Source organism: Bombus affinis, chromosome 5 (assembly GCF_024516045.1).
Source record: "Bombus affinis isolate iyBomAffi1 chromosome 5, iyBomAffi1.2, whole genome shotgun sequence".
Lineage (NCBI taxonomy): Eukaryota > Metazoa > Arthropoda > Insecta > Hymenoptera > Apidae > Bombus > Bombus affinis.
The window spans coordinates 6,294,065-6,870,780 of record NC_066348.1 but is presented as its reverse complement, the minus strand read 5'-3'; the positions used below and the strand labels follow the sequence as shown (position 1 = coordinate 6,870,780).

The window sequence follows — 576,716 nt, the reverse complement described above, 5'->3', positions numbered from 1 at the left end:
AAATAAAAGGAAGAGAATAGAGTCAATCTTTGAAGAAGTTTAACGACATTAATTAATTACATTGTTTGGATAGAAGATCGTTAGAATTTGGTTGTACTCGATTCTCTGTTCAAGATGACCGTTTTCGAGGTAGGAACATTCCTATTTGGTGAATACACGTCGACAACCCATCTTAAAAAAATAAAATGGCCCTCTCTCAAGGATATGCATAAATATTTCTCGAAATACATATTCGTAAGTATATATATATATCGTTGGAATTAAATGTCGCGTGTATGAAAACGTATAATACGCAGTCAGTCCTTAAATTCAAATGGAAAAAAAGGGAAATGAAAGAAAAGATACCTTTGGAGATATAAAAAAAATGCAACATCTAACACGTTTAAACAATACTTAATCGATTCGTAACAAAAACACCGACAACCGATATAAAACATGTTATATAGATTACAAAGTTATCATGTACTATGTTGTTGATAACGTACATCGTTTTGCTTCCCTTTTTCAGCTTGTTTGTCACTGTGCATTGAACTGTATGTGTATGTATGTAGGTCTGTTTGTGTAAGTGTGATGCTATAACAACTTGAAAAAAAAATCAATAATGCGTTCGTGCCTCTAAACAAATCTAAAATCTACGAACGAATAATACACCTCTTTTCTTTTCTTTTCTTTTTGTGACAAAATATTACTCGCTAAGAAAAAGAGAAAAAAATGAGAGTGATATTCATCAGTTAAATACAATATAATATCATAATGCTGAGAAATACGTCATCAAGATAACATTAGTTCCATTTTTGTTATTTTTGTTTCTATATACTCGAAAATTCATTTTTTTAGTATTTTCTTAAAACGCTTCTACGAAGCTGCTTTGATTATTCTAAAAATGAATTAGAAAAATATTTCTTTCCAGATCTGTACTATTTTACCATAGTAAAATTTGAAATTAACTAATTTACAATGGTATTCCACCATTCTTTATCTTTTTTTTTTCTGCAGAATTCTAATACAAGCGGAAATGCAATCAATTGAGAAAATGTTATTTATCCTCTAAAATGTTTCTTTCAGATCTTTTTGCATTTTCTTTTTGTCTGATTTTGGTACAGAGAGTTTACGGTCTATCAAGCGTCTTTAAAATGTACAAGTGTATATCACGATGTGACAGCGACTCATGTACCGTTGTTCTTTCGCGTTTACTTGTCGCATAACGATAGTCTTATTATCTTTTATCCGCTGACTTACACGATAATTTTCTATTCGACACGTCGGAACTGACCGTTCGAATTTTTGTCCCCAATCAAATCCACGTTCAATTTTAGGTTCACGTAACATCTTGTTCTAGCAAACTGTGAGTTGAACAATTTCTTTGTAATTACACATAACCTCGATCATCCTCTTCGCAATCACCAAAAAAGAGTCCGTTTTACTTTTTTAGAAAAAGTCTTTATATATATATGTATGTATATATAGCTTGATGTCAATACATACATATCAATGTATGTATGTATATACATATATATATATACGTATATGTGTGTGTATATATATATGTTCAGCATTTTCGACTCTACACTTCAACGTGTGAAAATAATTTATATTTACAAGCTGGTTCAGTATTAGAAATTCGCATTAAAGCGTCCTTATTTAAAGATCGTTAATAGATATCGCTCTTTGGATCCCTTTCCCGGAAGAATCCTTTTTCAGTCTTGCACTCCCTGATGGTAACGGTCTTCAAATTTACCGTCACGTCTGTAATGAACACCTGATCGGCAACTGGATTCCGCGCGTGCCAGTAATCCGTACCAGGACTTGAAAGAGGGACATACATGTCGGACTTCGAGATTTCCGTCTGCTTCACGCTCGATGTATTGCTATTGTTGCTATTACTGTTGTTGTTATGATTGTTGCTATTGTTATGACTATGATGCCCATTGACGACGGTTGGTAACCTGTTGTTGTTTGTATATGAATCAGTAGGGCTAGGTGACTTGTGACCGTTCGCGTCTACTGTCACAGCTCCGTTCGACTTCTCTTGTTTTTGTTCAGACAAGTGCCTCTTTTTGGTAGGCTGTTCCAGAGGCGTGTCTATCTGGGGGGAGAGAGGTGCTGGTGGTGCACGCGGCAGCGAGGGTGGAGGACCGTGAGGCACGTCAGCTTCGGCACGCTTTTTCTCTTGCACCGCTGGAGCTGGTGTCGTCGGCACTGCTGGCAGCGGTTCCTCCGGTGTCGACTTCACGCTTGACGATGACGGCCTCCTGCCGTTTACTTTGTGACTCTGCAACATATTTACAATTATATGTTTGTTATTTTAGAATTTATTTCAATTTATTCTTTATTTAGTTTATTATTTTTTGTCTTTATTATAATATGTGCTACAAATTTTTGATAGATTTCGAAATTATGGACACTTTTAAGATTCGTTGTATATAATTGATCACTTTGTTAATTATCTATAAATCCAAAATATAGATTAGCTCTGATTAAACTCTATAGATAAACTCTATAAGACGAAGAGAAGAAGAGGAATGAATGAATACTTACGTGATAAGAGGGAGACGTTGGGTTAGTCTTCAGGGGCAATAGCCGAGGTATTTTGTTTGGAGGAGGACTTCCACTACCGCTGCTTGGACTGCTCGTAGTAATGGTAACACCAATTTTTCCTGATTCTTTGCTGAGAACCTCGGCCTTTCTTTTCGTGCCAGTCGGTTCTCTCCTAGGCAGTAGAGGACTGTCTATACTACTATTGGAACAATCTGAATCAACACTGAACGCGGATGCAGATAATTCTGGGGCTGTTGGCGATTCGTGCCCATCGACGGAACTCGGAAGCGTGTCTTCGTCAGGTGCAACGGGATTTAGGCGAGGCGCGGAGGTGCTACCGATAGTTGATTCGTCTTGACTATCTTCTCCGACTCTTTCGTCTCCGCCGGGCTCTTCCTCGACGACCAAGTTTGCCAGAACGTGTTCCTGTGAATTATAAAAATAGTTTAGTTTATTGAAATATTTATATAATTTTACATTAAAAATTATAGAAAAAAATACAATAATTATCTTACTATTAAGAATGGAAAAGGTTTCAATATAATTGAATGAAAGATTAATTTTTAATAATTTCCATTTCCACACATTTAATTAGAAACACATTTAAATGTAATGTCAATAATTTAAATTTGAAAATTTGAATTAGAAAATATGCAGTATGTACTACAGTACACAATAATATATTATTATATTACATATATATAATTTTGCGAACATGAATTGCGAATATGAATAAATTATTTACGCTATATCTAGTATCCCTCCGCCTAGGTCTCCTTGCAGTCACATCTCCACCTTTTTGACTTTCTTCGTATAATTCAATTAACCTGACGTCTAAAATGTTTTCTTCGGGTTCCCATGTGTTGTGTCTGTAAAAAATGAAAATGCTTACATTCATAATCTATTTTAATGAACCTGTAAACAATTTTATCAATTGTACTTTTAACTTACTTTTTGCTCCATCCTTTCCATTTTACGAAATACTCTACTTTGCCCTACAGGAAACAGAAATCATTCACATATAAAAGATAATTCATACCAATAAGAATAAAATATGGAAGTGAATCCGACAATTATACACCTCACGAAGATACAGATTCGATATTTTTAATTACTAAATAATTTTATACAGTTCAAAAATGAAGTATCTTTATTAGCGTGTTATTATTTTTGTCATATTTTTAATAATAATTAAAATTTGTTAGAAGCTCATCTATATCAATGCTACGTCGAAGTACTTCTAATAAATCAGTATTTTTAGTGTAATATTTTGTAGCTATATTACATGTGCAAGTATAAACAATGGAAATTTAACTATTGTAAAATAAATGTTTATAAGAAACTCCAAGGAGTACTAATATGCACAAATTATTACTCCCTTTATGTTAAGATCGTGAATGTAGAGTAACAAAGAGTAGTATCCTAAACTTGATTTATCATCTATAAAATTATCTGATTAGTTTGCATTCAATGAATTACTATAATATATATCACTTATGTTATTTATACAAGAGGAACGATATTAATATAACAAGTACTTAAATCAGATCAAAATACCCAATATCATACTCATAATTACTCATAAACCCAACGAATTATGTATTGAAAGATAACCAAAATGCGGTAATTGTATCGTTTCTCCATCTAAAAGTAGCCTAACGAAACATCATCCCTTAAATCGTCCCTCCATTCCCGGTACGATGCTCTTACCAAAAGAAAAAAGAGAGAAACGTTTTAATAGAAACCAAAAGATTTTTACAATCTCTACTGAATTGTGCAATGCACATTGCACTCTTCCAAATCTTGCAGATTTGTGACATAGACGCAATGAGAAATCGAGATAAGTCTATGACTACGATGTATGACTTTATCCTTTTCATATTAACATACGTACTATATGCAGATGACAATTTGTCACGAGGGCATTTAATACACAATTTTTCTAATAAGAATAATCATAAAATTTCAATACGCGATAAGAGCCAATTATATCCTCTTTCTTTTAACTCATTAAAAATCAACGTAGTGTTAACACCATATTTATCATATTTTCATAAAACGATAATCTTTATAATTTATTTAACTTATTTTTTCAATAATATTGTGTTTACGCAATTTTCCTACATTATCTCGCTACTTTATTCTTAATGGATTAATACACTATATGCAAATATCATTTTGCAAGAGGATATTTGATATATGATTAAATTTTTAATTTTTACGTAATTTTAACAATTGTACAATTCCGATATCACATAAAACGATAAAAGATCTACAATGACTACGACTTTATCCTTTTTGTTTTATTATATACAGGCATAATTTATGACAAACACATTTGATACATAATTTAATTTCTTATTTTTATAGAATTTTTATATAACAAACATAATAGTTATGTATTATGTATGAGTGGTTGTTTGAATTCGTCGACCGATAAAAAGACCCTTGGCGCCAGTCATCGTTGATCACGATGTCAGAATGTGGCCGATTGCAAAGATCCGTTTCGCGCGTCTGCGTCGGAACGACGGATTTTCGAATCCATCTCCGTAGGAGCGTACGGTCGATAAAACGGGCGGCGTTGACTTCCACGAGAACCGCTGATACGGCTCACCTATTGGCCGTCGGCCAACGAACGAAAGCATGCCGACCGCTCTAGGTGCGCAGCTAGTCTGACAGTTGGAAAACAATGACATAACTGTGCAGGTATAGGACACGTTGCTTTATCGCGCATGAGCCGCTCGCAGCTGAGAAATCTCGCGTGTTTTATGTCGATTTACAACGTTGCCAGCCGAGACCATGTCGTTACTCCGAAGATCACCGCCACGGTAAAAACGCATAAATTCTTGCATAAATCGCGACCGTTTTCAAACAACCATATCACAGATAATGGTGCAATAATAAATCAATCAATAATATTGTAAGTTTAATGGGAGATCATTTGGAGGATTCTTCACTTGAAACATGAATGTCAGCGCGTCTTTAATTGAAATATTGAATTTGTAAGTTTGGACGAGAATAATAGACTGTTGTGTATTCACCTTCATATGGTGTGAATATGATTACGAACATGTTATAATATCTCTGGCGCGAATTTTGAATGTTACGAAATTCTGATATTTTAGTTTGTGCCATCATAAGTCGTGATATAAGGAAATGAAACGATTGTCAAATAAAAATTAAAAAATTTTTGTAAAATTAAGTTAATCAGAATTCTAAGTATATTTGTACACTTCCAATTACTATCACGTGTTATACGTTATATATATAGTTATAACCCATTTATCTTTCAGAAGAAAACATTGTTTGGGTTAATTAGCAAGCAATAAGTTTCATAAATTGACTAGAAATTTAGTAATCCTTTCATTTATTACAAAGTTTCATTAAGTGTTTCAATAAATTGTAGTAAATTGTAATAAAAGTATCAATTAATAGAATTCGAATAAATTAAATGAATAATGAGTTTGAAAATTAAAAACTAAAAAGAAATTAAAAATTATCTATTTGCAGCGTCAAGAAGTATAACATTTATTTTTCCCGAAAAGGCACGCGGTAATGCATAGATATTTAAAGGCATATTTACAATGCAACGAAATAAATAAACTTAGTATTTCCTATAAAACGTTAATGTACCAATAAAACGTGTCTGTTCGAGTTCGATGAGAGATATCGAGAGCATCGTACATGATAGAAATCGCAACGGGAGGGGCAGAATTGTCGAAACGATAGAGGTGGGAAAGAGAAAGATCACGAAGAGGGGAGGAGGAACCGGCAACGACGCATAGACAAACAGATTCCATGTAGTGGCGCTATCTGCCGGTGACGGTTCGCATTTCTCTTACTTACCCGCTTTTCCCTCTTCTTTATAATCCGTTCCGCGGCGTAAACTCTGTCACCTAGATCCATGTTTCTAATCCTTGTTCGTTAGATCCGTAATAAAAGCTGTTAATATATCCAATAAAAGAGTGGAGGGTGTCACTAAAAAACCACACTGAGTAACGTAACACCATATGTACCTATACCGTAATCTGACCACGATGCTCTAATTTAATCGAGATGACACACCGTGTAAACACAATAAACACGTGTTGTCTCGTATACGAGAAGACTCGGCATTGCTCGATGTTTTTCGCACTGATTGGGACTGAGTCGACCGACTGGTGATTAGAGTGGCTGCTATTTCAGCAGCGAGGCGGCAATGCGACCGATGTTTTTTGAAAGGCCAGTAGTCGCGGCAAGACCGGCGAACACGAGCGAAGTCGGCGTACACGCACGTCCCATCGGGAAGGGAATTTCAAGCGGCACAGTTTGCGCGCCGCGAGTTTCTTCTACGTGTGTTCACCTTACGGATAAATCTGCGTACGATATTTGTCGAGGAATACGAGTACGCTCGACTTGTGTGTCTCGTCTCCGAATTGGTATCGAGACTTATAGTGGTGCCTGGTGTTGGCCGGCAACACACGTTTTCTGCTTCTGCTGGTGCTGCTACTCCCTTCGTGCAAGATCGGGGTTCGTGACGTCAGCAATTCCCCCTCACCTCGTAAACACCAAACATGGCCGTCGTACGGATATACGCTGATCGAGTGCGTCCGAAACTGATGGTGAAAACTAACGTCGATATAGGCACTGGAAACTCGTGGATACGTGTACGAAGTGCAGTAGGACGTTTTAAAGCCTCGTGAACGGCGTTGAGTCTGTCTATATACGAATATGTAAAAACTGGAGCGATCGACTCACAGCGTCTAGCACATTCTGCGGATCGAGGCCGACTAGAGCCGAGGTCTGCCGAACTCCCCTCGCAAGCTTAGTGGACTCGCCCGACCCGCTCGAGGTTAGGAGGGGAGGGGGTAACGGTAGAGAAAGAGTATCAGAAGGGGAAGGGAGAAACTCTCAACGGTACGTGCGCCGCGCGTACAACGGAGAGAGAAAGATAGAGAAAGCAAAAGAAGGAGAGTGTGATTGAGTGACCGAGGACGAGAAGGGTGGGGAGAAGAGGGAGAGAAGAGCAAGCGCAATGGAGGTAGAAAAGAGAGACGGCGCGACCAGGAGCGCCGTCCTCGGAACAAGAAAGCTGCCTGCCTGCTTGCCTGCCTGCCGCCTGCCTGCTAGCCAGCCACCCCAAGTTCCCTTCTAGGTACGTGTATGCGTATATTTGTGTGAGAGACCAGTCGATGCAACGTTGCCAACTCTATTTCGTCGATAGCACCGCACCAAATGTCACTGGCGTATTACCCGATCAACTCGAGAATCGACTATGCCGTCGTTACGTTTATCACTTGTTATCACAAACAAAACGAGTCGATCGATGTGTCCTTCTAGAAACACACACGTGATTTAATCACGATGTTTCAAGCGATCAAGGTACCGCTTTTGCCGTGTCGATTCGCGCCTACGATCTGGCAACACTGTATCCTCTTGCGACGTACTGTCACACACTACATAACACTACCGCACGGCATCGCATACGATGCTTTTATAATAAACAGACGTTTTCGAACGGACTATTCGTAAAAATCGGAAACTCGCCGGAATGATAACGCACGGTATCGAGTACGATCAACGTAGAATAGAGCGCGTCGCAGTAAAACCGGCGGCACTGTTCGTGAAAACGTGTGCAACCTCAACGGATCCCGAAACGAGAGTGTCCTCTCCGTGCCGACGAACACATAGGGAGAGCGGTTCAGCAAAGGAAAAGGAGAGGGATACAAAAGGAGTGAGAGAGCCAGATGGGGGAACCTCTGCTCTTCTCCGTCCTTCGGCGCAAATAGCAGGATAAAAAAGCTACGACAGTGGCGCTCGATTGGTGGGATTCTCGAGGCGCTACCAACGCTTCTAACCCCGCTGAGCACGGCGACCAATCGACGAGTGGCACAGCCCACGTCCGTTCCCCTCGACTCGTCGAGAAGGCGGGCTCACGGACGATCGTCGGTCGACGGTTCAGTTCGAGGTCCCCATCGCCGTGCCGCGCGCGTCCCTGTATTCCCCTTCGACAACAGCCTTTCCGTTTTGCCGCAACTTTCCCCCTCTGTGTATGTTCAAACAGAGACAGCAAATTCTCTCCCTCCCCATCACACTCTTCCCCTCGTGTAGGAAACCCGAATAGCGGAGCGCGCTACCGTGCCACCGGTCATATCTCGCTCTCTCTCTTTCTCTTTAACGCCCACGGGTGTGTAAAGCCGTATATACCGCGTATGTGCCGTCGCGTAGGGCGGGCACGTGGGTGAGGGGCACAAGGGGAAGTACATATATACACCATTTACATATATACATTTATATATATATGTACAAGCGCACATCGTCACAAGCATTTCCCCTCTTCGTAGCCACGTCGGCGGTGGCCGACCACCGTCGGTATTGAAATATCCTGGCCCTGGAGAGCCAAGTAGCCGTGCAGCGATGCCGCTTCTCTTTATAACCACTACGCTCTGCACCAAGAGACCGATCTTCCTTTCCTTTCCTCTTCCCCACCCTTTCTCGTCGCATGCACCTTTCCTCTTTCTTCGTCTCTTTGTCTGCGTCTTCCGTCCTCCCTCCATTCTCTCTTTACACCCTTCCCCCTTTGTTCTTCGTCTGACTGTAATGTTGGTAATCCGTCTCTCTTGCCTTCTGTGCCCTTGTTCGGTACGGTTTGTCGCGGGATGGGTGTTGCGTACCCTCTTTTACGACTTCACTTTTCCCCTTCTTCCTTTTCGCCGTCCGATTCGAGTTTCGCCTCCCTTTGAAGCGCAATCAATTGTTGGACGAAGTGTTGTGCGCAACCCTATGACCGACGTACAAAAGCAAAAATGCCAGCGTGCGTCGCGCGCTCGGCTTTCTCGAGTCGCGCGCTATTGCGCAACCATGAAATACACAAAGCCGATGTAGATGGCGTGCCGCGGGTACGCAGCTTATGGCATGTCCCCTCCTTTTCCTTCTTTCCCCTGCATAAGCAATGCTCTCCTTTGTTCTTCGTCGTCGTTGTCGCTGCTGTAGTGCACGCTTTTAAAGTAACCTCCTTAATCTCCTTAACACTGCCATCAGGATTTTGTTTAAAGTAATCTTTGGTTATTTCAAATTTCCAAATGATTCAAACGCGACATATTTAACTTTGTTACTTCGGTTTACACGACAATCTACACGTGACAAATCTGGGATGAGAGCTGATTTAATTTTAGAATCCGATACTGATTGTGTAATAACAGTATTACGAAATGACGAAACCTGTGTGTATGTCTTTTAACTGCGTTGGTATCTTAACAAGCACATTCTATGGTCCATCTAATTCGCACGTGTTTTGTTGATATATGCCTTGAAGCGTCGCCGTACCATCTTTATGGTTATGAGCGAAGATATATGACTGCAAAAGAAATAAAAGGAACAAGCAAGCACGTAGAAGTAGCATAGCGACCAAGAGATGGCGGCTAGCTAATTAAAGCTGCGCAAGAAAGCGATAAGCAAAGGCAAACGCGCACGGAGTCGCAGCGCACGCGACTAAAGATACGGGAGAACGATGAGGCCACTGATTCGTGTTTCTCATTATGCGGGCCGTCCATCGTGGACACGGCAACGTCGAAAGCAGGGCGTGGCGCGTTCTTCGTGGATCTAATGGTACGTCAGGATCCGCTTCAAAATCTTCTATCAAATGTTGAAATCGTTTCTATGATGAGTCACTTTTGAAGATTAACAAAAACGTCACGCGTTTATTCTCTGTCCAACGAGTCGAGCCGGAAACTGTAAATAAAACCACGTGATCTAAATCTAGAGAAAAATAATCTAGCGTACAATATTTGGAATTTTGAGATACTAAAAAATAGAAAGTTACACTAACTTGTTAAATGAGAAAATTGAGTGTATCTACTAAGTTAGATTGACCAACATTGTCGCTAAAAAACAATTACATTAAATTTATCAACTCAGTTTAAAAATATACCTTATTATACTTATAATAATTTACCTTCCCTTATTCAACTCAGTGAATCATTGCTGTATCATATTTATGATCTATACCATCCTTTCTGCTCGTAAATCATGTTTGAGGTTACGAAGAAATGGTGGATAGGTTAAGAGACAGTTTACACGTATTTATGCAGGAATAATGGCTAATGTAGCCGAGTAAACAACATAAAGAGAGATAAAGAGAAACGTTTGGTGTTATACATACCGTATGTTATTGCTGAAAACATCACATCGAAGATTATCGATCGTGAATATTATAAAATCGATGGAAACTCGCCGGATTCTGCAACTACGAAACAATAAGCTTGACAACGTTGCATGGAATTGTTGGTATTGTTTCACACGTAAGATCGAATAATATTCAATATTCACGACAATTCTTTTTTATTATTCCAATATCGTATAAGCTATCTGTCAAAAGCAATCAGTGTTGCAAGCCGCTCTGTATTGCATATGGTATTGCATGAATACGAGAATCGATACATCTCGCACATCGACTTTACATCCTTTGCTAGTTAATAGCAGTGGGAAATCGAATATCGAGTAACTTACAGGAGCATCATACAATAGCCATCTTAACTTTTTCGATCTAGTTTATCGTGTAGTTTCTAGATTACGACTAGTTGGGTTTAGTTAATCGATAGATAACTAATAGGTATTGATAAGTGATAAAGGGAAATGTAAAAAGTGACATTTTGTAGTGAATTACTTGTACATAAAGCTATAATAGAATATGCGTTCGAGTAGTTTTGACGTGCGCGCGCGTTCCCTCGAGAGAGACCAGGAGAACTGAGTTCGAGCAGTCGTCTCGTGGAAAAAGTGACCATTTAATAACTCAGGATCGAATTATGATATCAAGGTAACGTTTTCTACGTAACATTCTCTACCATTTGTCATGTTTATTTATATAAGGGTCATCTTCATCCGATAAGTAGTTTTTTAAATAATCGATGTTTTAGGTTAGCGTACTTGGAGACATTTTCAAGTCCATTTCAGAGATTCGGAACTCGTTTACTATATTCCTCTTCTTCATTATCCGCCATTTTTGTTACCATTATTCTCTTCTAAGACTCTATTGGTGGAAATCTAACACAATTTTTAAACCTAACCAATTACGAAACGAGAAGCGAAATGAATTCAAACTATTAACTACTCGTAAATCTTGACGAATCATATCGTTCTGTACGAGTGCTATGTTTTCGTATATGTACTTACATATCATTATGTGTAAATGTATTAATTATATGTAAATGAATTATCGGTTTTCCAAGACAGTATATGCATTTTATAATGCGCAGTAGATGCCTGTGTACGTAAAAGATTAATCGCGTGTCAATCGCATATAATAGTGATGCCTCGATTACGTATGAAAGGAATATCCATACCTATATGTTTCCTTTTCGACCTTTCGAAAATCGACTCTACTATTTTTTTCTGTCTTTTTTATTTATCTCCATTTGATTTTCATTTGGGTCGTTCGAAAGCGAGAACTCGATGAATCTTTCATACGATATGGCGTTTGATATGTATTGTTCGGAATCCATTCGTGTAACCGACACTACGGATTTGTAAATTTTTCACGTTGCTCGTGTATTCTCGACCGATATCGTACTCTTTTACCGCCCCGCTGGATCAACCGGCTGAATTTGTAACGTGAATCTTAACAGTGAGTTGTAGACAAACTATGCGTTCTTCGAGTGCTTAATATCCATTCATGTCATGGAAGAAGCGTCACTTATACGTAGTAATTTTATTACTGTTCGCGCGTGAAGCAGACAATCCTTGTTTGACAATTAGCGTGGTTTCAAGATTTTCGACACATAATCCATGTATAAATGTTGTTAATTTAGAATTTGGTTAGGATGTTTTCTTATTCTTATTCGTAGATAGTATATTTGATAGCATGATTTAGAATTGTTTACTACTCGTATTAGATATATAGGAATTATTTCATTTCGCTCCTTTATATTAGCGAAATGTCTTTTGATGTTCGATATCAATTTCAATTGAGAAATTTCGATCAATTATGTTATAATTATATTATCAATTAAATTATCAATATCAGTAGAGTACAATCCTTTTAGAACTAGATATTCTAATGTGTCTAATTTATTCATATTTAAGTTTCTACCTAAGACGTTCTTACTCTTTCCTAGAAAAGATACGATCTATTTTTCGCATGTGTCGCTTAATGTTCATACTAATTACTCAAATTACACATAAGTATTTAGTACTGTAAGAAACATAGGTACTTCCAACTATATTATACGCTTCAGCTGTTGCTTATTCATTCAAGACAATAGAGTACGAGTAAGATTAAAGTGAATAACAAATTCACTTTTTCCACACTTGCTATTTAAGCGACTTTCACAATTACCTGCACATAACGCGTCAATTTATCAGCCCTTGCTTATCATCCTTGGCTACCTAAGTACCTGAGAAAGGTGCCAGCGATACAGTTTTTACCTCGTTTCTTATCACGATCAATTCATCATCGTCTAGGCTTAACACTGCCGCCATCAAGTTAACACGGCTTTCTTCTATTTTTAGGCGGTGTTTTAATGGCCGAGTGGCGCTTACCATCGTCGGTGATTCGTCAAGCATGCATTCGCCTTGTAGACACCCGGTAGACGAGCAACTACCCACGTAAGTTCGATTATTAATTCAGCGGCGGGAGCGCGCGGCGCATAGGCTTGGCGCAATGTGCCGCTCTTTATACGGACCGACGCATAACGCGTTGTATTAACAGCGTGACAACGAGCTTGCGAACATCCCTTAACACTTTCGAGGTGGATTTTTCTTGCAACAATGGTGACAAGCATTAGACTGCGGATGTTTATGCAAATTAATGGAACCTAAGCAAAGACTTGTTTTACACGATAAATATTACAATAGGTATATAGTATGCGATAATAAATATTATAATACCGTACTTTGGATATTTTATACATTTCTTTATATTATGAGCATTCTGCACATTTTTCTAAATTTTCCATCAGTTTATTTTCTTATAAATAAATGCGCAGTTGGATCATGATACAATAGCATGGTCTGTAATAGTTAAAAATTTTAAAGACGTATGTTATGTATATGGTCCCATACTTATATGTATAATCTAATTCTAGGTTCTAGTAGACATCAGAGATGTTAGAAAAACTATAGATAATAATCCAGAGTAGATTATGGTCTCGAAAGGTCTTAAATAACATGTTTAAAATTAATAGAAAATTAAAATAGTGTAGAATTTAAATAAAAGTAAGTATGTTATGGCATTGAGAAAACGATGAAATAGAATTATATGCAGGTATATCTATAATCTATAACATGAAGATGGAAAGAAGTCTCGTGGGAGGATACAGTGGCAAGGGACGTACTGCCTTCCATTGCTCAGTGTCACGCGTTGCTACATTGCTTTGTCTGTGTATGTGACACCTTCGGCCAATATTCGTGCTTAACTTTACGATTGTGTTGAGTCTGTCAAAAACGACCAATCACATCCGCATTCCTTCCAAAAGACCTTTTTCCAACTCTGATTTGATTTCATTACCTATTATATACTACTATATATATAATAATTACATATATAATACATAAAAAATACTAGCATGTCTTCTTCGAAATCATTTGTGAAAGGAAAACTCATTACACGTATGATAGAATTGTTTGAAAAAGTCATTTAAATGTAATATTTATACCTACATACAGTGCGGTAGTCTTATTAAACTGATTCATGGCTCACAGCGCCTGCAAATCTTAGGATCGTAAAGGGAACGATATAAATTGGGTGACTTTGTTACTTGATCCTCCGTGCAGTTCAAGTGTTATCCAAGGGATTTCCGTGTACAGACTGAATGAAGATAGGTAGTATGGTGGTTGGAATATGTCGCTGGAAGAAATATAGCGAGCTGCTGAACTAGAACATTAAATAAATAGCATAATCTGGATCACACGTGATATTGTAGCTAGGTTTTTCAATGGAAACTATTAGATCTAAAGCAAAACAGTACTTAATGAAATTGCAACTGCGGTTTTAGATACTTATTTTCTTCCTCTTTGCTTAATTCGCTCGAGTATTCTCAAGCATTACAAACTTTAGCCTCTGATCGATTTTACAATCTCGCTATATTTCTTTCATCAAGTACACAATCGGCTATAGGATAATTTCTTGTGCCTCGCATTTCTGATCAACTTGCAAAATTCGATAAACATTCTTCTTTTTCTTATAGGAGTATCGCGCGATAGGCATTTTACTTTTACAGAAATGCTTTATACATTATAGTTAACAGTTCCTTCGTATTTCTTATATTCTTTATAAATATATGGATTACATCTAATTAAGAAATCAAAGCAAGCACAAATGTAACAAAGTAGGAATTCGGATACTCGCGAGTAATAGCGTACACAGTATCTTTGTACTTCACATAGCCAATTACCGAGGAAAGTGAACGAATCGACTCAGACAGATACATTTTCAGATTCGTGTCAAATTTTGCCAATGCGTTGGCGATAGTTGAGTCCTCTGGGGATGTCAATAAAATTTTTAAACCTTTCGCACAAGACACACGATATATTCATAGAAGGTACCTCTACAAGCGTTGGACAAATTTTCGTGAGCAACAATAGCTGTAATATTATACTAATCTTATAATATCAGAATCTCGTTGTTCGCCTTAAGAAAAGTGAATGGGGATAGTAACGGCCAGTTAGCAAGGTATATGTATCCTATCGCGAATAGCCACGACACGACGTAACGTGCAACGTGAATGTACCTACGTCGTGGTGTTGTTATCAGCGCCGTGTTATCGCGCGAACTCGTCTCACGGCGCTTAAGTGCGTTCTGTTGGCTTGCGAGTAGCGTCGCGACTCCCACGTGTACGTGTATGCGCGCGCGCGCGCGCGCTCGCTCGTAATCGCGCGAGTACCAGTGAAAAACCTCTCGACGCTCGAGAGCCTCCGCTGATTAGGTAACGGCGAACGAGTATCTTTTTTGCTTGGTCGTTCGCCTGGAAACGAACGATGTTCGAGTCTCGGTACGTTCGTTTCGATCGTCTGCGAAAATCCCTTCTTTCCATCTTTCGTGTATCTTTTCTAAAGTTTGTAAGCGCACCGAATCGGCGTTTAGCTTTTGAAAATTATAATCCGAACACATCGAGGACCAATAAGGTAGTCTCTGATAATTGACAACTTCGATATTTTGTTCCGCTGTAGCTGAATGATATTATAATACATTAAATACATTATGTAAATTCTTCATAAATAATACATTTGTGGTAATGGTCCTTATATGCGAAAATAACGAGGATTATTAGGATCACAATAACGATGAACTATATGAGATTTGGTTTGTTACGACGTTAGATCGATGAATTTTCCGGCCAAGTTTCACTCCAATAAAATGTAAGAACGCGTTTGATAACGTCTTTGTGGCTATATAATTACACGGGTATATAATTCCGCGTTTTCACGCTTTAGAAGAGAAATTAGTGATACGAGCGTGATGGAAATATTAACCGTTTGGGGAAAATTCGCACTGGATGTATGTTTAGTCTTTGTTTCATTCAAGTGTGATTTCGATAGAAAATATTTTCTGATACAATGAAGTTGTTACTAGAGCGTGGATTTTTATGCATTTATGCAAGAATGTAGAAAATATTCAAGATATACGATATTTGTTATTATATTTAGTGAAATATAGAGTGATATAGAGTGAATTATATTGGTTAGATATTAGCTTAGTATAGATATTTAGTGATATAGAGTGACAGATGCAACTCTATGTAGATTTCGTTTTCTTAATTGTTTCCATAAATATACGAATTTATAGAAATATTCATAGTTCAACACCTGTGTTACCCGATTCGTCGGTTTGTTACGTATTGAGTTGAATTACCGATATATTGTAAGGTTTACGATCCAGTGATATAGCGCGTATGAAATATTCCGAATCGAGCGGCTAAAAGGTTAAACGGGAAGCTATTTTTCTCTGATCGTTACAGTATCGTTTCATCTAATAACGCGAGGATGTAATAAAGATAAGCTGGCCACTCAGAAATTACGCAATACCGGCAATAATGGCGCATAAACTGCATATACAACTTCGTTCATCGTTATATAGCATCGATGTTACAGACAGATCAAAATTCTCCACTCTAAGATTTTCCATCCTTAAATAAATAAACAACAAACGAACGTAATCGCAACTTCTCCGCTCTGTATTTAGCGTAAATTGAAAGTTAATTTTCCTACAAACTTTCATCTTACGATCGTTATTCTTTTCCTAAAGAACTAATCGAAGGATTCCTAGAAGAAATCAAACTTATCCATTGATTTTCCTACTTTGCACGAATTTTTGTTTCTTTTAAATCCTTCATTACGATATGTTTCTTCGGCACATCATCATACGAGCGTCAGATATATCTGACTATCACAAGTATTCACTCGTTTCGTCATTTAAATCAACACGTTTAATATTCACCACAGACCAAACATTAAGAAATTTGTTATTTCATTAAGAATACCAAGTTCGCAATATCTTTATTTGATCTTTGGAACACACGACTCGTATCAATTTCATGATTAATTGTCTTAATCGTTACACCGTGTTATTAATCTCTTCAACTATGTATTCTCGAGAAACGTTGTTAGTTTTAGAAGGAATTAATTCTTTAATCTTCATATCCTCTTACTAATATATATATATAGATGTACATATATCTATCGTTATTGATTTAAATATGTTCGTAATAGAGATGAATGAATTGTAATGACGCTTGGACTAAAGTCGATTCTCGTAATGAATGGCTATACGGTTATTCGACTGTAGTTGAATGTCACAGCGTAAAAGATAATTATGTATATTCAAGCTCATAAAATATGATTAATGATATTAGGTTACGGCAAGAAATGGGTGAATTTGGAGAACGATATGTACGGAAAACCTCTAAAAATGATTAGAAAATCTGTAGTAAATAGTTTGCACTTTCAATGGATCTCATTTAAAATTCTATATCTATACCGTTTTTAATTTCGTTATCTTAATACTCGTTGTATTATGACGTCGTTTGGTTGTAGGTTTTCAGTAATGAACGTGGCACGACAGGATTATCTTTTTAACGATATGATGCACGATCACGCTATAGCAGATTCTAGATGGATGCGAAAGTTCAATCAAGTTCTGACGCGATAAAAGTATAACAAATATTTGCAATGTTTCTATCCAGTTTCTATGCGTCTACGTATCCGCTTGAATGCTAATAAATCGCGATTGCTATGTTCTCTCATATTAAAATTTTCTAGACTAATCACCGTATCTTCTACAAATATTCTTGCGAGCTTGTACTGTGTTTCTGAAATGTCGTATATAGATAACATAACGTGCAATGACGTATATAGACTGTAATTAGGAGAATGAAATATAAACGAGAATGCGGCTTTTTTACTGAAATAAATCATTCATAGTTATAACGTAGAATCAGTTTCCCTATTTTGCGTTTATAATTTATTCAAGAAAATCGTTCGCAGTTATAATACTAATTTCTATTTACATCTACGATTTACTTAGAAGAATCGTCTGTAGTTACTATTTACGCGCAACTAGCTTCTATTTAAGTGCACTGTAATTTATTTAAACAAAAATAACGACGGATAATATCACAGAAACGTTGAGTTAAAATTTTGCATCCATGTAATACAAAGATCGAGATCAAACAATATAAAGGCGGAGTCGTAGAGAGTCAGAATCGAGCAACGAGATCGCAACGACGACGTTTATGTTCGGCCGTCTGCATCGGTTGTAACCGCTTTTGTCACTATGCAAGCGCTACCAAATGGTTTCCGTTTGGCAACCAGCGCTCCGAGCGAAATTCAGCGGCGCGGCGTCGAAAACGGTCGTTGGCTCGCTGCTAGCGTCGCACGATAACGCGTGGGAAGACGCCGAGGACGTTCCTTTTTGTCGCGCGAGCAGCGGCGCGTGTTGGTCGACGATAAATAGAGACAATGTGCGCGACACGCGATAGATATCGTATCTCGATCGAAGCCTCGACACTCGTTCGATTATCACGCGCGCTTTCTCCGACCAGATCGAGTAGCATTCTCCAAGATAAACTTTAGACTTTAGACATCAAACAATTTCTCGGATCGTCCTTCGTCGATGTACCTAAAACAAATCGTCGATCGATTTTCTTAACATTTTATCGACCGGCTACTTTTCGTTAAATATCAAACGATCCGAAGTAGAACCAAATCGCGGAATTTTATGTAAATCCATCTCAATCAAACATCGTTTTCGATTGATTTTAGAAAACAGAATGGATAACGTTTTAGGAAGATTTTTCCTATGGAATTGAAATGAAAAATCATCTACTTAAATATATACTGATGATAATCATGTACTTTGTGCAAACTCAAGATACTCTTTATCATTAGAAGGCTACGTAGAGTTGGGTTGAAAATGACGATAGAACGCGGCGGGGTTAATAAGAGAAAAAATTCCGCTGTTTCGTAGTCCTCGTAAAACAGGAAAAATTTGATTATATCGATATTTATGGGAAGGATATGGGACTCGGTGATCGCGCTTCGGTATATTCAGCGAGCGTGCCGCTAATTGGCACGATCATTATTCAATTACGAAATAGATTTTCGCACGCGACGGCGAACACCAGCTGATACTGTTTCCACGTGTTTTCCATCGATATCGTCCATTAATTCTATTCACGTACGATCGACAGATGATGTTGGTAATTAGATAGACGACGAAACGTTACGGTTGGTCGCGATAGTCGAATTGGACGACCCACTTTGTATCCAATACGCTCCGGTATACTGCGTATACGTACGTAGTTGTTCACTCGATCAAACGATTTAATTTGATCAATGAAAGCCGTGATTTCGGTGATCTTCGTGGCTGTAATTGGACCTGTTATTTTGAAAGATTATTACGTGTATGAAACACGATGCTTTCTGTGCGTAGGTATTAGATCATCCAGGAAGTTTCGAGTTACTTTGTATGTTTAACATTAGGCGTAGAAGTTGCACGTCTTTCCTAGATAAATGCATCATTTATTTATCAATTTGGCTTTTCGATCAATGTTAGTTTATTCAAACGATAGAAGATTGTTTTCGCTGCAAGTTAAAGCAAATTTCTACTCAGTTTGAGCCGGGTTTCTTTTTTAAAATCTCCAGGATGTCAAAGGAAAGATCAAAATTATCCTTTGCCAAACCCCCGATACCATTTTCTGCAAGTTAATCTACTTTTAACAAAGAATCGTACAAAATCTCGTAATTTGTATACCTGATCTGATATTACATATATTTTACCATTTTCTGCAAGAAATTATCCTTCCAATACCATTTCCTGTAAGTAAATTTAACTTCGACAAACAATTGTACATAATCTCTTCATAATTTCTGTAGCTAATGTGATACATATTATATTCGATGATTTTCTGCGGGAAATTATCCTTCGCAGAATCTTCAATGGCATTTCGTACAGTTTAATCTAACTTCATAAAAGAATCGTACAAAATCTCATAATTTTTATACCTGATCTGATACTACGTATATCTAACGATCTTCTGCAAGAAATTGTTCTTTGGAAAAATTCCAATAGCATTTCCCGCAATTGAATTTAACTTCAACAAACAATTGTACATAATCTCTTCGTAATTTTGATATGTAATCTACATACACACATTTAACGATATTCGACAGAAGGAACAACGAAGGTACATAAAAGATTCCATGGAAACGGACAAGAAAGATGTTAGTACATGTGTATTCTATTTCGTTAGAAGGCTTCCCCGTTCGTTTCATAGGAACGTGGTCGCCCTCGGTTTATTTTTAGTACACCCTATAGGAGTTAGAGGCGGCCAGCAACTTGTTGCTCGATTTTGAGCCAGGCCTGTTGGGTCCTACCATTTTGTTAGCCTGGCAGGTTACGGGGCCTTCCCTCGAAACTCGTCCCAGCACGAATGCGGTAGTCCGGCCGAGGCTGCTTTCTCTATCGTCACAATATGCTCTAACCTCCACCCCCATTTTCTCTCTTTCTTTCTTTTCCCTTTTCCTTCTTCGGACATGTTGAAACGCGTTCTTGCCGTTTTCGTTTTGCGGATTAAAACTTGTATGCTCTAACCTTTATCCCCATTTTCTCTCTTTCTCTCTTTTCCCTTTTCCTTCTTCGGACATGTTGAAACTCGCTCTTGCTGTTTTCGCTTTGCGGATTAAAACTTGCGAGAAGCAGGTCGAAAGATCGCCTTTTCAACTTAGCTTCGTGCGCAGTTGTGACAATGGTAGATCGAGTGATGATTTTAAACCGAAAACAGGAGAAACGATCGGAATCAGTCGTATTTCCTTGACGAAGTTAACGTTTGTCGGATCATCAATTACACTTGCCGTCTGGATTTTTCTGAAAATTTCGAATTTTGGTCATTTTTTATGCGATCCTTCTTTCGGTTACGCGATAGACGAATTAACGTTGCGTTAGAATTTATTCTATTTTCTTGGGACACGTAAAAGTTGAGATAACGAAGTTGATAAATAAGTGTTTCAATTAAGGCAGCGTGCCACTTGTACGCGAGGAAAGGAGAGCAAACGTGGAAGAATTTCACCAAGCGTGGAACCGCGTGTGATTGACAAACCCCTGTACTTTCTATGTCTTCGGGTTTCACGTATTCTAGTTAGCACGAAGCATGCCGGTCTTTATGGTCCGTTCTATTTTCGATTTCGAGCCGTAAACTCGCGTAAATCCGCCACACCCTCCTTTTGTTCCCGGACAGAATTCGCGTTGCGCCTTGATTTACATCCTCCTTAAATATAAACAGGCTCTTGTTAAACATGGTTAATCGTCCAGCGACCGATCGAATCTCGTCAGGTTTCACTTTCCATCTGACCAATCATATTCCAGAACGGTACTTGCTAATTGTAAGCAAATTGCGTAATGAAACATTACAAGATCCTAGACACGTTCATCTAAGAGACCACAGGGAAGAAAATGTAATAAAACCAAGTACATCTGAACGCAATATCCCGCAGTACGTAAATTAAGGATTGTTACCAAAGCGATTACGCGTTACACGTAAGACCGATCGTTCGATTTCCGAACTAAGTATCTGTCTATGTACACGCTTTTGGCAGCCTTTGTATTTCATCGTTGATTTTACAAAATTCGTATTGTGCAGATAATCTTAAAATGTAAATTACAGGCGACTGAAAGTTAGGAGTCGCGTACGGGATGACGTCAAGTTTGAAAAGTATCTTGAAATTGCCTAGAAATGCAGAAACATCCACCGTCTGATCTCCAGTTTATCTTCCTGAAACTTAATACCATTGGTGCTACTGCAAATACGTTTAGTGCACGCTGTCGCTAATAATTGTAAAGACACGTGGAACGCGCAAGAACCGACGTTTCTTACGAGAATGGACATGAGAGCGGCTATTCAGAGGAACTGGAGGAAATATCGATTTCCTAATGTCAAACTTTTCATTCTGAATCTATAGTCTTGCAAATATATTTAACGCGCGATGTTGTCGACGACGAAAAAGTTACACAGAACACGTCGGAATCGATGTTTTCCGCGAAATATCGATATCCCTTAGGAGAATGGACATCAAAGCGGCTTTCCAGAAAATCGCTGTAACTCCTCGAATTTTCAACGGATTTCGATGAAATTTGAAATATAAGACGGCGAAATGGTCTAGAGAATGCTGACGAAAGAATCGTCTCGATATGTTGTACCCAAGTCGAGATATAAATTAGAGGTTTTCGGCGTGCGCGCGGACATACGAAATCACGTACCGCGTCTGCGCAGGTTTCCTGCCTCTCTCGAGCCAAGTGGAACTTTCCACGGCACGAGACCCGACGACCTCGACGTCCGTATCGATATCTCGAGGTGAGATCATCGGTTTCGACCGTGTTTCCAGACCACCCGTTGTCCGCAAATTCGATCGGATTATTTTCCCGGGAACTCGATTGGTCGGGCCGATTGCCGATTGGCCGAACTGCACGATCCTCCTTTTTCTTCTCGATCGCGCTACTTTTTCGAATCTCCTTTTTCTCGCGTTTCCAACTTATTTCAATCTTTGGGAAGTGGAGCTTTTAAAATGGATATACGTAGACACTGATTCTTTCGTATCGACGTTGTTCAAATAATGTGATCATTTTTTGCTCTGCTACTCTGTATGCTAATTGGTTTATCGGTGGTTTTGTACAGCTTTTGTATAGCTACGTATATCGAATAGGGCTGTTTCTAGGTTTGGTTTGGTAAATCAGCTCGATTTTTGATAATTACTATCTTAAATATATTTGTAACATAGTGATGTTGGTGTATTCATGGGAAATCTGAAGATGCAAAAGTACGCATAATATAAAATTATGTAAAATATCCTAAGTATCTACACGTTGTAACGTTTAGCGTGTGAGCAATTGTTCGGCTAGATTCTCATTAATTGCGTTCGCAAAAATGTGAATTTGCGGTGAAATATTGGTTTAATGAGTCATGGTTTGTACATTTTATGTAATTCTAACATATTGTTGATTTATCTTATGTAGGAAGTAACACGTGGCACTAGCTGTTCCCTTAAATGAATTGATTTAGATAACTTATCGTAGTAAACGCTGTCCAACGCAATAAAGAATGCTACAGAACCAACACACGATTCTATAGATATTTTAACAATTGCATTAGTTAGCAGGTCCGAATCTTGTAATTTTCATTTATTCAAATATACAAGCTTTCTTATATATTTCGTTTACGTAACAATTTATTTTCTCCTAACGAGGATCTTCAGTTGTACGTTCGCAGCTGGTGTTTCATTGTGCGATGTACCCGATGGAAGATCGAAAACACGATCGTTTAGAAAATGAGTGAAACGAAAGGCAGCTACGATCTTTCATTTCACCTGGAATGTTTAACGAAAGAGACGCGATTAAGTGAAAATATAAGAAGGATATTCGGCTATGCGTTCGTAGTCAGCGTCTTCTATTTAGATGCATCCAGTGAAAGATAAGGTCGGAAAAACACGATCGTTTAAAAAATGAGTCAAAGGAAAGGCAGCTTCTATCTTTGCTTTCACCTGGAATATTTAGCGAAAGAAAGAAACTGGCGATCTAAATCGAGTATTCGCCAGTAACCACATAGATGTTATACGTTCATCGTGAGTGTTTCACGGCGCAATGCTTCCAGTGGAAGATACATCAAGCCCCGATCCTCGTTGCCCCTCTCTCTTTCTTCCGTTTCGCGGATGCGTTTACGAGACCGCCGATGATTCCGTCGTGGTCGTTTCTTTGGTCGTGCCACGGTAGAACCTGTTTCCAACAAATTACCAGCACCGAATTCGCGCTTCCAAAAAACCCTTTCGTATTCTTCGTCTACCCATGGCTACCACCATATGCGTATACCGCCGGTATAGTAAGTAAACCACCGATTCTCTATATTTATTACAAGACTCTGACTAACTTTGAACACTTACTTTTTATTATTCGCTCCAGTAGAATCTCATTTATCAGCACTGTATCGTATGGTAGCTGAGATACGAAGCATTAACAAGGATTATAGTAAATGTATCGTAGTATGTTAGAAATGAGCGAAGGAAGGAATATTTGGACCGTAGCAGAGAAAGTTGTACAATACAACGTATATACGGATATATAGAATTGTTTGTATCTTCTACAATGATAGGTTAATGACGGAAACAGGTAAGAGTGGCTGGTGAACCTCTATGTTCTCCGATCTGTAAACCAAGGGTCTATTGTATTTTACGTTATAAAGCGATTTTTACGCCATAAATCCTACGCTATATGAGGTAACAGGTTTATGATAAGGTAACCGCAAAATATAAAAGCAGTGAAATGTGTTCAACGTTTGCAGACACCACGGTGGAGCTTCAATTAACCGCAGTCTTGATTATTCGGGCTCTTGGGTATTCAGACCCTGATTATCTGATGCAAAAATCGTACGTTATACCCTTCCTTTTTCAGTGATGTAGTTCGTCGTTCTCCGAGAATACTCGTGGTTGGTACAGTATCGTCTCGTTATTTTTAATATTTGTTTCGTTTCTGTGTTGAGTTCGAAAGGCGCGGAATAAGAAGAAGATAGCGATGTACCTATTATAAATTTCAATCGAAATTTCACGATTTATCCTGTGTTTCGATTGTCTAGTGAACCTCGATTTATCCAGACGACTCGGATGCCGATGAATCTCATTAATCTGAAGGTCTCGTTAAATATGTTCGCATCCTGTCCAAAGTTTACTCAAAGATCTATCGCTTTCGATACCGCGATCGGGTACAGAAATAAGTAGACAGTGTAGTGGATATGAATGAAATTTAATTGAACTGTACGCCAGTGTTACATAGTTAAGTTTCGCTTATCGTACAACCACATACAAATTAATATTTTTGTGCCAGCCGTATTTCACGAAACTTCGCTACATACATACACAAACCTATACACGTTATCTCCAAATTATATATTCAAATTTCCAAATTCTAGCCCATCCTTTCCAAAATTCCACGAGGAATAATATCCTGTGCACCTGTTCACCTGTTACTCCAACCTTCCTCTGCCTCTTCCTTCTCTGCCACCTCCTTGAGCAGCAGCTCCGTGCAGAGAGAAGAGGCATCGTTAGAAAATCACAAGTTCAGACTGGAAGAAGGAGAAAAAGGGCACGTACGTAGGAAGAGAGTGAGGGGGTGAGAGAGAGGGCGAGAGAGAGAGAAAGAGAGAGAGAGGGTTAGAGAGCAACAGAGAGAGAGAAGACCCTACACCCACCCCGGACGATAATTCCCGTCACCATGGAAACACCCCCGAGGCGTCCCTGTGTCAGTCCACCCCCGCACCCCACAAACACCACTGACTGTCCCTCCCCGCGTCCGCTGCCTCTTCTACCACCCCAGCCCCCTCCTGAAGCCCCCCTTTCGCGAGTCCACCAGGAACTCGTATCGATCCGCAGACGAGTTCGAGGTCCTACGTATTCTACGGGGAGTGTTACTGACAACAGATCGCCTCTCTTTCTCCCTCCCGTTCTCTGTATCTCTCTCTCTCTCTCTTTCTCTTTCTCTTTCTCTGTGGCCGTGTTTCCTCGACGTTTGCAACCGAGCGTTCTACCTCGCGATCTCTCGCCGCGAGAGATCCACGCGATCCTCCTCTCGAAGACGAGAGCCAATGTATAGAACTACGAACAGAGCGTTACTTTGGTTCGATCGAACGCGACACAGGCTTATACGGCGGCGTGTATTTTTAGCGAAGGCACTGCTGTAACGCAAGGGTTACTAATTAGAGAACGAAGGAAGTTGTGCGCGTGTAGGTAGCTATATTATTCGGCACAGTAATTTGTTCTTTCTGCGTCATCGTATCGAGGTACCTCTACCGAGGTTTTGTTCGACAGTCGCGTTTGTTAAATTAGTCGAAGCATCGACGAGGCTCTTAATTTTAATTTTGCTGCGATCGCGTATTACGTTCGATTGTTTCTCGCATTATTTGGCGCGCGGCAATGCGATTATTTTGCCTGCAATTCTAATCGATGTGCCCCCCCCCCGTTAATTGTTAATTATCTGATGCTATATGGCTTCTAACGTTTGATCTCTTTTCCCTGCGTGTTATGTGATTTCTATTTTTCATTTTATCCTTGCAACTTCATTTAATTATCCGCGTTCTTCTATTTAGGATAGGTCTCGAAGGCAAGAGGAGAGGTAATAATAAATTAAAAAAATTCTTGCAAACCGATATCGTGGAATTAATGTTGTAAAGTCACGAAAGACACTTGTGGACATTCGAACCTGAGAACGATAGCGATGTCCTGAGTTTTATGAGTTCGCCGATTAGTTAAATTCGGGGGTGCGCTTGATTTAACTGTCCGCGCCAACTAAATGAGCTAAGGGATTACGGTTTATTGCTCGTTAGTACGATTAGATGGACAAGGTGAAGCAGTAAAATAATACTGTAGTGTAATATTATTTGGATACAACGTTATTGCATATCGTAAACAGATTATCATATACAATAAAAACACAAATATTGGCATATGTTTCTTTCTAAAAAGGAGTCTATGTAAACGCGTCTCCAGAAACTTTCAAGCATTGAAAATAGTTTTAATATTTATTTCTGTTCTTAAGACAGTTATCTATATATAGAATCGTTATTTTGTAAAGGTAACCAGTAACTATTACCTATAAGGATTCTGTCTCGGTTACGATTGCTATATCAGATTTATATCGCTTCGAAGTCCATTTAGATTGTTATGTTTGGCTATATAAAAACGTATTTATTTATTGTTACGTATTATTTTCCTCTTTAATTGCCATCTTAAAATCGATCTTTATCATAGTATCACGCGAATAATACACTGTTCAGTTATGGAGAAGGGTACTGCAAGAAAATATAGAACGATTTACTATAAGGAATACACTCATAGTGTCTACCAATTAGTTTGACCAGTGTAAATAGTATCTATATCAAAGGCCATACTAATTACTAATTATACCAATAATAGATCGTGTATTAAATATAACGTTAAAGGGACGAAACAACTGAAATATTGTAAATGATTATCGTTCAAATAAAATGCCTATTAAAATTCTCCATTGGTTAGATTCTGAATCAAAATTCTCGACTGCGTTGCACTGTCATCGTCGATGGGATCTCCCTTGGATTTTCAGCCCCGCGTGGTTCCCGCCCTATCCGTTCCAGTCACGTAGAACAGCGGCTCGAAGGAATTCGTGGACGCGCGCTATATCCAACTATCGAACCTACTACTCGAGAATCTGTGTATCGATGTCTCGTAGCCGTGGCACGGGGAATTAGGTGTCCTCGAGAACCGACCGCGTTTCGACCGGTAGCTTAGCTCCGGATCACCCGCCGCGTAACAAGATCTAACCCCTACCTCTTAATCGCCCTCCTCCCCGCTGGAGTTTGCTTGGCTGGTGCCCCCTACTGATTACTCTCTTTTCGTTCCTCTTTCTATCTTTACTTCGCGTAGCGGCATTTTAATACGTACGCTCGTTTCTCCACGCTGCTCGACCGGATATGGAGGTATCCATTCTCGCTACCGGTTACATTTTACGCGTGGATACACTAACCGGTGCATAAGTATTTTCACAGTTCCAAATTGTCGCTGATACATATAAAATATACGAGTAGAATGGCTACGAAAAGTATTAGCACGTGGTTGTATTCGTTGTAACATTTGCATGTTAATTGATTAAATCCAGGTGTATTAAGTTTTGTATAAAATTTGATACCATGAAAACGAAGCGTACAACTTTGATAAAAGAGTATTAGCTATGTGGCAATAGGTTTCCTGGCTACTGTACTTCGAATAAAGCTGTTTAATTTAATTCTCCACTCTGGTCTTATCTCAGGCAAGCATGTAGCTACCTACGGTAAATATGGAGTAGTAGCAGTGGTAGATGTTGAATAATGATATTAACGATAAAAATAGTAATAAAAACGATAGTTGATACTAATGGGTATAAATAAAAGAGCAATAACCGAAGGTGGATGAAAATTGTTTGTACGAGAACACCAAAAGAGTTCCAATCTTAGTCCAATCTTAGAACGAGTGGAATATTTGTTTTCAACCACGTTCTAAAAGTTAGTACAAATTTTATGAAGCTTCAGCTATTTATTAGAGACAAGCTTGATCGATGCAGGTGTGTATTGTGTTAGTTTCAATTTAGCAGAAGCTTTGTGAAGCCAGTTGTGGCAAGAAGCAAAGAATCGACAGCAGAGAGACGTTCTTCCATCGTAATCTTGAGAATACGATACAAATATCAATCTTTCGATGAGATTGTATCAAGTGCCCATATTTATGCACAATAGTGTACATACTAAAGTTAAAAAGATTATTAGCGGAGCGATATAGGAGCAAGGGAAGCGTTGCTCATTATCACTGACCGTCACACGTTGCTGTATACCAGCGATTGCTAGCGCTTTTCATTTCATACTATACGTAAATCAATTAATAAAATTCTGCGGCATATAAAAAGAAATATATCGTATTTGCTTCAAGATGGTACATTCACGACGAACTATTATTTTTATTTGACAATCCAAAGAAAGAAAAGAGCTTACTTTCCTTCACTGAATGGTCGAGTGTTGCATGTTTTAAAGATTCTCGCGGCACAATGGTTGATAATCACGTTTATGTAGTGTTACTTGTATATGTGACACTTTTGGACAATCCTTGGCGCGTTTATCTTTATGATTCTGTTGGATCTGTCAAAAAATAACGAATCAGTTAAAATGTATCCTACACATCCACCCTACACTTTACAAAATCTAAATCCATTAAAGTGGATACTATTTGCGAGAAAGAATCTATCTATACCATGGGATAATAAAATTAAAAAGAATATCCTTTACGCAACTTTAAAAAGCCTACGTAAATATAAGAAACGAACCTACGTACGCATTAAAGTACTAAACATACTAAATAAACATATAAATAAAAAACTATACTGTGCAAAATCTTCCGGAACTTATAATTTGGTCTAAAAATCCATCAGACAGCCATTTGCCAGCTATCGACCTTCCAATCGAAAGATATAAATAATACAACATTATCAAAAATCTTCCAAAATCCACGACTTAATCTAAAAATCCATCGAATTCCGTCATTTGCCTATTATCAAATTTCCCTGTTTGAAAATTGCCCACTTTAAATCGAGAAACGTGGCTACGAGGATCGTCCCGTTCGTTAGATCCAGATCCCGGTCGCGTGTAACCGGCGTCGTCCGGTTTTCCAGCCGGTCGTATCGTTTCCAGCGTACCGAGAGCCGCTAGAAAGTTTAGGAAACGGAGTAGCATATACTCGTCGGTGCATCGCGGCGCGGTGCGCGCGTCTGCTGTTTTACAAAAACAGGAAAAAGAACAAACCACACTCTACTACTCTGCCTCTCTCTCTCTCTCATCTCTCTTCCTCTTATCCTCTGTTTCTCTTTTTTTGTGAAGCGCTAAGCCATCCGCGGATACGCCACCACTGTTCGCTGGTGCGCGCGTGCACGTGCAAGAGAACGCGCCGCTGTGCGCGAGCGTATTATCCGTCTACGGTGAGAGAGCGCGAGACCTTCGGCTCTTTTGCCAGCCCTCGCGGCTCTCTCGCGTTACCTTCTCTCCTCCGTTTCACTTCCAGCCTCTACCAGTTTGTTCAGTGCTCGTTCTATCTCTGTTTGTTACACGCACCGTCGCGAGCATATCGTAACGCGCGTCTCACTCTGGCGCGAGCGTCTCGATGTTCCCGTCTTCGTCGCACTTACGCTACTCCGACCGTGATAAAGTATCCGTCTGTTCTTGTCACGCGCACACACCGTCTCGTAGCCCGTCTCCGTCGCTTTCACCGGGCGATCGACGTTCCGCCGCGGGATCCACGGCGCCGACGTGCAACAACGTGATTATTGCACGTATGCACGTAACAACGAGTCGAATTTAGGGTGGAAGGGTGAGAGGATGTTTTGGAAAAACAGCGAGAGATTGTACGTTGCAGCGATTCGCGTATCCATCGTCTCTTTTACGACAACGTCGCGAATGCGCGATTCGCTGGATCATAGAAATTCGCGTGTGAGTGTAAAACTGTTAGATAACTCGGAAGACGATGAACCAACCTTAGTATACAATCGTTACGTCGTTAATCCTGTAATTGTTCTAACACTCGTCCTCTACGTATGTATAGTCTGTATAGGCTGGAAACGAGAAAAAGAATTTTTTTCATGAGAAATTTGTACGTCCATGGTTTTGACGTAAAAGGGACGATATATCCTCTGGGCAAAAGAGCACGTACGTCGGAATTATTAGCTTTGAGGAGAAGCATTTGCAACATAAGCGCCAGGTAAGATCAGGTATTAGATTTGAGTATTAGAATCTCAGGCAAAAGATTGGCGACAAAGTGGAGGTGACCTGTATTCTGAGAACCATGAGCAAAAGGATATACTAACGTATTCTCTTTTGTCCAGAATTTCAGTTTACCGGTTAATGTACCCGATGTTTGAAGTTAGAGAAGTTGTTTTGAGTTTGAGGGCTGAGCGGTTGGTCTTTAGGACACAGCAAATTTTGTTCATCCACGGGCTTTGTTTCGGGTGACTATCTTTTTGCCAAGGGATTGGCTCGTAGTACGTAAGTAGGGAATATGTAAAGTGGTAGTTTGACGGGGTTGTGTAAAAGGAAATTGAAGTGCTCGAGCAAGATCGATGCACCGATATTAACCCGTTGCGGTGGAATGGCTGAATATTTAACATTTTAAGGGTTTTCATTAGACGAGTTGGAAGATTCTTAACGAAGCGAATGAATTTTTCAGATTTTAAGATTTTTGTCGCTCTATTTATAGTTTCGTTGAAAATAATAGCGAGCTGTCGGCTGAGTAAATCGCAATCCTTCCGAGGTTACACTTTTGCTCAGAAACGACAGAAATCCCATACGAATGAAATAATGACATTATCCAACGGATGACTGAAGATTATCGAACAGAATGATGAACATTTGCTTTAATTGTATTACTGCAAGGTATTGGAATAAAAGTTATACGAGAGACTTATCCGACAAGCAAATAATTGAAATAGCACGCACCAGATTCGGTACAATTCGACCATCTTCAAATAGCATCCTAATCGTTGAGTACATTTACAATCTTCGGTTGATCATTGCGATAACTTGTTGGTTTATTTTGAAGGCCCGCGTTTCTTCATGAAAATTTCTTACAATATTCAATATTCCTCCAACGTAGTCCGTAAAATTGACAACTTTTGGCGACGATACGATATTGCGTATTTCGTCTTTGGCTCATAATTTTATGTTATTATTTAGTGAACAATTCGCAAGAAAAAGTATCTTCGACACAATGAATGGATGATGTTCTGGGCGACATTTTTAGGCAAAAATCATTAGATAATTATAGATCGAAGAGGCTTAAAATTTGTCATAATGTTAGGTCAGATTTCGAGAAAATACAGCGTAGTTTTCATGCAATTATCTTTATCATCGCTCAAGTTATTCCCATAGCCAGATATTCTGAACGTCCGTCACTATTCATGTTGTTGTATTTCAACCAGAAAAATCAATGGTAATCTTGATCTACGTATAGAAACGTGACTATTGTTGCTTAGAATAAAACAAAGATGATGTGACCAGCAGTTTCTAGCAAATTGAAACTCATTTAAGGAAAGTAATTATCACGCGAATGCCGATCTACGATTTTAATAGACGATTTGGTATATTATAATGAAACGAACGATACGCCGATCATGTCGTATTTGACATGAATTCAATTCTCAGCTTTGAATCGACGTGTATCCACACACCTAAAGACGTTTGGCAATTAAATTTTGAGAGATAAATAGGATTTGCTTCTAAATAATTCTAAATAAACCGACACTTGGTCGATGAATTAATTTTCCAATATTGGAACGCGATTTTATCCGTCAGTTTCTAGACGTTAAAGTGGAATTTAAGTATTTTTAAGTATTAGAACGCGGCTCTACCATTTATAGAATAAATTCATTTAATTCTTTAATGTTAAAACACGGCTAATGAATTTCATATTTCCATATACCGTTAACGCATGAATTTATTTTTACATCTCAAAATACAATTCTATCAAATTTATTGTCGGATACGAATAGAAAAATTGCAATTTGTTAAATATTTTTTCGTTCAATTATTTAGCACGTATACTCGAGATTCTCTAACATTTTTCTTTGAGGTTTCGGTGTAACGTTTGGAGATTTCTATGCAATAGGTTATGCATGCGGCGTGCTAGATAAGTATGTAAATTTCGAGGTGATGCAATAGAACAAGGATTCTAGATTCTAGGAAGTTTGTCTGTGCGCTGATATAACGCGAAACGTAGCTTTTATATGACGCACAGGCCCACCTTTATTATACTATTGCATAGTTGGGAAATGCTGGGCGGAGCTTCCACTTCCCTGATTACTATACCCATATTCTGTAGCTCTAATTTATAATTGGTAGTTTAGCCGAGTCGCAAAATGAAGCCAATGCAACTGTATCTCCTTCATTTAGAAAGCATTTTTTCCTCAGTTCTGTTTCAATTTCTCGAGGATTTCTTGTTTGCCCGAAATGTCGTAAGGTAAAGTTCGATCAAACGGTTCTTCCTTCGCGTAGCTCTATTGATCTGGAATTATGCGAATTAGAGATAGTGGTAATTGTGAAAATATATTCGATCGAGGCTTAAACGAGGAAAATTCCTAACTGCTGATGAAACTTGAAGAGAAAGAAAAGGAGAGGCAAAATTGTCAGCAGAGAAGATATAAAACAACGGGTACGTTTTAAACACACACGAACGGCAGTCCTTTATCGTTAGAAAAAGGAAGAATGAAATAAAAACAATTGCAAGTGTATGTTCAAAGCGAAAGTTAAAACGAAACGAAGAAATAGCGAGATTTCAAGCAGATAGGATGGAAAAATAATAATTTCAAATGTCAACGACAATCCTTCATTTTTAAGCGATCGTCCAAATGTACTGCGCCCTCGTTTTCCACTCGCGTCTCGAATTTTTCCAGGGGACTATCGCCATATCGAATGTTTTTCACTGCTTTTGGCCAACCATTTTCCACTACTCCGCTGTTCCTCCCTTTTTAGCCACCAGTTATTCTTGCAAAAAGAGGGGAAAATAAAAAACATCGTTTTCAATTTCGCCTCGATTCACAGTGCTTCATAAACGAAGTTCAGTGGCGCAATCTTCAAAAAACATTTTTGTTATGTTTTTCAAGTATTCCTCTTCTTTTTCACGATAACATATATCTTAATAATTTCAACAATTTATAAGAAATTGCATATTTGTGAGAAATTCTTATTGAACTCATCGAAGTTATCGAGGATACAGAAATGTACAGTGTGCATGTAAATACGTATATATATATATATAAAAAATAGTAAAATATCCAAAGTATAGTATATATGTGAATATTAAAAATATTCAAACTATTTTAATTAAATATCAATAAACAAACGTATTATAGTATTCTACACTACTACTCCAAAAATATAATCCAATAAATAATTAATACTACTATACACATTCCTCTTATATAATATAAAATACTTTTAAATTAATACAAAAACATATCACAATATTATTATTCTGTACAACCCCTCAAAAATACAGTACAATAATTGTATATTTCAACAAAATTAAATACAATTTTTTACAAATATTAAAAATATTCAAGATATTTTAATTAAATAAAATAAATCATATCTAAATGTCAATGAACAAATGTATTATAGTATTTTACACTGCTATTCCAAAAATATAATTCAATAAATATTTCATACTACTATACATATACATATTATGTATATATATAGTAAAGTATAGTTATAATATTTAGCAGGTAGAACGATACTCTAGCCATACGATACTCTATACTCTACTTCCATTTTCTTCGCTGTCCGCATAAAAATTTAAATTTGTATAAATAATGATAATCAAACAATAATCTTACCTCGATTACCTCGCCGCTGAATTTCGACTACGGACAAGTTCGCGATTTTTCATTTTATTTACGTCTCTCTTCACCGACTCGTTGCATATTTAAAGGAGTTGGAGATAAGAGAGTGGAATAGGTTGCTGGTGCAACGTGTTGTCGTTGTTAACGAGTAACTTTATATCGGATGTTTTTTTAATAATATTCGTCGATGTGACAAGGGCTGTGATCAGCACGGGGGTAAAAGGCCTTTGAACAGCAGCTGTCCGAATGCTAATAAAATGGAAATCGTCAGAACGACGATGGCTCATGTAAATATCGTGTTTTAATCAGCGGAGCATCGTTCGTTCGAGTTTTTAACCGTTTGAAGTGTAACGAAGCTCGCGGATAATTTATTCTCCGGGCTAGTGATATAAATACGCGTGTTGGAAATGAGGAAACGAAAATGAAATCGACAAGGTGTGCGCATTTTAGAGCGTAAATCGTTTCAAGAATATGAATTTACAGCCTCGTACAAAGCGATTTGTGTTTGGCTAATTCATTTTGAAAATGGATTTTTCAACTAACGAATACCAAGTATCCAAGTAATTTTGTTTCTTTATTTCTTCGTTGACGAAGCTCTTCGCTTTGCATTGTTTCATTATCTACAGAATTTGCTATTGATTCATTCCACACATATATACTAATACGAAATTCTACAAACATATTTGTAATATATTTCCAGAGGACAGATTAATTTTATCTTCTTTTATCTTGCGCAATTTCACACACACTAGATACGATGGTTCATCGACCGTAAAATTGGTGACTTTTAGACTTTTTTTTTTTAGGAGAAAGTATCGAACGTATCGACTTAGAGGCTTTTAAATAGCTTCTTTTTAACGATCCCGCAGAAATCGTTGATGTTCCAGGTAAAACTAATGGGTTCGTTAAAAGTTGTAGGTACATATTCTGCTTGCAAGAGTTGCTCTTCGAATCGTCTTTGAACGACGTTAGATGAATTTTCAAAGGAATATCTATCTCGAAAAAGTTTCTCGTCATAAACTTTAACCGCAGTATCAATTGCGCAAAACGTGCGCAACTTCTTCCGTATTTATTTCAACGATGCTTGATCACGAGCAATTTTCTAAGAACGAAATATATTCCGGTTAAAGAGTGAGTTGATCGATAATCTAATTTCTTTTTGTGAACGTAAAATAAAATCTGTGGCAATTAAATTTTATCAGGAATTATCGATAAAGTACGATGCAGGTGAATCTATACGTTTGAATTTGTCATTTAGTCTGGAAAAATGAAATCGCTGGGTATATAAATTAAATGATACCTACGATTAATCGTTTAATTTCGAATCCATTAGAACCGATAATCGCATCAAATCTTCTAAGTGGAACATGTAACGAAGTAATTTCGGCGCGGAATACCATTAAACGGGAGCATTTACTATCGAAAGAGCGGACGTCACGCGCAAAACGCGTTCTCAATTCCAATTACATTTTCAAAGCGGCAAAGTGTGCAGATCCTGCAGGCACACGACTACGAAAATCGTTTAATCCGTTCAGGAAATTTCGCACAGAATTTTCGTGTTAATTAAAGCGCGGCTTGTCGCGTGTACCGCCGAATCCAGTGTTCGCGCGTATCTCTTCTTTTCCCTTTATTTTTTTTTATTCTTTTTTCCTTTTACTATTCGTGAAAAAATTCCCTAATATTTCTATAGAGCTGTGATTTCCAGTTTTATCCAGTTTGCCATAGTAGCTACGCTTGTTATACGACGAATCGTTAATTGTCCGCGTGATCCCAGAAAACGGTTGACAAATTGGCAAATAGCGAGCAAACTAACTATCGATTAGGCATCTCGAGAGAATTCGCTGAAAATACGGGAAAGGACGAAGGAACGTTAAATCGGAACAATTAGTCGCCAAATTTTGCATCTACAAATTTTGGAATTTCTGCTCCTCTGTTTTATAAGTTGAACGTCGAACATTAACGTTATTTAAAAGGGAATTTTCTACAAATTATAAGAAACATTGTTCTTTAAAACTGGTTATTAACAATAAATCGTGGCAATTATTAATAGAGGTACATTTTGCACGATCTTTTTAAAGACAGGAATTTTTCCACGTGTCTGTAAGGAAGAGACAACGCACCAATTTCACCAAAAACAAATACATTCATCATTTAGTTAGCTAATAACGTAAATTACGCTATATCGTCAAGTATTTTCTCTTGATCGATTATTAATAATAGAAACACACTTTGTAGGAACAGCAGAGACAAGTATATCCATCGTTTACTTTGGTACTTGATAATGCATCGAATTATAATGTTGCACGTACACAATGTGAAACATCAAACAATTAACATCCATATACTGAAAACATTCAAGAAATCGTTCTCTTTCCTTCGCTACAGCTAATTTCATCGGACAAGACATGTTCCATTCGCCATTAACTTTGCTACGTTTATCAAGTAGCTGCTTTATTACATTTGTCTATTACCAGCCGTTATTATCGAGGTAAAATACGGCTTCCTCTTTCGTTCGAGGTGGCTTCATTCGCGAAAGGTGAGCATCTGGTCGCGAGGCTTCCACGGCCACATTTTTTCCTCGGTTCTCCTTCATTTCTGCCTCTTGTTATTCATTTTTCTGCTTCCTTTGTCGATTATTTTAATGTGTATCGTTGCTTTCAACCGGTATCCATGATATTCGATGCGCGATTAAAATGTAGTCATCGTGTTGCGCGATAAACATCGAACGTTACAGCTTCGTAACGACATTATAACGCGAGCAACAACGTCTGCCTAGTTGCCATTAACGATTGTATCATAGTGGATTTTTCAGCGTCGATTTTTCACCGTCAACCCGCTCATATTTCTCTTCAACCCTTTATTATTTGCTCGCTGTGTGTCGTTTCGCTTCTTTTTCCTTCGTTCGTTCGTTTTCATTTTTCATTCGCCGTGATTCGTAATGGATGTTAGAGCGATGCGTAAAACTGGTTTTGTAGTCGATAATTACAGATTAGAATTTAAGTTGGTGTGCCGTAAGGATTAGTATTAGTGTCTCGCTTCGATCGATTATTGGTTTGAGATAATTGAAAAGCGCCATGGCACGTTCAACGAATTTAGTATGTGCAGGCCTGCAATTACCTGTTTTAAGAGCGGGAAATTATTATGCTGTGTATTTTAATAAGAATGCATATCGTAAGTTGGTTATTTATTTCCCTGGTGGGCGGGCACAGCAGTATAAGTCAGAGTTAATTAGCTTCGCAAAGAAGAAGCACTTAGGTATATTTAAAGCGTAATACAAGATCAACCGTTCAATTTTGGACATTATCATTTTTATTTTACGATCTCAGGTAGAAGAGCGGGAAACGAGTGAAGTCGATTTCTCGCGATTAAAAACAAAAGCGGCAATAATTAACTCAATGGAACGAATTATCACATCTTGCCTGTTATACGAACATGAAAGAAGATTGTAGCTAATCAACGAAAATCCTAAAGGAGCGACTGGGATTGCAAAGTCGTGTTCAAACGTATTGAAACCTTCGGAACGCATCGGTACATTTCGCATCGATATATAATCTAACCCTTAACCATTTGTATTTCACGTTATGTAATCACTCGTTCGATTGATCCAACTTAAATAAACAAATATAAGAAAAATAAATAAATTTAGAAGGTGTTTTAGTTGTGTGTTAGATGTGTTAAAATTTGACTCGTACTCTTTTCCGCGTTTATCATTTATTGTTTTTACCCCTTTTGGATTTTTCCAATATCAATATCATTAATATCTCTGCCCATACAACTTGATAGCCTCGCTCGTCGTGACAATTTAACGTTAAACTCTTACACCACAAACGACGAATCTGACTGTAATACTCACAGCGTATACAAATAACAGCAATAACATCGTGTACGAAGCATGTATACAACGATGAGCCAATCTCAATTAGGTCGTCAAGATGTTAACGATTTAGGGGATAATTAGTGCGCGAGGTTTAAAGGACGAGACTGCTCGTTGTTGAAGCCGTCGAAAATATTTAAAAAAATAAATTAATGTACAGCCGTATACGTGAGTCGTTGATACAAAGTATAAATCGCAAAATAAAATCGCGGAATAAATACTCGTTAACCCCTTAACCTACGATTTACCTACGTTCGAGAATATTGGGCCGAAAACGTAAACAAGCTCGCGCAACCTTCGAGCCATTCGCACGACTTGTGTAGTACGTACTACGCGTAATATTTACGTTTGGTCCGATCATCGTACTACGGGCTATGCCCGTAGTTGTAGGTTAAGGGGTTAATGCTCATCGCGTAACTCGATAAATACTCGTAAGATACTCGGAGATACTCTGTTAGATATGTACTACGTCCGTTTATTTATACTGGTCGGGGAGAAGTCGGAAAATTTGAATTCGTCTTCATTCGACGGTTGCATGTAGCGGCGACATTGTTTTGCCCGGAGTTTGTTTATCGTCACATTTCTGCGTCAAGGCTGAGTCAATGTTCTGCGGCAAAACAACAGCATGAGTCGCTTTCGGCTCGCGTCGTCCTTTGACTCCTGTGTCGCTACAATGTTAATTAGCGTTATGAACGACACGACGAACTACGGTTCCTAGTTTAATGTCTATGCGATTGTTCAACGTTAATCTGCAATTCGTCAAACTCTTCGATCGAGTGTTAAAATCCGCGTGTCATAGCGTAATCTCTGATAGTTTCCACCGATCTTCGGTAGATCTTCGGAAACTAAGTTAATGACTCAAACTTTTAGCGCAAACGCCGACTTACTTTCCCAAGCGACCGTGTACAAATGTACGTACGGATGTCGGTAGATCTTCCGAAGATCGGTAGAAAACTATCAGAGATTACGCTATGAGACGCGGATTTTAAGAGACATTCGTACGTACATTTGTATACGGTCGCTTGGGAAAGTAAGTCGGCGCTCGCGCTAAAAGTTTAAGTCATTAACTTACTTTCCGAAGCGAACACTGTATATATTCGTAGCTCGATCGGTGTATCTTTCGGTACACACGAACTGTTTCCAGCGTATTTGAATACACGCGTCGTTATTTGCCACACTGTTGCAACATTTCCATACACCGAAATAGTACAAGCCCTTTGTTAATATCGTTTATTCTTGCAGATTGTAAATCTTTCACTTTCCTCGGATACTCATAAAAGGCCGTACGAATTAAAGTATCAAGATTCGTGCGAATTTAAATATTCGTAAATAATGTAAAGGTACCAAAGTTGTTACTACAGGTACCAAAAGTATTACTACAGATGTACAACTAGTGTACCGAAAGATTACAAATGGGATCGAGGTGTATTCGATGTACGTGATGTATTGACACGGATGTATTTGATGTACGTGAAAGATAATTACGGCAATATTTCTTACAGAGTATACGACAACTACGAGTTAATCTGAATGAAATCATCAACCAAGGGCTTAGTAATAAACGTAATGGTCGATGCAAAAATTTTACGGCTGCAATTCCTCTTTCGGTATGCGATAGGTTTAGCCTTAATCCTCAATTCGGTTAACTTTTCGGTCAATGGACGTGGACGGTAGAACTCTAGCGAGCAACCCCCAGGGTAGTGGCCGGTTTCCGGTAATCCCACGGGGAACGATTCGTCATGATCGTCAGTCGGTCGTCTGGTTGGTTGAGCCGGCATGGAAAGCCATTGTTACGCTCCTATGAGTGCCACTCGGCGTCTCTCTCTTCCGCTTGTGGCGCCCCCATCAGCCAACCATTAGTTCGACCGAGACACCACTATACCTATACAATACAAGCGGAACAAGGAAGAGTTACTTGAAGAGGAAGAAGAAGCGCGAACAGGCACGATTATAATTACCCTTTCGTGTACGCGACCGGAGCCTGGTGTCTTCTTCTCTTTTCTTCGATCTCCTTTTATCGCCGTTCCGTCCTCTTGCTTCCATTGGGTCGCAGGCTCATTGATTTCTTTTCCTTTTTGCGCTCGTCGCCTTTAATAAACGTCTCCTCGAGTACTTTCCTCGCTCAGCGTTTAACAACCTGCTCTGTCCTGCTTCGGTTAGTTCACCGGCTATTTCGCACATTGTTCTTGTTCACTCTTTTGTTCTACACTCTTCTTGCTTCTTCATTTATATACGTTTCCATAAATCATCGGACGTTTGCCTACTCTCGAGTAAGATCAACGTTGCACGTATTTTGGAACCCGTTGTTTGAGTAACGTATGGGTATAGAATAAAATTAGAAGAAAGTCTAAACCGGTATTTGTGTTCTAAAATTCATGTTGCACAAAATAAGCGAGTCGTGGAAGATTTATGGGCGAGGATTTAAGTAGACGATAGAATTTCGTCTATTCAAACAGATTAGGGGCACAAATTCCAGTAACAGAGATTCGCCAAATGCCTCTGTCGTCTTTGGGTCATCTTGTTCACCGAGATATTAGGATTTTGTTGTTAAAGTTTTAACTGTACACTCTCTGACACGTTGAATTTCTTTCGAATAAAAAATACATACCTACGCATTCGTACGCATTATACGTGTATCGAGATATGTTCACGCGTATTACAAAATTGACCGCAGTTCGGCTCATCGTCAGCCTGTTCGCTGAAAAAAACCGCGTAACTTAACGCGCAGGTTTATAACGCAATTAATTCATGCAACAAATTGCCACACGGATTTGTGTTACGGCTGTGAAACGAATGACACGCAATGACGATTTATGGGTTTTCCGTATTCCTCTGTTTTGCAACACAGCGTTCTTCTCGTCGGATCTCGTACTTGGCTTTTCTTTTCGTAATTTGGAGGTTGTTCGTATGTGTCGTTGGTCGGATGAGAAGCGTAGAGAGAAAGAGAACGAGCAAGAACGCTTGGTCGCATACCGAAAACCCGAAACGAGGTGCGCACGCGAGAGAACCGGAGTTAAGTGACCCGACGCTCACGTGACTACCTCGTACAATCAGACGCGGAGCTCTAACATGCGTAACTTGGAAACGTGCTTCAACATTTTTCGCATTATACTTCTCTTGCAATTGGTTTCGTCGCATCAAAATTTCCTCCGAGGATGTTGTTGAGTTTCTATGTTTCTGTTTCGTAATCGTCGAATCACAGTCGCCACAGATAGATCGCGTACCTGGATTTATCCAAAGCTCGATTTTTGCTCTCGTCGACGTTCAATTTGTATTCCGATTTTGCTACGAAATCATAAGATTGCAAGTTGCCGAATGCAATTTTCGTGTGATATTTCAGCGTTTTGGTTATTTGGAGGGCGTACGTACTGCACCTTCGACATTAGGAAGAAATATACATTTCATTGCAGCGTTTCTTGCGAATGCACGTGTGCGATGCGAGTTGAAACGAGCATGATACAATGCAGAATAATCGTGTAACTCGTAAAGATAACTCGAGGGAACTGTGGATAAGCGAAAGCTTGAAATTTATGCTACGATAAGAAACGAGCCGCGTATCGCCGTTCTATTGTGCTGGCCGCGATTAATTGCATTTACGTGTCTCCGAGTTTAAACGTTCTTTGCATGAAAATCGATAGTTATCCGAGTATTCACGATCGAAGGTCTTAAGAAATGTCACGAACGCTTGACAAACGTTTCAAGTATTTTCGGGACGAAAGAAAGACGCTATGGAACGTGCGATGGTATTGAAAACACGTTTGCTGAAATTCTCTACGTCCTTTCGATTTCATACAGTTACCATAATCAAAAATGAAAAATACTTATTAATTCCAAGTTAAGAATTCGAGAAATCACGCAGACGTACCGGAGTGCGTAGAAATCCCACGCGCTAATTATCCTCAATTAAATGTAAAAATACAGCCCCAGTTTTACAGATACAAGCAATCGTGTTAAATTTCGACCCATTTATCGTATAAGAAGCACCGCTTGCAATCATTGCGAAACGTATTTTCATTCGTTTACCATTTTTCAGGGAACCTGACTGCAAATTAAAGATTCCAAAAATCCGCTCACACCATTCGCAGCGACCCTACGCGCTAATTATATTCGATTAAATCTACAATAATAGCTTCAACTTTAAAAACATAAAGAATAACATGCGTGTGTGTTAAAAAATCATGACCCATCACTGCTAGGAATCATTGGAATAAATTCACTCGTTTACTACTGTTCAGGCAACTGAATCCCAAATTAAAAATTCCAAAAATCCGCTCGCACCATCCGCTGCGACCCTACGCGCTGATTATGCTCGATTAAGTACAAAAACACATTTGTATACAATTTTATTATTATTATTATTAAATTTATTATTATTATTACTATTTATTATTATTTATTTAACTACAAAATATACATAAATATAGGCAAGCTAATACTAGCGATCGTTGCGTTATTTTCACTCGTTTATCAATTTCTAAAAACCCTAATCCCAAAGCTCCAAAATCCGATCACACGGTTCGTATCGATTTCGCGCGTTAATTAAAGCCAGTTAAACGCGATCACCACGTTGCGTCCCACGGGGGGTGTTGGGTCTCTACGTATCGGTACCGACGTGACACCCATGCGAGCACGGTGACCGTTTAATGAGATGATGAGACAGACGGTCTGTCTGCGGTTTCGCCGACAGACAAGAGAGACTGTGCACCGTGATCACAGTCCGACTGACTTGGCATATGAGGCGTGTACGGGGACCACCGGAAGTGGCCCATCACCGCCCCACATTCCCAACTTCCGGTCTCGCGCTCTCGTACGTTCCGCGGAGCCTTTTCGTCGTTCCGTGCTCTCTCGTCAGGATTCTCCGCGTTTTCTCTTTTTCTCCCATGCAAGCGCTGATTAAGGGAAGGGGCATACAGTTGCGGACGCTGTCTTTGAAGAAAAACACATTTTATTTTACGAATACGACCAGTCAATTTTCCCATGAAAAATGAGAGATAAGAAACTGTATTTTTAAAAATCGGATTTGTCGAAAATGTTTTGTCGTTGATCGTTGTTGCTTAAAGTCTCGTCAATGGCAAGATTGTTAGCGACTGATTAGGTTAAACAACGCGTGTACGTTATCGTGTTATTCGCATAATCAGTAAGTACTCTAAGATGCAACAATCTCTGTTTTCGCCACTCTAAGACGGCCAGTACTCTGATGGCTCAGCGCGTACATGCACAGTGAGCGACAATGATCTTTCGAACGTTACGAGGCACGTGTGACCAAAAGTTTTACACGGACTTGGAATCATCAGAGACCATGTTGCAAAAATTCTTAAACATCGCTCATTTTCACTCTGTTTGCTTCTCTCCTCACTTTTCTATGAAACGGGGCCCCCACGATAGTCTTAAGCCTCGAAAGGTTTAATGCGGCCCTGCTGCCTGTATCGTTGACAGGATATGGCCGAAAAAATACGCTCGTGACACGGGAATGAAAATTACCACGGGCCCTCCTCTACCACCGGATGACAATTTTCGCGGACAAAGGAGAACGCTTGCCGAACTCGCGGCGCCGAATTACCGGCTTTGTCGGCTGTTCCTTGTATTTATTGTATCATACATATTGCCGGCGCAAGCATGTTTTTCTGGCTACGTTGATGATAGGGGTTGTAAGAATGGTTCGTGGATGATGGTTTAAATGACCGAGGGCCAGGCAGTTTGGGGAGGTTGGTTGGCCTGATCCGGTTATCGGTTGATCGTAACGGCTGGCGTGGCGATTGTTGTACACCGAGAGTTGATGCCAACGATATCGTAGCATAGGAGTGTCGAAGATCATTAGATCGAAGATCATAACATAACAAAGTTGATCTAGAGTATGGTAAAATAATTTGAGTATCGGGTATACAATTAATACTTAATCGCGTCTAAGAGAATATTGTCGAGAATTTTAGTGTTGATATGAATTATCTATAGTACAACGATAGTGCGGATTACTATACGTTCCAGGGAACATTGCAGTAACGTCGTTGCGGATCTTGTTGCATTTAGAGTCGATGTGAACCATGGTACAGCAGTGAACGATATTATAGTAGAGGAGATGTTGGAGATTATTAAATGTATAGAATCGATGAGAATTATAGCAGAATGATTCGAGGATTAGGTACTGTACATTCAAAAAAATATTGATTCATAAATATATCTATGTTACGAAAACAGTGAAGATTATTATACTTCAAGGAAATATCGTAGTATAATGCAGTGATGGTTTGCGGATTCTGTGCATTTAGAGTCGGTGTGAACCATGGTACAGCAGTGAACGATATTATAGTAGAGGAGATATTGGAGATTATCAAACGTATAGGTATTCCACATTTAAAAAATATTGTAGAGGATTTTGTGCATTAGCAGCTGATACGAACTATCTATGGTACAAGAACAGTGAAGATTACTATACTTCAAGGAAATATTGTAGTATAGTGCAGTGATGGTTTGCGGATCCTGTGCATTTAGAGTCGATATGAACCATGGTACAGTAATGAACGATATTATATTGTAGTAAAGGAGTGTTGAGGATTATTAAACGTATAGAATCGATGAGAATTATAGCAGAATGATTCGAGGATTAGGTACTGTACATTCAAAAAAATATTGATTCATAAATATATCTATGTTACGAAAACAGTGAAGATTACTACACATCCAAGGAAATATTGCAGTATAGTGCAGTGATGTTAATGGATTCCGTGCATCTAGGGTCGATACTAATAGCGAGGATTATTGTTCATTCGAGAGAATATTTGTGCATTTACAGTTACAGTTAGAATAGAACTGTAGTATAATAACAATAAACGAGGAGACTGTTAGTCGTGTTGAATGCGGATTATTTTTGGAGTCACACGATGGTAATAATTTTAATCTTCGTAGAAAGTTATCGTATTAACACGACGTATAATCTGATAAGATTTTAGAAATTTTTCTTTTGCAATTTTCACCATCATCGTGTGTATATAATAATTACAAGGTACGATATAAAGATTTACGACAGATTAATTCGGATCGTTGACGCAACTGAATTTACCGTTTTACGCGGTAAAGTGACGCGTGAAAAGCTTCTTTGAATCAGCTTACTCACACACGCTCTGTAGGTTTCATCCTATCTCCATTCAAACACTTCTTCGTTCAGTCTCATAAATCAGTACGATCCCCGTGTACAGGTTTATCAGCCAACCGTAATGCGTTAATGTGTTAATGTCCTACCTGTTCTCGAGTGAATCAAATCTGCTCTGTTGCACTATCACCGTTTATAGGTGTTTAACGCATCCGCTGCCACTGAAACATAGTAGCTTCACCGTATCTTCTTATTGACAGGATTAACGTAGGTGTTGCACTTGTTTTTATGGCAAAATGGTCAACAACCGCCAGACGGGAATTTCCGTGAATTTATCTGTTGAAATATTTGTAAATAAACGCGGAGAGCTTCTCTCTTCGCTGAAAAATATATTCAATATTTTTACGAGTTTTGTAATAAAATGTACGTGATTGCATCGTTGATCGAACAAACAGTGTCTCTTGTGAATTCCTACAATTGTGGTTAATATATAAAAAAGAAGGGAAAATCGCCTTGAATCAGACGAGGACTGTCTTTCGCGCTATTATCCATCGTCGATCGACTATTATTTAATCGCGTGAACGTTATCTTTCGTTTGCGATCGAGAATCTTAAATCATTTATTTACTTCGTTAACTGTTTCGCTACCACGCGTTACATAGACAAGCGTGACGCACATTTTGTTTCAATTTTCCTTAGGATAAACACGTGATAATTCATTTATCTTCATTAGAGATACTAGTATGCACCACAGGCAACGACAAATTGTCACTGATCTGGCATCGTAACACATTTTAAAACCTTCCTCTCGATTGATCAACAATTCTATGCGCTCTCCTTTTCTCAATGCGATTCATCGTTTAGTAAGTTGGTAAAACATCGCATTCGCAGATCATCCGGACGTAAGAAATAAATATAAACGTGGACGTTCTCCTTCTTGTTGATTTCGTCGTCGAAAGTCTTATGATAACGTTATAAGTCGAATAGACGACGATACGATACAATAAATCGCATTATGCGCGACCTGCAGCAAAAAGCGATCACACGTGTAACGTACTCTAAACGCCGCTTGGATCGTTTACTTAGCACTTTTCTATTATTACGTATGCAGAAGCACATAGCGTATCGTGTAAAGTCTTAAAAATGTAAAACTTGGATCGTGAGCAGCGACTTTGCCTTTACACGGCGGTAGCGTACAAGCTAGTTAAGTAACCTTACTTATTTATTATATTCCTTACAAAAGGAAAGTGACAGAATTGCAAATATCAATTTCCCTGGTGTGAAAATTTACCTCGACGAAAGAAACCGCAAAGAAGCTTGAATAAACTGAACAGAGGTGACTGGAATGCGGTTTCCTCTGCAACGCAGGCAGCGTGCGTTTATCTTTATCGAAGGCATGGGAAGTGTGTGATAGGCAACGGATGTCAGTTACGACATCGTCGAGATAATGCTGCAAGAACAATTAAAACGTTTCGTGTCACCATTACGATGTCGAACAGACTTCAAGAATATTCTATTCGACTTCTTACAACCAACCATTATCTGCTACAGGTAACATTCAAACACCAGCCAACGTCTCAGTAATAACGGTGCTAATTTATTTTTATTTCCACCTGCACGGTTTAGGAATCGATTTGGCTTACAATTCTTTACACTCGTTTCACCGAGTATACTTTTCACATTTACAACGATTATACCCTAACTCAATTGTAAATTTATTTGACCTGTTCGTCCCTTAAATCTACTGAAACCTACCCTTTTAATTCTTTAATCCTAACTTTGCTATTACTTTCACTATTAATATCTCATTATTAACTTGGAAAATCATTAGCTGGTTCGTTTCACAACAGTTCGAATGTCTCTGGAACGTTTGTTTCGAGTCACAAAGATTTAAAGGCTCCCTGGAATTGTGTTTCTGACACGATTTCACCAGCTCCTTTGTCTCGTTCTGTTAGACGACACTCGTGGTTAGCGGATCAAAGCATCGGTAACCGCAATTACGGGAAAAATAGTGAGGACAAGCAGCGCGTTAATTAAAAAGCGGCGTTTTCGCCAGCAGAGGAGGGGGGACAAATAACTTGTACGCGAATGCCGGCGCGCCGGTTCGATTAATAATTACCACGACCGGGTTTTCTTCGACGAGTACGCCCGACACTTTTATCCAGACCTGACCGAAATAAAAAGCCGATCAAACGAACCACCAATCGTCTCATGTTTTCCCTCTTTAATCGGCCTTTAACTGTACACGCAGATTTCCCTAGTTTTATCGGGAGAAAATTATAAGTAATCGTTTCGCAAGCGAATTAGTTCTTAGCCTTTCATCTTTTATTCCGCGAAGTAGACATGGTTTATCAAAATTTAAAACAAGTTTCACGCGATACGCGATACTACAATATATTTATGATAATGGATTTATCGTTCAGATAATTAATAGCTTATACGAGTGCAATGTAAAGTGTATTAATTGAGATTTTGTTCTTAGTTCGATGAAAGCGATTGAGATTTATTTGGAGCGCGAGGTTTATAGATATTACGAAATAGATTTACTTTCTGTAAAGGAATCATCTTCACGGAACAAAAGAGATATCGGGAGATGGTTTTCTAGGAATTATAAAAGAATTCGATGGTATTTTTCGACCTTCTTTCTAGTCTTCTGCACATTATATAGACTTTTCTTCGTTTGAAATTAGAATCAACTGTATTTCTCTTTATTTTGATGGAAGAAATTGGAATTAATATTGGCAGGTATATTTATGGCGTAGTGGTAACTAATAAATAAATAAATAAATAACAAATAATAATACATTAAGTGAAATCATCCAGACGTACGTAACCACATCGCATATTACGTATCTATCATATAAAATTGCGTATATCTATAAATATCAAGCAAACGAGTACGATAATTTATTCCATAGCAGTGACAGATTAACGATTAAATGACTAATGATACCAACGTCATGATTGCCAATTTGATTTTCTACGCTTCGATGCAAATGAATAACATATAGGTCTCTAGAAAACACTGTAAGCGTTCAAATTGGAAAATTTCGACTTTTTATCGGGAAACGTTCTTCTACGCATCGACGAGAATACCGCAATACAGAATTTAAATCCAATTTCTCTTTCTAAATAATTATTAATAACGCTATAAATAAGATGTCTAGTAGAAAGTAGAAGATCACTGAATTGTTTCGTAGTTTTTATCTATGCTGCATCTAAACGAATGCAACATTCAGTTTTCTTCACAACTAAGAGCTGCCACGTACACACCTTTCTACATAGATACACGTTTCTTTTTCATGAGTTTCGACTACATTAACGCGTAAGTTCTCTTTCCCACCTGCAAAACTTGTTTCTTACCACTTACGGTCTTTTCTACTACAAACATTCTTCAACCGGTGTTTTAAGGAAAAGTAGTTCTATTCGATGATGTGATTTGGAACGTGGATTCTCGACTGTGAACCGTCAGCGATGATGATATTATATACGTAATATACGCAATGGCGTGCAAATAATTTTCGTTGCAACTGTACATCGATCAATTGGAAACAATTAGCACGCATCAGCTGCGCAAAGGATTTCAGATCTAATCTCGTGACACGAACGCTTTGTCTCGCTTCCAAGAAAGTTAGAATCGCGAAGGTGATTCGCGAGCATAAAATCGAGCAAGGCGTTTCCATGGTAAATTACAGCCGTCCATTCCACGGACGTTTTTCCATGGAAAACGATGATCGAGATCGACGATTTCGAATCGTCGTGACGCTAAGCGATCGGCATCCACTTTGGAAGAAACGATGATTTCACTCCAATACCATTCCGGTCAGCGTGTCGTCAACTTTCTGACTCAATCGACGTAGAATTAACCGAGATGCGCCGTAAAAAAGCCAACATGTAATGACCATTCGCGATCATCCTGTTCTTCTAAGTAGAACATCGTCGGATTCAATCATTCGATGAGAACACTCCTTTGTTTTTCTTAACAATAGCGATCTAATGAAACTTTGAACTTTTGCCACTTCGCTTACTTTTGCTCGTAGTCAGTTTTATATCGAACGATTCAATTTTTAGTTTAAAAGATGTTGACCTTTGGGAAGAGAATTCTCGAAAGAAGAGAACTGCTGTTTCATGGTTTTAGAGATCGTCAGATTGCGAGGTAAAACGGGGCTTGTTCTTGATCCAGCCGCCACTTTTTATGTTACAATCCCGCTGTCACTGCGACAAACAGAAAGCAACTCGATTGCCTAATGTTTTAAGATGTTCAAGATTATTCAAGTTGATACGAGAGATTGTACCTACGTACGGGTACGATGTTCTCGCGTTTGAACGTTCGAGCAACGTTACGATCGGGAAGAAGTTTCGAGAGACCGTGGCAAAGTTAGGTTGAATTCGTGAAGCTGATCGACTGGCAGCCGACGCTTGCAACTAAAAGTGACGTTTGCACGATCAGATTAAAAGTAAAAATGAACGCTGCTGACATTCCTGGTCGCAATTTCACGTGTGGTGAACTCGTTTCGGGCATTCGTTAAGGGAGTAGCAAATAAAAGGTGGTCGCGCCACGCTCGCAGCGTTGGCTGCGCGATTTTTTTCATTTCAACCTTGGCGTTGACAGCGTCAGGCGATTTTGGCGCGCAAACGAATGTCTTTTGGAACGTCTCCAGGTGCGGCCAGCAACGGGTTCCCCGCCGCTTAGGCCTGCGTCGGGTTCAGGCGGATAAAAAACCGACTCTAATTCGGGAACGCCACGTTCCGCGCGCCACACGCACCGCCTCCGAGAATAATAAAGTATTCTCGTACAGGAACGTAATGTTGATCGCCGACCCGTTTTCCCTCCGAACGCCAATTTACAGCGATCGTTGTTTCGTTGGTACCACGGAACCTCGTGAACGATACGTCGATTGTGTTTTTCTCTACGATCGTGAATTTTTCAAGTATGTAACTATAGTACACTTTCGTACACGTCAGTAAGTCATCGGACAGCTGCTTATTTTGGGTGAAATGATTGAATTAGAATATACGTACGATCTTCTGCATTGATTTCACTGTTCGCACGTGAGTTAGGGTAGATGTGGTAGGAAAGGGACAGCTTTTGAATGGAACGAATCCTGTTGCCAAAATTTTAAACGTATTATAACGTATTATTGCGTGCAGATTATCTTTCTGTTCACTGCAACACACTGGTGCCTTGTCATTTGATCTGAACGTACCCACGTACTGTCACTCGCAATGAAATATTATTGGCTTGACGACTAAGTGATTGCGGATTTTGTCATTAGATGGTATTGACAAATTCGGGAATCACTTAGTTGCCAAAGCAATAATAATCTGTTTCTTTGAACGCAAAAGTAAAATTTTCTTTGCTTTACCGTGTCGTTTTATGAGATAACGTTATATACTAAGTGTTACGGTTAGTATCAATGCGTTAAAATTAAAATGTTACACAGCAAGTGCTTATATTCGACTGGAGCGAGAATATTTAACGGGCAAGCTTGATCGATTATTTCCATTGTTTTTAGATTATTTTATAATACGCTCGCTCGTGGTTTGGAATTGACGACGCGACGAGTTCTGAATGGAACTGTAGGGAATTATTTTGTTACTTAAATGTCCCGTAGATTTCTTATATTCTTATATTTACCACTCGTGGATATTCCTACGTTAAACTTAATTTGTAAGGCAGGGGTTTCGTAAAAATATTTACCTTATAATCAGAGAAGCTGTTAAAGTATTAAGGATAAGTCACACTCTCTAAAGATAGTGAATCATATTAATGATTCATCCACGAAGAATTGGTTTTGTCATAGATTCTATCGTTTCGTAGTATTAAGGTTTAGGATTGTAATCGTAACACCTGATAACTTTATTTTCATTAACGTGTTCTCTTCGTAACGTATAATTCGAAACCATCTAGCGTGAAACAGACATTGTTCACTTGCTTAAGACTCTGACATTTTCTTACTTCTTATTACTATCGACGAGTGTTTCATACATATTTATCGAAATCCAATAAACATACTTATGTTTTAAATATCTATAATTGTTAGGAATTTATAAGAAAAATTATATCGTTAGAAATGGACCTGCTCTCTACTTAGACCGATTGAAATATACACGATTTTACGCTATAAAATAATCTATGTTATGAAATAAAGTTAGCGTGTAATATCACAGGTGTACATTCTACCGATCATTTAAATTCGCTGGAATTTTAACTGAAAGTCGATGGATATCGGGTGACTTAAGAATAAGAGTTTACATACTAACCGTGGGAAATCTTTGGATAGCTTCGAGGATAGTTGTTCCAAATTAGGGAAAAACTAGGTTAATGTTGGAAGCTACGAGAGAAATTGAATTGCTACTTTCTTTCTTACGTCGTCCGACCGCATCGACTTCTTGGTCATTAGCGATGGAATTGTCACTGTTTTGAATTAAGTTTAAGTTTTCTACCATACGTATCGAAGTCTCTGAGCAATTTCATTGTTCTCCACGTAGTCGTTGGATGTTAGTTGCCTGTCTGTTTGTTGTTCGAGTTTGAAGCCCGAGATAGCTGTATTTGTCTGAGAAAAGGAAATGACTTGACTAGCGTTCGAAGATTTGTAAACTGTGGATGGGTCGTGTTTTTTCTCATCGATTCTCAGCGTGTATTTACTAACAAATCTTCAGATACACAGTCTTTTGGAATATTTGTCCTAAATCAGCGGGAATTTTAATCTGCTCCAAACTATGTTTAATTGCAAGTTAAATTCTTTGAATTCTCCACGGTAATTAAGAAGGGAACGAGAGGAAGAATATGTCGAGTATGCTAAATCTGTGTTTACTGGAAATAGCGGAAGAGAATTTATCAGTCGTATTCTAATTTTGCCTCGTTATATCTTCCTGACGAGGTGTCGCTATTTCGTTTGGTTTCGTTTCGTGTTCAATGACGCAGCTACGTGGAAGAGACTAGATTTGTGTTTTACCGAATTAAAACAGGCAATTTCTATTATGTTTAGCTACGCTAAATACACGCGCTAAGTATCAGATAATTCAATTACCATTTCAATTATCCAGTGATCCGCCAATTTTATTGATCAATTCCAATCCTTTTTACGAACACATACCTATGTTTTCTATTTTGCCGTCACGGGTTTGTCTAAGTATTAGGTCGTCCGAAAAGTCTTTTTCGTTTTATAAGGAGATAATGGATGCACAACATTTTCCATTTTATATTATTTTATCATCATGATATTTAAAATAACAACGTTCGACAGATTAGGTTTCATATTTGTATAAAGATACAAACAAATTGTATTGATCAATTCCAATCCTTTTTACGAACACATACCTATGTTTTCTACTTTGCTGTCACGGGTTTGTCTAAGTATTAGGTCGTCCGAAAAGTCTTTTTCGTTTTATAAGGAGATAATGGATGCACAACATTTTCCGTTTTATATTATTTTATCATCATCATATTTAAAATAATAACGTTCGACAGATTAGGTTTCATGTTTGTATAAAGATACAAACAAATTGTATTGATCAATTCCAATCCTTTTTACGAACACATACCTATGTTTTCTATTTTGCTGTCACGGGTTTGTCTAAGTATTAGGTCGTCCGAAAAGTCTTTTTCGTTTTATAAGGAGATAATGGATGCACAACATTTTCCGTTTTATATTATTTTATCATCATGATATTTAAAATAACAACGTTCGACAGATTAGGTTTCATATTTGTATAAAGATACAAACAAATTGTATTGATCAATTCCAATCCTTTTTACGAACACCATACCTATGTTTTCTACTTTGCTGTCACGGGTTTGTCTAAGTATTAGGTTGTCCGAAAAGTCTTTTTCGTTTTATAAGGAGATAATAGATGCACAAAATTTTCCATTTTATATTATTTTATCATCATCATATTTAAAATAACAACATTCGACAGATTAGGTTTCATGTTTGTATAAATATACGTTGTTGTAAAAGACATGTGAGAAAGACACTTTTCCGACAACCTAATAGAATTCTACTATCGGTTACTCTATTTTCAATACAATTTTCAGTCACAGTTGCGATCACATTAATCGTTCATTAACGCGCTAACCGACAGAAGTAGAACTTTCATTGGATAAAGATATTTTTTATCAAAAGATGGAAACGTCAGGAATTCCACGCAGTTACTATCTTCCTTCGATCATCGTACAGGATCGTTTTCTCCCGTAGAATATCACGCTGGCACGGGACCAATTTTACAACAGCTTATATTCTTTCTTCTTTCATCGTTCACGTGATTATTCCTTGGTGGAGTATCGAACTTGAACGTATTCTATCTCAGATCGAATTGATCGCGTAATTCCTTGTATTTCCTTCTTCTCTGTTCAACATTGTTCCTTCGTAGAACAGAGTATTCTTTCATAGATTCATTCGTAATTTAACTATTACACATATTGCTCGCTTCAGCTCGCAAGATTATCGTCTTGTGGAATATTATCTACGTTTAATTCTGCAATTATCTTCATTTACTTCTTCTTTCCTCGTTAGGATCGCTCTTTCTTAGAGCAACACGTTTAATTTTACAATTTCATACAATATGCTGTATAAGGTAACGCGTCCAAATGTCGCTCTTTTTCAACGTTTAAATCAATTATTTAATCCGGAAAAATTTGTATAGTTAGGTTGAAAGCCTGGTAACAAAGATCTGTAATCAAAGTGTTGCAAAAGCTCGCACAAACAGAGTAAAAAATATATATGTAGAATGACGTGTTTTTCAGTCGTTAAAAACAATATTCCTAATTTAGTCCCTTTACTTTTAACGAGAAGATGTTTATATTATACTATTCGCCTTTTACGTGCTTGAAATATGTTTTACCGCGAAACCATATATAAATGTATAATGTAACATGCACGAATAATGTAAACGTTTTCTCGTTAAAAGTAAGACGAAGACGAAGTTAGGAACACCTTTTGCAACAAGTGAAAAACGCGTTCTTTTACATATATACTTTTTACATTTGTTTGTACGAACTTTTATAACTTTTTAGATAAATCCTAGATACGTTCGAAAATCGCAAATAAATATCTAAATGTGGAGAGCTCGTTGTTCGAGGATCAATCGCCACATATGAAACAGGCCGCATCTTGGTCGCATCCTGATTTGAATTCTGTCGAATTAGTCGAATTCTGGATGCTGATTGAATTATTTTTTATAAAATACTTCAATCTAGCTCGCAGAAAGATATCCGAAGATGGGGGAAATTTAAAACGACGTTAGGTTCTCTGCGCGTAACTTAAATTTCCTTTTTTTTAATATTAAAGATAGAAAATAAATCAATTTTCTTTTCTCTATGTTACACCGATATCTTAAACTCGTCGATTTCCAAAATTGTAATATTCATTTGGTATCGTTAATATAAAATATACAAGTGTGATGCGTGCAAGGAACAGCTATGCTCTGCGCCAATCAAAGGCGATCACGAGAAACCACAAATCACTGTGAAAGATCACAGTGATTGGCAACGAACGTATCATTTTATACATACCAATTTAGCATACGCTAAGTGATACGCAATTTTCCAATTTCGCATCTCCTGCTCCAGCCACGCCATCGTTCAAAACCATCTTCCCACAAAATATCCTCCTAACAAACCTTCAGATCGTTCAAAAAATTCATCAACGATAGTTCCATAGGCACACGCATGTGCCAAGGTGCTTCGATTTGAAATCCACACGGGAATGTCGTTGATGGCAACGCATTGCCGCGAATATGAAGAAAGAATCTGCTAATAACGAGTTCTCGAATAATCCTAATTCGAAAGCCGCAAGGCAGCGTGGTCGTTGATAACGCACTATCGTAAGTATACGAAAAGGAATGTGGTAGCAAGGAATGCTAAAAGACTGCCAAAGCTTCGTCATGTTTCTCACGCGGCCTAATTTCGAGCCCACAACGAGGTGTGTTATCGATGATAGCGCGTTACCGCAAATGCGAAAGAAAATCTCCCAGCAAGGAATGCCGAAACGCTTGCAGAACTTCGTCATCTTCTCAGCGAAGCCTAATCTCGAGCGCACAACGAGGTGCGTGGCCGATGGTACCTCGTCATCGCAATTATTCGAGAAAAATCTGGCAACGACGAACGTCGAAACACTCCCAAAATTTGGTCATTTTGTTCGCGTAGCCTAATCTCGGGCCCACAATGAGATGTGTTATCGATGATAGCGCGTTACCGCAAATGCGAAAGAAAATCTCCCAGCAAGGGATGCCGAAACGCTCGCAGAACTTCGTCATCTTCTCAGCGAAGCCTAATCTCGAGCCCACAACGAGGTGTATCGTCGATCCTACAGCTCATTATCGGAAATACGAGAAGAAATCTCGTCAGAAGGAATGCCGAGACGCTCGCAAAATTCCCTCATCTGCTTCGCGTAGCCTAATCTCGAGGCCACAACGAGGTGCGTGGCCGATGGTACCCCGTCATCGCAATTATTCGAGAAAAAATTTGGCAACGACGAACATCGGAAGGCTCCCAAAATTTGGTCATTTTGTTCGCGTAGCCTAATCTCGGGCCCACAACAAGGTGTCGCCGATGATAGTGCATTATCGCGGGTTTCCCGCTATCGACCACGATCTCGCCGGCTGGCGCCGTAAAGATGGCGATGTCGGCGGCCGAGATTAACAAGGTAGCCCTGGGTGAAATTCCTGAAAGGGAACGAGAGAGACAGACGTTGCCAAAGCGACAGAGGGAGACGTGGAATGGGATGAGAGAGAGTAAGAGAGCGTGTTGAAGGAAGAGATGAAGAGGGGAAGTGAAGAGAGTGAGAGAGAGGAGGCCACGAGCTTTGCACACGAGCAGGTGTATCCGCTGCTAACCGATCGATACTCCGCTCCGATTATAGAGGAGCGGCCGACACTGAATTCTGCATGAAGCTTTTGTTCCGCTCTCTTTCGCACCGGCCAATCGGATTTTCTATTTTCGCACCCTGCCAACGAGAGAGACGATCATTTATCCGTCAAGCATTTCGTTGTTCCTTCGACTCCAGCTACTCACTGTTTGCGTGACCGATCTTATTTCTCCATCGGTTTACGTAGATGATTTTTTCCACTTTCTCGAATTTCTTGGTTAACGGACAACGGCGAACTATCTTCCAACTCAGGTTTTTTTAAAGTGCCTTTTTTTTTTTTATTAGAAATTGCCGGAATTTTGAGATCGATTCAGACGAATGTCGGACGATCGTTGCTTTCTCGCTTCGAGAATGTTGGTATTTTTAGGATTTTCACCGCATTTTAGGTAAAACGATCGACATCAACGACATTTAACATAGAAATATTTATACGGTTCATGGTTCGTCGATTATTTTCAACTAATATTCGCATATATGGTACAGTGAAAAAAAAGAGAAAATTTACATAATGTGAAAAATGAGACGGACAGAGTCCTTACAGTTAATCGACGAATCCAAACTTGTTATCCTGTAAACATAGAATCTGAAGAATAATATTAGTCGCATTAAACGAAAACCGAGAAGCTCAGAAATGATGTTCGCATCGAATGAAACAATTTCCCGCGGGACAAAGGATGATCAGTCGCGGATGATCGGACGTCACGATACCCAGGTACTGGACTTTGGCGAGCAAACACTTTCGAATACCGGCAATCAGTGACGTAATCAGATAGCGCGATGAATATTCATGAGCGGAGCGCATGCGTTCTGGCGAAGCCTTTGCACACTTATTAGCATAACTCGTCTGCTTTATCCATTAGCCATTGGGCCATGCACTGGCGAAGCGAACGAGTGCTACTACTCGCTTGGTTAAACGCGCCGTCCAATTAATATTAACCAACAGGGACGGGAAGGGAACCGGAGGAAAAGAAAAAAGAAGGTCGCCGGGTTTAATCGTATCGGGTTCTCTCTGGCGAGTGGATGTATCGTGCAATGAGAAACAATTTTTTCTCGTAATGTTTCACAGATAGAAAACGCGGATTCATTCTCTTTCGTATAATTGACGTTATTGTTTGTTCGCGAAGAACAAAGAGTTTGCCTCTTTCTCTGCCTCTCGTAAGGCAAACCGATCAACTTCGCTCCTCGTTCAATTTCTTCGTTTTCTCACGCAACTAGCCACACGATTAATATTCAGTTTCGAAAAAAAAATTCATCGTTCGTTTCAGTAGGATCATTTATGGCAATAGAACATTCTCAGGATTTATAACATCGTTGCTTTTTCTTACATTTTCTTTTATACGGTTGAAACAGCCTTTCATTAATCGCGCTAATTGATTTTCACTTTTTTCTGAATTATTACGTCGCCTAACGTGCATTTATCGCGTTTCAATGTTCGTTTTGGCGAATTCGTTGGCAGGAAAACATAGTACCAAGGAAATTTCTTTTACTTTGTGATGTGTTTGAAACTTCGAAATGTACCAAGACTCGTCGATTACGATAAGCTTTTGTCCAAATGATCGCCGAAATGTAACTTTTAAAATGACACGTAAATTATTGAGCGTGATAAAGGATCGAAAGAAAAGATGTTCCCCTGTCAAATGGAGGAAACGGAACGAACACGTGTCGTAATATTTCGATTACTATACTCATTTACAGTAACACGCTGTACGACTATAGGACAATAATACGATGATAAATAAAATCCAATGAAATTATACGATCGCTATTTCTAAATCAGAATATTTTTTATTTGAGCCGACATGATCTTGCATGTTACATTTGTATGAATAAATGCTCAGTAACAATAAAAATGCAGAAATAAAATAGAAACGTTTTATTTGCATAAAATATCGAGTTTGTTTGGAAGTTTAATGCTTCTAATGGATATTGACGATTCTTTCGTAGATACTTCTATCTACCAAGCGTAACCTAAAACCTGGCCAAGTATTTTTGGCATCGCGCCAGTGGACGATTGCCGGGAAAACTAGCAAAGTATCTTTTTATCAAGACGGCCGGCAACGAGTAGCAGCCACTGATACCAAGCATTGTCACCGAAATTGATAATTCCAATTTTTTCCTTTCAATTGAAAATTTCTAGTTTTTCAACTTTCACGATCACTAGACGACGTATACTGTTAACCATAACCGTTAGAAAGCTTTCTGAACTTACACTTGCTGAAAAATCACGACACAGTTTATTTTATTTGCTATTTTACATTACAGAACACGCGCGTATGACGCGATTAAATTAACGGATTAATCAAATATTATCCTATACACTATACATCAGTAAAACATGTACATCGTATTGGTACATATATATTAATAAAATAACTAAACAACAGTAATAGAAGAAAATTATTCAATTTATACTTCAAATATCAATAGACATCCCAATACTCGCGCCCTGCAACGCACATGCGATTCTTCCAGTTTCGATCGTATTTTTATTACAATTTTACGTTTTGTTCCGTCATCTGCATTCGACGATACAATAGGTTGCGACGCGTCGATTTCTTTCTTTCTTATTTCCTTTTTCTGTACGTTGAAGCGCGCGTGTACTCGACCGACGCAGATCTCGAAGATCGGACGAATAACGAGAAGGCAGAACGTGTTTTCGCAGCGTAACATTATCTCGCATCGACTCGCGTAATTATGTAATTACAATCTTAGGCCTTGCCGACGTGGTTTGATTAATAAGAAAACGAAACTGCGTTTAGCGACTGACTTCTTGTTTTCTTATTTCCCATCCCCACCGCCGTCCTTTCTTTCTTCGTCTTCTTCTTCTTCTTCTCTCGTCCGATTCTTTTCTTTCTCCACCCTTTTGCGGTTCGGCTGAGCGCGCGCTTAATGAAGGGCCCCGAATGGAAGCAGTTATATCTCAATCATCTTAATGACGACTCCATCGTATTTAATCGCCGGCCTCTTCGTGGCTATCGATCGTATCAACGTTACAGAGGAACGTGTCGTGCTTGCTGGAAAAACAGATCCACGCCGTTCTAGTTTCTCCATTTACTCGATGGTTCAGTGTTTCTTTGTATTTCCACGATTTTTGACGTTTTGCCTCTTTTTCGTTCGGTCGAAGTTTTCGGATGTTACGATGACTGTACTTTCTCGCGATCTATCTTCCGAACGAATACATTAGAATAATGAAATTTATAGATTCTTAGAAACGTTTATTTCGTATTTAAACGTTAGAAATATTATTTTATATATTTTTTTTTGACGAAATTATTTTCTTATATAATTTTTGTAAAACAAAATGAATTTTTTCAACAAATTCTTCGCACAGGTTTATAGGACTCAAAACACGGCATAACTCTTATTTCAATTTTAATATTAATTACCAAATATTAATAAATGATAATTAATATTAATTAATGTTAACTTTTTCAAATCTTTTGTCGTTTACGATTTATAAGCACTGACATAGAAACCTTTTCTTTCTTTTCTCATTCTTCCTTAAAGTTAAACCCGGCTAAATTCTTATATACATCTAATGAAGACCTGTGCAAAGTGTCGTCAAATCGGCGCGTATCAGTCGCCGGGATTCGCTTGTTAGTCTTAGTGTTTTCTTTCTGTTCCTTTTTCTGGTTTAAGCAAACAGGATAATTTTAGTATCAAGTACAATCTTTTAAGGTATTTACATTCGTGTAATAGTCGTCGCATATTATTAAGCAAATTACCAGGACTTCGAATTTCAAATGTACGTATGCGATAACTCTATGATTAGGTGTAGGTAACTTAGAAGTTATCAGAGTGTAACCGTGGCGTTCCGAGTATCGAGAAAGTTTAATCTAAAACGGCGGATACAACCGCGTTAACGCTGCATGAGAAACTGATAATGTAGCCAACAAGAGTTTAAGTACAGTTAATCCCCTGAATCCGGTGAATGATAAATCAACTTGTTTCGTGTGACAAAGGTTTTCGCGTAACACTCGTACGTAGATGAAGTCTTTCTTAATGATAATTCGTTTCCTCGCGTTATTTCCAATCAACGCGAAAATTCCAATTCAATCGAATAATTTCCAAGACTCGAATATTAAGTCTCGTACAAATATCGAGAACGTCTTTATTTTAAGCAGTGGCTATACATAATGAACGAGACGCTAAGATCATAGCTGTATCATCATTTTAAACGTTTCGAAGCTAACTTCTTTTTTTTACAAAAATGTCTCGTAGATTCTATAAAGATTTTCAGGTTGCTTTCATTTTTAAGTGTTACTGAAATTTCAAAAGATTTCGTACACGGTGTATAACAACGTACTGATAAAAATGATTCTTCATGTAAGTGTTGGAATATTTTCGCCTGTCACCGTATGCGATTCTACAGTCGTTGAATTTATGCGCCATTGGATGTATAGATAGATTTCGGTATTCTAAATTTACGATTTATCGTGTCAAACATGCGCGAGTGTTTGATAAATAATCGTTGCACGCTTGCGACGAAAGTGACGTGGAAAAAAGACGTGATTTTCAAGTTATCAGTATGAAAATGTTGCGGAAACCCGCCTTGACCGATTATGAAAATCTCGCTCATTTATCTTTATAAATTGACTCGCGAAGCACAGTTATCTCGCTCTTGCTCATTCGTGTAACGCTGTACCGTGTTCTATAAATACGACTTATCGTGAATTGTGTCTTGACCAAGAAGGGTAGTTTTCCAGGATTGAAAACTAGAAATGAGGGGAAAATATAGCCGAACCTGTTTCACGAACGTTACTCCAGCTGTTTATAAATTCCATGTCTAAAAGTAATTTTTCGCTTTTTTTCTGTGGAACGTAAATACTTTTTTGAGTTGAGTGACTTTGCAGTTGCATGTGTGTTATCTGAGATTAGGTTCTTTTACGCTTCAACGTTCGTATTTTGGGAAGATGAATTTATTATAGAGGCGACCAATTTATCATCGAGGTAACTCGATTCTTGAATGGTGAAATATTATCAAATTTTAGGAAAATCAGTGTCAAACGAACGAGGGGTTGAAACGACAAGCACCAACGGCGACCCCAAGATATTCGCCCTTCGACACTCGTCGATATTTAATGAGACAATCAAGATAAGGGGAAACCGTAGCAAACCGATGGAAAATTCAGTTTGCTCCCGTGAATCCTGCCGAGATTTTCTTTCGTCGCGAAACTAATAGATTTCGCTATTAATAGGATGTTCTAAATTTGTGGAATAATGTTCTGTACGTTGATCGATAGATAGGTACATTGGTCGTTTTAAAATAGGGAAGATTATGCTTATTTTGGTTAAGGCGTGCTCGTAAAAATGTAGATTCCAAAAATCTTCATTGCATTTGTAAACCTCGTTAGGATCTTTAACGACGGACAGGCTGGAAACTTTTAATTTTCTTCTCAAACAAAGATTTCCATTTACTTGCCATCGAAACTTTTAAACGATCCCAAAAACTGCTTCCTCTCTTATGAAACACTTGCAAATCTTGGTAAACACATAATCATGAATATCGAGAAGCGCCAAAACGTTCGAACAAAAACCTGTCTTTAATATTCATTTCAAACCATGATTTTCACTTACTGATGAAAATTTAAATCTTATCAAACCCAGCATCGTCAACATCCAAACCTGTCGAAACACTGCAACTGAAAATTATCGCTAATTCTAATTTCAAACTAGGATTTCTGCTTACCAACAAGGCTCCAAAACGACACCGAAAATTACTTTTGAAGCATTCTTAAGTCTTATCAACCCCATAAACGTTAATATCCAAACCTGTTGAAACACAGGAATCGAAGACTATCGCTAATTCTAATTTCAAGCTAAGATTTCTGCTTACCAACAAGGCTCCAAAACGACATCAAAAGTTACTTTCTTAAGTGTTGTCAACCCCATAAACGTTAACATCCAAACCTGTCGAAACACAGAAATCGAAGACTATCGCTAATTCTAATTTCAAGCTAAGATTTCTGCTTACCAACAAGGCTCCAAAACGACACCAAAAGTTACTTTCTTAAGTGTTGTCAACCCCATAAACGTTAACATCCAAACCTGTCGAAACACAGGAATCGAAGACTATCGCTAATTCTAATTTCAAGCTAAGATTTCTGCTTACCAACAAGGCTCCAAAACGACACCAAAAATTACTTTTGAAGCATTCTTAAGCCTTGTCAACCCCATAAACGTTAACATCCAAACCTGTCGAAACACAGGAATCGAAGACTATCGCTAATTCTAATTTCAAGCTAAGATTTCTGCTTACCAACAAGGCTCCAAAACGACACCAAAAATTACTTTTGAAGCATTCTTAAGCCTTGTCAACCCCATAAACGTTAACATCCAAACCTGTCGAAACACAGGAATCGAAGACTATCGCTAATTCTAATTTCAAACTAAGATTTCTACTTACCGACCAGCGAAACTTTCGATCTGAAACATTTCCAAGTCTTATGAAACGCGTGTCAGTAGCCAAAGGTGCCCAAACGTTCGAACCGAAACCGACGTCTAATATTAACGTCAAAGCAAGATTTCTAGCTACTTAGCGGCGAAACTTCAGAACCACTTCAAGATCCTTCGATCTGAAATATTTCCAACTGTTATCAAGCCCTTAATCCTCAATATCCAGAACTGTCAAAACATTGGCACTGAAACCAATTCCTAATATTATTGTCAAACTAGAGTTTCCATTTGCTTACTAGCAGATCTTGAAAACTACCACAAGGTCAACTGTTAAACATCGTTGTGTCTTTGCTCGAGACGAGATTGTCTCTGTATCTAATGTACGTCGAGGCATTGGAAGAAGTCAGGAAAATTGAAATGCGCGGCTTTTCAACACGTTGGCCGTGGAAGGAAACGCGGAACCGTGAAAACGAGTCCCATGGGGGAGTACATAGTGGCAGTCGTTATCGAGCCGCGTTATACGCCGAATTAAAGGGGTATGGTGAAATACTATGGGGTCGCGGTCGAAGCCACGCCTCGTTCTCTGCTGCCTCTCTCCCTCTCTCTCTGTCTCTCCTGGCCCGAACAAAAAAAAAAAAAAAAACACACAACTCCAAACGATTTATCTTTGACCAACTTGTTCCTCGCCAACTTCCTCGACGTATTTTCACTTTTCAACCGCCTCGCCAGAAAATTTCTTCCATGGGACACCTGTTTAGCTTATACTCGTGTGTCTTGAATTTCCTTTACGCTATTTGAAAAATGATTTTTTATTTTAATCCGGTTGATACTTGGAAGCTTCTATGCTATTCGACGATCGAGAATTCTGATAGAACGAAGAGATATTTGTGTCACCGGTTAAATATTATAACGAGTATTTCATTCTAAAAGATCTTTTCCCATATTACGTACATTCTGTGTTAGAATGAATGAAAAATACAATTTTTTTTTTTAACTGCAAGCTCGAAGTATCTCGTTTCGTGGCACAGATATGTAAATCGAAGCCGTGTTAAGTCCGCTGTGTTATTCCATTTTCAAAACAAGGCTTGCTGATTCAAAGTTTCCAATATTTCGCAAATGTTCGCGTTTTTGAGTTTCCTATAATAAATGTATGTACGTTCCTAGTCTCATTATATTAAATGCTGGCACGTGGTCCTAGCGTTAACCTTCGTGTTTCATCATTTCCGAAGGTCGTTCGATTTTAATGACGACGAAGCAGCCAGACAGCCACTCCAAAGTCACGATTTCTAAGGTGAGGTTTGCGGAGCACGTGTTTCCCACATGCTACGCCGACGCGACGCGACGACCCGTTCGCTTGTGTTTTTCCATCTTCGTTGCTTCACATCTATTAGGCGGCCGTTTCTCCGAAATAGAACCATTTATTAACGCGTCTCTTTGTACGGAAAGCGAAACTCACCAGGCTTTCCAACGACGAACAGGAATTCGATAATGGGGATCGCGAGAACGACGTGTCCCTTATCGTCTAGCTTCCAAGGTGATAAGCTGGAAACTTGTCCGGCAATCTGCTCCTGACACCACTATAGTCGAAACGACTAAAGTTGAAATGCGAGTTGAAATTTCGTCTCGACTACTTGCTTGTACTCTCTATGTTACACTCGTTTTCTTCATTATGGAATATAATATCAAAGTAAACGAGCGAGAAGATAGCACGAGAGTAAGATCATTCGCCTGTATCTACTCGTTTAGTGGAAACTTATCGTCGAGTAATGATGTTCGCAAATTTAACCAAGGTACCTTTAAACGAACATTCTTTCGCAGTTTGGCGATTGCTCAATCGAATATGGAACATCCGAAAGGTCTAAAAATTCTCTAAGATCGTACTATTTTCGTCTGTTCAGGGAATTTGCCGCTCGCAGATGCTCTTTCTCTGTTTTATTTTTTTGTTACAAAGTGACGCAGTCTTTTCAATCGTAACTTTTTAGACGCGTTGTTGTCACGGATCTGAGTGATGATTGAACCAGAAATAACTACATATTGAACATTCCTGATTGATTTTATGATTCAGTATGTCGTAGCCTGCAATGTGCAAAGTTCATTTCTCTCGCTGTGGATGCGGAGTACAGCAAAGAGATGCGGTAAATTCACGTATTATCTCTCGTTACTTTGGCTTTGATTTCACCCGTGTTTTACCATTAAACAGTTTGTTTAATCGTCCATTTTTACAACAATCTTCCCGGAAACTCACCGAGTCTCGATCGAGAAATTTATTTTTCCTGCACAAGTGTTTATTGGTTTTAATCTTCTTGGAAAATAGAGATGAAGGTTCAAGGTCTGTTCGGTCATCACGGGATTCGTTCACTTCGCGATTTCATATTGAAATTGAAGGAGGAAAATGTTAAAGAATAACAGCGTTACGAAAGACGAGAATTTGTTTATAATTAATGAATTGCAGCGTGTCCGTGTGTAGGTTAAGGAAACATTTACAGCCAAGAATAATTTGTACAAACGTCCATCGATTCTACTCTTTATCGCCTTTCAATATCGAACTGAGGAGACGACGCGCAATATTTTCAAACGAGAAGTTCTACCGTGTGTATCAAATATTTAAAACGTGTCGAAATGTCATAAACCAGGAAGTTAACTGTCAGATGATCTCTTCATACACAGCGGTGGATGATTATCCACCTATCTAATTATCCTAACCTAACTCTGCATGCCTATCTCAATTATCGCGCGACTTATAGGACGCTGCCAAACGCGAATCAAACGAAACGCTAAACTTAGAAATAACCCATGTTCCAATAAATAAACTTTTGCTCTGCACATAAAGCGCGAAATATCCATAGGTCTGTGGATTCTACGTTGCGAAGCGAAGCGTCTTATCTTCGAATAAACAATCTTATGCAACAACATTATATATGCAACAATTACGATTAGAAAAGTCATAAGCCAAGATATTGCCCATCGAATAATTCTTTGATCCAAATCGTGACATCCTAACCTCTTAACTCTGTATGTATATACATCGCAATCATCGGATCGCCTAAATTTGTTAAATGCGAATGGAAAAAGAGCTACAGATAGAGGCGCTGTATGTTGGAATAAATACAGTTTTAGTTTATACACGTAATAAGCATCAAAGAAGTCAGAGGTCAAGACATTACCTATCAAATAATTTTGATTCAAATCATAATTGATCCTAACCTCTCAATTCTGTAATTTACGCCGCAGTCGCACAACTTGCGCGATGTTGCTAAACGCGAATAGAACGAGACGCTATTCTATAATTGGAAAAAGAACCACTAAAAAACCATATGTCAAGACATTAAACGTCAACTGCCATTTCTTCATTCATCCTAACCTCACAACTTTATGTCACAATGATCGCGTGATTTACAGAACGCAGTAAAAAGCGAACGTAACGGAACGCCGCGTAGATAAAAGAGCGCTTCGTCTTCGAATAAGCGCGCTTGTACTGCAATTACGATTATCGCTAGAAAAGTCATAAGCCAAGATATTACTTATCAAAAGATCTTTTCATTCGTTCTAACCTCTTACCGCTGTATGTAATATTTACATCGGTAATCATCGCGTTACGAAGCGCGGAAAAACGAGAACATAACGAAAACATTACAAAGGCATTGAAGCGTCCCATCCTCGAACGAACTTGTACTCTACACGATCAAACAATTATCGCTAGAAAAGTCACAAGCCAAGATATTATATTATATCTTACGTACAGATACATGCACTGACAAAGCATAGAAGGGCCTCTTTTACTTCGTGCATACAACAATTAACGTTTCTTTTACTTTCTGCGCGCCAATACAATATCGCGCTTCTTTTACTTCATACATACGTCAATATCGTCGAAAATAGTCGTAAGCCAATTAATTACCAAAAGATCTTCCCTCTAAGATATCTATCCTAAGCTCTTAACGCTATATGCGAGTATATATATATTTCCATCGCAATGATCGCGCAACTTACGACTTACGGGACACGGCAGAACGCGGCCGTAACGAAAACGTTATATAGGCATAGAAGCGCCGCGCCGCGCGGCGTCGTAACGACCGATCGAAGAACCGAGGCCTCGCTCCCGTGGCCCGTGACAGTTACTTAACTCCGTGCACCATCTGTACCGGAGTCGTGCCATTACGGTAATTAGGGTGTAATTGGGCATAAATTGTCCGCTGCCTTCGGGACCGTCGAGCCAGACGAGAGTGAGCTGAGAGGAGGCGGAGACAAGAGGGGGTAACCGGCTAGGCTCGGGGGTGGGGGGCGTCAGGCGGACGATGCACAGGCGGGGGAGAGAGAGAGGGGGCGACAAGAACGCTGCGGTGGAGGGAGGAGAGGGGAGGGGTGGGTAGCGCAGTGGACGCAGGGGAGGGGAGGAAGCGTAGCGTGAACGTAGCGAGCGCGAGGATACGCGGCCGTGCGTGCCTCACGATGCGTATACATGTCGGGACACGCGCGTGCACGCGTACCCTCTCACGTGACTATTCCTTTCCCTTTTCCTTCCTCGTTTTTCCTCGTTGTTTTTTTCATCGTTGTTTGCTCTTTCCAATAGGTTCAGCTGGACTTACGCGGATTTCCGAGTTTCTGGTTCGGTGACTAGGTTCTTCGAGTTTCTCTTGATTTTTGTGGCTTTTGTAAATAATTTCGGAACAAGGATCTTTTCATAGACTTTGGAAAGTTTCGCTCGATCTTTGACATTTTCGCCAAGATTTACGAGCGGTTTTAATTTTCACGATCGGTTTAGGTTAGGTTTGGGTTTCCTCAGGTTGGCCTTCCTTAGTTCTGCAGTAAATGTTCTTTCTGTACACTATTGAGTTCCGCTATATTCTTGCTGTTTGCATTGAGATTTTGGTGTGCCGCTTCTTTCGATGATGGAGTTACGTTAGGTTCGAGTCTCTTTAAATTCTCCGGGATATTTCAGCTCGTTTTTGGAAACTTCTTTTCGTCCTTATATTACTTGCGTTAGATTTTTTCGTTCTCGTATATACTTGTTTCGGGCTATGTGTTCTTTGGCTCATCTTCGGATTACTTTCGAATCTTCTGTATTCTATTGGGTAACTTGAAAACCCGGTGAGTGGATTCGTCACGTGATAATCAAATTTCGTCTCGTACTTCGGCGATCGTTTTCAGCATACTTTTTCGAGCCAACAAATTTCCTTTAAACGAAGTAAACATACGGCTCCATATGCAGTGGCGCGATATCGTTAAATTGGAGCGCTTCGTTAAACGAATATCTCTTCATAAGTCTCAAATGAATTTAATTAAATTTCCCCGACCATCCCCGTGAACGGCCAGCTAATAACCCATTACCTGATAATTTAAATTAACAACGATATGAATCACTAAATGTACCTATAATTCGCAACGCGTCCCGCTTACTGCTCGTTCTATTTTTGTTCATCGATCGATTTCTACTTGTTGCTGGACGTCCTATGCATGGAACGCAATTTGATTTTGTCGAAATGAAAATATCTAGCAATCTAAGTCTTCCTAATTTTTATAGATATTATAGGTAAATAATTTCTGACTTTGTTTATAACTTCTATATATATATAAATTGATTATAATGTTATTCTGTGTTTAAAAGTAATTTAGACATGGTCCTTGTGCTTTAAAATAACGAAATAGATGGTTTTGTATAGAATAAACTTAATACCAGTACACAGCTATATTACGATTTTCTTGATCACTTTTTATATAGCTAATCTTTGTCTTCTTTGTTGTCATAAAAAATATTAAGTTTCTTTCATTGTTATAAATTTTAAAACTCTCTTGCTATTTTCTCCTTATTTTTGTCCTCATTATTATTAGTACTTTATTAGTTACACATGTGATATATGTGATAATATTAATAGCGTTTCATCTTATAGTAATTATTTTGTGTAGTTTCCTAAGAATAACTAGCAAAATTATAAATCGTTATTTTGTACGGCGGTGTTTGATGGAAATCGTTCCATCCGATCGAAACTGTCATTAAGGAGCTGTAAAGGCTGGCGATCATTGTTGTCGACCCATTGGTTTCCCTTTCGATGCTCTGTCCGTTCTTTCCATTCTGACAACATGCAATTTCCAGGGAAACAGGCGGTCCGTGTTTCGCGTTGCGGCTGGATTCAACAGGTGACACCTCGTCGGGACGCCAGCGTGCGCCTAGACGCTCTGGAATTTCCACGTTTTTCTCTGGAATCGCGTTATACCGATCGATGTTCGACGTAAAAGGTCGAGGAACTTTTAACTGTGATTGTTCTCTCGATGAGATTCTTTGCAACATTATTTCTTCGTCATTCAAAATGAGACGTTAGAAGTTTTCGTGTTTCGAATATTCTAACGAAACAAGTTCAACTTATTTGTTGCTTTTACAACCTTAAATCGTTGCCTGTATTCCATGCTTTTTCTAATTAAATTTCTCTCTTACTGTGAAATCGAGACGATGCCCTAGCGAAGTTACAATTGAAGAAGCTTGGATCGTGTAGAGTTTAGCAACTTAATAATAATACAATAATGTAGTATTTATTGCAGATTAGTTGAAACGGTATATTTCGCAGAGTAATATATTGTTCGCAGCTGTGCAAACACGTGGTTGATTCAATGCAGCACCACGGCAAATAATAGAGTCGCAAGAATAAAGATCTTAATCAGCGACGAAGGATCGTACGATTGAGATCCGTCTAGTCGTATCGCTAATGAATTCGAATTGAATATCATAAATACATTTTGAATGAGCACACTGTGAATGTAATTTAACATCCGAAATTAATAACTATAGGTAATTTCTGAAAGCCTATCGTAGCCACGATTTAGACAAAGCGCGTTATTAAATCATTAACGCAACTATATGTCTTTACATCTTTCTTCGATCGACAGTCGTTAACCGCTAATTTGGCAAACTTAAATTTACATAGATACATATTTTGAAACCAATAGATAGAAGTCAATGTATAATTGTTCATTCATTCTTTTTCTATATATGTTATAACTTCTGCAAAAGTTTCTTGGATACCTGATCGTTCAACCAGAATTTTCTATGCGTATGAAATAACAATTTAATCACTTTTAACAATCTGTGTTAATTGTCGCGTTTTGTATGAGACTGGAACATGTCCCAATATGTAACGCGTAATACGTAATTAATGTGCGATAAAAATGGAGAATAAAAATGGAAGAAAACCAAAGAGAAGAAATCTGAAACCCGTCGTTTTGACGCGTTTGGTAGTTCAAAATTATCGCAAAACGAAAGGCGAACATGGAGAAATCGCAAAAACCATGGATAGCACTTTCGGTCGTGAAAACAGCGATATTTTCCACTCGTGACAAGTTTTTCGTCGCTTCGCCAGCGGCAGCAGGGAATTTAAACGAGCGAAATAAATCTCGCGGCCCCTTTCGCGGCGTGGCTCTTACGAGCCTGTATACGATCGTTGTTACTATGATAATGAGCACTATCAATTTGCATCTGGGTTATTAGCGCTTGCCCCGTGGCTCTGTTTCTCCACGTCAACGACGATTCCTCCCGTAATTTAAGCCGCCTTATTGATTGCTTCCGTCCATGGTAGTAGCGCAGGTACGTGCCCGCTACCGGTGAATTTACGTTCCGCTCGGATCATCTTTTCTCCTCGCGACGACGTTCGTCGCGATCGTCCGCCTTTACGTCAGGTTTACCATCTATGTATTTATGTGCATACATACAACTGCATCGTGCTGCATATAGTTAGATTGAGCGTGAAAGGTAGAAGCTGGTGGAATATACAATGGCTAGGAAATGTATCTGTACACACCATTGTATTTATTACAGAATTTAGATACTAATTAATTAAGCGTCGTATCATTCGCTAATAGATAGCTATTTTCACATAACTGTACAAATTTGTCTATAATCAAAGTGAAATATAGAACCTAGTAAGAGACATACTGCTTTGGGAAATACAAGCGTGTACAAACACGTTTTTGCTAGGATATTTTCAGCTTTACGCGGTCGATCGAAAATCTCTGGCTGTATGTAGATATAAGAAGATCGAAAAGAAAACACTGACCGCACTGACCCCAGTAAAGAGATAAAATAAACAAACTGGAAGATGGTATTTCGCGCTGGGGGTAGCCATCCACGTGTTATTTAGCAATAAAGTTAGACAAATTTACCAAATGTCCAGCTGGATAAATTGTAAAGTACGAATTAAACGAATAAAAAATATCTATTTTCCAACGAAGCCTTTTTTTCATCAGGTCTTACATTTCATTTTCAAAGTATCAAATTGTAGTCGTATGAAAGTACACTACCGATACGAAATTTAATATATTTTAATTCAATCCTTTTGCTACCGCCGTTTGAAGAAACAGTCGCTGTTCATAGTCCAAGTTTCAAACTTCCAGAATATCTATGTATTAAGACATACATCTTTACGTGCGTATATCATAATGCAAAACGTTAAGTAGAAAGATGCAAGCGGCTTTTAGGACGCGTCGCGTATGATATATGCGACGCTGTGTTATGACTAGATCGCTTTTTGCTGCGAATCATTCGTCACACATGTATGACGTATTGTAACGTTACCTGTTTGACGTAATTCACGTTTCGTGTTTAGAAGACGATAGTCGTGTGGAATTTTTCTCAATCGAAAAGTTAAAACAACCAAAGACAATGTGCTACGATTCCAGACTGGTGATAATTTGCTGTTGTCCGTAATATCTAAAAGTATCTCCAGTGAAAATAAATAAGATATCGTGCATTTATCTTAAAGAAAATTGAAACACAATATGTTTCACGTATGTATGACGCTTGGCTCTGGAAAGCAACTATTAGGTTGTCCGAAAAGTTCCTTTCGTTTTATAAGGAAATAATAAACGCACAATGTTTTTTCTTTTACATTAGCTCATCGAATTATGCACGAACATAATAATGGAAATATAACGAAATGGATCATACCTAAAAATAAAATACCTAAAAATCATACCTTCAATAAAATAATATAAAACAGAAATTGTTGTTCATCTATTATTACCTTATGAAACGAAAGAAACTTTTCCGACGACCTAATCCATACGTAGTGCCTGGCATATGCGTGACGCGTGGTAGCGAACGAGTTAACAAACTGCTATATACACGTTACAATAAATAAAACGGTGTGCCAATATTTTCTCTTGCCATTGCAAGCGTATTCGTTTAGTTGTTTTATTTAGATAAGAAGAATTTTGTTTTTATCGATCGAAACGAATATTTGTAACGTTTTAGAACGAGACAGCTTATATTAGTCCCTTTATTTGATTAATCCGTTCGTTTATGAAGAAAAATATTTTCTCAAGCTGATATTAAACTTTTAACAATCGCCTTCGAATTTAGCGTAACGTTAACACCAACGGAATAACATTTAGAAGATACAGACGTATAGGTAGCTGTTTGTGTAACTTTCAAGTGAAATAGCACCGAAGTGAGACTCTTAATGGTATCCGAAAGGGAAATACCATGTGCAATGTGTCCACGATCTTTCAAAGTAAAACCCATTTAGCTTTCTGAGAATGCCTCCATATTTACGTTACGCTTCGTCCATTAAATAGTTCATCCCCTAATAAACGAGGCGCAAGAATTCGTGCTGGACGCCTTCCAGTGATGTTCGCCGCGGTACTCGCAATTTCGTGTTTCACTCGTCGCCGAGTTGTTGCACATGCTACGTCCCTTCGTAGATATTCACACTCTAGTTATTAGAGGCTAGTAGAACTCGCACACATTCTCGAAACCGGTGAGATTCACCTATGTTTCACTGCGCTTTGCAACTACTGTAACAACTACACGTGACGTAGTATTAGCTGTGTTAACGATCGTGATAAAGAGTAAATAAGTAGGTAGTAAAAATAGAAAATGTTCAAATACTTCTATCTTCTTTTGTTATCTTCCGCAAGTGTTTAAAGTAACTTAGCTATCTTATTATCTCAGAACTTCCTATCTTCTCACCGAACTCAACCGAACGTTCATAGATATTCGTGAGCGAATACCATCGAAACCGATTTCTTCTCCGTTAGATACGTTCAATTGCACCCTTCGTTAGAAAAAGCAACGATCATAAACGTTCTCAAGCATCGATGCAAATCTGAGATTCCGAAACCTAAAGAAAGAAAGAAACGCTAGAAGCGAAGAATTTCTCTGCAGAAAATTCACGAGTCGAAATCCTTCAAGGCAAGTCTTTTGATTACATGTACATCGCGAAAAGAATCTGGTCAAAAATCAATACCTAAGACACGCATACCTAAGATTTCGAAGTTTAAATGATGGAAAAGCATGAAAAAGAGAAACAAAACGGAGGAGGCAGAAAACTTTCCCACAGAACGTAGAACGAGCACAAATCGTTGAAGGAAAGTTCTTTCACCATAAATTATCGTGGCAGTCCTGATTTAGGGCGAACGGAGTTCGTATAGAGGAGAAAAGGGAGACAATCGAAGCAAAAGGATTTCCAGACGAGCCTGTTCCTCTTACCTGGGTGAACCGGGGCGACAAGGGTGGTCATAATAAATATATTTACACCGACGTCGTCGCCGTAATACCGCAACTTGGTCCGACCCACGTGGCCGCCCACACGGGGGTCTTGGCCGGAAGTTTATTACCCGATTATCCGGCCTGTAACTCATTTTACGCAGTGCCATAAAGCTACGACCATGGGTGAACGTCCATTGAAACCTCGTCTAAGAACGTGTAGTGACTAGGCTTCGTGTTCATTTTTCCGTTTTCATTTTAATTTCAATTGCTGTTGTTGCATTCGAATATTTCTTTCTGGGCTATTTTATTTCGTTCGGTGTGTCTGACATTTTTTTTTTATATTTGGAAGTATTTTACAATCGATTCTCATTGAGAATTATAAGTAAATTATTCTGACGTGGTACTGTAACGTGAATAATAAGTGATTATCGTATCTTTGGTTCTAGCTGAATCTAATGTTTAAATCTAGAGAGTAATGTCTTTTTAGCCTGCGGATCTGATCCGTCGTGTCAAGTAATTGAGTAACTAGTGGGTTTTGGTGGTTGTTAATTCTTATGTTATATCTATTACTGAATTTGAATATTTCTTCTTTAACTGTAGGTATCTTAAGATCACGATGTATTGTATCGTTGGTAACATACCAAGATGCATTTTTAAGGATCGTAGAGTTTTTGATTGGAATCGTTGAAGAATTTCTATGTTGGAATTACTCGCTGTTCCCCATAGTTGGGTCCCATAGGTCCAAACAGGAATGTCTGATATTTGGCACGACGGAAACGATTATTGACCTTTATCGATATATTATATAAAATATTATGTTCATATTATATATAAATCTGTGACTTAACGATATCATATAAAAGTTGATAAATATCAGGGCGGTTTTAAGTATCAGAGTAAACGAAATATTTCTTTTGCTAATAATATTTAACGTTTATTGGCAACGAGTGTTACGTAACACGAACAATGAAAATATGCAACGACGAAATATACGATAATTGGGTTTATGATAGACGCAAACCATGCAGGTATTCCATAGAAACTCAAATTCTTCTATCATCTACTTAAATCTTCTGTTTACTTGAATCGTTAAGTCGCGAAAAGGCGCGCGATATTCGAAGAATTTGCTAGAACGATGCGACGTATGAAATTGTTTTGTCATGTGGATGTAGTTGACGCCATGGAAAATGAAAAGCAAGGCACACTGTTGGTGAAACGATGGCAAACATCGATAAGAAATATCATCCCACTGCTGGTATTCGAGTCAATATTTAGTTGTCGTTTCAATGCACAAATGGATATTGCAATTTGAATACAATGCTACCATAAGTAGTACACTATCATTCATAACCTTGATTGTTAGATCACGTTAACACTTTAATCGCTATGTCATTCGCGCGCCCATTAATTCCATTCGAACGCTAGTATATCTGAACGTACTTAATTATAATATTCAATGGAACTCTATTTAAATTAATATTTCTAAATATATTTATAATGAATCGTGTTACGATAAAATTACCGTAACGTGGCTAATAACCGGTTTTAAATAATTAATATACTCAATAAGAAATGACCTAAAAATACCTAATCTTTACGTATGCCTGATACCTGATACAAAATCTTCCTACGATCCTTTAATAACAACAATACTCTCGGAAACCTGTACGAAACGTATTCTTGCATTTTTGTTGAATCGAAGCCTTTATAAACGCGAGCTTTCATTCGAGATTACCTTCTCCTTTGGATTTACTTCCGGCGAGGTAAAAAGGCATAAGAAAAGCCTACGAGACGCTATGCAATTGCAGCGAACGTCGCGGTAAAAATACATCTGCATTTCCTTGTCACGATTTTTTTTCTTATCGTCGATTCATCTTGGAATTCACCCCGTGTGCTCCGAGCCAGACAGGAACAAGCAACTAATAACCGCGGTCGAACGGAAGCGATTCGAGAAGTCTATTGTGCTGTGCTTTCTACGTACGACGACGACCAGTGGAATCGCGTGGCGAAGAAAAACGGGACCGTGCACGGCGTTTTAGAAAGCACTGCCCTGCTAGTTTCTTTCACAATGCCATCCTAACCTGCGCGTCATAGGTGCAGATATTTACATACGCGATAATAGCCAGGTGAATAATACGTGTTCGTCACGGAGGACGACTAAGAAGGGACAGGTAATTCGTTCATCGTTGGTGTTCTGGTCTTGTTTAAAAGATGATTTTCTACGTTAGAAGTATGCGAGTTAAACGACAAGTGCCTTGCAACCTTGTTCATAACTAGACTGTAGGTTTTTTATGTAAATTCCTTCTTTTTATAGATACAACTAAAGAAATAGAATTTAAGCGTAGTCTAGTTCGCAAGTAGACCGCAGATTTTTATGCAAATCCATACTTTAATAGACACAACTGAAGAAGTAGAAGTTGCAACGCTCTGCTTTATATATTTTACATATTTTTTTATATAATATACCCGCAACTTTGCATACAAATTCGCAATCTATGAGCAGCGTATTAGGATTCAGGCCTAGTTCTCTTTTTTTTCTTCTGTGTGAAGCGCAATGTTTGATCTGGGTCAGAGTTTTTTCAACTTTTTTCATTCGCGATCCCATTCTCCTCGGGTGAAATTTTACGCGAATGCTCGGTTATATCAAATAAATATGCAAAGAAAACATTGATCGGTAATAAATGGAACAAGTTCGGTTTTAAACGGTTCTTTGTTGTATTCATAATTGATGTTCACGACTTATTATCGTCAGACGAATATGCTTGTTTATTTATGCACGAAGAATCAAATCTTCTGAATACTTGATATAACAGAGCATCTTCAACGTTTTTCACAGTTAACCGATATCTTCACTTTACGATCGTCAATGACGAAGATGTCGTTTTGCAATAAAAATCTAGTACGAAACGTCATAAGCGTGTTTAAGGTCATTTTAGAGATTGCTGGAAATTATGTCCTGATTCCAAGCACAAACCGATGTAAAGATTTTTTAAGAAGCTGGCGTCTCTTCCCTTTGTCGATTGCTAACTCGATGAATTCCTCGTCATCGTTTAATGGCAGACGATTGATATTTTTCTTGTATTTCACAGGTGCGCGATAGTCGGAAAAATGTTCACGATCTCGTGATTCTAACCGCGTATCGGGTCGCGACCCATAGTTTAAGAAGCTCTGATTTAGATCATCGATATCCAGAGGGGAAGCCACGTTAAATACTAAATGAGTATAATTTACTTGCCCGTTAGCAGTGTTTTAATCATTGAGAATCGTCGGATGAATAATTCGATTCAGTCGAAGTTAAGACGAGAGTTACCGGGTATCTAATTTCTCTTAGGTCGCAGATTCGTATCTGGTCGATCTTAAATCGCTTATCAATCAAATCGGTACTGTTCGCCCGGGTCTTGAAGAATTATATACTGTTTCCGGAAGTGGATTTCGGATCACGAAAGTTCAGTAAACTTTGATATAGATTATCAGCAGAATGATTATTTCGGTCGTAATTTCCTCATTTTAGACTTGTTATTCGCTTCGTGTGAAAATTTGGCAAAGCTTGAGGAACGTTGGAACGAACGATCAAATTCTGATTTAAGAGAAACTCTGGATTTAACCCTTTGAGTGCTGTGGGCGCATATAGGTGTCTGGCGAAAGCTATCGGTGTGGACTGGGGACATATACATGCGTTTTCTGTAAGTGCCCGGCATGGACTAAGGACGCATGTATGGGTTTATCAATTTTTCCCAACACCTACGCAGAAGTAATACTATTACGTTTGTGTGAAATAAATATAAATGCATTCCTTACGGCAGTGAACAAATGCCAATAGTGGTTCGTTATTGTTGAAGTGGTCACCACTTGTAAGAAAACTCTACATCTGGTTTTTTTAGTTTTCTCAAGCACTGAATTTTTCACACACAGCTAAATTATTAACTTGTGTTAATATTTACTAAATTTAGTTTTCTAGTTTATTGTTTTCTAGTTTATTACCCAAATTCTAGTTAACTGTAAATTTCAATGTTTATAATAAATAATTAAAAATAACTAAATAATAACGCTCTTGAATAATTTAATCTCGTGCAAAAGAATTATTATAACTTATTACGATTTGCGCTTTCAATAGTCAATCAACAGTGTTCAGTCTAACGAAAAAGTATTCCGTCCACAGCGATCGTCAGCGCTAGACGCGCGCCGTCCGTACGGACGGCATAGGCCGCGAGTATTTAGCACTTAAAGGGTTTTAAGAGAATTTTAACACTGGAATTATCACACCAGTCAAATTGACTGGTTTTACAAATTTATTTTTAAATTCCTACTTCATGTTATATTTTTTTCCGCAATGATGTAATGACTTTTGCAACGATAACTAAAAGAATAATATAATGAATTTCATTTTGTTTTTATGTATTCAAAATGAAAATAACTTTGTATCAAGGCTACTTATACCAATACCAGTCAAAATGACTGGTACCAGTCAAATTGTAAAAGGATCGAACCCTAATTTCCAGTTTCCTCGTTTTGTACAACTTCCCACACGTTTTTCAAATTTTTCTGCGTATCATTCAATATGATGATATCACTTATCAGGAAAATTCCGGACCGATCGCTAGATCGCTAGATGCCAACACTAGAAATACCACAGCAGTCAAAATGAATGGTTCTACCATTTTATAAATGTGTCGACCGTCGTTTAGGGATCATGGTGGATTAATACTACCAAAAATATATTGCATAACATGGAATTGCTTCTGTAAGAAAGTAATAAATCAATAAATATAAAAATATTCTATTATTACGTATTTTTTAAAGACCAGTCATTTTGGCTGTTTTTGGTAGAAATAGCTTCGCGTTAACTATCGGTAGTTCTAGTGTTAAAAAAGCTTAGAGAAAGGTGTCAGATACGACATGAACTTAAAATACGCTGGAAATCCGCGACTCTGTATTTGCCGCGCACATATAACGCGGTAACGTAATGTACGATGCAAGTCTGGGAATATGTATTTTCCATATGCAAGTACCAGCTTATTGCGATAATATAGCGCGCAATACCCATTTAGGAATAAATACACGTACTTGTACGCCATGCGCAACTATAAGTTTCTCATTTATCCCTAATTTTTCCATTTACTCTTTCGCTCGATCCCAACTTCCTAATCCACTACCCGATCCATCAAATATTTGCATGCTGCCTTCGCAATTTCCATCGGGTTCCACGTTATTCGCCTTTTTTCCAACGGCGAATAGGTAAACTGGAACATCGATACAGTCACTGTGCGCGCCGGCTTCGCAAACAAACGAGCTCGTCGATGCTCGAAGGAGGAGAGTGGAAGTAGAAGAAGAAGAAGAAAAAGGGAATGAAGAGCGAAAGGAAAAAAAAGACACGGCATATGCATCGTAAATATTCATTTCGCGTTCGTTCAGAGGAATTTGTTTCCGATGATTCCGTTGGTATCAGACGTTTTCCCTTGGCGTCGCTGATCCTAGCGAGCCTCGCGATTACGCAAATCCGCGCAATATTCGCGAGAGCCGGCGGCGGCTCGATGAAAGCGCGATTCGATGCACAATCGCTGTATGAGACGTCCCTTTGAAAATAAAATTCCGTCACCGGCGGAATCTGGGCCACCGTGTTCATCGGAAATTCATATATTTTCTTTATTCATTCATATTAATGCGACCACGTCGATAGTGTGTGTTGTATGGGGTCCATCGATGGTAGAAAATAATGTACGTGGTGTTTTCGCAGCTGTATAATTCGGCTAGAAGATGGCTTATCAGTTTTTCAATAATTAGTTTCGTACGTGCAGTGTGTTTTATTTTAGCAGAAGAATTTTTTTTTTGTTGTAATCAGAGCTGTTTGTATGGTTGAATATCGGAAGAAAGCTTTCGGTTGATCATCTCGATGGTACGAACCTTTCAGACTATCTTTCGTGGAAGAATTGATCGAAATTAAAAGAAACGAAGCTATATCGTCGATATGTTGCGCATAACTTCAAGAACTCTAAAGTTAGATTTGCTTTTAGATTATGTTGAACGTGTTATGATCGAATAGATATATAGAACGTTTAACTAGAAATTTAGTTCTTTTATTTTTTAATTCGCGACAAGATTTTATTTACTTTTTTCACTTTAACAGCTTCCAGGCTATTCAATTAATTCTTGAATGAATTTTTCAAATTTTATCTAAAACATTGTATGTAAAATCCTAAGTACGATAACGCGCTTTTTATACACTGAAACCTCGGTATTCCGGAAATCAACACGTCCATTGGAAGAAACAAAAACCCCGATGAACCCATGCAAAGAGTAAAAATCCCAATATTTATCGTGCAAACGAATAAACTTACGGGTAGCAATATGCAGAAAATCTCGGTCGAAATAACATCTTCCATACTTCAGAACCAAAATACACATTAAAAGACCCTAAAGTGTCTTAAAAACCTTCAACAATCATATTCATCGTACAAAGTAATAAACTAAAGAATAATAGTTTGCATAAATCCCAGGTACAATTTTCACACTTCAAACACCTGATATAGTTAAAAGGCTCTAAAACCTGTCGAAAAGGAGCCGTGCGCAACCTTCAACGATTATACTCATCGTACGAAGCAAAAGCATAAAACTTAATATTTTGCATAAATCCCAGCCTTGTTGACGCTCTTCGTGTCTCAATATCTACGTTAAAAGAACCCAAAAATACCTGAAAAAGGAAACAAACCCATTGAAAGCCTTAAACGGTTGCGTATATTCGTCGTACGAAGCAAAAACGTAGAAGCCAATAGTTGGCGAAAATCGCAATGAATCGCAATGAACACTGTTCACGCCTCGTCAACGAACCACCGTATTAAGAAACTGTGGAACAAGTTTCCCGCAAAGAAGCCACGCGAAACGTCTAAATGATGTTTGCCTTGTAACGTCAACCGGGTCACCGTAACCACCCTGTTGTACGCTCTCAACCCTGTACATCGTCGGAAACGACCGGATGAAAATAAAATCGTGCGCCAGCCGTGTTCTCGAGGTCTCTCGTATAACCGCTTATCTTGGAGGCAACCAGGTCACCGATTGTGTCGGTTTCATCGGTCACGGGGGGGCCAGCGTTCGACGAACGAGGAAAAGCGAGATCGGCGAGATCGCGGACGATCGTCGGCCAGAGATCAACGAACACAGTTCGCTGCGCGCAACGTAAAGGACGAAGAAAGACAGAAAATATGGCAGAGGAACGAGTGTAGGTTGGTTAGAGAGAGACGGAGAAGGGGTCTGTAGTTATGGGAGTTGCTGTGGAGAGGAGCAAGCATTGTAAATCAATACCCTGACGGCTGCCGGCGCTTCGAACGCGCCCCGTATTTCAGCATGCCAATACACTGGAACTATCCTCCATCGCTGCTGGATAGCGGAATATAACGCTTAATAGAGGTCGCGGATGGAAGGGATCGAGGGGCTGAGCGGGGGTGGTTCAGGGGGTTGGGGATATAGTAGAGGGAGAATCGGGACTGTTAACCGGCCAAGGATCATCATTCTTTCGCGCTTGAGGCTGGTCAAACGCGAATTAGTGTCACGGTGAACGTTTTCCAGTTGTTATGTCGATCCATAGGTTTCGTACATTTTATTTTTGTCTGTATTATGCGTCGATTTTATTCTTATCACATCTGTGTATGTCGTTTTTCTATCGCTGTTTCCTTTTACCTCTACGTGTCTTTGTCATTTATCTACTATGTACCGATTAATTTACTTATTTATTTATGCGATTTCTGCTTGTAATTCTGCTTGAAATTTCTGCTTATAATTTGTTTTTATCGTTTTTGTTTTATTCCTTGCTGTTTCCTTTTTTTGCTTACACACCTGCGCTATGGTTACTCAAGCAGGAACAGGATAAGTTTCTAAGCTTCTAACAAGGTTCCGATGTATCAGTTGCGTATGTTCATGAGTGATGTAACGTTATCGGGCTCAGTTATCCGCACGTACGATACCGGACACGTACTCCTTCGTTCTATTGGAAGGCTAAATTCCGTGTAGCGTAAAGTGGTAGTGGGTTTATACGTATGTATTAGGTTGTCCGAAAAGTTTCTTTCGTTTTATGAGGAAATGATAAACGCACAAGGTTTCTCGTTTTATATTATTTTGTCGAATTACACACGATCCATTTTGTTCTGTGGAGATAAACACCGTGACATTTCACAGACTTGCTTTCACATTTGTATGAAGGTGCACTGTTGTAAACAACTCGTTTGCGATAGAAAGACATCTTTCGGGCAACCTAATACAGTAACAGAGGGAGACTTAGCACTAGAACTACCACATCAGTTAAATTGTCCGGTTTTACAATTTTATTTTAAAATTCCTATTTCATGGTATATTTTTTCCGCAATGATGTAATGACTTTCGCAACGATAACTAAAAGAATAATATAATGAATTTCATTTTGTTTTATATGCATTCAAACTGAAAATAACTTTATATCAAGACTATTTATACCAATACCAGTCAAAATGACTGGTACTTGTCAAAGTGTAAAAGGCTGCTGCAGTCTGTTTATCGAACCCCAATTAACCAGTTTCCTCGTTTTGCACAACTTCCCACACGTTCTTCAAATTTTTACTGCCTATCATTCGATATGATGATATCAGTTATCAGGAAAATTCCGGATCGATCGCTAGATCGCTAGATGCCAACACTAGAAAAACCACAGCAGTCAAAATGAATGGTTCTACAATTTTATAAATGTGTCGACCCTCGTTTAGGGATCATGGTAGATTAATAATACCAAAAATGTACTACATAACATGGAATTCCTTATGTAAGAAAGTAGTAAATTAATAAATATAAAAATATTCTATTATTACGTACTTTTTAAAGACCAGTCATTTTGCCTGGCTTTGGTAGAAATAGCTTCGGTTAACTATCGGTAGTCCTAATGTTAATCGATCAAGGATCGTGGTTCCTCTGCATTCGATACTGGCTTGATGGGAATTAATGTCCGGTTCATTAATATAACGGGTAATTGACCTTTCAGATGCTTTCGTGATTCTGCAATGTATATGCATAATATATAAACTAAATAGTTTTTGTGTAACCTTTTGTGTAATCTATCGTAGATCGTCTATATTTTGTAAGGCATGATTAATATTATTATTGTTGTCTTAGTTTATGTTTATATATAGAATGGATTTTGGCATAGTCTGAGAAGGTATGACATTCTATTGTATATATCTGTATTGTTCTTATCGTATAGTTTTTATAGCTTTTTATTTATTTGGTTTTTATTTATGACGACGAATGGGTTGAAGATGTACAGACAGCAAGAGGAAACTTTCTAACCCCATAGGGGGATATCGATAAAGATCTGTTGAAAATGACAACGTGAGTTCGCGCTCGCCATCCATTTGCAGATGTGCTAGTTACAATAAATAGTAACTAGAAGATAGTTCTAGACATAATCGATTTAAGATACTCTAGTCAATGTAAGAAAGTGCAATAAAGGTCTTTCTGCTCAGAACGGCGTGATAGATTTATCCAAAGAATAAAATAATAGCTATTGTGATCCTACCTCTAAATACAGAGATAACAACAGGTTATGGGCCCAGGTTCAATAATTAATTATCATTTTATTGGAAATATTATTAATAGTAATAATATTGAGGAGCCCAGAAGATAACTTAAAAAAACAAAAAGAAGCGTGATCGATGATTCAGTGTTGAATATTATAAAGGTGCTTTATCGAATATATAATAAACGCTTACGTGATAATACAGTTATCAAAGAATATAATAATAGCTATGATGGTGATCCTATCTCTAAATATAGAAATAACAACAAGATCCATCTTGTACTAAATATCCTGTAATTTTCACGTATATTTTCAGATTTCTTTGAAGCTTCATCGATGTAGTCGTGGTAGTCGAGTCTTGTACGACAGAGCTAATGAAATTTCAAAATGTTTCCTATAGGACACGGTAATATGCTGTATAATAAAAGATGCCTGCGAGCGGTCGAATGCTTTCACGAGCCTGCGGAACATTTTACATTGAATCTCTTCGGTAAAAAGATGTCACTGGAACGAAGTTGCATGAATTTCATACGACCTACTTTATCCGAGTAGAATTCGCAGTGCGATCCATCCTCGTCCTATCATTCGAATAGCATATTTTTGGTTGTTTTGCAACGTATTACGCTTATTATCAAGATGTCCTCGGTCGAGAGAATCCTAGCTTGCTTGGGTATTACGAGATTGCGACGAGAGCTTGGCGTGATTTATTAATTCATCGCGAAACTCGACGTAGGATTGAAGGCATAATGAAAAAAGAAAACGCGGCACAATGAAACGGGTAATTCTGGCTGTCCTAGAAAAGCCGGAGGAGCGCGATGAACTCGACGATACGTAAGTACGTGTCGACCGACCAGGATTTTCAACCTTTTAGCTTTCCTATCGTGAAAAGACCGGTCCTGTTCCAGATACGCTTGTTACCCCTGAAAATCTAAAGCTGCGCGAATTTTTCTACGAGAAGTTTGAATTACGGAATGATTGTCAAGATGAAGAGCTCTTGGAACGAGAGGGTTAATAGCGAATTAAATTAAAATGATATTACAGCATGGTAAAACGATCGACTTTCTTTAGTTTGTCAAGCGAAGTCCCTAAAAGATCCCACGGTTCTTTTATCTTTCTTTTAATTCCATTTATATCGTTTTATATATCATATATATTATTCTATATTATTATATTATTATTAGGTCGTCCGAAAAGTTTCTTTCATTTTATAAGAAAATAATGGACGCACAATATTTTCCGTTTTATATTATTGCATCGAATTACCTATGATCCATTTTGTTCTATCAAAATGAAGATCACAACGTTCGACAGATTAGGTTTCGTGTTTGTATAAAAGATATGTCTGTAAAAGAAAGACACTTTCCGGACAATCTAACATTTTATACATTTTCCTTTGCGTTATATTATTTTTCAAAAATCTTCAGTTTTACTCGTTGGCAAAACATTTATTCATCTGCAATTTCTTGTCTATTGGGATCCCCAGAGAACTCAGTGAATCAATGATCTCGCTTCGTATGCCGAGGTTAATGATGTAAGTCAGTGCAGCACTGTTGGTTTTCGTGAAACAGTGTTCTGAGTTTATCGACGTAAAAGGTTGTTTACGTGGTTCCAAATGTATCGTGGTTGCATTAATTATGAAACTAAAGGAACGGTACGTTTGAAAGTTCAAATACATGGCTGAACCGATGTTCTCGAAGTTTCAACTTACTTGGACAAGTTTGAGCTCCATATCAATCTCAGTCATATTAATGCATAATAACATATTCATTTTCTAACATTGCGGTAATAATAATGAAACAATTCTTGCTTATCTTGATACCATTCTGTACCATTTTATTTTCATCAAAATGCTCTTTTTAAGAAATGTGCGAAGATTTTCGTCGATAACTGTGTCGTATTCGTTGAAAGTGTTTGATGACAGGATTGTAATTACCTGTGTTGCGGAATTACTTATTGCAACTACAGAATTACGGAACTAAATATTGGCTATTCGTGGTGTTTGATTTTCGAGAATGACAGTTCAGTTTGTTAAGTGTATTCTATTTAAATGCCATGAAAACGTATTTTGTTAGCATATATGCAATTTTATTATACTTTCTATTATTATTCTAGTGGTATTATTCTCGCATAGAATTAACTACTTATGGAGACAAGTATATGTATATGTACAGCTTTCTTTGTACACTTTGTCCTGGTAGCTGTGATAGATCGAAATATGCTACATGGCAACATTGAATTTTTCCCAAAACATTATATCGCATTCACTTTCTCTCGACAATGTTATGTACGTGAGTCGTGCATACTGTTGAGAATTTCCTAATCCATCAAAATCTTATTTCAGTCTTTCTAAAAGGTTTAGTAACGCGGATCACCGATGATCATCATGACAGTCAACATGGTAATTAACAATCCGACTCAAATATATATTAGGATAGTTCAAATAGATCGTTTCTTTACGATCTAAAAATCAAATTTCCATCTGCTTCATAAATTCGTCAGATATAATATTTTCCTTTATGCTTAGCGCATAGATATTTTCAAGAACCGCGACACGCACTTTTTACGTTTCCAAAAATCAACGTGCAATTTCCGACCAATTTCAGAATATCATCGATACAGATAAACGCAACGTGTGCAAGATGTACGCTTCGTCGTAAATTACCATGGAATCCATAAAAGCTGTCTGTTTGGAAAACTGGCTAAAAGTGGACACACGATCTTTGCACAGTAAATGATCGATTTATTGCTTCGAAATTACCAAATCTACTCTTATCCTTTTCCTCTTTCTCCTTCGCTTTGTCCATCCTTCTTAACCCAGCAGCGTCTGAGGAATAATCCGCTTCCGGGGCCAGGTGCGAGGCCCGGGTAGAATCCCTGCGTGGCTTTAGCTTGCCCTTTGGACGATCACGTCGCGATCATTACTCGTGAACCACGGGTCAAAAAGCGGCCGCATAATCGGTAGTTCGGGGATGAGCAAGAGAAGCAGAGCGTGTTGGCATCGTGAGGGCAGGTGGAGCTATTTGGAGAACAGCCCACTCGAGAGGCCACCGTGTTCCTCTCCCTCGCCGTCACGGTGAAGCTCTCCCTTCTTCCATCGTCTTCCTCTTCCTCTTCTCGCGCTCTTCTCGCTCCTCGATTCTCTCCCTTTCTCTCCCTTACGGTCTAGTTGCTTCGCCGCTGCGTTCGAACCCGCAAGGTTGGCGATGTTGCGACCGTGCAACAGCCAGATGCTCCTATATATCCTTGCGGCAGCTGCGATCATCCCGTCGACGTCTCCCGAAGCTGCACGAAACCACATCGCCGGATTACCGAATTGAAGAAAGGGACTGCAACCGCCGACGTTCCGTCACCCGATATTTCCCGACGAGATGCCTTTTTTCGTGTATTTAGCTTCGTTCGTTTTGCGTTTTCTGACGCTTTACGATCGTGGAAAAATGACGAACAGAGAGCTACGCTGTTGCTGAAATATGTGTATAATATATAGGAAATTTATATTTATATACTTGTACATATATACTTATATTATGATTTTACATATATAATATAATAAATATAATATATACTACATATATGTAAATTCTATAGAATTCAAACTACTCGTTAATCGATATTTTTTAATTTTGTTTTGTTTTACCGGCAGTCATTTGCTGAATAGAATAGATCACGAGAGAAGAACGGTAATTTGGTACTTGGAAAATCGAGAATCGATTTTCCCAGCTAAAATTTGTAGTAGATTTCTTATTAACTGTTATTGTATTTAATTTAATTGTTCCCAAAATAAACTCGATTTTGCACAATCGATCGTCTGATTTACTCGAAGGATTTACGTTATTACATATATATAGTATACGTATATTATAAATATAATACGTAATATATATATGTAAATTCTATAGAATTCAAACTACTTATTAATCGACATTTTTAAATTTTGTTTTGTTTTACCGGCAGTTATTTGCTGAATAGAATAGATCACGAGAGAAGAACGGTAATTTGGTACATGGAAAATCGATTCTCGATTTTCCCAGCTAAAATTTGTAGTAGATTTCTTATTGACTGTTATTGTATTTAATTTAATTATTCCTAAAATAAACTCGATTTTGCACAATCGATAGTCTGATTTACTCGAAGGATTTACGTTATTACATATATATAGAATACGTATAAGTATAGTATACAATAGTATAATAAGTACATAATAATAAGCTATTGCTACATTCTGTATCTGTCAATAATCTACATTAATAGAAATATATATATTAGGTTGTCGGAAAAGCGTCTTTCTTTCACAGACACGTCTTTTACAACGACGCATCTTTATACAAACATGAAACAAAATCTGTCGAACGTTGTGATCTTTATTTTGATAGAACAAAATGGATCGATTTCCTTATAAAACGAAAGAAACTTTTCGGACGACCTAATATATATATATATATATATATATATATGGAGACTTACATTTTTTAACAGCATGTAAATCAGTTGGTAGATTACAAATAAGGAGAGAGGACAATTTTATCCTTTATGAGGATGCTCTCGTGGCATATCACGGCACGTAAAATTGGTCTTTAAAAGCCAACACGCAATGAAACGAGTGGTACAAGCGTCCGGTATTATGGGGCAGTTCTTCTATTTAAGGAATTCTTTATACTCAGTTCGCCATTATACTCGGTTGTTAAGGTGTAGTTAAGAAAGGAAAGGATTTTCTAAATTGACCGGAAGGCCGTCACGAATGACATCGATTCCAACAATAATATTTAAGACTCTGAAGAAACGATTTAAATTTCATACGAAACATCTAATAATAAAATAAGTCCAATAAAATCTAATAATAAATAATGATACTAAACATGTAATAAAATTTCTACAAACATCTAATTCCACATGAAGATACCAAACATTGCCTTTTTGCTACGTATCCTTCGTCTGCCATTAATTCGTATATCCTCGATAACAGTCAGGTGTTGATAATAGAAATCGATCATAATGTTCACATATTTATGAACGTCGGCTGTTGTTCGTCGTAATGTTCACATATTTATGAACACAGCCACGGAATTATTTCTCTGAACATACTACGTGCACTATATGTACGAAACTTTTCGAAATTTCGTTAGCACCGACCAATGAGATACGACACAATTATTACCGCGATTATGATAGAGAAATTTTAAACCAGCTGGAACATATACATGAAATTACAAGACATTTGTTGCAAACTTATATTTAGAGAAAAATGACTACACGGTAGAAACAGCGATCTTAAACATATAATTAGTGGTACAGATGCGTTTTTCAAATTTTACTAACATAACCGCGATAGTGTCGTGCTAATGAGATTTCAACATCTTTTGTATAAGATACGTATAAAAAGTTTCAAAGTGCGTTTGAACACCTTCTGTAATTAAGCTTCCGTTATAAAGAATTTTATACGGAATTATTTTTTACACAGAGTCTTCTACGAAGAAATTTCCCGATATTTTCTGCTTCGGTAATCGAATTTAACAGGGTATACCAACGGTTTAGGAACACAGCTTTGAAACTTCCAACGAAGAAAATGGTTCATTCTGACGCTACAAATTTTATGGCTTAATTTCGCGCTCAAAGGTACGTTTCTCCTGCGAAGAAACCAATTCTTCCAAATCTACAATAATATAATATAAAATATTTTTCCAAATTTGTTGGCCGGAACTTGTTAACCGGCTCGCTGTTCGATGAAAATCTTCTATAATTACCAAACTGTAAATTAATCGAGACAGGTGAATTTCAGTGAATTAAACGTACGATACAGTTTATTCTTAACGGAAACGAAACGACGCGTAAGAAGACGGTAGGCTTTTAATTGCTTTTGAATAAAGAAATTATTCTATCCACGAAACTGGCGGCTCGAATAAAGAGTTAACTCGTATCCCTCGGTTAACAGGTCGAACGTAACGCGAAAGGTGAAACGCGGCACAAAGAAAGTCGGCGAAACAGTGAAAATAAATTGGATCGAGCTGAAGCGACTCTCTTTTTTCGGCTAATTACGAATTCGCCGGTTAATGAATTGAGTGTTAAACAAGTGGCGAAAGCCGGTAATTACACGGTCTGTCGCTGTCGAATTTCATTAAGCGGCCAGACGAGAGTCGACACGGCACGGAAAAAGAAAAAGAAAAAGGGAGGAAACGACAACCGTGGAAAGGAACTGCGGAATAAGTGAAAAAAGGCAAGTAAAGGCGATGGTAGGTATCTCGTGGTCCAAAAGCTGCCTTCGTAAAAACAAGAATTTTGTTACATTCCGTTTTACGAATAAAGCTTCAGATGCAGTTCTTGGCAGCTGCTGTGAGAAAATCGACGAAACGCGGAAATTACGTTACGCCGCAACTGCAATTGCTTTTTGAACTCGGTAGCAGGTAAAATGTTTATGAAAAGTAGTTCCTTATGGTGGTTAGCGATGTCTGATAAAGAGGATCACGCGTAGAAAGTGAGATTTCACTTTGTACTGCAGGACCTTATATTCGATGGTATAATTTTTTTTGAATTTCAATAAAATTAAAGTTCGTCGAATAGTGAGATAACTTTCAGTATTCGTAACGGTGTTTGTTAATTCATTAATTCTAACTGTTATCGTGGAAACTCCCTTGCGTAGTCACCTGGGCGTGGTGAGACTTGATAATTGACAATCATTTTCCTAAGAATAATATTTGTGAAAGGGTAACAAGCCGAGGACAGAACACTTTACTTTAGATTCTGCAAATACTTCTGGAAGATGTTTGGCCATCTATGCTGCACTGAGTATCACGCAATCGTTTGCTTGATATTGTTTTTCATCGCACAATGTGCTAGGTTATAAAAAAGTTTGCATTCCAAGTTTCGAAATGTCTTTTTAAGTAAAAAGAAAAGGACAATTCTCAGGTCGATTTAAGGTTTCAGCATTGTTAGTTGTAGAAGCATCTATAACTCCCATTGCAAGATATTTGACAAAATCAATAAATTTCCATGTAGTCGGACAAATTTAAACTTTTCGTTCACGATATGATTCCCTGTTAAACATCGACAAACAGCAATATGCTGGAAACGCACGGAAGCACGAATTCCCATATCGTTTTTCCATTTGCCTTCCAAACAATCCAAACTTTGGTAAATATCCTAGTTGACGTAACAATAAATAACACAAATAAAGCACATTTACACGAAAAAAAAAAAAAACACGAAAACAGGCGACTTTTAACGAACCTTTTTTTAAATGAAATACCGCAACGAGCACGTCTCGCCAGTTCGTATTGACCCATTTTTCAACTCGCCTGTTTTCTGGTCGCATATCCAAAATTGTCTCGCGACCGGTTGCATAATGAAAAAAACATTTGTCGTGGAAAGGAAAGGAAAGCAGCTGTGGCTGGGCAGTGAAGCAATGGTACAGTAATGGCAGAGAAGCGATACGTATCGACCGGCTGTTTCGGTGATCCATTCGCGAGGACATGACCCGGCTGATCGTCCATTTTGAAAGACATGCACCTTATCTGCGGACTCGTGTCACCATCGCCCCGTATTTTGTCACTGATAAGACCAGTTCTTGCTACTATGCTTACAGTGTCGCGCAAATATGGTGTTCCGTGAGAATTTTTAACATACGTTTGATTGTTCGTCGGTGTAACGAAGAGGCGAAGAATTCAGAACGAACGATTTACAAAATTCTTGTCTCTTTATTTACTCGACTTTATCAGTATCCTTTCTTTAAGCAAACGTTCGAAATTTTATTATTATCACGCAATGGCTACAACAAGTATCGCCACGTATTTTTAATTTTCAAGCGCTTTTTTCTTCTTTATCAGCTTCCATACATTTTATTTATAATACCACCGGATTCTACAAATTCTGACAGTAACGAAATTTCTATAGTATTTTCTATAGTAACGTGATAGTAGATAGTACTAAATGATATACCTACAAAATTGAATACACTTGAATATAATTAATTAGTACGTAGATGTTATAATAGTGTAAATGGTATAACAGTGTAATGTAAAATGGAATAAGTGTGGAATATACGTGTAGATAGAATCGTATAATCTGCAACACACGGTATAGTACATGATCGCAAAGAAATTATTATATAAATTCTGTTCCATTAGACAGGAGTTCTGTTCCCCGAGTTCCACTGAATTCCTACACGTACACATTTCTCTTAATTTACAAGCCAATATCGAAATTAAAAATACAATGTAAAATTCAAATTAAAGTCACCCATAATTACAAACATCTTTTCCTGAGGAAAAACTCGGAATTTTGCGATATATAATCTACGATATACGTATAATGATAATCCATGGCAAAGAAATCCTATTGAGCGTTCCAGCGAATCCACATATCGCTACTTGGTAGTGATAGTGGGTCAATTGAAAAAATTACAAATTTCCTACTATTCAGTGCAGAGTGCAAATTATTTCCAATTTTGATTACGTAAAACGGCATATTTATAGTAATTATAATCCCATTAGTTCTTCGTCAGAGGGCAATTATATTAATAAGGCACGTATTTAGTATTTTTCAGACAGTTTTTTTTTAGTTTAAACAATTTTTAAAAGCGTCTCTAAAATGTACATTTTTAAAATTACGCCACTATCAATGCCAAAACAACGATATCCACTTACACGTTTATCTCTTCCTTCTAATTAGGAGCCGATATTAAAATAAAAAATACCACCCGAAGGTCAACTAATAATCGTGAAAATTACAAAAATTTTCTCTTTTTAAGTAAAAATTCGAAATTTCACTATTATGCGATAATCCATGGCGAAGAAGATCCTGCGACAAATCACAATCCGTTTCATTGTAGATTCGTCGAGGTTCCTCAGGTTCCATTGCTCCAGGTTCCTTCCTATTCAGCGTTTCGCTGGATTTGTACACGCGTTCCTTTCTCCTGGCGCATCCTTCTCTCCTTTCACTTTCTACCTGTTCCTACCTCTTTTCCGGAGTTGCGATAAGGCCGAACGGTCGGTCGATGGATAAGAGAAAATTGTCGGTAACTTATGGCGGCACTGCAAAGACATTTTGTCTGACCGCGGCTGGAATTGTCAGTAACTTATGATGTCCTTTCGAAACGTCACTGACGTCCCATCGTTTCATAGCTGCGACTCACGGTGAATTATGAATGATAAGACTTATGAACGTAAGAATTCTTTTCTCCCTTTGCTCCGTGTCTTTCTTTTTTCTTTTTTTTCGATCCTGACACGATAATTTATCGTTTTACATTCTTTTGTCGTTTACACTTGCAACGTCTTGTTGCCCGGTGTATCAAACGCAATTTGTAATGTTTTCTTTCTTCTTCTTTTTTCTTAATGAGAATTGGAGGTTGTGAGGACTTCTGAGTCATTGAAAGCATAGTATATGAAAAGAGAAAAAGTGGAAATCTATTTAAAGTTATTATCTAATGGTAGATCTGTATGTTCTCAATTTTGATCGCCTAATAACGAGATCGCCAGTTTTGCAGCTGTAGCTTAGGAAACCCTATCCGCGTAATTTGCAATCTTGGAATGCGATGATAAAACTATTATTTTTGCCAAATTTCGGTAATACGTTTCCAATGTTCTGTGAATCGCTAAGCTACTGCGATAGAGCATCTAAATACGAACAGATTGAAATTCATATTTGCCTACTTTGATTTATAAAAAAGGAAACTTATATTTCCAGTTGGAATATCTACAATCGCTATAATTATAATATCACTTCACGATAATCCAATATTAAAATAAAAAATATAGATATAGATTGGGTTGGCAACTAAATGATTGCGGATTTTGTCAATATCACCATAATCATATCATATCATCATAATCATTATGATCATGATTATGATCATTAGGTGATATTGATAAAATCCGTAATCACTTAGTTGCCAGGCCAATACATTTAAATTTCACTTTCGATCACTTCGATATTGGTCGCAGGTGTCGCCGTATCGAATTCAAATTGATTTTTCATAATCGATAAATAAATCCTGCGATAATGGATTCACCACCTTTGGACCTCGTTGTCGATAACGATAACGTCTTCATCGATTCATCGAATCTACGAGGATTTCGAGCGACGATCGTATCTTAGTGAATCGCGGCAATAAATCATAGTACGCCGTTGCGATAAATAATGATGGATCGTTCGATGAATTTCCTGGCCGCATTCCTTTGCCTCTGCAGTGGATTCAAGTCGAAGATAAATTGATAAAGATCGTCGACCATCTTCTCGCACTTTACACCTGTCATTTGCTAATCCCAATCAATAAGAAACTGTATTATAGCGCAGACAGTTGAAACTGCTTTTCGTAGAAATTTTCCTACTGCGTTCTGTAAATGGAAATTCGTAGTACGAAAGTGTCTACAAAAGACGAGTATTAGAGATAAGGAAAAGACGAAGGGGAGCTTCATTTTAAGAGCTAAACAACATAGAAAATTTAAAGGAAGCAAAGAGTGCCTCGAATGAATAATAAAAGTACGTAAACTCGTGAGAAAATTTAACAATAATCCAAAGATGAAATACAATGGCAGTGGCCTTGTTTTTTTAAATATATTGTAATACAGAGCGAAAATTTCTATTTAAAAGAGAAAAATAAGAATCGAGTAATATCGAATATTCTGTATAATACGCGTTAATTATGTAATTTTCTGAAGTAAATAACCGATCGATCAATTGGCACACGATAAAGTCGACAGTCGTACCTCTACCTTTCTCTCAGCTTCTTTTAACCGCGTTCTGCGCTAATTACTGTTCCTAGAAATTGGCTTCAAGAGTTCTCGAGGATAGCCTTATTTCCAACAGGCACGCAACTGCAACGTCAGCTTTCGGATACGACATAGAAACGATTATCCGAAGCTCAGGATTGAAGTAGGGGTGAGCTGTACATCTGCTTATTTTAAAGATCGATTTCATCTTCAAGAGAAACAAGAAAATTATTCTTCTTTCAATACTTCGCTAATATCCACTGTGTTTTCGCTCGATGTAATATTGTAGGTACGTTTCTATTTTAATAAAATAGGACTTTTAGTGTAATTGGATTCGGAAGTCGGTTCGCTTTATATCTTCCTTGTTATCGTCCTCGAATATTTCATCTTCTTGAGCAACGATTATCTTCGTCCGGTTGTTTTCACCGATTTAATCAACTTAGACCGAAGGAGAGTTTCGAGCGATAGAAGTTGCATTATTTTCAACAGCATGACAGATATTTCTATTAGAAATCTTCGCGGATGTGAAAATTCTCCGATCATTCGGTCGAGTCTCAGGCTTCATCGATTTAGAATCTCGAAATGATATTTAATTCTTCCATTATATTTTGTTACATGCCAGTTCGTAAATGTTAAAATTATATTTTGTTTTTAGAACTACAAGGCCCTTCTACCGTCGATCAGACGTCGCATCTTTTTAATCGTTTTTATCTTTACGATAATTTCTAAGCGTTTGAATATATCGCGAATATATCAAGTTGTAACGTACATAGGAAACGTTTGAAAACTTCGATTATATCTATGAATAATATATTGTTACGTACGTAGAATACATAGAAGATTATAATAGAAGATATTTCTCTTTTTAAAATACGTAGAAAGTGTTGCTCTTTTCATTTCTGCACTTCAACCGAACGAATATTTCTCCTTCTCGCTGTAAGTCGTTTTTATCATAACGAACGTATTACGTGCGTTACGTGAAACGTTTTTAAATCTCATCAGCGCCCACATGGGATTCGCTCATCGTTGCTGAAGTTTCGAGGCAATTTGAAAATGTGTATAAAAAATTACAAGATACCTAAGTGCAAGCAGTATGATTATCCATACCATGTATTTCACGAGAAGAATATTTAAACAGTAAATTATTCATTATATTAACCCTTTGCACTCCTATGTCGAGTGTGACTCGACATCAGTTTTTATCTCAGGAGCTCCTTTGTCGAGTCCCACCATTTTTTGTGAAATGTGCGAAAGAAAAGCTGGATTGCACCCTGAGGATTGTTTCAAGATATATAATACACGGTTGTATTACAAAATACAATTATAGTGCGAATAAAACCGGTATTAGATTGTCCGGAAAGTTTCTTTCGTTTTATGAGGAAATAATAGACGCACGAGGATTTTTGTTTTATATTATTTTTTTCTAATTACGTACGATCCATTTTGTTCTGTTGAGATAAACACCACGATATTTCACAATCTTGCTTTCACATTTGTATGAAGGTGCGCTGTTGTAAAAAACACGTTTGCGAAGGAAAGACACAGACAACTTAATATTTAAGTGAATTTGTCTCTTCCTTTATTTATTTAAATTGTCTTATTCTTTACTTAAAGTAAATATCAAATAAAACATTTAAAAACGTTGGCAGCTGCTGGTAAGAAAATTGAAATAAAATTCAGAGTGCAAAGGGTTAACCATCAAAGGTGTTATAGTAACCATCTTTTCATCGACGTCGCTGGTATACTGGCTCGTTTACCACGTTTTCTTTCGTGCTTTTAAACAATAATTCATATAATAAAATAATAATAAAATGAAAAAAAAAAAGAATTCGTTAATACCGTGAAATAAAAATGCAGAAATAAACGCGAACGATTGTTATCGCTATATCTATGAATAATACATTATTACGTACGTAGAATACATAGAAGATTACAATAGAAGATATTTCTCTCTCTAAAATACGCTGGATTGCGTAGAAAGTGTTGCTCTTTTCATTTCTGTATTTCAACCGAACGAATATTTCTCCTTCTCGCTGTAAGTAAACGGTAGCAGCTTCTGTACAGCAATTGGTGCCGTGGTCGCGAACACAGAAACAGAGAGAGGCAGACTTGGCGAGCAATTAAGTCGCGACACGAATCCATTAACATGCGGGGACAATCGTGCGATAGTCACGGGCCGACGATCTCGACCGCGGACGAAACAATTACACCGCGAATCGGCGCGCACCAGGGAAAAGGAGAGACCTCCCTTAATCTCCTTTCATGCGTGACTTTTGGTCGATTGTGCAACAGGTGGCGGGCTCGACCTTCGGCCTCCTCTTCTACGTTTCTAACGCTCGTTCGATACCACCCGTTTCCTTTTCCTGCTCGCTGTTACTCCTCCGTATCTCACTGAAGGCGATCTCTTTCCATTTCCACGCGTTTCGCGTGCTTTGCTTCCACACTGTTCTTGCACTTTCGTTTCTTTTACTCTGGTTTATGTTGGTTTATATTGGTTTATGTTAGAAGCGTTCGTGTATTTCAATTCGTAAATATTTATCTATGATATTTGAAGAATTTATCCATCGATCTATGGTCGATATTAGTTGTAACTGGCTTTTGCAAATTGTGCAGGTGTTTTCGTTTATCGTCTTACGTATTTCTTTTAGTTTCTTCTTGTGCTACTAGTTTTTAAATTATGTCTTATTACTGTTGTTTGTATGTGTATTGTGTAGTATTGTATGCTTGTATTGGTATAAATGAATTATTCTTTCAGTTGGATACAATTGGTTCTCAAAGGGTGTAATAATTTGAAGAGCGAACTGAAATTATTTTCACTGATATACGTAAATCGTTACGTTTATCGTAGAAGTAATAACGTAAATTCCTAGGATAAATCAGACGATCGATTCTGGAAAATTGAGTTTATTTTGGGAATAATTAACACTTTGACTGCCGCTCCGAAATCACATGTTTCGCTCAGGACGTCACAGTGTTTTAACACAGTGCACCGTTAGATGCAAGATTTGTTCTCTTCTTTTTTTTTAATTGATGTTCTAATAAAAATGATTAATTGATCAATGGGACACTTTTTATTTCAAAGTATCTTCTATTTATCGGTTATATTCAAAATGCCCCATTATCAATTTTCATTCAATTTTACAATGATTACCATGGCGTCACAGGAGAAACTGTGGCGGGTCATATATGACCAACGTGGCAGTCAAAGTTAAAAGAAATAAAATAATAATAAAATAATGAAATAAATAAATAAAAAAGGTAAAATAACAAATTAAATGCAATAACAGTTAATAACAAATCTACTGCAAATTTTAGCTAGAAAATCGAGAATCGATTTTCCAAGTACTAAATTACCGTTCTTCTCTCGTGATCTATTCTATTCAGCAAATGACTGCCGGTAAAACAAAACAAAATTAAGAAATGTTGGTTGACAAGTAGTTCGAATTCTATAGAATTTACATATATATATTATGTATTATGTTTATTATATTCTGTATACAGATCATATGTAAAATCATAGTATACATATTTTTATTAATGTAGATCATTGACAGATACAGAATGTAGCAATAGCTTATTATTATGTACTTATCGTAATATTGAATACTGTACTTACAGATATGCTATATATATGTAATAACATAAATCCTTCGAGTAAATCAAACGATCGATTGTGCAAAATCGAGTTTATTTTAGGAATAATTAAATTAAATACAATAACAGTCAATAAGAAATCTACTACAAATTTTAGCTGGGAAAATCGAGAATCGATTTTCCAAGTACTAAATTACCGTTCTTCTCTCGTGATCTATTCTATTCAGCAAATGACTGTAAAACAAAGCAAAAGTAAAAATAGTTTGAATTCTATAGAATTCACATGTATATATATATGTTGTTGGTAAAGCGAATTAGACGACGAAACAAAATTACAATAGTTGAAAATCGTACAGGAGTTTCTGTTCGTTGTATTCACGCGATCTATCTCAGTAAACAGAATCAAAATATCGTCCTAATATCTTTGACTAGCTTCAAGTAATGTGTAACTACCTTAAAATCTGTTAAACGTACTAAAATCCTCAACTCTATGGATCCGTCTTATTAATCATTTTCCAAACTATTCGTGTTACGTGCTAATCAATCATTCTGAAATATTCCAAAGCATTTTCTTCAAAACGATTCCAATCCGCCTTAATCTAATCCATCCTTCAAGCTACAAGTTCTGCCGTTAAATGTTTCCTCAAACAAATTCTCCGATCCGATCTCTTCTTTAGAATATTATTATTATATATCAGACTAACTACGTTCCCGACTAATCGAGTAACTTTGTTTCCACACGAGGCAAGACCATCTGTTTCAAACCATTTTATAAATATCATAATATGAAACAAAAACGTTCGAATAAGAGTCCAGCAACTTTCATCGATCTTTTTTCTCATTTTGTCAATGTTTCCTCAAACAAATTCTCCGATCCGATCTCTTCTTTAGAGTATTATTATTATATATCAGACTAACCACGTTCCCGACTAATCGAGTAACTTTGTTTCCACACGAGGCAAGACCATCCGTTTCAAACCTTTTCATAAATATCATAATATGAAACAAAAGCAATTTTATCATTTTGTCAATGTTTCTTCGCATAGAACCATCTACGAATCTTCCATTATATAATATCTCAATTTTTATTTTCATATTGTATCATTACATTGTATATTACACGTTTATATTCGCATTTGGATAATCGATCGTTCCATTTAATGAATTTAAAATCAAACGTATCGATATATAAGTGAAATTCCGTGTCGTATCGATTCAGCGTCAAAATTCACGCGTCCAAGTGATCGTCGCAATCCAGCAGACCGTATTCTTTTTTAAACGTGTCGCAATCGAGCATCGTTGCGTCATCGCGCATAATGATCGCTCGCAAGGAGGGTATTATCCGCTGCTTTAACCGCGTGGCCAATAATCACGGGCCTCGGCCGCCAACATCGTAGACGTAGTTTTCCAGGAAACCATTACTATACTATACGAGGCAGCTTCGCGTAAATTGCCGGTGTTCCTGTGGTTCTCCAACAACCGATCGATCGTATCTGTAACCACGCCAGCCAGCGTTGCCTTGCTCCAGCGTATTGCTCGCACTCGTATCTTCTTAGAATGAAACGATAGATCCAAGAGAGACAAGGATGAGACGAGCATAGTTAATTTATGGGCATCTGGTTCACCGATCGAATACCTAGAAGAGAAAATCGGGAGAGGGTTGTTGCAGTTAAGACGGCCAGAGCATTGATATGTGGTCTGGTTTAGTAAGAGGCGATACTCTATTTATGTAAAGGAACTTCTACGTTAGAATCACTCGCAAACTGTATGAAGTTCACTATTCGCGACAATTATATATCGATATATGTTTTTTCATAGCTTGAAATTTTCGAAAATTTCAAAAGTAAATATCTAAATCCACGTATTTTATGGAAAACGGTTTCGTTTCGACGAGAAAATTTCCAAAATTTTCAACCTGAGATTCGGGGACCTATGGTTCATTGTCATATGTTTTTAAATGTACCTGTTATTTGTATTGGAGTGGCAACTAAGAGATTGCGGATTTTGTCATTAGGTGTTATTGACAAAATCCGCAATCACTTAGTTGCCAACCCAATATATTGCTTGATACTGCTCAATTCTTAACTATCATTTTCCACGCGGATTTTCAATTTAATAATCCAATTTCCATAATTTCCTTTAAATTCAAATCTAAATGTTCAAGTCTAAGTCTCTGATCGTAAACATTTTCCTACCTACGATACGATTTCCAAAGTTTGCTCCGAAGATCGCAAAACTTACGTTTCTATACTTTGATATCGTTTTCGACGTATCGTTGCTTAAGATCGCTCAATTCTTGACCATCTCGTTCCACGTGTATTCACATTCTAACGATGATGCAATTTCCAAAATTTGCTCCGAAAATCCCCAAATCTACGTTTCTCTATTTTCATATGATTGCTAATATAATACACATTGCAATTGAGCAAAATGTCACTCAATTTTTAATCGTCATATTCCACGAAAATTGCCATTTCGGCGATAAATACAATTCCCAAAATTTCTTTTAAATTCGAATCGAAATACCCAAATAACCGTCGACGTGCTTAGAAAAATTTCTTCAAATTTTCCTGCGAAACATTTTTTTCGATTACCAGTGACTCGTCATTCGCAAGAATCTTCGTTTTGCGCGCTGAAATTTATGAAACTTGCACAGTGAAATTTAAATAGCCAGAAGTCTCGGCATTTCCGTATCATTCTCGTCGTGTCGTGGTGTTCGTTCATAGTCGTGGATGGACTAGCACGGACCCAACCACGGGTATCGACGCGTTGAATCGGTCAGATTCCTCGAGGCAGTTCGCAACGTATCTCCTAGTCGAAGAGAGGAACGGCGCGCAAAGGAGCAGCTCGAGCGGGACAGAAGCGGAAGAAAGATCGCGTACAGTTAAAAGACAGCGAGACAGAGAAGAAAGAAGCAGAGGTTGGTAAGCCACGATACGGCCACGGCTGTTAGTCAAAGAGGCGACTCGCGTTGATTTACAGCTTACTAAATAGACGGGGCTCTTACGGGCCCTGATATTCTCTCGCCACGGAATGCGGCAGAGGACGAGGTGGAAAGAGTCGAGCGAAAAGTCGACGAATGCGAGACTTTGCGAGCAACTCGCAGAAATAAAGGTTCGTTCGTACTGCGTGCTCTTTTCCACGGGAATGATTCTCCTCGGATGAAGACGTTTCAAGTTATGTTTGTAATATGACGTTTAAGATCACGTTATAATAGGAAACTTAAAATTATGTCCATAATAACGTAGATACAGTTACGTTTAGAACAAAACTGAAAGACCGAAAGACGTAGTTTCGTTCGGTCGACGACATTCAAAATAAGATTATGTTCATAATAAGGCATTTAAAATTGTAATTTTAATAACGCAATTATAGTTATGTTTGTGCTAAGACTAAAAGACTGGAAGACGTAGTTTCGTTCGGGCGACGACATCTAAAATTCTGCTTGTAACAAGTCGTTTAAGATTATGTTTGTTAAAACAAGACAAGCTTTAAATAATGTCCATAGTAGCGCAGATACTGTTACGTTTATAGCAAGACTAAAAAGCTAAAATACGGCTAGTTCTGGCCAAATGGAGACGTTTCAAGTTGCGTTTATAACGAGACATTTAAGATTGCGTTTATAAGAAGACGTTTAAAATTATGTTTATCGTAATACAATCACAGGTATGTTTATGATAAAGCTAAAACGCTAAAAGCCAAGTAGTTCCCTTTAAACGAAGACATTTAAACTTATGCTTGTAAGAAGATATTTAAGAGATTACGTCTACGATAAAGAGACCACGGATCTTTACATTTTATTTGAAATTTATATCCTTATGAACGCGACTAAACAAACATAAACTTAATTGAACATTCCCTTTATCTGTTAAAAATGCAAACAAGTAGTCCACGTTCCATGTTTCGTATATCCTTGCGCGTTGCATTTTTGTATTTCTAAATTTTGCATTTTAAAGATATAAAAATCCGCAATCGAACAGTAAGCCGTCTAAAATATTTAATATTCAAAATTATGCTCATAACAACGTGGTTAAAGCCGTGTTCGTAATTAGACGCTTAACGTTATATCCGTAACAGGACGTTTATGATACAAACCGTAATGGAACTTTCGTAACAAGAACCGTAACGAGACAAACGCTTTTTCGCTCACTACGAATTTACAAAAGTCACGATCAACGGTGATTTATAATAAAAGGATTATAACCGGTGTTATTTGCATTTGGAAGTAGCTGGTGACTTTTGGAATTCCGTCGCCGCATAGAAAATTCACTGCGACCTCAGGCAGAGGCTGTTTATTCTGGCTACGATGTGCGGCGCAATTCAGCGAACACGGAGAGACACGCAATCGTCACGGTTCTTCTGATACCGGATTTAAAGGCCTTATGCTCGGTTTTCACGAGTCTCCGGTGTCGCTGAGTAATCCTATCCTCGGACACATCTAGCCAGCATAATGTCGCTTGACCGGTAGCACAAGCAGTGGCTACTTTACCTCGCTATATTTTCATATACCTTAACGTATATGCTATTATACTAGTGCGCCACTTTAAACATCGATCTTTGCTTGTCATTCGTCAACTTTCCATTAGTAACGTTAGGTAGGTAGATAATTTAAGGAATCGAGAAATTGCGAAGAGATACGAGATTTTCTATGTGCTTGCTCACGCGTGGCGCGTCCAATTTTCTAACTTCAAACTTTCGTTTCGACGATTAATCAGCGGTTGTCTTTAGCGCGCCAGTTTGCCTCTCGCGATTTCGACGTATACCTGTTACAGAGATCGACCCGCGGATTTGTAATTTTCTTCAGATTCTTGTCCGAGTTTTTGAATATTTTCTGAATACTTGGAAACAAATCTTTCACTTTCTCTGTTCTTCGAACGGTAAAGAGTACACCTACCACTGGCAAATATCAATCAAACGCTGTGCAAATAAGGGCAGCGTAAAATAAATTCGAACGAAGCCTATTTCCTTAAAAACCCTGGAAATTTCAACTCGAACTGCCCTCATTTCGCCCGCATTAACGTGCTTTTCCCAACGGTGCTCCCATGATACTCCAACGGCGTAATTAACTTCCGAACGGCGAGTCAATATACTATCTACCGATGTAATTGATACAATTTTACCGATTAATACTTATGATTGCCTAGAAAACAGCTCGGAACCAATGAAGTGTCTGTATGATCGATATTATACGTCCAATGATATACAACGCTAACCGATCGTAAGATCCACGGTTTTTCCCAAGTTCGATTAAAACCCGTTCTATGCCACGTATCTGTGGCAGAAGGTTAAGCTCGATCGGAACACGGCATTTTCGTCGTTTCTCATGGAACAACGCGAAACATTTCGACTTCCACGAAACGAAACGGCCGGCTGGAACAATTATTTACGGCACCCAGGCACCCAGCAACGAGGCATCTCTCTCTCTGTTTCTTCTGCTTTCCTTATTTTTCTCTGACGCGCGGATCGCGAACAGAAAGAAAGAACGAAAGGGATTTCTCTGTCTCGTTCTCTCTTTCTTTCTTTCCGCCGGTCGAGAAGCGGGCCGGTGGATTCATTCGGTCGGTTTTTGCGCAACTCGTCGCTTCAGTAACCCTCTTCTTCTCTTTCTTCAGACCCTCTTCCTGAGACAAGCCTCTCAGCCGGTCATTGATTCGACGTAGATCTCGAGATCGGATCCTCTCGTGCGAAGCATCCTTTGAGTCTTCATTGAATTGCCTTCTGTCTCTTTCTTTCCTTCTTCTTTTCCTTCAGCTCTGACTCTCCTAGCTCTTTCTCCGCGTTTCTTTTCCTTTTTACTACTCTCTTCGCCTCTCTCTTTCTCTCTCTCTGGTCTTTTTTTATCTTCTTCTCGATAATTCTCGTCTAACCGTGCACGCTCCAGGATGACCAGGCTGCCTGGAAAAACGCGATAATTGCGCTCGCGTATAATAAGCGTTTTGATGCTGTTGTTTCTTTTTTCTTCTTTTTTTTTTTTGGTGCCGATCAGAGGATTCTTCGGGAGCGGAGAAACATCCGAAGGGTTTTTTCTCGGTTTAAATGGTTTTTCCTGGGTTTCGATAGCAGTTTCCGAGATTTAGTATCCTCGTCGCTTCGATTGTCAGTTGGAACAGCGCAGCGAGCCAAAAATTTGGATTTTGGAAATGTGGAAAGAGCAGACTCTACAGCGGAATATATTAAATTGTCCGAAAAATTTCTTTCGTTTCATAAGGCGATAATAAATGAACAACAATTTTTGTTTTATATTATTTTATTGAATTACGTGTGATCCATATCCTTCTATTTCTATTATTATGTTCTTGCATAATACGATAAACTAATATAAAACAAAAAACATTGCGCGTCCATTATTTCCTTATAAAACGAAAGAAACTTATCGGACAACCTAATACATCAACATTCATGATACATTCTGTGATTACTACAAATTCTACTATCAACGTTATCCTTAGGATCGTAGGACGAAGGATGGAAAAACTCAAAATCTATTGTGTTGGCAACTAAGTGATTGCGGATTTGTCGATACCACCCAATGGCAAAATCCGCAATGACTTAGTTGCCAACTCGATACTATTCTCCACGAAATTCGTAATAAAATAGATATTTCTTGCTGACGTAGATCGTTGTCAAAATAATAACAAAAAACATGCCATTATCGATTAATACCGCGTTAAGTTTCGTTGGAACGCGTCGATTGTCCCTTTTACTTTAAAAGCCGCTTTAAAACGACAAATTATTTTTACAAAGGCCGATTCAATCGATTTGAAACGAACGCGCGCTTTCGATCGATAGATTTTAATTTTAAATCCTTGGAGTTTGTCGTGCAAGGCAATCCGCTCGCGTCAATCGTTTTACGCTTTTTAAAGGTTTGCCGTGGCTGCGTGGAAACGCAAATATCGCGTTATTTTTAATCTGGCCACCTATTATTGGCTCTTAAACGGCGGCCATTTTTACCAGGCTACTTAGAAATCGGACTCTTTCTCCAGTCTAAATTTACGCGGCATGCAGTTTCCGCTCGATTTCAACTCTCTCGATCGTGTCCCTTTTTATTTCCCCTCGTTCTCCGCCGCTACGCACGCTTCGTCCTTTTTCACTCTCTTTTTCCCCGATATCAATCATCCTTTTGATTCTGCAAATGTAATACCGTCACTGATGCAACTTCTCGCGAGAAGTTACCATTTTTTATTTTATCCAACCTAATCGAGGTCTCTCTAAAATCTTCATTGGAGGAGTATCGAGATCGTCGATCGAACACGTAAATAAACGCGCAAGTAGAAATAGAAAATTCGCAGATACAGCGGATCGAAGGTTCGGTTCAACCTCGGCGTCGAGGTGCAAAAATGTACGAAATTTGCCACGTCTACGAATTTATTTTCAAACGATGTAACTTTCTCGTCGATGTCCGCCACACTTTTATCGGCTATCCCGCAGGCTAGACGAGATTATAAGAGATTTCTCGAGATTAGTGAAGTTCTAACAAGGACTAGCTCTAGAAATGGAACGAACCGTAAGAAGAAAGCGTAATGAAACGACGGCGATTGCGGGCCAAGATAATTACGAGAAGAAAAACATCGCAGAGAGATGCTTGTGAATTCTGTTTAAAATTCGATTTAACCGCGGCTCGATTTACCTATTTCTAGTATTATTATATTTGTTATAAATTTAGTATTGCAGTATCTTATACTACAATTGGTTTATTTTCAATAAATGAATTAAACAGATGTTGACCAAACAGGAAACGATGGTTGTTTAACGTGAACTAATCACAATAACGTATTATAATTAAGACAACTAGATAATTAATTTGCAACTCTCGTCATCACGGATTCTTTCGACAACGCTAGCAACACTATCTCGACAATGCAATTCGCACTCTCTGGCTTCTTAACTCATAGTGCTGTTAATTCGTTTATCGTACCTTAGCAACTCCTTGTCTTTTGTCTTAGTTTCATATCTTTTGTCTTAGCCCCACCATGCACATACTCCGCAACTGCTTGTTTATAATTTATATTTATTATTATTATTATATATTATTATATGTATTATATATTTATTAGAAATTAGTAAGCTATGGCTGAAAACTGGAATTTTCGTCGCACCTCGTTATTCGCCTAAATCTAAAAATCCATTCAAGGTTTCGACGTGAAAGCCGAACCATCGACGTCCAGTTCCCTCGAAGCTAATCCCTCTACCGTGCAACATCCACGTCAAAATAACGTACGCGTGCCACTGTTGTTATCCTGACAGGCCCAATACGTACACGCGTTATACCTAAAATATCGCGTAGAAATTGGACGAAGGAAAGACACGAAGAACAAGCTGCAGCATCGGCGCGTGTCGCTCGCGAGAACCAGCTGTCTGCCTCTTGTGAAAGGAAAAAGGAGGGAAAACGGTTGCTCAGGAGGGTGGCTTGGGCCGGATATATCGCGTATAATGGCCCGAAATGGTCAAATTATAGAGAGACCCGAGAGTACGCCGACCCTATGCCGTGAAACCGAGCGAGCACGGGTTAGGTGAAAAGCGAAGGCTGATGCGGATAGGCACGTGGATAGGCCAGTTACAATGCTTCTTGTTATATCATCGTGTTCTCGTGTTCTTTTTCTATACAGGTATGCGAGCGAGGGATTAAGAAACGGGAATGCTTATATGGATCGACATTTTTTGAAATATTCCAGCTATGAAGAATATTTCAAGTTTCGAAAATATTTGAAATATGTAAGATAGGTAAGTTTTAATAATGAAGTAGATATTGAAAAAAATCGTAGAAATTGAAAGAGGAGATTGAAAAAAGTTTCGTGGAATATTAAAGGTACGCGAAACATCCAAGGTATGTAAAATATTCAAAATACCTGTGCTGAATACGTAGAATCTGTAAAATATTCGAAATATTTGAGACGTTTGAATTTATATCATGATATTTAAGGTACTTGAGATTTTTAAAACACTCGAGCCATCTAAAATGGTTAAAGTTTCTAAGATTTTTAAGACACCTGAATTATCTAAGATACCTAAAGTTGCTAAAATTTTTAAAACACGAACTATTTAAAATGCCTAAAATTGCTAAAATTTTTAAAACACCTGAACTATCTAAAATGTCCAAAGTTTCTACGATGTTTAAAACACTTGAACTATTTAAAATACCTAAAATTGCGAAAATTTTTAAAACACCTGAACTATCTAAAATGTCCAAAGTTTCTACGATGTTTAAAACACTTGAACTATTTAAAATACCTAAAATTGCGAAAATTTTTAAAACACCTGAACTATCTAAAATGTCCAAAGTTTCTACGATTTTTAAAACACTTGAACTATTTAAAATGCCCAAAGTTTCTAAGATTTTTAAAACACCTGAACTATTTAAAATGCCTAAAGTTTCTAAGATTTCTAAAACACCTGAACTATCTAAAATGCTCAAAGTTTCTAAGATGTTTAAAACACCTGAACTATCTAAAATGTCCAAAGTTTCTACGATGTTTAAAACACTTGAATTATTTAAAATACCTAAAATTGCGAAAATTTTTAAAACACCTGCTCAAAGTTTCTAAGATTTTTAAAACACCTGAACTATCTAAAATGCTCAAAGTTTCTAAGATGTTTAAAACACCTGAACTATCTAAAATGCTCAAAGTTTCTAAGATGTTTAAAACACCTGAACTATCTAAAATGCTCAAAGTTTCTACGATGTTTAAAACACTTGAACTATTTAAAATACCTAAAATTGCTAAAATTTTTAAAACACCTGAACTATTTAAAATACCCACAGTTTCTAAGATTTTTAAAGCACCTGAACTACCTAAAAGTAGTCTTGAAGTTTCTAAGATTTGTAAAACGTCTGAACCATTTAAGATATACATAGTTTCTGAAATACCTAAAATTCCAAAATTGTAAAGGATCATCGTACGCCACTTAACCTGCGCAATCCTCGTTAAAGAAAAACGCGAAAAGGAGAGAAATCATGCGCCAATACCCGCAACAATCTCACGATCTCGTACGTCATTCTCCTGAATGATCAACATTCAATTTTCCTGCAAGATAACGTCATCGTGGAAAAGGCACGTAAAGTTTCGTATCTGCATCGTAGTCGAAGTTCTCGCGGAAGGCAAACAGGTTGTAGGGGGACATACATCAGGTAGGCAGAAATTTACGTGCAGACTTTTAACGATACAACGTTACCACGGTGTTGAAGAATTACAGGTTCGATACCTTTGGTGTCACTTCATTTTCATTATCGTTCATTATCGTTCGGTAATCCCCCTCTTATTATCGTTATCGCGTTCCTCGACCCGAGTCATTTGCGCCAGGCGATACTGAATCGATTACGAGGACAGGTGCGAACCACGTTCGCCACGCTTCTTCCACAAAGAAACAGGCAGGTATCCTTAATTGGTAGCTAATTGGTCGAGGGACGGTATTTTGCTTAGGAACTGACGATTTGCGGTCATTCGAGAATTTACGCCTGGCAACGTTTGCAAAAAGATAGGTCGTTTTAATAGTAGGTATAGGTCAGTGCTCCTTTCATTTGTTTATCGATCTGGTTTTTATCGGTTTCTTTCCAATTTGGAAATATAGTGAGTGGATAATACGCGTCACGTTCGCTTAAGTTTTGTGGCAAATATTGAATAAACAATTGTGGTCTGTTTTGGGCTTTCGTTAGAATTTTTTAATCTTCTTTGAATTATGGTACTTTGAAATTTAATAAATTGGCCGTATATACTCTGGTTGGTTAAATTTTGTAAAATGGATTGAAGAAATGTTTTTTCTTCGGGAACTGGTTTTTATCGGGTTCCTTTTCTTTGGAAATATAATAATTCTTAAATATTATTATAAAATTATTAAATATTATATAATAATATTATATTAAATATAATAAGTATAACTTTGTTCCAATTTTTTGATCGCCTTTATTTTCGATTATGGGTACTTTGAAATTTGATAAATCGACAATACGTAGACGATTTGATCAAATTTTGGATTATTTAGAGTAGATCGAAGAAATGTTATGAACTAGTTCTTTTTACACTTTTTTATTTGGAAGTATACCAAGTGAATAATATGTAACAGGTTCGGTTCAATTTTATAGAACATATCGAAGGATCGAAGAAACGAAAATTTTCGAGGGTTGCTGTTTGAATTTTTTAATATTTTTTAATATTTTGAAATTCAATAAATTGATTGAATAAAGCGTAGATTGGCTCAAATTTCGTAGAATAAATGGAAAAGATGTGTCTTTTGCGATTTCACTGTACTTTTTGATCAGAATTTTCCGATTGTGTTAGATTTCTCTTTTGGGTAAACCGATCGTTCGATCGTTCGAAAGATCGAAGAATCTTCATCTGTTGGTTTCTGATTAAAATCTTTGTATCGTGCTCAGATTTTACCTTAAAATGTAAACTTTTTGTTGTATAAATTACTGTACTCGAAATTATATTAAATATAAATTACGTTATTTAGAAGGTTTTATGATGAAAGTGGATTAAAGTGGTTATCGTGTAAACGATATAGAAGCCAAATCAAGTATCTTCATCGAGGTTAATCGTCCGGTTTCAGAATAAGCAAAGGATGAATTCGATCGATAAATTACGTACCTGACGTTAAAATTGGGAGATTTTCAAGATGGGATGTATCTTTGAAACAATCGATTCTTTTATTTCTGCGTATAGTCTGAGAACATAGATCTGACAAAGTATATTTTTAAACCGTTTTGTTCTTAATCTGTATAATTTAACATAAATACAGCAGAATAAAAATATGAAACAAATATAAGAGAAGGGAAAGCTAATTTTATAATTCTATTTCAAGTGAAAATAGAAAAGAAAAAAAAAAAATAGAAATTATGACACAAGAAAAATCACTTCCTCATTTTTAATATAACTTCCTATCCTTTCAGATATTTTACCTATATATTTTTATAACCTTCTATTTTAAAAATACCTGAAAACCGATTTCTTCTCTTATCTATAATTACCTACTTCCATAAACCCATCTAAAAATACGTAAATAAATTTTATACTCTTTACACCGATGAGGAAAATATGCAAATATGATGTATAACGTTCTGATGAGTACGATAGAACAATTAAAAACTTTCTCGCCAATTTACCTGCCTATATGAAGAACTTGATGAAAAATCTGAAAAATCATCTTATTCAACGCCTTATTTATCTCGGATTGTGCTATTGATAATATTGCGCAGCCACGTGCTCTAACATTTGCATTGCGAAAGCGCCACTTTTTCTTCGAAATTTACGTACCTGAAGAACTTGACTAAAAATCTGAAAAATAATTTTATTCCATAACTTTTATATTTTAGATTGTATTATTGAGAATATTACGGGGCAACTTGACGTGGCTCGTAAACGTTCGCATTGCGAATGCGCCACTTTTTCCTCGAAATTTACGTACCTGAAGAACTTGATGAAAAATCTGAAAAATGATCTTATTCAACGCCTTATTTATCTCGCACTTTACTATTGAGAATATTGCGCAGCCACGTGCTCTAACATTGCATTGCGAACGCGCCACTTTTTCCTCGAAATTTACGTACCTGAAGAACTTGACTAAAAATCTAAAAAATAATTTTATTCCATAGCTTATATTTTTTAAACGGAATTATTGAAAATTGCGGAGCAACTTGACGTGGCTCGTAAACGTTTGCATTGCGAACGCGCCACTTTTTCCTCGAAATTTACGTACCTGAAGAACTTGAGTAAAAATCTGAAAAATAATTTTATTCCACAGCTTATATATTTTGGACTGTACTATTGAGAATATTACGGGGCAACTTGATGTGGCTCGTAAGCGTTTGCGTTGGGACTATGGCACACCTTGAAGAGGCACATCGATACACCTGAATGAATCACTGACCATCCATGCAGCACGGAATCGAGAAGCCTCGATCCCCTTATCCGCTCATCTGGGGTGGAACCGTCACCCCCTTCTTCCAGAGTTTCTGCTCGACCAACGAACAGAAACTTCAAACTCACTATTTTTTATATTAGCCATATAATAGCCGGTATTAAATTATAATATTACAGTTTTAGATAAAGTATAACAATTTGAATTATTTTTTAAGAAGCAGTAGAGAGCGATGAATCGATACGAAGTAAATTTCTTTTATGTTAATGTTTTAACGATTTGTAGAATTTTATGTGCCTTGGTCGCTTACAGAAATGTTTATCTCTCGATCTGTGGATTATACGTCATGATTTATTTTTGCAATTGCAAGGATCGTTAATATAATTCTAATAAAATCAACTTGTCATCGAAATATCCTGAAAGAAATGTTTTCCTCATTCTTCGTACAACACAACGATGAGATTCTTCTAAAATGAATGGAATTAAAAAATCGAATAAAATAATCCACTTGATAATTCTTTCAATTTAACCTATGAACTTTCGCAATTAGAAATCTCCTTTGGATAATACAAATTTATCAAGCGACGACTAAATCCTGCAAAATCGATCCAGTCGTAAAGAAAAAAGAAAGAAGCGAATGAAACGATTTATTTAAATAATTCCTTAACTTTAGTCTTGTTAGTTTACTCTCAAGTTAGTTGTTCAGTAAGTTGCACAACGAAAACACTTTCATCCTTCCAATGAAACTTCACCAACGACCCGCTAACAAGTCTTACCTGCTCCAAAATCAATTCGAACAAAAGAATCGAACACGACGTCTGTACGTAATTCGAATTCCAATCTCAAATACTACGACTTCTCAGACGTAACCTGTTCGATAGTTGTTTCAATCGATATACATATTTTGAAGCTGGCTCGCCAACAATTGAACAAAACGATCGAATAAATCAGAAGAAACTGGAAAGATGGTTTCACGCGTCTGAATAATTCCCATTGCACGGCTGTCGTGTAATTCGATTGCAAGGTGCGTACCGTCAAACGAAATAAAGCAACGATGCTCACATTCTGCTCTCTGAATAACAATGCACGGATGAGCGGTCGTCTATGAAAGAGAGAGGAAGAGAAAGGGATAGAGAAGCACGTATCGTCGAGGTCGGTTTTGCCGCGACACGCTCGGAAAAGCGATAAGACCAGGGCCAGGCACAATGGCCCCGATGACGTAGCACAAAACGATTTCACCCGGTTCGGATTCTTAATCTCGATCGAAGGAGCTTTTCCGCCACCGAGCAACTACCAGCTTGCATTCTCTCTCTCTCTCTCTCTCTCTCTTTCTCTTTCTGTCTCTGTCTCTCGCCCTTTCTTCTCCCTTAGATAGATTTCCATCGCGAGTGCCGCTGGCAACCGCTAATTAGACACACGCCCGTCCATTGTCAACTATGAGAACGACAACGCGATGACGCGGCTGTATTCGGTTAACAAAAAAAGATAGAAAGATAGAAACGAGAATGTCTGTCTCATCTCTTATTTGAGTCGATGCATGTACAGAGCACGCTGTTGGTAAAAAAATATGCAATTAGGAATTTTCGTTTCGTCGTTTGAAGGAAGATATTCGCAGCAAGTGTGGGATTAACTTTGAATGAAAAAAGCGAATTTTTATACATTTTGCTCTCGCCGTTCTTTATATTCTGTTAAACGGGAGACTTTTGATTTTATTGTTTTATAAAGAAGAAAAGAAAGAAGAAATGAGCGAAAGGAGAATGACGAGATACATCGTAGATATATTTTTTTTATTTGAGAGCTGTTTATAATGAATTCTCATTGTGAATTATAAGTAAATTATTCTGGCGTGGTACTATAACTCGAATAATAAATGATTATCGTATGTTTGATTCTAGCTGAATCTAATGACGTTTTGAAGGTAGTGTGAGTCCTTTCTTTCGTTCAAGATATCCAAGTGATCGCGTTTCCTGCCAATAATAATCCTGCCAAGGTTTGCTTAGTTTGTCCACGTCTCTGTGTGTGTTTAAGTAGATGCAAATTCGTTACACCGAATTATTTTAGAATTAAGCAGACCGATATCTTTTCTCAGGGTGATGAATGGACTAGCATACTATTTTCAAAATTAGTGAATTGCGCAATTCATTGAAGTCTAATTGCTTCAAATCTGTGTTTTACGTTTTCGTCCACGTTTGTATACAGATAAGAGGAGGAAAAAGAAAACACTGTTGCTTAATTTCGATATCGTTTGATTTTGATTATCGGTGTGTCGATCGTCTGGTCAGGATACAGCAAAGCAACTTGCATCTCATTTCGAAGTAGGTGATTATGCAATTTCCATCATCGTCGAAATTTCCATTGATCGAAGCAAACGAATATTCTTGTAATTTAAATTACAAAGTGTTTCTAAGTAAAACGTTCGCGTTGAAGCATATGCAAATTTCTCGTTATTGGCAAAAAATGTTCAATCAGTATCGATGGTCGTCTAATAAAAAGGAGATACTCGGAAGCAATGTTTAACTTCAATTCTACTACGATTCTTGAATTTTGATATTCGGATTTTGCATTTAATTCAGTAAACAGAGGAAGATTTTCTAATGTCCTAAGGATTTATTATTATTTAACACAGAATTTAATCACATTTATTTTAATTAAATTTATTTAAACACACAATAACATTTCTTTTATTCGCTACTATTTACATGTAATTTCGTCAATTATTTTCCTCAAACTCGAACTCCAGACACGTTCTAACAATATAAAAATAGAACTGGGTCGATAATAACCAAAAGAACGCAGCAGGGTCGATTGAGTTTTCCCGGCTCATTTACCTTGTAATCTTAATTATACGTAGATTTCGCTGGAAAAAAAATTACAGAAGATTCTCTAACCAAATATTTTATCGAATTCTGCTGCCATAGAACAGAACGTTATCTACGTGTTTAAAAAACATACAACATAAAATGGAAAAAAATTCCATCGTCCTGCTGATCTCTATCGATGATTACTTCTCGTGAATAATTGAACTTTGCCTTGCTATGGAGCTACGTGTCTCGTCTTACAAACGAAGACACACGTAATAAACGCGTTATAATCGATTTTCATGAGACGAGCAGCCATATCATGCGATCTGATGGCGACAGCGGATCTTCAAGGATTCAGCGGCGTCTTCAACGCGTTTTGGTCGCGCCTCGACCGTGTTCGTCCGTCACGTTTCAACCGGTGCACAGCAGCCGACGAAGAAGGAAGGTTGATCGACGATGACGACGAAGTCAACGAAGACGCTTGATGGCGCGTGACGAAATGACGTCACGATCCTAGTCGCGACTGCAGGCGTCGTGCGATCTATGTTCCGTGCAGTTCGCCTCTGCAGATGGAATATAACGGTTCAGCGTTCCCGTTTCCTCGTTCTCGCACTTCTCGCCATTTTCTCTTTTTTGCCGTCATTTCCTTCCTTCTTCTCCGAAATTTCTTCTTCGGTTCTTTCCAACTTGGCCGGATAATACGTCTGAAACGCTATAGAAACGGTTTATATATAATTCCTCATCGATATAATTCTTCTGGATGATTAGACTATGTGCCTCGTTGGGACGCGCTTAAGATTTTACAAGACTTTGCATTTATTAATTAATTCGTAATTGTCAACGAGTTGTTGGCTGAATTTTCTGCATCTTTCGCTCTTTTTTTACGCATTTATGTCACATTTGTAGATGCAGAAACGCGCAGGCGTCCATAAACTGTCTGCCAAGAGTAGAGTACTCGATATGAAATGAAACAAATTTCTGCTTATATTTCGTTTCTTCTAACAATGTAAAAATATCAACAGGTATAAATATCGCATAAATATTCCTAACACTTCCTAACACTTCCTTGTCGCAAAATATCCACTTTATTCCGACAATGTTATCGAAATCATCCGCGTCGTGGAAGGTTTCTGCTAGTCCATGAAATTTATCTTGCTTTTAACCTGCCTGAAAAATTTAATAACGTGGCTCGTTACCAACGACCACCGTGACAGTAAACGTGTTATATATATTCATATCCCATTTTCTAAATTACCCGAGTTAAGCGAAATGAATCGAAGTAGAAGATGAGCCGAGCTTCTGCGCTTCAAAGAAAAATTCAAAAAGTGAACGTCTTCGAGAAGATCATCTTTTGAAAGATACTCCATGTTGCACGAATTTGTCTCGACGAATTTGACTGCGAGAAGACGAACCGTGGCGAACCGAATTTGTCGTTCGATCGAGAATACTCGTTTTAGAGTTGCAGCAGTGTAGTGTACGTTGCTTACGTTTGCTTTAGGCGAATTTCCTACAAGTGACGATGCAGATAATCGGGTTGTTCGAGTACCTGGAAAAGTGATTTGTTTGGTTAACTGTAGTCAGTGAACAAGGTAAGAGCTGTGTATAACAGGAAGCAGGCAACGGGATCGTTGTGTTTGGCGCAGGAGAAAATGATTTTTCTGACGCTACCTAAGTTGCTTTGTGGTTCTTCGCGTCTTGTAGCACGCCTTTACCGATTGTTTTCTTGGACAAATGAAGGAAAGGTAGTAGGATCAGAGAAGGAAATTTCGTTCTCCATTAGACACTGTCGAAGAAAGTTTCTTCGTTATCAAAGGATGACAAATTAAATCATCGTATGTTATATCTTCTTCGATCTTTGTATTATATCTTTTTCGAAATTTCTTTCTTCAGAGAGTAAAAAGATAGGCAAATACGTAAGAACAAAATGTTTTATTACTAAATAGGAGAAACAATTAATGAATTTACAAGTTTCTAATAATTAAACAAATCGAAGTAATTATTCGTATTATTATATCTTAAATAGCTTCTGATTCTTCACTAATTTAACGACGACTGTGATTAATCAACATTAACAGCTAATGACAAAATCCGCAATCACTTAGTTGCCAACCCAATATTTGTTGATTTAATTAACATTAACAACTAATGACAAAATCTGCAATCACTTAGTTGCCAACCCAATATTTGTTGATTAATCACAGTTGTCGTTAAATTAGTGAAGAATCAGAAGCTATTTAACATATAATAATACGAATAATTACTTCGATTTGTTTAATTATTAGGGACTTGTAAATTCATTAATTGTTTCTCCTATTTAATAAGAAAAAATTTTGTCCTTACGTCATTACCAGCTAATGACAAAATCCGCAATCACTTGGTTGCCAACCAAATAGATCTACGTACGAAACGAATAGAAAATTCCGTAAAAATTGCCGAACGTTATATCTTTCTAACTTTTAAGAATAACGAAATGGAGCACGTGTTTTTTTTTCCTTTTTCATTTTGTGAACAAACGTATGCGTTACAGCCGTTGTAAAAGTGGTACGGCGATTCGTGGTCATAAAATCAGAAGTTCGGAATTCATGGCAGTACCTATGTAAATGGCGCAGTGTACGAGAGACACGTAGGACACTTACATCGGGTTACTGGCTGCAATTGTCGAGGTTAATGGCGCTACGAGTGGAAGAACACGTGCAATATTGTGAACGGCTTGACTTCCGTCAAGCGTTTCAGGAAATTTAAAACGTTCGCGTAGCACGTTCGTAAAAGTTCGATGCGATGCCTTCGCTTGATTTGCATTTATACTTCTCACTCTGTTCTGTTTTTCATTGTTAACATTAACGTTCGTTATAGTAAAACCCGATATTCTACGAAATTGCTATTAAAAATGTGAACCAATTAAAATGATATTAATCTTCTAAACGTTCGAAGCTGAAGTAATTTGTTTCGAGATGCCATTTGACTGCTTACTTTCCAATTTTCTCATTTTATAGAATTTCTACAGTTATTTCTCTGTATAATTCGACTGTATTGTAACAACGTGTAAAAGAAATACACAGAATAAGAACAACGCGTTGTTTCACGTTAATAACATTTAACGAAATTAAATTTCCGCATTGGAGTCGATCACCTTCTATTCTTAAAAACTCGATCGCCTTTGCTCGTCGTTTGATCGCGAACAATCCTAAATTCTTATCCTCTGTATTTTTAAATAATTTTGCATTTTTTACTCTGTATTTTTTTGTAACTTAACCGCGCTACGACGAGCAGAAGAAGCAGTTGGCTCGCGTTAATAATAAATCGATCAAGTTAAAACCACCAAGTAAAATTAATCGCTTGGCGTTTGATAAAACCCAATTGCCTGAACTGAAAATCTTAACCAATACCTTGGTCCTTGGAAAAAATCCTTAGAGAAGTGTAACGGTTCCAAGCGAAAGTTGATTCGATGCTAACATTAATTATCGTAGGATTTGCGCAAAAACTATGGTCGATGTGTTAAATGGAAAGAAAGACGTTCTTCGAGAATCGTTCTTACTCCTTCCCTTTGCCCCGATCGTTTTCATGCGTCGATCTCGAATGGAACGCGAAGACAGAGAGGGAACGTGGTGGCCATCGCGAGGAAGAAACTGACGGCATCGGCTTCTTTCTAAAAGGACGAGGGCCAAGGACAAGGAGCCAACGGGAGAGCATTTAGCTAAGCATGCGACTAGTTTTTGTCGCGTAACTGCGAAAGGAAGCAAGCAACAGCAGCAGGAATGATGGAGGAAGGAAAGGGGAGGAAGGCGAAGATGCTTGGCCGCCAGGTGGCAAGTATGCTCTTGAAACCTGCCGTACGTGCTGAAGATCTTCCCGAGATACGACTTTAACAAGGTCAGGAGGACCACGGATTTATAGCACGAAAGGTCTTTTTCGAACGTATTTACGTACGCTTTCTTTCTCGCCATTTTCATGGATTATTATTCTTCTTTACCATTCTATGCCACTCATTATCCCAGAAATTAAACTCAACATTTTTGGATCGCTGCTTCTGTCCACTTTTCGAACTGTAAGTTCGGCAAGATTCGCTTTCCAACGTTGGAGGATTCGTATCTTTACGTTGTATCTTGAATGAATCACAGTGTTTCTTTGAAATTGATAGTAAACTGATTTTAAGAAAGAGTAGGTTGATGTGAAAGTGTTGACGAAACATCATCGCCAATTTTTATAGATAAAATGTCCATAAATGTTTTGTCAAATAGTTACAACAAACGTATGAAGACGCAAAGTTAAACATACTTATCGTTCGCCCTTATCAATGCAAATTTGATATCGATATGCCATTGAATTTATCAGACGGAATTTCACGGCGATTTTCATTCTGATTCTTGCGACTAACTTAGAAACCAGAACGAAATCGAAACAAAACCGTAGTACAGTAGAATCATGCAAACAGATACTAAACATACGAACGTGTCAATTTCTCATGTCAACAAAAGTCAATTTTAACGAATTCAGTGGAACTAAATTGCGAATTAAAATTTTCTCAGTTTCACAGTGGCTATGACACAGATGATAAACCAACGCAATTAAAAAGCAATAAGAAATTAGATTGTACAACGAAAAAACGAGCAATGTCAAAGGAGAACAAAGGATACAAGAAACGGGAATATCTCGGGGCTCGCAAAAATTGAAAATGATACGGAATAAAATGAAGATTTCAAATGATCTTCTATTTTGATCCATGAGAAAATACCAAGTTGTGACATTGGCGAAAAGCAAATTTTCTTTTCTGAAAAATACTAAAACTTGTCCTTCCTCCTTTTCCCGTGGACCCTTCGTTTCCTATCAACGCGTACCACGAACGTTACGTATCCTGTCTTATCCTGTGTTAAACTAAGACAAAGAATATCGACGTACATATATTTTTGTTATAACTTTGTCACGATACGGTTATGGTCTTTTTGCTACATGACATTTCAGTTCTATTTTTACGTGTAGAATAACCGTACACCAAACTGCACGAGTATCCTGTATATATTTGTATTCGTAAAAACGTAAATTTGCATAGAAATTCGTAGAACAATCGTCGCTGACTAAACGTGGAAGCGATTTGTTATTGAACCAGCAGCTTTACCACCTGATGACTCGTTTATCTGGCGTCTAAATACTCGAGATTCGATTATTCGAGCGATCGCGCGAGTCCCATAGCGTTGTGAGGCGAACAGAGAAAGAATAAACGTGGCTATGGCCTATGAAATTACGCGTGGTCGAACAACTTGTTTCACGAGATAACAGCCGACGACGAAACCGACATTGCACCGGTCTCTGCCCGTAAATTCGCATGGTCCGTCGTTACAATTTCGCGGGAACGTTAAGCGTCGCTGCCACACCGCCGTCGTGGAAATATCGTGAGCCGCGTGAACGGGGACACGACTGCACGCTCGTGCTGTGTTTCCATAGCGATCTAACTCTTAGCGCCGCGACTTTTAATTGTGAATATCGACCGGCAACTGCAATTTATTCTCATCATACTTCGACTTGCAAGTTTTTAAGTGTCAGATTTTAAATGTTACAATGATGTGTAAATAGTAATATTAACGCTAGAACTACCGATAGTTAACACGAAGCTATTTCTACCAAAACCAGTCAAAGTGAGTGGTCTTTAAAAAATACCTAACAATAGAATATTTTTATATTTATTGATTCATTACATTCTTACAGAAGGAATTCCATGTTATGTAGTACATTTTTGGTATTATTAATCTACCATGATTCCTAAACGGGGGTTGACACATTTATAGAATTGTAGAACCAGTCGTTTTGACTGCTGTGGTATTTCTAGTGTTGGCATCTAGCGATCTAGCGATCGATCCGGAATTTTCCTGATAACTGATATCATCATATCGAATGATAGGCAGTAAAAATTTGAAAAACGTGTGCGAAGTTGTACAAAACGAGGAAACTGGTTAATTGAGGTTCGATAAACAGACTGCAGCAGCCTTTTACAATTTGATAGGTACCAGTCATTTTGACTGATATTGGTATAAGTAGTCTTGATACAAAGTTATTTTCATTTTGAATACATAAAAACAAAATAAAATTCATTATATTATTCTTTTAGTTATCGTTGCGAAAGTCATTACATCATTGCGGAAAAAAATATAACGTGAAGTAGGAATTTAAAAATAAAATTGTAAACCAGTCAATTTGACTGGTGTGGTAGCTTCAGTGTTAAAGTCATTCAAAACAATTTTTATTCATCTCAGAAGTAATATAATTTTGATTACAATATTTATATTAATTATAATTGAGTAATGCATGGAATTTTTTAAAAAATTCATTGGGATACAAACCCGGTACAAACAGTAGAAAACTGTGTTTTTATCGCATTACTTCCTTTTGGTGAACAAGACACTTTTTCTTTTTCCCTTTCGGCAACTGATTTATTATATGCAGTTTCCCATCTAAACATTCTTTCTTATCTGTTGCGGATGGCTTGTCATACACATTGTTATTCCGAAAGTTACTTACGAGCTGACTTACTAATAATTTAACAAACTTATAGTGTGACAAAACGCTTTCTTCTTTCCTTTTCTGAGAAATCTTCTAAAGTATATAAGCATTTATTACGCTTGTTTCTAATCCCCAAAAGAACAATTTCCGCCATCATTTCAACGATTTCCTCAGGGAACAATATGTTGATGCATATTGATTGGCTTTATCTACACTATCCATATTATTCGTATAATCTATTTTAAAATTTCTTCAATAGTACAATTTCGTGAAAATCGGTGGTGCTTGAGAGGCAAATTTGGAGCGTTAAGGGCTAACTATATAGCGAGATCTTCCATCGAGGACTATCATGATCCGTGTTTTTTATTATCCTTTTTATTATCTTCACCGCTGCATAATCAAGATATTAGAATTGTATCTCACGTAATTGTTTTGCCGCAAAGGATTAACACTGTACGACGAACATAATGTAACGAACAAACTCTGGACAAAGCAATTTCGCTGCTACGTGCAACCAACAACCGGCGACAAGTTCAAACCTTTCGGTACTCCCCTCGATCAGTATAAATAGACGATCATGTTCTCCAGACATAGTCAGTTGCGCGAATTAATATCAGTATCGAATCATCGAGATCATCAGTCGAACGAATAAGTATAACGAATCAGTCTAGCGAATCAGCATAACAATTAGTATCAGTAGCGCAGTAGCGCGCAATCTTATAACGAATATCATAGAGCGAGCAACGCTTGCGATTAATTTTGTATTCTACATTTTAAAATATCTGTAACTTTGTATTCTACATTTTAAAATATCTGTAACTTTGTATTCTACATTTTAAAATATTTGTAACTTTGTATTCTACATTTTAAAATATTTGTAACTTTGTGTTCTACATTTTAAAATATTTGTAACTTTGTATTCTACATTTTAAAATATCTGTAACTTTGTATTTTACATTTTAAAATATCTGTAACTTTATATTCTACATTTTAAAATATCTGTAACTTTGTATTCTACATCTTAAAATATCTGTAATTTTGTATTCTACATTTTAAAATATCTGTAACTTTGTATTCTACATTTTAAAATATCTGTGATTTTGTATTCTATATTTTAAAATATCTGTGATTTTGTGTTTTACATTTTAAATATCTGTAACTTTATATTCTACATTTCAAAATATCTGTAACTTTGTATTCTACATTTTAAAATATCTGTGATTTTGTATTCTATATTTTAAAATATCTGTGATTTTGTATTTTACATTTTAAATATCTGTAACTTTATATTCTACATTTCAAAATATCTGTAACTTTGTATTCTACATTTTTAAATATTTGTAACATTGTATTCTACATTTTAAAATATTTGTAACTTTCTATTCTACATTTTAAAATATCTGTAAATAGAGTTAACGAAATTAACTCGTCTCGTTATTAATTTAACCAACAACACGTCTCACCATTCACCACAGAATCATATAGATACCGAGTTATAATCATGTTGCTAGTACGTGATCGACTAACGATTAGAATTTCCTGAAACGTTGTGTGAATTCGCTGGTTTTTAACTCTTTGTGTATAGTAAATTGGTATAAAATAGCAACGAATTGCAGCAAAATTATTGTAATTTTACTATAGAAAATTATTATAGAATAATGAAAAATTGTATTAAAATATCTAAACTTTACTATAGAAAATTCTACAAATTTTTTTTAATTAAAATATACAAAATATGATATTTTTATTAAAAATCGACTCTTTAAGCTCAAACTTTGGCCAGCGTTTCCTTAATCTTATCATATTCTCTTTGTGTAATTGCAATTAACAAAGTGTCAAGACAGACGTGTAATTTAACGATTAAAAAGGAATTTTTTCGACTATTATTGGACAGACGATTAAAATTGAAATTGTGGACTAAGCCGTAATGAACTTCTGATATTTAATTGATCTCTGGTGAAGCGACTAATGGTTAGAATTTCTTGAAACGTTGTGTGAATTCCATGATTTTTAACTCTTTGTGATCTGAACGAATCTCTAGGATCCTATTAGATATCAACCTACAATGGCATTTTTAGTAGTCGAATAGATATTCGAATTTCGCTGGTCGATTTTGGATTGGGCATGAAGCGTTTGTTGGTTTCTAATCGTTCGCGAAAGATGAAACATTGCGGGACAAATTACAGAAATGAAAATTTCAAACGGATTATCCTAGCAGATTGTTTAATTCCGCTATTAAACAGCTTTTTGCTATAATTGGATAGTTGTGAAAGTCGAAGATTTTACGTTCATAGTTGGAGAAACCAAAGCGAAAACTCACCTAGAATCCCAACTAATCGCTGGATTCTCGTTTACGGTTGAAAAAAACATTGGAAATTCTCGAACAAATTACGGGGACAAAAATCTAAGACACATTGCGTTAAGGAATTTTTTAATTCCACTGTTAAATAACGCTAACTTCTGTAGTTACTCGTACGAACCACCAGAATTAATTACTCGATTCCCATCGTTGCGTAGATAAGGAAATTGCAGTGTTTAATTACGCGTAAGTCCCTTTGTTAATCGTCTTGCAAGCTATGGTGTGACTCGTGCGCATGCCGATGCGGGAATGTCGAGAAAAACGAAAAGGAGGCGGTTCTCGTTTCCCGGTACGATCGTCTCTTACTATCAGACAGCGTGTTTTGTGGGAAAATTAAAAGCGTAAAAACGCAGAGAATGCGCGCGATGTGCGAAAGTAAATCAAACATCCGACGTAAAGTATTCGTTGTGATATCTAGTAAGTGAAATAAATTTCTGCCTTTGCTCTGTCTTTTTAATATCGCTTATAAAAATAGAATTCTTTACGAACGACAACGTTCGTTATAACGTTGAACATTTTCGGATCCGTTACCATTCGCCTACAACATCATCGACAGATTGAGAATTGCGAAAGAAAAAGGACACTCTGACGCAGAGTAAAATTCCATCTTGTTATCTCGTAGGCAACGTTCTGCAAATAGGCGAATATTATATCTTCGTAATTTTTGAGAATAACGCGAATGGACAATTTTTTTTTTTCATTTGAAAGTAGTTTACAATCAATTCTCGTTGAGAATTATAAGTAAATTATTCTGGCGTGGTACTACAACACGAATAATAAATGATTATCGTATGTTTGATTCTGCGAATGGAAAATGAACACGCGAATGGTGAAAATCGCAGACTGTCGAACTCGGCAAAGGTATCCTCTAACTGATCTATCTATACGACGTATGAAAATGAGAATTGCAGAACAAGGAGTATAGCGCAAGACGGAGTAAAATCCTTGCGGAAAACGGCGAGTCGTTATGTTGCAAGAAATTTTGTAAAAATAGGCAAATATTACATCGTCGTAATTTTTCAAGCCAACAAAATGGAACGCGTGTCTTTCGCGAAGAACATGTTTCCTTCTCGAGTTCCTCGTTCTCTTTAACGCCCATATCTGTCCAAAAAGTTTGGAAATTCCAGACCAAGAAGGTCGCTCTAGGACAGAACGAAATTCTCGCGGCAGACTGCGAGTCGCAATGGTTACAAACCCGAACACGAGTCGAGACAGAGATTAGGTGAAATGGACGCGTAGGAAGCCGAAGGTATCTCAGCGTGAGGATCCACTGGACAATCGGTGGACGAGCGAGAGGATGAAAAGGAAGAAGAGAAATGAAAGCGAGAGAGAGGGAGAGAGAGAGAAAAAGAAGGATCGGTAGGCGCCTGGTCGTTTCGCTTCATAACGACCTTCGAGCGTTGTCGGTGTTGCTTTTCCCGACCCTTCGAGGCGAAAGAGAGTCGTCGACTACTTGTCCTACAATGAGGACCGCCGCCACGCCAGGAGGTGGTCCCTGACCGGAATAACGAGCCGAGAAAGACGGAGGCACGGGGCCCGCGGTGTCCTTCGGGCCGTTTGGCTTTCGTCGCGGACTTTGAGGGGCCGGTAACGACCCTTGAAATCGTTTGCACCCCGGCAAGGGAGGAATTTAGGGTTGCGGCTCTTTCTAATTCTCTTTTCGCGCAATTTACATCTACTCGTTGTCGACTTTCTCTTCTTATTTCGTTTCTTTCTGTTTTGTCTTTCGGACAGTTTTGCTGTCGTTCTCTGCGAAGTCTGATTTTTCTGAAGTATCTTTAGTACGCGTGATACTTTAGTAGTTACTTGAGATAGTAGCTACAGTAGATACTTATACTGTGTAGTATAAGATACAGCACTGCGATGTAAATTAGAGACTCGAACACATTTCCTGTATTATTTCTTCGATACTTGCGAGAAACCACTGATCGTATTTGAACGTGTTCAACGAAATTCCGATCGTAAAAGACAAATCGAACGCTATAGAATACCTGACGTTCGCTGACGACAATGCTGCTGTTCGTACAGCCGCCGCTATGAAAAAATGGGTTCAAGATTTCGTAGTAGAATTATTACCATGGCCAGTATCGATACGAACCCGATCGAGAACGTGTGGAAAGTTTCAGCGAGCGAAGTTTACGATCGCCAGGAGCCACCTGTAGAAAATATTATTAAACTTCGAAGATAAATAAAATCGTGGGCGGATATTTACAATGAAACTTTAAATAAGTTAGGGTACAGTATACCTAACAAGTTAATTTCAAAGAAGAAAATTTGTCGCATCTTCAGTCTTGTTTCGTATTATAATATGAAATGATACAAGTTATATTCTCAATTTTTGTTTTATTAATATTATCTAAATTTATCTAAAATCTCTTTATTCTAAAATTAGAATTATTATTAAAATATAGAAATTCATTATCTAAAATTAGGATTGTTTTTATAACTATTCACGGCACCGTGTAATGCATACGTGTGATTGGTAACGTATATTATCGTACACAACGTACACGACGCTGTTTCTTATAGCACGGAATGTACCCTCCACGTTATACGTAGGTCCATTGTACGCTCATACTATGAAATTCATACATTTCCATAGGTTTTAGCTTTCTTTTCCTCGCCATTATCAGAATTGGTTGGTTCCGTACGTCAGAATAACGTACATAAAGTCTTACGGAAACGTGGACTGGCTTTGTAAAAGAGAAAAGCGAATTGTCGTAGCATGCCTTTTAAATGGCATCTATTTCAATGGAAGGTCGTGGCCCTTCGCGCAGGTAGATCGAGGGTCGAGGCCAGACTACATCATCGAAATTAACAGCAATTAGTGGCTGCGTGCACCTATTTACAGTTTTGCATTATCGATTTATTCGAAGTTCATTTTAATCGTATTGTGAATTGTACACATTGTAAAAGTTGAAGGTTTTCAAATTGTTTAATCGTAGTCGTCATACAACTGTAATTAATACGAAAAATACATATAGAACCTCGATTATCCGATGTGGTGACCGGACCGGATCCACTTCGAATAATACGGAAAGTTGTATCGGTGTCCTTAAATCGTAGAATAAAATCGTAGAGAAGGTTTAATTAATTATTTGATCGGTCGGAAGTTTGATTAACTTTCCTGTTGCTTTCGTACTCGTGGTGTTGAAATTTCGAAGGAAAAAGTTGAAAGCGTCTCGGATGATACGAAACTTCGGTTAAACGGGTCTCGGATAACCGACACTACGACGCTGTGCTATTATCTGTTCGAAAATTCCATTCGTAGTACGTATGCCTAAATAAACTGAAATTTTCTCGAAAAGCTGTTGTCGCGGTATTTCTAAAGAAAGAAAAGAAGAAGAAGAAGAAGAAGAAGAAGAAAAAGAAGAGTCGCTACGAAGTCCATGATTACTCAACCCCCGACTCTAATTATGACAGCAAAGGGACCGTGCAATGGAAAGGTTGCTCGTGACTCGTGGCCTTACTACCTTCTCGTTCGCTAGCACCACCTCCTCTTTTATCTTTTTCCTACCGCTTCTCGCTCATCTTTCATCTTCGTCGGTTCTTAAGTTGCCCTTCGACTTGGCTGTAGTGGCCACCGAGAAAGACTAGCAGAGATTTATGTTCCCCGCCATGTTGACCCTTTCCTCGCTCGACTTTACGAGTCTTTAACCCCTTTGGGTGTTGCCCTCTTCCATCACGAGCAGGGAAGTCGGCTTCACGCTGTTTCCAAGCAATTTCTTGGGAATACTACACGCATACATCGATGATATCGATGTTCAAGCAGGTTTTATTACGGACGATGTTTAGAGAACGAATTCTTGAAAATTACTATACGCTAGCCTTGTTCTACTTTTACGCTTGACGTCTTCGAACACTTCGTTAACAGCTTCGATATCGACGTCGATATCGATTGGAAAATCAATAGTTTTTCAGTTTGAAATTTTCCTTCGGTCATTTCAAGCTGAAAGTTGTAGGAAATATCGATATACTTATTGAAGATTGGTAATACGTATTAATGAAGTATCATGGTCTTAATGTGTTCATATTCTCCAGCAAACATAGTATGGCTTCTCTTATACGCGACTTATTTTTGTAAAGCGAATGTCTTCTAAACATTTCTACAAGTAGAATCTGCTAAATTCGATAGAGATACATATTTACGAATACAAATGTTCAAAAAGGAACAAATAATCTTGTAATCTGGAAATCCTAAACGATTACGTTTAACTAGATAGTTTTCTGTATTGAAATTTCAGACTTGGTAGGTTTCAATCTCCTAAAATATTAATTTTAAAATAGGAACACTCGTTCCAGAAGAATTTTATAGCAGGAAAAACATTAATTTCTTCCTAAGAATATAAAATGTCACATCGATCTCTCCCGAAAAACATCGAACAAAATAATGCTCGATCTTTAAACTACATTCGCGTTTCCATGAAACTTCTTCGACGTTGAAAGAACACACGAAATACTTTCTCCGGACAGGAACTAACGGTTAAAAGATATAACCTTTTGCTTGTTACCAATAACGAGACAAGAATGGACCTCTAATTAACTCGTATAATAGTCGCACAAGTAACTTAACCGTTCCATTCGATTCTCCTTGATAAATTCTCTCGTTCGATGCAAGTTGGCAGAAAAATCCTGGCAAAGCTCTTCGCGAGGGATGCATACCTATCCCTTGTTCGTGCGTTTAGATGACACTATCAGGCCGATTCGCACGAGTGCGCGCGCGCACGAAGATGTTTCACGTGCTGGAACATGCGGCGCGCTGTTCATCCTCTTATCTGGAATCTTTCGTGAACAAAACGGCTGGCTACGGTAACCAGCTAACATTTTGCATGCACGTGCATTCTTACGCGATTGCAGAAATTTTTAACTCCAGCCTTTCGCTGTGCTCACTTTTAAATCGTTCGTTGTACGTGCGCTATGGTAGTCGCCGGGTAATTCTCGAAGCGTGCAAACTTTTTTCATTGTAGGTTCGACCAAACTAACGAATTTTTTAGAATAATTGCGATCTTTAGACAGATTTTAAGAAGAATCGCTGTATACATAGAGACGAGCGTATAAACAGGTTCGACTAATTTTGTATTGTTCGCATTTTGTCAAGTACCATAACCGTGCAATTGGAAATCTTCACATCGAACAATAGTTGGAAATTAAGCAAACTCGAACTTCGTATAAGTAACTTTCCTATTTATACGCTTGTCATTGTACTTGATTACTGTGATACATGATTTAATCATTGATTGGTATTGCTAGATTATTCAGTCAGTTAGAAGCGGATTAAATTTTGGGAAAATAGACGTTGTCATAGACCGAGACTGAAAGTAAAATGAAGTTCTTCGGGCGATACTTCTATGTCTGCTCTATTCTTGTTCTATACGTAAGAAACGATTGAAGATATAAAATTCAGGCACGCGTGTTAGCTTATGTAACGCTATGAAAATAAAATTTGAAGTTAGTACGTGACGTACATAATAATTTCGGACGTGGACATTAAGGATATTTCATTCGCGATTTTCGCTATTCATTTTTCTCGTACGGTCGTCCCGTACGCCTCTATCTCATGACTAACAAGCAGAATGGTCATGCTTGTCCCGTAGAATGTGGTTCTCGCGAGAGAGCAAGTGTCGGCGACAGCATGGCAAGCAACAGTTTGCAGACGATAAATCACAATCCCCGAGCGTGTCGAACGAACTATCGGTTCTAGAAACGGTACTTCGATCGATCCGTGCGTCGCGAATTCAGTGTCATCGACTCGACGTGGCGGGCTGCGAAATCGTGCGTTCGAACCACATGACTTCGTACACGAGAACACGATTCTAGTGCAATTGACACGCTCTGGGAATTTTGTTCGCGGACAGTACCGATCGTACAATTTCATAAAATTCTATCTTGCAAAATTAAAATTTCTAATTTAAATAGATTCTTCTATCGTCCACGAACTTTTCGAATTAAACCTTTCAACGATAAAATTCTTTCTACGGTACTTGCAAGCAGATAAACTTCCGAAAACCATTAAACTTCTCTCACAGCATAAAAATTAGTTCTTTCGAAGTTAATATCTCCAATCTAAGTAAATCTTTCTAGTTTCCGTAAACTTTTGAAAATAGTTCTTTCAGCGCTAAAATTCTTTCTGTAGTATTTATAAGCAGATCAACTTTCAAAAACCACCAAACTTCCCTTAAATTTGTCTACTTACCACGAACTTCTGAACATTCATTCGAACAGTAAAATCCTTTCTACGGTATTTACAAGCAGACGAACTTACATGGTAAAGATCGCAGAAATTAGTTCTTTCGAAGTTAAGACTTGCAAATTAAATAAATTTCTCTACCGTCGACGAAATTCTAAAATTGCTCTTTTCAACGCTAAGATCTTTTCTCTGATATTCACCGGCAGATAAATTTCCAAAAGCCGCAATTTATACATCGTAAAAATCCTTCGAAAATTACTTCTGTGATTCGCCTAAAATCTCTAACTAATTACTTCTCTTCACTTTTCTAATTCAAAAGAAACTTTTTACCCGCGAAATTCTAAAATTGCTCTTTTCAACGCTAAGATCTTTTCTCCGATATTCACCGGCAGATAAATTTCCAAAAGCCGCAAAATTTCTCTTATACATAAAAATCCTTCGAAAATTACATCTTTGATTCGCCTAAAATCTCTAACTAATTACTTCTCCTCACTTTTCTAATTCAGAAGAAACTTTTTACCCGCGAAATTCTAAGATTATTCTTATCATCGTTAAAGCACTATCCTGCAAATTGATAAAATAGAAGAGCAATTCTCAAAAAATCCTACTGTTTTCCCAATTAATCCTTAAAATTACTCCTTTTAAAATGAACATTTCCGACGAAACAAAAGTTCTGCTTTCTTCAAAGCTGTGAAATTACTCTCCTCCACATTAAAATACGTACTTTCCGCAATATTCGCAAGCAGGTTTGGGGTCGCGGCGGCGAAAGCGCGCGTCCCGAAAATACGAGTCGGCCGCGCTTTTTATTATTCATAAACCCATCGGGTCCCGCCGGTGAGAGAACATTTTCGACTCGGTGTACGAGTCGGCTATCGTCACGTACACGCGTCCATACACTGTCGAGGTGATCGCGAGCATTGCTCGTGGAGACACGCGTGCGTGCTCGCGTGCACAAACGGGACAACGGTGTTCAATTGCAATACGTACAGTGGCTGGCGAAAGTATTCGCACACTTGTCGTCGTCGACATTTTTTTATGTACATGTTACGTGTGTTACTCTAAACGTTTTCAAGATTCGTTGATACGCTAACGACATTCAACTATCACGGTTATATTGATAAAACTTCGAACGATTCTGGAAATATGTACGAGATGTTTAAAAAATGTTGCGAGATATTTAAACAGGCCATTGTCTACGATATTAGCCAGTTAATTGTTGCAAAAATTCTGAAAAATGTGTACTTAAAAAAATATGTTGGAAAAAGAAAAAAGAACGAGTATACTCGTCAAATGCAGAGTGTGTGTGGCTGTTATAATGTAGAATTAAGTTGCGATGTAATGACTGTTTTGTTTTTTATTTTTATTACTGACAGGTCTCGTCGTAACGCAAAATATTGTCATTTCTTCATGACGAGTATACTCGTCAGAAACAGCTAACTGGTTGATAAGTTTCAATGTTTAGTGGGACCATATTTAATATGTACCTATTATGTATATGCACAAGATGAGTATTCGTACTGTATATAGTGATATACTAGGAAATATAAGTTTGCAGTAAATATTTTGCAACTTCTATACGATTCGTTGATATTTATTTAATTTTTGTCTTTCGGTTTTCAGTGACTTCCGGTTATCGAGCTTACAAATTTTTGTAAGGCCGACTATTCAGTCAGTCTTCACGATATTTATTTCTATCTATCATTCATTTATCTAATTGTTAATTATAATTATCTTAAATCTATCTTATTCTACTGCTATCGTCTCTTCCTTTGGAGCCGTGCAATTTCTATATGTGTTTCTATATTAATTAGATTAGATTGAAATTTTGTCAGCGTCTCGTTACAGTGTTAATGAAGTATTAAAATGTTTTATATAACACGCACGATATCCAGGTAAACATTTTCTGTGGTAAGAAGTGTGCGAATACTTTTTGCCAGCTACTGTAAGTATGCCTTTCAGATGGAAAATGAGATAAGTGCATGTGCAATGCGCATACGAAATGCGATATTAATTGGTAGTTTATGGTATGATCGATCGAGGTGAAAAAGTACGAATGGTGATAATTGATGAATTATGACATAATTGATTAATACGACTCGGTAAATGCGAAAGTTTGGATTAACTCTTTGAGCGACCGTCAATTGGAGAAACTGTTTTTGTTTGACGTTTTACGTAGTTGTTATAAATACTACACGTTACGAATAAATAGATGTTATAAATAATTCTAGCCGATATTTACCATGCGATATTTAACTACGCATAATTCTTCAAAAAAAGCAATAAAAGTGAAAAATAGCAATTTATATCTGCATTTATCACAGTACTATAACATAACTTTGTTCAACTGTAATTCCTCTGAAAAACGATAAAATAGAAAGGGAGCAAAGTGTTCAAAATTCATTCGTTTACTCCTGATGTTCGCTTCGGCACTATATAAGTAACTCATCTCTTAAAATGAAATGCTCGGCAACGAACGAATCTTCAAAATTCACTCATTCGTACCTACCATGATCTAATTACAATTTCTCAAGGGAACAATGCCAGAGAAAAGTAGCGAGACCTGCAAAGTTTATTCATTCATGCGTCCATTTCCTCACAGTCGCTACCTCCGACACCGCAAACCTCATCGTACGCACATCGGTGAAAAAAACTTGCTACAAAAAAAAAAAAAGAAAAAAAAGAAAGGGAAAAAGAACACTGCATCCCATTTCATTGGTGCAAACAAGGCAGCCTATTTCATCGCAAAAAAGCAGGCGAAAAGGTAGTACTACCAAGGGATGTAACCGACAAAAACCGCGTCGAACCTCGTGTACATGCTCGCGAGGCAAAGGAGCAAGAAGACACGGTTGAAAAAAAAGACCAGGAACACTTTCATAGACCCGCGAGGAAACGCGAACGAGTCGTGAAAAAAGGTAGCAAAAAACGAGCGAACCTCGCGATGTAGTTGGCTGTGTGTATGACGAGGACAGATATACTCGCGAGCCTCGTCTAGAGACAGTGCTACTCGGGATTATGGTTGAAGAAGGACGGAGCTAGTATCTCGGATCTCTTCGAAAGGAGGGAACCGGCTGGACGGGAGTGGAACACCACGGGTACGACCCTCGTTCCCGAACGAGCACGCTGGAACGAGGATAGAGCGGTTCCACGAGGGTGTCGTGGAGATGTTGGAGAGAGAAGAAATTTGCTAATGGAAGAGGATAGACGAATAGATACTATATCTTGGCGCGGAGCTTTGCTTGGTAGTACAGAGAATTGGTTCTATTGGCGTGTTCTATTTTCTGTTTGAAGTTTATGATGATTGGCAAAAATACAGTAGTACTGTAATGTAAGTGTTAATTATTTGTTAGGGCACAGTATAAATGTATATTTATTTATTTATTTATTTATGTACCTTTATCTCTTTATTAAGTCGGTGCATGTGGAACGTATCCATCAGATGAAATTTAATCGCATAGTTTCTTCCAAAGATTATGCGCAGTGGACCCTCGTACAATGCGTTCCCCTATAACGCGGATTTAATGTGTATAACGTCACATTCACAGCCGATATAGAATACATACAGGAGGTTCGTATATTATCGTACACAGTGTATATGACACAGCTGTTTCCTATAACGCGAAATGAATAGCCCGCGTAACGCGGGGTTCCGTTGTACTTAATCAGTGTAGTTCGCACATAATCAATTGATTTCGTTATTCCAAATATGCGAGAGTTATCAGTTCTTTTATGCCAATGGACTAATCTACGAATGGGATCCCTTACTTTACACTCACTTCTGGTTCTACGGTTCTATTACAACTTTCCCCTCTTTTCCTTCTCCTATCTTATCCCTTTAAATGTTTAACGTTCTGCCATAAAGCTAGAAACGGGGTCACGCTTTTTCAAACGTCGCGCTGGCAATCTAAGATTTCCTTCACGATGATCGAAAGATTTGCAGTAATAACATACTTCAAATATCTAAGTCGTATTTATTGGAAAATGAAGGAAGATACGCGTAGAATTTTTTCTAAAAAAAAAAAAAAAAAAAGAAAACTGTCAAATTACTGCGAAAAGCATCCCTTTCGATCAACTCACTTCACCGTAGCTTCGGATAGAGCCGGTGTAACATATTCAAGGAATACATTAAAATTCGATTAATTCAATAATTCAACAACGACATCTTAAAAGTGGGGGAAGGGAATTTTACTCGTAAGGAAGGCTCGGACAGCGCTGTCTTATTCGACGTTACGTGCGAGAGAAAGAAAGCGAAAGGTGAACAAGAAAGAGAAAGACAGATAGAGTGGAACTCGAGGTTGGAACTCAAGCGCGAAACGGAGGTGGCGGACGATGTTGTTGGATGAAGCGAGAAGGTAAAAGACGAGAGTAGGATGGAAACGGAGGTCGGAGCGTTTTATGGGTGTGCGGTGAGGTCGAGAAGGAGGCACGACGAGCGCGTGAGGGATCGTTCAGCTCGGGAGGGGCCTGGAAGAGGGGCCAGGGGATCCTTATCGGGTTCTAGGATCGCGAGGCTCGCACGTACGGCAACCGCAACCACCGGGGAACGATGAGGAGAGACGGAGCAGAATTTTTGAACACCAGTACCCGCTCGTTTTTGTCCTCGATTGGAACTTTCTACAGCCAATTTTAGCCCTTTCAGCGTTTATAGCTCATATGGGCCACTCTAGAATCGCGAAAGCGATTCTTTCATCGAACTCTTTTGCATAATGATTTTTAGTAACTAATAATTAAACTGCGGATTTTTTTGGATCTTTTAGAAGCAATTTGGACACGCGAAAGCGCGAAAAATACACATAATATGGGAAGGTATATTCAGAGTATAATATCGATTCTTTACGATGTTTAAAATATATAATACAATTTTTAATGCAAGTTCAATTTTGTTAAAATTGTAAAATTTTGCACAAATATCTGTAGGCTACTAAAAGATATTTATGCATCGACAAATGATAGGTTTCGAACAACTACAGTCGACATTTAGAAGCGATTTACGTCGCAAAATTCGGGTGTCCTTGTTATTTTGATTTTTTGGAAGATTTAAGTAGATATAATAGAGATTTACTTATTGGAATGAAATATTACTTTTGACTATATTTTTGAATAGAGTAAGAAGATTGGATAGAGAAATATGTATTTGTGAACGACGGTGTATATTTGCTTTTCCTTTTACTGTTTGCGTTCGAGCTATTGGAAGCATTCGAATAAGTGGAGTGGCGCCAGATAGTAGCTTAAATAATAGGAGCTCCGCAGCGGTTCAGTAAATCGAATGTCGAATGAAATTTCATTCACGATGAATGGAGTACGGATCTGCTATAATTCTCCTATAAAAGTTTTCAGTACCATTCGATACATTTCAATACGATCCAATATAGTTTTCTATAGTAGATAGCTATAAAATAGCAAATAATTGCAACAAAATTGTTGTAATCTTACTATAGAAAATTATTATAGAATAATGAAAAATTGTAGTAAAATGTTTAAATTTTACTATAGAAAATTCTGCAAATTTTGTTTAATTTTAAAATATACAAAATATGACATTTTTATTAAAAATCGATTCTTCAAGCTTCTTGGCCAGCGTTTCCTTAATCTTATCATATTCTCTTTACGTAATTGCAATTAACAAAGTGTCAAGACAGACGTGCAGTTTAACGATTAAAAAGGAATTTTACGTCGACTGTTATTGGACAGACGATTGAAATTGAAATTGTGAACTAAGCCGTAATGAACTTCTGATATTTAATTGATCTCTGGTGAAGCGTATAGGTTAGATTATTGGTTGCTCGCGCGTCTAATTAGGGCTATAGTGAATTTGGATTAATTAGAACACGAGTCGAGCTAAGGTATGTCCAATCCACACTGTGGTTATGTAATCGCGGTGAGCGGCCGAGGAGTGGTTGCGTGGATGGTGAGAGGCGATCGCGTTTGTCGAGGAATTATGCGATTGATTTTATTCTTCCCGAATTCAGTTCCATTACTTCCAAATTTCTTGTCAAAATTATATTTTCCAACTATTTTCAACCGTGCTATGCTCTTCGAATTTGTTACTCTCACTTCTTTGCTTTACCTGATAGAAGAAGAAATTTATAAAAAGGTTTGTATTTTCATAAATTAAATTTTAAAATAAACAACAGCAAATCCCAAGATACATTATATAAACTCAAAAAAGTAGTATACACGTTTTTAGTACTAACATCGTTTCGATCTTTCGTCTTATATGATCGATCGATGCAACTCCTCAACAAGCCATTTAATCCGAAAAATTCTTCATTGCAAATATGAGTTTCTTAGAAATGAAATTGTTCAACTCTATTTTTCATCATACAGAATTTTCAGTTTTATTACACATCGATTAATGAATCAACTGGCTTACTTGTAGCGGTTCATTTACCCCGAGAAGATGACACAAATAATAATAAATTTTAAAGTAAATTTCAAAATAGTTTTTGTAGTATCACCACGGTCTCCCGATTCTCGTTGTATAAAGTTGATCAACGTAGTTTTTGAATGGCTCGTATATCAACATACGATCAATGTTCAATTCTTACGAAATGATTGACTTACATCCATCAGTTCCTTTATGCCAAGAAGTTGACATAAATACTAATAAATACTAAGGCACATTTAACATATAGTCTTTGCAACAACGTCGCTTTCTCCTGATTCTCACTGTATTAAGTTGATCAATGTGGCTTCTGAATGGCTCGTATATCAATCAGATAACACTGTCCGTGCTAAAACATCAGTTGCATTATGCCAAGAAGTTGATATAAATATTATTAAATTTCAAGATAATTGAAAATGTATAGAGTTGATCAGTATGACTCTTGAATGGCTCGTATATCGATATACGATCAATGTTTTTCATTCTTACGAAACGATTGATTTACTTCCATCAGTTCCTTTATGCCAAGAAGTTGACATAAATACTAATAAATACTAAGGCACATTTAACATATAGTCTTTGCAACATCGTCGCTTTCTCCTGATTCTCACTGTATTAAGTTGATCAATGTGGCTTCTGAATGGCCTGTATATCAATCAGATAACACTGTCCGTGCTAAAACATCAGTTGCGTTATGCCAAGAAGTTGATATAAATATTATTAAATTTCAAGATAATTGAAAATGTATAGAGTTGATCAGTGTGACTTTTGAATGGCTCGTATATCAACATACGATCAATGTTCAATTCTTACGAAACGATTGACTTCCTTCCATCAGTTTCTTCATGCCAAGAAATTGACATAAATAATAATAAATTCTAAAGCACATTTAACATATAGTCTTCGCAACAACGTCGCTTTCTCCTGATTCTCACTGTATTATTTTGATCAATGTGGCTTCTGAATGGCTCGTATATCAATCAAATAACACTGTCCGTGCTAAAGCGTGATGATCATATAAAACTTGCTCCCACTCTGCATGTGTCTTCTTCCTCGTGAAGTCCGCAAGAAGAATCCGAAACTGGACGAGGCACACGCACCTCGTTGTCCCGTTATTTCCGCGTGGCGGTGTAAGCCGGCTGTCGCGGGTGTAGCAGTCGATAAATCAACAAGTATACGCTAGGCTGTTCGCGGGTCTGTCAGACTCGCGTTGCACGCGTGTACACGCGCGGACACGTGGACAGAAACGATGGCTGAAAGAGAGCTGAAAAGGGAGGCAGCCGACTGGTGATTTATCTCGTAGACGGCTCCGGGTTCCTTTGGAATTCTGCTGCCGGCGACCGTGGACGATCTCGACGAAGGGAAGTCGATCGACCGGAATACGTCGACGTAACGAACCGATTCTCGACGCTTTCTTCCTCCTACTCTGACCGTTTATCGCGCTGACAGATGTTTTCGGTGAGTGCCGTGTAAAGCTTCGCGTTACGGTTTGCTTGGTGTCGATGGCTCGAGGCGTATGTGCTGGAGACTGTGGCTTGTAATGCTGCGATCATTCGATTGTTCGTAAGACGATTATGGTTCTAGCGATTTTCAGTCGTGACAGACTGATGAGGCGAGGATCCATTGTTCCGCCGATTCTTGCCCAATGTTCCGAACTTGATAACGGTTCAATAAATTTTTTCATGTTGCGTTTAGGTGATTTTATCTTATTTGAAAGTAGGTAAGAATATATATGTAACGATGATCCGAGATAACGTGGCAGTGTCGTAGAAGGGTTGATCGTAAAACTTAGTTTTCATCGTATTTGAAATACACGACGTTAAGTCGTAAGACGTAAGAAATCCGATGATCGCGATTTTTTCGTTTGAGGAAACGTTTTAGATTGAAGATCGATATTAATTGTATGAAAATTTGTCTGAATTATCTGAGGGAGTAATTAGACATTTTTGTCGCGAAAATTGAAAAAGATGAATCAGACTTTCTACCTATGTATGTATATGTATATCGCTGATTCTTGCAAAGATTACAAAGTGAGTAGTTTTACTTGAAATCGTATTTAAAGATGAAAATAATCAGAAATCCTAGAGGATTTAATTCGCTATCCTTTAGAGAACGATAAACACGTTGTGTATGTAATGAACTTTTTGATATCGATCGAACGAGTAAATTGAACTGCAAAGATACATGCGGTTGTAGCCAGTTAAAGGCTACTACTGATTACTCGCTACTGCCTCTCTAACTGCTGGTAATTACTGGTAACAATCGTTCTGTGTTCTACTGTGAAAGCTGTTAAACGTATCTAACTTAACCCAACCTTCGTCACAGTATGAAACACATTACGGTTGAAACGTTGGGAATATCTCAAGTGAAAAAGTGAAACGTTCTACCATCTGCTTTATAATAACATCGAATACTTCTCCTCATTCATAGAACAATATCTTCAAAATAATCAGAACAATTTTTAAAGCGATATGAATAATATTAGGTTGTTGGAAAAGTGTCTTTCCTATACAGACACGTCTTTTACAACGATGCATTTTTATACAAACATGAAACCTAATCTGTTGAACGTTATGATCTTTATTTTGATAGAACAAAATGGATCGATTTCCTTATAAAACGAAAGAAACTTTTCGGACGACCTAATATTTGATATATCGAACGAATTATATGATTAGTATACGATGATTATTATCATGTATATTTTGTTATATACATTATATTGAATAATATGTTGAATAAATATTTCCAAAAATATTTTCGTAAATAGATAGCAAAGTATAAAATCACCAGACATTAATAATCAAATGAAAAATATGAAAACAACGATTATCCTTTTAGTTGGAAACAATTTTTTAATGATAACATGTTTTCAAATCCTATTATGATTTAATGTGTTTCATAAATTTCAAAAATCTAATTGAAATGGAACATTGGATGCAATTCGACATAAACGCGTAAAGGTTTAAGATTCATCGACCAATCTATCGAATTCACGTTCTCGATTCGTGTTTCACATTCTACTATTATTGTTTCTCTGCATAGCTCGTCGAAACGTCGTTTCCACTGATGTTCAACTGGTCACCTGTTGATCGTGGCTGTACCGACTTTGTAACACACCGGAAACAAAAACATATTCGAAGCTTCCGGCCGTAGTAGGACCGGTTCAAACGAGAGCTTCGTCCCTTTCCCTTTTCGACATACGATTCGTTGCGCTAATTGGACGATTATTATGCAAATACGTCTCTGATCATCGGATTGCTTGTATACATCGCCGAAATACGTAAATGGGAAGCCGGGAAGAAGCGTCGCGAAACGAGTCTGAAGTTGAAATCGAGTAGAGTCGTATCGAAAGAAAGTGGAAGGTTCTATCTGGGAAAATTTATTTTAGTTTAAGTTACATTCGTTCGAAATATCGTGAGAAAAACTCAGGACCACGGACTCGCTACAGTTTTCAAATATCCGCGAATCACAGAATTTGAATGTACGAATTTCGAAGTTAAATTTCCAGTATCGAAGTGTGCAATTTTTAGATTTTCCAAAACTTTCAAATTCTCCAGCCTTAAAGCTTGAAAATTCCCGAAGCTGTGAAATTCCGGAGTTTTCAAATTCCGCAGCTGCAAGCTTCGAAAGTTTCCAACTTTCCAATTTACTAACTTCTTAATTCTTCACGTTTGAAATTTCCAACTTTCGCAACTTTCGAAGAACCTTCGAAATTCTCGAACTCCGAAACTTCGGAAGCCCGGGACTCTGCAACTTCGAAACTTTAAACCTTCTCCATTTCGTAAATCTAAATGTTTAGCTTCTGAAATTCCTAAATACTACGCACACTTCGCCAAACATTTCCAAACCCAGCCGAAGCAAGAAAAACCTTCTCTAAACATCCAATTACCAACCAACTCACCGCACGCCGGGTATCGTCCAGACGAAAAATCGTATAGACTCAACCAACTTACACCTTTCTTCGCACACGTACGTACATCCTACGTTGATACGTAGCTGTGGCATTGGTGTGGTGTGCAGCGGTCGTAATATAAAACGTACATCGTTCGTTTTTCTCGTTTTCTACCATTGCAGAAGCGTGGATCGCGAATTCGTGGACGAATCGGCGAGCTTCCCCATCGCTGCCGGGAATTAAGAGCGTCGTAAGAAAGTCTCGCACGGTTTAATTACCATTCAAGCCGGAGGGCCAGAGGGAGGCCTGGCCTCATGCAAGTATAATTCTCTGCTCCGGTCTCTCCTCTCCTCTCCTCTCTTTATTGCTTTCTCTCTTTCCCTTGGACAGCCTTCTACACGATTCTACGGTATACGGTACCCGACGAAAGTATTCGTACACCTTTGAAAACGGAATAATCTTTCTCAAACTCGACCAAACCGGCTCGAGCTTTTATGAGAAATTACGTGTATTAGTTTGTTGGATGATGCGTTGAAAAAAAAAATATGTCGAAAAAATTACAATTGGTTGGAACCGAGGAGAAGAAGGTAAAGGTCGCTTCTTATAACATTTTTGTCTGGTAATTATAATTGAAACAAAACAGTTTGAACTGATATGTCGGTTATTATATACACGTTGATAATTTCATCGAAATCGGTTGATCCTAAAACTAACGCCAATGCGATTTTTGTCATTTTTCAGCGCTCGTAGCTTGTAGTGACATTAACCGATCTCGATGAAAGTTTCGATCTTTTAAATTTTCATTACAGATAAAAAGAAGATAGTAAAAAGCGAGCTTTACTTTTTTCGTCGCATTTCCGACCGATTGCAATTCTTTCTCAATTTTTTGTACGCGTTGTTTAATAAACTAATGCTTTTAACTTGTCGCAAAAGCTTAAGCGATTTCAAAAAGTTGTTCTCTTTTCAAAGGCGTACGAATACTTTCGTCCGGTACTGTACATACATATACACAGGCCACGATCTCGAATACTGGACTGGCGTGATACGCAGGCGAAAACAGAGGAAAAGTCACTGGAGAAATGCGTTTCTTGTTCGATATTCCTCGTTTGTCTTCTATTTTCATGTGATTTCTATCATTTGCAGTGTCGCGATTGCTGCTATTTAATTCAAAGCTGGTGTGAATATTATGTAGGTTTTATTGGAAATTTTGAAACATAGTTTCTAATTGCAATTTTGAAATTTTCATTGGTTTCATTGGATTAAAGTTTGGATATTCTTCGTTCATCGTTTTCTCCTCTTATTTTCGCCTGATTTATTTTTTGCCCTTCCGAGTCTCGTAATTTATATTCTTTCTCATATAAACATTACATAGGTTTTACAGGGAATTTTAGAAAACAGTTTCTATTTGCAAGTTTGGAACTTTCAGCCTGGCTTCCTGCAGATTATCGATTTACGAAGTTGAAATTTTCCTCGACATCTGCCACCTTCCCAGTACATTCAGCCATATACCCAAGTTAATTAACAGCGTATTTATTATTGTCATCGTATATATACATATTTTTATCATTCAGTCAGACTCGACCAGTTCACAAATTAAGCTTACACTTGCATCGAAAATTCCCATAATCAAGCAGCAAGACCATCCATCCTTTGGATGGATCCCATCAAGTTTGGAACCTTCAGCCTGGCTTCCTATAGATTATCGATTTACAAAGTTGAAATTTTCCTCGACATCTGCCCCCTTTCCAGTACATTCAGCCATATACCCAAGTTAATTAACAGCGTATTTATTATTGTCATCGTATATATACATATTTTTATCATTCAGTCAGACTCGACCAATTCACAAATTAAGCTTACACTTACATCGAAGATTCCCATAATCAAGCACCAAGACCATCCATTCGATGGTTAAAAATTTGCATCCTTAACGAGGCAGATACTATAATATTTCATTAACCACATTTTTTCAAGAGACACTGTATAAGCAGAAAGAAAGATAAATTTAGACGACACCCGACGCAGATTACGAGCAGCTCGATGATGAATCTTCCCTTTCATTCTCCAACCGATCTCACCTGCGTACCGAGATCCTGTGTTCGTTAACGATGGAAAGTAATTTGCGGCGTACGAGCGACCACGGTACAATGCGTGTTTTCTTCGATAAACCACGACCGGAAGTAGGTATTCGTGATCGCGCGTGTCGTTACCTCGCGATTTACAATCGACCGATGAAATGAGTTTGCTCGGGGCCAATAAAACGATATGCTCGATAACGAACGAATGCCGTGTCTTTAAATATAATCGAGCCCACCGTCATGATATCTTCTGTTACATGGCGTGGTATTAGAAAGATAATTGATTATCCGGGAAATTGATTGACTTTCTAAGGCTGGAATTTTTTGGCCAATTGCCAGCTTCATAATTGATGTGCACGAGTGGATGCATGAAATATTTTATGGCAGACGCGATTAATGTGAAAATTGGCTAATATTCTGAGAATACCATTTTTTTGGTAAGTGTTCTTTTTTTTGTGAGTTGGTGATTGGACGACGAGAGATCGATGAATCGGGAAATTAACTGATATTTTGTATAATTTGTTTGGAATTTTGGAAATGTAGAAACGATTAGTTGGAGAACTGATAAATTTCCTGTGCTTGGAATTCTTCATATTTGTTTTTGCAAAATGACTGACACATGTAGATGGAGGAATATACAAGGCATTAAATGAGAGATTGATTAATTGGGAAATTGATTAATATCGCGAGACTACTAGTAGATTCTTTGGAGAAACATTTTTAATAATCTTGTTTCATGGAGAGATTGATGTCGAGGAAAATTGGATATCGATGTTAGCTAAATCGATAAGTTGATTAATATTCCAAGGATTTTATCATGAATTTTTAACAATTATATTTGTAGAGTGATTGATAAACATGAGTGGACAGATGAAGTCACTTACCTAACAGGTAGGAAATTAGTTTTAAGATTACTTGAAAAACTGACTAACATGCTACAGGAGAATGGAATCTCTCGAAACTTTCTAATTTCAATCAAATCTTTTTCAATACAAAAAAAAAACATCCCATAATTGATCAATCGTAAAATCATCGATATATCCTCAAAATGACTAAAATTCATTATTTCCATTATTTCGAAATTATACATACATATTTAGAAATTCATTATTTCATCCAAGTACTTACATATGTATTTGACATTTAAATAAATCGAGAATACTTCGATAATTCTTCGAATCTCTTAATGCACATTTAATGAAATCAAGTTCAGTTCAACTAAGGACTTGAATTCGGAAAATGTGAACGTATTTTAAACGACCAACTATAATTTTGTTTCTCAGAACCGATGATTCCACGATGAGGAATTAATTAATTAATTGGAAAGTTAATCAATATGCTGTGGATCGTGAAGTCTTAGAATTTTGGCTAAATAAGAGTGGTTAATTAGAAAATTAATTCTTTGGTAACTAATTTCCATCAACTGGAACTGGCAGCGATCGTTCCAGGAAGGCTAAATACCGGCATTAGAAGCACTTTTGTCGCGATAACGAGTCGGTTATGCGGATGTCCGTGAAGCAGATTGTTGGCCGACGTACTCGCGGCTACGACACGCGAATCTGCGCATGCGACACGGTCCGGTGTTGCAGTGAACGCGGACGACCCATTTAACCCATTCGCGGCCGTACTGTATACTGTATACTGTATACTAATACCGCATGCATTCGATGCCGAAGAAGGTTCTTCACTTGACCTCGTTACCCCTATCTTCTTACATCTTTTCTCTTGGTGTATCGAAATTTGAAAACTACATCGTTTGGTGAGACTTTTAGAGAAATAAAAAATTGACCAAATATTCGAAATATCGGACGTGGCAGCGACGTTTCGCTTCGTTATATTTTAAAGTCTAGAAATTGTATGCTTTGAATTTTGATAAAAGTAAGGTTAGTAATGTTGAAAATTGTGGATCGTAATCGCCGAAATAAATATGTAGTAACATTTTCATTACATGTAGGAATGATGATAAAATGGTTTTGTATTTATTTAATATGCGATTTACAAGATGTTCATGGATACCCATTACACGTGTCTCACTTTTACCTTGCGTACGGAGCAGTGACATTCTTTTGTTCTACGAGACGCTGTGCACGAGCATACGCACATACTTACACACATATTTACGGTGATTCGGTGTAGTACACAAAATTACATATATCTCGATAAGTGAAACTGATAAAATGTTGTAAATATACCGCGTGGTGATATTATACTTCTTTTTCTTATGTACCAATTACATTCGGAGATCGTATGCTTCGTATGGTGGCAAAAGTAAGATCAGTAGAATTGGTAAAGTGAGTTAAATATTGGACGTAGGAGTTACGCTTCTTATCTTTATTATTTACAAATTTGGAAATAGTAGGTGTGTGTGTGCTTTGAACCTTGACAAAAGTAAAATTAGTAAAATGATGTAAATAACGAGTACATTAGTGTCATTCATTTTTACTATTATTAAAAATTTGCAAATTACCTGTTTCGAATCTTGGTGAAAGTAAAATTCACGAGATATAAATATTGAGCAGGTATATTATTATAGTTGTGTCTACATATATTTCTTAGTAAAATTGGACGAATATAAATAGTAAATTAGATATTGTAAACATTGAACATGGTACTTATATATTATTTATATCACTTTTGAAAAAACATGATACCACGTCGAGTAATTGCGAGACTGATAATTTATTGTTAAGCCGCAGATATTTATGCATTTGTGGAAAATCCAAACGTGTAATCATGGATATAATATGCAAATGTGTATAAGATATTCAAAGCAAAGTGTTCATTATAATATCTAGCGAGTCTCATTTACTATGCACGTTTCATTTTTCGAATGTTCTTCATAAAAATATGGATTTGCATAAACATTCACAGCCTCGGTATATTATTAATAAATTAGGTCTACGATTCATAATTTGTCACGCGGCTGTATAATTTATTATATAGAATATTGTGAATTTCAAATTGTCAAAGAAATTGATTTACAATATATCGCAATAGTCAAAGTAATTATAATCGCAATATCTTGTTGCACAAAGTTCAACCATAATCCATTACAACGACGATTATTACTGTCTAGGTTGTGCAATTACCTATTAACAAAAACATTTAATTAAGTTCTATCGAAGGGTGTAATTTTGAACAGTTCGCAAAACGACATAGACATCTTTCAAACCAAATCTATAAATTTATAGTCGTGAAGGGATTAAAAGAATTAATACGTGTAAATTTGAAATTTCTTATAGAAAATTCGAAACACCTAATTGTCTTCAAGTAGAAATTTAGATTTGTTCTCGTTTGATGTCAGACCAAGAAGTGACTGAATTGAACAATTTCACGAATTGCAGAGTGTGTGTAGGAGAGAAACAAAGTTGTTAGAACCGAAGAATATTACTCTTTGATAAATTATCAAGGATCTTTTCAAATTTCACGTAAATATTTTGCAACGAGTATTTTGTTAATAGCTGTTTGACAAAGTCGTAGTTTCAAGATTTCTGAAACTAATTTTCTTTGAAACATCTGAATATGAAACGGATCCTTTCAGAAGGATGCTTATACGTTTCGGTATTGCAGCCTGTCTCATCAGGGATCTGGGTTAGGTTAGTACCATATGTGGTATCAGTGCGTCATCGGATCCCTAATGAAGCTAACTGCAATGCAGACGAAGCTCTCTTAGATTCCCGAAGGTATAACAGTTTCTACTCGCATAGCAAGTAAGCCTCCTCTAGGTTGTACTTCAACGATTATACACTGTAATCTGTGAGATACTCTTAGAACAAACAGTTGTAACCACACGGATACAGTAAGCAAAAATAAGTTTCGATATATGGAAAATATAAAAAGTTTCAATTGTTAAACTTTTAAAAAATCCGAAAATTCTAATTATTTTTCAAGTTTTAAAAATTCGGGGAGTTCGCGATAAATCTAAGTATAAAGAAACGTTAAAAATTGGAAAAATTTCGATTATTCCAAAAGTTCAAAAAAAAAAAAAAAAAAAATCCCCCAAATCTTCGAATTTCAGGAATTTACGTTACATATATCAGACATGAGCAAATATTCGAAAAATTCCAATAATTAAAGATAAATTTCGAAAGTTTCAAAAATCTCACGATAAATATATCAGAAATAGCGAGATAATAGAAAATTCCGATAATATCGAAAGATCATAAAATTCTTGAAAAATTCCACGGCTACGAAGGCTTCGATAATCCCAGAAATTCGAAAAAATCCACTTCTCATTTTACACGTTCCACGGGGAGAAAAAAAGAAGAAAAAAGGACAGAAAAAGTAACTTACGTACGTCTGTGATTTACCCCACGCTTACTATCGCATTACGCTGGTCAGTAATTTCTCGCAATCATTCACTTGGCATTATACCACGCGGAACAAAGATAGTCCCGTTTAAAGCGATTTTCTGCGTTCATTCGCGCAAATGAACGCGGATACATTCGACGAGGATACAATTATCCGGTCATCATGCTCTTTAATTCTCTCCGGGCGCTTCTAAATCCTACTCTCCGTTGCACAGGGAATGATGTTGACTCCGTTGATCGTTCTCGTCGTTCGATGACCCGATTTTGCGGTCCGCTCGACATGTTTGCGGAGAAATTGAAAATACGTCGCCATACCGGTGATTGGAATTTTCGTTGCGGTGGATCGATCGCTATATCGAAAATTTCATCTTCCACAAAGGGTTCGTTTGTCAGAAAGGAGGCCGTGCATCTACTTTTTTTTTTTCATCGTCGCAACTTTATTGAAAATTTCACGTTTGTATTTTCTGGTTATTGGTAAACGGTTTTTTTGTTTTTAAATATTCCGGAATATAATTTGTTTACGTAGCTCGATTTTACCACAGAATCTCTTCATGGGAACGGTAAAAAATATTATTATTATATCACGTTATAAACGATTCTCCCTGGTAGAGACATTCGTTTTGCCTCTTTTATTAGTTTCAAATTGAAATGTACGAATAAGCTGTTCAATTTGTAATGTATTTAAATAGTAACGATTTCAATAAGCACTACAATTCCCAATATTCGTCAGAAATTCATTTCAGAGTCGCATAAACTGTCGGCATTTCCTATTAATAACAGATTCTCTATAGAAAAATCTATTTTTTCATTTCGTCAAACATTTTCCACGATCAAGCTATAAATAAAATTATTATCACGTTTACCATATTTGAAATTGTACAAAAGATTGGCATTTCCATTATGTTTGTACTTTCATAAAGCTTGCTCCATATTCAAACCACGCACGAAAATATTTATTACATTTACTTTATCAAATTTGTAATATCGCAATAAACTACAATAAATTAGAATTCGTTAATTATTCGATTAATGTCGACCTACTGAATTATTTAAAAAAGAATATATATATATACACACATACAGTATCAATATCTTTCATCAAATTTGCCACTAGTTCATGAAGTTCGTTCACCTTTATAAAAGAAGGAAAATGCGATAGAGTTTTACGTATTCGAACGGAATTTCAATTACGTATACACTGTTCGATGAAACGAACTTTCATGCGCATAATCCTAACTCAAAATTGCGGCTGGTATCAGCACGAACTCCAGTCACGACTATTTAGTTCGCGGCTCGACAGTCTGGTCTAGAAATCCGGAATCGAGATAGCGATTTCGAGCGGCAAGACGATCTTTATTACGCGTGCACGAGGAAAGTACACGATGACGATGCGGACGGTAGCTGGCTCGGTGCCAAAGAGAGATCTCGCAGGGCTCAGCCTCTTCATCCTCTTCCTCTTCGTCCGTATTCAACGTCCATCCTCTACCAACCCTCTGTTCGTTCACTTCTTTTCCGCTTTTTCCTTTTTTTTTTTTTTTTCGGAGTCGATATCGAGAAGTTGCAAGAGCTCGTTTTGGCTGAACTGGCGTTCTCTTTTTCTCTCTTATTTTTCCTCGCAATTTTCAGTGATTTTCTTTTATTAATTGTAAGTTTCTAGGCACCTAGATATTTTTCACGATTTACAAAGTGAAGCGAATTTAATTATTACATTATGTGGTTACGATTGTTACGCTTCTAGAAGTATGGACGACAGCGAGATAATTTGTATATTTATCTTGTGTATATTTTTGGTAGTGTTATTTAACATAATATTTAACATACTAATAATTTAACATAATAAACATTGCGTGTATAATATAAGAATTTAATATATTTAATTAAAATCGTGAATATAACTTTCTAAAGATCTTGAACATCGTTTTGGAGTAAAGTTCGGGAACATGTGAGTTAAGGTCCTCGAATAAGAAAATACAGATAATAAATAAATAATAAATAAATAATATTTAACATACTAATAATTTAACATAATACACATTGCGTGTATAATATAAGAATTTAATATATTTAATTAAAATCGTGAATATAACTTTCTAAAGATCTTGAACATCGTTTTGGAGTAAAGTTCGAGAACATGTGAGTTAAGATCTTTGAATAAGAAATTACAGATAGCAAAATCTGTGCTAATTGGAGTAATTGTTGAAGCTCTTTGAGAGAAGAAATTAGAACTATTATCTCAATGATTGATTGTAAATTAATTCTAGAAATTATTTAGTTTTGTAAAAGAAGACAGATATAATCGAGCAAATTAGCATATAAAGCGAATAATAATTTTTTGTCACACGTTTGATTACAAACAGTTGTAATAATTGAAGGAATAATGTAAACAGCGTACTGTGACGAAGACAAGTATTTACGTAGACTCGTTAGTAGCTGGTAAAATCTCACGTAAATTTACAAAAACTAAAATCCATTATTTAATCTACATATTATACTTTCTATCGTAGCAATTCAAATATCAAAACCAACAATTGTATTAAACTCTCGATATCAAGACTCTGATCAACAATCCCAAACAATTTTAACATTACAATAGTCGACAAATTTTTTTAAAACTCAAAACTGTCTGTCTTTGTAATTGCGCAAAGCAATTAAACTTTAATCGATTAATCTTCAAGTAGCAAAAATTCCAACTCTCGTCTCTAAGATTTAGACGATCAGTTGCAAACGGTTTCAACGCTACGTTTCTTAACGACTTCTTTAAAACCCAAAATCTACTTCAAAACGCTTTGAAACAATTCGCTGAATCGAAGCTTCAATCGGATACGTTCAATCGACTAATTTTCCAGTAGCAAAACTCCCAACTCTCGTCTCTAAAATTTACACCGACGATTCCAAACATTTTCAAAATTACGATCCTTAACAATTTCTTTAAAAGTCAAAATTATCCTCCTGTGCAACGCTTTAAAACAACTAGAATTTGATTAAATAGTAATTTTCAAGTAGCAATAGAAGTTGGAGTAAACTTGAAGGAAGGTGGAGACTCGGCTTGAAAAAAACAAGAGAGAAAAAGCGGAAGCGGAGGATTCAAAGCGATGCCGGGTGGATCGAATCGGACTGCACGGAATTGGCGGTGATTTAAATTGGCTGCCCTCTCGACCTGCCGTTTAACCTATTTACCACCGAGGCTCCTGAATACGCCTGCTCCTCCTCTTCTTCTTTTTTCTCTTTTTATTTTTTCCCCTCCCCTTCTTTTCGTCCTATTCCTCCATCCACTGAATTTCGTAGCCTGTCAGTCGCATTTATCCTCTTTGTGGCACGACCCCGAAGCTTTTTAAGCTCCTGACGGGAAACACGATCGTCGGGCCCGCGTATCTACAACTCGTGTTCGAGGAGCCTTCAAAGGGAAACCTGCGCTCTCACTCTGATCGAAGTTTATGAACGTTTCGTGGCCATGTGTTTTCGTTTTATCCGCTGGTTCGATTTGAATTCGCTGGTGGGCGGGCAGAAGTCATTATCATAGAAGTCAGAGTATAAATCGGAATGATTAACTTTGCAGAGAAGCATTCCGATTTATACTAATAGAATGGTCATGTAAAAGCGCGGAAAAAGAAGAAAGAGAAATCGAATAATTAAAAATGATTATTAATTAAAAATAATCGAGTGAAATTGTATTGTTAAAACGACATAAGCGACAGATAGCATTGTAAAAAATATTAACGCGCTTATCAAAGTTTGTTTGTTAATCGAAATTTAACTTATACTCTTTCGGTGTAAGTGTACACTTATTCTCAGAATTATAAGATTTATTTATTCAGAAATATTAGAAATTGGGGTTTCCAATGATTTATTGATAGATGGATCTATTTATAATTGATTAAACAATGGATTAAATTAAATACAGTAATGTGCTATAACTAAGCAACTAAATAGATAATTCGCAACTCACAACTAATAGTTTACAACTCATAACAACTTGGCAACTCAACTCTCAGCTCCTCACAACTCGACTCTCAGTTTACGACTCCTCCCAACTCGAGTCTCAACTAACAACTCAAATGTTAAGAAGCATTGGATTGGCAACTAAGTGATTGCGGATTTTGTTAATACCACCTAATGACAAAATCCGCAATCACCTAGTTTCCAACCCAATAGTTCTTAACATTTGAATTGTTAATTAATATGATACGTGAATGGATGTACGAATACTTATGCGAATCCATACTTTCGTGAAGATAAACGAAAGAATGGGACCTAAGCAGGTATTTGCATTTCCCATCAAATATTATTATAATAATCGTCAAAGTTTGTATACTTTTTCATAGATTTTCCATAAATGCACAAATATCTGTAATCTGTAATCATGAATTATATTCCGAGATTGTATCGCACACGTTTCTTTGCTCAAATCTACCAGGTATGTAAATATGAAACCGGAATTTTTGTATAGAAAATACACGTTTATTGTATGAAAATGATTAAAAATATTTTATTCGAAGTATTGCCCATCGCTAGCTATACATTTTTCCTATCTTTCTGGCAATTGGTGGATGCCACGCCAAAAAGACTGTCGCTCTTTTGAGGCAAACCAGTCATCGAGGCATTTTCGTAGATTTTCGTAAGAAGTGAAGTGCTGGTCAGAAAGTGCGTGTCCCATCGATGCAAATAAATAGTAATCGGACGGAGCCAAATCTGGTGAGTAAACCGCGTGCGAAAGTATTTCCCAACTGAACGCTTCAATCGTTTCCTTGACCGGTTTTGCTGTATGTGATGGTGCATTATCATAAAGCAAAATTACTTTGTGTTGCGTTTTTTGATATTCTGGTCGTTTTTCACGCAAAGCTTGATTCAAATCGATCATTTGTTGTCGGTGGCGCTCAGTATTAACGGTTTCGCCAGGTTTTAACAGCTCATAATAGATCACGTTCCACGTTCCACGTTCTTCGTTCCTCACGTCAAAATTGCCACTTCTGAATTTTTTAAACCACTCAAAGCACTGTGATTTACCAAGAGCATGCTCACCGTAAGCTTCGACAAGCATTCGATGCGCTTCTGCAGCGGTTTTCTTCAAATGGTAACAGAAAATCAATGCTGTCCGCAAATCGTAGTTTCCAGGCACAAAATTCGACATGTTCAACGCTATTACAAACTATGCTGTTGTATAAAAGTTGTATTGTTCTGAGTCGAAAATGTTTGTGAGATGTCAACAAAGACTTTTGGCATCAATGACGCAGTTTAGTGATAACTACATTATCAGCTAGGGCCATTTATAGGCAAATTCCGGTTTCATATTTGCAGACCTGATAAGTCTGGCAACTTAAATGTTCCATCTCCACCGAGTTTGTTAACTGAGAGAAACCTTATCGCCGGGAAATAGGACTTGAAAAGGACTGAATATCTGTCTCCTACCAAGTAGAATTTTCATCAGATTATCACGAACTTGCATTCTTTGTACCAACGAGACGTATGTGAATCGAACAATTACATTTTTTTGAAAAATAGACTTCGAACTGTTAAGGAACAGAGCGACAACGTGTAGGTAGATTTTCGCTCGAAAATCTTGCAATTCTTAGGACGATTATTGTGTTTGCTTTAAAAGTGCAAGATGCTCGAAGCTTACGAATGAATGTAATTTAATTTGCCACTTTATGCGATAAGGAAACTAATTTATGTGCCTCTCAGAAGCCTTTTGATCGACGAATCTGCGATAGAAAATCAATTTGCCGCGGTTGGAATACAGTTTGTCGTAAACAGAATGGGATTTAAGGTATGTATTTTGGAAAAAAATTAATTGCAATAGTTTGAAGAGGGACGTGAATTTTGGAATTGGATCGTTGGTATAAATGTGAGAACACCGAGAAAATCGTTCAAGTTTCGAAGCTTTGTTTGCATTATAATACGATCCGTTGTTTCTCGAGACGCGTGTAAGTCTGTGTGACGATCGTCTGTGACTTTAAATTTTACATGCGTGTACGACAAAGAAAAAGATCTGAATTGTTGAGTGGAAATTCCGCAAAGATGGTCACGTGTAATTAAATCGATCTATACTTCGCGGTTTCCAATATGAATAAACAGGGAAACGGATCTTAAAGGTAAAGAAATGAACGTGCACGTACGTGAGACGTGAATTAATTGGAATTTTTAAAAGAAAGATGGGGTTAACAATGAACGAAGAGAAAAACAAGATAAATTGCGCTTTTTGATACGGAGGATACGAATATTAGAGGCGAAGAGGTAGAAAAACGAAAACCTGGAACTTTCTACGCTATAAAAAATTTGTAGATACACTGAGGCTAAAGAAACTTTAAACCAAGAAACAAATTTTTAATGGGAAAATATTCAGCGACGTGAACAGGTTATCTAAAGCTTGACAAGTTGAATTGCTAATTTAATGTTGCGCAACGCGATCAAAATATCTTCGTTACTATTCTTGCACCAACATCGTTATACCATAAATATTAAATGAAATCGAGACAGCAGCATAGCGAGATTGTATCATAATTATTGCGTGGTTTGTTAAAATGGATATTAACGCTAGAACTAGCAAAAATCAAATTGACTGGTTTTACAATTTTATTGTAAAATTCCTATTTCATATTTTTTCCGCAATGATGTAATGACTTTCGCAACGATAACTAAAAAAATAATATAATGAATTTTATTTTGTTTTTATGTATTCAAAATGAAAATAACTTTATATCAAGGCTACTTATACCAATACCAGCCAAAATAACTGGTACTTATCGAAGTGTAAAAGAGTCCTGCAATCTGTTTATCGAACCCCAATTAACCAGTTTCCTCGTTTTGCACAACTTGCCACACGTTTTTCAAATTTTTACTGCGTATCATTCGATATGACGATATCAGTTATCAGGAAAATTCCGGATCCATCGCTAGATCGCTAGATACCAACGCTAGAAATACCACAGCAGTCAAAATGACTGGTTCTACAATTTTATCAATGTGTCAATCCTCGTTTAGGGATCATGGTGGATTAATAATACCAAAAATGTACTACATAACATGGAATTCCTTCTGTAAAAAAGTAATAAATCAATAAATATAAAAATATTCTATTATTACTTTTATATTTTATTCTTTCATTCTATTATTATTTTTGAAAGAGCAGTCATTTTGACCGGTTTTGATAGAAATAGCTTTGTGTTAACTATCGATATTTCTAGTGTTAAAAACATACGAAAGATATAACTTAGGAAAAGGAATTAGAAAAATGAAGAAACACCATTCTCGTGACAATTAACTCTTTCGTGCGTATCTACATGAGCAGCTGGCTTTCAAGTTTCCATACGATTTTTCCGCGTCTCACGCGAATTCCAACCACGTGCCGTTTCGTCGCGGTAAATTCAGCTTGTCCTGTGAGGGTGGCAGCCGTTGAATTAACGACAGTACAAATTTAACTCGGTCGCGTGCAACAAATAAACGAACGCCGCTGCAGGCTAAATAATTATTGCCGAGCAAAATGGCGTGCTCAGCGGCCAGCCAGCGTAGCGGCCATTTGTACGTGGCCAACTCATAAACGCGGCCCAACTCTGCTCTGCCACGGTCCTCTCTGTGTTGCACGAGACGGGTTTTCTACAGAAAACAGCTGCTCGAACCTTTCAGTGTCCCTACAATGGCAACAAAATATGCTACAGTTGCGATTTCATTTATTTGAAATTCACGAGATTTTTAAAACTCTTTGTCCGTGCAGTGCGCACATTGTAATAGAAGACGAATTGCCAGACGAATTACACTGTTAACACATTGTTGACCGGCAATTTTACTGAGAATTTATCTCATGTCACCGGCTATTATTTCGTAATTGGATGTGGAAATAGAGCAATAAGAATAAACTTTAATAAATTTTATTTATTATTCAACTTTTAATATTTCTTTTGCGAATAAAAGCGCACCGCGAGTTTACTCGTGGCAACGATTGACCATGGAAACACGAGTTAACTCGTGATTGGTCAACAATGTGTTAAGACTCGTGTCGTTACAAGGACAATTACGAGTAATTACGTATTTTATATTTTATCTACCGCGTGAGAAGCGTATGTTAACCGTTTGATTGCTAAACGCGTATAAACAGGGCGTCTGCGAAATCACGGTACGAGTTGGCTGATGATTCTACGCGTGGAAATAAATCGAAAGAGGAGAGCAACGTTTCTTCGTTCAAGGCTTCGTTTTCGAGAGAAACGAGTTTGGAAACCCAGCAGGTAGCCGCGTACGTAAATGTAAATTATGAAACTTTCGTTTCTTTACTATTGTTACTGATTATTATTACTTTCTTTGCTCTCTGTTTAATTTCAATGGTTTCATAATCAAGGATAAGGCTAGTACTTTTTAACGATCGTTTTATTAATCAGGAAGCAAATAGCGACACTGTTGAAAATGACTGATCGTCATTCATATGCAAATGCGCTAGTTACAGTAAAATAGTAACTAGAAGATAGTTTTAGATATAATCGATAGATTTAATCGATAGGTTTAAGAAGGTGTCCTGAATTAGAATGTTCTAAAACAGCATCTTTTTGTGATTTTTTTTAGAAGGGAAAAAAAGAAATGAAGTTATTGAATTTTGAGGTATGGTTTTATATATATTTAACGAATACAAAAAAATTTTTTTAATGTAAAAAAATAAAATTATAACAGATTTCTAAGCCTATTTCATGGACTGCAGTTTTCAATCGGCGTGAAAGATCCAGCTCGTAATTCTTGACTAAAACGAAAAACCAAAAAAGGATTAAATTATCATATATTTTTCTTCTCGATGAACTAAAACAGTTCATCAAAAAGTTTATTTCAATAATTGTTATAGCACCTTAAAAATTTTTAATTTCATACTATTTTCCGCCTTTTTTTCATTTCATCGAGAAGAAAAATATATGATAATTTAATCCTTTTTTGATTTTTCGTTTCAATCAAGAATTACGAGCTGGATCTTTCACGCCGATTGAAAACTGCAGTCCATGAAATAGGCTTAGAAATCTGTTATAATTTTATTTTTTTACATTAAAAAAATTTTTTTGTATTCGTTAAATATATATAAAACCATACCTCAAAATTCAATAACTTCATTTCTTTCTTTCCCTTCTAAAAAAAATCACAAAAAGACGCGGTTTTAGAACATTCTAATTCAGGACACCCCCTTAAGATATTCTTTTGTTTTTTGTCCCTAGTCCATGTAAGAAAATTCAATAAAGTTTTTTCGGCTCAGAATGGTGTGATAGATTTATCCAAAGAATAAAATAATAGCTATTGTGATCCTACCTCTAAATACAGAAATAACAACAGACACTGTCCACGTTTAACAAAATACAGACACGAGCAGAAACAACAGTTTCATAATTCGAAACTACCAGGCGACAGACGGCTACCTGATGGATTTTCAAACTAATTTTTCTTGTAAACTTTTTCTTTCCTCTTCTCCACTTATTTTTCCATCTGGAATCATCAGCCGACCGTTTGTACCATAATTTCAGAGGCACCGTGTACATGTACTTTCACGTTCATTAATATATAGAAAATATTAATTTACATTAATATATAGGAAAGTATATATATACGTTTGGTAAATTTTACTCAGAAAAACATATTTACTGTCTTAATAAATTGATAAAAACTGAGAAAAATTTCCCAGTTAAAGAATTAGGTGAAAAAGGTGAGTTAATTAGTTAGGAAGAAGAAAGCTGGCTATGAGTTAAAATAAATAAGTATTATACCGTCAGCAATTCTTATTTTGTCCTATCAAAAGTTCAATTAGTGTTCTATTAAAAGTTTGTTGTTGTCTGAGAATAAGCAAAATAGAAATAGTTATGTACATCAAAAATCTACATAAAAAAACGTTTTTTCTAAATAGTGCAACATTTCTGTTTGCAGCACATCGCCAGTTTAATCGACAACGAGGGAGTTAATTCACGTCTGGTTCGATGAACTTCTGTCAATCGAACGCTGTCATCTGAATACTCGGAATGCGAAGTCCTGGTTTTGTGGAATTTCACGGTGAATATCGAACGAACCATTCGTAATATTTGGATTATGTATAAAACTTCATAGACTGAACATTTGATTTTGATGATGCGAGAACAAAGTATTGCATAATTCAATATTTTTAACAAATAGTAGTAAATAAATTAGAAATGTTCATTTAATACCACGTCTGATATTTTTCTATATTACCATTATTTCCTATATCACTTTACGACTATTTTACAACTTAGTCTCTTTAAAATTATATTTTATTCCGGTTTCATCATTGTTTTACAGTTTCGTCTTTCTTTAGATCACCGCTTCGTTCGTCTCTTCGATGTAGAAAATATCTGTCTATTCGAGAAACTGTGCTAATTTTCAGATCTCGCTAGCGTCTTTATTCTGATCGTAGAACGAGTTCATCCTTACAATGAAATATTTGAAGCTGAAATGCATCGAAAGAAACTTTTACAAGACTGTACTGTCTACGTTTTTTAACGTTGATCGTATGCAGATTTCGTTGGATGAAAACGATAAACTTGTGGAACACGAATGAAAGAGAAATTGCTTTGGTTAGCCATTACCATTACTACGCGTAAACCACTCAAAAATCATACTAATCCAGTCCATTTTCTGAAACTGTTATAATTTTAATATACCGAAATATAATAAATCTACTGCTTCATTTCGGTCTTTTCCGACTCAAATATGCTTTCTCTAACATTGAAAATAAATGTCCAGCAAATCCTTGAGGATACAGATGATTTCCCGCTTCAATTTTACGTGATACGTTTTGTTAGAATTCTACAAATCATTTTTGTCTGCTGAAATAATAACAATAAACATGAAAATATAAAAATATGAATATAAAGATACAGAAGCTAAAGGTTTATTCGCTAAACCTGATTAGATTTCTGTGTGGTTAAATATATATGGAAATGTTTGTAAATGAATTTTCAAATGTAGTGTAATAAATGAATTGAACAATTTCGAAAGAGGCAAAGATTTTAATAAAATCGAATACACCTGCGGTGTATCATTGCTAGCCAGGAATCACGTTTTTAATTTAGCGCTTTTTAACAGATTCAATTTCATTATTCGCTCGAAACAACTTTGTTTACGGAGCCCTTCGTTCGATATTTTTCTTACCTTTATGAAACGAGGATTTTCAATTTTCTGCGAAGCGATACGATTTTGTATTTCATATTGCCGCAACCCGGGAAATAAACTATTAAATTTAACCTACATTTACGAGATTGGTACAGGTAAATCGTACTTTATCTCTTCGATACATTCTGCGATTGAAATTTTTCTAAAATTTCTTCCACCGTTTAAATTACAACCACGTCTGCGGATAAAAACAACTAGTAACGTGTTAAACAAATAGACGAAATAAATAACGGAAGCTCTAAATCGACCATACAATTAAAACATTTAAAACAGAGATATTACAAAATTCTATTTAAATTCCACTATCAAAAGGCTAAATTTTTTAAAAAGTCTGCTCCATTTACTCGAATTATAATTCGCTCTGCGATACACATTATGTAAATTCTAATATAAAAATAAGTATTACATGTACATTAACATTAATAATAATGGAAAATAATTATTATTAAAATAATATTAAAAAATTCTACTTATCTAAATTTTGCTAAAATTCCCCCTCTTATTTAAATTCTGATTACTTGTATAATCTATATTATATAAATTATCGCATAAAAATACATTCATACGCATTAACGGTAACAATAATAATAAAAAAGATAGCGAGAAAGATAGCGTTTAAAATATTAAAAAATTCTATTTGAAAGTTGCTATAAGTTCGTGAAAAAATAGATCTTGCGGGAAACTTTGGCAATCTACGGTGTCTCTGTTTAAACTGAAAATTTCCAATTTTTCGAAGCAAACAAAGAGAAGCACAAAGAGTGCAGTGACGAACGAGGCCAGAGGCCTGTAAGCGCGCGAATCGAGAAGGAAGGGAGAAACGGAGCTGAGAGAACGAGAGAACAGAGGAACGTCTGTTCAGAGGCACGCGCTGCCATATCGTTGCGCAACAGCTTGACCGATCCATCGACTCGAAACACGCGTCGACGATTAACCGCGTTATCCCTATTTGCATGCGGCATTTATACGCCACGTTAATTAGAAGCTACGTATTGTCTATCTATTAACTTGCTCGTTTTTCCGGTTTCTTCTTATCGTCAGATCGTAAGATGTGTTTCGCACGACTTTGTTAGCAAAAGATGAATTCCAATGAGAAATGTTACAAACGTTAGATAAACTTGTTTCACAGTAGTTCTATTACGGAGCTGTTGCTTTCTAAGTGTTAAATAGTCTGTGGTTAAATATTCTTAAGTATAATCACACAAATTGAAGTAATTCAACGAAACTTTTTGCCGTTTGTTCTCCTGAAACTGGTAAACGTTAAAACCATAGCCTTTTCCTCGGTTTTACTTCGATCGCTTTTAAACTGTTTCAATCGTTCGATCGTTTGATCGAGAGCGATCTCAATTACGTAATATAGATAATTTTATTCGCGATATTCTGTGTACGATCTAAATAATTTTCCAACTATTCCAAGAGTAAAAATTTCTTCCATTCTATGTTTTCAGTTGCTTGATAATCGTAAACTGCATTTATAGTTTCTTCGTTGCGCGTTAATTTAATCTTCAGAATGTGCGCGCCATACAAGTTCCAACGTATATGGATATTTCGAAAAATATTGAATTAATTAATTGAATAATTATTTCAATAATAAAAATCGAATAAATCTTCTTTCATTTTTCATTACCCTTGAATTGCCTAAATTGAAGAAAACAGATTGAGATTCGTTTTAACGGTTATACGGAATACGTGTACGTGTTGGAATAAAAACTGATTCGGAGCGTTTAAACTGGAACGCAGACGAAATACGGACGCGTGAAACATTACCTGGGAGTTACACCGGGTTATACAGGGTTAACTGGTAAAGTGGTTATAATGCGCCAGTGCGTCATGCAGCGTCCTTGGTGCAGTGCACATGACGCACGGATGCATCGTGTGCGAAAACTTTTCCATGTTTGATTGTCACAAGTCTGCTCGTTTAAAATCCACACGTTTCGTGCGTTTCTTTCTTTTCTGCGTCTCGTTTGAATTATTTAAATCAATTAATTCGAGCTTGCTCGATCTCGCGTTTCTTTAAATATTCGATTCGAACAATTTCTAAATAAATAAACGATAACGCGAAAACTTAATTAATATATCCGATTTAATTTTGGAGGAAATGATATTATTTTCGAGATATATTAAAAAGATTCAAGTTCATGCTGTCCATTGCTCGGAAGTTTCACCATTTACATATTTAGGTATTTAATAATAATTACGTATTCAATAGAAAGAAAACCAATGAAAAATTGTTACTCAGAAGAATAAGATACAAAGCCAACAGGAACCTTCGATTTATTACGAAACAGCCAAAAAACCGTATTATATCTTCAATTCCTTTTCTTTCACAAATTACCCGATATCAGATACTAGAACCGATCTCAAACTTTTGACCTGTGCTGTGTCCTAGGCTAATAATAAAACTAAAAATCCTCGCACACTCATTTCCATCGAGCGTTCTACCTGACAGGCTTTGCACGTGATTTTTCCACGAAAATTTCCCTGTCACTGGGATTAGAGACGCGTTTTGTCCATGTTGGTGGACAAGCGCGTCGGTCAGCGACGGTCGATTAAAAAATATCGAGAGGCGCGGAGAAAAAGAAAAGAGGATAGAGAAAGAGAGAAGAGGGAACGGAACGAGGTCGAAGTCGAACGGAAGACAAGATTGATTACTAAGCGGAACGTATGGAGGGTCGGGGACAAAGCAGAGACAAAACAGATCGAAACACCATCCACGCTTGGGGCGGGTTTCTATTTGAGCACCCTCGGCCACGCTCGAGTGCCTTACTAATTCGATTAAACGTCGCTCCCGACCTTCCGTACCTTCGACACGTGACAGTCTAATTAGCGTGCGATTATTTCTGTAATGCCAAACAGGCCACCCGTACGTTATTTGTGCCGTGAAATAATATTGGGGAAGGTATCGATGGTGTTTTTAGAAGATCTGCTACGGGGAAGCGGCAAACCACACGATTGCAATGAATTTCAGTTTGATTAATACTAGAACTACCACACCAGTCAAATTGACTGGTTTTACAATTTTGCTTTAAAATTCTTACTTTGTGTTATATTTTTTCGTGCAATGATGTAATGACTCTTTTGTAACGGTAATTAAAGGAATAATATAATGAATTTTATTTTGTTTTTTATGTATTCAAACTGAAAATAATTTTGTATCAAGGCTACTTATACAATACCAGTCAAAATGTAAAAGGGTTCTGCAATCTGTTTATCAAACCCCAATTAACTAATTTCCTCATTTTGTACAACTTCCCACACGTTTTTAAAATTTTTACCGCGTGTCATTCGATATGATGATATCAGTTATCAGGAAAATTCCTGATCGCTAGATGTCAACACTAGAAATACCACAGCAGTCAAAATGACTGGTTCTACAATTTTATAAATGTGTTAACCCCCGTTTAGGGATCATGGTGAATTAATAATACCAAAAGTGTACTACATAACATGGAATTGCTTCTGTAAGAAAGTAATAAATTAATAAATATAAAATTATTCTATTATTACGTATTTTTTAAACACCGCTCATTTTGACTGGTTTTGGTAGAAATAGCTTTGTGTTAACAATCGGTAGTTCTACTGTTAAGTATTTGCGTTTTAACTTACTTGAATGCGAGTAAATGTCTTGTGGTCAAGATGAAATCGCAATGGAGCTGCTTTTTGAGATATGTATTAGATTGTCCGAAAAGTTTCTTTCGTTTTATAAGAAAATAATAGACGCACAATGTTGTTTCTTTTATATTAGTTTATCGGATTATGCACGAACATAATAATAGAAATAGAACGAAATGGATCACACGTAATTCAATAAAATAATATAAAACGGAAATTCTTGTTCATCTATTATCACCTTATGAAACGAAAGAAACTTTTCGGACAACCTAATACAATGGCTGGAACAAATATTTGTACATACTCTTGCTTTCTATTGAAGCGTATTTTTTCTTTGTAGCAGATCCATTTCATTTTCACGGTATCGATCGTACTATCGATGACACGAAATTCAATGTACCTGAATGTACTAATTAATTGCTATGTATATGACGCGATAAATGCAATGGTGTGTAAATGCTTTTTGGTAATTGGGAATTTCGTAGATATATGAATATCGTAGAAGAAAGAGTGTATTGATAACTATTTCCTTTTAGTAAATATTTTAACGTTCCTTCACATAAAATTTCTACGTGATAAGCAAATTCGCGAGACATTTCTTCTTTTTTATTCGCATTATAAACACTAATTTGAAAAATTGAATGATTCTATAAAAACTTGCATCTCGTTTAATAGAATCATTCGTAGAGCGCAATGAACTATAGAGTAACAAATACAATAAAAAATTTAGTAATCGAAATATTGCAGATTGGTTAAGACAATGAACGAATAAAAACTGTCCACTAAATATTTATTGTTTATGAAATTTTTATTTGATAACATAAAATATTTCTATAGATTGTAATTCACGGCTCCCAAAAGAAGCTTTTAACAAGCTCCTAATCATTTCTCGGGTTTATCTCGTTCCCTGTTAAATATTCTAATACTTATGCACTGATATGTATTTTCTTACGTACACAGAGCGTCATGAAGGTGCGTTTACGCGAAGCGAGCTTGCTCTTGCGCCGCTTCGTGGTGGGTTTAGACCAACGGAGAGTATATTCGTTGTCCGCTCGGTAAAATTAAAAGATGATATCGCAATCGAGCATTCGTCCATCGATCGGACAAAGAATGATCTCACTTTCTTCGCGTTTCTGTACACTTCTGGTTAACTGTAAATTGTTTAAATTTCGTTCAGCGTGAGAGCACAGCCGATCGAATGCTCGTTTGCGCTTCCATTTCACGAAATTTTACCAGAGCGATAAAAGAGCTAAACGCACCATTAAACGTAATTAGAGCGAAAAATCGATAGCGTAAACGAGCGTTCGACGATTGTTCGTGAAATAAAAAAATGGAACGTTATGAAAGATCCTAAGAACGTTTGAAAAATCTTCATTTCTTCGTTGGTTATGGTTGCCACGAGTCTAATCGAAGATCAAACTGGAAATAACTATCGAGCATTCCAGATGCTCGGTCTAATCTCTACAAACGTTCGTACACAAAATTGTAAATGAGTTTACGAAGCTATCGGTCGATGGTGGCTTACAGAAAACGAGCAGTAAAACGCTGCTGCTCTCGTTCTATATTCTTGCTGGTTCGTTCTAAACGCGGCTAGAGGTGTTGCAGCGAGTCGAATCGGCTCTTGAATCGCATCGAATCGGCCGAATCGATCGATTTACGATCACCAACGCACACCTGACCGACCATAGAGTGGCGCCGATCGAAACGCGGGTATGCACGCGCTCATTCCCGCATTATTCGTCGCGTATAAGTGGGAACGTACACACATGGGTGCAAGTTAGGTCGCACGGCTGACCCAGATATGCGCGCAGCGTCGCGTCGTCGCGCGAAGCGAAACGCGATTGAAACAGCCCGCTCTAGATTTCGCCGCCGTTTGTCGTATCATCGGCCATCGTATCGCGCGAAATATCGTCACGCGACGTCTTCTACTGCGATCCTGATCTATACAGAACTGTACGATCGATCTACTAACTATGCTAATAGACGTAGCTACGTGCAAGTTGCTACGAAGTCGCTCGACAGTACAAACTTTATGGCGTCTATTCAGGTAGTTTTGTTCTTAATGCTGTTGTCAATTGCCGCGGTTGTTCATGGTTGTGCGGTTTCTGGGTAAATGGAACGGAAACGTTGGATAGATTCTGGTTGGACGAGACGAGTTGTTTAGGTGAATCGAGTTTACATGTTCCGAGGAAAGTGAATGCAAAAGGAAATATTTTCGTATTGGCGGATTGCGAATGTTTAGGGAAATTCAGGTTTTTGTATAATCATTATTTTATACCCTTGGAAATAGAATAGTATAAATATGAAGTAACGTGCAACATAAATAGAGATTTGTTTCATCCTTGAAATGCTGTAACGAATACTGTACACGCCTTGGATATTTTGTATATTTTTCCAGATCACGTGCAATGCGCATTCGAATTTCTCATAAACGTAGAAACATTGGCAGTGGGTAAGCAAATAAAAGGATAACTTTGATAATATGCAATCGATCATTGAATTTTTCAATTCCTCCTTATGTTTCTTTTCTGTAACCTTCAAAATTATCACATTTATCCTGTCAAGTTCTTAAATTGTATCTCATTGTTGTACGTTATTTAATGCTAATAAACCTGAAAGCCAAGTTGGAGAAGAGTTCGAACTCTTCGCTGTCGCGGTTGAGGCATATTAAAATTTCGATATTTCTTTTATCCGCCATTGGGCTTCGATTTTAAGGCAACCCCGTTGCAAATATACGAAACAGAAGGCACAGAGTTTTGTCGTATCTTCGATGAAAAGTCTGCTCTTGAAAGTAGCTAGGAAATGGTTTTAATAAACCTGAAAGCCAGAAACCCGGTTGTAGTTGAAGGAGAACCTTCTGCTGTCGCGACTAAGCTGCATTAACATTTTTTTATCCTCCACGATATCTAAATTTAAGATGATCCCATAGATACGCAGAAGACGTAGAATTCTTTTGCCGTTGATAAAAATTCTACTCTTGTAAAATAACTGGAGAACAGTTCTAATAAACCTGAAAGCCGGAAACGTAGTCGGAGAAGAACCTAAACTCGAAACCCTTGGCTGTGGCGAATAAGGCGTCGTAACCATAACGCAGCCTCGAGTTCCAGCCGTCTGGCAGACGAGGCGCACAAGCTGAGCGTATCCGGCACGAACGTGCGCATAAGTGCACACCGGAATGCCCGACGTAGCAGCGGTGCATACTTAGCGGTGCATACGCGCCGCACACGCATACACTCGGTCACGCGATCCTGTATGCGCATACACTGTCTCTCAAAAGTATACGGACGCTTGGTTACGTTTGACAGAATGTGATGTAAAATCGTGGGTAGGTAGCAGCAGCTGATTTTTATTATTTTGTCGTTGTTACGTTATGGTTGTATGTATATAGGTATACGCATATGTCGTCTCTGAATTGGAGATGTAATTTAAGAAATTGTGCAAGAACGAGTGGAAGATGTGAGATCTCGTCTTAAGTTTGAGATAATGTGACTTGAATCTCGGCTACGAGCAATCATGCAACTATCTTGTTATTTATTCGTTGTTCATGTACGTTGTATATGTTGCAGAGTGTTTTTAAAGCGAAAAATGTCACATAGGGCTTAGAAGGTTAGTTAAACGCGCCAAGTAACATCGTTTAGGTTTGATAGAGGAAATATAACGTGAGTTCTAGAAAAGAATAGCTGCGACGATCGTAGTACAGGACGCCTCTAAATTGGAGATACAATAGAGAAAGGGGTGGAGAAAATCAATTGGATATCGTAAAGTAAGGTTTTTCACTGAGAATCTGATCCACATTGTTGTTATAAAAATATTACAATGATTTTGTTATTTAATCGTTATTATTAAAATTACGGTAACCTTTATCTCGACAGGCCACAATGTGAAAATTGTTAGATTGCCAATTTCTGAAACGTAACAATTTCTTCGCCCGTGAATCCCTATTTTCTAATATTATAAATCTCACATTGATTTATTAATATTTTTCCAAATTTCTAAAGACCTTCGGTAACCCGATTAACAATCTAACTTACAATCTGTAAATCCATTTATATATTTTACAAATTGGTCAAATCTGTAGATATTAGGTTGTCCGAAAAGTTTCTTTCGTTTCATAAGGTGATAATAGATGAACAACAATTTCTGTTTTATATTATTTTATTGAATTAGGTGTAATCCATTTCCTTCTATTCCTATTATTATGTTCGTGCATAATTCAATAAACTAATATAAAACAAAAAACATTGTGCGTCTATTATTTCCTTATAAAACGAAAGAAACTTTTCGGACAACCTAATACTTACGAGTAACTGCATGTACGCGTCAGAGACACTCCGAGTGCTGTCAGAGCTAAAGAGAAAGAGAGAAAGAGAGAAAGAGAGAGAGAGAACAGTCAAGAGCGGGTTCCGCTGGTGCGTGCGGGCATGTGCAAGCGCAAGGTCGTGTCGGGGTTGGGAATTCCGACTGCCAAGGGTTCCCACCCCTTCGTATTGCACTAGAATTCTGACACTACTACCTGGACGACCGACTGCTGCTAGACGAAGATGGAGAACAACAGAGAAAAGAGTGGGAGGCAGATAGAGAAGGGCCACTCCGTCTCGTTTCCTTTCCGAAGCGTATCCTTCGGGAATACGTACCGGGTGAACCCACAGGATTCCATGCATCGGGTTGGTTCGCAAACCTGTTTAACAGGGGAAATTTGACACGTTCCCTCCTAATCCGATTTTTACGAGCCATACGTTATCATGGTAATAATTTTCCTGTAAAATTAGTTTTTTTTTTTTTTTTTATTTATTAGAATATTTACAATCAATTCTCGTTGAGAATTTTCAGTAACTTAGTTTGGCGTGATACAATGACATGGATTATAATAGTTTTATATTGTTGGTTCTAGTAGAAACTAAGGATTTAATCTAGAGGGTATTTTCTTTTGTAAAATTAGTAACACTGATTTTTACGCATTTTATTTACCAATTATTCTGAAATTCTATGTGTAAATAATATTGATGATTTTTACAGTTATCCTTCTATTGTATTTGCATACTGTGTGTGGCTTATCGACCAACGATTTTAAGTTATCTTTCATCTTTTTTATATTTTCGTTTAAATCTAACTTTGCTTAGAAAGATTAAGGTAACGCGTTGCAATGAAAGCTGTTGGACGATATTCTAGAAACTTGGAAGAATTTTCAAGAATTTTGGGCGATTTTTTTAAAAAAAGGATGGATCGCATGGATGTAAAGGACTCAGTATGCAGTCGACGCCAGTAAAAATAAGGTTGCAAACGAAGGATTATGAATTATTGCGTGAAATCGGTTTCTGCGTTGTGAAAATTTCTATTTTATTTAAAAGTTACCGCAATATTCCGTACGTTTATATTATAAATGTGTGTATAATTTTTTAAACTACGAATTTTATCAAATTTTATTTAATCAGATTAGTTATTAAAATACTACATGATTATTAAAGTACGTACGCTGCAAGCTAAAGTACCATTGGAAATTATACAAGGAACAATATAATTCATTATGTTCCATTCAATTTTCCGATAGTTAATATTAAATCGGATCAATAATTTTAATATTGCTTAATTGTTTATAAATATTCTCAGTACATATCTAATAAACATTTTGTTTTATTCATTTGAAAAATATACCAATTAGTATGGGAACCAGCAAAAAGTTGTGATCATGCTCTTCTAAGTGACGATCGAAATAATCGATAGCGTCTCGACTGAGATCGGTATAAAATATTACAAATAATATAATAGTAAAGTATTAATTATAAATTAGTTTATAAATGACTGGTTTCAATGCTGTTAACCCTTAACGTGTTTTTCTATTACGTAACAATTATTCTGTACCTTATTATTATATAACAATGTTCGTCGCAAAATCGTTTTCGTTTACTTCATATCGTTGCGTTTCATGACGTGCATCGTTGTTTGACGTATACTTACACGTCGTTTCGTTTATACGTCATTTCCGTTTATAACTGGCGTACGATGAACGTGTCGAGATTGTACAATACGTCATTACATACATTTGCAAGATTATGAGTTGCGAAATGGATAGTAATAGAAGCCTAATAATAAGATTGGCTAAGCTTAATGATAAAAGAATATGAAACACGTAACATAATCGATAAAATATATTATACTTCGTGAGCAGGGAATATAGTTTGAGAATATAATTTTTCATTATAAACTTCGATTCGTTTTTAAATCATTAGACTCTGTATTAGTATTTGCCAAATTATAAATTTCAAATTATATCTTCCTATGTCGATTTATATAATTTCGCGAAAAATGAACAAAATTTGTTTCAGTTTTGTATAAAATTTTGTAAAAAGCTACGAAGAATATTTATTTCGTCCTTAAGGGAATTTTAACAATGTTCTTTCGATATTTGATTGAATCAATGATTGAAACGTTACGAATGAATTTCTGTAACCGTAAAAAATTCCCCGATGGAATTGTCAGCAAGAGCCGTAAACCAGGCCTTTTTTCATCGGTAGGAAGATAATTCAGGAAGGAAGAAGAATCTTTTGATGAACAGAAATGCCGGGAAAGGATTGAAGTTCCTTTTCCAAGTGGATGAAGTACGTAGTTGGAGTGATAATTGACTGGGCGATGATGAAACTGGCTGACTCGCGATCTTCCTAGAGGTAGCTAATATTTACGTTGAACTAACAGGAAAGGGAAGTTCTTCGTGAAGTAGGAAAAAGCTTCTCTTAATGCGAAATAGCCACTCGTTTTTTCAAAATAACGGCTGAACGAGTCCCTAGTAGAAAATTAATGAACAAGCGATTAAGAATTCGAAATCTTTTTTCTAAATAATTCCAGAAACGGAAAGAGTTCCTATATTGTTTAAAACATCTTCAGAATTGATTAAATAAACGTAGCGATATTTCTTACAATAATTATTAATTATGTTTCGATAATTTTTTATTAGAAAAATACTGCGATAAAAAGGAAAAATATTTCTTGGTACTAAAGTTTCTTGAAAATTCTCGAACCTGATGAAAAGCATTGCTATCGAATATGAAAAAAAGAATTAAATAATTTTATTAAGAATAATCGTTTTCAACCAACTAAATGTATTTTTTATTGTACCATTGTAGCCTGTATACCGTAAATAAATAAAAATCACGTGGAGGTTAAAGAGGAACAGTTGCGCGATAATTTCGCAACGATCACCCGTTATACAGGCAGACCGATCTGTTCGCGTAATATTATAGTTCGGTGAACAGTAATCTGGGTTACGCCCTCCGCTCGATTCATAAGAACCGCGCGTTAAAGTAGGAGAGAACGTGATTTCTCTCGTACCTTCGTTCTTTCTCCCTCCCCCTGTCACCCTTCTCTTTTCTAGCGACACCCTTTTCCTCTCTTTTCCTTTTTCATGCTTTCTCCAAACGCTCTCTTTCCTTTAACCCCTTTCCCAATCTCTGTTTCTAATACTTTAGTTCTTTTCTTCTTTTTCTGTGCTTCCCTGCTCCTCTTTTCACTTTCACCCTTTCTTCTTTTTATCCTTTTTACCTTTTATCTGCTCTTTTAATTAGTACACTTGCAATTTGATCTTACGTTGTCTTCATCTCCAGTAACCATCTTATTTTCTTCAGGATACTGTAAACGTTGAAGTTGTGAAGTCTACAGAAAACGATTGGCATTGATATTCAAGTATAGAATTATCGTTGATAGTTTTAGTGCTAATTATTATTTATATTACTTTTTACTAGTTCAGTTTTACCAGTCTGTAGGTGTGTAAGAGAAGGTGTTGACTGTCTAACCATTTAACACCGAATGTTGCACTGCTTTTCAAAATCACTTTTGATCAATTTCAAAAAAACGCTACTTTTCAAAATTCGTCAAACTTTGTCCCTGATTAATGTACTTAATCTTTCTTGGTCAGGCTCCACTGGCAAAACAGCGAATAATTTACAGATCGGATTAATATTTCTAATAAATCTTTGATCTGAAAATAACAAAACACCTATGTATAATATATAAATAAATATTACATCTTTTACACAATTTGGATTTAATGTGCCAGATGTTGAACGATTAAACAGAGAATTTACCCAATATTTCATTTCTTTCTTCCCATTTTTCTCCTAAAATTAATATTAAAATTTCTATCGATACTTATTTTCCTGTTCTATTGAAAAATACTTTCAATATTCCATCATATTCGTAACGTATATTTGTATCATCCTCAATAATAGAACAATTAAGGTCCTAAGAGAGAATGACGAGAAGAAAATTGAAGGAAATGGTCCAAACTTGTTGCATGCCATCCGGACGCCTCTTTCACCCTCTCACCCTTATCTTCTCATTTCTCTTACATTTCTCCACGGATATTTCTTGGTCTCGTCATACTAACCAGGAATTTCCAAATGGACCTTCATTTTTTAGATGGCCATTTTTCTCACGTCCATTTTCACGCGTCTTTTTGTTCCTACGTTGCAAGATCCGGCTATGGCGAACGGCTGCTTTGCATTTATACGTCTACTTCCTCGAGAAGCGAATTTTTTATCCTACTACGTTCTATTTTGCTCTACTCTACTTTTTTCTTCTTCTTCGTAATCTCGCCGCGTTCTACTTTCTCGCGTTAATTCTGGATTTACGAGCGTTCGTGCGTCGTGTTGCAAATAGTTGCGAATATTCCGATTCTTTCATCTCGATGCAATATCGATCTTGCAAAACTTGCGATTCGCTGACTGAAGGATTACCGATAACGTTAGTTACATTTCTTTCCATATAAAATATCCGAGATTTGCAGTGTTAAATAGAAGATCGAATAAAAATTGTTGTATAAGGTATGAGATTTTTCTAATTTCCTTACCGAGAAAAACGTCGTTAATTACCTTTTTCTAATTGATTCTTTACACCTGCACCGATAATCAATATGGGTTAATAGGTTATTCGCTGATAATAAATTATTAGTAAGTTAGAATCGGTTTAAATTATAGGTCTTGTATCTTATAATTTCTTTTAAAAGATCGGCATGTTTTTGAATATATTAAATATAAATTGAATGGATGATTAAAGAGTGATATATCGTCGAGATATTACCACCTGTATTTATATATTATTCTACCTTTCATAAGTGATCGTATACTTTTTCTACCTATAATTACTATTATACCAATTGCTATAATTACCTCATATGTTACTAAATAAATAAACATCTTATTATAATAGGAAGATATGATTTATTTCAATAGAAACAGGTTCTTTTATAACGTTAAATCATGTAGCAGGATTTTCATGAACCACTATATCTCTTTCTTTTACCATTATTATGTTAATAATATGTACCTATTATTATTTTGGTAATTTATATATAATTACTTGGTAGAATAGCAAATAGATAAATAATCATGCTGTTATACGAAGATATAATTTGTTTTAATAAAACAAGTTCTTCTGTAAGATTAGTTTAGGTACAGAAACTATCATGAATGACAGAAATGTTTTTCTTTTTATTTGCAGGGCTGAAACTCGCAGAGGACCAGAGCAGTTTATTGAATAAATCAAGGTCAAGCGAATGAAAGAGCGACGAGGAGGGCCGAGGCATCGGCCGGGATTCTGTCGTGGCGCAGAAAAATCAAATTAAACAGCCGCTTTTAAGTCGAATTAAAACGAATGCGCTTAATTAAAGCGGCCTGTGCCGCTCAACTAAAGGAGTTTTATTGACGGCGACCGAGTCTCCTTTGTCGGTGCCACCGTGTACCCTTTCATTATTACGTTAAAAGATGCCCGCGACTTTTTGGTTTTGCAGCAAATAACGCTCTATTTTTCTCTCCGTTAAAGACAGCCTGGTTTTTTTCCGATTTTTCAACCCGACTCCTCTGTTTTTCAATGTTTCCTTTCTTTGTGATTTCGAAACGCGTTTCAGGATCCAGCTTCTTCGTAGCCGCGCTTTTTGCTCCTTTCATTCTTACGGCTACGTGAATCGGAGATTTTTTGGAAGCGGCAGCATGGTGAAAAAGAAACGAGCGTGCGAAATTAATTTACTGTCTTTATTGCTTCTCTTTGTTAATTGGATTAGAGTGAAAAAAACGATAGCCCTTTAATATATCTGCTGGCGTTCGCGTATACGTTAGGTCTGTGTAGTTTTATGGAAATTCATATTTTCATAGACCCAATGAAAAATCCGCAATCTAATGGTAGGTAGGATGTTATGTCAATGTTATATAAGTAGCTACTGTATCTTCGTTATTTTCTATATTTTCACTTGTCGTGTGCATTTTCCAATTTTTTATCTCCTATAAACGAGTAAACCTCAGCCATACGCAGCAATTATTGAAGGTGAAGAAGAAATGTTTGTACTATCGTAATGCATAAAAATCGGCGAAGCAAATGTTTAAATAAAGCAGCTAACACAGTTTGTGCATTCTAGTTTTCCATATAGTGGAGCGCAGTTTCTGAACGATTTATTTTAAATTCTACCTTATTTTATTACACTACAAAAGGGTTAGATGGTAAAATAAATCGTTTCATCGTGGCTGTAACGATGCTCGTGGCCCATGGTTTATCGGTCAGAAAAATGTGCAGACCCGTGACAAAAGGAGTCATAACGGAACCGCGTTCGCAAGCCAAAGACGAGCACGTTAACGGTGTCTGAGGTTTCACCGCGCTAAATACACACTTTTTCCCTCTCACTCGTCGCGTTAACGTCGAACCAACCGCGGACGACGACTCTTTTCCTTTTCTCTTACTCGACGATGCTGTCCGCCGTGAAAAGAAGCAGCTACTCCAACGTAGGGATAAAGACGAGAAAGCAAAGAAAAAGCCACGGTTCTCGTTGCAGAGAAAATCGGAAGAGGATCGACGTGGAAGATGAATAGAAGGCGAGAAGCAGAGATTCTCCCTTGAAACAGGGGGACAATCTTCCCCTGTTCATTGTGAGAATTTCTAATTGTTCGCCAATGTTCCGGATATGGTAAGGGAATTTTTCTCTGGGAAAATGGTACGTGGGATTATCTCTTACCATATAGCGTATGGATTATCGAGAAATTATAATTTTTTCAAGAAATTTAACAGTTGAAAAGCAATGCGTAAGTGTCTAGTGTTTTTATTGTAGTTGGCAACTAAATGATTGCGGATTTTGTCATTAGTTGGTATTGACAAAATCCGCAATCACTTAGTTGCCAATAGAAATGAAATTATGTAAATCATTGGCGATATCATGTAATGTTATAGGTTTGATAATATTAGCATCAGTATTAGTAATATTAATAGCTGTAAATAATAGGATGATGTATTTTAATGATAGGATGATGTTTTTATTGTAGTTGGCAACTAAATGATTGCGGATTTTGTCATTAATTGGTATTGACAAAATCCGCAATCACTTAGTTGTCAATAGAAATGAAATTATGTAAATCATTGGCGGTATCATGTAATGTTATAGGTTTGATAATATTAGCATCAGTATTAGTAATATTAATAGCTGTAAATAATAGGATGATGTATTTTAACAGTATAATTGATATTAAAAGTAGGGTAAGGGCATTTTTCTTTCGGCAGGGTGGATGCGATTAATTAAGAAATTTAACAGTCGAAGAACAATGCGTAAGTGTCTGGTGTTTTTATTGTGGTTGGCCAATAGAAATGAAATTATGTAAATCATTGGCGATATTATGTAATGTTATAGGTTTGATATATTAGCATCAGTATTAGTAATATTAATAGCTGTAAATAATAGGATGATGTATTTTAACAGTATAATTAATATTAAAAGTAGGGTAAGAGGATTTTTCTTTCGATATGGAGGATGTGACTTTCTGTTAGAAAATTGTGTACGTATTGTGAAAAAATTACAAGTTCTCTAGGAAATTAGGCGATTTAATCGTAACGTACAAATCATGCTTTTAGAAATGAAATTATGTAATTATTATTAATTGTGTAATTATTGCAGGTAATCGTGTAATTATTAGTAATTATTAGTAATTATATAATTACACAGGTAATTACATAATTAGTAGCGTCATATCATCGTGATATTTCAATGATGTACTATTAAAACGATGCCTGTAAATTAAAAAGAACTAAATATTAGGAAAAACATAAGAAGCCACTTCTCAATTTGTTCATTTCCTTTCATCTTCCTCTTCTTCCTTGCGACTCCTAAAAGATCCTGAAAAGTCACAAGCTTCGAACTTCGATCTTATCGAAATCCCTGAAATCAGCGAACTCTGAAAATCGATAGTTGCCGAGCGAAAAATCCTAACGGTATGTAAAAGTTACTATTGTGAAAATTTCATTTCAGTTACGTAATTCAACTCTTACAGGTCTCCTTAGTTTTACTGCAAATAAAAATTATATTTCACTACTAAAAATGTAAAAAACCATTTCACAAATGATCGCCATAATTCTCATCTAGCCAATTATCACAAACACAAAACGGTGATAGTTTCTCACAGATACGAGCAACAAATGAATAACAAAAAAAAACGAAACAAAAAGAAAAAGAAACTCTGAATCGGACATAGAACGAGCGCAAACGAGGGAAGAACAATTCTCGCGCCCTTCGTGTGCGGCGAGGTCCGTCCTGCTCGTTTCTTTCTCCTCCGGCTCCTCTTTGCTCGTTTTCTCGCGGCGTCGTCGTCGTCGTCGTCGTCCCTTCTTCCCATTCCATCGTCCTCTTTCTCTTCTCTGCCGGCCGTGATCTCACGAGATTTATTAACACGCGTCGCGCCTCGCGGGGATACGCCGCGCGTTGCGAATTACGGATGGAGCTCGGTCGCGCGCGTTCACGCGCATCACACCGCTCGCCTATATACTTACTTATGTACTTCGCCAGTATTATTTGCACACAATGCGACTTATGAAAAATATCTGTATTAAAGAACCGCGTTTTCGACGTGGACGTCTCATTGTTCAGCGTGGGACGAAGTTAAATCACAGACCAGCAAGCTTTCTTCTTCGATAATGGTTGGGGGGACGATGAGGTGGAGGGTGGGGGGATATATAGAAAATTTTTGATGGATTCGCGTGTTCGTGTTAAAGCAACTTTCTTGCGTCAAATTTCGCTCAGACTAAGCTTTTTTAATTTCTTTCTTTATTTCTCTGTGTATTTTTGAAGGCATCGATGAATGTATCATTTATGAGATTTATCAAACAGACAGACTATCGTAACTACGGTAAAACTCTGTTTATCTGAATTTGTAGTGGAACAAACAGTTTAGGTGTAGATATAATGGAAGTTGGTATACAGTAGGAGCTCGCTAAATTTCTCCCTGCTATCCATTATTTTTCGTTCATACAGGTAATAGGAGTTGGCGCTCGGTTAGTGGGTCAGTGAATTCAACCAGCAAAAGTTCAGTTAATCGGGCATTCACTAAAATTTCCCTCCAATAAATCCAGTTCCACTGTATTGAATAATTAGCGCGAGCTTTGGCGAACGAAATAGGAAAATCCAATGAAAATTGCATTTAACGAGGAAGTCAATAATCGTATATCGTAACTAGACTGCGGATTTTTATGCGTTTACAGGAAATTTGAAAGTGCAAAATTCAGCAGAATGCACGTGATATGAAAAAGTATGTGAAATATCCAAAGCAAAATGCTTCGTGTGTTATTTGCGAAAATTTCCCATCTTTTATTGGAGAATAAATAATAATAATAAGCACAATGCAAAATTTCAGTATAAACAAAAATATAATCGTCAATGAATGTTAGTCAATTGTTTCTTCGCTCTTATCTGTGCCGTCTATCTAAATGAACGCAACATTGAGTTTTGTTTACAATTAAAAAACATGGCACGCGCATGGTTTTTTTACGGACACATTTTCCTTTTCCATGAATTTGCACTTCGTTAACGCATAAATTTTCTTCTCCTCGTAGAAATCTCGTCTCTTGGCACTCGCAGTGTTTTCTGCGAACACTGTTCGACGTTTCAGCGAGACAAATTTTCTACTTCTTTGAATCATTTTTCCCAAAGATAAGAATCTGCGTAAACAATCCGCAATGTAATCGTAACAGATTCTGATTTAAAATTATAGTTAACTAGAAACGGTAAAGAAATTCTGACGATTCGCGAGTCAAGCTCGATAAATTCACGAATCATGGGAAACGACCAATTCTCAGCATCCGGTGACTTCCAATTACGTCGCATTGTGTTCGGGAATCCTCTATGTTCCCGCTTCTGTACGTCAAAGAAGCAGAGGAAAGAAGAAAAAAAAAATAGGAAAGAAAAGAAAAGAGAAAGAGAAAAAAGAGTCGATCGTGGTATTAGGCTGACAATGAAGAGAGGGGCCAGGCGTTGTGACTGTGTGCGTGTATGCGACTGGAAGTGGGCTAACTTTTGATGCGTTTCTAAATAAGGGTTCGACATACCTTGTGACACATGTCACTCACGCGGGAATCTGCGAATCATCCCAGGACGGGTTTAAAGACAATTCCCTCAGTTTCTCACGCGGAAGAAACTTCACTTGATCCTGTCTTCTTTTTTTTTTTCTTCCATTTTTTTTCCATTAAAAACTTGTTATTTCATTATACAGGTTGTTTCACGGTTTAACAGCCAAACTTTGTGCGTACACTTTACAGCTATAATGAAACAAAAACGTTTACGAACACGAATATAGATCGTTTAGGACTTTGTTAGAAAGTTACGATAAAAATATGAGATACAAGAGGAACAACAAAAAAGAAATAAAGGACGATATTTTAAGAAAAGGCAATTACGAAACGTCTCAAAATGTTCACTGCTCCTGTGATACTAACAGCGAAATTTGTTACTCTATGAAGCTCATTTTGATTTCGTTGTATCCGAACGAAACGACCTAATACTCGATATATATATCCCTTTGATATATCTTTCCCTTTTAATTTTATCCAAACGTAAAGGCTCGATGACGTGAAATTGCAGGCTATATCGTGGACTAAAGTATTCCTTTGGTATTCTTATGGTTGTTACTTTTATTACAACCTTTTAACACAGCCTTCGACAAACACGTAATTTTATATGACATTTTTCTCTTGATTATATATATTTACATCTGAACACGATAGGATCGTTAATCACGTGGAATTTTAATCATATTTTTCATGAATTAAACAAGGTGAATGCACTTTTTAATTTGTTAATTCTATATTTATATTTCTTTCGTTCGGTTTGCTTCAGTATTTTGTGAATTTATAATTCGTGAATTTTTAACGTATATATAAATATTTGTCTATTAAATTTATCAATTTAATAGCACAACTTTCTTACCTCAAATGTCAATTTTAAATTTTAAGTATACTAAATATACTTTCTTATTCGGTATATCCGTGATATAATTAATCTAACTCGACTAAAATAATAATGTGATAACGTATCATCGTTGTAATAATCTAGTCTGCACGTAACAACCGTTAATGGCCCCAAACGAGAAGCACCTCTCGAAGTGGCGTCATAAATCCCTGCATCCCTCACGGAAACCTCGATGGCGACAAATAAATACGCGTAAAACGGGGAGACCAGTCCCTCCTAGTTGTTATACAAACATAAAGGGCGGCTGGAAAGCCGATTCATCAAGAGGAAAACGGAAGTTATTATTAGCCCTGAGTTTCCTGCCGTGAAAATGGTCCTTCTCTTAAATTTTAAGAAACGACTCGAGAACCATAAACGCTCTGATTCTGAGTAATTTAAGAACATTCAAGCCATAGAGTCTTGTTGACGTTGAGTGTGATTTATTGAGGAACAAGTGCATGAATTTGTAATAGAAAAGTATATTGAAATAATTAAAAGTATAAGTACAAGTATAAGTTTATGCTGATTCAGATCTTTACTCTCTTAGTGTTACTAGACAATGGAATGATAGGAAGCAGGTTCATATATTTATAGCAAAAGAACATTACCAAAAGAGTTAACCTTATAGCTTTGGTTAGAGGCTACATAAATAGAACATAAATAGAAATCTTTTTATTAGTTGCTTTGTTCCTAGACCTTGCAACCTAAAACATAATGTATGTTCAAGGGTACAATAATATGCACTTCTCCTTATTTAGAATATTTCTGTGTAATAGCAGTTTCTAGACCAGGGATATACATAAATGAAGATGTAGAGTTTTTTTCTTGAAGTAGTTACTTCAACAAGTATGAACAGATACGAGAACACGCTATCCAGACTAATAGATAGAATTTGACCAAATCAAAAAGAACTTTTGTACAAAGAGTTAAGCTTAGTATTTAATACCAAACATTTTGTTATAAGATATGAAGTAAAAATATTGATATATTTACGGGAAATTTAAAAAAGGAAAAGTATGTGAGAAGCACACAATGTGTACGAATACATAAATAAAATAAATGAATTTATTTGTTACAATATTTAGGCTAAGAAAAAAAAGGCAAATCCATATTCCTTAAGTCGTATTCGTAAAAAAATAAATTTGCATAATACACGATATGACAGTCACGATATGAGAGGATAGTAAAAGGAAGGTATAATGGAAAATACAGAGAAATAAGAGAAGAAAACAGTACAGAGTATCCAAAGTATATGAGATATAACAAGGATGTTTATGTACATTAATATTGTACGCGAAACCATGTGCCAACCCCATTTTCAAGACCGAATAGGCAGAAAAATAAAGTTAACTATCTCTCTATTTATCTATAAATTTGCATAAAGATATGCAATTTAAATGTAGCTAATTAACTAGATGTATTTGGTACAAAACTATAATATAATATCTACGTGATACAAAGTTTATAAAGTAAAGAAATTACAATAATGTATTGTACACTGTAATAGAATATTGCAATAGTATATTGATTTTATTAGGATCGATAGGGAGCATTGCCTCCTTTAGCGATTTCGTGAAGAACCTTTTGATCTTCTACGGGGCATCGTTGCACTTTTTTGTGTCAAGCTTGAGACCAAGATCGTGCTTATCTTTTATCTTAATACACTTAAAGTTATGATATCGTGATAGATTGCAGTGTTTATTTAAATTTACTCTCTTGTCGTATAGAAGCTTGCAGTCTACGTAGTTCTTGTTTGTTAGCCTTTGTTTAGCTCGAACGTTATAATACAAAAATTACTTAGAGTTAGTCGAAGTAATTATGAATAACAATGGATTGAAGTTTCTTGTTCATTCGTCACGGAAATATGTTAAATAAAATATTCTTTAATCATTACTTGTACGTTAAAACGTAACTTCGCCTCTGTATCTGTGTTTAATGAAATTTAGTTAATTTTAAAAATTGACTTTGTTTATGAACTGTACACAGTTTCCTTTATCACGTAAAATTTTATTCAGGTTTCAAAACCTGCCTTTATACTCTACGTTAGGTAAAATTTCTTTAGTCCTTTCTTTCGAAAGAAAACGCACCAATTTATTATTTCTCCTCGCCATTATACCATAGATCAATGATTTTCAGTCTTTCTCATCCCACGGAATTAAACCAATTATTGCTAATATTCTATCAAAATAATATATAAACTGCAAATAAAATATTTACTAAGATTCCGCACCACCAACGAATATATTTTTTATTTGGTTCGAGACAGGGCATTCACACCGGACGATTATCGTTCCAATTTTTTAATTTGACAAATCTAAGAAAGAAGAGGTCAGTACCCCTGAATAAATGCGAGATACAAGTAGTTAAGCAATGCAATTAGTAATGCAAATAAACGTTTTAAAAATTCCCATAGCACCGGCATCAGACGTCTCTAAAAGGAAGATAAAAACCCTACCGGAAGTAGCAGCCTCTAGCTTGACCTTCCGATTATTATCACCAGGAGAAACAGTCATATTTCGTTCCATCCCATCGAAAACCGACAAAACCGCCGACCGAACAGATGATATCGGTAATCTGGAACAGACCTCGCGCAATCGTCTCGCGTTTCGTTTTGCTGTCGATTTCCAAACGCCTGATAGTCTGTCGAATGATCTGGTCTTTTCCACGGAGGAATTTTAATTTTTCTACGATCGTATTTCGCAAATCGTCGGGTCTAAATGTTTCAACGATTCCTGTTCTTCCGGCTCCATTATAATCAAATGGAGAGATCTGTCCATCTCTTTGACTAGCTCGATATTTTCCTTGTTGTCTTCATCCTTCTTTATCAAACATAACCGACAGCGATCCATATTCGATCGAGTAAGAGTAGACGTAGACGGTGTAGATGACATGCTGCATTTTTCTTGTTGCCGCCGTCATCGTCATCGCTGCTAGGTTCCTCGTTCCCACCACCTACTTGCATATAATTCTTCCCGGTATTTATAGACACAGCTAGCTTCCGATTCGTTTCCAATTTCCTTGCAGCCGAATCAATTCCACGCGTTTCTTTTCTCCATTGCAGATAAAATCTTCGGAAATCGGAGCAGCGAGCTAGCAAGTTCTGCATCGTCGTTTTTGTTTCTTCGGCGATCTTCCAGGTTTCCCAAGCAACGCTCCCGACGTTCTCCACGTGCCCAATCTTTCCCTCCTCTTAGCGATCGAACGAGATTGTTCTTCTCTTCGGTATCTTCTTCGGTATCCTGTGGTTCCTGCTGCGACAGCACTGGCACCAGCACCAGGGATCGTATTAATCCTATCCGAAATACTCTCGTTACCAACATCTCCGCCATTGGAGCTTGGTAGCTCCGATGTACTTCACCAGTGTGAATCAGTTACGGCGACAGAGACAGCGGCAGCTTCTTCTGGCCAATTGCGAGTTATTACATTCATCACCATCGTATCGTCGAAGCGGCGGATTCTTCGGCTCTTCTCAACGCGTTTTGCGAATCGAATCGATTGCAATGAACCGTTTCGATGCTTTTCGTGATAACAGGCACCACTTTGGTCTCAACGATCCTACTTCTTGCGCTAACTCCACCTTCTCCATCGGCAATCGAGAAAATCATCTTGTCTGTATCTTGATTCTGTGTCACTGGTACCTGCTGTAACTGCTATTTGCACTTCCCGAAGCGCTGATATCGGTGACTTAAGAAAGCTTATGACCCGATAAGATCGCCGGTTGCGATAACTTCTGATCCGATAAAACCATCAGTTACGCGTAGTTTGCCCGACATCGCCGTCTCCGTCATCGAAAAGGACGATTGATCCTGCTTCAACCGATACAGGATCTAATCTAACGGTTGCAAATTCGCGACTGACGCCATTGTCGAGGTTGCCCCTAACCGGTCAGCTATAGAAGAAACGATCGAAGATAAGAACATTGCCGTTTCAATGGAATGTTAGCAACGGCGTGGAAAAACGCGCTAATGCAATCGTTTCTGCCGTCGTTGTCGTCTTTGCGACTTTGCTCCGACACCGCGTGAACCAAAAGGTCGACAGTGTCGGTGCTTGTCTCCACCTGAAGCAGCGAAGTAGTAGCCGTGGCCGACTGATTCAAGTTCCGTAACTGCTTGATGCGTAGACTGGAAACAGCATGGACTCGTCGTGACAGCTGCCGCTACCGCACTGTAGCCACTGGTGTCGGTACTGATGTCGGTATGTTGAAGACTGTCCGCGATGTTACAGGTTTCTAACAACTTGTTCAACGTCTCGTCGAACTGTCTTTCCGTGCAAGGATCCCACTGTAGCGACTTAACGTCGATAGATTTAAACGATTGCTTAATATCTAAAAGCGTGTAACGTTCTTTTGTACATAGGTTTACCTGTTCTTTTTACATCGTTTGGAACTTCCCGGTGACTTTTTGGAAGATTCGAAGGTTTTCCTACGAATTTTTGATTTTTCTTTCTTCATAAAGCACACTTGCGAGGTTTGGAACTGTTTCAATGTTAATAGATATTAGGAATTTATATTATGATACGGATAAAACAAGATTTAATTTTCTAGAAACCAATTAATTAATTTTAATTTTCTAGAATGCCCCATCGTTTAAATGGTATAATCGTACCTTATTTATGTAGATACTTGGTATTTCTTTCAGGACACAACCATTTGATAATATTCCAAATTTCAGTGATATCAGGGTCATCGCAATTAGCTAAACGATTAACATCTCAAACATTATCCTCCTCATCCGCCGTAATCATTCTTTCTTTAGGCAAAGAGTCTTCAGACAGAGAATTGTACGACTCCGAATCTAATTTACTGTGATAAGTCACGTTGAATCTGTCATTGTGTAATTTGCAAATATCGATTAAAAATTCCCACGCATATTCGATTGCTCTTATTCTTCAAATAATCAGTAAACGACCAGTTTAACCAGCGTTTCAAAATATGTGTGACGATATGTATCTTTATACACGTCGCGTCGTCCAAGTCATTGTGTTTCGCCGGCACGTATGAGCACATCTTTCAACCGAACATGCTGTTTTCAAATTGCTAGATTCTCCTTGTAAACTGTTTTTTCGAAATTGGCACATCCCACTGTCTGGCAAGAGTAACATTGTGTGGAACAACGGGACTGAGGACTCACACCTGAAACATTTTATAGTCTTCGTTTCTCTGGACTAATCACTCACGTCTCCAAGTATTTGAAAAATTAGATTTGGCCTGAAAAACGCCTCGACCAACCGATGCTTTGAAGTCGAGCTTTTTACGCAATTTAGAAAAATCAGCAGGTATATCAGCGAGATATTTACGTGCAGAAGCGATGCAAAAACATACTATTACATTGTAGTGAGTAACTAAAAATTATAAAATAAATCCAACGGGTCTCTGTTGTATTTTTTTTCCATGATCGTCTTCGGTAATCGTCATCGCTCGAAGCGTGAACCAAATGGTTCTATAAATGCGTAAGAGAACATTGGCTGTGCCACGTGAGCCATTATTTCGCTCGAGACGATGGTTCATTGCGTTTCATGCGCGTCACATGGGTGGCGTGGGTCACCCGGTAGATCCTCGTTCTCATGTCGATACTGTTATCGGCTACTAAAAGATAATCAGCCGACTCGATGCGTCGTACTCGAGAGTGGGCGTGCGACCGGCTGCATCGTCGCGGAATTTATTCAGCTGTCCTCAATACCGATGGAATTCAGACTTCATCGACTGAATTGCACGTCGAACGATTTCTCGTTATAAATATCATCGATGTGCCGGTAAGTTCGTTTTAGAGTTAGTTCGTTTTCGCGTGTTTTATGAGTACATAAATCTGTATGATTTTGCCGGAGGAATTGTCGAAACGAATTGAAGAGTACAGGAAAGAGATGATTAATGATCCATTGGAAATTGAAATTGATATTTTAGTATCGTGCGTCACAGCATGAGGAAAGCTATCAAACTGTAGCATGATAAAATCAAAGAACCGTAGAAGGATTAAAGACGAAAGATTTTGAATTTAAAGCTGAATGATCAAAGTCAGGTTTTTTTCTAAATGGACAAGCGATTAAAGCATCAAACGGATTTCACTTTCTTACGAAATTACGAAGTATAGGATTATCGGATGGATCCTAAGCCATTTCCAGTATAAATTGCATAAATTGTATTCCGACATCGTGCAATGGCAACGATTAAACCAAACATCCACCATTCTGTTCGATAATTCTCTGCCATCTATTTGATTGTTCAATGCCATCCCTGCTTTTCAGCAAAACAAAATTCGAAAAAAACGAAACTTCACAAAGGTTAAGATTTCTATCCGATAACAATAATTTCTCACGTACAATCTTACGGAATTTAATTTAAGAAAAATTGTCATTAACGAACAATTAATGTTCTCAGGAAACTTCAGAAATCTTAGAGAATATTTATACTTGTTGTGGGTAAAAGTTAATTTTTCCATACGATCCGCTTGTTATCAACCTAACAACAATCTCGTAAGCTTATTAAACAATTTATACTAGTTGATTGTTCGATTTGTTGGAATAAATTTCGTGTTGTTCGACAGAGATTCCGGGCTCGTTTTCCAAACATATTTCGATATGACGAGGCGACGTTTGCGTTCTGTTAAACGTTGTCCAAGTGCGATTCGCAGTCGAGCGGACCGCCGTTTTACGTAATCGCGATTAAGCGCGTCCTTGCGGACGTATTTGTCCGGCTCGTCACGCGACACGCGCCATTGCTTCGAGAATTTTCAACGCGCGTCCCGCAGCGGCGCGTCGAGCGTAAAAAAAACCGGTTCCGGCGGCGGCTCGCCTCGAAAGTCCAAGCCACGCCGTGAAATATATCGCCGATTCGAGATTCCGGCCTTCCTCCCGTCTAGGAATATTAATTCCTCCTCTTTTATTCCCTTCTTCCGCCTGTTTCTTACCTTCCCTTTTTTTCTCTCTTTATGCGTTTCATTCCTCCGGTTACGGAAGTCGGATTATCGGGAACTTGATGATGAAGATTAATCGTTATTGACTTTGCAAGATGAAAAGTTGATCATTGTGAATGAGACAGCGAACTATCGACCTCGTCAGATGAATAATTAACGCTAGGAGTATTGGAATTTCTACTTGCTTTTCTTAGAAATATCCTGTCTCGTAGCTGAAAAAAAGTAGTCTGCTCATTAATTTGAGGAAACGCGGTGTTGTTTTTAATATACCGACGGGTTTCCTCGATCTTTTGAAGCTGTAAAGTAGTGAACGGTAGTAGCAAAATAGTATTTTTTTCGATATTTGTTCGTTGATTACCTTTGCACGATTAATGTTTCCGTATGCGTTAAGTTAGTCGACGTATAAATTTTAATTTCTAAAATTTGTCAATTGCGTCACCGAGGTAGATATATACGTATTTGTTCAAAAGAAACAGCAGTGAAAGAAATATTTGAGAATTAAGAATTTAGATATTTCTTTCGGAAATTGTAAGCAACTTGTAGAAATTAAAAAATATCCCAATGACTTCAACGATTCATCTAGTACGTTTTGGGATCGAGCAGGGTTCCCTTAGCTAACCGCTAAAAATTTCTTTTATTTTTCGTATCTTCGGCATTGTTTAATATCTATTTGCTACGTTATTCATTGATAGTACGTGAAATAACGATGTACGCGAATAACTTAGCGATTACGGGTACGATTACGTATAACAGATATTTATTAACTTATCAAAATTTCAGAACACGAGTTCGTCAGACGTATAAAAAGTTTTCCAAGAAAGGATGATAAAGCTAAGCTACGGGGAAACACTCGTAAAACTCGTGTTATAATTCCAATCAGCTTCAAACACACTTTTACAAGACCTATCCGTTTCAACGTATGTATAGATATCTACATTGAAAGCTGCTTGCTTTACACGTTTTCTTCATTCGCTAAACAGATTACAGCCAAAGTTTTGATGTTTTTTCTTTCATTGTAACTTGGTACGATAACATTAAGAAAACTGGCGGCTATTAATTGCTATAGTGTCTGTATGGAAACCTCGTGGGTCACTAAAGTAAAGGGTGTTTGGAAATTTATGCAGGAATCTCGACCGCATTCCGTCAACATGGCGAGCGTAGAACGTGATCTAGCGAAGTTCCGTCTTGATTCTTCGATTCTTCGTACGATCGATATTAAACAAAATCGAGAATCTTCGTTTCCTTAATTAGAACGCGTTTTCAAGGTAAATTCTTATACTTAACAGATTGGATATTCTATATTTAAATAAGTATTCTTAGGTGTAATCTCTTCGTGATACAGATTTGAAGATATATTATAGATCAACTTTTTGAAGAAGAAGAAATTGGTGTTCGTTTTTAGAAAATTAATTTTACGATTCTTACGATTATTAGATTATTTTTCCGGAAGATATATCATGCGACGTTGTTCGATTTATCGCTCTGAGAATCGGTAAATTGCATTTTTAAGAGATATATTGCTTAGTTTGAGAGATAAATATTTGAAAAACCAGGTGCCTGATCTATGTGGCCAATAAAATGGAAATTTAGTTTTTACACGTTTCGCATAAACTGTGAAAACCTACGTATCTGAAAATATAAAACAGTTGTGAAGCTTTCCAGTTCTGTCGCCGTTATAAACGCATTTTCAACGTTCAACTTGCACATGTGAAATTTTATGAAATATTTCGCACCGTAGCAACGAATAAATTCAACGCACCATTAATATTTCACGCACTGAGAGCGAACAATATTGAGCGCAACGCGCGCACTGTAACTGCAATAAATATCCATCGCGTTGTATTACCATACACGAACGACCGAATTTTTTCAGTCATAAAATAACCGATAAAAGATCGAAACTTAACAAAAATTAAATCTACTGTAGGACATCGGTAACTCGAACCTCTATGACTTGGAAGCAAAGCTCTCTAGGTCGAAATATAAACTTTTTATATGTCGAATTATTTTCTTCACGTTTAAATGCGTTATTTTATTCGTCGAATTTAGCGAAGCTCAAGCTTTTGTAAATTAACGTGTACCATGTCCCCCCTTTTTTGCACGAAGACTATGTACATATTGTCTTTCGTCGCGTCTTTGCTCTTGCTGCTGATCAAACCGATCGCCTTTTGTCAGTCGAGTCAAAAGCGTAATCGTTTGATTTGTTACGCGCCTCTACGTCTTTGAATATTTATAGACCGGGAAACCTAATCTATCTATGAAGCCTCTGTAAGTTGAATTTGAATACGAATAGCTTCGATAGGTCGAAAGCAATCCATAACTCGAAGATGTCAATTCTTTCCTTGAGATTCGAATTATCGAGGTTCCATTGTATTAATTATATTATTCTCTGATATTATCACATGTTCTTCAAATTTATATATAAGTCGTTCACAATTAGAATTCGAGCTGATCAACTGCAATTTTTATGGAACTATCAGTTTCAAAATATAATTGAGGCATATAAACGTTAATTGGCGTATGTAAATTTTTCATTAAAAATCTCTTACGACGTGTGAATAAATTTTCCTTGTTAAAATTTCCAGTTCATGGAACTGTTCGGTTATTATAACTTAGGATCCTCATACGAAATGTAATAATTAACCAAGATTATCAGGAAAAGGATTAATTCATCAGAATTTTATATTCATCTAAAATTAGGATTTCAAAAATTTGTGGAATCTACTTGCCGGAATTACAGAAGTATAATAAATTGATGATATCTATGTCGATATTCATACAGTTTCCTTATTTAAATTCCACTGACAAACTTGCGATGAATTAAATAAACAATTCCGAGAATCTAAATTAGAAAGACGGTTACAACGTTACAACAACGAAATACAATATTCGCATGAATACTAAGATTAACCGGAGCAGTGATCGAAAGATGCAACGGATATAGACGTGAAAAACAAAAGATCGCGAATATGATATTGAACGTATGAGTTCAATATATCAAACGTATGTAATTCGTTCGTATGAAATAACAATTTCTTTCGATAACTTTCTAATGATTTTTCACAAGTATCAGAGCAGTGATCGAAAGATGCAACGGATATAGACGTGAAAAACAAAAGATCGCGAATATGATACTGAACGTATGAGTTCAATATATCAAACGTATGTAATTCGTTCGTATGAAATAACAATTTTTTTCGATAATTTTCTAATGATTTTTCACAAGTATAATACTAATAAAATTAAAATTGAGGATGCGGAACTATAATCAAAAAATCGTTATAAAAATTGCAAAATTTGCGCATGAAATACCAGAAATTGTAACCAACATAAACTTATTCACACGCTACGTATATACCTACAAAAATGTTTCAATTTGCAGCAAACACATGAAAAATTATTGCCAATACAAGCGTGAAATCGTTCTCTTCGCACACGTAACCAACCTTCGTTTCATCGATCACGCTTCCAATTACTCGAGATTAAAAATCACACGGCAAAAAAGAAAAAAAAATAAATGAAATACGCGGGGAGAAACGGTTTTAGGGGGATCGAGACGAAGTGAAGAAGGCGAGAAACGTTGCAGGGGGCGCGATCGATATCCCGACATCCTGGCCCACGCGTGAAATCAATGCCTGTTGGCGTCGCTGAGGGCTGGTCACCATATTGCGGCCGATGGAATCACGGATGAGCTTGGAAAAGATTCGATTACGTCTCTGTGATAGAATATATAATGCCATAAGTGACTAAGTAATTATTAGACTGCGGACATTTATGCAAACTTGTATTTTTATAAATATGACTAAAAAAAGATGGTACCTGAGTAGAAAGAAGCTTTACCTGTTAAATATTAGATATACAGTGTAGATATTTGGAAAGGTATGATGAATATCGCAGACTTTATATATTTTTATAGATCGTGCGCGTTCTCAATGTATCTGAGCCTTTAAGTTTCGTAAAAATGCAAGAAAATTCGCAGTCTACTAATTATAATCATTAATTTGTCAACTATAGTCCAGAAATTCTATCGTTTCTCTGCAACTATGAGAACAACGCAGCTTTCGCTTCTTTTCAATATTTCAACAAATCTTCATTCCAGTATAAAGAATACTATTTATCTTCTACGATAAATTCGGATAAATTAAAATTCCGATATAGTACCATGTTAAATTCTTTTCTTTTTTTTCGGATGTTTCAACCATATTAAACGTAACAAAGTGGAGAACGGTACCTCGAAATTGCATTACACGTACAACTGCAAAAGAAACACGATCGAGAGGTTCGCGTAGAGGCGCAAGTTCGTAAATTCCCGCTTTATCGTAACAAGGCGGAAAAATGAATCGATGAATCGTCGTGGGCTCACGTATTTCGTCGTATCGGCTTCCACAAATCGCCGGGCGCGTCGTTCGATTGATAAAAGCAGGAACGGTTCCCCGGGCTGGTTTATTAAGATCGCGGTACGATATTTACGGGGTGACTCAAGGCGATCGAGGAGGCGTAATCGAGGCCTCGAAGACTCGTCGAACGCGTTACTTTCCGATAAGCTGGCGAACCGTTTCACGAGGTCGTGAATCTGTGATCATCGATAACCGGCTGATACGCCGTAATTTCTTTCCAGTTCTAATAATAACACGAAGTTGATGCAGCCGAAATGTCGCTTTTTAACGTCTCAAATTATCATGCTGATGCCACGCCTTAAATTTCATTCGATGCTCAATTTGTGTCAGTCATGGTAATCATTCTTCAAGGATGAATTCATTAAGCTCGAATAATATATATTTTCTTCTTTTTATTTTTCTTCTATTTCTTTTCAGTACTTTTGTTATATTTTTTTTTCTTTTGGTAGATATTTCTTACTTTTTTTTATTGTATTTAAACGTGACAGGTAATATTGAGAAATATTTTGGGAAAATAATGTATAAGTACCTGTACTATATATGTTATAAGCGTTTTTCCATAATAATAAAATCTTAACGAATAGAACTATACCAATTATACTTACGTGTTTTGCTACCATATTTATTGTTATTATACAGAAATAACATTTGACTGTTTTATGCTAACCGATAGTTTCTGAATAAATTATTGGAATTATAATATCGAATTATTTTCAATGTTCAAATTTACCAAATTACCGCATTAATATCCTGTAATATCGATGAATAATTCTTGTCCGAATCAACAAATGAAACGATTGTTCTTCGATTATTGAAACGCCGAAGTAATAAAATGAAACTAATTGTCGCATTAAATAACAGTTTCAGGTAAATTCACCAATTCACATTCTCTTATTCGTTCACTCGATTACATATCGTCGATTTTCTACTTCCTACTGTTTTTAACATTCGCGTGAACAATATCTTTATCTGGAGCCTCTACGTTAAAAAAATAAAAATGCTTCCAAAGATTAATGATTTTAAATCTCGAATCGATTTTCCGAAAAATATAATTTTTATTCAATTTTTCATTTTCGTTGTGAAATTTATTTATTAAACCAGTGCTTTATTGTGGATATTTCCCCGACCCATTTATAAATGCATGAAAATCCGCAATCTAATCATTGCGCAATAACTGGCAAAAGTATTCGTACACTTGTTTGCATCTTTTATGAACACGTTATCTGTATTATACTAAACATTTTGAAATGTTATTAGCACTGTATTGACATCCAATTATCAGGACTTTATTGGTAAAATGTTTGACGATTCTAAAAGTATATGCAAAGGTTACAAGATGTTTAGTACACGTAACATAAATATATTTTGCAGAGATTGTAAAAATATTTGAACAGGCAATCATGCACGATATTAATAAGTCTCAGTCTGTTCAGTGGAACATCTTTAAACAACTGTTATATGCTGAAGGTGAAAATCCCTACTGTATATACTAATATTAATTATTAGCACACTAATTTTTTATTAAATACAAGCTTGCAATAAATACAAAAACTCCTGCACAATATTTTTATATCGCATTCAAATTTTGCCTATATAATGATAGTAGTTGCGTCCCATTATAGTGATAGGTAATCAAAGTTCAGAATATTTTAACTAACGTTACAAGATACGCATTTCTTGCACGAATCGTACTATTTCAACGTATTCTAGTCGAATGTAACGTTTATTTAATCGCTTTTCGGTTTTGAGAAAGTCGCACACTTCGGACCGACACGACCGGACCGTAAGGACTCGAAAAAATTTTCCACCAGCTCGAGGAGACCGAGAACTTTTCTTGAAATATCTGCTTAATTAACGTACATGACAAAATAATAAAATACGCACGAAAAAGTTTTCTATGACAGGTGAACAAATACTTTTCGAGCCACTGTAGATACTTTTACGTATAGATACTCATTTCCATTTTTCTTTTTTTTTTTTTTTAATTTAATTCTCCTATAAATCGAGAGTATTTAATGCCTTCACATTCTTCAACTTGTCTATCTAGTACTGTGATAAGTGACGTCGATTTGTTTCCAACCTTTCTCTTCATTACTCGCTTCCGGTTTACCAGCATTTTCCTTGATCACAGTTAATCATCGCGGGGCTCTTTCATCGTAGCCAGCACCGACGCGAAAGAGGTCTCGAAATAACGTGTCGTGACCTCGATACGCTGAACGGCCTCCAGATTCGCTGGTTGGCTCATGGCCCGATTTTCCTTCCGATATCTTTCCGCTGCACCCTCGAAAACCACCCCCGCGCTGTTCTTCGTTATACGTTCGCTGGGACGATGCTTTTATTCTGAATAATTCGCGGGCTTGAATTTTGTCGATGATTTCGAGCGCTTCTTAAGACGTAGGCTGGTTGTTAGGAATTTTCCTTAAGAGTTGGAAAGGCTCCAATATTAATTGTCAATAAAGTTTTGGCTGAAACGGTTATGAATGAACTGCGAATGTTTATACATTTATGAGAAATTTAAAAATACAATAATATGCAGAATGCATATAATAAGCAAAAGCAACTAAAGTAAAGTATCTATTGGAATATTTAAAAGACGAAACAAGTGTCTATTCGGGTTCTAGGATATTTCTTCAAAATAGGAATTTGGCAAACTGAGTTTGCATAAATATGCTCGATCTAATTATAAGATAAGAAATAATTATAGTATATTGAAATGATTCTAGAATATATCGATTAAAAATATGTGAATACTAATTATAGCATCTAAGAGGAGACCAAGAGGATGAAAAATCACTTGTAAATGTAAAAATTTAATATACATGCTATGACTAATGTATTAAGAAAGAGATGGTTGACAGACCATTGCCATATTTTTGATTTCTTATTTTTCGTTTCACCAGTTATTTGATATCTGTTCTGTTCTACTTCTATAAGGATTCTATATAGATTTTATACCGGTTCAAAACTGTTAAGTTGGTTTTATACTCGTGTCGATATTAGGATACTCGTTGTTTTCGATAAAACATAATTTTCTGTTAGTAAAGGTTAGGGAGAAATATATTTATTTTCAGAAATGATGCCAATATTAGTGGTATTAAATGAATTAAATGCACTAATAAATGCTAGCAAAATATAGTTAATATACTAAATGTATTAAGGAAGAGATTAAGTAGCTCACAGAATTATTTCTTTGAATTTAAAGCTTCATGCGTCGAGTAATCGGAAAGAGTTTGCATTAAACGGAACTTTCTTCTCCAAAATATTTTTTAAAATAAACTGTTTTTCTGTAAATGTTCAAGGAAAAATATTAAATAGGACACCTAATCCCTTTAACATCGGATTCTATGTAGTTACGAACGGTTTAATGGTTTAATTTCGCGTAGTCACGTCGCGATATGTCGGACATTAAAATCTTCTTCACAGAAAATTTGGAACAAGTGCCGGCGAAATGGATAAATGAAGCTTTCAGTGCTACAGATTTATATGCCGCCGGTGAAACATCATTAATGTGAAGTATGAGGCATGGACGTGCGTTTTTAAAACGCTGGAAAGTATTTTGTCTGCTTTACCTTTGCACCTCGCTGTTTTTAATGAAATTTTCGAATTTGGTGTAAGCTATAACTTTTTAATAAATTCGTCAATATATTAGCATCGTACGGGTAATAAATTAAGGTCGAGGAAATTTTCTTATATGTTGTAAAAAGTCTGAGAGGAGTTCTAAGTTGTATCGCTTTGATACTGAAAATTCTAAAAAATAACCCAAGAAATATCGAAAAGTCTAGAGAATAGCGGTTGTATGTCCAAAGTATCGAAGTTCGTAGATATTTTGTTAATGAAATATTTCTAAACATATTAAGATTCTTAAAAATTTCATTTTACCACAATTATCTCACGACACACATCAACGATAAACTACGTTACACGGGTACTGTTTTTAAATACTTCCGCTTTAATTTTGTTATTTCTATTTTCAATTAAAAGTAACTTGTACACTGTGCAAAATTTTTCTACAAAAGATTTAATGCAAAAAAAGGAGTATCTGTTTCCGCCCGGGATCGAACCGGGGACCTTCCGCGTGTTAGGCGGATGTGATAACCACTACACCACGGAAACGCGCTTGTGCATCAATTTCTCAACATCACCCTTAAGGAGAATATTAAATTTTCATTTAAAAAATTTTTTAAATCTCTTTATTGCTTGACCGTATATGATTCTAACCTTAATTTAATAATTAAAACTACATTATACTATGAAATATAGGCTGCAAATTTTTAAAGCGTGTGAGTGAATATGCATGAATATCATATTAAAAATCAGATATGAACAAATAATGGTAAATATTTACTGAAATTACTTTTAATGCAATAAATGAATACGAAGAAATATCGATAAAATAGTGATTTAAACTAAAATTTTAGACGGCCGTGGTAAATATAGTAGACAATGATGTTGATCGTATTTTAAAATTACATTACAATCAGCTGATATTTTTAAACGTAGGTACGTAGATACTAAAAAAATAAAAAAAATGTTTCCGCCCGGGATCGAACCGGGGACCTTCCGCGTGTTAGGCGGATGTGATAACCACTACACCACGGAAACCAGATGTTGGCTGTTCACTAGAGATAGTCCAGGATTTTGCATTTATTTAAATTTATTTATCAATCATTTATTTTTCATTTTCTTTTTATAGCTAAAATTTAATGAAGTAAATATAAAGACGCTTCCGGTATATATAAAATAATTGTAAGAAACTACTAATCACGATCAATTAATTCCCTAGTTTCTTTTTAGTGATTTTTTTTCTTAAATGAAGTAAAGTACAACGCTATTGTAAAATATGTGCAGTGTCCTTTTTTAATGTAGAGATAGATATTTATCTGAACGCGTGAAATTCATAACATGCACTATTGGTTTTTATGTATAAAAGATTGATATGGATTTATGTATAAAAGATTAGATTAAAATTCTTTTTCATATATCATGAAATAATCTTTAATATCCTTTGAAACCGTATTTGTAAGCTTCCGTCAACGAATGTGTGCAGTGTAGTATAAAATTGAATTACAAATTCTAACGCGTTTATAGTACAGACATAACCTCCAAATTCTACAAGGATCCTGTAACTAAACTTTGTGGATATTTATGACATAAAGTACCAATTGTTGTACCAATTGTACCAAATCATGAAATGCATATGTATCATTTTCAGAAAATCAAGCAGTTAGAACTTTAATAATTTCGCAATTCTTTCTTTCGCTTCAATCTTTCCTGTGTAGTCATCTGATTGAATTCTATGTACCGGCATGTTAAGTATATTTTTACCAAAATTTGTACGTACATATAGCGGTAGCGAATATAATATAGTTATAAAATAATTACTAAATAATATCCTTCTTTCCTTTCTTCTTTCCCAACAATTTGACAGAGCATTGCTTCTGTATTATAAAAGTCTATGAGTGAATATGATTCATAACATCTTCTCGTCTTTTAATATTTATTTTCAATGCGTCAACTTAAAAATTATAAGCAGGGTTGTACAAGAAAATGACATACTTTTTATCAAGAAATTCGGATACCACTAAGCAACATACGTTGTGATATACTAAATTCGTAATACTCTAACATAATCTGTCCGCTTTTTACATGTAATTTATATGTAATTTATATGTAATATAACAAATTTATATCAATTATATGTAATAAGCCAAATAAAATGAAAATAAATAAATAAATATACTATACTATCTGTAGTATAGTAATTCTACTACAAGAGTACTATATTTAAATTCCTAATACAACCAATACGTTTTTACCCAATTCTTACATATAATTCTCCTCTTCACAGTCTCATTCCCACGCGTTAGGACAGTCCCATATAGCACAGTTTTCGAGTAGCTACCTGCGAATAGCGAAAGGGTTAATCGAAATCGGCGCTGGAAGGAAGCCGCGTGTCATTCGACGCACAGCAGCATCGTAAATCGAAGATCCACCCGGCGGCCGACCAATCAGCGCCGCGCACCAAATCACCGACACACACGTCGGTGGACCAGCACCGCGTCCTGTTCCTCTGATCCTTTCACGGGCCTTCTATTGTCCTTGACGAGCCTCCACTCCCACGCGTTCTTCGCGCTCTCGTCCCGAAAACCTGGCGTATCCTGTCCCCACCCCATCCTCCTGCCTATCCATGGGAGCCATCGCGATCCTTCGACTCGCTGTACAAGGATCTTACCAGCGGAAGGACGAAAATCTGCCACGTCTCTGGTCTCCTGGTAAATATTGACTCGCGCTCCACCGACTTGCTCGATTTTCCTCGTATTACGTGCTGTATGTATACGTACGTGGAAACGATACAATGGCACACGAAAATATTTGAGCATTTGTTATAGGACAATTTTATGTATAATAACAGCATGCGTGTTATATAAAGTAATTAGAAATTTCGTTAGTATTGTAACGTAACACGATTATTACGACTGGATTGTTACGGTGGATTTTTGTGCAATTAATATCTTTGAAAATATAATTTAAAAAGTAGAATCTCGGTAGGTAATTGTTTTAACTACCAAGCATTATGAAGAACGCTATACTTTGGATGGTCTAGGTATTCTTTTACATGTACAATTTTGCACTTTTAAATTTTCTATAAATGCAGGAAGATCTGTGGTTTAATCAAGGTTGCGTTAGTCAGATTTAAAACCAATCTGAAGTTCCAAGATATTTATAACAAATATTTAGTAAAGGGTTAATAACGTAAATAGCTGTTGAAGATGGCCTCATCGAATGTTAAGGTTTACTAATTGACTGGTTGAATACTTTTGTGAGCTCTGCAAAGCGTATATAAATACCTGCACTGAATATCATGTAGCTCAAAAAAGTACATATTTTCAGATTATTTTCTAATTTGATCAAATCATGATAGTCAGATCTCATTACAGTACCAATGAGATTTCAAATTATTTCGTAAAACACACATAATATATTCGTAAAAAGTTTGTATAAGAATTTTTCGCAGTATCTATGATCTAAAATAGTCTAAAACAGAACTCTACATCTCACAGTGTATTCAAGTTTCACCTTTTCATATTAAATCATTTCATGCCAATCATCGTCAAATAGCAGCCCGCATCATCCCTTAACAAATCTTCTGAAGTATAAATCTTCCAATACTTTGAAACAATTCAACTCAACGCGTCTCAACCATTCAACATCAAAAGAGGCTTAAAATTTCGTATGAAGAATCAACAACTCGTGCGAATGAAAAGGGTGTAAAGGAGATAAAAAGGTTGTGCGAGGGTGATATAAGCGCCGGTGCCAAACGACTCGCAACAGTCGATAAACAGGAGAGCTCGGACCACTGTTGAAGAGTGTCGGACCACCCTCCTGGCTAGCATGAAAGCTCCGTAAAGCCCAATGACATAAAACGTAACAGGACTGACGGGCCAAGCCGCCTTTGGGGTTGGATCACGAGGAATTCACGGTGAAGCAGACCGCGTTATTAACCAACCACGGCGAGGCTAACTCCCGGTTACGTTATTCGACGATCGATGCCTTCGCACTATAGTGATTAGTGACCCAAAACTGACTCATTTTGAGTTCAGAAACTATGTAATTGGTATTCTGGGCAGGTAGCTATACCGATTTAATGGTAAATTGTTGATTTCGAATTTCTGCTAGTGAATATGAATCAGAAAAGACTATTATTACTTTCTGGTACTATATATTTATTTATTTATTACCAGTGTCACTGTTTTAGATTAATTATTAATAGAAGGATTATTCGGAAGACTTGCACAATTTTTGTATAGATGCTTGTTTGGAAATAGTATCTTGTAATTGTTGCAGATTGTATCTGTTTTAAAAAAAACTGAACAGAATTTTAATTGAAAATCATTTATCACCTGGTTAATTTAATTATCGATTTCGATGAATATTTATATAAACAACTGTTGGTTAAAATATTAAATTTCATTAGTGAGTACATTGTCTTCTGCTACTTTTCCATGAATAATTCTTCAGTTTCTCAGTCGATTTACGAACCTATCGATTCCGGGCGAGGAAGGATTTTCGATCACAGGAAAGTAAAACGAATCTCGAGCCTCCCCTCAAACATTCTCAACAAAGAACTTACATCAACTTACGTCAACTTACATCACGCTAAAATAAATCACATCAATGATTCTAATATTTTCTGCTGTATTTCACATGGAATTTACATTCCTTTCTATTAAATCACTTCTAATTTTTCGGACATTTAAATCATTAACTGCCTCAACTCTCCAAATAATTTTATTTCGTTTTCACGGCAATATTACTCCATGAAGCTATTCCATTCGGATATTTACGTGGCAGTTCGTTTTGGATGGCCGGGTGTCGGGGAAGAAAAGCCACGTCGCGCGAGAACAAAGTGGCTTCGTTAGATGCAAATCACTTTTGGAGCCGTTCCAAGTAACGAACGAGGGAGAAAAAGAGACAGAGACAGAGGAGCAACCGGGATAAAAGGCGGTATTTCCGCTCGACAAATTCGTGTGGCGACTCGCGGAGCAGAATCGTAGGATGCCGCGGACGCCTTCGATCCACGAGATCCGAAACGCTGGATCCCCGGCGTCCATTTGGAAATTGATTTCGAGGCTGTCAGCCGGCCTGGAATCCCATCGTTTCGTCGTCGACGGAATTCGACCGCTCTGGGATGCTTGAATTCGAACTCTGTCGAGTATGATACGCGAAGCTTGCCGAGCTAATCGTTCAACGTTGTATTTAACGTGATTATTTGAGAAATGGGTTAGGATTTTATGGAAATATTTAATCTTTTCAATGGTACGAAAGTACATTTAGATCATATCTTACTGTTTGTTGGTTACAATCTTTTTTCCAATTGTATCTCCGTTGATATACGTGTTAGTTTCATTATTAATTCGAAATTAATGCTACAGATATCGATCGATAGACTGCAGAAGCTTATGTATTTCTGGAGAATTTCAATGTACAGAGATCTATAGAATACACGCGATGTGCAAGAATATGTAAAATACCCAAAATAGAGAGTTTATTGTAATATCCAGTAGGTGAAACAAATTTTGATTTACCTTCCATTTCTCTAGTAATATTCATAAAGATATAAAATTACAACAGTTTGCAATCTGTTAATGATAATATCCTTTACTTCGATACAATTTTTTACTAAAAAGTTGTCTGAGATAGCGAAATTCTAAATTGATCTCTTCCCGAATTTTTGGACTACATAAAATATAAAATACCCAGCGATCTCAAACTTTCGCTGGTCGTGTATCCTTTTAATTTTGCATTGAGACAATGCTCTTCTTTTATAGATGCTTTTGTACTTTACGACATTACTTAGACAGTTGCATTTTAAAGACCATCACAATTACGAATATGCAAACAAATTCGTACAAACTTGAGAAGAAAATTACTGCTTGAACGTGCAGGTTAATTCGGAAACACTGGAATTTGTGCAAGAATCAGGAAAATGATGGATATCGGCATATTCTATAATAAAAGTTGAAAGAAATGGGGTACGATACCTAGGTTCGTAAATGTTTTATCAACAAGTTACATATAACAAAAATATATACATAATACATAAATGAAATTATTAGATAACATTATCTTATCTATAGAACAGTCGTACATGTCTAATAGAGATAATATACGACGATTTCTACAATGAGATTTTAAAATCAACAAACCTACCAAATAATAACACATTTTTAATATCTTCCTGTTTTATAATTACTGAAAATATTTTAACAAAATTATTTCTCGATTCTTTTATTCAGATATAGACACAACTGCATAGAGTTATTATTTTCGGTGTATCATTTTAATTGTAACTTATATTCTATAGATATATAAGTCGAGAGTTTTACAATTTAATTATCATTAGAATATCAATGAATTATAAATTTCAAATACTTCAAACTATTTCCGTACACTTTCCGCTTCTCTTTGTTGAAAACGGTATATGATCTAGAAAAATGGTGGAATGGCGTAGATGTTTCTACGAAAGAGTGGTTCTCGAGCAACCACGTGAATATTGAAAGACCCAAGAAGGTTGTAGCGGACTGCGGAGGCGGATCATGGAAAAAAGACGCGAGGAACAGAGAAGAGGTAACCAAGAGTCGCGACAGTGTCGTAGCATGTGGTGAAAGACTCGATAGAAATCAGCTACGATCAAATATGGAATACTATTTTAAATTGTATCAGCCTCTTTTTTTATTACCTCAACAGTTATTTGCGAATTTCAATATTGGAGTCAATCGATCTTCTGTGAAGTCTGAACTATCTTTCGAAATATACTTCGACAGTTCTATCTAAATTAGTATCTAAGAATTTCTAATCTCTTTAAACTGTGATGAATTAATTAATTCTTGCCATTCATACAAAATATAATGTAAACGCCATATATTGGAATAAAGAAAAACCTCAAACACTGTGAATATTTATGTATTTATGGCAAATATAAACGTGAACAAATATACAAAACGTTTAAAATAAAGTACTCATGTTACAATCTTTAGAAGGCGAAACAAATTTCTATTTATATTCCATTTCCTTAATCGTGTCCATAAAACTATAAATCCTTATAAATCGGTAATCTAATCGTCATAATCTACCGCAATAATCATCGTGATTTAAGCACTGTGATCGTAACAACCATCATAATTCATCTAAATCCATAGGCTAATCATCACACATCTCAAAAATCTATATTTCATTCGTTAGTCAAAATCCCATAAACAATTATTCGTATTTCTGTTCAAAATTACAAAACCATTCAAGAGAGCTCGACAACAAGCTGATAAAGTGCGAATCGAGCACGGAAAGGCCACCGGAAGTGTTACGCCACTGGCAGAAGAGCGGCCGGCTTCAAGGAGACTCATTAAAACCGTGCACCACCGGCAGATTTTTCCTCGAGGAAATGAGAGACAGAAAAAGAGGAAGGGAGCAAGAGAAAACAGGCAAGGTGAAGGGTGCAGTCGGTGGACCACGAAAGATCGCCGGCAAAGGAGCCAACCCGGAACGAAAAGAGAAACCTCGATGAAACAAAGAGAGAAAGATAGAAGTTGTCGCGAATAAACCGGCTTCGGTAATCCTAGATTAAGATCAGTGACGTTCGCGACACTTTCCATCGACTTAACCACACTTCGACTAGTTTTCTCGACTGGTTGACGATGGTTCACGATTCTTTGGGATCGATGTGCTTCGCGAGCGATAGTCCGGCTTCGATTATGATGAGCGTAGCTGCTCGTTAGCAGCTCGTTAGCTTCGCTTCCCACCGGAAAATCCTTAATTACTGCGATCGAAAGCGACTAGCGCTGATTCTTCTCATCTTTGGATACCGCGACCCCGTTTTAATGACAAGATTCCGGTTTGAAGTGCCTCTTTGGGAACAATTGGTAATATATTAAGGGAATGTATGTTCTGAAGATATCTAATTGTAAGAATTAGTTGAGATTGACGTGTCAAATTGACATGTGATGTATGCAAATGTTGCTTTTTACGCGATGTATAATGAAGAGTTTTGGGATAACAGAAATGACTATTTTTTATTTTATTTTAATAGGTACTTATTAATTGACGTATTGTTTATTCGAAAGCTATGAATTTTTAGCCGTTGGATACAATTTTTATTCGTTTTCGATGCCTGGCGCGGAAAGTATTTATTACGTGACATTTAACTATGCAAGACTTCTGGTAGCATTAAAATTCAACGCAAGAACGTCAATAAAAATAAAAATACCTTGAAATCATACACATTCGAACACAATAGAAGTATTCATATATAGCGTGCTCGAGTCTGAAGTATAAATGCGAATTAGTCGTAAACTATCTGTTATATGGAAAAAATATCCAAATAGGAACCGAATGGTTACAGCAATGAATTAGTTTAAATTGAAATAATTGTTCTATATATATACACGTATAGATTATATGAAAATAAGATAAGTTTTCGCAAATCTTAATTTTCCTAATCATATACATACGTATACTTGGCAAACCTATTAAATAATTCATTCGCACATTCCAAAACATTCATAATAATAAATAAAATTAAAAATCCTAATACGAAAATCTCTTCTACCAATATAAAATGTTACATTAACCTTACAAACAAACAAATACCTTGTAATAACACACACTCGATCATAATAACAGCATTCACGCAATCTTCAATTCACCAAATTTTCTGCGATACACAAAATTCTTCAAAATCACTATCCATCTTGTTATACAAATTTCACCGAACGTATCGACTAACAGTATGCATGCAATTCGTGTTCGCGATTTTGTCACGTTGAATATGATTCACGGCTATAACCTAACCTATAATTCGGAAGAGAAACGCAGGCTATTGAGCTAACGGGGGAATTTATGCGAGTTTCCCTAAGCAGAGTGCGACGAGGCCGGAGAGCAGCGGCGATCCACGACCGAAATAACCGAGATTTATTTCGCGAGGGTCCGCTAAATCCTGTTAAGCGGCGAAAGTGTAAACGCGCCTACGACTTAACAGCGTTTCGCGCGTTACCGTTCACGGTTCGCGAGACCTCGCTCGCCGCGCTGCGAGTCTCATCGATTATCGAGACTAACGAGTCCAATTAAAGTGCCCTCGTGATGCTACCAACTGATCTATTGCGTATCCTGGCTTCGTTCGTTTTATTAGAGGTGAAATAAATATGTACAAGGTGTCAGTGAACTGCTGATATTATGTAGAAGAGGATTGTTTTTCATTTTTTTTTTTTTTTTTTTGATTCTGGACGAAGGTATTAAACGTGTATAAAAGTAATACTTGTTATTATTTGGATTAATCTATATTTTGTTATTTCTTCATTAGGAATAAATGCAAGGTGTCTCTGAATTGCTGGTATTATTCGAAGGAAGATTCTTTTATATTTCTTTTGATTCTTCATGAAGATTTAAGGTGTAAAGAAAGGTAATTGTTTTTATTGTTTAGGTTAAACATTTTAAAGTTGAATTTGTTGAGATTGGAAGAAAATGATCAGTTCCTTATCTATCTGCAGTAGTGTGATTATATGAATCATTTTTAGAGATGAATTTGTTAAGACTAGAACAAATAATTAGCTTTTTATTTTTCTGGAAAATGCCAATATAATATTTATATCTAAGTGTAGATATTATAGGTTAAAACCTTACATTAGTCAAGTTACTTGATATATAATTTGATTTCAAGTTTTTATACATAAAAAGATAGGTTATCTGAATTGAAATTGTTTGAATATAAATAATCTGGCTTCAAAAAATAATATTAATAATATGTATATATCTAATAAAATATGGATTGCTATATATAAAGTTAGTGAACCAATTAATAGACCAATATCAGTAATCATAGGATTAGACATAACATTACTTCAGCTAACAATCATTATTTCTTTCAAATTAAAAAATAATTAAGAGACCACCAACTTTATTTGAAATGTGAAAAGATATTTCAAGTTAATATATTAGTATACGCTTTCAAATTACTTGAAGTAACTTGATTAATGAGGATAACTCTTCATTACAATTATTCATTATTTATATGTACATGTTACAATGTATGTATTTATTATTTATGAAGTATAAACTTCTGATATATATATATATATATTTAAGGATATCCTAAATAGTCGAAAAATTTAATTAATATCTTGAATTAAAAGCTTCCAATTAAACTGGTTTTTTCACACATGTATGATGTTTCACGCGCTAATATGGCAAGTCTATTTACCCGTGTACCTGTCGCATAGTGCAAATGCACCTTTAACCGCACGCGTTCCGCGTATGGAACTGATTTATCGATTGGTCGAAAGGCTTTGAATGCCACAGTGTTTTGCGATCGGCCCTGTAATTTCCTGCTTATTCGAACGAATAAAAGAAGACTGAATCGTAAATTCTACCGCAATTCATGAGGTTCTTTTATCACAGATGGAAAATACTACGGACGAAACATTTTATCGGTCCGTATATTGGAAGAATGGGAACTTAACGATCCCGGAAAAATAGAATTCCATTGGTGATTTCAACACAATGAATATACAAAAATACGATATGGGTGGAGCAATACAAAATATACATGAATATAGAAAATATATGAATATTCTTTCGAAATTAATTTAACATTAAAATACAAAAAATTTTATATCAAATTTCGTATATGGAAATTTTACACAAAGGCGTTTTATAGTTTTGCCATGGAATACTTTATAATTTGTCATGGATTTAAAAAATATACAATCCTCCTTAAAATCATGTAATGTCGCAGAGAATATTATTAGAATTGTGTTATCAATTTAGCGAGTATAATCAGTTTCTGGTATTAACTCAGCGTTGATTGCTTCCAGAATGAATTTAAAGTAATAAACGCGTATCCGATATTATTTTTGGAGAATATAAGATTAGAGTGTCTACAATTTTAGAAAATAGAATTTTTGAAAATTTATAACAGGATATTGTTCTCTTATTAGGAAATCAGATTCATAGACAATCTGAGAATATATACATGCCATACATAATACAAGAGATGCAGTTTTCTTGGACTTCTACATTTTAGATCGCAGAATTCTAGTTTTCTTAGAGAACCTGGGACAAGAAAGTTGTAGCTTTCTCAAGACGGCCTAAGACAAGAATATTCCAGTTCTTTTTAGCAATCTTGTATTAGAAAGTTTCGGCTTTCTCGGAAATATTCTGCAATTTCATATTAAACAATTCTATATTTTCGCTTTAAGCCCACGTTTTCAAAGTTTAAGCCAAATTTAAGGTATGCAAATTCAAAGTAGTTTTCAAACTGAAGTAAAAATAATCCCTTTGCTGTTAGTTTCAACTAATCTTCAAATGCAACCTATTAAAATCAAAATTACCTTCGCTCTACTCGACTATTGTTTTCTAATAGAATCAAACTTTAATTTTCACGTAAGGTTTCATTTAAATTCTCTGTTTTATTTATTTATCTTTACATCTTATTTACATATCTTTACGAAGACAAATTAAGAAATGAGACGTAGATGGAAAATTGTACTACCTACTAAATATTTACTCAAGTAGATACTATATTTGACTATATTATATATATTTTTGCCCGATACTATACATTTTTGCATGATTAAATTGCACGTAAGTACATAAAAATCCGTAATCTACTTGTACGTAACGTGTTTATTGTTACAAACGCAGGAGAACAAAGAAACGATAACGATGTTTTCGTAGAGCGTGAAAACTGATCGAGTTGAACGCAAAAGTCGGCGAAGGGTCGTTCGTTCTCCGTTGCCCACGTGCATTCCCCATATGGGATTGATTTATCGATCGGTCGGATCCCATAATTCTATGATCGAGCGCATAATTTCGCGGCACCGCGAAGAAACGATCGCAATACTATTGAGACCATCTAACGCGTTCAATGTGTATTGTATTGTCACGTGAATGAGTGGAAATAGCTGCACTTTTTGCTCTTGTTATGTAGGATTGTTTAACGATTTTAAACGATGTTATAATAGATCCGATGCGATGTTATCGGGCTTGAATGGCGGTAGAAACGTCGAGAAGTTGGTATTCTTGCGACAAATCAATGTATTATTGATGAATTGTCGATCAGTAGGCATATCCACAAACGATCAATTGGTATCGTTACATTGCAAGTAACTTATATTATTTTAGATTAAGTTATATGATTTTATATAAATATTCTACTTTCTCGCAGACATCTATAAATCGAGTTTTAATTCATATGTATGTTTCAATCCTCAAAACATGACGTATAAAAGAGTTGTATAACATATTGGTGGAGAAATTATCTGTTGAAAAATTGAAGAGATTGTTCTATTTCAAAGCTTATCTTAAATATTGCATGTGTTTTGACGTTTCAAACATACATATGTATATCTTCATTTGTGAAAATCTTGAAACAAAATTATAAATATACAAACGATGTGATGACAGAACTTTCCAATCGATCCACTAATACGATCAGGAAAATACAACATATTTTGTTTAATATGAATTACAAGAACGAGAACAGTAATATTCGAAATATTTTCCACTATTTTTTATCGAATGCCTACGAGTAAAATGTAAAAGGTATGCATCGAAAAATAGCAGGAATACCGTGACATATACCTATGAAAAAAAGCAACGAACAAAGGCATGAAAAAAGGTTCTTTCACATGGCCGTGTGTCCTGTTATCGAGGATGTACCTAACCCGTACTTTTTTCGACGTCCGTTACACGTCGCAGCGATTCACGTCGGATAAGCTTCTGAATGGCGGGACGGCGAGTCGATGAATCGATTTTCACCGGAGAGGCATCGACGTGGCCACGATGTGGCATGCGATGCGGCTCAATAATTTATTATTTGAGCAGTCGCCGGAGACGATGCTCCGAAACCATCGCGACGTAGAATTATTTCGGTCGCCGCACGATACACACGTCTCATCAACTTCCAGCTTACATACTTGCGCTGTGCTCATAAATATGCTTGCGAAAGTTTCGGTCGATTTGTACTAATAACACACAGAAAGCTATAATAATAATCGAAAGCAACGTTTACTATCTTTTATCTGGAATCAACGTGTATAAGAGAAAGCATTGATTTTATGTGCAAGAGTCTACATATTTTTGAGCGACAATGTGTCAACATCCAATCGCGTTTTCGCACCTCGATTAGATCATTTAACGGCCCTTAAGATATTAAAGTTTAATACAGAAAAGAAATGTTCGGGTACTAAAGTACTGAGAATTTCATTTGCTCAGGTATTCCGTGATTATTTTGAGTCGAATGACAGAAATTAGTATTTCTTGCGTTAAACGATATCGTGAGTTGTATGTAGTAGGTACATTAAGATTTAGAAAATATCAGGACGAAAGGATTTAATTGAATAGGAATTAATTGCTATAATATGGAAATTGAGGAAAATCATCTTTATGAAAGTTGAAGTATAATAAATATTAAAGTATAATTATCAGATGAACGAAAGACGTAATTGATGAGTCTGACGTCTGAGAGGAAGAATTAAAATGTGAAATATTGTAAAATGTGACCCTTGAAGAATTAAAAAAACCTTGATGCTTCATCATCTGCCGCAACTTCTCAGGACACAGAATTGCGCAATATGTATCGATCATTTCCCTTAACGTAACCAATCAATCCCAGCACGGTGATTCAACATCAACAACGATTCGAACAACAAGCAAAAGAAGCAACGAAGAGATTAAAATAGCGTTCACGGATAACGCGTGTCACGAGTTATTTTTAAACGCGACAGGCGCATTCTTTTCGCGGCTGGTCTATCAATAGTCGGCCCCGGTAATATCTGCTACGAGCATAATAACGATATTTCAGGCTGCGACTTTGACTTTTAACGCCTCGTGGGACGAGCAAAACCAACGAAGCTCCTGTTGCGTCAGCTCATACGTGAAATTCTTTTCCTTGCACTGATCGACGATAGTTTATATTTCGATATTGTAATTCGACAAACTAGAATTCAGGTTTTAACAAATAAGGTTCAAAACTTTCTCTGCCTTTATCGTAATGTTAGAAGGAATTAAGTTTAAATTAAATTAAACTCATTTGAAGCGAAGTTCTGTCAATGTTAGCGTGTGCAAACGCAAGTATGAAACTTACATTGTAATTAATAGACCGTGGATTTCTGTGCAAATTCATATACGGAATAATATTAATATTAATTAGTACTAATAATAATAATTTCGAATATTCGAAATTCGAAAATTCATTCTAACGAGCACGTGTCCCGCTTTGAATATCTTACATATTCAGCATATATAACATTCTGTGGATTTTTGCATCTTTAGATTTATTACAAATACGTGAAAATCTACAGTTCAATGTCAACAATGAAATTTAAACTACACATGATACACAAAAATGGAGCGAAAGTGTAATAAAGTTAGAGAAAATTGTTGAATAAATAAATAGATTGAAATTAACTTCAGTTTAGTAACAGCCTGTATCTACGTGTATGCATAATATCTAAGAAACATACAACATCTCGTTTTAGCTTAATTTAGATTATAGTACGTTATTATAATAATTCAGTCTTATTAAACGTCAATTATTGTCATTTACCTGGGACAACATACAAATTAGCTTGAACTGTTTGAAAGTTGATCGGTCGATGGTTGAAAATCAATTTCCGCTGGCATATGTAATCGAGCGATCGAGCTCGTGTACTGGCGTGTTTATTGCTAATTAATCGAGCATGCTCGACTGGAGGAGAGCCGGTCGGATTGATGCCTACGATTAACTATTCAGAAACGATGCGCTTGCTGCGTTAAGACATCGTTTCGTCTTTGCCACCGTGGGATGTAATTGACCAACATGATGTGTACACGCTATTAATATATATTGTATCTTCCGATACATAACGTGCATCCTGATTTTAAAACGATATTTTATAGTAAAACGACAATTGCAAATATTCGTAACAAACAATTAAACGATTTAGCGGTTACATTGTACGTAACCAATTACCGCAATTTAGGATAACTATGTACATCTTATGTGAGGAAATTAGTGTTGAAATTATGGGTAATATACTGTAATCTCTATTACAATATAATTTACTATATAACATAATACGCCGGTGATTTGCTGTTATATATATATATATTACTCGATTATTAATATTATATAATTGAGAGATTATTCGTTATTATAGGATATTATTATTATTATGTACATTGGTAGAAATTGCTATCTGCGTTTAAAACTACTATACATATAGGGTGTTCGTTCCATTCATCGACCGTTTACTTTCTGAATATCCTTTGATTTTCTTAATCCTTCCTATTCCGGCCATTTTTCTATACAATCGATACAATCAAAATAAAACTTCTTGAAATCAAAGGTTTTATTTTGAAGAAAAAGATGTTATACAGTTTACAAATCTTCCTGATCGGATAGATAGGTATAGATACTTTACTATATATCCTAAAGATGATATTTAAAGAAATGTTAAGTAATATTCCATATAAGAGGATGTAAAGGAACAAGTAAAATATGACAGTGCGACAAATAAACATCGTTATATGGTCATATCAATCCAAGTATGCACAGAGCTTAATATCAACAAGTGGAACAACGTCAAAGAGAATCGAATCGAAACGGGACGAGCGGCACTACTATTGTACGTGCCTTTAATTTTGGCGTATTCATTGGCAGCTATTGCATTCACGTTTCTGCGAATACCTTTTTTCCCATCTGGTTTGTTAACGTATCATGAGGCCGTGGTGAGATCGTAGTCGTGTGAACAACTTTTGTAAAATAGAAGAATGAAAATGTGAAATGTTAAATTGATAAAAATATATTTTTACACAGCGATATTATTTTAACAAAAACTACAGTGCGTGTTTGTGTTGGAAGAAAATGATTGCAGATTTCTTTTGGCGAATAGCAATGGAATTACAATCTAAAGTATCCTCCATCGACCAAAAAGGTTATATAAAAAAGAAAGCTTTGCCACTTTATTGTTTAAACAATTCATTGAACGTTAAGCGCCATGTCAGTAGCCGGTGACTGACGGTATACTCTTCGTTCAGGCCGCGTTAGTCACTGTTGGCATACAGTTAAAAACTTATATTTTCGTATAAATTGCACTGGGACACGAACCACAGACAATTAACCGAAGAGAAAGCATTTCTAACAGAATGCAGAGTACAGATTGCGATAAATTCATAGAAGAAATATATCCGAAGATATACACGCAACCTTGCACAGATCTCTGACCGCCAACAGATCGATGAAATCGAATATCCCGAGCTAAACGGAAAGGAAGACAAAACAGGCTTGGCGCTTGACGTGTTAACTACGTCTATCTAACGTTGCACGAATATCACCTTATAGTACGGATGAAATCAAATCAGAATTTACGAAACTTCTAGCCAAATTCTCAATCAAATACTCAATCACACTCTTTCAAGATACATCTGTCTCTTCATAGTAATGAGAGTAATGAAATAACGTGAACTATAAATGAACTTCCATCACAAGAAAGCAATGTTCCTGGATCACCTCGATGTTGAACATTAAATTTTCAGATCTAACCTTAATAGATACTCGTTAACTCAACTATATTTAAATTTTGCTCGAAAAACAAATTTGCTACGAAAACACGCGAATGAGAATGTTCTTCGCGAGTTGTCGATCAACGATTGGAACGATCTATCGTTCCAGGTGCGCGAAGGAGTTTGTCAGGCGAAAAAGGAGGTCGCGAGAGAACAGGAAGGACGGTGAGAAGGCGAAGCGACAGGAAGAGAACCTTTCCTCCCATGATAGCCGCGAATTTGCATGTGAGCCGCCTTGGACCGACCGGTCGAGATATCGATTCGCAGGTGGCTAGCCGAGGGGATCGCTTACAATACGATTTATTACGGGGGACCACCTGCTTGCAGAAATCTCAATCGTGCCGACTCGATGCCGGCACAAACGGGAATGATGGAAACGCGGAGGAACCGCTTCCTACGGGATCTTCATTAGGGTGTCTAGATTTCTCTTTTTAAATGGTGATTGTTCGGTTCAAATTCGGACTGGTGTTGAGTTTCGTTGATTTTTTTAGATTGAAATGAAATTTGAGGGAAATTTAAGTTACAATTAGATATTAATTTGAGATCGTCTAAATTCGTCGATGGAAATATTATTATTCGTGTTATGAAATGTTTATCTTAAAGTATTTGAGTGTTTCATTGCAATCATCAGGCTCTATATGGTCATAATTCATTCTTCGATAATTATTATATCTAAAGGAAGTAGATACTTAGCGAAAGTTGTTCGTATTATGAGATTTTTATCTTAAAATATTTGAGTGCTTTATTCCATTAATTAGGCTCTATATTGACATAATTTATTCTTCGATAATTATTAGGTATATCCGAAGGAAGTATATATTTAGTGAAAATTATTCGTATTATGAAATGTTCACCTTAAAATATTTGAATGTTCCATTCAAATTATCAGGCTCTATGTAGTGGATAATATATATCTATTATTCGATATTATATTTATATATGTATTTATTAGTTTGTACTTTTTGACCTCGCGGTCAAGAAATGGACTTGGCTTACATTCAATTACCTATAATATACATATAGATATCATACTTATGGTACCTATATAATCATATATTTGAGTTAAGTCTGAGTCACATAGACAGTTTGAAAAATTAATATCTTGATTATGAAAATAACTACCAAATTTAAGAAAAAGAAATGTTTTATAAGGTTGAAACAAGAAAACATAATATATTAATTACCATTTCCTATATCTATTTGAATAGATATTTAAAAACATTTAGGAGAAAAAGAAATATCATTAAATTGAACATGATCTGAGGATAGCACCTCTAAGATGGAATTTTCTAAAAACTAATTATTTACTACATCAAATTTATACTTCATCCTAGACATGCGGATTACGTACGTAATCACATTACCGTCAATTTAGAAAACTAATTGTAGCGACTACTTTTAGAAGAATGAAACTGATGCAAAATGCGTAATGACAGAATTTTTTAAATTAAAGTCATGTTTGTGTTATAATCGTCCTCTTGAAAGTATTTCTTTTCAACTAACAAATAGTATGCAAAAATGTAATTAATTTGGAAGTTACCGCCGTGTAATATATAAATCGAAGCTTTACCAAAGAAATCAGAATGGAAGCGAACATCTACATAACACCAGGAGAAAAATAAGCTTTTATTCTCATACTTTACAAAATCATGTTAAGTCATTCGCATCCGCTAAAGTGCGTTCCGAGTCTATCGAATTTGTACAAAAAGTCACAAATGCATCACTCTGACCATTCTTATAATTTTGTTGTCGATACGTTTAACCTGTAATCGACATAAAATAAAAAGTACCGTTATTTCTAAAAACTATCTGCCAAAATTTCAACCAGGTCTATGAAACAAAGTACCAAGTGTTCGTATATTTACATACAAAATCGCAGCGCCCACAAGCGTCCCACGGCTGCTTGGTCGAAAGGGTCGAAATGAATGAGAGGTGGACGCGAGAGCGTTGCGAAAGAACTAAAAAAGAAAAAAGAACAACAAAAAAGGAAAGAGGGAAAAAAAGGTAAAAAGAGCCCTCGGTGGCAGCCGGTCCAGCGAGTTTTTGACCGTCTGGCGCTAACTGTTGGCCCCCGTACTACCTTCTCAGGTACTATGGTGCCGTCCCACACGTGGTCCCACTCCAACCGCATGCTCTTTCCGACAGAGAAACCCTTCCTCCTATCCTGGCCGCCCACAACTCGCTACACCGCGGCTCCCGGGTGATTTATGGGACATGCCGGAAACACAAAAGGGGGAGAACGGTTTCCAGCGGAAAAGAGCCAGGCAAAGGGTGGAACTGTTTTTGCTAGCCTGCGCCCAGGGTGCCACGTGCCGCATGGTCAGGTGAATGGGAGAAGACCTTGTTGTTGTTAATTAGCTTAGGAGAATTTAGGGACGATTTTGATTATGCTTGATAGTAGTTGTTATGGAGGAGGGATTTGTGAGTGGTTTATAAGACGAAGTTATATGGAAGAGTGGTAGAAGAAGGTTTATAATTTTGTGAGTAGATTGTAGAACATAAACATGTAATGACTTTAGAATGTATTTTATGTCATTTTCTTGGGAGAATTTGGAGATGATTTTGGTGATGGTTGATAGGTGGTTGTTATGGGGAACGGTTTTGTGAATAGTTTAGCAGGTGAAATTATAAAAAATGTTGGGAAAGGTTTAGGATTTTATAGACAGATCATATCGATATTATAAATATACAGTGGCTGGAAAAGGTCTTGGCACATCATTGTATTTGTTATAGCATCTACACAGGTATTAATTAATTTGGTCCAAGCTTATTAAATTTCATGTCATTTGATAGTACTGGCATGTGACTAAAGAAATTCGATACTTTAAAAATGAAATGTAGAACTTGATAAAAAAAGAATCTGCTTCAAGGTCAACACTTTTTGTAGTACTAAATGCCAATTTGTATTGCGTGGACTAAAGCTTCATTCAGATAACTTAATCTACTACAATTCAATCTACTATCTGGTCGTTTTGTTATTTACATTCAAGCAAGTTAAAATTACAATCATTTTATCGGTGTAAACTTGCTATTTGGCTTGAAATATCTTTCCAAGTTTCAGCATACGCTTGTTCTCATTGGCGATGACTTCAAATCGATTGAATCCAAGTGACTAAAATTAAATCTACGCTAATTTCGAAGCATTAAAAATACATACATACATATCGTTGGTAGCAAACGTGTTAAGCCTCGTTTTCATTGAAACAACATCAAGCAACTTCTTGCTGTTCCATGTTTATTGAAAACTTGCACCAGTGTACAGAAATTATTTCTGTAAGTTACTGTTCGTTGGAAATGTTCTGAAACACGTAACAACAGAAAGCGACAAAAAATTCCTCGCTTGTCGCTTCAGTGCGAATCCAGCTGCAGATTACATTGTTTCAGTGTGGACAAAATGTTTCTATAAGCTGCTGTTTGTTGGAAATCCTTTTTTTATTTATTTAATTTGTACTTTACAATTCGTCCAGCTGGACATTTGGTAAATTTTTCTAACTTGTTGGAAATGTCGTAGAAAAGGCAACAAACAGGTTGCTCGTTTTACTTCGATGGAGACGAGACTTCACTATTTTTCGATCTTGTGTTTACAAATGGTGGGACTCTTGAGAATTGCATTTACAATTATTACGTCATTGCCATACTCCAATGTATCAGCGTAATTATCGCACAATGGGCAATTTTTGTCCGCGTTTAAGAAAAGAAGACATTCTTGTAGTTACGCCTTTTCCTTTCCTATCCAAGCGTTGTTCTCTCAAACAAAGATCATACTCATGCATGCGCCAAAGAGTTAAGTTTCGTCTTAAGTCAGAAGATTCCAATATTTCTCTTCTCGTATTCCTGTATTCCCATTAAAAGGACAAAAATCTTGCTGGAACGTTCTGCTATATTTAATCAGTCTCGATATTATCTTTCATCCTGAGCTTCCTCGATAAAACGAACGATAGTGGAACGCTGATGAGGAGGTGGAACGGCAGGAGGTAGAACGAACGGCCGTGAGGAGGTCGTTCGAGTGAGTAAATGGCACGTCAGCGTGAACTGCGGGCAATATCAGCGGCGAACGTCAGAAGGCCGGCCAACTTTTTTCCTAGCGAACACAGACAAATCGATATCTACCCGCGCGGCGGTTTCGCGTTTTCCTGCTGCAGCAGCCTCGACCGCAGGGTCACTGACACACCGTGCCACTGTCTCCGATGGAACCGGCTACGTTTTTAGTTTCGCCTAGCCACGATTTTCCACTGATCAACGGAAAAGTAGATATGTAAGCATTAGGTCGTATGAATATGCATATGTACATGAAATGTTTCTTTTCTTCGGTTAAAATAAATAAAAGAATATACCTTTGATTTTCCCATCGAAACTGAGTTTACTAATTCAAATAAGTCAGCCAAGTAAAATGTTATTGGCTTTTGGTTAACAAGTTTTTTGACTATCTTTTCGTTAAAGAAGTATGACAACTATACTACAGGTATGGTACCTGTTCCAAGCGTCCAGAGGCACACGTTTCCCAAATGCCACGCTGAAAATAATTTATCCTGGTAAAGAAACATTCCATGGATTCATCTTAATGTGTCAGAAATGTTAGATTGTGAAAAACTATGAATGTTCAATTATCATAGTGAAAAAAGTGCAAAATTTTTGAAAATAATGAGTGAAGCTTGGTATTATTTAATTAACAACAATTAACAGACGTATACAAGCAAAATAGCTGCAAGATTTTCCTTTAATTTAATTCTTTTTAGCTTCGATTTTTAAGAGCTGTGTTTTAGACGGAAAAGGTGTAGCATAATAGTTTTACGTTTAGAAGTGGTGGAAAATGATCATTGCTGATATCTATAATTCTTATAATTAAAATATAATAATTCTTATAATTATAATTAAAATAAAAATATCGAATAACAAGAATCGATTGTGCTGTTAATTGAACATAATGAAGTGTTTTTACTTTGTTGTTTCATGTAGTGTCGTTTCAAGTTATTTGTCAAGTTTGTTGTTTCCAGTGTTTTCATATAGGAGAACGTAATATAACAACTTTATGTTCAAACATGATTGGTAACAGATAAAACTAAGGATTTTTCAAAAAGTGGAATCGTCTAATTTGGCTTCTTAATTTCGAAAATGTTTAATTGTGTGTGATACACGAAGGAAATATTTCCAAGGAACTTATTTTCAGTTCACAAACTATCGGTTCTTCTTAAATAACTGAATGATGGAGCGTAATAAGTTCCATCTTATTTGAAACACAAACTTTCTCCGTTTCATGTCACGAACCTAACAGTAGCATTGAAGTTGGAATCCTTAGAATTATCGTTTTCTTCATCGTCAATTATCGATAATAAGGTGAGATAAAATTAGAATATCTGAAGGAGTGAAAGACAAACCATAGATTCTTGCGACGATAGTACCTGTCCCCATTAAACTAGGATCAATCCACGAGACGCCATTCAATCCAATCGTGTACAAGGAAAGCAAGGGAAACTGGGTCAGCGCAATTTCATAAAACCTCTTCCTGCAACAGCAAACAACGCGATGTACTCGCTTTTATAACGTTGCATCGACCCACATTCCACCAGCCGCGTTTAATGCAGTTTTGGACGAACGAGCGGAACGTGTAAACTCGTGTCCATCGAACAATATACATATTTTCTCTAAGATATTTTAACATAGATAGAAGTCTAAAATATATCCTTATAAAATTCCAGATTTCAGTGAAATGCCAGAAAAAAAAATAGATTGTTAGACGAATATAAGTTCGGTACGTCTAAATAAATCTGGTAAACGGTATAAGAATTAGTCAGAAGTTATGACTGATCAATTTCATAAATGGAAAAGTGAAAGAAAGATACTTAATGCAAATGTTATTTCTTTTTAAATTTATCGTGGAATTTACCACTACCTACTTACGATATCATAATTTTCATGTGAGTTCACGAGAGATGTTCATATGGAAATATTGATATTTGAAGGTCCAAAGGAGATAATCTGTAGTAATTTTGAATCACAATATCCTGTATGCTGTTCGTTTATAGTAATCGAAATGTAATTGTAAAACTTGCCGAAAACCTCTCAGAAAATCCCTTTCCAGTCTTCCCAGTATACTTTTAATCCTGCAAAAACCAACACATTTAAAAGATTACCATCACAACTTCAACTCAATATGATCCTCATCCTTGCAACTACACTAACCTCCACCACCTTCGCTTCGATCCAGACTCTCCAACGCCACCTCCTATTGCCGAACAACGAGACAGACTCGCGTTTCTCCTAATAATCCCAGCATCAAGGCAAAAAGAGCCGCCAAAGTGGTACTGGTTGCTCACAATAGCAAGCGTGTTACTTCCTGGCGTTCCTGTCGCCTTGCTCGAAGCGCGACCCTCTCCTCGTTTCTTCCACGCACAGCAGAGAGAGCGTGACACTCTCCTCGTTGCGACAGCACTGGCAGCACCGGTTTGGTTCCACCAAATCATCACTCCCCTCGACTCATTCTCTGTCCGCTTACCCCTTCGTTCGTCGCCTGTGAATATTCGTGATTAGGAGAACGAGAGACTGACCTTTCTCTCTCTGCTTAATATCTTCATCTTTATTGGACGTTCCAGCATACCTCCTTTCTTGTTCCTGAACAGAGAACACCTCCTTCGTCGTTTCACGTTCCTTGTTTGGCTTCTTCGGTCGTGAATGTTCGGCCTGTGTTCATCCAACTGCGAAACTCCTGTTACTTATCGGGTTTTGTTGGCTTGTCTCTTGGTTCGTTAGAGGGAGTTAAGTAGCTTCTTAGCTAGCGTGGCACCCTGATACCATGGGCAGACGGACGCAGACGTGCAAGATGGCACGCCCAGCTGACGCCACGCAGACGCCGTCGTCGCCCGCTGCCGCCGTGGAAACAGGATCGCATACCCGGCAATTGTTATGGGTTGTGGAGAGTCGAGAGATTGTGGTCGGCAGATCGAGTCGAGCTTTTGCTGGGTTCGCTGAAGCTTAGTTCATACCGACAGACAATTGTCCACAGCCAATCGGCATACGTTGTCCGTGAAAAAGCTATGGATGTATGTACTAACACAGCTGGAAAAATAATTAGCGGGACAGCACAATGGCACTGAAAGTACTGCATTCCTATATAGCTTTGTTTGTATACGTCACATTTTTGGCTAATATGCATGCTTATCTTTATGATTGCGTTGGACCTAACAGAAACAACCAATCAGCCCCGCGTTTATTTCGACGATCATATTTTCAGCTCTCTATCGCACATTGTCTAGCAATGTCGTGTCCGATTGATAATGTCACCGACGAATAATCTATTTACTTACTTATGAAAACTGTTAGTTCGAATTAGGTTTAAGTTCACCTAATGTGAATGGGAATTTGGATCTTTTTGGATATTTTTGTCAATTCTTTCGACTTTTGTTCAGATATTGAGCCTTTGGTGAATTCGGAAGGATCGAGTTTGCAGTTGCGAGTTCGGCGTGGATATTTGTAGGGAATGTCGGAAACTTCTTGAGTATCGTTTAGCTTCTGAGACGATGACTCTTTAGTGGTTTAGTTTTCATTACGATTTAATATTTTTGATGAGAAGAACAGAGAAGAGGTTTGCGAAGATTTACTTTGATAATTCGAGGAGTTTATTCGGCGTGACTGGGACGTATGACTCGAGATATTCACAAAGAAACGTAGAATTTTTAAATATCCAGTTGTTCCGTTGATGATGATTTTGCAATACTTTTACGGCGTTATACTGCGATTTAGTAGTTTTCATAGATTCGGAAGGTTCTATTCGCTGGGTCTAAAAGAGCGTTAGTTAAAAACATCGAGTGGATGTATAAAGCGGCGTGTTATCGCTGATGATAATGACGCAGCGCTGATATCGCTGATTGTTCGTTGCAGCTGAATCGTCGCGTGATTAAGGGAACGGATTAGCGCAACTGCAAAGCTGATTTGCTGGCGATTCATGTTTTGTCGAATGCGAATTCGGCCTCCATTCGTTTCTCGGTATCTAAAGAAATGTGTACATAAATTCCAATTATCGCTATAATTTAACTTTTACGGAATTTCATGTAATATATTATCTTTATCTTTATCTTCCTCTGTCGTTTTCGTTTACGCGAACGAAGATAATTGTATCAGTCCACATACATACAGAATATTTTCAATATTTTTACACAAATTGCATAATCTATCTTAAACGAGGATAAGAGAAAATGTTATATAAAATTTTACCGCAAACTTTATTATAGCTTTATATTAGGTCGTCCGAAAAGTTCCTTTCGTTTTACAAGGAAATAATGAACGCACAATATTTTCCGTTCTATATTATTTTATCGAATTACGTATGTTCCATTTTGTTCTATCAAAGTAAAGATCCCAACGTTCGACAGATTAGGTTTCATGTTTGTATAAAGACGCATTGTTGCAAAAGAATAATCTGTAAAAGAAAGACACTTTTCGGATAACCTAATATTTTAGTTATTTTTTAGTTATTCACACCTTTACTATAAAGCTGTAAACAAATATTGAACGCAGAGCGAAACACAGACTTGGCGAAGGATTTGCATCGTAGAATACGAAAAGTCGATCGTATTTATTTTATTTAAAAATTCAGGAAGTGAAGCCTATTTCCACTTGTTGATCGCTGTTCTGCATTTTGATCGGTAATATTGCAAACGCTCTTTATATTTCAGCATTTAGGTAACAGCATTGAACTTCGAACGCTGCAGATTCAGGAAGTAAATGTTTTAAATTACACTGGTTCTTGTAAGGTTGCTTATCGTATAACATATCAATTAACCATAAGCGCACGACGAATATATTAAGCTGCTACGCGTTGCACCGCATCAGGCTCTTCCAGTGATTAATTATATACAAATTTTAAGGACACTGCCTAACACTGTAGAATTTTTGTCGAACGAGCGGAGAAATTGATGGGGAATGTTGCGTGTTCGAGGAAATTTTACGACGAAAACGTTGTCGAAATGTTGCGTACAGGTGCTGTAATACCGGTGATTCCGCGGTAATTCGACTTTTCGATGAAAGGTGGATGCGATGGTGCGTTCGGTGAAAGGCAAATTGAGGAAGTGTCGACGAGGTGTGTGCTTCGAATGAAACGAACAGGATGGTGAGATTGTATAACAGAAATTTTCGACGAGACGAATTTCGGGGAAGATTGTCTCGACGACAGGCTATGATTGGAAAGATGATCCGATGGCTTGAAGACTTCAATTTCCAGAGCCTGTAAAACTGATGAGGCAAGATGATTTTAAACAGAAGAGTTTTATTTCATAAGGAAATACTTTCCATAATCGCATGTTATTATTTTCATGTCGTATTATTCAATTACACAAAATTGAAGGTTTTCATTTTTCATTTACTTTTATCAATGAGTTCCTTCCTTCTTTTTACGAAAATATATCTAGTCGCATGTTCAAATTAAATTCTACTTATCTATGAATTAAACCGAGTCTACGAATATTGTCAATTTTTTCTCTCGAATTCAGAAAGATAGGGCATTTATCAAATTTCCAAATTACATTTCTAATAAATGTATTTAGTCGGCAATAAACAATTGAGAAAGGTAATTGATCGTAGTAAACCACGAGATTATTAAACTGAATATACAAACAAGTGTTCAAACGGTAAAACATACAACTTACACTATATCGAGCATCCAGATATTATCTTGGAAAAATTCACCTAGTTATTGAACGAATTTCTTAGAAAAAGGAAAATGGTACCTGCACAATTTCGAAGGATATCGTACCACAATTTTTCAAACCGAATTCTTCTAATCATTGACAACTATTCCAACCATGAATATAATTCAAAGAATCTATAGAATCTACGTCAGATCATGTACCTTTTTAACATATTGTTGACGGTATACTGTGAAATTGATCGGGTCTCAGTCTTCCCACATTTCTGCAAAATATGTGTATTCCCGTCCATAAATCTCCGAGACTTGTCTACTTTAATTGGAATAATTATTAGAATTACGTACTTTTGACATTGCGTAATTTCAATATTTGATGTTAATATCAACCTTATTTCACGATACAGATTACTTCATAGTATAAAATCGTGCACATTATAATTCGCCTGAGTAACATAAACAATAAAATGGCAAATAAAACGATAAGGTATCAATACGGAAAACAAGCAAGTATCCGATGACCTACGGATGGAGTGTACATGACATATGCAAGAAAACAATGTAAATATGTTTGTCGGGGTATAAATATATTACAAACATTTTACCCTTAATTTTCACGACAAACAATGGACACAATAACAATGCAATCATACAATAACGCTCGGTCATTCTCAACGTTGGAAAAATGAAAAACGGCGAGTCTCGTCTGGCGTGAAAAATATTAAGCACACACATCTTATTTCTAAAACGATCTTACCAAAACCACCCATTGAAACGTCATCAACGAGCCAAGCCCCAGAACCACAGAACCTACATCGACTACCCACATCGTATCCCCGAAACGAACCGCGCCAACAATCAATGAATCTCCCCCAAAAAGTCTCCCATCTCGGACGAACCACTCTTTACTGCTCCCTTCATCAACCCCCTACAACGATCGTCTCGCGATCTCGCGACGAAGAGTGATCAAAGGCAGGCAAGGTTTGGGTCATTAATCATCCGCGGACAGTGAAGCGAGCAATAGAGGGCCGGCCGAAAATGGCGGTCGACACGCATCGAATTGCTGAAACTGCGTTCTGGCTGCTTCCCCGATTGGCCGATTCGCCCTTGGCTGTCGCAGGGGTCGAACATCGTCCGTTTCCTCAAGAAGCGTCGCCATCCTGCGGCGAGCTTTCGAAGCTCGGCTGGATGCTTTGCACGCACGCGTTCCGCGCAAATCAGTTCGCGCGCGCGACCAGCCACCCCTTTTCGAACACGTTCACCCTTGGATCAAGTTAGGTTCAAGTTAGGTTAGGTTCTCTGGGAGCATTGCGATACAGGGTTGGTACAGCAGTGATCGTTTAACCCTTTCACTCCTTGATTTTGCGTTACTTGTCTTATTTGTATTTATTCTATGTTTACACATAGTTACAATTATATCGTATTTTCGTAGGTAAAGTGCGCATGCGTATGGAATTTTATATTCTTCGTGAACATAGCTAGATAGGATTTTGAATTGTTCGAATATCTTGATAATTTGACTATTGAGTTATCGGTGGAACACGGACGATGTGGATTCGTTGGAATTTAACACTGCCGCGGTTCTTAATTATTTTATCGGAATTTCGCTTTAGTTTTAGCTGAGAAAGGGGCTTTTAACTTTTCGAGAAAATTACACATGCGAATACGATTAGAGCGATAGAACCTAAGTAGAGATTCGATTCTCTTATTAAATATTGTAACGAGTATGTTATATTTCAAATATTTTATATGTGCTTACCTATTATGTGTATTTTCGTATTCTTCAATTTCCTATAAATTGATAAATATCCGTGGCCTGATCTATTTTTTGGTATCAGTAAGCATTTGAAACGAAAAATATGATTATCGTATGTGATCGAAACGATAAACGTTCGAGCGATAGAAAAATACGATTCGAAACGAATCGGTGATGATTCAGGGGATGAAATTACTGTAATTTTGGGAATGTGGAGCTGCGATTTTATCGACAGGGAGAAATTATTCGAGGGGGTTGAAGTAAATCTCGCGGCGGAAAGCGAGGGCTCTGCTTGCGAACACGAGAAGAGGTGGTTTTGACGAAAGGTTAGGTTGGTTTGAATTGTTGCTATAGGGTGGCTGCGAGAAGTTACAGTATTAGATCTTGAAAGATGGGGTGTCTTGTGATGCGTGTAAAAGAAGTTGAGAGAATTGGCTTCGAAGGGTGAATACTACGATATTGTAATGGTGAGGTAATTTGGCTGTTGAGGAATTTAATGCATTGAAGGATGAAAAGATTTGAGGATGAATTTGGGAATAAGACTGAGATTCGATTTCATATAGTTTGAATTTGAAATTTAAAAAGTTGAATTATGAATTTCGCTATTTGAATTTAAATTGTGAATTTTCTAGTTTAAGTTTGAATTTAAAAATTTATATTGCGAATTTGACAGTCTGAATTTGAATTAATAGACTTGAACTGTGATTTTGACTATTTGAATTTGAATTGTGAAATTGGCTATCTGAACTTAAATTGTGAATTTGACAGTTTGAATTTGAATAAAAAGATTTGAATTATGAATTTGACTATTTGAATTTAAATTGCGAATTTGGCAGTCTAAGTTTGAATTTAAAAATTTGAATTGCGAATTTGACAGTCTTGAATTTGAATTAATGGTTTGAACTGTGAATTTGACTATTTGAATTTAAATTGTGAATTTGGCACTCTAAGTTTGAATTTAAAAATTTGAATTGTGAATTTGCTTATCTGAACTTAAATTGTGAATTTGACAGTCTAAATTTGAATTACAAAATTTGAATTGTGAATTTGACTACTTGAATATAAATTGTGAATTTGGCAGTCCAAGTTTGAATTTAAAATTTGAGTTGTAGATTTGAAAATCCTCATTCGATCTCGAATCTGCGAGTTTCTAATTTGTATTTTAAAAAATTCAGATGCAGAATTAGCAAGGTTATTAAATGTTTTATTTGTTTGTTCACTAAAAGAATATATATACATAGGTAGTATATACAATATACATGATTTGTTTCAATTATACCTAAATTCACTTTCACTCTTCATTCAATCATTATACTTTTCATCATCACCTGAAACTCAAAATCATTCCACACGAGATTATATTATCTTAACCAATTTTTGAATAAATAACTATTATTTAATAATATAACGTTTTATCGTTAAATATGTTATCATTCTCAGACCCAACCAACTCATATCACGAATTAATCCTTTCACGCGTGTGTGTTCCATCACACTTATATCGTCATCGTAACATACGCTAATAAAACAACTCATAAGTAAACGTAATTTCTCTTCGATTATAATTCATCCCAAAGTCTTTCAGCAGTCTATCTGCATAAAACTTGGTCGTGCAATCACCGAAAGCAATCTCCAGCACGCCGAGCGTACTTCCGTCGTCTCAAACGGCGCTCTTCCCCCCACTTCCGGTATCCGTTCGTAGAAACTTCTCTCGTATGGATTCGATCGTCATTTCCATATCAGCCACGACGATCGATCGCAAACACGTGGTACATCCCTCTTGGTCCTCGGGGTGCGTTTCACACACTGGGTGGTCGAAAAGTCACGCAATCCGTATCCTAATAGTCGTTTCAATACAGTTTGCGCGACATTTCAACCACCCGGTATCGTAGGTAGAGAATCCTCGTTGTTTCTTCAGGTTTGTCATATCCTTACCAATTAATCGTGTGTTTTGGAGCTTCTTCGATTGAAACGTTGCACTTGTACAATCGAGTACACCAAACATTTACGTGTAAATCTGTTGATACGATTCATATTTCCTGGAAGGTTACGTTGATGATTTGTTTAGACGATAGATAGAAGAATCTTTTTCTTGTAACCGTATTCAAAATATTTGTGGCTTTTTCATTTTGTCAGTAAACTTTTTCGATTTTTAAATATCTCAAGATATTTATTGTTAACTATGCTCAACCCTTCTCTATGAATAAATCATTAACAATTAGAACTGGTTTCGTGTAAAAGATAAAATTCAGCACTAAGTCTATCGACTTAGATGTTGTATATATTAATCAGTGTAATTCAAATGATATTAATTAAGTAAATAAATCTATATACTCATGTCTGTGTCTAGATTAAAGGCAATATTAATTTTTGCAAAAACAACTGTATGTTCCAGCTGTGAGGAAATAAAATTTGAAATCCGTCATTCTGACGGATTTGGTAGATCCATTGTTAAATAAACAGTTTCCTACATTGATATCTAACAATTTTCAAATACGTGTCTACTTTTCAACTAACTAATTTCCAAATAAAAGTGATAAATGTAAAGGGAAGTGAGAAGTAAAGAATACGATTAAGAGAAAGAATCGTTAATTCTCAAAGCAGGCTTGGAATAAATGCCAAGGAATAAATTATGCGGTAATTTTCTGAATCAGAATCCGGAGTTTGGTCAATCGTTAGCGCGAGCTTTCATTCATAAAATTCTCGAACATTCTGCGCAAGTTCGACCGACATACAGCGGACTCTCTTTCAACCGAGGGTGGCTTGTCCGCGTTGCATATTTAGGCTCTTTCCCTTTCACTGGATCATTTCCCGTCCTTTATGAAGCAAACTACTTTTGAATAATGTATAATCGTTTTACGATGAATTATTCACTTCTGTTACATCTACGTCTAACTCTTTGAATCCATTCTTAATCAGCACATAACAATCTGAATTGTCGTTTTTAGAAATACCATTTCAAATGTTTAATCACAGTTTAAATCACGCTATTTTACAATAAATCTTCTCGATGTTGATGTTCGAAGTATCAATTTTAATTCTTCCAATCTATTTCTCATTAAATCATCTGAATCCTTTCAAAAATCTATCAAATTCAATCATACTATTTTCTAATCAATTTCTCGAATTTTATTTTCATCTTTTTATATTTTTATTATTACGAATATTGAAAGTTTGTTCTAACTACTACATAGACAGTGAAATACGTAGCACCATTCATCGATTGTTTGAACCTTTCCTGGCAACCTTCGCCGACTTGCTGTTATGTGTATTTCGTGGTTGTTAGGAATTCTGACGCCAAACGAAAGGTTTAATCGATTGTGCGGACGAGACGTTTCGCCGACGTAGCTGGCGTATTAAATAATTGCGTATTAAATCATTTGTTTAACCTCCTGGCACAATGTAATACCATTGTTCATCGGCCATTCTTACGAGATTTCTATAACGATAACACCTGTACAAATTCGCTTACTATTATCCACATCACTTGAACGATTCTCGAGCTACTATCCACAAATACAAGAAAGGAAAAACTGACAAAACAAGATACAAAGACACTTTTTTATCTTAAGATAAGATTAGAACACAATTTCTATCGCATGACGAACGATCCTTTCGTAAAATCGTTGCCACGTCTCTGGCACCCTTCCACTAACCCCATTCCACCCTTCGATCCTGCCAGGCTGCCAAACAGCAGTTCACTCACGCCATTATCAAACCGCCAAACTCGATTCACAAAGCCCAACCACCGTAACTAATCACAAAATCCAATGTGGACAATTCCAAACGCAACGATCATCTTGACTCGTCAGCGACCAACAAACTGCCAAATTGCCTAAATTCACCGTTGTTCTCACTGTTCCTTGGAACAAAGAGAAAGGGATGCAGAGAAAGTTGGTCGAAGGGATACGTCGAAGCGAACACAGCCACAGCTCGCGAAAATTCCGAACGAAAACGAAAGCAGAACGTACGAACAGCCCCTTCCACCCCCGCGAGAGAGGTGCACGCAGCGCGACCGTTCCATCTCCCATAGACCGGCCGAACGCACCGCAGATTCCCGGCACCACCGTCGACCACCCCTTTCCTTCTCCACCCTCATCCCCAACACACCATCTTCCATCCCTCTTCTGTTCGAAATACTAGCAAACAGCTTTGTGCGTGCACGCAAAACCAGCGTATCCGATGGTTATGCCCATGGTGAGCCACCACGTGCGCGCACGCGTCCCCGCTGACGCAACACGTACGCTGACGTAACGAGAAACCGACAGAACCGAGGACGTTTTATCGAGTGGAGGTTAGGACGACGGTCGGTTGCGCTTGCGTGCGCCCTCCTTTCCTTCCGATACACGCTTTCCGTGCACACCGGGCGAGACCGCGTCAGACTTTTCCCCGGTCGCGAGCCAAACGCGTATCATTCGTGTATTTCGGTTTTTCCTTTTGCTCTCTGTCTGTCTGTCTGTCTCTGTCTTTCAAAAGTTCTCCTGGAGCAACGATCGTCCGATAACACTGAACCCACGAATCTTCGGTAGATACGGCCGGTTGTGAACGATAGCGACGTCGAGGACACTGTGAAAGGAACCGTGTCAGTCGGTGCACCCTGTGCGTCACGTGACGACCGAGACCGCGACCTATCGCAAGCAGAGGAGCAGAGACTTGGAGGCTGTACGCGGCACGACGCCGCTCTCCACGCCGCTTGCAGGGGTTTTCGTGGGTGGAGCGTGTGATCGATAGCGCACCAAACGGACTAAGGGGGTCGTCGCCAAGGTGAGAAACGCTGCAGATACACCATGAACAGGATGAACCACCTGCGAGCCGAGACACACACGCGCGCACGGGGTTTGGCGCATGGGGTTCGACAGACTGTAACGATGATCGTTCGGGGATGCGCGTTGCTATGCTTTCGAACGGGGGTACAACGTGGATTCGATGGGGCGGTGGTGGGGGGCAGATGTGGATTTTTGTCAAATTACAATCGCGTGAATCGGCGAATGGATTGGAGGAAAGTGATGCAAACGGGGATGAATGTTGATGTTTTTGAGGCTGGTTCGGTATGTGGGTCAGTGGTCGACGCCTCGGGCGCTGCCTGGTTCAATCTTTCGAAGGGTGGATAATGCTTGGGGCGCTTCGAGTGCCGACGTGGATGAAAATGGAATTAAATGAATTTTTTCTCCTCTTTTCGAGGTTTTCCTTTGGTTTTGTTGGAACGTGGGTAATGCCAAGTATTTTAACCCTGCTACTTTCCTCGGATTTATATAGGTTAATGAAGGTATTCGAACACTTGCGGATACTTTTTATGAATACACCGAGTAGAATTAAAATTTCATTGGCACTGCAACGAGACGCGAGTACTATGATCAAGTTTGATAAGAAGCTTTGGTTAGCTAATAAGACATCGGTAAAGTTTGAAATAACTCTGAAAATAGAAATTATAAGAGTACAAGTATACCTATGTTCTGGATAAATCAGAAAACTATTTCAGTAGTCAATTATCCAATATAATGATAGATCTCAATACAATCAATCGTTATATGTTGTATACCAATTTTTTTTATTAAATATACATTTGCAATAAATATCCTGTAATTTCTATATATCTCAGATTGATTTCAAATTTTATTATCGTTATTGATACGCGCGATTTTTCGTTTCAATTGTTGATGGTCGTTTTAAAACCTGACAAGTCCTTGAAACTATAGCGAGATTGAAACATAAAAGATTCAGACACCGCAGCAGGGTTAAGTTGTTGAAGGTGAGATCGAGTGGATTGAAAGTTCACGTCGCGATACAAGTTGGTAGAAAAAACTTTTATCAAGTCGAATGCCTCGGTGGTGTATTCAAAAGTTCAAGTACTGTTACGTGCCTATATTTCTCCTCTTTTGTCCTTTATTCTCTTTATTTCTTCTACGTTCTTTCCCCTGCATTTAATCGATATTTCTCTCTAGAAACCGGCTGACAGGTTTTTGCTTGTAAAGCATCCAAAACTTCAATTCGCATATAGATTACACTAACTTTTTCAAAATATCACTATTCTCTAAACAAAGAGCATGTTGCATTAAAGTTAATCGCGATTTAATTACTTCGAAAACATAGTTCAACATAGTCGATAGAATTTCGTTAAGTAAATCGAAGTAAGATTTGTATGTTTCTAAAAATTGCGTTAGATCGTCGAATTTAACGTTAAAATTTCCAACGTTCTTGGACTCAATTTGCAACCAAAAGTGTCGAATCTCGAATCTATACTTAGTCGTGAATTTTTCATGCAAATAGTCATCGAAACCTGACCTTGATATTAGAAGTTAAGCCGCATCCGGAGTTTCAAGATGGAGGTCGGTCTAACCTTTCGGCGTGGCATTTAATCGATATCGAACCGTGGTTTCAAAGTCGTGGCCTGTGCATTCCTATCTACTAAATAACCAACGCGACGCCACGGCTCAACTCGAAACAAACTTTCCTACCAATTTTCTCTAAAATCAACGATGAGAACCGTGAGATATTATGCTACTCGCTCGTGGCCTATGCTCATTCATTTACGTATTAATGTGTCTATTTTCTAGGAACGAGCAATAAGTCACATATCGTTCGATCGGCCAGTGGATAATCCTGTATTATGCGGTGTAATTTAGACGAGAAACGGCTGAACATTTGTTTCTACGATGCTTTTCAAAATAATCTAATTTTCCCTCTTTTGAGGTTTAAATTGAGCGTATCAAGCGTTTTATTCCAACCAAACGGAAGAACAAAAAGGACAAACGCAAGCAAATATTGTTTTATATTTTTCAATTCGAAAAGCTGTAATCGAGAGACTGTGGATATTTATGCAAATTCGTGTCTTTACGAAATATGTATATATGTAAATATGTAAATATGATGCAAATTAACGACATATGCAATCATTACGATCTGAAATAAATTTGAAAATAATTATACAGAAAGCTGTAATACTTTGCATGGATTTAGAGTTGTATCAAAATTACCAAAAAAATTTATAGTAGAATTTAGTGACAATTTGGCATACCAAGTTTTCCAAAGTAATCAGGATGATATTTGATTGTAAATATTGGAAAGAAACGTAAACAACGTTGTTTCTTCTGGTAAAGATTCTAACGACCACTTTACTTTGGATATTTTCTGTATCGATCGTAACGCGTTCATTCCGTAAACCTTGGCGCCTTAAGATTTTCCATAAACGTAAAAATCCGCAGTCTGGAAATCGATTGCAATTTTCCCTCTTTTAGGTAAATAAATTCCTGATCGTAAAAGATTAAATCGTTGGAGAAATTGTGGCTATTTATCACAAAAGAGGACTTGAGTGTCGTAATAAGTCGGTTACATTGGAAATGTCGTTCACCTTTGCATAAGAGATCGCGAATTACGTTTTTGACCCAGTTCCACGATGCAGAGAAACGTCCGTCAGGGACAACAATTGCAGAAACGCGTGGAGAAAATAACCGCGACGAAACTGGTATACCGGTTACTGCGTGTAATTACGGCTGGTTCAGAGATTAAACGTAACGCGTTAACATTTTGCCGATTTCTACGTTTGCGATTATCGCGTCGATCGTAAAAATATCTAAAATTATCATACGCGATAACTGATAACCATCTGATTGATAAATCAAGATTAGAACTTTCTTCCGTAGAAAATTCGTCACATTTGTGTTTTATTTATTTATTTATATTTTAATAATATGGATAATACGTGGATAGTTTCACTGATACTCTTTTAATGGAAATTTAGAATTAGGAATATCGATGAAGTTTTTAGTTATAGTTTTAGTTTTATATACAGTTTCATGTATTGTGATGGTTTCTGCTATGAAAATTGCACGATTAAAAAATCGAGGAAAAATATTGGAAGTATGAAGAAAGACGTGGAATTTGGAGTATTTAGAAAATTGTTATTATTTCGCGACACAGAATTTCGATTTAGAATAAGAATTGAAGAACAAATGGTACAAATATTAATCTCCGTTTAAAAAATTTACAACTGCAACTTGGATGATTATACAAATATTACAATGTTCTAGAGACGATAATTTTAACGATTCATAATATACATCATTCCCACATTGATTTCTTTATTAATTCACTTGCTATTAAAAATATGCGTTACTACATTAATAAAGTATACAATGAATCACAAAATCGTTCGCATCGTAGTTAACAGAAGAAAATATTAGTTTTAAATACAAGATAAAGTCCGAATCGGACACGATGTTCATTTTGTTCGCGTGTTCCCGCGTTATTATCGTTAACGATATTATCATCTTTGCCATTGTTCCGGCAAACGACGCATCCGGATGTTATTTTTAATCATAACCTAGAGAAACGTGACGTATATCGCTTTTATCTTTGCTTACATCCCGCTTTTCACATGTTTCACGTCGCGTGATTGCTGCTTCACCTTCTATCGTTTGATATTTATTAAATGTTAAGTAATTCCGGCTTTAATTAAGCCGATTTAACGGACGCTTGTTAACGCTCATTTTTATTTCAGAGCATTGTACAGTTCTATGTAATGTACACTAACCTAATTAGGCTTCTATGAATTATTTCTATCAGTCTTAACCACAAACTTAAGATATATAAACTTATTGAAACAAAGTAGGAAATAAAATAAAATTTCTATATTAAAATTTGTATTACCTTAATCAAAGTTCCTAACGTCGCTCAACGAATAATTCCGAATTTTTCAATCGAAGAAAGTCGATGAAAAATTTTAGATATATAGGAAAAATCTTCGCATATGTTTAAAATAAACCTAAACGTCTTAACAGATACATTTATTATTAAGAGCTGAACATCGATTAAGATTAATCGAAATTATAAAAATTCTCCTTTCATATTTAAACTGGAAACGTCGCTACTTCCTAAAAAATGAATCATTCTATTGACAATTTATACTCAACGACGAATTTTAAAGCAATCACGTGTAATTGCCATATCTAACGACAAATCGAAACTTGCTGACAATTTTTCACACTGGAAAATAAGTAAATGGAAAACGAGATGTCAGAAACTAGAAAACAACATCAAATGGAAACTTCCGTACAATTTGTGAATTAAAAAAACTATCGATTCGAATGCTGTGACTAGAAATGTTATCAAGTGATTAGAAGAAAGTCAGGATCACATATCAGGGACTCGTGTACGCGACGTTTCCACGGCAACAATAGCGAAAGTGGCTTCTCGATACACCGTCTCGGCGCGCGGCGTCACGGCGTCGTCGCACGCGACTCCTCAATGTCGTTAATTTTATCGATCACTCGATAACGACTGCAAATTCCCCATAAAACGTCTATTCTCCGTTTTATTCATTTCTCTATATCCGTTGCCATTTGCAATCAACCGATCGTTACGGTATCACTTACAGTTTCAAAATAATTTCCATGATCTTCATGTCGCTAGAAGGAGAATCTTCTTCGTGTGACTTGTAATTGAAAAAAATTAAACAGTCTCAGATGTATATTATTATACGTGTTGGTTTATTTAAGAGACGAATGATAAAATTGTAACAGTCAGTGTATATTAAAATCACTTTAAGTACAGAGATAGCGTATGCCTCAATGCTACTGTTCAACTCTGCTACTTTGCTATTCGAATGTCTGACTCGCTGTAAACATTTGCTACAATGACTGTCGTAGAGAGCACGTTCGTCTATTTGTATCGACCGGTGGTATTTTAAAAAGTTCAACTGCAACTCCGGTTGACGATTACAAATAACGACGATAATATTTTGTCCGGAATTTGTTTACCTTTGGACCTAGCAAACCAAAATAACGTTGCCACTCCAAGGCGCAACAATACGAGTCTCTCCCGATTTGAATCTTTTGTTGACTCATGTTCCGCTACAAGTCTAATCACAAGATATTTATTGCAAGCGTACTCTTAATGGAAAAATTAGTATACTGCGTGAATTAGTAGTCTTAAACATACAATTAATGCTCAAGATAGTCTCATTAAATATCGTGGGTTATTAATATAGCGGATGATCAAATACTTTGCTGATTGTTGCGATGTGCATGTTCCAATAAATATCTTGTAACTCCTATATTTTCACATTCGTCTGAGATTTTATCATCGACAATCGTGATAGCCATGTCTCGTAATGGAACTAATGAGATTTCAAAACGATCCGTGTATTATACAGATAGAAAGTTTCTAATAGCAATATTGGAATAGTTTCGCGAGTCACCCTATATATAGTAGAATGCTGTAACGTGAAATTTATTTTTGAAACTTACTGCACATATAACAGCACTAATTATCATATACATATAAGGAGGTACTTATTATACAGGGTGAGTCAGAACATGTGTAAAGTACGGCTGATTCAGCACACTAAAATAAGAAGCAAAGTTCATACCTGTAAACATATGTCCGATACGACCTTGTTTTTGAGGTGCAGTCTATTTTGTGCTGTTGGACGTCACTTAGATCAACCGTTTCAAACGATGGCAAATGCAAAGATCCTGTTGGCCTCGTTTCCTCACCAGCTCGTCCTCCGGACCTAAAACCATTCGATTATTAGTTATAAGGGCGTTTAGAGTCTCTTGTTTATGAGATGTCAGTCGACAGCGTTGACATTCTTCGTGACGCGACGGTCAAAGTTGTTGACAAATCCGTGTAAGTTGTTCGAGCAAGTTGGACAATTTATGACGCGATACATTCACGAAACATTTTATCGAAACTGCACCTGGTCACTCGGGGCAATTTCTCTGGAGGTAGGTAAAACAACAGTTGCAACATAAAACAATCTGTTACTGGAAAACAAGGCCATATGCTTGTGAACTTTCTCGATCGACATTCTCATTCAGCCTGTATAATCGCAAATCTGTCTGTCCTTAAAATTTGTAATTAAATTCCATTCTGTCGAAGAGATGCAAGTGTCTGAATATTTCTCGGCATTGGCATATATGCGTAATACGAATTTCGATTCCTATCTCGATCTCGATATCCATCTGCTTTACCATTAAGTCGTTCGATCGTGCACGCGAAGCATGTAGCAGAATAAATAAAACGAACGAAGCAAAAGAACCGAAAGAGAGGTAAGATTGAAACGTTTGGGCGGAACGATAAATGACGAAAGTTCGAATCGCAACGAGGATTCGCGCCGATTAAAAGATCGATCTTTATTAAACAGTCCGGGTGTCCATTTGACGATCGATTGATCGTTGAATTAATAAATCGTTGCAACGGTATAATGTTTGCTCGGCCGCGATTAATGGACCGTGTCAATCAACGTGTCGAGTCGTTAACGCGATTATTCACGCCGCGCCAACCGCTGCTCCTTGAGCTTTCGATCGAGAGCGATTAATGACGGCCGAAGCTTCATCATGTCTTTGCTTATTTTGCGGCGCGCCATCGGCCATGCGAATTTATGGTTTCAGCTGCACGCATTTGCACGCGATCCGAAAGATCCGAGGCACGACGAAGGATCACGATTTACTTTACGAATTTTTCGCGCGATGGTGTTCTCGGATGAATCTTTTGGCATTGAATTGGCATTAGAATTCATTATTTTTAGATTAACGCATAAAGGATTGTACATATAGGAAATGTCAGATAACGTTCTCTTCTATCTTGAGCTGAATTTTATATCAAATTTGCGTTTAGCGTATAAAATACATTGTCCGAGAGAATTAAAAGCCGGATAAAATATGAAGGATTTTGCTGCAGTAATGAAATAATAAAAATGATGAAATAGGCTTGACAGATTCATTTTTCGTTCGTACGACATGCGATAAAGATACGGTTCAAACAAAAATTCCTTCTTTTTTAAAAAAAAGGTCTAAATCTTTATTGTGCTTCCTGCACAAATATCGTTCGCCCCTCGACCGTTTGTTTATGCTTTATAAAAGTCACGTTTATAGTCACGTATAAAGTCTACTTCACAAATTTGTCAAAAATAACTAGTATAAAAATAATTAGAGATATCTTCAAGAACCATGATCCATCTTTGTCGTCTTATTTTCCTTAAAAGGTTCAATGCACAATTTATAACCAATTTTATAACAGCATGGCTAAAAATAGATATCAGACGCAAACAGTATTTACTCAACTACGAAGTATCATCGAATTTTTAAAATTGTTTTCCTCGAAAACGCTAAAAGTGGACGTACTATATCGGTGCCGCAAGCTATCGATATTGAAGGAAAACAACTGACCGATTGAAAAACGGAGAATCATCAGCATGGTAAACAACGAATTAACATGGTATCGCTTTGAGAGGAAATGGAGCGATAGTGCTCGAGTGGCAAAAGGGTCGCAGAGGGTTGGAACCGGGCGAGGAACGCGAATCGTGGCGGGTGCTCGGGATCACCGGCGTGCAGAGTCGTAAAACACGTGCGAGCGTGGTTCGCGGTGCCGACCACGTAGGTGGGGAACATATGGGGAACCGTGGCTAAATATAGAGAGCGCTTTTATGGCGTGCGGTCGTGCCTCTGGGATCCACGGACGATCCACGAACCCCGATGCCCTTTATCCGATCCGACCGTGCGCCTCTCTCATTAGGGCAGCGTCACGTTATCGAACGGATCGCCATGATTTCGCCAACCCAACATTCGTGAAATCGTGTAGAAACCATGGTCATGGAGAAACGCTCGATTTAGGGAAAAATTTGTCGAGTGGAAGAGCGTGCCTTTCGTCTCGTTTGATTTTTTGCAGTTTTTCGTTTCTGAAATTGTTTCTTTATTTAAGCCTAACGTAGGTTCTGAGTTATTAATTGAATGGTTTTAAATAAATAAGCAGATATTTATTAGATCTTAACGTACCTGTAAAGTGTGTACGTTCAGACACGGGTTTTATAAAATTGTAAAATTGCGGGCTTTAGTTTGTCAGGTTTTGTTTCTTTAGCTTTGCTTCTCTTAGAAATTTACTACGCTTGAGAATTATATGTATACAGCTCTATTTACATTTGTATTAGGTTTTATACGGTTAGGTTTACGTTCTTCTAATCGATCTTTATAATTCAGCGTGGCAGCGTACTTTTCGAAAGATCGTAGGTTTTTCAACTTTTTCAAACTCTATCGAAGTTCGACTATCTCAATACTTCATTGCGTATTTATAAATTATTCAAGCTTGAATCAGCTTCCGAATTATGCGAGCGTGAAACACGAATTGTATCGTTTGTTTCAATGGATATCGATCAGTTCCGTGATTAGGGTAGTGGATATAGAAACTTGTAGTTTTAGTTTGTTCTTTATTTTCGGTTCTTCTAGAAATTTATTCCAGAAACTTATTATTAAATTTACACGAACAAAGGATCTAAAACTACAATCATCCTGATTATACGAGCTACAACTCGCTTCTCGCTCTTAGAAGCTACGATCAAAACAAAAACAGACTGTGTCTGCTTCAACGCTTCGTTCGTTCGTTGGAGAAAAATTTGTCGAAGAAATGGAAAATAGACAAGAACATCGCTTGTATCAGAGCTGTCTGTCTCGAATACGAAACAGAAGCTTGTCTTAATTTAATTGGAATGGTGGCTAGACGAACGTCAACGTCATCGTTCGTCAAGGTTCACGGACGACCGATGAGAGCAGTCTTTGTCCGCTTACGGATCACAATAAAGCTTCCGACCATGAGTACGATTCGCTTGACTGGCGGTAGAAGACGAGGAAACAACGGCCGAGGAAGTACACTAAGCGGAGAGTTCAAGGACAGCAAAGGAGTTTCTCTTGCAAATGGATCCTCCTTCTTATTGAAAAACGTCCTAAAGAATAGCAACTCCGAAATCCCTTTCGTCTCCAATGGCGGAGATCGAGACTGGAGAGAGACTTGGCGTCTTTGAAGGTTCATTTGTAGACTACGGGTTTTTATAGGAAGTTTCAGAGTGCAACATTATATGGAATGCGAATAATGTGAAAAGGTGTGTAACATATTCAAGATAAGTATAATGTTTTTATAACACGTGGATGGTGAAACAATTTTCTATCGTGTCTGTCTTTTTCGATTGTACATATTTTCTGACAAATATAGATTTGCATAAGAATCCACAGTCTAGTCATTTGCATCTTTGAAACTGTTGATTCTTTTGTGTTACGTGATAATGTGATAAACTACGTTTTAAACGATGACGATATATATCGATATGCCGGTTATTAAATACTTAATAACGGAATGTTATCGAGAAGAAGATCGTTTTCTAGAAATTCCTAGAGTTCCAAAAGTATTTCAAGAGTATGAAATATTATACGGGAATGTATGAGGATTAATCATTTGTAATGAATTTGAAAATGACATTTCTCATCGCTCATATGGGTGTCTAGTAATTAATTTGTCGACCAACCTGTAATATAAACGGATCTATCAATTACGCGGTGAATAATTGGCGAACGTAAGTGAATACGACGTATCAAACGCAATGCCGTGTTTTAACGCGGAAAATTCGTTTAAATTGTGAAATTTCACGCTAATGACGATATAATTATGCATCTTGACCGCAGCATTTCATTTTCCAGTTCCTTTCAATCAATTTACATTATCGATATCTGTATTTTTAACAATTTAGCCGTAACAAAGCTGTGCAATTTAAAGAAATTGATATATTATATTTATAACATCGCGATTAAAGTTCGGATATCCATATAAGTTCATATTTTCAGAATACAATTTCAAAAACCTGGCGTAGACGGAAATATGTTCTACCAAATACCATAACAAACATTACACTCTGTACATGTCACATTACGTGTATGTTGCACATTTTTATCTTCAAATTATCCAGAAACATGTAAAACTCCGCGGTTTAATTACGATAAACTATCGCTCGTCCCTTAATAATTTACACATCGTTTAACGATCTATGCTCGTCGTAGATTACATCGCGTCGTCCAATTTTCCCGCAAAATGAAAACTCGCCCGCTAGCTTCTTCCTCCTCCTTGTATCTCAACTATAAAGAAACGAAAACTCGAGAGCAGAGACGCAACGTTTCTCCCTTGCACTGCCGTCGCTGCGCGCGGAGGGAGATGCCGGAGCGAGATAAGCGACGCGCCTGCTTTCCAATTCGCAACGGATGATCGCGCGGCAGAAGTGCGTGAGAGGTAACGTGGGCGGGTGGAACTTATTGCGGTGGGTGGGCCAGGCAGCGAGCGTGCGACAGAGACCGCCAACGGAACCCGTTTCTCCTCTATCCTCGTGTGCACTGGCTCGTGAAGCCGACAAAGACAAACCCAGACTGAGAACGAATCCATTAAACAAGCACCAACATCACTGAATCGATTCGTCGAACGAAGAGAGAATACGTAAGAAAAAGGGGAAGACTTATTGCAGAAAGTGAGACAAGGATAGACATATGTATAGAACGAACAAGAAACGAGGATAGAAGATATTCGGAGCGGGAGAGCGAGAAAAGGACAAACACAGAAGCATTAGAGGACGGATAAAGATAGAAGATATTCGGAGCGGGAGAGCGAGAGAAGGATAAACATACGTGGAAGCGTCAAAGGACAGATAAAGATAGAAGATAGATGGAGCGGGAGAGCGCCGGGGCTGCAAAAAAATGTGCGTGACACGAGTCAAGAACGACAGAGATAGGGGGAACAGAGTTGTTCCATGGAACCAAAGAGGGACAGGTATACAATGTGAAAGAAGAAGAAGAAAGATAGAGATAGCGATATACGATGCTGTGAGGGAACGACGAAAGCGGAGAAAAAACTGTGCACGCAAGCCTGTCGGAGGAGGAGCGATGTATATATTGAACAAGGAGAGACGATTAGACGAGGATAGTGTTACAAGTAGCATGTTAGAGCGACAAAGAAAGGGAGCGACTAGCGTTTGAATGGAACAGAGAACATGAATTGAAGAAAAAAAGAGACCGTCTAGTATGAAATAAAGGGAGATGGAGCATATAAAGAGCGACTAGTGGAACGAAGAAAAGAGAGTTATATGCTACTGGATAGGGAAGAGTATCATTGAGAGAAAGATAGTCGATATGGGTGGCAGATTGTTTGACAGAGACTGGAACTTTGAGTGGAACGTATGGAACATGAGAATGAAGATATTATGAACGTGATGAGGACGAGGATGGAAGATAGTAGATACCACGGTAGTGTACAGGGTACTGGGCACGGTAGTGTCGAGTATGTATTGGCTGCGAGTTCGTGGGAGAGAAAAAGATGGGGATATTCTGTCGTTGCTTCGTATGAAATCTACAGTAGAAGAACGCAAGTTAAATCTATTCTTTACAGAGAAACGATTTTAAAATTCAGGGTGCTGTCCATCAATCCCATGTTATCAAAGTTGATCTTTCATTTCTTGCTGGAGCTGCTAATTCGTTTCTTCGTACTCTTCAAAAATGACAAAATATTGCTTGCCTTAATGATTATACCTCTAGTTTCTACAAAACTTCGTCAATTTACCAATTGTTTTTAAAAGACTTACTCCTTTTGACCCTAACAGATTGTTTTCTTTCTTAGATAAATCATACCAAAGTACTTGATTCGTACTCGTAAATATCGCCCCAAAATACTCAAAATAAGGATTATGAATTGAGCGTGGTAAGGTTGAACGGGTTCTACTTTTATCAAACTTTAATTTTAATCCTGACTTTATCTCCAAATTACGAGATTGTAGATTGCTTGATACAAATCGCGTGCAATATCTCAATGTTTTACTTCACACAATATTAAAGTGCCTACGTACTACTTAAGTAGGTACTTGTGGAAATGTCATAAAGCTAAAGGTTAAAGAGTGGGGTCACGCGGAGGTTAATATATAGGTAACTGCGCTACATGTACGTAGATTAAATAAAATTGCTATTATAACCTTCACCTGGAGAAAGGGTTAATAAAGATAAAAAAATATCTCCGAATATTTAGCAACGCATAATTTGATAAAATAAACTATAAAAATTACAATGTAAGCTCCCCGACTCTTCCTTCGAATTATTTCTCATTCTTTAATTTTGAAGTTTAAGCGAAGAGTTATTCGAAGAGTCGTGTAGTACTTGCGCATATTCCATACTATGAGTTAAACAGGTTTGGTATCTTTTTGCAAATGATATTACCTAGTCCTTTCAAGGTAATTGTACGGAGACGTCAATTACAAAAATTAACTGGATAATTTTCCCACGATTGTATTTGCCAATGGGGAGATGCGAGTGTGCAAATTGGCCCGGGATAATGGCGACGACGTGACGCAGGCATCCGGCCAAAGAAACCGGCCCAATTTTAACCAACTTAATGAAATGGAGTTAAACCATGTTAATAGTCGTTAGCTTAATGAACAATTTTCGTAACTCGCGTCTGTTTTGCAAACTTGTAAATCCGTTTTTCAAATTTCTGTCTCGACTGAGATAACGAGGATCGTTAGTCTAAAAAAATCGTGAACGATCCGGCTCCGATTTGGATGTAACGATCGATTTTATTTTATGTACAGTTGTTTTTTCGAATGAGAATGACTGATAGAGCATCATTTTTATGCATTTTTTAAAATTCTTCGTTGACTAGCATTTTCTTCTAACACGTTAGAGAGCATTCAATTTTTGTTAACAACATTTTCTTCCACCTGTAATCATTTTTGAGTTGCCTCTTAAGGGATATAAGAAAAGGGATAAAAGGAATCGGACTTTGAAGGCTGATTTTATCCTCTTAAACTTGAGTTTCCGCAGCTAAAAAATATGTATCTACTATCTTTGGCTGTTCTTTAAACCTACAAAGTTTTATCCAAATCGGATCGTTCGCGAACGTTCCTTGTTAGTTTATTAATGAAAATTAATATCAGGGAATTTATCTTCATTCTGCTTAAAGATATAGATACATAATTTCATTCCATGAATTATTAGTGTGTCATTATGCTAGCATTGCGTGCGAAGTTTCAACTTTTCGCAAACGTTGCTTTGAATATTTTGCAGTCCAATTTTAATTTTTAATTACACATTAAGTCTCTTGGTTATAATTTTATTTCTACTAATTGCTTTTAATTTTAATTGAAAATCTTATGATCTTTGCGAGCAACACGGTCGAATGATTAGGCAATAAAAGAATCAATTAAGGGAGCTTTATTTATCGTCGCTGAAACTTAAGAAAGGGATAAATCTTCGCTAAAAAAAATTAAGAAAACTTTGATTTGGGTAGACAAGCGTAACTCTAAGCTTTTGGAAATTTTTTACGTCCTTTGCGAGCAACATTATAATTACATGATTAGGTAAGAAAAGAATCAATTAAGGAGGCTCTTTGCCACTTTTTCAATACTCCATCGAATCTATAATTTATGAAACAATAGAGAAATTCGTTTAAACTTTCGTCAGTTTCAGCGCGCTTCTGGTAGTAAAAATATCGCATGTTTCCGCTGACGGAGCATGTTTCTGCGAGCCGACGTGCAATTTTTAACGATGTTTGCTCGTCTAGATTCGCGTCCTGGTATTTTCCTCGAACTAACGAACTTTCGTTTAGGAAACTCGCGTCGCGATGCCGCGCTTTTCAATCCGCTTAACGTGGTTTCATTTATGCAAAAGTGACGGCGCGCACGTTGAAGATTGTTCGGCTCCCTCGGGGCTAAATCCGATCTGTTTACGCAACCGTGACTTCAGACGACTGCAAATTGCCACGTAAATGTATTACCGAACGATCTCGTTAATTTCTACAAGTGTTTCTGTCGTCTTTATCGTTTCGTATCAATTCTACGCTCACTGTAAGACACATACCATTAACAAACAAACAATACTTCTTAACATTACTTGTACGAAGAAATATTACAATGTTGCGAAGATTAAGACATTTATAAAAATCTGATAAATTTCAATGAGCATTATATTATAAATTACTATTTCGTTGGAGATCTTGAATTATAAATAACTGATATATTTAACACTAGAACCTGCCTGCAATATGTACTCAAATGTTCCATATATAAATCAATATATATATATATTTATATTTATATTTCAAATGATATTAATTAAAATAAATAAACCTATAAAATTGTGATTTTCTAAATAATGATATGTATGTTGTCGGTATAATTGCATGAAAAGGAAATCTGAAATTTGTCTGACGAGTTTGATGGTTCTAATGTCAGTATCATAGTAATATTTGCCATAATAATAATGTATAAACAAAAGTTAATTTTTTTTAGCATTTGTAGGTATTTACCACGTTTCTCGATGACTATATTATTTTAACCAGTCGCAAGATTCGTGACTTTTTCAAAAATGTTTAGCACAATCTTGTATCTTCTATCGTACCTTTTTCTTTTGGTAAATATAGAAGGATACGATCATAATACGATAATACACATGATAATAGGAAGAAGAAAAAGCATCGGAGTACAATTGGCGGCTACAAACAAACTGATCGGCTGAACGGTCGATTCACGAGAACTTGTAGTGAATCGCTTTGTATGAACGCAAACATTTGGTCGGCTAGTTTCGTCGACCATCGACTAGTCTACTTGATCAATTTTAGTCGACGGATTTAGTCGACCCGGCCGTAGCCGTCTTAACGGACACTTTGTTTGGATAACAGAACGTTCAAATAACAAAGTACCTATTCGGATAATAGAGTATTTTTGAAAAATAATGGAGCTATTTTCTTCTTGTACTGTTTGAAACGTAAAATGTAAAATACGAAAGGTAGAAAAGAAAATACTCAACGTGGAATTAATGTCAAAAATAAAAAACAAAAATATTAAGCCTATTTTCTTCTTGAACCGTTCAAAATGTAAAATACGAAATTTAAAAAAAGAAAAAATTGAATCAATGTTAAAGATATTTCTTAACCTTCGCGTATTTTTGAACAAATAATAAACCTATTGTCTTCTTTTGCGTTCTTCGAAATGTAATACATAAAATACGAAACGTAAAGAAATACAAAATTTTCAACATTGAATTAATGTTAGAAATATTCCTTAACCTCTGCGCCTAGTTAAAAGAGTTAAGGTCCAAGTAAACGTATAAAAGGAAAAATTCATCCCTTTATGCTTTACGGACTGAAACAGTGAACCCTCGCCCTAAAAAAGCTTATTTCAGTAAGCAAAACAACCCTTCGTCACCTCACCCCATACTGAAGCCATATTGCTATAATTTGTCCTCATAAATGGCGAAACTCTTTACGAATGTCATAATCGACAAGGGATGTTGCGTATTCGTTTATCAAGTATTCAGCCCCTCGCGAATTCCCTCGAATCGAATTACGAGCTTACAAATCTGCTCCCATTCATTGACTAACGGTGCTTTCTCTCTTAACAGAGATCTGATGTGACGTCGTTGCACAATCTGGTGGGCCGTGTAAAGGGGCAAAATGAGGGGTGGCAGTGGTGACGTCCCTCCCATGGTCACCGTCCCCGCCTCCGCGTCTCTTAACGTGAGTATACCGTGCATTTTTCCCTACTAATTAAAAGCTTGGAATTAATATCTGTTTCACAGAACCTAAGAATTTGAAAGGATGTCAACTTAGAATTTCTTTGCCTTACAACACTATTTCATAAAAAATCTATAGAAGTAAAGAAAATTCTTACTGCTGCTTGTAACATGAATTTCAAACTAACGAGATTTAATAAACAAATTTCTTGTAAATTTATCAAGATAATACAATTTTACGCGGTGCCTGATGTACATACACAAAAAGACAAAGAAATATTTATCTACTCGATCAATTCTAGAAACTCATGATGGATCCTGATAATTATGGACAATAGGAAAGAAGTTGCTCGGTATACGTTTAATCAGAATCACTATAGTCGCATGGTTAATCACATAGTTACACGAATTACGACCGCCGCGTGGCGGTGTGGTTCTAATGTGTACAAGGACGCCATACATAAAATAATCGATATACGTATGATTAATATTAGGTTGTCCGGAAAGTGTCTTTCTTTTCTTTTACAACGATGCATCTTTATATAAACATGAAACCTAATCTGTCTAATGTTGTGATCTTTATTTTGATAGACCAAAATGGATCATGCGTAATTCGATAAAATAATACGAAACAGAAAATGATGTGCATTCATTATTTCCCTATAAAACGAAAGAAATTTTTCGGACGACCTAATATTATCGGAAATGTGGGTCGTTACTTTTCAAATAACTGTCTTAAAAAATTACGAAAGCCAGAAAAATAAAGATACCACTCCACCTTGATCATCTTGATGTCCAGACACGCGTCTCCTATAAAAAGCAAACTTCAAAAGGATCAAAGTTTCTCTTCGACAGCTCCTTATAAGTACACCTTAGCCATCATCCACCTTGGTAATACACAATCTGCGTAATGTCTTGCCATCACGAGACGACCAAATCCCTGGAGGATTTTTCAAAGTGTCGCGAGCCCGTTTCCCGCGGGATGATTTCGTAAGCCAATTACCGCGGGCGAGTTTATCGTCACCGCGGAACCGGGCCGTCGTTGAGCAACGCGAAAACCGGTGCTGCAAGTATTCCGCTCGACAGTCGTGTACGTAGGCCTCCATCGATCCTCTCTGGATCGAACGGACGATCGATTCGATCGTGGATAGCCCGCGCGATAACGAGGGTTTCATCCGAATGGAAGGAACATGCTCCTTTTCCCCTTTTTGCTTTTCGATGACACGAACTGCGTCCCCCTTTTCCTTCTTTTTGGATTCTTAAGAAGATTGGAACATCCTCGCAGACATCGCGATGGAAAATGTTTTCGAGATTATTTTTCGTTGGGATTAACGATGAAGCGAGGATTTGGAAATAGTAGGATGGAATTTCAAATGTGCATTTTTTACAATAATGGAGCTGTTAACGTGTTATCAACGGAGTCGACGTTTTTAATCTTTAACGTTGAGGTCGAGAGACGTTTCTCGCGCTGAAAACGTTGACATTTTGACATACACCGACGTACGTAAGTATTAGGACGTCAACTGTTATTTAATACAAGTTGTATGCTTTTCACTGTTTTTGTCTTTTATTGTAAGTCAGTAGTTTCATTTGTACTATTCGCCTCTTATAACGTAAAATGTCAAATAACGCAAGATTTGTTAGAATTTTTCAATAGATATAACGAGCAGACGTTTTAATATTTATGGCTGCAGTGCAGGTATCGGCAAAAATTTGTCAGAACTGGAATAAAATATTTTTCAGAGTAACTGTCAACAATGCGTTAATGGACTACGAATGTTTACGCAAATTCATATTTTTACCGACATAAGGGAAAAGCTGGAACCTGAATATAAAATCACTTTCAGTTGCCAAATATTGTGAAGCATACTATACTTTGCATATGTTACACATTTGTGTATGTATAGATGTTACTTTTATCTTGTATACCATCGTTCAAAAGTATTCAGCTACTTGTTCATTTCTGATAAGATATATTTCAATTAGAAAACTACTGTCAAATCAAACTGCAATAATTTGCTTCTATTATAGTACAATATATAGTATCTGTATCATAATTCGATTAAATTCATTTTCGGAAGTCAGTAAGCGACAATAGAACTGATGTTCGTAATTGTTCTACCTTACAGAATTACTTTGTCAATTTAATTCAGATTAAGAAGGATATCCTATATAGCTAGAAAGATACCTGATGTTAATACAACTAGCGATATTTAAATGGTAAATTTATATACCATTATATATAGTAAACACTAAAACAAATTATTTCTATGTTTTTTAATACGTAGGCAATACATATCTATATCTTGGTGATTGCATAAAAAGGCAGCAAGTGTTGCTTTCAGTTATTAATTTACCAATCATTCGTACAATTTGGTAAAATTTGCATATTGTTACTATAAATCGATTAAAATCACCGAATACTTACATGTAGCATATACTTCTGTATATGTATGTAGACATTACTTTCATCTCATATATTTTTGTATACATGTAGCTACCATTAGATTGCCCGAAAAACGTCTTTCTTTTACAGACACGTCTTTTACAACGACGCATCTTTATACAAACATGAAACCTAATCTGTCGAACGTCGTGATTCTTTATTTTGATAGAACAAAATGGATCATACGTAATTCGACAAAATAATATAAAACGTAAAATGTTGTGCATCTGTTATTTCCTTATAAAACGAAAGAAACTTTTCGGACGACCTAATAAATTTCATGTTATATATTTTTATACATAGATACCTATGTTTATCTCATATATTTTGTTATATCGACGTAACTGTCTATAGGTCACTGAACGCTAGTCTATTTTGCGCGAAATGACTATTAACACGTGCAATACGTTTGACATTATGTAATTTTAACATTTAACGTGAATGCTAACTTCATTTCATAATACACAGCGTATATTCATAGATGATATTTCATAGTGTAAAACGTATATTTTAATTTGACTAAGTATCTTACAGGTAAGCAATAGAATCAAAGCAGGAAGTCGTTATGTACATTCTAACGATCGTTTAGCTCGAACCGAGCAAGTATCCGCTGAATTATGAACAAGAATTTTATCATTTTTGCCACCTAGAAAAAGAAAGAAAAGAAAAGGCAAAGTATGACAGAATAAACGAGCCATGACGATTTAAAAAACGCGAACAGCTATCGGCTATTTACTTGCTGCAAACTTAGTAAAAATTCATTAACAGAAGCACTTGGTTTGACATTGAAGTACGAGCACCGACACGTGAGTTCGTAATTCTTCGCCCTCCATTTCTTTTCGGCCAGCAGACCGCCCTGTGTCGAGCCGTGTCGGGACTTAGGGGTAGTCCCACCCCTAACTACGACTCACAATGTTCGTGCCCCATGAATTTATCATGTTGCTCCTGATAGAAGCCAGCTACCGATTAGGTAGGCCGTATAAAGCGAGAAATTAGCATTCTCGAGGGAGAACCGAGTAGAATCGTGACGCGCCAAGCGTTTAGGAACGGAAGCGCCACGATTGGATTAAATTATTGCAGCCTCCAGCGTGATTGATCACTACCGCTCTCCTTGGGACGATGAATTGATTAAAATCAATTTTAATCTTGTCTCTAAACTTGCTTTTATGCTGTTCGATATTCTTCTAAAAGATTTCTTTCTGCTACAAACTTACACGTTTCAAGTGCTGGTTTATTTGTTACAACCAGGCTAATTGGACATTTTTTTGAACTATATAAAATAATTAAAAGATAAAAGTTAAGTGTCAAGAAAATCAAAGTGAGGAAAAGGCGGAAGACAACCTTTGGTTCTTGCATTTTAAGGACTTTTCGCACTGTTATAAATGTGTATAGTAGAATTTCTGTGAGAAATTAGGAATTGGATATTCTCATGGTTTTCACGCTTCTAGTATTAATAGTAGTAGATAGGTATAGTAATTTTAACGCACAGCAAGTAAAATAATTTTTCAATGTTATAAAGTTTCCTTCTCTTAAAATTAGATTATCATAAAATTGTGATATAAATATTCCGTGTAAAGGACATAGAATTTTTTATTTGTTAGAATTCTCGCTCTAGTTTCTGCTATCGTGTAATTTGTATTTAGCGATAACTCATCGAAGCTAACGTCGAAGCTGAAATTAAGGTACAACTTTATGGAATTAAAATCATAATTTCGATATCGCAAGCCATGGGTTAATAAACGAGTCCATTTAATCGAAACAATATTATTTATTGCACGTTCATTCGACCAATTACCGCGTTAATCAACACCGTACCGATTTATTTCATTCTATTCCACCTCGTTCCACACACTGTGACGTTTTGATAAGTAAAATCTCGAAATACGATTGTGGAAACAACAAGATGTATCGTCGAGAAATGACGATTCGTGGAGACACGTATCCGACAAGATTTCGTTTCTCGACCGCGCCACGGAAATTAAATTTTCCGCAAGCAGATCGACGGACGACGAATGAAAAACTTGTCGCAAAGTAAGCAAGTTCTCGGAAAATCGTCTCTGTGCGATCGTATCTATTCGATTGAGATTTATCGACAACTAACGAACGTTCGTATAACCAATAACTAAGCAAACTGGTTTACTGATAGCAACTATGCGAACGTTTTTGCATCGAAATGTTTAAACACGCAAGTGTGAAGTTTGATATTAGTGTAAAACCAGTAGTTTCGGTTGGAACGCGTAGTAGTGGCAACTAAGAGCAGCGATAATATAGTATTCATACAGAATATAAAATAGCGTAAATTGTAGTATCGAGGAGAAATAATGATAACTCCTAAATATTACTATTACTGCGAGTTAAACATATATTTGATAGTATATAGAAATAATGCTGCATAAGAACCGAATAAAATTGTAGCACGTATAAACGAGTGATTGAAGTTAATAATAGCGTTCTAATGATTATAAAACAAACTATAAAAGTAAAAGATAGTAGCGTTGCATAGAAACTGAAGTGTAAGAAATAGAAGTATATAAGTTGATGAATATAATAATAATAAAAAATTCTAATGTATTATAAAATTTCATTTTATTATTCTTTTGCTTTAATAATTATTGAGAATAATAGTAATTTGTAATAGAATCGATCAATTTTGAGTATTGAACATACTATTATATATCTATAGCTTAGCATTACTGTCTACTTAATAATAGTGTATAGTAAAAGTGTTATTGAAGTGTTATTAAATAGTGTTATTGAAAATAATAAAATTAGTAATTTTAAATATCAGATACTCTATTACATAGCTTGCCAGTAATATTTATTTAATAATAATATTCTCAATTGCATATTATTATACAATTAAATTATGTTATCTCGTATTCACAGTTGCAAATGATTATAAAATGGAACTAAACACGTGTTGTTTTATTGTTCGCCACGATGTTCTGAACGTAGAATCGATACGTTTCTATAGCAGAGGACAGAGAGTCATGTATGATTTATGGAAGTGTTCTGGTTACCAGGGAGAGGCGTCGAAGAAATCCGATGTAATCTCTCTTTCGCGCTGAACGAGCTTGAAAGTCGCGTATGAATCTTTCAGAGACGTTGTTCACTTTCTTTCCGAGTTTCTTCGACGAACGAGCAAACTAAGCTCGAACGTGTTTCAATATAAATGCTTCATTCGCCATTTTTCACCCTCTACTTATTTCTTTAACATTTATTTACGGAATCCGTGTAATTTTTCCTTCTTTCTAAATCATTTTCTATTCGTCGTTACAATTATAGTTTTATACATTTGATGCGATTCCTCGATCCTTAGGTATACAATTTTTAATCATCAAAAGTCTCCTTTGTCCTTAAAGTTGTTTCAATCCATTCGAGCTTTCATATTACTCGTTTTGTTTCACTGAAAATTAAAATGTTATACCCACCGTTCAAGTCAAAACGTTTAAAACACTTTATAAATAATTATTATATAAATTTCTGGAAGATAGTTTATTAAACGAAAGTTTTAGTCCTTCGTCGTGATAATTGATTATTGGGTAAATTTTTGTCTTGCTATTAATGCAACATTTTTTATTCGTTATAAAATATGATAAAGTGATGGTCCCAGCTGTGCTTTTCTCAGCAGCACCTTCCTAATTATTCTCTCTAATGAATAATGAAATTCACTGACTCAGTGTCCATTTTCCTAGGAAAAGAGGAATTTTAAAGTTTCAGCTGTAAAAGGGTCTGTATAATGTCTATACAAAATATTAATATTTAACGTTTATAGCAGTTAATAAATACTAACGATAAAATAAGATTCAAAAGTTTGTCGCTTAAAAAATCTTGTACAGATTGACGTACGAAATAAAACGTTCAAAATCTCCAAACAACAATTTACCAGAACTCGTTCATTCATAAGTAGCTAATCATCGATAGACCTCGGATTTTTCTGCATTTATAGGAATTTTGAAAGTGCAAAATTGCACAAAATGCAGAGAATATGAGAAAGTAATATGAAATGTCTCTCAGCATAGTATTTTCTATGGTACTTGGCAAGTAGAACAATTTTCCACCAAGGTGCTGCCTTTTAAACTGCATTCTCGAAAATACGAACTTGCATAAAGATTCGTAGTCTCATTAATCACTGGACTGGACTGTAGATTTTTATGCAGATTCGTGTGTTTCATTAATTAAAAAAATAGAATTGTTGTACCTACTAGATATTTCAAGAAGTTCCTGGATTAATTTTTTATTATTTTTAGCATACCATGCGCGCCGTGCGTAAATTTGACCTTCCTAATTTCCCATAAACGCATAAAAATCCACGTCCATCTGTTAATCCATTAATCGTGCAAAATTCCATTCAAATGTCGACTTCGTTTCTTCACCTCATTCTCGCAGCTTCGGTTTCATCAGCGGTCATCATTAGCGATCGTAGCGAGTACCACTATCGCTTGGCGTTTCGCTAATTGGCATCTGAAGAGATCGCAAGGCCGCGTCGCGTACCGATGGAGATGTCGACCGATCGAAGGACAGTTATTTCAACGGCCAGACACAGCAACGTGGTTGCGTGCGTGCTTCTACGAACTGGTTTTCTCGGTAGCTTTGATAATGCGACAGCCGTGCCTCGTTTTGCTGAGAATTATCGCGGCCCTCTCTGTACCACGAGCGTTTCTTCGCCATATACGCCGCCCCGGCACTGGCCGCGTCCTTCGGATTATAATAAAATATTAAGCGACCAGGATCACCGGTGCGGGGAGTCCGTCTTTCGATCGAGAAGCGACGTGCTCGTGAATTGCTCGTGAATTTACTATACCTATGGCGAGGGCTGGGGTGAGATCTGTGTAGGTGGTCGATATTCCCAGTCTGATAGCTGGCTGGCCGTGAGATTTGAGTTAAAACATCGTTAACCGGACAGATTACGCGGAAACTAACGCCTGTGGGCAGCGTCTTTTAGTTTTCGCGAAATGTTTCTCATGTGGGAAAGTTCAAATGTGCAAAGTGATGATCATTCTTCAGCAACCTGAGTATTATTTTCAGCTTCAGCGTTACAGTCAATCACTGTGTTGTTTCTGTTTGATTTTTCTTTTTTTTTTTTTTTTTTTTTGCTTCTATCATCTTCCGAATCATTAGTATTATTGTTCGGACAATTGTATAAATTTCATCGAGGATTTCTTCTTCGTTTAAAGATATTGAATCGATAAAGTATCTATTGGTTCGATGAATTAAAATTTTTTGGTCGATTGTAATTCAATTTAGAGTAATTGTTTGAATAATTTCAAGATTGATGGACATTGCGTGAGTAATGTAGATTTAAGGTGCTCTTGTACCTGAAAGTAGAGAATTTTTGAATTCATTTGAAACACAAGATTCGATGAAATAGACTTGTTAAAAAATCCCCTGTAATGCGATATAATTAAACTTTCGTAACGTTATAATACACGCGGTAATTATCAACTTCGTTTTGTAATTAACACATTCATTTATGGATATCATCGGCGTACTAATAACAAGTACCACGTTCGATTATTTTTGCATTTTAATGCAATTTTATCTACTCCGCGAAGAAATGAATATTCATTTCATTATATCTAATTCTTATTCACTTTCAAAGCCTACTATAAATATGCAATGCCGTTAAAAAATTATGCGAAACGATTGACTTACTAACTTGCAATAGCGCAGAAAAACATCAGATTTTCACATCTAAATAACAAAACTGATAGATAGAATTTTCATAGAGCGCTATAATATTTGTACAATGAATTGCTTTTACTACCATCGAATAAAATTAATACTACGATAAAACATCTGTTATTATAAAGCAAATATCTCTACATCATATCAACGATCTTTTTATTTATTTAAAAAAATTTTATGTCACACACATAGTATACCATGGAGGGCAAAAGAAAGTGCAAAGGATAACAAGTACGAAAAACAGCGCAATTATAGAAAAAGAGTTATAATTGGCAAAAACAATTAAATTATGAATAACGATATTATATAGATGGTCACCTTCAACAACATGTTACAATTACTACAATCAGGTTACTGTCAATGCAACGTAGTTATCATACAAATTTCCAATATTCCATAAAAATCACATTTACTCGTTTAAATGACAGAGCTCGAATCTAATTTTCGAAGAATACTATAATTTACATAACGAATTTCCTTTTCTACCATACAATAAAATTACTACTACGATGAATTATTAATAATCTGTTATTAAATATCAGATATCTCTGTATCATTGCCACAATATTTTTATTATCAATCAAAGACAAGAACCGCTCCAAAAAGAAGAACTATATCAATGGTGCCATAACTCATCGCGTATTCACGTTTCCGGTCGATGTTTCATCCGCAGATCATGATGGGCGACGACAGCATGAGCGACGACGTGTTCGAGGTGGAAGACGATGTCTCCATGGCGGCTTCCAGCGGTTTAACACCGAGGTCTATGGGCCAACCTTTGACCATGACCCCTTCGCCGACCGGATATCGAGACTACAAGCCTCCAGCGGAAGTATTAGACGATAACTATGGCTACTCGTCCAGAGACTACGATAGTATGAGGAGCAGCCTGAAAAGGACCAAAGAAGAAGATTCCGGAATGGCGCACAAGGTGAGTTCTGCACACTTTTTCAATAACTAGCCGGGATTATAGAATAATTCGTGATTTTTAAAGTAATTTCTAAAAATTATCGATATATTTTTCTGGTATATTTTTTCACATCCTATATGTTTACTTTCTGAGAGGATATGCGCGAGGAAAATGGAGTTTAAATCCGGATCGAGTTGTATAGAAACGCGAACCTTCTCCGATATTATGTGGCGAATGGATTCGATGAAAATGGATTTATAGAATTCGCTTTAGGATCGTTTGAATGCGTTGGAAATTTGGAGACCTTATGATTAAAATGGTATGACTGGATCGAAAGATGAGACATTTGAAAGGATTTCGTGATGGAGATTCGAAGTTGTTTTGAGATGGTTTCTTTTAAAGGTTTCAAAGTTTCAGTAATACTACGTATTACGATAAAGTTTCATAGAAATTGAATTATATTACGACGTAATTGGAACTCGATAAGGTTTCTAAAATCCTGATATATTCTCATAATCCGGCGAAATTTCAACCTGCGAATAATTGCTTGAATGTATGTTTTATTTGACGAACGAAGTTTCAACCACAATTTTCTTCTTCTTCGCCACAGATACAAAATTTGTCAATAAAATAGATTTCAAAAAATTGTATGTAACACGCATAATATACCATGAAGTGGAAAAGAAAGTGCAAAGGATAAACGGTACCAAAAACAGCGCAATTTTAGAAAAAGAGAGTTATAATTAATAAGAACAATTAAATTATAAATAACAATATTATGACATGGCAACAATTGTTGCAATTACTACAATAAGATTACTGTTAAAGCAGCACACAAATATTTGTCCTCTACTGCGTCTATGAGACTTTTCTATAATTAGTATTTAAATACTTTCATGTGCCACTATACATATACAGCACCTTCGTTTTCATGATATTACAACATCGGTGAGAATAAAGAATCAACGACGACTTCGCGAAAATCCATTCGCGAAATAACCGACTTATCTCATAAATCCTTAGGTCCTATTTCGCCTCTTCTGCACTCAATATCCACGAACATACAACTCTCCTAAAACACGTCTAACACCCTGATCCTCCGATATCCTTACCATCGCCGACTTTTACTTTAAATCTTCTTCCCTAAAACCTGTGTCATGTACATCCGTAGCCAGCTCACATCCTGCACACTCTGTTTCTTTCAAAATCTATTTGCCCGACGTCTCGCCATTACCCGCCGATGCAACATCCAACGTTAAGTACACGTTAGCTCTCGCGTGGATATTCCGAGTATTCCCGGCATGTATCCAACCGAGGAAAAAAATATTCACCGCAAGAACGTCGTTTGATATTCATTACCGGCTCATTTGCATGATGGATGGGACACAGCGTTTCTCGGATGTAGCAGCAACAAGGTCAGTCATGCCTTCGTACCAAGGTCAAGCTGGCCTCCTCCCCGTGGCAAGCCTGTGGAATAATGATCGGGAATGCCCGAGGATCGCTGGTACGGCCCCCAACACGATCCACTACGTCCTTCCTTCGGCTTCTTCCTTTTCTTTTCGGCTCTGCTCTCGACAGGGAGACCCGTGCCTATCCCTCTTCCATCCTCGATTCGTCTCGTTCTTCTTCGTCGAACCACGACCCCGTTCACCGCCTCTTTCTTCTCAACGTTTTCTTTAACCATTCTTCTATCCCTTTTATGAATATCCTATCTATCTGCGTGTACGTGTTTTGCTTGTCTTGCCTTCTGCCTTTATGCTTGGCTTTTCACACCAATTTCATTTTTTCTTCCGGTTACATCGTTTTGTTGTTGTAGACGACTTTGTGTGTTTTATACCATTTTTTTTTCATATTTAAAGGGATTTAAGGGGATGAGAATCGTAAAAAGACAAGTATAAGCTTCGATCGAGGAATTTGCGTTTGGTGGGTCTTATTTATTCGGAAACAGGTGCTATTTTATTTATTATAGTTGAGTAGATTGTAATTGAATCGCGACTATGTTAGAAATTTGTATTTATAAAACGATGGTTTAAATTATGGCATAGATGAAGCTTGTTAATATACAAGTATGCTGAAAGTTACATGTAATTTAAAGTTCATAATCTACATCGAATATTGCAGCTTTATTGAAGATAAGATTATAAAACTTTAGGACGGTAGTTCCATTACTATTTGTCTATCATTCTACAATTCTCTCTTGCGTCTCAAATGAAAAAAAAAAGGAATAAAAAGACACAGATCTTCACTTTTAATAACCATTCACACAAAGTACGTATTACTATATAATTCTCATTTCTAATGCCTGGAACTGTCTCGATCTTTTTCTGGATATTCCCAAAGAAATAAGGTACAATTTCTTCTCTCTTATATTATAAATAAAAGAGAAAAAAAGTAAACTACCAACCATCTATAAAGCACAACTATATAAATCCAATTCCTAATACTTGCAATCGTTTCGATCATTCTCTTGAAAAAGGAATAGGATGCAATTTTCCCTCTCCTTCCTTTAAAAAAGAAAACAGAAAAATCAGTTCTAACAAGCATTCTCTCAGAACACTGCTACATAAATCTCGAACCTAATGCTCGCAGTTGCCTCGATCCTTTCGTGGACATTCCAAACAGAACACGATACAATTTCCTCTGCCATTGCTAATAACAAAAAAGAAAAAGGCAGCCTAACAATCATCCGCTAGCAATCATCCATAGAGCGCTACTATATAAATCTCATTTCTAACGTTTGGAATCACCACGATCGTTTCCTGCACGTTCCAAAAGGACTAGGATACAATTTCCTCTCTCCTATTTCTCATGAAAATAAAACAAAAAAACCAGTTCTAACAACCATACTCTCAGACCATTTCTACATGAATCTCAATTCTAACGCTTGCAATTGTCTCGATCCTTTCGTGAACAGTCCAACGAGAATACGATACAATTTCCCCTCTTGCATTTCTAATGAAGGAAAAAGACAAAAAAAAAAAAAAGGAAAGAAAAATCAGTTCTAACAGCCATTCTCCCACAACGCCACTATATAAATCTCATTTCTAATGCTCGCAATCCTGTCTCGATCCTTTCGTGGACAGTTCCAAAGGACTAGGATACAATTTACCCTCTTCCATTTCTAATAAAGGAAAAAGACAAAAAGGGGAAAGAAAAATCAGTTCTAACAGCCATTCTCCCACAACGCCACTATATAAATCTCATTTCTAATGCTCGCAATGCTGACTCGATCTTTTCGTGGACAGTTCCAAAGGACTAGGATACAATTTGCTCCGTAACATTTCTAAGTAAAAAGAAAGCCAAAAGAATCAATTGTAACAACCGTTCTACCACAACGCTATCATATAAATCTCATTTCTAATGCCTGGAATCGTGTGGAAGCTTTCCTGGCCGATTCGAAAGGAATAGAAAATAAAAGCAGATAGGGATTTTACGATCGACCGGAAGCGATATTCCGATTTGCCTGCGATTACAATGTGTCCGGCGTTTTACGATCAGACGGTGCGGAACGGTTACTGCCCCGATGCCGCGTCTCTCGAAGGAGATCTCGTTTTCTTGTGAGTCGCGAGATATCGTTCCGCGGTAGAGATCGTTAGTCAGGGCTGGCTCGTGCACGGCCGATTCTTGCACGCTTTCGCGTCGAACTGGTTTCACGTTTCGAACGAAACCCGCGTTTATCGGGCTCGGGATCGACCGCGGTTCTCTGCAACCTCGTATCGATAGCAGGGCCGATCTACGGTTTTACGCGGCCGTTCCTACGGCGTCGATTGAATTTTAGAATCTATTTCTGAAGCTCGGTCGATGGACGCGTAGTATCGCGAATGAGTATCTGCATGTTTTCGTCGATTCGTAGTAATGGTATATGAATAGAATTTAGTATGTTCTTAGTATAGCAAATTCGGATATACGCTATCGGTTATAGTCATCAGGGCATCTGCTGATATCTAGTACAAATTGGATGCCTTTTATCGCTTCCATTTCCCAGTTATTTTACTACAGATGTGTTGTTCCATTCGCATTAAATATGTTTTATGACGTAGCGTACTTATTAAACGAAGTAACATTCGTTCGAAGTTTCGAATAAGTGTGCTAATACTTACGATCGGCGGTGTATGCGATTATGATAAGAGGTAGATGTATAACGATAGGATTCGACTGGGCTACTTCTCCAATATATATATAATATTATAGGGCATATAATGTATCATCTATATAATATTACGAGGGAATGTAAAGTAAGATTCAAGTAGTTTTGAAAGATTCTATTATAGTAACTCCTGTACAAAACTCCAATAGATCGTAACGTTCTATGATAAAGTAGGGAAATAGATTTTATACGAAAATCACCTGTTATCCTATTATGCTTTCTCTTTCGTTATATGTATCTGTACATAGCGTAAATAATGTAAATTTAATTAATTATGGAATACGAATTATTGGGAAATAAATCATATTATGAAAGAGCTAAATAAATACATCTGTCGTTTGGTTATCTTGTTTAGGTTTATAGCTAGTAATATCAATAGAATCTATTCCTCCTATGACATATTTTAAAGACGGAGGGTACCAACTATGATTAAATTGCATCAAATGATATATTCAGAGAAGATGTCGATATTACGAAAAGGATTATTTATAATTTCTAACATTACCTTCAATTTTCTCTCACCATCTTGACTTTTTATCTCATTTTGTACATACCAGTCCAACTACAAAAGGCATAAGAACGTGTTATATTTCTACTAATTAGTCTAATTATATTATTCGCTCCAGTAATATTATCCACGAATCTTTGCTGATAGCGGTAATTACCGATAATTTCCTTTATCTCTGCCGTCCATATATTTCCTAATCAATCCTTTTATTTACATTCAACGTACCGTCAACATTATGTTTATATTAATTGAACATTATTCATCGACCTGATACAATGTAAAGTACTTAATCATATTCATACAGTGCAAATTCTACAGATTTTTAAATTCTTCTGAAAAATAATTAGCATAACATCTAATGAATACCTTCATGATGCTCTAAATTATGTAATAAATATATAAAGTATCTAATAAATATCAAATCTTCATCAAACAATCGCTGTGCCGAAAATTGTGAAAAAGTCTCCACCACGATAACAAAGGAAAGAGCATCGTTGGAGGTGCATGATTCGCGAAGCGTTTTCAGGATGTCACGGCAATTAACGAGGGAATCCTCGGGGTCTGATTCGAGGGAAGGAGCCAGAACTGCTCCAGTGATCGGCAGGGCGAAGTAAAACCGGTAGGGGGTCCACGGTCCCGAGCCGGTTCTTGCCTCGCATTTTCTTCCAGCGAGTATTCACTCCTATAAGGGATAATTGAAGAGCTGGGTGCGCTGCAACCGGCTGTACTGTTGCAAATCTTTCGGCAAGAAGGGAGGCTGGTGCACTTTACAATCGATTCGAGAAACCACGTTCCTTTTGTTCAATTTACTATCAAGTATCTTTCGGATACTATGTGGTTCGTCATCGTCATGACTGGATTGTGGATATTTATACAAATTCGTAAATACTTCGATGAAGCGGACAATTGAAAAGATGGAGCCCAGGTAGAAAATTGCTTTATCTAAATATTATGAAGCTTTGCATATTTTCTATATATTCTGTGTATTACGTGCATTCTGTACATTTTTGCATTTTCATATTTAAATGTATCTAAATTCGCAGTCTATGGCAGTGTCAAACGAATTCATTGCTTCTACTAATCGATGGATTCTCTGATGTGCAATTGTCTAATACTCATATATTCTCGAGCCTCTTAAATCTGAAACTTTTCTGAAATTTACTAATCTCAAACGTAGAGCAACTGTAACTTTGAAATTTTCGAACCGTAGCGTGATTTAGTTTTTCTTATGATACGTATGATGATCGATATCGAGTCCATTTTGTAATTACAATATTCATTTGTGCAATAAGTATCCATACGCACAGTACAATATAAATCAAGTATAATTCAGGTATAATTCTAAAAGATAGGAGAAACATTTTTTGAATAAAAATATTCCTGGGTATACGAGATTCTTTTTGCGAATGACCAAGTTCAACGCTCGATGGCCATGTATGGACCATTTATTTTGAAAGTGGTGCAAGTCCATTTTTTATTGTTTCGAGAAAATTATATTGGCATATTAATCAATTGAAAAATATAAAATAATTCTGTCAAGTCTGGCAATGTTTCTACTAATTCATCAATTTCTTTCAGACGAATTTAATTAAAATGATATATATTTTATTGGCTGTAAATTGACTTACATCACTTCCAAAATAAATAATATTCTATATGTAAGTGTATTTTCCACAAAGAATTAAAAGATAATTATTTTTTCTTCTCACGCAATCAGATAGGTAAGAGATTCCCGTTAAAGAAAATCCATCGCCTGAAGTGACCGCCATAGAAGGCTATAGACGATTAACCTAATTCAGACCTATAAACCATTAAGAGGAACATGAAATTAAAGAGCAAACAGCGTGGACCAACGAATGATCTTCGATCAAGTGTATATGTTATTCCAAGTGTTCATGGTTCTCCAGGTTCGATCAATAGGCTGATTCACAGCACTCGACGCAGTAGAGAGGTAACGAGACTGTGTGGGTGGATTAAGAGCACAATTGGCTATGGTCGAGTGTTTGAGCCGAACGGCGCTACTACTAGAATATGATTAAGTCGTTGCTCGATACGTTGCGTCGTCGTGGCATTAACGTCGAATCCGGCTGCTTTTGACCATTCATGGGGAAATTACGTGTTTCCGGTTGCATCGTACGCATCGATCGCGTCTCTGTATATCGAACACTGAATTTCAAACGGCCACGGCCAGAACTTACAGCAAGTTTGTTGATCTTCGGTATTAGCAAATATTAATTCTAAACTTGACGAGTATCTAATTTATATACTTAATGGATTTATCTCGAACAGGATATTGTAGGAGAGATGGTTTCGTTTTGAAATTTGTCTTCGGATGATACGATATGTTTCACGCTCATTCCAATTGTCCTTATTTTCGTAATTTAATTTTTCTTCTCTGTAATTTAACTTAATTATCCGATTTAATTTTTCCTTGATATGTCATTTGTATGCCGATCATGTCATTATTGATGCATATTGTGTCATACTAATTTTCAAAATACTGGGAACTAATGGAAATTTAGATTTAGAATTCCATACCTCTGTATGTCTGACATAACTGTAGAATATTCTCTTTCTTTTTTAAATTAATATTATCTAAATTTCGTCTATGATCCTCTGTAATCTTCTTACTTCTCCTATAATAGGATCAAATGGCTGATACAGTCCAGTATTGATCTATCCTATGATACACATCAACCAAAATGCATTCTAAATCAAAGTATCTAATTTGAAATATCAATGCTAGCACTAAGAAAAAAATCAAGTTCTCTTAAAGTGGAAATCTGAAATCTGAAATCACCAATCTTATTTATTCTCTAAATCGAACTAAATCATTGTTGATACAACCGTTAAAAACCAAGCTCCTACGCCCACGAAACTGAATCAACCAATCCTGATCACGTTTCTTCGTATCTTCGCCTGATCTCACGCTGAATCAAATTTACCAATTTCAAAGGCCAATACGATCATCAGAAGCATGTTTCTTAAACAGGCAATCGCTTTACCCGCTATCACCACGAATTTGTATCAACCATATAACCATAAATTCACCTAATCTCACGTTAAAACAAACAACCAATTTCAAACGCCAATACCGTCAGAAACGGAGGTAACGTTGCTTGAACTAAAAAATCGCTTTACCTGCGATCGTCACGAAACGATAAAGCGACAAAGTGCCTCGACTCGTTCGTTATTTGCCAGCATCGGGAGGAAACCCGCCAGCCGGAGATGGGAAGGAGGAAAAAAGAAAAGGAAAAAGAAGCTGGAGATCAAGCGGATTTTTTCCGCGTGCACCAGCCTGGAACTCGGCTAGGAACTGCGCTGACCTTAAACGGCTGTGCATTTGGCGGGCTCGCGCAGTTGCATACAAATTGAGTTAGCGGCCTCGTGGTAATGAAGGAAGACGAGAACAAGCCGACGAATGTACGAGAGGACAAGAGAGAACAGCGAACGAGTGTACGCTCCAAGGAAACCGCAGGATTACTCGTATCTTCAATCTGATTATTTTTTACTTTTCTTCCTTTTAAACATTATTTTCATTCCGGTGGGCACGTTAGCGTTTCTTGTCTTATTCTCGCGTAATACTCTTTTTCTTTTCGATTTCGTAGCTTTAGAATTCTAGATGGATTCAGTGGCTCGAGAAGCAGTTTTCTGTTATCCGTATAGTTTGGAATTTTCAGCTGATTTGACCTACTGGGCCAGCTGCGAAAAATAAAAGTATATACTGTTGCACGAACGCTGATGCTTTTCTTTCATAATTATTATTTATATTCAGCAGAAAATAGCCGATTTTGAAACAATTTTTCTCCTGTGCTTCGTAAATAGAACTGCGATTAAACGAAAGACACGCGAGTTTTTCTTACGTTTCGCTTTATATTTTAAAGACTACTCGACGTACGTGAAAAGGTTCACATAGAAAATTGTAGTAAAATTACCTGTGAAATGAGAAGTGTTTAATTAAAAGGCAGCAGATTAGTAAAAAGTGTGAAAAAGTCTACTTTCTTGGTTAAAATTGTCATACAATATCGAAGGCCTGTGATAAATACTACTAGTCATTTCGTCAGCTACTAAATTTTGAGCCGATACGTTTGCTAGTCTTTGCATGGTCAATTTGCCAATTCCTGAAAATGACCGATCGCCTTCTGAATTTTCTGCCATGATAAACGTAGGTTCTGACGTTTCCCACTGTGGCTGCCAAATACGTACATATCGTATTTCTATGCTACACGAGCTGTAAAACAACTACGAAAAGCACAAAGCACGAAATCTCCAACGTTCATCGTAAAATATACCAAGAACTACTGGCTTGTTCGAAAAATTCGTGGCGATAGTTAAGAGATTTAACTAGAATCAAACTTTTCGATGTGTATAATTTCACAAATCTTCTCTTGAGAAATTGTTCCTCTATTTCGTTAGAGGATTCCTTCGAATAACTTTCACAGACCTCTAAATTATTTTATTTCTTGCTCACATCTTTAAAATAAGTCTCGTAAAGACCTCGATAAAGAACGGCAAGATGATATCGTACTCGATGAATGAGACGAATAGAAACGAACATCCGAGCTACAAATTTCTTGGATATTACGAGCTTCAACGTTGTCTCGCTAAAATCTGCAACCTGCTTTTATTATCGGATTTTCGATGTTTTTTGTAGACTCACTTTAGTGTCCAATTAAAAGCAACATTTGTTCCAACGTTTTGTTACTTTATAGAAATTTTCAATAAAAGCACTTACGAACTTCTCGATCAATCTAACACTATGCCTACGCTATACCATTTTGATGTACGTATACACGTAGAACCAAAAGTAAGTACGACATCCATTGAAATATTTCTTCACTTCTCCGCGAATTGCTATCAACGCGAAAAACCATCGAGGAATTTCAGCGGAAAAACGTTTGTACACCTTATGACAGATAGGTTAGACTCTGGTCAGTTCTTTATCGAAGAGCGTTTATCAATTTACAATTCCCAGTTCGGGGAGGCGGTGCATGGAATACCAATGGATCGCGGACGCGAAAAACGCGGCTTGAATCGTCGGGTTCGTCTGGAAGCAGCCGGTTGCTCGGATTCACGATAAAAGGAGAATCAACCTTTTCGATCGGGCAATGACAGGTGAAACGTGGCTACAAGAAGGGCTAAGTAACCGCAGGGACGTTTGCCATTTTTAGGGACATTATCGTCGCTTCGAACGAATGTTTTTTCAGATTATGTATAATGGAAATTGTAGATGTAGCGGCTCACGAAAGTATTCGACAACTTTTAGAAAACATAGGAAACTTTTTGAAAGTTCGTTAGGACTGTAATGCGATACGATTATCGTGAGAATAATAGTAAAATTTCATACCAATCTGAAAGCGTATGTACAAGTTACCAGACGTTTATTGCGAACGTAGATTTGGCGAAAAATTAGCATAGAACGTGAGTAGTAGTTTTGAAGGTAGAATTAGAATGCTACAGATGGCCGTTGTTACATTTTGTGATTTATTAACGTAGTGTGTAATTGAGTATTCAAATATTTGAGCTAGAAAAATTTATCGATGCCCAGCTGGACAAATTGTACAGTGCAAATTAAATAATAAAAAAAATATTTCGGTGAGCTAGAAAAATTTATCGTATGTCCAGCTGAACAAATTGTAATGTACAAATTAAATAATAAAAAAACTATTTCGGTGAGCTAGAAAAATTTATCGTATGTCCAGCTGGACAAATTATAAATGTGCAAATTAAATAATAAAAAAAATATTTCGGTGAGCTTTGTCAAGTGTATACTTTCAGTAAATATTTTGTAACTTCTACGTACATTTTCAGATTCGTTTTAAATTCGACTAATATAACCACGATTGTCGTGGCTCGTTCCACTGCTAATGAAATTTCAAGGTGTTCTGTATAATATATACGTAGATAGAAATCTTTTAGAATTGTTGGAATATTTTTGTTAGCTATCGTACATATTAAGTGCGTATTAATTTTTACGTCTGATCTTATCTCAGGTAACAACATATAATTAGTAGATATCGATAAAAATAATAGTCGACGTTAATTAATATGAATGAAAAGGCAATTGTCGAAGGTAGCTTTGAAAATATAGAGAAATTATAGAGACACTTAAGATAAATGATTTAATCGTAGAATGCTTAGAACATGTTTCCAACCGCATTCTAACAGTTTTTATAGATTTTATGAAATATCGCCTATTTATCGGAGATACGTATGAAACTCGACTCGACATTTTCCTGTTTCACTTCCAATTTAGCCTAACATTTTGATCCCACTTATGGCTAGAAACAAAAAATCAACGATAGAGAAACCTTGCTCCATCGTAATGTTGAAAATATTGGATTGGCAACTAAGTGATTGACCCAATATAATAAAAATATCGATCTGTTAATTGAATTGTACCAAGCGCCCAAATACTTGCGCCCGGTAGTACACGTATTACAGGATCGTGCAATTTATCGCGATTGTGTGGGTGACTGTAGCTCTTCGTCAAAGTAACCAGCGAGATTTTTGTGTTACCAGGGTGAATCAATTAGATTTCATTCGCGAATCGGGCGCTGGCCATCCGACGTCCTCGGATCCATAATACATAAAGAGGCTGTCGGCTGGGATTTGCAATTCCGAACGGTTACGAAGTTAGTTTGCCCCGGTAATGGGCGAAGAAACGCGGCGGTCGAGTAATAATTTCGTTCGACTATCGGCCACCGCAAAAAGGGGGTTGCAGCGGCGGAATCCTTCTTATTGTTCGCTCGTAATTGAGTTTTTCGCTAATATATTCTGCGAGCGTTCGATCTGGCCGACGCTCTCCTTTCCGGCTTTTTGCCGTTCGCCAGCACGCGATATCCGCTCGCGCTTTTTTCTTTATCGAGCTTTAAATTAGAATCTACTAGAACGTGGACCGATGTAAAGCAACTTTAGATTATACTGTTAGAAAATAGATGTGTGTACATCTGTTGGTACAAGCGAGGAATGAAAGAAAGCAAGACAAAAGGTAAACGCTATGAGACGAACGCATCACGTAAATATTGAATGAATGAATGTGCAATAAAATCAAATCTTTTCTGTTTGAGATGTAAAAGAGAATAGAACGGTGTTCGTTAATACTTCAAGTTATTATGTTACATATAAAATAATTATCCTGTTGTATATAAATTTTGTATTTAATAAAACGTTATATATTATTACTTTCACATATACGTTGCATGAAACGATTGGAAATGGATATGGAATTTACTGTATCAGAGAGAGAAATGAAGGAATTTTATGTTACAAATAGTATTGGATGCGTAAATTGGTAGAAATAGTATTAAGGTGTTAAATAACGAGTAATTTAAAGAGTCTAAATCATAGTCATAAGCAGATTGTAAGTAGCGTGTACTGGGGTGTATCGAAGGCCAGGCAAAAAATGGCACTGATATAATTTATGGATTATAAATATATACTATGTATACTAATGTATATTACAGCATGTTAAATGTTAGATTATGCATAATAATGAAGTATGCATAATCATGTAAGGGATTAGTAAGTATGGAACTATTCGTAAATAGAAAGGATATAAATTACAGACTATAAACAACGTGACATTGAGCATCAGATTATAAATAATAATAGTTTCTTCTACAATTCGTAAAATAGAATTTCCGTGTATGTAATCAATTTTTGAAAGGAGAGCTACATTTATGAAGCAGAGGATATAATGGTAAAAGTTGGTAATGATATCAGGCAATGAAAGTTCCACATGCCGCGTATTGCAGATTCTCTGCCATTTTGTTTAGCCCCGATACCAAGCTCGACGCATATTCAATTAACTAACTCTCAAATTGCGTTTGTTCCTTGTTACCGCATGAACCTTATTATTAAATTAATAACATCCCCGGTGTCTAATTTCGAGGAAATTTGGAAGCCAATAGACAGAATGTAACGTTAAACCGTCTCGTATTCATTTTTCGCAACTGGTAATGGAATTACGATTATGCCATTAAAGCAAAATGCAACGCTCCACATGTGCGTATTATGAAATTTCTAATTAAAGCTTGTTATTCCCGCGTTCAAATTTCACACAATGGACGATTGTACGATTATACCTTTTGTTCGAGTGAAATATGCAAGAACTTTGCAATCATATTTCCAACATTGACTTCCATTTTTATATCCTGTTATAATGTTTTATATCCGAATGATGAGAGAAACAAAGAGAAATAAAAGAATATTGGCTAATTAACAAATTTCTCTGATCTTGCGTTATTTAATAGTATTCCGGCTGTTTGTTATTTAGCTGAAATATTTAAATCAATTAATTTTCTTGTTGTACAACGGTGTTTCGTTTTTCTGTCAAAATTTTTATCTCTCTCTTGACAATCTTTTCTAATTTATACAATGAGATTTAAAAAAAAAAACACATCCTTTACGTATATATTATTACTCAGATATGAAACAACGAAATTACCTTATTATAAATAATATTCACTCTTTTTAAAGAAAAAAGAAAAATATTCTCATTGCTGCCAAACTAGTACGTACCTTAAACGAACTAACAAAAGTAATTTCTTGAAACATTCTGGTAAAATCAGCCTGGCGAGAACAAAACCTAGAAACGGCACGTGGGGCGCCATTTTTTACACAGCAACCGCACCCTCCACCTATTAAAACGTCGGAACCGACATTCTCCGCTTCCAAATTTGATCACAACACGCTCGGAGTCGTGGCACACGGCCATGTTCGCAATTAGTGCCAATTAACCGGCTATATTTAGCGCAGCGGACACATTTTTGCAGAATCTCGTTATCCTCGTTCGCGTTTATCGGTCGGTGGTCGCTGGTATCGTTCAAAGTCTTCCTCTCTGCCTCTCTCTTCTCCTTTCCTCTTCTGTTCCATTTCAAGATGATTAGCATACGAATGCACACGGCCTTGCCGCGCTATTGGATGTCGACAAGAAAAGAAGCATTGTACAGGATATGCAGAAATATTTGTCTTAATCCTTGAAAATGTATAAAGGAATTTGGATTGTTGAAGATTTGTAGGAAAATTTTCTGGGTTTGTCTATTTATTTTCCTAGCAAACTCGCATGTTCCAACGTCTAAATTTATTATTCAAAATTCAACATTTCACGCACATTAATCTAACGTCATGTTGAGCAATAGCTCGTACGTATTTTATGGAAAATTATTTTCTTCTGTCATCATTTACACATTCAATTTTACACAAACTGTGCTTTTACGTTCTTTCAATTATTCGATGGTCACTTGTTAACAAAATTTCCAAATATTGGAACAATCGATATATTCTATATTATTCTATATGCAATTGTATATCATTCAAAAAATAATTAATTTGAACAACCAATGGTAGCTACCTCCTTTAATTTCTTCTTCCGAAAGTCCACGGTTCCTATATGCTTACCTGCATACGCATATTGATACACCTAATATTTAAAAAACAGATGTTTGGATAAATAACATGCAAAATTCTATATAAAATTATCAAGCGTTTCCACGGTTGCAAACGTAAACGTAACCGACAAAATACGCGATTGACAAGCTTTTTCACGATTCTGGCAAATTTTCCCGTAACACCGACGCGCAGCGTAATAATCCTCGCCTAATGAACAGTGAAACTTGTCGCTTGCGTATCTTGAAAATTTTGCAACGTCCGTGGCTCGCTTTATCCCGGACTATTTATCTTTCCAGGCATCGAATAAACGTCTGCCAGCGGCACGTTGCACCGGATCGCCCGTAATAAATTTACTCTCGTTCGAATGAAACGAGCCGCAACTTTCTTCTGTCTCTTCCGTCGAGTATGCTATACGTATCTTTATGTCTTTCCAATAGTTCCTTCGGAGAAACGATCGTACGTGACCGCGTATCGACAACGTTTGGATAAGTATGAGAGATGGGCTCGCGATGTATGTGGAAATTTAAAAGCTTGTGTGGATTCGTAAATTAGCAAGTAGATTAGATGGAGAATTTATGAATCGGTAGGTTGTAAGATTTATGATTCGTAATTTACGTATACCTCTAGTAGATAATATTGTGCAGGTTGTGTAGATTTGTAGATCAGTGGGTAGATCAGATTTGGAATTTATTAATCAATACTTTGTACAATCTGTGTTTCGTAGTTTCTATATGTATACGTACTTCCCGTAAATAGAATTATGCAGGTTGCGTAGATTCGTGGAATTAGTAAATAAATTGGAGTGAGAATTTATGAACTAGTACGTTGCAGCATTTATGATTGATAATTTATGTATGCTTTTAGTAACATTGTGCAGGTTGTGTAGATTTCTAGAGATTAGCGAGTACATCAGATTTAGAATTAATAATCAGTGCCCTGTAGAATCTGTAATTCGTAGCTCGTACATGTATAAATAAAATTGCGTAGGTTGCGTAGATTCATGGAATTAGAAAGCAGATGAGATTGAGAATTGATGAATCAGTACTTTATGATTTGCGATTTCTCACTCGCAGTTTGTATATATTTTTATTAAATAACATCCTATCGGATAATAGAACATTTTAATAAGGTTGCAATTAAGTATCAGAAAGTGTTGTGAAATATTATTATAGTGAAGTGTTATTGATATCGATGATTACAGTTCAAACTAAGCGGAGAGACGAATATTCGAGTAGAAATTCGGATAAGAAATACTGCAATAATGAAATCTTCGTATTTAAATGTTCGTATTTGAATAAAAGTAGCGCGATCAGAAAGTACAAATATCAAAGTATTCTGATGATGAAGTATTTGCACAATGGCACAAAACAATTAAAATATTCGAAATTTGTTAGATCGGATAAAAAGGAAAAAATTCAAACGTTAGGATGTTTCGATAGCAAAGTATTGAAATGGTGAAAATTCAAATAACCAAATATGTATTTGCACAATGAGTTATTCGTCTAAAACATTTAACAAGTTATTCATTTAAATTCAACGCTGTGTATTCGAAGGAAAGTGAGTGAACAACGCGACAACCTTCCCCGGCGGACCTTCTCTTCGTTCCAGCTTGCACATTTGCACATGTTCCGAATTCGACGCGTACGTGCGCCTGCACCGTCTCACAGAGTGGCGCATGTAACGCGATATCTCTTGCGTTTTCGTGCGCGAGCGCGCAATGCAAATTACAATGCAGCCCGTATAAGTGCACGTCCGGCATTGTCACGTCGAACGTGGCGCTCGCTTTCCTTTTGCACCGCGTCTTCGGCCAACCATAAATTTTACGACTTTCGACTTCGACAACCGCCACAAAGTTCGGACTTCTCCAGACTTTCGCAGCGTTTTTCTCCAGTTTGTATTCCACATACTGTCGTATGTTTTGCTTGGTACACTTTTGCGTCCTCGTTCAGGTCCAAATGGTCTCTTAGTAGGGTAGAAGCTTCGAATTTTATCGCCATTTCTTCCGATGTCCTGCGAGATTTATTTTACCAATTTTCATAGAAACTTTCAATAGCAGGTGGAACCTTTTGCTTTAGTTATATCGTCACCACGAAATGTATTTAAGCAGAAATATTTACGGTCATGCACAATACGAAATTCGATATACCTAGTCCTAATTAATCAATCTATGTAAACGTTAGAATATTAGGTTGTCCGAAAAGTTTCTTTCGTTTTATGAGCAAATAATAGTCGTACAAGGTTTTTTTGTTTTATATTATTTTGTCGAATTACGATCCATTTTGTTCTGTTGAGATAAACACCACGACATTTCACACACTTGCTTTCACGTTTGTATGAAGGTTCACTGTTGTAAAAAACACGTTTGCGAACGAAAGACACTTTCGGGACAATCTAATAGATACAATGCAGCAACTTTTTCTAGCCACTGGATTTCCCCTAAGTTTCTGTTAAATTTCTCTCTGAATTTGTCTTTCTATGAATACAAGGAAATGCCAGTTAACCTTTCGAATGTTTAACCGTACTTATGGTGCATGCCATGTACTAAATATTCTAAATATTCTGAGGGGGTTGCATTCTTACAATTCCTTGTATCCTACGTTTTTTCTATAGAAAGATATTTTATAGAAATCCTATCATTGTGCCAAGCAAAACGTAGCACACAAAGACGATGATTCGTATAATAAACTCAATAAGAGGTGAAATGCACCATACGAAATCGTTCCTGAGATTTTTTTGTCAAAGGGAAGTGCTTCCTTTTTCAAATCAAAGAAATCAGAAAGGAAGTTTGTAACGTGTTGTTGGTATCGGCGCCGCGGCGAGCCTCGAGGCGGCGCGGCGTCCCCTTCATGCAGAATTTCCATTGAAAGATTCGCAGGACCCCCAGGGGGTGGTCGTGACGAGTGTCGGCGAATGTGTCGGCCTCAGGGGCGGAGAAACTTAATTCACTGCCCTCCCTCCTCTTCCTCTCCTTCCTTCTCGGCCTTTATCCTTCGCCGTTCTACTCTCTCTCTCTCTTTCTTTCTTTCTTTCCTTTCCTTTCTCTCTTCCATATCTCTGGGCTCAGCCAGAACTCAAGTAAAGCTCACCCTCGAGTCTCAAACGAATTGCAAAAAAATAGCGAGAGAATTTCATACTCGCACCTTTGAAAAGTGGTAATTTTGATAATTAATTTTTTTATTATTATCAGCGCTACTCTATATTCCACTGCGTGTCTCTAATTCTTTGTGAAAGGTACTTTGTAAAAGAAGAAAGATAGAAGAATAATTAGAAAGTCGTTCTTCCTTTGATTGTTGTAGCCTTTGCTCACGTCCACGTTATCTTATACGAGAAATTATACTTTAATAAATCATCAAGCAATTGAACAATAAATATATTTGTTTATTCGAAAAATTGATCTCCGATTTCAGTGTGTTGCTTCTTCTTTGTAAAAATGTTAGAAAATTTGTGCCCACGACTGTCCAGTCTCTGAACTTACAGAATTTTTCTCATCAGAAATGTCTATATTTGGAGTACTTGATAATGGCTCTGTTTGCTTCAGCACACTGTCCATTGCTCGTTATGGCATTTTAAAAGGATAGTCGTAACTCTAATTTTAAACAGAAAACTGTCGGAATTGTTTAAAATTAAGTTCCACCGTGCTTTCAGGTGCTGTGACAGTTTCTTCGTAAGTTGAATTTTCTTCCTCTTCGAAATTTCTCTGTTCTTTATTCGCAAATGTTCCTTTTTATTCCCTCGCGAATGTTTGTTATTTCCTTAAGAAGTTTTTCTCTTTCATTTCCATCTTTCAAATCGCGTTATACAAGTGGCAATTTTTTGATCGTCCTACAATATTCGACTAGAAGAGGGCGAAATTAATTCGACGCTTGTTCTTCGATCTCGAATTTCGAGCTACACTCGAAATTTCGGGCGAAAACTGCTCTATCAGCGTGAATTAAAAGCGATCATGCGAAAGAGCCAATACAGCATGAACGAAAAAAGGACAACGTCGATCGACGAAACGAAACTTCCGATGGCCTGTTTTGCGCGAAAGAACGATCCTACCTTTTGCGACAAAGCTTCTCGTTTCGCTTTTACAGCTTCTCACATCCGATCCCATCTAATCGACAGCTTTTTCCTCGTCAGGAAGAAACGACTACCATTTGTTCCATTTGTTCCATCGCTCGAGGAACAAATGAGTTGTGCAATTTGGGCTGGATAAGAAAAAGAAGTAGCTACTTCGATATCAAATAAACTAAATAAACGAATGAATACAACGAGTCCATGATACGTAATAATTGAGACTTAATTGAAATCCTATTGATTTACTTAGTTCGTTTCAGTGGTTGATTCATTGAACGTACAAAGTAAATTCGAAATTAAAGAAACAAACATAAATACCTCAAGTATCCGTGACTGGACTAGAGCTTCGTAAAACGGAGGAAAGAGGAATTAAATCAAACAAACCAATTAATTTGTTACACGATCATACAATACCAGTTGATTCTTAACTGAGACCCTACGAATTCGATTAACACGATCGCTCCAGCTCCGATTTTCATTTCGTACTGTGCTATAAGCTGAGAACAAATCTTCGTACGATACCCTGTCTTTATATCGTGAAATACATTTTCACAATTTCAAGACTTTTATTTCAGATGTCATCCAAGTCGACACCAGGAATATTCTAAAATAACATGTCCATGTTTTTACTCCATTTTTCAAAAAGAAAAAAAGGAAAGGAAAGCAAATGTAATTAACCAATCCTCATATGTCTCATTGGTAATAATATTGCTAATAAGGGTAACTTTATGACAACACGATGAAAATTCTACTTAAAAAGCAACAGATATTCTTTGATAAGATAAACTTTGCAAACTTTAAACACGGTTTTCTCATTTTGCAAACCAATGGACATAGAACAGTTAAGAACTGGAGTGACCGCAGTATCAGCCAACTCGAGTGCGCGTCGTACGCAGTGAACGTGTTAAGTGAATTATAAAAATCCTTCAGAAATGAAAAAGAAAGAGTAGAGCAGCGACGATACGAAGGTTCGTAAGGCGGAGAAATTACATGTTCAGCAAAGAGTCCCAGCTGCGTATCCCTAAGGGTAATGCAGGTGGAAGCGGTTGGTCGTAATGTAATAATTTGCCCGTGGCCTGGGTCAAACGTCGAGTTCCGTTCGCAGTGGACTCTGTTCACAGGTGTGTCGTGAACGAACAGAAAATGAGAGAGAAATAAAAAATGACGAGGAAACGTCGCGAATAATTTCGGGCCCATCTACCGATGGCCACAAATTTATGACGAGGTAGTAAAAGTCTGACTGACTAATTCTGTTACTTTTACGAGCTTCGCGGATAAGACCGGACGACGCGACGATCATCATTTCACGTTTGCCTGCTTTCGTTGAGAATTCTCCAGTTAGTTTATGATCCTTTCGTTTCCTTATCTTCCATCCTTTCTCTCTGTTTTATGTTCTCCGCTTATTTTTCCCTCTTCTTTCCTGTTTTTCTCTTGCTCTGCATTTCTCTTCGTTTTGCCTTCCTAACCTTCGTGTTACACGGTGGCTACTGAAAATATCATAGGACCACCCCTGGTAATTTTTCAGATACATGTTTCATTTTGAAACATTTTGAAATTTCATTAACGATATAATGAAAATCATGATACGGTTATCGTAGGTGTATTGGACGAGTTTGAAACGAATTTTAAAATGTATTTGGAAGTTAGAAGATTTTTATTGGAATATTTTGAAAATATCACCGAGATATTTGAACGATCGATTGTGTATTATATTAACCCCTTCCACTCAGTTTTTATCTCAGGAGCTCCTTTGTCGAGTCCCGCTCGACATTCTTTCAGACCCACCTTTTTTTGTGAAACGTGCGAAAGAAAACCAGGATTGCATCCTGGAAATTATTTTAAGATATATCATACACTTAGAAATTATAAAATACAACAATAGTGTGAACAAAACTGGTATTTAAGTGAATTTGTTTCTTCTTTTATTTATTTAAATTGTCTTATTTTTTAGTTAAAGTACATTTCAAATAAAACACTTAAAAGCGTCAGGAGCTGCTGATAACGAAATTGAAATAAAATTCCGAGTGCAACTTCTGTAGCACTAATTCTATGTTCAAGATTACTATTCACATCGTATACTAACTGCTCACCAAATATACGTTTGTAATAAATGTAACTTCTACATACAATTTTCGATCGTTTTCAAATATTATTATCGTAATTACGATAGTCGTGTCTCACTGTAACGCTAACGAAGTTTCAAGATGTTTCGTACAACGTATATAATACATTCATAAAAATCTTCTATGGCGAATGTTCGTACACTTTCGTGAGCCACTTTATATCTCTTCACATAGCTACTTTCCATTCTGACTTTGTTATTACAAGCTTCACGTAACGCTACCGTATTTCGGTATGAATTAATTCGAATCTTATTTAATATTCTAAACAAGTTCGATATCTTAGTCGTTGATACCAGTTCCAGTAATAAAAAGCATACTTAATGCGATGAAATATTTTCATAGACAAGGTAATAAGCAGCATATCTCTATTATCGACAAATGAAGATAAAATAAGACAGCGATCGAACGAATTTAAACTAAATATCATTTCTTTTGTACTTTATACGTTATCCTAACGATTATCGTTACTTTCCATCGTAATTAATGTCTCTTGCGATTTTATGGAGTTTCTGAACCGAAAGAGGATATTCTTAACAAGATAATAAACCGAATAGCCATTTCTATGCCCGAACTGAACTCTTATCTTCGCATCTAGCACTCGAAATGACTACCTTTCAATTTCGACGCAACCTGTTCGAACCTAATCATCGATCTCTTTACGAGCTGAAATTATCCAGGTGTTCCATCAATTGGCGAACCTATTCGATACATTGACACGTGTTATGATACTTGACATTCAAAGTACGATTCAGGCCTTGCCGTTATAGCCATTCGCGTGTGACATATTTACATATTGTACACGTATATCTAAATAATAATCTAATCTATATCTCTGAAGTTTCAAATAATAAATTGTTTAAGGAATAACTATTACCGATCATATCAGGAAAAATCTAGTTATTGAAAATTCTATTGAAATTTCAATGAAATTTTCATTACGTCGTCACCGAGGTTGTATCACATTTTATTATTACATGTATGGAAAATTATACACTATAAGATATTTATTTATTTTCATAGCAATACGTATATTGTTCGAACGTATATTTAATAATCATGTTTGTGTGTAACTGCTCGTCTATTTAAATGTTTCTCCAAAATGATTACCTTCGTATCGCAGCAAATCGTGCAATCTTTTATCGATCACCTGTTTACGAGTTCGGGATGTTCAGAAGCGACGAGTTTGTCAGCTGCTACGTGAGGATATCTGATATCGTTTAGAATCAGCAGAGTGATCAAAATAACCAATTCTCTGAAAATGAGCAAATAGATCAATTGTTCAAAAATTCATAAAATATATGTGTGGGTAATTATCTTTCTGCTGTTAGGTATTTTTCCATACAACTTGCGTTTCGATTTTTCGAATACAGATTATTTATTAACGTACATTAATTAATCAGAAATGTTCTATCTGGCAACTATTATAGAAGCATTTTATGTTTATCAGGAAATTCCTCTCGGGCAGAGAGAAATGGGATATTTATTATCAAGAAAGTCGTAAGGAATGTAAAGCCGTAATAACGAAATTAATCGTAGAAACAAATTAGCCATTAACATCTAATTTACAATATTTTACCACATTCTTCGTTTGTCAGTATGTTCAAACAACGAATACACCCGACTACAGCCCGCGCAACTGTTACAAAAATTAGAAACGACTCGTTTTAACATCCACATCGAACATCAACATCGCCTGAAACATTCCACTTGAACATTCCTACGGTATTCCGTAAGAAAAATTCATCGTAGCGTCGTTGTAATTCATCTCCCTTAACCAACCGATAATGGCACCCGTGCCTTTCGCACTGTGGTGCCTACGACTGCATAAACCAACATTTACGCAGTGTGCTTTCGTGAGTATGTGTTTGAATACACGTTTACGGAAACGCGAATATATTTCTATAGGCGATGGTATTAGTGGCGTGTGTAATTTTTTGTGCAATAATAAGAAAATATTTTATAGCGATATTTTAGGCTTCAATGTGATAACCATTTCTTGAAATAATAAATACTTGAATAAATATTATTATAATCATATATAATAATAATAATTAGTATCATTAGAAGTAAATAATTATTAGCTAATATTACTAATATTATTGCTATCATTATTATATAAGCATGTATTAATATTTATTTATGTATTTATTATTTTATGAAATAATTACTATATTGAATATTATTAGTATTCTATGATTAGTGTTATTAGAAGCAAATAGTTATTTGCTAGTATCATTAATATCAATGATATTATTGTTATTAATATTAATAATATCATTTGGTTACAATTAATTAATTAATAATCTTTTATTCTGTAATACTTTTACTGTTTTCAGACAAGTAAAACAAAAAGAGATATTTCATGACCTGATGTAGCAAATATTTTCTAAGATAATAAATAACTAAAGCAATTAATAATAAGCATATACACTAGTAATAATACTAATATGTAGTACAGTAATATTAATAACAATAATACTAATAATATCAGAATATTGGCAATAATTAGTCAATAAAAAATTGCATAATTTATGGTATTTTTATAGTTTTTTGGCACTATATGTCATAGTATTTTGAAGTACTGTCAGAATATAAAATGGTACCTATCTGTTCCATTAAATGTTCCATAAAAAATACGAATGCCCATAGTAAAGGATCAGAAAACAAAAATAGGCGGATGTAGTTTGAGTTCTACTTTTCTTCTATAAAATTATACGCATGGCCGAACTTGTACCCATGGCGAAGCAGGTGCCATCCTGGCTCGTAATGTAATAATCCAGCAGGTCAAACGGCTATTGTCGGCTACAGGTGTTGCTATCGAGGAACGGCCACAGTCAAAGTGCAACAAAGTTGACTGCCGACCGCAGCCTTTATGGGACCACACAGCGCGCCACGGTTCATGGGAGAGAAATCGAACCATGCGTTACGCGTAATTTGAGAAGCTACCACCGGGCCAAGAAAAATCGTAAAGGATGCTCCTGCTCGCTTGTAATTACAGGGTTGCCTCTAATTGAAGCGGTATTGGCCGAGGGGAACTAGGATTTCGACAGGAAGTTCGAAGGTTATAGGTTCGTTTTGAAAATGATTGGAAATTGATTGGTGACTGATTGGACGATTTCAGGATATTTGGAAAAAATTGTTCGTCTATATATAATCTACATACCTACTTGAAATCACTTGCGCTCTTTAATCTATTTTTCAGGACAATTATTGTAATTCGAAGATTTAGGTCAGTTGTTATAATTTTTTCCAACTTGCAAAAGTTACGGATAAATTACGTTCTAACAATACATCCAACTTTGTGCAATAAAGAAGATGGAAATTAAAAAAGAATTACTATCGATTGGGGAACTGACAATCGTAGTAGCATAAGTCAAGATTTTCACAATTTAATCGCAAATCGTAACTTTCATCACGCACCAGATTCCAAGTAGCATCCATTTAATTTTGTAATTAAATAAATTTATTCTATGCTACGGTATAGCTTCTTTTATAATTTGAGGAAATATAATGAGTTGTTTAGAACAATAAACGTAAAATGTAACGCAAGAATGACAATGGACTTATAACACTATGATTCTTAATCCTCCAATTAGTAATATAAATCTATATTCTCGTCGATCGTCAATTTAAATCCTACTTTGTTGCAAATAAATCTTCGATTAAGATAAAAGTGGCCACTTTAAAATTGATCCCGGAAGCTGTCAATGTTCTGCACGGGATATTCATTCGAAGAACGATATCGTAAAGTCCACATAAACGGTGTTCAATAAAGAGATACTTTGGTTTGATTGACGTGCGCTTGATAAGAAAACGATAGTGATCGAGGACTTACGACTTCTCTTTCTTTTTTTGATCGCAGACAATCCTCCTGGGCGACAGCGGTGTCGGTAAGACATCTCTGCTGGTCCAGTTCGATACCGGAAGATTTCAACCAGGAAACTTCGCAGCAACTGTTGGCATCGGCTTCACGGTACGTGCCACATCAATATTCAATATTTATTTGTTTGTTTAGACGAAAGCCAGTGGAAGCATTTGACTTGCAATCTGAATGCATATTTTGTGCAAAGAGCACGATTCGATGAATATAACAAGAAATCAGGTTGGAATTTTGTAAAATATTTATTTAATTTTTTTACTCTTTGAATATCATCCTGTGAGAAGATTAGAAGTTTGTGTTTGGAAAAGAGCTTTGATATTGTACGTTAATATGGATCGGATTAATGAGAAGAATTGAAAGTATTTAGAACAGGATCGATGAGCAAAATTGAGATTTGAAATTTTGCGTTTGGAATAGGATTATCGATACAAATTTTACAAGTCAGTTGTCCGCATCATTGGCTTTCGTTCTTTCAACCCCTTGAGAGATCGCTAAATATTAAGAAAATAGTATCAATAAAACACATGTCTTCAGTTGCATTGCTTTATTAAATAAATGTCCTCAAAATGATATCAAAAATAATTTCCCAGCTAAGTCTTGTAATTATTATTACAAAATTGTCTACCTTTCGCGATACATATGGCAAAAATGTATCTTAAGGGGTTAATCTAATAAAATGATCATGAAGTATCTATCATGAGCAGATACGATTCAGCGTAAGTATTGATTTATTGATTTTCATGAGAATAACAGTGACTTGGTTTTTGAATTTTTCATCGCACAAAAAGATAACATCGATTAGTCTTTATTTCCACGTTTCCTTAAGATGTACTCCGTTAAGTGAATAAAAAGAAGTTGATTCTCGAATAACGTTGAAGCTTTGTTGAGAGCGTTTTATGGATATTATTCTTAATTGCAACGAAGAAATACTCGATCGTTGGCTGAAATAAAATTCTCCTTCTAGAGTTCGCTTCGCCAATTAATTTTATTCCGTACTCGATTTTCTTCTACTTTCTTTACTTTACTTACCTGCTTTCATTATACCTACCATTCTTAATTTTCCCCAATTATTTGGTTTCATTTATTTTTTAACTTGAACTTGCTTTCTATTTCCATCAGCTGCCTGACAGTCTTCCAATTAATTCGTTTATTCTGTTGAAACAATCGCATAACGTATTATCCGACGAATAATACTTTTTAAAAAGTAGCTATCACGGTAAACGGAACATCTACCAACAATATTTGAGTTCGTTCCATTGGAAGTCGCGTCGTAAGAATACTTTTCGTACGAAACCTATACTTGGACATACCTCAAAATAACTGAATTATGTCAAATTTTCAGAACTCAGAACATTCGCATTTAAATCGAAGATCAACAATTAATATTATCATTATACATCTGTGTTATGGAGTATCTATCTCGCATTAGTTTTATTAAAAATAAAAGAGAAGAAAGAAATTTTTAATTCCAATGCGTTGGCTACTGATATAATATATTCGACAAAATCTTAGAATTCCTGTCATATATGTTCATCGTACAATAATTTTCCTACAAAGTTTCAGAATACTAATCACACAACCGAGAAGTTCATATATAATGGAAAAGTTCAGAATATTCATATAACATGCGTTTACTGTAAATTACGTTTTTCAGCAAAACCTCAGAATACGTGTATCCATGAAAATATACTTTCATCTTGCTATAACTTTCCTACAAGATTGCAGAATATTATATATTTATATATAATCATACGGAGTAATATAATAATACAGTACATTATTCATATATTTTACGCTATAATCCCTTTTTTAATGGTGTACGCGATAAATGTATTTTTAAATCAATAGAATCGCAAATTACGGTTTCTACGGTGAAATATCCTCTTCTGACGCGAATCTTAAATGAATTATAAAGTGTCATTTCCCTTTGTTAACGGGATTGCAAACGAACGAAATTTGATGCAGAGAAACATTAAGAAAACGTCGCGCGTTTTACAGGCGCAATTTCTTGCGTTTACAGGCGTCGCGGTGACAGCCCATTGCGACGCAGGGTCGCGCGTCACATTTGCGTGTATCAGCGTCTACCAATGCGAACGATGCATTTATGCATGAGGCTGAAAGGCGCGCGCGACGCTTTTACGCGCTGCCTCGCGGACGTTTACTTGCACGCGCGCGCCCACCAAATTTACGATCATTCCTCGGCTATGTATTTGTCATTCTTACGTCTTGAATCCTCCAAGTATTTCCATCTTTTTGTACGCTTCATATTTCAAAAAGAGAAGGAGAGAATATTTTTTTTAACCCTTTTAACCCTTCAATTTCTACAAGTAATTCAGATTACGATGTGACGTACGTGTGAGCTCTGTCAGTTTCTAAAGTTTTATCATCGATACAATAGAACGTATCAATGCATTAATTTGTTGATAATAGAGAAATTAATTATTTGACAATAGAATATGTCGATGACTAAAGTTTCGCGATGTTTTATCACCGATACAATAGAACGTATTAATGAATGAATTTGTTGATAATAGAGAGATTAATTATTTGATAATAGAATATGTCGGTGACTAAAGTTTCGCGATGTTTTACCACCGATACAATAGAACGTATTAATGCATTAATTTGTTGATAATAGAGAAATTAATTATTTGACAATAGAATATGTCGATGACTTGTTACAAGTACTGCAGAAATATCCATTTGTAGCGCTTTTGGAGAAAAATAGTTTCAGAATTCAATGTCAGTTTATCATTAAATTGATATCTAATCTTTGCATTGTATTCATCTTTATCAATGATATTGTTCATTTGCTTGGAAATTGTACGTTGATCCTTTTTAGGAGGATAAAATGATGTAAGAAGGAGTAAGAAAGTGGATCGTGGTTCTTAAAAATATGTACATCAAATACAATAAACAAAAATATTATTTTTGATAAATTTATGAAGCACATGTAAATGTAGTTTTTATACAGCAGAAGGAAACGGTCGAGAACTATTTGTTGCATATAAAGATTCAAATTTCAAAGTACAGGTACAATACATGTACAGTGAGCCATCTATGTCAATTCTTATAATTCCTATTGTAGTAAATTGTAATAAAGCGAACGAGGAATGTAAAATTGCGAGTAATGCGAGAAAGCAACTTCATAAAACAACAATATAAAAGCAATTACAAAAACATCAGCTCGTCAGATAGGCTGACTTGCAATTTTATCACAATTTTTAATACTTTCTACTAATACAGTTCGATTCGTAAGAAAAATGTCTCACATCGATTAAAGAATTGAACGAGCTTCTGAATATATCAACTCGATGCTAATAAAAATACATTTACATTAATATTGTATAATATTAAAATAATGCAAAATATTCTAAATAATTTTAATAAATATTCTAACATAATACTTTCAAATGTAAAATTCTACAGTTTCAAACTCTGCACGAATTCTCATTCTGCACTGCATTCACGAACGTGAAATTTTCACACAGAATTAACAACATTAATCAGGAACAATTGCCTAAGGTAAAACACGATTTTACCAATACAGAATTTATAACCTTTTACATTAAACAATATCGCATGATTATATGATATGTGCGATATACGCGGAAAAGTTTATTTTACTTTGGTCCATCATCCATCGCTATAATTAACGTATCGAATCGCAACAGGGAATAGCAGTCGTTTATTCGTGATACATGAAGTAATATTCAATATCGTCTAGTTAATGAACACGTGAGTCGACATAAATTACAATCGCGATAAACACACTGCTGATGGCTTTTGTTGTATCGTGTACAATGTGCATACAATAATCGAATAAACAAGCATCGCCGGCCAGATGAAATTCAGTCATCGATTATTTTTAATCACGAATAGTATCCTTTGAAAATTTTAAATTTTCCCGTGATCATATTATTTGGAAGCTTGGTTTTAAAAGAGCGTGGTAATTCTCAATCTTAATTTCGTAAAAATCTCATCGATCTGTTCGATGTTTTAACGATCAAAATTTATGAATTATCTAAGCTAGCAACTTGTGCGTAAATGATATACAATATAATGATAAATGATATTTATGCGCGAAGAAAGCTTATGGTCTACTTTCATTAGTTCGTACTTCTTGAACAATGAAATAAAATTGGCCAATTAAAACTTTTTCATTAACTACGTGTAAAGGTAATTACGTAACAAATATAGCGTTCCTTTTCTATGTTTTTTATTGTAAAAAATGCGACGAAACGTTTTTGGTTACTTGACTATTTTAGGATAATTAAGTATACATACCATATTATCTTTCGAGATTTTAAATTTCAAGATTAAATTTCAGGATTAATCGTGATCGATATATGTTCTTTCTTTTAAATTTATCACTTGGAAGCAGTTAACTGGCTTCTTTGATATCGAAAGCTTTAGGTTGAAGTTATTAGTGGAGAATTGAATTTCTTGCGAATGAAAACTACCCAGGGATGTCATAAATATTCATTGAGCGAGAAGGGCACAGAGATTGATCGAGGGAATTTTCTCTAATTATCATCGTCCAGACGCTTTTCACTTGTCTCGTTTCGTGGGACGAGCTGACGTGGTACGAACCGTTAATGGTTTTCCCATTTGTATTTCTGCTTCGCCTAACTATGATTAAGGAGAAACGAAGGATTTCATCGAGTCACGTCTGTGAATAAAATAAGTAAGTACCTAACGTAATATAGAATTAGGATTATTGAAACTTTGACTCTATCAATTTTCTATTCGTTCTGTCAAATTCTGTATTCTTCAACTATTAAACAGATTTTTCAAAAATCTACGAACTGGATTAAAAAAAAAAAAAAAAACGTCAACCTTTGCAAATTGACCAAACTTCTACTTTAAGAAATGGATACTTCATTTCCTCGCACAAAAGACCTGAAATTCGAATTCTGATTCGGACGTCTCGGTTGCACGTATCGAAATTTAATAGAAACCGAGAGAACTTCCAGATGGAAATCGGTATTCCTCTGGTTTATACGTACACTTTCAAGTCGTGGCGGACGGACAGCTATCCAGGCAGCGGTGCACCGTATCGTCGAGAAAGTTGAAATTGCTCTATCAAACAGCCGTTCCACTCGCAGATTTCTCTCGTAACACGTGTCTATCTCGTGATGGCCGTGTTTCGTCTCACGGCTTTCCCGCGAAACTTTCGTCTCGTTACGAGTATCTCGCGTCCATACAGGATCTCGATCGAGCCCGATTCTTCCATTATACGAAATATTAATTATACTATATATAAACTTATCGTTTGTTAATTATTTCACAAAGTTATTTCTAGATAGTTTGTATTCTAACGTTTCAGCGTTTATGTCGTATCTGTTAGTTTCAATGTTTGCAAATTACAGCTCCAATTGAATCGTGAATCGGAAAGCAAAGAAAAGCAACGATATTAGAAATATCGTGTTTTAAAATGTACGTTGAAACGTATGATCGTTCGTGCTATCTTCTTACGAACGATATATTTATTGAAACAGGCGATTCGTTTTTTGAGAAATTCAGTGTAAACGAAATTGTGAAACTTACACAACGCGGAGCTAATTTTAGTTTCGCTTTACACAAGTTCAATTTCCACCTGGACGTTAACGTTTTCAATTAAAACGGCTACAAACTTTCAATCGCGATTAACTGAACGCTAACAAGAAGTTCGTGGAAAAGTATGAAAATGCAAAATTGTAGGAAGAAAGAAGAAAGATTATATAACATTTGTGTGGGCTATATTTAAATTATTACAAGAATCTAATATAAATCCATTATGCGCTGCATTATTATACTTCTCACCATCTGAGAACTTTCTAACGTTATTATTTTCAATTAAAACGGTCACAAGTTAACGATCACCATTAACCCGCCTTTAACAAGAAGTGCGTGCAAGATGTACGAAAATGATAAAATGATAAAGAAGGCTAAGAAAGGTCTCTACATAGTATTTCCACGTTATACTTAAAGCACGATGGCCTGTTGTCACGAACGAGGCCGAAACAAGCCTCGTGTTTTCCTGTAATCGCCGGTTGTAGTTTTACGCGTACGCGGAACGAGGCGGCGCACCGGCGGGCAAACGTCGGTAAAAGCTAATTAATTAGCATGAACTTACAGTTCAAATCCGTTACAGTTAATCACCGTGCACTGGATCGAACAGTACGAGTTTAGCCCTAATTAAAACCTTACGCAGATTTCACGTTGGCCGGAGTTAATTAATTTAACTTGGGTCCAACGACAACGTCGCGTTGCTGTTTGTAGCTGCATAATTAGAGGAAGAAAAGACGTAGGCTGATGAGCGTGTTGCCATCTATAGCTCTAACTATTAATCTTGTACCGGTCGATTGATCGAGATAAAGATATTTGTAAAATGCAGATTATAGTTTCTTTCTTTTTTTATTTTTATATCGTCGACAGAAATAACGTATCCAGTAATTATTAATTAGTTAATTTATTGTTAATTCCATTTTTTAGGGCAAAGGTGTGGATTATGTTAAATCTTATCTTTCACTCGTCCTTCCACTCCCACCACAAATGCTTTCTTACGTGTATTGCATTTAAATCACTTTATCCCATTTACACCTTCTCTAGATACTCTTGCTTCTCCTTTTATTTTTTATTTTTTTTTTTTTTTAGTAATTATTATTAAATCATCATGTACGTATTTCATTGTTATTTGATTTCTTGGAAATGAACTAATGAAGTTATGCAGAAGAGTTTACAAAACAGAAGAAAGTAAAATTTCTTTTACCTACAAGATATTAAAATTCAGATGTTAGAATTATCCTCTTATGTAAATGATCGTCTATATTTTTTGACCTATATCAATATTATTAATTTTGTTACCTCTGTTGTGATTCTTCGTCACATGTTCAACATTAACTATATTTCATGTTCTTTTTTGTACAGCCGAAATAATGGATTAATCTTGAACAATAATGAAAAAATGTCATCGAAACATTCCGCTTGTTCAGAATGGAAAACAAACAACATTACATATGTAGGAAAAGCATGGTAAAAAAGAAATCGATGCATATCTGGGTTAATTAACTTTTCGTAGAATTTCTCATGTATTTTATGAAAAATTATTTCATTCCATTATTGATTTAATTAGCTCGGTAGTAGGTTGAAGATGAAAACTGGACAAATTAGAAGAGAAAGGAAAAATGAAAAGAATCCTATGTGCTTTATCTTCTGTAATTAAAAAAAAAAAATTAAGAAAAAAAGGAATAAACTTACGAAACTTTCTTAAGGCTTATGACAAAACGACAACGACAGTTTGAGAACAGGGTCGAAGGCAAGTTTGCGATTCACGAAGCTTTCGCTTCTTCGACGCAATTCCCAGTCAGCAGGACGTGACGTTCTAACGAATTACATAATTATCGAGTCAATGAGATTCAGATCAAGCGAGGCAAACAGATAAGCACCGCACAAGCAATTGCGTAATGGTGTACCCTCACTTCCGCTCCGTACGTGCAGCACGTCGAATATTTACGTCAGAACTCGATTCTGAGATCGTGAAAGTGGAGAAAGAAAGCTCGTAGAAGAGCGTTAAATACAGTTAAGTCAAACCGATAATTCGTAGTGCACATTTTTTTTTTTAGTTTGCGAGAAAAATTATTTTTTATTAAACTGAAGGTTTTATTGGGAAAAAAGACTCTGTACATTTATTTTCTATTGAATTTTTATTTACTTCCTAAATATGAAAAGAACAAAGTTTTTTTTTAAGCTACTATAATTATCAATTGAAAATTAGCTAATATCACAAAACCAAGACGAAAATTCTTAATGCGATTTATCCAATTCACCGTTTTATCTCGTGCAACCTTTTCTTAGAAAAGGTTTCAAGGATTTGGAAAAAACGAATTCCTCTACTTTTATATGATTTATAATGATTTATGATGATTTATGATTTATCGAAATAAATTAACGCTATAAAATTACAGGTAAAAGGAATGTGGCTTGGTCCACGACAATTTTCCTCTCGTCGCCATAATTGTCTAACAATTTATCGAATACGCAATACGATAAAATAGCAAGTTTTTCTTTTTTGAATAACGATGATTAATCTTTCTTATTGAACTTGATGGTCGATTTTTGACGCGATACTTGGTCGCCCAGTGGAGCACGATGCTCTTACACTTGATCGACCTCTGCTCTATTTTAAAGTATCGCATTTACACTCGGATACTCTTGGCTGGCCGTTGAATCGGTAACAGTAATACACGTTAATAACTGTTCGATTATTTTTATTCCTGGTGCGATCGGCCAAACGTTAATGCGACTATACGCTCGAACGGTTGGATTGTTCGTTTCCGTTTCTCTTCCGGGTATTATTAGACGTGCATATGGTAGGATGAAAGCTTCGGTATATCGTATAAATATATAATAAAACACAGACGTGGCCAAAGAATATTTTGTTTATTCAATTAAATATACCACTTATAAGCTATTAGAATTTTCAGAGGTAGAAATCGAAAAGAAAGGAATGTTGAGAAGATGGATGGAATTGGAGAGAAAAAAAGATGAACGAAGTGTCGAAGGAAAAAGTCGAGTGACGAAACTTTTAATCTGAGAAAATTGGGGATGAAAGCAACGAAACTGTAATAGAAAAATTTGCATGTATTACTGCCAGATGTATTATACTGCTTTCAGCGCGTGGAGATTTATAAGGAGATCCTTTAAATAAATACGAATACCATTGTTTTGTGTATTTGTCGTGATTGCTGAAAGTTTTCAGTAATCTGAATTCCTATTTCGGTTTAAATTATGTACGAGTATAATCCTTCCTCTGGAAACTTTAATAACATCATGTTTTATAAATTAATGGATATAGATCTGTGTATCTGCGGAATAACCCTTAGTGAAATACGAATGAAAAGAATGCATTTCTACCTTGATACTTCTCTAATTCAACATCAAAACGAAGAAAATAAATAATCGATAAAATTTAGAAATTTATACAAATCCAACAAGTTTGTGTCGATTTTGACGAGGCAATGATCAACCGAGCTTTGATACTATTAATTTGTCCTATTAATTTTATAACAAAAGACACTTAAAAATCGTGAAATTGTAAAGGAAAATATAAAACACTAAAAAAAAAGATCCACTAGCAGATACGTGAAATAAATTTAACGAAAACCACGGCAAACTAACACGTCGTTGCGGGCGAGAAGCGTGAATTGTTGTTTGCCATTTTATTCGAATCGATACATAAAAAGCGTGTGTACGTAAAATTGATCTTCACGGTATATCGTTAACAGTATGTTAAAATAATTTCATCTATTCTCTATCGTTGTAATATTTCTATGAAATTGAAATTCGCCAAATTTTCCTGCATTAAGAACATCTTCCAAATATAGATACAAGAAAGCGTCTCAGTTACTGCTGTTACTGTTGCTCTCAAGTCACTGATCCAGGCTGAATTAAACGGATCAGGGTTAATAAGACTCGCTTATTTAACCAGTTCACAGACGGTCCGGCTGGTTTCGTGTCGAGCTGCCATAGTTCCGCGTTTCAGAAGCGGTGGCACGAGCGGCCCGCAAATTACAAACTTGCAAAACTTGATTGGCAGACCGGCCATTATTAGGTAATTCCAGGTAGCACCTGTGCCGGGCTATTAACCAAGCTCTCGATCAATCGTCTCGATGGCATACGGGACGAAGTGAATTTCGTGGAGGAACGGCCATAATCAGGGAACACGGGCAAGCGAAAAAAAGGTAAAGGGGGAAGAGAGCAAGAAGCGAAGACGAGGAAGAATTTCAAACGGGAAGGAGACAGGCCATTAATCGATCGGACGATGAGGGTTCCGGGAAGACTATTCTGCGATTAATTAACACTTTCTCAGCTTGAACAAGTTAATGGAATGATTGTGAAGCCAGCGAACGAAATGTTCCATCGATTAATAGAAATTGATGTGGGGATCATTGGGAATTGTTAGGTGTGGGAAATTGAGATACGGAGGTGTATGGTTGCGGTTAAATGGAAAGAAACTGTATAATGGTGTGATTATGGGTATAGGATTGTATGGGTGAGACGAGTTGTATTGATTGTATGGTAGATTGAAGCTTCTGTTTCTAAATTTCTGTAGTTACGCGTTTGTGCGTTGAAAGTATCATTGTGTGATATTTTAAGATACTTTTAGATAGTTTAGATATTTTAGCAGATATCATAACTGTTATAAGAGGAATTTTAAAGGTGCTGGTATAAATGTTAACATCTTTAATTAATAAATTTTTGTTACGAATAACTGTTATAAATGGTAAACATTTCTTTTATTATTGGTAATTATTATCAATGATAGTAATGATCGCCAATCATTATCAATCATTATTAATTTCGTTTTGGTCGTGAATAACCATTATCGACGACGGAAACGTAATTTCGACTACGAGTAATCGATATAAATGACCGGAATTCTTTTTTGATTACCAGTGATCATTATCGACGACAGACATTTCCTCTGACCACATTCGGCTTATTCGCAATCGGAATAGTTAAAAATATCTTTAATCGTGTCATGTTCTGAGAAACTTTCTTGAGACTTGTTGATAACTGGCTTCCACTTGAACGAAAGTTAATTTTTACTCACCAACATTTTTCTAAGAAATGCTTAGAGTAACTTCTCACTTGGATCTCAGTATCTTAGATACTTTAAATATTAATTTCGAATTTTACAAATATTTAAGATTCAGAAAATGAATGTACACATTTTTCGATTCGCTTGTAAGAGAAGATTCATATTAAACATTTAGAAAGCTAATATCAATTTCATATAACAAAATTATACGAAAAGATACGAAGTATCCAGAGCAAAGCACTGGTTAGAATTTTTCAAGGGTGAAACAGATTCCTTTGTGTGTATCCATGGGATTGTATTGTAGTAAATTTACCTAAGCGTTCACAACTTATGGATATGTTACGTTAACATTCAAAATAAAGTAATAGTCACGGATGATAATTTCACAAGGAACAAGAACACTTCTACAGCTTATGCACATCGTCTAAAACGACCTAAACGATGTTTTGAATAAAACATAACTGTTATCATTGTACGTACTAATACGTACGCAAGTAGAAACACGGTTCGCCTTGTTGGCTGAAACGAACCGCGTGTTTCTTTGGATGCAAACACGTTGAAGAGTATTTCAGACACGGTTTGAACACGGTCTCGGTTTGTAGAGATGGTACACGAGAGTCGCTGATCTGATTCACCCTTTGTGCATTTTCTACAGGGTAAATATTTGCCGAGGGACACGCGAGTGCTGTATCCCTTGTTGCAGCGAGGCTGCGAGAATCGATGCGGACTTTATTACTATATATATGGCAAGGAATCCTCTTTAACCATATTAATTTCGTAATAGAATATTCCTGTATAATAATAGATCGATTATTATCAGTTTTGTTATAGTTATTTATTTCCAGAAGAATTTCAAGTTGAAGATCTTTACATAGTTCCTTTTCCATTCTGCGTGTTCATTATATTCTCGGAATTTATTTTATAAAATTACACGTATTTTACATTTACATTTTACAATTTTGCAATTACATTTACATTTAATTTTTACAAATACATTTTACAATTACATTATTTTACATTTTAGTTAGCGTTTTAACAAACAACGTTCAGTTTATTTTTCTTTTAGATTAATTAGCTCGATTACGAAATTTGGAAATTTTTCACATTTTACTATTGATAATATAATGATATAGTTGTCAGATTATTTTATCAAAACCATTTCATTTTAACTGTATTATATGTATGCTATTGGATTATGTAAAATTTATTCTTCAGCACACGCACAAAAAGCTTAAATGTTTTTCTAAAAATGGTCCAATAGAATAAAACGGTGTATGATCGGATATAGTCGAACTGTCTCCGCCGAAATGGAATTGTCGAACCAGATTGTACACCTGTTTATCCTTCTTATCATCCGCTTCTGTTTCACTAGTTGACTATCGTAGCGGAAATATCGACCTGCAATCCTTGCTGAATTTAGAATACTGGAGGAAAACTGTCATGACCCACTTTTCGATCGTACGAGTTTCTTCTTTCATGTTTGTGGTTTATGGATAAAATTTGATTCGATTGCAGAGTCGATGGAGAAGTTTGAAATTCTTAGTCAAGGAATGATTAAAAATCTTAGTCCAGAAGTGACTTTATAATTCTACATGATTTTGTCGTTAGGAGAAGTTTTAACCGATCATTGTTTCTTGGCAAATGATAAATTTTTTTAAGAAAATCAACTGGGCTTTAATATGCATAATAAAATGTGTTCTGCAGTTAACACAGTATATTTTCAATTATTACCAAAGTATGTTATACTATCACGTGCTAACACTATGAGATTAAATGTGAGAATTTTGTAATTATCGGCACATGGATGGGAAAAAAGGATGCGTCCGGGATCGAAATAAAAAAAGGATAAGGGAAGAAGAAAAGTCGCAAGCGCCTCGTCATGCGGTTCAACCCCACTTGGCGCTGTCAATTTGGCTGATTTATTGCTCTCTGCCCCTTTCGTCGTCAACCCTCGATAGGCTGGTTACATCGCATTAGAGCATCCTGTTCTCCGTCCCTTTTTGTTAAAGAAAAAATCCGTTTTACTTTATATCGATCGTCGAACCACTGACAGTGCGGTTAAAATTACATCAGGGAACAATTTTTTGTATTTTATCAATATCAATTTTCTGTGGTTTTATTTTACGAAAAGGTATTTTATTCTTCATATTCGTAGTTCTTCTCTAAAGTTTTTCAATACCGATGGAAACAATAATTGTAGCTACGTTTGTCCTACACTTATATACTTTATCATTTTATATTTGTGCTTTTATCTCAAGAGTTGTAAGTTTAGTACAAGGTCGACTCGGAACTACGCTTGGAAACTTTTCAATTTTCCTATTAGGAAAATAAAAATGAAGAAGTTGCGCGATTAAACTCCATAGTACAGTTACAAAACCGCTGTGTATGTTTGAATCCGTAAGTTTAAAAATCGTAAATTTCGATGTATGAAAATAAAATTGAATTCTATATAAACGTTATAAATCCTAGCGCAAATAAAATTGATAGATCGAGGAACATTTTACCGTTCAATTTGACGATTGAAATGCAGAATTCTCTCTGAAAATTCACAACTCTTTCGAAAGAGTTGGAGAAATTCTCGAAACAGCACATAAACAGCGATAAAGTTTCGATGTTTATCGCTTCTTCGACGACGAAAAGCTTGATTTATTCGTCGAAGTATAAAGCTTGCAACGAGCTTTCTAACACGATACACTAGGAAGGATCGAATAAGCTGAGAAAATTGAAATCTATCGAGATGCAAAAATAGAGAACAATAAGAGAAGAGCATGAAACGAATCGTTTCGAGCGATGGTAGACGCTAACGAGCTGGAGCAGAAGGCCCGTTCTGAATTTCTCGAGTACCGAGAGCGAATGCCTTCTTGGTCGATGCGAGCTTAAACTCGTTATCGTCTGTCTCATATCGGATCTCCCTTTCTTGGATTGCCGACTCTGTCTCCTTTCTCTGACGATGTCTCAAAGGACCGAGGGAATAATCGACCGGCAATTTTGCCCCTCTGCTAACCTCTGGGCCGTGTTCGATCGTTATCACGGAAAAATCTGATACCAGATTCCGCGAAGAATAACGATCGACTCGGTGGCCAGTTTTTACTTCGTTCTTTCCAATCGTTGAATCACGATGCGTCGATGTAGCGTAGTACTTGTAAAAGATCGCGATCAATCGAATTTTTAACTTCATGGCGGATCGTTTAGCTTCTTCGTTTTAGTGTCTTTTATCCCGTTTGATTGTTTATGCTTTGTGATTTTTGGTTTCGAGTGTTTGTTAAAGGATAAAGGGGGGGGGGAATAAAATTAGGAAAATTAGTCGAATTTTGAATTTTTCACACACTTTTGTACACATACAAGTCCATTTTGTCAACATTTCAACTCGAAGGAAATAAATTCGCGCAATAAGTTCGCACATTGGTGAACAAGGGAGGTTGACGAGGGGATGGCAATCTTTTTTGCGATTGTTCCACGGGACGGTGCCCCGACGAAAGCAAATCGACATAAATATTGATAACCGGACGGGTTGGAACGAAGAAACAGGACAGAAGAAAAGAGGAACGAAGAAGAAAGAGAAAAGGAGTCCGAGTTCGTGACCAGAATAACGACCGGGCCTCGTGCTGCGGTGCATGCACGAGCAAAAAGGCCCGAAAGAGATTCAAGCAACACTCTGGGGCCGTCTCGAATCGGCCGCAGAAACCGCAACCTCGACCACAATTCTCAAACGTCGCCTGGTGAACCGTCGGTAGTAGCTGCGACTCGAGGAACCGCTTTGTATTGTGGGAAATTCGAGGATGTGGATTTGCTGGAATTCGACCAACTGTATTGTATCACAGACAATTCGAGAACGTAATTCAGTGGAATTGATCTAAATGAGAAACACCAGTTGGACGGTTCAACAATTGTCTATTAGTTACAGCTTCGGCTAATAGGTTTGGTGACAAATGGAATTGGCAAGAATTTACCCAATTAGAAATTAGTTTCCAGTTAATTAGAAGTTGCTTAGTAGTTCAAGACGAAGAATTTTCTTATTAATTTGAAGATATTAAAGAACTATGAGAAAATTCAATTATCCAAGCTATTTAAAAAATTATAATTGGGGCGAATAGAAATACGAAACTCTCACAATAGTCTTTTTTAGAATCACAATTATCCAATTGTTCGATTTATATACTGTTTACTCGAACTAAGGACTTTCATGCAAATTCATACTTTCATGGACACAATAAAAAGACTTACGTGAAGATTTCTACTTATCAAAAATTATAACCGATACCTTACTTTGCGTATTTTATATATCTTTGTATATACAAAGATTATGCGCATTTTGTAATATCTTGGTATCTTTAAATTTCGCGTAAATGTATAAAAATTTGCGATATACTCCTAACAAGTGTTCAAATTCTAAAGGACAATTGAAATATTGATTAAGATCGACGAAAAACAAAGAGAAAAAGACTACGATTAGTTCAGTGGAAAAAGGTAAAGCGGTAAGATAAAGGTAAAATTGGAAAGCGTCAAAGCAGAACGTCCGTAAGAACAAACATCTCGTTATCAGAAACAGGCCGTTTCCGGTTCGCGGATTGCTCCTAATTGCCTGTAACGCGCGTAGCATTACGCGTTATAAAAAGTTCCATGAATATTTCATCGGGGAGACGCAACAACGTCGGTCTCGCGTGTTCGTCGCGTTCGCCACTCGATATCGTCGCACTGATTTACGTAACGAGTCTCCTGATGATCTCGGCGACGCGTCGCGGTGGACGGAACGCTCGTTACATTCGGCCTCGATAAATTCGAATTACGTTTATACGCGAAGTGGCTCTTTCTACGCTGCGCGAATTAAACGGCACCGAACGAACGAACGAAATCGCGTCGATTTTACAATGAACGAGAGCGCTTGACGATATTGTTACAAAATATTTTTTATAAATAAACTAGCGGATTTTCATGCGAGCTCGTATTTTGGGGAATATAGTTAAAAAAAGTGGAATCGCGGTAGAAAATTTTCTCGCTTACAAAATATAGAATACTGTACACTTTGTAATATAATTTTAATAATATGACTCTTTAACGTAGTATAACATACTATACTTTGTACCGTAAAATATAATACTGACACTTCACCATAGTATATATTGGATATTTCATATATATTTATATTATTTATTCAGTTTATTATTTATTTATTATTAATGTATAATTTATTAAAAATTTGTTCGATATTTAAATAGATGATTTAACTCTACTATTTAAATAGACAACTACAACTATTTAAATAGATGAATAAACTCTATAGGAAATTGTAAGATGCAAGAATAAACAGAAAGCATATGATACACAAAAAAGTATAAAATATTCAAAGCAATGTACCTATTATGGAAATTCATCATATGGAAAATTAACATTTGGTATTTTTGTTTTTTCATTGAGGAATGTACTGTGAGTGTAAATACACTCAGGTAGAGGATTATACGATGTTTGATTTAAGGATTTGGATAGGACAGATGCCTACCTTTGAGTGGCATCTCCTTGAGTTGCACTGCAACAGCATATGGTCCACAGATTTGCATTTTCTGGCTGTTGAACGTCATTGTAAACATACCTTCAAATTTTCCAGTAGAACTCTACCACATATGTTTTACGAAGGTGCAATTATTTCCAAAGAAATATTTCTATCATTAGATTGAAAGATATAGCAGTAGAAAATAGATAAAAGATAGAAGATTAGAAGATCTGTTTATTTACAACTGACCAATTGCGAAACGATACTGATACGAATAAAATGACAATCCATAATAGTATGATTATTGTGCTAATATATTCTACATTGCCCATCAATCAATATCCTAAATTCATATTTCTTTTAGTAAAACTATTCTACGAAGTTTGTTAAATTCTAATACCAGACATTTCGACAATCGTATTAATGGAAATATGGAACAGAAACTGTTTCTCGAACACTTGAACACCGTATTTTAATCCTTCCATTAGAATGTTACAAAGATGAAAATATGTAGTAAATATAATTATTCATTTGTACAATATTTACATTAAGTCATATATCATATTAAGTGATATATTAAAGTCACCTATAACATATCATAGTGAAAATTCTGCATAATTCATAAGCCAAATAATTAGTAACAACGAAAGATTAATGAACTCTTGAAAAGCATTGTAAGTAAATAAACAAACATTTACGAACATTTATGAAACATTCATAAGCGTGTATCTGATTCTTATTCTCGGTGTTTATCTATGATAACTTCATAACCGATCTTTTCACACCGTGTAACTTATCTTAAATTGAATACGTCTTCCATCAGTGTACATTACAAGATTGCGTGTAACTTTAAATTCATGAAATTTTCATGCTATTCAGCGCAAACACTTCCTGCTCGGAAACCGCCGGTTTAGAAGGAACAATTACAAAATTAATAACTATTCATTAGCCGTAGCGTTAGATGAAATAACGTATAATCAATATGAATTAACGACGTGAAAGATCTGTTTCAATTAAAGTTTATCCCTTTCAAATACCGAAACATGCCATTTACTTTACGTAACAGCTGGATAGCACGTTACCCGACCAAATTACATTGGAAAGTGAGGCACACGATGACTTTATATAATCGTCCGTGCGAAATCATCCACACTATCGATGATATTAATTAAAGAACGAACGAATCAATTAATATTCTTAATTCTTTAAGTTCCACCATCGTCGATAGACAATGAATCGAAAATTTCATGAATCATGGCTGTCGTCAACGAGCGACATATTGAAGTTTCAATAAAGTATTACAATTTTATTCTGCACGTTTTTCCACGAAATAAATATTTATATTTGTACGTCAGCGTAAAATTTCATTCATTGACGTGTGTTACGCATATCGATAATCATGTTCCATTCAACTTTTCATTTTTTCGCGTTTCGAGGTAATAATTTATGTGTCTCTATTTAAAGAATTAACTAACGATTCCGATTGAAGATCTGACAGAAGCGTGAGATAATTAAACTTACCCGAGAAACAAATGCAAAAATACAAATAAAATATATCACTGAAAAGAGTTCTGCGAAAGGACGTTTTTAATCTTTCAAAATGAAATAATCGTTGAAGAATACTACATAGAAAATATCTCTGACATTTCGCTGGAACCTTCATCAACCAAAGCGACGCGAATCTATCTTCCACTCGCATTCACGTTAAAATACACAAAAAGGTCGTGCAAAAAATAATCCTTGATCGTTTATAACAATAACGAAATTCTACCGCAGAAATGGGTCATGTTAAACATCTCCCATTGTTACAGAAAAATATGTATCACCGATGGGATTCATTCAGAAAAGCTCTGGATACATCGTAGAAACGTGTATAATGAAACAAAAGAGCACATATACGCGGACTTTCCAGCGCGCGAATCGATGTTACATAATTTTTTCCTCGTAACCGAGGCGTTTCGATGAGGCTCCGCTAGGATTTATGTAATAGCCCCCCCGTAGGATTTACACCGGGAATTTACGTAAGCCCCCGCCGCGTTGGATTTACATTGGAAATTCGAGGAAGTGCGGCCACGCGTGCACCGCGAGTGCATTAACCGCGACACGTTAATTCTTTCGCGAGGCGACAGACTTTTGCGATTCACGACGCTTTTTGCTCGATGAATTTTTGAATATTAGTGAAATGGATGATCGTTCCAGCAATTTTCCACCCCCCTAAGGGCTAATTGTTAGGTTAGAAATTATTTCGTAGGTTTCTTATGTTTTTAAATTGACTTTTTTGTTAGAATCTTTTAATATTGTTGAAATACACAGATTTTGAAGAAATTTTCTCTACACTAGAATAGAAATTATTTTATGAGTTTCTGTTACTTCCTTTTTTTTAAATCGCGTTTTGATAGGACGTTTTGTTAATATTGGTGAATTGGAAAGTTGTTGTAGGGATTTTTTGTGTAAATTATGTAAATAATTTCGCGAACGTTTTATTTCTTCCAAATTTGATTTTGGTAGTTTTTTTTTTAATATCGGTGAAATGGAAAACTTTCGTAGAGATTTTCTTGTCCGTAAGAGCTGATTGTAGGACTAGAAATAATTTGTGGATTCCTTTCCTTTGGATTTTGATAGAATTTTTTCAAATTAGTGAAGTGGAAAGTTTTAATAGGAACATTTGCATCCACGCGAGATAATCACAGAGTTGGATAATTTCGTAGGTTCCCTTCTTCCTTTAATTGGACTTATCGAAAAATATCATCTAACGAATATCCTTGACGTTTTGTTTGAACGTTAATCGAATAAAAGGAATATCAAAAGAATCAACGGCACGTTTCATCGTTCACGTTGAAATATACAAAAAAATTAATTTCTTAAATTATTCATAAAATAAATATATATCGTAATGCATTCAACAAGAATAAAAGATTTATTTTTATACACGTTCAGTCTTGCGAAGTTTCACAATTTTCTATTGAACCATGTAACGTTCAATTTCTTAAGGAAGATCGTTGCATCCATTGGATCGCGAATTGCCCGCTATTTTTAACATAATCTTTATAGAGCTAAACTTTACTTGGCAGATTTTCTAATACTTTGCCGTTTCTTAGCAATCACGAAGCCTGTTTTTGAATTTCTCGTGAAGCAAATTAAATTATGGAAAATCGCAAGGGAACAATTGAAATAAAGCGGCATTTGTATATGCACGATGAATAGATTTAAAATCTTAATTTGCACAACTTTTTTTATCGAGTCGTGTGTTTGCCTTTTTTCCCCTAGTTCTCAAGCACCTCTGATTATACTTTACGTAACTGCTAATTGTACACCGTTATACAGTTTCAACGCAACGTATGATTACGTGAAAAGTCATAATTTTATCGTCGTACGAGCTTCGTACGCTTAAGAAAATATCTTATGTCGACGTTCTTATTTCCTTAAAAAACGTTTTATCAAAAGAAGAGTTTCCACTCTGCTGTCGCTTTGAAAACAACATGTGTCTATTAATAAGCATAATTTTTATTGAAACGAAAACTTTTAACTAAAATAAGTATCAGCTGCACCGTTCTATCATTCTATAAGTTCTTTGATCTCAATTTCGTATGAGACATTCTAGAAGTTCTGTAATATCAATTGATCAAAGTGAATTGCGATTTTACATTTATATAGTACTATGAATTTTAACGTCGAATCACCAAAGCAAATAATTCCAGACGGAAGCAATTGTCGAATGTTTTATCAATTCAAAATGGCTGAAACAAAACATTTAAGAGAAAACCAAACTGGTTAACTCGATCTCTTGAAAATGTCTTCATTTTTGTTATTATAACATAATTACTATTTAACTTTTCAGAAACTATACGACTCGGTCTTTGCGTCTCCTTCCTTATTCCGCAATAATTTCCGTAATATTTCGTTGAAAAACCGATTCAAATATCGAACTCAAACGTTCTCCCTGTGCTGCGTCTTCATCGAAGCAACAACTTTCTAACGCTTCTTGTTGCTGCATGTTGCAATGTTTTGTCCACACCGAAGCAACGTAATCCGAGGAACATTTGTGCGTTGTTTCGTCTTCAAGGCTGCATTTGTTGCTATCAACAAATTGTTCATACATAAATCCCATGTTTCCTAATTTTTCTTTACCGCTGCGAGTGCGAAACAGGCGACAAGCGGCGAGATTTGCAACTGGCAACTGGCAACGCGAAGAAACACGAAGAGAAATTCGGCAACGACGAGCGACTTTTCCAAGAAAACTGGAAACAACAACGACAGACAATTCCTTGTTGTTGCAGACGCAACTAAAAACATACAAAGTCCACCATTGATTCCGTGCTTTCGTCATGGTTCATCCTTCGCTTTCGGTTCTCCAACGACGTTTCTCTCAGTTTCTCCAACGCTTTTCAACGGAAGAAGACATCGTTACCGTTGCAGCTTCTGTCCTTGAACGTGTGCTACCTCTGCCATTTTGAAAAGAAGAGGCCAGAAGCAAGTGGGAGGCCCATAGACGGACCCGTGTCAGGGGAACATCCAACATCTGTCGACGGGGTCGAGGGTGGCTCAAGAATCGAGTCATCTGACCGCTCGCGTACTGCAAATAAGCTCTTCCTCTTCCTTCCTCTTTTCTCCTCCGTTCCATCCGTTCGTTTTTGCCTGTGCACCCCGGCCTCGTCTCGTTTGTAATGGCAGAGCGGCCTGCACACACTTCACGACCCAAGAGAAACCCGTCCCTGCGTGTTTTCTCTCTATCGTGCCTCCTGCAAGTTCCGCCAGGGAAACCGTGGCGCCTTAGGGTGGAGGTTCGAAAAGTAGCCTAGCGAAAGCTTGGAAACGCGCGCGTGAGACGATAACTTACAACAGTGGAACGTGAACCTTTGTGCAATCGTTGTGCAATCGCAACTAACAAGACAGGATCTAAGCAGAAATTTGTTTCGCAGTTGGCTTCTCAAAACATTCCTATTTCTTTCTGTTTCTTGAGTTCGGTTTGTAATTTAATCAACAGCGGCTACAGTGGATACTGCGATGTGTATTTTAATCGGCAGTTTGGCACCTTCATGAAGTTTGCTGTATCGTCTTTAGCGGAATTGTCTTTTAGCAAAACATGGCACATTTCATTTGAATCTTTTTTATTTTGCTTTTTTCTATTTGAAGAGCTAAAATAGTAATGTTTTTGTAAATTTAACTAATTTCTGCAAATATAGTAGAAATCCTATTCCTAAAAATTATCGAGTTCATATAACGAGGGTTAACTAACTTCTCTCGTTTATCATTTTTCATTTAAACACCGGACGAATCTTCTACGTCGGCAATTTTCAACCAATCTGCGGCCAAAATTTCCAAAACACGCAATGCCTAGCTTATTTAGTAGAAGCAGCGACCTCGTTTCCCCTCGATTGTCAGATAAGGAAATAGCATCGACCGAAAGAATAAAAGCTACTCGGCATGAGTTCACTGTCTTGGGTCAAATATATTTTTTAACGCGACGTAAAATTTTAGTAATTGATTTACATGTACCGTGAAAACCTCGAAAACATTGGGAAGCATGGAATAACATTGCTTCGGATAAATACACGGTTTATAATTTACAAATTATATCCTTGTTTGTACTCGTCTCATTCTTCGGAAAAGTATCTCCAAGCCCTTCAAATATTATTTTATCTAATATATATAGCTCGTGAAAGAATAAAAATCGAATTGCTTCGAACGCCATATAAAACAATTTGCGTACTGCTGTACTTTTTTTTTAATTTGGAAATAGTTTACAATCAATTCTCATTGAGAATTATAAGTTGTTGAAGTGGTCACCACTTCTACGAAATCTCTACATCTGGTCTTTTTAGTTTTCTCAAGCGCTGAAGCCATCGACAGCATATAGACAAAAGACTGGCATGAAGGCAGACCATAAACAATAGACAGGCGACGTTGGCTTCGGTGTTTTTCAGTTATAAGGTAACACTACTAGCGTGCGGATCTGGAGGACCAGCTCAAATTGTATTCCTACTTATTATTACACTTCTCTATTAAATATATATTTTCTACCTTACACTTTATCCACGCGTTTTCTCTCTTTATACATCTAATAACCTCAACATAAGTAAATTATTCTGCCGTGATTCTATAACGTAAATAACAAAATGATTATGTTTGGTTCTAGCTGAATCTAACGTTTAAATCTAGATGTCCTTTTAGCCTGCGGATCTGATCCATCGTATCAAGTAATTGAGTAACTAGTAGGTTTTGATGGTTGTTAATTCTTATGTTATATCTATTACTGAATTTGAATATTTCTTCTTCAACTGTAGGTATCTTAAGATCGTGATGTATTGTTTCGTTAGTAGCATATCAAGGTATGCCATATTAAGGACCAAATTGCTGTTATACCTAATTTAAAAACTTTGTTCGCTGTTTTGTACTCGCTGCAGTGTCGTACCTATCGCTACACGGGGGTTGAGCTAATAAACTCCGGCCCCCGGGGCTCGCTCGCAGTGGGACGCCCGATAGCAGCCTTTAGCCACTCTGTCCTCCCTCTGTGTGGATATAATTCGTACACGCGAGCAACGAAAGGAATCTACACCGTGCAACGAACGTGACGTTTTAACAAAGACGATGATATACATTCTTAGCATAGTAGAAAGAGAGGAACGGTTAAAGGACGGTAGAAAGGCAGGCAAGAAGCGTGGAAAGGGACAAGGTAAAGATAAAGACGTTCACAATGGGTGGAAACGAAGGGGAAATGACGGGAATCTGCCGGTTTCGACGAAACAGAATGATAAAGGCGATACGATAACCGGAAAATCAGCAGAATTTATATTACGCCAGCCACGCTGTCGGAAGTGGAACGCAATTTTACAGCGAGGATGGCGATAGCAAAGGGCGTTCGCCACGCAGACCGGCACTTAGCCGTTGAAACGTGTGTTTTGTATTCAGGGATGACTCTCATTTCGTAAAAATTCACCAACAACCTGTTTGCAACGCGAATTTCGCGATCGTTCTTCTGATAGTGGCTGTTCGCAGACGTTGGTAACGTGCACGGCAGTGCAAAATGCGATGCAAGCTAGTGTAACAGAGGAGATTTAAATAAAAGATGATCATCGAGAAACGTTTTGCAATCGACGAGAGGGTTTGCAATGTTAGTTTTGGGGGTAGTTTCGTTAAACATCCGTCCGTAAATTATTCGGTCACGAGTTCTCTTATTTAAATTCCCATTGAGACGTTTCACTCGAAATTGAGCTGATGAAAGTTGCGATAAAAGCGAATGACGAAAAGCTTTAGAATAATTCTTGCTACTTTTTAGAGTAGTCTTATCAGGAACAATTTGTAAGCTATTTTTCAACCAGTTCTGGTGTTTAAGTTTAAATTAAAACTTTGAAGTTGCAGGTTGCATTTAAACGTGGATATGAATACAAATCTGGAATTTAAAGTTTCTGTCTGAACTCTGACTATGAATTTAAATATAGAATTTCAGATGCAGATTAAAATGTTTAATTTGTCATTCGAATTCGAGCATTATCTTCGATTTTAGATTAAAAAGCTGAAGCTCCGATTTCAATTTTTGCCTTTGAATTTAAGCCTTACGTTACGGTTAGAAGTTCGAGTTCAGATATTTTTAACTTTGTGGGAATTCGTTAGCAAAGAACATTGCCAACGTGAAGCAATTTGCGACGCGAAAACACGGGCTAAACGAAACGCCTAACGAATTCGAAATTCCATCGTGCAGATGGCAATTAATATCGTACCTGCTGAAACTTTGACGTTCCGAGTGCGCCGAACGATAAACGCGCAGCCAAATAACTGGCAACAAAGAGAAAACGTAATTCGAATACGACACGCCATAGTACTGGTTCTCTGCGATCGAAAATAATTCCTCTTCGTACACGTCTAACCCATGATTCTTACGTTCACAAGTAATTATCGTTCTGTGTTTTCATACGCCAGACAGCGATTCTTTGCTTATTTTTCATCAGGTGTAATTTCTGTTTAAATACAATTATTGTTTGTTAAAGACGAGAATTTATTGGTTGTTAAAATTTAAATGAGAATTTAAAGGTAATATTGTAGATTGTAAGAGAAGAACGTACGTCCGAGCTTTAAGGGAAATTAATGAGATGATTGGTGCTATTACTTTTGCTGCACTTGAAACGACAATTTCTGAATAATTAATATTAAAAATGATTATTTTCTCGAATGAATACGAGTACTTATTGTTCGTTGTAAAAAATATAATAAATGGCATTATTTGAAGAAAAGAAAACCTTCTCACGCTGATACCACTAATAAGATTTATTTAGTGGAGATGGAACGTTGCGTGAACGTTTGATGGATTCATTTTTTCTTACATTAAGAAAGAAAATCAGGCTAGAAAGTTCTTGTCAGAATAAAAGTAGAAGCAAGAAGATATTTGTAAAAATGAAATTCGTAATTGCAATAGTATAATATTAAGTTGTCCGAAAAGTTTCTTTCGTTTTATGAGGAAATAATAGACGCCCAACGTTTTTTGGTTTATATTATTTTGTCGAATTACATACGATCCATTTTGTTCTGTTGGGATGAACACCGCGACATTTCACACACTTGCTTTCACGTTTGTATGAAGGTTCACTGTTATAAAAAACACGTTTGCGAAAGAAAGACACACAAGCTAATAAATATTCTAGCCAATCAGAAATCATAATCTTTCGAATCAGCTGGAGTATGATCGCGAAGTTCGCTTTATCGTGCGATTCTCAATCTGCGTCCCCCTTTGGAAAGGTTCAGACCGACATGTGGTCAATTTCGCACACGCCTTGTATTATTCGGAGACTGTTTTGTGCGGAAGCGACTGAATAATGGAGGTAGCTAACCATCGGATCAAATGGAGATATCGGTTGAACCGTAGAATATTCATAAGTCGTAGAACGTCGATTCATTTGCAGTTGCATTCAAATATTATCTCCAAACTAAATTGTACTCGATCGATTCGCGCGATTTATAATTTAATAATAAAAATAATAACAAGTTTTAATAACGAAAGTTTCACCCACGTTTTCTGATACATGATTTCATCTTCCGCCAGAAGTTGCTGATTGAATGAAATTTCTTCCGTTGCTCTCTACGCGATGAACTTTCAGAACAACATTTCCAGTAAAAAGACGCTGTTCCTCTAGGGATATTTCAAGCCAAGCGGTTCGATTAGTTTTAATTAATTCGAAAGAATATTTTTTCCACCGTTCTTTCGTTGCTTTAAAGGAAAACCGGAATGTAAATTTTCGATTCCATTTTCATTTTCTATTATCTATACATAGATACATTGACTCGCGGAAGTGTTTATAAACTTGTTTATATATTTTACGAGCGCATTAGTGTATTCTGTAATTTCGTTATCACTGTAATTACATCCAACTATCGCGATTATATTAAATTTTAAATAGCTCCTGAAATGTATACAGGAGAAGTTTAGATTTCGTCCAAAGCTTGCCGGTTTACATAATCACAGACGGTCTCATTACGGTACTAAGAAAATTTCAAAATGTTTTATATAACACGCACAATGCACGCATAAAACTTTTCCATGGTAGGTGTAAGAACAGTTTTGCGAGTCACTGTAATCTCATCGTTTATATGGTCGTGCAGAAAGTAACACCTGTTTTGAAATAACAACGATACAAATGCATTTAAAAAAGATTTCTTGATTTGTAACTTTGTTATATATACCGAGTTATTTTTCGATACAACCACCAGCCCTATTTGAACGTTTATCGTAACGTTATACGAGTTTTTGTATATCTACGTCATACGGTTCCAGCGACACTTCACATAATCATCGTCTTACGCAGTCCTTTAAATCATCGTTTTTACGAAGCGTTATCGACCAGGCGTCTCTTTAAGTTCTGCAAAAAGTTGCAATGAATATCATTTGCAATGAAATTGCAGCCACGTTGCTGAGCTTCTCTGTAATGAGAGACGGCCAGCCTCAATGCTCACGATCACGTACAGTTTCTTCGAACCTATTGAATTCTATTACCGTTAACTGCTGCAATTCAGTGGCGAATTCTTTTGGAAGAATTTTTCAGCGTTTGAAAAACGTAAAAGCTTCGCATCGCTATTTCGAATGTGCGATACAACGACGATATTAAATATCGAAACACAAAATTTTGTATGACTTATGTCGATGCACGAATGAAACTAGGTGACCTTCTACAAGTACATTGCATCGTTTTATGTGTCTTTTATATGTAAACGAGTAGTACTTTGTGCACGATCCTTAGTTTGCATGGGTTATCAGCAATGCAAAAGTATGAAAAGTATAGCAATTATAGATAATAATTTGAAATTTGTATTTTGTTAACACCTTACTTTCTTCGTACTTATACACTCGCTATTTTGCATTGTGCGATTATATTTTATTATCGTAAGCACCTCATTATGATTATCAAACCAGTAACTTTTGCCCTTATTTTCTCGCCATCTACGATTCTACGAGTACAGAAACAGAACTGTCAACGTATTTGCAATTTAATTAAAAAAATTCACGCGTTCCAACTTAAAAATTCACTTGCTCGAAATTTCCGACTTGCCGACTAAAACGACGTGATTGTAAATTTATACGCGACGTATTAATTGCAAATGACATATTAAACGCAATTTAAAGTCGCGTGCGCGCGTCGTATGCATGAAACGGCTCGACTCGAGGTATGCAAAACGCGCCGTGAATTATTTCGCGGAAATTTTGGAAAATCCGCGAGCCTCGAGAATTCCTAGAATCTTCCCTACGGCATGGTGATTTTTATTGTAAAGCTGAAATGGCGCGAGAATGGATTTCATAAAGAAATTACAAAAATGTTCAAGTATTTAATAACTCAATCATTATTACAGTAAAAATAAATTCCTATATGTTTTCCAAACGCTATAACAAGTTCTTAAGATTCTCCAACATTTTTATTCGAAATACTTTCTCATATCATTAATCATCCTAACGCGTCATCAAATTAATTGAAAGCAACACTATCTTTCTAATCTATCACATTCGTTTATTTAATGTCGAATATAAATAAATCGTAAAAGTACATTTATTTATCCAACGAATCTCACAATCAAAATTCTTGGATTTTTCTTTAAAAAAAAAAAAAAAAAAATAACAATGTAACATACAACGTTTATCGAAACGTAGTATCGATACAATGGAATTTTCGCATACAAGTCACAGATAAGAAGTAAGAGGAAAAAATGAGCTATATAGCCACATTAGAATTAAACTGTAGAAGCTTTTGCAAATGTCTTCATACATGTCGCGTGTCTTATGATCGTTTACCTGGTCTATTGGCTCTGCTAAAGCTCTGCTCGGACTGATTTTTCGGGTCTTGGCAAAAACCTCCAGGTCAAAGGTCCAATACCTCCCTCGCTATCTGTACGTAACTGCATGTAACTGTATGTATGTATCTATATGATGGTCGTTGTATTCCAATAAAAATTACTACACGTAAGCTTTATCGAAAACATTGAGCAGCTTCCATGTCGATTTCGTTCATTTAAAATTTGTGACGTGTGCCGTTTCCAGGCATCTGTTTTCCGCTTGTTGCATAAGTATCCGCGACAGTTTGTCTCTTCTGAGAAATGTAACTTGCTCTGATCACCGGTAAACTTGGACAGGTTCAAATAGCTCGTCATTTTTCATCGACTTTCGTTGCTCCGACACGAGGAACAATTTCTCGTGTTGTAGCCGCGGTATCAAAATGACCGCGATCGTTCGTCCGGAAATATCGAAACGCAAATTCTCCCGAGAGAAAAAGCGACCGTTTGCCTGGAAATTCATGACCTTTTTTCCCTCCAGCTCCAGATAAGCTGCAACTTCGACGATCGTATAAATCGTAGCCGTGTCGCGGCGAAAAAGTGGTCGGTTTCTTCATTCTTGAGCAGGCTAGCACGATTGCACAATTTCCACCAAGGGTTCTAGGCAATTCGTCAATTTGCTTGTCGCGTGAAAGTACCGGATTTTCCTTCCTCTCGTTTCTTCTGGCTTTATCGATTTTCTTGTTTGTCTCTCGACTTCCAGCCCCTCATAACGCATAATCCCATTTCTTTGGCTATTAAAATCGCGCGAACCAATCAGTGGCTGGAAAACGAGGTAATGGAGTGACGGGTTTTATATTTTATGTTAATTATTCTTTGCTTTGTGGTGTACTCTTTTGACTTTTATATAACGTTAAGTATATATATATATATAAAGTATATGTGTACAAGGTGACTTAATCTTCTTTAATAAAACTCTTCAATGTGTTTTGTCAGTATGAATGAGAAAAAGGTTTAAAACGTTGTTAAAGAGTTATTGTAGAAATTGGAAATATTAAAAGAGAGCAGTACGTTGATCATCGACATTGTTAGATTTCTATCTAAGGTAATGGAGCGACGGGTTTTATACTTTGTGTTAATTATTCTTTGCTTTGTGGTGTACCCTTTTGACTTTTATATAACGTTAAGTATATATATACAATATGTGTGTACAAGGTGTCTTAATCTTCATTAATAAAACTCTTCAATGTGTTTTGTCAGTATGAATGAGAAAAAGGTTTAAAACGTTGTTAAAGAGTTATTGTAGAAATTGGAAATATTAAAAGAGAGCAATAGCTTGATCATCGACATTGTTAGATTTCTATCTAATTTGTTGTAACATTAAATTATATACGTACAGGGTGACGTTACTTTGAAATATACACACAGCAGCTCACGAAAATATTCGAAAGTGCTATCCTAGAATTTTTTTACGAATATATCGTGTGAATTATATGAAACCTTTTGGAACCTCGTTAGTACTGTAACGAAATGCGACTACCGTAATTATAACAGTAAAATTTGAAACCAATCCAAAAGTGGAAATAAAAGTTACAAGAAGTTGCTTAGTAAAATATTAATATACAGTACGAACAATAATCTTGAACGTACAATTAGTGCTAAGAATAGTCTTATTATTATATTGTACTTTACTTTTACCGATATAGCGAATAACTGACTGTTTAAATACTTTGTTGATCTTTACAAAGTGTATGCTTAATTAATTAATAATAATAATAAACAATATTTAAAAAGATAAATAATAATTACCAATATAATCTCGATAACTGTATCTCATTACAATACTAATATAACAAAATGTTTTGTGCAGTATGTACATAAAAAGTTTCTCAGATTGTTCGAATATGTAGCGGCACAGGAGTCAAAGGACATCGCGAATCGAGAGAGACACATGTTGTTGTTTTACTGCGGGACATTGACACAGCCTTGACGTATGAAACGTAATGATAAATAAACTCCGGCCAAAACAATGTCACCGCTACATGCAACCGTCGAATAAAGACGAATTTGAATTTTCCGACTCTCCCCCGACCAGTATAAATAAACGGACGCGATCGCAAGCGAGTCAGATTATCCGAGTTATTATTCGAATTAGTATCTGAGTTGTCATACGAGTTTTATATTGTACGAGCTATCATACGTGATTAATGGAGTGTACTGGTTATCTGCGAGTGATCATACACTATCGTTGCGAATACAATCAACTAGCGTCTTTCGACAGTATTTATACTTATATTTATTTAATTTATTCCAAATATATTTGACGGGTTGCAACAGCTCTTGTTATTCTATATTATTGATCCTCATACAATTCACCACAAATTGGTGACCCCGACAGCAGTTGAACATGACTAAACAATCTCTACAAATATTTTCGCCAGCCACTTCCTGTACATTTCCAGATTGATTTTGAGCTTTAATAACCTGATCATAACAACCTATTTTTATAGTAGCGTTAATTTCAAAATGTTTCGCATGTTATAAAATGCACGCATGTTATAAAATGTGTCTACATAAATTCAGTTCATAAAATGTGTCTACAGGTGTTCGATTACCTGCATGAACATATGTGCAACGAAGTTACTCAAGTTGAAGTGTGAAAGCTAAAAATGGGTCTTAATCACGCATAGAACTTCCGCTCGTCACAATTGCGCGTTGCAGTTCGTGCCGCGAGCGTTGCTCGTTATTTTACGCGGCGATGGGTGAAAAGTGCGAATGCCGGGTATATTTCATTTTTATGGAAATTCGAGGCTGGCGTATCGCGCGCTGTCTTACTCGAAAGTTCGCGGTCAGATTTCTTTCTTCCGGTTCCTCGTGCGGAATGCTTCGCGAATAATAATTGCCAAGCAAATTGCGATGGCCGCCGCATGTTCGAGCAGTGCCTTTGTGAAATTGCTGCCGGGCGTATTCGATGGAAATTCAATTTTGTATTTCCGCCCTCTTTTCGAAACTTTGTTACCGCTGTGCGAGTTGGTCGGAGTCGATATCACGTGATTGTCAGTGAAGAAATTCTCATTAAAGGAACAAAGAAGTAGTACTAACAGCTGGTTCTTCTCGATGACATAACGTCTAATTTATGAGTAAGTAATTATCCAGTAGAAATTTAAATATTACATATATAGATATATTAGAGAGAGAATAGTATATTACAACTCCGTTTAGTTCTTTGAAATGTCTTGTACAACACTTTTCAATTTTCATCATTTCCATAATTTCATTTGTCCTTTGTCAAAAATTTGTTTGCCATTTTCGTAATACGTTTCTCGCATCTTTTACGAACTTGTAAAGTATTTTATTTCTTGCCTATGTTCCTCGAATGAATTTTGTAAAGATTATAATAAACAATGAAATTGTATTATATTTGCTGAGTGAAGCGAACAGAGTTAAAAATTCAATTTAAAATACTTTTCAATACTATCTCTCTCTAAAAAAAAGAAAGAAATCTATTTTATTAACAAATTTTGGTTGATTCTCTTTGATTCTTTTTGGAAATAAATAATAAAAAAAAAAAAAATGAATAATAAATTCCATAAAAAAACAACAATATGTATTTATAAGAAGATATTACGCAATGTTGAATTTACATACACTTTAATAACTAACCAACTATTTTAGTATCAGAACAATAGTGTATTCTTTGTTTGTTTCGAACATATGTATGTGTAGTTGAGGAAAAGTGAGTTCCATTCGATTCACGTTCTCAAAGCGTACCGTTCTGTAAAACACACTTCAAGCAATAACTCAACACGTTGCAATAAAAACCGTTTTATTTTTACGACACCTGTAAACAGCTAACCTTATACCGTCCAAAGTTGTCGAATACTCGAACGTTTCATGCCCTATTTCGTGCACATCCGCAAGATAAAGTGATTGCAGGTTTACAGTGGACCCGAAACTTTATCCACGGATCTGGTTAATCCGCTTCTAATCAAAAGCTGGGCGCATCATTTCCCTTATTCCCCTATATATATAATTATACAATGAGTTATTCCACTAAAATGATATAATAGCGTACGAACATAATAATCTATTGCTATATCGTACATAAGTTGTATCATTAAACAACGAATTTATCCATTTCTTTCTCAAATCACAAAAATTCAGTCAAACAACATAAATTTCATGAAATTCAAATAAACGACAGTTTAATCAATAGCGTGTCATGTATAAGTTAGTCCATTAAATAATAAATTGTCCCATGTTCTCTTCGAATTACAAAATTCAGTCGAATAACACAAATACAATCAGTGGCGCATTTTTCAAACATTCAATTTCTTATCTCCATCGGTCAAAAATCCTTTCTCCCTTTCTCAAATCTTTCCGCTCTCAATACCCTCTTACAGTGAAAACCAGAAAATATTGCCGTGCTGTTAAATGCTCGCCCCCATCCCCTCCCTCCTCCCCGTTCCCCGCCAGAACAGTATCTACGCACAAGCAAAACATTCTTCTATCGTACTTTAGTGAATCTATTCAGAAATAGACACGGCTGTTGTATGCAGACAAAAGCAAGAACGATTCACAGCTTATCGACAAAGGTTCTTCCACCGCTTGGTTCTTACGTAACGCGGCTATTCTTCGCGATCAATGGGGCGACGCGCGTGCACGAAGATGAACTCGTGAAACGGCTTGATAACGAGGTCGAAGTCTCGATCGAGACTGACGATAAGTGACAAGGCTAGCCAGGAATCGGCATCTCCGTGTCGAGTGTTTGGCTATAAAAGAAGGCGAACGCGACCTCTCATGGCGCGAAGGTCGATCTCGTCGAGTCTCTCGACCTCGTTTATTGTACGCGGACACGGTCACGAAGACGGTCTCGTCGTTTGTACGGCGACGGTGAAAGGGAACGCCTGTTGTTCCGCGTTGCATACGCTACCGTGCATTATGAAGCATCTTACAACGTTTCACATATTTGAATCGATGTTATTAGTGAAATTTTATGAGTCAGAAGTTACGAGTTACCAGACATCTTTCGGACAATTGAACTAATACCGTTAGCGAAATTTCATAAGCTACATGTTATTCGGCGATTCTTGCATGTTACAGTTAATATCGTTGATGAAAGTTTGTGAGTCGTGAATTAGGATTTATAGGCACTAGAGATCTCTTGCACAATTAAATTAACCGTTTGAGTCGCAGGGGTGTTTGAAAAACAGGGTGGAAAAATCCTGAACAGCGCGATAGCGCTTGTCTTAACACTTTGACTGCCACGCCAAAATCAGATGCAAACACAGTGCATCGTTAGATGCAAGATTTGTTCCCATTTTTTTCTTTTTTTTCTTATTGGTATTGTAATAAAAATGTTTAATTGTTCAATGGGACACTTTTTATTTCAAAGTATCTTTCGTTTATTGGTTATATTCAAAATATCTTAACTGTCAATTTTCATTCAATTTTTACAATTGTAAGAAGTTCAAACGCTCAGGTCACCAATGACCACCGTGGCGTCACAGAAGAAATCGTGGTATATGACCAACGTGGCAGTCAAAGTGTTGATTGCGAAGAGAAACAAGCGTCTTATTTATACATCTATAGTATTATATATGCTATTATATATAATAATTGTATATTACTGTATATGATAATAATTATATATAATTTAATTATATACAATTATTTTATAATTATTATATATAATTATATATATATATATACATTTATAATCATATATAAATTATATATAATAATTATATATTATTATATATATTATTAGTTTATAAATATTTCAAATTTTGTTCAATAAACATTATTGAGAAGATAAAAATGAAATACAAAATACGAAAAATCGGACGTCCGTAGCGTTCAAATATACTGGATCTTTACAACAGAAAATCTATACAGCGCGCTGTTTGGGACTTAAACGGTTCATATTGCTAAAGATAAGCCGCAGGATATAAGGCGCCTTTTGGATAATTATCCAAGTCATAGCACGATATTTTCGAACTTTACAATGCAATAAAATTTTTTCACGAGTACAATAACTACGTTGGCAAATATTCCTCAAGCTGCGTTAACTCGTTCAGCGCACGCGACTCGAGTTTAAGTCGGCACATGTCTGCTTTACGATACCTATGCGATGTGATGTGAGACGCGAATTAAAAATAACGGAATTCTGAGAAGACTTTTGAGATGAAATATGTACATACCCCTAACATCTTTCATAATGAAATTACCTAGATGACAGGATAAATCATAGCATTAATTGTAATCGATGAAATCAGGAAAACTTCTTATTGGAAAAAAATTCGTACAATAGAAAATCTGACAGCTTTCGCGAAAATTGTAAAAAGACAGTCAACTGTGAAAAATTCACCTAAATCTATTTGGACTTATCCCAAAACGATAAAAGAGCTACAATAATTATTTCTAGCATTTTTAAACAGGTGAACGAGTTTCATTAAAGTGAATATACGAAAAAATGTTGCTTTTTCTTTTGCATTATTTATACTTTTCACTTTGATTTCGTTGAACTTCATTCATATAAATTTGACATTTCAATCATCGCTATTTCCACCGTTGAGTTATACATATCACGTCACAAAAGTAAACTTCACAAAACTTTCCAGATCCATCACTCTCAAACCAGAATCATCTGAACCAAAAACCATCATAATCCATGAAACAACAAACAAACAAATCTAACAACGGAAACTGAAATTATACACTCTTCTCTGTCGTTTCGTCAAGTAGACAGGCCATCATCCTTCAGCAACTCCAACAAAGTAACGCGAGACCTCGAATCGAAAGTCGAGGGATAGTATCTAGTAGCGCACGATGTTTGCTATCATATATAACTTTATTCAGGTATAATTCTCTGGATTGGTACGAATTGGTCAAAATTTCATTTCTATCTTGTAATTCGGAATTAATTCGCTTGCCTAAAAATCAAGCGATATATTCTGTAACCTTTTTGCAATTCAATTTTGAAGTTAGTGGATTCTCCGCGAACACCCTGTGCACTAACATCCCCTGTCATTCAACTATTTATTGAATTATTCATTTAACTATTCCAGTTATCATGCAATACTACATCCTCGAACAATCTGTATGTTATATAAGGATAATTCTATATTAGAAAATAAATAATACAATATGCAAGGTTATTTGAGTCAGACTAAGTAGCTTGCTTTGTAATTCGTGAAATTCGGCTATGAACAATTTTTAAGCGGTCCAGGGTTAAAGGGTTAATGACTAAGCAAACTTCAAGATTGCGTTTTAAGATGTTACAGCTTGAATGATTTAATCTAATGCAGATACTACACGAGAAACATAAATAAAATAACTCAAATGGTAGACTCCTTCTATAGTTATTCGGTTTTGGAATATTGTGAATTATATAAAGACGAGTCCATGTAGGAAAATTAATAGCGTTTAGCGGTTGTTTATAACGTTGCTGTTGCTATTGTAATGGTTGAGCCAGGCAAGCCAGGCTTGTCTCGCAATTCAACAACTTGTGAACGATACTTAAGCGATCTAGAATCAAAGGGTTAAACACTGTACAAACTTGGAGATTGAACTGTAAGATGTTGAAGCTTACGTGATTCCAATAATTTCACCTCGCTGTTCTATACAATGGAAATTCTACACGAAAGAAACAAATATATTAGCTAAAATAGTAGACTGTTTCGTTGTTAAACAAGTCGCTTTGGGACATTGTGCGCGCCCACGAGCCAGCAAGAGTACGTTGCTGGTAGCAAGGATCGATCTCGATCGTCCTTATCCGGGAATGCCCGGAGCAGCTATCTGCGTTTGTTGGTTCCGGGGTTGGCGAGGGCCAAAACCTGTTGCCAGCGGTTCGCTGGAGGGCACGCGCATGCACCGGCGCGCGGACGAGCAACACGCGCGCGCCGATCGCCATGGAAACGGCGAAGGCTCCTGACAGCCTCTTGCGAGCGTATGAGTCGGTCTCGTGCACACTCGATACTTGCGCACACACACATAGAACTACCCGCGCCCCGAAGGACCCCCTGCGGCTTCAGGTGGCGGCACTAGGGGGTAGAAAACCCCTCGACAAGCGTCACAGTGCCGACAGTTTCCCCGAACTGTCCGAGTCGGCTGCGATCCTCGCGCTCGCGGTCCAATTCCGCGCGGATTTCTATTTTTCCTTTCACTGACTGTGAGTTTTAGAGATGGTTCTATCAAGGTGTAATTATTAGTGTGGAAATATTACATGTATCGTTACAAATATCACGTTTTTTCCTTGGTGCTTTTGTGTATTCACGGGTCTTGAGATTAATTTACTTGGGATTTTTTTATGAAATATAAGTTCTATGGCAAGAAAGTTGGGGTAGAAGTGTCTGTATGGTAGTCATTTTTTTATCGTTTCATCGATGTTTTAACCTCTTTATGCACGAGTTTTTTTTTTAAGCTTTATCAATGAAGATGAATGAATTCTGTTATTAAGAAAGATATTGGAGTCTGATGATGAAAAAGTAATAGATGCAAAGTAAGAGAAGAAAATGGATAGTGCAAATAGTCGTAAGATATATTTTTCATCGTAAGACAGTGTGCCCTTGATGTTTCCCTTTTTAATGTGTATTTGTGAACTCAATTAGAGTTATCTTTCGTTACATTACGATTTTCACGCACATAAGTGTGCTCGTATTTAGTACGATAATTTACTATATTATAAAATGAAACATTGGTATAGAAATGAAATATTTTTACGTAAAATATCTTAACTTAATTAATGAAAATCAATTCTCTATAAATTGTATACGTCACGAGCATGTGCTTTAATTGATCGAAAGAGACGTTGTGTCTTTATCGTTGGAAATATTATTGTTTGCCAGGGCTGTTTTATTCATTTTAAATGAATTACAAAGCATAGACTGAAGAGTTAACGCGATTTTCTTCGACATTTTCGAGGGACGATTCTTGGAAAGATTTCGTTTTTAGATTGTGATTGATTGGTAGTTCGAAATTTATGGTTTTATACTTTGATAGGATATTTGTGTTTTTCATTAAATTGCAGGAGAAGTAAGTAAAATACACCCCAAGCCATGAAAAATTGAAAGAAAGAATTACCTTAATTAGCAACATACTCTTTCGATAAAAGAATTTCGAAAATTTCTTACGAAATTTATTTAGAACAATTTCACTGTCATTAACTGATAATCGTCACATAGAAATTTGTATGTCTCCTCCTTTTAACACTGTAACATTTTTCTACGCGAAGTTACGGAAAACTTTTATCTTCAACTGAAATAATTCAAAATTCTTGACGAATTATAATAATTATAGTTAATAAATAATTACCTAGAGAAATTTACGTAATTATTTCTATTCTGTATGAAATATTTATAGCTTCCTAATTTAATAATCTTTCAATATAAGGATATCATATGTGAAAGCTTTTTTTTCTTTCTAAATAAAACAGCTCGATGTTCCTGCAAATATTTTTAGATTCATCAACTTAAAATTTCGCCGCTAACGATGCTTTTAAAAAATGCTTCCCGCCGTGTTTTCAGATTAAATTCTGAAAAAGAGAAAAAATGAATCGTTTCCCTTGTAATTTTGTCGATTGGACTCTACGAAGAAATGAATCTCTGTTACGATGACGTTTTGTGAATTTCTTTTGCGTATTTACGCTCAACTACCTGCGAGTCCGATTTAGGTGCCCATGATTTTCGCGAATATTTTGATAATTTTCAGTTCGTGTATTGTACGTTTGCTTTTGATGTTGCTTCGCTTTGACGTAACTCGTCATTTGACTGAAAAAGTACTGCATGAGGGTGGCCTTTGGACGTATGTGTCACAAATTCTTAATCGTTAGTGTACGTTCATGTTGCGAGCTTGTGTAATTACGAGACGCTTGTGACTGGTGTTTGTTGTTTACTTCACGAAAATTCTTGAAGAATTTTTCAAGCATGAAATACTATTTAATAAATTTTCCACGATGAACATTCGATGTTATCGTCGTAGAAAAGTATTCGTTACAGCGTTCTTCCAATTTTTATTCATACAGGGTATCACAAACACAAAGTACCTTTTAGTCACACTTAGTGCTACACTTTCATTTCATTTGCCAGGGTTTTTCAATTGTAGTCGAGTGTTTGGTATTTTTTATAACATTTAAATGGACGAAGAACAAACAGAATTCGATTGATTGACTTTTACTGTTTCTGAATTTACATTACATCATTTTTCCATTATATTTAAAATACTTGGAATAAATTTAATACCAATTTTTCAGACTTTTTCAAAACAATATAGAAAAGCTGAGAACCTTTCCACGAAGCTTTGCATACGAGTAAATTACAACTTTTATTTCAACAAAAGAAATTGTATTTCTTTCTGCCTATTTTAAAAGCATTCTTTACTTTTTTATTATTATTTATTTATTTATTTATCAGTAGAATTAGTTAGAATCGACCTAACTAAAATTATAAAAAAGTTGCCTCTGTCAATTTTCAATTCCACGCTTATACAATAGAAGTTTCTGAAGTTAATATCAATAAAACCCTCTAAAATGAATTTATAATAGAATCTCCTAAAAAATTACAGATGTCATATATCGTTTCCTATAATTATTTCGTTTTTAGCGCTGTTTATTATTATTTTCCGTCGAAAGCCTTAACAAGGGTTTTATTTCTCATCATTTTTCCTATGAAAAAGTGAACATGTTTCGGAGAAGAGAATTTTTCCGGAAATCACGAGAACTTTTTCGCTTGTCTAAAGGAATGATGATGTGGAATCGCGAAAATTTAGACCCTATCCTGCACCGGTAACGAGTTCGGTTTTTCATAAAACGCTTATCCGCAGTCCCTTCGAACGTTTTTCCCCACTTTATCGGATCGAGGAGGAAAACAGCCCTGTTTTCATCGCGGTAACGATCGAAGATATTTTCCTGGAAAACTTGCTCACCGTGATAGATTAGTGCGAAGGTATGCTCGCAAATAATTCTTCTCGTGAATGTAAATCAACCAACAATTCGTTCGTTTCCGTCGATTAAGGTCACGTTGACGACTCCAAGACGGTGCCACAGATGAATTAGGTGAAAATGAACTAACTTATACGCCGAATAAACTGTCGACGAGTGAGTTTTTTCACTGTCAGATGGGAAAATGGTGAGAAGTGAAAGCGAGAAGATAAGATGAATCTTCATAGGAGACGGCACATTCTTCGGTTTAATAATTCGCGAACGTAGCTGGCTCGTTTAAGCCGATTGTCAGTTGATTTTTATTATTTATGAAGGAAACCACTTCGGGGTCTTTTGTATTCTATGAGAAAGTGGAAATTTAGAGTAAGAAAGAAGGAGAAAAGAATAGTTAAATCAAGAGGTAGCAGAATGAGAAAATAAATGTGGAAGGATCTTCGACTTCAGAATGAGAATATTTGGGAATTAAAAGATTTTCAAGTAGGGAGTTTCAAGTTGGTGTTAAGAAAAAAAAACATTTAGGGTCATTTTAGTTAATTATGGCATTTTATTGCCGGATGGCAGGATTTGGAGATTGGGATTTTTATTTAATAAAAAGTTCCTAATTGACATGTTTCAAATTCTTTTTCGTCAAAAATCGACATATTTCTGTTTGGAATTACTTTTATGAGAAATCATCTTACTCTGAGATAACTTTTAATACGAGAAAACGATAAAAAATGTAAGAGATCTACGTACTCAAAGAAACAGAAAAAGTGCTGAAAAAGAGCTACTTTAACAACTTCAATTTAGCTTCAAGCACTCTTTGATGAGAAAGCTTCTGAAAAGAAGCAGTATCTATTGTACATATAGCGCGTACAATATGTACAGATATTTCAAATCGATAAGAAAATTAACAGAAGATTTCACAATGGCGTAATCAGAATTAAACAAATGATTTCAAACTCTTGTCCAATAATGCATACCTGTTTTTAACTCATTTCTGTGAAATTAATTAATTATCTGATTAAATAAAATATATGTAAGAATACTTCGAAATATTTCACGTCATATTTAACAATCGAGCTGTTTGAACGAATCGTTTGTAAAATGAAACAATCGCGATAATGAGACGGAATTACGCTTCTGTCGCACGAGCTGCATTCGTGTTTTAATCATTTTGCTATTATAGCCCTTGGCAAGGGAACGTTCTTGTTCGGACGTTTATTTTCCAGGGCGGGTTTTCTCGTTGTAAAAAGTGACGCGTTGAAAAGAATGAAAAATATTCCAGCTTTGTAAGCGGCTATTTTATAAAAAAAAGTCACTTCCTAAGAAAAGAGAGTCGTTGTACCGAACGTAATACACGTGGGAAGCAACTTTTTACCATATGAATTTTTATTTCAAATATTTTCTATGTCGCCGATTTAAAAAAGAATTTTTTTCTGGTTTTTTATCAAAACAACATTTAGCACGGTGAGCAAGAATTTGGTGTAGATAAGTCTGGAAATAATTCCTTTTACATTTACCTTTGGAGATTATTATACCGTGCAAAACTATTATTAATCTCAAATTATTAATTAGTACTTTATAGATGCTCATACATAATGTATATTATAATATGAAAAAATGTTCAAAGGAAAGCACCTACTCAGTAGGATGTTGAGAGAACAAAAGACATAATATATTAGGTGAAAGGAGAGAGCAGACTCAAAATTTGAAGAGAAAATTATTCATTAGAACTCGGTAACAAATTTTTAGTACACCGTAGATGATTCTGTTGTATATACATAATTCCTTCCAGATCAATTTTTGGAAATTATTATGTAGTGAAAAATTGCTGCTGATTTCAATATATTAATTAGTACACTGAAGATATTTATCCAGGATGTATATTGTAATATTGAAGAATGTAGAAAATATCCAAAGAGAAATACTCTTTAGAACATTTAGAGATTTCTAGACAAAGTTGTTCTTAATTTCTACTCTTTGAACTACTTTATTTATAAAAACATGAATTTGTATAAAGTTCACGGTACTAATAACAATATACACAATACATTAGTATATTGTAATATTCTATACATTAATACGTAATACATTCGTATACTGTAAATACATTAGATGTAGATACAGATAAAACGATTTCTTTGCGCAAAGATTTCATGTTATCGATCAACGTCGTCAGCTTCAAAAGTTGGCCCAAGTGCTCTCAAGGATATCCCTGATATCTCAGTTGTATCGTTAACCAGACGACATCGTCACTCTATCAACGTTGCAACTTTCCCTATCGGAGAACCGAATCACGTCCAGCGTGAAATCAGCCATGAATTTACCCCGACAGAAGACCACAAAAGGGTTGAAGCAACTCCCTGGCCGTGCAGTGGTGTGCACGCCCCTGTTTTCGGCCGCAAGTGCAACCCGGACCCAATTCTTTCTAGTTCACAGACACAATGTATCGATTATCCGATATAAGTTCGACGTGTGACGTCGAGGTCAGCCTGGCTCGCTGGCACATGATTAATTAAGCGCTGACGACTCCGATGTTCGACCAATAAAATTTGTCGAAGGATTGGCCGAGCTTCGATTTGAAAAACGAAACAGAGAAAGAGGAAGGATACGTCGTTTCAGGAAAAGATAGATTTCTAAGGAAGAATGGAATTTTCTTCTTTTGATTTCAGATTATCTTTATTTCGTTCGATCAGTAGGATAGAATAATAAGAATGACAAAAGGGCAGATTAATTTGAGTGGTGAGAAAGCAAATGGAATTATTTCAATGAAATACAATTTTTGATAAATATCGAAAGTGATTTATGCGAGGCAATGAAATCTTCTTCTTTTTACTGAGCGTTAGTTTTTTTTGATAAAATTGAGAGGAAATAATCGTTCGGAGACAGTATTATATAATATATAATATATAATATATAATAGAGGAATAAAATTTCTGTAATTATTTTGGGTAGCTAGTTTAGTGATGTTTTAATCGCTTTGTGGCGCTTCTGCATAAACTTAATGCGCATTACTCTGTTTGTTCCTATCTAACTGGAAACCAAACATGTTGCCGTATTATTATGGTAAAGCATGATTACTGATCGAGAATTAATTTTGTGGCAGAGTGGTGAATTAATTAACCCTTCTGCGTCCCAATAATTACCTTTCGAAGACTGCAATTTATTGTGTAATATCCCCTCGATGAAGTCGAATCAAACTCATATCGAATATTTCTTTCTTCGTGTAACAGGACGCCAAGCTCATCTTTTAAACGGCTGTTATAGCATTTTCTTACATTTCTATCAATGTCCATTAATTCTTGCAAATAACCTCGTCGAAAATCTAATACTTTTCAATTAATCACGTCTCATTATCTTTCAAAACCGTTTATCCAGTTCCCACAAATTTCTATAATTCCATCAAATAATCATATATAGATTCATCGATAATGTAACATCTTTGACAATCAGTGACACAATATCACGTTTCATCATTTTCCAAGATTATCTATCCACTGATTTCCATAAATTTTCACGATTCCACCAAATAATCACATACAGATTCATCGATAACGTATAGCTTTCCAATAACGCAAAATTAGGTCTCGTTATCTTGTAAAATTATTTATCCGTTAATACCTACAAACTTAACAAATAATTACGTCCAAAATCGGACACCTTCCAATCGTCCAGCCAATCCAAAATCATCGAAATTTCCAATAGTTTGACGCGAAACGACGCTTGAAACAATAGAATTTTCACGGCAACGTGATTTCGTCGGTGGTTCGGCTTGATAATTAATTAACTCGAAAACGATTGACGAAACACGGTCGTTCGTAATGACCAAGAGCCGACAGACAGATTCGACTTTCGTGCAATTACCATTTGATTAGAGGCTTAATTAGTCGAACGGAATGAATGCGATCCGCGTGACCGGATAGAAGCAGCGTGGGCTCCGAAAGAGGAAGCTTGCTTATTGAGAGTTGGTTCAGAAGGCCCGGATTATCGCTCTCCATGTAATTGAGATCGTGTTGTACGAGATACACATCTCGTCTACCCCTGGAAAGTCGAGTTTTCACGTTTCCCGCCGGCTTAACGCTGTATTTGTACCAACTTGTCGATGAAACTAATGCCAAGAAATTTCGATTAGATTCCTAATCTATCGTAGTTTATGTCTCGGTAACTATCCGTGTAGCTAGTTTGTAATTTGATTTCTAGAATTATTTTCAATTTATTACTTTTTTTAAATTAATCGTTTATCCTCACATCCTTCGATAAAGTTAGTGAGGTCACAGTTAAATTATTTTATTAAATACATGCTTAGTTTGTCACAGTTGCCTTATTTAGTATCGTTAGTTAGCAGGTAATTAATCAGTTGCTTAGCAAGTTGGTACGGTTTGTATGTTTCTATAAGTGGTGCAGAAAGTTCAATTCTTTTTAGAAAACAGAGATTTTTTATATTGTGTTGTATCAGTTGGAAATGATTGTACATTGTTAGATATCTTTAAGCTGCGCCTCGTCTCTTCGCATTTGGTACAGTACCGAAGTAGATATTCGATGGTATTGTTGCAGTATTCACAGAGTATTGGGTTCTATTTTCTGATAAAGTGAAAATATATGATATTGGAATGAAATTTATAGTCGAGTTTGCTTCGCGTTAATTCTTTCTGGATTTACGTAAAAACCGTACGTACCATTCTTATCTTTGTTTTTATGAGCTTTTATATCGTTTTTATGTTTAGTCTTTTTTTACTGGTTAGTTGCCCGAGAGTAGTGTTGCTCTCATTTAGGTATATTTGAAATCATACGTGAAATGGCTTTGAATTTCTTGTTTGTTGGATTAGATCAGATTACTATTATTAGGTTGTCCGAAAAGTGTCTTTCTTTTACAGACACGTCTTTTACAACGACGGATCTTTATACAAACATGAAACCTAATCTGTCAAACGTTGTGATTTTTATCTTGATAAAACAAAATGGATCATACGTAAATCGATAAAATAATATGAAACGAAAAATGTTGTGTATACATTATTTCCTTATAAAACGAAAGAAACTTTTCGAACGACCGAAATGGTGAAATATTCCTATGAAACTTGATATTATCAAATTTTATTCTATCGTCGATTGTCAATCACATCACAGGACACAACATTTTTTTTACAAGTCACATATTCAATACTATAAATATCAATACTTCGAAAATATTAACAATTAACGAGATTATCGATAGTCAAAATACTAAATCAAATAAATTATTGATAGTTAAGAGCAAGCTGCGTATTTCTATGCAAATTCATATATTCGAGAATATAATTTAACAAAATAGAACCACGGTGGAAATTTGTTTTATTTACGTTAAGTATTGCAGAAAGTATTAATACTTTGAATATTTCATATGCTTTTATACGTTCATATAACATACAGTCTGTGCAATTTTGCACTTTGAAACATCGTACAAATGCATAAGAATCCACAGTCTAGTCATGTATAATTAGAATAATCCTATGATTTTATTACACGAGCTTAAATTTAGAAAATCAAGCTTAATTAAAATTTCGTTTGACCACTAACAACAACTAAAATTTTATTTAAATTTCCTAGAATTACAGATGTACTACAATTCTCGATTCAATCTTCCCATATAAATATACAGTTCTTAACTTAAACATAACCATAATCACGCTGTTCCATCCAACTTTTGCCTAAAACAGCATCGCAAATTGTCTTTCGACAAATTTTAACCAATTTCAATCCATTGCAATAAATTTTCAATAGCTAGGCAAACCACGAACGAAGGCTACAGGACGATAATTATTTCAACTAATTACCGCGGAATCGGGCTTGTTACAAGCATCCGTGTTACGAGTAGCGTTTGAACGCGTGTAACACACGCGACTGTGGTTACTGCACGCGAATCGGCTTGTAGCTCGTTTACTTTTTCGTGAAAGTAATCGATGTACCTGTCGATTCGAGTGCCGTAATCGTTTCGTGTACCAACGACACGATTCGCTATTTAATCGCCTTAATGAGCGATATTTAATTATTTGTACGCGTTTCCAACGAGGCGAGCTTTCTAATCCATTGATTTTAAATGGGCTATTTCGACTGTTGATCGGTTATCGCTGAAAATTGCCAAGTCGTTTGTAAATTGGATGTTTACGCAAATTCGTGTTTTTATGGACACAATGAAAGAAAGTTTCTGCCATTAAATTCTCCAACGAGTTTTATATTTTGGATATTTTATGAAAGCAAAATACTTAATTTAAGGAATCGATATCGTGAGTCGTTATTATAAATTTTCATTCGTTTCACGAATATTCGATCTACCAGAAATTTCGTGTAAAAGTCCAGGACCACAACAATTCTCACGCGTTGGAAATTTAATTTTGAAACGTGCACCGATATGTTCTATTAAATTTATTGATACATCTATTGAAAACCCAGAGGTATTCTATTATCCTGTTGTGAAATGTATTAATATTTATAGAACGAAATTTCACATGTAAAATTCACATATAAAGCAGTATGTTTTAATTATTCAATATTCAAAGTAACACAGTGTACCTACTTCCATTGTTTTCCATAAAAAATAAACATCATGAAATACGTACATTAATGTTTCGCAGCTCATTTCCATAAAAATTAAAAATACCATGAAAACGAATCTGCTCCCTTTAAAATACAATATTAAATCATGTAACGTACGTTTGCAGTCACCTGTTATGTTAGTACGTCGCTTCAGTTTGCTTTTCCAAGTTTAAAATAACCATAGTACGATTTGGCCGACACGTCCAATTAAGTAGCTCCGGACAAGACCTAATTTATGCAAAGTTGATCGTGTGTTTACGTAGCGAGATAGTTCTAGCGATAGGTCGGCACGTCAAGGCGTCGCTTTTAATCGGCCTTTAATTAACTATGCCGATAGCAAACGCGTGTCTCGCGCTATGCTACGACCTGCACTCTTTGCTAGACGTATCCGGGCCATGAAATCAGAGCGGAACGTGGAAAAGGAGTCGCCTTGGAACCCTTATCGCAAGAACTTCCCGTTGCCTGATTGCTTGAGACTTAAAGAGTCGTTCACAATTGCCTGAATATAGAGACGAGGCGAAATTGCCTTTCGACGGATACCATGGTTGCCATCCTTGGGCGAGAATTGCGATTTTGTACATCGGAGGAGAAGATAAACTGAAGTAACTAAAACCAGAGATCCCATATGGCAAAATGAAAGCTACGTAGCTTTTGAATAACGTCATCATTTGGCAACGTACATAAACTTTGTAGACCGAAGGAAAACAATAAACTAGACTAAACTAAAACCAGAGATCGTAGATGGTTTGTTGGGAAATGATGACTTTTCCCTTTTGATATATCGTTTCCGGGCATACAAACGGAAAATAACAACCATAAATCATAAAAGCAGAGATTTTCGCGAGTATGTTCTGATCAGTGTTTCTAGGATTTCTTGAGAAACGACGTATCTTTGGAGGCGCGAGTTGATTGTAAAATATCAGATTACGTAACAAGTTCCCCTTTCGGTATTATTAGATAGGATTATTTCAGTAAACTATGCTTCAACATCTTAGAATCGAACCTTCAACTTCACACAAAATAGTCCAATCTGTTGCGCAATATAAGACACTGTTTATGTTCAGTTTTTGATATAACAATAGAAGAATCGAAAGATATTGTGTGTTTTAGATTTAACACGAAAGGACATAAGAAACGAGGAAAGGATTAAAATGTTATAAATTTAATGCTTATGTTTGCTGTAGTGAAATGTACGAGTAATGCGAACAACGGCAAGAATGTTAGATGTAGAGAAAGTCGTGAAATAGTTTACATGCAACTTTAGGTAGTTTGAGAATGTTAAATTAACAATACGGAGGGGAATTTCGGGGAAAATTATAATTGATATTGAAAATGACGAGTGGCAACAGACTTGTTGAAGAATTTTATACCATACGTTAATAATAAATACGTTTTACTGAAAACTGTTATGCAATTGCGTTAGTTATTAGGTAAAAGGATGAATGTAAAAATCGAACTGAAAAATTTTACGTAAAATTTTGCAGCGTGTATTTCATGTAAATGAATCTACATATTATTCAGGAATTCACATAAATTCTATAGAATTATATCACAAAGTAGCCATCATTTTATTGCAAGATATTTTGTTCTCACTGATGAGATTCTGAACTAGGGAATTTGCCGAGAACTTTAATGAAAGTCCTGCAATATGGTTGAAGTGGTCATTCGATACTCATCAAGGATCTTTCAAAGAGACGTTGGATGTGCAAAGTTAGGTAAAATTGTGGTAAAGGGTAGACGACGAATGAATAGAAAGCCATAAAACGGATATTTGTTTCATGAGCCATCAATAACTATTTCCTATCATGAGAACCCATCAAAGCTTTCTATTGAAATTTTCTCAGATATTCCCCTACTTTGTTCCTACCATATTTTGGATTTAATAGATTTCAGATTCGAGCCATTTTAACGCTAGAACTACTGTTTCTGTTAATCGTTGAATATTATTTTTTAAATGTTACATATATTTATGTCTAAGTTATGCTACTTTATAATAATCATTTTATTATACTTTATTACAGTCATTTCACATTACAGAGTGGTAGTTCTAGCGTCAGGTTGCTTTTATCAACGAATTCCTGAGATTTAATTTAAAATAAATATTCTTATGCAATTTGTAGAATTTCTCTTTGGTACAGACACGAGATTTTTTACTAGAAATCGTTCGAATTGTCAAGAATTTCAATTTCAAAGCAACAAAGCATCAAAGGAATGCTGTTCATAGACCTAATATCTTCCAGCTTACTTGTGGAACAATTTAACGCAAGTGAACAGAGTCACGCAAGATATGCAAGTTTCCTTCGTCCATCGAATTCATCAAACATTCCTATTTTCAGGAATTATCAAAAGGATACTTTTCTTAAAATGTTTATTCACTTTACTTCGAATACAACTTCAGACGGATGAATAGAACGATGATACAAGATCGATCTCTCAAATCCGACTCTTCAATGGGTCCTTTTGTACAGACCACGTGTAAAAAGCAACCTTTTAAGCTTCGTTTCAAGCTTCATTCTTTGGAAAAAAATTAAACCATTGAGAACTCGAACTTCTCGTTAAATCTCAATATATTTAACTTGTCATTCGATTACATAGAAAAATTCAATAAACAATTTTATTACTTTATTTGACAGCCATTATTATACAATTCTCGAAAAAAATTCTAGATACATTTTCAATTTGATTATTATGATTCCGTTTGGAAAATTAAATATTACCTGTTTTTCTTATTACTGTTATTTGTTAGAATAAATTTGGGTTAAAATAACGATTTTTTTTTTATTTTCATTGTCTTTCGGTTCTAGCAAAGAAATGGAAAGAAAATGTTGAAAGTTTTCAATTCAACCTAACCACCACGTTCGTTCGTTTCTTAATTTAATACTTCAAGTAATCTTCGATATTCATTTCATTCAATTATTGCGAACCTGATTGTAATTCTGGTTTCAATTCTGATTCCACTGTGCACAAAGCTTTATTCCTGCATACAGTCGAGGAAACGGTACGGGCATAGAACTATGCACAGTCGGATACACTCTTATCCTTCTTTTGTGCTCTGTCACAAGAGAGAAAACGCCGCGTATCACGCGACAGACCAGTGAATCGTTCATCAGACACGTTCTCTACAGTATGAACGGCGAGCTGGTAAAACGACGAACTAGGCAACCGTTTCCCATCGAAGATTAACTTTCCCGTAATTATTTCGCCCATTATCCTTATTTAAAAGCTAATAAATTAAAAGCTTCCTTCCTGTTGGAAGCTATGATCGCTTCACGAAAGGGTGATTTATATTCCTTAGAATTTCTATAGCTATTTTTATATTTGTTTCTTAATAAAACAAACACTGATACTCGGTTACTAGGTAATAGGAGATGTGATAAAATAAATAAAATTTAAAAGCAGATAAAAAATTCTATACTCTGCTGCTACATGTTAATCAAAAATTTCTAAGACAAAGTTCATAAATTTTCAAGCATAGTCGAAAGAAACTGGAAGATAAAGTAAAATCGCGGGAACTTTGTTGGAATTTCCGGAAGTTTGGCTGGGCGCAAGCTACCTGGCTACGGTGTCAGAAAATAACTCGAAGCGAACCAGCTGCTAACATTTACGCAGTGAATTACTCTGCCGATAAAACAACTTACGATCTTCCCCGGTCGCGAAGCTGATCCGTATCGTTTTCCAGAAATAAGAGAGAAATGTTTCTCTATGGTCGGCTAACGTTATCCTGTATCGAGAACTTGGTTTGTTTCGTCACATTGCGATTTGATGAGAAAGTTGTTTAATCGTTTGAGCAAACTACAATCGTGCAACAGTATTGCTTTCTGAATAAGAAGGAGAAAGACGACTAAAATTTCGTTTGGAGAAATATTACACTTCTTTATGTATTCCACTAATTTCTTTTTTAATTAATTAAAGAACTAACGATACATATTCTATGCTCTAGATCTATTTCATTTTATTTTATTTATCGTGTTTTGTATTTATACGAATAAATGCTCGTATATGTTTCAATGATAATTTACACAATTTTGAGTTTTCCTAAAAATTTACAATTTTTAAACGGGTGGAGCATGTGTTATCTTGCTACGCAACCTCTTGACCCGTAGTCAAGAGCGCTATTTTATCGGTGCATTTATGCGAGACATTTAATATGCAAGTTTTAATTTTATACGACCATTGTGTGCTTCGATCCACCGCTCTTCAATGCGTCGCACTCGAATATTATTTAACAGTTGGAAAAAGTTCCGCGAAACGCTGGGCAAGTGCCACGTTATTTGTGCTTATTCCATGCGTACGATTCGGGACGATCGCCGGTTTATTATTATTACATGTTTTAAATTTTCCACAGGTATGTTAAAGTGGATGAAAGTTTGAAACATAGAAAATTATATTATTTTATGGATAGATAGTTTTCCTAACGAATCTTGAAAACTTGAAATTATAAAAGTTTCAAAGGATCCGAATATTTTAATCTCAAAATTCTCCTATTTCTAAACTTTCGAATTTCTTAACTTTTTAATTTGTTAATTTTCATGCCCCTGAATTTTCAAATCTCTAATATTACATTAATATTATATAATAATTAATAACAAACACTAAAAGTACAGTGGATACTTTGTAGAAGGTTCTAAATAATCGTTTCGACATGATGTTTAAAAACTTGAAGCAATGAGCAGTGAATTAAGCGATTGCACTCGAAGCAGTTTTTCGAAAAGCAATTTCGTTAGTGCTTTCTACAGTTAACGAAGCTGTCGCAAACATGTTTGTCGCGGCGGAAGTTTACATGAAAAAGGTAGAATAAAGATAAATGCAAATGCGTTCTCTGAAGGATACTTATTTACGAACAAAATATATCATGAACTTTAAATTATTGTGCTGTTTTATAGACTCTGAAGTAGCGCAATTTCTCGCTTCAACTTTCCACCATTAATATTCTTCTTACTCTAATCTGGGATTACTAACTAATAAACAACACGTTTAGTGGCACACAGAACTTTCCCCTACTTTTCTTTGAAAGCCAATATTAACATTCTACAGCCACCTGAGTCCACCTTAGTTTATTACATTTACTTCCCAACAAACTCAACCCTTTGCTATACTATATATCATTTATATATTCGTTTACCATTACACAAACAACAACAAACCTCTACAAACATCGTCCCACAACAGAAACCACATCGTGTCACTTCGATCAGTGTCATCCCACAAGGGTTTCTTCACAAAGGAAAATCATGAAATACAAGGGAAAAAAGCTGATATCTATACGTTTACATGGACATTATCATGCAACCCCTGTACGCGATCAGCGATGCAGGGATCAACTTCCGCGCAGCCCTTGCTTCGCAAGATGAAAGCGCTTCGATCTTGCTTCCACTCGTTGAGCTCCTAAGGGTGCGAGAGCAAGGGTGCCGTGTCGTCGACCTTGTTGTTTGTTAGACCATCGACCATCGACAGACATGCATTTTATAATTCAGTCTACTTTTTATTAAGTAGGTATCGTTGAATCTAAATTTTCACGCTCGAAGAGCCATAATTTTCATTTTTCTTAGATTACGCTTTTTTTATTCTTCTATGCGGAATTTTATTGGTTATTGTTCCATATTGATTTTAATAGAAATCAAGAAGATTCTGAGCTGTTTATTGTAGACCATGGACGTTTATGAAAGTTTATTCTTCATGGCAACAACTTGATAGGAATTTGCTTCGCTTATTTTTATATTTATAATTAGATGTTATAACAAGTTCTGTATTTACATTGGATATTTTATACGCAATGGTTACAGGAAGTATTTGTACACCATTGTATATAATACATATTATAGCATTTCCATAGTATTCTATTAAGTTTCTATCAAGTATGTTAAGTTTCATACCATTCGTCAGTGCTTTCAAATAACGAGAGTTTAATACTACGAAAGTGAAATGTGGGAATTGATAAGAAAACGCTTCAATGGAAAATAATGATATGTACATTTGTGCAGGTATTTGCCTGTATTTCCTGTATAGTCGCTGTATTTCCGCGTGTTTAGTGAATCTTTTTTACCTTTCAATTTCTCGACGAGTATTTAAAACTTGCTTCAATGAAGATAAAGATTCGTCAATTTGTCTGCAGCAGGTAAATTTCTCAAAGAATCTGATCGTGGCCCAAGTGAAATTCCCTTTTTTAATTTTCTAAGCGAACAACTCAAATTCTAACAAATTCGAAGTACACGAAACATGACTGTGCGCGTGGCTTCGAAATCCACTCGGTCTGTAGAATTTAAAGGCCACTTTCAGTGCAGACACCATGGCGACAGCCTGTAAACACGATCAGATTGGAATCGATGATAAAATTTGGAATTCCAAGCGCCACGAAAACGTGGACGCTCCGTTCTTTCGTAAAACGAGTCGTCGACCGACGAGACAAAGTAGCTGACAACGTCTATGCGGAGGTAGTTGACATTTACGAGGGGTGTCTGGTGCAGAATTGTGTTCGAGAGAAGCAGATTCTTGCGGAGAAGTCAGCAGAAAGTTTCCGATTACTCTGACCGTGGTCGAAGCGGTAAATACTGGGAACAGAGTTGATTTTGTGGATAGAGCGGAGTATTTAAACATAAATGAAACTGTCGAAAATGATAAAGAGCCGTGTTTGATGCTTTTTCACTTGAGTAAAGATTAAAGATTGATAAAGATTACTGTGACGAGTTTAGGAAGAGTTTTTGCACGAGGTTTAAATTCTGGTGTTCAACGTTATGCGGGTTTAAAATGGTTCCATTGTACAGTCGTAAATAATTTATATGAAATGTGATATTTATCCCATTTATAGAAATATTTACTTCTGACAATTTAACTGAAATTACTTGTTGTTCACGCATCTCGAATATATTTTTGCCTAAAGCTCTACGTGTTCTTTGAATTCATATCATAGTTATTTATAAATATCTTAACGGTTTAAAAATGTACAGCAGGATATCTTCTATGAGTTAAAACGAAATATTATTATAATATTTATATGTTTGTAATTATATATCATAACCATAAAATATATCAATTTTTGAATTTTACATATCTAACCCTGAACTCTTTCCACTGAAATCTAAATCAACAAAGTTTCATTCATTATTTTCTTGTAATTCTTGCAAATAGTTTCTACAAACATCCGCTATGTTTCTTGTAATGTGAACAGCGGTCAATAGATATCATCCATTTAACGTAAAGTTCTAAAACTGTAAAGGAGAAGCCTCTAATCTACAACCTGTAACCTGTTAATTCGCTACTATCAATTGCTAAATTATTATGCGGAAAACTTTTCAATATTACAATATTATACAATTATGACATTATATAACATAATATAATACTTGTACACAAACAAAAGGTTTATTAATATCTCAAAACAGCAATGCACATTATAGTCCATAGTCGTTTATCGTTCTATCATTTACGCTCTAATATTTTTACTGAAACCAAATCCACGTGCACCTCGATCGTACAATTACTGGAAACATTGCTTCCTTCAAAGCTTTATAGCTCATGATTTAATAGAGCGAGCTTAAATCATCATTTCCAATACGAATTCCAGCAGAATGTTTTGGCACCGTTGGAGGTTCGCTTCGCTCCGAATTAACTTCTTGGAAAGTGTATGTAAAACGATCGCGAAGCATTTCTTCTCTTATTAGATCTCGAATCTGTATAGACGCGACCTAAATTCCGCCACGAATTTGGCCGTTCCTTCGCGAATGAAACAATCGTATCTCGATGAGATCGCATATGCTCGCCGGGAATCGGAAATTACGCGCACCTCAAACAGTTAGGATCGAATCTACAACAGTGGGTTTTCAACTATTAAGGCATCTCTCGAGAAATTTCCACGCTTCTTCCTGGCAGAAGTGCGATACCAGCCAAAGGATCGTTTCAATTTCAGAGTTGATCAGAAATTATAGGGTTGAAGATGAGCTGTTGCGAAAGCGCTGAACACGCTTGCCATGGAGCAAGGAACTGTCGTTAGAAGTTTGCGATTATGGTAATGCAGGGAATCTGGTTTCGCTTGGTTTGGAACACTCGAATATTTGATAAGATGTGTTTTATCGGCGGCTTTCGTGAGAAAGAATTTTTAAGCTTCAAACGTATACTTTTATAACTTACATAGGACCATTGTGTTTTCTTCGTTACAAGGAAATTTCGGTTTATAATTAATTAAAACGGAGCAAAATTTTCCTGTGAAACTTTTGAACAAGCAATTCGAAAAGCTCGATAAACTTGATCTGTGAACGAGAATAAAGGTAGTTTATTAATAATTAATAAGTACTAATAACTAAAGTAATTTATGTAGCTCATTTCTTTTCTTTAAATACTCTACTTTTCATTGATGTTATATTTTAGTTTGAATCTTGTAGTTTAATATTTTATCTTGTCATCTTCAATATCACTTTCAATGTACAATATACAATACACTGTATTTACATTATACAGTGTAATACATTAGAACATATTCCAACGTGAAACTTCTTACAAATAAACCAAACAATCTCATAATACATTGTTCAATCAATTATTTCCAATTCAACTACTTTATCACAACTCCTACTTTTCTCATTTTTATCTACTTTTATTTACAACAACAATTTTTTACTTTTATCTATTGGGTTTACCGAAAATCTTAATTATCATCGCGACGCAGAAGGCGTCGAAGTGCACAAGCATCATCAACGTTCACGAGGCAGTGGCTCGATTACGCGATTGCCCTCGGACGTGATTACGCGGTCTGCAATTAATTAACGACCTCTCCGTGAAACGCGTGCCGGCTATTAAATTATGAGGACGTCGCGCGGATCGTCCAGCCAACCCGAAATTTCCAACTGGAACGTGACGTTGTTCCCTCGACGCGACTAACAGAATGGTTCCCGCGCCCGCAAACCGAAAACAGGACCATAATTCAAGTATCTAGAATATCCTGACGTGGCAGCCTGATCGAACAGATTCGAAAACATCTACATTCGTTGATTCGCGAAAATGTTTGAAAATTTGCTATAGAAAATTTGTATGCCCATATTCTACGTATTACATAGAACAGTTTATGGAAGAAGCACACTTCTTAAAATATTAGAATTGCACACATTAACTCTAGAAGTATCAACCTGTCTCACCCTTAATGTACAAATAATTATAATTACAATATGACAAAAATAAATGCATGCGTATAATGTCTTAATAACAGTTAACATATAATATATAATATATAATAATAATATATAAAATAATATATAATATATAATATATATTAACTTTTATTAAGATATACGTATGCATTTATTTTTGTCGTATTGTAATTATAATTATTTGTACATTAACATATTTATGTGGGTATGTATGACAGGTTGATATTTAACAAATATAATATATAATATATAATGATGTAATGTATATAATATATGATATATAATATATAATAACTTTTATTAAGACATTATACATATGCATTTATTTTTATCATATTTTAATTATAATTATTTGTACATTAACATATTTATGTGGGTATGTATGACAGGTTGATATTTAACAAATATAATATATAATATATAATGATGTAATGTATATAATATATGATATATAATATATAATAACTTTTATTAAGACATTATACATATGCATTTATTTTTATCATATTTTAATTATATTTAATTGTACATTAGCATATTTAACATATTTATGTAGATATGCATGACAGGTTGATATTTCTAGAGTTAATGTATGCAATTCTAATATCTTAAGAAGTGTACTATAAAATGCACGTATGTAATTTCAAATTCATAATCTGTATCATATCGCTGATGCTTGGCAACTCGAAAATTTCAAATTTGTTTTTACCGAATAGAAGTTCTACTTTGTGTTTCTATTTTCATCGTGTAAAACGTATTATATATGATATAATGTATATTTATAATTTCGTTAGTTTTGCGTCAAGGGGAAAAATTATTATCTACGTCGCTACTAACCTGATCTTATTTTTATGACAACACTTGGCTCATCTTCGATTGTTTTGTAACGCTACAAATGGAAGGTTGCGCTGCTTTCGCGAATAATGACATATCTCTTGAGTTAAGTCAACCTTGTAACGTCGTTGAAATGATTCACGAAGATTTCCTTGTAAATTTCAAAAAACCGCTCCTCTAAAATTTACGGCTTTTTTAGTTATGCCGCTGTTAATGTCAAACAGCGATATATAGATATTTTGTTAAAAATGAAAGGTATCTCAAGATTTGTTCATTTTCGACGAGTGTAAAATTTTCTCACTCGTAAGAACGTATTTCAACGATCATTTATCTTCTTCTCATCTCTTCAACACTACAACAAAAGAGTGCAAACTTGAAATAAACATAGCAAACCTTTTAAATTAAAAAATAAAGAAAGAAACAAAGACGAAGGAATAAAATAAAAAAAGACGAGCAAACAAGAAGAAAAACCACCGAAACAAAAATAACTCCTGCTCTTAGTTAACTTCATTTCTCGTTCTTAAATTTCTGCCGCATACTATAACGCAAAAAGTTTGAGATACAGCCTCTAATTAACCCAAGCTGTTACAAATGTTCACGCAGGAAATTGCTATGAACTTTCCGTACGACAGAAATTCGTTATTAAAGGATGTTAATTCGTTTTTATCTAGCCTTCAGTTGCAGCCTTGTTCTCCGTCTTTTATCTGGTTAATTAACCTTCCCTTACATGTCCATCCCCGACAAACGAATTAAATGTAGAAAATCCAACCGAAGAAAAATGAAAAAAAAAAAAAGGGATGTAACCGCCGACGGCGTTAATTTCGTTGCGTTGAAAACGCTTCTAAGGGAGCCAGCTTTTTTCCGCGTTTATTAACGCTGGATACACAGGATTCTGGCCTGCCTCGAATTTAACTCGCTCGTTTACCCTTTGACCAATTTTACTTTTTTCAGAAGTATACGATTCATTTGTCTAATTACGATTCGATTGCGTTTTCTTCGTGTTCGTATAGAAGATAATTTGACTATCATTTTATGAATGTAAATGAAAATCATGGAAGATATACTCGAACTAAAAATATTTTCTTTCTTATTCTGTTTATTTTTCTTTATATAATAGAAAGATTATAGCATTATTTTATTTAAGTGGTATATAGACACATGATTTATAGAATCTCGTTTCACTGAAAAATGTTTTATTATTTTTATTATTATTTACTTTATTCTTGTTTGTATGTAGAAAAGATTATAATATTGTTTTATTTAAATTGTATACAGACGCCTTGTAAAATGCTTTCGTTTCTTTTAGTTTATATTATTTTTACAACCGATTGGATATCATACGAAAATCAAATGTGTAACAATCGACGCAAAAAGTTTGTTTTTCTATATTTATCGCTTGATAGATTTAAAAATCAAAACGTATTCGTCACTAAATCCTCATATGTAATATTCATAGCTATTCGTCAGTAGCCGTATGTCGTGATGTTTGCACGTCTCTACACTTTTACACAAATCGCAGTCGATGTTTTATGTAAACATTACGATACGAAACAGCAGCGAATTCCTGTTCGATTGCATCAATATAATCGTTGTTAAACGTGAAATATCCCATTGAATGGCTATCCTTTCTATCATGAATCACTAAATTTATCTGAAGCCGATAGCTGTGCACTTACTGTTATTTCCCAGGTGTGCCATTCATCATCTGCGTTCTCTCCTAATTCAGGTATGCAAGATGTTTCGAAATATTAGTGTGTTACAGATAAATCTTTATAAAACTTACAAGGTATGTTTTTTAAAAAAAAAAGGAATTAAAATAATAGTAAGTAAATTAATAACATCTCATGAATTTATTCAATTTATTCGATTCCTAAACCTTTACTGTTTTTGCTTACGACATATTATCCCAACTTTTCAACTATGTAATATATACTTTTCTGTAAACTCTAATTAAAATTTTCAATTAATCATTGTCGACCTTGTTTTTCGGTCTTTTCTACTTATTACTTTTAGTCAATAAATTCTGAACGATTTTAAACGTTTATGAAATCGACCATTTCATATGCAACAACCTATTAGTATTTAAATCTCTCGAGTTTAATCGGCTGATCGAAGCTTACACTCTTAGCGGAAATTATATATTTCGACATACATGTGCTTCTGGAAGCTTGATTCGTACTTGTTGGTCGAAATTACGTTTAATTAAAAATTATATTCCTCGCGTTATATACAGTCGAAATTATGCTTTCTGGATTACGCGCCACTACAGTATGTAATGTCCATGATCTTTTGTAGTAGCTGCGATTTTAGCTCCACTCGAACATTAAATTATTCTGGTCTCTACGATGTTGATTATTCATACGAAGTATTGTAATTTTCATTATAATTCAGTAGAATATTTGATGAAAGAATCCTATTAAAAATACTTCCCCAACTTTTGAGAAATACACGTAGATAACCTACCTAATTGGATTATTTCATTAACTCTTCTTTAACATGAAAAACCTCTTATATTCATTTAACCATCAATTTCTCTGCGAAATAAAAAAATATATAGAAAGAAGACAAGACCTTCAAAACCACATTTCGTATGATATTTTCATGTCACACGAAATTTTTAACATCATATCTTTACACATTTATGGCACAAAAATTGACGTTTTCTAAACGTATTTAAAGATCAAATCGAGTCGCATAATATACACCAGAAGGATCAACGAATCGATGTCATTTTCTTTACAACCAGTAGACAAATATTCGACGAAATGTCGGTGAATTTGTTTCGAATAATTCGTGTGCGTCAGAACGGAAAACAGCACGAGTCCCATCGCATTGGCACTTCCGTTTGCTTCAAGTAACGCGCAAAAACACGATGGAAAAAGGAGCAAATAGTGAACAACGTTAAGCGTGGTTTATACGTTGGCACGAAAATGAAACGGATCTCTGTAAGAATACATTGACTGTGCGGGCTCTCGTTATCGCGTTTTTCTGATATTTTTGTCCGTTTTTACACACAGCCGAACCATTGAATCTGCCGCCCATTTTACTCGCCTTTTCCCTTGCCTCATTTTGTATTCCTTTGTTTCACTGATAGGCTGTGCACACATAGCTGTGGCTAATGAATTTCGTTTTTATGTCACCCGAGTAGAACCTCTAGAATATGTCAGTTTGTTTGAATTTTTGCGACTTGAAAAGAGAATATATTTCTATGATGAAATTGCAACTTCCTCGCATGTATAGCGAGCCACCGAAATATTCGTAGCTGTCTCAATTGGCGAATTTGAATGATCGATATTTTCTTACAGTACTTTTTCCTTAAATTATTCGATATATTACTATTGATAAGAATCTTGAAACTTCCATTGAAAAGAAGTATTAATCGCTCAAAACTGATAAATTGAAAGGAGACGAGAACCTTTGTAATTCACTGCATTTGTTCTAATTTTGCTGAAAGTTCGGAGAATTCGAAGGAAGATTTTTCGAACACATATGACAATAAATTTGCCATGATCTTAAATAAAATATTTGCCTTATATTGTGTTATTAGAGTAGCGGTTCTTAATGTGTGTTTCGCGGATTTCTGTAGTCCAGGAAATACTCAACACATATAAGTCATTATTGTATTATTAGAATAAAAAATATTTGGTACGTGTATTTATTTATTTATTTATAATTTCTTCTCTACAAATGTGATGTCTGTTGATGAACAGTTGACGAGTGTTTTAAATATAATCTGCATATTTGGCACCTTACGGATTCAAATTTTGAGTTAAATATTCGGCTTCCACGACAATAAAACATTATTTAAAGAAGGTCCGTAATAAACAAAAGGTTATGAATCCCTGTATTAGAGCGATAAAGGTGTCCTTTATACGCGACAAATATTTATGGGCGATATTATGTAAAATCTGTTTCATGGCTTTAACATCTACGATTTATTGCTGCAATACATTAATACGTAAGTTACATTATTCAATAGGTATAATAATTGTCCGTAACGTTAAATACTATCAACGTAGAAGGTCAATACCTTTACATTTATTAACGATCCAAAATGATTCGTGTAAACTATCGTCATATAATTTTCATACACATCAATAAAACAAGCCATAAAATAACTCTTTCAAAGATTAATCGAATCGTTAGGAACGACATAAATATAATTAAAAACCATCCTCTTTATTACAATATTATGTTAAGAGTGTACAAATTACTTCTTGAATTAGATCTTGAACCCAAATAGCGTTCAAAATTATTTTCAATAACTATTTTCATTTATCTTATCCATTTTCCTTGTTATCAACTTTTTACATTCGGACTAACAAATAAAAAATAATAAACCGCGTTACACAATTATATTTTATACACGTATTACATCGAACATCTTTCCCAAATGTTAAAATATCAAACAGTCCATCAGCTCGATTTCTACTCTTCAACCCTTGTTCGCACCGTTCGACTGATCCATTCATGAGCCAAGTGCTACACACGCTCACTAGTACTCATCTATTCTACACTCATCCGGAGTGACATATAGCAGCCACTTTCGATCTCCCAATGGTTTTCCAAACAGCCCACTCACCAAAGGTTTTCATCCTCGCTTTTAGCCCGTTCCAAACAAATTGTAATCAAATGCCAAAAAGAGGCAAAGTACTCGTCAAATCGTAATACAAATAAAATTGGCAGAAGCAAAGGCTGAGGAACAGGAACAAAAGTGAAAAATTGTAGAGGAGCAAATGAATCGGGGAAAAAGAAAGAACAAACGAAATCCGAGACGCGGTAAAGGGAGGGATAATAAAAAAAGTCAGAAAGAGAAAAAAGAGAGGAGAAAAGAGGAAATTAAGAGAAAGAGAGAGAGAGAGAGAATAAAGGAGAAGAAAAAAGGTAGAACGAAGTACACGCGTTGTTCTGCGAGCAACATATTTTCCAAGCCGATACGCTTTTTCCCTCGCCCTTTTTGAAACGCGCACGCCACCCTGTGCGCCACCCCTCTCTCTGCTCTGCTCTGCTTGCCGCCGGTTTCCCTTTCTCCCGCGGCATCCAACCTCCTCGCTGCCTCTGGAAATAGTCGCCACAAAGCGATTCCCTGTGCTCCGTGTGTTCCGCGCGATTATCAAGCTACCGAGTGCCGCTCGGTTCGTCCTCGCGTCCCGCCGACGCGTTATCGCGACACGTGCTTCCGGCCGATTCGTGGAAAACCACGGACCGTTCGTTTAGCAACAGTTTTCCGTATCGAGGAAAGAGAACGGACCTTATCGGCGCGCGCTAATTGCGGATTTATTGCTCCGGTATATAAGCGAGGATCAGGGTTGTTTAAAAGTGAGGGAGAGTGTGGTGTGTTCTGGTGTTGTTGGTTTTAGGGGACGAAGTTCATCGAGATTGTGCTTTTTTTATTGTTTCGTCGAAGTTGGAGATCAAGGTGGTGGGAAAGTTTGTTTGGAAAACTGTGAGGGGTAGGTAGATTTAAGGTGACGTTTGATCGTGGTAATTGGAGTTGAATGAAGGAAAATGTGTTTACTGGGTGTTTGTGGAATAATTGAACGTATAAGTGGTGGTGAACTTTGAATCTGTGAAAAAATGCCGTATAATATATTGTATTGTTTGAGATAAAATGTAATGTGTCAAAAAGCTCAGTTGAAGGGAGACGTGTTGATTGGGGCTGTGTTTTTGACATAGGTGAAGATAGATAATGGGAAAGTTTGGTTAAAGAAGAAGTGATCTATGATATGCAGTATGAATATTTCAGATAGAGTATAATTGTGGTAGGAAAAAGCCTGACGATTATAGTGCAATTAAGGAAGATATGTTGATCGGGGTTATATTTGTAAAATAATTAAAAATGTAGGTTACACAAAAATTTCTTTGACAGAAGAAGAGTTTAATTCTCCATGGTTTTCTTTGTTCGCAACATATTATACTATCGATTATAACTTTTCATTCCAAGTAGAGAAATTTAAATTAACAAATATAACGATAACTTCACGATAAAATACTTCAAATATATGTAGATATAAAAATACGTAATTGTATGACGTTGTCGAGGGTAAAATGGGGTGTGATTGTGTTTTGAGAGATTTTTACAGCTGTGGTTAAATAGAAAGTTAATTAAAGCTGCTTTCATGAAAAAAACTGGAAGTCGAGATACTCTAAAAGGAAAAATAAATGGTTTGTGTAACGTTGCATAAAATTAATTCTACAGGGAATTGCAATTATGATCGAATTTAATTCGAGTTTGACAAGAATATACCTACATCATTTTTCTATTCTTTTATTTTTTGAATATCAAATTTTGCTAAATTCAGACAATTCCGAGAAATGATAAAAGTTATATTGTAACTCATATTGAAAATATGAGTCATATCTAAAAGCAATATCCTTCCGTTTCATAAATTATGTTATCGATTGACATCTATAACTCAGTAAGTTCTAAGTATTGTAATCTGTTTTCTTCGAAAATTGTTCATTTTTTCATATAAAAGATAATTTTCTAATTGCTTATTTCTCTCGTATACGCACAGATATAACCTTTTTATTATTATAGAAATTGTTTAAGTGGTTCAATAAGTTAGAAAAAAAGAGTTACACTAAAGTTTCTACTACAGTAGCTTTACAATTAATTATTTCTGAAAGGTGGTTGTTCTATTTCTACACAGGAAAAGTAGATATTAGTGAGCGATATAAAAATCATTAACACTATCTTTCGACCATATGTGGGTCACGCCAGTCTTCAGAAATTTATGATTCTCACGTGGTTCATAGAGCTTTGTGACTCTTTACAGTTCAGAGTCAACAATTCAAAATATCTTTAACACGTAACATTTTCACACCCAAAAAATACGCAACCGGATAAAATAATTATAACTTGAATATAAGAAACAGAGTCTTTGTTAATTCTAGTGAAAAATCTTAAACTACGTATCTATGTAGATGCTTCCAACCAGTTTCTATTAAACTAATTTATCAATCTTATCAATCCCGAAGAAAGTTTTCGTACACACCCCCTACATTTTCTAAAACGACGCTTCTTCTATATTAATTTTTGTTTTTGAAAGGGAAATACTTTGGTAAATCATTTTATTATTAAAATTCTAAAAACGCTAAAACGTGATTTTTTCTGATTGCCAGCATACAATTCGCTAGCATCCATCGTCGATCCACCGTTCGTCTTCGATCACCAGAAACGATGCAATATCCCTCTGCAGCCATTCGTGACGCGTCGTTTTAATTACCAGGTCGCGTTCGATCATTCTTCGCGAACATAAACCATCCTACACCACGATCATGCCAATATGCTAGCCACATGCTTGAAACTAACCACCTACATGTACACTAAACTGGGTGCTTCGAAACTTTGTAACGAGCCTTACAAGCAATAGCCTATGATTTATCGCGCGATCGACCTCACAGGAGATTGACAAGAAATCGCGATCTGAAATTCCAAGTTGCAAGTTCTTGCGCATCTAACATGAGCTTAAAGATCCACAAGATCATTCTGCCATGACAAAATGATGATTTATAACCGTGGTGACCGAGCATGCGTGCAAACCAAGTCTGGTATCGTCGTCGTTTCCTCGAATTCGCGATAGATACCGGCGAGTAATCGAGATTTGTTAACGCACTGGTCAGCACCACGTGTGCTGATAGAATTCTGATCGGCAGCGGGACGACGATAGAGAAATCGTTTCTGCATTGGTTCGTCATTGGTTCCGAGTTCTATAGATACAATGGCAAGGAAATACGAGAAAGCGGAAGAAAATTGCGCGAGAATGTGCTAAGTGAAAGAATTTATTATAATACAGTAAATAACTGAACAAATAATAGTTAACAAATTAGTTAGTGTAATTAAAAATATAGGTATAGAGTTACCGCGAAGAGATCAGAAGAGGAAGTCGGATATAAAGGGTGAGTTCCAAAAATTGAACCGAATATAATTCTGCAAAAGCTAACAACCGATCAAATCATTCAGAATATTTAAAAATAGAGTAAATTTTAAAATTACGTTTTTCTATTAATCTAAATGTAACATTCTGTTAGTTAATAATGATAATGAATTCGGTCCTGAAGGAATTAAATTCACTTTAATTTTGTGCAATACGTGATGACCCCAATCATTGTTGCTAATGTAGGTTACGTACATATATCTTTAACAAGCATATAAGAATCGTCGGTGGAAAGTGTCGGACTGTCTTTCCTGTCTCGCGACCCTTCGTCGAACGGGACAAAGCGAACACTAATGTGGCGTAAATGGAATCAAAACGGTTTCCACCCCTAAGCAACTACACCGAAGGGTGTTTGCGTCATTAATGTCAAGCCTCGACCGCTACGTGCAGAGGCGTTGCTCGATATTATACGATTTATAATTAATAGACAACCTGCACCTCTTGTTACGTAATAACTCATGCCCGGTTCGTCTCATCGAGTTAAGTGTTTTAAATGTATAGAGTCGTGAAATTTTAATGCTCATGGAAATAAATATATTCGATTTAATGACTGGTGCTTGTTCGTTTAATCGTTTTAGCAGAATACTAGAGCTCGGTTAGGAAGTGTAAATTGGGAAACTATTTCCCAATAGTTTATTAGCAAACTATTGTAACTAATGGCATTTTTGAAACTACTATGTTGTGCTCTTTGTGAAATATAATTTGTGAAATGAAAGTTAAATTCTCAAGAATATTCTCTGAATGGAAATTTAATATATTCCCAATAATTTCATATATTTTCAATACATAATATATATTTCATATTTAATATATTTTTCAGCACATAATAATAACTAAACGAACTCTTTTTTGCAATAAATATTAAATAACATATCTATAAATATATGTTATATACTTACACATTAGAATATAATATTAAATATTATTAAGATCAGAATAAATATTAATATATATTAACATACATTATACTATGACTACTGACATTTCTATTATAACAGGTATTATAAGATATTATCAAAAATTAGATTGATCTTATTATTATTCACGTTAATTAACCTTTCTTTTATAATGAAGCTGTTAAAGAATCACCTTGATCAGCTTCATAAGTTCGAAAGTTAGAAAAAATGATTTAAAAATCTTTTTACAGAAGTTTTTTAAAATCTTGAAATTTACTCTTATATATATGTAAGATCGTAAATCTTAGGATAATTCAGGGATCGATTCTGTAGTCTGAAAATCGAGTTTTTTTAATTATAAAGTAATTAGATAAAATACAAAAATAAACAACAATTAATATCCGTCTATAACAATAAATAACAATAATTATATGAATGAGAAATAACAAGTTTTGAACAATGTTTACCTGAAAATCGAGAATCGATTTTCAACGTCCTGAGCTACCGATCTTTCTTCTTCAGTCTTTAAAATCTTAAATAACTATTCTGTAACCTTGTCTATCTCTAATGTAACTCTCTGTCCGTACGTTTGGGAAAATGCGTGCCTCTCAAAAATGGTTGTCCGTAAAATAAAAGAAGATCGCTCTGTCCGTGAAACAAAGCCTATCGTGTTATCCGTAAAACAAAAAGAATCCCTATTCCACATGAACTCTAGGGAGTTTACATATATTAATTAATTAATTGATTATTTACTTATTTAATTAATTGATTATATACTCTAAATATTTTCGACTTTTTATTTTAAGATCTCTCTCGGGATATTTCTATTTCGTCTTTTGTACTGGAAATTCGGTTATTTGAACACAATATTATTTTTACGTTTTACTCAGAGTCTAGCTTGATTTTCTCTAATTCGATCTAAACGTTCATGACTTTTTCTCCAAAGTATAGTACACACGGTGTACAATAGAAGATTCGTAAAATATACTTTTTACAAGCAAAAAGGGTTCGGAGCAAAACCTCTTTTTAGCTGGTTACCGTTAACGTATATACGTGACTTTTACCTCTGACAGACGCAAAAAGTATAGTAAGGGACCGTAAACGAAGTCAAAATGAAATCTACCCCTCAGTGTTTTCCACTTTTTGTCTTTCGAGAGATCGTTCGCTCCGTTAATTACAGTCCTTTGTACCTCATCGCCTCGTTTGTACGAGTACGAAAGTTTGCTCCTGCGTCCAGTTACGGTTCAACAAATCCTTGTTTCTATCTCTACGGCTATACCTTTATGACAATAGTTAACAATCGATATTCTGAACAGTAACGCGAATGTTTCAAATAAAAACGCACTTTCGTGCAACAGAATTTTACCCACTAAAATTTTTATTTTGCCCGCTGAAATAGAAAATTTAATCCTACTGTACCGGTATACATACCAGCAGAGAAATATATAGTATATATGTAAAGTTTATTTACCATGAAACCATAAGTTAATCCTATAATTATAATATTTTAAAAATATCGAATATATTTATTTTTTATCGTAAGAAAGTTCCACTATGAATATAATATTTCACCATTTTTTAACACAGCCTTAATCACCCTCAACCTGATCTAGCCATAATAAGAATTTACAAAAAAGAAGGTCAACTACATAATCGCACTCACAATTAATAACAACACATTCATATTTATAATTACAATAATAACGTGCATGAGGTAATTTACTCGTAGACATAATCGTAATTCACAACAGTTCGTTCATAACCATAACCATAATCATAATCGTAATCATAATCACAAATTGTCCAACTTTATAGCAACATACGCATTCTTCGTACTACATTATTATGGAAATTCTAGTACAGAAGCATTTTAAGATTACGAATAAACGAATACGTTTCTTTTCATATTCGTCGTGAAAAGACTTGTGGAAACTAGCAATCAGATCGGACGCTCTGAAATTCGTACGATATCTCTCCCTATGTGGTCGAAGGGTGGTTGCGTCGTTAATTTTGCCCTGTACACAGTTACATATATGCAATATGGAGAACAGCGGCGCAATATGGAGAAGGAAGTTGCTATCAGAGCTCGCGATAGTCATCCAACGATAAAGAGCAAGCCGACTCGAATTTATTGAAGCGAACCGTGCACCGATAAACCTGTTTATCTGGAGAGAAGAGAAAAAGCTGGGATACTAATCACCACTGGAAACTGAAGCTCCGATTTGATCACTCGGTTGAGTAATATCGCGCGATTTTCAGCTTTTGAAATTCACCTTTCATTTTGAGGGATGTTTGTAAATGGTGGCATTATTTAGAGGGTGGTTGGATGATTAATGATAATGGTACGGTCATCAATATGGGATAGTTTTTTTTTTGTAAAGGTGTACGAGCACGTATGTATGTAATAAAAAGAAGAAATGCTGCAAAAAATAGATATAGGATATAGAGTAACGGACAAGAAAAAATTTATAAACTAAAAAGTATAGGAAGACGCTATAATTTTACAAGATGAATTTATACCTAACAAAAGCAACGAATAAATAAGTATAGTACTTCTGGGAAAAAGAGGTAACTGTTATCAATATTGTCAAAAATGTTTAGTACAAAAGTTACTAGGATTCATACTGTATCAATTTAAAATGTAGTAGAAATTGTAGTAGTAAATGTAATTCTAAATGTAGGAAAATTTATAAAGAAGAAAGTAGCGAAACTTTTTATTGTGATCAGATTTAGAAGAAAATGTTAAGAAGAAAGGGGTAGAACAATTTGTTGAGTCGTTATCGATAAATCTTTTAAATTTTAAATTACAAAATTCCCATATGTTGATAATCTCTAAAATTGTTTATTCCCATTAAATTCTATTGAAATCTATCAGAAAATTTTACGTGTTAAAAAACAGAATTTAAATTGTCAAATTTTCAAATCATAATGATATTTCCAGTTACTCGTTCAATTTTATGAGACTCAAGGTTTATATTAATATTCAAATTCTATTAGATCGAACGTGACTCGATGATTGGAAAGGTTATTAATATTAAAATTCTGCGATACAGAGGCTCATCTATCGAAAATCGAAAATTCTCGGTACAGATTTACGAATAAAGAAAATTCCTCTTCCGTAGGACTCTTATCAGACTGGAATTAAATTCCTATCAGAGAATTCACAGAAATTAGCAAGTGCAATGCTAAACAGGAAATCAATAGCATCAGGTGAAACTAGCTCGATTCGGACGAAATGAAACCATTATTGTTGAATCGCGAACCTCTTTGTCAAGATCTGACTAACGTGGTTAACGTCGCTGAGAGTTATACTCTAATCCATCAACCCTTTAATTGCTGCTTCTCTTATTTCCTTCCTCTTGACCCAACAGTATCTGTATAATGGCATCATGGTACTATTATAGTATGGTACCATTAACAGTATCCACATACGTATATCAAATTAATTATATAATTGTATTTTTATAAATCTTATTAAATAAATGATTAATATTAACAAAGCATAAAAATATCGAGACATTATATTTTATTTTCGCTATATGATTTTTTGGAAAAATATTAATAGCTTCACGATGAAAATTGAGTGTGATGAATAATTAATTCATATTGCTTACTGGTTTTCTGCTACTTAGTTCTGTAATTTTTTACATGTGTACACTCCTATTTATATTATAGATGATAGAAAATTTTATTAAATTATTCAAATCATTAAGAATTGCTATTTCATTTGAAATGTTAAATTCTAAAGAAAATTCTTTTGTTAAATATTGCGATAATCACCTTATTAATTATACATGATTAAATTAAATTTTTACCTCATCTCTACCTATATATATTCATTGCGTAACACGTCGTTTTAATAGATTTCAACATCCGTATTATTAACTTACCTGTTCTATTTATTCTTGTTTACTAATTATTCTAATTTCATTTCTACCTTTTTTTAAACTGTAAATAAGGAAACTATTGATACATAATAGTTAATTCAATATTTTTTTTATAAATCTTGCGAACAGTTTCTGCTAAATTGTATTACACATTTTGAATCGTTATTTCGCACGAATATAAAATTGTGATCAATTAATTGTCACACGTTTCGATCAAATTTCTCAGGCAAACACAGAGAAAATGGGAAAATATTAAATCCATGTTCTTCTGTCGTAAAAATGGAACCATCGACGGCGAGTTATTTTATTATTCCCTTCCACTGCCTTTGTTTCAGCAAGTTCGAATGAAAAAGCGTAAAAATGGATGATATTTTATATCGTCCAACTTCGTAGTATACTGTCGTCACCGTTGAAGTTTCCTTTCCGATGCATGAATAAAAAAGCAGCTGCAGACGAATATTTCTACGACATTTAATTCTACGGTTGATATTGGAGTACTTTTTAAACGCGTACCAAAAAATTCAGCAGAAGAAGGTAGAATTAAAATCAAGCAAGATATTGTACGAATGTAGCCTGCTCAAATATTGTTTATTAAATTTCAGCAAAGTGAAAGAACACGATAAAATCAATATCATATTTTAATTAAATATGATTTCGATTTTGCATTAGTAAAACCCAATACAATTAACTAACGTGAAAGGAAAACAAAATGAACAACAAACAGGATGTATTTCCTTTAACAAATTATTAACTTAACCAATAAAACCTTTTTAAAATTGAATAACAAATTGAAAAAACACAGAACAGAGGCAATAGATATTTTTTTAAATCTGCTTCTAAAATCTTCTTACATTTATGCAAAATATGACTCCAACAAATTTCATAAACAAATGTATATGCATCCAACATATAGCCAGGACATAACAACGCCAAACAATTTCGAACATCGCTAACATCTCCTCTAATTTGCAATAACGTAACAGCCAAAGAAATCAAGCTTACTCAACTTAGGCTAACGGGATACTTTTCTCATCCTCTCACCCTTTTATCCTTTGACATCTCCAGAAGTTTCTAACAATAAGAGCCACCCGGTACATTTACGGTGCCCCAACGGAAAAACGTTGGAAACGTGGCTATCCTTCCGATAATTTAAAATCCAGTCGACATCTACGGGCGCGAGATGAAAAACGTCACGCGATTCAACCTGAACGACGATAACAACGACGCTCGCTCGCACTCGAATAGTTCAGCTTCAACGATGATACGGCCGTGCAACGTGTAATTGGTCGTAAAAGCAGCCAGTAACCTTCCTCTCGAGGATAATGTTCGCCGTGGCCGCCTTGTTTAGGTGAACTCACGGGAAAACAACCAAAGAGAGGATGAATTATCGTTCGACTTCTGACAATATCGTATCGAGATAGGGCGTTTTGCGATAACGCACCAAACTTTTGCACGTCTTTCATCCCACTGTTCGCTTCCGCAATGAAACCGTCCAATTTTCTAATTAGTCGAATACCATGGCGATGTTCCATGTCGTTGATGTTCATATGTTACCATTTTCAATGTGTAAAAAAGATTGAACAATACGCCGGTTCGTAATTGGAAACTGCAATTCGACGCGAGTTAATTTGATCCATATACGTATTTCGTTACTACGAATTTACTGATTTGCAAGCCGATTTGATGCGGAATGTGAATTTGAGTTTATGAAAATTAGAAATGAGGTTAGAGGATTTATGAAAAAGTTAAACTGTTAATGACTACGGGAAAGTTACAAATAGAGAAGAATATCTTTGTGATTTTATATGGTCTTTTGTGCAAGTTTATATTTTTGTGCACACAAATTGGGCAACACAACTTAGACAGAGGTTCGTTTTATCACTCAGAAATAATAACTAGTATTCTACTTTGAATATTTCGTATACATGCGCATTCTTTGCATTTTTGCATCTTTCGATTTGACATAAGTGTATGACAATCGGCACTCTATTCATCTCAAAAATTAATACAATAATTAAGAGACAAAAGTAACAATTTTGTAATTTAATTTCGTGGTCACACATTTGCTACAAAATATTCAACACTATCGTGAGTCGCACCGATAATTTGCAACGATATGCAATAGGGCAACAGTAATAACAAATGGATTAACGACACCACGTATTGTATAATTTCTCGCTAAAGAAGTTTGAGCTTCAAATTCAATTAATAATGCATTGTGAAGGCAATTCTTTCTTTCTGAGCTTCTCTTTGATATCGTGTAATTAATAATGATCAACTCTAAAGAGCATTAACATCGCCTAAGAGCATTACACAAAGGTACAAACATAAAAATCGCCATTAAGCGAGCCGCATGATTTGTTATTTCGAGGTGGCAACGACGATGCTCGAACTGCTAAATAAATTATTGCAGCCGACTTATGCTGTTAGATGAACGACCACGAGCTTTTATTCTTCTTACACGTGCGCCGCGTTTGAACAAGTGTCGCGCTTCGATGATGTGGCCATTTATGTGACAAACACCGGGGATCCCTGAGCGTCGTAAAAAAAAAAGAGTCAAAGGGTCCCTTGGGTTCCATTTTCGGTCTGTATGTCGGTCTCATTGCTAAACCGTAGTTACGTGCGTGTAATAAAGAAAACATAAACCCTCGTGATCGACATTCGAAGAGTAAGTTTTTAGATCTGACTCAAACAATTTGCTTACCATAATTTTTGAAAGAGACTCGTAAAAATATATTGGAAATTTGAACGAAAAGTTGAAGAAGTTTTATGTATAATACATTGTGTGGTTCTTATGAGAAACCATCGTGGACTGATGTTGAAAGAAATTATCGTTTTTCCTTCTGCGTTTAATGTTACTATCTTTTAAAAGTCTGTACGTTTTAGTCGATGATTGGATCATTAATAATTTTCGAGTTTAAACTTTGAATATTATTTATAATTACGTTATTCTTTGTAAATTAGTAAATTAACAGGCAACTGTGAAAGATGATGAAATATTATTTTTTTTATTAAAAATTTGAAGTAGAAAGTGCAAGGGAATGTTTTCGGATGAGGTACGAGGTACGATATTTAGGTTAAGAATTTAATAGCAATGGTTGCAGGACAAAGATCGATCGAAGATTCTCGTGTTGCATTGTCATCAATCTAAAAGCAATTTATCTAAAATGTTCCTATAGAGTTTTAATTTATCCTTCCTCGCTCTCTCGAGCTATTCATTTTCTAACTTCAACTCTTAATTTAATAAAAAGTAATTTCATAATAAATTCTTGATCGATTTATATTTGGACTCCACAAAGATGGAAGAGAATATATATAATATGAATATACAGCAATATACACAATTTATATACCAATGATAAATACATATTACCATTTATTTCAATTAATAATTAGATTATTGAATCTCTAATTCAAACTCTGAATATTGTTTTCTATCAACGTTATTCGCAAATAACATTAACAAATATTTTTCCTAGGAATCGCATAAATGATCGAAAATCCATAAATTTCGAGCCTCGACTAGCGCAATTGCATTTCAGCGCAATTTCTTCGTAACGATCTCAGGTAACGGGTAGCCAATTACTTTCCACGTTTCTCGTGAATTACCCAATACGTGAATTACCGGCGATTTTCTCTTTCCACGGCATGTTGCTAGCATCGTGAAGTCGTGGCTTCGTTATCGTGAAGCCGACTTTGTTGCGCAATTAGATGCACGACCTATTGTGCGTGGAAGTACGCGATATCCGCGATTCAATGTGTGTCTGCTTTAGGAAATCGCGGTAGAAGGTTTCGGTACCTTACGTCAATCCAAGTAAAGTTTAACGAAGGTAAATTTATTGTGACTTAACGTGAGCTTGCTTGAGATTCGACCTGAGTTTACATTTCACTTTGTTAGTATTTACATTACATAGAATCTAATATAACTTTTGAATACATTTGAAACTCAATGTAGACGCCATTCAAAGGTAAAACTACTACTTAGTATTATTCTAACAATATGATTATTTTTTAAGAAATATTTAATCCAAGAATTATTTCAAGATAATTACCTCGTAAATTTAAAATAATTAATATATTTTGCGTCATTTTGCTCTTTCTACGCCGATAACTTCTTTCCATATGTTTTGATTTCAAGGTAATTTTTTAATAGAATTCTTGATTTCTACTGATTTGAAAAGTTTTGACAAACATAGACCACGAAAGATTACCAAGAAACATGCACACGCGCATGTAGGAAATATCTGTGTAGCTACGTAGATTCCATTTTATAAAACACGTCCAAACCTTTTTAATCTAACGTAGTTAATCTTAGAACGTTTACGTGGTATTCTAAATCTATCTACAACTCAGCCTACTTAAACACGCCAAAGATTTCAACCATAAATTTCTACGTAGCTTAACATCAACCTAATCCTGACTCACTGCGAAGCTACCCCTAAGCTAGCGATCGATTCGTGCGGCGGAAGCTTTCGTTAATTGACAGTTGCCGATCGACGGTTTTAAACGTTGGATCTCGTCAGTCTTAAACGAGTTTTCCTATTCTGCTCGTTCGCGGCCAACGACTTTGCTTCCTTTCTCACGGTTCGCCGCCGCTCAAATCGCTGAAATAATCACGGACACTTTTTCAAATTAGAACTATACGCCTTTAAATGGAAAGCGATTTATTAATCAAATTATAAACTACAGTCAATTTCATGTAGAGTAATGATAATTATTTGAACGGTAGACTTTTATCCTTTACATCATTTCTACTATAAGAGCTAAATAAGAGTTCTTTGCTATAGTTAACAGAGTTAGAATCCCTTATTAGGACAATGAATACTGTTTTGAATGTGTATCAATAGTTCGAAGTTGCACGTGTCTAAAATTTCAATTATTCAAAACATTTGCACCGATTATGGGATGTTGTTCGAATAGTTATCCAGCGACAGTTTTATGAATTACTAACTTCGAGTTAATGGTTTAATATAAAGTATTTTTTTGCGAAGATTTTTAATAGAAACGCAAAGAAAATTTTAAGAATTCTGCACGATTATTCCACATAAAATTACTACATGTTGCAATGTAGGTTTCCAAACTGTTTTAAGAACCACGTTACTCATACAATGATTTAATAAAAACAAATTAAAAATCCCGAGCAATTGCTTAGGAAACTATGAATTTACTATACGTTTTTATTCAATCTCTTGAATGCGATAGATTCGCATAATTCGTTCTTTCTGATGTTCAGAAATAATGAATTTATCCACTTTTGGCAATTTCTTCTCTCGGTATAATAAAACGTAACTTGAACTCTCCGCCATTAATTCGATCACTCCACTTCTTCAAACCCCTAAAAATAAGATTGCCGAGCTGATCACCCTTCGACATTCGCGTTACAAAAAAACGAGAAACACCCTATTGAACGGTCGACTGAACAAGATTTACAAGACCGATCGAGCTGGATGGAAAAACGAATCCGTCAATGACCTGTCGATAATTCAATCCACCTCTCGTTCAGGCCTTCGTTATACATTCTATTAAACTACAACTGAGCCGATAACTGTAACTCAGATAGAAAGAACAATTCGCAGAAATAACGTTTGCCCTGGCTCGATGCGTGTAATGTATTCCATAAATTAGCGGCGGAGCAAAGTTTCGATTAGGAATTGCTTCTATCGGGCCACGTGTTTTCGTGTTCCTACGTCAGTAGAACAACGGTTCAACAAGCTACTTATGGATCTCTGACTGTTCGTTTCACGTCGAATTAGCATAATGTAACGGAATCCCTGAATATTCATCGAGCAACGACTTGCCTGGATTTCGCGACACGATACGCTACATGAAACTCGGATCGTGTCTTTCCAACGCTATTTTATTCTACTTTTCGTTGGTGCACGATGATTTAAGTACATAAATGTTTGCAGCAAGGTTTGTATCATTCGAGTTACCTAAGCTTCAATATTTTAAAATGCAATCTTGGGTATCGCACACAACAATTGTACTTGCGTATCATGAGACGTCGTTATAAAAGAATGAGAGAATATCGTGCACTTTAGATGCAACAAGAGAAAATATGGAAAAGTAATCGAAGAAAGTAACGATTAGATCTTTCCCCTTGCGTTAATCACCTGTCAGTTCTACTGTTACAGAATAAGTCAATTCATAAAACAGAGAAACTAATTGAAAATCGAAGACTCCGGCGAAAAGATCTCTTGAAGTTTCAATTAAAGTGTACACTATATCAAAATATTATTTGTTTTAACAATTATATTTTTGGTTGAACCTAACGGGTTCTGCTCGTGTTTATCTACTTTGTATTAAAATATATCTCCTTAATTATAAATTAACAATTATAAAATCAACAAAAATGAAGATATATTGCAACTAAATAAAAATCCAATCAAGCAAGAAAATGTCGTATGTAAGTATCTATTCGTTCGAGTGAATGCAAAACCGACACCAAGTATTCGCGATAACAACGTTCCGTTCGCCTCGCGAGCGATTTACATTCGCGCGATCTCGCGATTAAAACGGGGAATTCGTGGAATTTAATCGGTCGATATTCACCAGCAAATGGTCGCGTTATCGTTGAAAATATGCAGCTACGAGTCGCTACTGTTTCACGGACGAAGATAATCTCGCGAAGTAAAGAATATAAAACGAGTGAGGAAACGAGCGGAGAGATCGAGGAATCGCAAAAAAAGTATCCAACCAGTCCTCGTGAACCGACTCCAAATGTGGCCTTACGATCGAGCCGACCTAATGGACGTATTAATAATGATTTATGGCGACGATTATGTCGCTCCAGTCGCCCATTGAATATCCCGCCGGGATTTCTAGTGACTTAATTGGGAGACACGTTTTTCGAATGAAGTCCAGTATTTCGGTTTCTCTATCTCTTCCTTGAAGATCTGTTAAGATTTTGGTGCAAACTGCTAGATTATTATATTGTGGTCGTTTATTAATAAATTTGCTGCTCTTTAGTGCATTTTTGACTGATCGAAATAAATAAAAATATATAATATACGATGTATAATGGCGTACAAAAGTTTCCTGCCAAATATATCTTTTACTTTATATTTCAAAAGCAGTATTTAAGAGAATTTTAAGTAATATTATACAATTATATGAGAATTCTTGTGTATTACACTGTTTTTGTTTATCATACTCTTTAGCCCGGTATTATTTAAAATTCTTTTAAACATCAGCTTTCAAATATGAAGTTAAATATTTATCGTGAAACCGGAAAATTTTACACGTCACTATAACTTAATGTTTTCCAATTATATCTATTCTTTGTAGACATATATTTCTATTGGGTAATTATATTATTAATGTAATCATAATGTATATCATCATTAATTATAAATTTCTATAATTACTGCCTGAATTTTTAGAGATTCAAAATGTACAATGGCAATAAGAAAAAGGACTCTTCGATATGCCGAGTTAAAACGCGATTTTAATTGCTTTGCTAATGCTCGATAAAGTGCAATTTTGAGAAGATCGGAAAGGTTCATGAATTATGCAAGTTTTCAAGACGAAATTTCAGTCGAATGGATTATTTTTGTGTGAATATTCATAGCAGGGTTTCATTTTAAATGTGCATATTTATCTGAATATCGAGGTGAAAGGGTTTCCATGTTCGAAATTAATTCGTTATTTGTTGTTATGTTCAAAGAGAGAAAAACAGAAGATATGCTCTGATCCGATCATAAGTTGAGTTTTAGTACGATCCAATAGTTTTCATTATTTAAACATGTCCGATCGATGTATTACGAGCGAAATTCATGATCATGCATGAAATTAACTTTAATTGAAACATATTTCGAGTATTAAATTAACAACATAATATAAAATTTGTTATACGTAAAATTCAGTTTTAAGAAACATCGACCACCATCTATCTAGGAATTTTCACAAAAAAGAAATGAAAAGAAAATTTTCAATTTTCGTCCATATTCATTTAAATGTTTATTCAGGGTTATACAGAATTATAGAAATGTAATTTAAAAATTACATCTCATTTTTCCTTTGTGTTCGTTTTATTAAGAATAATAATAAATAGCATTGTTTATCAAATAGATAATTATTTATATTATAATTATTTCTATAAATATGCTAATGTTGAACACACATTATGCGACACAGTAAATGTTATACCTGTATCTGTTGTGCATGTAAGTGTTAAATTGTAAAATCATCAATTCTCTCTACCAAACGACACAGGTCAAGTGAGCTCCCTAAAAAGGAATCAAATGATAAACTTTCCATCTAGGAATACCCGACAATTCCACAAATTCCAAACAAGGATTTTCGACAACTTTGTATATTGTGAATACATTCTCTTGCATTTCAACGAAAAATCCAACTGTTTATTTGCTACTGTATGCGAGCAGAGTGATGTCGACGATATTTCATTCGAATGGGCAAAACAGACCGGTTCGGCTCACATTTTACGTGGAAATAAACACCCGAATCGGTCAGCTTTCCACTTTTCTACAACGAGAAAGATTTCAAAAGTGAAAAAAAAAAAACAAAATGCACTGCTGAAAAACGCTACGTTTCTAGTTGCTAAAAAAAATTACAGTGATATAAATCTACAACCCAATTAATTTTCACCAAGCAATTCTAGGTGCGTCAAAGCCACAGATCAACAAATGTATTTTTCTCGTATGTAAACTCTTATTCGTGAAGTTTCACTCGCCATTTTGACGGAACAAAAATGCGAATGTTGATCTGTTTGTAACAATTCCATTCATTGCTCGAACGACAACGACATAGACATTTCGTAAGAATCTAATTTGTATCCGCTTGAAACTCGTGACTGTTCGTTAAAAAGCTGGATCGTTTTTAATTGTATTTGACACGATTGAACAAGCGATCCTTTGTTTTAACAATCCTCCTTTCTATCTTGTTCCAATAGTATGAATCCAACGCAACTTCTCTTACGTAAATCAACGTCAATTGCTAAAAGAATGTTAATATCCTTTGTCACAAAGCAGATAATTCTAGCACATCGAATGTTACTCGTTTTAAAATATTTACAGCCGTGGGATATAAACTGCCTCGTTTGAAATATCGCCGTTGTGTCCTCTCTCTGTAAACGCGTCGCTGCTTTCGCATTTCCCGATTTCCTCTTTAATAACGTTCCGGTAATACATCAGCCGTGAAAATTTCCCATCAAACTCAACGTTTAACACAGGCGAATGTAACGCACCTACTCCGGTGCTCAAAGAAAATTTATAATAATTATTTCGCGCTTCAAATGGCATTTCTTTCATTGAAAATCGTTTTCTATTGAAAATATCGTTTACTGCGATTAATTCTTTAATTCTCCGATTCCCATACATACTCGTAGTTGCCATTTATTTATTCTATAACTTCTAATAATTTATTCTATAAATAAGAAAATATATCCGCATATAGTCTATAGATTTTGATGGATTTTAGTGACTGTGGTTGCGATCCTCAATCTTCAAGTATGTGCGATAAAGAAAATTTTATTATCAGCGTAGTTTGTTGAAATTTAATCGATAGGTGTACACTGATATTATTTTGGCAAAATACAGATAGTTGAGAAATAACGAGAAAAAATATTATTTAGAGAGAGATTTATGTGCAAAAGATATTTATATTTTCCAGGTATATTAATGGTTAACATCGATCACGAAATGCAATTTCATCGGTACCGAAACGTTGATGGATCGATTGATAAATTGATAAAATAACACGTTGAAAACTAATCTCGGAGTTACTATAACAAGTCGATTATTGCGTTTTCGAATTTGTTGGTGATCAGTATTTCTGCGTGTGATTAAAATCACTGATGCAAAGTTCGTTATATCAAAAGCGTGAAATTCTGTCGCGTTTAATTATGAATTTGCTTGACTTTTGATGAAATATCTTTTCGATTCTAATAGCGACGATCACTGAAGTCTTAGATATAGTTCGGAATTGTTATTACCACAATATATTTTAAAATAATAATCTTCAATCTTTTTAGCTTCAAGCGGCCTTAAAAAATCTCAGACGTGAACGTTAAGGTAACGCGAAAGTAATGATAACTATTAAAGCAAACTGTTCGTACAGAAGGATTAATTGTCCGTAATTTCTCGTCGTACGCTTTCTCCTGCATAAGAAGCTTTGGTTAATTATATACGGAAGACGTAAAAAAAGGAGAGCTACATAATTGAACGATGCGTCAGTATACGGTGGCGATACGCGAGTGAGCCAGTGGAAATTTAATCAAACGCTGTTCCCAATATCAATACGCAATGAAAAAAAGCGTAATAAAAAATGACGGAAATCAGTGGAAGCGGCAGCCGTGTTTACTTCGATTAATTTCGCTGCCTTTTTAATTCGATAGAATACGCGCAGCTTCGACGGAAATGAAAACTTTGTTCCGCTATGAGTATCAATGTAAAAGTAATCGAAATAAAATACTAATTGCTTTCGCAGCGGATCGTTATCAATCATTTGTAATAGATACTTCGAACGATGAAAAATTGCTGCTGTTTTTAATTTCTTTCGTTTTGTTCTTGCGGTTTGTTTGATTAAATAACAATCTATGTTTTTATTAATCGCTTTATTAAACTTTATTAAACTATATTTAATTAATTAATAAAAGTGCTTAGTGCTTCAAGTTTTCAAGAAGTGTTAAGTAAGCAGGTCAGTTAGTGTTCTAATATAAGAACGATGTTTATTTAATGTCCAGTTAAAATTGTTATAACGATGATATGTTGATTCTTCTTTCGATTTCTTTCATTTTACACTCGTGCTTTATTTAACTAAATAAGTATTTGTATTTCTATTATTTAATTTTAGTGTATTTGCTGTTTGTACTTTGTAATTTTAGCTTCCAAAAATGTAGTTCAATTATAGAGCGGCCCAAGTTGTCGTTTAAATGATCAATTAAAATTTTTATAATAACGATTTATCGTGTTATTACATGTATTATAATGTTGTAACATTATAATATAATATAACATAACTGCGCTATTATCTTATGTAGTGCATACTAATTGCGTCGCGTCGTAAGCCTCAAAGTCGTAAGAGAGGAATTTTCCTTTGTGAGAGCCTCACAGTGCCATCTGATAGTGCTTGAATTAACTAATCGAGTTATTCTCTGCTCTCTATATACGTATACTGTTACTAAATATAACTCAAATATGATATAGTTAGTATATCAAATACGCTAAATTGATATGAAAATATATAATAAACAAATATTACAATATTTTATTGATATCTAAAGAATAGAAGAACCACTTTTGCGAAGATTATGTTGGCGAAGTGGCTATCGTCTTAGACGTTAAAATTACTTTAACGCTATGATAGTGGGTTCGAATCCCGTTAACGTCAAATGGAGTTTTTTATGGTAAACAAAACTTGTATTATGTTAACAAAGTGAAGTTTGTTCACGCGGTGATGATATCCAACAGTTTACTATTGAGTCTTGTTCGATTGAACCTCGGAATTTCTGTGGATCTCGAGCAGGGCAGTGAGTTTGTAAACGAAGTCATAGTTACTCTGAGTGTGAACTTTCTTTTTCAATATTTTCATAAAATCTTTATCGAATCCAACATCGAGCTGTATTTGGCTTTTCATTCTATTCCCCGCTTCCATTCGCAAATATTATTTATGATATCAAACACACTGTTTCGCGTGCGAGCTTAAGTTGATGGAAATGAGCTATTGATTATGAAAAATAGCCAAATTATGAAATTTTCATTGTAATATTTCATCAATCACGAACCAGTTCACTTCAATTTTATAAAATCGTATTAATAAAACGTAAATTTCATATTATGTTAGTTTACATAATATTGCTAATGGAAAAGAATTGTTAGGATTTGAAGCTTCTACGAATTTTTCCTGCATGTAATTTTACAAAATTACTAATTAATAATTACTAACAAAAACATTGGAACATACGTTAAATTTGACATTATTTCTTCTCGATCATTTTTTTCACGATACTGGCAATGTTTCGTACCATATACAATGCCTGTTTATGCAATATTTAACGTGTTATTTGAAATATCACGGAACAGACGATGTGTCTCTAAAATTCGAAACTCGTTATATGAATGAAGGAAAGGGGTGGTTACGCATAATCCCGGAAATAGGTCGGTCCGCGGTCAGCCAGCAATCACCACGTTAATTACTATGTTAATTAGTGAACAGCATCAGAATGTTCTGTCAGTCAACGCCTCTTTGCTGACCTTACCAGGCTATTCCTTTCTCCTCTTCGAGCTACCAGGAAAACACATTAACCAGCCGTTTTCATCACGTCGTCGACAACCAATACGCTTATAATATCCAATAGCACGTTACCAAAAGGGCGTGATTAGTTTTCATAATGGCTGCTGGAACTTAACAGGCACTTTCTCATCTTCAACATCAAAAGCATGAATCCGTAATATTTTAAGGGAGACAGAAAAATGAGGAAAAAATGCGAGTGGAAAATTTTGAAAATCTCCTTCGGCTTTGACGAAAGAATTTACTCAACACGTACATAACATCTTTGTAATTTGATAAATATTGGAATTTCAGAGAAATTAATTAAAATACGGCAAATAACTCGTTACCTCTAGAACAAATTTCACATACACTACCAGTTTAAATGTACCGGGAGACTCGTTTATTTTTCATAGAATGTAATTTAATTGCAATATCACAAATAATATCTATATTCTGTTTATCATCTTTTTATTTCATTCTTTATTATTTTATTATTACGATGTATTACTATTATGTACTAATTTGTCCAAAAGCTTTTTCAAAATATAATTCACGAGATCGTGGAAATGGATAGGTGCAGAATTAATATTATAAGACCTTCGTAGAAATTATTTTACCGGAGCTCAGAAAATTTCTCCAGCACTTGAACGGAGACATTGAACACATCGAACACAGGGAAAGTATAATTATTGTAACTCAATTTGCAAATTACAAATACAGAGAAACTGAAAATTAAATTCAGAACAAACACGCGCAACTAAATTATCGAAGCAACGTACCGTAGAAGATATAATCTTTTATATTTTTGTTATCTTCTTGAAAACCATACATTAGAGAATAAAAAATATTTATCTATTCGCTCGTACCTTTTTAATGTATTCGTGCACTGATCTCTAAATAGATCCCCGTTCGAAAGTCTTGGAAGAGTTATTATCATAATTACCTCAGAATTGAAGCAAATCATGAACGAACTATGTTGCAACATTTTACTTAATTTGATATATTTTTGATAATTTTTATTTAATTTACTCTACACGATAGAGAAAGTATACATTATTAATGTATCAACAACTTTACTAAAAGATGTATGTAATTTAAAATTCATAATCTGCATTAAACATCCTCTGTGTGTTAAAAATAGACGTCCTAAGATTCTGGAGTTGAACTATACATACTAGTTATTAATTTTTACATTAATTTGTACATTTGATAAAATTCATGCCGATATGAAAAAACTTCCAAAGTGTCGGAATACTTATGGACGGTAGTGTACGTCTGGAAAAAACAACCGACAACCCGTTCGAAAGTATGCCAGGCTTTATTAACCTCGTTAGGTTCGAAGCACGATGGTCGAATGATATTTCGTCGGCTAACAGCTTGAAAACGCGGAATCAAAAGGAAGTAACAAGGGCGGAGTTCCTTTTGTGACAACAAGGTTACCTCTTCACCTTGCCTCCATTTCCTTCTTCCAATTTTCGTTTCGCAACTCTGATACTCTCCACGATTCCCTTCGCCTAAGTCTCTTTTTCTGGAGCGTGCCACAACTGTGGTTACGCTTCGAATGATCGACTGTAAATAGGAGGAAGAAAAAAGGAAATCGTTGCGCTCATACTTGGATTTATGGCTCCTTTTTTCAAAGCTCCTGGAATTTTTCTCTCCGTTCTACCGCGAGCTCCGCAACTTTTTATCCAGCGTATTATTTCTCGTATTAACTCGGTTCTGACAGCTTCGCGTGAAACAAATTGCCTTGATACAGGTTTTAAAGTAACTTGAAACAAAGTGGGAGATAGTAACTCAGAAGAAGATATTTTTCTCTTACGGAGGACTGAAAATTAGCAGGATAATCGCTTGTAAATAGATTGCTGATCTTTACGCAAATTCGTGTTCTCGACAATTTAATTAAAAGAGTAAACCCTTGATAGAGGAGTGTATTTTGTGCATCGTGCAACTTCGAATTTTCAAATTTCTCACAAATGCATGAACATTCACGGTAACGCTAATTCCCTAACGCCTAATTTTTCGTTCCTATAACTATTTATATTATTTTGCGTCTCATGCCTATTCTATGGATTTTTGTGTCCTCGAATTTTCCATAAATTCCAAAGTTTGATCACGAACCTTTTCGAAATTATCACACGAATTATTCGAGGAACAAGAATTGTCTTTTAATGTGACAAAATGTGCGAATAGTGAATTCGCTAGTCTGAATCTGACATTCGGAACCGTTCGAGTTACTTGATCCTTGATCCTCTATCCTACGCATGTAAGAAAAAATCGAGCCCGTGCAACCGGATGTCTTTATGTAATCGGGACAAAAACCTCTTGCGCAGGTGAAAGAAGGACGTTCAACTCAACCGATTTTGGTTGAGCAGCGTAATCCTTTCGACTACGAGCGATTTACACGTTCTTTTCGGCACGTGCACGTTCGTCTAGCAGATGTTAGATGGGAACGTTATTGGAAAATCAGATATAATATAGAAATAATCGAATATAGAATAATCTTATAGAGGTAAACAGAAAATTAATTTCATTCGCGAAATATTCTTGTGCAATTATTTTCTGTACGAGCGATACAGAGAAAGTTACACGTTCATACAATTATCATTTAACTTTTATAACAATTAACGTATCAATTTATATTCTAGGAACTAAGTTTGCAATAACTTTGGAATATTTTACAAGTTTATTAGCATATCGAAGTTAATAAGTTAAAACCAAATAGATGGACTACCTACAATATGGATTTTCAGATTATCTCTTAATTGAACATCGCCCAATGGAAAATTAACGTTAGTTAAAATGTTACTTGTAATTTAAATTCTCTCTCGTTCAAATATTCTTTATTTTAAATTTAAATTCATATGAATTTCATATATGTTTTTACCTGCGTAAATTAAACTTTCGACCTGACTAACTGAAAATATTATACTAATTAAATGACTACATTTTATACTGACTTATTAAATACAAATCTATTGAATTGGTTATCGCTGGAAACTATTTAAAACTACACATATCCGAAATATAGGGAAAAAACAGAGCAATAAAACCTAGTTGAAGTTGACCGAAAAATAGATTCTTCGATTCAAATGAAATAAATCTTTTACTACATCGCTACGATATATGAAATTCAATGTATTTAATTTTTTAATTTATCATTTTGAACAACAAGCACGCGACTTCTCGTGATCATAAACGTCCAACAGCTGCGACATTGTCGTCAACAACGTCACGTGTGAGCTTCGTCACGAATTCGTCGAATTGATTAATTGCAAACCAGCCGCATATCTGTAAGGATTCATTGTGTGCTTTTAAGTGCAACACCGTGATACCTCCTTTTGTCGAATGTTCTAAGCGTCCGATGCGTCCGATGCATCCGATGTGTCCGATGCATCCGATGCATTAATTAATTACGCATCCCCGAATTAACGATCGATCGAACGTACGGGTCCGATCAATAATTAATCTCGCGTACAGGTTTGCGTGCTGGTATTCGACGTCTCCGTCAGTTCAGATAGCTGCAGTAATAACAGACAATAAGACAATACAAAACGAGTGGCATCGTCGAATGGCACTGCTGTGTGTGTTATTTGAGAGATGAAATCTCGCTTTGTTTCCGTTCTTTTCTTGTTTCCTGTCAATGTAATTTGAATCTTTCGAAATAGAATACGTCGATTAGAGGAAACTTCTCGAAATAAGAATATATATTTCTGATTTTCTTTACTTTGGTTACGTTTACTATAGAACGAATATGAGACGAAGTTTGCTAGCGTTGCCATTTTTCAGATTTAAAATTACCTTTAAAAAATGAAACGATTTTGATCACTGCGTGAATCTAAAAGTAATAGTTCGCATTATCGAACTATCCAATATGGATTGGATGTTGTCCAACAAGGTTTATTTCAATTCGTTCTCTCTTCAAAATTAGCGATCATTCAACGATTTGCGAACGTCAGTGGAAACCAGGAGAAGAAAACAGAGAAGATGTATTTAAAAGAAGATCTAGATGAATGTGAAAAAGGCGACGAATTTGAAAAAAAAACGAAGCTAAAGAATACCAATCTAAGTTCTCCTCGTCAATTTTCTAAATTTCGTAACAATATTTTGCCTTAGATAGTTAGAATGTACAACCTTTCGTGTGCAATTTGGTAAATATTCGACGCTTAATGCTCGTCATATAAAAATCCGTAAGACAAAAATACCTAAAACTGAATGTCAAATTAATCCGTAAAACCGACTGAGAACTGAACTGAAGCTAAGCTAAACGATTCGTTTAATTATTCGGCTTTAATTATTAGTCGTACGGTGCCGGCGAAAAACCTACATTTTTACCACGTCAGGCAAAACCTTCGTTCGAAATATTACCGCACGCGAAGATCTCAGATGGCTTAGATAACAAGCACAGAGGAATCTGAACACACGATATTCCGCGCTGCGTTCGTTTCGCCGAGGCATTTTAAAGGAGCGTCGCGCGTTCATGTAGGGCAGCCGTCAACGACACCGAAGGAACGAAGGGTGAAAATAAAGCTGGCTTGGAGAAGAGAGAGGCTGAAACATCGGCAGTGACATGGAAAAAGGACTCCTTCGGAGGTAACCGATGCGAAAGAAGGAAATCGCTGGCGTGTGACGCGATGACGCAACGGGGACAGGTCATCCGTGTCTCGACAGAAGATAATGTCCGAGCGCAAAGCCAAGGGCGTTTGCACAATAGTCAGAATCCACGGAGAAACGAGACCGTGTTACCATCGGTGGAAACGCCTATGAAACACGCTCTCTTTCCTCGACTTTATATTCCATTAAAACAACCGCCGTTCTTAAAATGGTATAAACGTGGAACCGAAATCATTGCGAGGGAGAAGAGTCTCTTTAGATTTGTGTACTATAAAAACGATATAAAACCGGGGAAAACGATTGAATCGTAATTTTGGATTTAATACGAAGCAATGGATCGTGCCTGTCGTTTGTCAGTTTGGTCAAATTGATCTAATCGCTTATAACGATTATAGGAGAAATCTCGTTTGGTTTGTGTTCTATGAAGGCGGGAAAAAAGTGATCGAAGTCGTAAAATTTCTTGATTTAATGCAACAATTTTGCAGAACGTGAATTTCGTTAAGTTGATGTACTCGTTTATGACAATTGCATGGGAAGACCCTTTGAGACTGTGTTCTACGAAGTGAATAAATCGTAAAATTTCTTAATTCAATGTAAAAATTTCTGAGTTATTGTTCGTATGAATTTGGTTAAATTGGTCTATTCATCTACGACGATTATAAGAAAAATCTTGATTGATTTGTGTCCTATGGAAACGATATGAAAGCGGCGATTAAATCGTAAAATTACTTGATTCAATGCAAAGATGTTGGAGTTGTATGTGAATCGTGTCCATTGTGATTTAAGTTGGAGTTTATCTCGTATGGGTGTAAGTCTGATACATTTAGAAAGATTGCAATGAAGATATAAAATTTCATAAAAATTTAAAGGCACTGTGCAATTGAAATGAAAATACTAATTGTCGGTAATAAGAACTTAATTATTGGTAACAGTTGGTCGCTGATAACGAAGACTTTTAATCAGAGAAAGTGAATTATCCAGATGAAATGCAGGTGTTAATGAATGATTAGTGCTTGGAAACGGTTATTCAGGACACATTTTCATTAAAGAGATTACGATTGCGCGCCTTGATTGAATACCGTTGTATCTAGATTTTGCAATTAGCGAATTGCAACAACGAAATGGAGACCTTGGTAAATGGAAATGTCGAAGAAAGGATCGATAGATTTAAAAATAGAAGGAATCTATATAAAAGGACTATTAAAGATCTAATAAAAGACCTTTTAAAAGCTGTCGACATTCAAGTTGCCGAAAACCTTCAAAGCTATGCTAAGAATATGTCGAAAAATCAATTTAAAAATAACTCACGATAATAATAAAAAAAAAAACAAACAATATTCTTCGAATATGGAAAAGATATAAAAATGGCAAAATTTCACGGTGGATTTTACGCTTTTGGGAATTTCAATGACTCATTGCATTTCCTTGATACAAATTTAGTCATTCGAAGTATTAGCGCCAATTTACTATCTTTATTAATTTTAACTATCGAAACGAAAGAATAGTATTAAACAGAAATAATTCTATTAGAAGTGGCAAAATAAAATTATCTTGCAATTGTTCTTTTCAATGTATAATAAGCCTGTCTATTGTAGCTTAATCATAAAATATTCTTGAAATTTTTATTTGATTAGGTGCTCCTGTAATGGAATGCTTCTGCTACTTCGAACTCTTCGGATCGTATAAAGTATAAGAAAGGGCGCCACCAGTCGGGTAGAGTCCGCCGGCAACAGGGCCTGTTCCGTTGTAACCTCGAGGGTTTTTTTGACGCTAGGTACGGCGTGGGTGGGCCCAAAGCGGTAGGCTGGACCAGCCAGCCTCGTATCTGCATCAGGATTCGGTTTTTTGTAACGAAATCGCCCCGGGAATCCCCGACAGACTCCACTTCCAACTCGTTAATTCGATCGATCTCCATTTAATTTCAAATTTCCAATCGAATGGTTTTCTTTCTTAATCGCATTTTGTGCAATAAACGAGGACAAACAAATAAATATAAGATTGTTATTTACTATGAGATAGATTTAGCTTACTCGCATTAGTTCCAATTTGAAGAACTAAAAACAAGATTAACTTCAACCTGTTACTGTCGCAATTATTTTCATCGATTAATAGAAAGGAAAACTTGGGAAAGTTGAGCATAAGAACAAAGAATGAAACTTGAAGCGGCTGTAGAAAAACAATAACGAACAATAATCAACGAAAAGCTGCAACATCCTCCCTTTCGCAATTCTTTTTTCTTCAGCACCACCAGTAATCAATCTCTAACTACCGTGATTGAGTCGAGCCGAACATCAAACAGAAAAAGAGCGGCGTTCGAAGCGGTACAATTTCAACTTCCCTTTCAATCTTCCACGCCCAACGAAACGGGACGTAATAGGGACGCGTTTCAACAGCGTCGTTTCATGAACGCACGTCGAAAAATATCAAGGGAGGGAACCAGCTTGTGGTAATTCGACGAAATCGTGGATATTCGAGACGGAACTACTTTTGATATTGACACCATCAAGCTAGTCAAAATGATCGAGTTACGATTTTTAGCGGGAATGGGAAACGAGAAATTTGACTGCGAGTTCGTTAAATTATTTCGATGCATCGCGAATTTTATTGAACATTTCTGAGAAGTATTATTCTTTAGTTAATTAATAATATTATAAAAACATGTTTAGTTAATTAATAATTTATTACAGTATATGGAACTACAGTACTGTGATCAAAGGGTTAAGATAGCAACACGGCGGATACAAAATTAGCCAAAACATCCTGCCATTCACTTCGGCAACGATTAGTTATTAGAAAAATCCAATAAAATAATTCACTAAAATAACGAACGCAATAAGACTGACAAGCAACCAAAGTATCAAGTAGATTTGTCAAAATCTAATTTAATTCGCGTTCGTCTCTTCCCAGCGCCAATATTTGCGTCGATTATCCGCGCAACTAACCGTAGCCCAATTAGCCATCGAAACAAAACACCCAATAGTCGGAATTTACTCTGCTAAATATTAAGGAGGGGTCGTTAAATTTGAACGATATAACGATGGGGATCGATGTTTCGCGGATTAATTGAAACACCCGGCCGCTGTTTATGTAAGCGGACGCGTAACGCGCGAGCACTGAAATCAACATAGGTGTCGACCCGTTATATAATCCATCGCGTAACAAGCCAAGCAATTACGAAGCTTTCAAGTTGCCGCGAATTATGCCCGTCCGTCGTTCCATGTACGCGTTGTTGATGGAACCAGCCCGTTTTCCCGGGTTTATCGATTATCCGGCCTCGAACGAGGAACAATGATCCTCCGACACGCGATGCCAACCTTCATTTTCCCGTTGCTTCAATCGTGGCACGTCTTCAACGTTGAAAAGTTACACGATAGACACTAACAGACAGCTTTAATGAATATATTATTATGCATGTTACATGAAACATTTTGCAATTTTATTAATATTGATACGAGAGTCGAGTATTATGATCATGTTGCTGAAGTGTTTGAAACAAATCGGAAAATATAATACAATGTAAATATTATTTCACGGAGAATAAAAGTATATTTAAACAGTCGATTTAGTATAGATAAAGCAAAATTTACTGTTTTTTTTTTAGTAAATTTAACCAGCTGGTGTATCGATACATATGGCAGTGTAGATTTTGCATCTGTGAAATGCTTGTTGCTAATATTAACCGTTTATTCGATATTCATGACGAAAAGCGTGTTTCGAATATTCTGCTATCTGTATACATAGATTGATTGCTGCTTGTTCTGTCGAGTTCTGGCCAGATTACAAGATCCCGGTAATTCGTACGATTGTAGATACATTTATTAGGTTGCAAGCTTTCAATGGGATATTGATTAGCAAACCATGCAGAATATCTGTTTACAATGTAATCTGACATCTTCTACTGTGTGTACAACGTTGTACTGTGCTGTTTCGAAACTTCAAACGTAAAGCCTCTTCATTACATATGACAATATAGGTATAGCAAATGTTAGCAATGGGATTGATATACCCAATCCGAAACATTACACAAGAATCATCATAAACTACTTTCCTGAAACTTCTCCTCTTGAACCATGTACAATATAAAAGTCATTCTTCCGAAATCTTCTTTAAAAAGCAGACACAGCAATAGTATTCATCCCCTAATTTATAATTATATCCATAGCCAGAAATGTTAAATGAACGAATCCCTGAAATTAAATCTGAACTAAACCTTACTAAACCAAACTTTCCAAACTTTCTTTCTTGAGTCATGTCTGAAAGTTATACTTCTTGAATTGCACCATGTCTGAAGGTAATCCTTCTTGAACTGAACTACGTCTAAAAGTCATTCTTCCTGAATCTTTCTCCGGAAAAGCAGACTTGGCAACATTCGCTAGGTTCTTCTAAGGCTATAGGTAAGCGATAGAGATAAAGCGATGAAGCATTAACATTGGTATTAACAGTATTGTAGTTGCTGTACAGTCTATTCTATTCAAATTTATAAGTTGTATCTATTTTGTGCTGCTTTGCCGCTCTATCGCTTACCACTCTTCATGTGCTCACAGCCTACCTAACCATGTTCACAGATAACTTGAAATATTACATGGATCGACCCCTACAAACTTTATGCATTAGCATCTGCCAATCCATTAGACCAAGCAAACAGTGTGTGCAATAAGACACGTTCTTTCTAAACTCAACCATTTCCAAATACCTTGAATCATCCCTGAAAAAGCAGCCTCATCAATAGTACTTATGAGGTTCCTTTAATCCAGGTGTCTCTTAAGAACCGCGCGCAGCGTACGGCCAGCTCTCGCGAGCCTAGCGCGTCACTGATCGGCCTCTCGATCCAATCGGTCGCGCGGCTCTTCTCGCCGAGCGGACTTTCACTCAGCGTTCGTTGATCAGCGGCGGCCGAACGAGCGGGCAAAGCGGAAGGCAGAAGAGACGCAAGGTGAAACATCGTCCCCTGTGTCCCTCTTCGTCTCTGGTCCCGGGTTGACTGACCTCGATAACGAAAGACAGGAGATAGGCCACGATCCGCGCGAAGTGAAGGAAGGAGCGAGTCGACGACGACGACGACAACCACGACGACGACGAGCGCGACGAGGAGTGGCCGAGAAGAAGAAGAGCAAATTGGTGCTCCCGGTAGCAGGGGCCCATGAACACCATGGAGGAGAAGCTGCGTAGCGTGACGAAACGTGCCAGCAGACACGGTCCGCGTGGAACGGGGCCAGTTGCCTCCGATTGGTCGACCAGCTCTGGGTCCGCTGGTGGAGCCAGGGGCCCGGCCCCAGCTACTCCTTCCACCTCTCAGGCTGGCGGTTCTACTTTCAACCGGCCCCAGGAGACGACGGGTCCGACCAGGCGGCAGTCCTCGCGCGACAGCATCGACTCGACCGGCCAACAGGCCCCACCCGAACACGGCGAGCTCCTTTTCAAGGTCCTGCCCTCTCTCCTGATACTATAGCGAACCGGTTCTTCTACGAGAAAGAGACAATCGATGGAACAGGGTTGCCTTTTGCGGTCCGATCGAACTTGGGCATGGACGCTTTAAGCTGTTGACGGTTTAGTCTTTAGACCTTAGGGCTTAGACTATGATTATAGTGGATGCGTATTTTGAAGGTTCGCTTTAGCGTGTTTAGACCAAGCAAGCGAATGCTGGCTTTTGTAAAATTTAGTAAAATGAAAATACAAGAGAACATTCGTTCGCCGTTTGGCGATTGCTCGCCGAATCAAAAATCGAACATTCGAGTGCCTTAAGAATGCTGCGAAAATGTTCGACTGTTGTAAATTAGTTTACGAACAATTGTCAGAGTTAGTCAGAGGGCCAATTCGCCAAAGTGAATTTACGTCCACTGCAATCACAGCCTTATGAGGGAGGAATTTCAGATACATGCAATATATGTATAATTTATTACAATGTTATAAATATACAGCTTTCATGGACAGAAAGTTATCGTACACGTTAAAACACGGTCTTTGGTGTCGCAAAATTGAATTTTGTTAGTAGTATTTGACATTATGAAATGTTGCTTAAGAAGACCGAAAAACTAAAATTAATTGATGCATTGTTATCTTCATTTAAATATTATTGCAAATTTGCTGTCTTACGAAATCGTAGAATCTAGAATACATATACGCAATAATAAATAATAAATCCAATATTGCATCGGGATGTAAAGAAATACCTTACAAAGAGACTGTTTAATTGTCTTATTTAATTGATATACTTCTATAGAGAATTAGCGAGACTCGGAGATTTTGATAATTTACAAACGGTCTTTCAATTAGTTTTCGATCAATAATAAAGCAATAATCAAATTTCTCCGTTTCCAAACGCATCAACAAACTATAGAAAGACTAAAAACCACAGTAATTCGATCAGCAAAAACGAACTTTTCCAATCAGAGTTGTGCTTCTAACTTTTACATTCAGAATAGAACCTTTCGCAATCATTATCTTTTTAGCAGCGTAATTTTCCGAAAGAGCAATCTCCTAATTTCAAGCTTGCAATTTTAGTTTCTCTTTAAAAGGAAACTTAATTTCAGGATTACTTTGACAGCGGCTAGTAGCCATGTTCTAAAATTCATGACGAACCAACCCCATTTCTAATATTTGTTCGTGGCTACTACTAATTTTACCACTTCTTATCACATGACCTTTTACACGCTAATTGAGGCATAACGCAAATAGTACACATTTTTCCAGCGTAATTTACGGCTGATAGGGAACGATGATTTGCGGTTATTAATCTCTGTTAGACGGTTCATCGGTATGTTCAGAATACTTTGCGTTTGGTTCAATCGTAGATCAATCTCAATCTGTCGACCATGATATCGCTGGAATCTAGTTAATTACACATTTCTACGTTTACTGAGTTTTCTACAAATAAGATAACTATGTGAATGCGTTTGGACACGGACTCGTTGCGTGATACACTTCGATCTGATTAACTGGTTTTCGTTAAATAGAATAAAAGTTTCATTGGAAACTAAAAATACCTTCTTTTTTTTATCTTCTGCTATATTTCCGTTTATCATAAAGAAATAAATATGAATATGATATTTAAAATTAATTGAGAGGATTAGGTAAACTATTTCGTTCTTCTGTTTTTTCTTTTCTATTACAGAATATCAGCGGTAAACGTATAAATCGTGGAATTACCCGTAAACTCAATTAAATGTATTGCAAAGAAGTTTTATTTCCGATTTTTTTTAATAATAGATCTCTCCTATTTTTTTTTTCTTTTTCAAATAGATTTTTATATAATTCTAGGTTTTAAAAGTACAACTCCTGTACTTTTAAATACTGTGAACGTAGAATAGCTTTCGAATATTTTGCAAAGAGTTTCCTTCTAGGATATTTTCACAGAAAATTTTCACGTAACATAGGTGATGCTACTTGGTGACAGTGGTGTCGGGAAAACCTGCCTCCTAACACGATTTAGAGATGGCAGATTCCTGTCTGGCAACTATATAACCACCGTGGGCATTGATTTTAGGGTGAGATATTCTAAATTCTTCCTAGAAGTGCCACAAACAAAAATGAATTCATTTTAAAATACGAAGAAACAATTTACTAAGAAAAACCAAGTGACTGTTACTATGTTAATGTAGGTGAGAGAATCATTTATCAAACGGAATATATAAATGCTTTCTGTGTTTCAGAATAAAGTAGTTGTCGTCGACGATACGTCTATCAAGCTTCAAATATGGGACACGGCCGGACAAGAAAGATTTCGAAGCGTGACGCATGCTTATTACAGAGACGCTCATGGTAATTATACCCTTATCGCAGATTTGCACACGAAGTTAATAAAGTTGTTGATTATTTATCGTAAGAAAAGTAAAAATGGTCTGCGAACCTCATTTGATAATGAAACTTTCAAGGACAAATATATGAATATTCTAATATATAGCTGGAAAAATTTACCAAATGTCCAGCTGGGCAAATTGTCAAGTACCAATTAAATAATAAAAAAGAAAATATTGTAATATTATACAAATTTCTAAAGAAATAGGAACTAAAGTGTGATAGTTTAATTACTTGGTCGATTTATCTTAAATTTTGTATAATTAATTTTAACATATATTATTCGTTACATATAAAATCCTCTAATTTATGTACTACTTACACTCCCTAATTATAATTAGAATCATCTTAAGTAATATATATCATAAATCTAGACTAAATGTTTGAAATGTTAAATTTAGTATGCGAAAGAGCAGCTTTCTTGCAATTTCATCCGAAACATAGTTAAAACAATGAAAATTAAATAAAGATCTGTTCATATATTTTACTTTTAATAATTTCTACGTCTTTTTACGCGTTATACACGTTCTACATGTTTCATTTATACACCTTTAAATTTCTCATAAATGCATAAACGTGCGCAGTCCATTAATATGTATTTTCTTCGTCTGTATATAGCTTCTAATTGCAGCTAAAAAAAAAGACAGCTAAAAAAATGTTTGTGACACAATTACATATGTTAAAGGACACGTTTCAAATAATTCATGATAGAGAAGTTTTCGTTACCAGCGTGCAATCAGTCTTCCATTTACAAACAGCATCGCATTCAGTAATCATGACACAAGGCGATAGCATAATTAGGTACTAGTTGGACAGACTTGTTTGAGACAAGAATAAAGGACAATAACTGACAATTCATCGCAAGGCATAAATTAGCAGTTTCTCTGCTGTGTTTATGATTTCATTACAATAATAATGCTTGGCTGGTGTCTCTATTGAAACTTCAATTTTAACTACGTATACTATGAGAATGATTTTAATCAAATACTACCAATCAAATTTAATTATATTCCTGTATTAGTTTACTAAAAGAGTAGTTTTGTTAGAGTTAATTCTAGAATAAGTTTGTAATGATATTATGAATATTTATTAGTATAACGTTTCTAGTAAATTTACATTAATTTTCTCACTCTTAAAAAAAAAAAAAAAAAAAAAAAAAAAAAAAAAAAAAAAAATAGCTGACTTATTTCTCTCGATGAATTGTCGCCAATTGCCAGTCGCCAATTTGTGCTAAACCAACGACCGCTGAGAAAAAGATCGTGTCCCAGATAATCGAAATGCTGATGAAGTTTTTCACGTAACCGGCTAAGTAGAAGGCCAAAACGCCGAGAACTCTGAACTGACTGGATATTATGTAAATTGCGTTATACAATGTGACATTACATATAACTGCATTCCAAGTATGTAGAAATATGGTTTCTTTACTGGAAAATACGAGATGAAAGTCCGCCTCTGATTTCTCTGTAAAGCGTTCTGTTTTAATTTAACAAGTACTTATAACTCTGTTCGCTACTCTATCATCCTGTTCACAAGTCTTTTATGACGCCTCTTATTTTTAATAAAACTTTTATGATCTAACAATGATAAAAAAAAAAAACAACAAAAAATACAGATTATTCTGTAAGCACCAATAACATTTTAACAACGAACTATTTCACTATTGGTCAAGTAAAACGAAGTTCGTTGAACGCGTTTTCGAGCAATAACGGTTTAGCGGGTATAGCGGTGTTAAAACAAGCCATGAAACGTTTCAAAATTCAAGGAGAGCGTTAATTTTGGGAAGCTACTTAAGCGAATTCGAGGGTAAAGGAGCGGAGGAGGAAACGCGTTGTCCGCCGTCGGGGGTCGACCATTGTTTGCACGGAGAAACCCTCTTTCAGCAGAGACGCGACAATGGTTGGACGTTTCAAAGGCGTGGGTAACAATTACGCCTCGGAGACACTTCGACAATAGTGTCTCCATCGTCAGATATTACTAGAACGGAGCTTTCCTTCTGTGAGCTTTAACCCATCGTGGTATACTGGTGAGAAAACAAGCTTTCGAATGGAAAAACACTTTCAGTTCTTGCGTAAATAATTGATGAAAATTCAAAGTAGGACGAGCATGAGAGTTATTTATTTATTGATTTATCTACTGGTTAGCAGAACTAGTATAAACCCAATATATACATACAATTATATATAAGGAAAGAAATAAACAAAAATAAAATGGGCAAGAAGAACAGCAATGGCTACATAAAATTATAAAATTAAATCTAAACGGAATTACAAGAACCCGCGGTTAAAACATAATCTAAACAGTGCGTATAGCTCCGTATAAAGATTCCTTGAAACAATTAGCAGAGCTACAAAAAAGAAATTAATCTTATCCGTAAGCGTATTGGCTAGTTTTAGTATTCGATTAATTGGATACGCTCGAACCATATTTAGTTTTTACGGTAGCATCTCGAAATGTGTAATTTTGTTTGAAAAGTTTTTGAAGGAGCGTACAAATAAACAAGTGCTGTAGCAAAATTGTAATTCTTTAGTAAAATTATCTTAATAAATATTTAAAATGCCAAGACACAAGAAGAAGAGATGCACGTTCGAAAGGATATTTTTCTGAAAAAATCATATTGAACAAAGCACGTATATCGCATATAACAAAGCAACCGTTTCAGAAACTTCCAACCGAATAATATTCCCAGAGAGACTCGAGTACAAAGGCGCACTTCATTTTCTTGCGCATAAAAACACACTTCATTTTCTCGCATCTCAATTTGCCAGGCCGTGAAAACGTCGTTTGACACAACGCGATGTTTATAAAAGAACGACGAAACAGACGCGTGTAAATTTTTCTGGCCAATGAAAAAAGGGAGAACAAACGAGCTGTAGCATTTTACGGACACGTAATAACATGGACAGCGTCACGTGGAAACTTTTGTTTCCGCGTGTGTCTATCAATTACTTGGATCACGGCCGGTTGCACAACGATCATTATTGGTTTCAGCTCTTTTATTGCTGTACGACGTGACGAACAAGACGAGTTACGACAACATCAGAGCCTGGCTGAGCGAAATCCGGGAACACGCGAACGAGGACGTGGTCATCATGCTGTTGGGTGAGTTTCGATTATTATTTGAAGATCACAGTACAAAACTTCATAAATCAAGTCCTTCGTTTTTTATAGCGAAACAACTTTAAAATTTAATGTACTGTCAAATAATCTTGTCTTATTAACCCTCTGTAAGCAAGCATGTTTTCATCATACTATCCAACAAGCTTGTTTAACAACAACAACAACCTTGCTTGTTTGTTTTTTATGTCCACATCCACATATGATCCCACTAAGTTATTATATTTGCTTTAAAATTGAAAAAGAAAAGATGGACAAATTTTATTGTCATTAAACCTGATCTTATAAATCATTAAACCTGACCTGATAAAGAGTGCATATTTTTAAATATAACGAATTATTCTTCTTTTCAACTGTGCCATATTTACTATGTTTTAGTTATTATAACTATCCTTTTAACAAAAGTATAACATAAAAAAAGAAAGAAAATCAACAAAAATTGAAATGAACATATCTCTTATCTCTAGTCTTTATTTGCATTCGTCTAAGGAGACTAAAGAAGGAAAACAGAGAAAAGGAAAAGAGCCGCGATTGCTTTCTTTGTCGTCTCGTTTGCGAGAAAGTTGTCAAGATGATCGATACGTTAGCTGGTTTTTGCATAGTTTCGAGAGGTTTCTTACTTTCGTAGAAAGTCGAGGAAGACGTTCTAGGAAGAGCAGAATGTTGATTGAGAGAATTATTAAAATCAAGAACTGTTCGTTAGCTTGATTGGATGATTGATTAATTGTGTCTTGACAGATGATCAATATCTGAATATGAATATTATAAGTCGTAAAACATTGAATGGAAGAATGTCAAATATTTATAACAATTTTTAATAAATTTCAATTGTTCCTTTTCAAAATTGTAAATAGTTATTCAATTTTTATGAATGGAATATTCGTCTTAAGACCACTTATATTGAAATAGTTCGGTCGAGAATGTTTTAGTATTGAGTAAGGAGATTTATGGCTACTTAATTATTTGCCGTAATCTTGGTGTGGGCAAACAGGTACCTATCTCTATATTTGTTTTAACACTTTTTGCTTTCTGCTGATTAGTAGGAATATAGTACTTTTAGTACTATCAGTAGTAGTAGCTGAAATACTTTCCAAGTACTCAAGTACAAGTAACTCTTATATAGAGAACCAAAATGCTGCAGTTATTATTAATAAGTACATAAATTTTAATGCAAAAGAGTTAAATAACGTTTCAATGATCTATTTGGTAGCTTTTCATGAACTTTATCACAAGGGAATAAAACTAGCTCTATACCTCTATAAGGAACATGTATTCTAACTATGGATCTCAACTGAAACTTCTAATTGAAACGATAGCTCCAAGAAGTGATTTATGAAAAAGCACCGATTACCAGCTTATTTTTCTAAAATAAGATAAGTAGAACATGATAGATTTTATAGTCAGATCAGGACATCAACTTTGCAGCAAATGATATGTTTGATTGCGTGCAGATTTACTTTTAACGAGATGTAAACATAAATCTAAACTAGACATAGATAAAATCACTATCAATGTCAACTTATTAATTCCACTCCATCAGGCTAGCTCACGTTAAACAAACATTTCCACTTATTAAACATTATGTTCACTTCACCAAGTCTAATAAATTAAAATAAATAATTTTAGGCAACAAGTCTGACTGTGGAACGGAACGAGTAGTGAAGAGGGAAGACGGAGAACGATTGGCGCAAGAGTACAAAGTTCCCTTTATGGAAACCTCAGCTAAAACTGGCCTGAACGTCGAATTGGCCTTCTTGGCCGTTGCTAGGTATTTCTATTAACTCCTTAACCTACGAGAATTCTGGGCCGAAAACGATCATCTATACCCATAATATTTACGTTTGGCCCGATCATCGTACTACGGACTATGCCCGTAATATTTACGTTTGGCCCGATCATCGTACTACAGACTATGCCCGTAATATTTACTTTTGGCCCGATAATCGTACTATGCCCGTAGTTGTAGGTTAAGGGGTTAATCATCACCAACCTATCATCTGTTAATCTTAAACAGATTAAATTTTAAGGCAGTACTGTACAAATACCAAGCCATAATGAAAACGAACGTTTTTAGTGATGCAATCATAACACGATATTGCAAATAAATTCGGACCTAATTAATTGTAAGGATAAATTGTAAGGTAGAAAAATATATATTTAATAGAGAAGTGAAGTTACAAGTATAAATACAGTTTGAGCTGGTCCAGATCCGCACGCTAGCAGTGCTAACCCTATAACTGAATTCTTCGAAGCCAATGTCACAGAGACCAGGTCATGCATCGAGGGCAAGATTGCATCTAAATGTCTACTCATCCTTATTGCATACCCTTAATAGTCTTAAGGATTGTTCCAAGGACCATCCATAAACCAATAACACTTACAAGGCCAATAAACCAACAGTTTATGTTTATGGTGGGTCCATACTAAAAAGACCAAATGTAGAGTTTTCTTAGAAGTGATGACCACTTCAACACATGAGTATATCGAGAAGAGAGAGCGAAAAACATATTTTGAAGTACATTCGAACCTATATAACATGAGTTCAAACACTTTAGTAAAACTCTATTGTAATATCCCGGTTCCGAGCTCAGTAAAGCCTAGTCTACACTGACAGATAACTGTAGACGGTAGTCTACAATCTACATATATTTTTCTGCGGATTTTTCCCTGGAAAATGTATACGAATTGACTGCGGACAATCATCTGCCAGTTTAGACTAGGCTTTCACAATGATCCAAGTAACGCTACAATATACTTTGCAAATATCAAAAGATCATCATTTCTTATAAATACTAGATAAATCCCATAAAGTGAAACTTATTGGAATTGATTTAGATTCGTGGAAATATATTGAAATTCATCCCGTCTCTACATGCAATCCTCATGAGTGTTTAATCCTACCATTGCATTGGAAGCATGAACGTTGCGAAATCGCAACAAACTCAAGTGATTGGTTTTCATCAGACTTAAGCGGCTGGAGAAGACCTGATAAGATAAAAAGCGAAATTCTATTTGATTTCAGAGACTTGAAGGCGAGGAAAAGCAACGACCCGGACGACACGAAATTCAACGTACAAGACTACGTCCGCCAGCAGTCACAACGGAATTCCTGTTTCAATTCCAATTGCCTGACTACCTGAATTGCGCAGTAATCCTGCGCACACACTTCCCTGCGATAGATTCAGACGAATGGTGGAACATGGACCGGAATTGGTTGGCCATAAGAATGGCGCGAAACTATCGTGGGCGTTCAACGATTCGTCCTTTATGATTCATAACAGATAATCATTGAAACGTTACCTCGTTGCAGATGTCATTCATAAAATGAGACGAATTTTCGTAACATTGCACAATTCGTTCACGAGAGCTTGTTGTTCGAACGAATTGACTCTCAAACGAGATCGAACAAAATTGAAAGAAATCGAAAGAAAACGCACTAAAGAGATCGAAAATATAATTTTTTATTTTTACTGAAAAGAGATTTCAAAAAATGTCGAAACAACGTTTCTGTTCCACCAGAAGAGTACCTTTATCGAGGCATAAACGAAAAAAATGTAGATGGATAGAAAGCTGATATTTTTCAAAGAGACCGAATAGGAAACTCTTGTTAATGATACGTGTATAGAAATTTATTTATCGATGGTTAATCCTATACTGTACATTAATGTGAATAGCTGATTCGGGACAAAGGTCCGCGAGATACATAGATTTAGGGAATCTCTTGATGGTTCTAATTTGTGCACTGTATATGATCGTTACGCTATTAATAAAAGGAGGGGGAAGAAAAAGAAAAAAATATTTAAAATGAAATTGTATTCAAAACGTGGTATCGATAAATTAACGAGATGTTCACGTGGAAGCTCACCATGTACCAAGTAGATTTGCGGTTTTAGAGTGGCCGCCGTGTAGAAGAGCTTTTCGAAAATATACCATAGCTGCCATATATACAACACGTTTTAGAAAAGAACGCTCAATAATATTTTGTTCGAAAGCGTATTCTCATAGTTTTCAGGTACGAGTGATTGAAGCTTTTCGATCGATGCTACATGTGTATGTAGAAACATATTCATAAGTCTTTTAATCTTTATAATCATTTAGATTGATGAAACTCTTTAGAAAGTTTTGCATAATTGTATTTTGTTTTCAAACTTTATCCTGTATCGATTCGTTTTGCAATTAAATAAAGCTCGTGTGTGTATAATCGTGTAGTTTGTGATAACGGTTGCATTAGTTACGTGACCATATCTGATTTCTAACCTTTTGTATGTAATAATCCTATATGCGATAGGATATTTTCGATCAGCCCAATTTGTATTGTGAATTTTTGGATTTTATATACTGTATTACTTTTATAACCGCATGATGATAATTTGCTACTGATACTTCGAAATTGAAAAAAAAAAAAAATGTTAAAATATTTGATTTCGTTAATTCGCGGTTACCGAGTGATTCGTTGTGAATGATAAAGGTAAATGAAACGAAATGTAACCGTGTACGTTACCTGTAGTATATGTACAATGTATCTTATCAGCGTGTACAAACGACAAACAGTTACATGTCAAATGTATATTAACAAATAATATATATAAAATAAACGACCACTCGACCAACTATATAACCATTGCTTTGTAACTGACCACTACTACCTCTGTTTTCCTATTTTAGTAACGTCATCATTTTTGTAAAAACTTTTGAAACTATTTGACATCATACATTCATAATCCAGATCAAAATATTTGGTTTTTATCGCTGAATATATATTCCACATATTTGTCACTATACATTGTCACGCGAAACGTGGTAATATTCGGCCGATAAATAAATATCGCGTTAAAAAGCAGCGTGCTTTTACCTAGCGCGTGCTCGTTGTCTATTTTTCCTTTGAACGCCAGGAACGTATCGAAATGGACCGCTCGGGCTCAGTTTCAAATGTCGACGTACAAACAAAACGCTGCGTCCCTAACCTGCTTCTGAGGAGCACGCATTATTGGCAGGCAGAACACCTGCCTGATATTCAGTGAAGAAGAGCCACGAACATCTACGTCCACGATGGACGAGGTGGTGGAGTTGCAGAATATGGAAGATGTGTGTAGACTCTGCCTGTCCACCGATGAGCCAAAATTGTCGGTGTTCGAAACGGGTGACTCTCCGGAGTCCTTAGCCAGCAAGATACAAGCTTGTCTATCGATTCAGGTGCGTGCGTAAAATACTGTTATTTAATACTTTTGTGTCCGTCATCTTCCTGAATGTTTGTTTCTCTTCGCGTACTCTTATACGCTTCGCGTTTCGTTACTGCGTTGAAACGAGTACATTGAGGTTAGGTCTATACGGATCATGTTTGAGATGGGAGCATTGGCAATGGTGATTATGGGTATTTCATTGGTGTTTATTCTTATTGGTAAAGGTTAGATAGGCAAATATCAAATGAAACGTGTTTCTATAGTAATATTATCTTTAGAGAAACCTAACTTTTGTTCAAAGCTTGGTGCATGCTTATATTTTTATTGGGTTTATGTACTTTTTAGATTTTAATAACGGATAGATTATCAACGAAAATATGTGCACAATGTATTAAAAATGTGAATGAGTGGCATAATTACAAGGAAACATGTTTGCGTTCACAAGACAAATTGCATCGATGGTTGGAACAACACATGCAACCAAATCCAGTGGTAAATATACGTGTTCTAGTAATTTTGTGAATATAATATAATATATGGACTTGTAATCAATGTATTATTGTCATGTGTCATAGGTTGTAACTATTAAGAATGAACCTGTTGATTTGGACTTTTGTGAGGACAATGTCGAGGTTATTTCTGAATCTACAAATGATTCAGATTTGGTAAGTATAATATGCATCGAAACAAACTGTAAAAAAATAAAGCTACATTAAAATTGGTTTATTTTGTAGGAAGCCACTAATCTTGAGGAAAATAATCCTTTAGAAAATAATGATCAAGATCAGCAATTACCTGATGATGAAGTAGCTTTAGAGAGAGATCAACCAGCTTTAACGAAAGATATGGATATTTGTATAAAATCTGAACCACAAGATGATTATGACACAGATTGTACTATAGAAATTGAATCTGTTACTGGTAGTGAACTTGTTTTGAATCCCCTTTCAAGCTCAGAGGATAGGATTATGGAAGCTGATTCCACTCAGAAATCCAACGCATCCACATCAGCAAACAAGAAAAAAGTTAGAAGAGGCCCACACACCCATTTTAGGGGTGCACGTGTTTTTAAACAGAAATGTGTACATTGTCAAATTAATTTGCATTCTAAATATTCTTATGCAAAGCATATGGAAAGATTTCACAGTGACAAACAGAATGGTAGTGTTAATCACTTGGAATTGGAAGATGAGGAAGAACTTGTTGAAGATTTGGAAGATGAATTAATGAGCATGGAGAAGGATGCTCCATTGACACAAGTGCAGCAAAATATTATAAGTCAATTGAAGACATATTCATGTTACTCTTGTGAACAAAGTTTTAGCGATCGTAGAAGTACTCTTTTCCACATTCGTCAGCACATGCCCGATCTAAGACCGCATACGTGTATCGCGTGTTTGACGGAGTTTCCGGATCGATCGATGTATAAAGTACATTGTAGAGCATCGTTCGAGTGTGCAATGAAGATTGCTCTCGTTATACCGAAACAAGGCTTGCAGAAATGCTTCACATGTAACATGTGCCTACGTTCTCTGCCAGACAGAAAGCAGTTGCTTACTCATCTATCAAAACATTCAGACAAACAGTACGAGGAACTGGTATCTCCAACACGATCTCCTCCTAAATTAAAACCAGTAACTCCTCTGCCATCTTTGAGACAGGAGTCACCAAAAAAATCGTTTAAAGGAAATCGTACTCTGAACATACCCAGCCCTTACAAAAATGGTGATCCTGCACACAATCATGTATGCGATCTATGTGGTATGATTTACAGGTACAAGCCAAACATGCTGAAGCATAGAGACTTGTGTCAACGTTTATCATCCGACGCCAGAACATCCTATAGATGTGTCCATTGTGGCATGACATATTTGGTGTTCAAAAAGTTTCATTCTCATCTAACACTGGACCATAAAAAGAGTGATTTCATATGTTCTGAATGCGGCAGCAAATTCAAATCTCCTAGTGATTATTTAGAGCATCACAAAGAGCACTCTAATGATCTTAACAAGGAAGCAACTTCTGAATTGAAAAACGATATAGTAAAGGCTACACAGAACATTTCAAAGCCCATCAAGGATTGGGATACGTTTGAAGCTGAAGTGAATGCTGGTAAACTATCAGACAGTAATCAGTATAGCTGTGCCCTCTGTAATTTGGAATTCACTACTAGAGCTGAACTAATGGAACACAGAAATCTTCATCTGAAAGTGAAAATTTATTCTTGTGTCATCTGTCGTAGTATGTTCAGCAGCGCAGGTGCTTTGGAAATTCACATGAAAGATCATGGTATAGAAGATCCGAATGAAAGAAATGCAAACATCTCCTGTGTGGAGTATGGTGCAGTACAAGAAGATTCACAGGACTCAAATTCAGCAAATGTCAGCGCCACCTCGGATCCTGGCGATAAAAAAAACGAGTGCGACCTTTGCGGCAAGGTATTCTCGAATAGCGCTAATCTTAAGAGGCATATCAGAAATATTCACAATGTTATCAGAGGCAACATCATCTGCGCCCACTGTCGGCGAACGTTCAAGAGTAAAGAGTCGCATGACCGACATTTAGTAATTGATCACCCAAAGATTGCGAAATCCATACATCAGTGTTCTAAATGTCGAAAGACTTTCTTCTTCAGAGCTAACCTAAACCTTCACTTTGAAACTGCCCATGCTCAGGAATTAGGTGGTCACGGATGTGACATTTGCGGTAAGATTTTCATGGAAGAATCATCTCTAAAGATACACAGGAGCTGGCACAATCGAGCAAACTCTAGATTGAGTTTACGATTTATGAAGAAAGATGTCCAAAAGCCATTGACCCAGACTAAACAAGAGGAATCCTTCAATTCCAGTATGACCCGACCAGCTAGAGCACGAAAATCTTACCCAAATTTACCTCCAACAAAGCCAAATGGTAATTTCCAATGCCAAGTTTGCAGTGACAAATTCAATGATGTAACAGAATTGAGGACACACTTATGGGATGTGCACTGTGCTCGTAATAAAACTGAGAAGAGCTTTTCAGGTGACGAGTTTCAATGTGAGCTTTGCACAAATGTTTTCCCTGATAAGGAGACATTAGATATGCATACGCAATGGCACAAAGCTCAACCCATTCTTGATGACGTAAAGAAATCTGATCACATTTGTGACATTTGTGGAAAACTATACAGCTCCAAAAAGATACTGTCAAGACATAAAAAGCTTCACAAATCCACAGTCGTAGCTGCTGCAAAGCTACAATCAGCTGGCAAGAACTTAGCAAGTAGTCCACTTGTATGCACCCTCTGTCACAAAGTGTTCAATAGTACTCGGTCGCTTCATCGTCACAGGCTCAACCTACATGCTAATGTATTTAATCAACAACCCGAACATGTATACAACAACGCGAGAGGACTATCTCAAGAAGAACCAAGATCCAAGAAAATAAAATTAGAAGAGGAGGATAAAAAAGCACCTCTCCCCATGGATGCCATGAGCGCAGGCAGGAAGTCAGTTATGTGCCATGTCTGTAGGAAATTCTTTGCAAACATGAGCGTATTGTACAAGCACAAACAATTGGTGCACAATAAGACTCACATGAATCTGTTACAGAATCTAGCCAAGTCATATAATATAGAATGTATACCATTACCCAGCAATGATGGTAAAGTCCTTTGCAACATTTGCTACAAAAAGTTTTCTGGTGTGTCGAATCTGCGCCAGCATTTTACCATAAAACATAAAAATGCTCCTCCCAAATTTGCTTGTTCTGTAGACGGTTGCAAGCTCACATTCCCAACGCCGACAATCGTAAAGAACCATGAATTGTCGCACAACAGCATTATCTACAGTTGCACCTTATGCGATAGGCATGTGTTCAACAAGACAGCAATGTCAGATCACTTGCTGACGACACACAACACTATCTACAATGCTGAGAACAGCAAGAACTTCCACAGAGAGATGGATTTGACCAAATATGTGGTGGAGGGTGCAGTAGACGCGACTTGTCCTCAATGCAAGATCAAGTATCCCAATAATAGGGCTATGAAGATTCACTACTTCAAGTTCCACGAGGGTACAAACCAGTAGAATCGTGTATTTTTCCATGTCTGAAATAATTTGCAAAAATACCAACGAAACATATAGGTGGTTAAGAAGAATCGAATGTGACAAGTACTTGGTCCTACGGGCGGAAAAACTCTTCGAGTTGACTAAATGCTGCCTTACACACATTTTTTTACCAAATCCTCGATTCACAACTAATTGTCTGATACATTGATGATAACGTTCATAAGAGTTCAAAGGGCACGTAATACCTCCTGACGTTCTTTTATTTTAGAGTAGATGGTTGAAATATACTGTGGCTGGTTTTGTTTCTCTTTGGCTATCGCGGAAGATGACTTGTTCCCTAATCAGGATTAGGGCACAATAGCCTGATCTTTCACGAGCTTTGTAAATAAAGCACTACATATTATTGTAGAAGAATGAAGATACTACGCGAGAGAGAGGGAGAGAGTGAGAGAAAGAGGGGGGGGGGGGAAGGGGAGAGAGAGAGAGAGAGAGTCTATATATTTCTTCATTTAATGTTATTCCCTGAGTTACAGTTTTCAGGTCTATTTCTGTATTGATCGCAATGTTAGTTATTTTTCGGCGAGCGCTAATCACTCAAAAGACATCGCTAAAATAAAAATAGCACTTATTGACACGTGTCGAATCAACTGGTCAGACTTCGTAGAAAATTAAGCGATCGACGTGTCTAAAAGATAATTGAGCTTGATTGATTCGAACTCTTGATGAATCTATTACTGATTATTGAATATTTCAAGAAATTTTTTGGTTCGTTGAGGTATAACTTTATTTGTCGAATTGGAACGTGTCAACTTGAATGTGTTTATTCAGAAAAGAATGAAATACCCTGCGAGACCTCTATTGTACGAGGTACATTTACAACAATATATCTTATCTTTTTTCTGTCTTATTTTTCTTTTTGTTATGGAACAACAGCTATTCTTTTCATTACAATCTGGCTGAACGCGTTCACTTGACTAGTGGAAAACAGTGCATTCCTAAATGTTGGACTCTAATGTAAATGAAGGATTGACATACTCTAACGGTGCGGTTACATAAAGGGTATGATCAACAGTGAAGGGATATGATCGACAAACGAGGTCAGGTTTTGCACATTAATTTATCAGAAGTGCTGTTTTCTGAACGCTAAAATGGAAAGCGATTTTTAAAATGTTGTTCTAGATTTTATTATTAATACGCATACTTGTATTGTATAAGCTGTAGCGTTTTTGCATATAGTGAACAAATAAAGGGAGAAGTAATAAGCACAGATCCTCGATTTTCCAAGAATCACTTGACGTTGTTCTTGTTCATGGACTAACGTCGCAAGGATAGTATTGTACAAGTTCTTACATCGTTATTTTCTGTTTTTAAACTGCTCGTAATAATTAGGCGATCATGTTTCTGAGCAATTTACCTCGTGTCTGTGATGATAGTTCTCGTGATGGCCATCAGAGGGCTACCATCGCTCATGATCCTATAAGTTTTTAACCTCTAGTTCTTCCATATGGATTATCGATCAGTTAGATTTACAGATGAAATATCTTACATTATCGAATGACCAAAGCCTTTATCAATATGTGGTTCTAGGAGTTGTCATATCGGTTAGGTATATTCTTATATATAGTTAGCTATAACCTTTGTCTTATGGTACTGCCGATGGCAGCCATCTTAAACAGTAGACCTAAAGAGGAAGAGTCTGAGCGGACAATGACCAAACGTGGACAGCTCGATCGGTTAGAACAGACAACTTGCGGATGAGAACAATCCGATTTAGAATCATGGTTCAGCAATTTGATTCTTCTATTTGTACTAAAACGGGAGAGGGATTTGACTCCTTGGACTGATTTTAGATCAGACTGATATAGATCTCCTGTTCTAGCGTATCCACGACACGTGTTCATTAAGTAGCTCCTTTGATAAGATCATCAGTAAATATAGGAGATGTACATAATGATTTGTCTGGTTTACTAAACTCTTTGATCGTTGGTTAAGTTATATTCGAAGTCTTGGTTAGTGATAAGGCTATCTGAGCAGGCAAACTTCGTAACTGTTCTGAGCAGTATCTACACGCGTGGATAGGTGTTAAATGTGAATTTTATCTTTAACCGTTTTGTAATTAGAGAAACTAAATGAGGGAAATTGAAGTGCTATTCGGAGAAATCTGCAGGTTCAACCATTCCATCTACGTTAAGTTTCTTACAGCAGATGTTCGAGACGATGATTACACTCTCGTAGTTATCGTTCTACGTAACTACAATAGTTCCGAACTTCTCAGACGTAATTGTATATTCGTAATCATTTATCTATAATGAGGATATATAGAATCTATATTTCTGTACATGGAATGTTTTTATATAGTGTCTTTTTATGTGCATTTTGAAAAGAAAAGACTGAGAAAATAAGAATATTTTATCGAATATTCTTAAGCGATTCAGGTTTTAGAGGTGCCACAACGTGCTGAAAAATATTCGTTATTTTCTCCTTTTAATTGCACGATTGCACGAAACGTATTTCACTAGCTGAAATAGATGAGACAATGTAAACATTTGAATGTTTAATTGATAGTAATGTGAAAATCTAAAATATTATATACATGTATATATGCAGATACATATATGTTGCATTTTAACTTCTGGCAGATGATTATGAATAAATAAATGTATGTATATTACATTAGTATAGTTAGCTCTCTTGCTTTATCTGTTTCTTTGTCATACATATTTTTTCTTAATAATGGAATGCTAAGCGAGAAACTTCTACGAAGCACGTAGTTACGTATTAAATTTAAGAATTTTTAAGAAATCAGATCTCACAAATACAAAATGAAAATATTATTTCTACTTCGGAAAGGAATATTTTTGAAATTACTTTGGATGAAAAATCGAAAATTTTCAAATGGTTTTTTAGTTATAAGATGCAGTATATAGCAACGATAAAATGTAAAGATGGAAGATATTGAATCAAAATTGCATCTATGTCGAGGTTGGAGGTGCCTTATTGTTTGTCCTATTTTCACGTTCACGTTCACGAACTTGTTACGTTATCGATAATCGTTGACAATGGTACCAGCCGCAGAACTATATTTTAGTTGCAATGTTTCGCGTACAGCGGCACTTATGGTATCTTAGACGAGCGAATAGCCGCTAAATTACATACCATGTGGATCGAGTATGTTATGTGCGTTCCTTATGTGGCTTTGAACGCAGCCATCCACGTCGAAAGAAGCTATGCACGTGTGGTCACTGAATGCACATGTGCAGCCAGTGCCTTTAAATTGTTGCAAGACTTTTTGCACAGACCACCTGCACATACAATGTACATTTTGAAAGAGGATGCGTTGATTGAATGTCTTACATTTTCGAAATTGGAATTGCTATTTGTATGAAATTAGACCAACATGGATAACAGACATTATCCAAAACGTTTTAGTTTTACAATAATGTTCTTCTTCCAAAATATCAGGTAATGGTAAAATGATATTTTCCTTTAAAATATCATAGATGTAAAATTACAAAGATATTTAATTATAGTTTTAAATCTAGATCCATCGTATTTAAAGGTACAATAGTGTTCAACTTTGGAAGAAGCGCAAGAACTTTATTTAACCAATATATTTTATACGTCGTTATGCATACTTTTATGTCAATATTAAAGTTAATGTTAGGCGAAGTAAAAGAACAGAGATCTTTTAGTATCTCAGTATCTAAGCAAAATCAATTTTAACTATTTGGATGGGTTCTTTTAATTAGTAAAGTAGCTCATATTAGATTGGAATATCGAACCCTAGGAGCGTAAAATTAATGCGTATTGCATATCAAATTAAGTGTGTTACGCCATATGACACGATATTGATTACTCCAGAAGTCCACATGTCGAATGCCATAATCTCGTCATCTCTAGCCGATTCGAAGGTTTACATTGTTTAGATGTCTATATAAGAACTTGTTACTCTGTTCATAGCGTGGAGTATTTTTGAGATATTAAATCGTGTGCTAAATGAAAATTCGACGATTTTATTATTTATCTTGGTCGGGTTTTGTGATGAAATTTCCTGCGTTGCGGCTGAATGAGAAATTAGGTCGCTAAGTAGAAATGAATGACATCGAAGCAGACTAGAAGGTCACGTGGGCTGCTCCATTTCAGTCTTGCAACATAATCACGCACACGTTTCGAGCCTAAACATACACGAGTTGTTTAATAGTCTCACGATGGCGCAAGACACGTGTTAGATACGTAACGCAGATTAGACCAAAGATTTTTGTTAATTATTTTTGCCTTTACAGTCGTTGTCTCTTAGAAATCTTTAGAATTGAAGCATTTAAGCACAGTTTCATATTCGATCTTTTAGAAGCAATCCTACGTCTTCTTTTATCATTTTAAACTTTATTCTTCGTGATAGATTAGCTTAGAGTCGTTTGTTTAAGTTATAAAACTAATTTCCTTATCAAGTGTTATATAGATATTGTTAGAATCTAATACTTTTCCAATAAAATATCGAAATATTTCTTCAATTAATTCTATAGAAATTAAAAGAGTTTCAGATTCGCGTTTAAATGAAATCTTCTTCGTTCGTTTTTTCTGAAATAAACGGAATTTTGTCATAAACTTTGCGTTGGTCTTTAACAAACGTTATAGTTCGAAGGTATTACGACCAGATATTCTACAGAAATATTATACGCGTGATTATAACTTTATAATTATAACTTTTTGTTTGACGATAAATCGTGTCGCCAAGTGTCCTTTACTTTGACTGCGTTGTTCACAGTGACGCTATACATGGCTGACTTAGATTTTTTTAATCAAAGACACTGGTATCTGTAACGCTGTTAATTATTCAGTGCGCGAAAGTTAGGTCACCGGGTGTTTATCGATTAGATTTTTAACTAGCTGGCTCGTCGTATACACGTCAAGTTTCTAATCGCGTTCTAACGTGTCTCGTCCATCGCGTTATAGGGATTATGGTTTCCTTTTTAGTGGATCTATCTACTGAAGTAAATACATATTTTCCTGTAAATATTGGAATGACCGCTTTTCTGTTAAAAGTGGCTTTTATGCGAGTTTTAAAAACAATTATATATATATGAAATATTGAAATTTTCTATGTATTTTGCAAATACGAAACTTTCTTTCGTATGCTTAAAGTAATTGGAGAGTGTTCGCAGAAAACACTGTAAATACAAAAATTGAAAGATTCTGATTTTTCATTGCGAAATGTTCTACATAGCAATAAGAATACCGTGATATGGAATTAAAGTGCAATTTATCTTCCTAAATAATTATTAATAATGTGTTTTCTACAAGCACTCTTCAATTGTATATAATATTTATCTATAAAATACTATTATTTCATAATACGTTGTGGTGTTATAAAATAAGTTAATATATCGCAATGTGTATATGCGTGTATTGGTTGTATGTATGAACGTTTATACATATGTACGATATATTTAGTGGATATCAATAATCTCCTTTGTAATAGCTGTGAATCTAAAATACAAATAAACATTCTATTCTCTATTTTAATCTATAACGCCTCATAGTTAGTTTATTTAGTATAAAATAATAAATTATTCGCCAGAATATTTCTCCCTTTCACAATAATAGTGTTCTTGCATGTTAAATAACGATTGTAGGAATTAATCTTCCTTTGATTTCGACAGGAATATCTTAAACGCGAAAATTTATTCCGCGCATTTAAATTTATCCATTTGCGTTCTGATCGTTTCAAATAACAGCTTGGTATTTTAAACGACGAGTAGAAATGCAGAAAACCGTGTACAGGAAAGGAAATGAAAATTGCTTCACGTCGACCCACGGTCTCATGTCGAAAAGGTTAGAAAGGAAGGAATCTTTTTAACCTTGGTTAAAAGGTATTGCCACACCCAGCGTATTCTCCAAACTTGATTCCAACTAATTTTTACTTATTTCGTTCTCTACAACTTGGTTCACATGACCACGTATTTCAATATAGTCGAAGAAGCAGAAAACACGTACAACGTGAATTCATCGAATTCAAACCGTCATAATATCCCCTTTCACGATTGAATTCGATATTCCATGCAATTGTAGAAAATATTGAACATTGTTTCAACTATCAAGTACGATGTATCGTGCGATTTATAAATAAAACGAATTTCGTTTCGTTTAATCCATGGATAAAATTGAACTTTGTTTTAGTTTACTTTACAGGAGGCATCTTTTCAATTCATTGTACAAATTATCATCAGTCATTATGATAAGCGAGTGTTCGATTCCAAGAGATATACTTGCGTCGAACATGTGTTTGACTACTATGCAAATTATACAAATTTCTTCATCGATATTTTGCACGCACACATATTTACCCGTATTTTTAAAATTTTTTAAATTAACGCAGATATCTGACAGAATGAGAAAAAAAGTGGAACGCCAAAGTCTTACCTATGAAGAACCTTGAAGAGAAGGTTGTAAAACCACTATCATCATGTTCAGGCAACAAAAGATTGTCGAAGTATTATATATATATATATATATATGTATAGTTAGTTATAGGAACTTGGAATTCAATGATCCACGTTCCATGTGGATGTTGAATTAGACTGATTCACAACTGGAACGCAGGCGTCCCATAAAAGATTGAAGTTCTAACACACTGATTTGATCGTGATAATGTTGCAGACGAGGCATTGACACGCATTGGGTTGTTCGAACAATTTGACCCTGACCGTTTCACGATGGAAACGCCTCTATAAATCTGATCTATCAAAGTTGTAAGTGCTACTAAACTCCATAGTATCGTCGCTAGTCCCTACTTTTGTATCCTCGTACGAATCAATTATAAACATACTTTCAGTGGTTGGGGTCAATTATGCGATTCGACTATTTAATGAGACGAAGATTTTATAAGGATTGATTCTGTTTCTCGATTGTAGCTCGTTTAATTGGCATCTAACTTATGTAACGTGTGACGCTATGTATATATACTAGCGGTCATAAATATTAAGACATCTACTGATATTCACTATAAATTAAATTTTCTAACTAATCTACTATCAATCAGTCTTTTTAGTCGCAACATATGTGCCGTGTAATCTGAGATGTTATATCGTTTCCAGTTAAATGTAACCAGTAATCTTTAACACTTATGGCTGACAAATTATTCATCTTGTACTGCAACAAGTTTTCCGCTGCTAGATGAGATCTACGAAAGATAATTTAACAAATGTTATAATTGCAGTAATTTTTGAAGCCGACGATACGAACCAATCTCTAATTATTTAAAAATGTGAAAAGAACAAAGTTTTTTAAGAGCCATTTGTCATTCATCAATTCAAACACACCTAATATTAAAAAACTAAAATTAAAACTTCCATTTTGCCTTGCAATCCTTTTCCTAGAAAACTTCTCGATTACAAAGGACAAAATTCAATACAATCCATACTAGATATCATTTCCTAATGAAAATTAAAGATTTGTAAAAAAAAAAAAAAAAGAAAACAGAAATTACCAAAAGCCTAATTACGTACTTTGAAACCGTACTGTAAGGACTTTCTACGATTCGCTCCAGTAGTTTCATTCAAATCCCATTCCTTTCTCCTCCAAAAGCCTCAAGACAGAGCAAATTGACGTGAACCAACCCCTACAACTACCATATCCTTGATTCCGAACCGTAGATCCGAAATAACGAGTAATTATTCAGTGACCATGATTCGACACCGAATGACAAACGGACGTTGAAATTGCGATCGAAGGCATTCCTTGACGCCAGTTCGATCGAAATCGAGATCAACCGCGTTTGAAACGCGCGTTCCTCGATTCGGGAAACGTTGACCGCTCGTTCACCGCGATTACGTCACCGTCGATCGTATCCAGCCGAGGCTGAATGGAAACGGGGCGTCACTCGATCGATGATCCATCGATCAACGTCATGCTTTGACACGGATCTACCGTGACTGGACCGACACGAAGCGTTCGTTTGTTGGCTAGCCTTAACCGTTGCCTGTGGTACAATGCTCGGTACTTTACTCGGTAAGATGGTGTAGTTGCGCTGTTCGAGACTGCTCGATTAATTAGGCACCCTCGAGTGACACGCCGTTGCCTCGCCGTTTAATTAATCGATCACGAATGTCCTGGACCCTCGTGGATCAGCAACTGCGACCCTTAGAGAATTGGAGAGCGATGGCGACTGCTGGGGGAAAAATTAAATTGGAGGTGTCTGGAGATTGGTTTGGTAGCTTGGAGAAGTTATTATGGCAACGGACGTAGAAATATTTGGAAATTGTTTGCGAAATGCTGGAACAGCATAAGCGCAATGAGATATATCGAACAGAAACATCTTTAATTAATAATTTTAGGTTTTAAACTTTCAGGATAATTAGATGATAGATTCACATCTATCAGATGATCATATTTGAGACTCTTTGGGTTTTGAGTTATGTAGTTCATTTGTTCAAGGCAGACCCGAAGAGAGGGTGATGATCGATAAGTGCTAAATTAGGCAGCTGAAATTCTGACAAGACACCATACATTGTATACTTTGTCGTTGACGAGCGTTTTATTGAAAAGCTGTCATCTGAAGAGGAAGAGGGTGAGATATAACAACAATACATTCGATACATATCATCTTGTTTTAGAAATAAGTAATAACAAACGCATTCCATACGATATTTGCATTGTGATATCTTACCTCAATTTGTTTCGTGTTACCGTTATTAATTCACAATTTGAGCAATATGTTTTACATACTATATATATATATTAAGGCTATTCTTTACAAAATAGCGTTTGAATTTCTGCATTCCACGCTTTCAGTTTCAAGTTATCATCGTTCGAAGTCACGAAGCTCCAAGCTTCGCCTTTCGGGATACTGTCAGTTCATCTACATTTTTTACAACTTTCCCATCACATTTGCCAAAAGTGATTGCACTCTTATGACACCTTAGAATCTATTGAATCCATAGGATTCATATCTATGGAATATAAGAATATAGGAATCTATAGATATAGAATTAGATCTATAGGAGTATGATGCCATATTAAAATTTCCTTCTCGTCCTTTTTCCATCAAGACAAAAAATGAACAATTTAATTGAAATTTCGCGAAACTCAAAGTATCACAAGTATGTTATCTTCAATTACCACTGTTATTATGAATTCGCCACTACAACACTTTCTCACTATTGCAAAGAGGCTCGAACCGAACGAAATTCGATTATCCTCCGCATGCAAAGAAAGCTGCTCCAAATCAGCTTTTCTCCATGGTAATTACAATGTGATTCGTCCTCGAAGCAAATCGAGTTAGCGTCTCTGCCGAGACATGCGAATCACCGCCACTCGTAGATTTTCTGACACTCGATAATGCGATCGGCAATTATAACACACCCGGTAAACCTGGTCACGGTCGACACAGCTTCTAATCGAATTATCTTCGTTCCAGCTTGGAAATCGATCGTAATATATATATATCGCTTCCTCAACTATTTTCTGTCGAGCTGACATTGAGCCGTGAGCAACGGATGGAAGAGCGTTCTCGATTTCCTTCGGACGTAGCTGTACACTACATTCCTATTCTATTGCGAGGCGTTTCCTTCCCCGAAGGAAATGAATAGGCGGATTTGTTATTCATGACGTGTCGTTGATCTTGTTGGCACGGTATTTAGAATACCAGCTATTTCTTGAGATCAGTATTGGTAATAATAGGTTTATCATATTATTCAATTTTATGAGCAAACGAGGAAGTTTGGAGCTGTCACGTGAAGCTTGTCGTTCTGTATGTAATATGTATTAGGTCAATGCATACGAAATGTCGCTTTCTTCTAACAAAATTTTAATTGAACATAGATTTTTCAAAATGACATACGTGTCATTGAATCTTCACAGTTTCACATAATAAATAATTTTTATATCATCTTTCTAATTCATGTAGGTTCTCTAGAACATGATACGTTTAATCAAAGTAATTTCCACATTATTCGATCTAGCCTATTCTTCCAATGACAGAATAGTTTTATTATTTCAGGTGAATAAGAACTATCGGTTTTAAAATAAAATATTTTTGTTAGATTCTTTTAAAATAATCTACACGTTCTGAAAGTTAAACGTTTGTTGGAATGAAACTGTTACAGTCTCTTTTAAAAATCTTTAACATACGCATTTAGAAAGTTCAGTTACACGCACATTGCTGCATGTTGTTTGTACCAAATCATTCGAATTTTGTCGAGATCGTGTACAATTCAATTGTCGCTTCTTCGATTGTCGATTTTTCTAACAAACGGGCAAGAAGATAAAAAGTGAGCCATTAAAACGGCTCACGTTGAGCCAGTTTCGTGTCTGTTGATCGACACTTCAACGACCTCGCTCTCAATGCATCACCGCGTGATGCACATGCACTTCAGTCTCCTGGCAATTGCATGATCATTTCCCATTGGTCGTTGCGGCGTACTCGATTTATGGTGTACTATTATTCCCGTTGATCGTTTCTATCGACGACCTGTTCTTTTATTTTTACATTACATTACTCTGACATTTTTCTCACAAAAATAACACTCTCGCTTTTTTCTGCACACCGAAGATTATTCACAGACGTCATTCTCAAAATATTCGTCGAATTTTTCAAAACGACTCTTCTGCTTTATAGATTATAAATAGAACGAGTCTGAAGCCTCAAGTTATTCAAAATTGTTCAACGTTTCTTTAAAAGTTCATACGTGGTGAATGTTTAAGGCAAGTATGGTAAATCGATATAGTTGATGAAAATGTCGAGCACGTGTGGCCTACGTCTCGCGTTCTCTTTTCGAAATCGTTAATCCACCGGTCGAAAACGATCGAAGGGGCTGTAAAGCGAGACGCTGCACCTAATATCACTTTACGATATCTACGTGCCACTGATTTCTGTAATGTTTCGCAACATAGTGTTTATGAAGTAGGTAAATTTGCGATTGTAGGTAACGTCTACAGTTGCTAGCGAAAGTATTCCTATACTTACCGTAAAAAACGTCTACAAACTCTTTTGTACGTATCGTACGAAATATTTTGATATTTCATTAGCACCATAATGAAACGCGACCATGATTATATATATTCGTAAGATTTGAACTCAAATTTGAAAATATATATAAAAGTTGCAACATGTTTGCTGCAAACTTGTATTCAGTAAAAATGCTAATATACCTGCAGTGTGAACGTCACCTTAAAGGTAGTGCCGCTGAATACCGAGACTTATTGATAATGTGTGATAATTAGCTGTTTAGATATTCTTGTAATCTCTGCAAAATATTATTTCGATGGTCCACTGTATAAATACTGTGTGCCTACTCTTAGCGTTCAAAGAAAGAACAGTTTTAAAAATTAGAAGATAATTTAAAATGAAGTTTGACTTTGAGTTACAATTAAAGTGTGAGTGTCACCTTAAAGGTAGCACCGCTGTATACCGAGACTTATTGATATTGTGTGGTAATTAGCTGTTTAGGTATTCTTGTAATCTCTGCAAAATATTATTTCGATGGTCCACTGTATAAATACTGTGTGTCTACTCTTAGCGTTCAAAGAAAGAACAGTTTTAAAAATTAGAAGATAATTTAAAATGAAGCTTGACTTTGAATTACAATTAAAGTGTGAGTGTCACCTTAAAGGTAGCACCGCTGAATACCGAGACTTATTGATATTGTGTGGTAATTAGCTGTTTAGATATTCTTGTAATCTCTGCAAAATATTATTTCGATGGTCCACTGTATAAATACTGTGTGTCTACTCTTAGCGTTCAAAAAAAAAGAACAGTTTTAAAAATTAGAAGATAATTTAAAATGAAGCTTGACTTTAAGTTATAGTTAAACTTGAACTAAACCTTATAATGAAACTTTGTGTATTGTACTTATCTTTGCTGTTATATTTATCAATGCTGTTATAAAATTGATTTTAAACTGTGCATCGATCCCTTTAAGGATGGATTTAGATGGATTATAGTCCTTAAAAATATCTTACACCAGATACGATAAACATTTCAAACAAATTTAGATTTATTTGATAAATTTAGATTGAATGTGATTTTTACATAACATAAGGAAATAGTCAACAACTGTTTGTTGCATACGAAAGCATAAATTTCACAAAGAATGGACATACAGTATATGCACAGCAAGCCATTGATATATTCGTTGCAAAAATCCTGCGGCTTCTATATACATTTTCAGAATCGTTTCAAATCTTATAAATACGATCTTGATAATTGGGTGTCATCACAACGTTAACGAAATTTTGATATGTTTCGCCTGACACACGTAAGATATTCATCAAAGGTATCGACAAGCGTACGAATACTTGCGAACCATCAGCCATCTGATCCAGAAAAATGATTTGAATTGAACCATGACAGAGATCCTTGAGAAGCTTTCCAAACATCGAAGAAAGGAAAAAATGCGGTAAAGAAGACAATCTTAAAGATTATCCTCGGCGTACCAAACTTTGAGGGCATCCACAAACCGGTCACAAGAATCCAATTGCGACGGAATCGGATTTACGTAACGCGGCGATCACGCGAAACCATATACGCGACCATCGACGAGTAGCAGCGTTCGCTCGTTCGCATCTGGTCGGTTCTCCAATTTCAAGGCCGTGCGTACGCGTTACATAAAAGAGTTTACGCGATGCAGAGGCCGCAGAATCTCGGAGGACGCGAATTGTTCGAGAATCGCGATACTCAATTCGACGAGGCGAGGCTGTCATTTGCGTTACGAATAGGCGACAACGCGAGGACCATTTGAAAAGCTTACGGATTACAAACTTACAGATTAACATTATCGTAGATCGATATTAACTTAACTTAGCTTATGTTACGTGTAGATTAATATTAATATAATAATATTGATATATCATTTTTGTACCGATTCTATTTCACGATTTGTTTTATAATTATTGAGGATGTAGGATACAGGATGCAAAACAGAAAAATCAATTAGGTGTGTATATTGTTATTAAAGGCAATCATCGAAATATTCAAAATAAAGAAGCAATTATGCCAGGTGGCGGGTAAAAGAAAGCTTATAAAATAAGAAGTATAAAAAGGCATGATTTTGCAAAATGCATTTATATCTAACGATTTTGAAAATATACCGCCTACTTGTGTGTTAACTGTGAACTTTAAATTCACACAATTACATTGTATTTTATTTAATATGCGTTTATATATCGAGGTTGATCAAAGAATTATACAACTGGCTGTGTATTTCGTATTTGTTTCATAAAATATGTTTCCTTGATTTATAATTTTCAAACTATCCGAGTGCGGCGAATTTATTTTTCTCCTTCTCAATTGACAATTTTGCGTCATATCGAATATTTAGTGTATATATTGTATCTCGAATATTTGACTAATATTGCACGCATTATCTGGTTGCGAAATTTTCAAATGGCCCTCGTAAATCGATGACTGTATCGTTGACACACAACATTACTTATTATTGTTATCAGTGCTGTTATGCACGTCGATATGTTGCTTAATTTACGGCAGAACGTATTCGGATCTTGTAAAACGCTGAATAATTTCTACGGTTTCTTTGTATTTTTACCTTTCGCTAATGAGCTTTTATAGTTTTGAGACAAATGCAGATTCGTGAAATTCGAAACATTTCAAGAGAATTGTAAGGAATGGTGTCGATGTCATGCAGGATATAGTAAGAAATTTATTTGCTGTTATTATATAACACCGCTTTATAAGACAGTTAATTATAAAGAAAGGTGGCATATAGAGACTAACGTACACGAAATCGAAACTTGGTAAGATTGTAAGAAGAAAAAGTTGTCACGAATAGGCTGGAAAATTGAAATTTAATTAAAACTTCCAACGAAAATATTCGGACACTAGCATAACTTTGACTCCTATGAAATAAATATAGATAAAATAACAAAGATGTTTCGCAGTATATTGAAGTATAGTATTAGGTCGTCCGAAAAATTTCTTTCGTTTTATAAGGAAATAATGGATGCACAATATTTTCCGTTTTATATTATTTTATCGAATTACGTATGATCCATCTTGTTCCATCAAACTAAAGATCACAACGTTCGACAGATTAGGTTTCATGTTGGTATAAAGATGCGTTGTTGTAAAAGACGGGTCTGTAAAAGAAAAACACTTTTCGGACAACCTAATATATAGATGTCAGGAAGTAAATAACTGTTGATTTAAAGCAAACAGTTGTTTAAATATGAAAAGAAATATTGTTTTGTATATCTAAATGGTTTTAAATCTAAAATGGTAACTTTTTTCCAAAAGTTTAATTTTTTTTCCGATGCCTTTTTTGTTCCGTAACACGTTTTACTGTTCATCATCTTTTTACCAATTTTTTTTACGTTTTCCTATTGTTATCTTTTACTACCTTTACGGTTCAGTTCCTAAACACTAATTTACGTTTCTACTTCCGCAAACAACTCGTTGTTTCAGTTTGATAACTGAAATTTATAACGTATCGGAGTATTCTCGTAAATTCTAAATTCATTTTTTTTCGGTTCTATTCTTTTATTGCCAGTCCGAATATTTTCGAAACACGAAGATTAACTATATTACGTTTCTTTTAATATCTAAACAACGTTTCAAACAAACAAAGTTTCTTACTTTCTGACATCTATGTACTATACTCTAGTATACTACAAAACATCTTTGCTATTTTATATGTATTTATTTCAGATATAGAAGATAGAAGTCAAAGTTATGCTGGCGTGCGAATATTTTCGAGACCGACCGTATACGTATTTCCTAAATAAAGCTTGTAATATTAACATTTATTTTCAACCTCTATTCGAATACACCTCAGTGATGCCAAAGAGACCTTAAATACGCCTCAGCAAGCATAACGTCACTGAATTAACAAATAAAATGTAACGTCTATTTTCATGAAATCCAGACAATAAACAATTTTCCTCTTGTTACCCATTTAATAAATAATTCAACAGGAAGGCAAAGTAACGAAGATAAATTATTCTCTCGCATTGAAAAAGAGTAAAAGCCAAAACAAAACGGAATCGCTGCCATTAATAAACCATAGCGAGGTATCGAAGTGAAAAGGAAAAAAGAAAGGCATATCGATCGACCAGCGAAATCGAACGCATTTCATCTCGATACGGTGGAAAATAAATATTTTTTCCTGCCCGTTTCCACGCGTTTCGTATGAAATTCCACTTTTCACAGCCAGACAACAACGAGTAAACAGCGAACGGGAAATATTTCGACGAACGTACATGTATCACGGTCGAACAGTCGTGTTCTAACGAAATATCATTTTGCAAACGTATCACACGGCGATCTCCGCTGAATTAATGCGACAAGTATGCCAACTCGCGACCGTACGATATCGCATCGCGAGAATTTCAAAACGAATGCAAATAAATTTCTCGATACGTTTTCCGCTGGCTCTGATCAAAACGCCGATTCGTTCGTCGAATAACCGTCGTATTCGCAATTTTGTCCATTGTGAAAACGAAAGTTTCTAGGACGACAACGAGAGACCGCGATGAATTTAAGGCTTGGAAAACGTAGGAGGCAGTTCGAGGAGGAATTCCAAAATCATAGGAATTTTATCGAAGTGTAGAACAGATGGTAGATGAAACGTTGAAGTGTTAATTTCCGTCTCATTTTTAAGAGCTGTTGCATGTTTGGTTTCTTATTTAGATTTTGATCGAGGCCATTTTAGAATTAATGATTTTATTACTCAACTTATAAAAATGATAGCTGCGTGTTAATCAGTGTATGATAGTCTTAATCAAAGTTTCAAAGGAGGATTAAGACAGTAACCATCTATCGATTAGAACGAGCAGAAGAATTTAACTTATATGTGAACACTCGGAGAATTCGAAGTTCACAATTTAAATTTCGATTACAATTTAAATTTGTAAACTTGCAACTTTTATGAAAATTTCAAGCTCCAAGGGTTTTGAATTTGAGCCTGAAATTAGCTTCAGTTTTGCATTTAAACACTATCTCGACTCTCTTGAAGTTACTTAAATCGAACATAAATGAATTATTTATTTTCGACCGCCCACTCCAATCATCCCGAGCAATTGGATTATATTTAAATTAACCATTCGGATTCCAAATATCATATTCGTCCGATTCTGTTAGTGAATTAGCATTTTTCTATCAACTGAAAATAAAAAAAACATCGCTCATCTTTTTATTCAGCAGCTTTTTTATTGTTTTAATTATAAAGAAGTAACAAAGAATAATAATTTCATGATATTACCATACTTTCTCTCTCTTCGTCGTTCGCGCTCGCACACTCTCCCTTACACGCTCTCTCTACGAGCTCTCTCTCGCTCTCTCCCTTTCATTCTTCCACGCTTTCTCTCTCTCGCTGTCTCTATGTATTTATATCAATATTATTTTAATAGATATACTCATTCACGTATTGAATATCGTGGCAAATATATAGATAAAGGTTTCATCTAACGTTCACACGTCGTGGATTAGCGACCGTGCAACAGAGACGCGTCTCTATCTCCTCCCTTCCATTTCCAATCGTCAAATCCGCAACTCCAAGGACTTCACTTTGCGCAAAATTTCTCTGACCTTCGATCTTTAACATGTTTGGCTATGCGCCAGGTCAACGCGTATTTTTAAGTTATACGAGCAAATGAGAATAAAAATGAATTATCTAGTGGAATAATCATGAACAAATGCATAAAAATCCACAGTCCACCAATGTAGTTCACGCTCTGTAATACTAAAACAAAGGAATTTTCAAACAGCGGAATTGATCAGTTGTTATAAATGTCCCGTATCTCGTAACAATATCGTGACCCAGTAATGAACGTTTCGATAAACATTTTACACTTCTCTTTTGCTTAACAGTCTCTTTTTAAACAATCCATTCTTCTCATCCCTCTTTCCAACTGAAAATAGATGAACAGAAAAAAAAACAACTATTGTTAAGGAAATACGGGGAAGGCAGACAACCGGAAGTCCGTTGATTCGCGGGTTTAAGATTGATGGTCGCGTGTCGAAGGAGGCGCTGCACGGAAGTGTCCGTCCCAGTCAAGAAATTTCCTCTTGACTCGTCGCGACACTTCGAACGGACCTAATGACTGGATATTCGTCGCGACTTAACCATACATCGATTCGCGGAGACGAGTCGCTGGGTCTCGAAGGAAACCGGAAATCGGACCGGAGAACAGGATCTGCTCGGTCGTTTCTTCAAGGTTCGATTCATTTTTTCCTATCACTTTTCTTTGTCTCTCCGACAAGCATTTTCTATTCAACTCTTGAATTTAATTTCGTTATTCGGTTATTAATTCAAGATTCGTTTCATTCCTCCCTTGCCTATTCAATAGAAATACGAAAATAGCTTCTTAACCTTAAACGTTGCGAAAATTTCGTCAGTTTTGTTTGCTTATTTCTTTTTTTTTTTTTTTTTTTGCTAGGGAACTCCTTCTTTGTTCTTCTTCTTCTTTTTCGAGGAAGATGCTTTTGGACTGTTCATTTGTAATGATTCGGAACATGTTGATGGAGATGGACGAAACTCGCAACGAGATAACAAAAGAATTTTCCCAAACTTCCTCTAAACTTTCAAGGTCCGCAAGGTTTTCGTATCGCTTGGATCGCTAAGTAGTTGGAGGATACTGATACTGTATCGAGGTGTGTATAAAATTTCTATAAAAGTCGAGGAAAACTAGTCTAAATCGGCAAATCTATTCTGCGTTGTTGTATCAAAATCAATATCAACGAATAAAGTCCTTCCAACTGGTATTTCAAGCGTCCTCATATATTTCACGATCCTCTCGTCGAATCGGATACTAAAGTCGTATAGATCCTGCCATTGAAAATTCCTAGCTTCTTTTTTTCACCCATTCCCTGCTATTTACATTGATCGTAAAACGAAATTAAATTCGACGAGAATTAATTCATCAATTCGGTTTCATTCGATGAGAAGCAAACCTCACCGAAATTTGGTTATTTTCTCTCTTTTTTAAAAAAATATAAGAAGAACTTTGAATTTCTGCTACCATATAGAATCGACTCGTGCAATTTTCAAGCTCGGTTTTAGAGAAACAAACGCGTTCTGCAAGACGTACGATGATAAAACACGTGTCTCGGTTTCCCCAGAACAGAGGACGAGGCTACGTTTACGTAAATCCATCGAACGCATTATCTTCTCCAAAAATGTCGATCAAAATTAGAAGACACTATCAACGAATTGGCTTCGGTCAATCGTTCGATGATCATTTGCGTATGTTGCCGTGGTTTTGCTTTGTTCTAGAAAGCTCGTAATGCTTCAACTAATTATCTCAAAATATACTTCACTAAAATCTTACATTTTCTCGTCTTTGTCTCTCAAGAATAGAAAACTGGCTTGGTATTTTTTTTTTCTTCATAGAACGTAATGCTTTTATTCGAAAAACCATTGAGCTAAAGATCGATCTTAAAGCGTGTTACAGCAAAATACGATCATCTTTCGTTATCGTCATCGATTTTTCAAACGAATATTAGGAACAAACATCGGCTTAATTCGCGAGAAAAAACGCACACTCGATTATCAAGCGATACGTCGACTCGAAGCACGTCGTTGTCATAGATCGTTTTGAACACGTGACTGACCGGAAGCACTGTCGAAATCCCCTGGCTCGTTCCGGTTTCCGACGACAATCGTGCGCGTTCGCTCGCTCAACTAATAGAAACTCGACAACATTGAACTATATCGAGAATTATCGCCTAGACTACAAAATTCCAACAACTAATTGGGCGCCTCCTATCGAAGAAACTAATGTGTACTAATACCAGGCGCCCTCCCCTTGACCTCATCGACGCCATCCTGGATCTTCTCCCTTCGATCGTTTTTTATTTTTTTTTTCTTTTTATAATAAAGAGATCTGCCACGAAACTGCCCCCTCTCGGTCGGGTTAATTGTCTATTTATTCCTGGGCAGAGTACCAATTGTTTCTGTCGTCCATTCCAATCGATAATTAAAATATTGTCGACTGAACCTCTTCCTATTAAACTTTATAAAACAGTAACAAACTTTAACTTAATAATATTTTAATATTCTATCGAAGTCAATAACTGAAACGTCCTTGAGCGAATATTCTTGCATTGAACATCGTAAGATAGTGGAATATGGAATATCATGAAATCTTATTGAAAATCTAAAATAAATTTCAGCAAAATGTATCTATGGATCTAATATCAAATTTGCAAGTTTCTGCACGAAGTTCACTCTTCTTAAAATTGTCATAAAAATCTGTAGTGTCGCTGTTTTACTGAGAAAAATAGCTTGATAAATCAAGTCAGCAATGCTTTTTATAACGAAACAATATCCAGAGATTCTAAAAGTGCAGAGATATTTTATTTTATTCCAAAACTAAAGTTCACCAGAGGATTGGACTCTGCCCAAAATTGGCGAGAGAGAGAGAGAGAGAGAGAGAGAGAGAGAGAGAGAGAGAGAGAGAGAGAGTCGCGGCACGAGCTGCAATTCAAATCGATTAATGGAGGTCCGAGCGACATGGGCGGGGATTCGATCCAGGAAGCGAGATTGATCGGCACCACCCTCGTCCGCCGTATTTGCACGAGAAACTATATGTAAGAAAGAACACTCTCTCGCGGAAAACGAAAAGTTTCCTCCATTACCGCATGCACGCTCGCATATACGCTCATGCAGGCAAACAATCAGGAAACGTTCTCTCTTATTCTTTCCGCCATTTCCTCTTCGCCTTATTAAACCCATTCGCTCGTTCTTGTACGCGTGAAACGAAATTTTCTTGAAACTTTTCACGACGGATCTCCGCAGCCAAGTACAAGGAAAGCCACTGAACGATGGAGACACGAAACAACATCGCGAAATTAACAGCGCACCTTCGATCGTTCGAATCGATAAATAATGACACACGTTGATCGATCTACATTGATCGAGGAGGGTGATCGTTTTCCTGCGAAAAGTCGCCATTTGTAATGTAATGTATAATTTTTGGCGACTTTTAAACGCGTGTGAAGCTCGATCGAAGCTTTCGTAAAAGAATCTGCGATCTAATTTCTCGTTTTTTTTTTCTAGGATTCCATGAACATCGAGCTTGCCCGGAATCGACGGTGTATTTTTTTCTATAAAATTATAAAACATCTGGATCCGTTTTCATCATTTTTTCGTTCGTTTCACCTCCTCGATCCTTTGCTGATTTTCTTTCGAAGCGTTCACCACCCTCGACCGCTGTTCGTGCTCCACGAATTCGTGTCTCGGCCGGAAGCGCATGTCGCTTCCGTTCGCCAAGCGGCTCTAGCGCGCGATGTCCTTAATTAATAAAATGAACAGCACGCCGCTGCTTCTCTGGGCTTTACTAAATACGACTAAACTGGTTGTTGCGAGGTTTCCACTGCTGTCGCATAAGTCGCATAAGTTCTCTTTGGAAGCGATCGCGCTACGTCTTTCTCGTTTCTTTGTTATTTTCTTAAAAATGTCTTTTTCTTTTCTTTTGTTTTAAAGAAAAGAAACACGTGGCTGCGCGCCGGTGTTTCGATGGACGTGCGACAAAAGAGTGGCATTTATACGGAAACAAGGTCGACGAATGCGGTACAATATCTAAAAAATTGATAGCAGTAGAGTAGCAATAATATTAATAAGAATAATCATTTTTATATAAGAGTAATAAGAATAACGAGATAATAGTAGTAGTAATAGTAGTAATAAACAAAGCATTTGACAAGCTGCAGAATACAATACAAAGGTACAAATAATAGGGAACAAAAATCCATTATCATTATTCTCGGGACATTGGTCGTGTCACGAAATTAACATAAACAATATGTATTTTGTGAGATTGTGTGTATGTCTGTGTGTCTGTGTTCACGAACAGGCTGCATACAGGCGCATTGTATCAACGCACGCGTCTTTTACGCTTTTTCTCTTAACGTTTTAAACGAACAGCATCTTTCCTGGCGTCCCTCTCGATCAACGAAAGGACGATTTTTCCTACTTTTTTTTTTATCAACGATCGATTTAAATATCGTCAGTGTTTTATCAATGCGTCACGAGCTTTTTCGTATTCTTTCTCTCTTTTACACATACTCTCCCTCTCTCTCTCTCTCTTTCTCTCTCTCTCTCTCTCTCTCTCTCTCTCTCACGCTTTCACCGTGTTTCCTACATGACACTCTTCCATTTCGTTTGCTTTCCAAACATTTCAAGCAATCACTCAGAATTGTTCTGCCCACAATTTTATTCCCTTTCCCTTTCCACCTGTTCTTCCATTCGTCCTTTCTCTCTTTCTCTTCGTACGCACAAACACTGTTCCGCTTTTTGTGTCGTATGCTTCGATATTTATATATATGTATATATATATATATATAAAAATACAAAAAATAATTTACAAAATGATATTATAAGTATATTACACGCGAGTTTCATTTTTATCTCACACTTGTCTATTTTTTGGTTTTCCCTTCCCACCTTCGTTCGATCACGTCCCTAGATTTCAGCCGGTGTGTTACTTGTCGATAGTTCGTGTCTTCTATGCGTATGTGTACGTGTATGTACGTGTATGTTAGTATGTGTAACGTGTACTTTCATCCCTCTCTTCTTTCCTCCTGTATTTTGTTCCGAAAGTCACTAACTTTTTCTCTCTTCCTTCTGAAAGAACGGTTCGAAAACGCTCGAAAAATTTCGAGAAACGCTTCTGTCAATTCTTTCTCTCTCACGCATCCATTTCATCCTTCTCAACCTGATGTTTAATTCAGAACAAGCAACACGCCGAAAACTCTGATTCTCTTCTTCTCTCTCTCTCTCTCTCTCTCTCTCTTTTATCTCGTTCCCATTTTTTTTTCTTAGATTTTTCGTTTTTTTATTTTGCTCTTTTGGTTTATCTCCTCGTTAAACAAAATATAATGTAGCAGTGTATGTATATGTATATAATATATATATGTATATATAATCGATATTTTCTCATATAAGTATGTATAATGCTCTATACATATATATTTATACTTTTATATATATGCACGTGTCCTCTATTTGTATACATATATATATCTACATATATATATGTATATATATATGTATTTGTATATTAATAACGCATTTGTGGGATTCGTAAAGAGATATAGAAAACAAATCTGTTACAACAGAATAAATTATCGTAGTTGTATCAAACCACTGTATTATTAACAAAAATATATATATGTATATATATAGCAGTATGTAATATATTATTTGGAGGAGCGAAGCACGCTGGTATAATCAAATATATCATACAAAAAAAAGGACAAAAAGAAACAACAATAACAAACTATCAAAAAGAAAAATAAAAGATTAAAATAAACGATAAGAGAACAAAAAGAAAAAAAGAAAGTGATTCGTGAAAAGAGTCACCTTAAAAACTAAGAATATTCGCGGACGTCGCCGATCGTTTCGCGAAATCGTTGAACAATATCATTGTTCTAACAAACGACCTTTGTCAACGATCAGCATCGTGCGCGCGATCGATAGATCCACCATAGATAGATCTTTAAATCGATGCAACGGTAAGAAAAAAAGTGTTCATGTATATAAATATATATATATATATAAATACATATATACATATATTTATATATATATATATTTATATATATACATATTTATAGCTTACATAATGCACACGTAGTAAAGGTAAAACGGTTTTCGTACAAAAATAAAGGAACAAAATCTAAAGCCAACAGAAAATACATCTCAATTACAATAATTCTATATATAATCAATATTAATAATAATAATAATAATAATAATAGTAATAAAAAAAGGATAAGAAGTAGTATAAAGGAAACAGCGGTAGCGGTTGAAAAAGGTACCTATATACAGATATACATATATAGGCGCACAGTGTCTCGCTGTTTGTCTCGCTTGCAGACATCCTCGTGTTCACCCACTTGCACCATTTATTCTTTCTCTCTGTTTCTCTCTCTCTCTCTCACACGCATACATTTTCATGCACATTCGTACGTACACATATCATTAAATCGTCTCTCGTTCTTCCATTCGATACGAGTGATAACAAGTGTAACACGTCCATAAAAAAGTGGTAAAACGACGATACGATGGAAAGAACATAGGCGCGCACATATGTAAACCGCCAGCGAACAGAACGAAAAGGAAAACGCGTCGCGTTACGCAAGGGGTTGAGAAACAAGGGATCTGCACCTGAACCGAGAACCGAGAAATTTTCTCGCGTGGTCCTCAGCCACCGGAAATTTCGTTTCACCGCGTTGATCTTTCGTTTCTTCGCATACTCTGGTTATGCGGTGCTTCGAACGATCGTCGATGCACCGTTCGCGACTAAATTCATCGAAAATTCACGCGATTCGCATCCTTTTATTCGCACACGACGCATACACATGTGTATTCTATCTTTCTCTCATTTCACGCTCTCATCTGTCATTATTCTCACACTATTATCTCCTCTTTCTTCTTGTTTCTTTTTTTTTTTTTCATTTTATCCGGCCTCTCTGCCGCTTGTTTCATCCCTCTCTTGCTACGTACGAAACGATGAAGACCGGGGCCTGGGGTGGGGCTTCGGAGAAGGGGCATTTCGTAACAGTTACATTTAGGATGCACTTACACGAGTAACATAGTTGCTTGTTTTTTTGGTTTTTCTTTACCGTTTCGACACCGAGAGTGTGACTTGGGTGGGGTACAAAAAGGTTTCTTCCATTCTCTCGTTCCTCGTAAATCTCTTCCTGCCCGGAGGGCGTAGCTTTAGAGTCAACATGGCGCGTCGCCCTCCGGTCCCGCAATCGAGGGTTGATCCGTCCATTTCCGGTTCTCCACGAATGTCCAAACGATATTTTCTTCTACATCGATTGAGTCTTACTTCCTTGTTTAGCTCTCGTGTTTGGTAGGTATAGGTATGTTTTCGTTACCGGGTCAGGTGCGACCCCGTGCAGAACCGGTAATCGACGGGTCAGCCCTCTTCGCCACGCTGTAATCGAGGTACAGCTCTACGCGGTATGTGTGTGTATATATAATATATATATAATATATATAATATATAATTATATGTATATAGTTTACATTCAGCAAGTAGTTAAAGTATTGAAAAATATATATGTAATTAATTACAAATCTAATGATCATCCTCTTGTTAATTCATTACTTGGTAGAATAATCGATAGGTTTTTTTTTTTTTGGGTCTTTCTTTGTGTTACTCTGTGTGCATGTGTGTGTAAGTGTGGGTCTGTGTTTCTGTGTATATGCTCGTGGGTGTATGTGTATGTGTATGTTCATGTGTGTATGTGTGTGTGTGTGTGTATGTGCGTGTGCGCGTGTTGTAGCTTCGAGTGTGTCCGATACACAAAACGCATATTTAATATTGTTTTCTTCCATTCAGCTTTTCGTTTTGCTCTACTCTCGCTGTTTTAGCATGAAACGGCTTTCTCTTTTCAACTGTGTCTGGAGATCGTACCACGTTTGCTCACTTCCGCACTGACACGCGTGTGCTAGGCGCCACTGCTGTTCACATCGTTCTCTCTCGCTGTGTGTGTTATTATTCTCCTTTTGTTACTTTTTCCTTTTTTCTCTTTTTTATATCTAGCTTTCGACAGAGAAGAAAAGTCAGAACGAATCGATGATATACCGTTTCGAGTTGCTTTGAATTTTTTTCTGTTCCACTTTTTTCTATTTTTCTCTTTTTTTTTTTGAGTGATCCTTTTTTTTTTTAATTACGCGTGTCAGAGCCACGCACAATTTTCCTATTTTCTTTCTCTCCTTCCGTGTCTCCTCTAGCCAACCTTCCATCGCTTCTCCACTCTATAAATGTATGAATATATATTATATCTAATATTGCAGTGTTCGGTTATCGCTATGACATTAGTTACGTTACCACGATTACTTGTTTCTCCATTTACGGTTAAAAAGACAATATCAATCGCTATAGTTTATAGACACATGATACTTTAAAGAGACAGATTTACCGTTTGTTACGTCTCTCTCGCTCGCGCTCGCTCTCTCGCTCTCTCTCGTTACTTCGTGTTATTAATTAATAGTTTACTTTTTTTTATTCTTTTTCGTTTACTTCTTGTGTGTCGTGTACCCGAGTTGCTTCGAACGGTTATTCAGCTGTGTCCTGTGTGTGTACGTGTGTATGTTACGTGTCTGTGTGCGTGTGTGTATGTGTGTATGTACGTATTTTTAACCTTAACCACTCGTCGTCATTATTTTTTTTTTCTTTTTTTTTTGTTAACGAATACATCCATTACAGATTATGGAAAACTATGCATAATTTTTTTTTTTTTGTTTCCTTGCTTACAAAGTGTTTCATTACAATCGTATTGTAATCGTATAATACTATATGTTTATCTTTTGTGTATCTCAATGTATGCTCTATATCAATATCCCGTTCTTTTCTCTGCCCTTCTCTTCCTCCTCCCTCTCTACTCATTTTCTTTCACATATCGCGCGTCACATTAACCGTTCCATCTCTCCATTCGTCCGCCGTTTCGATTCAGTATCTCTCTCTCTCTCTCTCTCTCTTTCTCACTCCCTTCCGATTCGTTCTTTTTTCCTTTTTTTTTTTTTGGTTTTACTAGAAGAGTATACATCGTGTACGTGTGTTTGATTCTTCGCTGAGCTGAGCCTCTCGTCTCAAGCCGAGATCCGCATTTGATTCGCAACTTATTGCAACGCTTGCTTCAACGCCTTTCCTACCCTTTTAAATCCTTCTCGCCATTCCACTCTCCTTCTTTTGATCGTTGAAAAGGGATCGCGACGCCCCGAGACGCAAAGATCGACGACCAAAAAGCGCGACGAATTTGTCTCTCTGGGATCTCCTTTCTTCGGTCGAATCGAGGATATTCTCGCGGGTTTCATGGTGAACCCAATTCGTTCGATTACAAAGATTAGAAAAATAATCGGCGCGAGAAGCTCTCTGCGGTTATCTCTGCGCGTCTCGAGGCTAAATCGTCGATCCATCGATCCTCACGTTCCATCAAAGTTGTTTCTCTCCGCGGAAAATCAACGATCCACATAGTAATCGGACCTACAATTAGATCCGAATACGAAGATGACTTGCGTCTTCCGCAACGAACCAAACCTCGAAAATGGCGATTCTCCACTTCTCTTCCACCTCTTCATTCTTTCAATTGATTTCTCTCGCTCGTTCTCTCTTGCTCTCTCCAATCTTTCTCTCTTTAACAATAGCAGGTACTAGCATAGCTACCACAGTCGTACGTATCGTTAATAGTTACAATTAAGTTTAGATATTACTAAAGGGTACTGATCTCCCGCCTTATCCTCTCACGCCTCTGTTCCCCGCGCTTTCTCGCCCCCTCTTTACCCTTGTTAGTTCCGCGGTTAAAAACTTGTTTTTAGCACCCCTCGCGTGGCCGGAAACCTGCCGACTCGCTCGCCATTTCCATCTTTCGTTCGATATTTCCTCAAATCCCAAAATTTCCAATTGTTCCTAACGCGAAGCTTCAATTTAGCTTCGATCTTGTCATCGATCCTTTTTTGTACATCTTTCCTAGATCTTCAGAGTGACGTGTTACTGAGAAAGAACCACGACTCTTCGATGACACACGTTATCTATCGAAGAATTCTTTTTCGCTCTTGGGAAATCTTGTGTGATTCTCGATGTAACACGCGACTCGAGTGTTAGAGCATCGGATGAAGGTGAACGAAGGCATCGATTCGTTTTCAGAGCCGGTCGATCGCTACGATATTCGGTCCAAGACGGAACGACCGCGGTACAGGAAGCTGCTGCTTAGCGTCGGTCATACAAAACTGGCTATATAAAAATTCGTACGAAAGAACGATGAAAGTTACGCCTAAAAATTATGCTACTTATACACTTACACGATACAAAGTCACGCTAAGGTTTCGAAACTAGTCTAAGAGAGGACTCGGTTGGACCGAGCTGATCGACCAACGCAAACGTCATCTATCCTCCATCGTTTTATGCTGTTAAGAAAAAAAAAGAAAGAGTAAAAAACAGCACACGAGCTAGTCGACAATCTCTGGCCGCGCGTATTCCGTACGTTTGTCCCACGACGACAAGATTAAACACTTTTTAATACTTTTAGCACCTAGTGCCCGGCCCGCGGCTCGCGACACCTCCGCCATCGTTGCTGTCGTGCTTTTTCTACGCTGCTCGACGGACGAGAACGACCATGACCCGATCTGACAAGCGATCGAATAAGAAGAAATTATGATTCATCAGGTTAATCTCGAACGCTGACTTTTGGGTCTGTAGTTTGCGGTCTTGCGTTAAGCTATTGGACATTTTTTGAAACTTCTTCGCTAGACTTGTTTTATACTGTATGATTTTAGGTGTCTTACCGATCAAATGATTTGATACTGTCACTGTCCGTTTTTAAATATTTTAGATTATTTATACAAGTGGAATGATGATTTCACAGTGCCATAAATATGGTTTTTATTGAGTAATCAACTTATCTTCTACTGGACGTTTTTAGTTATCTCAGATGGTTTGTAAGAGTAGAAGGTCGATTAATCAACTTGTCTTATGCTGGACGCTTTTCGATATTTCAAATGGCTTGTAGAAATAGAGCAGTGATTTCGAGATATTATTTGCTTGTTGAATATGGAATAATCGATTTGCCTTATACTGTGCGTCTTTGCATATCTCAGATTGGTTTGTAGTAAGTACTTCTACTTATTCATTATGCTGTTCAGCCAGCTAAAAGTATTATTAATTTTCTTTGAATCGAATAATCAATTTGCCTTCTACATTTAGATATCCAAAAACAGAATTGAAATAATTTCATACATGATCGATCTCTTAAAGATAAACGTACAAAACAGTCTAGCCATGCTTCCTCAATCGCTAGATTTGATCAACTTTTCTCGGTAAACTTATTCGTCAAACAGACAATATAGCGATTTAAAAAGGTGCGAAATCTATCATACATCGATGAAAACAGTGACTATCCTCGAAAATTGAACTTGTCCCGTATAACGCTCATCGCAAAGAGTCCGCAAGCGTATGAACGCCTGAGGTGTGTTCGGGGTCACGAGCACGGTCGTGGCACGGCCGTCGAGGACAGTAACAGTGGCCTTTAATAACGTAATCACCTAATTAATCTCGCGAACGCGAACCGGCTGGTTGCTCGCTGCTCCAACCCCTTCACCGCCGTGGCTTTGTTTCCCTTCCGATGCGTCCTTTGTCCTCGATCTTCCAACATCGTCAAACCGGAGGCGACTAACGGAAGTTTGAATAATCGTTTTGCCTCCGCCAGTAGGATCGATATAAGGTATATATATATATATATCATATGAATCGAAGGAGAGCCAGAAGCTCGATAGCAGTGGAATTAAGAAAGTTTACGAAAGTTTACAGACGTTTGCTGATGTATCGCGAAGTTTGCCCACGATCGGATGATGTTGTTCCGTTTCGAGAATCTCAGCGATGTCCGGTTGAAAGTCATAGTTGCATAGGATGGGGGAGAGGACGTCACGTTGAAAGGAAATCGCGCCCGGAGAGATTAAACTCGGGACCGGAAGCGGTACGGTTTCATAAGCGGGGCAGCGACGCAACGCGGCCATATTCCCGTTCGTGCGAACACGCCGCCACTCTCTATCTCTTTTTCCCTTTCTACCTCTTCCGCTCTCTTCTCTTTCTTTTGCTTTTTTCACTTTTTTTTCTTCTCCTACGCTCTACTGCATTTATTATAAAAATAAAATGTAAAATCGTACCGAGGACGAGTTCTCCGAACGGTATTGGAACTGCGAGCACCATCTGCGTCTCGATCGAGAAAGAATCCCACGGCAGCCGTCTTCGCGTTCTTCGTCGCATTTTAAACCGCTTCTAACAACTTTCCTCTTCGTCTTCCTTTTGTCCTTCTTCTTTTTCTCTATTTGCTCGTTCGCGTATATTTTCTGTTCGATCGTTCTTCGGATCGAACAAGAGGAATAAACGGGAAATGCGTGTACGACTACGACCGAGGGTGTTCGTTCGTCGATAGTTCGACAGAGCGGATACAGGCCATCCCTATACCGTTTCGCGACAACCCGCGAAGTGAGTGCATATTTTGAATATAATACATAGGCTCTACAGATATATTCAATATCAATTCTCCGACTATACCAGTGAAAAAATAAATTATTACACGTTGGTAATATCTGTGTGTACGTGTTGGTGAAGTCGTGCGCGATATTAAGTGTCCGCACACCCCGCCCTCCTGTGTCTTTTGCACGGACGCGTGATGCACGCGTGTGTGTATTCTGTGTCTCTGTGTAATATGTGTGTATGCGATCGTGAGTGTCGCCAGCACGCCACCAGCCAGGCGGGGCGTTCCGTGTGGTTGAATGTAGACGTTATGTGTTGTGTAAGTGTGTAGATCGCCAGGTAAAATGTTTCGGGATTGAGTGTGTCCATTGCGTGTGAATCTGGCCCGTGTGAAATTTTACGCACGCTGTTGCACGTTTCTGTGTATGTGTGTGTGTGTCTCTTGGCTCTTTCGCTGTCCCAGGTGTGGACGCTTGGCGCATCGTTCGACATTTTATATTTTTCTCTTTCTTTTTCTCTACCTCTCTGAAACCCCGAACAAAAATCACGAATTGGTCTCTCTGTGTGATCTATATAGAGTTACGTGTACATTCTGTTCTCGACAATTTTATTTTTCCAGCTTCTTTCAAAATGGCCTGCCCAGTAGATTAAACGAGACACACAGGGAGCAGCCATTCATCGAACGGGCGCCCAGCGCCATCTCAATCGGGGTCCATGGTGTCTGTATTGTTGTTTTACAGTTACAGAATATTAGATACACGCGGTTTTCTATTACGTTAATCGGTTGCGAAGTTCGCGTTCGCGAGTCCCATCGCTTCGAACAGTCCCTCCTCCTCTTCGTTCCTTCACCATTCTTCTCCTATGAACGTCTTGCACGCACGCCTCAGCACACAGGCGCACCGAATTCGAATCCCTCTATACACGCTCTATATAATCTCACTCTCACTCTCTCACACGTTCTCTCTTTCCTTTCTCTCTCTCTTTCTCTCTCTTTCGCACTCTCCCGCTTTCGTTCTCTCGTTCTCATTATCCCTCTATCACGCGAATAGTCTCGTCGCCTTGACCCGCGCGCGCGTCGACCCGGTGCCTCTTCCGCAGTGCTGATTGCGTCCTTTCTGCCGAAGGTATCTCTTTTCTTCCGCTCCCTGTCTCCCTGCCTTAATCTACACGTTGTTCATACATATACTATTGGCTGTCCATCGTACGAGAGAGTATCACTTAAGAATCCTCTCTCGGCCATCCGGAATAGGATCGAATGAGAAAACTGGAGTCGATGAGTTTTGGATGCTTCCTTGATGAAAAATTCATCACCGTCAGAGTATCACGACGAAGATGTTTAAGAAGACCAATCCGTTAAGGATTTGGCTATGTAGAGGTAACATGGCGGCTTCCGGTCGGATGCTCCTTTTGCCAGAGAGAGACAGAGTGGGAACTATTTAGTGGGTGAGCAGGAATCTCGACGGCATCGTCCGCTGCGTGCGCGAGAAGCCTTCCAATCAGATGGTGCAAGCGAAATCGGGTTTGTATATGTGTGTTAGGGTTACGGAACCTAGATTCTGGACGACGTCTCGACGCATGAGGGAGAGACTGGAACGTTGTCATGATGACCAGGAACGGTTACAATCGACCCGGTCTCTCAGACGATCCTCCGGCTGTCCTCCTGCCTGTCCGGCGAAGCAACAGAGGAGCAGGCGCGAATCGAATCGCGCCAGTCGCTCGGTCTTCACTCGCGCGGGGTATTAGTTAGCTACGAGGAGATGCTGGTATTGGCTGGCCGGATACGGCGCCACGGAGCCGAGGCCAAAGTTGTTCAGACCCTCGACAAGCGCTGTTTTATCCTGTTGCTGGCCAGAACCGTTCACGTTGCTATTCGTCGCGGCTGAGCCAACCGGGCCGAGATTGCCGGCGCTCTGCGAGTTCCCATTGCTGCCTGCAGCGTTGCTGGTTCCGTTCACGCTGCCACCGTAGAACTGGTGGCCAGCGATCGTCGTTGGATCGAGGTAAGATGACGGGAAGTTCACGCCTGTGTATAGATCAGCGGAGAGGTAACCACCGTGGCTGGACGAATCGAAGATGTTGCGATGAGGAAACTGAGGATGATACGCGGCTGGACCGTGCTGGAAGAAATACGCGCTTGGATCTGCGTGTTGTTGACCGGCACCAGTCACTAAGCTTCCTGGTGACAGGCTGCGACTCCGAGGAGAGCTCTGCGACACTGGCAAGCCACCAGTAGCAGCCTGCTGCTGTTGTTGCTGTTGTTGTTGCTGTTGTTGCTGTTGCTGTTGGTGCTGTTGGTGATGATGATGATGATGGATCTGTTGCTGCATGGCACGTTGCTTGATGTAATTCGAGAACTCGGTGGGGGACATTCTGAAATTATACGATTACACATAGTTCAGTTGTACGATCGGTAGGTTGGTTACGCGGATTGTGGCTAGGGTTGCTGTCGGGATGTTGATCTTTAGGTTGAACGATACACGGAGACACTGAGACTGTGACTGTGAATTCTCATCATATATGTTAAAATTTAAAGTTAAAAAGGGAGTCAAATAGAATGTCAAGTTCACCTCAACATCTACAACATCTAACTCAATCCCCAAAAAGATACAACAGTAATCAACCAACCTGTTCGCCCGTTTGCTGCTGGTTTTCAGTTTGGTGCTACCAAACTTGGTCTGCGCAAATGTGGCGGTGGTGAATGTGAGCGGTGCGGTAGTTCGTGGGATGAAAGCTGGGACGGGACTAGGCGAACCCTTGAACGAGTTGGTGATAGGCGTCGGCGAAGGTGCCGATGAGGAACCGGACCCATGACCACTTTGCTGATTATTTGACGATCCATTGCTCGCATTGCTTCCGAGCGAGCTTGGGAAGGGCGACGTGGACTTGGGGCTGAGACTGAGCCCACCCAAGGAAGTGCCTACGGCTTCGATAGGCCTGAAGCACTGAGCCTCGGGATTGAAGGTCTTGGTAACTTCTCGATCGGCCGAGCTCTCGTCGTGTGGATCTCCGGTTTCAGAGTAGAGGATCTTCACCGCGTTCATTTCGCCAATTCGATAGCTCACTTCTCCGGGATCGACCCAGATGGCCAGCTCGGCTGGTAGGTTCTCCAGGATATCCTGAATAGGCACGCCGCTCTCCTTGGCTGCCCGTTCCAGAACCGGATCCACTGGGTCGCCAGTCTTCAGGCATCTGAAAGCGGATCCCTTGAACGGTTTCTCCGGGTACCAGTGACCCTTGAACTTGTCCTTCAGCGCCTTCTCCAGCTCCTCGCCGAAGATATTGACTCGCCTTCGCGGCAGTTTATTGTAGAGGTACGATATCACGAAGTTGAGCGCCACCTGCACCTCCATGTGCATCTTGCCCTTTGCTGGGAGAATCTTCGGGCTGTTGCTGGTACTCGCAGCCGCGGAATAGTACTCAGCACGTCCGCACGATCGGCCGTTTTGCCGCCGACGCCTCGCGACTCCTTGATGATGCGCCACTGGACGACAGCAACGTCGACAGTGGCGTTGAAGATTTAGATCTGGTGTTGGATGATCGTTCGACGATTCTCTCGGATTCACGAGACTGTAAAGAGAAATGTTTCCTTTTTTAAAAAATTTTCTATATATCACAAGAAAAGAACTTTTGTATTATTAACTTTGATTTTAAGATTTTAATTCTTTCAATCGATGGGACACGTCGTTTTTCGACAGTAACAATGATGTTCAAAAATATTTGATAATAATGGTTCGTAAAGAAGCTGAGACGCTAATTTGTAAAGACAGAAGTTAAGCTTGGAGATAAAATATCTTTGGGAACGTTTTTTAATAATTTTTATAGTTACGAAGCAGTTGATGATACGAGATAATTTACAACAAAATAAATTAAAATTCTAGTGATTTCTGCCAGAAACAAAACATCTCGTTTCCTGTATAATAATTTAATACGTTTATCAATCTTATCAATCATATCCTAAATTGTTGAACTTGTTTCTAAACAAATATCCCAATAATTATACATCGTACTGCGACCTATAATCTGTGACAGCATCGCAAACAGTTCCAAAAGCGTAACAGCCTGTAACGAGCTTTCAGGAAGAAAAAGTCACGTATAAAAATTCACGACTCACGCACAAAGGAGCTCTTTCTATCGAGCGTTCGAGTGATTTTCAATAAGTGCAAAATCAAATTAAAAGAGTGCCGGGACGAGTATCTTCGAAAGGTGGTCGCTTTTACCACGGCTGGGCCTGCGTTATCGGCTCCTTTTCACGATCGCGCATTGATACGGAACGCCGCTTCCGGTTACTCGGCCCGCTCTTTCATCCTCTCAACAGAACGTCGAACGAGAGCCAATCGTTCCCGTATTCGCATAATGCCCTTCCAGGCTCTCTGCGCTTCGCGACAAAGTCCTCTTTTATCTGAATTCTTACCCTTTCTCGCTTTATCTGCTCGGTAATTTGGAACTCGTTTACGTGCCAAGAGAATCTTAATGATTGGCTTGGCTAAAGTAGAAACGTCTTTCCCGTGAGTGATTTTGAAGAATTTTAACTAGTTTGATCGAAGACGATGATAAGTTAGAAATTCGCAGATGGTGTTGCAAAGATTCAAGATATTTATGCATTTATGGGAAACTTGAAAGTGCGAAATTCACATAATGCATATATCTAAAATGAGAAAATATGTAAAATATCTAAGGCGGTAGCACTAGTTCCAATACTCGCCAATTGAAACGGATCTTCTCAAAATGAATTTCCAAGAGCTATCTAACGGTAACTAAACGAACACACGTACATTCCGCCCACTCAGCACCGATTCATTACCTTAAAACTTCGCTTTCGACTATCTTAGATTTCCCCTGCCAACATCTATCTACGACATTGAACGTATCCACCAAAAACCCATCCACTCGGCGAAGTTCCGTCTAGTCACAATCAGTTCCGTGTCTACATCCGACAAAAATGCTCGAGAACAGAGACACTCAGACAGCGTAACTTCCTCAAGATCCTCATTTCCGCTCGGACTGTCAGGCTAAAAGTCGTCCGAGAAACTCGCCAAGACGCGAAGAAGAGCCAAACTGTCCCTTCGAGAGACCGATTCGAAACGCGTCCACTCTCCTGCAACTCTCGTGAACGCTCGACATCGTATCGAGAGGAATATTCAGCTTGGCCGCCCGATTACCGTGAAACGAACGCCGATAAAAAGGGTTGCCCTTACTGCCGTGGCCGAGTGGACATCTTCCACGGTAGCATCTCGTCGCAATTGCGGAAGTTGCTCTCTGAACCTGAACGACATCGAGAGGGAAAGCCTTTCCTTTTGCTGCCTGCCCTCTTTGTCCTCCTTTTCCCTCACTTCTAGCCACTTCCTGCGTTTCTTTCCCCTCTTTCCACCCTTTGTATCCATTCCGCTCCCTTTGTTTCCCGTTATAAGTCAGTCTGTTCTTTCTTCACTCTACTCTTCACCGTTTCATCACGAGCATCGTCTAGGAGTCGCGCTCCTATTCGCTTCTCGAGAATCGCTGGACGACCATCTTCTACGGTATGTCTTTCGGGTCTGTCTCTAGAAACTCGATTCCGATGTTCCTCCTTCTTTCATGATATAAGAAAGAAAGGAAGAGAGCAAGCAGGAGTTTCTAAGGAATTCACTGGACCGGCAGCCATTTTGTTACGGTGGACGACGAAACGTTCGTAGCATTGGTACTTTTACGTTTTCCTCCTTTCTCTTTTTCTTTTTATTCTTTTTCAGCTCTTTCCGGATTCAGAATCGTGAAGCATAGGTATAGTAGATACTTTGCATAGAAACTGATCGTAGAATTATAGTTCTCTCTTTTTTTAATTAATCGCGAAGCGGTATGTTACTCTCGTTAAAAACTGAAACAATACATATTATTTTTATCCTGATCTTCGTACGTCTGTCGATCACCATCGAAACTTTTTCCAACGCACCGTACGCGTTTCTAAACGTAAAAGCTTTTCTCAACGTTGGAAAATCGAAATTTATAAGCGTGAATTCTTATTTGCTTCGATGTATTCGCTTAGTATATTACAGTAATATTACCAGGGAGTGTTTATGTCTATAAAATGTAATTCAAGGATGAAAGGATAAACTGATTTTTTTTACTTCGTTTTTCCCCTCTCATAACAGCACCAGAGAGGTGCAGGGGCGAATTTTGTCCCTCCTAGCCGAAACGCAGCTGCAGACAACCCGGGTCCATGGGTATTTTTTCAATTACGCGACTACAGACCGTCTTTGTGGTTAGTGCGCGGCTAGTTCGCACCCCCTGTTTGCGGTCTAAGCGTGAAAAAATACCCAGCCACCACGGGCGTTTTATCAGCGAATAAATAACCGGCGCTGTTTAAATTTTCCGCCGGAAGTCGCGAACACTCGCGTTGCGGTGAGGGGAATGAAAATGTTCAAGAGCAGACAAATTTCTTCATCTATCAAAGGCGAATTTCGCATTAACACGATAAATTTTAGCTTTTAAAACTGTAAAAGAGAATTTCAATAATTTAATTTATATCCTTTTTCGTCGTTGTTTTCCATCTACAATGGATGGACGATGTTAAAATTTCCAGCCAAATTGTAGTCGTATTTCAGCATAAGTTATAAATATATTAATAAAATTTATCCTGCAAAGTTTTTACAATATTATATTTTATATAATGCACTACATGCTATATACTTGTACGGTGGATTTTTACCTCAGGAAATTTTTTGTTCCAACTACATAATAAAATTGCAGTTTGACACTACTTTTGCTTGGTAATTTCTATAATATATCATAAACCAACACGTTTTCAAAATAATTTTATTCAAGTATGAATTTCTGCGATAAATTGATATATGTATTTAATTTAATTGCTTATAAGGAATAAGAAACGTGTATGCAATTTTCAAGTCTATATTCTGCTCTATAGAGGATTAATAGCGCGTGGATCAGTATGCGGACGAATCAAAGTTGAATAGGATGTGAATGAATTGAACACATACACTTCATTCTCGTTTGGCATTGACGTTACAATTTAGGGTTTGTGCAACCTTTACACACGACTACTTGCACAAATTAGCCGGTTTGATTTATGTAACTCGTTCACAATGCGCTGGACCATGTTTGTTTCCGTTCTCATGCACGTTACTTTTAATTTCCATCGATGCTTTCTTTCTATTCAACGTAACAAACAATCGTATAATTCTATCATAAATTTTTACTTTGCAACTGAAATATATAAAACATTGAAATACTAAAAAAAAGAAGAAACAAAGGCTTCGAAATGTTTCATCAATTTTCATGTAAATGTACAATTTTGGTTTCGATACTAAAAAATTCAATATACAAAAATATTAAATACCATCCACTTCAAAACACTACATCAATTTTCCTACGCTACTATACAATATAATATTTTCCTTTAATATGTATACAAACAATCAAATAATTTCATAATAAACTGACTTTTCTTTCAAAACTAAAACATCAAAAGTATAAAGATATTTGAAAGACGACCACTTTAAAGCACTACATCGATCTTTCTGATCTCCTAACTCGTTCAGTATTGACAACAAACTAAATACACACTTCTGTAATAATTCGTGACAATCTAATTTTTCTTCCAAAAATAGAACACCGAAAGTGCAAAGACATTCTAAAATCAGCCACTTGAAACAGCTACATCGCTCGTTACAACTCTGCGTTGTACAATTTTCAACTCTTTCACCATCAGCTCTCTTCCAGGCGAGTGCGCAACAAAATTACCAAAACCATCTCCGGCAAGTAGCCCCCATCTTTCTCGCGGCGCGTATCTTTCGAAACGCGACAGAGCTCATTCCTCAAGAGCCGTCGATACTTGCCAAGAAACGGAAGTGGAGTCTGAAACGCTTCTACCTATACACCTTCTCTCCCCTTACGGAATTTCCCCTCTCGTTTCCAACCCCCACCGCGGCCGAGTCACCGTCCGAAGGGAAAATGTTTTCGTTTCAGCCAGCTCCTCTGGCAGCCAGTGGCTGGATATGTAGGTTAACCCCGCTGCACCCTTTCTGCCTCCAGTAGTACTACACGACGACAGGGTTGCCGGTGGTATTGATCCCGACCAGGGTTGCCGGAAGGTTCTCAAGTTAAAAATACACGGCCTTGCGAGTCGTGCGGCTACCAGGCGTTTTCGTGGGCTCCCTTTCGTCGTTGGATATTTTTCTCCTTCCCCGATGGAGGTACAAGGGGTGAGAGAGGGCGCGTTGAAGGTTTGGGACGATTAAGGGTAGCCGATAATTATCACGGAGGCAAGATCGCGGTGGACCAAGTTCAGCCGACCTCGAACGCTTTACGACGCGGTCTTAACAACTATCAAACAACTGCACCACAGAGTAACTACTAATTAAGAGGCAAGGCACTTGGGTCCACCTCGACTGGCTGTAATTAAAAACGAATCGCAGAGACGAGCTACCGTGGACGTGTGAAATGTGACTTCTGAAAGCGACGTGGATAATTTTACAGCCACTTTTGGAAGGAATTTGTGGGTAGAGAAGAGGCTTGAAGAGCGTCGATGGTCTTTATGAGAAGGTTTAGGCGATGGTAAATGATTCTGGTTAGGTTTGGATTCGCAAACTATTTTTATAACAGAAGGGAAAAGTGTTATGATGTTTGAGTATGTTAGAAGGGCGTTGATGATCTCTGTCAGAGGATTTAGGTTATAGTAAATGATTTAGGTTAGGTTTGGATTCGATCCTAGAGTTATAAATCCAGAAAATTTTCGAGACACTTTTAGAAGAGTTTTATATTTTGAGGAGAAAGAAGCCGGAAGAAAGAGATTGGCGATGTTCGCGTATGTTGGATGACGTTCATAGCTTTTGTTAGTGGGTTTACGTGGTAGAAAATGATTTGGAAGAGGTTAGGATTTGGTCACGATACTACGAATACAAAAAATTTTCAAATCACTTCGTAATAAAAAGGTTGTACATTTAAAATACGAAGGAAGGAAAAGAGGTTATGCTGCTTGTGCATGTTTCACGGCGTTGATAACCTCTGCTATTGGATTTAGGTAGTAGCAAATTGTTTCTAAGAAAAGTTCGATGTACAGAAAGGTACATAGAGTAAACGGAACGAAATGGAACTGGGCTAGATCCAAAGTAGGTTCGAACTAGGCCTGATGCGAGCACGAGAGCTGCGAGAGTAAGTTGAAAATAAGATGCAAGTAGGGTAGAAGTTGGCTGAAAGGCCCAAAGAGGACTCGAAGTGGGTCGTGTCGATTCGAATCGAAAGGAAGGCCGAAGTAGGCCAATGATGCCAATGATAATCAGGAAGCGTCTAAAAATTGGGAGCGAGATTTTAATTATTTCTTCCGCGCGACGAGGGCACTCGTTGAACTTTGGGACGAGTAGATCTTTTAATTCAAAGCGATCTACGAATTGCTTGAAAAGAAGAAATAGCAATCCTTAATTTCCAAGTTTGAATAGAATTATTCCTTTAAACCTTACATTTCGAACATTTAATATCGAATAATACTAAATATTTTGTATAATATATACGTGATTATAATTCAAATATCACAACGCGAGAAAATAGTTAATTATCTTCCAATAAACTATCTAACAAAACATCAACACTAAAGTCAAAAGCATCTGTATATTTTTAGCAAGTGAAAAAGGAAAAGTTCGTCATTTTGATGATTTTGTTTATATTAAGATAACATGCTCATTTTCTTCAAGTATCCCATCGTAATATTTAGACGCGAAGATTTAACTATTACATCCCCAAGAATTTACTCTCAAGAGCTCTTGACTTTGCAGAAACAATTCAAACAAAACAGGTGTCGATTATTACACGCAACCCTATGGACGCGTTCCCCATCTGTCAACTAGCCGACTGCAGAAGCCACGTTGAAGGGTGACGTGATTCAAAGGACAGCCTTTTTTCCGGCCTTCATGAAACCTTGGGGGGTGAGAACTCCGGGGTTGGTTGCAGGTGCGCGTAAAGACCTACGAGTACGCCCTTTCCCGTCTGCTGAATGGAGGCCACGTGGCTCAAGGGGCACTGAATGTGGGCCAGAGAAGTGTTCTTCAGCGAATCAAGTCAATGGAGCACAGATCCATCCGACTGTATCATTCCTTTCCTTAGCTTGTTTTCCGTATCTTTTTTTTTTTTTCTTTTTTCGTTTCTCCGTCTTCTTACAACGTTACAGAGGGACGAATGCAAGAGACCAAGAAGTCTGACGATAATTATGTCACTTGATACGTCGCGCGTTGAGTGCTCGCTTCGATCGAGAGCTTGGTGGCGTCGTTTCGATGAACGACGCGTAATTGCGCATCCGTGCATGGGGGAACTGTGCTGAGCGCTCCACGTGGAGATTGCCAGCGATAGAATCGATTTTGGGAAGGCGAGGCTCCGTTTTTCGTATTGCTTCGTTCGTTCATTTCTCCGCAGCATAACTGGTAGATATTTATGTTTTTTTCCAATATATCGCTTTGAAATTGTGGTTATAATTAAATACGAGAGGTTGATTTTTGGTGATCTTTTATGCTGATGTCATTTAGTGGTTCAGAAGGAAGAGTTTCAAAATACAAGGATCGTGTTAAGATCAAAGATACGAGTTCTGTAGAAATCCATTTTTGGCAATTTTCTGATTATTCTTCTATATCGAATATATATACGAGAAAATATTCAAGTTGCTATATTTGTTTAAAAACAAAACTTTGCTTTCTTCGTTAAAGATGTTATTCACGGAAGATACAAGTTTACAAGAAAAGTGGAAATGAAATTGTTGACATAATTCTTTTTCCATTTATTGCGAGTAATTTGATTTGTAACTTGGAGAAGGATTTAATGAATATCTTAACTGTAATTATCACGAGATACTAACGATGACAATTCTTTCGCGCATTTTTTTCCACCAACGCAGAGGGCACGAAAGGGAAGGTTACAAATTCCGAGGGAAAAGTATTCGTCGAATGAAGAGAGAAGTATGCAGCCGGGAAGCGGTGGAAAGTGGATTTAATTACAGCTCGACCTAAATAGGGTCAAGACACGGGTGCTCGACCCGACCTGGTCGCCCCTGCCTTCTGTAGCTCGAGTGGAAAGGTGTTTAAATTGCTTCCTCGTCAAACGAGGAAACTAACAGTTCTCGTAAAAATACCACCGTAGTCAAAGGCACAACCCGTGAAAAAACTCGAATAGTCGTAATCAAATAATCAAATAATTTTTTAAACGAACATAGAAAATTGAATTTTGAAATTAGCTGATGCGAAAGAATATCAAAGATCCAGGGAAACATCAACATCCTACTTTAAATTATCACGATTAAAAAATTACTGCAATTAGAAAATTATCGACGAAATGATATTTACCGGTATCATAAATTCTACAATAAAACTCCCTAACTATTATAAATTCCCTTTATCAGTAAAACTATGCACCTCACAAAGTTACCAAGAATTTAGTATCACCAATGAAATACTATCTACCAGTCACCAATTCACGAATCATCAAAATTCCTATCCAAATTCCCACTAATATCTGCAATTCAATTGAGCTACACACCAAGGATTTAGAATCCCTGATGGAATGCTATATACTAATATCATAAATCCTATAATAAAAATTCCCAAGAAAAATCCCAACAGCATGCACAATCCAATAAAACTACGAGTCTCATAATGTCACCTAGAACTTCGAATTCTTCGCTAAATTAATCCCGACTGTATTCGCCTCATCCTGTTCCTCGTATCTCTGCAACAACCCCAAAATACCCCGAAACTATCCCCCTAAAACGTGGTGTATTTCACCACGAGGTGAACAACATGACACAACAAGTTAAAATTAGGTGCTGGAAGGAGATCCGACTCCTGCCCGAGTTGCTGCACACCAGTTTACGAAGTTGCAGTTTGGCCTGTCGTCTTGCTGCTCGTCTTTCGGAAAATTCAAGGCTGGCAACCTAATGACGGGATCTTCGAGGGTCGATTCATCGAGCCGAAGCTCGTTCGTGAAGGACAATTGTTGAATAGAGAGACGACGTGGCATGTTCTCTCTCGGCTGCCACTGGCAACTCTCCGATTACTCTATTCTGACAATGAATAGATGGCGGACGGGAGGAAACCGTGCGGAATCGACGTTACGTAACAAACGGTTATACAACGAATCGCTGCGCTCACGTGCGCGAACCAGCCGTCATGGCGATATTTTAAAGGTCGTCCTGACGTCGCATAAACAAATCGCATCAGGTACTTGCCGGTAGGCAAATATCGATTCGCGGACTCCGCTGCCACGACGACCTTATGCCACCCTTTGACGCATCCAGACGCCTGGTCTGCGCCACCCGATTTTGCAGCGGATCGATCGATCGCCTCTCGTATCTCGCATGTTCTTGCACTTTGCAAATTGATGGAATAAGCGAACATTTTATCGCGTTTGTAGGAGAAATGTTTCATACAAATGTCCTAGTGATCGTGATATTAGGCGAGAGAGCGATTCTACGTGAAAAAGTAAGTTGAGAATTGTTGTAGATATCACATTTGTATCTGGTAACAGGCACAGACGTTTTCGATGGTGGTTTGTGTTATCATACGACAATTAGTTCGTTTGATAGTCACATAGGTTGATAGACCGCTTACTTGACGCTTAACTTCCTGCTCAGTTCTAATCGTTGAACACGTGAGAGAGAATTTAAAGTTGAAACATTCCAAGATTAAGTACCGTTTATTTGTTTTAATATGTTATCATTTACGTTAAAATTGTGTAACAAAATGGATTATGCTTAAACACGAACTGTTGACTTAAATAAAGCTTAAGGTATATTTTTCAGTTTAAAACAATACTGTGTGATTGTTGTATTTTAATATAAACTAAGAAAAATATAAAATAAAATTGTTTCACATATAGACTGCGGATTTCTATAGGAATATTATTAAAAAAATAAAATACTGATAAAATATTGATTTACCTACTAAAAATAAGTATTATAGAAAGCACTATACTTTGGATATTTATATATCTTTCCATATTGTACGCATTTTGTGGAATTTTACACATTCAAATTTCCTACAAATGGATAGCAATCCGCAGACTATCCACACGTCAGTTTGTTTTCGAGGAAATCGCGTTTAAAAGTTTGTATTTGGATAGGAATGAATAAATAAAATGATTGATAGAATTAATTTGTGCTACACGTAGAAAATTAATTGAATATGAAACGACAGATTCCTTTTAGTTTTCCTTTTAGCCATTGCAGAATTGGAAAGACGTCACTTCGAGGAAAACAGTAATCGGACTAAAAGAAATGATGAATATAATGTAGAAAATTAATCGAATGTAAAGCGTCAGATTACTTTGTTTTTCCTATTTTCCATAAAAAAAACGTTACTGTGTAATAACAAATAATAATTATAATATCGTGTTTGATACGATGTCGATAGTTGGTAAAACGTTTTAATTTTCTTGTTTTCTTATGTTAAGAGGATTTACCGATCCAGTTACCAGAGGTTTGTTCAAGGAAATGAAACCTTTCAGCAAAGCTTCGTGCAATTACGGAACCTTGACATCTATCGATAAAATCTTTTGGATAGTGGTTACTTTTCAGAGAATACTCTAAAGCGTAGAATACTATTTTCAGAATGAAGTTTCTTGCGTTTGTCTCGCCGAGGGAAATCTTTTTTGCTGTGCAAGCGTGATTCCTTTAAAATCCTTCGACAAATTTGTACATAGATGCGAACGTCAACTCTGTTAGTTACTTCTTCTTAATAGAAACCTGTTTCTTCGGTAACAATAATAATAGGAAGAGATATATACTGTAGTTTACTCTATGATTTTATGGCCGCAAAGAATCGTCAAACCAACTTTACGACCAATGGAATATTGTAGAATATGTAAAGCAATTTTTTGTACCTTTGTTTCTTTGCTACCTTAACGTGGAAGGTTTTTTTACTTTAGATGCGAATTCTTACATTTGTTATCCTTCATTTCGTAAATAATTCTGTTTCTGTTATATTTGCCGTGAATCCAACGAGAATTGACATAATTCTGTTTCAAAAGCACGACAAAGTAAGATAATACTAAATTAAACGTAAATTTTCACACCCATACTTACTTTTTGATTGTTTATTTTATTTCCAGTTCGAATGGAATAAATTTTGAATAGAATAAATATAAATAGAATAAATAGAAGTAAATTTACCTTAGAAGCAAGGATAATATTCAAGATATTATATATAAGATAAAATAATATTAAAGTAGTCACGAATTTTCGTATTTGTTATTCTTTACATTACGAATAATTTCATTTCTCTTGCATTTTACTATATAATACTATACTATATAATAAATAATAAATTAAATATACAATATTATATAATATAATACTATAGAATACAACGACCAAAGACATATTAAAAACAAAAATTCTTGTAAAAATGTAGCTATATCTGTACTTTACATAATTACTGTCTTATCCAACTAAGAGTACGCTTTGACGCATCACGATCAACATTCCTCGCGTCAACTCTGACATTAGATGAGAGACGCGTGCGAAACGAGTCGCATGACGTCGTGGCGCGTCCCGACAATCTCGTTTTCAGTATTTCAGTCCACTTTTGGAAAACGAGTCGACGACTCCTTCGTCGGTTGCTGAATGCGCCACGTAATTAATAATTTCTGCGCGCGTGCCTCGACGACGCGACGCACGTGACACGACGTGTCGCGCGACCGAAAACTCGTCGACGTCCACATTTTTGCTCGTTAACGTTTACTTTATCAGCTTGTCTACGTTTATTATTACAATCACAAAGTCTTTCGATTCTGTCGCGTTAAATCGTTTTACCAATTTGGTAGCATATGTTCGAGCATGGTGAATAATATAAACTACCCATTTGAAGAGTCGCTATACGAACCCTCTCGGAATTCATCGACGCATTATTTACTTACCACATTGTAGCCGGATCGAGACTTGCTCAATCGTTACAATCGCGTCGCCCTTGAATTTTGATGAGTTCGAACGGAGGACGGTGAACCGAACGAAATGGAATCGATCATCGATGACGAAATCGTGGAATTATTCGTTATGGGTCTGGTTGTATTTAGGATTTATTATGACGTGCGTATATTTTAACTACTTTATGTACCGTTTTAATGTGAAGAATATTAAAGTGACAAGAAATTTCTGGTATACCTTAAATCAAAGCCATATATAGCTTCTGTAAAAATATTACCTCTCAAACGAAATAATTTAACAAAATATGTACATCATATGTATATACGAAATGATCTTGCTATTGTAACATCTTAAATCAATGATATTTGTTATTATCTCTCCTTCTTCGTCTCGATGTTATAAATAAATATAATAAATATAAATAAATTACTCTACAAAACGAACGCTATTAAACTGCATTTGCTGTTGTTTGTAAAAGAATGCCTACTTTTACAATTAGAACCCATAAGCTACATCATGAACGTTCACATCATTGCAAAGTACAACATCAAAATTCTAAACTGTTGCTAATAGAAGAGAACTATAGCTCGATATACAATGGGAGAAGAAGGGAAAACTAGAGCTGAAGCTAAACACTTCCTATTCCTGTAACCAGAACCCATAATATAAATTCTAGTCATCATCGTCACTCGGAGATACTACAATGCTAAATGCAACATATTTTCCATCAGATAATGAAAGAGAAAGTTGCAGCCAAAGGCATACTTAATTCATAGAAAAGTTCCAACCTGCATATCAAAAATCCATGAACAATATCTCAGTTATGAGAATCCGAACCACTGCAAAATACATACTAAACGCAAAATCTGGCCAACAGAGAAGAATATAGATATTCATATATATGTACAGAGAGAAAGCTGGAGCTTTGGTATGGCGTTTCATCTCGCGCCTCCAATTAATCGTCAGTCGAGCTTTTCAGTCGGATCGATCGCGCGTGACCGAATTATCGGTTCCAAAGGGAGGGAAAGAGAGAGGATGAGAGACACAGAGAGAGGGAGGGAGAAAGAGAGAGAAAGAGAGGCAGGCGTCACTGCGCGTCTTCGATCGGATCTGTTCGCGGAGGCGTCGCGCTCGAATCATCTCGCTGCCGTTGGCTCGCGATAAATTACCGAGACTCTCCGCTTTTCCCTCTCTTTCTCCGCGCTGCCGAGCGGCCGACCGAGCGACAGATCAATACGACACAGCCTCCGCAGACACGGTCGCTGCTGCTCCAGATAACAAGAGGCGAAAGAGAGACAGAGTAAAAGAAATAAAGTCACTGAGAACGCAAGAGAGAGAGAGAGAGAGAGAGAGAGAGAGAGAGAGAGAGAGAGAGAGAGAGAGAGAGAGAGAGAGAGAGAGAGAGAGAGAGAGAGAGAGAGAGAGAGAGTGAGAGAGAGAGAGAGAGGAGAGAGAGAGAGAGAGAGAGAGAGAGAGAGAGGAAGAGAAACAGAAGCTGCCCTATAAGCCTCTACTTAAATAGCGCCCTAAATCCGACAGGGAGGACGCCCTCTCGTGAGATACAGAGAGGGGCAGAGGGCGGAGAAAAGCCCTCGAAACGAAGGAACAGACCCGACCTGGGTCAATCCGTTCGACTTCGGCCTCTTCCGGAAATTACTGTGCCACCGATGCGATGGGGATTCCGTTTGCGGATTGAATATCGACGAGCTGGAACGCGTTCCCTTTTTTCGCGAGAGCCTGGATTTTATACATAGTGTTTGCGCGGTGGAAAATGATCGCATGGAGTTGGTGGAAAAATGGAGCTCGCATTCTTTGGGATTGGTTGGAGTTTACAGATGGTATTAGATTGCGACTGAATATAATTTCGGTCTATGGGTTTTCGAAATCTTCTTCTCTTTTATCATCTCATGCTTATCGTGCTATATCGTTTTAATCTGAATTTAATCGAGAACCTTCTATTATATTCTATATATGATCAACATTTTTTAATATTCAGATACATAAAGTCGCCTCTGCTAGAATTCAGTGAGGTATAGATAGATCGTTTAGGATTATGTATTTCATAAGTTATAATATTAGTAATTTAGCGTTAGTCATTGATAATATTGGACATTTTCTCTTTCAATGTATCATTTCAATTGTTTAATATTCGCATATATAAATCCCTGTTAGGATTCAGTGATCGTTCGGAATTAAGTATTTCATATTACGTTACTATTAATAAGCTGTTGTTGATTATTGATAGTATGGGAAAGTTGATTTTCTGTTCGAGACAGAATATTGCATTAAGGTGTCTTTTTATTGGAAATATGTTATAATTTATGCATTTATAATTCGTTTCTTCATTTAAATGATTAAGTAAGATGAACTTTCTTATGCAGCACACAGAGACCGGATAGCTACCTTCAACTAAGACTTTCTGGTTTAGATCAAGGAAGATCGATTTAACGTAGTGAAAAAGTTAAAAGAAACAGTGGTAGCCTTAAGTATACAATCTATCAACCCAGACCTTCCAATTTAAACAATAAACTAATCTGATCCCGGAAGATAAAAGTAAACGCATAAAAACTGTTTAAAATTGGGCAGCGAAGCAGAATTATAAATACATTTTAATAATAACTGTTTTATTACATGGAGGCTGAAATTAAGATATTCAACGCTGTATTAGTAATCAACATCTTCTTTCATTAAAAGAATATTAATGTTCTTAAGTAAATATAAAATAGTCATAATATTGTGACATTTATTATGATTAATAATGAACCTACGATTTTTAAAATCCAACACATATGGATTGAAACAGTCAATATTCAGTTCTAGTTTTAAGCTTAATTATAATTTCAACAATCAAGTCCTTTCATCATTGAAAGAAATTAATCTTCGTAAAAAGATGTAGAAATAGTCGATTATTACGATAACCGACAAAGAACCTATTTCTTTTACTCCGAATTCTGCACATAGCCTGAATTATTCAATTCCACAAAACAACCAACAAACTGAACCCAAAAAAACCTGGCAATCACAAAACATCATCCTTCACGTTTAACGACCAATCAACGCTAGAACTGACTAAAATCTGCTGGAAAAAAAAGCTTGTAGGAAAAACGAGTAAAAGGTCGAGTCCTTGAAAGATCATCGAGTCTCGTTGACGGACGCGGAAGCAAAAGCAACGACGACGCGATGGTCGCTCGATAATTTGGTCGTCTGCAGCGAACGTTTGAATCGCTGGCTGCAAACTTAATAGCTAAAAAGAGAGTATCGGTCCTTGGGAATAAAGGAGGAAAGACGAAGAAGAAAGGCAAGGCCATTATCCCTAGAAAATACGGCCGGTTGTCATCTTCAGGACTCGGCTCCAGACGATCCAAGATTCGCCTGTTATTTCGTACTGTCCGCGCTTGCACGATTTCACGGACGATCCTAGATTTTCTAAACGATCGAAAAGGAACGACGATCCAACGATCGTGAAAGAGTTGCTTTCCCTACCTATTGATCTTTCGACACATGGTGCGTTAAACTTTTCGCCGGTCGTCTGTTTTCTCTGTTCATCGACGAAATTCGCGCCGGTTTGCGCGCGTTTCTTGGTGCGGAACGATGAATCGAGGGTAATGAAAATGTTCTCGTCGGCGTGGATAAATATTGTGCCGATATTCGACAGATGAACGGGTCTATGGAGTTATTTATGGCAAGTTTGCGTTGCTGGAAAGGAATCGGCAATGAATTTATAAGAAGATGATCGATGAATTAAGAAATATTTAGAGGGCTGGTTTTCTTCTACATGATTGGTTTTGCAAAGTATTTAGGGAACTGGTTTTCCTTTTGATTTTAGTTTCGTGCTCTGATGGGGATTATAATTGGAAAATCTTTGTATCTCGAATTAGCTGATATCATTAAACTGTTGGCTTCTCAGTGGCTAAGAGAGCGTATCAATGTAACACAATTAAAAAGAGCAACAACCTATTCGGTTCAAAGATATAAACCTTCTAGCAATGAACGCCAGATTCATAAATTTTCTGAAAAAATCTAGCGGTATACCTAATATCTAATATCTAAGATATGATAACCACTGATATATGATACTCTGAAAGAAATGGTACCCTTTAGTCTTCGGTAGTTTTAGCGTTCGAAGCACAGCTTACAAGATTCTTCGATCGGTGCCTGATATTCTCTTCTTTCCGTTCCACGAAAATCAATTGTTTCGCCTCAATGTTATCTGACAATTATCGAGCGAACGGCGCCGTTTCCCAACTACTTCCTGCAATAACCAGGAACGATAAGATGAAGCAATTCTCCCCGGGATTTCCCAAGTGTCCTGTCTCTGCACTGTTCTCCCGATTGCGGTCGCTCTGTTCCTCGTTTCGCGGGGCAGTTTCAAAGGATGATAATGCTCTCTGGCTTAATTGATAATATTTTAGGGTAGGCCTCGTCTGCTGCGATGGAAAGATCGCTTCTCGTTATGCGGATTCGCGAAATTACGGAGAATATCGGAAAAGAAGGCGTATTAACCGATTAAACGAGTTAGACGAATTAACTCGTCGCTATTGCACTTTCAATCTCTTGCGCGTAATGATATCTTTATTTAAGGATCCTTCATTTTTTCATACACCGTTTTATCTTCATTCAAGATGAATCGCAGTAAAATTTCGCTTATCTGATCTCATATCGAATTTAATCGGCAGGATGGTCATCGGCTAAGATTTTGTTCCAATAAATCGAATTCTATGGTAAATCATATTGACAGGTGTAAACAATATTTAGGACTCCATTATTTCTTTATCTGTTATTTCAATTTCGTTAACCTAATCGAAATGAATCTATCTTCGTTAAGTTTTAATTACGGAAGTTGGAGAGATGAGCTGGTTAACAAGTTAGAATTCTAAAATGAAGAGCAAATTTTCAGACGTCGATCGTTATGTTTATAATACTGTTCAAATAGATTGAAATTTTATTGTTAATTAAAATGAAATTTGTCAGTATATGTTTATTAAAAATTTTGTTTAATCAAATTGAGAGATTTAGAAGAATCCTGCTCCTGAAATAAAATTCCTATCAAATATGATTTATCAAATGAAAATTTAATGAAAAATCATTAAAATTCTAAAAAATGCTAACTGTTATAAGCTACAAATGTAGGAACTTTCTATGAGAAATTATAAATTGATTATTTTGTTTGCTTACTCTTATAATCGTTTCTCGTTTACGAGAATAATCTCTTAAAGCGTACAAGTTAATAATACTTATTTACATATAAAAACAAATAGCACAACTACTATTAAAACTACAATGAGATACGATAATGTAGAAAATGATTCAAAGAATATATATTCGAGAAAAGAACATGTGTATACGTATAAAAAAAAGATACATTATTGATATTAATGGAAATCCGGTTTCTGCCTTTAAATTATGATCTTAACGCAGTCTTTCTAACATTATCCTTTGCACTTTACGTCAATAGATACACTCTTATTGATCCGTGTTGATCATGAACGAGACAAAAACGTTTCATCTTTGTTAATTCGCAATTAGTCACCAACCGGTCTGAGAGAATGTCCGTTCACGGAATCTTGATTAAAGGCTTCCAGTCGCCGATTGACATCGCTTCGCGATCACTCAACTGAGATGTTGGATTTTTCTTTCGAGAAGCGTTCAAGGAAATATGGAAAAAAAGAGTTCTGTGAAATGTTTTCCATTTACGTTCCAGTAATTGAGAGAGGAATTTATTGGAATTTGTTTTGTGAAACCGATTAGAGAAAAAGAGGTCGGCTAGAAATAATTAATGAGTATCTTCTCGAGGCTATAGTAAAAAGTTTTTAAACTCTTTGATCTATGTGGAAAGAGAGTAGAGAAGGAACAGAATGTTTCCATACCTGAAGGCATGTAGGAAGAAAGAACGTTCAGTCTAACATTTCAATCTTCTTCCAGTTCAATTTCTTCATACTTCAAATGCTTCTGGAATACTTGGAAGATTAATTATTGGTAGACACGTACGTCAGAAAAACACTTGTGCATTATCGCATGACAGCAAGTCGCTATACAACGTATCGATAAAAAGATTACAATACAAAGTTACAAGAAAGAAACGGTATTTATAGTATAAATTCTTGGACAATAAATATCCGCTGTACTAAAAAGTATGAAATATTTCCCGAAAGATCATTTTGCTGATTCTACTTAACTTTATATAAAGGTAGAAAATTCTCTGTGAATATCTTACAAAAATGAAATATAAACAAGAGTAGAATATTCCTCAGAAATATTTTACAAAATGGAAAACAAGGGAATACTCTTCGTGAATTGTCGCAACTGATTTTGGTTTATATCTAAAACAATCGTATGCCGAATTCCGAAAGAAACCAGTAAACGAGTTGCAGCTCGACGAAATTCCCGTGAACGTGATTTTCCACGGTTCGCGAGGTGAAATCTTGTTCACGACCGTTTCTCGCGATCCTACGCCGGAACGATCGACGAAAGCGTCGAACCGCGTCGTCTTAGCGGTGGAACGGCGCGTCTCGCAGGATTTTCGAGACGAGCTCGAAAGCAAAGGTAGCTCCTTGCCAGGGAACAGAGAAATTCTTCGTTCATCCGTGCGGAAACCGCGCGTTCACGGAAATCCTATCGGTGTTTGCTCTTCCGTATCGTGGTTTCGGATACTGCCGTTGTTTCGACAATCATCTCGAACGCATGCGTATCTCCACGGTAAACGAGTCACACCTTTCTCATCGAACTCTGTTGAAACATTTTCATTTCGTCCGATTGCAGGAAAATTAAGAAGAAGTTGATAAGTTATTTGAATCACTCGTGTTGATTAAGAGAGAGAGAGAGAGAGAGAGATTGATATTTTGGACGAACCGTTTTGGAACATCGTTTGAGAATTAGAAAATTCGCAGTAACATTAAAGTGATATGATTTTATTGAAGATTCAGTGGTTATCAAGAGAATTATTCAAGAGATTTCCTTTTTCAAACAGCATTATATTTTTATATTTTTTCTATCTCCGGGAAACCTACATCCTCTGCACAGGTCTACTAAAAAAGAAAAAAAGAAAACAGAATTGCACTAATTTACAGTGTCTAAAAAAGTTTTAAAATCCACCTTCAAATTACTTAAAACCTGCAACATAATTCACCTTCACCACTGGTAGACAGAAAAGAGCCCTCGTCGCTTTAAACGAGCAGCGACGACCGACCGCCAAAAACAAACCAATCGAAAGAAGACAGCGAAAGAAGGAGGGACAAAAAAGAAGAAAGAAAAGAGAAGAATAAAGAGTAAAAGCAGAAGCGCCCAGTGTAATTTCAATTACCACGTTAAAGGGAGCCGCAGAGTTCCTCTCAAGTAGCTGACACGGACTGCATAAAAGAAAAGGCCACCCCTAACGAGGCTTGGCCTGGACGATGAAAGCCGGTCAAAGGGTTGTTGGTGCGGGGTCGACAGTTTTCCGCGGGTTTTCCACGAAAACTGGCTGCTTTGATCGGTGTATCCAATCAAAGGAGGCAGTCCTTTTTGGATTGGCCGCGATTTCCATCGCGAAAAGCGGAAGGAAAAGGATGTGGGCGGGATGATCGATCGGAAGCCGCGCCCGCGGCACTCCAACGACCACCAGGGTCGATCGAGAAAACGAGAAAGGGCTTTTCTCTTCGCTGAAGGCTTACGGAACTTTCCCGGGACAAACTTCTACTAGATAGACCGAGAATAGAGGCGAAAAAGTGATTTGCGGACGAAAAAAGCGACGATCCTGTTCCACGTGGAACGCTCGAGGGTTAGTCGCGAGTTTTAGAACGCCTTCGAGGTAGATTCTTCGCGCACGCCACTCGGTATGCCTTCGAAACGGCTTTATTACGCTTCGGAAATCGATAACTGCCGCGCTGCGTACCGAATGTACGACTCGAAATCGGTGACCTTTCGGACCTGTGCATCAGGGATTCTTTGTTAGGTTTCGAGGAATTTGCGAGAAAGAAAGCTCGATGGAATGATGAAGAGTTAAACCATATTACGTGGTAAGCAGCCCAGGATGTTTATGCAAATTTGTTGAATTAACGAAGAAATAAGGAAGAAAACTGTAATTTTGTTATTAAAGATAAGAAATATTCTCCTATACTTTTAGGTAATTCTGGAGTTTAGATATAAAACTATTTACTATCGCTACTATAAATCCTCGATTTATTTTTTAGAAAACAAATTTTTTCTTCGCCACCCTCACCAGACAGGGTGTTACGAGTTATCGAAAAAATATAGGTTATCATTAAACGGAAACGAAAAGCTACGGAAAGGGCAGGGAGATTCGGATGTGGTGGATATTTCACCGATACCTAGATCCTGAGCTCGTAAATCGAGATTTGTGGCTAGCAGGACGCAATAACTCTGACACCAGGCTGCACTAACCCCGATTACTTTCGTAGAAATATTTCAGCCAAAAGTTCATTGACTGAGGCTCTAAAAAACCGTTCAGGTCAGAGGAAAGAAATAACGAGGACCTTAACCTGTCACGAAATCGAAATTATTTTAATTAAGCAAACTAAGGAAATTAATTCGACTCACAGTATGCTTTCAACACTTTTATTGTTACTTATAATAACGATAATTTCTGATTTCTACAATCTCACAGATGTATAAGAGATTCGATTTTCGTTTTAATTATTATATCCTTTACTTATTTCATATATCCATAATATGAAACAATATTAAAGAATATGAGTAATCGTCAATCAGTAATCGAAAGGTTATACACACTGTCAGGTTGTTAGAAAAGTGACACCTACGGGAAAGTACCGATTTAAAAATATTTAGAAAAATTAAATTCAAAAATGAATTATATATTTCCTAGAAGTGTCAGTTTTTTACTTAAGAAATTTAGCGCATTTAACGAGAAGAATGTCATAAACCAAAAGTTATTTTAACATCGCTCCCGAGGCTAAGAAATATATAAACAATATTTTATTAAAGGTAGTCAGAGCCCAGAGGCTATTACCTACAGCGTAAAAACAGGAAATCTGTCCATTACGAAAGTTCAAATGAATAATAACTACCTATTTTAAACTTTTTATTATATTTCAAGTCGATTTCGTAGAACAGATCACCGTTTCTAACTGTGTCATTCTTCTAGAGTCCGATTTTGCCAATCTCTGTTCAAAAATTTATTCTTAGCGTGGTAGAGGAATAATTTAAAAAATCGTTGCTAAATATTCTCGCTACTTTCGCTCGCTAAACCATAGGGAATACGCGAGTCCCTCCGCGGCACGATACTCCAGAGAAATAAACCGTCGACTACGGAGTTTTAACTCTAGATAAAAATGGAATAAGAAACAAGTAATAGTCGGGGAATTAATCCTGGACTCTCCAGCCAGCCAGCACGGGGAATGGCACACGAGTCGATCGCGAACGAGAACGGCAGCGAAAAATAAAACGTTTCCAAGACACGGACCGATCGATAGCTTCTTCCCGTGCAACGAACGCAGCCCTGCATCGACGATAGTCGAAGCGAACACCGTAGCCAGCTTTTGACCTGTTCCATGTTCCTTCGCGATATACCAAACGTATTAAAATTTCCTATTGGCGAGGCGCGGCGCGAGTCTCGTTCCTTAAAAGCTTCCGCCATCCGTCGGCTATCCTGTCGTCGACGGATGGCACATACCAGCAGTTTCCTGTCATAAAAACTGTCTGATCGTACGACGAATTTTTGCAGGCTGCGTTGATGCGCCTCGAAGAGACTGCTTCCTGTTTAAGTTCACTGTACCTTGCGACTGGATAATTTTTGACGGTTTGACTTCGAGGATTCTAATTTCGGATAAATTGCCTCGGACGTTAACTCTTAGTTGTAACTTCGAATTTTATTATCGTTTAAAATATTTCATACGAAGTAATTTTGTAAAACGTGTGTTTCATTTATACAAACAGTGTAGTTTTAATAAAGATATTTGTTGTAAAGGTTGGTACATTCGTTTGCATTCGGATTTTGGACTTTGGCTGTTCGACGTAGCTTTGAATTTGCTATTGTAAGAAAATTAGCGCAAGGTAATTTCGTAACGCGCGTGCTTGATTTATACGAACGATGTAGTTTTAATAAAAATAGCTGTTGTAAAAATTGTCTCTTTCAAGACGCATTTTTAAGATCGTTTTTAGAATGCTACGGATCGACCTGTACATATAAGTTGTATTATATGTATATGTCACTATAAACAAACATTTCATGAACGATCCGCCTATTAATAAGCGCCTTTGATACGATAATAGAAATGAAAGGTGACTCGTCAATCCCAATTCACCCCCTCACGAATTCCCTCTTCGAGGCATCCGCGACCAAATCGAACGTTCGATTCTAAGAAGGGACGGTACGAGTCGCGCAACCTTTTCCTAGCGTAACCACACAAGAGACGAGGCTCACCTAAAACGCGACGCGCTCACAAGACCTGTTTACGTAAGTGTGAATAAGACATGCCGCATTCTAACGGTGATCTATTTACGTCCCTTGCTCTTCGAGATCCCAGCGCCCGCGGTTCGAACAGACCTAATTTTATATTCGGAGCAAAAACTCCGGCACCATTGCCAAGTGGAGCTCTAACAATCGCCACCACCGCGTTGCTCGCGGCCTCTTCTAATTCTTGTGTGTTAACGCCGGCTCCTCTAACCCGGATACCCGTCACTATATCGCGAATAATCGTACTAGGTTACGAGTAAAGCTTCTGTATCGTGTCGTTTAATGAAAATTTTTTGGATTACAGATGCGAACTTTTCTGACTTTTTGCTAGTGAAGTGTATTGTTAATGTGCTTGGTGGTAGAAAATATTCTTTGGGCGACTGAGTTGCTTCAGTTTAAATCAGACTCGAAGTGTTCGCAAAATTATATTTAGTCGGAGTGTTCTGTTCATTCTAGAAAATAAAATGTATTCATATTTTATCGGTAACGTCATTTTTTAATTAGTGAGTTATGTTTGTCCCTGCCCAACGCATTACGATTATGCTGATTATTTTTTAAATTTTAATTAATCTTTCTTTCTTTGGTTGCAAGCTTTTTACTCCAGTTTTCTATTTTACATTAAAATTCACATTAAATTCATTAAGTTCATTTTACATCTAGTTACATTCATTTAGTAAAAATCGTATCAAATAGTTCTCCGTAAATTTACTGCCCGTATAAATGGAAAAATGAAATTCTCTTAAATGTCAGTATCATTTAAAATGCTTCGCAAGTATAATCCAAAAATAAGGTTAAAAATGTAATAGAGTAACAAGTAAGTGAACAAAATAAATAGGTATTTCAACTTTTCTATGTGTAATTTTCGAACGAAAGTTTGCACGCATATTCATGTAGGATACTCGAGGCGATCCCGAGCGAACAATTTTAAATCAGAACATACGGAACTTTCGTGGAAAATGTCAGGACGGAAGTCATGAAAATCGCGGGCCGACTGCACGGAAACCGTGGAAATAACAGAATTGTCGTTTTTCTATGGCTTCTGATCGCGCTTTCGGCCTTAAGCTTCCTTTCCCTTTTGTAACAGGATCGGTGAAACAAAAGAACGAGGGTAAAGTTTGGCGGTAGAGACAGGATTAATGCCCACCGCGAGGGAAGCTTTCGAAAGCTCCGGATCCGGAATGGAAACGGCGACAACGAGCTACCGGGGATTTACTGTGTGAAAGTAGAGGGAAATGGACGAACAACGAGCCCATCTGCTGATACAATTCCAATTGACCGTTGTTGTCTGCGTAAAAACATATTTGAAACATATAAATTCTCGCTCTTTAATATAATCTTCTAATAAATTTATACTACAAAGCGTCGTTCGTGATTCAATGTTATTTCGATATCTGAAGAATTTAATTTAATCAGAAATATATCAGCGCAATTGAACATCTTTTGAAAAGGAAATTTATATTATAAATGTTCGTTCTTAAAACGAATTTATAGCATAAATTGCTTTTTGCGATCCAACGGTATTTTGATATTGGAGAAATTAATTTAATAGAAATATATTGGAAGAATTTACGCCCTACATCCTTTTACCTCGAATTTAATATATCTATCGTTAAATGAACAAGAACTCAGGTGATTTATCGGCGTTCATCGATAACGTTATCGTCATCGATAGCTCCTGCCACAGCACTTGGCAAGACACAGCGGCTGTTACGCATCCAAATGCAATTATTTATCGGCCCGTGAAAATAGAATGCTCGCGGTCGTGCTATATATAATAGGTGCACGTAGCTGACAAATACGAGCCAGTAACACGAATTCGATGTAGCAATTAATAATGACGAACGAGCGTGCCGACCTCTTAGTCATCGTTCGAGTACCAGCTAATACCAACCAAGGGTCACCGTGTCGAAGCGACATAGAACTGCAATAACCGAGTAATTAACACCCGAGGAGCCAGACATCGCATAAACATTAATCACTTCGACGTGGTATTTAAAATCTCACGCGTTAATAAACTAGAGTAGAATCTTGTAACTTCTGTAACAGGATAACCTAGCTTCTAAATAATGAAATCAAAGTCAGGAACAAAATATTCTGTCCAATGGAAAATTGCATTAAATTATGGGAGTAAATATTGGATGCAATATTTCTTGGGAATCGATTAACCTCGAGGAAATGAATTTTCAAGACCTTTACGACCTTGCATCTTCGAAACGATTTATAACTTTACCCATAATGTAATTTTACCAAAATTCGTCTTAAGGTCAGTAATAGTCGGATGGAGTTAAAAGATATTTACAAATTGATCACCTTTGAGAAAATAAAATTAATAAGAATATTTAAAATCTCCTATGTTTGGAATTATTTATAAATTGATCTATTACATAATTTTATCAAAAGATGTCTTAAAACCAATATAACCAATTTCCTATATTGTTACAGTCGATCTTACCAATCTATGCATTTAGATGCAGCCAGTTGTAAGTTTAAAGAAATCTTCTCTCGATTTCGTAATGTTCAAAGAAATGTAACGATGCTAATGAGCCAGAAGCTGTGCACGTAGAAGTTTAAGCAAGAAGTTTCTTGCATGTCGCATCCTCGTGTCGTCGGTCAACACGGAAGTGAATCGAACCCTTGAATGTGCAAACATTGAGAAAAAGAGAGAAAGAGAGAGACGTGATGTACGCCATAAAACACAGCGAATTCTTGCTGGAGACGAGGTACGTCGTGCATCTCTATGTATACGTCGATTAGCCACGGCAATAAAGCATTTTCATGACGCGACACGCTGTAAAATTTATCAGGCGGGATCTTAGTCGTAATAACGTCTCTTTGGCACGCCAATTAACCGGTGCAATAAATTGCTTTTTCCCTGTTCCTGCTGGCGAATGCGCACTTTAAATTGCGAGGGAGCTTCGTGGATGACCTACATTTTTCGAATAAATTGGAAAATCCATGCTGTACCAAGAATTCAAACGTTTCATTCGACTTCTGATGGAATTTGAATTATTTAATTATGCTGCTTGTTAAACTGATAGTCGACTAGATATCGTTATTGGATTAATAAGAGAGACGTTTGAAAAACATTTCTTCAAGCAGTTGGGAAGAATACGAAACTATTCATTGCAGAATAAAAAAATTGTTTTAGAATTTATAAAAGTCATAGAAATATCTAGTTGGCTAAATATTCTGTATACGATGATTAATATACAATTTCTCGTTAGTCATTCTATTTTATTTCCAAACCATCGCGTTGACAGTACAGTCTGGAATAATAAACATTTGCCAAAAATACGTTTCGAGTTATTGCCCCGTTTCTTCGTTAATGTCTATTTTCAGATGAAATATTTTGGACATTTTTAATGAGGATCGAATACATTGGTATAATATTAGAAAAATGTCATTTTCGAATGGCGCGATTTATATCTCAAAAAATATCAACACCCCATGATATCAGATATCGAGATTTCTAACTTCTGAATAATTCAATGAAATTAGAGAAACGAATTGAGAAAGAAAGAATGATCTCTTGCATTTCCATTCAGAATCGAATTTTCCATGACATGCATTCCGAGATATCAGAAACGCGTGATGTCACGACGAGAAAGATTTTATGCCGCGAGATTAATGTTAACAGACAGCAAGACCGAGATCTATTCCGGTCGAGGCCGACTATGTTTAGAGAATTCGAGAACGTTTACCTAATATAGAGCTAAGTAATCGTCGTGCTATCGATTGCACGAATTTTGGCCAGACTTTCTGTAAGCTCAGGTTCTTTATTCCCTCGTAATTGCGGCGCGATTTACTTGGCAATCGACTTGCTTGGCCACTGCTCAGGCTTTTAGGCGACCACAGTCGATGCAACGCACCCCTCGAACGACTCCGCGAAAAATAAATCGATAACATCCTCTAATATCAATCACATTTAAAAAACTGAATTGTAAAACGAGTGAAGACTGTTATACCTCTCCTAAACTTTATAACAAGCAAGACTATAAGAAATTCCAATAAGAAGTTTCCGATAGCACTGTCGCCCGCATCAGCCATATCTACACGTAAAAGAATTGCTGATTGAGCTTAAAAAAGATTAAAACGCTATTATAGCGTTATAATGTAAATCTTCATCTCCATTTGTCAATATTATAAAGAACTTCTAATATATAATTAAAATCGTTCTCAAGAATGCCCCGATTTCAAACATCCACTGCATCAGCACGTTTTTTCCCAAAACCAAGAAATAAGGTAACATCGAACGTGAAAGAAATTGCGCGATAACGATCGTTTTCTCATAACGCAGCGTTCGAAAAGAAAAAAGAAAAAAAAGGAGGGCACTTATCGAGGTTGGATAATGTTTCCAAGTAACGCGGAATGTCACGTTGGAAAACGTCTTTCCTTGTTATCGCTGAGCGACGAATTTTTATCAAGCACGGCGCGATAACGTGCAACACTTTGCCAACGAAACTCGCTCGACACCGTAGTCTCTTCTGTAAAAACTGATCGCAAAATCGCTGCTCGCTTCGTTAATTAACGATCGTCAGACGCTGCGTGGCCGCGGTTTCAAGAGAGTCGAGCATGCTCGTAAGCCGACCTTTGCAACGTTCGCAAAAATCCTGGCAGGAATTACGCTCGACCATATATCAGCGTGTCCAACGTGGAAAATAATTACGTGGCATGCAGCCACGTTGAACCGCGGTTGCTTCGTTCGAGGGTTACGCTTCGTGTTCGACGTTGAATGATCGATACGATCGGTTATCGCGACGTTACACACACGATGCTTGGGAATTTCTGACGAGAGAGATGAGAAACAGGATCATTTCACGAGCGATCCAGGATCTTCGACTCGTGGAAGAGTTCACTGACAGCCGATGGTTCATATTTAAGTTTTTTACCAAGCTACCTTAAAAAAAGACTAATAAAAAGTACAAATATTTCCATTTTATAGATAACGAACATTGTTGATTAAAATTTATGACGAAGGAAAGTAACCAAGAAAATGTTTCGTCATCGATAACTGCTATTGGTAATTAATGAAATGTTTTTTCATAGATAACAGCTATCGATAGTAACATAAGACAATTTCCATCACCAATATTGCTAACCAGTAACAAAAAAAAAGAAATATATATATATATATATATATATATATATTTCAGCCGTCATAATCATTGTTCGCAAACAGGATTACCAAAACTGAAATATGAATTCTTATACTATGACAATGAGAAATTTGGATTACAAGGTAATTTTCTATTACTTGATAAGATAGTAGGAAAAAGCACAACTTGTTAGATTCAAAGATACAAATAGACGATAAATCTATAAAATTCCGCGAACAATCAAGGATATACTTAATGTTACAACAATCGGTATTTTTGAAGTACTCAATTCGATGGAAAAATTCATATTTAATCCCACGATCAAACAAAAGAACATTTAATATGGAACTCATTATCGAATTTTTAAATTCATCAACATTGTTATTATATTCTCTCGTTCTATGATCTTCGATTCTAATTGTGCTTACTACCATCATTATCTTAATAAGTATCAAATGGATACCTTTACATACATCCACATATAGTTACATAGATTTTACATACACGTGGCTTTGGAATGTCTGAAGAGAAAAGCAAAAGGATTGTTTCATGAGAGATTCAAGACCTTCGACAAACGGAAGCGTGTTCGCTTATAGTCGAAGGTTCAACGATCGTCTATCGATCGAAGATCCTTGGCTTCGCGTGTTTGTTCTGCTTTGTTTGCCGGACGAGAACGCGGAATGCCTGAGACACGAGAGGTCTTCGCGTTGGCCCGTCGACGACACACGTTGGCCCGAGTTCGATAGAGTTCATCCAAGCTGGCGTTTTATGCGCTCGACGTTGATATCAAGTCCCATGATCTAGGTCAGCGGGTCGGGAATCGATAGATGGGACAGAGATGAGAACGAGGCCTAAATTAGAGCTCGAGGGAGTCGATAGGGTAGACTATCGTTCCTTTGGACTATTACAACTCCTTGTGAATTGGAAGCTACCTGTGTCTCTATATTTTTAGAGCTTTGTTTCTGTAGGCTTATCATTGTGCCATTGTATCGTCTACAGGATAGTTCATTCATGTGATAGTAATTATTGGTTCTTCTTTTGTTATATCGATAATGAGAATTTTTATTTGTAATTTTTGCAATCCGCAAATTTTTACGTTCCAATTTCACTTTAATTTCAAGAAGAATTTCAAGTAAGAACGTCTAATGGTTCAAAATATAATACCAGTGCGATATTGAAATGAGAAATTATGCCTATCGATGATTAATCTACCGTATTTTTGTTAAACTTCAACAATATATTAAGAATAGAAAAACAAGATTGCGCGCGGATCGAGAAAGGACGCATTAAAGTTAATCTGTAATTTTTACTCTGATTTGATTTTTGGTATGGTATGTATACCTTGTATTACACAGAGTTAAGCGTAATTTGAGTTAAAGTATAGTGAATTTTGACTTTAGACTTTTCATAAAATCGCTATTGAAACTGAACTTTATTCCACTAGGGACGGTATTTCCTACATAATTGATGCACTTACATACGCCTTTTCGTATGCAAATGCACTGATGCAATACGCACGTCATCCACGTGTAATTATTCGCAATAAATTATCAATTGCACAACGCGTGTCTGCAGAAAACAATTTGGCACACGTATTTGTACTTTAGATGTTAGCGAAAAACAGTTGCTGCAGTTACTCAATGATCTCAGATGTTCTAAAGCGGAACTATCAGCGTGACCAAAGTGTAATAGTTTCGTGCAAGACAGACAGTCGGGAAAAATTGTTAACACGCGTATTTCGTGCATTTTAGAGAAGATAAGGTTCGTGAGTAAGATTCGAAATTTACTATACGTTGCGTAGCACCGTTGCAGTGACAGGAGATTAGCTTGAAAAATTGCACAGTGCTTACGAAACAACAGAAAGATTTGTAGTCACTAAGGTTTTGAAATATTTCTGTTATATCAAACTTTTGACGTAGTTTTAACGAAATTTTACGAAACAAAAAAGCTATTGAAGTTTTATGAAGATAAAAATTATTCGAAAGAAAGAGATTAGAAAAGGAAATAAATATGAAGGATAGAATTACTGAAAAGAGAAAGGAATAAAGACATTTTTTTCTTTTTTTTCAAATGATTGCTTCAAGAATCAATTTTTTCCCCATATTTTCATATTTAAAAGTTATATTCTCTCCAAATAGCAATCTAGAAAATATAAATAAAAATTCAGGGGTTCCATAGCGAGGTTCAAAGTTAATCTGTATGAAGCTCGATGGAAATCGTGCAGTTTTAAATATTACTGGCAGTCTGCGTGATAACGCCCAACGAGCAGAGAGGAGACAAGTTGCGACAGATGTCAATTTCCACGATGGCGTGAGTTTTGTCGATAACGACGCTAACAGGAACAACAATTATTCCGCTCCCTCGCTCCACATTTTTGTTCCCTTGTTTCAATTAATTCCTAGATGTGTATGAATTAAACACATCTGACAAACTTAATTCTCTTTAATAAAATATGAACGCGTCGCGTTTTAACAGAAACATATTAGACGTTACGTAACGTTGTTTTACTACTGTTTTAATAAAATTTTAACGTGGCTAATGTATATCTAAGTATCAATTAACAAAGTTAAAAATAATATTCAATTGTCGTATAATAAAATTAAATTTTATAAATTTCGTCAATCATTTTACGATGCATTATAAATCACTAACTATAATAATTCATACTAGAAAGCAGATGCTATCCTTATATGAGAATATCTTCGAAGTTACTTGTGGTAAAGTATACCTAACGAGCAAATTTAACATCTCTCATCCAACATCAGGTTTTACGACTTCGAGGTTTATACTATAGAAATTGCAGTACTCTCCAGGATACTAAAACTTTTTCTCACGGTGATTCGTGATTGCTTCTAAAATTTTAATCCGCCTCCGTGGTGTTGAACGCGTCGCGACGCCGTAAAAGGAGAGACAAGCTGGCCAAAAAAATTAATTATCTCGCTGTACAGTGCTTCGTTTGCACGCTGAAAATGGAGTAAATAAAATGTTACTCATAAACGAGTAACATTCTCCCTTCACTCACGGCACTAAGAAGAATGAAACAAAAATTAATTTTTTAATTCCTCTGTATACATATGATCTATTCACGTTCGTAAATTCTGTTACGAACTATTACATAATTCCATAGTACAGTATCGTTCTAATATCATCATAAATTACTCTACATATCACAACGAAACGCTATTCGAAATTCATCTCCAAAAAGAAAAGAGAGAGAAGAACGATAATAAAGAAAAAAAAAACAGGCGAAGGGTACTCGCGGAAGAAGGGAGTCGTTCGATCGTGGCATGTGAACTTTCGACGAAATCGCAAGAGAAGGAACACGGCATACTCAACCGAGGGAGATAACCCCCGCGGGTTAAGGGTTGCGATTCACGATCGATGTTATCACGAAATTGGGATCGTGGGTGCGCGATACCGTCTCCATGATAACGTTTCGCCGCCCCTCTTCCTCATTATGATATCAGTATGAGTTCGTCCTTCTCCGACGCGGCGGATCTCGGGCTACGTAATATCGCGCGACCACGTTCATCGCGATGGAGCCGTTACATCGCGATAACCGGTGCGTGCACGCGCGCAAAGTACTTCTGATAAGCGTACGCTCGACCAAATCGTTTCCATGAGCCCAACCAGATTGTGGATTACGTTCTCGCGTGGAAACATCACTGATATTTGGTAATTGAGTACTTTTTCATTTACGGCTGGATTTCAAAAGATTATTTGATACGGATCGTGTTCCACGAGCATCGAGTCATTCTTGACTCGATTCTGTTTCGTGGCTGATACAAAGCATCCTTGATTTTAACGGAGAACAAATTTTTGAAAATTTGTCTAACTTCGTAGAAGAGAGAAAATAAATTTTCTTCATTTTCTAGGGAACAGACTCGTCTGCATTTTTGTGGGAAGAAAAAGAGTCAAGAAAGCGAAGATTCGTTTTCTTTCAAACTTAAAAGTATTTTTTGTAATAAGAAAAATGTTCCGATGGAATTCGATTTACGATTAGCTTGTAAAAAGTTTGTAGATCTAGCAAAGTTGAATGATTTGAAGCTTGATGAAGGTTGTTTCATGTTGAAAGCTTCTTAATTGAACGAAAAAGATTCAAATTTGAAAAATTTCAGAAAGAAAAATTTCTTTGGTTAACTAATATCAAATTTTGGAAGAGCCAGAGAAAGACTTTTGGTTATTCGATATATTGGGAATTTAAAGGTTTGAACATTACTCAGAATTTCCGCCTTTTCGTTGTTACATCGCGACTAATTAATGGTCTTTTAAGTGGACCACAAACATAGCACGTTGAATTTAAATTCAATGAATATATCAAATTGAATATTTACAATTATTTAATCATAATGAGATTATACCGAATACGTTACGCGAACAGACAATGTAATTTGTCGGAGTAGACCTTAATTTTATTAATGTGAATCGTAACAAAAGCGACAATTATGTAATAAACATCGAGTCGTTGTTAATTGTAGCATTGATTCGAATAAAGATAACAAGAAAATCGATACGTCAGTTATCGTACGAACGTAAACCAGAAAAGAAAGGAAAAATATTGCGACGTTATCAGCATTAATAAATCGAGCAATTGTATTATATCCTCGTTTATCTACAAGCACGAGGTAGATGGAATAAAATATAGGTATTTTTATCCATCGTGTTCAGAAGAAAATAAAAGTTGATTATCGCTAATACATGATGCATTCCAATAAAATTAATCGACGATATTTCGTCGAATAGTACAGATAAGCAGCGTAGTAAGAACAGAAATCTAATTTTGCACGTTTCGAAAATATTATCAACAAGATACATATACATATGTATATTATACTTGAAGAAATTATCAAACTGTTGTTAATTATTATCACGTAAGATCGTCATAATCTTTTTGATAATTCTACGAGATTAATTTAACTTAAACGCAAAACTCGATAACGATGGACAGTTACTGCTTGTCGAAATTTTCTGTACTAGAAAATAAGAATTTTTGTTCACCATCAAAGACTTCATTATAAAATATTCGAGTAGCAGATTTAAGAAACTTTTTCGTATAGACTCGATTAAGACGCGAGTTTTGCACAACCTGAAAGTACGAAATTCAAAGCACTAAGAATACGTTGAAACGAGAAAAGCTCTAACTGATACGCATCAAATTTGTAAAACTCTAAAGTACTAGAGAAACGCTAAGAAATCACTGAATTTCCAAGCCGCGACTCTCAAAGTGCATCGCATACATTCCACTTATCCTAGGCGTAATCTCGGCACATTGTTCGCGTTTCATTACGGTTCCTTTACGACACTCGTTCCTTCGATCGCGACCATAAAACGACGCTTACGGAAAACAACGGATCTCGTCGCGTCGGTTTCCTGGAGTGGTGATACAGGTGCAAAAGTACATTTCTTTCATGAAGTAGAAAATGAAATATTCAACTATTTAATAAGAACAAATTTCGTTTGTTTTACAATTGAATTAAGCTTTTGGATTTTCGGACTTTCGCTCAGATTCGATAGAAAGTCAATAAAATATCGTTTATAGCAAACAGTTATTTTGAGGTATTTCAACAAATGGATTTTTGAAGAAGTATGAAAGTACTCTGAATCATTATTGAATGAGTCATAATAAAATTATGAAAGACATATAGTCGGAAAAGAAAAGGAATTCGAAAGCTATAGATTTCCATACTTTGTTTACTTCAAATTCCTCAAACATTCCTTCTAGTATAATATCATTAAATGACCATTGTCTTGACCCCATTAAATGGCTCACATTTAGAATTAGTTTTTACAAACATATATCAAAATTGTAAATTTTTCTTTCAGCAATAAAAAAGGTTGATATAACCTTGTACTCATTGTATTGTAAAATTCTGACATGCTATCACACAAAATGGCAATTTTAGAGATAATTTTTGTAGACACGTCGGTAGTAACGATTTCTCAAATGTGTCACTATTCTAGCAAACCGATGAAACAGACCTATTAACTTTTACGTCGTTTAACTTTAATGTCGCCTCCTATTATCTACGAGCGAATCAGACGGACGGTTCGCGGAGGATTACGCAGCGCTGCAATGATAATGCGAATCCACGAAATTCCATCAATAAATTTACCAACTGCGCAATTCGCCGCGTTTCCCGAGACCCGGTGATAATGCTCTTCGCGTTTAATATCCGTCCGCTTCCCTTTTTACGACCGTTTTAATTTCATCCTCGGCCGTAACTCGCTTTTGCTCCGCGAAACGAACGACGCTCATTCAGCTTGCAAGTTGCTATCGTGATGCGCGTCCTCAGTAAAAAGATACGAACGATAAGATTCGGCTGTTCTTGATAAAGTTTTTTGGTAAACCAATTGGTGAAAAGGAAGGGAGGGGGAACTATGTATGACGAAATGCTAATCGAACTGATGAGATATTCGAACGAATTGCGAAATTTTATGAAATAGCCGATGAAAATTCGATAAGACTGTATGTATTTTATTCTTGCGGAATTTTTAATCTGGAGATATTTGTTCAAAGTATTTTTGACAACATTAGTGGAATTTGTAGATAGAATATAGAGATATATGATACAGTGGATTTTTATATCACCAACTGCCAGATCTGGCTATTATCTTGGCGAACTGACAAAACACTTTTCCAAAATGTCAACTGTGAGAGAGAGTACCTATATAATGTCTACTATATAAAAGACGACTATCTTTTTTCGGTGCTCAAAATACATTTGGCTAAAGAATGTTCTATATATTCTTTAACTTTATTTTACAATGTTATATTTCCTACTAATGTGTATTTTTTAAGATTTGCACAATAATATATTATATATGTGTCGATTCATCTGAAAACGCACAAATATTTTGTGCATTATGAGCGATACGGAAAAATGTTCCAAACAAATGTTACGCGATGTACATGCCATACCAATATTTATTTTATATTGGAAAGCTCTATGAAAGCTATATTTTTAGATGAAAACTATATCTTTCACATAGACTACTATCGAGATATTAAATTTCAACTTTGATATGATCCGGCATTGGCGTCATCCAATGTATATCACGAGAAAGTTGCTTTGACAAACTTTGTGCATCATAATGGTTCTAAAAAGAGCCGATTGTGTGTATATCCATTGTATGTGTACTAAATACTATCCTTAAAACAGTTAGTCGCTTCTTTTCTACGTATTTACAATAAAATAATATGACTTTTTACCCTTCTTAAGAATTAATATCTCGATAGTGGTTTATGCGAAAAGTACAAGTAAAGCATTTTTAAAATGTTCCAGTGTTGACTGCAAGAACACAGGAAAAAAAGATATAGTCCCCATTTAAAAATATAAACGTGAAATTTATAGGACTTTTCAAAGTCATTGTTTGATAAATTAAATATCGGTACGATATGTCTCCTTGGACATCGTACATTTGTTTCAAGCATTTTTGTTTTCGAGATATTTACATCACGAGATATTTCCCAGACAAATGGCACATGTCTTACGATATTTAATTCTGAAATCTAAAATCCCAATCTGAACAGTACTTGAACAAGTATATGAAAGAAGGATGACTTGTACATTTATTAACAAAAATCTAGATCCTTAATACCAAAACAAATATCTACTCTAGAAATTATTATATGAAATTTTCAAATAATTTCCAACCAGTTGCAAAGGAAATTTTAACTTTCTAGACAGTTTTTTTTCGGCTTTCACTCTGTTAGGTAGACTCACAAAATATTTTACCTCAAGGTAGCAAACGAATTCCTAAAATAACACACGTGCTCCGCAAAAATTCGTGCCAACGAAAATCTTAACGCGTTTACGTGGAACGTAAATCCGTAATTATCGAAACTTTTTTAACGATCTTCTTTGTAAGTTGTCCAAGCCCGTGACGAGGCTGTCAGGGCAGCGAAAGGCTTCGTTTTAAACTCGACGCGAAGCACCTGGTTGGTTATAGTCGATAATGCTTATGCACGACTTGCTTCAACCACTTTGAACTTGGAGGGTCGTGTAAATCGCATGGAAAACGGGCTAGTAGGTCACCCTACTTTCGTCCGTTACATTCCACGATACACGTTCAACATACCGTAGAAATTTCCTTTGTTTATCCACTTTTACTTTTACGTTTATAGCTGGCGGTTCGATGGCGCCGCCATCGTTTCGTTCGCGTTTACACTCGATATCTGGCGACGTTGATGATTCAGGATTTAATGGTACTTGCATGACATGTGTATATGAAATTTTTATTTTTAAAACGAATACTGGGAACGGGATCTTTTTCTTTCGACATCCCTGTAAGCTTATTTTTCGGGTATCTTATCATGTATTTGCGAGGATAAACTTCGTGAAACATAAAGTTAATATGTAAGCCGAGAGAGAGAGAGAGAGGGAGAGAAGATATTACCTGATAACATATTGTGTTGTAAATTTGAAGATCGATTACATCAGAAATTCTCACGTTCGTTAAAAACTCATTTAAATTTTATCTAAAATTTTAATTCCTCACTCGGCAAGCGAAAGATAATTCAACGTTACGCTATAGTTAACAATACGAGCGGAAACTATGTTAACATCTACTGACGAATTCAAATCGTTTCCAATAAAAAGCTTCCATTTCGTGCGAATGTTACGTTTCATTGTTTGTATTCATAAAGCAGTTAGTTTATAAGAGTTGGTTTCGAACCTCAAGATGAGTGATTGTAAAGTTCAAAAATATACTTATGAGAACTTTGACATTTGAAAAAATCGAAGCTCATAAAAGTAGTACTGGAACCTTGAAAGATTAGAAACTATACCACAGATATATCATACTATACGATATGAACTATGTTCGCTACAATTCAATACCGTAAACAGAAATCTATCTTAAGCCTCTGATTAAAGTATTTAAAAAATATATCAGACGAAGACTACTTGCGAAAGTGTTTCATATGTGTAATTATCGAAGTACTTACAAACATGTAAAATCTTACCTCATCTAGCTCTAAGATTACATAATTAAATTTCGAATTATTTAGTAATACTTTCGTATAAGCGAACAAATTTGATATCATGAACATGAAATATAGAAGCTGATAAAAAGAGGCTTCGTTGGAAAATAAGGGCATACGCAAAAACTTTTTGTACCCACTGTACTTGATCCCATTCTTAGTCAATAAACATTCGAACATGAACATTCTTACAATCTTATCGTTGTGGCATATGGTGAGACTTACCTGACCCACAAAGCTAAAAGCTCAGTACACCGATCAATCTCCATAAATGTTCCAATTCGAAATGCGACTAGCTTCCTAAATAGGCGGCTATAAACTTAATCGGACTGCATATTTACCAATATCGTTGGAAAGCGTTTCGTGTCGCATGAAAGCGAAAATAAAGACGCTCGTCACGTAACCACAACGAAAATGTTCCACTGTATGTATGTATACACGACGTACATATATATATGCAAGACTGTTTTAAGCACGAAACGTCGCGAAGTCTCATAATTTTGATCGCACAAGCTACGGCGATAAAACAGGGCGAAATTGCCAAAGCAAACACACACAGTCGGTCGACATACGCGCGTACCACCTAGCTGAGGGTTAAAATTACGCTCTGACTACAGGTCAGGCTCGAGATTCGTTTGGCAACCCTGTCATTTTCCTCGAGAGCCCTTAACGAGTCCCGGCCCTACCTTCCTCTTCATCCCTGTCACCCTCGAAAAAAAGCAACCCCTCTTCTCGAGCCAAGGTGAAATAAAAGCTGTTACACTCGGTAACGAGCTCGGAACAAGCAATAACGTCGCATGGAAATTTATTACGGTAAACACGGACGCATCCCGAGGCCCCGTTGCTCATCGCGATCGCGCAGTAAAACGCGTTTCAAATAATTGCCCTGCTTGCCCTTTCGTACTTCTTTGCTCCCGCTGGGAAAAGACAAGAAGTAAATTTCTCTTGAAAACCTTTTCAAACTCTTTCCATACAGATTTCCTCTTCAGGATTCATTTAGATGTTTCTTTAAGTCTCATTACGTTAGGTTTCTTTTTATACTATTTGTACAATTAAGGGATTTATTAGATTTGGATTGAATGGGAAGCTTATGTGTTTTTGGAATATTAGATACAGTGGTATGACCACAGAATTGATGTATTGTAATCAATAACGTATAAACCCTGTTACTATCTACCAATATTCTAGATTGCATAGAAAGAATGATAATAATAGCGATATAATCCTTTTCCCATTTCCAATATTCAAGATAATAAATCAACTAACGATCACAACTATTACAATATATTCTACATTAATCAACATTGTGTTCCTTAAAATTCTACCTTACCCAACTCAATACCGAAACGACAACTAACCATTATCAATTTTTTAAACAATATATAGTACAATTTATCCTTGTTACAATTCTACGCATAGTAAAATCAACATGACAGCCAACGATAAATCAATAAATCCAACTAACAGCCCCTCATAGCTCGACCTATTCACTGATTATCAACTGTCCCAAGTTTCAAGTAGAAAACTACCGCCACTGATCAGACCGAGCGTTACGCGACACCGTGGTACTTCTGGTTCTACCGAAGCACTTCATAACGCATTAAGAGGCAGTTTTCTTCGTTTCATAATCGATTACGTAAAGCAACGACGAACAGTTATGGTTCCGTTTTTGCAGGGAATATTTCGTGTCCGTGGAAGGCTCGAGAAGAAATGGGTCGACGAAGTCCGTGGAAGCTGTCGAATCTCAGGTACGCTTGAAATCGATCGTTAAAAGCGAGCTCAGACGATTTTTGCCAACAATACGAGCGGCCTATAAAACCACAGCAGATACCTCTCTCCCCCGCGTTTGGCTTCGTTATATTGGATTCTGCGAATCAATAAACCTCGCTTGCGTCACGACCATGCTGATCCTAATGCAACGAGCTTGCAACGCGTGTTTCAACGCTTCTGCACAGAACAGAGAAATCTTCGATTCGTTTGTTGATTCCGCACGCTGTAAAGAATGCTTTGCCTTTATTTGTTTTTCACACAGAATTCAGGTATTAATAATGGAAATTGTAATTCTTCCATCATCGTGCTTCTTTCTATCAAATTTGGGTATTGCATTGAACAAAATATTTTAAGTATATTCTGAAATGTTTCTAAGAGAATAGCGCTCGTTGTGTATAAGTTGCTAATAACAGTAGGTAGAAATGCCACTCGTTAAAACGAATAATGATGCACGTGTAAATTAAGATAATACATATCGTACTTGTTACTAAATAACGAACAAAATGTTTACTCATATTGGAAACAAAATAACTTTTATCGTATTATAGCTATGTTTAAAATGTATTAGTGTAGATAGTGTAACTAAGAAAGGTCAATGATGTATTAAATAAAAATTTGCAATTTTCGACTGTTTTATGTTTTAAACTGTAAGGCATTTCTTAGGAAACGTCTTTTTTTGAAATTATTTATAATTATCCGGAAATTTTCTTATTTTCCTTAACGATGAAGTTTTCTTATTAGGAGAATCGACGAGAAAGCAACGCGTAAACACAACTTTCTATTTTTAAAACACGTGTTGTTTCAGACGTTTGGTTGAATTTGTTCAGTCATTCCCGTCATAGGAATAATATTTGTTGATTTCGTGCGAAAACGTTGAAGCTTCCATGAAATAAACAAGTGTTTGTAAAATAATTTGAACTGTTATCCCATCGATGAAGAATTAAACGGTGATTACCATGGCAAAAATTAAATCTCTGCTCCTGTATGACATCAGGAAATTTCAACTGTGAACAAAGTTCACAACGAGCCACCGGCAATATTTAAGGATTGCAACCTTTCGTCGTGAGGAAGCAAAGCTGAGAAAAACGATATGTCAAACAGAGTTCACGGATGATCACTAAAAAGAGAACACTTGTTAAATGTCACTGCTTTCACCGTCAGCTTTATAATCATACTTAATGATACGATGAATAATGACTTTCCCTCTTACCATTTTCCTTACATTACCTACAAAAAGATCATTACTTTTATTATATCACCTTAAGAATTAAAATTCTACAACTACATACAATCTCTAACATCGTGTGACTTGGAAATTATGTACACGTGTATCTATATTTTTTTTTATCTATATTTTTACATTCTATTTTATATCTTATTCGTGTATTCTAATAATTTAATGGTATATAAACGAATTAAAGGCGAAATTTAAACGATGTTTCCATGCCAGAAATTTACCAGGAATCTCGTAAACAACAAAGCGCTACCCATCTCAATCGAAATAAAGAGTAACGCAGTACACTATAAATATTTTCCCGGGGTTAAAGATCTAAAGTTTCTAAATCTTTACGTGTATTTACTTCCTTAATTTCCATTCTTTCTAAAATTCTCAGAAACTACTAACAATCACAGAATTTTTCAAAGAAACTCAAAAGATGTTTACGTAAGTACTTGCAATTTGTCATTCGTAATCCTTTCATGCAGTTAGTTTTGCCTAAAAGGAAGAGCAAAGTTACCCAAAACTGGCAGAATCTACGAAACATATTTCCAGAGATGTTTACCTACGTCTAATTTCCTATTCAGAGTCCATTCACGTTTCGGTTTTTTTCATAAAAACGGAAACCAACGAGGCCTTCATGGACCAACCGAAAAGCGATTTATTAGCAGAACGGCGTTACGCGTTCGGAATGGAACAACGACCAACAATGGCGCGTCTCGCATTCGACTTTCAGCGCTATTCTTGGCCAACCCGGGAGGCGATCCTGAAGTTGATGGATCGGTTGGTGACGCGCGAAAAGCGATCGTGCTTCCGCGAACTTCGTTCTCCTTCGACGTTCAAAGCAAGACGTATCGCGGCTGGAAAGGAGTGATTGCCAGAACTCTTCGTGAATTAACAAATCCAAGCTTGTAGATCAGATTAACGGCTCGAAAAGCTCGAGCTTTCTCTTTTTTCTTGCTGGGACGTCGTGGAAAATCGTTTACTATTTTTTGTTTGATTTTATTAAACAGAGAATCACATGGTTTCTAATTTTAACGCGCCGAAGAAAAGTATACCGACGAGTCGGATAAATTGTCGAGAAATCTCTTTTTCTTTCTTTATTATCATCTTAGAAATTGAGATTATTTCAGTCGTTTTTCTTGAAAATTATTAATGAAAACGACATGACATATAAATGACTATAAATTATTCGTTTAGAATAAACTGGAGATTTAATATCACGTTACTATTCTAGTTGCGACGTATTGCATACATAAATTATGTTAATTAAAAATCATTAATTTTTCCTTCTGAAATTTTTCTCATGAGATTTTCCTTGCGAGTTCTCCTTCGCACTATGACGGATAAAAGAAATACATTTACATTGTATAACGTCCTTTTTCATATGTAGAAATAGCATCGAAAAAATAACAAAATAGGCAAGGTATAATATACAATAACTAGGTATCTACATTATATTATAAATGCCTACGAACATTTTATATTACCATGTATTACATGACAGTATACTTATCAAGTCGTATCACTTGTTTGAATTTAGCAAAGCAAAATTAAAAAGAACAATTTGAAATAGCCCTTAATTTCTACATTATTCGCAAAATACAAATAACCTATTACATTCTATTATATCTATATACACCTAACTAACTTTACAGAAAAACACATTACAACAGAAAATAACTTTACTCGTTTCTTCTATCCATCACATTGTTTTCTTAAGACTTTTTCACTCCGTTCCTCGAAACAAAAAAAGAAAGAATGCAGGAATAATTATCAGACTTTCGCTTGTGGATTCAACATAGAAAATCAGTTTCCTCCTTACAGGGATCCAGGCTTTTTACATGGAGCAAAAAACGTGAGAAATTGCACCGGAGCGTGCAAATAGTAGCCGATTCTCAGCTTGGACTAAAAGCAGACGCTGATTTACAAGGCCAATAGCGTTTATCGCGTCTAGCGAAGTCTGTAAAACAAAGCGGAGGTCCGAGACCCTTTTAAGGGACGATAGACACGCTGTTTCTCACCCTATTTCGTTCAAGAGAGAATGCGAAAGAAGTGGAAGCGATGAAAATTCGACTTTTCTCTCACTCCCTGGTAAAACGTGTCTACACGCATTGCTTGATGGCCTAGTAAAGGCCGAATGTGTCAGGAAAATTTATTTCGATCACGAGGGTGGATGAATTGTAGCGTCAGCGAGAACTCGTCTCGTGTTACTCCCTTCTCTGCCTGTAGAATTTGTGTTCCACGTTTCCAGCTTTCTCCGCGTTCGTTTTTCCGCGAATTTCCCGATGAATATATATGTATACACGCGTGGCCTCTATAGTGCAAAAAGAGCTCGTCGAGATTGAATTCGCATTATAGTGGAGATCGGTCGAAAGCGTAAAATGCAATTTCCCTGAAAGTGCTTCATAAATGTTGCAATTTATTTCTGTTAATTGGTACGGGAATGAGAACGCGTGAATCAATGGAATAAAAGGGACTAAGGTTGAAATACTGAATCTCTAAATCTGAAACTTAACATTCCACAATTCAAGTCCTAATTCATCGCTTCTATATTTTCTCAGAATCCTGTCATATTCAAATCTCAAAATCTTATATATAATTATACATGCATACAATAATATATTATATATACCTATATAAACTTCTACTTCGAACACCTAGTCCATCAGTTATTAAAAAAATTGTCAAAGTAATACTATTGTACATATCGCGATTAATCAGAACAAAACGCATTAATTTTCAATAATCGTTGTTTCAACACTGTGGTAATGAAGAGACGACGAATCGTCACGTAATAATTGGCAGAGGACACTAATTCCGAGGACAAGCACGATTGATTTTATACTCAACTAAACTCATCTACGCTCCGTGTGCGCACCTGACCAATCTCCTTTTTTCATCATGGCGACGTTTAATCTCGTCTTTTCCCGTCGTAGAGAAACGTAGCTACCGGAATTTATTGCCAGTACGAATTCTCAGCCTTCAATATCAGCATATTAATTTTCGGCTGGCGCACGAGAGACGTTCGATCGCTTTGTTAATTATTAGCCGATTTTTAATCGTCTCGAGGTTAAGACCTGCAGAAATTCATGCCGACATAACGATGTGAAGTACTGTAAGAATTTTAGAAATATTGTGATGATCCACGCAAAATTCTCATTAGATAAATGGTTTACGCTAATTATACGTACTTAAAAATAATATGTCAAACGATCGATATTTCGTTCGACCTCGTTGTAGTCCTAGAACTTGTATGTTCCAATCTCGCTCTTCTCTCAATACATAGAAACACTTAACTTTTTAAAGAAAAATTTATCATAAAATTTAAAAAAGGAGATCGTGCGCGTTAACAACGATGCTTTCAGCGACGATAAGATTGAAAGTGCAAAATTCAAGTATCACGAAGCCATTGATGCTTTCAGAAACGAACTGCTTTTAACCTACAAGAAAAATTATCTTTTTTACGAATTACTAAGAAAAACATAATGTACTAAAATTTCAAACCAGTTTTATCAAAGATCGATAGGTGTATTTACCGTTTAGTTGATGAATAATTTACTAGAGTACAATGTTACGTATATAGAGTCAACAAGAAATAAACTTGACTTTTAACCTTTAACGAAAAGTTTTTCTCGAAAGGGTGACAACAATATTCGAACGAGCTTTTGTTTTTTCGTGGATACAAACGAGAGAAGGGAGGGGAGATAGAGACAGGGATGAGATGAGAGTTCCGGTGACCAGGTCTGACTAACATGTTTTTGCGCAGACCTCGAAAGCTTTATTTGCCGAGCGAGATTTTCCAATTAAACCGTGATTAATCCGCGCGACGAATGCTTAGGGCCGAATGTTTACGGCTCAGGGGAAATAAGTTGCTGGTATACAGAGCGTGGAAAATCGATACACACAGTGAGGGCAGGGTGTAGCGGGTAGGGTTTGGGTGCAGAGGAATCGACGATAATCCGATTTCGATGGACGGCACGAGTTGGATAATTCGTTTGCCTCGTGCCACTCCAAATAGAGAAAGAGAGATAGGGAGGTAGTGAAAGAGAGAAAGAGAGATAGAGGGATAGAGAAAGAGAGGTAGAGAAATAGAAAAAGAGGAGAAAAATGAGTGTGTTCTATCTTCGTCTCCATCCTGCTTTTCTGTATTTCTATCTCTGTTATCGATGGAACTATTGAATTCCGTTTTCCTCGACTCGCGTGACTCGAATCGCGAAAAAATTCGAACTGCGTAGAGAGGAAAAGCGCTTCGCGATCGTTCGAAATGACTTTACATTCCATGAAATAGTTCGAGGATAAAATTCTTCGATCGAATAGTTTCGTCGTTGCGATTTTTATTAGTTACTTCTTATTGGGTCTTCCGATTATCTTAACTTGGGGATTTACTTAGTCGCGATAGTTGGGAAAATAGAGAAATTGTGTTTGTGGGGAAACTGATATACGATCATAGGTACTGTATAAAAACATGATTCTAAAGGAGAAATATGTAATGAACGATGTTAAACGATGGATATAATACTAGAATTACATTACATATAGCAAAATGTAACATGTAAAACAGCGTTGTTAAGTTAAAAACAGTCATTTGTATGAGCTACATAACATCCTCAAACTGGTTGCTTCATTTGCATAATGTATAAAACATTTCGCAGCGTATTTTACGAGCGAATAAAGATGTTTAAGTTGGCGATTCTTTAATTATTAAACAGTGTCTCCAAGAACTAGAAATTATTTTGCAATGTTTCCCTTGCGTAAAGAAAGAAGCGAAAGATCACCTATACCCAAACGATGTTGTCACTCTCACGAAATTAATATATTCAATTCTTCATTCATGGATCATTCAAAGTATTAATTTCATTATATGAGAATAATACTACTAATAATAATGAGAATTATATATATTCTAATTTACAAATTGTATTCAATGATTTAATCATTTTGAGTATCAACCTTACAAATACTATGAGCAGTAAAAATTTAAAAAACGATTATAATGTACTTATAAATTACTGGATTATTACTTTAATTACACCTTCTATTATAATAAATAACTAAAAATGAGTAATAGAAACCATCGCTTAAACGAAAACAAAAGCTTTCTGCTTTTACGTTTTATTATAATCCAACAGGCAATTTCAATCAATTAATTCGTCAAACGCGAGTCGCTGACGCGATACGCCATCTCGTATAGCCAGCGGCGACCTTGCTATTATTGTCACACTATTTTCATAAGCAGCTCGGGCAAATCTGACGTAAATAAATGCGTAAATACCCCTATATCGCATTTTCGCCCATTAATTAATTAACGCACCTAATCTGCTAATTTGTTTGACACACATACACATATACGACTCCTAAGCGCGAATGGAAATCGCCATTTCCGCAGTAGGAAAAGCATGTTCCAGACAGCGTTACGACCTCAACGTAATTTGTCGTAATAGGCATGTTTGTTTGATGTAATACCAAGAGACTGAGTCATTACGATCGTTCCAGATCGCGAGCGACCTTGAAGAAAAGCGAAACGCCTCGCATCGGCTGGCAACGAATACAATTTCTAGATCGATTTGTCGAACCAATGTTATTATTTACCTTTTAAAGGAAGTTGCATTGCAACGGACAATTCGGGTTGTCGTCACGATATTCTCACACTATAACTCTACTTTTAGCGTAGAAGCACAACTTTGGTATCTACTCGATCGATAATCTTATTTGTTAATGTACCAATGAACTAAATATCCTACTCTCCAATCGTATATGAATGACATTTTTAAAACGATTTTACAGTCAGTTATAGAAGTCTATACACTTATATTTAATGAATTCTTTGTACACGTATTATTTACCGAAAGAAATTAGAAACGTATTTGGACACTTACAGAAATGTTTTACTAGTGCATATTATGCGTCTTATATAAAACATTTTAAGATTTCAGTAGCATTATGTATAATGGAACACGTTTATTATATTAATAAAATTTGAAACAAATGGGAAATATACGTACGTATACATAGAAGAATATAACCATAGCATTTGAACGGTCAGTTATTTATTATACTAGTAAACTAAAAAATATTTACTGAGATCGCTCTTGGCACTAATCATATACTGAAGACTGTTATGCATGTTGCACAGTACGTTTTTAACTAAATATATATTTACAGCAAATATTTTGCAACTTTTATATGCACTTCTAGATTCGTTTCAAATTTTACAAATAGAATCATGATAGTCATGTCTTATTATAATGTTGATAAAACTTTAGAAAGTTTAGTATGACGCATGTAGTATATTCATCAAAATTTGTTTTGTTAATATTTTTTGTGTTTTGAATATTTTCATGTATCACTGTACGTATAGTCTATATGAGCTCCTTAAATGTCAAATCGATCAACTCGTTCTTATTTCTTTAATTTCATTACATAAATACACGATTAATATACAATTTTTGAGAAACAAATGGCTAATTTTCGTAAGTTGAGATAAATTTAAAAAGCAATGTTTGTAAGTTCATCAATGTCTTTTGAACGGCTCATGTAACATATAACAAAGTCTCTAAGTCCGATTAATATAAAATATGGTACAAAAAGATTTTTAGAACTAACCTCCTAATTAAAGAGTGTAAGCAGGCTTTTCTAAGACACTACACATCACTGTCACCTTTTTTATTAATTTAAGAAATAAAGAAATAAAGACTGAGAAATAAAGATCGTAAAATCGAAGCTAAACATACATATATTTTAGTGTCATCTTAGACGGTGATTGGTCAAAGTAGTTAGTTCGATATATCGAGCGTTGTGGCGGTTGCGATAATCGAAGGATCAAAGGCGCGATTACTGCGCCACAGACGCGGCAGAAATGCTCTTGAACCGTTACGAAGTGGAATCGTGCTCCGATCGCGTGACACATTACGGAATTCGCACCGTGACGGGTTCCGCGCATAAATTATCTGACCGTGTGACGCGTGTGTACACAGAGAGTGGAAAAAAGAAAAAAGAAGCAGAGTGGCGAGCTCACGCGAGTTACGGTTCCGTTTCGCGATCATGATCAAGAAACGTCTAGAGTTGTCTCGAATGAAGAAGAGTTTGATACTCACGTGTCTTTGTCGGGTCAGCGAACACTATTCTCGTCCCTCGAATGAAGCACGAAAGTACGAAATGACGTCAGTGGAAGATCACTAGTTCCGTAATACCCTCGGAATATCCTCCTCGTTGCGTATCCACAGTCCTCTCCTCACTGTGCTCCTGCGTTCTCCTACAAGGTACGATCACGAAATATTGCTTGCTGTCACACTGCTTTACAGATCGTGTAGCTCCAAAAGATAGAACAAGCTGTCACTCGCGCAATTGATTCTCACTTTTGGTGAAACGATGTTACGTTGGGAAATAAGGTTATGGTACACGACCGTTTCGTATCGCTACACGGGTTACGTATAAAAGTAAAAAAAAGAAAGACACGGAGATTATGGGAAGAAAGGAAAACGATCGGAGCAGTAACGATGTTACCGTACTGCTTCTCCTTTCTTCACTATCTTTTCTATCGATATTCGGTCGTGTTACTCGCTGCAACGACGTTCGCGGTGTGTGTCGTGTCAGTTCTCGAACGCAGCACTGAGGAAAGAACTCGTCCTTTGCGCGCGCGCGTTACTGTACGCGCGTATATCTATATACATATATGTATATAGAGATAGATATAGATATTATAGACAACACGCGTGCCCCTGTAATGTCCTTCGTTCCGTTTTTCTTTTCCTTCTTTTCTTCGATCAGAGCAGTTATCGTTCCGCGATTCCACACGAACAGTCACTCGCGAGTGCCGCTGCGAGACTGGAACGCGGGGAAACATGTGCGGCCTCTTACATACCGCTGTAGACGAAGGGGGAGTCGGGGAGGGGAGTAGGGGGAGCCACCAACGAACGAGACGAGTGGTGGGAGACGATCCCACTCCTCGAACAACGAGTGGGGTAACTGGCAAGGACGCGAGACCTCGACATGTCGCGGTCGCTCGACGTACTACTTTTTTCCTACACTCATGCTTGCTTTCCTCCCGATCACATTGATAAGGGAAGTTATCGGGTGCCGCCTGAAATTGGATAACCGAAAAAAAGAAAGGAGGTTGTCCCATTTGGGGCGCGTTTCTGATCTGTGCAAACGTATACGAAAATTATTGCAAACGCTAAAGATAGTAAAAGAAGTAAGGTGAGAGCTTGTTCCTTTTGGAGCTGGTTAACTATATTTAGAGCCACGTTTTCTATCCGTTGTTGAAATGTATCTAGCAAAATAGAGTAATACCTATGTATAATGTCTACTATTAGATGAAAATTAGCTTTTCTGTTATCTACTCGTAAATATAAATTAATAGCAATTTTTAATTATCGCTACTGTCTTTCGTACTTAAACCTTTTCGTAATCTCGTCGATATCCATAAATCTATTACACGAGCTCTAAACGAACCTAGTTTACTTATCTGTCATTAACGATGCACGGGATCACGAAAGATTTAAGAGGTTAATGTCATTTAACCAATTTATTTTCACTAAACTCTTCGTGAAGATAAGGGACCTAAATCTTCCAAATTTCCTCATGTATATGAGATATTAAATATATCGCTCGGCCAAAGAGAGATGTTCACGAAGGAATACTTCGATCTGGGAGTATCATTTAATCGTGTCTAGATAGGAAGACCTTGATTCACTTACGCGTAAGCACGAACCGACAAACCGAACGTGCAGGAAGCCCGCTATCTAAAGACAATCGCGACAAATCGCAAGGTAGATTTGTATCGCAACTTCCGCGATGAGGTAAGACCGGCGAGACGTAATCGCGATTATAAAGTCGTGTCGGTAGTCGGCCATGGCTCGGGGAGGAATCCATTTTTCTCTCCGCGTAACGCAGAAGAGAAGTTTCGCCGGATGATTGCGATGCAAGTTATTGTAAATCACTCATAAGGATTGGACAATCGCTTCTCGATTTGACACGTTCGCTTGCATGGTCATTGTTGCGCGTGTTTGAACTTTTATTCATTTTAATTTTACACTTTATTACAGTTATCTGATGGAATGTTCGATAGCGAGTAAATAGTATTTTGAATTAATTATCTCAAATCAGTATCCGTTGTTTGCGACAACTGCGTCGTTTTTTATGTACAGATGTTATTGAATTGATTAACGGTTAGATTTAAGACAAGTGGAGTCTAGATTATTTAGTTACAATATTCTGGAGATTACAATCGGTCGATCGTAAAGGTATTGAGGCGATAGACATTCGATATGTGGGTCAGAGAACAATATTTGAAATCAAAGAAACAGGTTACATAATGAATAAATTCAAGAGAGTAATGGTAGAATAGGTTACATAAGTTTGCAATAAAAATATCAAAGTTGCGTGTTAAGGTAGCGAAAAAGAAAAGTGGTTTTGTGAGTTTCCAGAAACATTCATAAAACCGGTAGTTGGTAATATGTAACAGTAAAAGTAGCTAATCTCCTTCAGAAACAGGACACACAATTTGGTTACTCCATTGAATGAATCATACTTGACTCACAAAAACGGTGACCCCTACAACTAAGGATATTTGACTCATTCTTCAGAATCTTCTAGAAACTCTACTCTCTATTTAAATACTATTTCGCATCACTTATACCTCAAAATGTTTCACATTTCAAATTGTGACAAATTATTGCAACAAAATGATACACAAAGATTCATCAGTGAAGTTCTACGTAATCCCGAAATCTGATAATTTACTTTCGCCAGCGTCAAATTTGAACATTCTGAACGACAAGAAGATGTTTGCTACTCGCAGCGTGTATTTATATCAAAAGCCCAGTGTAACGTTTTTAAAGAATGCTCCCTTTGTATTTGCCATTCGTGGTATAGAATAAAATGTGTCACGCATACACGAACAGGGATGATAGAAGGAGCACGCACGAGCGCACCCTTCGTACAAGGCTCGGGCACGTGGAAAGTTCAACAGGAAGGAAACATCAGAAACGCACACCACACACACACCCTTCATCTCTCCATTTCACTTTTCCTTTCACGCGTGCCTTTTAAAGGTCCCATGGAAAGCAGCACGCGCTCAGTAAATAAAGGCCAGGGCACATTGCACTGTTCGTCGACTCGTTTCTGCAGCGTTTAAGGACTCTCCACGGCTATCTGCGGCGTTATCTGCGGTTTCTACTGCCTTCTCGCCCGCCCATCAGCTAGCCACCCCTTATATCTTCCTCTTTCTTCTACCAGGTTACCCCTCAACCACCCTTTCTCAGTTCCGTGCTCCATTGAATTCGATTTAGTTTCTTCTCCGGCACTATCGATCGGTGCCGCATATTTGTTCTTTTTTCTTATCGTTTATCCCGTTTCTCTTATCAATTTTTCTCTAGAAACCCCTTCTTCCATCCGGCGTACCGCTGACTGCGAAAGGCACCCCCGCTCGATCCAGTTACACCCTCGTTTGCACATCCGTACGGTCCTAGCCCCTGTTGACTTTCCTTTTAGCTGTATTTACGGATCCCTTACTTGTTTCTCCCGCTGCTCGATATAATTTTATTTGCAACCACTCTCACCGTGTTTGCGATCCCTGCCTTGCCAAGTATCTGGTGCGAATCACCGGTATCCTCTAAATCACTCTCCTTCCATGTTTCTTCCTTCGCTACAAGATTCGTTTTATTTGCTAGTTTTTGAAAGATCGAGAAGGTGAGAACCGTATTGGAGAGAATGCTTTTTCAGTTTCAATGTCAGAGCCAGTGTAGTAAAACACGGTTTATAATTTTGGGAATGGAGGATTTCATTTGTAGCTTTTCCGACGAATAATTCGTATATAAAGGCTAAGGTACTATATATGTTACATATGTAGTATTGTTAGTTATTGGGATAAGTTATACGGACGTACTTCTTAATCAAAAGCATCGCCAAAAGAATAATATTATTGTGGACGCGTCATTGGTAGAGCTTGGTGATGGCTTATCAAAAACAGTGTTCGTATAATCCATCAATTTTAGTTTAGAATGAAAATAGCAGAGGAAGATTTACACAAGCGATTAAAGTATCCAATTGTTAACATATCAGACATGAATTTTAGTCTATCATCATTTTCCACTTGAAACAGTGATTTCAGAACGATTAACTTTTTCAGGTCCGCTTGAAAAAATATTTCCTCTCCATACATTTATCGCTAATTACTTACTTTTACCTTTGATTGAATGAATCCCTTAAACATTAACCACAAAGATCCATTGTACAGAAATGGTCAAAAAGAAGAGAGAAGAACAGTATTAGATAAGATGTTAATTAGATAATCTGCCTTGTACCAGTTGCATATCGACTCACAGAAACTTGAATATCCCTGCCCCTTAATCACTAACCCCTGCATTAGGAGATAATTCTCACCGATTTTCTTTTATGAGGTAAACCAGTGGTTCAACCACCATCAAAATTGATCCGCCATTCCCCAAGCGGACGTAGTTAAATATACGACAGCCAGGTTGTTTTTTATAGCTTCATATTTTAACCTTTCCTCGGGCATACTCCCCCTTCCCTGTGTGCCTTCCTTCCGGTTTCTATGGCAGTTTCCACGCTCGGGACGCTCTCGCTCGGTTTTCCTTTCCTTTGTTGCATCAGTAAACAGGTTAGCCAATTTTTCTGACGCAGGAAGCAGGAACGTGAGAGAAGCACTGGTATAAGAATGTATAGCAGGAGGAAAGAAGGCGAGCAGTTGCTTTAGATGTGCAACATTGTACGTACTACACGCTCTAGCGTGCACCGGCGTACAATACACATGTACCCGTCGCGCATATTGTTCGAGCAGGTTTTTCGACCGAGATTAAGAGCGAGCATGTAGCTCGCGACTCTGTCCGGTCTAAGTATGCCAAGGATTACCGGTATGAACTTTTACGTTACAGCCCGCGAACGCAATAATCCAATAATACGTGCCGCGAACAGGAAACCAACCGTACAGTCTTACGCTGATACTACCCATGGTGACAGATTAACAGGGTGCAGTCCTCAGGACTTGGCCTCCTGGTAACAAGAAATGTATAGTGTTTCAAGAATTAGAGGCTCGTTTTTTCTCAACGAATTCGACTTTGGAACAATTTTTGGAATTATCGGATGTTTTGTCAAATTTTTGACCAGCCTACTGGTATTGTGTATGTGTAAATAATTTGGTATTATTCGTTAGTATACTGCGGATAATTTAAGCAAATAAGAAAAAGATTCGTATATTTACTTTCTTATTATAAACTGCAACGATAAAAGCATTTTCAGCAAGGAGATATTCATACAATTTTATAAATATTCGTACGAATTTTAATTTACATCGGTGTAGAATATACATATTTAGCAGGATGTTTGGAGGAAAATAACTTCAACAGTTTTGAATAAAATCCCTTCGGTTTGCCAATCAGTTGTAATAAAATGATTGAATAACGAGATTAGTCGATTACGATTGTAAATGAATTAATTGCAAATAACATACATAATTGCATTTCCTACAGATGTAACTGCGGACCACCGGTTTGAGTAACGTATAGCATCGCGATACGATCTGAGCAAACATTAGCTGGTTGCGAGACGAGCAACGGAAAAGTTCGTTTCCTTGATGCAACCGCGTTGTGCGTGAAAGAAACGGAAATAATTCGTTCTCCGATTGCCACGATTATTTTCACCTTGAACACGTCCAGCAATTAATCTGCGAGCGTTACAAGCACTTAACTTGTGATCACGTAGAAATCGATCCACTGATGAATAAATACGAACGAGATAACTATTAAGCATCATAATCAAGCTATAGTTTATCATAATTTCTTGAGGTTTCATATAATTGTATAATTGATAATGGGGGAATAACAAAATTAATCCTTCGAATTATTTTCCATAGCCACGATATTAAAAAACGAATTAAGGTGGAATGTTAATTCAGAAATGTAATTTGATGACATAAGTTGATCGTAAATGACAAGTCAACTATTCTCGTCACTCGTCATAAAAAGGAGAGAAAATAATTAACGAATTAATTGACAGTGTTAAAGAAGGAGGAAAGAAAGAAAAACACAGAAAAGATAGAAAAAGACAAGAAGCAGGAAGAACAGTTGTACGCTTCCACGTAACTAAAGTTAGAGGAAATTAATCGTTCTTGGACGTATGTAATCGTTCGCGTAAAAATTTATGCAACTTCAGTACGCCGGTGAATCGTGACTTGATTAATAGCCACCGATAACCGGGCCGATAATCGTGTTTGTCTTTTATACGAAGGCGCCAGGCTGCTAGCCAGTTTCTATTTTCCAGAGGTAAGCTTTTCGTGGTCACGGCCAACCAGTTGAAAATACTCGTATTAGTATTCGCTCGCTTGTTCGCTCGTTCGTCGTTATTTTGCGTAACAAGCTAACGTTCTTCCAGCACCGTTTTACGACTGACCTCGTGGCACGTGTATGAACAGAATTGAACTATATAGTGAGATATTGCGATCGAGCCGTAAAACTTCCTACCAAGCGATACGAATTCTATTTTCCATCTTAATTTCCGTTTTCTACATACGGTTATCTGGCTTAATCGAGATTAATGGACTTATCGAAGCAGTTCATTTATTACATATTATAATTTTATTTTGTGAAATACGATTACAGGAGAAGTAATACAGAATTGTATGATAATCCGCGGCGATGATTTGTGACCAGTTTTCCTTAGCAAAGTCTTATTTGCGAGGTTTTCTAGATTCGTGAAATGAAATATTTCTTGAAGAGAGATATTTCTGTTCCTTCAAAGAAATCAAAAATAATGGGAAATGTTTTGTAGAAGTCTCTTCATTCATTTACAATATCGTGCTGGCTAGATCAATAAAAATACGGAAATCTGGATATTATAAATAATATCCATATAACAATATAATAATATATAATGTATAATATTAAAATGTATATAATTAGACAATAAAATAGGTGCAAGTAATTCTGACAAACGAACTGAAATTATTTCTTCTTCGTATATTTCAGACGTATTGTTAACTATTGTTAATTATTGTTAATGCAGTGTATTCATTGAATATTTAAGTCATAATATTTTGTTCCAAAATACGACAATATCAGTTTACATAAAAACAATACATATTTTAGTAAATTGGTAAAACAAAATGCTCCTATTTATATGCTGGCCACTGTACATGCTAATTTTTGTTTTATTATTCTAACATACGCAAATTTAATATTATAAATATACTTGCTTATATTATCTGATCTAATATTTGAATAAATTTTTCCGATCTTCTCAATATTTAAAAAAAAAAAAAAAAAAAAAACAGGAACGTCTTTTCTTAGTTCACATTCATTTCAAATTGATGTTACAACAATCGATATCGAAGTTCGCCGTTCGAGCTGCGATCGTTTTCACGAAGGACAAACAATTCCTGAATATCGCGATTCGTTCCAGTGTGTCGAGGAAAAATCCACGTTCCATTCACTCTCTTTCGTTGCCGAGGAATTTGATGAAACGTACGTGTCCTTCTCAGATCTTGGCGTGCTTGCGATAAAAATACGGTTTTGTGAAAATTCGTGGCAAGAAACGACGGGAAAGACATTCCGATCGAGCGAAGTCAAATATTTGCGCGAGATGTGCGCGAGCTCAGGCGAATGCGATAACGTGAGTTCGCGCGTGCGAACATCGTATTTCCACGTGTATGCATATTCATAGTTTGCCAGGAAACGAGAATAGTGACGACCGAACCTTATTTTATAAGCAATTATTTATTTCTTTTTTTTTTTTATTTAAAGACGTCAGTATTATACGGAAGAAATCTCAATTTACTGCATCCAATTCAAATAATAATTAGCACAAATAAATTTCAATAGACTTTCCCTGTTCACAATTCTCTTTCAAGTATAATATTAACAGGATATTCCAATGTTTCTAATAATAGGAAATGTATTTAAATAGGATTTACACCAGCCAATCAATAGTTTTATATCTTGTATGCATACATATGTATGTGCACATAATATCACGAAAGTGCTCGAAAGCTTATGTAAATTTTCTGTGAATACGTTGTGTGTATTATAAATATTTTGAAATTTTATTAGCTAGTTCCAAAAGCTCAATATTGTAAGCATATTTACAGATATCATAAATATTATCCAACATTTTTTTAAAAATTTGTCGTTTGATTGACGTTTCGATCAAGTTTTCGAATCTTTCTTTGATTTCATGATAAGATTAGGTCTTTTAGCGAGTGTCATTACTGAGCCTCTATGGAACAATATCTATAATACCTTTTTTGTTTCTATGTTCACGTATGATCAATATTGTTTGACATCGCGTAAAAAGATCGATAGTGTTATTATAAAAGTAAACACTTCCACGAGGGAACGTTTCCACATGGTATTGCGGGTAAATTCTATCGAAGCACAAGTGTACAGCACAAACTCTAACATTGTTGATCGATACGCGTATCTTATCTGAAGAACTCGTTTCACTGTATCGATTCGAACGATCTAATTCGATTGACGTCTCTTCTATAGAATTTCCTATACATCGTCGAACAATGGCGTAATTGAAAACTGTATCTCGTATATCATATCTCGGACTGACATTTTTTAATCATTTCTTTATTATTGAATATTTAGTGCTTAAATAAAAATGAAAAGGTGTAGGTACGTACATCCACAACATAGTGGAAATTAAAGCCACAAGGGAATTACTAATATGAACTATTTTATTGTATTATAGATGTAAATCGAAATTTTCCAAATGATAAACTGTGGTTTTTTGAAATTGAAAAGCCATTTAAATTTTCCAAATATGAAACTGAAATTACAAGTTTGAACGAAATAGAACTAACTTTTCCAAACATAGATATGCGACTCCAAATTTCCATTCGATGGTATAAGTTACGACGTTCGCGTAGCATTCCAGCAGCATGAATTTGTCGAAATGGAAACTTGAAACGACAGGAGTGCAAAAATTCTCGCGAATGCAGAATTCAGTCATTCGTCAGCCGTTCGGGCTTTTTCACGGCGATAAGCGACGCGAAGACCGCTGGCGATAGCGCAAAGCTTTTATCAGCGACCTACACAGACCAGTCACGGCCGTGAAATTGCACATCACGAACAAAGCCATAACGTGCGCGCGCTCGCGTCAAAAAGTCCACCAGTTCCGGTTTTCCCCCGTTGAAAAACAATTTCCATTTTTCCCAGTTCCTTCGTGGCCCCTGATTTCGCTTATCGATTGGGAAATACTGCACTATGTATGTTGTAATTGCAACTAATTACGAATTCAACGAGCAAACGCCGACAAATACCCGTGAGCTATGTGCTGCTTATTTATCGAATTGCTATATAATTAATTATGATTTAAACGCTGCGTAACAAACACATGAATTGGTCATGACACGGAACATTGGGAATCAAACATGAATGTCGGTTCACATCACGAAAATGACGTTCTAACGTTACACGATATAATATTGGGACGAGATTTTGATTCGAATTTTCTATATGTTTTTTATCATTATGGTTGTGTTAGGTAAGCTAAGTTAGATTTTCTGCAATATCTTTTTTAAGAAATGAATGACTATTGTTTAAAATAATCACTCGGGTAAAATATCTGTTGGTTTCCTTGATCTGCCTAATATACTGCTTTTACGACTGCAAATTATAGTATGCACGTTGGCAGATAATGCAATGTTCTAGAAAAACGGGGAACCTACAATATGCGGTAATAAGCACTGCTTCTAATTATTAATGTGTGACTAATGTTTACTTTATGATAAAATACACACGAAATTTTCTATCACAAGTTCATAAGTCATTCTTAATACCTATGGTCAGTGATGTAATGGATGTTGATAGAAAAGGTTGTGAACTCTGTTATTTACGCTGTTGATTTCATACCGCAACCGTAATATGACAAGATCGATTTTGGGAAATTTCATTGACAGTATCGAGCTAAATAAAAGCGTGACGTACTATAAGATACTATTGCCACACCAACAGCAACGTTATTTCTCGGTCATTCGACGAGGAATGAATCGTGACCTCATCCTCTCAAGACGAAGTAATTAGTCAATACTCTATTATTCAATTCGCTCGGGTTAATCCAAATGCAGGTTAATCGAGATGTTTACACAATGGGATTAATTAATCCTCGATGGAATTATAATTAACACGCATTACAAACACTGAGATACTTTCGTTTAATGTCAAATTCACAGTTTAGCTTAGATGGAAAATTGACCGGACAAAATATCTACCAGAAGCTGAAAAAATACCAAGTAGCGAAACGAAAGAAAAAGCCAAAGTTCATATACTGTCTTAAAAATCCATCAAAATCGCCCATTTGGACATTTTCTATATATAAAAGTTCACATAATTCAGTACCATCTAATCTTAACTACAACCCTGAAAACAAGCCACAACTTAGAAATGTCGATTCTTTTTCGGTTATGATAATCTAACCTACAACCCTGAAAACAAGCCACAACTTTAGACAATACTCAAAAACAAACCAAAACTAGAAATATTAATTCTTTGAAGAAAAAAGAATTCTTTAAAATCTCACGCGAGGAAATTTATTCAGAAATTTTCCACTGACACCGAGTCCTATGACCTTATATGATCCGACTTCGAGCGATGAAGCAGCAATTTTTCATTCGAAAGCCACCACGCGTCGCATCAAAACTAATATGACGCGGCCGACGACACGTGATCAGCCAGATTAATGATCGTACGACAGCCGGTTAACTCCGTTGCGTAATTCGGTGCGGAGCACGAGCCTACCATGCCGTGCATAGTCATTCACGAAGAAGTGGTTCTGGTTTAAGGTGGATCCGCAGCGATCCGAAGCGGTGGCAGTAGCGCGCGTATGTACGCCGGTGAACCAGTTCACTCGATTTCATTCATTTGCCGGATAATCGTTGTGTTCCTGTTTGCGGCTCAGGGACGTACCGATGCACGAGTGCACGCACTCAAGGTCTCGGGTTTCGTACTCGAGAGCCGAGCTTTCGCCTACCCCGTCTCGTACTGCAGTCGCTGTTTCTACTGCTGCAGCTGCTGGCTAGTCTTTGCCATTTCTCCGTTTCTACTTGCTGTTGCTGACACGGAAAGTGGTACGAGGCGTGTGAAAGTCAGACATGACGCGATGCTGTTCCGTTAGAACGCACAGATTCGAAGGAACTGAAGAAGATGTCTTTCTTCTTTCTAATGCTTTCGTGATTCCTTTCGACTTTATAGAAGGCACTTAAAAGTCTAGCGAGTCGACTTTTGATTAATTTTTCAATTTTAGTATGTGTGTCCTTTTGCACAATTGACACATTAGTAGAATATTGTTAATAATATTTTATGCAATTTTCTTATTAAAAAGTAGAAAGTTAGAAAAGGTTTAGATATCATTAACCTGAGCTGTATAAATAGGTTATGAATATTTATAGTCTAATTTTAGACTGAGAATGATTAAGCAAATATATATTTTTCTAGATACTGAGAAGAAACTGAAGTTAAATGAAATATTTCCTGAACATAATGTATGTTTCACGCTTGATTTTATATATTTTTTCGTCTATATCTACTCTTGAACATTTTTAAATATTTACTTCGCATTTATACGTCTCAAATAAATAACAAGTTTGTTCGTGTAATAATAATTGATAAACTGACTATGATAAACAGGTTCTAAACCAAGTAACAGTCCATAAGTCAGTTAATTTCCTTATTCGATTTAAAATTGTAATATTATTTACACAGTAGAAATATATACTCTACAACTCATAATTTCTTAATTTATTAGTATCAGTGCTTAACGATTTATTTAGATAAGTTGATCATTTTAGCTTTTGTGTGATTCATGTGGATTTTGATAAAATATTTGTTATGAATTAAAGATCTATTGCACATATTAGATACCACTTTTACGTTACCGAATATTTTCTTCGATTTTCTTGAATTTTTGAATACAATACTGAAATAGTATATATATTATAGAACATATCATAATAAGCTATAATAATAAACTACTGATAATGTACGTATAGGAAGCGAAAAGCCTGCTCAGTTTTCTATTTTGGAAAGTATATACGCGTTAAACTGTTAATTATTGTTTTAATGTCGTACCGACTATCTTAGTTATTAGCGATAATTACCACTTGTTATAGACTACCGTAGCACAACAGTTCAATTTAAATTTATGTAACTTCGTAATTTATGTACTTACAATTCATTATTCGATATTCGAATAAATAGCAAATTAGAAATTATTATTTATAACGTTAATGCTTTGTACATAGCATAATAAAATTAAAGCCGATGAAAAATAAAACACTAATTAAAGAATAATAATTGCTTATACTCTCGTAGCCAATGAAGTTCAAAAGGAAATCAGAATTATAACAAAAATCGAAAATAACTCTATTTAGAGAAAGAAGCCAATTCTATTATCATCTTCTTCAAATTGATAACTTCCTGATTCGAACGAATCTTTCCCAACGTCTTTATCTGCGTGTACCAATTTTTGGACGATTGTCAACATCATCTAGAAATGCTCCCGTTACAAATGGAAAGCTGCCTGTTATGAATGAACGTCATTTTGCTTCGTATCTTGGTTCCTGATCAATTACTTTAAACGAGGCCTCGCCTACCTTCGTCGAATTTTGCACAATCTCGATCGAATGATATGTTAAAATATTCTTTATTTACAATGTAGTCAGTTAAAGGATTTACCAACGATAAGAATCCATCACACACATCTACAAAACGCAAATTCGGATCTCAATTTCCGGATCACGAAGCTTCATAAACAAACGATCACACGCGGCAATGTCGAAATCAGCAATCTTATTGAATACACGTCACGATCTTGAGTTACGTGCTACATTCATTGAAAGGACTACGATGTCAGGTGCATTGTCATTTATAAGTATTTAAACAGCTGATGTACATAATTCGATTAGAAGATCGATAATTTTTGTTATATCCTCAAAATTAAGGTTAAAAAAAGTTTCTCTACCACTAGTTTTTTACCTCTTGGTACACGTGAGATCGAACACTCTGTTAAATTTCACTGAAATACGAAATATATTTGCATAATTCTAATTCCATGTTATCTATAATGAATGACATTTCGTAAAATTTATATAAACGCTTACAGTACGACTGAAAGTACAGTTTTCGATCGTTCTAAAATGTCAACATTGAACGGACACACTTAAAGTCACTTAACTTAGAAATGCACTTAGCGCAGGATCAATGTTCATCCACCTATTACTTTTTTATTTATACTAATTAGTATTAATTACTGTTTTTGTCAATATTTATTAATTCTACGCTGTTCGTTTGAGATAGGATCAGAGGTTCAAATTAAATGGAAATGTTTCATTCTTGAAATGTATTTTATATCTATATCTAAAATGACTTGGAAGTGTCAAAGTACTTATGGGCGATAGCGTTATCCTGGGACAATAAATCGAACCTTTGAGAAAAGTCCGGTGGAACGCAACTGCACGATAGATCAACAACGTGACGCTGCCACTGCAAATTTATCGGTGTCATAATCGATATTTTTACCGTTACATAAAACGCTTCCGAGGCTGTTTTCTTCGTGACACGGCTGTCATGCGTTACATAAATCTATCGTGGAAGGCTGTTCTCGTGCGTGGACTTCCTATTTCTCCGCTTTCTACGGCTCGCGGGCTAAAACCGCGCGAAAGAACGCCCTCGGGAATGCACGTCGTCGCGACGCTCTAACGCCATACAAAAAGCTGTTCGGAGCTAAGCCAAAAGAATGAGTATGTACCTATCGAATAATGGAATGCTGGAGGATGATGTGGATAGAAAATGTTATTTTAACCGATGAAATTAAATATAATTTAATTGTTACAATTATATTAAAATATTATTATAAATGTATAAATAATTTCAATTTTAATATTGCTCGGATATTATTCATCGGTTAATATTAGAACTACCAATCAAACTGGTCAATTCGTAATTATTCATAGAAATTTTACACGTAGGATTTATTTTAATGCATATGTGGCGATTTAAATTTTTGTAAAGTATAAGTATATTCTGTAAAGTATAAGCTATTGTATTATATGTATATTATTCATGTACCTCTTATTTCAATTTCTCTTCTGTTAATTTAATTATAGCCTTAGATGATTTTAATGCTAAATTAAATTTCATCCTATCATGGATTTAATTATTATGATCTAGTACATTCGAGAGATCTTATTGCAAGATAATGTCATTCCCAGGAAATGATACATTTTAGATACTCTGATAATTCTGATTGTAGACGGCTCATGTTTTATTTCGCTTGTAAGTCAATGTTAATTTTCTCTATTATACTTCCTTATCATTTCATTTCTTCCGTTTAATTTTATTACCGTGATAGTTCTTCATTTATTAATTTCCCAATAAAACACCGCACTGCATAAAATCTATCCTCTTTCTCTTCTCTAAATAAAAAAATCACGAATTAGTCATCGCATATGATTGCTGCGCGTAAAATTTGCAAGGAATTCTTATACCATAATCTGCATTTTTTCCACCTCTTTACGTAAACGTCTTCTAAATTGTTTTCATATACCACGAGAACATTATGCATAATCGATGGTCGAAAAGTCGCGCTGACGCTACATGCCGCTTCAGATATTCTTTTTCTTTAACAGTTCATTTCGTAACAAATCGTACAAGCGTGAAATGGTATTTCGTATTGTAAACATGGCACACGTCAGAGAAACGATTATTTGCTACAAGGAAACATGTCGCGGCCGCTTAACATGACGAATAACGTTCTTGCACGTTAAATGCATGAGACTTCCCCTTCGTTCGTTTTCTAGCATGGTCATGAATCGCTAATCTCTTCGATATTTCGTCCTCGAACGTAGAACTCAAAAGTCCACGATGCGACTATTGTGATGCAAATATGTTGAAAGCAGTTTGAGAAAAGTGTCATTCAAATTGAAATCTGACTTGCTAAATAATATCTTCAGATGAAAGATAAAAAATATATTTAGAAATTTCGCATTATAATCTGAATTATAAAATTTTCCTTAAAAAAAAGAAGACCCATAAAAATGTACACACAAACGATGAATAATCAATTTCTATGAATAAGAAGACCTTCGAGGCAGTGTCTGAGTTTTTAGAAACGATAGTTTCAGATTTACCTAGCCGTTTCCAAGATTTAAAATTTCAAAGCGAATCGAGTGGATACACAAGTGAGCGTTCGTTTGCTCGACCATGATCATCATGAGACCTTCGTTGCACAACATTCATTCTTCTTTGCCAATTAATCTTCTTTATTTCACTTTTAATATATTCTGTATGATATATAATTTATATATATAAAACTTTATTCTGTTCATTTAATGGTAATTTTAACGTGATCATTTACGTGACGTGGAACGTATTCAGGAAAGTCCTCTATCAGATAATATACTACTCGCGAAAGTCGAAACGTACTAAACCCGTTTAAATTGCAAATGTCGAATTTCCTAGAACAGGACGCGATAAGTTTATCGACGATTGCGCATGGAAAGAAACAGAAGCCAATTGGTTATTCTTCTCTTTCGTTTTTGTTGCCTCTTTCCCTCCCTTGTGCGTGTCTTGTCGCCACTGCCTTTACATTGCTAATTACATCACGGGAAACGGTATTTCTTTCTCATTAATATCTCCTCTAGCTTCGGAGTTCCCCGGCTTTCAATGCACAGAACGACGGACGTTCTCCGGCTCGTCTCATTTCCGTATTCGTTAGTTCGTTCGACGTTCGATTCTTCGAGGTAAAATGTTTGTCGATTTCTAAAAGCTAATTGACTCCGTTTTAAAGAAAGATTAATGCGTGACAGGAATGCATTTTTAAACAGTTACTTCTAATCATATTGTTGAAAAGGTTTTGTCTCGCATTGAATGGTAATTTGTTTACTAGACATTTTAATTATCTATATAAACAATTATCGGTATATTTATACTACTTACTATTTATACTACTTACAAGATGTATGAATTTATTCGCTGAATATTTCGTAAAATTTTGTTAGTTTCATAGAATCGAAAGATATTTTGTTTTTGTTTATCTGAAACACGATACATGAATTTTGATTGGAAGAAATCTGATTGATATGCAGATTCGGAATTAGCAGTTTCTAGTAATCAGCAGTTTCTTATTTTTATGATGTTTGTTCGGAAGAATTTCGAAACAGAAATTCTAATTTGATGTATAGTGGTATTAATAGATTATGGATGTTTGTGTAAATTTATATTTTTATAAATGTAACTAAAGATAAAGAACCTAAATAGCGATTTGCATACATTTTGTACATGTTTGCATCTTTAAATATTCTTTCCTACAAACACATAAACAACCACAATATAGTCGTTAGTCATTAGACACTAAGATCAATTAGCTTTCACCCAACAAATGCAACCTTGTAAACTCCAGCAACATCCTTCTTCTCCTAACATCAGTGAGTTATTTCGTAACATTACGAGTATTACTGGCGGGAATATCAGACGATGATTCGAAGAAACATGCCATACCTCGCCATCAGTCCATTGAACAATATGGATGTGTTTAAAAAAGTATCGGATAGCATTCCAGGCGGGTGGACAGAAGCACATCGACAGGTATTTCTACATCGTGCGAGCAACAGTGTTGCAAAACCAGAATTCTTTCAATGTCCTCCGCTCGTTAGAGAATCGCGATTTACATAACACACGCATACCTCATGCTGTTCGACATACAGTACTGTGCAAAAGTTTTTGGCCCCCGACTAAATGGAGATATTCTCTTTCTATAAAGAAATATGAAGGTAACTGATATTACACTAAGCTTGTTGTTAGTATATTATTTAATTTCTGTCAAAGATAAGTTGTGTCATATGTTGTCATTATATTTGGAAAACTTAAAACACTATTGACTATTTATCGAAATATTTCTGGAAAAGTTTGTTAGACCCCAGGAAAAGTCATGAAGAATTAACACCATAAAAAAGATATCTAAAGATTCGTTTCTGTATAACAAACTTCTTAAAAAAGATAATCGTTGCCATTATGAGATTACTAAGGTACATGAATTTTTGCAGAGCCCAAGGAAAGTCCAAGAGTTTTGCGTAGTACTGTAGCTGCATGAGCACCGCCTATGAAAGAAGACTTTTTTATTTCACGCGATCTTGAACTTCTTGAAATGTCACCAACGCGGCGCACGAAATACGCTCACGCTGATATAGAGGCTTTCGTAACTGGCTTACAATTATCGCGGAAAATGTGCATATCATTCCCTCGGTTATTTTCACGGCCATATTTACCACCGTCGATCAACAGCATTTACCAAGTATTCGTGTCACCGGCGACCTTGTGTGACTTCCTCTTTACCAAAGGGAACGATGAAATTAAATCTTTTCCCTGTACAAAGTTGGTGCGACGAACTTTGAACGTTTCCAGAAGTGAGGGATTTTAATTGAAATAAAATGTACATTTATCTTAATTGTACCATCCATGTCATCTATTATTTGAATGTTGTAAACCCAGCTACCTTTACAGATTTTTAGGAAGCGAATAAATGTAAATAATTATACAGTTTAATCTATAGATCATATGATGCTCGTAAACAAGAAAAAGCGGTTTTTCTCGATTAATTCCAGTGTGTCAGTCTTCGAGACATCCTCCACTTTACACGAGCCAAATTGCACAAGTTCTTCGTCATCTCAGTCGTGTTTTATACAAGTACAATTGTACGTCACTGCTATGAAGAACCTAGAAATCACTACTCTTTTGTATTCCTTTACCGACGTGACATTAAACTCAAGAAGTTACTAAATTTCCAAACGTTTGTCTGTCCAACGATAATTCGAAGATTATCCTTTAATTATCAATCTCTGCTTTGGTTAAAATACCACGAATCAATTCGATAAATCGTATACATGACGGATCATCGTGTAAAATGCAGTCATATCGGCTGTATGACCTGCAATATTGTGTGTGTTGTCTGTTGTTTCCATCCCTAGGAATTACATAACGCGGCGATTGCATGGCCGGGCCAAGTACAGCACAATGCCACGATGCGACGTTAAATGCAATGCCTACGTTGCAGCGTAGACGCGCGCTGCCTTGATAGCAGGCCACGCACGTGCGTGACAACCGTACACACTGCCACTGAATCGTATTTCAAGTGGGATTCATGTCTTGTCATTCATTAACCATAAGATCAGACTCGAAATTTCCTCTCAAAGTCTATTTCTAATCTTAGAAGATTCCACTGCTCGTTCAGCAATTTGCCATGGAAAAGGTCTTGACCTTTTATCGACGGACTTTTGCCGAAGGTTAAAGAAAGCTGTTTATCGGGTTGATTAGTCAGCGTGGAAATTTGTAGTCGTAAATATTCGCAGACATTTGTACGCGATTATAATTATTTTACGTTTATCTATTATTATTATTATTTTTTTTTTTTTTTTTTTTTTTTTTTTAGAAAAATGAACATGAAATAATTTTTGTATTTTATTTTGTATATATATTATTTTCATATATTTGAATTTCACCAAAGACATTTAAACTCGTTCAAGAAGTTTAAATTCGTTTAATTTTGGTAACTCATTGTAAAATCTTTATGTTTGTTAAACCAGCGTTTTATTTCCTCCTTTTCGTATACTTTGCACTAATTGATATATTTATTGATTTTTAGTTATACGAGTAATTTTTATCTTTGGTTTACTGTTTGGAGCACAACGAGCGATGTCATTCGTTTTGCAGTTGTTTACAAAGGGACATCGGCAGATGTTGATATGTTAAGTCACGATTTCGCCTTCCTTTTTGTAATTGTGTTATATAATTTTACTCTTCGTTTTCCGGTTGCGTGATGGTTAGGTAACAATCGGCTAATACTCCGAAACGATACGAACAACATTCGACAGAAGCGAACGACAATTAATTGCGTTTCCTTGTGTCACGCAAATTGCAATGTTCGTTTCGAATCTGCTCATTAAATCTCAGGAAATTTATACGCATACGTAACAGAGTTACGACTTTACAAAAAAGCTGATAGGAATATTTTGTAACTCTTGTATATGTATTTTCTTTTATTTGACTGGCATTGTAGTCGATCGATAAAGTGTTACACTTCGTATCACAGAAATGTTGAAAGCAAACCATGAATGGAACACGTTTTTGATTCACTTATAAATATCTATCGCGATATGAAGACGTTCTTTTTAATCATTTTTCGATTTTTAAGGAAAGATTGACAAATATGCCATATAATTAATATATAATATACCAATGAATTTTTAACGATAAACTATTTTATATACTTTATTTATTTTTTAACATATTCTTCAAATAAATGGGTGTCTTAAAAAGATCTTGTACAGTTTATTTTTAAAAAGAAAATAAATTGCTCGTTGCTGGGAGGAAGGACATCCTGTTTGTCTTTTAACAAGGGTATCATTACGTAAAATTGAAACAATAAAAACATTCGACATATTTACAGATGGTCAGGGTTTCAAAATGAATAAGCTTGTATTTCTTATGCAATACGGAAGATAAAGATTCTCAAAATCAGTTCATTAAATGTATTAAACAAAAACGATCACTTTATTTCGTCGAGTTATCTCTAACAAATTAAAGAACACATGAAATCTGAAAGCAAACTTTTTATCTATCTGTCAATGTATGACTAAATCTTGTTTCACTATTATATGCTATGAGATTTTATAATATTCAAAGGTCAATCTGTGTCAGTACGATTCAGATAAAAGGTCAATCTCCGTTCCTGGTTTCGTGCGTTTAAGTCATGCTCGGAAGTTCAGAGGTATTCAAAATAAATCAGTCAGCGTGCAACGGAGCAGTAAACTATGCAGCAACAGTTATCGTAAACTTAAAACAATATTATACATACAGTGTCGACTACATAAATAGGGAAATACCAAATTCAATTTAATTCAGCTTACGATTCAATTAAAAATCTGCAACTCATTCTATATTCATAATACCTAAAAGTAAAAAAATTATATTTTTAAACATTACACCATAGAAAAAAATATTATTTTCTTTTCCTGGATACTTTACAATTTGTCTATACAAGAACATTTGATAAATTGTCTATAAAAAAAAAATAGAAATAAAACTTTTCGTAATATAATTAGTTGAATTTACACATGTAAGCATTTGCCTGTTAAAACACTGGCCATTGTATAACGCAAAATTAATTATCTGTTTCTATAAACGAAAGAAGCATTTTCGCGGTTTAACCTTTTACAATATCTGCTTTTTGCATTTAAATAGCTTTCTCACTAAAGAATACCCATGTAATAGAAGAAATATGTAAATGAATTTTAGTGCAAATTATAATTCCATAATACTTTTTGCAAAGAATAATTTCTTCTCTTTCTTTTTGTTTTTCTCTTTTTTCCTCTCAATATGAGATAACTTTCACTTAGCGCGTCTTCTCACGATATGAATAAATTAAAAGAAGTGATCCGTCTTCGGCAACGAGACGAGGACTATAAATTACAAAAAAGATTTCGTTAATCATGACCTATCGAGTCATCCAATCATCGAGATTGCTTAACGAAATGATGGAAGCCTAACAAGACCGACAGTCTGGTTATGACCGAACCTCGAACATCGAGGAGAGACACGCAAATGCGTCGTGGATAAAAAGTTTCCGTTGTTCGACGAGAGAAAAAAAAAAAGCGTGGACTCTAATTGAATTCGTAATCATCGCTCGCGTTTGCGTCAGTTCCGTTAACGTGACCGTGGAATTGTACGTTTGCTCGCTGTTTTGACGTGATTCCTTTCGTCACGTGCTAGCACCTGACCTCTTCGGAACCCAGGATGCTGGGTTAATGTGTTGCAAATTGAGTATAATATCCCAATTCTTCTATCACGTGAATAGCTAACGTTCCGAGAAAATCATATATTATTATTAGCCTACGGACTTTTATACATTTATAGGAGATTTGAAAATGCAAAATTGCACAGGATGTACATGATATGAAAAAATATGTAAAATATTCAAATTATAGTGCTTTCTATAATAGCTACCAGGAAAAATGATGATCTACCGAGGTGCCATTTTCTTAATTATATTTAAGCCAAAAATATGAATTTGCACAAAAATCGCGTTCCAATTATTACTACTACAAAAAATAAAATCGGTATTAACTATAGCATTATTATTTCCGATGCACACAAAACTTTATATCAAGCAAGTGATTCATTTAAGGAAAGCTTTATTGTTTTTTTTTTTTTTTTTAAATAAAAAAAAGCGAAATCGAGTAAAAAATCTTTGTAAGCTTTTCCATCCTTAATAATATTTCGAATATTTCGATTCGATGAAATTTTCATCTTTGCTTTCTTTTACAACGCTAATTTAAAGTTTATTGAAGGTGTGAAACGAGTGTAACAAACAGTTACACATTCGATCGAGCAGTGAACTATAGGAATGCGACTATCGATTGGCACGTAGATTATCAGAAAGCAACCCACGCTCGAAGAAGCGTACGATCGCAGCGAAACCTATTACACTGCTATTACGTAATATTAGCTGTGATTTTGAATAATTCAGCGATACCTATGTTAGAGTCGTTCTGTTTCGTTCGATGTTCTTTATTGAAACGCATTTTGACGAGAATTTATGGTTTATACCATTAAGACGTAATAAATAACGGACAACAGAAACTTTGATCGTCCAATCTTTCAACTTTCAATATTCGACATTGCAGTTAATAAATATTCAAGTGATTAAGGCTTTAGACGATCTATCTAGTCAATACATTATAAATAATCTTTAGACATAATTAAGACTTGGTTGGAAACATTCAATTATAATTCCTTATAAATCGTCGGATTTTTTAATGACTGATTATACGGACATTTTACTTAAATACGATAATTAATACACAAAAACAAAAATATGTTCTTTACAAGAAAATGAAAAAGAAATGTGTTGGGTATGTTATAAAAATATTATGGAAGATCTCATTTCTTTCTTTACTATAAAATTTCTTCTAGCTTCTTTTAGAAGAAAGGAAAAAAAATATACGGTCTTAATTAATACAGAAATATTACTACAAATATAAAAGCATTCAGGTACTTGTGTCCAAAGGTGTTTGGTTTAAAAGATGTCCTAACTTCAACTTTATAAAGCTTAACGTATGAAAGATAAAGAAAGGCACAAAGAAAAAATACATGCCACTGTATAACACCCTGTACATTCCTATTATTATCTCTTCCTCCTTTCGCTACCGACACGAATAACTTTGCAACAAAGTAAACATCGTACTGCATAAGGGACGATTATATATTTTTAGCCTTTGTAACATATTCATTCACTGATAAACGTCGTGGAAGGCGAGATTCATGGAAACAAAGGATGAGATAATCGAGATCTATCATGGTTGACACCTCAACGATGGTCATAAATATTTCGATCCTCGATTAACGATCAATCACCCAGGCTTAACGCGTTTCTTAGAACAACGAGTTTAATTGTTCCGGGGAAAAATGGACTTTATTCGATGGTAGAGGAACAAAGTAACTGACGATTCGAGACGAGCAAAGGTTCGATCGCGATTATCGTTGTTAACGAATCGGAGGAACGCGACGTTGGAACAATGGAGGCATCGTTCGGCTTGTTTCTCTGGTTAACAAGGGGAAACTGTAAAATTCGACACGGTTCTGTTCAAACGAAGCCGTTCGTCTAGTTTCTAATCGATTTCTGTTCCCTGTGTTTTCCTCTTTAGCGACCGCCTATTGTCGGTATAATCCTAGCAATAATCGATCGACGATTGATCGGCCTTCGAGCGATGAAACATTGAGCGCGACATACTCGTGTCAGCCCGAGCTCTTATTATTAGTGGATCAGTTGGCACCGGTGAAACTGTTTTGGTCGATCAAATACGGATGACCGTTTCGTTTGCTTCGATTTTCCTACGACCCGCTTCCAGTTTTCCAGTTCACGACATTTCGGCTTCTCATCAGCTTGAACCGTTTCTTCGTATCTGAATACGAGCAAATAGGGTTGTGATATTAATTTTTATTCAAAGAAATGACACTTTTATGGAAGTTTTTTAAAGAAGAGATTCGTAAAATTCTGGATTATAAATATCGATATATTAAACTGAATCGACCGCGAGTTTAATATTTGTAATATTAAATTACTAGTAATTAATTGAAAATGAATAAACAGGTATTTTCATTAAAATCGAAATAATATTTCAATAAATAATTTATCATTTTTCTGCATTCTGTCGGAAAATACTCGGAAATATCGAGATATATTTTTAGTCAATCTCGGTCCACAGTCGATAAAGAGAATGACGAACGAGGAAAGGAATATAGGAAAAGAGAGCGGTAGATTCGATCGCTAAAATTAACTGGATATGATTTTTCGAGCCGTCAACGAGCATGGAATTGATTAGCGAATTCTTATTGAAAAGCAGTAATCGGGCTCGCTTCGTTATCATCGCGAAAAAACGATTTATTTCGCGCGCCAAATAGATTAAACTCTCGTGACTTCTCGTACCTCATAGTCATAGATAGCCTCGTACGTTTTTCCTTGGCTATGTTTGCAAGGTTTCATCTTCCAATTGTGTGAACATTTATATTCGAATGGAAATTTTTCTCCTTGTATTCAATGTTATATCTACTGAATATTATACTCAAACTGAGGAATCGTAATTACGTAAAATAGTTTGACGGCAAGTGACAATCGTAAACGAAAAATGAACGACAAGTTATACAATAAATTTCCAGCCTGTTGTAGTAATATTTCTCGAAGACGAGATGTCTTGTGGTTTTCTATAGTTTCTGGAAAATATGGAGTGTCTTAGACGTTATCTAACCTGAATTATGAGATAATTTAAAATTTACGATAAACGTATTAAACATTGGTAAGATGATATACAATATTTGTCAGAAGCTTCCAGTAGAAGTGTAATTTTATTATGTCGTTGAGATAAAAATCACAAATAACATGAGGTACTTTAACAGAATTTCTTATATTCTTTTACATTTATAGTCTTATATCTTTATAGTATTTCATTAAATGTTTCTAGTTTTATAGCGTCCAATTTATACCCCTTTTATCTAATTTTTATTATCGCTTTATGAACGACACATGGCAAATAACTGAAACAGTCTTCATAATCTATTAATCCTTGACGATCTATTAACAATAAAATAGAAACGATTATGTACGCTGGTCTCGATCGACGAGGTCAGATATCGCGAGAGGATCGATCGTCGAGACGTAACTGAATACGGTGCTTTGACCCGTAACAATGTCTATAATCAGTCCACCTCCTAATTTCCGATTATGGAAGGGTTCAGGAACTCGTGTTTCAGTAACCTTGAAACCGAGCGTGTCCGTGGTGGGCCGACGATTATTTAACGCGACGGCATAATCATCGTCGACGTAACGACAGCGTAATTTACAAGGTTACGTTATAACCTGTCCCCTCTGCCGTTCTATCCACGTCCTTGAATTTCTTTTTCCGGGCGTCTAATGAATTCGATTGCACGACTGACACTTCGATATTTTCATTTGATTAATCCGACAATAATCATCTCCCGCGATAAAATGAGAGTTTTCCTCGTGTTGCTATCTTGAAAGATCGATGCTTCGCTCGTTGGCAAGCTTCCGTTAGCTTCATTATGGGATAAAAATAGCGATTCTGAATTGAGACCCAACAGTAGTCGAGTAAAGTATGAATTTTAATAAGTTAGAAAATAACAAAATCGTAGTAATTTGTCAGTCAGATTTAAGCTTTAATGGAATGGAACATGGATTTATTAATAAAAATTTGATTTCTGATCCCATTATTGTTTATTACATATATTCTTCATCTAGGATAGGCAATGTTTGTCACAAAAGTAGCTATTATGGTAGAAAATTGTCGATAAAGTTTGACTTACGTCGCTCCGAAGTAACAAATATTTTTGATGGAAGGTGGTAAAGAGGAAGAAACGACAAATTCAGCAACAAAAAGATATGAAGCAAAGAAAAATGCCAAATTTTATAGGTGTACTCTTAAGAAAATTTGAGCGAAAAATTAATTAGACACAGGTACTACTTTAATTCTATAGAATTGCAAATACAAACGAAACCAATTCGGTAAATTTGTCCTTCTGTAAAAACTTCGCCGAAATACAAATTTGCAAGACCTGATTTCGTTCGTGTATACTCAATGCGTTAAAATTAGCAAATACACAAAGATTAACATGAACACAGTAACCAATTATCGTCAACAGTCCAAAGTTATCGTATCTCGTTCTCCATCCGTGAAAACCAATTCGCAACGGCACCGCATTTTTCCTTCTCAAAAGTTCAGACAAAATTGTTTTTTTTTTTTTAAGCGGCATATTCTCTTTTTCCTCCAAAGTCTAGTTCGTTTAAAGCAAATTCGTGCTAAAGATAAGAAGCATATTGTCCGCGTCTCGAGCGAAATATAACAGGCTGGCTCGTAAAAACTCGAGCGAACGACGCAACGATTTCGCGTCACTGGAAACGCTCAAGACCGCGAATAAACGCGCTGCGTTCAAAATATAGTAGTTTTTGGGGAAAAAAGCAACATTCGACCGCTAAACGACGGCTGAGTCGTATTTATGTATACACATATGTTAAATTCTATGTTATATATATACGTAGGTTACACATGTATATTGTGTATTTATATTGTATACATATCGTATATACATCGTAAAGGTTGGGTGTCAAACAAGAGCAGAGAAAAAAGAAGGCGAACGAGAGCTCGAGAATGGCCACTGCCAAAAAGTCGATGTGGCAATCGCCGTGTTCTTTCGTAGCCGCTGCCAGCCCAGACCGCCCTGCCATCGTTTTAATTTAAGACACCCCTTCAAATGTCACGAATACACATTCCATTCTGTGCCGTCTCGACGTCGAACTGAAAACACGCGGCGTTTTCCTCGTTTTTCGACGAATCTCGGTCGATGAGTCACTTTCGAAACCTTTGGAAACAATATTATGCAAGCTACCTTGAAACAGTACGATAAATAAAATTTTTGTAACGAACTGTGTTAATATGTAAGAACATGAACGTTATTGTGATTGGTTTTAATCATTAGTGATATTATGAGAAAATGTGAAATCAGACATTTCGTAGTTTTTTTCGTTTCTCTAGAGACGTGCATGTTATTTATAAGAGAGATAAAGCCGAAGAAGTTATAGTTTGGTAACATTTGATGGTTTCTTTCGCATTCGGTATGACGCTGCTTAGACTGGTTCTAGAGAGATGCAGAGAACGACCCTGATGTTTTACAGTTTTGTTATTCTCTTTCGGTGTCATACTGGAACGTGCCTCCAAAAATAAGATCTAAACACTGCCACGTACTCGAGGATCAACAAGCATCTTTCTGTCCAGACAAAGCAAGCAAAAATGCTGAAACAATGGCTGGAAAGTTTGGCATTCCTTTCTTTAAGCTTTGTCAACTTCTGTCATCTTCTATCGACCCCACGCAATTTTTTTGAATGCTTAAAATTAAGTTTATAATTTTTTATTATGCTTGACAAGAAGAAAGAACATTCTTACTAAAAGAATCGCTTTTTTTTTACTAAAGAAATACTAAAATAGAATATTAATTTTTGGAATTTATATAACAATATGCGCAAACTTATTTTTCTTCGCATACCAATTAATCCAATAATTCGAAAAATTAAACATCAAAAAAGTGTTAACACTTTATTATTATTTTCACGGATAACAAGAAAAGAAAAGAGAGGAAGAAAGAAAAGTATCGCATTATATGTAGTTATAATATATTTCATAGAAATGTATAACGTTTCTTTTACTCAAAAATCTTTAATTTAAAAAACTTGCCTGCAAAAGCGTGACAGTGTTGTCGATTGATTGTATCATGGTAGTTTCGGATAGTAAAGGGTTCAATCGATTCTGAAATAATCTAATAGGTCGCTAAAGAATCTAGTATGAACAGAACTAGGCGAGGGAACGCGGTTGCTCACTGTAGAGATAAACAGAGTATCAGTTTCTTGTTTACAGGGCGGACCAATAATTTTCTAAAAATAAAAGACCGTTCCACGACCAAGGCTGCGCTAACCGATTGATATATATACATACATTCTCGCCGTTCTAATCAAGCTTCTACGAGCTTAACGAACGGAACGGAACAACGGATGTCTCTCCTCTATAATGTCAAGCCATTCAAGAAATCGACCTTGCGATCTATGCGCGAATTCCGCGCCAACCCAGTTTAATCGTATTTGCGAGCCCTCTGTTGTGATTTCAAATGGAATGGAACGATTACATCCTAATGGTCGAATTAGCTGTGTCTATAATAATGAATACTGATGATTGAAACATTTCAATCTAATGAGAAACTTTCCTTTCGTGTCTTTCTTAAATTTCTACATGTAAGTCGAAATTGCCTAAGAATTGATAATCCAGCAACAGAGAAATCGATGTTTAAGAAACATTTAACAGTTGACAGCTATGATGATCATCAGGGCTCTCTTTATTAGAAATGTATACTTTATACTAAATTTTTTACAATGATTAAAATGAGATAAATGTCATGGATTGAGAAATGTCCAACAATGTGAATTGTTTAAATAACAGTGACTATTTTGTAAAAATTGAAATTTATAGTGCACTGTATGTCTCAATGTATTGCAGCTTTTAGGGCAACATTTATAAAATTCGTTCAACATTCGCATTCAACGTGTCAAAAAAATTTCACGGAGAGTCATTATTCGAAGAATACTGTTGAATTGTGCAATGGTTGCTATGTGTTTTTTTGACAGAAAACGGTAAATCGAATATGCTGAATTGGAAAAATTTCAATCGGTAACTTACTTCTTTATTATACTTGTCTCGCGTCTAGACAGATTCGATGGCGGATTTCATAAAATTTCTATATACCTCGTAAATATGATTCATATTTACGTATGGTGCACAAACGAGGCGATATGTTCGATGTTAGTGTTGAAGGAGAAGTTCGAAGTAGCATGACACGTATACGGCGTAAAAGAGTCGGATCGATCGAGGTTGTCTGCGGCAAGAAATATCTTGTCCTTTGAAGCGGAGTTCCTGTATCTTTTTGTAGTTAGGATACAAGTTTGTTTTATGTAACAGTAAAGGATTTTCTATCATTTGTTTATAATGGCAACAAAAAGGCAACGTGACAGGTATGATAGAAGAGATATTCTATAAACTACATCTTGGAAGTTTTAAATGCTGAACGACAATATCGCGAATAATATTCCGATAATAGATGATAAATATCCCGCAAAGATCAGAAAAACCTACGATAAAGGTGACACTTTCACTTCATCTATTTGTGGTAACAAAGAGCAACATTTAGAAAGTCGAAAGCACAAATTTATAATAACATCATAATTTATTCACAAATACGTTTTACTCGTGTCAGAATTCATCCATCAAACATACGAAAATTCCTAATATTTCTCCTTTTTTCAAACGAAATCGAGAAACAATATTTGCGAAACGATCAACGATCGGCCTGCTCAACAAAGAAATACATTTTCAGAAATACCTACAGCCTGATTATAACAAATCTTTCTTCCATAATCAGAATTCACCAAGATTCATCGAATTTACAAAAATGCCCAATATTTTTCCCCTTCTCAAACGAAATCGAGAAACGGTAGTTGCGAGGTGACCATAAATCGTCCTATTTAAAAAAGGGATGCGAATTTGCATAAACATATTCACAATCAAATTATAACAAATCTTCCTTCCTTCGATCAAAATTCATCGAAATTCATCGAGTTTATAAAAATTCCCAACGTTTCTGCTTTCCTCAAACAAAATGAAGAAGCGATAATCTCGAGACGATTAACAATCGCCGTATTCCAGGCGTCGAGCCAATTAATCGTCATTCTGCTGCGGTATGCATCGAAGCCCGCGAGTTAGATAGAGCGGTAGAAAGAAAGAGGAGAATAGTCGGTTTCCGCGCGGACTCGTAATAATGACGAAACGAGCCGGCTGCGCAGCCACGTCGACCCACATTTATAAATAGAGAAGGCCTCGTCTCCGTCGGGGTGACGGCGTGGTGTGTGTCACCCCAGGAATACCACGCTCGACCGAGTGACCGACCGCGTCGCTGTGAATGGGCCGTCGTCTCTGCGAAACGGGAAACGACCGGTTCCTCGCGTGAAAAACCGCTCGTAAACCGTTTTCACGCGCGTACTCCTAGCAACTTGTGAACTCTCCCAAGGGTAAGTTTTACGACGTGGATAAAGACGATTAACGTCGATCATTTAGTAACAAATGGCAACACAAGCAAAAGTAGCATGAATGCGTCTTACCGTGCGCCTGTTGTTTACCGTTGGTCGTGGTCGTGAATAGAGACGATGGTCATTTAGTGGATAGCTAAGCTATCCTTTCAGAATGAAATCTGTATGGTTCTTTCGATGGAAGTTCTTAGTTAATACGTTGAATGTTACTAGATATTTTGAAGTGATTAAAAGAAGATAAATTTTGTGGACTAAAAAATTGTCCACAATGTTAATAACTCAGATAGCAGTGTTAAAAAGAGGGATGAAGATATTTATTAAAATTGTATCTTCAAACAATATTTTGGAAAAATTAAACTTAATGTAGTATATTGCAATGTATTACAGCTCCTAGGGTAAAATTTCTTTTTTTTTTTTTTTTTTTTTTTTTGACGTGTTAAAATTATTTGAAGAGAATTGGGAACGGCGATGGTCATTGATCAATAGAAGGCAAATATTTATGCGAATTCATATTTAAAATGTGGTACCTAGATAAATAATCGTTTTATTTACTAAATATTACGACGAGGTCAATCTTATTCTCGTAGATTGGAAACTTTCTAATGTTTCTTTTATAATCTTGTAAAATCGAAACATATTTGAAATGTAAAGTTGTGATATTGATTATTGCTAATTTTGTCGTGTTAAATATCGTTCCAAAGAATTCACATAAAATTTTAGGAATTCAAAAGAAAATCATTAAAACGTCATTCTCGGATATCAAAACGTTATTACAACCGTTGACGTAATTTACTCTTCACGCGGAAAACGAGCTGCCGTTCCGCGGACAAGATACTTAACGCACCGTCTCGTTCACCGGACAACAAAGCTATTTATGCCACTTGCTCTGCGAATAGTCCGATTGGCCTGGCTCCAGATGGTATTTTTCACTTCCATCTAGAGGCCGCAAGAGCAAAAATTCATGAGCGTGGTGAAACATATGAAAAGTTGTATTGGTACAGGAAAATCACCGTGGTGAGTCAAACGGTGCTAATATTAGTATGGTTGGTTACGTACAGTGTCGTTCATAGGAACAGCCTTACTATATCGACAAACAACTATTACAACTACATTAGAGGTTTAAACACAATTAAAAATGTATGTACACAAGAGCTACTATTTAGTGCAAGTATACATAGACTGACGAAAGCATTCTAACACTTGCATGACACCTCTTATGAATGTATAGTGGCTTACGGAAATATTCCAATACTCGTAGGAACTGCTTACTGAAACCGCATGTTGAACATTTTGAAATCTTATTAACACAGCAACCGAGACACGGCTACGTATTATATTGGTAATATTATCTTGATAAAAATTTGAAACGCATCCGAAGATGTATATAGATGTAATTAGATATTTATTGGAAGCATATACTTTACCTACTACCTGAACAATTATCTACGTTTTATTAATTATGAATTATTTACTATATTAATAAGCCAGAATATTTGGCGAGACTATCTTTAGCACAAATTGTATGTTTAAGATCAGCATTCATGCTGTACGCTAATTTTACAAGTGTATATTTCCAATGAACGCTTTGCGACTCCTACACGTATTTCCGGATTGGTATAAAATTTTATTATTATAATAGCGATAGTCCTGTCTTGTACAATGCAAACGAAGTTTAAAAAAATGTCGTATATCACACATAACATATATTCGTAAAAATTGCCTATGGTAATTGTTCAAATACTTTCGCGAGTCACTGCATTATGCATATGTATTGTATGAATTCTAATTCCAAGGCCTCGATGTCGGGACGAAACATCTTCGACGTGCAGGTTACGCAACAAATCGATCGTTACTGTTGCTGCAAGTATGCAATAAATTTCCTCCAAATATACAATCAACAAAGACCATCAAAAATTATTCGTTACAGCTCGATAGAAGGTTAAAAATAAATAAAATCCACAATCGACTGAGATCGATATTTGAACGACAGCAACGCGTGTAAAGATCCGTGGCACGATCGAAGCGTGTGCACGCCGCTTTTGTTGCACGCCTAATGCCGCGCGGTGTCTAATAATGTAGCAAGGCCGTTCTTCTCGCTGTACCATGAATGCCGGCTCGTTACGACACGTTCCGTTGCTCGAAACTCGAGGAACGTCGACAGACGGCCTAACGTGTCCTCGTGACGCGTCGATAAATCAGCTTCACGAGCTTTGTCAGGACGCGCGACCAAGCTGACTCTCATTGTCTTTTATTACAAGCAGACAGAGGGAATATGAAAATTCTGAGGAACACGCGACGCGGCCGAAATCGCTGTGAAACACGGCCACTGCGGAAACACGCGGAAGATGAACGTTGTTTGGCGCGCAGACACGTAATGTGCTGTGAGCTTACATTATGTGGCGCGTCGAGGTGCTTGAGGTTTGCGTATTTTGGGTTTGTCATACTTGTGGTAGTCTTTAGGAATGACTTGCTGTTGACATGCATTTTTATTTAAATTTGAAATCGAATTGGAATTTTCCTTGGTCTCGTTCCAAGAGTTTTGGATCTATTTTGGCACAGGCAATTTTTGGCACTTAATTTGGACATTAAAATTTTTAATGGTATTGAAAGAAGTTATTAATAAACGGTTTAAGATTTGCATTGTTTGGATTTCTTGCGCTCGTAGAAGTTTTTTTTAAAGGATGATTCGTTTGATTTAATTGAATGATTGATTCAATTAAAATCAAGGATGATTGATTAAAATCTTTATTTGGATTTGAAAACTTGAACTTGGAACTAGAACTTCGACTTGTATGTGAATTTGAATCTTCTTTAAAATTTTAGTTAAAAAGTTTGAATTTCATTCTAATTTGAATATCAACCTTTGTTTCGTATGATGGAAGTTCAGTGACGCTGCCTTGTATAAATTATTATTTGTTTCTGAAACTAAATTTGATGATACAGATTCATTTTGTATGAATATTTTGAACGATTTGGGAATACGATACATCAACTGCATTAAACGTTTGGGAATCATATTTCGACGCCCTTCCAATTAATCATTCATCGTCATCCATTCTATGGGACAATTCTGTGTGTTCAATTGTTTAATATTTAACCAATGCTAAAGTTCTCATGACTCATGGGGCAATTCAACGATGATTCCTACAATGTATTTGCTTATTTTTTCACACAAAATTCAAGAAAATGATGATGATTAATGGACCTGGCGTTCATTCAACGTAGTAAAGTAGTCGACTTTCATTGTTATTGTTTGTTACACTAATACGTCTTAGCGTTAATATGTACAAAGGAACAGCGTTGAAAAGCCAGACTTTACGTAAACATCGGTTAAGTATAATACTGAATGCCATTGTCGTTCGCAAGCTGGCATATTTCAAAACCATGCAATTAACTTGACAGTGGTCCAGAAATATCACTAAACACTACCATTCGGGTCTCGTGAAAAATAAATCCTTGTTGCCAACAATTTCCACACGAAACTTTCTTCATTGATTAATCGTCGACCTCCATTCGGCTGAATACCAAAAATCGTCGAACTCAGGACGACATTTGCATTCCATCATTCTACGAAATATACATAAATTTACGTTAACCTATCACCTTCGAACGAGAATGACTCGAAATGTTACTTATGAAAGCCTAGCTATTTTATCGATTACCATGTGTTTCATTGCTTTGAATTGTACTTACAGGTTTTTTCACACCATTCAGAAACATGTTCTCACGTAACGTGAGCATTGAGTCACATTTCTTGAATTCAAGTTGCTTTCGCATCGGAACAATTTGAATTCAAGTAACTTCAACTTGTATGGACACAAAGTTCAAATAATATATTCAAATTCAAGTTACTTTTGTCACTTAATTAATTCCTAAGGGTTGCCATAGGTGAAATTTCACTTTCTATTTTTTTTTTTTTTTTTATTTTCTACTTTGTATCTAATATTGTATAATATCAAAACATTTAATTACATTTATTTTATTTCATTCGTAAATAAAGTAAAATAACGTAGAACTTCACACATGATAATAGTATCAACGATTTCCTTTGATGATAGCTATTAAGGATTCTAGTGAGTTAGCGTATAGTATTATAAAATTTCTGTGTACAAGACATCTTGTGTATTTTTGTCGGTAGTGCCATTTGCTTGATTTTACTTTTTACTCGTTCTAATTGGTTTCATTTGCTAGATTCTTCAATCTTAGACTTGATGCTATGAAAAGGTTGAAAATCCTCGATGTAGGAAATTTTCATCGTCGATAGAAACTATGGAACTGAACTTCTTCGCGGTAGTCCTCGATGGGTGGCCGTCTGACGATTTATTGGTTGGTTGGTTCGTTTGATAAATTAACTTTGATGAATTACTTTCTCGACCTTCGAATATTTACCGAACGCATCACTGATGGGACGTGGATGAACGGAGGAAGGGCGTGCGTCACAGCCGGAATATTAAACTAAAGCGGCCGGAAGTGAGTCAACGTTATACGATATTACTCTACGCGATTATGATGTAACACGGGCCGAAATCGAAAATAGTTTCAGCTTTTTCTCTTCTCATCGAACTGACCCGAATGTTTCTCTTCTATGTCAGGATCCATGATTCTTTTCCGCTTCGTTACGTTAGCGAAACGTTTCCCGTGCATCGTTGGATAATTCAGCGATTTTTCAGTGTTTTGCGATTGCTTAAACGGTACGATAAATAAAGTGAAAGCAGTGTTACCTTGCGTGGTTTTGCCGTGCTCGGTCACCGCCTCGAATCGTACGATCTGCAAACAGAAGAAACGCAGTTTGTTAGGTCGATCGTTTTGTTCGTCGGGCGAGAACAGGTTAAGCCGTTTTCACGCAACTTTCGCGAAAATGCAAATGATAGCGATTTTTTAAGAATATATACGACCCAAGTTGATTTATCAAAATGAGTAAAAATAAGAAACACTTCTGTATAAAAAATATGATGATCGCAGACAGTCGATGGATAGTACAAATAAATTGGACATTTTTTGGAGCCAGGTGAGAGAAGCTTTATAAAAGTGTCGAAGAAAATTAACATTGAAATTCTCGTTCGATCGTGCTGTTCAACGACCAGACGATTTTATTAGCATATTTAAAATAAATTTTATTGTTCCATCTTATAACGTACTGTGAGTTTCTTAAGTCTTTCTCACGAGGAAAATCACACAAGTGTTGGAGATATTACTTAATAAGATTACTCCTCTCTCAGTTCAGTACAAGAGAGACTTAGTCAAGTTGTTCAATGTGGGATTATAAATCTCACGTCTTAAATTTCACCATACGTAATACCATTATTAATATTTATCGCCTATAAAATGTTGAAAGTATGTATTTTGTATGCTTCATGTCATTGTCCAAGAATTAAGATTAACAAATCAACCAAAAATTCTTAAGAATGTTCAACATTAAAAATTTGAAAACGAAATACCGTTGACCGATTTAATGGATAACAAAAGGAAAAGAATTCAGAATGAGCTTACAGAATAACTTACTGAATAATTATTTTTTATCGTCACGTTTTCTGACGCGTTTTCTGCTTCTTCGAGTCAATACATTTTAATAATTACGTTGCATACAGAAGCATTAAAAACATATAATTTCTAATACCAATTCACTGAAGCGTCTCTCGTACTACATTGTAAAAGAATTAATGTTCATAGACTATTACTTATTTCAGTAAAAGTATCTAAACGCAAATTGAATGTTGTGACCATAATTGGAACCGATTGAAACTCTATGAAAAGAAACGTTTCGATCGTATCGGCGATTTAATATCGCTACGTTCGAAGAATACTTTCACTGGATGCCACAATAGATAGAAAAATGACAATAGCGATCGTAGAAGCGCGAAATCTCGACACAGTTACAGGCGACCGACGACTCTTGTTTTACATTAAAAGAACCGCTAACCGATTTGTAACGATGGATCGGTAAATACACTACTAATTAACGTACGCTGTCATGTAAAACGACAATAGCTTTTTACAATAGTTTCTTCACTTTCACAATTCGTGTGATAACAAGCATGAACGACAAGCAAATAGTATTCTACCATGATTCATTTGGAAAGTAGAAACTATGCATTAAACTATGTCAACCATAGTTGAACTTCGCAAACGAAAGTCTATTCTCTTGTTTCGGTTTATCCTTAATTTATCTTATTAATTTAATAAACATCAATTTTGTTTTAATGGTACTGTTACAGGACATACGAAAAAAGGTATAAGAATTACTGACAGTTTGAATTTTAAATCTTTTTGAGTAATATATTTAACAATATTAAATATTATGTAAATAGGAAATAAAGATATTATAAATATATAAAATCATAGAAATTAAAAAGAAATTAATTACACAGGGAATAATAATTTAACAATAATTTTCCGTACCCGATCATCGTATAGTCCATTGCTTCTAAACGTTATGTAACATTTGATTGAATTAACTGAAAGAAAAACGACGGATGTACGTAGTGATGCTGACCGTGAACTAACGAAGCCGGGCGTTACGCGTTATTACTCAAGTTCACGGGTCAAAGTTCGAACGACTATGCGTGAGTTTCGTGTATGTCGGTCATGAATGTTTATACCTATGTCGCTTGGCCACGGAACAATTGACCCCAATATATAGGTCGCTTTCCACCAATCAACGTATATTTCCCTCATATTACTTCCACAAATGTTGCTACATTTATAAATACGAGCTATTAACTAAACTATTTATATTGAAATTTACTGTTGATCATTCTTTTAAAGATGGATTAATTTTAATAATACCATTGTGATCAATTCATGTTTATTGTGCTTGAAATTTTTCTTAACTGTTATGTATTATAAAATTCTAGGTGCAAATAAAATACAAGAAAGAAAGTAATTGCTTTCGTTTAGATTGTTTTAGAGAATTCATTAAACAACCCTCCTTGTTCACCTCAAGTCTTCATTGTTGTGAGATAACTCCTATGATTCTTCGATTCTCTTTAAAGAACTTGCTTTCAAACAACCGCGTTTCATTCGATTAATCCATCTACTTATTATTGCAAAGTTATAGGTATAAACTAAATACAAAAGAAATGAATAATTTCCATCCGATTAATTCAGAATGCTCCGTAGAAGCCTGTCTCCTGTAACTAAGCATTGTAATTAACCGCCCAATACTCAAACGTTCAAGCTCTTTCGACAAACCATCTCAACTTGATTGACCCTCGTATCGTTCCACAGATTAAAAAGCCTGTTAAACGTAAAAACCTAATAAATATGGAACCTGTACAAATATGAAAACTGCATTACCTCTTTCTCGAACATTCAAACCACTTCCAAAAATATATCAAAACCAACTTAATACCTCTGCAACGCATCTCCGTTGAACAACCATACAAACATTCACCATGCTACCAAGAATATTCATCAGGAAGAACGTTGGAAGGCGAGCCACTTCCATTCGTTGTCGCGAAACCTCGCTAGACAAATGACTCAGCCAGACCGACCTGGTTCAATTTTTAAACCAGCTGAAAAAGCGATGGAGGGGGTGTAAGCGCGAAAAAATCGAGTGCAACGAATGCGTGCATCGACGTCGGGATGCGATCGCACGCGGCCGAGCATCAGAAATAGCCGGCGCGGTAATAAAAGTTCTCGGAAGACGTGCGAACTCGTCGGCTGTCACCAATTATGGAGTTGTATGAGACTCGATGCCGTGCACCGAAATATTGGAAGTAATTGCTGGGATCGTATTACGTGGAATGTAACATGCATGTGGATGTAAATCGTGGAACGAATCATGGTGGAGGATCGGCTGTTGAAAAGTATGTTTGGAGAGTCGGCAAGCTTAGAATACTAGGGTGCTTTGGGGCGAAACTGAATTTGGAAGAATCCTCAGAACTTTATCATTCTGGATTTTCACCAAAACTATTCTGGAAGTAATTGTCTACTTTTGAGAAATGTGTAATGGAAATTTTAGAAAATAGAATTATAGGATATAAAAGTAAGAATATATATTAAAATTGAAATGTGTATATGTTTTTTGTATTAAAATTGCTTAAAATCTATCTGAACGATTTTTGCAAATTTCCAAAATTTGTCTTTCCTTTTCCGTTTCTGTTGAAATGTTTAATAAACAGCGGGCTGTATAACTTCGTTCATTTATTTGAAAATACTTATTGTGTAAATGTAGAAATATTATTATTTACTGGAAAATAAGTGAAATTAATTAACACACCATTGTATTTCACAGTAAGCAGTTTCACAATAAGCACGTTAAGTCATTGTGTTTCTGACTTATATAAAGGGACCTTTTATAATGTACCTATTATTCTTTTACATTGTTTCATCGTAACAAAACAATATACAAACTACTTTATATACATTTCTCAATAATATCGCGTTTGAGCAACTTTCACGAATTATTTCACTTAGTGGGTTAACTAGAAATGAATTCTATTCCTTCTAACAACTTACGCTTTCCATCACTGCGGGAAACGTCGTAAGTAGTTTATAAATTTTACGTTCAATAAACCCAAGCGCGTATCAGAAATTTCATTTTCCGACGCGTACTCCGTAGGAAGCGGAGCTTTATTAAACATCGATCGCGACGTCATTACGGTAAACGCGCGTTTTCGAGGTTTATTGGAAAATCGGTGCAAAGTCTTCGCCGAAACGACCGTTTATACCGTGGAAGGCGGTCATAACCGTTCGACGAAATCATTCGACGCACCATGACGTTCCAGAAGTCGAGATTTGAATAAGAAAAGACAGGGAAAGTCGGCTCGCGGCACGATGACACCGAGCGTTCTCCATTGTTTCCATTGTCACTCAGACTCGACACAATCGTCGCTGGACGACAACAAAACGATCGAACAATGGGCAACGAGTCCAGCCACGACTTCCAAGTGAAATTCCATCGTGGCTCTCGTACTCGTTCCGAGGAAAGAGCTGATCGGCACGATAACGAGGGATTCTCGTGAACCTTGCTGCTTTTGCATCATCGAACCAGCTTGACAATCCTCGTTTCGCAATTCAAGCTGCTTCGTTGATGAATCCATCATTCCTACGATTTCTCTTTTCGTCTTTGATATGTTAATCCTTTTCCGGTGGAAAGTGTCTTCCTGGTCTTTCTTAGTTTGAAGAATTCGATTTTTTAATTGGCTATTTCTGCTTCTATTAACTACTATAATCAATTGTTGGCGAATCACTTGATATTTTAGGTGGAGTTTTGTCATTCTCAGAGAAGCTTGTTTTGGATCAAGTACCTTCGTTGTTCGAAGAATTTGTTTCTTTCGTGGATCGTCTATGGACTTATCAACTGTATGCTGCAGTATTAGCGATTTGGTTGAAATCTTTGAACTTTATATCTCTCGAAAAGGATTAATTTCGGTTACATTCTTTTGTTGTTCGAAAGATTGTTTTTAATCATGTTAATAGATTATCGACGGTTGCTTGTATAATTTATGGAAAATATTGGGGAAAAATAGAAATCTACGTAAGAAAGAAATGCACGGAAATATTCAAGGAGCAGCGACAAAAATACAGGTCACGCAACGGAGGCTTCTTCGAAACTCCATTAGTCCACCTATGCGTCATCGTTCACGAGAATAAAACTGTTTACTCCAACCTAACTGCGAACCAAAATCACCGAAATTTCTTTCTTTACGATCTTCGACACTCAATCACACGAACTACCCATACCATAGCCAAACTTGGAATGCCGCGGTATTTCCCTAAAGGAAGGAAAATTCCCAACTACTGTTCCATAAAATCGCGAAAGCTGCAGCGATAGCGTAATTTTCCTAGTCCATTGAATCGTTCGAACAGCCACCACTCAAGACGCTTTGGCATTCCTTATGGACTCTCGCCAGGATCTCGAAAGTTCCAAGACAATCGGCTCGTTCGAAATACCTCGTTGTCCTCGAGAATGCCTAATTTCGAATAATAGCGTGAAGCGATTCGAAAGTTTCGAAGGGATCCGGTCGAACGACAACGAGGGAGAGAAGTCGACGTGATTTCGTCGCGATTCTTCGAAAAGGAGTGCGAAAGGGAGCGGCGGAGGGAATCTCGGAGGGTGAGAAGAAACCGAGAGGTTGTGGTATTGATCGGTCGCCGGAAAACATTCCCTCTCGACGACCGACTTTTTTCCACGAGACGGAACAAGGAAAACAAGAAAACGGCCGGATAACGTGGCTCGATTTTTGCATACATGCTTCACAAAAAATCCACCGAAAAAAAAAAGAGGGTTGCTAACCTGTTAAGGGGTGCCGCGTTATCCGCTTTACGAAAGATACTGCTATAATAGAGATAACGATTTAACAGTTATAGGCGTTTCAGCTACGTTTATATTCTCATCGTAACAACTACGCATTTAGAGAGTTTTCTTTTACCGTCCAAGCTTAGATCGATCGTCTGTGTCCACTTCAAACTTTTTTCCTGTAATATTTGAAGCCAGACACGTGACGTGCGAATAGGAAGTTGGAGATATACAAGCAGTAGGATTGGAAACGAATTTTAATCTTCTGATAAGAATTTTAATTTTTTAAATCTATCTTTAATCGCTCTTATAAATTCTATCATAATCCAATGATTATACACACACATATATATATATATATATATTAAATAAAATTATCTAATCATTTAATTAATACAAGTCTGATTGTTCAATTTTAATCAAGATTCAGTCTGACAGTTTAATCTTTGTTAGTTTTAATAACAGCCTTATCCAAGGCGTAAATTTAAATGTAAACTTACGATTCAATCATAAAGTTTCTTTTGAATAATATTCTTGAAAATTGCTGCGGTGAAGGTTTTTCAAAGTTGCGGCTGTATTTTGCATACAATGTACGCAAACTTGCATGATGTGTAACGAAGGGATGCTGTACACACCCTTGACTCGATTAAATGACCCCTAACTCGTGGAATCTGTTTAAAGCTCCGCGTTACTGTGGATTTACGATACGTCAATCTCTATTAAAAGGCGTGCACAGGGAAGAGTTAAAGTTTCCCTCTCCATGCATAATTGTATCAAGCATCGAGCTACTGGGGTATAAAAGTCTTTAATCTCGACAATGGAGATGAGACTGTGTTTGTACATCGAGTGAAACCAATTTGTGCCCCGGACGTTGACAGAAACAAATATTAGAATATCAGGAAATTTTAAAAAAGGGACGCTCTCAATTATTATGTCATAATTTATCTTTTATTTTGTTCGTCTCTTAGCCCACTTAATTTCTTATCTGTTCTGTTCATCTGTCCTTTAAAACCACATAAATTTTGTTAATTGACAACAATCTAATGGAACTTTTAGTTCATCTTAATTCAATGTTTATCTTGTGCATGCTTCTTACCAAACTATAAAAATTATATTATCCACAACCCTTTCTGATTGACAAGGATCATCATGAAAATATCAATTCGCCGTAATTTAATTAATTTCTTTTATTTCGTTTATCTTCCCTTTCGAGTTATAATAATTCCATATTGACAATAATACGAGTTTCAGTTAGTTAAATTGGTTTTGATCATTGTATACTTTAATATATTCTTGATCAAACCTGTACCACTTTTAATCAGATTATGAAACAAACATTTGCTTTTCTTCCTAAACTTGCTAACCACATTTTCCATCTAAATGTCAAATTACAAAAGTTCTATTAACAGCCACTCCAGACCAACTAGTACAGAACTCTCGATCCACCCCCTACGTCCACCATTTCCCAAATTTCAAATCTAAACAAAGTCAATCGCTCAATCCTCAAGCACCTCACACCAACACACCAATACACGCTTAATAAACCCTCGCAAACCATCAGCGAAACCCATACCAAGGTACGATCCTTTTTCCACACAAGCTACAAAGGATGCTCGTATTTAGCCTATCGGAGCAAGGGGGTTGAATTCTCTCAAGGACACGTCAGTGACGTCGTGGAAAAGGGGGAGGGGTGCTATTTTAACAGGCGACCCTGGACGATCGATCGACTCGAATTAACGACGGCGTGTCGACCGATGTGACGGAACACAGAGAAGTATTTCGTGCTGCCTCCCATCCTTGGTGATTTGGCACCGCGCGGCCACGCGAGGTCGTCGAACTCGGGGCGTGACTGACTCCGCAAGAGGGTAACTTCAACCACCATGGCGAACTTCTACTTCGCGCGGCCGATTGATCGACCACCCGATGGGAGTGTGGGCCCCGTATCTCGAGGATTTATCTAGCGCGGACCCCCACTGAAATTTCCAACTTGAACTTCCCTGTTTTGCATCCAGGACGCGTGATTCCCACGATAACGTCGATCATTTTTTGTTAAGGTTTGAATTAGGCTCGTGGATAGAAAAATGGGCCTTAATGAGCGGTTTTAACGTCTTAAGCATCGAACAATGGAAGCGGTAAGTCATGCAAATGCAAAGAATGGAGATTTTGAATGGGAAGAAAAAACACATTTGTATTCGTTCCGATACTTATGGCATTTGTTCCTTGAATGTTGTGGACTTGTAGCGTTAATGTAGTTTATGTAGTTTATCATCTTAACTTTCTTCATGTTTCTCGAAAATTAGCGTTTTTAGATATGTGAATTTCAATACAAACTATATTTCGGCATTGGAATTATATCTCGAGATAATTTGGATCATAATATGATAAGATAATTAAAAAAAGTTAATATTTTTTTGTATTTATATGTATGGAATATATAAATACACCAAAAGCGAAGAAGAGTAAAAAAATAAAAATATGGAACATACAGATATATCATATAAGTTGCTCGTGGATGATATTTCATGGAATTTCCACTTTCTCTTGTTCCGTATATACATAATACGCGATCACATAAAATCAAGCAAGTCTTCTACAATTTAAGGTTACGAGTACTTTAAAATTAGAACTACACGCTCAAAGTCTTTTCCCAGAAACCAGTGTCACAAGCCATTCGAGAATCTTCGCAACATAATAACACTGTGTTATACAATTTCATACAACAGAGATCGTGAAAATGAGATCCATTTTTATCGATCTTTTCTTTATTTTCATTCATAAAATTATATTTTATGTCATAAAACAACATATTATTGAAATTTAAATACTGAGGCTATTTTTACGACAGAAACTACCAAAATTTTCCTCTCAACGATAAAGGAAAATAATGGAAAAAGAATTAAAATTCGCAAAGAGAATCAGAAAGAGATAAAGTAAATATAAGATAATAGAAGATAAGAAGATAAAGTAAATATAAGATCGAAATCAAATAATTAAATTGCCTTCACTAATCATATCACGTACAATCCTGTCGTACGCTTGCTTGTATTGAGCAAAATGATTGTTAGACTGTACGCATGATCTTTTGGATTATTTACCGAACACTTGCAAGTTTTTATGCCACCAAATAACTTGTATTATGAAATAAAGTTGACACTTACGTTAAATGTGCAGGTGCAAACTTCGCGTCTATTTGCATTATAATAATCTGAAATCATCTTTGCAAAGTTCTTTTGTAAAAATTCATTTGCTGGAGCAAATTGGTTGTTGCATCGTTAAACAGAATTCAGTTCATACGTCAAACGCAATACTTTTAAATATCTCGAGACGAAAAATCTGTGACTTAGGCCACTTTCATAATCACCGGCACAAATCTCAAAATAATGGACGAAGCAACGTGAAAGGAATTTTTTATACAAATATTTAATACTAACATATCTTGCACAAACTAGGCTAATGACTTATCGACGGAAGTTTATATTTTTCACTTTATTTTATGTCTTCCATATCATTCGTCAAATTATCTGTAAACAATATTTAATTCTAACAAAATCGTCTTGCACAAACTAGACTAATGACTTATCGACGGAAGTGTATATTTTTCACTTTATTTTATATCTTCCGTATCATTCGTCAAATTATCTGTAAGCGATAAAAAGATAATTTTATTGTTTAACACTAACCTCTTTCGAAACAAAAACTCTCGAAACTTCTTCCCTGAACAATCGAAAAAAGGAAAGGAAGAATGAAAAAAGCTCGGAAGAAAAAGAAACGGCAGAAATAAATGAAGATACTCGGAATTTCTCTCGTATCCCGAGTTTCGCTCCATTACACGCGGCTAAGGATGCATCAAAGAGAGCCACGACGCCCTAAAAGCTGGCGGATCTCGATTTCTGACCACTCTCGAATTCCCCGGAAGCCTTTGGGGCCGCGCGGCCGGCGAGAACGCTTTCAACCCTCTCGCGCGAGCACGCGGAGCCACGCCAGCCCGGAAGGCGGTTTGTAACGTGGGCGGAAAAGCTCAGATCAATATCAAGCGCGAATTGGAACGTTACGTGGTGAAAATCGACCCGTGACCTAGTGTGGACCCGCCCGTAGGTGCCGCGCTGCCGGTGGCGCCATCCGAAACATCATTTCTTTACACAAAGCCTTACACATGTAAACACACGTACATATAAAAGCGAAATATTCGACGATCTACGTCTAGGTGGAGTAATTCAACGGGTTCCCTCAACGTCTTAATTTCGTCGCAGAGTTTGTTGAAGTCTCCCATCACCAACGCTGCAATTTGGTTAATTCTCATCCAGAGTTCCTGGCACGCTTTTAATTCCCATGAAAGGGAATTCTCGTTAGCACATTCGTTACTGCTAAAATATAATTATCTATTCTTCGGACTGTAGTTTTCTTTCTCTTTTTTTTTTTTTTTTTTTTTTATCGGAGGTGCATTTGTTTTAAGTGACAGAAGAATGAGAATCTTTTACTGTTCTTTGTCGGGGAAAGAGAGAGTAATTTATTTTAGCGAAGAAGAGGGAATAGTTTATTTTATTTACGATAAATGGATGAAGCTGGCAATTAAAATGTGCTTGTAAGTTCCTTTTGCAGGAATCGTACATAAATGGAAAAAGTACGGTGAAGTTGTTTTGAAGATTGAAATTGAGAATAGAACTGCGTGGGTTGGCTTCAGATCGTTTGTTAGTAGAATGAGTAAGTGTCTGGTCAGACGAAGGACGATGAGCGGGATCTGTGTGAATCGAGGAAGCGCGTAACGGAAACGATTGATGTGGGCGTTAATTGCGTGGATAGCAATTATAATGAATTGGAAATAAAGGGGTTGCAGGCTTTATTGAAGAATAATATAAAGACATATGAAATTATCCTTGATCTAGAAAGTATATTAAGTCTGTGAAATATAAGCTTTTGTTTTCTTATCGAATAGATAAGATAATAAAGATTATTACTAGTTATGCAATACTCTCATTGTTTTCGCGTTTCTTTCATGGAATTTCTTGCTAATAATTTTTGCTTTCTGAGTCTTTCTACGCAATTATTTACTATCAAATAATATTAGCCAATTGATAGGTGATCAATTTTATTGCACGAATAATATTATTGCAATATTATAATATTAAGAGTATGATGTACAGAGAAATAAGTCAATTTAATTAATTCCAAACATGGTAAACACCAAAAGTCCATAGTTTTCATGTAACAAGAATGCATTTCTTGTATTTATTGACAATATTTATTTCTAAAATCTATATTTACCATTTTATTTTCTCAATTCGTTTAAAACCCACAAATAATTAGAAGACTATAAAATATAGGGATAGAACTGTCACAATTAATCAGCTATATTTTCTTCGCGTCCTAATCAATTTTATTGTGGTACTACCGCCCCAAATACCAACTTCCTTTCCAGAACAAAAAGGTTCATCAGGAAAGGTCGTAACAATATAGTTTCATGCGCCAGTGTGTATCGCGTAATGGGTGGCAACTTACGCTCCAGCTCCTTATTTGCACGAGGAAAGTTCCGCGTGCACATCAAGGCAACATACGCGATGCGGAGGAAGACGTGGAGGATTACTATTAGAATAGACCTAACATTAATTCCGCGTGCGGTAGATTAGGACACTCTCTACGTTTCCCCTTCTGCCGCTATTTTCCCTCGATTTCTCCATTAAGCACGTGGATTATTTACCTTTTTCGGAGCCCCTTTTCATTTCATTCATTTTATTTTCTCGAGCAATTATTATTCTCTTCTACAAAACAATTATCATTCTTTTCTATTATTATTCTTTTCTAAACTCTACTATACTGGTTCTTTGGATCTTTCTCGATCCGGTCTTCTTCATTTATTTCCCCAAAGTCTTTTAAATTTTATGCAGCATAGAATTATGTATTGTTTTCCAATTTTTGGTATGGTTGAGATTATTTGCGAAATATCAAAATAAAAATTCCTTCTGTTTGTTTAAATATGAGCCTTGAAACATAAAAATGGAAAGATTCAGAAAAGGTTGATATTAGAAGCGTCAGAGTAGTACAATGACCAATGACTAAAATTGGACAATTAGTAATTTTCCATGGAAATTTTTATAAATTTGCCACATTTGTGGATACTTGAGTAACTCTTTTTGTAAAATATATAGACGGAAGATTCTTTTTCTTCTTACACCGCACGTCTTCTTCATGCAACTTTTATTTTTATTTGCTGAACGCAAGTTTTATACTTCAATTATTAGCAGTTCTAACGTTGGATATTTTTGCAAGTAACAGCATTTTTGCCAGGATCTCTTTCTAATCCTCGTAGGGCTTCGATTAATTCTATTTGGTCCTTGAAGTTGTATAGTTTTTTGCGTCGCACGAAGCTTGATTAACAATATGTGCGTTATATTAATACGTGTGTAATATTATAACAACGATATTTGTATATTACGTATATAATGAAGATGCTAGGTTTCCGCTTGGATCGATCGATACTGTCGTGCAACTACGATATTTAAATTTTTTATACGTATTGCTTTGACTCCCTCTGGAAATTGTAGTATGAAAGGTAGAAATGAAACACAAAGTGATATCAACGTGAATTAATGATATACGAAGACACCGTATAAGCTCATTAGCATACAGAATGTGACAGATGGGAATATCAATTGTACTTTCATTAGAACATTATTGATGCATGACCGTATCGCTTAAAGACGTATCATATTCCAATTAGATATTCATCATGCATAAAATATTGATAGCAGTTAATCTGGAAATTATTCTCTTTGGAAAACTCTAATACCTTCGATTAAAATTCGAGCTAAGTAATAATCAATTCGAAATAGACAAAAATAAATAAACATAGTTAATATTTATAACCATGAGTAATAATGGAATCATTAACAATCTCCATTCGCAAAAAAATGTTTGTAGTTTACGCAATAAGAAGCTTGTAGAGCAAAGAATACACTCAAAGTGGATTATACCGGTTGCGGCCAGACAACGCGTATCAAGTTCACTCGTTTGAAATGAAACTCGCATGGGCACACTTTCATTCGAGCGTACTCAAGGAAGACCAAACACAGCAAAAACACGTCGACTTTTTACACAATTATTTATACAATAGATAACAGATGTACGAATTGCTATGGGAAAAAACATGAAGAAAACAAGGGACCAGACTTAACGAAGATTATGGCAATGCGTGGAACTCTTTCTCATTTCATTCTTATTTCTTACGTAGTATAGTAATTCTTACAATGATAAAAACTGTGTACTGAATCTTAATAATTTCTCGAAATTTACGTCGATAGAAAACAGGTGTAAAATAGTGCAGAATAAATTGGAAGAAAACAAGGCGCTCTGCGTGGATGAAGATAATTATCACTCACGTAAGCGAGAGCATTAAAACAGCTACTTGTTCGTAAAAAAGCTGTGAAATACTAGCAAAGAAAAAAAAATGGAAGAAACCAAAAAGATTTGTATGAACATTGAAAAAAAAAGAATGCGCAGACACACGTTATGCGTAAAAATAAAAAATACGAGAAACAATGCTCTAATAGGTGTTTTTTGAACAGCAGATATTCATGAAACTCTTGAAATATATTCGCAAGTTGCTATATATTCTTCAACTTCGCTTTTTGTCTTTTTGAAGTCAACGCCTTGTTCCAATTTTCACCAATCCCTTGACCGACTTTCACTCGAATGCTCGAAAAGGACGCTTTCTGCCTACAAACTACACTGCCTTATCGTCAACTACCATCGATTTCCTCATCGAGACGAAAGCAAAGATGAAAATCATCGTTGCCTGGAAATCGAATGAATTTCTCAGCCACGTCTTCCGGATTCTATTGTGCTATTGAAACACTGTCATTGACGTAACTATGGCTGGGTCAAGGTTCGCAGGTTCCATTATCGATCTTACTGTATTTCTAATGAACGCTGTTCTGTCACCGTGTTCTGTCTCGCGCAGTGGCGACACGTGTGTAATTACTAAAAATAAATGGTTTTCGACGAAACGGTGCTCCTTCGAAACGAACTAGTTGAAATCGTTTAATTATAATTCCACTAATGAGGTAATTAAGGAAGCTCGTTTTTCATTGAATAAAACATGAAATCCAAAAATCCAATAATAACGTCACGACTCGCGAGTCAATCAATTTTTAATGAAACAATATTACATAGGAATTATTGCATAGAGCAATCGAGTTAGCTCTTTCAGATGAAAGTCTATTACGATTATACCGAAGAATTGATCGAATGAAGCCAATTTATTTCGTGTGTTATATTTCCTCGGCAACTTTCTATATATGCTTAAGGTTATGATCGTAATACGACGCATGCCAACGATTGTATTTGAAATATTGCACGCTGAAATGAATGATTTAATTTTGCAACTTAACCATCCAGTCACGAACGACGTTGAAATCGCCTTCTATTAGACGTATTCTGCTAATTTCATCAGGCCACGCCATTTGTATGTTGCAAGTTAATACAAAAAAGAATATTTCCCTCTTCTTCCTTTTTTTTCATTCTTTTTCCTTGCTGCATTGAAAGTCTCCTAATGATAAATCTATACAAGATACGTATTTTGTTCGCGAGATCGTACAGAAAAATATGAAAATCGCTCGCGACTCGAGTCTTAGGTAACGTAAATCCATCCAAGAGCAATTTTTACAAAACTCACGATTCCTCGCCTACCGCAAACCTTAAATGATCGAAAAGCGAATCTTGGCAGACGCAGCCCTTACAAAACCTATAAAACAGAGCGAAACGTTTGGAGTGACTCTCGATTTCTCGGTAGAACCGGTCGAGTTTCGAGAAAAGGTTCTCGATGCGGCTGGAAAGGGGGCGTAACCTCTTCGAAGATTTACTTCCGACGGCAGGGTATACGCATTACCTGGATGCAATTTATTGCCAGCAAACACACATATACGTGCAACTCCATTGAATAATAGCGCATTACCCGCGTGTTGCGGCCGTGTACGCTCGCGCGCACACGGAGGCCATACTAATTCCTTGTATAAATAAAGGACTTATCTGCGACCTGCACTCGTTCTCTAGACGTTATGATATACTAACCTCATTAGCATGAGGCGCAGCGAAGAAGTATGGCTTCAATAACAGCGACGCTGCGTGAGGATCGATGATGCGGTTGAAAGCAACTCTTCGTGTTTTAGATTCGTTTGAACGATCGATTGTCAGCGTTTCTGATATAAGAGACGAGTAATTTAGCTACTTAATTGTTTGTTGACGATTGAAGCAAGTTTGGTCGTAGATTTGATACTGAGCTTAATGGATCTTATGGTTATTTGGAAAATATTGAAGATTAATATAATTTAGAGTAGAACTTAGACGTAGGAAGCACTGTGGTATTATTAACACCAGATTAACGTTTTTTATCTTTTGTTTTATTAATTTGTTGAGAGTTAGGTGGCTATAGGTAGCTGTAAGTTTTGGGAATGGTACTCGTTGAACGTAGTTCTAGTTAATTCTTTATTGTAATTGTTACGCTTTTGCCATAATCTAAAAATATTGTAGAAAATAAAATATGACAGAAATACGATTTTTCTTCAAAATATTATTTCTCTCGCAAGATATTTATCTTTCAAAATAATCCACCTTCTCGATTGTCATCGTTATCTTTATTATAAGCTGCTAAATTAAGTCTAACTTATTCTTCGGTAATGGATACATAGAATGTTTAAAAACAAGTGCATGGAATTTTAGGAGTATTCAATAGTTAGAGTATTCAGTAAGAGGATAGAAGAAATTTAGTCAGCGTTGAATCTAGGATCAATTTTCTTTCAAACGATAATAGATATACTGATTCACAAATAAAAATATCTAAGAAACAAATGTTTCATCAGAATTAATGATTATCACTGTATCGTAATGAGTATCAACGAAAGCTTTCTTTCGCCATTTAATAAAGGTGTTCAATTAACGTATCTTCCACCTGCTGTAATATAATGTTTGTAGATGAAACATGTACAGGGCAAACAACTATGTACGTGTATTACAAATATAGCACATTATTCATTATAGATGAATGAATGAAATTCATTAAATATTTCTACAAAGACACATGAAATTAAATTTCACACTGAAAGTAGAGATTCTAAAATCTATACTGATCGAACTATTTTATATACTTCTTAGTAAATAATATAAATTCTTAAAAATCTATAACGCATATTATGACCACAATTCTTCATGAACGCATAATTCATCCTTCTAATAGAAGTCATCTTGTCGATCATCGTGTCAGTTGCCTTATCCGGTTTCCAAGTTACTTGCAATATTCCCAATCCAATCCAGTCAAATACGAGTCCCGTTAAAGTGTCGAATCGACATGAAAATTCACGATCCTATGACACGCGTGTAATTAATAACCGTGTGTCATTCCAGCCTCAAATTACACCAGCTGCATCTGTCACCGTGTGTTATCGGTACCGTTACCTTTTTCCTGCTATCGCTCATTAATACCGCTATTACCGCGTTGTATCGACCTATTATCGTATATCTACTGTTCGTTCCGTTATCCCTGTGAACGCCAATTCTTTTCTTTGCTCGACTTTCGAGTTGGAAATTATCACGTACAAATAGGAGAATACAATAGTTTAGAGGTGTGATACGTTAACGGTATAATATTACCGATATGTAAACCATTTAAAATGTAATTCGAGATTCCAAGGAAAGGTTCCAACGAATAACGAAGAACTATTGTAATGACAAATTACCATGTATTGACAAAATTCGCAATCACTTAGTTGCCAACCCAATAGTTACCAAAACCATCATACAGCTAAAACAGCTCAGAAGTATAGCGTTTATTCTACAGTTGTATAATTATATGAATTATCTTTTGATTTATAATTATAATTGTGTAACGAAGTGTTTTCAAATTGTCATTTACTTTGCCATTCCGCAAATTAAAAATGCGATTCATTTGTCTCGTACCCCTTTGAATCGGATGGACACAACGATAAATCATAAAGCATAGAATGTGTGATCCAACAGTTCAAGTTTTATTGCAAACGTTTAATAATTAAGGACCGAGAAAGTACACATTATGCTAATAAAGAACAGGCTTCGAAAATTTCCAAAAAATCGAATAGCGGAAAGGGAAACATGGAGCATATGGTGCACGCGACCGATGCAAAATATGTATAGGCCATAAATTCGCGCGGATATCAGTGTGATCGTGGCCAAAAATTATGGCTTGCCGGAAAACGCGATGGATGATGCCGAAACGAAAACGAAGCGCACTGGCGTGCATCGACCAATCGCTGCGGTCTTGTGTAAGTCGTGCGACCACTGATTGGAACGGGCGTGGGTGTATCGAATCGATTAGACCGGCGATCGATTATCGCGCGGACCACTCCGCGCGCGTCCCGGAAACTCTCCACTATTGCTCCACTTTCCACGTTGTCCGTGATTCCTTCCTCTCTTCTCTTCTCCCCATTTTCCGTACATTAGGTATTCCTTTTATTAGTCGGTGGTTAACTTTTGGCAATCTCTGTACCGATTATTAACTCATAAGGACGAAGTCTATCAGACTTCAATAACTTTTACTTTCATGGTAATTTAATAAATATCGATCGTAAAGTGTTGTGTGTATCAATATCTAATAATCTATAGATGTGCATATAATCTAATAATGTTTAAATAATTTACTACGTTTAATATGGAATAAAATAATGTAATATATATAACACAGAATACATCTTTATTTTTTAATCTCATATTTTTAGATTTCTGAACATATTACCGATACGACGAAATGATCAGCCATATCAGTTACAGATCGACTATAATTGGTTCGCAATTAATGAGATAAAACCGAAGTAAGTTTGATATAGAACACGCAACGAAGATTTGTAAAAATTATTTGCTACCATTACGGGAAAATAATCAATTGAGAGTTAGACATTCTTTGATTTAAATCTTAGACCTCGTCGAAAAGAATTTAAATAAAGTAGAGAACTTCGGAAAATTCTAAATGTGTTATGTGGGATCAAAGAACGCGAAATATTATAAGATTTGTAATATTATAAGTAAGATATTAATCGTTTATAATTTACGAGATTCTTCAAACGAAATAATAATCCTGAAAGTTTCCACAGTTTCTAAATATCTTCCCGGATTAATTGCTTTTCTGTAAATATTCTAATTATATTAATATTCTGTAAATATTCTGTAAATATTCTTGTGAGTGTATTCATGTACTTTTGTATCTTTAAATTGCTTTTAGTGGAACAAGAGATTCAGCCAGATACCAGATAAAGTTCATTGTTTGTGCATGGAAAGTTTACCGCCACAGAGTCTAGACAGGAAATTTTCGAGCCTTGAACAGGTGAACAATTAGCGTTCTTCGTTTTTTATAAACCTATAATATACGCTATGTGTACATAATATTCTCTGTTATCGACTGTTAATTGGTCTTTAACCAGTTGCTTGGAAGTATTCTTTCCAATTATTCCCCGACGCGTTTGAGCAACTCATTAACATGTCTTCAGTCAACTTCAGGAATTACCTGTTTTAATACACTAACCGAGTAATTTGTTGCATGAAGCAGTTATGCGATCGACGAGAATATTGCAAACAATGAACAGACGTCATATTCCAATTAAAAGAAACTTACGTCAAGGGTATAATTAAATGACAAAATGAATTATCTTAGTAAATAATTATCATTTTTTTATCATGAAATCGAGTGTGCCGGAATGGCAAGACGTTCAAATAACACGTACAGCCCAGAAAAATCCAACAGCTGAAAATCAAACACGCCAAATCAAACGTGAAATAAATTCAACATTGATATCTCTGTGATAAATCACTCAACCGAATCCGTGATTATACGCGGTAATTATAAATGCTAGCAGATATTCTCGGTAAATTTAATTACAATATTTGTACAAGTTGAAATTATCTGCGTTGAAAAGCCTCGAACAATAAAAACGATTCTAACAGCGACAATGAAAGAAATGTAATTGAAGATTTATTCGGAATAATGCAGCAGACTGATTTCTCTGATGGATACGCTCTTTGCTATTTACATACTCGTATTTTTCTTTCCTGCTTTTTCATCAAAAATATGAGATTGCACGAGTGATGGCCGGACGAATAACGGTACCGAACTCTCCGGCACGTTTGCATTATGTAACCATGTTTTAAAAGCCAGTCGAGGAGGTAATTAACCACTGTTTGCCGTGCAATTATAGGAAACGAGGTGTTTTCGATCCATTGCCGCGTACTTGAACGCGCGGAGAGCTATCGTTGTCGGACGAACAGGGAAGCATTACGAATTCATGGTGAAAAATACAGCGCACGGCGCTCTGTAATTGAGCAAACCGGAGATCAACTTTTCGAAAAATGTCAGAGACGTATTAATGGTAGCGTTATTTATTTAACGAACACAGTCCAGACAAATTGAAATGGATTATTTATTATCTTGCGAAATTATACACCAGAGGATGGAATTTTCACTTTTAAGAGTAGTTATCGCTTTTTCGTCGGTGAATTGATTTTACTTGTTGCATAAAATAGCTGCGGCAGAATTGCGAAAGTTTCAATTTATATATAGAAATTGATGCAATTGTGTTGCATAATTTGTTTGATAAAATGGTGAAGATACTAGGATGGTAAATAAGCTCGTGCATTTTCTTGATATATTTCCTTCTACTATTTTTTAGAGCGAATAAAGTTATTTGTTTTATATGTTAATGCCATGTCGGTCTTGGTTTCTTGGTGTCGTATATCTCGTTCGATTAATTCATTGTATTTCATCATTATTTGCTCGGAAAGAAATATGGAAAAATTGAAAGATCGTATACTTCTGTTTCATTACTGGCAGAACTTCAAAGCAGGAGCGACGAAGAAAATAGTATATTTTTCCACGTATAAATCAAATAACTTTAGTCGTTCGAAAAAATAATACAAAGGAGTATATTTAAAAATCGTACGAGCTTATGCATCACCTTGGTACTAGCCAATTTGAGAAATTATTTGCAACATCATTCTTCTCCACTCGTTAAAACAAACTTTATGAATCGAGTGAAGTGGGTGTCAAGCGTGTTTGAAGACAGGTATGCGTAAATTAGGACATTGACTGGGAAAAGAACGAGCGATTAGTTGCTATCCTGATTCACAAACGAGCGAGACGAGGGGTAAAGTGCAGTGCAGGTCACTTATGATAATACCTATTCCGGTAATGCATACCGATGTGGGCAACCTTGAAGAGATAAATTTCGTGATAAGCCCGATAATTAACGCCGCTAATGGCTATTATTATCTCTATTCTAAGGGAAAAACGTTAGAGGAACGCGTGCAAATTTTAGGTGGAACGTGTTAATCGCAGCACCTCCGTTGCACGACTTTTGCGACTGTTTCCTCAACGATAATAATATCCGAAATAACAGGATTGCGAAATTGGATCTGCCCGCGACCGTGAGAAGAGAAACGCGTGATCTGCAAAGATGTGTCCTTTCGCTTTCTCTTTTTCGTGTTATGTTCTTTATAAATATAAATACAGACGATTATTCGAATTTTGGAAATAAAATATACTAACAAAAATAGATTCTATAGTACATGTTGGCATTTATTCTTAGAATAATTTAGTAACGAGAAACATGCGACTGACTTCTGTGTATGAACGATGTCATTTTCTAACAATAAGTGAAAATTAATTCGTATTTAAAACATTTAGTTATTTATTTAGAATTTAGGTGACAGATTTAATATTTAGATATTTGAAGAGCTATTTAAATTTATTTAGAAATTATTAAGGGAGAGTTTGTGCAATATCAGCTTGGATTTTGAACTATTTTTTTAGAGTATAAATGTTTGTTCTTATAATAATAATAATAATAATAATAATATCAGTGAAGAATATCGAAAAAGTTTCTGCTTTGTGGTATGAGATTTTTTGAAACACAGAACTGTGATTCAGTTATGCTATTGATTATAGTGTGATTAAAAGAAGCTTTTATTTTCCTTTCTATGTTATTTTCCATTGAAATCAATTATTTCATTTCATTCAATTTCATCAGCACATAATCGAAATATTGTTCAACGACTTACTTGTATCTGATAATTTCTTTCGCTGTATATTTCGATAACTGATAAGGAAACGATACTGATTGATTTCCTGCTTATATCATTTTTATGTCATCTACCTTTATACATGGATTTTATCAATCTTTATAATACCTAGAAAAGAACCTCACAATCTGTCATATAGAATTTTCTAAACTATTCTGTCTTACAATGTTAAAACTAATAAAAGCTTCAATATGCACAACTTCTCAATTATCACGCCTATAAATTCTAATAAATTAATTGTCGATTCTACCAAAGTGTTAAATATTAGTATTATTCTAAACACAAATTTAATAAAAAATTCATACTTAAATGAATTAGGAATACGAACGAATACAACGTTGATTTTAGCAAACTTTTAAATATTCCCGTGCTATACTCCAAACACAAATTGAAAATTTATAAATGAAAAAATCTTGTTAAATTAAAAATGTGAAAGATGGAGTTTAGATATATCAAAATCCCCTTAATATCACAGATCGTATATTGCAAATAGATTTATCAAAGTACGACCTCGAATCAAAGCTCGAACCGTTAATTACCTGGCAATGACGCATTACGAGAGATAACGAGTATTATAAAATGTCAGGCACTTGCTAACACAAAGCAGTTTTTATGCAGCAACTTTCTTGTTGATTATCACACGGTTCATAATCATCGCGACAGAAGAGCAATGCGCTAGATGACGCAGATGGTATTCGATTTACTGACGACCAAGTTTACGAGCAACGCAGTAATGACGCTGCGATAATGTATCAGTAGTATCTGTAATATTACGTAAACTGTGTATGGTTGAAGACGCAACAAGCGCTAAAAGTGTTTGTTGCTTTTCGACGCGTGTCATCCTTGCTCGAAGGAGAAACAGTTGCTGTACAAATGACGACTACTGTTAGCTTATCAAGAACCTCAGTAAAGAAATCATAGATCTAAAGTCGGAAGTTCTTTCCTTCTTTCGATCATTTACTATCCAATTGTATCTTCTTTATATCATTAAATAATTCTTTCAGTTTGATAGGAAAATATTATGTGAAAGAATTGATGTTCATATACCTGAGTTTTACGTTCCTATTTTATTGTTAAATTTCATAATACATTAAAAATTTTGTTAGTGTAGAATTTTTCTTAGCGTATTCATTTGATAATATTTTTACGTTAGTAAGTATAGCTTAATAATTGTATATTATTTTTTTAATAGGTACATCAATTTTATGCTATTTTAAATATTTGTTTGCTTGTTGAAACAAAAGTGACATTGAATCATAAAAATTCGAGTATCTTCGTCAGGATATATGTACGTGAATTAAATATAGAAGCAGCAAATTGTATGCTAAATTTTGTTCTTTTACGTTACGTTTATGGTTTTTGCATAATTTGTGAATTTTCATAATTTATTTCTATTTCCGAATAATATTTTGATATATATGTATATTTTCGTATATGGTCCGGTTAATATTTCATGCACAACTTGTGTAATAAATCATCACGAATGCAATGAAATCGGGAGAATGACATAGAATTTTGTTGCATCTTTAAGTGAAGATGAGGAAAGTAACTGAAAGTGAGTTGTAATATTAATGTAGCACGAGCGGCTTTGACAGTAATTATGCTGATAATGAAAGAACCGATTTCAAAGTCATTTTGATATCACTTGTCACCTATCTACGCAATTAACTTTGAAATTAAACACGTTTGACCTTGCTACGCTTAAATGTCATTTCGTCGTCGATTTCTTCGCAATCACCAATTATCTGAAAATAACATGCTGGAACATTAAAATTCTTAACACAGTAGTTTATAAAAAAGGACATAGGAAGGCACTGATTTTCAAAAAAAGCCACAACTAAATGCGCTCTGGAGCATTTAAGAGAAGAAAAATAGGTTTCTCATTTATCACAAAATCCTCTTATCAAACAATTCGTCTGCGATTACACACAGAATCTAAAGTCTCTAAAACTCTAAAACGCTAACCTGTGAAACATGGCTGGTGGATTCGTTTCAGAATCACGAGACATCGTCGCGAAAATCAAAAACGACATTTCTGTAAGCGATGCGTCACGGAACGTAATTGGTCGAGGCGGGTTCAAACGTTCGCGCAGCGACATTCCCTGGCTTTTGGTATGCAAAAATCAGGCAGCGAGAACCGTACAAAAGCTTGAGCTCGTGGCGATAGACAGACAGACAGAGAGAGAGAGAGAGAGAGAGAGAGAGAGAGAGAAATAAAAAAAATATAGAAGAGCAAAGAGGCTTGGCGGCGAATTGAAATTACGCTGCGGCAACAACGAGCTTTCGGGCAGCACGGCGTTTCCGCGCAAAAATCCAATGGTTGAATCGCGTAATTATCCCGAAGACGATTAACGACGACGTCGCGACGCCTCCCTTTTGTTCGAGACCCACCAACCGCCGCCAACTTTCTTCTGTTTTATTCGGTACAGGTAATTAATTGCTAGTGGTTATTAATTAATTTCGCGGCATTGTGCGTCCGCTATGATTTACGAGATGTTTGAAACCTCTAATTGATTTTGATGGAAATTTATTTTTTCAATTTTGAATTTTTTTCATTGTGCATTATTAAGAGGTAAAAATTCTTATTCGATACATTTTATACATATTTATATGAATCTTATGATATTTATATGACGATATTTATGATTATATGGGAATTTTAGTTACTAAATCGCTCGCTTTGTCAGTGATATTGAATGTTAATTGATATTTATCGATAATTAATTCTACGGAGAAAGATATTTATGTATATTAATAATTGAGGAGTTTTTATTACTATATATTCAAGTAATAGATATCTATAAATTTATAAAAAGGTACTCAAGCAAGTATTTTTTGATAAATTTAATCCCTTCCGAGGATCCATAATTTTTAACTTAATTAATCTGTCTCTTACAAAATTACCATCATCATTATCGTTATCTTGACCATTACGTGTTACATAAATTATACACACGCCACATTTAAACGTATATATATATATCTACTTCAATTTAATCAAATTTCATACTATCTTTTACAACTCGCATCATGATCAGAGTGCTTGAAACGACCGAGCTTCCAAAACAAGGCAAGCATTTAAATGCTGCACGTGGACATGTCAAAAATAGCGTGCCGTATTCCTGCCTTGATAACGCAATAACTCAGCGAGTAATAAACAGAAAATTACGGAAATTAAGTGGTTGCCACGGTTACTAATGCCTCGAGAAGAATTCTGCATTTTCAAGGAACAACCTTCCGCCATTTCTTCGTCCCTACGGACCAAACATCTACAGAAAAGGACAGAAAGAAATATCCAGAATTTATAATTGAAAACATTACTGATATTACTAGAAATTCTACACCACGTACACATTGCTATTAAGGTGAAGAAAACGTTTGTTCATTACATTTTTCTTGAACATTCAAGACATTTTAAAGCATTTCCTCACTTTCTATGTAATTCAACTAAGATTATTTTAATTGTTCAAACGTAAACCAGAAAACGGCGATGTATTGAATTATTTGTTAATAAGATTCTATTGATGGTATCTCTTAACGATCAGTGAGAAATAACAAATCGTCCTTTATATACTCTTGGTTTTACGTCGTTCAATTATTACTTTCTTAGATCCGCATAAAATTTCTTGAACAAAGAAAGAATTACAGATTCGCTTTACTTACGCATCGTCCCTGAAGACCTCGATTTCGCCACTTATAAAACCCAAAACAACTCACTCAAATGATATATTCACGATATATCCACTATCCTAAAAAAAAGCAGCATCAGGACTACAAAAGATCCAGTCAAAGACATTGAATTTTTCGCGACCTATCAATGTCGTATATGAAAAGAACGCCGCTGACATTTGTGGACCTTCATCTCAATACTCGTAAGAACAACCCTAGCCCAAGTATCAACAATTTTCATCGCTCATTGTTTCAGTTTCGAATTACGCACTTCGTTAAGCGCGTAGCTCCGGAAACTAGCAACGGAGATAACACGCGAGATACACCGTAAAAACATCCAGCCACAAATCCCAAAAGATGAATAATTAACACGAATGGTAGATTCAACTCTTGGACCCCTACAGAGTCCTTTCACAAAAAAGTCCTACGGACAAACTTCCTGGTCCTTTCACAAACGCAATCAAAGAAAACAGCGGAATACACGCGAGGCGTTTTGCAAACTTAATTGGCGGTCCTCAGCCGCAGATCCATGTCGGTAGATTGCATTCTGCTGCCGAAAGATGCAAACGTAGATCGACTTTCCTTTTCGTTTCGCAACGGGGGCTGGCTGTGCTGGCTTGGCTCGATTCGGCTATCGATTTGACCGATCGCGATATCGATTCGCAAGGATTCCGCGGACCCTACCGTTGCGAAAGCGACCGCGCAGCTGCTGATATATTTAAGCGAGACTGTCTATTGGTAAACGAACCGGAATCTGGGCCAGTTACAACACCTGTCGCAGCGTAGTCCACGCTGAATCGTTGTCGTTTAGCTCCTATGCCAAATTTTGCGTCGTAAACACGATCGCGAAACGTTCTTAAATGAGAAGCAGGATTCTGCTTGAGTTCTGAGACACGGTCGCGTACTAATAAATGGTCGTCGAGGGATCAGATCAACGATAACACAATTAGCGTTGAAAGCCAACGAGTTTGGCTTGAATCCGGTGATGGATGATTACGATACTTAGCCGCGCGCATTGTGCTAGGTTCATCAGAGGCTCCGCTCCGTTGCCGATTGTTTCGTAAGTCGGCGGAGAGGGTTCTACTAAGTGGGTATTTTGAAACTATTTGTTTCTGGGGTATAGGAGTTGTGGTAAAGCGAATTTGTGAATAAAAAGGTTATAGTAGAAGGGATAAATAGAATTTTGTTTTTGTTTAACGTAATATAATTTAGAGAGGATGTTTAGATAGATTCAGATTCCCATGGATTTGTGAAATCCATCCTCGGGTGTTATAAAATTCATAATCAGAAGATTGTGTCAGATTGACAAACGGCCTTATCTCGTCTCAGTAAAGATGTCATGCAGCGTAATGGTATCAAAGTGCACGTGTGATCGAAGATATTTATTTCCTAATACACAAGCTCTTAAACTATCCATTCTGTGTTTCACGAATCGGAGATATATGTACGAAAAAGAGGAAAACACGGGCTCATGCATATATAACTGTCGTGCAACATGATACATACGTACGTACCCCTTTTATCAATAACGTTACGTGGCATACATTGATTTAAGACTGTACGGTTATGCTGGCACCGAGAAACGGTTTACTCGCGAACAATGTAAACTGCAGACGATACAAATTACAGCTGTCAACGAAGCCACTCGTGGAGCACAAATGACGAACCGATCTTCACGCCTACTCGACTGTAAGTCAATATTTACGAACCGTTTAATGTGAAAGGGCGAGGCGTGTACGAGGATGGGAAATTCCCCTTGCTTTTATTGCCCTCTAACGCTGAATTCTTTCGTAGATAAATAATCGTTCTTGACAGATCTCCCTAATATTTTATATGATTTTCATTAAGTACTTACTGAAATCTTCAGACAGTGGAATTTTTCCATGTATTTACTGCTACTGACGCACATGGAGCGCTGATTCAATTATTTCATTATTCCAACGACACAACTACTGCATTTTGGTTTTTGTGTATGATCATGAAATAACATAGGGAAGTAAGCAGAACACTGAACAGTGACATTGTTATCTAAGACAAAAACATTTCTGATGAAACGAGAATACAAGGAATTCGAGTAGAATTTGAATAGCAGCGAATGTGTTTGACGAACAAGTATAGACAACTTGAAATTGTATTCTATGAGATGAAACATCAACTACCCCTACTTCAATTCCTGTTAAATGACAATGATACACTAATTTCCATTTTGACAATATGAAAACTGAATGATTTTATTGTGAATTAAATTTTAAAAATATTCCAATTGTCACATGTGCATGGAAAAGTATTCAAACATCATACGAGCTATATATGTGTATCATATGCATAATTCAACCTTCAATGACGCAATATATATGTATTAATATACAAATCGCTTTATTGAAAATATGCGAGTTACCAGTTTATATTTAACAGTTTGATAGTATTTAGAACATGCTTTTTCCGACTTCTAATTAGATAAATTTCACGTGATCGTCTAGCGATGATGAATGGTAAAAATGGGAACTAAACAATCTATGGCTTATATGGAATAAATCGATCGAAATACGAAAAAAAAACTATTATAAATTGCATCTGAACTAGACAAAACAACATTCCATCGAAAGAAGAAATATAAGATCTTCGTTCTGATCCATGTCAATGCATCCAAAACAAAAGGACAACGGAACCATGAGATCCACTATGTGTAATCAAACTCGATTCGTCGTTTATCCACTCTAATTACATTTTCACTAGGTTTTCCTCGAACAATCCCTGGTTCTGGAGCTCGAAACGGCCTCGAACAACCGCTTCCGATTTCACTACGTGTTCACCCCCAATGCTTACGCAACGATCTCTTTCAGCGTGTACTCGCGGGAGAAGCGTGCAACTCACGTCTTTAAAGAGGCACACTCACTCGCCACGGTTGATTATCCTCAAACGTCCAAAAAAACAGCAAGACACCACCGTAAAATTGGCTCACCAATTGGAAACCGACATTGAAGGAACAAAAACACTTTCGAACTTCCACGACGCGATACATTATACATGATCGTACACAAATCGAAAATATTTTGGCCTAACCGTCTGAAACTTCAATTTGAAACTCGGTTCCTTTGATTTCTCAGCAGAGAAATCTCACGTTGCAAGGAACTCGCCTATGCCTACCTGTCTGTGTCGTGCTAGATTCTTCCCCTGCTCCGATCGCCTAAATCAGCCCAGCACATAAACACACGTACGCACACACAGTGTGATACGTATGTATGCACGAGTATGTAGCGTGACGAGCGTACGTCGTACACGTGCGCGCGTTCGGATACACACCTGCACGTGTTACTCCTCGATGATGGAGGCCGAGGTACGGACGACTAACCGGAAGGACCGTTTGCACCTGGCCACACCGTGTATCTCTCCAGTGCGTCCCGTATCCTTTTTCACTTAAGAGCCGCGATCGCGCGTGTCCGATTAAACGTGACAAGCGATTGCTTTGGTCTTCGCACTGCTCGAACACCCGCGTCGGATTTTTCCTCCTTATATCCTTCCTTTACGATCTTCTGTTGGTCGGTGGTCCGTGTGCGCGCAAAGGTGCGTGTGCCGGCGGATGATGTGTGCACGGACTTCGTATACCTTCGCGTGTGCGTGTATGTTGCTGGGTCACCTGTGTATATCTCTCCCTCTCTTTCTCTGCCTCTACGTATATATACACATATACGTAAGTTTTGTGTGTGTGTATATATATATGTATACAGGGTACGCGCGTGTGTAGACGACGACGTGCCGCCGCGACTACAGGTCTGTCAGATCGGACGCGCGTCGACGCTGATTACGGCGAGAACGTGATACAACAAGCGAGGAACGGTAACACACAGCTCGGTGTACCAGAGGAGACTGCCGGGTCCCCCACGGTTTCGCCAAGTGCTGGCCGCTATAGTGGAAAGATATATAGCGTACTCGTAGCGTGTGTATACGCTCCGCGCTGCTGGATTCTCAACGCGGATAAGGTGGAGGGGTCGATCGTGACGGTCGGGGAGTACGATGGTTTGGTGGAAGGAGCGAGATCCATTCGAGGGGGAGGGAGAGCGCGAACGAGTTAGAGCGGCGTGGAGCAAAGCACGGAGGGGTTTGGGGGGAAAGCGCACGCTCTAGGCGCTATGACGTAACTCGAGTCATCCTGGATGTACGTGCCACGGGTGGAGGGGAGACGGCGGGGAAACAACGGTGGCGCTGAGAAGAAGTGGGGAGCGCACCATGGAGGGGTGAGAGTGCAAGGGCGCGGTAGTGGGGAGCAGTAAACGGAAGGAGGGGAGGATGACGGTCATTAGTGCTACTGGGACACGGAAGCGAATCCTCGCTACCCTCCCTGCCTCTCCGTGCGGCCCGTTTCGCGACCCGGCACCAGTAACCACCCACTCTTTTCTATTTTCCTCTCGGTCGCTCTGTCGGTTCTCTCACGCTCCCAGTATGTATTTTCCACGCTCGTTCTTCTCTTTCTTCCCTCTCGTGTCTCTCCGCTTCGTCTTTCTCCGCGCTCCGTTCCGCTCTTCCTCGCCTCTCCCTCTTTGCCGTGCGACGCCTCGCGCGTCCGTGTATTATCTATATAACGCGAGCGGCCCGGGGGTGCGCCTGCACTCTGCAGCTGCATACAACCCCCTTTTGCAGATCTCTGTGCCAACTACGAGAGAGTACATCTACGAGCACGAACACGATTAGGCCGCGCTCGCGACCTCGTCCTTGCCAGCCAGCCAAGATCGGGGCCGTTACGTTGCCTCGTGTCCGTTTGCTCGTTTCTCCTAGTTCGCTTGCTCGCTCGCTCGCTCGTTCGCCGCGCGCGGTTTCTTTGAAACGATACGCTTCCGCGGCATGGAATGCGTTGACCCTTTCGTGGTCCACGGCTTTGTGGCCGGGCTCGCTTCGTCGACGATTCCGGCGGGTCACGCTTCACGACCAACCGCTTAACGGACGTGCGGCCTGTTGTAAGCCGATGATGCATAATGTATCGTGAGTCAATGAATTAGGCAAATTATTTCGTATATGAGATTTTTGGAAATTCTGTTTTGTGAAACAAGATGGTTTTTATATTTTAATAGATTAGATAAATTAGAAGAAGTAAGTCATTTAACGCTTTCATACGTAACTTTCTTTCAATTAAATAAGTCGACGTGATCCAAGAATCCCATTAATGAACGTTGTAGTGATTTTTAGATTACATCGACTTACTTAATTGTATCATGGATCATTTAGAAGCCATAACACCAAAGCTCCATCTATCAAACCGAAATAAAAAAATTAGCGGCGGCCGATTGATACTGTGGCCGATAATCGTTCGGTAGCGAGATTTCCATAAGCAGATGCAAAGCATTCGCGGATACTTCCGTGGGAGGCGAAGATCGATAGGAAGCCGGTCGTCGTGGGATTTAAAGGCCCGTAATTGATTTCCTGCCGGTGGTCGCTGGAATTCCAGGCTGCACGCGCCCTTTACCCTTTCAACGGTGCTCAGGGTTCAGCCTACGCGTGCCTGGGCGTGGCGAGGAATCCTTGCGGTTGAAATCCCGCGGAAGATGCCTGTCGAAGGTCAAACGATGTCCGTCCGCTCGTCTATTCTCACTGTGAAAGACAATCGCGTTTCAAAGTGCGCCAATGGCAGCCGAATGAACACCCAGCAATATTGATCAGCTGAACTGGTGTACTGAACTTTGACATTTGATAGAGCCCGGCGAAAGCGGTTGCATGTACTCCGCTAGAGCGTTGGCAGTTTCGTTTTGTACGGAGATTTAGATCGTAGTGATGGAGACGCAAGGGTTGTTCTTTAACCATGCGAAGGTCGAGGTTGATCCCACTGATACATACGAAATATTGTAATAAATATTTTTGAATGACCTCGTAAAGCTTGCTGATGAAGAGCGGCTGGTGTATGATACATCTTTATGTGCTCATTTCTCGAGGCTAGGCATAATACAAGTACTATACTTCTGAGTTAAGGATATAGCGAATCTTCTGTTAATTTTGTTATTAAATCGAAGTTCGTATTAAAAGTATCAACAATAATTTTCTTTGTTTCAGTAGAGTTTTGTGACAAAATTTTCTAAGGGAACCGCAGTCTGAGTTAACTCCTTTGTTTACGTTCTTCGTGCCTATAGTAGATTTACTGATTCCAAAGTCTCGGATTGTAGCGTATAGTTCCACCAATTAGAAGCCATACTAATTAAGACTATACATACAATGAATAGTAGAGGAACGTGATGACACTACGTTACAAGTACTTTTTAATATTTTTAATGCATTTTTCTAATGTATTTTCCAAATGTGTCAATATGTACTCTACTTTTGATATTTTACTGATTTTTGCACTCGTGCACATCCTTGTACAATTTTATATATTTACACTTGTCATAAATAAACATCCACAATATAATCGTATTCCACCAAACTGTCGCCAGCTTAAACTGCAAACTCTAAGTTCTGCCAATAACTTAGAACATGGTTCGATGGTAAACAGTGTTCTCAGTGAGATACTGTACCACGGAAGACGGCCAAGTTCCGGAATCATAAAACGTAATTGGTAATAAAGACGGAAGCAGTTAACAACGATGGATTCTCGGTTGATCGAAGACAGAGATTCTCGCTGTTTTTGGCGACAAAGTTTCCGGATGGAATAACCGTTAAGCCGAGTCGAACTAGGGAGAAACGTGGATGGTTTTGGGTCAAGGCTGCGATACTGTCACACTCGAACGCCTTTGTCCACCCTTCTCAAGGTGATCCCCGTCGTTCGCTGAATCGGGTTGATTCTGAGTTTCCGTCTATTGGCAGACGACGTCCAATCGTCGCCGTTTGTAATTCTATAATTAGGCTCGCGCGTTAATTAGAGAACTTCGAACGAACGTAGCGAAAGTGGGCTGTCCACTTGTGCTTTAGCTCCAAGTTTACCTGCCTTTGCTGATAAGCGAAGTTTCGTTGCTCAACAGGAGAACGTTGCTTTCTACTCATTTGATCGATCAACCAACGTAGAGTGGACTTGGTTTCTGATTTAGCGGCTTTGTCGGTAAACCAAGATGTGATGAAGATTGAGAAGGGCATTGCTTGATACTCCGTTGAATTAGCCGATGCTATCACGTTACAAAAAATTCGTCTGCTTGTGTACTTATTTTCTTCTAGATAAATTCGAGTGAAGTTATTATTGATATGTTTCTTGGAAGTTCCAAATGTCAGGTTTTGAAAGTATAAAAATTTGTTTGTCTTTTATTTATTGGTCTTTAATATACTGCCATAAATATTCGACGTATAAACAATATTCGATAATATATATAGGTAAATGTACGACATAATTATCGCATAGAGAGAAACCAAGTAATGCAAAGTAACACTATATGCAGTATGCGGCGGAATAACATGTACAAGTGGCACATGTAACGATTCTTTCTTCTATACGAGTGTGAAGCAATTTTTTATGAAAAAAAATGAGAAAAAATATAGGATAGAATCTTTTTATTTCCGATTTAGTTTTTGAGAAAATCGAATATGAAAATTTATCAAATACGCTCGAACGTGGCTAATTCTGGATTGAACAGAAGTAAATAATCGAAAATGTAGGATAAAGTTTATTTATAAAACGCTTTGTCTACGAGAAGAATAAATCTGAAATTTTTCCTATACACGTGTATTAGACAAATTTCTGACCAAACATGCTCACACTCTATTTTCTTAAAAATGAAACTTCAAACGGATAAATTTCTTTTCACATTTTTTATTTATTTTAAGGATAACCTTTTATTGATTGTTTACTCATATCCAGTCGGTAATTAGCCAAGTTTAAGCATACTTGACAAGTTTTTAAATTTGATTTTCTTGAAAACGAAGAATTATATGAAGAAATTTTATTCTACATCTTCTTACTTTTTCCATAAAGGATCGCCTTATGCTCTCTCGTACATGTTATTCGAATACATCCTGTATAATTACCGAGCTGTAGTAGAGTACGATGAACATATAACATACATATAGGAAGGAATTACTAGGAATTATACATAATAGAAATCTATAGTACGAATTAAACATTATAATCATAACATTTGATATTAAAATATTAAAATTGAGAAATCCTTAGGAAATATAATTGATCAGTGTTTGTACCCAAATGAAAATCAAGATTAATTTTGTCAGAAACATTTGCATACTTTTAGTGGATATTTGTAAAAGCAATCTAATCATTATTCTCTATGTACTACTTTTTAAATCTGTCAATTATCTCCTATTTTCAATGTTTGTAACAGGCACACTTTTCTGTTTTAGGTGAGAATTTACGAATTTACAAAAACATTCAACTCTTTTGGTAAAATATACAATTTGACATTTTCTATGCTGTAAGTCAAACATTCGTGCTTTCCTGGTCAGGAAGAAATAATTCTTAACATAATACTTCCAGGACAACCTTTCATTTATATATTCATAGTAATTAGAGTTTCATAATAAATCTCTTTTCAAATTACAAAAGGCTTAGAATTTCCTTCACAGGAAAATGTTATTATTCAAAGATAACCTAACACAGACTGAGATACGCTTTATATTCTTCCTTATTAAGTAACATTTGAAATGGAACAAGGCTTAAATCGATTGTCAAAATCATTATTTATAAAACGCCTCATTGGAAAGCATTGATGCATTGAATTTTCAAAATTCATCGAGATTTTCGAAGAGGAATTCTGAAAATATCGTATGGTTTACAATAGTTCGCGTAGTATTTGTTATAAGCAACGCATGTCGCAGCGGCGTACGACACTTGCGTGACATCGGTGTGCATGTTCACGAATACGCGAAGAGAGCGTCGCCGATGGAACGTGCAATTTAATTGAAACACGCTCTGTTCATATGCATACGATTAACGTTGGTCGGCGTGCGTGCCTCTCGCGAGCTATTCGCGTGAATAACGGAACGACTAGAAACGGTGCGGTTAACGTGCGTGAAAATTCACGGTGTTCCTTGTACGCTGTTGATTGTTGATTGTATGCTAAACAGCCCGTTGCTTGTGATTTGCTAGACTGTTGGTTACCGCGATGAAAAAAGCTTGTCGGTTTAGAATATCACATGTGTTACGTTCCAACGTTAGTGTGAAGTAATTTAAGCGGGAATTTCTTGAACCATTCTTTTGTTGAACTTTTGTCTCGTGTGATAAATAGCAGTTGCATTCACGATCAAGTTCAATTTCTAGCATAATTTCAGAGTGAAATTGAAGTATGGATTGTTTGGTAGAATATAGCGTAGTATGTATACGTAGAACTAACATTCCACTGAATAATGTATGATACTGTTTATTTTGCTGACCTTTCAATATCAGGTATCTTCACCTTTAACTTTTAACTTTTCACATCTAAACTATGCATTTTTAAAGTAGTTTTAAGGTATTCAATTGCCCGTTATTAGAATATAAATGATAATGAATCTATGTTATTATTCGACGAATGAATGCATGAAAGTTTAACAATTTTCACCTATTTCTCATCGATACACGAAATACTAGTTTGTATAATAACGTAATACTGTTTCTATCGACTACTTCCGGATACTGCTTTCTAATTCTATCTTGTTGCATTTACTATGCAACTAGGAGCAGTATTTATCTAAATTCCATATTTAATTATTTGGCAGGTATGCAGAATAATTCTCCCTCAAATATACAGCAGAATTTAATGATTCTTAATAATGCAACGCGACGCTATAAACTATCTGAATAAATTGACGGTAATAAAATGAAAGATTATTAAATATGAGTAATAGGTTTCATATTTTAAACTGTCCTATTTGTTATTTTAATCTAAACAATTATAGTATTTAGTCACTAAAAAGCTGATTCAAAGAAATGTATATATTAGAAGAGGTGTAGCATAAATGGTTAAAGACGATCGTATCCAGCCACTTTTGTACACTATATGATACGTGATGACCTTCAATTATTCTCCAATTAATGGACTGATCGAAATTTCTTTTACATTTAGAGGAGCTTTTTTTATCAATATTCTCTCTTTTTTCTTGCACTTTCTCCCATTTCTTTCATCTTGCAATAAATCCATTATATACACGACTGCTTTATTGAGACAAAATTAAAATGAAGTACGCAAATCTATATGTTCTATGTGATTAAAATTATTATAAAGGACGCTACTATAAAGAACGCCATAGCTTAAAAAATTGAAATTAAAATTACTACAAAAGAGAGTACCATTAGAATATGATGCTTCGTTTATTCATTTACTAAATATCTAAATCCTCAAATGGGGGCTAATAATGAAAAATGAGTCAAACTCTGATGAACTAATATGTAGCTCAACATTTTTTCAAACAGGAAAATTACTTCAAAGGAGAAACAAATAATTTGCACTATCGATGGTTCGCAAACTACTAAAACATCCGTTGAATATTAATCGCCTGCGAATAAACTTCTTATCACGGTCGTCCTGTATTCAATACCTGACCGCGTGTAAATCGTTCGCTCAGACGGGTCCAGGTTAATCTCGAAATTTCCTCTCGGCGAACTTGATCGATCAACGGTGCAGAACACGTGTACTGGGAATTTCGGCCATGCAATTATTCTGGGGAAAAGTGCGACCTTGCGAGCAGCACCGTTAGCGATAATGCATGGTCGCTTTTCGGTTGACCCATATCCAGTTTCCGTAGGTTTCGTTGAAAAGGGAGTTTCTATTACGTTAAATCTACTCGACGGATCACGAGGAAAAAGAAAAAATCAGCCTTGTACTGTTGGCGAAGAAACGTGGCATTTTCAACGAAGTGTCGTAGTATCAGGTTACTGGTAATTTAGAGGAGTTTCAAACTGGAAACTTTGCAGTGTATTGAGCAATAAATTTTAATAAATTTGAAGGAAACTTAGTTTAGTAAAACTTATTGTTAGTGAGCTTCGCTGCATTACTTCTTATTCTTCCCTTATCTTTCTTTGCTGTTAATTCTGTTGCGTTTCTCGAATTGTCGTGCTTCAATCTTAATCTCGTGTTAACAAATGAAATAACATTTTTATATCGATAAGAATTTCATTTTCAAACTTAAGCGCATTTAATATATCTGTTGTACTTGTGCATTTAGTATGTTAATAGCAATTTTATTTCTAAACTTAAGAAATTTTTTACTAACAGAAAGATATAGTTGAGCCGAGAAAACGAAGAACGCAACAAGGTTAAATTAACATAATGATGAAAAATTCTTCTATTGAAAATAGAAATAAATATTAAGAAAGTGAATCTTTATATATTTGGGTATAAGATTGTTTGTATTGTTCATAAATAAGAATTTTTACATTTATAGTAATGTGTTTCGTTGACATAAAGAATAGATGAGAGTTAAGTAAGGTTCATGATATTGAAACAAAATATTAACTTTAGTTGGAGATACGAGCTTTACATAAGAGAGACATACAATGGGTTTTGTTCTATTAAGATAGCACATAGTTGCATAAATTCTGAGAATTAGAGTGAGAAATTGGGTTTCATTCTCGTTACGTACCAATGTTACCTCGAATGATCGTAATCCCCTTTGAAAGCTCGTGTGCATGTACATCGAAGTATCAAAGTTAGTTACATAGGTTCATAGAACTACGAAGGTGTAATGAGAAACTGTAGATTATAATAAAACCATCTTCTGTTGTATTAATATTTGTTTGTATTATATTAATATGTAGTTAATTGCTCCAGCATTATCTGAATTTGTTGCAATTAAACATCCCCGTAACGAGCAAGCGAATTCGAAAATTTTTCTGGTTTCGATAAGTCAAAAAGACGCATTGTCTATCCTTTTTTGAAACATCTTTACACATTAAAATAACATATTAATACTAAGCAGTATATTTTTTAATATTTCATAACGCAAAAGAAGTAATATATTCTTTCAAAGTCCTCAATAATATATTTCAAAAAAATTAGACAGAAGGAAACGTAAAATCCCATGCACGTGTGACACGGTCCACATAAATTCCAAAGCTATTTCTCCTGTCCAAACAGTCTCCATCGTACCGATCATCCCATTGCTCTCCGCCTTTTCAACCCTCCAAACCAAACACTATTTCCATATTATGCCACCTCCTTTCCTCTGGTTCACAGTCGTTCACTTCTCCCCTTCGACGTTTCACGCTTGTTTCATTACCCAGTTGAAGCCAACTCATCTAAACTGAAAACCCAGAGCCCGAGATCAAATAATCGAAAGCTCCTTATCTCCTTTACCAAACGGCTCACCGTGACCAGGCGAAATTGGCGTGCACACAGGCGAAATACAACCACGCGTTCAGCATCCTGGCACACGATCCCAGCAGGCAGATATAAGCTGCCTCTCGAGCCGCATGCTTCCGGAGCCAGCACCCATCCCTTGCTGCTCGATTTCCTGACCCCTTGTTTCCCTCTGCAGTTTAGGATCCATCGGGACTCCTCTACGGGGCCACGATAAGCGTCCAGAGTTTCGAAACTCATCCCGGTCACGGCGAAGAGTGCACATTCGAAAGCAATCGTATTGGCGTTCGTCGATGCGCCTCCTCCTCCCTCCGGACGATTATGCGGGTCCGGCCACTAGATGGAAAATAAACGTACTCGCCAAGTTCCTGCTAACTTTCAACTCTCCTCGCTGTTTCTCTCTGATTTTCCATTGTATTATTTTTTTCTTGAACATTCTTCCCTTTGAGTTGCATCGTAGTTTGGAGAAAATAGATTTAGCAGTTTGTGATTCGGATCTGTTATATTTTGAATTTTATAAATTACTTTAATTCGTAGTTGATATCGTCGGTTTATAGATGATCGTTACACTGTGGATTATTATAATTTTATAGCTGCGGATAGAAAATAATTAAAAATCGACGCGCTTTTTGCCATTTCCATAACAATCGTGTATTCTGTTCGATATATTATATTTATTCGTTGCTCCTGCTTAAAATAAATCCATTTCGTAAAATTATCGCGCCTTCTCTATTATTATCTACTTTTCACTTTACGAACTTTCTTCTGTCTGCCACTGTGCGTGAAATGTGTAAGATGCAGAAACATTTTTGAGTTTGATCTTCGTTGTAGTAGACACGTATTCGAAGAAACTGGTGCTCCGATGAACGAAACATGACGAAAAGTTTGAAGACTGCAGTTCATATATTCACAAAAATCTATTTCAGATTTGATTACATTGACGTATTGAGCTCGTTAGAACATCAATTCGTCGGAATACGTAATCGATGTAACCTTAGAAGTTAGAGTTATCGAGGTTCATCAGTATTGTCTTTAAGAAATTGAAAATGTGATTGACCGGTTAATTCGTTTTCGTCTATTAAAATTTGATAAATCCGCTTTGGTTAATAATCGATAATAATTTCCTATTCGATCGCGATTTACGTTCCCTTTTTGTATTATACGCATGATAATGGAGGTCAAAGCGCGTGTCAGGTCCACGTTTCGAGGTATCCAGAAACAGTGCAGCGTATCCAGCTGGGATTTCCAGGACGTCGACGAGCTGAAATGCAGATCCGTCCGTTGTTGCAAAATAATTCGCTTTTCCGTGTCGGTGAAATTGAAGCTTGTTTGAAGCCAACCGAGTTTACGTTGTTAAGGTGTCATATCTTTGATGAATAGTTTGTCACGTTTATCACTAGTGAATAAAATCTGATATTTGATAAAAGAGATATGGAAGTACTATTTTTAAATAGTCGAGAGATTTTATATTATACAAATATTTCCGAATGTGTGTTGGATTGGATTATAATTGTATTGTTTGCGGTGGCTTGAAGTATTTATGAGGTGCAAAGTAATTTTCTCTTTCTTTATTTTAAAATGTAGGTTAAAACAATTTTTATACCTGTTAATTCCGTGGAATCAACGTTCCTGTGACAATTTATTTTTGATTTACTTACGAATGAATAGAGCTTAAAATCGGACAATCATAACTTCGATGAATTGTCAGGTTTGTCACGAATAGATAGAATCTACAGTTGGTGATGAAATTATTTAAAAAACCAGTAACGTCTATTTTACACGATAAAGTATCTCTTTTATCATTGAAAATGGGTTAATCTTGTGTGACATGCCCCAATTTTTTAAATTACGACCTAGTTCTAGTTTCGGAAAGAAATTTCACAGTTTGTTTCCACAGAAATTAAAAAAAAAGGAAAGAAAAAGAGCGAGAAAACAGAAAGATTAAAAATTACAAAATAAGTGAAGCCAATAAGATCTTTCAATTTAAATACCACATAAGATGTCCTTCTTTCATATCGGTGAATTATGATCACCAAGAACAAAAAAGCTTTTTCAGATTATAAATCGCCAGAAAGAGTCTATTGGGCAAAGACCATATCATCGAGCATAGCGAGAGGCACATGATCGTATGTTGGTCGTTGTACACGCGTACATACTAACGAGATATTTCATAACGGCAGATTAGCGGGTTCCATAGTCCCCGTGGCGGCAATTAATCCCGAGGCTACGAGCGGGTGCAGCCGCGAGCACGAACAATTTACTGTGCCCCCGAAATTAATTTCACTCGTTCGACATCGACGCTTCGTAGAAAACGCTTTGTGGCCTTTTCCCTTCTCCGAATTGCAGATTGAAAACCACATTTTTTGCTTTTGCCATTCGAATTCGGATCCACCTTTCGTTCAATGGTACATGATATCGGCGACGCGTGCTTCTTTTAGTAGACAGGAAATAAACGTGAACGTATAAATTTCGTTTGTCTGAAATTCTGGTCAAACAGTTTTTCGTACGCGTGAATGAAACTCGAAATAAAGTTTCAATTTCACTAAAGCGATTTTCATTCTCTTTGGCTTTGGCTCCTGTTCGACACTGATGGTTTTTGCCGAACGTCGGTTCTAAAATTTGTGTCAGTTCTAAGATAATAGCAAAGTATTATGTCGTACTGGTAATTTATTTCGTGGCTCATACGTATTTGTCACGTATATTATTTAACATCATATTATATATCATCATGAAATTTAGAATGAAAATATAATGTTAAAATTGTCTAACAAATACATGGGAACCATGTAAAAAAGCCAAATAATGTCAATTCTATCAATAGTAATTATTTGGTTTATGAAAGATTAAATACAAATCATATCCATATCATAATAGTATAATTAAAATTAAGAACTTTACCAGAAGTGAATCAGTTTAACTTTTGAGTGGTTCGTAGTGAAACTTTGTAGTAAAATTGAAAAATATTGGTGTGATAATATCGTAAAAAAATAACAGAGAAAATATGATAAAAGTCACAAGGATAAAAATGTTTTAACGACAAAAATTCATGTAAATAAAAAATCATGCTCAGATAAAACGATATTTCATTTTCACATGTTTTTTCGCTCAATTTTAAATTAATCTCACATCAAGCACGATTAATTCACAACAACATTTTATTCAGATTCCTGCTGGAATTCCATCCTCTATCCTTACACACCTCAGATAGAATCGACTCGTTATTTTAATCCGTGAATGACGTCAAAACCGTCGACCATTGTTCGATACTCATTCGGAGCGAACGGCAATTTTATTCAAATTGGTGCAAATCGTTCCCGTGGAAACATGACACACGTCAGATCATAAAATGTCGCCGTGTTCGCGACCCCTTCGACTTCAACCCTTTTCCCTCCTGTCACATTTAATTATCCCGGCCATTTACGTAACCCAATTCTCCAGTAAATTATTGCGGGGCCACCTGTTAAATCACGCATACGGGAATGCTTAATTGTGCCTTCACCGCGGTGAATAAATCAGGCGATTAAAAGAACGAGAAAACGAGCTGGAGAACAGGGAACCATGAGTAACTCGTCCTCTGCGAAGTCCTGGAATTTATTTGGATCGCAAAATACGTTCTACATTTTGTTATTAGATTATAGCACCAGAGAAAAAGTTTCATGAAAATTCTTTAATTTCTTCAATCTCTAGACCTTCTTCGAAACGATTTTTATTGCAAAGTGAGGTATCAGATATATCATATGTAGACGTATAGACTACGTCATGTCTAGTTTCTTTTCAGGACACTGCTTGGTAAAGGATTTTCCTCCATAATCAAACGGGATCTCTGAGCATCTTTTGAGGATTTCTAGAAACTGCAAACAACTCTACCTGGAAATAAAAATCCACCTTTAGTATTCGTCTTATTCCGGAAGTGGGGGAATTTAGATCCAGTCGAGTATATTAAGGAGATCACAGACGGTTGACATATCATTTGTGGGAAAATGCGTTAGAAGATTGGTTTTTCGTTCTCGGTCTTTCGATTTTTGGGTTTATTTTTACTTGTTCGTTTTGGTAATAATTGTTAATTAAAAATGGCAGTGGGGTGGATTAGAAATAATATGCTGTTTTTCGACAATGAACGCGTAAGTTGATTTTATGAATTTGAATCTGCGATTGCAAATTTCTTCCTTTTCAAGTGGTTCTCTTATTCGAAATGTACTATTTGTTATAATTTGTAACTGACAATATTAGAACGTCGAGGAATTTTACGTATACATGATTTTTGTTACAGAATCAAGTCTTATTTGATTTGAATGTTTTCATAATTTTTGTTTCTTATTTTCCTTTAATAGAATATGCAATTGAGGGAAGTCGAATTGAAAGTTCAGCAGTCTCTTCAAAAACTTTCCATCCCATATCGGTATTTAAGCAAACGTTCGAATCCACCAAAGATATTAAACGCCGATTGAATATCGTCTACCATCATGGAAGAGTCCTATTTCTAGAAGAAACTGTACATCAAATTCATCGTCTTTCGATTCAATAGGTATTTGTTAATGTTCGATTCTTATGAAAATATAAAGAACAAATGACAGATTTTGGAATTGTAAGTCATGGTCCTTTTTTTAAAGAAGTATGTCAGTTATATTAACTGTGTTATATTAACAATATAACTTTGAATTTCGAATATATTTCGAATATATTTTCACATGTGAAGGAAAATGTATATAAATGTATACAAAATATTTTATCAGCAAATGTCACCAGAAACACGAGATCCTCGACTACGTCATGTCGTTTTCTGTAAGTTACAATTATGGTTTTAGTGGTGGTTTTACTTTTTCTTTATTTAATATATTGATATATTAGACTGAAACTCGATCAAAACTATTATTATACAGAATAATATAATTTTCTATTGTCTGTAACTTGGTTATATAAACTGAATGTAGTATATGAACAAATGCAGTAGTATACAGTAATGTAATAGAGTAGATAAATATCATTGGATCGAGGCTATTATCATACAAAATAATATAACTTTCTGCCACTTGATTAAACAGAATACATACGAACTGAATTGTAGAAGGTACGTGAAACAAATATGATCCTTAACGAGATACCTTCATTTATGGGGCTTCTTTTCAAAACGTATATGCGTCTAACAACAGTATTCTTTGCTGAGTACGCTGATCAGAGAGCAGCTTCTGTTCTTTAGGGTAGCAGAGATTGTTTCGTACGGAATGTTCTCTTTGTTCAGGAAAAGTGGAGCGTCGTGTTCTGTGGATCAGCAAAGATTCGTGATTTTGCTACGGGCATGTTGTTCAACTTTGTGGTTTCTCGAGCGTCATCATTTCTGAAATTCGGGACATCTCGTTCCATGAGTCTTTCAGTTCTTCAACGTACACCTTCCATAAATCATTCTTGTTATGAAATTCATTGAGAAAAATAGAACGCTTTGTTCGTTTTTTTTAGTATTTTTCAAATTCTTTGACACTAAAATTACCTAAATCTGGGAAATCCTTAGGAATTTATTAAAACCTCCGATATTATTGTTTGGTGTATAGCCTTGGGCTAAGAAACATTCGTAAATTCTGATAAATAATAGAATTTTTCTTGTTTCCTTCTTTCTGCTCTACACCTGTTTCTTAATTATCGACTTAATTATTTATGTATACATGCATATGTATATATTTATTATATTTTTGCAAATATTTTGGCATTCGTGTTCTTTTTGCATTAAATTTGTTTTTCTCTGATTCCGCCCTTTATAAATGATTGTTCAAGTCATGAAGTCACACGATGGTCTCATATAAGCCAGTTTAGTTCTCTTTCCAATTTTGTTTAAATTACATCTAATTCGTGAAATAATTTTTTTCAATCTGTTGACATGAAATTTTCAGCTCGTCGATAGTTTATTGTTAATAAACTGTTATTTATTATTGGAGATTTATATCTGCAGTCACGTAGGTTTCATTTATACGTGGTATACAGATTACACGAATTTATATTTAAACATGAGCAGAGACAGATTACCCTATATTTCAAACAAGCTATAATTGGCAACCGGGAAACCAAAATTCGTCGAGCCTCCTTCGGCCAGATTTAATCCAGGAATTGCCGTTTCCGTAGCCACATCAAACGGACTCGTTCCCGCGTAGCAAACCCATTTAATTAATGAATTAATTATCGCGAACCGGTGTAATAACGACCATTAGTCCGTGACTCAAAGCTTCTCAATTATTTACGTCATTTTCATACAACGATTGTTAAGACGTCGAGCATACACTTAACAATATTTCATTACAAAATTTCCCCAGCTGAAGTTCAACGTGACTGGAACAATATTCTTATCATGAATATGAAACATGTATATTTTATGAATATTATTAAAATTCCTCATTATTAATTTAAGGAAAAGAGCTGAGTTTTAATTTTAAATCTGAATCGATACCACAGATAAAAATTCACCTAATCCGCCATTTGCATGCTGGGTCGTTTTCAAACAGTAATTTTAAGTAGTTTCCTATTCTTCCCATATTTTTGGTTGAATTTTGCTTCACTTAAAAAGACCGAGGTAGCATGTTACAGTAAAAACTATCGGATGATATTCTAGAAACTTGGAAGAGTATTCGAGAATTTTGGAGGATTCTAAACCCCAGAAGCCTAAGAAAGAACTGCATAGACTTAAACGACCAAGTATGCAGGAAACGCCAGTAAAAATAAGTTTGCAGTTAGAAGGTGAAATTAAAAATTATAGTATATGGTTCATACTATATTATTTTATTAGTTAAATTTTCTACTTATCTTTCTTCTATTAATAAATGCGTGTTTTAATTGGCATGTAATTGGCACGATCGCTGATATTTCAAATATTAATATACGCAACGACTGATAAAATTGCAGTACATTGAAAGTATTTAAATTTGTAAATTATTGCAGTATATTATTATAGAAATATTCCAGTTTCTCATAATTCGACTCTCGCTACTCTTTCTCAAAAATTTAATCAGAATTTCATTACCTATTCCATGACTAATTTCAAATAATATCCACCGTTGCTGTATTGTATCTGCATGAAATACTTTAACATCAAAATCAGGTTACAAAGCTTCATTAGCCTGTAGATGCGATTAATCGTTTCCACGCTTCTGCATTCCTTTATCTCCGGAATAAATAATTTCTCGCACGGCAGATGAACCGTGCGATCGGAAAGTAATAAAAGGGAACTTCCCAGATGCTAATTACTTGGAAATCGTTAGGCGACGAAGGGACCGACGGCGTTGCATCGCTTAAAGTCCCTCGGAACTTTATTATATTAGGATGAATCGGCGAACCGTGAGATAGTTAAGTAAAGTAGAGTTTAATGTGCTGAAAGGTTTAAACGGCGGCGAAGTGTGGACGGTGAGCTAGTACTTCTTTCGACCCGAATAACGATTCCATAGTCCACGTTCTCTATTATTAAATCGTTGGATAAAGGAATTCTGTTCTCTGCAATCGGCCAAGCACGCGCCGATCTTCCAACAAAGGAGATGCAAAATTCAATAATAAAACGAATTCTGTAAAATTTTCTTAATCATTTGTGATAAAAAAGCGAACACACGCACGCATTTTCACATATTTATTTTTTAGTAACTATTCCTTCTAATTACGACAAGCGTATAAATGATATATCGAGTAAAAACTTACTGTTCCACTGATATTTGCGATAATTGCACGTAAGTGGCTATAGTGAATGAAATAAATAGATACAACCTAAATTAAATTGTAACAGTATCGTACGTTAAAATAAAATTTCATGTCGCGGATGGCAGGGTCGGAATAATCCTCCTTGTTCACTTATTTCGCTCTTTTGCTGGTAACAATCGCAGTAACTCCGCGAGTAAAAACAGAATAAATTCCAGAAACTTCATGTATCGAATAATTTCCCAATTCACAATCCTATCTTACGAGCCCCTATTCCACGATTCCTCAATTATTCATGACAAAAGATCCCAACAACAGTCAGCCTGCATCCTAAATAATGCATTAACAAAGAGGCCGAAGAAAAGATGGAGCAACAATCAATTTTCAATGAAAATCACACCGCTCCTTATTCGTCTGAAACAAGTGTAAGCCCTGTCCTGGCGACAGGTCGCTTTGTTTATCGCAAGAGCCGACGCACCAGACCATTTCAGCTTATCCACCCCCTCGTTGTCCCAACCCCCCGACCGTTCCGGACGCAGCGTTCGCGAACAAACGATACTCTTTCTGCCTGGCGGGACACGGCACATTCGTGAGTATGAAAAAGAATTGCCACCCCCCGCCCTCACCGTGCTACCCTCGCCCAACGGTAACAAGAGCTTAATCTCTGCAGCTTTTCTCCCTTCCCGAAAGCTACGATGGAGACTCGGCGTTTGTACGCGCACACTGTAGCGGACGATTCACGCAACCGACGTCGGATTATACCCCTTTTTCAGTCGAAGATAGGGAGGAGGCAGGAAGGGGCAGGAGGAAACGGGAACAGAGAGCGGGCTGAATGGTTTAGCGAAGTTTAACGCTTCGCGGTATCACTATTTTCTTCGATTTTTCATCGTCTTTCTCCAACTCTTTCACGGTAAATCGGTAAAATGGTATTTTTTGAACTTTTCGCTTAGGTCTTGTTTGTTTTTCGTTATCATAGCTCAGACTTAAGCGAGTGGCTCGCAATTTCAATGGGAGAGTAGTTTTCAAGCTGTTTCGATAGCCTCGGGGGTTTTCAAAGATCTTTGAAGATATTTGACTTTCTCTTTTGGCATTGCAGTGCGGAGCTTGGAGTTTGGAACTCAATGTATTCAAAACAACCGTACATGTAATTGTTATAATGAATGCTGCAGTACAGTTTCACTATTGATTCCTTTAGTGTCGATTGTAATCAACCTTAACGAGAACTATAGAATTTTCGAAATCTAGAAGCAAAAATTTCTATTATACCAGTAATAAAAGATGGGACCAACGAGTTATCAATTTAAATCGTTTCTTAGGAATTTTATTGAGAATAACAAATATTTCTGACGAATCGAAACAAGAACTATATTCCCAATAATATTCCCAAAAACCGGAAACAAATATTAACCAATTCTAATCGTTCTTTAAGAACTGTCATTGAGGACCTCTGTAATAAACCCTGTAATTTGTAACCGCTAGAAAATTGTATAATTTTAGAAAATAACACAATTTTAGAAAATTATACGATTCTTACAGTGAATAATTCCAATTTCACGCGTAATTACCAGGGTTTCCATACGATGGCCCCATAAAGCTCCGAAAATCAAAATCATATTTTCATCCTTCCCCATCAACTCGCCATCTCTTTTACGCGAGATCGCATCCCTCTGGAATCCCTGCCTAAGACCTTCATTCGTCAAAAGAAAAAGCTTCAGAAAGAGGCCCGTCGAAGGTTGCCGATGTGATCGTGAAAAGAACACGCGGACGTGAATCGACGAGCAGGATCTTCTCCTTTCGGATATTATTAATCCATGCCAGCAGCGGGTTCAACCCTTTCGCAGAAAGGATTATCCCGGTAATGCAACTTCTTCCGTTGGTCCATCACGGTTCTTCTCCGCCGTTTCTTTCCAGTTGGATCTCGCTCGGAGGGATGATGAAAACGCCCCGTTGAGTTGCCGCTGCGCGCACCCCCTAACAACGACGACGAGGGAGGGCTGAGAAGGGGATATAGGGGTGGCGTTCGCGTGATACGTAGAAAGCACGCTCGCCTACTACCACGAATTAGGTCACGAGCCAGCTGCGGGGCACGCGGAGAAAAATACCAACGGGCTACGAGAATGACGAGGGATGGCGGGGGTGGCGTACATCGATCGCGATTGTCCCACGAGCTCGACTTTTGCCAGGTCGCCGGCGAGGGTGGTAGTAAACAAGCGTGGAGACGACCTGCCTTTGTTAAAGAGAAGGACTCGTTACTTCTCGTTCTCCATTCCCTCTGTTTTTATTCTTTTCTCGTTTTGTTTCTTTTCACCTTTATTATTTTGATGTTGTTCCGATTCGTTTTGTTACAGTCGTTCGTGCTTTCGAATAGGTGTAAGGATATTTTCTTTGAGTTAGGAAAACCATTGCGGCAGGAGTTTGTAAGGAGGGTTGTTTGTGGTTCGCTTGCTGTGTATGGTAGTTTTCCAGAATTGTTATACGGAGGGTTATACGTTTTAGACTTATATGTTTGAGACTTTGCTAGTGAGACTTAGGAAGTTGTGTTAGGTAAGCAAGTTATTATTATTATTTATAACGTATAACGGAGAGGAATATGTTACATAATTATCATTTGAAATGTTAGTACTTAATAGTGTACTGTAATATATTCTATATTGTATTTCGTGGTATTTTGTTTCTAATATCGCGAGCGATATTGTTACTCGTATTTCTGCCACTCGATACTATGTTAAATTAATTAATGCTGTATTTTCAATGAGCGAAATGTTGTTACTATACATACTATAGTATTCTGCATACCGTTTACCTACTGAGCTGGTATTGTATTTTTAACGCTGAAAACACTATTCTAAATTCCAGTATTTGCGTTTTACCGCTTTGTTTGATGAAGTTATTAGATTTTTGGTAAAAAGAACAAGCGTGACGCTAGTGCAACGTTTTCCGTGATACATTTTCGGTTTTATCAGTTTTTAACGGAGTCGACGCAGTTTGCCTGCGAGGTGATAAATATAAAAGTAGGATAAACTCGGGCTTTGTTTCGCCTCGTTTTATCATTTTTTAATCGCGTTGCGATATCTTTCACGAGTGCGCCGATGAAACCAAATAACTATTTGCTTTTCATTATATTCTTATGGCAATTTTGTACATCGTAAATATGCCAATAAAAGTGGGCGGTCCTTTTTGTGACGCGCATTTTATTTACCTGCCGTTCATAGTCTTTTTATATTTACTGATAAGAGTGGCCATTCGCCAGCCATTCGCTAAAATGGAACATAAACGCCCACCTATACAAGCAATCACAGATGACATTCATATATTTTTTTATGCTTTTTTAGGATCGTTTGCTTCCCCCGTGTTGTGATTCAAGTGACCTTTTCGTTTCGAGTGTCGAATTTGTACTAATCCCCCAGGTATAGTACGCTGTTCGAGTTTAATTAGTTGAACACTCCGTTGAAGATGTACTCTCGAGGTTACAAAGTCTGCTATAATTAACGTTAAATGTTTCAGTTGCCGCTAAATTTGTTTAAATGTCAATCGTTCCTGACATTACTCCTTATAAAACCAATGATATAAACAAATGGATGGCTTTATGTTTGGAATCATCTGCAACGCAACCTCATCGTTTGAATTTCACAGTAACATGTTCCCTGATTCATTGTGAGTTTTCATTTCAATTTCACGTTAAAGTCTTCTTCAAATCATTCAAAGTCTTTTTACTTGCCGAAATGAGAACGAGTTTGAATCGTAAACGTAGGAGATTAATATAAAATAAATACAAGTTACACTTTAGAATGTTGGACAGACCTCTGCCCAAATTCTATTTCTTTAATTATGCTTATAAGAGTATGAATTTGCATAAACATATTTATTCTTCCTCTATTACAATACTCTATTTGACACATTTTTCATCGCTTTGTCCCAACACATTCTATTTTAAACCATTCAACCAATGATTGAAATGCAAAGTAAAATTCGCATCCAGCTCAAAGCTTCTTCCACCAAATCGATTCCCGCCTCGATTATTCGAGAATCATCCGAAAATTCGATGTTTTTCAAGAGCCGGATTCAGGTCAAGAGAAGCATTTCCCCGAAGTATGTTTGCGTGACGATAAAGCAAACGAAAAATTCGCTCGGCCAATCGAGTTCAGAATGAAAGGCGATGCAACGGATTCAGAGAAACTTCTGCAAGATTGCGTGACTTCCTTGCAACGCGTATGTGTGTCGATTCAGAGTAAGATGGTCTGGTCATGATTTCGCGGTAGTAAGGCTCGTAAAAGATCTAGACGAATCGGCCGGAATCCGAGCTTTCGAATCTTCGTCTTTTACTATGTCATAATATCGACGTTGCGTTGGAACGACCAGGAATATCGATTCTCTATCCTGAATGGATCATTTCTCCCGAGGGAAGATGGTGCAATTTGCGTCACGAGACCCGGAGCACGTTTATTTTGCGTGTTCCCGCTAGAGCAGCTTTATGGTCGCGTATCACTTAGTTTAGAGACGAGCTGACGGAAGAGAATCGTCTCGATAGTCTTGGCATAGGCGTAACCGGGTTGAGAAGCCACGTCGGCTCTGAACGGGGGATGAACTAATAAAAGTCGACAAGAAGAATTTCACCTGGAATGAGAACGTTATGTTAAACGTTTTCATTTATCTCTGGCTGGCTACCGAGTAAGGCAGAAGGTGGAAGAATTCTTCTTCCTATTTTTTTGCAGGTTACTTTATGGAGGAGCAGTTGGCGCTGGTTGTATTCTTCGCTATGGTGTTGGAAGTAATTACTTCGAGTACTCTGTAACGAATAACAGTGATAACTGTTTGAAATTTATTTGTTTCGAACAACGAATAATAGCGTAGGACAAGGGAATGAAATTGGCCATATGCCAGTAATACGTGGGTCTGTTCCAAATTAGTCATAATCTGCTATTATTGCTTTAAAAATTTGAAGTTATAAACTTGTTTGGCTCACCAAAAAACGAACGATGAAATAATGAAGAAGTTGTACGAATGTGACATTATTAGAAGGTAATTTATCTAGTATTTTATTAAGACACGAAAAGTCTACAAAAATAGTAAACATTTTACAAAATACTGTCAAAAACATTGTAAATGCTACCAAAATTTTTGTAACTTAAACATCATAGAAATATCATAGTAATCTTTAAGAAGAACTTAAATTATTATTCTTAAACGTTAATTAAAAGCAAGCAGATCTGGGAGAGAGAACATAAAGCAGTTGGTAATTAAATATATTTTCTCTGCATATCTTTCTAATGCAACGGTAAAGATGAACAAAGTTCAATGTTCACAGAAACGATATCTTTTTAGTCTATTCTTAAATCTACCCTTTTATATTGTACGTGACTGTGAACACAATAAAATTGTCGCAAGATTATCTATTTATGTGATCTTTAAATACTGTCAGTTACGCATCAATCTTCTTTGCAATCAAATTCGTAACAGTTCCATTAGCATTTTCATATAGAATGATAGACGACTGTCAACGCTGGAGACCTCAATGAGTATTGAAAGAAATCACGCGACACGCGACAGAAACGAACGCAAGCAGCATTCGAACAAGAACGTGGAGGTAAACCGTGAACTAAGTCCGAACGCTACGTGTGCAACGAAACGTAAGTAGACTACAATAGATTGCTAGATTGGTCTAGAAACTCCGTAATGCTGAAAACGTAGGCACCGTGAACGTGTGTGAAAGAAGCTGACGGAAGATGTGAACGAGGGCGAATGGAAAGGTGGCTGAAAAGCGAATGAAAAGTATAAAATGCGACAAAGGCGGCAATGTTGGAGCAGCTCATCAGCGTTCGTCCAGAGAACGAAATTTTTTTGTCTTTGTCGAGATGCTGCTTATTTAAAGTCAGCCCTCCTTTACAATTGCAGCGTAAAAAGAAAAAAAAAACTGAAATTTCGCTTGTTCCCAGGCGTATCTTTAACGTATAAGCATTGTAATACGTGTTTTTGTTTTAACGACTCTTAGTTCTTGTAGTAGGTGCTTTGCCTTTTCTTTCTCCCCATATTGAAATATCGTGCTCGAGAGATTTCGAGGTCAGAAGTTGGTGTTTCAGTGAAAAATGTTCTAACCTTGCTATGACAGTGGTAATTAAAAAAGGCAATTTTTTAAATGAATCGCGAGACGTTAAATTATAATTGTGAACATTTAATATCATATCTTTAATATCATTATAATGCATATAATTCTAACTTAAATTCGACTTTATAGAAACATTTGAAATTGCCATTATCGAAATAATTGTTGTGTCGTACGTACTTTTGCTGGTTAAAATGTGGATTAATAGAAGCATTTCGCGACGTAATCTTCAAAATGAGACATACGAGTTTAACGTAAATTAGTACGTACGTATCTACGAATCTGCATCTACAGATCAGACGAGAGGTATTTAGAGCATATTTCTTGCCCTTGCATCGTCTCACTAGCTAACTTTCTAACGATGTACAGTATCAAATACCTAATCACTCACGCCCTCAATTTTTGTAATCATTCATCCATTCAACCTTAACGATCTTACCAAACTCAAAAATCTATACCTTCTAATTAATTCAATATCTCCAATGTGCATCTACTATGAAACTCACATATCTACAATAGCTACATTCAAATCTGTCGATCATTCATTCATTCATCCATTCGTGTTTATCAGACAAGACTCAAAAATCCAACTTACTCGACACTCCAATAACTACAACACTTACATGTCAATAGCTGAATGCACGTCTGTAATCAAATATGTTTATACACCAGATGATTCTCATATTCTAACAACATAGCAAATCACCTTATAACATTTACATATAAATAACAATATCCAAACGTGCTTTACTCGCCAGTTTACGAATTGAAAGAGGGGATAACCAGGCAAAAGGCCAATATCGTCGTTCTTATTACCTTAAAGAAACTCGTAGGCTGCTCTTCGAGAGGAGGAGCGACACGCTGCCGTAGTTTCGCATTTACGATTATTATAATGGCGACCGGTGGGCTCCATTACCAGGATAGCCAGGCGCGTTCCTGGTTTCCACCATTAGGCCCCTTCTTCTTCTTCCTCTGCGTTTTCTCACCCAGTCCGCGTCCGCTTTCTTTTCTCTAGAAACGATCCCTGTAATAAACCGGCCACGCTAAAACGCCGCTATAAGCTGCCCTCCTAATATCGCGGTGACTTTGCCAGATGGTATTAATAACGTGCCTTTAGTATTCATGGCTTTAGCTCCCCCTTTTCAGCCGCTGGATAATCGTTGAACCCCTCCAGAATGCTCTTTTCCTGGCGGACTTTGTCTTCGGTCCTCCCATCAAGACGTTTTCTTTCCACAAGACAATGATCTGGATTTGTTCCTCGTGGATGATTCGCGGACCCCTGGTTTTGATTTTAGTGGTTCGTTGTAAGGGTTATACGATAAGGATTTTTGGGGTGGATGGCGATTAAGACTTTATTACAGAGATAATTTTTGAAGAAAGCTGCGCGGATTAGGGTGAACGATACACAAGCGTTTCTCGCTTGTTAGATGTAATTAGGTTCGTTGTAGAATGGATCTTTGACCATATTAGTTTGTATGAATTGTGACTTAGGACGTGTTTGAAAAATTTTTAACTTTAGTAGAAAGTTTCCATTTCTTTAAGAATATTCGAATGAAACATGGTATAAGTGGAACGCTTGATTAATATAATTCTCCAGGTTTGAGTAAATCTAACACTAAGAACATGTAGATGTTTTGTACAAAATTAATCGATAAAATGATATTATGTGATGAATTATTCGTAAAATACCTATAAAGTTTATCAGTTTGAAGTGTCTATGAAGATTATAGGGGATATTAAGCTTCAATAGCAGTATTGATATGAAATTGTTAAATGTTATTGGCCGTAATAAATTGTCCAATATATGTGCATATTAAATATTCTAATATTGTGCCTTATAACGAGATGAAATATTTTGCTAATTATTATTTTATATCGTACGTATTGGGATTGCACGTGAGAACTGTAACGACGTTAGGTGTGAAACAATAATGTCAACCATACTATCAAATTTGCAAAATATTAAACGATGTAATATTACTGGCTTAATTACGTTGCATCCAATAATATTTAATCTTGATCAATAATGTTGCATAATATTGTGCAATTATACGTATTGCTCGGCAATGAATACTTTTTCGTCGTTGCATTTAAAATGAAAATTGATAATAACGCAATATGCATATGTAATTTATGCAGTGTAAAACTAACAGACATGACGTTTCTCTAATTTCTTTAAATTTTGTTATTGATAAACTGCGGATGAACGCAACTAAAGGAATGAAATTTAAATAGAAATTTATCTTACCTATCAAACGTAATAAATACTTTATTTTGGATATTTTACTTATTCCTGCATATTTATATTGTTATATATATATATATATATATATATATATATATGCGTGTGTGTGTGTATTTATTTATATTGTATGCATTTTTGCAACTTCAAATTATTCATAAATGTATAGAAATTCGCAGTCTAGCTATTAGGAACTTTCCCATGATTCCCAGTTTCATTTATGAAAAGAATCTTTCATTTGTTATAATATAACATTTTAAATACACCGACAATCTCCACTAGAATACAATCAGAATCATTCAACATGTACTTTTTTAATAAATTTATTTTTCCATTACTTTTCCATCAAACGCAGGCGAATTTCCAGCGAAGCCACCCCCTTCTGCCCGTATCGCGTCGCGTAAAACAGAACGAAACCAAATAAAAGAAATGGCAACAAACCAAACACGGGGAAAAAAAATAAAGCAAGGGAGAAAAAGGAAATTCGTACAATTTTTCACAAGAGAGATCGAACGAATACACCAAGGGGAGCGGGGGCGATACCGGTCGGTTGTCGATTGGATTCAACAATCGAGGCGATCGCATCGCTGCTCGAAAGTAAATAAACGCGCGATAAAACGAGCGCGTGTATCGCCAGCGAATAATGTTATCGGTGATCGTGCAGCGGCCGCGTTTGAACGAGTCGCCTGTAGATTAATTGGCAAACTTCCGGTATGGCGCTTCCAACCCGCGGCACCAAGTGCGACCGGTTTAGTTATGCGCATAACGGATGCACACCGGCGCAGTTTCTGCGTGCAAATGAAGCGGCGACTATTCGACCACCCACGCTCGTTCGTTCGAATAAAATATGGAAAATTCCGCCCTCGTTATCCTACACCACTATTCCAGATTTCTTTCTTCGTACTGAGTTTCATTTTATCGATTATTCATCCGTTGTTGCTTGTCAGTAGAATTAATGGTTTTAATTTATTCGAGGATGTTTGGTTTGGAGGATGGTTTTAATTTATTCGCACAGTTTGAGGATGAGAGAGGAGAAGAAATCCTGAGGTGGCGAGCATTGTAGTTTGAAGTTTTTGCCGACAAATCTTCTGTTAGAGTTAAGGAAGTTTTGTTAGTTTCTAGATATTGTTGGCGATCTATACGCATAATTTTCTTTGCTTCTAAAATAAAGGAGTCGCTATACATATAATCAAATATAACGTTTTATTTTAATTTGCATAATAGGAATCAAGTTGGTGTAATTTTACTATTTAATATCAGTGTAGTAATACAATAATACAGTTGCTAATAAGCTTTATGAGTAATAAGGTGAATATGCAATTTCTAATAACAGTTAATAATAGTAAATAATACTGAAATATTTCTTTGGGGTAGTTTCGAAGGAGTTTGGTAATCGACATTAGACTTGAAAGATTTGTTTGTATTAATTATATGAAAAACGATGATCGTTCATAATGTGACACAGAAGTCAAGCTATATATAAATCCTTGCGAAACTCATTCGCATTTTGTAAACATTCCGCCTAAAAATACGAAAGGCCTCGTCCTTGGCAATTCTTTAAAACGTGCAAGTGAAAGTGTCTAACCTTGGTCAAGGAGACCAATTGACCGTCGAGCAATCTTCCTGCCTGCAAGCCTTTCCTCTCCGCGGGGTAAAAGTTAAAATTCCAAGGGGCTGGAAATTACCGTCTCAACGGGGATGAATATTTCACGTCGCGTTAGATTACATTCGGCTCGAGGGGTTAAATCCCGAGTCGAAGGGCATAGCGGTTCGTATTTTCCCGCTGTGGTACGATGGTCGACGACGACCTTGCCACCCTTTCGAAATACGTTTAAAAATCGGCTGCTCGACAGTTCCAGGAGAGAAGAGCCAGCTTTACGCTGTGCCCGAATCGATAAATGGGGTTGCATCCTCGCCCCTTGTCCTTCCACCCTTTCGTTCCCCTCGTTTCTACCACCTCCGGACACCCTTAAGAGCCAGAACGTGAGATGACGGTTAAAGGTCAAGGCCGGGCTATTTCCTGCACGACCGAACCTCGAATCTGTCGGGCTACGAAGGTCCGCCGAGAAAACGGGGGATGAAACTGCGTGGGCACGCGGGACACGCTACTGAAAACGTCGTGATGAACAAAGTCGTTCGTATGATATCGATCGGTTTGGAAAATCCCTTTGAGGCATTTTTTCTTTCTGATGTGTTTGGGGAATAAAGGAAAATACGTGATATTTTTTGTTGTTTGTTATCTTTGCTGATACGATTGGGAGTTGGTATGGTTTCTAGTCTGGTAGGTTTAGTGGAGTTAATGGGTGTTCGGGGAATGATATCAAAATTGACGGATGTTGGATTGGTTTATATTTAGTTGTTGATAGTGTATTTTTTAAGGGTATTGTTAAAAATTAATGTGTTTTTAGATTATTACTTATAGTGGATATCGTAATGGGGTGGATTCGCAATTTGGTTGTCATATGAAACTGATGCATGTTGAATTTCATTTGATCCTGTAATTTCTATATACATTTCCAGATTGATTTTGAATTTAACTAATATGACAATCGTACCTCATTATAGTAGTGATGAAATTTCAAAATGTTTCATATGGATAATACACACAATATAGATATAAATATTTTCCATACTAATCCTGCGAATACTTTCCTAAACCAGTGTACGTGAAACTTTGAAAATGGTCTAAAATGATATTTAGACTTCAAGCATTTGAGAAAGTCACCAGCAGGAACAAAAAATGGTAGCTGCGAGTTTAACCGAGAAAATAAACAACCGCAAGTGTTTCGAAATCCAAGGCGTGCGAGTTCAAAGAACCGCGAAAGAAATCACGGACCGGAAGCGGCTTCCGTGGAAGTTCGCAGACGTCAGGAGAGGGCAACGTGAGTTAGAGCCGGCAAATGCAAAGTTATGGCTTGCAGAACACTTTAAACAGTCGTAAAATATGAGACTGCAACGAGCGTCGCTCAACCCATGCAGCGAATCCTCAACGCCACCCTTCAGCCCCCTGTTCTACATCCAACAGGGGCATTTCTGCAGCGAGAAAAGTAGAGGAAGACGCCAAGAAGACACAGGGGAAGAAAATACCGCGGCTGTTGAGCATCCCGCGGGCTCGTTTGTGTCGCGAGAGCAAAATGTCGCGAGCAACTTCGTTTGGGCACCTTGTTTGCGAAAGGCACGTCGCGCAGGGTTGCAGTTCGCGATTGATCGTGCCAAGATTACTTCTTTCGATTATATCTGGCGATGAATGTTTTAATTTTTCTCTTTTTTATTCTTAGGTCTTCCTCATTTGTCGTTCTTGTCTCGAATGTTAATGACAGTATATTGAACGAATGGTTAGTATAAAATGGTATAAATGGTAGAGTTGGTTCGAATCGATGAAGATAATATAAGAAAGTTGTACCGTAAGTCTATTAACAATAAGTTTCTTGTCTCTCGACCATGTTTGTTCTTGTTACAAGTAGTTCTCTTTTTAAGGTTCTTATTACGAAAGTAAGTTATTTAACTTATTAAGAAAGTAGTTCTAGTAAAGGGTGAGACTGATGGTAGGATTTCTTTCTAACTGAACAAAAAGTATTTTTAAATATAAACTGTGCAGGCTCTTTCTTCATCTTTTTGTTATTAAAATTTTTATTCAGAGATACGGCATATTGGAAATGTAATTTAGGAATAATGAATGTAGAATGCACATGAACAGAAATAGAGTTACGTGATCGCTGGTCTTCTCGTTGGAAAGTCGTGTTTTCGTAAAGCAGACAACGAAGTCCGCTTTCTTTCGTAGCAGAAAGCACACGGCAGGATTCGTTCAATTTATCCTCATTCATAATTCAACGATTCGAGACGCGATCCTTGCGAGGCGTTTACTTAACGAAAGGAAGGAGCTACGCGATACTCGGTATTTTGTGATTCCAGCCTTTTTATTTGAGATTCATTTACGATGATTGGGGAATGAAATTCCAGGAAAGTTGGAATCAATTTCATCGATATGATATTATATTTCAAAATTTTTCGTTTGATTTTTTAAAGGTTCCTCAGGAACTTTAAAGTTTATTTATCTTCCGACGGCACTTCGTTAGAAGTTTCAGTATTAAAAAATTTATCACGATAATCTCAAGATAATCGTAGAATTTATTAATGAAATATGTAATTTTTTTATTTTCGTACATTTTTAAACGAACGTATTTCAAACTATATATGGATAAAATAAATAATATGTACCTCGTCAAATTATTTGAGATTGTGATTTATTCGGGAATTACACCTCAGTGCAGTTTACAAAGCGCGTTATCCCCGTGATAGATAAAATAGATGATGCAATAAATACTAACTACGTAATTTTCCGCATCAATTAATTTAAGCATAATACAGAAATTTGACACGGCTGTGTCAACCAACGAACCAAAACTTCAATCAAATTTCCAATTACCACACACAACTATTTACCACTTAATCACCCCCATTAAATCCTGCAACAACAATAGAATTTACAACCACCTACTGAAACAACCGCAGACTCTATCTTTGCAAAACCACATCAATCAAAATGCACAACCCATTAACACCCAGCCAAAAGTAGTTCGATGCTCACCTCTATATCCAATCTCGTTACCGCCGTACCTCCAACGTAACTCATTATCATCTCCCAATTTTCTACTCTTTGTTGTACGCTTTCTTTCAGTAACAAAACACTGTGCAAGTTGGCTGAACAACATTCTTTAACCTTACATCGTCAGTGTCCCGTTTCAGAAACCTTCGGTCGTAAACAAAAATTTTACGGTGGAGACAGGATGGGAAGCCTGTGTGCAACACAGTATCCACCCTGTGACTCCTTTTTCTACCTTTCCGCATCAAACGCCCTTTTTTAACGCGGATTTAACGAGGCGGCCAGTTCCGGTTATCTTTACCCGGAGCCCCCGGGAAGCCTTTAAAACCGGCAAGATGGCTGACGATACGTAGCGAGTGCACGCCCACGTGATCCTGCAGCCACCACTACCGCTTTTTCATCCCCTTTCCGGCGGCTAGCTGCGTCAGCCTCGTTGCACGGATCGACAACGAGGGGCAAGAAGTGGCCAGCTTTGCATAAGAGGGAAAACACTGGCGCCACTTTCTCGCCTTCCCTCGGCCTCACCCTTCTCCTCCAACCCCCAATGCACCGCCGACGTGACTTCGTTTAATGGCAAAACGATGTACCCTTGGATTGATTTCGAGACAAGATTGCGATTTTTCGAACGGGGATACTCGTTCTTGCGGATGATGGTTGGTAATGAGGTAGATTCGGTAAATTCTGAGGTGAGTTTGGAATGGGGTGATCGTAGGGGTAGGTAGGTTGTAGCGGTCAGTTAGGGGTGTTCTGTTGTGGCGAAGGGGTTGGAGCTGTGGTTCAGCGTATGGGAGAGTATTGTGTTTATGGCATTGATACATTGCTCTGTTTTAATGACTCGTTTCTTGATGGATTGAGGCTTTGAGGGTGAATTTGTTTGGATGATTTCTTGTGGAAATAAGCGGTACGAGTGGTGCATATTTAATAGATCACGGAAAGTTTGAAATTCAGAAATTAACAATAATATCAATTATTGCCCAACGTCATTTTGTTGCAGCATGGAAAATTGATCAATTTTTAATTAATCAATTCAGGTTTCTTTTTCGGACGAGTAACAATTGCCTTAAACAGAACATTTAAATATTTGGCAAAAATTTAGAATAAATAATTCTCTTCCGAATATAATGCAGAACTTTGCGAATAATCTAAGAATCAAACGTCCCTACATCATCTTCTCGAAATTGTCGATTTTTTAACAAAATACCTCGTAATAATCCATCGGGAAATAGACTTCGAATAATATCAGGACTCTGCAATCCGTTTGAATTCATCCGATACAATTCAATTCGTCCTCTGTTCAAAAATCGTTCGGTCGAGAAGCGACCCACTTTCGGCAGACAATGAAATGGTCCTGAAACAACCCTCTTCGGGAGAACGAATCACATCTGCGACCACAAAGATCCCAAACGAGAGTATTCCAAGCTGTAAGATCCTGTCGTGAATCAATAATTCTGCTAGTAAACGGTAACGAGCCATTAAGAGGTTGGTTCGCGAAAGGCACCGACGTTAATGACCCGTAAATAAATTCGTCGATCCACTGTCACGGCCATAAGGGTGGCAATGATGGGGATCCAAATGAAATTAAGGCTTGGCCAAAGGGTTGGTAAGTTCTGAGTCGATTTTAATCATTTCATTATCACGACGCGAATATACATTTTCGTTTCGAATGATATTCTTTATTTTATATTCGAAGGGAGGAGGATTCTTTATCATTATTTTTATTATTAAGAAAAAGAAGAAAATATATGAGAGAAATAAATATCAAATTTGGAATAAAGTGAAGGTATAAAGATTTCCTAACTTTTTAAAGTGCATAGTATGCAGTATTGTTTATCAATCTTTAGAAATCTGACTAATAGAAAATAGTAGTTTAACGAAAATGAAGGGTTGTTCAAATAATAATCCAACCAGATATAACAAATATTACTTCGACATCTATTCTGAAAAATTCTGGAAACTTCTTTTATCGCTCTGATCGAGAATAAAAGTCCCTATCAATGTAAAAGTTAGGCAATCTTTGTTGATATATTTCTAATAAGTAAACTTTGAATGTAAATCAACTATTTTTTGTATACTGAAAAAAAACATCAAATTTAATTTCTTTACGACGCATACGCACACACGAAATTTCAAAATATTCATAAATTGATCCCTAAAAACTCAGAACCTCGGAAATTCGATTCTCCTTGGCCCTTCATCAAGAGGAAAATTCTATTTAAGCAAACACACGCAGAATGTCAAAACGAAAGGGTTTGAAAGGGTTGATCGCGTGCGTTCTGGAACGGTGTCAGTGGTTTCATTGTCGCGGCGTGGCGCTATCTCTCATAACCGGCTTGTTCTTACGGGTTTTCTCGGGGAGCTGGTCTATTGTCGACGACGATGCCGCGTCGACGTAGCTGCGCCGTTATTGACGAGGCGCTGTGACCTGTATTCGGTAACTGCGCGTCCCGACGCTCCTCGTCCCGACACTCGTCTCTCTCTGACACTCGTTCGACAAAGACGACCAGCTGCGACCGGTTACGAGCGTCGGAATTACGACGGACGATTCGATCGAGCGGCCTTGAACGGACCGCTACTCACCAACCCATGTACATCATTTCTTCAGCGGCCCTGAGATTGATTCTTCTAATACGCATACTACCAATACAAAATACTACACTAACTCATAATAGTATTGGAACATCTTTATGAATATATTGTTATAGTTAGAGACACCTTTTACGAGTAAATTATGTACGTTGTACGAAACATTTTGACATTTCATTAGCATCTTATAAGACACGATTATCATAGTTACATCGATAAAGTTTGAAACAATCTGAAAATGTATATAGAATTTTCGAAACATTTAGTACAAGCATAGCTATACTTCACACAGATTACAAAAGTATCGAAATTGTGAATTATTTATTATATTAATAAATCTCGATACTCGGTGAGATCGTAATATATTTGATATATTATATTATACTTAACACATGTTATGTAATATTTAACACTTATTTTTTCTTATCACAATTCTTTTTTTTTATATATATATACATTTGCGATAAATATCTAGCAAATTTAGAAATTCAATTTGAGTCCAGTGACTAAAAAATTGTAAGTTGGAAATAAAATTTCTTTCGCTCTAAAACGCACAAATTTGTATCTCTGGAGCAAACGTCACGATTATACACCTTTGGAAAAGCACATGGGACGATTAACGGCAGAATGTAAAGAACCGCGTAAGCAGTTAAAAATCGCTAACCCTTGTGTTTTAGCGTGCAAACAACCCTTCGTCCAGGGGTTGTACTTCCAACCACTCAACGTGTATCTATAGCACACAGTCCTTTGCGAAACTCTGGTAAACGTTGTCCAACGTCTCTCGAAATCCTTTGTTAAAGAAAAGGCAAACACCTTTCCCTTAGAAAATACAAACTTCGTTTCTTGAAGAGGGTTTCTTCGAGAATTATTCAGCGGAAAATGTAGGCTGAAGTGAAGCACACAGTTCCTGTAATACGAATTTCTTAGCAGGTAATCAAAGTTGATGCATTTTTAAACGAGCCATCGTGGCTATATAGTATTTCATCGAATACAAAATTTATGTCGATCTCTGGGCTTGATTAACTCTTAAACTAGCAGTGTGTGTTTAGACCGACTCCTGCTCCTATTATCTGAAACTCCCTATCTTTAGGAATGTGTAAATTATTTAGGAAATTTGATCTATTTTCACCTATAATGAAATTTCATTGTTTCATTTTGTGGCTGAGCAATAATAAGAGATCTCTTACTTTGTTATTTTAGATCTTCAAAGAAGGATTTAATCAAAGGAGGAGAAGGAAAAGATGATAGCAATGATATAACAAAATTAATCTGTTGATTCGTGAGCATTCTCGGAACAATTTCACTTTTTTTGTATATTTGCTACGATTAAAATCTTCATATTTCTTCATTGAGTGTTCTGAAAGAATTCTTTTATACGTCAAAAAATATTAAAATACATATTTAATGCTAACATATCAATTCTATTTATAAAGATGCTTAAAAAAACTGTTCCTTTTATATTGAAAATCTAACCATACCCGCATTCATTATTCATATATAAAAATCTACTATTATTGTCGTTCTAATATCATCCACTGTAGCTGCAAAAAATAGAATATCCTTTGATACAAACTTCGATACTTAGAGACCATCCCTTGGTATTATTTTACATGTTAAGTAATACAATAAGATTCGCACCCCTGAAGATTGCTCATAAAGGCAACTCTCTATAGACAATCCTCCCATCAAATTCACCCTTTAACAACGAAATCATCCTAAAAGCGTCCTTACCCAAACCCAACATGAAACTTCACTCCTTGAAAATATCAACGAGGAAAACCAGCCTTCTACCCTTCTTTCTCTAGCAGTTATCTTTAAATTTTTCGACCCTCAGGACACAGAAGGTTCGTTCACCCTGCCGTTAATAAAACGTGTTTTATCGCAAAACCGGTTATCTGCCGGCCTTACAGGACGAATTCCCTACGACGTGCTTTCATGGGGAGGAGGGTGGCACTGTCCCAGTTGGAAACGGAGTTACGATATATCCCGGTCACAATGCCGGTCTCCTGGAAAGTGGGGTTATTTGTCGGGGCACGAAAGCCTGCGGAAATAGTTTCCGCGTGGTTCAGACGTATTGATCTTCGCGTTTTCCGTAGCTTTTCTTTTTTCTCTTTCCCACGTTCGCTTCCGCGCGTCACATTCTTCGCGGCCGTCGCGTTTCCTGCCATTTTACTTTCCGATAGATCGTCGCCTACGAGAAGTTGGAAAAGAAGAAGTAGAAGAAGGAGAAGAAGAAGAAGAAGAAGAAGGGAAAGAAAAAGGACGAGAATCGAATTTCGTTGCGAGGAAGTTGGTGAGAAGGATGGAGAAAAATAGAGGGACAGGTCGTTTAAGCTATGTAAATGGAAAAATGGCGGGGCAAATCGCTTAAGCTATGCAAATGGAAAAATAGAAGAGCGAGTCGGTCGTTTTGTTAAAAGGCGGCGGGTTCTTTACGCGAGAAACCGGAAGAGAAAAGCCGGAAAGTCGCAACCGTACGTTTGTTCCTATGTCTTTTTTTTCTCCTTAATTCTTTAGCTCTATTTAATTCTGAGTTTTGTGGTCATTATCCGTTCCTAGGATCGATTTTTTCTCAGTAAGAGACTATCTGATCGAATTTCATCTTGTATGATGCATACAAAGTAGGAATATTTAGACAAATTTTAGTTAGACTTAAGTTGATGTTTAGGGTTGATTACAACATCGGTTTGTCCCTGTTTAATTCTGTTTGAGTTCTAGTTTGGTGGCCACCATCTGTTCGTGCAATCAATTTTTGGAGTTTTTCTCATTTGCGAAATAGTTTTCTCTAATGAATTTATTACTCATGATATATATACATATAATGAACAGAAGCATTTAACTTTTTACATAAATGGGTATAAATTGGTGTTTAAAATGTATTAGTACGCCAATTCGTTCTTCTTTAGTTTTATTTCATCCCTAGTACTATGATCACCTTTCATTATCTGTTTGGTCAAAATCGCATATATTTTTGTTAAATTTGGTCCTGCAAGTTGAATAGAAATTTTCTTGCAACCTAAATTGCTGTTTAAAACTGATTAGAAGGTCGGTCTATTAAGTTCGAGGCCTGGAACACGTAGAATTAATGCTAAACTGACGTATACTAAGTATAAGACGGATTTATTGCATAGTTGAAACTTAGTAACGTGTATTTAATATAAATTGAAGATAGGTTTGAGGTCTGTATATCCAAGATATCTAATGCGAGTCTAATTTCAGTTTAACCTAGATCCACCGGAACGATGTTCGAACTTTTGCAAGTATCATCGAACGAGTTGATGGTGTTTCTAAAGTTATCGCGAAAGGGTAGCGTCGTCAGAATGGATGAAACATCGATATCGCGTTTCAAAGTCGGAAAGGGGAATTATAGAACGACGTGTTTCCGTAACAAATTTCCTAATGTTTTCTTACCTAAAATTTCACACAGCGATGGAAAGCGTTTCAACTGTCGGAAGAAAGCTCATGCTCTCGTTAGGATAAATATTTGCACTTTCCAAGTTTGTACTTTCGATTGCATACTATTTCGTTGGAGAGAATGTTCGCTCTTTGCGAACGAAATAAGTTTCAGCATTGAATTAAACAATTTTTATACACATGGTTATATCGATTGTTGTTTTTGAATTCTTTTATATTTTCATTCTATCAATATATATTATTTGTTCATCCATATATCGCATCCAAATTTGGATACAATTAAACTTTAATCCAAGATATCTTTATATAACAATTCTCCCTCTCCAAAATACAAGCATCAAATTTTTCCAATAATTTAATCTTCAAACGCATAATATGCATTGTCATTTGATAATACTTCTAGATATATTTCTTAATGCAGATATGCTATCAACTTCGAAACTGAATTCGTCATCACCAATGGAACAAAGCTTAGGTTCAATTTAATTTTTATTATATTTGGCTTTCGAAAAAATCAAAATTTTTATCGTTCTGCTAATAAAATTACAAGAAACTGGACTATGCTCAAACTTCGTTATGACGAAAGAAACGGAAAGTGTAGCTACGGCGCGGCAATGCCATTTTTGCTCGTTATTTAAGTCCAAACTCACCGCTTTTCCACCCCTTTTCGTCGACTATATTTGTCTCTTTTCTCTGTTGAAATATCCAACGTGTTACGCTCTATTTAAGCGGAGATCCGCGTCGAGACGAGCGGAGCGGCGTGTAGCCGATTCGCTTGTGATAACCGTACGTGACTCGTGTGGCGTTTTTGCTAAACCACGCAAAGTCAGCTAGAAAGATCAGACAGGTAGTAAAACCACGTTAAAGAATCACCGTGTACATTTTGTTAAAGGAAAGAGCAGTCGTAAAAGGATTTTCCGCAGGTTACTATTGAACCAAAAATAATTGAGGAATCGTTTATATGCGTAGATTATGAAACATACGGATTTCGTTACAATCCTTACTCTGTAAAATTTGTAAAATTAATGTCGTCTGAAGAGACAGATTTATGTCCTAAATTATACGCGTAGAATGACGGTTGTTTAACATCTTTACAAATTATTAACTATTATATTAATTATTATAATTATTAATTAAATTATAAACATATTTAGTTTTGACAAAATTGGCCTGAAACTCTCGTCACTGAAGAAATATGACAAACACAAATTTCTTTCTAAAATCATCTTGGTCCTACAATGATTAATCCAATTCAAAAAGTAATGATATTTGTATTACTCGAGAAATCTCCTACTCATAGACCCCGTGCTGGGAAAATATGAAAATCGGAACAGCAGTCAATCCAATGAACAAGGATATATCGTGCTTTAGCCCGAGGCATAGCACGTGGCTTGGATGAAACCGTGTGCTGGCAATATCGAACTGCAAGACTCAGGAGTTGTGGAAACCACGTTGGACTATTCCAAGACCATCTAACTCACAACTTCAAGATCCAGGAGTTGCAGAATCCATTCTGGATCACCTTAAACTTTGGGAGTCCAAACACTAAATCCTACGAATAGTAAGGAGTCGATCGAATTCATAGATCGTCAAATTCTAAAGTATCCAGTTAAATCCATGATATTATTAATTTAAAAATCTAAGAATCTCCACGAAGAATTCCTACACGAATTCAGGGAACGAATTCAGAAAAGTATATAGACACGACAAGAATAAGTGAACAAATAGTGGAAATAGGTATCAATGAAATTAATAATAACTGTCACTTAAGTTTTATTAATTCTATATCCTTATGATACACGTGTAGTTTACTTACAATTAATAAATAATTGAAATTAATATTTTAACACTTAACACTTTTATGTAAATGAATCCTGTTCAACGAAACTCCATTCGTACCTAATATTTTCACTGCCTGTCTGCTTATTTTTTCCCAACTGTCCTTTTTTACGAAGGTGTATATAATCATGAGTCTAGAACGTTAAATGCAAGGTTTTGGCTGTGGCACTAGAAACATGGTGGCGGTTTGGGGTCTGATCTTTAGAGATCTCTTGTGGTCTGATCTTTAGAGTGATTGAATCGAAGGTCCTTGAGCATTTGAAAGATTAATGGAAGTCTTACGAAATTTGGTATCCTATACCCTGAGGTAATCCTCTATGGGTTTTGTAGTTCCAGTCAGGTTCACCGTATTGGATTTGGACATTCTGTGGCTTTCGACTAATTTTACACGGGGCTCGCGAATTTGTGCTTGTCACACAGTTCGAGGATTTTGGAATTTGATACAATGCAAGATTATTCGGCGTGATTTCGATGTACTTCAAATATTTCGATAAACGAAAAGATTGTATAATAATTAAATGTTAGATTCATGTGATTCTTTTCCTAAATACAAAGAATTTCAGAAACCCTCAAAATTTATATTGTTAACGAATGGCAACTGCAATGTGATTATGTTATTCTTGATCTTCGTTTTATTTCGAAGTACAGTCTTTTGATTTTGATGTATCACGAATTCAGGGAACGAATTTAGGCAAGTATATAGACAAGAATAAATGGACAAATAATGGAAATAGGTGTCAATGAAATTAATAATAACTGTCACTTAAGTTTTATTAATTATATATCCTTATGATACATGTGTAGTTTACTTACAATTAATAAATAATTGAAACTAATATTTTAACATTTAACACTGTTATTCGTACCCAATATTTTCACTGCCTGTCTGCTTATTTTTTCCCAACTGTACATACTTTGTAAAGGAAACGTTTTTAGAACACGAACATACAACTAGACTATCGATACTTTTATGAAAACTATAAAAGCGTGTAAATATAGAGAATGCACATGATATGGAAAAATATACATAAAATATCCAAAATAAAGTGCTCGTTAGAATATTCAGTAGGTGAAATAAAATATAAATTTCACTTTTTTAGCTGCATCCATAAAGATATAAAACTGCATAAAAATATCCAATCTACATACATAACGCCATATAACCACCATCTCCGACGACAATCAAGAAACTGGTGATGTAATTGACTAGTCGATAATCGAGGTGATCGTTACATGGCCGCTTATTACAGTAATCGCGAGGGTACCGCAACAACGTGCCGTTAGAGCAGATCCGGTATCGGGACGGCTGACGAGTGGAGTTTGCCGCTTAAATGGAAGTTGGCTTAAGTTCTTAGCCGATCCTTGCCACTGGATATCGGCAAGTTCGCCTCGAGGTTTCACTCGAGGCACGCCTGGCAAACGACTCCCGCGCGGATTAACGCGCGGGGACCTCTTAATCCGCCATCGAGATACTGGCAGCCTCTTCTCCTGCCGACTCCTCGCTCCTTTCGTCGCTGTTTGTCTGCTTGTAATTAAAACAACCCTTAAATAATCGACCGGCCGCGAACCGAGGTTATACGCTGCGCTCCCTCGCCCTTCGTCGGTTTAGTGAACTCGACAGAATCGCGCTGAAAGTTTTGGAAACGATAAGGATGCTGGTTCGTCGACTTCCTTTTATCGACTTCAAAATTCTCTTTGGGATTTTTCTTCGGAGATTTGTTGTTGTCTTATTGTGCCGATGGCTTGATGTTTTTTATGTTGTTCCTAGAGAGGATTTTTACTGACGTTTGATGATGGTTCCCTGGTTTTATAGATGTGGTAATTTAATGGAAATGGGCGTTTTAAAAATGTACCTATATATATAGCTGAGTATACTTCTATATAGAATATGTTTTTAGCGTTGTAAATGGTGAGGATGTTTATAGGAATTTGGCGATGGCTTGTGGTAATGTGGAAGATAAGGAATTTGTATAATTGAAGTCGGAAATTTATAAAGATGATAATTTTACAACTACATCCTGTTGAAGTGGTCACCACTTCTAGGAAAACTCCACATCTGGTCTTTTTAGCTTTCTCAAGCGCTGAAGCCATCGACAGCACATAGACAAAAGAATAGCAGGGAGGCAGACCATAAACTGTAGACAGGCGACGTTGGCTTCGGGGTTTTCAGTCATAAAGTAACACTGCTAGCGTGCGGATCTGGACCAGCTCAAATTGTATTCCTGTATTTCATTATTAAGTCAAATATATACTTTGTATCTTACACTTCATCCACGCGTTTTTCTCTCTTTATATACTGAATAACCTCAACAGGTTATGGGCCCAGGGCTGTAAAGTGTAAGATAGCAACGCGAAGTGAATAAATTGTCAAAGTATTGTGCTTAGTAAAGTAAGTGATAGTGCCAAAATGGAATCTGCAAGTGCGAAGATCGAGATGTTACGTGGCGAAGAAAACTGGCTCCAGTGGCGTTTTGTCATGCGTACACTTTTGGAGGAAGATGACGACCTGATCGACGTGTGTGAAGGGAATCTGTGTCATCCAGGTAACAGTGCGGAGAAAGAAATCGCCCGTAAAAGATTTTTGAAGGCAGATCGGCTAGCGAGAAAATTAATTGTGACCTCAGTAGGAAAGAAACCGTTGGATCTTCTTTTATGTTGCACAACAGCACATGAAATGTGGAAAAAGTTGAATACAGTATATGACATGAAGTCGGATGAGAATCTAAGTATGGTCCAGAAGCAGTTCTTCAATTTTAAATGGGAAGAATCTGAAAATGTATCTTACAACTTATCAAAGTTGGAATTGATAGCGGCGAAGATGAAAACTCTTGGGAGTGAAATTGGCGAGAAAATGCTGATAACACGCATTTTATCGGTGTTACCGAACAAATTTGACCATTTTCACAGTGCGTGGGATTCGGTGGAAGAAGAAAAGAAGACCTTAGACAGGCTTAGTACCAGGCTGATGGCGGAAGAAATCAGATGGAAGAAAGACGACCAGGAAACATCGGTGGCGCTGGTAACAAAAGGTAACAATTATAAAAGGGAACAGCAGAAGCAGTCAAGCAAACCTGAATACGAGAAACAAGGACCAAGCTGTTTCAACTGTGGAAAAGTTGGCCATCTAAAGAAAGATTGCTTTAGATGCTTTACATGCAAAAGGAAAGGCCACACCAGCAAAAATTGCTTCAAAAATAAGAAAGGAAACAACAGCAGAGACAACCAGGAACCCAGAAATGAAAATCGAGATCACAGCGGAATTGGTCTATTAGGAAGCACCTCAACGATACAAGTGGCAAACCATGATGCTTGGATAATCGACTCAGGAGCTACGAATCACATGACAGGACGACAAGAATGGTTCAGCGTCTTCGAAAAATTCGATAACACGGTAAAGATAGAAATCGGCGATGGTACGTTCATGGATGCGTACGGCAAAGGAAAAATCAAGGTAGAGACTTTTGTGGACGGCAAATGGGTAGCATGTACAATGAACGATGTCTTGTATGTACCAGGTATGAAAAGAAATCTATTTTCCATTAGATCTGTTGCAAGAAGAGGTATAGATTTCTGTATTCTAAGGGAAAGGAAAAACTGCATGTTTCTACAAAATCAGAAAATAATAGCAAGGGGTTCTGTTATTGGAAATTTATATAAGGTCGACATGCGAGTTATCATACCGTCAGTTTGTAATCTTAGCAATAGAGCGGAGTCAAACGCGGACACACTGCAGTTATGGCACGAACGGCTATGTCATCAAAACATCAGACACGTTAAGGAATTTTTAAAGAATTCGAATATAAAAGTTGTAGAGGATAGTAACTTTTTCTGTGAAGGTTGCGCGTACGGGAAACACCATAGATCGAGTTTCCACCAGAAAACCAAGCGTGCGACTAAACCTCGCGAAATTATTTATACGGATGTATGTGGACCCATGGAAGTCGAGTCATTAGGCAAAAAATTGTATTTTCTTGCGTTTAAAGATGATTTTTCCAAATTCACAAAGATTTACTTCTTACGACATAAGTCAGAAGTAATCGAAAAGTTAAAAACTTTTTGCCTAGAAGTCGAAAATCAATTCAATGATAAGATTAAAGAAATTCATAGCGATGGAGGGAAAGAATTCAAAAATAAAGAAGTTAAAGAATTTTTAAGAAGTCAGGGAATTAAGCATACGATTAACGTCCCATACACTCCTGAACAGTATGGCGTCGCAGAAAGAGAAAATAGAACAATAGTAGAAGCAGGAAGGTCGATGTTATATTCGAAATCTAATCTACCGCTGTTTTTATGGGCCGAAGCCATGAACACCGCAGTGCATGTCATAAATAAGACCGGGCCGACAAGACAAGACAAGAAAACACCATATGAACTGTGGTACGGGAAATCGCCAGATGTAGAAAAGTTTAGAGTTTTTGGTACTGAGTGCTTTGCACACATACCTGCGGAAAAGAGAAGGAAATTGGACAGAAAGGCTAACAAAGGATATTTGGTAGGCTATCTAGATGACGGACGAGGGTATCGAGTGTACGTGCCGACCGTAAGAAATGTAATATTAAGCCGTGACGTAATATTTAAGCCCGAATTAGAAACTGAAAAATTCGTTAATTTAAGTTTACCGAAAATTGTCAAGCGCGAAGATGTGCGTGCACAGAGCGATAGAGTATGTACGCATGAAAGTGCAGAGAGTGAAACTGAAAAACAACCTTTTATAACTAGCGAGAATGTGAGACAATTGAGAGATAGAGATAAGATCAAGCGAACCGATTTTTATGGTAACCCAGTAACGTACGTAGCGGAAAAATTACCAGTGGATTTTAACGAAGCGATGAGATCCGAAAAGAGAGAGTTATGGGAAAAGGCTATGAATGATGAAATGAAATCGCACTATGAAAATAAGACGTGGATTCTTGTGGAAAAACCAAGATTTGAATATTTAAGACAAAAGCTAGGTTTGAAAAATAAAAAGGATGTTAAGAGGTAATTGCTTATAGAGATGTAGAGTTTTTAGGGAGGGTGTCGAAGTGACTATCACTTCTAATATATAAAAAAAAAAAAAAAAAAAAAAAAAAAAACTCTACATGATCTGTTTAGTCTTCTCGTAGTTTTTTTTAGTAATAAATTAATTTGAATGGAAAAGAGAAAGGCAGCTGGCAAATGTATTTGTGAAGACATTGACAAAATCAAGGTTCAGATATTTACGACGAGAGTTAGAAAATATACAGATATAATTGTTTGTTGGGATGTAGAGTTTTAGGGAGGGTGTTGAAGTGGTCACCACTTCTAGGAAAACTCCACATCTGGTCTTTTTAGCTTTCTCAAGCGCTGAAGCCATCGACAGCACATAGACAAAAGAATAGCAGGGAGGCAGACCATAAACTGTAGACAGGCGACGTTGGCTTCGGGGTTTTCAGTCATAAAGTAACACTGCTAGCGTGCGGATCTGGACCAGCTCAAATTGTATTCCTGTATTTCATTATTAAGTCAAATATATACTTTGTATCTTACACTTCATCCACGCGTTTTTCTCTCTTTATATACTGAATAACCTCAACACATCCAAATCGAATTAATAATAAATTAAAATAAAGTTTATCCGTTTCGATCAACCGATTGCTTTATTGCATTGAAGGATACTTTGATATAATTTGATTCGATTAATTTAATTTAATATTTAATAGTTCAATAACAGTAGATCCAAACTTGTCAATTGATACCTAAATTCCCGTGTAACTTGTTGACTTTCGTCTCGAAAATCGATAGAAAATAAATCTCATTCCCATCTCAGTTGCAGTTTCTTCTAATTAAATTCTAACGAATTTCCAGTTCAAAGAAGGAAGTCCCAAAATTCATCTGTAAAAACTATCTCTATCACGCAGGTTCGTTTGCTCAAGGCAAACGAAAGTAGCCAGCAGCTCTGACCAGAAAATTCCATTTGGGATTACTGAGTCAGTATGTTATCAGCTAAAAGAGCATAGAACAAAAACTGCTCTATTCTAGTGCACAATTTTACCTTATCATTTTCCAATATAGATTCACAGATTTTTGCATTTCGAAGTTTTATTTCAGATGAAGATAATATTCTTATTCGTGGCCACTCTCGTTCACAATTTCGAGTAGCTATCGTTATTTCCTACATTTTCGTTAAAAAGAAACTCAATTTTTTACTGAATTTTTCCTCTTTCATTTAACATAATTACCAAGCTGCGGATTTTTACGTACATCTATATTTTTGAAAATATTATTTAAAAAACAGGATCTTGGTAGAATATTCTCTACTAGATACCAAAGCATCATAGAAAATACTATACTTTGATCATTTTATTCATTTTATACGCCATGTACATGCAAGTTCTGCAATTTTGCGCTTTCAAATTTTCAATACGCGTATAAAAATCTGCAACCTGATAATAATAATTTGTCACTAAATTTTGATTATTTCATTTACAAAATTCTTCCAGCTTCGTTCGGTACAATTGTTTAAAAAAATTCAACGTCATCCAACTATAATCCTACTTTCCAGAAAAATTAAATATTCTATCACAGAGATAGGTTTTTCATCGATCCGTACGAGAATTTACACTACGTCGACGCCACGACTAGGAAAAACGCGAGAATTGCTCGGACGAAGATCTAGTTGGACACGAATTTCCAGCAATACAAGATCGAAGAGCTGTCGAACACGTGGCTGCAAACGAAGCGAGGCGTACAAGCGAATTCCGTGTCGCGTCGTCGCGTCGTCGGAAAGTTTATTCTCTTTGCCGAAGCGGACTTATTGCGAGCGAACTTGTCACCAGCTACAGCTGCAATTCCTTTTCTCTTTCTCACTCGATCAGCCTTCTCTTTTTCCCGTGCCGCGTGAACGGTATTTGTTATAGTGTCGCGGCGGTCGCGAAAGTATTCCTACCTGATCACGTCCGGTAGAGTCTTCGACGAGTTTCCGGGAGAAGTTTAATTAAAATCAAAGTCACGTGAAACGACGTTCCGGAAAGAGGAAATACGATTTGACTGTCGACGAACAAAGAGATTTATCATGTCTGTTTCGTTGGGAGAAAGGAGAAAGAAGGTTACTACGTGATGTGTCGAGGATGTGACAACTCGAGGAAGGATTATTAAATTTGTTTGTCTTGCTTTCAGAAGTAAAGTCACGTTAAAGATAATGATATAATTTCAGTTTTCTGGGGATTTTTTTAACATTTGAAAAGTAGTTCTTTAATTTTGGTCATTCTAGTATTACTTTTTAGTTCTTCTTGGTTTTGGTATTTCTTTCTTGTCGTTTGTTATTACTCTTATTTCCGTCGAACGTACGTCGTACGAATCCTCGTACTTTGCTGCTTTCAAGAATACTTGTTGAATATAACGAATGATTAATCTACGTCGATTCGATATTTTATTTCGATTAATTTTTTTCGATTTCGATATTTCATCCGTACTATACGTTAATTTAATGAAAATACATCAACGTAGATACATTATTAATCGGAAAAATATAAGAGTATATCGAAATTCGAAATAGCTTTTAAAAGTTCATTGACTGTGAACTAGATAAAATTAAATATCAGATGCTATTTGGAGCGTAAAGTACGTTATGAATCAAACCTCGGCATCTTTACATTTCCTTCAGGACCAACAACGAAAAAGAAAAATCGCAACTTCCATTTCAAGTTAAATACAAGAAGACATCTCGAACTGAACTTGTCCAATCGCCGCGGAACAATCGGGCCTCTGCGATGAAAAGAGGCGTTCGCCAGAGGGGTAATTAATTTTTAGCCACGTTCAAAGGCAATCTCGCTCACGCGAAACAGCTTATGGCGGCGAGGAGCCGTTTTCCGGCTGGGGCTCCGAGAAATTCATCATCGCCAATGCGGAATAGATTAATGTCGCCTCTCGCGGCTATAGCGAGGAAGGGAGTAGCTTTCATCCTCGTCAATGCTGGAAACTTCCAGGCTCTGCCACTCAGCAAGTTAGGACCAGGCCGCTAAATTACTTCGAATCGAGTTGCTCTCAAAGGGGTCCCCGCCTCTTCCTCTTCGTCGTCCTTCTCCTTCGTCATACCTGACCTAACTGTCCTCCAGCCTGCGTCGTAATTCCACAGCCAGGGTTACCAACCGATCGAAATTGCGAGTCGCGATGCTTCTCGATTGAGTTAAACTGCGTGGCTTAAGAGGAGAAAAAAAGCGGAGACAGGGATTAGAGAGATTGTTGATGAAGGAAATTGGAAGATAAATTAGTTGCGAAGGTTCAAGGTACGATCGAATACGACTGGTATCGAGGTTCAGAATTTCGAGCAGATATCTGAGAGAAGCGAATCTTGATGCTGGAAGGTTGCGTTTAAGGTCTTTGAGATCTTATCCTGGGATTTTCCAGCTTTTCTTTTCTTACAACCTATACATGTCGGTTATAATATTCGAGATTCTTTTTGTCAGTGTTGTCTGAGATTTCTGGAAGATTCTGGCGAGGGTTCGAACTCCGATTGAAATTCTTACAATGTTAGTCGAACGTTCAAATTCAAATGTCATTTTTCGACTTTGCATACCTATGAATGACAAAGAAGAAACAAGATACTCAAAGAAGCAGGTAACAGAAATTAATTCACCGATCAATTGTTAAAGAATTATTAAAGCATTTTTAAAAAGCATAAATTTACATCCTACACTGCAAAATATCATCTACATTTCTCACCTGATCATTTTAATAAAATTCTTCCATCAACAATTTCGAAAGAATCTCATCCCTGGTTCTCTTTTTCCATGTAGCAGCAGGTAGGAACGTAAAAAGAGGAACGAAAAGGGGATTCCTACAAGTTCTAAAAAGATCGCGCGATAACACTTGGCGAGGAAAGGAAACTCGTCGTCGTGAGAGCGATCGGAGCCCTCGTTCCCTATTCCAGTAGCACGATCGCTTCGCCAGTTATTTGAGACGTTGGTTTCGGCGTGTACCCGGCATGGAAACCACGTTACAGGCATTACTTTCGTCCGGGACGTCGGTCGACCCTATTCTCGAAGCAGGCTCGCGTGCTCGCGCCGCATTGTTCGCGACTTTCTCGCCGATCCACCCGCGTTTTCCGAGTTCTTGCCGTGGCCGATATCGCGGTAGAAATTACGAGGCGTACGCGATGCGTTCGCTGCCCTTCTTCGCGCGAAAAACGAGCCCGCTTTTCCAAATTAACGAGCGATTTTTGTATCATTGAAACAGATTCTTTTTTGTACACGCTACTGATACGTATTTAAAGATATTTATTTATGGTTTTTTTACTTTATTTTTATTCCGATAAAGTATACTTTCAATGATAAGATATTAATAAAAATTGGCAAGATATATTTTTATCAACATATATATGTATATTTCTTTATTTTAAGTAAGTTACCTTTGTTCGTTAAATATTATTTGACTCGGTACGTTATCTTATTCGTAACGTGGAGTAACGTATATCAGACAGTGTTGAAAATTTCAGGCTTGCAATTGAAATTGCTTAAGTTGTAATTTATCGACGAGGCTGGGCTCCTTTGAGGTCGGATGATTCAGGGTGGAATAAATTCGCGGAGATTTGTAGAGGTAGAAGAATTGAATGGCTAGAAGTTTAATTAATTAGGAGGTCGGTGTTACTTTAGAAGGCTATTGGCGAGGAAATGGGGGAATCTGAAGATGATTTATTTCTTGAGAAGAATAATGTGTTTGAAATTACGATGCTCCCTTTTCTTCTCAAGAAATTCGGTCACACATCCAACATTTATTTAATAAATGTTACATCTTCGTTTTCATTTATCCAATATCAAATATTCAAATTCTCTTCTTTTTATATTACATCAATTAATATAACAAGAATTGATAAAGTGTAAATTCTTCAGAGAAATGAATAATTTACTGATAAAACGGACAAGCCTGGAAAAATTCTAGTCTTTCTCCGGCTTGATCCTCACTGGTGTATTGCTGGCGAGTGGTTAGAGGCGTGCATAAACAGAGGGGCTGCATCGATCTGGCCCCGTCGGCCATATCCGGAACGGGGGCATAATTCAACAACGGCCACAAGGGAATCCCCGTGGCGAAACTTCGAAAATCCGTGCAACCAGTTCGCATGCGAATTGGCCGGCAAACGTCGGCGTTAATCACCGTTCAGCTAGCCACGGATTAACGATATCCACCACTAACCCACATTCTTTATTTCCTGGCCTGTAGGACCGAAATATCTTTGCGGCAGAGTTTGTACGCGCCCCTAAATTCGTGGTTGCAAGCTTAAGGAATTCCTCGCGGGTCGATGGCTTTCGAGATCCTGAGGATCATCTTTGAAATTCTTTAGCGTAAGTGTCTCTTCGTTTAGCACTTTGACAGCGCAACAAAATGTCGAATAATTCAGAATAAACGGTTGAAGATTATTAAAAAGAGATTTTACTAGTTGATTATAAAATTGTATACTCTACAGTTAAATGTCTTAACCTAAAAATACCAGTTGAGTGTTAAAGGATTTTGAAAGAAAATGAATTTTGCTTTCTAATCGCTGTATAAATGTAATGCTATATTACTTCAAACTCATTCATTACTTTCGGAAGATTTCTTAATCTTCTTACGATGATGTATAATTAGTACATATTTAATCTTCTAAAATTGAAATAATTAGCTTAGAGATTAAACCGTCGTCTGCAACCTTTCTAATAACACCATCTGCATACTGGCTCGTTTATGACCATGCAGTTTTCCTTAGGTTTCTGTATTCCAAAAAATCTTGAAAAATTCTTGAATATTCTTCCACGTTTCTAGAATATCATGCTATGGTATTTAGTGCTACGCGTTACCGTAATTTTCTCAAGCAAAGCAAAATTGAAACAAAAATATAAGAAAAATTAAAAATTATTTAAAATTATTGGTCGATGACGACCCAGTATTCAGATGGAGCGTTAATTTCAACTCATTGTCAAGAATTTATATTATTCCAATATTAATTTTTATCGACAAGATAAAATAAGATATTGACATATTACGATCTAGGATAATTATCTTTCGTTTCAATTTAAAAGTAACATATATATACGATTCTCTCATTTTACTTGACTTTTTAGTATTTTGAACATTTTTTCGAAATTACTAATAACAAAAGTTTCATAAACTACAAGATTTATAAGCCGGTCAGTTCGCGCACAAATAAACGAAAACTAAGCTCGTATAATCTCCGACGAACGAAGAGAATTATTGAGAAAAAAAGAGACAAGGGATTAGCTTAATTAAAGAGAAAGCGATCGACGAAGACCACCTAACTCGACGTCGTACCGTTCGCCATGTTGTTGCCTACCCCTTTTTTAATTATCACCCTTTATCTGCTGCAATTCTTCCGCTAGCTTTTCCAAGCCATCGTAGCAGGCTACAAACACCAAATCTCCATTCTCAGTTTTCTCGACCTTATTCGCAGAGGATGATCCCTGCGAATAATAAATTGAATCTCGGTCTCATCCCTGGTTAGAGGGAGGAGAAGGGCACTTTCGGATGAATCTCTAACGAGCAGGCACTTCTAGAAACGAGGGAACGGGAGACGAACGGCTGAAAAGGTAGATGATTCACCGAGGAACAAAAAGAACCGGTGAAAAAATAGACAAATATCGATCGCTTTGTTACGGAATTTTTGAGCAAATAACACGGATAAATGTGGTACACCTGGAAGAGGGAATTTTAGAATTCAGTAAAATTGAATTAATATTCGATTGGCAATTAAGCACGAAGAAAAATGATCTGTGTAGAACGTAGGTGGTGGATTAATCAGAAGAAAAGCGAAAATTTATTGGCATCGAAAGGAGTTTTAACCGAAGTAATTTGGAAATTTGAAAAGAGGAGAATTTATTCCAAGTTTACGCTTGCAACTCCATTTAAATTTATACAATTCTTCTCAAATTTATTTAATTCGTTCGAATTTATATGATTCTGTGAAATGTTTCATTATATCTGTATAGAGAACTATTTGTTATTAATTTATTTGAGCGTATTTTATATCGAAATGAGATTCATTCACATATAGAATTATAATTTTCATAACGAAAATTGTTAACGTCGATTAATCTGTATGCTGTTATGAATAATCTAATGCGAAAGATTAATAGAAAAAAGAAGCAATAAACAAAGAATGGAATATTATTGTAGAAATTGTAGTCTCTTAAAACACGATATCTTAAAATATATAAAACTTTTCAAAGATGAGAAAAAAGAAAAGAAAAGGTACCGAGGGACAGAAGGAGATTTCGTTATATAGTACTACGAAGAAAGGTATAAAAGCTAGAAGGTGGAAAAGGCAATAACTATAGGGGGAACGAGATACGACAGGTTTCGATTTAAACTCGACCAGCCTTCGTTCGATTAAATTGTGAGTTCCATTCAGGCCGTTCTCGCGATGTATTTCTACGGTGGTCGATAGCGTGGCGTCGATTCGGGTTTCTGCCGATTAAGCGGAAGCTGCGGACCGCTCGATTTCGAGACTACGTTTCCGCCGCGTCGAACTTCTTGTGCGGCACCGTACTAACCGATAACCGTGCTCAGGGCAAATTAAATTTACGTCCACGTACCTATATCGGGGACACCCTTTGTCCGCAAAATTTGAATATAAAACCGTGCACGTAATTCGAACCCAGCGTCGCAGGACCTACGAAGATGGAGTTTGGTGTCTTGGCACAATTGTATTTGCCATTTGCGAATTGGAAACGAGGGAATACTTTTGAAAGGAAATTTCATTGCGATCTCAATATTGGAACGATCGCGTTACATGATGAAATTTCTTTCAATAATCCTATTTGATTCTGATTTGAAGATGTGGTTTTTAGGTAACTTAATCCTTCGATTACCGGAGCTCAGATTATAATGCAATATGAGAAATTTGCCAATATTTATTTCTATTTATATGAAATAACATGGTTTCGAAATAGGTGTATGTGAAATATTTTTCTTTAGGATTTTGATGAAAGAATGTTACATTTTACCAAAAAAAAAAAAAAAAAAAAAAAAAACGGAAAACATTTGAAAAATAAACGAGAATCAAACACGGAACGCACAATTTGTTCGTATTGTAAGTAGAATAAATAGAAGGTAGGATCTGTTGGTGCTTGTGAAAATTGGAGTTCTGAGTTTGGAATTGCTTTTAGTATCATAGATCTATGTTTTTTCAGAACGATATCGTACCATAAAAAATATATTAATCTGTACACGAGGTTAAATCTATATAATTATGTAGCAATAATTATTATTTTCAATTATTAATTAACTTTTACAGTTGAAAACATTTCTACGATTGTCACATCCAACTAATAATTTATTCATTAACTCACGTATCTCTTTATGAACCTAAATTCCCGATTATCCTCTGTTTTTGCGGCAACAAAGCGTCAATTAAAATTCGAATTGTATGAGGAAAGCGTTCTATAGCGACGGGGAAGTATAATACATTTCTCCTTCGACGTCCGAATTAATGGCCGCCGACGGTGAGATTAGCAAACCGGATCGGAATAAAAACGCGCGGCGAACGGCGTCGAACTGCTCCCGACATTATTACGACGCCGCGCCGGTATAAATGAAATTTTCCAGCGAAGTAATTTCACAGAACGACGAATTCTTTTGATTAATGGCAAACCGTTGCTCTGCCGCGACTCTCGCGATCTCGCGAAGACCTCGCCACGTTCAGAAAGGACACGTACTTACTTTGTAGTTACGGACGCGGAAAAACTCATTGAGGAAATTTAATAGGTTTTCCGCGAGCAGGCCAAAGAACCGTTTTACGCGTTCTGCTGCTGGAACGTTTTGTTAACTGTACGATCGCGTGAAACGAAAGAAAATGAGTAATGATTTTCGTTCTCTTTATTTTTCGAGAATTCCTCGGTTCTTGCGTTTCAGTTCTTTCAATCATTTGCTTGACAAGATGATTTAAGCGAGCTTGGAAATTAAATGGCAATAGCTGAGATATACCAATTTTCAGATTAGTATAGTTTTTCGAAGGACATAAATGTACATTATCGACCGAACATTTTTGATCACTTTTTTCATTGCCTCAATGCTGAATCTCCTGCTAAGTTTTGTTTTATTAATCTTTAACTAATTCCAGTGACTAATGAAAATATTCAAACGCTTTTATATTATGTGTATTTATAGGAAACTTTTTGAAATTTCATTAACACTGTACTATCGTAGTTATAATAGTACAATTTGACACCAATCCGAAAATGTATGTAGAAGTTACAAGACGTTTATCGCAAACATACACTTAGTGAAAGATTAGTGTACAGCATGAATAGCAGTCATAAATATACAGTTAGTGCCAGAGATACAGAGACTACATATTTTTCCTTACTAATATAATGAATAATCAATTGTTCAAATACTTTGTTGATTTTTATAAAGTTTATGTTTCCAATAAATATGCTGTAACTTCTGTATACATCTTCAGATCCGTTCCAAGTTTTACTATTATAATCACGATATATTTGTCTCGTCACTGCTAATGAGGTTTCAAAACGTTTCGATAGTATTTTTATTGCAATAAATTTTAATAAACGTTGTACGTATAATATATACATAACGTATGTTCATAACAAGGTTCTAAGAATGTTCGAATACTTTCGTGAGTCATTGTGAGTAATAAACGTATTTCTCTTTGATCAAATTGACGCAAAATCTCGAAACACGAAAAGAAATACGTTTCTATTATTAAGAATTTGCGAAAACAAATTTAACGAATCGATTATTTGTCTTATCAAATCGATATTGACTTCGTAGAATCAAGGACTCGAGAGATAGACGTTCTCGCACGATCTCACTGGATATGAATACGTACCGAACAGCGAATAGATAGGGATCCTTCTCGGAGGAATTTAATATTTCATGGCGGAAGATTTGAGTTAATTCGACAGAGAAAAGGACGTCGGGAATACAAATTATTCTTGCAGTCGCATTCGAGTTCCGTGAGATTGTTCGCGATAAGATGTTCTATAGGCTCGCGTCGAATTTTTCTTTCGAAGAGAAAAAAGAAGAAGCACGACAAGAAAGTTTCTCGTTGCCCTTGGCTGTGTCTTTCAGAAAATTAGAATCGTTCTCATCCGACCCGTGGAAGGTTACCCTGCGTTACGTGTCTCTACCTCTCCGCGGCAATGAATAAATTTGCCTGAAAAAGTAACGAGCACAGTGAACCTGCGACACGATGCACCCTCCACTTTTCACCGAGAACACTCATCCCTGCGATTCGAGGCTGGAAATTGCAAGCAATTGCGGGACTCGTTGACGCACGACTCCGCTGATGGAATCTTCTCAAGGCGTTGGGATATTGGCAGGAGCTTGGTTAGAATCGGTAGTTGAAATTTAAATAGATAGCGATGCAATTACCGTGGAATTAGATGATGTTAGAAATGTTACAGAATTTTCTTCTAGTTTCCTGTGATCCTTGTTTAAATCCTTCGCAATAGAATGCTTTTTGGATAGCGGGGAAACTTTTCTTATTAAGTTATTAATGATAAAAACACTTTTTCAAACGTTTTCGTAAGTAAGACATTTCTCGTTTTATTTAATTATATTAGCTTTGTTTAATTCTTTCGAAATTAATAATTATATTAAGAATTGATAATAAAAAAGGACATTCTTTTATGCTTTTGTAAAAAATGTCATAAGAATTCGAATGTGTTCGTTGCCTAATTATTAATTATTTGGCTTATCGTATCAACCAGGAAGCTAAAATTAAAAAGAATATTGATCTTATCCCGAATTGATACGAGTCTTGCTATTTTGATTCACCAAATCCTAAAATAGGATTTTATAATTTGTGACGAAGATTAAGATATGACGAATAGAAACTGAACGTTCATCGATCATGAGGTATCAGGAGTACCATCAATAATATCTTTCACCAAGCCATCTAATACTAAATTTCAATTTCGTTTATGAATATACCCAGAAGATTTATTGGAAACGCTACGAATTAGCTAAAATCAACACGTACTAGTCGATAACTCACCAGCCATTGATTGCATGATTAACATATAGTACAAATATTCCCATATCGAATATATGTACAATTTTCAGTGTAAATCACGGCAAGTGCCTTCATACTACCAGCAATCCCAAATGATATATTCACCCTCTGCTGCAGGTAAATCACCGATCCATCCATCATATAACAAATTATTTACATACTATTATCATACATGAAAATTTCCAACTAACCATTTACTCCTTTTCAATTCTACTTATCGTCGATCCCATCCCAAATGAGAGTCGGCCTGTTAACCTATCAAGAGATGAAAGGTTGCATTCACATGACATTTAATCTGCAACATCTTTCAAACAATTGGAATTTCAATCATTACTAAATTTTATTTCCAGCCACTAGATCACGGACTTTTGCAGATACATTTGCAAGGAACGTGGCATTTTTCGAAGTTAAAACACACGTATTTGTTAATCTAACAGGTCCTTTTCATTTTCGATAATGCGATATTGCAATCCTTCAGTTTGACCTTAAATTGGAATTAAATCAGAAAATCAATAAAAATCTATTTATCATACATTTCTTACGTGGTCTTTGTCTGTAAGCTACTTTATTTATGTGTTTCAAAAATGTTTACGCAATTTTTAAGGATAATTACAACTGTTTGAACCAGACAGCTGGTTCTCCTGGTAGCCGCAAGCAACGAGAAGAGGCCAAGGTGTGACAGAGCGTGAACCAGTTGCCTTGGCGTTTCTTTCGTGCTCAAAGAGAGCCAATTACTTGCCGAACGATCCCGGAATCACACGGACAGACCAATGGATGGCGCTTCTGTTAGCCAGGGTCGGGTACTGCAATGCAGCTTTCACCCCCTCTTTCCTTCTCTTTCTCGCAACCAGCCAGCTGCTTCTCTCGTCACCCTTCGCGACACCCTCCGTTCCCGTTTCTCCTCTCACTCTATCTCTTTTTCTCTTTCTCTCTTTCTCTTTTGTACACACGTCTCTCACCTCCTCGAGCTCGCACTTCCATTTTACGTGATTCGCCCTCTACGCCACGTCTATTTTCCCTTCGCTTTCGCGCACCGTTTTCCTCTTCAAATGTCACCTCGCGAACGATTAACTTTTGCGCTGCACCCACTCACCCCGTTCTCGCGTCTAGCCTACCCCCTTTTTCACGGCCGTTTGATTGGAGCCAGCTCTTGACCACCAAAGGGTGGTCCATTAACCACTCACCCCGCTAGCCTTCCGTGTTACCTGTCGTTTTTCCCGATTTTTACAGAGCTGACTTTTCTTTCGAACGTTGGTTGCCGGTTGTATCATGGAACGAAATACATAGAGAAAATTTTGTTAGGCTATTCGTGGCTTCTAACAATGCGCAGAAAATGTCTTGCATGTAAAATGTATTAGACATATCAGTGGTGTTTCTTCAAGTTGTTAAATTTTGAATTTCGTCGATAAATTTTGTTGTTAGAAGTGGAAGCCAGAGTTTAATATGTAGCTTGAAGTCGAAACTATTTATGTTTATAACATGAATTTTTAATGAAGACGAGAAACCAAAATGCTTTTCAAGTATATAACTGTTGTTTCAGATTATTCTTATCGACAATAGTATGCTTGTTTTTCATTATCATAAATACCGATGAAACGCAATATCGACATCAGGAATCTCCTCTAAACCATCAAGTCTAAATCGAAGCTCTGGCAGAGAGCAAACAATGCTATCCAATAGGTTCCAGCCTCATACATCGAAGTTCAATTTAACTTTGAAACTCGGAGCTTCCAAGTTTCTTCGATCACTTATCGAGAATTTACAATACCGCGACATCCGATAATAGGAACCTATGTATTTCGGAAATCTGTTCAACTTTAATTCCACTGAACTCAATTATCTTCCATACAAGGAATAAACAATTCTGTTGCTTGAAGATAAAACGCTTAGTTATGGTTTCAATTATTTTGAACAAAATTTATTATAATATTATTATATTAAATATTATATTATATATTATTACATTATATATGTACATAGTTAAAATAATGAAAAAATTCTACTAAAATTCTACTAAAATTAATAAATATATCCTCATCTCATTTATTTGATTTCAGCATATTATACTATCGATAAATTTCTTAAAATAAAATTTAACCACATGATCTATTCATTTTGTAGGAGAATGATAAATATTTCTTTTATTCGTTAACTTGCCACTAGTCTATATAATAACTAAATTGCGGATCTTTGTACAATTCTGAGAAAGTTAAAGATACAAAAATATACAGAATGCACGTGATATGCAAAAACGTGGAAACATATAAAGTACAGCGGATTTTATAATATTTAAAAAATAAATCATATTTTTATCTAGGTCCTTTGCTTGTATCCATGAAACTATAAATTTACATAAAACTCCGTGAAGTATAATAATGGCATTTATTCACTTTTACTAAAAATTATGCAGCATGTTTGAATACTTATAAACGTAGTTTGCGTATTCGACAGTATAAAGTCGGAGACGTATAAGGATTACGCAAGCGAGTTCATCGCGCAAATCGTCTTCCTCTGACATCCACTTTATTCATCGTCAAGCAGGGTTCACGTTTCGAGATGGTCTCTCACAGGGAAACGAAGCGCCGCCAATGAATGGCCAGTGACGAACGACCTCGTAAAGAAGATGGATCGAGACTGACAGGAATAGATACGCGGCCAATTATCTTCAGGCCGCTTCAGGTGCGCATCTCGCGAAAACAATGAATCAAACGACCTACTGTCGCCTAGTTATTTGTGTTTTACGAGGGTGTCGTTCATTCTCCCTTTATCAAATTCTACTTTCTTTAGAGCATGTAAAAATTTCTGAAATTGGTAGTGTTGCAATATATTTAACAATATGTTGGTAGTTCTAAAACATGTATTTATAAATATACTGCGAATATTATAATTATTATCTGCAGAATGTTCTACATACGAATCATTGTATTATGTATAATTAACCATAAAAGTATCTAGCCGGATTAAGTATTTAGTATACTTTATCGAAATAAAGCAGTGGAAAGAAAGTCTGAAGGAAATGAATGTTTGACAAATATTTATCATCGCAGTGCTGTTCCAATAAGTTGAAAATAAAGTACAGTGAAAAATGATATTTTAGGAACTACTGCTGAGTAGATAAAATAAAATATTCATCGTAGAATCGTATTCATCGTAGATTTTAGACAGAATCCGAAATAGAAACTAGAATTGTGAAAGAAACTATTTTAGAAGAAATATTTAAGTATAAATTCGTCTATTCTTTGGGTCAGACAATACGAGTTTCCTTTCTATCTATGTTTCAGCTAAGATTATAACAATTTTTAGACGATATTATTTAGTTAACTAATCAACGATCAAATACCAAACAGAAACGAATACCGAAAGTTTCTAGCAACTATTACTATTACCGCCAATAACTAATTACTATTACTGAATTAATTGTCAAAAATCAAAAAATTATCAAAATTCGATTAGAATGAAAGAGTCATCTTCAAATAGAAATTTATCGGTCTGTCTGGACTTTGAATTCTCAATTTCTCCATATCCATGATTCAAAAGTAAAAGATATAATCAAGAGGAAGAAAAAAAGAGGAGAAGGGCTGTTCAATATTTTAGAAGACGACGCAGAGGGATGGCAGAGCGTGTTTATTGAAATCGCAGGATCAGCCGAACGCAGGGTATGAATTTTAAGCGGACGCGGGCGTTTTCTGCGTGTCACCTCGATCAGCCGTAGAGCATCGTTCAATTACGCACGTCCATCGGAGGGGACATTCGATCCGCATGGTCGACCGGTTTCCAATGTTGAAACTTCTATTCTGCCAGTCGTGATTTCGCGCCGCGATATATTTTTCAATACACGGTTAAGCGTGGCCAGGAACGTTCGAGAATCGTTGCAGCGAGTTTCAATATCTATCGCATGAACGTCTTTTATCCGAACCTGTTACGCCATTCATAAAAATTATTCCCTTTAGTTTGACGTTATTTGATTTATGCCTGATGCCTTCAAACGATACGATGTTTCAGATTAGATAACAGAGGCATACTTTATCATATAGATATTGATGTTTGTTTTAACGGCGTTTTCCACGATATACTAGAATTTGTAGAAAAATTCTTGATATAGCGAGTAAACTAAAAAAAGGAAGATAAGTAAGAAATTGATGTTGGGAAAGAGAGTGAAATTTCTTGATAGTTCTAAATTAAAGTAATCGTAACAACGCCAAGTCATTGTTTACACAATTAATTTCACATTAATTTTCTTAATTAATTATCATCTTCATAAATTTCTTATTAATTTCTCATTAACCTCTTAGGTAGAATTGAATTTTGTGCGGGGCTGTTTCTCTGTACGACAGAGTTTGACGCGAATTACGCGTAGACGATACAACACTGCAATGTGTGACAGATAATGATATTCTCTACGCAAGCACATTGGACTGAAGTTTTTTGATAATTAAATTATAATTTTTCTTAATGATATGATGCATATACTTTAGCTTTAATAATGTACTTTAATAATTAATGATACAATTGAGTGTGATATATTTTAAAGCATGTCGCATGGACCCACGGCACAAATTTCATACGCATAGCGCGATGGTGTTTTTCAAATAGCTCTTCGTTTTCTATTTTGAACAGACATTTTGAGGTTAAAGATTCTAAAAAATGAGAATGGATACGGATCGGCATGTTAAGAAGAGCATCTAATAAAGGTATATCTATTTTAACGGAAAACAACAATTGATATTTGACACTGGCGTATCGAAAACAAAGACTATATATTCTGCCTGTATATTGTTAACACTGTTATAAAACGTTGCGAGGACAAGAAAAGTGTGAAGTAAGACAAATGAAAAAGATTATGTAGTTCAAACGGTGTGCGAGGCACTATAGTGGCGCGTCGTAATATAAGGTTACATCCGCGAAAGTTACTATAGTGGTGCACCGTACCTAAGAGGTTAATCAGTCTCAAATTGACGCTTAGAATTATTTTATCAGTTTTATATACCATTAGCAAATTGCAAATTGCGAAATGCACGTAATATGAAAAAATATATAAAGTATTCAAAATATAGTGCCTCTTAAGTTCAATAGTTAGTGGGTAGACTTCTTAATTATACTGTGGAAAATATGAATTTGCATAAAAATCAGCAGTCTAATCATTAGCTTAATTTATTCTAAGATATTATAACACTAATATAAAGACGATTTCGTGTTATTCAATTCTTCTTACATAAAAATTCCGCAATTCACTAACGCTCACTATGAGAGAATCTTACGGTAGATCCCTCTAAATCTTCAAGGGTAGCTCACCCTCGAATGAGCAACAATGACAGGAGAATAAAATCGGCGCGACAGGGGTCTGTTACCGAAGAAATGGAAGGATCGTCAGGGGTGTGCCTTAATATGAAGAGATCCATTTTAAATTCATCCACGTCACGATGATTACACCGATTCAAGGGCCTTCCCTTCGCCAATCGCATTTAGGCTATCGAGCAGGGTGGATGTAGACTCCCTTCTGTCGTTCTATCTTATTAGTGTAACAAGTCACCAATCAATTGCTGTCTTGTGCTTGAAATTTCGCTGATTCGTCATGGGTCGTTTTAGAAATTTCTTAAATATATCACTCTCCTTTGAACCTGCTTACTATAATGTTAGTATGAGTCATGTATCTTTGTCGGAATTTCTGTAACATGGTCCTGATGAACTGATTGATTATACGTTTGGTGCTTAGAATACGTTTGATTATACGGAAATAGATTTGGGGATATCAACACTACAGCTTGTTATGAGAGCAAGAGATGATGTTTCAAAAGGGAGAATCTGAACAAAGAATGAAGCTGCTTATTCCTTTGTTTCTCTTCTTTTAAATATCTCATAGATATATGGAGAGTTGTTTGTTATATCAATCTCTGGTATTCTATTAGTTTTTTTTTATATTTCATAGCATGATATTATGAGAAACACGAATATTTACACACACAACATACAGTTAAAGGATTAAGTGATCAAATAAATTTTTAAACTGTTTAAAAGTCTAATTTCTCTCAGTGATTAAAAAAGCTAATGAATTCTTCCAACGTCTACTCGTTATTCCATTCTTTGTTGTTACACCATCACAAACATTCTCGTGTTTTTCGAAAGAAACCATCTTGCATGTTCTCAGATTTCCGCGAGGTCCTCGATCCGATGTCCGGCAATGGCCATTATCATTCAAGTGGTTGTTTCTCGCGCGAAGATTATCGTAAATTAATTTGGGAAAACAGCAAAGCACAATGACGCACACGTTAGACGACGAAGAAAGGAATTTTCTCATTTCCGTTCCGCATCACCAGTAACTCGACGAGTGTACGAGCTTCGACGCGACAGCCTTCGCGCGTAAATTTTTTGGTTTAACTGGCAGCGATTTTACGCGGTCGAACTTGAAGAAACCGTGTTTCAACGATGCGTCGGGGTCGATGACCGCCATGACGAAATTTTCACGCGAGAAATCCACGAAAAACGCTACTTTGACTCGGTTTATCCTGATGAATTTTTGTCAAATTTTTCTTTAAAAATGTTTATCGAAACAGAATATCAACAGAACAGAACTTCCACGTGTAAGTAACAAACAAACAGCGAGAATAACAAAGAGCTATAGTCGTTTTTGTATCCTGAAGAGTCTTAATATCTTTCGCGCTGTTGCATGTGTGTGACTGCACGTATCTGTATGTATGTATCTATCATTATATTCCAACAATTTTCATAAACTTATAGTTTAAGATTATTTTGAGAAAGATCAGTGAAATTTTTATATCAGCTCATTATTGAAACAGTAGAAATTATTTTCATTGGAAAATAAAATTATTTACACGTTTTGGATTTATAAAGGAATATAAATGTTAGAAGAATTTTTAATGCGCTTGGAGGTTTTTGAACTACTTCGATAGACTTTTTGTTAATACAAGCAGCAGTAACTTCCAAGATTACATGGAAATGAGAACCAGAAGAACAGGCGTAATCGTTTTCGAAATGAAGAACAAATCTCAGCGCGAACGAAATCCATTTTAATGAGAATGGCAGGTCCCTTGAATATTAACCTTTTAACTGGGACGTTCCTTAATCAGAAACTCCTTTGGATATAGAGTTGGAAATTGACGAAGGCAAATTAATTGTAGCTATTCTGATTTTAGTCCTTAGTAACATAAATGTGAAACGATATATTCTTAATTCAAATGAAATAATTAAGAGAGATTTTTGGATAAATAAATTATTATTTTATATTGTTACCTTTCTTTATCTAATTATTACCACTGATTCTAAATTTTAATCGACATACATGGTACGTTCAGATCAGAAGAAACTTACTACCATTGTTCCATAATAAAAAAAATAATCCAATTTTAATTTAAACCATTCTTCCTGTTCATTAAAAATATTCTTGTTTCTCTTCGTCGTTTATTTTATATTTTGTTACCTAGAGCATACATTATTTCATCTTATACGTTGTACTTCTAAAGGAATTAAACTCAGCTTATAAATTCAACAATTGCAACTTTATCATTCGAATTGAAAAATTTCTTGAAACAATTCCAAAATCTCACTGGAACATTTTTAAGCAATCCCATTGCATATTTGCTGTGTTTTTCCGCATGGTACGTTGTAATAAACAAAACAAAAGATTGAATTGAGAGCGTCAGTCAACAAGCGAGCTCGACACGATATAACGAATGGAACCACTGCCAAGAGCAAACGATCGAAAGTCCATATTTGTTTAAACAAATTCGACACGAGAGAAACGTATTTTCTCGAAACGTTTCCTGACTTGACGTTCCATTTCTGCATGTTCGAAGCCACCAGTCGTTAATTATCTGTCCCGTTGCTGTGTCTCTCGCATCTTTTGATAGACGTAACCTGATTTCCATCGAAAAATCTAGCCTCGTGTCACGTTAGATGAAACCTAGTCAATAATTATATCCGTCGTGTGACAGAAAAGGGTCGTTCCTTTTCGAAGAACTCGCTACGACCAACTTAATTACATAGCAGAACATGATCGACTCTCGATCAGCAGAGCTTTTTAGGATTTTGGAAATTACAGGAGCGATCTATTGATGTGACACATATAATTAACTCCGTTTGAGCATGTAGTTTCGTACTTTTTTTCAACGTTAGTCATATAACATTAATAATACTGATATGATATTTATCATATTTAATTTCGAGGCTGTAAAATTCAAGGCTAGGAAGTTTCTGATTAAGGGGGTGTCCTGAATTAGAATGTTCTAAGACATCATTTTCTTTGTGATATTTTTTTAGAAGGGAAAGAAAGAAATGAAGTTATTGAATTTTGAGGTATGGTTTTATATATATTTAAAGAATGGAAAAAAATTTTTTTAAAGTAAAAAAAATTATAACAGATTTCTAAGCCTATTTCAAGGGTGTCTTGTCGCCGCAGGGCGGGAAAGATCTACCCCGTACTTCTTGACAGAAACAAAACAATAAAAGAGGATCAAATTATTATATATTTTTCTTCTGGGTGAACTAAACAACGGCAGAAAAAAAGTTTATTTAAATAATTGTTGTAGTACCTTAAAGTTTATTTTTCTTTTTAAAGATCACTTTTTTTCTAAATCCGCTAACATTTTTAATTTCACATTTTTTCTGCCGTTGTTTAGTTCACCCAGAAAAAAAAATTTAATCCTTTTGTGGTTTTTTGTTTCCATCAAGAATTACGAGATGGATTTTTCTCGCCAATTGAAGATTGCAGCGACAAGACGTCCATGAAATAGGCTTAGAAATCTGTTATAATTTCTTTTTTACTTAAAAAAAAACTTTTTCTACTCATTAAATATATATAAAACCATACCTCGAAATTCAATAACTTCATTTCTTTCTTTCCCGTCTAAAAAAATCACAAAAAAAACACCGTTGTAGAACATTCTAATTCAGGACACTCCCTTAAAATTTTTAGCTATTAAGGAAGTAGCTATTAAGGAATGAAGATTAGGAATTAATTCCTATTGATCTTTTGATTAATATTATACAATACACGATGTAAATAATCTTGTAACGTCTAAGTAAGTCGATGTT

General features: G+C 36.4%; 4 protein-coding genes, 8 long non-coding RNA genes and 2 other non-coding genes across 25 annotated transcripts in view; 8 read left to right on the top strand and 6 right to left on the bottom strand.

Annotated features, from left to right (window-relative positions):
• LOC126916499 (polycomb group protein Pc) overlaps nt 1-8,287 on the bottom strand; it is a 9,367-nt gene extending 1,080 nt beyond the window's left edge. The window contains exons 1-5 of the mRNA XM_050722345.1: nt 6,385-8,287; nt 3,490-3,533; nt 3,284-3,407; nt 2,539-2,964; nt 1-2,272 (exon numbers count right to left, since the gene is read on the bottom strand). The exon at nt 1-2,272 is cut by the window's left edge and continues 1,080 nt beyond it. Of these exons, the coding sequence (XP_050578302.1) occupies nt 1,652-2,272; nt 2,539-2,964; nt 3,284-3,407; nt 3,490-3,533; nt 6,385-6,444 (1,275 nt within the window). The 5' untranslated portion in view covers nt 6,445-8,287 and the 3' untranslated portion in view covers nt 1-1,651. The remainder of the gene's footprint in view (nt 2,273-2,538; nt 2,965-3,283; nt 3,408-3,489; nt 3,534-6,384) is intronic.
• LOC126916508 (uncharacterized) lies at nt 5,241-170,635 on the top strand. 3 transcript variants are annotated; one of them, XR_007710623.1, is made up of 4 exons: nt 5,241-5,366; nt 13,024-13,119; nt 153,688-153,810; nt 168,046-170,635. It is a non-coding gene; the product is annotated as an uncharacterized LOC126916508 (long non-coding RNA). The 3 variants fall into 3 exon arrangements; XR_007710621.1 differs by lacking the exon at nt 5,241-5,366 and adding an exon at nt 7,524-7,672; XR_007710622.1 differs by lacking the exon at nt 5,241-5,366 and adding an exon at nt 10,625-11,332.
• An 18,504-nt stretch (nt 170,636-189,139) lies between these two features.
• On the bottom strand, nt 189,140-189,212 carry Trnav-aac (transfer RNA valine (anticodon AAC)). The gene has a single exon. It is a non-coding gene; the product is annotated as a tRNA-Val (tRNA).
• A 416-nt stretch (nt 189,213-189,628) lies between these two features.
• Nucleotides 189,629-189,701, bottom strand: Trnav-aac (transfer RNA valine (anticodon AAC)). Its single transcript has one exon. It is a non-coding gene; the product is annotated as a tRNA-Val (tRNA).
• An 8,031-nt stretch (nt 189,702-197,732) lies between these two features.
• Nucleotides 197,733-369,913, top strand: LOC126916660 (ras-related protein Rab-37-like). 5 transcript variants are annotated; one of them, XM_050722688.1, is made up of 9 exons: nt 197,733-197,881; nt 197,953-198,051; nt 236,773-236,887; nt 245,691-245,948; nt 270,020-270,130; nt 362,037-362,145; nt 365,170-365,280; nt 366,922-367,063; nt 368,318-369,913. In XM_050722688.1, exons 3-9 carry the CDS (start codon nt 236,825-236,827, stop codon nt 368,433-368,435), a joined length of 912 nt encoding a protein of 303 aa, XP_050578645.1. In that variant the 5' UTR covers nt 197,733-197,881; nt 197,953-198,051; nt 236,773-236,824; the 3' UTR covers nt 368,436-369,913. The 5 variants fall into 5 exon arrangements, with proteins under 5 accessions (XP_050578645.1, XP_050578644.1, XP_050578646.1 ...); XM_050722687.1 differs by lacking the exons at nt 197,733-197,881; nt 197,953-198,051 and adding an exon at nt 220,906-221,347; XM_050722691.1 differs by lacking the exons at nt 197,733-197,881; nt 197,953-198,051; nt 236,773-236,887; nt 245,691-245,948; nt 270,020-270,130 and adding exons at nt 329,886-330,275; nt 359,142-359,320; nt 359,388-359,809; nt 361,761-361,871.
• On the bottom strand, nt 206,368-215,082 carry LOC126916665 (uncharacterized). 6 transcript variants are annotated; one of them, XR_007710691.1, is made up of 7 exons: nt 211,789-215,082; nt 211,374-211,701; nt 211,092-211,294; nt 210,569-210,696; nt 209,528-209,706; nt 209,304-209,425; nt 206,368-209,225 (listed from the first exon to the last, which is right to left on the bottom strand). It is a non-coding gene; the product is annotated as an uncharacterized LOC126916665 (long non-coding RNA). The 6 variants fall into 6 exon arrangements; XR_007710686.1 differs by having other exon boundaries at nt 206,368-209,425; XR_007710688.1 differs by having other exon boundaries at nt 206,368-209,425; nt 209,528-209,722; nt 210,593-210,696.
• LOC126916674 (uncharacterized) lies at nt 276,433-277,368 on the bottom strand. Its single transcript, XR_007710700.1, has 3 exons — nt 277,280-277,368; nt 276,887-277,179; nt 276,433-276,791 (listed from the first exon to the last, which is right to left on the bottom strand). It is a non-coding gene; the product is annotated as an uncharacterized LOC126916674 (long non-coding RNA).
• LOC126916675 (uncharacterized) lies at nt 292,075-298,916 on the top strand. The gene is made up of 2 exons (XR_007710701.1): nt 292,075-298,428; nt 298,693-298,916. It is a non-coding gene; the product is annotated as an uncharacterized LOC126916675 (long non-coding RNA).
• LOC126916677 (uncharacterized) lies at nt 331,313-336,223 on the top strand. The gene is made up of 2 exons (XR_007710703.1): nt 331,313-332,724; nt 335,684-336,223. It is a non-coding gene; the product is annotated as an uncharacterized LOC126916677 (long non-coding RNA).
• A 282-nt stretch (nt 369,914-370,195) lies between the features above and the next one.
• Nucleotides 370,196-380,060, top strand: LOC126916655 (zinc finger protein 62-like). Its single transcript, XM_050722668.1, has 4 exons — nt 370,196-370,488; nt 370,821-370,967; nt 371,051-371,140; nt 371,210-380,060. The coding sequence occupies exons 1-4, from the start codon at nt 370,345-370,347 to the stop codon at nt 374,546-374,548; spliced, it is 3,720 nt and encodes a 1,239-aa protein (XP_050578625.1). The 5' UTR covers nt 370,196-370,344; the 3' UTR covers nt 374,549-380,060.
• Nucleotides 380,061-393,471: 13,411 nt separating this feature from the next.
• LOC126916664 (uncharacterized) lies at nt 393,472-393,936 on the top strand. The gene is made up of 2 exons (XR_007710685.1): nt 393,472-393,739; nt 393,779-393,936. It is a non-coding gene; the product is annotated as an uncharacterized LOC126916664 (long non-coding RNA).
• A 5,723-nt stretch (nt 393,937-399,659) lies between these two features.
• Nucleotides 399,660-514,936, bottom strand: LOC126916658 (protein Tob1-like). Its single transcript, XM_050722678.1, has 5 exons — nt 514,344-514,936; nt 486,763-486,808; nt 452,932-453,089; nt 406,097-407,038; nt 399,660-405,841 (listed from the first exon to the last, which is right to left on the bottom strand). The coding sequence occupies exons 4-5, from the start codon at nt 406,825-406,827 to the stop codon at nt 405,211-405,213; spliced, it is 1,362 nt and encodes a 453-aa protein (XP_050578635.1). The 5' UTR covers nt 406,828-407,038; nt 452,932-453,089; nt 486,763-486,808; nt 514,344-514,936; the 3' UTR covers nt 399,660-405,210.
• LOC126916676 (uncharacterized) lies at nt 468,998-470,296 on the top strand. The gene is made up of 2 exons (XR_007710702.1): nt 468,998-469,622; nt 469,896-470,296. It is a non-coding gene; the product is annotated as an uncharacterized LOC126916676 (long non-coding RNA).
• A 29,644-nt stretch (nt 514,937-544,580) lies between the features above and the next one.
• On the top strand, nt 544,581-548,085 carry LOC126916671 (uncharacterized). Its single transcript, XR_007710697.1, has 3 exons — nt 544,581-545,447; nt 547,108-547,360; nt 547,631-548,085. It is a non-coding gene; the product is annotated as an uncharacterized LOC126916671 (long non-coding RNA).
• Nucleotides 548,086-576,716: the final 28,631 nt, after the last annotated feature.

Excerpts from the sequence above, each read along its gene's own strand:
- LOC126916660 (XM_050722688.1), top strand. The coding sequence starts at position 236,825 with ATGAGGGGTGGCAGTGGTGACGTCCCTCCCATGGTCACCGTCCCCGCC. Across the intron at positions 236,888-245,690 it reads CCGCCTCCGCGTCTCTTAAC|ATCATGATGGGCGACGACAG; the intron begins GTGAGTATACCG and ends TTTCATCCGCAG. Across the intron at positions 245,949-270,019 it reads ATTCCGGAATGGCGCACAAG|ACAATCCTCCTGGGCGACAG; the intron begins GTGAGTTCTGCA and ends TTTTGATCGCAG.
- LOC126916655 (XM_050722668.1), top strand. The coding sequence starts at position 370,345 with ATGGACGAGGTGGTGGAGTTGCAGAATATGGAAGATGTGTGTAGACTC. Across the intron at positions 370,489-370,820 it reads AAGCTTGTCTATCGATTCAG|ATTTTAATAACGGATAGATT; the intron begins GTGCGTGCGTAA and ends TGTACTTTTTAG. Across the intron at positions 370,968-371,050 it reads ACATGCAACCAAATCCAGTG|GTTGTAACTATTAAGAATGA; the intron begins GTAAATATACGT and ends CATGTGTCATAG.
- LOC126916658 (XM_050722678.1), bottom strand. The coding sequence starts at position 406,827 with ATGCACATGGAGGTGCAGGTGGCGCTCAACTTCGTGATATCGTACCTC. Across the intron at positions 405,842-406,096 it reads AGCAGCAAACGGGCGAACAG|AATGTCCCCCACCGAGTTCT; the intron begins GTTGGTTGATTA and ends GTATAATTTCAG.